This window comes from Pleurodeles waltl, chromosome 6, assembly GCF_031143425.1.
Source record: "Pleurodeles waltl isolate 20211129_DDA chromosome 6, aPleWal1.hap1.20221129, whole genome shotgun sequence".
NCBI classification, from domain to species: domain Eukaryota; kingdom Metazoa; phylum Chordata; class Amphibia; order Caudata; family Salamandridae; genus Pleurodeles; species Pleurodeles waltl.
This window is the reverse complement of record NC_090445.1, coordinates 693,701,620-694,189,206: the sequence shown is the minus strand read 5'-3', so window position 1 is coordinate 694,189,206 and position 487,587 is coordinate 693,701,620. Positions and strand designations below refer to the sequence as shown.

General features: G+C 43.9%; 2 protein-coding genes across 7 annotated transcripts; one reads left to right on the top strand and one right to left on the bottom strand.

The window, feature by feature from the left end:
* Positions 1–11,067: 11,067 nt before the first annotated feature.
* IKZF5 (IKAROS family zinc finger 5) lies at positions 11,068–66,781 on the bottom strand. 4 transcript variants are annotated; one of them, XM_069239146.1, is made up of 7 exons: positions 66,638–66,772; positions 58,032–58,134; positions 57,729–57,850; positions 49,971–50,040; positions 34,141–34,308; positions 33,195–33,377; positions 11,068–13,243 (listed from the first exon to the last, which is right to left on the bottom strand). In XM_069239146.1, the coding sequence occupies exons 5-7, from the start codon at positions 34,271–34,273 to the stop codon at positions 12,318–12,320; spliced, it is 1,242 nt and encodes a 413-aa protein (XP_069095247.1). In that variant the 5' UTR covers positions 34,274–34,308; positions 49,971–50,040; positions 57,729–57,850; positions 58,032–58,134; positions 66,638–66,772; the 3' UTR covers positions 11,068–12,317. The 4 variants fall into 4 exon arrangements, with proteins under 4 accessions (XP_069095247.1, XP_069095246.1, XP_069095248.1 ...); XM_069239145.1 differs by having other exon boundaries at positions 66,598–66,765; XM_069239147.1 differs by lacking the exon at positions 58,032–58,134 and having other exon boundaries at positions 66,638–66,781.
* Positions 66,782–67,230: 449 nt separating this feature from the next.
* On the top strand, positions 67,231–246,955 carry ACADSB (acyl-CoA dehydrogenase short/branched chain). Of its 3 annotated transcripts, none has more exons than XM_069239141.1 (11): positions 67,231–67,353; positions 94,798–94,960; positions 127,768–127,868; positions 129,194–129,400; positions 143,721–143,891; positions 191,383–191,508; positions 192,691–192,783; positions 227,546–227,635; positions 231,213–231,350; positions 237,859–237,958; positions 244,030–246,955. In XM_069239141.1, exons 1-11 carry the CDS (start codon positions 67,324–67,326, stop codon positions 244,098–244,100), a joined length of 1,290 nt encoding a protein of 429 aa, XP_069095242.1. In that variant the 5' UTR covers positions 67,231–67,323; the 3' UTR covers positions 244,101–246,955. The 3 variants fall into 3 exon arrangements, with proteins under 3 accessions (XP_069095242.1, XP_069095243.1, XP_069095244.1); XM_069239143.1 differs by having other exon boundaries at positions 67,279–67,288; XM_069239142.1 differs by lacking the exon at positions 227,546–227,635.
* Positions 246,956–487,587: the final 240,632 nt, after the last annotated feature.

The window sequence follows — 487,587 nt, the reverse complement described above, 5'->3', positions numbered from 1 at the left end:
GTGTAAGTAGAGGTATCCACAGCCCACTGCCAGGAGGTTATGGATTGGGTATCTATTCTAAGGTAAGGAATCTGCAGCTAGAAGTCTCTATCAGATGAACATGTTACTTACCTTCAGTAATGCATTATCTGGTAGAGACTATCTAGCTGCAGATTCCTTACACCTACCCATGCCTCCCCGCTCTGTCTAGTAGGGTCAGGGTTTATCCCTTTTAGGGTCCTAGTGTTGCACAGACAAACTGTTGGTTCTATCGATGACTGTGCTTCTGGCGTGGAAGTTCATGGGTGAAAGAGCTGACGTATGTGCGCAGGGGTGGTGCCTTTATAGGTGATGGTGATATCACAGATTGCTCCAACGACGCAGATACCAGGCGGATCTAAACGACGCCACCCAATGGTGCACACAGGGTACTGCTCAGCAAAAGAAATCCAGATTCCAAGCCGACACCAGGAAATTCTAAGGTAAGGAATCTGCAGCTAGATAGAGTCTCTACCAGATAATGCGTTACCGAAGGTAAGTAACTTGTCCTTGTTGTAGGGACTCTCATGCAGGATGTGCGAGGAGGTAATGTAAGGAATTATCTGCTGCTCTCCCACTAAGCAGCAACAGAGCAGGTAGAGACTCCTGGAAGCAACTTGCCCACAGTACTGCACAATGCTCTGGATCAGTGTCTCTAAGCATCTAAGCAGAAATATCACGTCCAGTATTTTTGAAATGTTAATCCCAGGGACCGAAACACTAGGCCATAACTGTGGGCCTCTTGTAATGATGGTCTATGTGCTTTAAGTCACTGATAAGGTGTTACCTACCCCAATGTAATAGTGCTCGATTTACCAACTTTGGAAAGCTGAAAGACTGATGGGCTTTCAGAGGACTACAACCCATGATCACCAGAACTGCTGGTGACAGAAAGGTTTAAAGTTATATTGAAATGTTATGTCACATTTCAGGCTGACTCAGTCCAGAACTGTCAGCCTTTCAGAGGCACAAGGTGGTGGGCAGTGATGCAAGTCTAGGCTGTGACAGCGACCCTTTTTCTGGTGGGTACTCTGTCTAATTATAGATTCCTCACCTTGAGACAACCCCCAGGTGCCAGACTGGATCCAGAGATTTTTTTTCTTCAGCAGTCCTCTTGTGTGCTGCTGGTTTGTAGCGTTGTGGGCTCCGCAACAAGTCAGGTTCATCCCACCATGGACCTCGGGGGCACAGTTTAACCACCAACTACCTCCAAACACCTATGTCAGTTTCTTTCTGATCTCTGACCACACTGTCAAATGCAGAGCCTTCAGTAATCAGATAGTGCCAGTGTGCAGCTCTTTACTTGGAATCTTTTTAACATGGAACAGAGGGGTCCATTTCACAGATTGGGGTAGAGGATGGTTTGGTGATGACTTTGGAACTAGAACAAGTATCGACCAGAAAGGGCACTACTGAAGTTAAGTAACTTGTTCTTTTCATAGATACTTTTATTTGCAGATTACCCACCTCATGAACAGATACTGAAGTAGTACCTCATCAGGTGGCGAGTCATTGGAATGACTCTGACCAGTAAATCCTGTAGGAAGGCACAGGCAAAGTGCCTCTCCCGTTGGATCTGGCTGTTGTGCTTTGTGAACTGATGGCCACATTGCAGCCCGGCAAATATCCAAGACTGGCACTCTATGTGCCACTGCAGTAGTAGCAACTTTCCGTCTGGTATAATGTACTGCTAAGCATTCCGAAGGCTCTATCTTGGCCAGTCGAAAACCGATATTAATGCAGAGGACATTCCATCTACAGTTGGTTCATTTCTGTACAGGTTTTACTTCCTTTGCTACAGAAAGCTCCCCAAAGAGCTGACCGTCCACCCGATGGTTCTTGGTATGATCAATACTTTTGTGGGGTCCAAGAAATGAAGTCTCTCTTCCTCCTTGGACAGATGAGGGGGCAAAGAAAGCTGGTAGGGTGACAGACTGTCCAGTGTGGAAAAGCATAACCACTTTTGAAAGCAATGCTGCTTTGGTCCTTAGCATTCATTTGTCCAGGAAGTAAGTAGAAAGAGAAAGCCTGAAGCTCACTCACATGACAAGCAGAAATGATTGCAATAAGGATTACTGCTTTCATTGTTAGCATCCTCAGAGGACAACCATATATTGGCTCGGACTGGGTGCACATCAGGAATGTGAAAACCAGATTGAGGTCACACTTGGGCATTGACAAAAGGTTTTAGCAGGAACATATGCTTTAGCCCTTTAAAAATGTGTTTTAAAAAAAAAATGGGTAACTCAAACATGTGTGGCCGATCAGGCAACCACAGAAAAGCAGTTAAGTCTGACAAATACCCTTTAACTGTTGCTACGCCAAGGCCTTATTGAGCTAGTGATAGACAAAAAAGTAGCACATTAGACAAATGGGCTAGTAAGAGATGGACATTCTGGAGAGAACACCATGCAACAACCTTCTCCCAGTATCACCCATGAATGGTTTAGGTGGAGGAACACAAGGCTGTCAAAAATGACACTATACTACTGCTGTCACTTAGCCTCGAAGTATGGAGGTGTAAGATGCGCAGGCCCAGGTGCAGGACCATGCCCTGCTGCTACCACAGGAAGTACTCCTGAAGGAGCACTCGGATCACAGGACAAATGCCCATGTCCAAACTTTCTGTGTACCACAGTCTCGTGGCCCAGTTTGGGGGTGGGAGGACACTAGAATGACTTGGGCCCGACCTTTCCTGAACTTCCTCAGAACTTTGGGTAGGAGGTAGCAGAAGGACAGCGTACATAAATCCTGAGCTCCAGTCTAGTCTCAGAGTGAGAATTGCCTTGGAAACTCCCACATGCAAAAGTTGGGACGCTGCATGTTCTCAGTAGCGGCTAAGAGATTGAGGCAGGGTTCTTCCCATTGCTGGAAGCTCCCCCTGTGCCACCTCTGCGTGCAGCTGTCATTTGTGATCTGCTAGACAACTCCAGCTAAGTTTGTCCACCCTGGCATTTTAAGATCATGCCAGGTGCTGTATGACTAGAAAAATGCCCTGATGATCCAGCCAGCTCCAGAGGCATACAACCTCCTGGCACAGAGTCTACTACCCAACTTTGTCCTGCTTTTTCCAGTCCACATAGAAGTGGTGTTCTCCATGAGGACCTGCACCCTTTCCCATTTAGAGACAAGAGGAAGGCCTTAATGCCTAGTGAATAGCCAGCAGCGCCAACAGGTGGATGTGGGGTGGCGGGTTGGGGTTTCCGCTGGAGACCAGAGTGCTCTGATCCCCCACCTTTCCCATATGACCTTCCCAACCCAACAGCAATGGCTCCATCAATCAGGATTTATGAAGCACAGCAAATCACCAATGAGGGTCTCAAGACTGTTAGCTTTGGCCGGAGCAGGGAGAGGGGTCTGCCGCTGACCCAACTGCAGCTCAGCTGCCACCACTGAAGATCTTTTACTGTCTCCTTTGTCACATCGAGGTATGGAAAGACTGGTATTCCCAATCGCCCAGGAAGGGTAGCAACCAACACCATCATGTTTGTGAAGCACTCAAAGGGAACTGGTAAGACCTATGGAAAGCACTGAAAACATAAGTGTTCACAGCCTACCTGAACCTGCAGGTAATCTTTTGGGGAATTTCTTCCGGCATCCCTGCTCGCTTTCATGTTCGAGGACATTGCCTGTCTCTGCACCATATGCAACGTAGGTGTGGCCAGCAGCCCTGGAGTTGGGACAGACCCCAGAAGGGGGTCAGCAGAGGCAGTCGGGGACAGATCCGCAGGATGTAACCTGACCAGAGGTCCCTTCGAATCGATGGGGCTCAAACATGCCACAGAAGGATCTTCTGGAGTACTGAAAATCCACAGCATGGCGTCTTTGAAGGTCTGGGACTGCTGCAGTGTTGTCAAAGGCCCTGGGAAATCAGTTAGGATCAGGGCTGAAGTCAGGATTGGTTCCGAAGTCAGAAACTGCTGTTTCGAAGTACCATAATGTCGGCGTGACTTCTCTGCTGAGAGTGGCGGGAAGAAGGGACCCTTGTTTGGACCTGATGACTAAGAATGGGACAACAGCCTTTCAGAGGAATGGCCTTGGGAACGAGAATGCATCTGGGTCCTCAACTTCGGCCAGGATTAGTCCTTCTACGCCTTCCACAGAAGCTCTGTGATAAAAAGTTTATCTTCAAGGTTTTAGATGGCCTTAGGATTTATCCAAGCCAAGTCGCTGCATTACTTCTGAGTTATGTGGGAGCCCACACACTACAGACATTGTGGGTGGGTGGGGCTGTCACTGACATCTGTTTGTGGCAGTCCTCACAGGGTTTCAAATCTGTACTTTTTTGGGGAGACATGGTTCTTGCACAGTGGAAAACTTCTACAAAACATTTTCTGTCAATGATAGAAGCTAGGGGACAAGTTAAGGTCAAATCGGGGGAGAACATGGCGGGGTGCGGAGTTCCCGTAGCGCGCTAGGGCGCTTCCGGTTCCTGGGGGACGCGGCAGGACGCGGCTGCCGAGCGGATTGCGGCTGTAGGCACACGGATGTGCGCGCCGCAATGTGTGGAGTCTGAGGCAGACTGGAGGGCAGCGGGGCTGTCTGGTGGCGCCGGGCCGCGCTGGAGCTGCGCCGGGCTCGGAAAGGTGTGGCGCGAATTCCCCTTCGGGGGAATAGCGGCAGCAGCAGCTGCAGCACCGGAACGGGTGGAGCAGCAGCCGAGAAGTTGCGGCAAGGAGTACAATCTAAAGAAAATTTGGAGAAGGGAGCTAGGAGAAAAACAGTGAGGCAGTGTGTGGGGGGGTGATTTCCTTTCCCCCTGCTTTTCTTAACAAGAGTGGAGGGGACTGATCAGTGGCTTCGGGACAATTTGGCTGCGAGTGTCAAGGAGAAGGGAGACAAGGGGGGGTCAGCCAAAAAAAATCCGAAATCTAAAGCTGGGGAAGGAGGAAGGATTGCGGTGAGGAAGGTGGGGGAAAGCAAGCTTAAGGGGAGAGATAAGTTAACGCCCTCCCTAAGGTCTTTTTTTAAAGTGAGACCAGAGGTAATTAAGCTAACCCCTGGGCAGGCCAGAGTGGCAATGGAGGTTACCGCCAGGCAGTCGGATAATGGTGCCAGTAAGGGCAGGGGGTGGGCGAGGCCCCCCCCGCCACTGCCAGGAGAAGAACAGACGGCCCCAGTGCAAGTTTAGATCCCAGACGCTATGCCCGCAGAGGTTCAAGTCTCTGCGACTAAGTCGGTAGCTGTGGAACCCCCTCAAACCGCTTCTGTTATCTCTCCTTCACTGAGTTCTTCGTTGGAGGCGTTAATTTTGTCTATTTCTGAGGATGTAAAAAAAGGTTTTGCGAACTCAGAGGTAAATCAAGGGGAGATAAGAGAGGTTTGGCCTAATTTAGAAAAGAAAATTGATGGCGTAATGGAAAGAACACAGGCCCTCGAAGAAGCGATTGGGCGGTATGAAGGAGGAATTGGCACAGCATAAGGGTGAGATCGATACACTGAAGGGGAGCGAACAGGCATTAAAAAACAGGGTTGAGCAGCTGGAAAATTATTCAAGAAGAAATAATTTAAAACTTTTGAAAGTTCCTGAAGGTATAGAAGGGAACGATCTTAAGGCCTTTGTAGTATCACTAATCAAGTCAGCGGTGGATCTGGAGGAGACTGAGGAGGAAATCGGGAACGAAATTCAGAGAATCCATCGAGACCCCTTTAAGCTGCGAATGAACAGCAGTAGACCTCGGAACATTTTGAAAAACTTTTTGTCATACCAGATGAAAGAAAAGATTTTATCTAGAGCATTGAAACAAAAGTCTTTAAGAGTGAATGATATTGTTTTTGAGATTAGGTCTGATCTATCCAGGGTTACTATGGATAGGCAGTGGGAACTGGGGAAACGTTTGGAGATTTTCAAATCTCTGGGGGTCTCGGCCCAGTTGAAATTTCCAGCCTTCCTCAGGGTCATGTACAATAACAAAATGTACAATATCAGAGATATAAGTGAGGCTGATGAGTTATTGGTAGTGGTAAAAAAAGGGCAGTCCACCGAATTAGGTTGCGTTTAATGTTTAATGTTTAAATTCTCCCAGGAACACGGGGCGCTCTAAAATTTGGATCATTATGGTCCTTAGTCGGGGGGTTCTCCACGGGTGGGGTAGAGGGGGAAGGGGATGGGGAGAGGGAGGTAGGTTTAGGGTTGGGTGAGGGAGAGTGGGGAAAAAAGTAAAAAGTAGTGCCTCTTTCAACCCAGTCATCTGTTACCTAAGATTGATTAATAGCTAGTAGGGAGAGAAGGCAGGGGGTGCAGAATATATCACTGCAAATCCTTTCATGGAATGTTAATGGCTTGAGGGTGCGAGGAAGAAGGGAACGAATATTAAAGTATCTGCAGGATTCTACGGCGCAAATTTTAGTTTTGCAGGAAACGCATTTAACAAAGGCGGAGTGCATTAATATAATACAAAAGCTGAGATGGGTTCAAACATTTTCATGTACAGAACACAACTATCATAATAAAGGGGTGGCAATCTTAGTTAAATATTCACAGCAGGGGGTATGGTAATTTTGGAATCTAGATCAGATATAGCAGGGCGATGGGTGATAGTCAAAATACAATTTGGGGGTCGTAATCTGGTCTTAGCAGGATACTATGGCCCCAACTGCGACGATATAGAATCTTTAAAGCATCTATTTTCCCAGCTTCTTGAATTTTCGGACCCGGTTATTTTGATGGGTGATTTCAATTTGGTGTTAGACAATGAGCTGGATAGGCATAACTGCAAATCACGAGGCACGCCTAAGTCGCAACAATATTTAAGGAGGATGATGAAGGAATTTGGCCTATGCGATATCTGAAAGCAAAGTGTGGGGAATAGCAGGGATTTATCTTTTTTTAATAAGAAATATAGACATGCCTCTCGAATAGATTATTTTTTATTAGATACACGTCTGAGAGAGGAGGTGAAGAATATAGCGTGTCTGCCCTCGCATTTATCAGATCACTCAGCGGTGGTGTTAAAAATGAGTTTTCGGCAGACAAGTTTCAGTAATCGGTGGACGATTGATCGGTCCTTGTTATTAGATCAGGAGGTGTTGTTAAAGCTGCGTAAGGAATCCGATTTTTTTTTAGTGTAAATTGGGGCTCCGCACCTTTATCAGTAGTATGGGATACGTTTAAAGCGGTTATTCGCGGGGAGATAAGGAGTAGTTCCATCCAGAAACATAAACGGCAGAGAGACGAGATTAATGCGCTAGAGCAGGAAATGCGAAAACATAAAGTCGAAATAATAGAAACAGGGGAGACCGAGGCTTTGAGGGACAGCTTGGATGGGTTGAGAAGCCAGTTGGAGAAGATACTACAGGGAAGAATTCAAAGGAAATGGGAGGCAAGCAAATTGGCTCATTTTGAATATGGGGAAAATGCGGGGAAATTGTTAGCCTGGAAAGGCAAAACAGATCGTGTCAGGAACTACATCAAGGAGGTTGAAATGGAGCATTCAGGAGAAAAAAGTACGGATGAGGCAGCAATAGAATCGCCTTTTCGAAACTTTTTTGCACAACTATATTCGGAGGGGTTTAGAGGTGGATGAAGGTATGGTAACGGATTGAATGGGGGCTGATATATCTTTAGGTTTATCGTTGCAGGAGAGGGAAGCATTGAATGCTCCAATAACGGCTGAGGAAATTAGGAGAACCTTGATTAGTAGTAAATCGGGGACGGCGCCAGGCCCGGATGGTATCCCAGTGGAAGTTTATAAGGTATTAGGGGACTCAATTATCCCAGTACTGACTGAGTTGTTTGGGGGGATTCTAGAATGTGGTAATGACATTCCTCTTTCGTGGAATGAGGCGGTGATCTCTTTAATTTTGAAACCGGATAAAAATCCAGCGAAATGTGCTTCTTACAGGCCTATATCATTGCTGAGCTAAGATTCTAGCGGATAGGCTGAGTAAGATAGCGAATAATTTAGTGCATCCGGATCAAAAAGGCTTTTCTAAAGGCAGATATCTGCATGAATTAACTTTTGAACTGATCGGGGCAATAGATATGGCTACAACGTTTGGGTCGCCATTGGCAATTATTATCTCAGATGCAATGAAGGCCTTTGACCAAGTAAATTGGAACTTTTTTAAATCGGTCTTAAGGCGGGCCAACTTAGGATCTAAGTTTTGTGGGGTTATTGACCGGATCTATACATCACCTCGTGCTAAGATTCTGGTGAATGGGAAACTTACGGACCCCATTACAATCTCAAGAGGTACTAGGCAGGGTTGCTCCCTGTCGCCTGTATTGTTTAATCTGTATATTGAGCCGTTTGCTAGAAAAATCAGACAAAATCCTCTTATCTCGCCCTTTTGCTGCAATGGCTGGGAAAATAAAATCTCTTTATATGCAGACGACTTACTGATATATACTAATAACCTGCCTTTAGCTTTTAACACAGTTAAAGATCTTGCCGAACAATTTGGAAGGATATCAGGGTATCGGATTAATGTGGGGAAAACAGAAACTATGCAGTGGAATATGGAAGTAGGGTCAATATCAAACAAGCAGGAAATACGGTATCTGGGCATTTTAGTGACCCAAAATTTGAAGGACTTAGTGGATAGGAACGCACAAAAGTTATTAGTGGAATGTAAAGCTATGCTACAAAAATGGGCATATCTCCCTTTGACGATTCTCGGGAGGATAAATTTAATTAAGATGTTTATTCTGCCCAAATGGAATTTTGTGTTTTCAGCTATACTTTTCGCAATGCATAAGGGATACCTGGATAAAATGCAGCAAGCAATAAGTAGTTTTATTTGGAATTTAAAGGGGCCGAGGATATCATGGAAAAAACTATGCAGTAGAAGGGAAAAGGGAGGGCTGGCTCTACCTGATTTGACATATTATGCGTGGGCTTTCTTGTTTAAAAACTCAAGGATGTTGTTTCTGTCCCCAGACGGTTCAGCAGTAGGCAGAATGTATAAGGCAATGGTTTTATCTGTGAAAGGGGCCTCAAAGTATTTTCTATTTAAATTCGGCGACCCTAAATTTTTCAAAAAAGTTAAACTAAAAGTACTGCAAGGAATGGTAAGGAGCTGGTATCAGCTGAGACGACGGTTGGGTGTACACTATTACAGCAATCAAGCCCCTATCTGGGATTCCCCGGGCACCCCAGAATGCTGTCAAGATATCCTAGCATTGCCACTCAAAAGGGCAGGTGTGGAAAGGTGGGGTGAGCCTGCGCGAGAGGGTATTTTACTTTTTTGGGATGATTTGGTAAGAATAACGGATGGATCACTGTCCAGGTTAAAATATCTACAGATAAGAGTGGGAAAAAGGAATTAAGGGGGGATTGGGAGTGGTAAATGCTTTGGAGGATTCTTTTTTAGATCTGGCGGACTCAGCACCTTTGAAGAGGTTGGCGGTTTGGTATTGGGAAATATTAGAAACTCTTGATGAGAATTTTGTCCTTCCAAACAAGCTATGGGGCAAGGCGATGTCAGGTGTCAAGATTGGGTCATGGTGGAAGAAGTCGTTTGTGACTCTGTATGAAGTAGTGAAGCCTGCCCCATTAAGGAAAAACCATCTTTATACTCTACACAGAGCGTATATATCCCCGGCAAAACTTGCCAAGTTTAAGAAGGGGGAGGTGATTAAATGTCCGAAATGTGGCGAGCCAGGAGCAACGGATATACATATGTTCTGGGATTGCCCCGCTATTCGGTTGTTTTGGGAGGAGGTTTTCAGGGCATTATCATCTATGCTAGGCTGGAAAATTAATGTATCACTCCCACTGATAATATTTGGGCAGCTTCAGGATGAGGGTATATGGAGCAGGGTGAATAAAGCTAATCGCACATTCTTGTTTTATGTAATTGTGTTGGGACGGAATGAAATCTGCAAAAATTGGATGAAGGAGCACCCTCCGAGCTATACAGATTGGTTTAATGCAGTTCTTTGTGCGGCGAATATGGATCTAAATGTGCAGGGCTCTAAGAGAAACGTAGAACTGTGGTCATCATTATTAGAATGGGAGGGTGTAGTTTGAATCTGTTTTCCTGTTAATATCTGCCACTTTGTGACTATGCAATGTTGGGTTGGTTGTTTTCTCGGTTTAGTCCAATGATTAGCCACCGTTTGATGCTCCTGCAGGTTTGCCTAGGCAGACCGGGAGATACAAAGGTGCATCCCTGGACTCGAGTCTCTCTTCTTGGTCAGAGGGTGAGAAGGTTACAGGAACGAAGAGGTGGCTCAGTAAGCAGGGTTGAATGAGGACAAAAAAAAAAAAAAAATGATAGAAGCTAGGAAAAGAGCTTCAGATCTGCAGTGGAAGACGCAAAAAGGAACTGAGTGATGTGTGGAGGTTATACTGAGGCCCCAACATCATTCCTGGGGTGGGACAAAGCAGAAGCAGGGCAAAATTATGCCACCTACACATGTGAGGGAATTGCTGAAGAGCAAATCTCCCGATCCAGTCTGGTGCCTGGTGTATTCACTAATGACTATTCTGTGGTTCGTTTCCAGCAGAAGTATTGAGCAGTAAGGAACAAGGAGAAATAAGACCTGGAACGAGGGGGCAGTGACAGGAATCTGCTGCAAGTTAAAGAGAGGAGCAGTGATGACAGGAGAAGACAGAGGAAGGGTGGAGTGTCTCAAGAGTGACAGGCGCGAAGGGCAGTTGTCAGTCAAAGGAGTGTGGGACAGAGACAAAAGGTGAGAAGCTGCTGCAGGAGTGCTAGACACACAGGTTTATACTTTAAATGCATACTAAAATTCTCACTATGCCAACAATTTAACAAGCGTCGATCACACCTACAACACCCACCTTGCTCACTAACGCCTCCTCCACAAAGTGTGAATACTCAAAAAGGTTTTGTCTGGCAGCTTGGGGACCTGAAATCAAGAAGACTCCTAGATGGAGATTAAGCTCCCAACAGCACTCTTTTCAGTCATTGAGGACACCCCTCCTGTTTCACTGGTGCACTCTTTAATACAATAATAAGCTGTTAAGTTACTGTCCCATGATCAGAATTCGAATGAGATGTCAGTGGGTCTGCTAATGATACTACTGCACACTGACCCCAAACCTTTGACTGTATAAACAAATTAAGAACACACATGGATCCGAACAGACATATTTCTTTTTTTAACAGATGGAGAACATAGAAGTGCAGTTTACAAGGGACGAGAAAGCAAACTATTTAAGACACACAAAAGCTACAATAATTCAAGCACTTAGGTCCAGACTCACAAACATCAGCATCAACAGTTTTACCAATTCCAGTCCAGACTGATAAAATCTAGAAGGGTCTTCCCAAGACATTCAATGAGTGGCATGATCAGTATGACTCTTTAAATATAAAAGCAATGACATCTTATTTTAACCGCTTCCTACCAAACTAATATTATTTAAGCCCTTTCTGTCAATACTTTCTTGAAGTGGGAGACACAGAACCACTTCTCACCATACTGACATATGTGAAGTTACTTGGTTGAACCACTTTTTGCCATGCTGGCTTAACAGCTTAAAGCTACAGTAACATGATGTGCCATCACTGGTTTAAGCATTTCTTGCCAGATTGACATGCAGTGGCTCATTGTATTTACTGCCTATCATAATGAAATGCAGCGACATTATTTTAACTACTTCTTGCTGCGAAGCAGTTATTGGTCTGACCATGTACTACCATGCTGACATGCAGTGACATTCGCTTAAAATGTCCTGTCTGACATGCAACTATATCATTTCCAGTCAAACTAGGTTTCAACATTATCGCTTTCTGTCAAAATTGCTACAACTTTCTTACTGACAGACTGATATGCAAGGACATTACTTTCGGCCACACTGACATTATTGATGTAAACATTTCATTCTGAAGGTCTGAGTACATGAAAAGAACAAGGAGGACAGACCATGGAATCTGGATCCTTAAAAAAACAAAAAAAAAACAACGATAAATCAGAGTAAAATCAATGTGTTATTGTAATGTTACAGCTAGATTAAAGATTAGACGTCCTTCTGTTGTAGGACAAGTACCCTGTCCTCCAACATTCTCTTTCATGAAGTAATTAATCTCTGACATGTTCGTACCGAAGGACGAGTCTGAATCATGTCATGTTACAACTCAACTCCTGATGAAAGAGCGCAGAACAAAGCTAATGGGTCAGTAACTTCCACCCAATCTTATCCTGGGAACACTTCCAGATGTCTCAAGGCACTCCCTCTTGTCTACTGGAAGAGGAAGGAGTTCAGTTGGCACCATGAAGACTTCAGGTAAAGGAAAAACTGTCCGTTAGTGCCCAGAGCATAGTGCAGACCTTTTAAAAAAACATAAAAAAGATGAATTTGCCAAAGTGCATAAAAGGCTAGAGCTCAGTGGTGGCTGTGCTGACCTCTAGCAAAATGACAGGCAAAGTCATACTTGTTTTTGCATTTGCAGCCACAAATGTTGCACTGAAAAGGGTTCTCAAAACCATGGCAACCCATGTGAATCGTATAGAGAATGTTATCTGCAAAGTACATATCACAGTGCTGGCAGTGATGCAGGAGCTGGGGGTCCTGCACCGGCAGGGTAGGGGCAGGGGTGCTAGGCTGACTGTTACTGATGCTTGGGGTGCTGGTACGGGCACTACGCTCACTGCTTGGCCCTGCCACTGGGCTATAGTTCCGTTGTGAAGGCCGGCGCTCAGGGCTGGTGGGAGATGAGCTTTGGGCCATGCTGGTGGACACTGAGGAGATGGCATTTGCTGCTGAAGGCTGCTGCAACATGAATGGCTTTTCGTCATGGCAGGACACTACATCAGGAGATGGCGGATTATGAGAGTCTGGGGGAAGACTGGCAAGTTGGCCTGCCAACGTGGACAGCTGGTTAAGGGGATTGTCTACCATGAGGTCTTGTGGGTCCCGAGGAAGTCCGCTACTCTGGCTGGATCGCTCGTAAGCATCAGTCTGTATGTTTGGGATCTCATGGCTGAAGTCATTCAGGTAGTCTGGTTTATGAACCACCATGGAAGGTGGGCTAAGGTTTATGAGAGTCCTTCTGTACCCAAGCACACTGGTCTTTTTCTGCAGCACCCCCCACATCTTCTTGTTGCTGAGGGATGATCGTGTACCCTTTATGGGCACCATCTTGTGCTTGCGCCGGCGGTGGTGTGAAAGGTTGCTGCGGTCACTGCAGCGGAAGGAACAAAGCTCGCACTTGTACGGCTTCTCTCCAGTGTGCGATCGCATGTGTGCCTCCAGGTGTCGCTCATAGGCAGAAGCGAAGGGGCAGAGGTGGCACCTGTGTGGCTTTTCACCTGTACAGAAAAGAAAATAAAGCATATCACGGAAGAGAAGTGCCCCATACACCCTGAACTTTCAATCAAAAGACAGTATAGAAAACAGCCAGTCTGGGCTAACAACGTACCCAATCAGAAGGCAATACAGGAGTAAGTCTGAGCTAACAACAAACCATAAACTTTTGATTAACAAACGTGAGAAATGTGACTATGGGGTAAACAGGCTCTAGGAGATGGAAGACAGCTGTGAACGCATTTTTGCTGTACATTCCCAGATACTTGAATAGAGAAGGAAGTAACGTGAGAGAGCTTGAACTAACTACAAGGGGTGTAAAAATGTCTCCTGCTATGGAAGGGCCACTTACTTTAAGTAAGAGAAGGACGCAATTGTTTTACATAACCCCGCCCTTGAGGATCCACCGGTACTCGTGATAACACATGCCAATCTAGATAATTTATTCACTCTGGGACTCGTTTTAGGCCGATGAATCTTTTGACCCTGATTGAAGACACCTTAAGACGAGATAACTAATCTGCATATCAGTCAATAACCTCATCAATATTCACAATAGCAAGTCAAACAAATTAATCAATAACATCAATAAAATTGAAACACACCATGACCTTTCAGTCATGAATAACCACACAGGATTTAGTAAGATGTATGATATTTATTCCCTATTGATTACACTCTACTAGCAAGTTTATTAGTCTCAAAACCAGAAAACACATCAACAATGTCATAATATGCCAACTCGAATAAGATTTCGTCAAAGCAAAAATCATAAACATCAGAACATAGCACGACGTCAACATGAGTTAAACTTAGCAGAGTTTCATTAGCGCCTTATTCAACAAAGCATAGATTCAGTAATTTGTCTATTTGCGTCCGTTTAGTGAATTCCTTAACTAACCTCGAATTAGCATTAGCATGTTGGGCTTCATGCAAAACAATTTAGCAACACAAATTTAGAAAACATCTATCTATGGTCTCCATCAAAATGTAGCAGTTGGTACCTAGAAAGGAAAGGCAAACAGACAATTACAATTTCAGCATCATATAGTTACCCTCCGTAATGAGTCAGCATACAGGGTCAGTCTTTGTCCTCAGGACAGCAGTTGATTCTCCATCAGCCAGGAAACACAACAAAGTTCAGCAAGACGTGCAATAAGGAATACCTCCCTCATAAGGAGGAAAAGTATAGAATGGGCTAGGCAAGGGTGAGGATGGTTTGAAGAATTAAACCACAAAGTCTTTAAGTCAGAGTGACAAAGTGTCTAGGCAATAGCAAAGGCACGTAATGGCTAAGGCAAAGGAATGGCATATAATGGCTCGTGGAATGGCAAGGAATGGTGAAGAATGGCTGATTTCTCCTCGGGTCATGCGGTTATATTAAAATTGTCGAACAAGTCTTTAATTTCCAATTGGTCAAGTTTTGGTGCATCATTATCTCTATCCAATAGTCCAACGGTCACCCCATTAGAGCTTTTGACAGTTCTCACGCATCTTATTGGTTCCTGGGTTTGACGCCTCCAACGGGTAGAATTTCAGGTGAGGAATAAGTGGCATTTGTTACTCAAGTCAGTAGTCCCATTGTCTTCCCTAGTCTAAATGACCTTGTACCTGTTGCGAATGACACTGTTGCGCTCCACAAGAATGTCTCCTTGAGCAGGTCGGGTTCTCATGAGAAGATTTACTATGGTTACACACATCTTCTAGCTCCTGGAAAAGTACAGCTACATGTCCTTCAGCAAGTCAGCACACTGCACGTTAGAAAACACATTTAATATGAAGCGGGACAGCTAGGCCCCGACTCATGCTAACTAAGGCCTAGTGATTAATTAGCAGAACGTTTACATATAACTCTTAATACTAATACAAAATCATACATTAGTACATTAATATTTCATTATTAGTCAATTTCATTAATCATCGAATACAACGGTGGCCACTCCCCGTGGGCACATTTCAGACACACGCGTTAACGTTTACATTTTCTATGCAATTTCACTAAGCATTATATTGCAAGCTTCTCATGTGAATTATTAGATTTTAATCACACTCCATCACTCGTATTCAAAGTTAAAGAGTAATGCCTAAAAACAATCTCTGATGTGTGATCACTTAAGTAAATACTGTCTAAGTATCAAACTGCCATGGCCATAGTGGCAAATCTACGGAGAATGGATAATGGCACCTATTTGCTAGGGGCGAGAGGGCTACTACTGTAACAGTGCAAGAGCAGAAAGCACAATTTTGTGGTATTACAGTAACATGTTCCTGGCTGGTAGTGCAACTAACGTAAACAGTAGCCCCCTGGGAACTAACATCAGCTGACTAAACTCAAGAGTACTGTTGAAGGTACTGTGCCCCTGGGATGGCGACGTACACCTGTTATAATGAAGCACGCTAGCCGGAGATGACAGTACTTATGAAGTAAAGAACCTACTGAAGAGGGCGGAGTGAGGAACAACAGGTGCCTCCTGACACAATAATCCTGTTTTCTACACCAATGATTTACAAATGTTGGAAAATAAACATATTTTAAACAATGTGTGAAGGTTGTTAACGACTCAGCGCAGTGCGACGTTCCACAAGTAGTTTTCATCTTTAAGTACTATATTTCTGGTAAACTGAAATATGTATGGATGACCTCATTAGCCTTGAAAGCTTGAAAATTTTTATAGGTGGTCACATGAAAGAGATGCAACTATACCCAATCAATCAATCAGTCGACTTGTAGAGCACAACTTGTAATTCCTGAGATTATACACATGATCGGAGGGTACAGGGGCTCAGTCGAAGAGGCAAGTTTTCAGTGTCCTTCGCACGTCCTTTAGAGTAGAGAAATGTCTGAGGTGCAAGAGAGGCCGCTCCAGGCTTTGGGTGTGATGTAAAAGAAGGAGCGCCCTCCTGTACTGTGCATCATATGTGGGGGTGTGTGAGCCAGGCGAGGAAGTCGGAGCGGAGGAGTCCGGTGGATTTGTGGAATGTCAGGCGGTGGATGATGTAGGCAGGTTCAGAGTTGTGCTGAGCCTTGAACACGTGGGTGAGGAGCTTGAAGTGGCATCTCTTCTGGACTGGGAGCCAGTGGAGTTGTTTTGAGGTGGGGTTGATGTGGGTGTGAGGAGGGTGATACAAAATGAGTCTTGCTGCAGCATTCTGGATAGTCTGTAATCTTTGAACTAGGTGGGCCTCGATTTCCACATAGAGGGCATTTTCGTAATCCAGTTGAATGGTGACGAGGGCTTGGGAGATGGTGCATCTCACTTTTTGGAGAATCCACTTGAAAATCTTATGCAACATGCGCAGGATGAACAAGCAGGAATATTACACAGCTTTAACTTGCTGTCCCGGATGATATCGAGGTCCCTGGGCTGCTCTGCTGGGGCCATGTTTCTGTGGGTCACCAGGAAGCCTACCAGCAAGAGTTGTTGCTGTCCAAGATCAAGGCTCTCGCCTAGTCTGTTTTGAACTTGAGACAGTTGTCCCTCATCCAGTTGGAGACACTGGTCTTACATTGGTGGAAGTTGGATCTAGCGGCGGTGGAGTTTCCACAGAGCGAGATGATGAGTTGTGTGTCGTCGGCTATAGAATAAAACGTGCAGTGACCAACAAAATCATCCAGATTTTTTTAATTGAAATTTTAAAGACAGATACAAAGGGAGACAAATAGGCAATGCGTCATGAAATAAGTACATCCTTAAACAGGGTTCATCTATGACAACAGATTTTGTGACCAATTGCTGTACCATGCCCAATTTCACCACCAAGAAAGGCAAAAAAAAAACACGAGGGAAAATTAGAAAGCGGTGGGGGGGTTAACCCTGAGCAGCAACCTCACAATAGTGCGCAGACGTCGTGTGCAACCTACCTTAATATGGTGCATGGGCAGCACCATCTTCGTCCCTCCCAGCCTGCACGCCCATGTATATCTCCAGGACAGACCAAATGTCCTTAGGATGTGATCTCACAGGCATCGATTCCCAGTAAGCAGTTAAATTATGTTGACAATATGCCGTATCTTTAAGCCAGGTATCCTTCTGCGGGACAGGGCGACGTCCCCAATGCATCTCCACCTCTATCTTAGCTAAGAACAGCAGGAGCGCAGTTAATTTCTGTCTCTCCAGAGGAAACTACTTAACATATCCTAGCAGTGCAACTCGGAAATACTTACTAATCGAAGGTTAGTGATTTTGTCAATAGTGTCAAAGGCCGTTTGCCAAAACCATCCCGCTCCCGGGCAGTCCTAGGCTGAGTATAAAAAAAGTCAGGGCTTGGCACTGAGCATCAAGTGAAACAAGCATCATCTAGGAGACCCATCTTGTGTAGGTATTCGAGGGTTCAATATAACGTGTAAGTATTTAAAGTGGACTAAGCACAGGTGGTAGTCGGGCGATAGCACTCACGCTTAAGCACAGCAGAAGCACCACTGCCCCTCTGACATGGGAATGTCAGGGTCGTCCGACCACAAAAAACACCCAGATTCAAGACCAATCTACAGACTCTTATTGCAGCACTGCATCCCACTGCCAAAATGTATAGAAACAAAGGTGTTCAAAATCATGCCTGCTCTCCGGGATATGCACCTGCTAATGCTGGACGCAAGGCAGACTTCATAGCTTTGGCAACAATTGAGAATGGGATCAAGTACACCCTATCTTTCAAACACAGTAGTGCACGTTTCACAGTGGAGCTAGCCAGCTTTAAGAAGCCCAAGGCACTGAGGCAATCGTTAGTGGGTTGGACTTTAAGGCCTTGAACTCCCTGCAGATTAATCTTCAAGTGTAGTAATCCTAGTAGTTCTGTCAGGGCTTAAAAACGTGTTTTTTCCACTGCTGTCTTGGTTGTGCAACACTACACATCCACACATCATTGCTTGCAGTGTGATACTAAGTGAATACTCACCTTTCTATCTATTTGTTTTGAATTTGTTTTGAATGGTTATTCCGATGGGCTTATTTAGCACTTCATACTCTTTAAAATTAAAGAAAAAGAAACACACCTACGGCTCATCTCAACTGATATCACTCCACTGATGCCCAGCAGCATGCCTGCCACCTTCGAGGTCCCAGGCCTCCCCAACACACACACACACACAGCCATGGAAACGTCTCAAAATGCCTCAGGGCATGACCATTCAGAGCCCATCTTCTTTAACCTTGATATTGTTTGTTCCTGTCCCACTTGCAGAAATTGGGGTGTTATGACACAAAAAGATATCTGAAATGATCTCCTCATAATCTGTCAACAAATGAAAAACAGGTGCATATCTTCTATTGTGCTAGCTAATAGCAATCAAAAAGAGGTTTTCAAAATACTAAATGCGCAGGAATTTGTGTGAGCACCTTCAGGTAGTAGCACCACTATCCAAATCATTTTGTAACCAACTGGCTACTTATTTTGTTGAAAGTATCAATTTGGTCTGTTCTCCCAGTCTTATGCCACACTGCCTGGAGATTCTTACACTGACACACACTCTTTCCTTGCCTTCCCTTACTCCCCTGCCAAAATGGATTGACTCTGAACTCATGGCTCTGTAAATGAAATCAGACAGAGGACTAGAACTGGATTCTTTCTGGACTCGATGAGTGATCAACAATGTAAGTCTGAGTAATTGCATGATGGCTATTTGGGGGGGGAATAGGCAGAGAAATAACTCAGACAAAACGAACGGGCTGGTTGGTAGTAGAGGTAAGTACTGCCATCTATAATTCCACTCTTCTGCCACGGAACATGGCCTTTACCCTGTTCCTTCCTTAAGCGTAGAAATTGACTGTCAGTCACAACTTTCACACAAAGTTTCTAGTGTAGTCTCCTCGTACTTTTCCGCTGATATAAATATGCCTTCATTTGCATCTTTTAAAGGTGCTGTTCTGTAATCTAGGAACCAAATGGTTATCTACATATGTATAAAAACCTCTATTGTGGCAGTTGTAACCTATTCAAAACCAAATAGCAAAACTCATTACTTTAGCTACCTGTTTCTGTAGTGTAAAACTATTGCTTAACGACCAGCAGTGGATCCCAAACCATAACAGAATTTCTTTCAAACTTTCATGTCTCGTTCACAATATAGTGACCAGTTATAAGCAAAACTAGTGGTACATTTTGCTCCTTTAGACATAACTTGTTCCAAAAATCTAAAACCACCTGCAGTGCTTTCTCCCTTCTGGCCCGCATCCTATGGAATTAATGCCCTCATTAATTACAGGTCACATACTGCAACCTGTTTTTCAAAACATATTTAAAAGCAGTCAGCAACCTTTTTGCTAATGGCTTTCACTGCTGAGTCCCTTTTGGTGCCAAGATCCAGCTGTAGCGTATTTTAGACAACTGTGTATGTGTTCATGTGAATTACACATGCTTTATGAGAAACAACCAATTCAGGCCTCGAAAAATCTACTAGCCCACTCACTATGGCGAGTCATATTTTATCAGGTCGATCTTTTTTAAGGACCTACTCGCCCCTTCTGGCGAGTTGACAAAGAACAGGGGTCTGTTCAGTCAGAGCGTGGAGGAGCAGTAAAGATGCCTTTAAATATTGTTTTTTCACATTTACTCTGTGTTCAGAGACAGAGGTCAAAAGTCAGTTTGTATTACAATTAATTTTCCTTCTCACTGCAGAGTTCCAGGATTTTCTCAGGTTTTTCCAAGCACACATTTCATTAGCTAAGTCAACTGAACAAACATTTCCAAAATATATTTCAATAGTTGTGAAAGCCCATTGTTTGTATAAAATAAAACACTGCAACCCTGGACACTTTCGGAGCGGATCATAGCAAAGCCCAAACTGTGCACTTGCCTGTTCAAGAGCCCGTGTTTTGTTTGCTGCACATGAAGGGTACAAACACTGTGCTTTTGCATTGATTCTGCCAATAACTCCCATAGTGAGCTCAGTAAAACTGTCAAAGAATTTACAGACCCTGAAGTAGCTAAACAATATTGCTCTGATCACAGAACTGTGCAAGTGACATTGTCTTTTTTTTAATCAATCCACCTTCTTCCTTTCTGATACTTGGCACAGTTCCTATTTCTGCCTTGTTCCCAGTTTCCACTAGAAACATTTACTATCTTTTGTTTCTCTTCACCCCCACCCCCCCACCCACCCACCCACTCTGGTGTCCAAATTAGCTAACACCATTTTCTCAGGTTCTCCTCTTGACCCAGGCCCTGCAACAATTATTTTTCATCCCTTTCTTAAAAAACAACAGTGACCCCTATGTTCAGAGTACATTCGGTGCTGCTTCTTTGTGACCATTCCCTGTCCAAAGTTCTGAAGCATTAGACTAACAGTCTATGGTATCACTGAACATAATAATCTTCTGAATCCATATCAATCAGGGTTTTGTCTGCTATGAGGAACTGAAACATACTTGCTAGCACTGAGAGACAAACTCAGCCTCCTACTTACTGGGGTGTTAAAGCTTCCCTGGATCTCCTTGACCTGTGTGTAGTGTTTAATGTCTATCCCTCAAATTGGTACCCCTGTGTGCCTTGTTTAAAGTCCTCTCTAGATTTGGTCCTTGCCTGGCTTAAGTTTTTTTTTTAGTATATCTATTACTGCAGGTCATATGCCTTCTTTCAAATCCAACTTCAAACGGCTCTGGAGTCCCATTACTGATCATCCCCGAGCCCCCCTCTTTTCACCATCCGCATGATCCCTTCCTGAATCTTATCAGGTCTTTTGGTTTTTGATGATGGCATATGCGGTTAGGAATCTCCAGGAGCACAACAAGCTGGCAACCAGTGGAAATGGCCTATGTCCCCAACCTCATTGTTTAATTTCTAGTAGTCCATATATGATTGGGCCAATGGGCATGATCTCCTTATGATGGTGTGTTTGGAAGAGAAATTGCAGTTGACGCATGTCATCCAACACAAAATTTCATCACCAACAGAAGTCAACCATTTGTTTTGCCCCGCTCTGACGTTACGGAAATTTGGTTGTAATCTTGCGAGATTCGTGGATTGTGCAAGACTTGCCATTCATATTTTGTGGATCTCTGCTATTTAAAGGGAATTTCCCTACTGATCACATTAGTCATTGCAGTTCAATGAAGGAGGAAGTGGTAGCAGTGGAATTTGCTGGACTTCAAAAGGAAACCTCAGGACTTTCAAGTAAGACAGGTCTATAGAGAATCTGTGTTGCCAGAATTACTAAATGGGGGAGGACAGAAAGAAAGAAAGAGAGAGCGAGGGGGAGAGAGAGAGAGAGAGAGAGAGGGCGAGAGAGAGAGCGCTAGCTAACTTTGTGTCTTCTGGGCCCATCTCGGTTTTCAGAACAGAGTGATTCCAGTAAGGGAAGCAACAAACACTGAAAGTGAGAGAGGGCGTGCGTTTGGGAACATAATTTTGTCAGGCTTTTAAAAAGGTGGTTAGGGCTGACATAAGGCCGGCTTGAGAGCATTTTAGGAAGAAATCAATTCTAGTAGTGAGAGTGGGTTCACTTTTAAAAAGTGATCAATCCAACCATTGACAGACCCTTTGTGTGAGATTACCAAGAGAAACCCTACATGTGTTTTTATAACTCTTTTTATTGAATTGCAACCAGTCTCTTACCCAGTTCCTGCCCCAAAACTCCGGGAGGTCCCTAGGCATTTTACAGCTATATAATTGTGACATATGCTTTAATATTCCCACAACTGTCACTTTGAACCTAATGGTTGAGTCTACCCTATCTGTGTGAAGCCAGTCATTTATGGGCAATAATTGGAGGCCAGAGAGTAGTATCTGATGTCTACCAAGCCCAGTCCTTCATCAAATGGAGACTGAATGCATTTGGTAAATGCTACCCTGGGTGGTTTCCCAGCCATATGTAATTGGTTACATGGGCTTGCAGTGAAATGAAGAAACTCCCCGGGAGGGTGTGTAGTAATTTTGGAGGAGATATAACCATTGGGGCAGGGCAATCATTTTGAATGTGGCTCCTTTAAAAAGAAAATCTACCAGGAACCTGTTGGGACCAGGGGTTTGGCCCCTGGGCATACCACTGATTGCACTCATTTCCTACTCTGATACTGGCTGATTAATTCCCCTCTCCATCGTCAGAGCCTGGGAAGAAGTAGCTCTTTGATGATAGGCTTATGTACCACCTGGGGCATCAGTTCCTGTATTGCACATAGTTCTATAGATTAGTCCAGAAAGGCGATCACCACACTCTGGGGGTCTGTGACTATGCCTTGCTCTCACCTGTGGATGCCCAAGACAAATTTTGGTTTGGTCTCCATGCTGGCAAGCCAATATAACAGTTTACCAGCTTTCTCCCCTACATCATTTATTCTGTATTTTGTGGCAAGTACTGCCAATTTAGCCTGTCCCCAGAGTTTAGTCATGTCTAATCTGCGGAGTGCCAGGGGACCTGGGAATTGGGATACCTCACTCTTTAACTCCTCGACTGTCCTCTCTAATGCAATAGCTTCTGCACGCTTTCCTATTTTAGATAGTGTGGTACAGGAGATAATGTCCCCTCTGATAACCATCTTAAGAGACTCCCAGAGTGGTATGAGCTAGAACTGAGCGCTCGTTAAGGTTGAGGAATTGCCTCACAGCCTCTCGAGCTGCCTCTTGAAATTTGGGCTCCCACTGGAGCCAGGCAGGCAAACTTCAGTTCACAAACAACCCCCACATATGAAATCTGACAGTCAGTTGAACTGGAGAGAGGTCAAACTTTTTGGAAGGATCCTAGGGTCCGTGACCTTCTGGAGCAAGAATATAATCTAATATAGATTGGATGCAGTTGTTATGGGAGTAATAGGTATACAGGAGTGTCTGTGGTTGCTTGAGTTGGCTAATATCACAGATGCAGACTGATTGCATGCAGGTCCTGAGGGGTGTTTTCCTAGCGCAGGAGGATGAAGTATTGGAGTCCAGTCCACTACCCACGACGGAGTTAAGGTCCCCATCTCATATCACTGTGCCAACCAGCAGTTTGTGCAAAAGCACTAATAAGTCCGGAAGTGTGTTTTTTAATCAGTGCGGGTGAGATATATATGCTAGAAATATATCATACTTTACCCTTCAGCATACCCATAATGATTTCCCGGTGGTTCAGGGGATCGTGAAAACCTCTTGTCACATCAAAAGGGAAGGTGTGGAGAAGAAGGATCGCTTGGTGGCAGGCTTTATTCTGCTACACTGCATCTGTGGTGCTTGGCGCTGCCATTCTGTGTAGAGCAGTTGGAGCAAGAGAAGCAAGGACTGTTGGTAGGCCTGTGTGATATTTTGGAGGTTGTTTTGGTCTGTGCCATGTACAGAGGCACATAAGGCTTTTTCCCTCTTCGGTACAAACAAGGATGAGATGTGTGCTAGACAGATACAATGGTGCTAGCCTACAGTTTCCCTATAGGTGTTAGCTTGTGAAATTGTGAAGAAAGCAGGTTTGTGCTGTGATAAGGGTGCTTGAGCCATTGACTGCAGCCAGCAGGCTGTCATTTAACTGCACTGCTGGAAGGTGTTAGTCCTGGTGATTTTTGGGCTATCAGCAATAAACGAGCATGCCAGTGGTATATTATGGTGCAGAGGGACTTTGAAAATAGCTCACCACCTCTGGTCCTCGGCATACCCACAGCCACAACATCAGACCTCAGACATCAGACTAAAAAGTGTATTAAATAAATAAATAGTAATAATAATAACAATAAAAAAGAACACAAAGCAGCAGGACATTTCCATCTATGCACCCAGGACCTGAAACAACATCCTTATATCCACCAGGACCACCCAAACACTTCTCCAATTTAGGATGGTCTCAAAAACTCACCTCCTTAACCCCTTTGCTGCCAGGCCTTTTCCCCTTCAGGTGCCAGGCCTTTTTTTGGCTATTTGGGGCAGGGCGCGCTTAGGCCCTCATAACTTTTTGTCCACATAAGCTACCCACACCAAATTTGCGTCCTTTTTTCCCAACATCCTAGGGATTCTAGAGGTACCCAGACTTTGTGGATTCCCCTGAAGGAGACCAAGAAATTAGCCAAAATACAGTAAGAATTTTGTGTTTTAAAAAAACAATTGGAAAAAGGGCTGCAGAAGAAGGCTTGTGTTTTTTTCCCTGAAATTGGCATCAACAAAGAGTTTGTGGTGTTAAAATCACCAGCTTCCCAGCTTTCAGGAACAGGCAGACTTGAATCAGAAAACCCAATTTTTCAACACAATTGTGGCATTTTACTGGGACATACCCCATTTTTACGATTTTTTGTGCTTTCAGCCTCCTTTCAGTCAGTGACAGAAATGGGTGTGAAACCAATGCTGGATCCCAGAAACCTAAACATTTCTGAAAAGTAGACAAACTTCTGAATTCAGCAACAGGTAATTTGTGTAGATCCTACAAGGGTTTCCTACAGAAAATAACAACTGAAATATAAAAGTATTGAAATTGAGGTGAAAAAAACAGCCATTTTTCTCTACGTTTTACTCTGTAACTTTTTCCTGCAATGTCCGATTTTTTAAAGCAATATACCGTTACGTCTGCTGGACTCTTCTGATTGCGGGGATATATAGGGCTTGTAGGTTCATCAAGAACCCTAGGTACCCAGAGCAAATAAATGAGCTGCACCTTGCAGTGGGTTTTCATTCTATACCAGGTATACAGCAATTCATTTGCTGAAATATAAAGAGTGAAAAATAGGTATCAAGAAAACCTTTGTATTTCCAAAATGGGCACATGATAAGGTGTTGACGAGCAGAGGTTATTTGCACATCTCTGAATTCTGGGGTGCCCATACTAGCATGTGAATTACAGGGCATTTCTCAAATAGACGTCTTTTTTACACACTGTCTTGTATTTGGAAGGAAAACATGTAGAGAAAGACAAGGGGCAATAACACTTGTTTTGCTATTCTATGTTCCCCAAAATGTGTGCTTTCCAGCAAAAGTGCAGGTTTGAAGGGCATTGTGGGTAAGGAAATGGTGCGGGTCCATGTGAAGCACACCACTCTGGAATCAACTAGATGTTTAGTTTTCAGATGTGTCTAGGTCTTGTGGATTTTTCTACATGGCAGCGTCCCTAAGTAAAAAACAAGTGCAGCCCTCACCATTCCAAGTGGGACGATTTTGAGAGTTACCAAGCTCTCATGGCCCAAATGTAAAACAAAAACAAAAAAAATCAAATGTCCTCTTGCTTGCCATGGGGTAAGATGTTTTAGTGTGCGGGGGAGAGCTGAATGACTGTTAGCCCCTTCAGTTAGGGTGAGGGCATAACCAGGCTCATACTGGTTGGTAGTCACCACCCCACTATTTTTTTTATTTCATGGCATCTAGTAGACTTTCTGCCCCCGGGGGTGTGGATCGGGGTAAATTCCCCTTCTGCCCACAGGTGGGCAGAACAACGTTGGCCCCATTTATTTAGGGTGGGGGTATGGCTATAACCCCACCCTCTCATTTTGAAAAATCTTCCCCGGTCTCTGGTGAGCTTTCTGCCCCCGTGGGGGCAGATGAGCCTTCCAAAAATAGACCGATCTGCCCCCGGGGGGCAGAAAGGGCCTAAAAATAATATGGCCCCCTAGGGAGCGACCCTTGCCCTTCGGCTAAGCAGCGCGATGGGAGGCGATCTGCGATCGCGTGCTGACATCATCAGATGTCACAGGTAGGGGGTATCGGGGGGGTTGGGGTGAAAGGGGAAGTGATTCCCCTTTCATCCCTGACGGGGGTGTGGGTCCCAGGGGGGGAGCGCTAGCGCTTCCCCCGTAGGCCCAGTGCAGGACAAGTTGGCCTCGTCCCAGGCACATGGGAACCGTGTGCTGGGATGAGACCACCTCGTCCAAGGCACCCGAGGGGTTAAAGAGCACATCACAATGCATTAAATGTCCATAAACCAGCTACTTCTCCAATCTATTTGCTGACTTTATGCTTATCTTTTACCCTGTACAGCACACTGCCGACTTTTTACTAGAGATAGAGAAACCATACATACACATACCAGGCTCCGTAAAATCTACTCGCTCACTCACTATGGTGAGTTATATTTGATCAGGGGCAGCTATTTATTAGGCTCTACCTTCCTGTTCTGGCGACAAAGCTTGAGCTGGCAAAGAACAGGTTTCTGTTTATTCAGTAAAGAAGCAATGAAGATGCCTTTAAATCTTGATTTTATCTGGTCACAGTTGCTGGGCGCTCAAAGACAGAGGTCTAACGTAAGCTTATGGCTTCTTACAAACTGCTGCTTATTTTATCTTGGAGACTGGGGTTTACTTTTCTTTCTCTGACAGCAAAGTTATAGGATTTTGTAAAGTGAACAATCTGAAAATCGTGTTTGGATACAGGGAGTGTGAAATGAATAACCCACAACATTTAATAGCTTGTAAATTAACTGTACAAATAATTCAAAATACATCAGCAGGGAGGAAATCACAATATTCGCAATTCTGAAGTGTGACGGAAACAAATATTTTTAGTAGGATCAAAACAAACCAGGACACTTTACTTTGTAATGGAAAATGATTTAAAAAAAACTGAAACCTGATTTCCACACATTATCAATTGTATGCTATATAAAACTGCACATCAATAGGAACGTTTGTAGCCATTTCAATGGAAGCTGCACTGTCTGTAAAGGATAATGGACTACCACATCATGCTTTACTAATCCATTCATTAAATGTTTGAGTCTTCAAACATGAATTGAGAAACATTCCTGCCCCTACCCTGATGACAATGCTATTAGTGAACTAAGAGCCACATAAGCGGTTATGTGTACACCCTGTATGTGGACTAGATTCTTATATGGAGCAAATGTTTAGACTATGAGATTTAAAAAAAACATTTTTTGCACAGCAGATCTGCTGAACTCACATATGTGTAGGTGCTCTCATATGTGATAGTGAAAATATGAAATAAAATATTTGCCTAGGATCACACATTTTGAGACCAGGTTATGGGTTACGTGCATTGTAGTCAGGTAGAGCAGATTATTCTAGTCACTAGACTTGCAGGTTTGGTAACATTTGTATTATTTTTCTAGCTTGTGTACATATTATTTATTACAAGATGTGATTTTGCAGCAAGAAAACACCTTGATGGCACATATGGAAGGCCTCTTGGTGGTTACTGACTAATCAATCTATACAGCAGTAGTGGCAAGCTTTATGCAATGAGGTAAGGTAAAAGCTAAAAGGTCCCACCTATCAGAACTCCCGCCCCTCGCTGCAAGGGAAGATGAGTCTAAGGTGGCACAAGCTACCACACTGAATGGCAAGAAAAGTGCCCAGAAGCACAACAATGCTGAAGACAGTAGAGAGCATATCGCATATGCTCATCTGGGCTTTGTTGCATCCCTAAAAAGAGATGTTACCAAATTTACCATAACACACACAGTCCTTCTTTGGGGGCAGAGAAAGTCCATGAGAACTGGAAAGACGAATCCTGTAGAGGGCTGGAGTTTGTCCATGGATATGATTTTTCTAACTCAGGGATGAGGAAGACGCATTCTTGAAGGCTGTAGAGAAGGCTTTGAAAAGGCATGCAAGTGGCTCCCAATTTTCTCTTGAGTCCTATGAGTCAGAGTTGGGGGATGACCCAACTGAGGAGGAAATGAAGGAAGAGCAGGATGGGCTTTTTAATCTAGATGATCTGTATTGTCTCAGATCAACCGAGTGGGTCCCTTCCGAGAAAGTGGCATGGTACGTTAAGCAGAGGATTAGAAAGATGATCGCTAAAATGGTGTGCAACTGATCATCCTTGTGCTTTGATGGAGGTCCAGGAGGCCAAGACTGCGAAGATGGCAACTTGGAAATTTTTCAAGGGACCCCACGAATGGCAGGGAGGTACTGGCAGCTTTTCAAGATAAGCTGCTAGACCTTGCATGCCTTTCTAATGAAGATACTAAAGATTTTGGAAGCCTTTAGTGCCCCAGTGAGGATCTGAAGGCTCCACTGGGGTGGTGTTCAGCATACCATATCTATGTGGTTCATGTGGGACCGTAAATAAGCTGATTTATTGCCAGTGGACATAGTGCCACTGAAACCGGGTTGGCTCTTTAGAGTCAATGTCCTGATTAAGGCACAGAGATTTCAATTTAAAAAGTATTTAGTCCCAACATTTTGGATAGAGGCAGACATGGTTAGGGGTGTTTATACAGCAGCTTTCACAGCCAGGGTCCTACAGATATCAGGGCTCTGAAGGGGAGGCTATGAACTGGACCAGTGAAGATTTAGAGGATAAGGAACAGCCAGGGTCACTTCCATAGAGGCCCCTTCTGGGGTACAGCAGGTGAGCCTGACACATTTTCCCCATGTAGATCTGGAGGTAGAGCAAACCAATTTCTGGTAAATGGGCATGCTCTTACAAGGCCACTAGGGTCTTGCGGATAGTCCAGGGTTTCCATCTAGAATTTCTGGCTCTCTGGTGTACAGTGGACTACAGACTGATAGCCATTCCGATACAGGAGTGGATAACAGTGGAGCAAGGGGAGATGGAGTGCAAAGACAAGGTCTGCTGCACCACTCTACGCAATACATATTCCTGAGCAATGTCTTCCTTGTTGAAAAAAGGACAAAGGGTTCATATCTGTGATAAGCTTTTACAAGATCAATATGTGATCAGTGTTTTGACACTTCAATATGATGGGCATCTATCTTCTAAGAGATGTTTTGCGATGCTGACTAGATGTTGCAACTGGGCCTGAAGAATAGGTACAGCACAGTACCGATTTTACTTCACACAGAAAAGTACCACCGTTTACCACGTGAGAACTATGTACAAATTCATGTTGCTGCTTTATTTAACATCCATACCCAATTGCTTCAGCAAATAGTTAAAGTAAGTCGCTTAAGTTTTTTATGTCAGAGGGTTCAGGCTTATAATTTATTTGCATGATATAAAGATCAAGATCTGGAGAGTTAAAGGATTAACAGAGAACAGATAACTTCTGCAGACTCTGTGTCTTCCCATCAATGACAAGACATGAGATCTGGTTATGAAGAGGACAGAGTTCCCAGGCTTTGTGGTGATGGATTTGGTGCTGGTGATCTTGAACTTACCGATCTGCAAGATAGCTGAGTTAAGAGAAGCTATGCAGTGTTGTGAAAGCAGACAGCATTTTGCTATGCCTTCTGGAAAGGGCACTGCAGCTATAAGCAGACTGAATTTAGGCCATTCTACGAGGGTCTCTGCTTTACAGTATCCTGAAGAGATGGAAGATTGTGCATTTTAAGAAAGGCCTGTATTACACAGAAAAAGTGACCTGTCACACAGGTCGCGGACAGAGCTACTCTAGTGCCTTCCCCACAATAAAATATGGAATTGGACGTCAGCAGGCAGGGCTGAGACTCTACATCAATTGTTTAAAAGGGATGGTAGGGTCGTTTGCAACAAGGTCCTTGAAATGGGACAATTCAACGTGCTCTATCCTAGGCAATGTTACTGCAATCATGGAATATCAGTGGGGATGGATGTTGATTAGCCAACTTCTACCTCTCGCTAATAGGGGGCATGCCAAAACTTCACACTGTGGAAGATTAACCAACAATATATTGATTAATAATGGGGTGAAATAAGACCATTTGTTGGGTCAAGTATTATTGTACCTATTCATTGCTGGCCTGACAGCTACTACTTCATAAATTATCCTTCCCCAAGGTTGGAAGAATGCATATGGAGAGATTGTTTCCTGATTATCTTGCAGCACTTGATGCAATGCTGGCTGCAAGGTAAGATCGATGCTTTTGCTGCATATTTTCTTGCCAATAAATAGACTTTCGGTTACCAAAACACAAACGTTTTGATGTTTGGGAAAAAGCATTGCAAAACAGGCTAGAATATCCACATTTGGAATAACCGCCAGCACAACATTATCATGAGTTCCACAATAGCAAAAAACACTTACTAAAGTAATTTACACTGAAGGGTGATGGAAGGGAAAGGTGTTAATGATATTCAAAAAAAGTATATGGAGCACTTTCAATTAATGTGTTGATTAATGCTAAAAGCATAATTACCCATTTGGCTCTCTATGTGAGTGAAAGTATAGTGTTTAACGGAATTATCAATTTATGTCTATTGGAAGGTAGAGTTATTAAATTGGCCCAAGGATGCCTAAATATTCACTGTTGCAAGCCATAAGACCCAAACGTCAGTGCTCCCGGGAACATTTGGCTATGAGACGAACTATCAATTTTCTTAGTAACATCAATGAAGAAAACTTTCTTGTGCATGCATATTCACTCTAGTTGGCTCCGAGCCACAATGCTTTACGCCGCTTGACTCGGTGAACCTATTTTCTGGTATAGGAGTTTGCAAAGAAAAGCATTGTTTTTCAACAGACAATATCTGGATTAGTAAAGAAAGAGCTATTATTTGGTTAGCTAAAGATTATTTGGGCACTAAAATGCCGCAGGACTATATATATCAGATTTCCCAGACGTTAGAATGCGCAATTAACAACTGAAATGTAGGATCAGGGTAAATGCAGTGTGGTGACTAAAGGGAATGTCATTTGTGGTAGCAAACAAAGGCGAGTGTGTACCTTCGATTAATTATGTTTTTAGTGCAGTTTATATTTTACTATTTTGTCCCCTGTTTCTCGGTGGCAGACTCTGTGGCAGTTATTTTTAACACACCACATGTTCTCCTGCTGACCATCTGCTATTTCAATGACCTGTTTTAATACCACGCCTTGGGCCTGGGAAAGATACTTTGGACAGGGCCTGTCTGCTTCGCACAAACATGTAATACAAAAGCTATGGCAAAACAAAACATTGACAAAGACAAAAGGCTGGCAGCAAACCCCAGACCAACTGACTTTGCCATTGCTTGTTTTTACAGGGGGACCAAGCTTGGCAGATCGACTCTTCAGTCTTTGTTCCACCAGTATTTCAAATTTTTAAAAAATGAAAGCCCAGGGATAGATATATACATATATATCAGCGGATCGCTGTACTGGATCAAAGGCAAGCGTGAAAAGTCCCTGCAGTTTACACCATTCCCTGCATCAATCTCTATGTTTGCATAGGTATCAGGTGCATATTATTTTGCCCCATCACTCCAAGGATGATCTTGGGGAAGAGGCTGCAGTGGGAATGCCACTGTTGATGGCACTGGAGGTGGGGGAAGCTCTGCAGGAGTAATGCACCTCACAGGGAACATTTAGCGATTAGGAACCTGAATAAGCATTCCATATCCTGTCACTGTAGGATGGTCATCAAGGAAGCAGCGAGGACCCCATGTGAATCACCCAGCTTCTGAAAGCCCAAACAATCCCAACTGGAACCCTGAAACACAAGGCTGTTCCACTGAGACATAGCAAACAACTGCGGGATTCCTAGCTGACTGAGTCCTTATCCCAGAATGTAATTTACACACACAGTTGGCTTCCTTGTGACAGGTCTGCTTACATCAAAACTGCCATCAGTATGCTAGCAGTGACAGCTGAGTGTGCTCTACTGTCATTCATATGCCTACATTAACAGTTTTGTCATCAAATTTTGTTGTTGTGTTTAGTTGGTTTCTAACTAGAAAGAATATGGTCAATCTTCACTTTGGAATTTATTTTGTACTGAAACTTATTTGGACTACAACACTCACTTTGGCATTGAAACTGTCTTGGCCCAAGACTTTTTCGGAGGTACACGCAGTCAGACACTGTTTCAGTGCACTCTGTAGCATTTTGTGGTATCCTTGAAAGTCCCCAATGCCACAAGTTTAAATGATTTTGAGGCAGATGGAAATTATTGTGGCGGATGGATTTCCAGCTAAGAAAACAATTGTGTTTTCCTGGGTTCTGTGTCTTCCATCACTAATTTTCATCACAAGTACTTTGTAATTTTTGTGGACCAATAACCTGTAAAAACGACGGACTTGACCAGCTTTCCCAACAGAACTTCACCACCACACTCAGAATCAATTGATAATCAAGACTACAGCCTCGGATCAAAATATGGCGTTCCTCTTGAAGAGCTAATGATTCTGAAAAAGTAACTCTGTCGCTAAGTAAAGAAATCCTAAGGGGGTGTTGAGTTGAACAACTCTAACAGCTTCCATTCCATGAAAATTAAGGGGGTTATTCTAACTTTGGAGGAGTGTTAATCTGTCCCAAAAGTGACGGTAAAGTGACGGATATACCACCAGCCGTATTACGAGTTCCATAGGATATAATGGACTCGTAATACGGCTGGTGGTAAATCCGTCACTTTTGGGACGGATTAACACCTCCTCCAAAGTTAGAATAACCCCCTAAAGGTGCCATAAAATCGAAGTGGCCTCACCTCAAATATTGTGCAAAAAAAAAAAAAAAGAGAGAAACCCCTCAAAACAAGGGAACAGGGTATAAGCAACAAAACAATATTAAAGATAACCCTTGCTAGATTATTTACAAAATAAATACACTCACAGTCACCACAATCAAACAAATTTTGTACCAATGGAATTTTGAAAAAAAAAAAAAACACATCGATAATGTAATTATATATTCATTAAAAAAAATCCTAAAAAAATGTCATAGTACGATCAATGTATCAAAATAATAAAGATAACATAAAAAAAAAAATATATATATATACACAGCTCAGCATTAGGAAAAGGGGGAGGATTTCTTTTTTAAAAAAAAAAACACTCCAGTTTCTTAATGAAAAGATAAACTTCTACTTAGTGTGTCATTGGATGTGGCCGAATATTTTCCGTGACATACTGAAATCGTCCATGCACTATGGGTTGTGTCTATATATTCTGGTCGATGCATTTCGGTGGTTTTAGATAATATGTACCACTTTCCTCAGGACAACTAAATTAGTTGACTCTTCCCAACCGAATAGCTCCTACTCTATATGACCACATTCTATTAATGGTTATGCTTGAAAATCATTATTCTCTTCTAGACCACAAGGCAACAAAAGAGAAATGCAGGCAGTACACAAAGAGGTACAATGAGATATTCAGGCACACAAACGTTCAGTAATACAGACAGCCTGACTGCATGCAGAACAAGCAGGTTGCACATCACGACCGCAGCAGCGCCAGGAAAGTGCGGAATAACTCTCCCACCTGTGTGGATTCGGATATGTTCGATCAGGCGGGCAGTCCCTTTGCTGGCGTAGGTGCAGTAGCGACATTTTAGTTTCCCGTCAAACGTCCTCTCGAACCCGTCCACTAACACTCCAGAGTGCTCATCGAGGGAAACTTCAACGGACGGGTGATCCAGCCCGTTGTGATCACTGTCTGTCCCAGCTGTCAGCAGAGCAACGCAACCAAGGTTAGCAACCGAGTCGGAGGACGCAGTGCACCCTAACACCACCCCACCCATTAAGAACTTAGGAACACTGGCCCAGTCAATCTTAACATAAAGGTAACACAATTGCATGATGCTGTTAATGGTAGTCAAACCTGTAAAGGTTCTAGAGGGAATCACAAAGTTCCACATTCTGTTAGGAAGCTAGGGACACTTCCCACAGTATCCCACCAAAAGAGGGGACACAACATCAGTATTATCCCTGCTAATGCAGTGATGTCTATCCCAGAGCTTGTTCCCATCACACTGCAGTACGATTCAGGGTAGGAATAGCTCTGTAAACGTTTCCTTCATAGACAAAGTAGCCAATGGTTACGCAGAGAACTCTCATAATCCCCTGCATACAGCACACTTAACTTGCTGGTAGGTTGTTGAGCAGGGGATTTTAGTTGGCTGTTGCAGGCAGTAGCAGTAGGTGATGGTTTAAAATGGAAGGAACCTGACACTCCTCGCTCTCTCATCCACCCATCACCTGCATCACAGACCAATGAACTATATTGCCAGCGTTTGTAGCCTTATTAGCAGTGTCTGCTGTAATACTGAACCTGAGTCATCCTGTGATCAGGGTCAGTGAGTTGTTAGCAGGTAGCATCCACAACCCCACTGGCTTCTATTGTGGTACTGGAACGGGTCCCCATGCATTGCCCTTATCCAATCTTGAAAAGCCAACCCCAATGTACTATATGTGTCGTCATAACACACCTCCTTGCAACGGCTCCGCCTCCTTCTCACCGCTGACTGCACCAGAGATCATGTTCACGTGGTGGGTCTGCTGTGTCAGGTATTCCTGAAAATCCTTCACAAAGTCCAGGGACTCTGGCTTCTTCTCACCCATAGTCACCTCCGGACCCAGCTGGCAACCGTTGCTGCCTGCAAAAGGAAAAAAGGTTACCAACTTGTCAATTAAATACCAAGCTCACTCCTAGTAACATCACAAGGAAGAAATGCGGTCTGCATTCCGGTTTCCCATACTGGAGGAAACCAATAAAGATCTGCCGAGGGCAGTATATAAAACAAGAAACCACATCCTGCATACTAGGGAAAAATGATTTCCAAGAACAATAAACTTTGCAGTTTGATGTTTGTTGCAGATTCATGTGCTATCCCCGCCACCTTCCAGATCTGGAATAGAACTGCCGGCATGATATATGCTGTGACCTGCAATCACTAGCAGGTCAGCCATCCACACTTTTGAGGTCGGTATATTTCACAGTACACAGAGACAGCAATAGTCTTGTGAAGTGCTATATGGACGTAGGTTGTTTTTAATAAACACAAAGCTTTTGGGCACGGACGTGGGGAGTACAAAAGCAGACTCACTACAGTGCTGACATGAACACAAGAAGCATTTGTTTCACATAGACTGGCTGGGGCACGTGAATGCACAGGTAGCAGAAAGCTGTAAAATGCAGCTTGAATCTGATGTAGATTAGTGTTTGGCATAGAGTAGCAAGTAACCAACAAATGTACGAAGTCAGGGAAAAGATGGCTCACCAGAAAAGATAACTTCATACGACTTGTCCAAATTGAGCATCGTGGAGGGCATCAAAGCAAAAACACTAGCTCGAGATGATGGCAAGTGTGAGAGGCACGCACCGCTTTACGTATCTGAGCAACTACTACTTTATTTCACATAGGAATGTTTTAGTAGCTGGACCCTGTTGTTACTTGCTTTCGGCATATGTGCTTACTGACTTTAAAATATGCTTGCCCTTTTTTACTTAGCAGAGTTTGGTGGGACAAACGTGTTTCAAATGAGCTGCCCTCCACCGCAGAGCTAAGTGTAGGAATTACTGAGGAATGGAGCTATCCAAAGTTCCCTTGCCTCCCTCCCCTCACTGCACATCGCGCCTTCTAAATAAAATATGCATATACGTATATGTCAATAGCATCACTAATGTACAGCTCAAACTATAGGGTGAAAAGACTTGCTTCTTTAATTCTTTTGTAACTCGATAACATCAAACCTTCACATATGAATGTCGCATGGCTGTGGTTCAGCCAAAATGTACTTAGCCCTACTAATTCCTCAAGGCTGAAACACTAATTGTAACATAAGTACACATACATTTACAGTGTATATTACATCAAGAAAATACCACTGTATTATAATCGTACTTCGTAGAGTACGCTGTTGGGGCATAACAAACAACACAGGAAACATAGAAAAAGGTGAAACTGAGAGGCAGTTGCTACTGGTGATCTTGTACTAAAAGAAGCTTGTGGACAATGCTATGCCAGATGTATGAAGTCTTCCTCTGGCCGCCCGCTACTCACTCATGTGGAGTGGGATTGTAAGCCTATCCTGCATAGATCTGCTGGAGTGTAGTATGTCATGTGGAGATTTGAAGTTTTGATGCAAAGTCTAGTAATGGATGTCAAACGGGCTGTTTGCATACAGCAAAACCTCCACTCCTTGTCCATTACCTGTATGTGCAATTCCTAGGTTCATTTCACTCTAGAGTTAGCAGTGGTGCTGGAGGCCTCTTTCTGAGTGGTAGTGTACAGGGTGGTCACCATCAGGGCGTCTAATGATTTGAGCGCGGTGGTCACAGAAGAGAAATCAGGTGTATTGGCCTTGAGTGGGGCCCTGAGGCAGGAATACAGGAAAACATCTAGGGCCAGATGTAGCAAGCCTTTTGCGCCTCGCAAACTGCGAAAGACGCAGTTTGCGAGGCGCAAAAGGCTTGTCGCGATGCACAACCTCAAATTGCGAGTCGGTACCGACTCGCAATTTGAGGCTGCGACTCACAAATAGGAAGGGGTGTTCCCTTCCAATTTGCGACCGCATCGCCATGCTGAGTTAGTTTGTGACCGCGAATGCGGACGCAAACCAACTCGCAGTTACCATCCACTTGAAGTGGATGGTAATACATTCGCAAAAGGGAAGGGGTCCCCATGGGACCCCTTCCCCTTTGTGAATGCCACAAAAAATATTTGTTCAGAGCAGGCAGTGGTCCTAAGGACCACTGCCTGCTCTGAAAAAACCGAAACCAAATGGTTTCGGAATTTTTCTTTTTGCAGCTCGTTTTCCTTTAAGGAAAACGGGCTGCAAAAAGAAAAAAAAAACTGCTTTATTCAAAAAGCAGTCACGGACATGGTGGTCTGCTGTCTCCAGCAGGCCACCATCCCTGTGAGTGCCTAGACTCGCTATGGGGTCGCAAACTGCAACCCACCTCATTAATATTCATGAGGTGGGTCTTTGCGACCCCATAGCGAGTCGCAGACGGTGTCTGAGACACCTTTCTGCATTACATTTTGTGAGTTGCAAATTGCGAGTCGCTAGTACTCGCAATTTGCAACTCGCAAAATGTATTCTTGCTACATCTGGCCCCTAGTGTGTGTGTTGTCCATCCCCCCGGGAAGGCAATTTGTTCACGAAACATACCGTCCTGATATAGGTCACCCCAGCTTTTTATTTTCATTCTCTTCAGTTTAGGCTGTACCATTGCATCATGTGTCAGGGGGAGGGATAGAGAGTACAGCAATGGACGTTTCTTCCCATTACAGAGAAGTTGCCAGGCTCGAACCTGCAGGAGATCGTGTCTAATTCACTTGATCCTGAGGGGCCACGCTGCCAAAGTGCCCTTGTAAGCAGAGAGGGCCAGGTATTGTCTGAGACTATAGCTGCATGAGGCATGTAAGGTGGAGAATGATACTAGTAGATTGCATATTCTGCTGGTGCATATAGATAACAGAGGTGTAAGTCTGGCGCTGTAAAACCCCATTGTATGTATGGCAGTGTTAATGTTTCCAAGGACAATCTGGACTGCCCTCCAGCCCACGCCAGCTGTATCAGTAGCAATTGCACTGTCCAAAAGAAGTCTCTCATAAGGGATTGGTAGCTTTCCAAATAAAAATAAAAACTGGGGGAGGACTACCATTTTACGAATCGGTATTCATCCTGCTTATGACAATGGAAGACGGATCCCGTGTGCTATCCTGTCCTTTGGGGCGGAGACAGCTCTGCCATAGTTCTCTCTGATCACAACGCTTGAGTCTCCGTCAATCCAGATCCCTAAAAATTTAACTGACCCTATCTTCCATATCAAAAGGAGGTCGAATGGGCCTCAAAGGCTTTCTCATAGGAAGGCACCAGATGACCCCCACAATTTCCTCGTTAAAAAATATGCTTTGCACAAGTATTTGCAGCGATACACTTTTTCAGGACAGAGAGGTCTTTTGTAGATCAGTGGTTCCCAACCTGTGGTCCGGGGACCCCTGGGGGTCCGCAAAGCCTCCTGAGGGGGTCCGTGACTGCTTAGAAAAATAAATAATATTAACAGATTAGGTCCCCAGCTTTCAGTAATGAGTCAGTGGGGAGTCCCAGGAATCCAATAATAATTCAGTGGGGGTCCCCGGGTTCCAGTATTGATAAAGTGGGGGTTCACAGATGTGAAAATGTTGGGAACCACTGGTGTAGATCGTACACTATTTGTTGTGTGGCAGTGGGAACTTTGGTGCCATATAAGCCTTCATAGTACTTGTGATAGTTGTTTAAAATGCTGTGAGCTGTGACATGCATCTCCCTTACCTTGTCAACAATATTCGGTGTGTAGTCTCCCCCCTTCCCCAGGGTTTTGGGAACAAGGTTACCAGCATCGTACCAGGCCATTCCACCTTGCCATATCTAGGGGTCGTGGCTTGCCTGGTCAGAAATTCAATTTCTTGGTCTGCATAGTCAGTATACTACACCTTTAAACTTACTTCAGCTAATGTAGGTTTGTTACGCCATTCACTTTCCAGCGTGCTGATGTCGCACGCCAGCAGTGTCAGCTGGTGGCGAATGGAATTTAGTATTCTGTGGCATTCCGAATTATGATGCCTCCTCAGTAACCACCCTGCATCCCTCCCAAACCATGCACTTGTCAAGTACTGAACAGAACCGTCATTTGAAAGTATTCCAGGATATCTCGACAGGAGAACATCTTTCAGGGTGTCTGGGAATATGTGCCTGTAGAGGGGGTGATCCTGGCATCCCGGGATGTCAAGCAGTAGCATAACTGGTGCGTGATCAGAAAGGGTTTGTGCCAGGTGATGCACCCCGGTGGTTACAAATGCTATCATAAGCAGACAAAAGCCAGAAATCCAGTCTGGGCCATATGGCATGTATTGAGGAAATAAACAGGCCTCTGCAGGTTTCCCCTTTCCCTATATCTAGTATGACAGTTATGTATTAGTGCGTGATCTTTTATAACTGATATAGGAGCTGAGGGCACACACTATAGAAATATGGTGCCCTTACCAGCCTCCCTAAATAGTATTATATTGGCCTGGTGAGTCTGACATTGTGCATATGTGGCAAAACTGTGTCCCCCATCATATCAGAACTGCCACTCCTATGGAGCGGGTAAAATATTAGGAAAAATAGAGGTGCAAAGTCCGTTTTGCCAGGAGTCGCATTTCAGACTGGGGTGTGAAATGGGTTTTTTGAAGTAGAGCCACTTCCCTTTGTGTAATGCCAAGTATTACAAGAGGGCCTGTTAAGTCCTCTGACATTGCATGTGAGGCAACGCAGTTTGATCATCAGCCTACACAAAGTGTGGAAACACGAAAGTGCACAATGATCTGCATATTCCTTTGATGGGAGCTCGTACAATAAGCTGTGACGGTACAATCATCCTTCACATTGCTCATGTTGCAGATCTATCTGGAGATACTCCACCCCCCCACCCACAATGGCGTACCCTAACTGGCCAGTGAACTACAGCCATTCCTTTTAGAAACATATCACAAAAAACAGACAAACCAAACTTTGAAGCAGGTAACTCCCAACTTTCAATAACCTGTCGTCATGTGGGGATCTCCCAAGGGAGGCAGCCGAAGGGCCTGCACAAACCTCCGAACTGGTGAAGGCAGCCAGAGGGATCAGGTTAAGTCCCAACTATGATGACATATCGGTGAATCTGTTTCAGGACAAGGGGCCATCTAGCCATTAAGTGTGTAAACTCACTGGAGTCCGAAAGCTCGGCAGTTCCTAGTGGCAAGGTCATGGTACAAGTCTTAAAGAGTTCAGCCACTGAAATCCGCAGCCATTTATGGTCATCGGATCAAAATCCTGTATCTCCCAGCATCATTTGAGGAGACTTTTCAGGTACACTGAAGCTGCCTTTGGGGGTCAGAAATACTTTTTTTTGGCATTCATGGTCAGTTCGTAAGCATGCTGGATACAGCATAGCATAGTTTAACCCTGCCTTTTGTAGCTGTCATGTAATGGGCAGGTACTTCTTTCGTGGCAAATGCACGTCAATTGTAAAGTCAGGAAAAAGGTGATACCATTTCTTTGGTAGTTAAGCTCATTTTTCTTTCTAGTAAACCTGAGATTGGAGTTGTGGTCCTTGTAATTTAGGAGCTGTATCATGATGGGGCATGGAGGGGCACCTGATGGTGGTCGTGTCTTCAAAGATCAGTGCACCTGCTCCACCACTGGCAAGGTGGAAATAATGTGAGCTCCATAGAGGGACACCAGCAGTGTTTCCACACAGAGCTCCACTATGCTAGTGTTTGTGAGCTCCAGGACCCCATAATGTGCAGGTTGTTGCTGCGTGGTCACACCTCAAGGTCTTCATTTTCAGTTTGGATCTCTGTCAGGACTTTTTCCAAATTCAAGCGTTTGGTGGAGACTTGCTTCAGCTTATCCTTTGCATCAGAAATCCACTTGTCTGTTGTGGCAATGCGGGCGGCTTGTTTATCTACTTGAGCCAACATGGAGTCACTACGTTGATTTAAGTTATCTATCGTTCCATCTATGAAAGACAGGCTTTGCTGCATGGCCTATAGAAGTGATGTTAAGTCTTTTTCATCTGGAGTCGTCTGCCTTCTTAGGGCTCGGATTTCCCCTGTGGTGCTGACATTTAGGGGTTTGGCAATCGTTTTGCCTCAAACGTGAAACAGGACTGGCTTTGATCAGGTTTGCCCATAATGCAAATGGTCACACCCTTCAGGGGGAATCAGCAAGTGGACCGATGCTCAGTGGTTATGGCACGTAGTGATTTCAGTCACCATGCATACGAGTGGGGGATAAAGGGCACTCTTGGCCTCTCTTCACAGTCTCAGGTGGTCAACAGGCCAGCTAGCGCCACCATAGTTTTGTCCCTAGTTCAGGAGCCAGGCTTTGTCAGCTACAGGTTTATAACAGTGTGTGTTGGTATCTGGCCCCCTCATAGGGTGGCTTGCAATGTTTCTCTGTTTGATGGTTCATATCTGTGAGGATACAGTCAGCGCTCCCTTCACCTGCAGCTCTGTCCTACCTTCCTCCCCTCCTCCCCCAGAAGCGGCCAGTCTCTGTGGTATAAATCAAACAACAGCGTCTGTTTTGTTAAGAGGTCCGGCTCACCAATGTTGTTGGAGATCCAGGTCTGCAGCTGCAAACAGGGCGTTACGGCTTTAATGCATCCCACAGTCGCTATCTTTTTTTGCCTTGTGAGTCTCACGCATTGCGGGCCTGGCCTGCCCAGCCGCTGCTTCTCAACTCTCTCCACCGTGCATCCCTCTCCAGAGTGTCAACCAAAATCAGTCCCTCTGGGCCAGGCAAAGCAAGTGTGTCAACGTAAGTGCCGATCAGATGGAGGGCACTCCGCCCACAGAGTCTGGTCAGGGGCCTCCAGCCTCAGGCACCCAGGCGGTTCTTCCAGCAGTTGCCTGCTTCAGGGTCTTCCAGGCCATTCAGCAGTGGGTTCTCTCAACACTGGCAGCCTGCCTCTTGCCTCGGTCCACTCAGTGTGGGTGTTGTGGGATGTGTTACAGGATTATTACCGGATATTTCATCCATGTCCGTCGGAGATGCACTAAAGTGCAGCCATCTTATAGTGGGTTCTCTAGCACCCACCTCAATAAGCCGATACTAAAAATTAACCTATTCCATGTATGGGCTACACTGCATCTTTTAATTGTTATTGAAAATAATAAACAATTGAGATATTAATAAGGCAATGACCATTCTGTGTTTCCTGGCTTTGTAAATGATATACCTTTATCTATGATGAATGTGGGAACACACGTTTGTTTCACATTGTTGGCCCATATGCCTCTCTAGCCTCAGAAGGCCTAGCTACTCATTCAACTACACTAAGGGTTGTGGCTACATTTGTGGATGCTCTTGCTTTTATTGAGGGATCTGTGGTGTATTCTGTATTTTCTTCTACACTTGGAGCTACCACTCTTCTGTTGACATAGATAAAGAAAGTTATGTTAGCTCCAAAACATTGTCAAAGGCAATAAGTGACATCATCCACGAGCGCTAATCAATGTACATACATCAGTATCTATCTGGTAGATGTAGAACAGCTGAAAGACAATGCAGCACTGTGCACTGCCTTTCAACTCAACGCCAAAAGCATAGCCAATAACTGATTGGAGAGGTAGCTAGGTCTGGAGAAGAAGTGGATTGTTACTGCGTTGTGATGTAGTGTTCTTTAAAGAGGTGTGTCTCTAGCTCTTTACTAAATTTGTTGGGTTGGGGCAGTCCTCATGGGTGAAAGACTTTTGTCCCAGATCCTGAATACAACGATGAAGAAGACCTTTTGCCTTGGTTATCAATTTTTTTAATCTTTTGGTCTCCAGTCACATGGTGTCTTGGCTGTAGGAGTGCTCTCGAGATGTGAGCTTATCAACCAGGAGTGCTAGGCTGTGATGGCTTTCTAAACTGAGAGGCTAGGTTTGAAGATGGCAATTTCTTTATGAGGACACCCCACTTTGTATGGACATCTACGGAGGCACTATTGTATGTTGCTTTACTAAGCTAAAATTTCTTCAGGTGTTGAAGGCCAATATGGCATTACTTGTTCTTCAAAGGGTGATGAAGCTCCTAGTCCTGGAGACCAGTCATTCCTGGGCCCGTCATTCCTTCATCAGTGACCTAGGCCCTCATAGTTTGGAATTATACTATCTAGCGAACCCAGTGAGGTCAGAGTTGTTTTTGCATCAAAGAGATTTTACTGCAAATACAAATGTTTTGCAGTTACTTGGCCTTTCAGCATAAACCTGCAACTATAAGAAAGTCACCATTCAATACTTTTGACCACATACAGTTCTTATGCTTTACCATTGGCAATGAAGGTAAAAGTAGTCAAGAATGTTTTGAACATTTTCAGTCAACAGAGTAGGCTGCTTTGTCAAACAAGATCTGTGTATCAAAGACATGTAACCAATTTGTGGAACTACATATGGATCCCTGAACTTAATTTACTTCACCTCCACTGAGGAAACTGGTAAAAACGTACAATTTTCACCTCTTTTTGCACTAAGAAATGTTTTCTATTGTGAACAAAGACAAAATCGTACCTTACCTGTTTAGTCTGCTAAATTTCCTCTAGTCAAGTTTATTTCCGTATGTTGCTCTCACTATGCGATTCGGAGCTTCACCAGCAGTGCATAGCACAAGCAACAGGAGGCAACTGGAGGCAAAGGCCTAATCCTACTAAAGTCTATTCATACGTCAACTTTAGAGGCTTCTTTACAATACGCAGCCAAGGATTTTTTTTTAAAACCTCTACATCAGTGCAAGTCAATGAAGCATAGACTTGTTCTGCTTTCAAATTCTCAATGCCATTCTTATTTTTTCTGTTTTCTCATAATCAGAGGACAGAACTAGCCACAGGTTTTTCTCATCCTGCTAAACTAATAATATTAACAACATAATATGCAGTTATTGCTGCTGTTTAAACCTTAACATGTCAATGAGAGGAACATTTAAGACAGTGTTTACCATTATTCTGAGAACTCCAAAAGAGATTTAAAAAAATCATTTAAACTACGACTTGTCCATGTCCCTCACAGTCTTACTTCATCATGAATTGAGCCTCTCATGTAAGTCTCTACAGGCGAGAAAATGTTAAGAGATACTCATTACTTTACCAAACATGATGGTGACTAAAAATATATATGTATATAAACCTGCCGTTAAATGAGGGAAGTTTCATTTTTTGTCTCCTACATCTGTTGGTGGCCAAGGGGTTGTTCTTCAAAACTCTGACATATTCCAGATTCAATCACAACAGGGCAAGAGTGTGCAAAGCCTGAGGCACACAAGGGTTTCAATTGAGGACCCCACCATCCAACCGGTGCATATCCACACTCCCCCGCTCATTGTGTGCGACCTACCCACTGCACACCATGGCTGGAAGAACTAAATCTGCTAAAAACCTAGACCGACTTACACAGGGACAGCCAACAAGCGACCAGCTGTTAGCACCGACTCTACAAGCACTGGAAACCACACTGCTGGCCCACTCCACCCAATTTGAAAAGTACTACAAGCAATAATGGACACTAAAACCTCTCTGGAGAACAGGATAGATTCAGTATCACGAGACCTAAACTTGCTTAGAGTGGATCATCGTAACTTGGCGGAGAGAGTGAAGTCAACGGAAGCGGAGCTAAAAGAACTGAACCCTTCGGTCTTGGCTAACCAAAAACAAATACAACGGCTGGATGCGGAGGTAAAAACACTATGGCGTCGTGCCGAAGAAGCCTAAGGCAGATCCCGGTGAAACAATATACGCTTCTTAGGATTCCCCGAAAAGCTAACAGAGCAGAATACGTAACTATTCTTGGAGCAATGGCTGATCAAGGAGGTGCTAAGTGGGACCCCGACGAAGTTCTTCTCTGTGGAAAGGGTACACAGGGTACCGGGGAGACCCCCGGCCCCAGGTCAGCCGCCCAGACCTCTGATAGCGAGATTCTTAAATTACAGGGACCGCGACTTAATTTTGCAACAATTCCGTAGTAAAGGCCCATTCCGACACGAGGACTCAGAAATCAACGCTTACCCAGACTTCACTCAGGAAGTGCAGAGACAGCGCAATTCATTTGTGAAAGTCAAACAACGACTCCGTGAGCACAATATTAAATATGCCCTGTTGGTCCCCGCAAAGCTGAGCGTAATATCAGATGAGTGCACCCATGTATTCACTTCTCCCGAGGATGCCTGGACGTGGCTGCATGCCAAAGGCTTGGCGCGACCCCAAACTGGAACAGATGATGGGGGGGAATGGCTGACCACCCCACTGCTGAAGCGTCCCAAGAAAAGAACCAAGGGTCAGCTCACCGAACAACAGGCAGCTGAGGAAAGAGCAAAAGCCTTGAAAGAAACTCCTCTGTACACGCAAAATACCTTTGAGGCCTTGCGGGAGGCCCCAGCAGACAGCCCAGACTCCGACTCGGCCAGCTCGGCCTCCACGCTCACAGAGTCACTTACGGGGCCGAAACTCACGCCTCGAACGGCGGACGAACTGTAGTTGAGGGATGCCGGACGTCTCCCCCCCCCCCGCCGAGAGGAACGACAAATCTATAAGGAGATACAGACTAATTCCACTTGTACTTGCACGCTGTGGAAGGCTGCTACGGACCATCGTGTATCTTTTGACTATTTAACTGCTTCTATTAAAAGTATTGTTTAATGTCGCTGATCGTGTGCTCGGGGTGGGGGGGAAAGCAGCCCGGGAGCGCCCAGCTGTACATGCAGTCCATGGCTGCGGAAAGATGTGTGCCCCATACGTGAGCCGCATCTGGTTGCTAACATGGCTGCCCCCCAGGTATTCACTTGGATACAAAGTTTGTTAAGTATTACTGTTGTTGGTAGTTTGATATTAGCTAATAGTTCGGGGTTGGGTGTTGGTAGCGGGTGTGCAGGGAGATCAATAGTTGAGTCGAATTCAAAAGGTCAACACAAAACACAGGGAATACTGCCAGCGCTGATACATTTGAGGACACATCTAATTGGGTCGGAGGGGACTAGCGAGGATACAATCAACAGCACGGAGTTGCGGGCGGGTGCTACACACTATGCAAAATGGCGTTAAATGCAAACCTCTCAGTGCATCAATATGATATAATCACGTGGAATGTGAGAGGCCTGGACGCTCCAAGCAAAAGAACCCAGGTATATGACCGCCTCAGACGGCAGGGCGTACACATAGCTATTTTAGAGGAGAGACACTGCCTGGAGCCAGACTTGCGGGAACTACGAGACAGACGGGGCGGGCAGGTGGTGGGCACAACCTACTCAGCATTCGCCAGGGGAGTGCTGATTTGGATAGCAAGCGGGGTTCCCTTTGTGCAAGCCTCACAGACAATAGATCAAGGGGGTAGCTACGTGGTAATAGAGGGGCACTTAGACGGGAAGCAACTGTCAATAATCGGCATCTATGCCCCCAACAGTGCGATAGTTGAATTTCTGGGCACACTCACCCCAGCATTATTAGTAAACCCCGAAGCCCCAGCTATCTGGGGTGGCGATTTCAATAGCATCCCGAATGCAGAATTAGACAGGTCAAACATTACCCCGAAAGCAACACTAAATAGAACAGCCAGAAGCCCCACGCTTGCCTGGGCGGCAGATACGAGATTATTTGACTTATGGCGCACAAAACACCCCCAGCAGAGGGAATACTCATTTTACTCAATACCCCACAAGTTATACACAAGAATTGATATAATATGGGGGGCCCGGGATATCTGCGACCTGACAAATAAGTCAGAATACCTGGTCAAAACACTATCAGATCATTCTCCACTTAGAATAACTCTGAATTGGGGCAGGAGACGCTCGCAGGTCCCTACATGGCAAATGCAGGGGGAGGCCCTCCAGGATCAGGCGTTCAATGAAGGATTAAATGTAGTAGTGAAGCAGTATTGGGAAATCAATAAGGAATCTACCAGCTCCAGAGCATTAGAATGGGAAGCACCTAAGGTCGTAGTTAGAGGGCACTGTATTTCAACCAGCTGGGGAGTTAGGCGCACGTTACATGCGGAAATAAATAAGTTAGAGAAGGAACTGGGAGAAATGGAAAAAGTGGTGGCAAACAATATGACTCCATACACAGCGCTAAAAGAGGTACGAACAAAATATAACGAAGCAGACTCTCGACTCTGGCGGCATGACCACAAATACTGTTTAATGCGCTTACACGCAGAGGGCGATAGGTCTGGCAGGCTGCTGGCGTGGCTCCTCTGCGAAAATCGGCAGCACTCCCCCATTGGGATTATAAAGGGAGAAGCAGGCAAAATATACAATACACAGGTAGAGATTAACGGGGCGTTTAGGGAATATTACACAAACCTATACACCAAACGCACAACATGCACACCTCTACAATTGGGGTCTTTCCTGGAGGGCTCCCCAATGGCGCAACTATCGCTGACAGACAGGCAGACACTGGAGGCTCCAATAACACTGGAAGAAATAGATAAAGCAGTGTTGCAGATGCCTAGGAACAAAGCTCCAGGAACAGATGGACTCCCAATAGAATACTACGCTACATACTCGACACACTTGAAGCTGTGCTTGCTGAAAGTGTTTGAGGAGGCATGGTCTAACAAAACCCTACCTCCAACACTAAGAGAGGCAATGGTGGTGGTCCTCCATAAACAAGGGCGCGACCCCGCCGACGTTAAATCCTACAGGCTATTATCCCTCCTAAACTTAGACTGCAAAATCCTAGGCAAAATCTTGGCCAACAGGCTGGCCCCCCTAATACACACTGTGATACATGAAGACCAAAATGGCTTTATCCCCAAACGTAACACCTTCTTAAATATCCGTAGGCTCCTGGGTGTTCTGGGGGACACTCCCCCGGAGGCTCATGACGAGATGGTTCTATCGCTAGATATTGAAAAGGCATTTGACACTCTGGAGTGGGACTTGCCACTATGCAAGGAATGGGAATTAGGCCTACGTATATACAATGGGTACAGACACTGTACGCCAGTCCACAAGCCAGGGTAAAAACAGGCGGGGTCATATCTGAGAGTTTCCCGATCACAAGAGGCACTAGACAGGGCTGTCCCTTGTCCCCCTTGCTGTTTGCCATAGCAATGGAGCCACTGGCTACCCGAATACATGCTATGCAGGAGAGATGGGGGGTGGTCAGGAGTGGGCTACACCACAGTATATCACTGTACGCAGATGATGCACTAGTATATGTGCGGAACGGAAGCGAGACAATACCCTCGGTAATGTCACTCCTAACCAAGTACGGGGACCTATCAGGGCTGGTGGTGAATTGGGACAAATCGTGTATATTTCCGTTAACTAGATGGTCTCCGGCAAGAAAAGAGAACGCCCCGACTGGTCGCTTGAAATGGTGTTTCGATACATTCAAATACTTAGGGGTGCATATATACCACAAAAATTAAGATCTCAGGGATGGGAACCTAGGGAGAGCACTTGCATCTATGAAGGGATCACTACGGTTCTGGACCAAACTACCATTATCACCCCTGGGCAGAGTGGCAGTGGCGAATATGTTGCTGCTGCCTAGGTTATTATATTACTTTGCGGCACTGCCACTCTGGGTCCCCAGGAGTTTCTTCAGAGATCTGAACGCAGCTTTACTGCAACTTATATGGGCCAGTGGCAGGATAAGGGTCGCACTCACCACACTACAGCGCCCGCTCGCTGCAGGAGGACTGGGGGCTCCCACCTTTGAACTTTACTATGCTGCAGCACAGCTACAGTGGATACTGAACTGGCTGCACAGGCCGGCACAGGTGGAGTCCACGTGGCTTCGGGCGCGACTAAAAGGGGCACCATTGATCACATGGTTAACGAATAAAACACCAAGGGGGGAACCGGGCAACCCGTTAATGGCAGTGGCGCACTCGTGCTGGCAAAGGTACATACAAAAGGGTCATAAAGCACTCCCATACTCGCCACTCCTTCCATTGGGACTAATCCCGGGGTGGGCTAATGCAGTGGGATCACACTCACTTAAGACTTGGTCCGAGGACGGAATAACAATGGTTGGGGACTGCTTCGAAGAAGGGAAACTGATGTCATTTGAATCCATACAGGCCCTCACGGCAGTGAACCCTGGGCACTTCCTATCCTACTACGCCATAAGTCTCCTAATCAAAAAGACGTGGGCGGCTGGAGACAGGGAACCCCAGAGCTCTCCCACACTACACCACATGCTGTAATTCAACGACCAAATAAAAATAGTGAAAAATTTGTACAAAACCCTGAATAAACCCCCTAAGCTTAATCTGGAGAGAACTAGGGACAGGTGGAATGCAGTCCTCACTGACCTGATATCGAAAACGGACTGGCCGAAAGCCCTCTATCACACTCGTGGGGTATCCAGAAACCCCAGGTTTCGCTACACGCAATTCAACTACACGCACCAAACATACCTGTCTCCAGCCAGGATTCACTGTATGTTCCCTGGTTCGACGTCTGCTTGCCCGCGGTGTGATGCCTCAGAAGCGCACTTCTACCATATGGTATGGGAGTGTGCACACATTTAGGGAATGGAGAGGAGTGGTAGAAGAAGTAGCGGAACTAACAGGTCTGACACTCGCAGTCGATCCCAAATCCTGCTTGCTAGGGCTGAGACCCAGAGAAAAGAAACATAGACATTTACACAAGTTTGTAGACCTAGCATTCGTGATGTACAAGAGGCTGATTGCGATTAACTGGAAGGCGCCCAGGGCACCAGACCTGAAAGCCTGGCACTCCCTCACACTGTGCTGGACTCGGACAGAATCTCAGGTATTGAGCAAATTAGCTCGTGTGAGACAACAACACACGGGGAAGGAAGCCTGGGAAACACTGGTAGCCCGACTAGAGGCAAAAAACGATGAGAGCCGCCTTGAACCAGACAGAGACCTAGGGCTGGCGCCGACCCGGCCAGCACTCACTCAGCAGCAGCTTACCTAAACAACACCTGCAGAACATCACGCGAATATGCTGGGAGCCCCCCCCCATTTATTAGAGGTCGGTGCCAATTTTAATCAGCACTCAAGGAGGAACACACAAACAGCACACACATAACGTATACTGTCACGCCATACTAAACAAGTAGTAATAGGCTCAGCCCCCCCTCCCTCCCAACACAACAAACAAGTGTTATCAGGCTACTCCATCAATAAGGGGCCCTGAGACGGGACCACTAGATGTCACAAGGAATGCTTTCTCAATTTCGCACGGCAGTCAAATATATATACTGTAAGTAATAACAAGACCTAAGTTATGTTATATGCAGGGTGGGGTTCTCGTTTGTTTGTAATGCATATGTGTTTTATTTTTTCTCCTTTTTCATCTCTCTCTTCTTTCTGATATTGTCGCATTCTTCTCTCTTTTGTAATTAGGCGAGTAAGCAAAGATACAACAGATTCACAAAATCCTATCAATGTAACCACATACTCATGTTGTACGGATCTGCATTAAAAATCTCAATAAAAAATATTAGAAAAAAAAAAGTGTGCAAAGCAGATGAATCTGGATAAGGTTCACAATTCAAAACTCAAAGCTACTTAGGACATCACAATCAACTACCCAATGTTCACAGGGTGCCAACATGCTCCAAGCGGATCTAGTGACTGCTTTGCTTGAGAAGATCCCTGGGCTGCCCAGTGTGCTACAGCACTGAACCACTTAATACGTGTCATTAAATGCATCAAATCATCCACATACTGCCAGTAGCACAACAATAAAAGACCCAATTAAAGGCACTAATTCTTCTTTCTCTCCTTTCCTGGAGGCAAACAACAAGCTCATTACCCAATGTACAAAGTAAGGTGGAGTTTCTTACCTCTAATTGACGTTTTCCATCATTAATGGTGAGTAGGATATTCCGGACTGTCCAGCTTCATTCTGGAACTCTTTAAAATAAATATTTTAAGGCAGAATGTTTAAAAGAACAAACAATGTCAATTTTCATATAAGATAAATCACACAAACGTGGTTTGCTCATAAAATTAGATGTTGCCCCTTAAAAGCCAGCGAAAATGAAGCACTTCAGTCACCTGCTCTGGTCGAGTCTGTCAGTTCTATATGAAGCGCACAAAAGACTAAAGCTTTTTTCGACCTTAGAGTCAAACTAGCTGGTCCCTAATAATAGGATGCCCATGACGGAGGACTGCAAATAAAGCAGCCATTCAAACCATAACCTTTCGCATCGTGGGATATTTACTGTTGAATGTCCACATACTTTAGAAGGATAAGAAGAAATAAAATAAATTGATTTAACACAACAGAATCTTTAGGGGTATCTACCCAACCAAATAATCTTTTTGGCAGCAGAATCTACTTAATAGTGTGTGGATCGATCTTGGTGTAGCAGCACAATAATCTATGGTAATGCTCCCTAGGAGAATACTACTGCTCTTTTTTCAAGTAGATGAGTCATGTCTCCCTGCATGCTGGAGATTAGCTGTTTTGCTATCCCTAGAAATTATCTACGCAACAATGCTTTGTTTTGGCATATGTTCCCAGCACGAGGAAGGGCACTGGACCTAAGGTTTTTCTAAATTTCATATCTCATATTTTACCTAAAGCATATTTTACACCTTGCTTAGCATTCAAAGCAAGCACGAACTGTTCTGCTGTGGTTGAAGGATTTGCAACAATGAGAACAGGTAAATGTATTTCCTGGTTTATGTGTTATCCAGGGATTACGTCAAGAAGGAGACAGGATGAGTACAAGGGCCAACTCGGTCCTCACAATAAACAAAATGAGGTTCATCAACTGTTGGCATATGAGATACACTAATACACCTAGTAGAAATTGGTTATCAAAAAAACGAACTCATGATTGTAATACATACACCAAGCTTAACTTAAATGAGCCAGGGGTTAGTTACAATAAGAATGTACACTGCACACATTTCCTGCTGTCTTGCCGATTGATTCCAGCCGCAGACACTATGGGCCTGATTCTAACTTTGGAGGACAGTGTTAAACCGTCCCAAAAGTGGCGGATATACCACCTACCGTATTACGAGTCCATTATATCCTATGGAACTCGTAATACGGTAGGTGGTATATCCGCCACTTTTGGGACGGTTTAACACCGTCCTCCAAAGTTAGAATCAGGCCCTATGTCTAGACTGCTGAACTATCAGTCAATAATAGGGACTTGGGGCCTCGGATCTTAATAACAAGTTTCTGCCGTCATGGACCAACCAGCATATCATTTCTGTCATACTGGATCCATTTACACTTACAAAATGCAGACATACAGTTACTTTTGCAACAGCAAGGCAGCTTTTGTTTCCAGGCCCACAGACTGAGGTGGTCATTCTGAGTTTGGCTGGCTGCGGCGGCTGCCTGCCAAACTCAACCTACCACCTGACCGCTAGTGACGCCAGGACACCATTAGCCCTATTCCAAGTTCACCGCAGGGCCGGCAGGCCCCTGGCACTCCCATTCTGCCAGCTTTTCCACAGTGGTGTAAACCGCCATGGAAAGGCTGGCAGACGGGGATTCGTAATCCCCAGGGCAGCGGTACTTGCAGCGCTGCCCTGGCAGATTACAACCGCCGGGAGCGCTAGGCTGCAGGCTGGTGGCAGCCTGGCAGTGTCAGTGGTTTGACCGCGGCAGCTCAGCCTCGGTCAGAATGGGGCAGATCGGACCACCACTACTGCGGTGGTCAGACAACCACCCAAAGTCTGGGGGTCTCAATACCGCCAGGATCAGAATGACGCCCTGAGTCTTTTAGGAGTTTAAACACTGACAATTACCATGGGTAGACTGAGCTACTTTGATTTCCTGATACATACCTACCATTACTATATAATAGTCTAAATGAACTGTACAGAACTCTGCAACACAGTATTTTATTTGGTTCACAAAGACGTTTTCATCATGCCACCGGCACTATATAAATCTATGTTTTGCTTATATCAACTGGTTTTCCTTTTGATCAGATATTTGCTATGGCTTAATTAGCGGATACAAAATAACTGTACTTTTGGGGACTTGTTTTACGACTGGGGGTAGAGCAAACAATTTTTGTACTTCGGTTCCAATTGCGACACCTTGGGACTTTACACTAGAGGGGTCAATAGACTGCACCCTATCTGACACATTATAGATTCAAAAAACAAATATGCTGCCACCACCACTTTACATGATACCCAAAGAAAGTGTTTTCTTTGAGAGCAAACTTGGTGCGCCACTCCTGACCACAGGACATGCCTAGCCCTCTGCGCACATGCTAAATTAGTGTGACATCAAGGTCAAATTAAATATCAGGATACCAGTTTTACATACATGCGGCAATCAGGGCAGGAGAACATGCCAATATACCATGCAGAGGGCATCTCTCGTTTTAAAAGGATGTCACCAAAACAAGGCGCTGCCAGTGAAGATAAATATATGTCCTTATTAAATCTACCGGTGCTAAGGATGGGGCCTACCGAAAGATAGCTTGTGATGTTTAAGGACGTGCACAATCTGCGTGATTAGCTTTTGTGCAATGAAGCAAAGTTTCAGAAAAATTACTTGAAATTATGTGGAATGCAAACCCATCATTTAACGAAATATTTTACAGTGAAATGCATTCTCACGTCAACTCTGCAAACATTTCTCACTAAAAAAAATATATCACAGAAAACACAATCAGCAAGACAACAGGCATTCACTTTCTGGCATGCGCTCCCATGAAATAATTTTGGAGCGTTCAGTGGAGTATATATGCAAAATGGCATAACTGTGGGAATTTAGATTAAATTACGTAAAATGAAATCGCACCAGCATAATTTGAATGTTGCCTGGGCTTACTGATATTTTAGATAAAAATGTGCCAATACAAAGACTATAATAAATATAGGTTTTAGCTTTGAACTCTGAAATGCCAAGGAGTTGTGCCCATATTCTGCGCTCCTCTCATGCACCCCATCCATCTTCCCCTACAGTTGAAACTTTTGGCTGATGAGGCCATTAAACCACTGAAACACAATGAGATAACACAATGCGGCCAGGATTAAACATTGGCTGTGGGGAATTTGAGTCTAAATCAGCTTGTCCCTAAAATCAACAGCTTCTATGAATCTAAGCTCTTCTAGAAATCTGCATTGCGTATCTGCTTTTGTAATTAACACTGCAAACCAAACTTTACAGGTGCACATCAGAAGACATCTGCTCCTGCATGTGAAGAATCTCCTTTATAGTGTTTGCCTTGTATACCCCATATTTTCTCTCATGTTGCTATGATCATGAGGGTATTATTTCACTTCAGGTTAAACCAAAGATCTAGATATATACCTATATGTGTCCAGATATCACTTTATGTTTCCAGTCACTGAGCTGGTTAGCTTTCCTTGCCAAAGCAGAGGTCTAACAATAGCCTAGCAGTGGACAGACTGTCCATCTGATTCTAGTATTAATTAAAAATAGACAATATAGCATTAACTCAAATGGTTCTTTCTGCAGTTTTGTATAGTCAGATTGCATGGTATCTGAAAAAACATCTGCTATGTTCCTAAAACTCTATAAGAAAATCTAACCTTGACTTATAATGTACAATTGTTGCCTCTACTTTTTCTCCTCAATGAACATCTGCTTACTTTCCATTCTCTGCATGCCTCCACCCGAGTATAGCCTAAAATAAATCACACGCATATCTACCTTAATCTCGGTTATTGTATTTCTGCAAAGTACCTATGCCTTATTTTAAAGATCACAACCTCTCCAAAATTGTAATCATAGCCCTGCAACCCTAAAATAACTAATCTCCTCTAGCCTTTCTAATAATTCCACTACATCCTATGTATTTAATCTACACAAATACATTAAGAGTTAATCAATAGAACGATTTGATTGAAAGCATAAATATAATCTAATAACCAACAAGAACTACTGTAGTAACCACTGACCTTGGGGTTCCAGAGCAGCCCAGTGTAAAGTGCTTCAGTACCTTGTCAGAGGCAGTTAGCGCTCAGTATATGCTATTACAGTACAATACAGCACATTGGAGATGTTTGGGTGAGCACAGACACAACCATTCTTGTTATAGGGCTCAACTGGACCTTTTATGGAGCTTAAGAGCCTATATTATTTTTGCTGAGGACTTACGTTTCAACATAGTATCAGGACCGTTTATTAAGAATTACTCTTTGTGCATGAAAATGGTTCTGACCATTTAATCTACCTGGGTTTATTGCTTATTGACTACCTGTTTTTGGACTTTTACTCTAAGTGAGTCTCACCGCTCTAGTCTCTCTCAAAAAAAGTCAATGAAAAAGGGCTGAAACGGCCAGGGTCTGTCTTTTAAGACGAGCCTGCTGCTGCACTGCTACGTATGAGGCTCCGAGAAGGTTACATGCAAACGTGTACACATGTTGTAGCATTTTCAAAAATATGCACATGTGTGAAAATGATTTCGTATGATCACTGTTTTTAATGATGCACTGAGTTGTAACTAATGATGTTGCACTTGAAACAAGTTACCTAGGTCGCTTAGGAGTGTGAATAATGCCATGAATAGTTATGCCACATTTTTGTGTAGAACACCCTTATTTTAAAAATGGATGCATGTTCTGGTGCTATGTTCTACTTGTTCCTGCTCATTCCCCCTCTCAATCAGTGTTCCACTGCAAACCCATCTTTCCCCTAGTTTCCGTGGAGCATCAAGTGAATGATGCCAATGTATTAGCTAAGTACAACATTGTTAGAAGACATATTGTGAATGGAGCTTCCACCATGTATGCAAAGTACCACTGTCAATCACTTCCGCTGGAAGTGTTAGCATGGATTCGCTAATTCTATGAGTTCAAGAAATGTTTCACTTGTGTCATACATCTCTGGGGAGCAGAGGGAAAATGTATCCTACCTTAAGAAATGGGTTAGTACTAACGTTTTATAATAATAATACGTAGTTGTTTTGGACTTGCAAATGCGACCCTAACCATGATCATACTATGCTGAATTTGCAGAATCTATTAATAACTTGTGTGATTTTTCTATAAAACCTCTGGATTTCTGCCTTCCGGGGGGCTTAGGGATTTTGACTTTCCATTTTTCTCTAAGACTATTATTTTTTGCCTTTAAACTTGCTAATAGGATGCTGTCAGTACTCCTTATGAGTTTGACACTTGGAATTTTTATTTAGATTCTGCCTAACTAGGCATTAATCGTTTTAGGATTTAGTATTTTCTGCAACGCTGTAATTGACCATTCATGGTTTTCATACATTTTTTTCTATACAACATTTTGACTATTCTGTATTTAAAATCACTTTCTGACCTATGTCTCCAGAGGGGTCATATTCATCATCTCAAAAGAGGCTTTTATTTAGTTCAAAGCACTCCTGGAGCCTGTACTTTTGTACATGAGATCTGGAGTGTGGGGTCCTCTGTTGTTAGTCCTAAGCCTGCAGTGGCAGTAGTGTAAAGGTAGAATTAAGACTCTGAGACACTTGGTACACAATATATTACTTTACTGACAATGTTAATTAATGACAATGCAGGGTTTTATATTACCATGGATTGTACTGAATTTTGGGCGTATCTCCATTAATTTAAATTATGGATTATTACATGTTTTTACTTTTAATAATGTGTTTGAGATCAATGTGTGAAAGTGCCTTCTTAATGATTTTTGGGAATCTCAGGCAAGATGTTTAGGGGCCCATTTTCAGAACAAATAAGCACCATGGCCGACAGCCAAATAATACCAGTAATCCAAAATACCACAGTCCCCAGGGATCCAGCAAGAAGAAAGACAAAAATTACTTTAGAGGTGGATAGGTCCTTTCTGAGTTACTCTATAATGACGTAAATGAAGTTTCTGTAAAATCAGACATATAAGAATTAGGGAGTCAATGAAGAGTTGTGAGGGGATGGGGTAATGTGAGCGTGGTGGTGTAGTCAAAAACTGAAGCACACAGTTGCATTTTGCATGATGTGAAGCCTAGAGGTAAGGTAAAGGGGAGTTCCAAGATGAATGTATTTGTGTTGTCCAGGCAGAAAAGGATGCCTCTCTGGAATGTGACAAGCAGAGGGAAGACACAATATTTTGTAAACACGCACTGTAATATAGTTAAACGGATAGATGGAGCTTTATTACTTTGGATCTGGGGGCAGAGTCAGCTCCTGAGAAAAGCAGTTTTTCGAATATGCATTACACTCCTCATTATTACAGTGTCTTGCATTCTTTAACACTAGTATACATGTTCATAACCTTGTTCTGTTTAAAAGCCAGGCTAACATAAGCCGAGACTTATCCCCTTCTCAGACCAGCTTCTGTTTGTAATGAGTGTGCCTGTCCATTTCGAGCCTAGACTAAGTACCTCTCATCTGCCGTACTGTGGTTACTTACTGCCAGGCAGCCTTGGATCTGTCAGAATCTGGTGGCACTGTTGCACATGCTTTTTTCTAAACTGGATAAAGATCACTCCAGCTGCCGCTCTACTACAAATATCAGTGCCACACACTCCCCTCCAAGAGCAACTCTGTGTGCATCTCACTCCGTAGCTCTATTCTCAGTTGACTTGTGATTGTGTGCGAATCAATGCCTAGTGTGCTCATTCAAGTATGTGTGTCCAAGCACATCTCTGCTTCAAGGATCGAAGGCGCGTGATCGGTTAAAACCTGTCAAACACTGCAATGTCTAATCTGTGACTCAACACACAGTCCAGTCTACTGACCCCTCCATGAACACCTGAATAATAGGAGCAGGTCTTATCTTTTGGGTGGTAATGGTACCAGATATTTACTAGGAGAAAATCAGAAATTACTTCAGTTACAATTTTTCCATTCCCGGTATCGTATCAATCAGATTTGGGGGGGGTTGATTAAAATTGCCTGCCCATATTAGCTTGCTACTAGTATAATTGACTACTAGTCATTATTTCAGAGAATAATGTTGTATTGTCTACATTAGGGGCATATGTGTTAATTAGACAGGTGTCACAGCCCTCAAGGAGTCAACGTATCTCGCCATTGGGTATATTATTGTCTCAAGAGGATTAAAAAGTGCCTGCTTCTATCCCTGTAATTGCTCTCTTAGCAAAATTTGAATATTGTAGCAGCAAACACATGTCCCCTCCATCTATCAGTCAATGTTTTCTCCTCAGCCATTAGTAAATGTGTTTCCTGTAACATTGCTATTTGGACTTTATATCGCTTGAGGTAGGAGTACACTGTATGCGATGTCCCTGCCATTTCAAAACACCCTCCTCCCAGTCAACAAGAATCATTAAAAGCTAAATGCTAGATGAACGCCTAAACTCGTAAGGGTTATCCATACGGTTCCCATAACAAAGCAGCAGGAATGGTCGCCATACTCAGAGAATTAGGTAAAGGAATCACTCATTAAACAGCTCACGTTTTCCTTTCAAGAAGACACTGAAATCATGCAAGGAGTGTCAATTCCTTCCTCTTGAAACCTTGCCCAAGTTATGGTTTTACTAAAATAAATAAAGAACACCCCATGACTTAATTCCTAATGTCCCATTTCATTGTTATGCTCAGGGTATACAATATGCTTGCCTTCTATCACTGAATCAAGAAAATAGCTATGCTATTATATGTGTATCCCCAGCAGAGATATCACAGGACTTACTAACCTTGCAGTGGGGATAACTGACCAGGCTGAGGCAGATCAACACAATCTCCTTCATATCCCTTGATGCCGAGAAGCCATTTGACTGGGTGCAGTGGCCACTGCATTGGTTTGGATTTTCGTTACCTGTTATCAAGCAAAGACAAACGATGTATTATGTTTCAAAGGCAATGGTAACTGTCAATGGTCACTCTTCTGCCCAATTTAATATTTCCCAGGGTTCTAAGCATGAATGCCCCATTCCCGATTCTATATTCTCCTTGCATGGGACCATTTTCTAGGGGGCTGATAAATAGATCAAATATACCTAGAATTCGGGCAGCGGTTTACTCATCATTATCATCCTCAGCTCAGCCATGCCTGTAACCGGAGCTGCTGACACCTAATCTGGCACGCTCTTGGATTCAAACCTAATAAAGATAAAACACGGATGTTAACCATAGGTCAGGCACCTCCATAAGATGGTTAGTTAGTCTCAAAGATGAAATATCAGGGGTCTAGCTTGCAACTAATCAAGACAATCGGAGACCCAGCAACTATTCTCCCATTTTGAAAGAAACAGCAGGATCTATAAGAAATAGAAACCGTCCCCTTTACCTATGAGGAACTGCTAACCTGAGATTAAAATGATTCTGTTACTCAAATTATTGTATCCAGGTCATGCATTTATCCTAAACCTTCAGAGGCCCTTTAAAAAAAAAAATATATCAAAGGCATTTATATCAGCATTCATATGGGGACATAAAAGACCTTGGTGAGCCTGGGGCCACGTTTAGGGCGACACTTGCCTGTCTGTTCAACTTCTGCGACCCTACCCTGCAAAGTACTTGCACACAAGACCCACTGATGTTTGAGGGACATTGATCACCTTCTCCACGCACAGCCGGGGCCATTCACCAGGTGATTGTGGTGTTGGAGGGCGGGGGTTGCCCCACAACTGCAGGAAGATGCCTACGTCGTGGCACAAGTGTTCAAAATGTGCCTGGCCCCTAGATATAACCGATGGATCAGTCTACTCTATTCTGACCCATGCACCAGGGTACGTTTGGGTGGGGTGGTCTCTGAGCCCTACCGGCTGTGCAGAGGAACCAGGCAGTGGTGCCCTCTCTCGCCCCTCCTTTTTGCCATTGCATTGAAGCCCTTGACAGAAAGCTGTGCAGGATGATGGGCTCATGGGGGACAATGCTGGTGGTGACCAACTATGAGATCTCCCTCTATGCTGATGATGCCCTACTATAGCTACGACAGCCGGCATAGTCAGCGCCAATTCTGTTAAATGGCATGCACAAGTCTGGTGAGCTCTCAAGACTATGTTAACCCAAACAAGTCTATGTTATTCCCACTGGGGAAACTAGTCAGGGCCCTGACTGAGACGCTTCCCAAAGTGGGATTACCCTGGGTGACAACTGATGTCCAATATTTGGGTGTCCAAGTGGCGCTCTTGGCCTCCCGACATTGGTGGGTGGTGGAGGTGCTTCATACATCAATCCAATTCTGGAAAGATCTGCATCTGTCCCTAATGGGCAGAATAGCCGTTACAAAAATTATTTTATTACTGTAATGCCTCCAGAGCACTTTGAATGCGATTTCCAGGCAATATTTTTGATAGACTGGTAGTAGTCTTAAACTGTGGGAATAAACGTGAACATGTTGGGCTCACTACAGTGAAAAGGACCTGAGGCCAGAGAGGTCTCAAGGTTCCTCATCTTGAATTATACTACACGGTGGCACAATTACAACATGCAATCACTGACTTGACCCTTGGGACAATTGGGAAAAACGGTTCCTAAGGGGCACACATGATGGATGGTCCCTACTGGGCCTCCTAATGATTGGATCGCGGGTTTCTCCCACCTTCCCCCATATTCTTCAACTGGTTGCGACACCTGAGAAGGAGTGATTCGAAGAGTAATTTCATGTGCACTATATGCCATCGACATGCCATTGAGGGTCATGCAACCCTTCCTAAAAATTGCTGAGTCCATGTCCGTGCAGAGATGTAAGAACAGTGGCTGTGGCACTATGGAAGACCTCTACCAAGGGGGACAGTGCATCACATAAGGCAACGCCACAGCTTCCTTTTTAATGAGTACAGGGCAATACCTTCAATATGTTAAAATCTTGACCACGGCACGAGGATTGTGGTTGTTCTTCCTAGACGTACTGCACCGTTCTAACACTCGGATAACACTACTAGATATGGCCTAAGGCCGCAGACTGTTTTCCCTCATCTATAGGGCGCTGCGGGACGATCTCCAGACACCAACACTTAACATAAAGACCAAGTGGGAGGAGATTCTGAGGGAACCCTTAACAGCCAGGGATTGGGTAAAGGTCTATGAGGGAGTACGGGCGGTTTGTTCCAACGCACAATTTAAGTTGCTGCAATACAATTATATACACCAGACATGTCTCACTCTAAAAATCTTACATGCTATGTGCACCACTCTATCAGACGGTTGCACACGCTGCGAGGCCCTGACAGCAGATTTTATGCACATTGTATGGGCTTGTCCGTCCCTGTCCCCTTACTGGCAGGAAATACTGCAAAACCTCAATAGGGTCTCTGGGTGGACGGTGCTACTAGAGATACAACAGGGGCTGTTGGCCCTGTTTCCCTCTCACACCACCAAAAAACTGAGCAGGAATTTTGGCCTGCTTGGCCTGGTATTGGCAAAGCAACGTATAGCAGTTAAATGGCTTAGCCCAACAACCCCCTCGTATACAGCTTGCCTTAAAGACGTTTCTAAGTGGGCGACTGCAAAAGTGCGAAAGGGGCATGACCGTAGGGATGGTAAGCTGGAAGATGACTCGAGAGCCTGGTCCGCCATGTTATCAGAGTCAAGGGACCCGCAGGGAATTGCTACCTCCATGGATGCAGTGACAAGAGGTGCCCACATACCCTCTCTTTGGTGGGGAGGAAGTGGAGAGAGCCCTGAGCTTGCGGATGGATGCACCATGGACTTATACAGGCCATTTGTTCTGAACCTAGCTTGGGCCACTTAATGGGATTCAGCACAAGAGCAGGGGGCAATGTTACAAGCTTTCCGGGTCTGGATATAGACCGTCAGCTGTTGTTTTCATTATTGTCTATCAGAAACAACTATTCTTGACTATATCCTATCACAATGTTTTTTTTAAATAGTTGAATCTGTAATGATGCTATCAATTCCATTCTGCTGAACTTCAATAAAAACCCCATTAAAACAAATCTGTACAGGTCAACACATCCTGCAAAAGCATGGCTATCAACCACTATGTAATAATCCATCAGTGCTGGATAGTCTCAAGGTACATAACCAATCTATGTGGTTACTGCAAGCTTAAAATTCTTACACAGATTATTTTTCCATGGTTTGTTAACATCAACATAAAATCGCACAGTTATGGAATCTGGCATTTTATATCAGAAATTCTTTATGTATTTACAAACTAGATAAAGTCTCAGTTCGGTCAGGACCAAGCTAGATGCAGATTCTTTTGCATAAATCTGACTTTTGCTAGTAAATCCTGCCAACACAAGCATAAGTACTTTTCATGTGTTCATTAAAGCACTGGAAGACCAGCTACCATAGTGAGCCATTACAGGGTCAAGGAGCCTAGGTAAGGCCATAACTCAAAACACGTTTAGCCACTCTCTGTCTATGGGTTTTTCAGTAACATCATTTGCCAAATTTAGTCTGCAGCACTACTGTAATCTATATGACTTGTGTATTACCCAGAAAAAGATTAGTAAATATAGGCCTGACCTACCAGCTATTTTCCACAGGTTGTGTACAGACGTTCTCAGGCTATCCTGTAATCAGATCCTATAGGGATTTAATTTTGCAAAACATTAACTGTGGTGCCCGGATATTTAGTGACCTATGATTGTGGGTTACATCTAGACTTACGTCTAAATCTACTTTTCACTGACATTCTGATTGCTCGCCTGAAGCTTGCACACTACTGGAAGGACTTAACACATCCAGGGAATAATGGCTTGGTGCAAAAAGGACCTTGATATATCCTTCTCCTTGATATATCCTAATTTGAAAAAAGGATGTCTGCAACTGAAGGAACCGAAAGATTTAGGCAAACCTGGTGATCATTCAATGCTGTTGTCCTTGTAACATGGTGGCATGAACATGTCACTATCCTTTTAACGACTCAATGAAAATTGTAACTAAAACAAATCAAATGTCAGTATAAGCTGAACTATTTATACATGTGGTCTATATTTGTATACGTACTTATTTCTACTGACCTAACAAAAAACGTTTAAAAAAGAGGCAAGGTCTCAACTGCTCACTGATACGTTTAAAAGAGGACATAACTTTGGAGTGTTGCAAGAACCCATAAACCCATACACGCCCCCACCTCCGATGTACCTAACTTCAGGGGCCTCGTGTTTTAAAAATCGGTTAGTTACAGGAGATCCTATTTGTTTTAAGATCGTCCTAGGGAATGGAGGCATCCACTAGTTCTTCCAGTGAGCAACGTCATGAACCTTTCGTTTAGATTCAGGCGCTAATACCTCCATACCAGATGGTGCTAGACACTTCTCTCTAAGGATTCTAGAATCAGCGTGAACCGTCACACGCAACTGTACACAACACATGAAGTCAAGAGCAAAAACACATATATTCCTCTGAGGGGATCTGACCATATCCAAAACCCCTCTTCAGATCTTTGACATTCGGCCACACTTGTTTTGCTGGGAGTCATTATGGGCAGTTCAGCATATATACCTTGCTACTCCTAAAACGGACTCCCTGTGATGACTTCCACGTAGGCTTCTGTCAGTTGAGCGTTCTACAAGTTTAACCTTTTGGCCCTGCTCCTTTCCTAACTGACCAATGTAACTTCCTTCCAACCTTTACTGAGGACTGAAGCAAGGCCCTGTGCATGTTAGACAGCTGGTCTGTACTGATACAGGCAGTTTATCCTTAAGTCCCCCCAGGAATTACAGGCACCCATTGGTTCTACTGCTAATATAAGAGATTAGTAGTAAATTCAAGGGTGCTACCACATAGACTTATTTAAGCTTAGACACAATAACTGATCAGAGTTCTTCTTTTGCATGCATCTTCTTCGTACTTATTATCCACATTAGTGCTCGAGTTGCAAATCAGGACATACTAAAACTGGTACTCTCCTTCCTTGCAACACATTTAGTACCTGATATTGACATCAACTGGATCACTGTCTATCCAACCACCATCAGGACACTAATCATACTACCTGGCCTTGATAAAATATTTGAGGACGAAACACTTGTAAGCTGCCTTTGGAATAAACAGATAATAATGCACATCTGCCTTTGCAATAAACAGATAATAAAACTCATGGGAAAACAGAGTATTATTGATGATATGAACATCCATATCTACTGAAACAGAGTAAATTAAGGATCACCTCGTGTACCTTGACTTTATTGCCTACTTCTTAAATACTACTCTTTAATAGTAACCGGAAAACTGGATACTCTCACCATATGTAATGCTGCCTCAACTTTTGTTTTTGGAATATCTTCTTTCTCATGCACACCCTGCTGAAACAAACCAAGTAGATGTCATTGATACCCATAAGTAGCAGGGTCTTCTTGAGTTCCAGGACCCCTATGTCTACTATATCAACTGATTGTACAAACTGTCTTCCATTATTGTGACATGCATGTATGTTTGTTAAAAGTATTCACAGCTGCTCATGGTCATGAGCCAGCATCATTCCTCAAGGATTAGTACAGTTTCTTCTGAATCTTTGAGACATGAAGAATTAAGGCAAGCAAGCCCTTGTTCTTATTAAAGCTTGTCTGTGCAGTTGTTGGCGGATTCTCCTTCTTGACATCCAAACAAATTCAAGCTCTTCGGCCTAAAGTTCAAGCCCTTATTCCACTTTGTAGATAGTTAGGAAAGAAAAAGGCAAAAAACTATTCACTTCTTTAAAATTGAACTACTCATCTTATCAGGTGGTGTGCATGCTGAGTTTTTGGCCCTTTCTGTCCTTTGCATGCTAGGCAGACAAGGTCAAAATGTTCAGATCATGTAAAGGTGGCTTATAGACCACTTGGCCTAAGCAAATTTCTCTGGTTATGAAGAAACGACCAGAACTACACAAGAATAGCTAAGTTTCAGTGAAGGATTTTACACAGGAAAGACTAGCAAATTCACTTTCCTCCAGGGATACAGAGGTGACATGTTGTGCAAAATAACGATAGATTGGGATGTGGGACCAGAGTAATTACGAGTGGCTGACATTAATTCAAGCATTCCAACCATCACTTTTTGTATACATATGCAGCAGGGAGTACAAAAGGCTCAAAAAGGTGTGTGCCTCGACTAAGGATACCAGAGGATTGTGACGTCTCATGGATGTATGAGGATCACAAAGTTACATGTGTACACTCTGTTGCCGTAGGGCAAGTTAGGGTTCAAGAGCTATGCTTAAGCTGATGGGTAGCGGGATATGTGAAGGTCACAGGACTGTGTGCTTATCCTGAGGGGTGGGATATTGTGTGGGGGCACCAAGGAGTCCCTGTAGTCTAGGCCGATGCCAGCAGCCGAACGTGCAGTTAAAAACAAGTCTTGGCATAAGCAATACGTTTCGCCTATGTGAGACCTATTCGCATTGTCAGTGTATTTTAAGATGGTACACAGCAACATGAGCTGCTGTGCAACATAGTTTAAAGTACATAAAAGCAAAGCACTCTGGCATTACCAGCATTAGCCCCGCCATTGCTTTGTTTTTATTTACTTTAAGCCATGTTATACATCAGCTTGTGCTCCTGTGCCACATGTTTAAAGGAGGGAGCCATGATAAAGCGTTCCTGGGAGCGGCAGGCATAGGGGTGGTGGGTGGACACAAGGGGGAGGGCAGGTAAAATGCAGGTTGGCAGACAGGAGGGCCAGAGGGTGCACGATGTGTGGTGTAAAGTGAGGAGGGGATAGGGTAGACGGGTAAGCAATACGACGGGTGGGGCAGGGAGGTCTGGGCACACACAGGGGTGGAAGAATAAAGTTGGGAAAAGCATAGACAGTTGGCTTTGGCGGACGGACTACAGACACATGCATTCATAGAGAGTGCATTTGTTAAAGTAAAAATAAAGTACCCTGGGGAAGAATGTGTTCATTGGAAGGACACTGGCCACTGGGAGAAGGACTTGGTCCTAGTGCGACAGCAAGGACCAAGACTCCAAGCCCAGGAGGAGGAACCTGAGGCCTAGAGAAGCGCTGATCAATCTGGAGCAAGGAAAGGAGAGCCACGTGGGAACTAGCCAATGGCGAATAAAGAGCTGCTAACCAACAAGATGCATGGAAATGAGACACAGTGGGAGCCAGCCAATAGTATGTATAGTGAAGTGGGAGCCAGCTAATGGTAAGTAATGGGCAGGCTCTCAGCCCCTCTTAAGATTTTTTTTTTTTTTTAGTACAACAGATTTCACCACAGCGCAAGCACTGTACAGTCAAAACCTAAAAAAGTGCTAGCCAATCAGCAGTCACAAGTTTCCCCTTCAAGCAGCGCAGATGACAGTGTGATCCTGATTTAACCAGAGCCTGCCAGCAATGCTAGAAAACAGTCCACAGTGCGGCACGACAGTACACAGATGCCATGCCCCGCCCCTTAATCACTGGCATGCGCCATTCTCTGCTGACAGCCTCAGGCTGCCCTGACAGTAACTTCTGGTTGACACAGGTAAGTCCAGCAGCAGAGTACTAAACTGAGTACAATTGGGGCAGTATCAGAGCGTGGGGGTGGGCAGGGCAAAAACGTGGTTAAAAAGGACAAAATAATTTTGCCTCTATTTGTGTTGGTATTTTGCCTTCAGGTGTCTACACATAAAATAAAGCACACACCTTATGCTGAAAGTAAATGGAAGTTTAAATAATCGGTGGGAAATGCTCTCTTTTATATTATGAAACCTCAATTGGTTAATGAAATCTTTCTTTAGACGTCTGCCTTTCTGATTGAAACCAAAGGCAAAAAGAACTGAATCCTGGTTGGCGAAATAGTTACTTGTCTATTTCTAGTGCTATGAGGTCCTATCCCGCTACTGAGGAAGCATTTTGACTCTGCAAATCATTAATTGTATTACACGCAGTAAAAGGTAAATGCCATTAACTGTCACACATTTAGCTGTAGAATGTCACTTCTAAGTACACTAAAACCATGGAATGTCACACATTGGCAATTTGAAAACTTGGCAGCTATGATGGAAGGATGCTGCTTATACTGAAGCACAGCGAGGTATATGTGTAAGTCACAGGAAATAGTGAACAATGACAACAGGGTGTACTTTAGAGTCAGCATGTGCTTCTACGTGCTTTAACCAAAAGTATGATTTTTTTGTGTGGCAAGGCTGAAGTATGACTGGAGAAAGGAGGTGATGGGCTTGAGGGAACGCGGTTGTGTGCTTTAGCTGAAATATACTGTTGGGGGTGTAACTGTACGTTTGTGTAACTAAAACTGGCGCAGATGTGTGAAGGTTTATACGGCTCCAGGCCAGCAAGGTATGTGATAGGAGTCAATACATTTTTGTCACTCAGAGTTGAGCTATGTGCAGTAGAGTATATGTGAATGTTCTACGGCTGTGCAGTTATAGTGACTGACAGGGCAGGGTGTGAAGCTTACATAGATGGGTGCACCGAGTATTAGTAATAGTGGCGGTTTGCAAAGTGGATAAAAGGTATTGACTATGGTTACAATGAGTGCCGTGAGGGTCACAAGATTGTTTGATCACGTCGGTTGACGAGGTGAGTGAGGGCAAAAGAGATGTTTGCACTGTTAAGATCACTGGCCAGCGAAAGTACGTGAGAGATGGGTAAGGGTGTTGGGACTGCAAAGCTGTGTTTACATGGAGAGATAATGGACTGTTTTTCAACTCATCTACTAACCTTGTGATCTCTCTCTTCCTAATCCCTCATGGCCCCTCACCTCAGTCACGTATACGGCTCCGCCCCCAAACCATTATGCACCCTCTGTTCCTCCCGGACTGGCCGCTCTCGGGGCTTCAGACTCCGGGAGCACCGGGCCCGAAGGAGGGGCAACGCGCTTGCGCCGGCCCAAAGAAACTACACTGACGCGAAGCTTAGTTCCATACTGGGCATGCGCTATTCGTTAGAACTACTACAGAGGCGAGACTAGGCTGCTGACATCCATACGTGCTTTACGAGATGTTGCCATCTTGAAGTCAGGCTTGACTTTGTGAGCGAGAGAGCCCACCTTACAAAGTAAAACATGCTTTAGTGTGTGCGTGGATTAATTATATAATTTTATTTTTTTCAATCGGTATATCTCATAGGGCTTACATAAAGAAGGTCTTTCTCATTTCTAGAGAGCCCCCTACTTCTTCCATCCTCGTTCCAATCAGTTCAGACTAGAAGCCGTCTTTTTAATATGCCTGGTGGTCCTACCCGTCTCAAAGATTCCTTCTCTTTTCATTTGGTACCGCTTCCACGCACATCGGTTTGTAGTCCGTTTTCTTTTTCCCAATGAACTCCTCCCCTGTGGTGTGTCATGTTAATGAGCAACTTATCTGAGTGGTTGTTCGTAACCATTCGCCCCCGGCTGTCAGAGCGAGGTTTGGTACGCTTGTTTCACGGGTGTCCTTAATAGAAGCTATGGCGGTACTTGTTCGTAGGGGAGCTCAGGTGAGGCGCTATAGTTTAAGTGTGCATTAACCAGCTGCTGGACCCGGCCGACGTGAGCTGTGCTCTCTGATCATTCGCAGGAACTGTTTAAGGATTTAATCTTAAATTTGCCGGATTTTAAAAGGCATATACCACCTCACGATATGTCTTTGGTAAACAATTATAACGTGTATGTCAGCGCTCTAAAACGTTTTAAGTTTTCTAAAGCGTTCTGCAGTTCAAGTTCTGGAGAAACTAAAATCCTTGTTTTTCTCGCCAGATGTTAGCATGTATTGTGTTTTAGCAAGAGATAAAGGGACCCTTTGTCTGTTGTCAGATTGCATCGTGCTTTACCACTTGACCTACTGTTTTTAGGAGAAATGTGGATCAACTCATTTATTTTAGGTCTCTCGCCCGCATACAGCTTATTGTGTATATTAGAAACACTTGGAGTGACTGGGCTTTGGGTCAGTCATTTGCGTATCATTGGTTGACTATCTTGTCAATTGTATTTGCTTGCTTCTTATTTGAAGGAATTTCTTCTTCTTGTCCTGTTTGGGTTTCCTCTGGAGCATAAATTCTTTACTTGTAAATGTTTACGACTCTTATGAGGGAATCACTTTTTAAAATGTTCTTTAAACACTCACCGGGCATGCATGTGTTTTAATTCTTCTCTCATGTGGTACTTCCCCCTCATATCTCGCCCCAATCTCTCGATGTGTCTCCTCAGACCTCCCAGCACGTCCATAAAAGCAGATGTATTTTTGCCAGGGTTTGATTAAAGAGCAGACTTTATGTTGCATTGAAGCGCAGACTTTGGCACACAAAGGCAGCATTTATAGAACTGGTGACGGAGCTGGCTGCTTCAGAGAACCAAAAAGCCAGATTATTTGTTCTAGTTCATAGTACTGTGGAAAGTAAATTAAGCTTTGGTAAGCATTTGTCTCTATATCCTCAGCCTTCCTTATTCTTTGTAAAATCTGTTTAGAGTTTTCTGCATTAAAATGATTGAAAAATTAAATCATGCCATTTTTAAAGATTTAAAATATTGACTGTTGTGTGTAGTTTCGAGACATCTTTAGGTACGTTTGCTTTTCCTCCAGTATTTAATTATTTTGTCTGAATGCTTTAGAAACTAAAATCAAATACGTTTTATTCAACAGAAGTTTTCATAAAAGCATCTGTACATAAAACAAAAGCAATACATTAACCACAAACCAAACATTAAGGAAAAAACATTAAGACTCAGGTAGAATAGGTATTGTTAGGACCAAATAAAACTGTAAGGTACAGGGTTTTTGTAGTTAAGACCTCTTCTAAAAATATTAAAAAATATATATTCTGTTCAGAATAAAAGCATACAAACAAATAGTTAAAATCACCCAACAGGTCACATACGCTATAGATAGAGAATTTACTCCTCAGTCACTAGTAACATGTATTCATTTCCTGTGTCTAAGAATGGCCCATACAAAATTAGACATGATGTTACAAATGTATATGGTTGGAAAAGACTAAGAACACATAAGCTGGTCGACATTGTATCAAGTCCATGGATCTCAATAATGGCAGCAGAAATATATTTATTGGCAAATTATACAATGAGCAAAATAGAATCGTAAGGGAAGTACTTTGCTCAGTAGTCATGTCACATGGGCATTTTTGCCGTGGGCCTCAACCAGTCATTTATGGTTCGAAAACTCACCAAGTTATGGAAAAAATCTAGCCTAAACCTGGTTAAAACAAATCTATGCTGTTCATTGCTCACCTCCTTTAAGAATAGTTGCATGCCAGGTGAGGTTACAATCAACTGGTGTTTAAGAACATTTGGCTTAAGCAGTTCAGCAGATAGTCTTAGTTCTTCTAAATGTGTCGAGCAGGGTTTTTTCTTGTGACGGCTGGTAGTGTTTCTGGCTTATAGTAGTAATCTGGGTGCCCTAGGTCACTCAAAGTTTTTTTATGTATCCCAACCATTGAACTCTTCCTACGTGAGAGGACCTAAGAAAGTCCCCTATAATCTCTTGATTCAGCTTGGTGTACTCAGAAGTCCATATCTTGTGCCATAGCAAAATCTGTTGAGTTTTAACTAGGTTTGAAATGAACGGGACCCCTAATTCCAAGTGGCATACATGGGATGGACTACTCTTTGGGAGCGAAAGAAGGTACTTCAGAAAGGCGTTTTCTGTCGGCTGCAGGGAGTCCTTGTTTGCATGCCCCCAGAGGCCTGCCCCATACATGGCTGTTGACATACATTTGGCCTTATACTCTGTTAGTATCTCCCTAGGGAGTCTCTTACCAACCTTACAAGCAAAGTTGCAACAGGCTGCAGCAGTTTTCTGGAAGTGTAGCCCTCTGGATCTAATTGCCATACGGCAAGTCCTTTTTATGTCAAACATGATCCCCAGACAGGAGAAGGATGTAACATAATCAATTTTAGTATCTTTTGTCATGAGGCAGGGGGTTTTCAGTAACACTTTTCCACACCTCATAGCAAATGTCTCGCTTTTTATTAACTAGTAGCCCCAGTTTCTCCGTATAGGACACCAAGCATGTTAGTAGCTGTTGCAGTACAAGGGTTGGTTTTCGCCATAAGAACAGCTTGATCAGCATATAAAATGGCGGGAATGGGCCAGGACCCTATTTGAGGTAGATTTTTACAATTAGCAGATAATACATTACCCAGACTATTAATGTATAAGGAAAGGGTGCCCAGGCACAACCCTGCCTTTCACCCCTCTCTACACTAAAAGGCAAGGTACATTCGCCCTTTAGTCCATATCACATCTTTTAATGAAGGTGGGTTTTGAAAATGCCACTTTTAGAAAGTGGGCATTTTCTTGATAAACATTCTGTGCCTCTGCTTGGCTGTGGAATACACGTCTGGGTCAAGATGACAGTTGGGCTGATTTTGAATTCACTGTAGACGCTCACGCAAAGGGAGCTGAGGTGTACTCTGCATATCCTGATGGGTTTTCCTGGGCTAGAGTGGTGGGAGGAGCTGACACTTGAACCTGAACAGTGCTGTGCCCGTCCTTACACAAAGCAGTCTCCAACTCCCCAGAGTGTGTCTGGGACAGGAAAGGAAAGGCAGGATCTTCTGCACTACAAAGACTTTGCTTTGAAGTTTGCCTACTTCAAAGGCAGACATGAGTATAAGTATTGGACCCAAAACCTAGACTTTCATAACACTTTTGGATCAAGAGGAGTCTCTACCAAGAAGAAGAGCTGTGAGGAGGAGTACTGCCCCTTTGCTGTGTGTGCTTTGCTCTGTTAGCTTGCAGTTGCTGCTTCTGCTTCTACTTTGGAGAGGACAAAGACTGAACTTTGCTGTGTGTCCTGCTATTGAAGTTTCTCCAAGAGCTTGGACTGAGCTTGCTTCCTGTTAAGAAGTCTCAAGGACATCAAAGACTTCACCTGCCAGCCCCATGGGTTCTCTTGCTGATGGACCCTGACTTGCCAAAAGGTGCCCACTCCAGTTCCTGGGCCCTTTGAGTGAAATCTGGCATAAAACAAGAAGAGACAGGCACATCAAATCCAGACAACTCCAGAACCGGCGCCACTGCCCGGCTCCTCGCCGCTGCCTGCACCCTAGGCCGTGGTCCCCTCCGAAGTGCGACGACCGTGAACGACAGCGCAGTCCTGATGGTGCTGCAGCACCTCTGAATTCCTACAACATCTTGAGTCCTGAGTGCTATGTCATCAACCTCTGTGACACCACACTCTGCTGCGGCGCCTGTGGCCCTGTAGTGTGACAGCGATACCACGAAGCCTACCATCACATCTTGATCCGCTGGACTCACTGGATTGTAAGGAACAGACGCCTCGCATCCCCTGTGTAGCAGCAACGAGCCTACGCCTCAACTCCTGCGCAGCAGTATGGAACCGAAGCTGCGCCGGCTCCAGTGATGCCAAACCTCCCTGACTCCTTGCCACGTCTTTAACTCTGGCTTGTTTCTAAGGTACTGTACCTGAGGTCTGTGCGACTCCATGACCGGTGCCGTACTCCGTCGTACGTGGCATCAGATTGTTGGGAACGAGACTGTCACAACACGATGATAGCACCAGTTGCAGCTATTGTGTTTCTGAGCGCTTTATTGGGATTTCATCTTTAAAAGTTCATCTCTTTGCTCGTGTATGTTGGATTTCTTTCATTTTGGTCTTGTTTTACTTCGATAAATATTGGCTACTTTTCTAAACTGGTGTGGTGTCCATTTGTAATGTTTTCACTGTGTTACTGTGTGTTAATACAAATACTTAACATATTGCCTCTGAGATAAACCTGACCGCTCATCCCAAGGTACCAAGAGGGTGTGCCGGGGTTATCTTAGGAGTGTGACTCCCTTACCCTGACTAGGTGAGGGTTCCTACTTTGACAGGGTGTAAACTGACTGTAAACTAGAGACTCCATTTCTAATAGAAGTGTTTTCAAGATGACATTCTCGTCTATTCAAATTCAGAGAAGGAACACATTGACCATGTCTAAAAGAAAATGGCTTGGCCCTTGAAAGTCAAAAATGTAAATTATTTCACAATGGAGTGGAATATTTGGGACATAGATTGTCTAGAAATTATGTGGTGTCAAAGGCTTCTCTTGTTAAAGCTATTTAGAAAGCCCCATACCCTGACATTAAGAAGCAAATTCTTTCTTTCACAGGTCTATGTGAATATTATAGTCCATTAGTTAATTACTTTGCAGAAAAAACAGAAGCTATGCAATTGTTATTGCATGGTCATGATAACTGTACAACAGAAAGCCTTTGAGCAGATTACGAGGGCCATTTTTTTGCACTAGCTATTAAAACTGTTTTTTGTTTCTTTTGTGTAAGCAAACTGTGTAATAAGTGTTGAAGCCAGTTTGTATAGTGTGGGAACTGTTCCCTGTTAGAGAGTTGGGAGACAATAGTACAATGTGGCATTTGCATCAAGAACTTTGAATGCTACAAAAAGGAGATATTCTATAATTGAGAGAAAATTATTGATGTGTATGGGCGGTGGAATATTTCTACAGCTAGGTTTGGGAAATCAGTTTCTTTTACGAACTGACCACAAACACTTTATTTGCACTTTGTCTTCTGGTTAGAGTCCGAACACTACTGCCCGAATTACAAGGTTTACATCTAAATTTCCAAATTGTTTTAATTTGAAAAAATGTGTGACTGCTGACAGTCTCTGAAGGATACCTTTATATGCATAAGCCTTCAATTTGGAAGGCTAGTGTAGACATAATAAGGGAATAGATGTGGTGGTGACATTAAGAGAAATTATTTCTACAATTTTGATGTCTGTTTCTGAAGGGACTGGAAATATGCAGAATGGAATGATCTCTTTAATGGCAAGGTTAAGGAATGGGTAGTGGAATGTTGGCCCAAGCAGAAATGTATTTCTACAGAGGCATTATTATTCTGTAATGTAGCAGATGAACTGGAAGTAGAAGGTATTTTGTTGTTTGAGGGAGGTAAGTGAGTGCATCAGTAAAGCATCATGGAAAGAGTCTAGACAGTGGCTCATGAAAGTCACCCTATCTTTCTATGGAGAGAAGACTTGGACATTTTTTGGTGTTCCGGTCTGGATAAAATAGCTGAAGATGGATGAGAGACTGGCAGGAATGTGGTAATACTGATAGGATGCTTAAAGTCAACTCTGCCTGTCACTTCAGTTTGTTGTTCCCTGGGTTCATGTATTACAATGCATTGGGCACACCTATTTTGGCTTAGCTTAGGCCTGTGGCCTGTGCCCTTTTACCTACACATGTGCTCCTATTTCATTTATTCAGTTTTATTATTTTTAGTTAACCAGCTTTCAGCAGGGATGTTTTTATTTTCTTATCCGCTTTAACTTTGTTACTCTGCAAAGGCATTGTTATTATTAGTCTGTGCATGACATTTCACCATGTGCCCCTGTCCAAGGTTGACAAGAACAGTACATTAGCTAGCGAGCAATTGTCACCACAAGACTATGTCAACAGTCCGACACTTAGGCACGTGCCCACGTCGGGCCTTTTTCACAGAACGAAAATATGTTTCTTATAAAAACACTGTATAGGACAATGGACAACAAAGTAGTAATTCCAGCCAGGATTCCGTCCACGCGGCATGCCATTTCAGAGCTAACCTCCACCCTGTCTCTACAACCGACCCAGGAGACGGTGGGCAGACTCCTACCTATCAGGTAATGGGGGTTGGACGTCCTCTGACGGACCGAGGACCGACATATTGGGGGATCACCACTAAGCTCTCGCTTAGGAGGTAGGGGTTAAGTAGACTTCATCTATGTATGTTATTCCAATATGTTGGGACTGTTTCTTCTTGCCACCATTCTAATCCTGTTATGTCTCATTGACCTAATAATTGCAGCTCATATATTTTATCGTAGATTACAGTCTTTTCAATAAATGTATTGAACACCATTGTGTATCTCCTTCCTTTGGCCTATCTGTGTGTATGGTTAACAAGAGAAAGGGGTGAGACTTGTCAACCACAACTTCCCCTGAGAAGCCACAGAGTGTCATGTTTCAGGCTGCCACAAATCACCTTTTCTTACAGGTTAGTGTGAGGTGCTGCTAGCTGTCTGAAAGGGTTGGGCCGGCAGCTGCCAAAATGGTGTGGGATTGACTCGGTCACGAATATAAACAGTGCTGCTGCTCCTAATCCAGATATAATAATGGGAATCCTACGACCGTTAACCTTGACAACCCTGGGCGAAGATTGTTTTTGATATGCAAAAAAATGTGGTTCTACAGAGTTACACCTCATAGGCTCATTTCAGTGAGTGTTCTGGCTTCTAAGAGGCATGGATCCAGTCACCAACTTGAATTTATGGCATTTCAAGAAGGAACTGGCTCTAAGAGTACAAAGGTTTGTGATCAAGATGAGATGGTTAAGAAAATTGCCTTTAGAAAGGGGTAAGGCAAATACATGATTGAAGAAAATATGATGATTCCTATTTTTAAAGAGGGTGTCTTAATAAGAATTTTAAACTCTGGAAGGGTCAACAAAGGTGATTACATTTGGTAAACTTATTAAGATTATGATTTACACTCAAACTGGGCATGTTTGGAATGTCAGACTGAATGTGAAGGGGAAGATATCTCTGGTAAAGTTCCAAGAGAGTACTATTAGTTGAGAATCTATGCCAACTGTGCCCTTATGTAAGGGGAAATGGGGTTCATAAGCTTGGATCAAATGTGTTGTGATCAAGAGGAGGGTAAGTCTGGTTCAGTTTGAACACTCATCCTTCAGACGTTGACACTATGGATAGCAAAGTTAAGTAAAATGGTGAATGAAAACTCCTTCAGTAAAACTCAGTTGGTATTAACCACTTTACCTATAACCATTTTCAAAACACCTCTATTTGTGGGTCTGGTTATTTTCTTTGTTTTCTTCTCTTTTTGTATGCATAACTTAATTGATTGTTCCTATGTAATCTATTGTCTTTGTTGCAATTATTTATTCATTCAAGAGAGGAGATATGTTGTATTGTTTCCCGTGTAGTACTTCTCTGTCTCAGCATTGTATTAAGCTGGCACAAGAATTGTTTATTAGAATTCTAATTTTGGCATTTATGCTTTGAGTTGTGCACCATGCTGCTTAAAGATAATCTTACTGTTCCACTTCTTCATTGTTTTTTAATCATCTTTGTCAAGAAATATTTCTTAATTACATTTGTGACAGTGTACATCTGCTGCCAATTAATTTTAAATGAGATGAAGTGAAGTTGTAAGAATTAACCCAATCTCTGCTTGCCCTTGCTTTTTACAAGAATCATTAGACTTCCCAGAGAAGGTGGTGATTTTTACACAACCCAGTGACCTTTGCTACCACGTGATATTTCAGCCAACTTATTGTGCATTTCTGTCTACAAGGACATATCTCAAATGATGGATAATCCAACAGCCATACATATGGTTCCAGAACTGGTACCACAGACTGTTACACCAGACGGAGCGAGGCTCTGAAGTCAAGTAACTGTCCATGAAAATTGGAGGCATATGGTATTGTTCATTTGTTTATGTGATGGTCTGTTGGATTCCAGAAGTCACCAAGGATAATGAATGGGATCACTGGTCCATGGGAGCAGCAGCCATAAGGAACAATGAAGTATAACTGTGTGAGAGTTTCAAGCCTTAGTAGTTTCATGGAATGTAGCCTATTAACTATATTATGCTCTAGTGTAATTTCTTGGGTGATATTAGAACTTTGATGACAGTTATCGACCTGCAGGTCTGTGTATCTATGAGGATGACTCCAGACACGACTGGTGGGTCATTTGGATATGGTGGCAGGTAAGTGATTCTACCTGTTATTGGAGGAGCTGGCCCTGTTATTGTCAGCCATCTGAGCCTGTCTTGAGGTCAAAAAGGTCTTGTGTGAGATACTGTTTTCCGCATTATTTATTGCTCTACCCCTACTCTTTTTGTACTATTAAATGTTTATCTTGATATGGTTATCAGTCATGGTTGCTGTAATCCAGGATTTCCTTTCTGCACCTCTTTGATGGGCCTTGTTTCACAGGGTATCTAAAACCTTTCTTAAGAATTACACTACATTTTGTTGTGTCGCTCGACATTTTTCTCGAATGAGTAAATATTTATGGTTTCATTAAACCTCTGAATGTATGAGCAAACTGGTGAAGTGATCCTACATTTTTGTGAAAATTAAATTAAAAAAAGTTGAAGGACAGCGAAAAATATTGCTAGGCGTATATGTAGATTTGCAGTCTCTTTGTTTTAGGGCAATCGCAGCAAAAGAAAAGAAGTGCCTCTCTCAGAAATCTACAGGAGACTTTAAAAAAAGAATTTTTTTTTTTTCATTTGTCGTCCTTATGGAACGTTTCACATTTTGAAATTTTGTAAGCCAATGAAATGTTTGTGGCTAAGGCAAAACCACATAATCAAAGTGATTGGTTGGGGTTACTCATCTAGTCAAGTGATGGAACCAGGATCAGAATCTTCATCTGACCAAAGTCACTTCTTCGGCAAGTGGACATTCCAAAACTTTTAAGAGTTTGGTAATTCTAGGGTGCAGCCAATTACATGCACATGCCTTTTAAGAAAGTTCTGTCATCCACTGCCTAAAAGAGCACCACTGGAACAGCTCTAATTGCTCACTTAGGTTTTTTTTTTTTTATATAACTTGGGTTTCATAGTCAAGATCATGCAGCATCTGTTTATATTTTCTTTTGACATGTAGTCTTTATCGTGAACTTGGGTTTGAAGTTGGGATAATGCTTTTTTTTGTTTTTTAGGTCTTGCCTGAAGCAGAGCAGGCACTGCATGTTGTGAAAAATATTGTTAGCTTAAAGCAGGCTTAAAGCTCACCAATTGCTTACCATTAATTGGCTTCATTATACCTCGTATTTGCTTGCTTTTTATTCATCAGCTTCCATAGGCTTTCCTTCCTCTTCCTGTGTTTGTCCCATACTTAAGGCATTGACACATTACATGTCATTCCACTGCTCTTTTTTTTGAGGTTTTACTTCTTTTTTTGTTTGGACACTCCACATGAGCAAGTTTGTGTTTCAGGTGTTTTCCAGCTGTCTCCTTCATATTCTTCCTCCCCATTACATGTTCCTTTTTCTCACCCTCCCTCAGTGTCCATCCCTGCTTCCTGCCTGCCCATCTTCCCTTGCTGTTCTTCCCTCCCTTGTCCATTTGCTTCCCCAGCTCTACCTGACAGTCAATTTGCTCAATCCAACCTTCTTCATTGTTAATATTAATTCAATATTATATATCTGATGGGAAAATCCTAAACAGGGACAATCTCTTGTGCCAGTTTAAGGCTCTGCCAGAACAGAGGCAAATTACATTAGAAAAATAGGCTTTATCACCTCTAGGACAATAACCTGCCATGGCCAGCAGGCCTGATTGATACACACAAACAATTTAGTTAATTGGGGCATCAGTATAGCAAAAAAAACTACCGTCTGACCTTTCCCAACCCCATTACTGCCACAGGAGCCACCAGTGACTGCAAAGTTTGGCTGCAAATCATCCCTCCTAGTACAATTCACTTTAGGGGCTCCACCAGTCATTCAGTAACTGCTCTGGAATAAGTGTTATCTAGAACAAAGGTAGGAAGAGATACTGTATTATGTTTGAGAGAACCAAGGCCAGGTATTGTTGCATGAAAGCCTCTCCACCCCACCCCCCTTCACCACGTTCAGTCTTCCCTCTCCAACCACACACTCTCTAGTCATAAAATCATCTCCGGAAACCATCCATTTTGGTTCATGGAATGTCAATGGGAGTCCCCTTGCAAGGGCTCTGATTGACCTTGGTTTGATCTGCTCCTCCTGTGGGCACTAGACCCAGCCACACAAGTGGTGCAGCTTTTTATCAGCAGTAACACTGGGTGGTAGGAATTTTGTGGATTCCTGTACATTCTGGAAGTTTCCGTCACAGAAATGTAAAGAATGTGTGATTTCAAGCAAAGTTTGAGGTTTGCCTAGCAATGTGGGTATGAAAATCTCATGGGATCCATGCATGGCGCATCCACTCTGGATTTACCCAATTGTTTAGTTTCCAAAAATGTACAGGTTTTCTAGATTTCATATGGTGCCAACTGAGATAGGGCCCAACATCCACAGCTACTCACTTTGCAAAAATATGGTCAGTTTTGAGTGGAAAAATGTGATGTATCCATGTTGTGCTTTGGGCCGTTTGCTGTTGCGGGCATGAGGCCTACCCACACAAATGAGGTACCGCTTTTATCAGAAGACTTAGGGGATTGTTGTATGGAAGGATGTCTGTAGCTCCTCCCAATTTCCAGAATGTTCCATCACGGAAATGTGAGGAAAATGTGCTTTTTTTTTTTTTAATCAAAGTTTGAGGTTTGCAAGAAATTCTGGATTAAAAAAAAAAAAACTTGGTGAGAGACCCTCAAGTCACCCCACATTGGTTCCCCCCAGGTGTCTAGATTTAAAAAATGTGCAAGTTTACTAGGTTTTCCTATGTGCTAGCTGAGCTAGGGCCCAAAATCCACAGTTTACTCAGTGTGCAAGACAATGGTCAGTTTTGTGTGGAAAAATGTGATGTATCCATGTTGAGTTTTGAGCCGTTTCCTGTCTCGGGCACTAGACCTACCCACACAAGTGAGGTATTGTTTTTATTGGAAGATGTGGGAGCATAGAATAGTAGAACATTTGCTATTACCAATTGGATTTCACTGCACTGTAAGCCAGTGTGTAAGAAAGAAGACATTTTGGGGAAAAAAAACAAAAACCTCTAAATCATATGCTAGTATGGGTTCCTACCTACAGATTCAGAGATGCATACATACCAATTGCTCCTAAACCCATTATCTTGTGCCCATTTTTGAAAAATATAGGTTTCCTTCATACCTTTTTTCACGCTATACATTTTGCCAAGTGAATTGGTCTAAACTCTGTACACCATGAAAAGCCATTGTACAGTTCAGCCCGTTTATTGGCTTTGGGTACCTTGGGGACTTGGAGAACCTACAAACCATATACAACCTCACAACCAGAAGGACCTAGCGGACATAATGGTATATTGCTTTTGTAAATTGGCCATTGTGACAAAAAGTTACAGATGAAAACATCACAAATGACCATTGTTTCCTATTAATTTGAAATATTTCCTTATTTCAATGGTTAAGTTATTTTAGGCAAACTTCCAGGGATCTAAGCATATGACCCCTTGCTGAATTTAGACTTTTTTGTCTACTTTTCAGAAATCTGTAGGTTTTCTGGATCTCTAATGGGTTTTACACTGGCTTCCACTACAAACTGGAAGTATGTTATATTTTGCCTATTTTCACGGTCCCCTTTAGGGGAATCCATAAACTGTGGGTATCCTCAGAATCCCCATTGTGTTGGAAAAAAGGAGGCACATTTGGCATGAATACCCTGTGTGGGGAAAAAGACATGGAGCTCTAAGTGTGAACTACCCCAAATAGCCAAAAAAGGACTTGGCACTTAAGAGGAATAGGTTCAGCAGTTAAGGGTTTAAGAGCAACCTGGCTACCACAGATTAGTGAAATGTTTCCTAGACAGTGTTGTAATGGGCTTGTCCTCATCCCTTGCCATTCTGTGGCTATGGTGCCCAGAAGAATTTTGACAGTCCGTAGATTCTCAGAAGTGCTGCTGTAACAGTTATTCCAGGGCAATGGCGCAGGTGAGGGAACCTCAATGATGTGGCTCAAGATCAATAAACGTATCTACAATTGATCATTATAGTGAATTTATTTGCTACAATTTGGCGACGAGCGCCTGCTCATCGTTTATCCAGCCACAAGTGAGCTCGAGTCCAGTGTGCCAGGAGGAATCGACTGTCAAGGGCCGGAGCCGATCGCAACAGTCAAACGCAGAGGAAAGCTTTTCGAATTTCTTTTTATCATTCAGCCTGCTAAGCGTCACTAGTAGAAACGTGCATGTAACAGATCGCCACCCGTGAAAATGTATTTTATTCTTTAAATCGCATGTGCGCCTGATACCGACATATGCTGTACTTTCTTACCTTAGTTAATTCTTGAGCTCCCACTGCAATAGGGTATTAGTATTCACCCCAGCAGATCGACGGGAGTAGACTTTACTATTCATACCCATGGAGTCCTATTATGGCTTACTGCACCCTTGCTGACGTTAAAGTATATGAGCATGCTGTGTTTCTCAGGAGCACGTTGCCGGTGCTCAAGGTACTGTTGCTTAGCAACAATAAGACACATGACATGTCAGTCAGCGGCCATTTTCCCCTGTGTGGCAGGATTTGTCTACGAATAGGGTGGCATGTGTTGAAGAGGATAACAGAACATAAGATATAGTACTTTGCATTGTAAACGAAGATGGATTAAGTGTACACAGACCTAGTGCAAAATGAACAGTGAATGGGGTGCAGATAGAATTAATTGGTGATCCTGGATCAATGTACACCATCGTACCCAGAAATTTATCCCCAAAATAAATGGCCTGGTACAAAATTACCAGGTAGTGACATACAACCTAAAGGGTACAGTGGTGAAAATATATGAATTGTGGGGTGCGTGGAGTCAAAATTTGAGTTCAAAGGAGTGAGGGGTAAGATGTATGTATCACAAAAAGGTACAGCTATTTTAGGCTGAGTTCAGCAATATGTTTTTCATGTGGTCTTAGATCCTAGGTTAAGGGAACAAGTGTTAGTAGTACAAAATGATGAAGGGTTGGAAGTCATTTTAGAGAAATTCCCCAATGTATTTAAGGAAAACATTGGTATGTTAAAGGGTTATGTACACAAGATAAAATTAAAAGAAGATGCTAAACCAGTTAAGGTTAGTGTGAGAAGAATCCCCATTGCAGTCAGAGAGGAGGTGGAGGAAATGTCAGAAGTTATGCAAAAATAGGCCATCATTGAGCCGGTGGAAGCGTCAGAATGGCTTTCTCCAGAAAGTCTCTCTCCAGTATTACAAGAAAGGGCAATGGGAAAGTAAGATTTTGTGTAGATCTTACATCTTTGAATCGTGCATTGTGATGGCTAGTTTCCCTTTACCCAATATATCAGAAATTATGCTGTTACTCAACTAAGCAGTTTTTTTCTTGACTGGATTTAAAGTTGGCATACCACCAGATAAGATGACATCCCAGATCCAAGAGATGTACAGCATTTATTACCATGGAAGGAAGCTGATAGCATTTTTAATCACACAATGACAAATTATTTTGTGATGCACTTGTTGTTCATTTCTTTCAGCATGACATTTTGATTACTGAAGCTTTAGAAGAAGACCATTATAGAACTTTAGTTAAACTGTTGAAAGTATTAAGTGTTCAAAGAAACATGTCAGTTCTTACTGAGAGATTGAATATTTGGGATGCACCAATTCAGAACATGGTATTAAACCCAGGGGAGACTTTGTAAAATTGATATGGTTAGTGTCAACTTCCAAAGGGAAAAATTAACTACGTTCATTCATGGGCCTACTAGAATACTGTGCAAAATTTGCAGATAATTTTGCTGAGAAAACCGAGACTTTAAAATAATTTTTGAGGTAAGGGAAAGAAGTTAAATGAAAGTAGAGACAGGAGGGTGCGTTTTGGAAAATTGACCTAGCAAATGCACAAATGTTTACCCTGTTTAAACTAACCTGAGAAACCGGTGGCGCTTGCTTCAAGGTGTAGGAAAGTAGCCTTTTTTTCTAGCTTGGTTACCCCCTCTTTTGGCCTGTTTGTCAGTGTATTTGACTGTCTACTGGGATTCTGCTAATCAGGACCCCAGTACTTATGCTCTCTCCCTTAAATTCTGGTTGTTGCATAATGGTAACCCAGTATTTCACCCACAATTGGCATACTGTTGCCCCCTTAGAAGTCCCTAATTTATGGTACAGGGCATTGGAGTTCCAGGGGGTCCCTATGGGCTGCAGCATATATTTTGCCACCCATAGGGAGCCCATGCAAAGGCTTCTGCATGACTGCCATTGCAGCCTGCATGAAAGGGTGCATGCACCCTTTCATTGCCATTTACACTGCACCAGGTCACTTATAAGTCAACCCTATAGCAGGCCCCCCAGCCCTGAGGGCAGAGTGCAAAGTACCTGTGTGTGAAGGCACCCCTGCACTAGCAGAGGTGCCTCCAGGACCATTTTCCCAGACTTTGTGAGTTCGTGGACGCCATTTTTACGCGCATATTGGACATAGGTGTCCAGCTACATAATGGTAACTCCAAACATAGGCATGTTTGGCATCAAACATGTAGGAATCATACCCTCATGCTTTTGCAAGCATTGGTTGTATGATCCCTTGCACTCTAGGGGCTCCTTAGAGGACCCCCAGGACTGCCATTACAGCCTTCTGAGGTTTTCCAGGCAGCCCCAGCTGCTGCCACCGCTCAGACAGGTTTCTGCCCTCCTGTTGCTCGAGCCCAGGAAGGCAGAACAAAGCATTTACTTTGGGAGATCGGTGTTACACCCTCTCCCTTTGGAAATAGGTGTTACAGGCTTGGGAGGGGTAGCTTCCCCAAGCCACTGGAAATGCTTTGAAGGGCACATTTGGTGCCCTCCTTGCATAACCCAGTCTAAACTGGTTCAGGGACCCCCAGTCCCTGCTCTGGTGCAAAACTGGTCAAAGGAAAGGGGAGTGACCACTCCTCTGTCTATCACCACCCCAGGGGAGGTGCTCAGAGCTCTTCCAGAGGGTCCCTGGGTTTTGCCATCTTGGATTCAAGGTTGGCAGGGAACTCTGGGAGCATTTGAGTGGCCAGTGCCAGCAGGTGATGTCAGAGCCCCCCCCCCCAACACACAAAAAACCCCTGATAGGTGCCTACCTGCTTAGCTGACCAATTCCCCCCCCCCCCCCCCCCCCCCCCCTTTTCAGGGCTATTTAGGGTCTCTCTTTTGGGTAGTTCTTCAGACTCTGATTGCAAGAATCCAGCAGGAATCCTCTGCATCCTCCACTTCAACTTCGCACCGAAGAAACTGCATCGGGACCTTCCATGAGCTCTGCAAACTGCAACAAAGAAGCAAGATGCTTTCTGCAACATTGTTTCTTCAGCTCCTGCCAGCAACTGCAACTGTTTCCCGATTGTGCATCCTTTGAGGACAGCCCGTATTTTGCCTGCACTAGAAGATGAAAGGAATCTCCTTTGGGGTGAAGGAGTCACTCCCCGGCTCCTCAGGCACCTACTGCGACGAGGACCGGTTGCGTGGATCCTGAATCACGGGTGGTGGATTGAAGTGGCCCTGACGGCCTACTGTCCAACTTTGGTGAAGGTAAGAACTTGCCTCCCCACACAAGACAGTATCCCCATGCATCTTGTGTTTTGCAGTTGCCAAGGCTTCTTGGCTTCCTTCCACAAAGTTTTTCATGCACCCAGCAGGTCTGGCCCCCAGCACTGTATCCTGAGATGCACATCTTGCTGAGTGGTTCTCCGGCAGCGTGGGACCCTTTATTGTAGTGCTGCGTGGGCCTCCTTTTGCACCTCCTTTGTCCCTCTGCTTGGGACTCCTGTGCATGCTGCCTGGTCTTCTGTGGGCTCTCTGAATTGCTGAGAGCCCCCTCAGACTCTCACTCCTGGGTAGAGTCCACCTCATCCTTCCTGGTCCCGGGCAGCAACATTTTCCGCTAACCGCAAGCTTTGCATGTCCAAAGGCTTGTTGGCGGACTCCAGCCACGCAAAACAGACTGCAATCTTCCATCTGCAGTGGGACATCATCCGCACCAACCTGGAACCCGAATCTGTCTTCTTGGGTGCAGTACTGACTATTCTTGCTCACCGGTGGTTCTTCTTTTGCACCTTCATCTGGGTTAACAGGAGCTCCTGTTCTCCCTGGACTCTTCAGTGCCTCTTTGACTTGGTCCCCTTCTTCCAGGGTGGGTGCTAGTACTTACCTTTGATGTTTTCTAATACTCTCTGCACCCCTCTACACCCTACACTTGCCTAGTTGGGAAACCGACATTCACATTCTACTTCCTTAGTATATGGTTGTGTTCCCCCAGGGTCTAATTATTGTGATTTTCACTAATTGCACTGTTTTCATCCCTATTTCTGCACACGAGTGTATATGATTTGTGTATTACTTCCCTCCTAAGGGAGTATAGTCTCTATGGTATTTGTGTCACCTAAATACAGTACCTTTTTATTTTTGTAACAGAGTATTTTCTTTCATGTGTATGAGTACTGTGTGACTACAGTGGTATTGCATGAACTTTGCATGTCTCCAGGATAACCCTGGGCTGTCACCTCTAGACATCCTGGCTTCTAGACACTGCCTACATTTCACTAATAAGGGATAACTGGACCTGGTATAAGGTGTAAGTACCTTAGGTAACCACTACAAACCAGGCCAGCGTCCCACACAAGGACTCTCAGCAAACGAAACTATGCTGTCATTGAAAGAGGCCTTAACAGCAACTTGGGGTGTTAGAAACTTTTGTACCTATGTATAGGGAATGCATTTTGTTTTACATACTTATAATTAGCCTTTGGTAAAGGTATTAAGACCAAGAGGGGCTGACAAAGTGTCTGTGAGGTTGGCACATTTTGCCTCTCAGTTCCAGGAGTATAGATATGAAGTTGAACACCTTGCAGGATTGAAAAATGTACAAGCGGACTGCTTCAATTGAGTGTGGAAGAGAACAAGATGGAAGATAAATAGTTTGTGTTGTAGCAACTGTGGAGTATGCATTGAATGATGAATTTAAGTCAGTGTCTTGTGAGAAATAGGAACCAGCAGTACAAAAAGATGACAATTTAAAGAGTTGGTGAGGAGCATTTGTGAGGGGTGAAAGCGAGAAGGACATTTAGGACCTTATTTAAGAAGTTATGCTAAGGTACAGGAGGAACGTAGCAGAGGAGGAACTGACAATGTGTTGTTGAAGTATGTAAGTATGTGCCCCAAGAAGGATTAAAGAAGAAGTTGATCTCAGCACAAGGGCCATTTGGGGCAATGGCTACAATGGTTACAATGAAACATAGAGTAATTTTGGTGGCCAAGAATGGATGGGCATGTGAAGTATTGGGTGGAAAGGTGTATGCTGTGTAGAGTGAGTGAGAAATGTCTGAAAATAGGAGTGGGAATGGAAGATATGGGTTAGTTGAGTGAACATGGAAGTGCATGGATGAAAGTATGTGTGGATTTTACAGGTCCCATGGAATATTAAGGGGAGTGTAATAGGTTTGGGATGGTTGTGGAACATTTTTTTTCGAGTGGGTATTGGTTGAATTCATGAGGAATATAACAAAGAAAAGTGTGATTTAGAATTTTGAAATTACTTTTTTATGAGAAAAGGGTGTCCAGGAATTCTAATAACTGATGATGGTACACAACTTACATCCACTGCCATGCAGCTGTTTATGAAGACCCATGGAATAAAACGTGCACCAGTCCACAAGGAAATGGTATGGTTGAGTGAATGAATCGTGTGATCAAAGGTACCGTACAGATGGCGATTAGTAACGGAAAGGATGCCAAGAGAGCAGTGGAGAATGTCATATGGGTGTATACTACCACAGAAAACAGTGTAACAGCGGAGAAGCTGTTTAAGAGAATGAGAGGAAGAGAAGCTAAAACAAAATTATTACCTCAGTTAATGTGGGAGAGTGGAACAGTGAACGATAAAAGTGAAGCAGTCAATAAAGGAAGGACAGAAGTAGGAGATTTTGTGAAAATTAAGTTAGGAAGAAGAGGTGATGGAGCTAGCAAGTTCTCCAACACAATAGAAGTGCGAGCAGTTTATGTATGGCATGTGGTTTTGAAGGATGGGCAAAGATGGAACAAATGAAGAGTAGCTGTGTATTGCATGAAAGTTGAGTGCAGCAGAAAGTGGAAAGATAAGAGTGAAGAGAAACTAAAGTGTAGTGGTTTTATGTAATGAATGAGAAGGGGAAGAGGAGGTGTTCTGGAAGAACGTGTAAGAGGAATGGAAGTCAGTACACAAGGAAGCAATAGTGACAAAGAGAGGATAAGTACAAGGAAGCAAGGGAGTAGACAACACCGTATGCCCACCACATTTTCTGACTATGTAATGAAATAATTTAAATGTTGCAATTTTTATGCTGGTAGATTAGTTTCATCATAAACTTTCATAAATTATTGTATATAATTCATTTAAAGTTTAATTCATATAAGGTTGTGATTAGGTTATGAAAATACTGCTATATTTAGTTTTACTTTAATTTGTAACCCATCTTTTATATGTTTCTGCCAAGAAAGGAGGTATGTTGTAATTTGTTTGTCCTCGTGCCTGGTCTTTCTTTCGCTGTGGTGCCCAGCAGAATATTGAAAATCTGTAGATTCTGAGGAGCGCTGTTATGGCAGTTATTCCAGAGTAGCGGAGCAGGCGAGGATACCTCAAGGATGTGGCTGAAGGTCAATAAAAGTATCTACAAATGATGATTGTAGTAGATTTAATTACTACAGACAACAATGAGACCTGCAACTGACGTGTTGTACTGTGCTGTGTGTCTCATGGAGCAGTGGAGGCATCCAGTCATTTACCAAAGATTCCTGAGACAAAGTTCTGCCTTTTATAATTACTGATGGACTCCTGTTCCTATAGGTCGCTCAGCTCTGGCCTTTGGCTCAAAGCATGAATAAAAATACAAACTTCCATCTCTAGTACCGTTCTGAAGTCTTCTTTATTAACAACTTCATTACCATCCCTCTGTTGTCAGCTTGCTTCCCGATGTGCATTGTCAGCTTGCTTATCTATGCTTTCCCTCCTGTCCTCCATTATCCGGTTGCTGTCCTAGCCTCTCCTGCTCACTCTCTATTATGAGCTTGCTTCATCAGCCACTGCCCTCAGTTGTCAGCCTGCTTCGTCCGCCGCTTCTGCTCACCCTTCATTGTCAGCTTCCTACCTTGTCCTCTCCCACCCACCCTCCATAGTACAGCATTGCAAAAAAAAGCATTAGCAAAGCCAGCAGCTCCCAGAGGCCAACCCTATTGGCTTTGTCAATACTTGTTAATCAGCAGTGGTGCATCCTGTGGGCAGCTGGATCATATGTGTAGTGTTCCTATCTCCTTGGTGCATTCTGTTCATATGTCTGCAGTGGACTGCTGAGTTTTGATGTGTGATGTGTGATAGGTTTGCTTTATGTAGTTTGTGGAGGCTTATTTTTAATTATCATTAATACTGACTCCCAGTCTAAATTGTATTAAATTATTTTGTTTGAATTAAAATGTTACCTTATTGTAACATGAGGCCTCCTTAAATTAAATGTTTTATTATTAAATTAATACTAACACTAATGTACCCTTTTTTGACTATTAATTAGAAAATAACCTTATTGAATCATAATGCCATCCATCATTAATTTAAAAGTAATAATTTCCTTTCAATTAGATTCTTAACGTAATCCTTAATAACATTAAATTACATTAAAATAAATATAAAACATGTTTTCCTTAGTGGTAATTTTCTATTTTAGTTAAATGTGTGCTTAATTTCATTGTATTTAATTATTACATACTAATCTTAAACCTAATTGCAAATATTGATTTATTTCAAATTGAATGTAATCTAATAAAGGAAGTCTAAAATTAACCCTTCATTTTTTTTTATTTTTTTTCTTCATTTAGGGTAATATCTGTAGTTGAACCATAAATCTAACAGCACATTTACAAATACCCTTAGTACTGAATTATCCATAACTTAAAAGTTGCTTTTCTGATGCCATGGTCGCAACCAATTCCAACATAGTAAAGGTTATGGTGAAGTAATTGCAGGGAAGTAAATGTCATGCAATGTAAATGGATCAAAGTAAATGCAGACCACCTAAAGGGTTATTGGTTAGCCATTCTTGCACCCAGCCTTCTTCACCTTTCATTCAGGTACAGGGGCCATATTCCTAAAATGAACTCTAGTCTTGCCTCAGGATGTCACAAACCATTATGTTTGATGGCATGTGTGTCTGTAGATACACATGCGCTGTATACTCCGGACATCTAGTGTTGGGTTCGGAGTGTTGCAAGTTGTTTTTCTTCAAAGAAGCATTTTCGAGTCTCGTGATGAGTAACTCCTTCTCGGTGATGGTGTGCATTGGCATTGACTCCTTTGTTAGATTGTTCTCTCTCCTCCACAGGGTTCGGTCATGTCTCTTCGCTTTGTCTTCTCCTTGCTCCGGTTTTGAAACCCTTTTTCCGTCTTTTGCTCCATCAACTGTATTTTTTTTTGTTTGCATTTTCTTACATTCTTGCACTCTTTTCACTATGTTGGTCCGAGAACCGACCGCATGCCCTCTGGGGCCTCTCGCGTGTTCGGGCCTACCTCAGCACGTGGCACCAACCACTATGCTGCACTAATGCAACAGATGTTGTTTCAATTCTGTCCTCTGTGCCGCTCAAAATTCCCACACACCGACCTACATCTGGTGTGTAACCTGTGCCTCTCCCCCCAACCATCAAGAAGCCACCTGCGATACCTGCAGATCCTTCAGAATGAAAAAGTCCCTTCAGGACTGAAGAGCTTGTCGACTAGAAATGGCCCACAACACTCCAGAAGACACTCAGGACATCCTTATGTAGGAGCACGCCTAGGAGAAGCTGGAACGGAAGGAAACCTTCTCCATCCAAGTCTCTGACGTTCAGTCAGATATCGAAAGTCATGAGGTAACATCGGCACATCACATGAGTGTTGTGGCCCTTCCTGCCCCCTCTAAGACTTCCAGAAAGCCCCTTACTGAGGTTTTTGGACCACCACTGCCACCAGTCCATCGCCGGATCCATAAAACAGACTTTGATGCTCCACCCTCTGGCAAGGCCTGAAAATTGCCAAGGCGAAGACATCATCTTTGGTATCGACCTCAACATCTCCGGTTCGTGATATTGTTGCTACTTCCATCCGACCTTCCGCACGGACCACTTCGGCACTGAGCCGAACAAGTTAAAACTCCACTTTGGCCCTGACAAAGGGACAACAACCGAAAACTGTGGTGTCGAAAACCAGGGATTCAAAGTCTTCGCAGCCAAAAGACTCCAGTCAACCTTCAGCCACATCATCTTGGTGAACCCATTTTGGAGACCATGGATGCTCGTCAGTGCCACCTCTACGTCCAGGAGGGTACAGGGAGCCTTATTGCACCCCCCTCATAACCTTTTAAGAGGAAACTATCCTTTTTCAGGAGGCTCTGGACACTTCATCACCTCCAGAATAGACCAAGGACTGAGCTACCACTACTATTCAGAAGGCTTTTCCTCTTCCTCCTCATCAAAAATCTTTTTTACCACCACCTCCTTCACCCCCCGAACCCTGCTCATTCACCTTCCTCTCCTACTGCGGGAGATTTAACACCACAGTGTTCCCCTTTCACTGGGGGAAATTTTGGTGACACATAGCAGGACCTAGATCCATGGGACACATGACCCTGATCCCATGATTTCTACAGATCCGGATTTATACCCTGCACAACCCTCACCACTAGAGGATGCCACATCGTACCTGCAGGTAATAGCTTGAGCAGCTGCATTCCACAATGTTGAGCTGCACAAGGACCCCATTGAGCAAGACTTTATTTTTGATGCCCTAACGTCCACACATAGGGACATCCGGTTCCTCCCCATGCTCCCTGGCATGCTTCGTCATGCAGACAACATTTTTAAGGAACCAGTCGAATTTAGGGTTATCACCCCTAGAGTAGACAAAAAATACAAAGCTGCTCCCTCTAATCTAATTTACATAAGATCACAGGTCCTGCCAGATTCTATTGTTACCACTACACGCAAACTGGCCAATAGTCGGGCCACAGGAGACGCTTCTCCCTCAGACAAGGAGCGCAGAAAGATTGACGCCGAAGGTAAGAGTGGTTGCGCAAGCAGCCAATCATTGGCACATAGCCATCTCACAAGCTTTACTTGCGAGGTATGATCGGGCTCACTGGAATGAGATGGAGGAGCTCCTCCAGTATCTCCCAGATGAGCACCGAAAAAGGGGACAACAGATTGTCACAGAGCGGCAGACAGTCAGTAATAATTCTATCAGAGGTGCCCTATATTCCTCTGACACAGCTGCACACGGTATCAACTTCAGCATACTAGCAAGGAGACATTCCTGGCTTCGATGCCCAGGTTTTAAACCAGATATACAACAAGCGGCACTCAATATGCCCTTTGAGGATCATCTTTTCGCCCTCCAATCACCCTTGAAGCTTAAAAAAGACACGGACACCACAAAAGCCATTGGTCCCAAAGAGGTACTTTTCGTCACCCCACATTCAGAGGTGGTTAAAAACCAACAAGTACAGAGGTCTCCACCTCTGAGGCCAGAGGGCCTTCCAGCTTATCCTCACACGGCTTCTACAGAGGAGTCTCTATGGGTAATAACACTTAAGGTAGAGGCAAGAGCGCCACCACTTGTACCTCTACATCATTATCATCTAAACAGTGTCTTCCCACCCCCCACCCACACCTGTCGGGGGTGGGGAGGGGGACTGCAAAATTTCTATACACAATGGCTCAACATCACTTCGGTTCAGTGAGTCCTTTCCATTATCCAACATGGTTACTGTCTGGAGCTCCTTACCGCTCCTCCAAACATTCTCCCGCGCTCTCACAAGATCTATCAAGAACACCTTCTCAAACAAAAGGTGCAATCCCTTCTTCTCAGAGCGGCCATCAAGCTAGTCCAGCTACTGGAACCAGGAACAGGAGTATACTCTCTATACTTCATCATTCCCAATAAAAACTGCTCTCTCTGGCCCATTTTGGACCTAAGGCCCTTAAATAACTACATGTTATCAGAACACTTTCACATGATTACTTTTCAAGATGTTATTCCTTTCTTACAAAAGGGCCACTTTATGATGGTCCTGGATCTAAAGGGCGCCTACTTCCATATCCCCATTCACCCTGCACACCGCAAATAACTCGGAGTCGTCATTGCAGGCAAGCACTACCAGTTCAAGGTTCTTCCTTTCTGAGTCACCACAGCTCCCAGCGACTTTTCAAAGTGCTTAGCAGCACATCTCAGAAGACAAAACATACACTTATTCCCCTACCTGGATGACTGCCTCATCTAAGTTAGCACATTATCACAATGCCAATGTCAAACTGAGATGACAGTGGACCTTCTGCGCAAGTATGGGTTCACACTTCACTTTCTGAAATCCCACCTTCAACCTCTTCAGATACAGCCCTGTCTAGGAGCTATTCTCTATTGAAAATTGAGGATAGCATACCCCCAAACTGGCTTGCGTGCCCAACTTTCAGTTTCTCCTCCCTCGGTTTCGAGAGAATTCATCATACACTGTCAGGATTATGATGTGCCTGGTAGTGTTGATGGCCTCTTGCATTGCCATCATTCCCCATGCCAGACTCCACATGCGTCCCCTACAGCAGTGTCTGTCTTGTCAGTGGGCTCAATCACAGAGTCACTGGGAAGATCTAGTGTTAGACCACCATACTTGCAGTTCTCTGCAGTGGTGGAACACCACCAACCTGTTGAAAGGGCAGCCTTTTCTGGACCCTGCATCACACACAGGCTGGGGTGCTCACCTTCAAGAACTAGAGTGCCAGTAGGATCCCCATCATCAATTCCTACACATCAACTTCCTCGAGCTTCAGGCAGTATTTTTAGCCCTGAAAGCATTTCTTCATCACCTTTCTCACAAAGTTGTCTTAGTCCATACAGACAACATGACAGCAGTTAACAACCTTCAGAAACAAGGGGGGACACGGTCGCTCCAAATATCATAGTTCTCTCGGACAGTATGAGAATGGGCCCTCCACCGTATCACGTAGTGGCAGAGTATCTCCCAGGAAAAGACGACTTTGCAGACCTGCTCCTCAGGATGCAGCAACAAGTCCACAAATGGAAACTCCACCCACAAGTCCTTCAAAAATACTTCAGGAATTGTGGAACACCTCAAATACATCCTTTCACCACAGCAGAAATCACAAGTTGCCAATACTTTGCCTCCAGGTACCCACATCCTCTATCTAAGTGCAATGCTCTATGGATGAGCTGGTCCGGGATATTTGCCTATGCCTTTCTGCCTCTCCCTTTCATTCCACTTCTAGTTCGACGTATCAGGCAGTTATCTCTCAACATGATCCTAGCAGCTCCCACATGGGTGCGGCAGCCCTGATTTTCCACACTACTGGACCTCTCAGAAGTCCCCACAAGAAGCTTCCCAACAGGCCGGACCTTCTCACTCAAAACGAAGGTCCGGTTGTCTAACCAAACTCTATGACTTCAGGAACCATATCGCAAGGTTGTGAGATTTGGAGTCTGGGTGTCTACCCAAACTCCAAATCTCACAACCTTGCGATATGGCTCCTGAAGTCATAGAGTTTGGTTATTTGGGTTTGCCTGCAGATTGTATGGACATTTTTAGAGAAGGTCACAAACCCACTACCAGAGCATGTTATGCTGCAAAGTAGAAACTCTTTGTTTGCTACTGTCAACCCAAACACATTAATCCCATTAAAACCACTGTCAAAGACCTTGTCTGCTATTTGCTTCATCTACAAAAAGCAAATTTAGTTTACACCTCCATTCGCTTACATCTTGCAGCTGTAGTCGCATTTTTACAAAACAGACAACATACAGCCCTGTTCAGAATTCCAGTGATCAAAACATTTATGGAAAGCCTTAAACAGGTCATTCCACCATGAGTGCCTCCTGCACCATCATGGAATATTGTCCTTTCCAGGCTCATGAGACTTCCTATTGAGCCACTTCACTCATGTCCTCTTCAGTACCTCTCATGGAAAGTTTATTTTTTAGTTGCTATCACATCTCTCAGATGTGTTGGTGAACTCCGGGCCCTATCCTTGGCAGAACCATTCTTCTAAATTCATAGGGACAAAGTGGTTTTTCACACTAATCCTAAATTCCTCCCTAAATGGTCTCTCAATTCCACATTAATCAATCCATTGAGCTACCAGTCTTCTTTCTGGAGCCTGACTCAGTCGCCGAAAGAGCCCTTCACATTTTAGACATTAAATGCGCATGAATGTTCTACTTTGATATAACTAAAGAATTCAGAAAGGCTAAACAGCTCTTTGTAGCTTTTTTACTACTTCATAAAGGCAATCCAGTATCCATCCAAACGCAGCATAACTAGGTGGATAGTAAAATGTATTCATACTTGTTATGCTAAAGCAAAAAGACAACTTCCTGTCGCTCTCAGAATACACTCTATACTATGGCTTCCCTTGAGAATATACCCATAGCTGACATTTGTAAGGCACATCCATTTATGAAACATTATTGTTTAGATGTACTTGCACACCAGAAAGCCAATGCAGTACTAAGAACACTTTCCAGTCTGCTGCAACTCCCACAGGCTACCCACCGCTTTCATGGAGGGACTACTTTGAATTCTATGCAGAGCTTATGTATCTACAGCCACATGCCATCAAATGGAAAATGTTACTTGCCAAGTAAGCATCTGTTCGTGGCATGTAGTGCTGTAGATTCACATGCACCCTCCCTCCTCTAAGGACGCCTGTGGCCTTTTCAGATACTTTATACATTTATATGTATATTTTTACCTTTGCATGGACATCTATTTTTCTGTACTTCCTCTACACTCTTTTCTCTCCCGCCTACGGGAAAACAGTCTAACAAAGGAGTTGATGCCCATGCACACTATCACTGAGAAGGAGTCACTCGATCCTGTGACTCGAAAATGCTTCTTCGAAGAAAAATAACTTGCAACCCTCCGAACCCAACACTAAATGGCAGGAGTATGCAGAGCATGTGAATCTACAGCTGTACATGTCACAAACAGATGCTTACTGGGTAAGTAACATTTTCCTTTTCTAATACTCGTGAGATAGTTTGTTCCATTGTGATTCACAGGCACCACTCCCAGAAAACCATGCTTTCTTCATGGAAAGCCATGACCTGGAAATGGTGGTGACATGACCTGTAGCAGTTTTGTCACTATTTGTGGGCTCCTGTAGTTAAAAGGGTCTGTGTAACAGGTGTCCTTTTGAATTGCCCACTGCTGATTTGTTTAGCTCCCTTGCTACATATACTATTCCTTTTCCTTGTCTTTTGCTTGTTAGCCTTTCCTTTTTTTATGGAGTTGTTGGTCGAACATGGACTCTATATATGGCTTTCATGGTTTCAAATGTCACCTCTATAATTTTGAGCTTTCATATGAACTAGTGTCTCGAGTCTTTTGCAACGCAGGATCAGGTGGACATGGTCATTGTTGCACAAGCTTCCTATCCCCCTAGTACATAGGACTAATTGGCAGTGTTTTTGTGGCACAGTAACTGATAACAGATATTTCATTATGTCATCAACTATAATGTTCCACCATTGTACACTTTTGGTTTGTCCAGATGCTCTCCTATCTCGTCTAGGGCTTAATGTGAGCACGTGGTTACAGGTGGCTGCCGCTGGCACTCGTGTTTGGGTAGCGGTGCTTAGTTTCCCTCCGCAAACTTTAATCAAATGCAAGAGAGAAAATACACACGAGGGAAAGGAGGAGGAAGAGAAAAATGAAAAACCAGTGACCACCGTTTAAAGGCGGGAGGAAAAGGAACCCGCAAGAGTGAAATAAGAGGCAGGGGGTGTTTTGTGGTGCATTTAAGAGTCATGAGGTGGAATCAAGACTACTCAGTCTTGGTATTCAGCACACTCATATTCGATAGTGCCTGGTGACAGTTTTCTGAGCACAACCTTGGGCCCTGGCACTTATTGCTCAAATTAAGCACTGGTCTCGTGTCTTTGTATCCTAGTGCTTCAATGTCTGTCTAGAGTGTAATTCTCTCCCTTGCAAAACGTGCATTTATTCACTTTTTGGTACAGTTTTTAAATCACTTATGTTTACAGCTATTTGTAGGACTATGGTCACCAGCTTCTTGTGATTTCATCAGTAAACGTGTCGTGATGTCATTCTAGTTTAGTGGCCATTTGATGTTACCTGTGACGTCCTCGGTTTTTTAAGTGTATGAAAGGCCACTTTCTCTCCCTCTCTGATTTTGATGAATTGACCGTTGTTTCAAAAGTACATGAATCCTGCTCATGCAGCATCTTATTGGGTGTTTGGAAGTCATGTTTATGGCTCCATTTTCTTCTCTGCAGACCCTGAAAAGATCTATTCCTCGCTGGGTTACCACGTCAGGAACTGTATCGAATCTCTCCAAGCGCTTCTCGTCGGGAGCTGCAGCTAAAGTCTACAAAAATGAAACTGCGTTTGCCCCACTAGAAACATTCACTGAGGAAGAAACCATGATGAGGGGCATGGGTAAGTATACAGTGCCTGACTTTTTTTTATTGACATCCAAGAGAATTTATAGTTATGAGTTAACACTTATACTATACAGAAAATAGATGAGAAAAAAGAAAACAATGAAATCATACCGTTAACAGATCAAACCTGCAAAAAACTATGTAGGGTGTTTTAATACATGGTTCTTCACAGTTTTTTTGTGTATTTGTTAAAGCAAGTCCCAGCATTTGTCCCTCTTCTATGAAGCACTCCGTGTATAAAATCAGTCTTTCCGGAGTTCATGAATAATCCTAGGCCAGGTTTGGCAAACCTGGTCCAAGTAATAGCATTCAATCAACGTATACACTAAAGATCCATCAGCCATTCTCCTAGCAATGCATTGACGTCCACTGCAATTGCTACAAAGAAAACAGCATAGGTATGCTTCTCTTCATGTCCAAGTAAGTCAAACATGCAAATACTTGCACTACGATGAATATTAATTTGGCAAACATAGCTGATAAACAAGAAAATCTATGCTCAATAGTCATGAGTGAGGAGTCAAGAGAGGGCAAGTAGATGTATGCAAATGATCTATGCCTCTTGTGCAACAGCAAGGATTTGAGTTGGTCCACTTTCTCTATAGCAATAAAGAGACGAACTCCTGCGAGTACAATATAATCTAAATACTGTGAGTTCCATTTTTTTATATATCAGCCAAATCTAGATAAGTAAATACATTATTAATACATTCTTGTGATTCAGCAGCTTCTTCATTCAAATCATGTTAGAGTACCTACCTAGATGTGTTACACAATAACCTATAGTTAGGCACTGATCCAGTGTTCCATATTGTTGGACTAGGCCCCTTCTGCAGGGTCATCCCCAAACATTTAGCCTTTTCCCTTCAGTTTTTGTTGGATTCGTTTTTTGTTGGCTTTAGGTCTTTGGGCACTTTCTGCTAGCCAGGGCTTGGGTACGTGTGCTCTCTGCTTGAACATGGTAACATTGGCTTATCCACACTTTGCATATTTAATTTACTTATAAATCCCCAGTAAAGTGCACTGCATGAATGAATGAGGGCTTCTTGTAAGGAGCACAACTACTCAACAAGAGTGTCCCGGCACTAGGTACTGAGCAGGTTAGAGAGACCAGGGCACCAAGACAGATACTCCTTATTGCTTGAGCAGGATGTTTTAACTTTTTTTTTTTTTGGTCTTCCAATGTAATGGACCTTATATGCGCGGAAAGTTGATTCCACAGCTTAGCAGCTACGACCAAAAAAGAAGAACCTCCAGGACATAGCTTTTAGAAATGTGGGACCACAATTAAACCAGTGTTGCTGGACCAAAGTTGTCTCGCCAGGTGATATTCCTTCATTGTCTCATTGAGATAGCGAGGCCCCTTGTTGTGGGAAGCTTGATGAACGATTGTCTGAGCCTTAAATGCTAAGTGGTGCCGCACTAGCAGCCAGCAAAGCTTTTCACTCTATGGAGTCCCTGCGGAGCACTGGGGAATTTTAAACAGAAGGCGAACTGCCCTGTTCTGCATTATCTGTAAACATTGGGACAGGTAATCTGGCAGACCCAAATGGAGAACGCTGGCATAGTCCAGCCAAGAGAGAATCAAAAATCTCACCAACGTCATGTGAGCATATTCTCAGCATGCAGGAAATCCCAAAAAGATTTAACTACAACAAACACCTGGACCCCGAATTAAAACTGGGTGTCTAACAACCCCTACATTTCTGGCCCACCATCGTAGGTGGGGGTGGAGGAGGAGCAGTACTGAGCCATGCTCTGAACCACCCTGGCAGGGGATCATGACCAAACAATATAACTTCAGGATTACATTGCAATTTGTTGTCCCTCCACCATACCAATACTGCCTTCACACTGCCAGCAAAATTGCCCTTGGCCTCTGAGTCCCCATCAAGCGTGAGCAGGAGTTGGGTGTCATCCCGTATGAGATGACTCCGATCTTAAAAGATTCCCCCAAATATGCCAGGTGCAACACACAGATATTAAAAAGTGTAGGACTGAAGGAAGAGCTTTGCGGCACTCCCCCCACCTCTGTAGCAGAAGGCTTCATCCAGATCACCTGTTCCTGTTGCGCCAAGAAGGAACTCCACCAGTTCAGTGCAGTGCAGACTCTCCCAAGTGCTCTAGCCTAGGCAGCAAGGTGTTACGATCGACAGTGTTGAAAGCTGCCTACAGGTCAATTAACATCATGCCACATTGAGACCCTAGTCCAAGCTAAACCTAATGGACTCAGAGACCGCTAGAAGGGCTGACTTGGTGCTGTGCGGGGCTCTAAACCCCGATTGAGAGGGGTGAAGCAGGTTGTTGTCATACAGGAAGGCGGTAACTGTTGATTAGCCAATCCTTGCAGGACCTTTGCCGCTGCTGGGAGTAAGGAGATGGGTCTAAAATCCAGGTCTGCATTGGCCTTTATGAGGAGAGGGATGACATGAGCTCGCTTCTAATCCTCCGTTAATGTCCCTGCATGAAGAAAGGTAGTAAACAGCTCATGATCGTCTGGGCCAATAATTTACACAATAGATTTCAAAATGTGGTGAAGATTCGGGTCCAAAGGAGATCCTGATTTACATCTTGAGAAGACGGAAGCCACCTCCTCAACCAAAGGAACCACAAACGTTGTAAACTCAAGAGAGCTTGGGGAACAGCTACCATAACAGATTCAGGTTTTCTGAATGAATTATTTGTCCCAGTTATGTTTGCCTGAATTTCGAGGATTTTGTAGTAAAACAAATATCACTACGGCGTGCACAAAGTGCCTTGACATGTAAAACCTCAAAGCACATGTCCTACTTTTTAAATATACTACATCTTGTCCTTGGGCTGGCCAGGGCCTACCTTAGGGGTGACATATGTATTAAAAGGAAATGTATGGGCCTGGTAAGAGGGTTAACTTGCCAGGTCGACATGGCAGTTAAAACTGCACACACAGGTTCTGCAATGGCAGGCATGAGTCATGTTTACAGGGTTACTGATTTGGGTGGCACAAACCATCCTGCAGGCTCACCAGTAGCATTTAATTTACAGGCCCTGGGTACATGTGTCTTTACACTGCCACCACCAGCCATTATGGAGGTTTTATGACCAAGAAAGTAGCTCTGCCAACTAGAAACCCACTTCCTAATGCATATCATTGTTACCATTGGATGTTTTTTGGTGCTGGACAGCCCTTGGAAGGGAGAATACGGTGTCTGACCACCTCAATCTTACTGCTGCATTGTCACATTAGCTGCAAGTATTACATCATCCCAGCTTTCTTCCATGCAGCCCGAATCACCAAATATGGAGGGACGTAGGCTATTATGCCAAAGTGGAGTATCCTCAAGGATATGAGTGATTTCAAGACACCAAGCAATTGTCTTTCCCTCTCCAGCCATAGCCCCATGTGTTAAATCTCACCTTTTGTAAGTTCATTAAATGGTACAGGAGGAAACGCATATTTGCTAAATAAAGTATAGAGTGCTGGTGATTTAACTTGTCCCCTTGAAAGCTTAAACATTTGCCTGCCCAGATGTTCCCAGTAGTATTACCTGAAATGAGGTATGACTCACCTGCCAGTTGCTGTGAGGACAGATGGGTTTGTGATAGGCTGAGATACATCTACATACATCTGAATTTGGCATTAAGAGATTGAGTGGGGAATGTGCAGCAAGATGCCATGAGAGAAACAACACTTTCTGCATCTTCAACATTTCAGTAATGTTGCTACAACCACTAATAGAGACTGCTAGAAGCAACCTTTTTTTCATTAATGTGATATATTGTATCAGGAGGAGGTTAAAAACTAGCACATACAATTTTCCTCATTTCCATAGAAATAATGACTCCTAACAATTTAGCCTCTCAGGTCTTCTAGGGTAAATTATCCCTCTGCTCGGGGGTTCCAAATATTTGAGTCTTGTCCACGTTTATGTGGTAACCTGATACAGTGCCAAACCAACATGCGTCTGAGCAAATTTGTATTAGGGGTCTGTTGCATGAAGGCCTCATCAGTGGCATAGACTTCACTGTTACTCAGCAGTTAATCAAGAATTACTGGGTGGATATTAGGATTATTAAGTAGCTTACTAAGAAATGGTTTTAAAATTAAGGTAACTAGTAGTGGCGATAGAGAGCATCTCGGGCAAATCACCCTCTGTATCCTGATACTATTAGATAAGTGCCCCATGCAACAGATCCTGATTGCTGGAATTCCTTACTATATATATATATATATATATATATATATATATATATATATATATATATATATATATATATAATTTGCACGTATCTGGCACATACCGAAGCGAGGCAGTAGTGTCTAGAAACCATACAACCCTGTCAAAAGCCTTTTCTGAGTCTGTTTGGTCTGTTATCATATAGCTTACAGAGTACCTACAGACATCCCCCATTTGTAGATTGCCAGTAAAGAAGTACATAGCGTATATGTCTTCAGAGGAATCCCATATTCGCCCAAAGTTTCCTGTAAGATAAATACATTGCTGTATTAAGAATCTTTGATGTTAGAATGAGGGCAGCAAGCTGTTCAGCTTGGTCAGAGCTTAAAGCAGGAAGTCATATGTGTTCACATACAGGATACAGTCACTTCACAAATACAGACTTTTTGGGATATAATTCTATGTAGTACTCCTTATAGAGAACTTTATTATCTCTAGGGGTACTACCACTGGTTGCACCACTGAGTTAAAAAAAAAATAAAAAAAAATACCATGCAGTACTACCTACTTTATCACTTGAACATAGAGACAATATCTGCCCAAAGGTTCTCCATGCTCACAATCCTCCAAACGTTGATAAACCACTTGGAGGAGTTATTTTGGATATAATGAGCCTCTTTAATCAGGCTTGAATTTGACATGAATGTAAGCTTCCACTCTGCCTTTCAGGATGAATTGCACATCAAACTACCATGCTCAAGCTTACACTTGGATTTTCTTTTTTTGATTTTTTTTGTTAGCAAAGTAGGCAGTAATTTGACCACGTAAATAGACTTTTATTGTGTTCCAGACTTCTTAGCTTCATAGAACATTCCTATTGTCATACTTCTATCTAGCGTAAAAGTCCATTTCATCCAATAAAATGCTATCCTGATGTATTGTATAGATGGCTTCTATCTCCTGATTTTGGTAATTTCTGATATGACTGGTGCATAGTCAAATACCAGATTTGGAAGTAGAGTGACTAAAGGTATGATGTAGAGCTTGGTGAAGATGGTACTCCATCACAAAGGTGATGGAGTACCATCTACACTAATCTCACTGTCTGCCTGCCTGATTTATCAGCTGGCAGACCAACAATATGTTGATGACAAAGCCTACTCCGACTCAGTTGCCTACATGCTGGTCCAACAGCCTGATAGCATAAGGGTCGTTAGAGTTTTTTTTTTTTCTTTTTTTGTTTGTTTTTCACCGTCGGGTTAAACCAGACTTGAGGGAGAGTTTGAAAAAAGAAAAAAAAAAAAATCCTCATACTATGGGAGAAAACTTCCATGGTGTGGGAGGGGTTATTAGTTGTATTTATTTTTCAAAAATAAACTCTCTCTTTGGGAGTTTGTTTATGAAAAACTGTGTAAATGTTTACAGCTGGCCATCCTGTTTGATGGAGCAGTCTGTCAAACTTGTGCAACATTGACAGGAACCACCATGACAGCGGTTCCTGTCCATTTTAATGGCTGTTCACAGGCATGGCGGACAACTCCAGATTTGGTGGACAGAAGTCCCTCAGGATGGCAGGGGCGATGTCCTCTGCCTTCCCAACAGAGTGTTTTCCTTCACCAAACTCCAAGTCAGCCCCTAAATCATCTAGAGTGGATGCTGGAGCAAGCAAATCATATAGTGGGAAATAATGGGCATGCTATGCAAAGTAAAACTTGAAACCTGCCTTATCCCTGTAATACCGCATCCAAGAATCCTAAGTGCTTATGTGTTAAACAACTGCATACAAGCTGACCTACATCAATTCATACGTTAACAGATTTATATGAATAGTCAAAGCAAGAATAGAAGCAAAGATAAAAGTTGCCACAATCGATAATCATTGAGGCTTCTTTGCCAAAGTCATAATTACAACTCAAAAATACTGCATGCCCATCAGTGTTGCAACTGTAGAAGTGAGTACAGTGTGAGTTGTTTCCTTCCAGGGTAGATTCAAGACCCGTAGTTACCAAACAATCATAAGAATCAGTCAGATTTAAAATGCACAAATCAAGGTAATGGTGATTACGGCAGTGGATTTAAAATTCTTTTGAGTACATGATGTTGTGAAATCCCAGTTGCTTATGCAATGGTCAGTCGTAATAAGAAAAGCATGCCTCTTTTAGGAAGGCAATATATGGCTGTGTATTACATAGCTTTTCTTTTTCACTTTGGTTTTGTTAAGCTGTTGAGCCCATTATCCTACTACATAATTATCCTCGCTCTAGCCACTCAAACCATCCTATTCCCTCTATTACCTTAAACATGTCATGGCTTCCTGCACCCCTATTTGACCGGGAATGTCCCCTTCTTGGTGAACAGTCATGTTCCCCTGCACTGTGCGCTCAACAGCGGGCATCTGGTGCCCTGGATTTGATTTTTGGCCCCAGGCTCATGCAAATTTAGTGTGAGTGGGCAAAGTTCTATGACTGTGTCCAAGGTCCTGGACCTGCCCTGTGTAGTAGAGAGGGGCACCAAAAGCAGCCTTATTTAACTGACAGAGGAACTTCGCTCCATGTCATATAGAGTAGTGTTGACACCCTACTTTGTTTTGTTAATAAGTAATTGTGACCAGACCTTTTATGTGTGTCCCTAATGTGGAGGCCTATTGACCCTCACATGTTAAAAAATCATGTGTATGCTGTTGCCCAGATCCATGCACTAACATTCCAAGTGTGTGTTATGTGTGTGTTTTTTTGTGGAGTATACAGTGTGTGTATGAGTGAGTCGAGTAATGGTGGCCTACAGATTCCATTTTGGAAGCCCATGACCTGTTCTTGTGGACAAGATTGATGTAAGATTGTTTTCCCAGCAGTGAAAGTGTATTGCTGAGATTCCTAAAGCTGGAGGAAGTAGATCTGGGCATTGAAGTGGGGAATGAGGCGAAAGGGCTTCTTTAGAAATGTGTTTAGATCTTTGTGCTGATTAGTTTTTTTGAGCACTGACATTTGGTAGATGGTGAGTGCAAAGGGCGGTAATGCAGTTTTTGTTGTTCATGGTGATGTGGGTCCTTTAGGTGAAGCCAGTCTTTTGTCTCTTTCCTAGTCATTGTCAGCTTGGCTCTTGATCTAGATGCAGAAATCTCACACCTCTTTGCACCACTATTGATTGTGGGTGCCCAAGGCTGGAGACTACCCTGTAGTGAGGTGCATTAATCTGCACAGTGGCTGTGTCTTGAAGAGTTTGGAAAACTAGTTGACAAGAGAACTAACCCAAACCGGTTCTGAAAATAAGGATTGAGAATTCACAATCCCCTCCTGCCTAACTTGTTTAAAATTATGGACCACTGACCCACTTGTTCTAAGTTCTTTTCAACCAATTAAGGGAGAGCTCTGCACACTTCTCAGAAACTGCTGTGCATCTAAAGCTGGTGTCTGCCTGGCAGTCTGCTTCCCACAGGTGAGGAGACATCACTTGGATTCTAACCTTGCTAGTAAAAGCTATATCTCTGGTTGCTGAGAAAGGGAGGCAGCCTGGCAAATCTGCATAAGTGTGACTCACCTGCAACTTGACATTCTGTGCTTTCTGAGTTCTCCAGCTGAAGGAAGACTGAGTGAAGCATAATGTGCTACATGCCCCTGCCAGTGGAATCAGACTCTAAGGCCTGCACTTTGGTGAGACTTTAAATACTGAGACTTGCTAAAGGCACTGATTGTTAAGAACTGATCTTGAGGGTAATCTGCACCTAAGTCGTGATACTGATCTGAGAGATACTCGCTACATAGAGGAATCCTATCTAGACTTTCTAAAGAGGTGACAGTTGGCAAACACTGGGAAGAGAGGTGAGGTGTCGCAGGATACAAGGCGTGGTAGTCCAGGGGCCGCTACAGAAACTGCACCTGTTTTATGTGCTGCGAAGTATTAAGTTTTCTATGAAGTATTACGTTTTAAATGTATAGATTAAAGTACTTTACTTTACTCAGATCAAAATAAAGCACTGGTTTAGACATTCTGTTATTGCCCTGTTAGGTGTTTGAGTACTGAATTTGCAACACTCCTGAGGAGCCTGGGATTTCTTGCCATTGCTAAGACAGAGTCAGGTGATGAAGGGGTTGAACTTGACCCATTTTGCAGTGCCACAGTACGATGGACACTGACATATCAGTGGAAAACATTCACCGCACACATGGCTGAAGTCCGGTAGCCCTGTTTGCTCCTTAGCCTCCGAAGGATTCTGACAACACTGCCTCCATCAGCCCACTCTCATTTGTTAAGCCTATTCTGCAAGCCATCCCCTAAGAATGCAGGCCCATCAGAAGAAATCATCCTCTTCTAAAGCTGCACAAGCTCCTGCAGCCAACAAAGCCACAAGGTGATCAGGCCTTACCCTAATCTGCACCCTGACCTTTCACGCATCCAATGTACTTGAACCATTTAGGTACTCGTAACTGCCAAACTGTATAATGACTCTAGCACATTTGAAATTAGGAACACATCAACACAGTTCAGTGTCTGTTAATAACAGTAGTGCCCAGGATATTTGTGGGGGCAAGCAGTCCAATTACACAATGCCTAGTTCAGTTTCTCCTAGTTTTCTGGTACTGCCTCCCATCTTATCAGCTGTCTTACCGCCTCTCCTTTCTACTTGCGTAACATCTCTTAAACGTCCGTTGTGGATGAGACAAAATGGGTCTTGTTTTTCAAGATAAGATTCAGTTTGACTAGTTTCTAGAGATGACTTGAGCCTCAGCTGTCTTTAGTTGTATCAATTAGCTACCACAAACACCACTTAATATATATTGTATATTTACAGAAAGTAAACAAACATGTTGTGCCAGTAGAAATTACAGTATTTTGTCTATTTCAGTGACCTATAATTTGCATTTATCAAGTGCTCACCAATATAATGTTCGGTTTAGAGTCACTTATGGTTTTCTTAGGTAGCTTGATTGAGAACTGTTTGGCTCTAATGACCTTTTGGGCGGTCTGACTGTGCAGCCTCTAACAAACAGTTCAGCAGCAAATTATCTTGGATTATTGCACTTTGCAGTGGAAATTGTTGATGGAGTGTGAGAGGCTGTCTTGGTGCAAAGTTCTGTGAACCAGGTCTCTTTGGAGGTGGTTGAGGTGTAGGTCAAAGAGAACAAAGGAATGGTCTGTCCAGGTGAGGGTGGCTTGGCTTCTCCACTGTGATATTGAAAAAGAAAGAGAGACTGGGAGATTAACTGGTCCAGTGTACATTCTCCCTATTCATAATGCATCAGTCAAAAAAGTACACTGTTCCAAAAAAGACAAGATGACACAAAGAACATAGGGTGTCTCCGGTATGTGTAAATTCAGAAGCAAGGGCCCTCATGTATCATCATTGGGCTTGCTCCACGTCAGACACTGGCCCCAACCGTTTGTCTCATTTCGTTGTCGGATATTTACCAGGCTAGGTGCGACCGTCCTATACATGAAGCCCAGTTGCTTATTTGTATAGGGAGTAGTTGAGATTTTCATGCTGTACAGTGGGACAGACATTGTCACTATGAACGCTTGGTCCATTTCCGAAGAGATGCATGTTGTATATGTCTCTTTGTCTTCAGCATTTGTCCACATTAAGAGATGTGTCAAGTGACATACCAGCCCCACAGCCTTGTGAATAGGCAGCCATAACTTAATTTTATTTATTTTGTACATAGATGTAGCCATACAAGATCCGGTCTATTTTCACCTGTGCCTCCAGCAAGCTTATTAGGGTTAGCTTCTGCAATTTGTGGGGTGGAGGAGAAGGAAGAAGTTAAACGGCCTCCTTAAATTGGCTGCTAACTTTTTACCCACTGTGGTGTTCAGTACTTTTGTTGCCATTGCAGGCATCTGCTCCTCCTCCATGTCCACCAGTTCTAGTTGAGTTTGATTCCCGGTTTTTCAACCGAAGCCCCCCATCCCTTTCATCATCCCTCTGAAGTTAAAGCTCCAGTACGAGGCAGCTTGCTTGTTTTTGGGGACTTTATGAACCCTCAGGCCCTGTATTGTTTTCTCTCTTATGATGGCGGTGTTATGAAAATGAGTTGTGCTTGTAAATTGAGCCACAATATGAGCCGACTCATCTGGAAGCCATGCAGTGGCATGAGTGCAGGTCCAGGCAGCTGTGACAGTCTGTGTGGAGGCAAATATCAGTAGGAATCCAGTAGGTTCAGGGTGAAGGATCATCTTCCAAAGGGAATGGAAGTTAGGCTTCCTGGCGAAATCCTCTCTAGGATCCCAATTAAATATCGATAAGGCGGTGATGGGCATCTACTCATGCATTGAATATGTGCTGCCTGTGAAATATCTACTGACTGTTCAAGTTTATTGACATGGGATGGGCACCGTTGTTATCTACTGTTTGTTCACGTCTCTGTATATGGGATTTCTGTCTTAATTATCCACTGCTTTTTCGAGTCTTTGTACACAGGATGGTCAGTTACAATATTTATTGGCTGACTGTTCAGCTCTCTGTCCATTGGCCCTTTCACTAAATAGCCACCAATTTGTTCATTGAACCATTACAATAGATATTTACTGATTGTTAAGTTGTCTGTCCATTGGATAATTACAGTGTGTATCTAGTAGGTGTTCAGGGTCCTGTGTGCATGTTTACTATACTTAACATCTATCAGTCTGATCCGGTCTCAGTAGACAGGACTATTTAATCACTGTTCGGTTGCTACACAAAACTGGCACATCTGCTATCCAGATTGTGCTGATTCCTGCACAGAGGGCAGATCACTTTAGTAGCCATGTATTATTTACTTCTCTGTACAATTGATTAGCACACATTGGGCCATGTGTACAAAGGTAATCGTTTGCGATTACCAAATAGCAGATTTTACGATTTACTATTTGGTAATCACCAATGTACAAATATGCCTTTGAAACATTTTGTGATTACCAGTGGTTCACAAATAGGTCTACCTTATGAATAGTAATGAGGTAGGTCGCAGTTTGAGACCTATTGGGAATTGCTAAAATCACAGGGATGGTGGCCTGCTGGGGTCAGCAGACCACCACGTCTGATTGCTTTTAAATAAAGTAATCTTTTTTTTTCTTTTTATTTTTTTATTTTTTTAATGCAGCCTGTTTTCCTTAAAGGAATTTGGCTGCATTTAGGGAATTTAAAAAAACACACAGTTTAAAGTTTTCTTTGAAGTGGACCACTGCCTGCTCATATTCACAAAGGGAAAGGGGTCTCTTGGAGACCCCCTTTCCATTTGCTAATGGCTTGCCACCAACTTGAAGTAGGTGGTAAAATGCGAATGTTTTGCAACTGCATTTCAGTCGCAAAACATTCGTACCTACCACTGCGATTCAGTATTAGGAAGGGACACCCTAAACACTCCCCTTCCTAATACCGAATTGCTAACCCAATTTGTGAGTCGGTAATAGGTTACTGAATTGCAAATAGGGCTTTGTACATTCAAAAAAGCCTTTTTGTGCTCCCAAATGGGCCGATTATGCAAATAGGCCCATTTGCAATCACAAGAACGCTTTGTACGTGTGGCCCTTAATACTCACCAGTCATTCAGGTTTCTGTATATAATAGGAATGCTTTGTATACATTGATCTTATTTTTTTCTCTCTATGATGCATGGTTGCCCCGAATATTAATGTATTATTCAAGTCACTGTCCGCTAAGTGGCCCTACCAAATACAAAGTGAAATGCAGGGCCATCACACTTAATATGAAGACTTTTCTGCATCCTTTACCCGTATTGTTTTCTGTGGCACTTGCAAGAGGTTAGCTTCTAATGATAATGATTCTCTTATCAGAATTAATCAGCAAATCTCTGAGACCGAGTACAGGCCCTCTGTTTTAGAAGGACCTGTGTAATAGTAACAGTGCTTTAAGTTCTATTCTTGTAGCAAAAGACAGCCACTGCAGACTTCTCAGGTATGGGTGCATTGTCCTTCCCTGTCACTTGATGATGGCATTGCTGCCCCACCGTGCAGCAAGACATCATTTGGAAAAAAAATTGTTAGGAGATCAGCACCAACATTCCATAGAGTGACATGTTGTTTATACCTGGATGGCTTTGAAATAAATTATAAACCAAATTCATAGTAAAAATATTGCAAAGCTTGTGCTGCGCTTTAGTTTAATTCATACACACTTGATGCAGTTTTACTAGTGACTATAAATATAGCGCACACCTGGATCCCAAACGGGTTCTATGAACTACTTGCATACTTACTGCCTGTTATGCCGCCTGCCATGTATGGCAGCAATAAAGGACCTCTACTCCTATCTGTCTTGGGCAAGTTTCTGTACTGTGCCTTAGCTATGCCTCAGGAATTTCATTTTTGTTTACACTGTTCGCCTCTAGGTGGATTGTATAGGGGTGACTCATTCATAATAGCAAAGGGGCATTGAACCTCTACTGTGAGCCACTACCTCCCAGGCTCATTTTTTTTTTTTAAACCAATATAAATACTTCCTCCGTACCTCCATTAACTTTCCTTCATTATGGTGCAGGCTACGGAACTCTCTCTCCTGGCTTTCAGTGGTTGGGTAGGATGACTAGCTGTAGCAGTTATTCTCTGAAGTGTGCATGCCAGATTGCCCAGTGTTTTTGCTGTAGCCAGCCTGGTGTGCAGTTCAGGATTCCACATTCAAGGCTACCGCTGACCTACGTGAACGGAGACCTGGCCTCATCAGTGATACATGGAGCATTGTGTTTGCATGTGCCAGCCAATCCTAGCACTGCTCTTGTGCTGTTTAGTATTAGAAGACGCATGAGAGCAGTGGTTGAAGTGCTTGTGCCGTATGTTCCCCGGATTCATTAATCTCATTTTAGCATCCAGGCAGTGAGAGGCTGGGGATGGTCTCTCTGGAGCGTGACTGCCTCTAAAGGTAAGAATTCCGAATTTCAAGTAACTTTAGTGGTATGCTGCAGAAAAAACTCATGTTGCAGAGATGCATTCTTCTTATAGGTATAGAAGTGTGTAACTTTCCTCCCCACCACTTTCAAAGTTATCAGCCTCCACTGTTTCTGTATCCTCCCTCTCTTCCGTTTTTTTTCTGGGGCCCAGAGGAGATTGATTGATTGATTTGTTATATGAAGTGTTGACATATATTCATGAAAAATACAATGGCTATCTCAAACAATCGAAAGTTAGAGTAATAAGTATATTATTTCACCCCTTAAAATGTTTGAATTCTGGCCACTACTTTAAGCATTGTGTCATTATAGCACCGTCTATGGCAGTGTTCCCCAACCCCCGGGCCGTGGACCGGTGCCGGTCCGTGGATCAATCGGCACCGGGCCGCCCCACTGTGGCGGGCGGTAAATGTTTAATAATTTTTCCGTGGCCCGCTTGTCACACAATGGGACAAGCGGGCCACGGAAAAATTATCAAACATTTACCGGTCCGCGGCGATAAAAAGGTTGGACAACACTGGTCTATGGTATGCCAGAAGGAATCATAAACTTTTTTCAGTCCAGGAAAAGTATTTCATGTTTCAGGGATTTATGTTGTGTTGCATAACCTCTACTATGGCCTCTTAGTGCTGACTGAATGCTAGTATCTTTATACCCTAAGCGCGATGGCTTTTGGGATAGTATAATGCTATTGGGTCCTACCTGTTTGCTCAGACACCAGGGCTCTTCCTCACCAATTAATGAATTTTTTTTTTAACAGAGCAGCTTCATTTTTTTCTGGATTCTGCCTTTTTCTTCAGTCCTTCGGATATCTAAGGAATACGTTTCCAGGGTATATATGTGCACACCACTAGAGCAAAGAGTATTTTTGACTTTCTGTTAGATCTGTATGGTAGTCGTCTGTTGCCTTTTCTGCAACCTGCCCACCCTATTGCACCCACCTCATTTATAAGCAGAGCAGCCTCCAGGTTTTCCTTGCCAGATCCCCAGCTGGCTCCTCCATTAAGCCAGCATTTTTGAGCAGCAATGCATTGGAAGGCCCTTTCCTATTTAGGTTTCAGTTTCCAACCCAGATATTTCCTTCCCAAGTCTGCCATCTGAGTCAGAAATGCCTGTCGTGCAGGGAATTAACTTCTTTGACATTTCCTTTTCTTTTTTCTGAAGCAAAGTGCCTCCTTTGTAAGTTTTTCCTTTAATCAGAAAAAATTCCAGAGCAGTCTGCCTGGAAATTGTTTGGCTCTGTGAAGGCAGAACCACTTTTGGTACACAAAGGCATGTCCACCAAAGCAAGTTTGAACTTTCAGTCAGCTTTGCAGGTTTCAGTAGGGCTCACAAAGACAGTGCCCCACCACTCCACAGGTCTGTCTGCTCACTTCCTAAACCATAAATTACCTCCTTTCTCTTACATTTATTCAGTTTCTTTGTACAAATGTCCCATAAATTTTGCATGTTGGGATTATTCGTATAAACTTTATTGAGCTAGTCTGTTCTTATAATCCAGTGGATGAATGGTATGTCATGGACACTGTCCCACTGCGTATGAGCAACTACACAGTCTATTTAAAAAAAAGTATTTTTATTAGAAATACAAACAAAACACGTGTGTATTGCAGTCTCAGCCATCATATTAGTCAAAATACAATTAGTCATTACCATTTCCCACCATCCTGGTCCCACAGGACCCTCCCTCAATTTCTCTCCCTTCCTGTGTCCACATCTTCTCACCATCCAATGTTTATGGTGCTCTATACTCCTCGGGTCCCTCCTCTGTTGCCAATGCACACAGCCTTCCCCTGTAGGAGTTCCACTCCCCTGCTGCCCCCCCACTACCCTGAGCCATTTTTTGGGGCAGCCCCTACCTTCATAAATCATTTTCTCTGCCAACATACACCATTCTAGGTCACGTTTCCAGTCCTCCAACTCGGGTGGGCCAGAGGCTGTCCAGGCACGTGCTATATTGCGCTTTACCACTATTAATCTCAACATCATCCATATCTGATCCATGTGTGCAAGGTCTAAGTCTTCCCATTTATTTAGAACACACCCCTTGGGTTGAGGCTCTATAGTACTTCCACAAACAACATTTAAACAGGATACTACTACGGACCAGAATCTCTGTATCATTGGACATTCACATAGCATATGATAGAATGACCCGTGTAAGCCACAGTTTCGGGGACACAAGGGTTAAGCTCCCCTGACCATTTTTTCCAGGGTAATGCAGGTGTAATAACGCCTGTGGAGTACTCTCAGATGTACTGATTGGAACCTTGCTCACGTTCCTACCTCGCTAGGGGATGCTAAGGCCTCCTGCCAATCATCTTCATCTAACTCTCGTAAATCCTGTATCCAGCGTACTCTCAGGTCTTTACATACATCTGGTAGGTTATTAATTATTTTATGATATATGAGAAACGTTGCCATTTTAGGTAGGTGTTCGGATAGTAAAATCTTCAAGTGGGGAAAACTCTGGAGGATCCTCCCCTCTGGGTAATACTTTGAGTGCATGTATGATTTGGAGGTAGTGATAAGGCTGTCTGGGCCAACTGGAGCTCCACCTGGAGGTCTGAGAAGGAAAGAATGGCTCCCCGCACCCACAGGTCCCCCACTTTTGTGAGTCCGATGAGGTCCCATTTATTAAATCCAGGCTGTGTTGCCAGCATGCCCAGTGCTGTGGTTTCCCATAAGGGGGTGCTCTGTGTGATTACATTGTTCCACCCCAACACCTTCAGTGTTTCATGCCAGAGGGTTAGGGTAAGTGCTGTCGGAACCGGGAATGTCTGCGCCCCTCGTCCACCATACAGGGCCCAGAGAACCCCTCCTGGCTGCATAGCATCTCTGTCCATTCTATAGTCTGGCTCCGATGCAGGCAGAAAGGTCCACTGAATAATAGTCGTGGGTTGGGCAGCTCGATAGTAGTTATACACATCTGGAAAGCTACGCCTCCCTCATACCAGCTTCTTGTGAGCTTGGCTACAGCTATTGTAGCCTAGCCTCCCCCCACTGCCCTTCCATCCACCAATCCTACAAGAGTGTACGTATTTCCTGGTCTATGGCTCAAAAGTACGAGGGTGGAACCGGATACGGGGTGTTGTGAAGTATATAGAGAAAAAGGGGTAGGGCCGTCATTTTGAACAAAGAGGCCCTACCCAGGACTGACCGTGGTAGGGATCTCTATCGCGCGACATCCCCCTTAAGCCATCGCAATGGGGGCTCTAAATTCTGGGCATAAAAGCTAGTGGGTGTTCCAGTTATGTAAATACCCAGATATCGAAACCCTTCCGTAATGATCTGTGTGCCGCAACCAGTCAGGAGACGTGGGGCTGGGCAATATAATATATAAATCATTTACTTGTTCAGTTAATAGTGTAACCAGCATATTGACGGAAGAGCACAAGAGTATGCATTACCCTGTCCAGGGAGGAATTCGGCTCCGAGATATAGAGCAGAACATCGTCGGCGTAGAGCAATATCCTGTTTTCCCATACCTCACCAGCAAATGGGGCGCAGTGGTAGACACAGTAAGTTTATATAATTCCATGGGTATCCCATTAGGCCCCACGGCTTTACCCGAGGCCAGGTCTCTTATTGTTTGCAATATTTCGCCCTGTGGTATTGCATGCTCTAATAGTTCCTTAACTTCATGGTTGCGAGTCGGCAGACTGATATCTGATAGTAGTTCCCAGGTGTCAACAGCGGAGGCCGATGTGGTTTTGGAGTACAGGGCAGCGTAATATTCAGCAAAAGCCTCTGCTATCAATCGCCCCTCATGCACCCCAACCCCACTATTAGTCTCTATCTTGGACACCCATCTACTGTGTCTCTTTTCTCTCCAGCCAAGCCAGCAATTTACCCTCCCCATCCACCACTCCAAATAACCTACGCTGCATAGCCACTTAGGGCCTGATTACAACTTTGGAGGGGGTGTTAATCCGTCCCAAATGTGACAGATATACCACCAGCCATATTACGAGTTCCATAGGATATAATGGACTCGTAATACGGCTGGTGGTATATCCGTCACATTTGGGACGGATTAACACCTTCCTCCAAAGTTGAAATCCGGCCCTTAGTGTGTGCGGGCCGCTTCCTTCTCTGTCTCTATATTCTTTTTGTTTTACAGCACCTGGTGTTTTCTGTCTACCTGGTCCAGTTCCCCTAGCCCTGTCTCTAATTCCTCTCTCTAGTTCCTCCGCACGCACTCTTGCATCTTTCTTATGCCCCACCATCGCTGAGACCCTTTGCCCCTTCATTACCACTTCGTAGGCCTCCCATAGTGTCTGTGAAGATTCGACGGATCCTACATTTTCCGTAAAGTAGAATTGGGCTGCCCTGATAAAATTAGTACGCCTCTGCGGTATCTTTAGATACCATGGACTAATTACAAGCCTTCGTTGTCCAGACGGGACCTGATTTCCATACAGTGCCCAGATTGGTGAGTGGTCTGATATTCCTCATGCCAAGTGCTTGATGTCTTTAATGTAACCTATCTGGTGAGGGAAGGTAAGGATGTAATCATTTCTTGAGAGGCTTCCATGGGCCCCCGAGAGAAACATGTATTTGCGCTGTTGTGGATGACCGATTCGCCACCCTTAGCTGTCATAAAGTCTGCAAGTGAGTGGTCGGATTGGGCCGCCTGCAGATGTGGCCATCTATCTTGCAGCTCGCAGTGTGTCCCATTAAAGTCCTTCTCTGTCCTCCCATAAGGAGTTCTTTGTCTGGCTATTTTAAGAGCAGGGCACTAAGTTCCGCAAATGCAGGCGTGCTGGAATGTATACTGAGATAATATTTAGCTTGTTTGCACCCCATGTCCCAGTGAGTGGTGCATATCTGCCATGTCTATCCACCCATGTGCCTTTGATCGCAAAGGGCCAGGACTTGCGCACTAAGATGCCAACGCCCTGAGAGCCTGAGGTATATTTTGCATGAGCTGCCATTTTATACCCCCACGGTCTAGAGCTCGATATGTTTTGCCGCATTGATGCGTCTCCTGTAGGAGAGCAATATCGGGGCATCATGTTTTAGATATTGCAGCACCACTCCCCTCCTTAAACTGCTCTCCTGGAATATAAATGGGCTGGGGGACAAAATAATGTCCATGACCCTAAATGTCATTGTCCCAGGTCAGAGAGACCACAAGCTATCCATGGGTGATGACAGGGCGGCGCGATCTGTAGATTAGAATGAATCTGCCAAGGCAATCTGGGTCTTGGTGGCATCCAACTACTGCTTATCATACGAGGCACTTATGCAAACAACCGACTAACGACATACCCAAAACATAACTGCCTCCTTGCATGATGGGCTCCTGTCGCCCTTAGCCCAGATGTTACATTTTACTTTTGGGGTGGCTGTCGCCTGAAAACATACATCGCCTATGCAAAGATTTGCTACATTACTATTGTTGTTGTTAGGCCCCATTGTATGGCAACACCTTCTTGCGCTGCTGTATTCCCCATCAGTGATATGGCTGAGGGCTCTAGTAATCTGGAGACTCCCCCACCCGCGCTCCCCGTCCACACAGGGAACAGTTATTCAAGGCGTCTCTAATTTGGCCATGGAGTCTGTTCAATGCCTGGCCTCTAGGAGGTATCGGAATTTCCTTCCACGTCTGGTGCATCGCTTTGGTCTTCCTGTGTACCATCCCTGGGTCCCCGCATCGTTTCTTCACCTCGCTGACTCTGCCGTCCTGTTCTCGCTCTCCTTTGTAGTTTCCCTGCCGTCCGCCAACCCTCAAGCCATGCCCACGCATCTGTTGGAGTCTCAAAGAACCATGTTTTCCCCTCTGCGACTATTCTTAGTTTGGCAGGAAAGATAATTGAATATTTAATTTCTCGTTCTTGCAGTGCCTTTTTAACCTCAAGAAAATCATGCCTCTGTCATTGTACCTTCAGTGTAAAGTCTGGGGGAAAAAGGTTATTGTTGCGTTTTCATAGAGGACGGGGGGGGGGAGGAAAGATCAAGTCTCTTTCTCGAAAATTAAAGATTCTAGCACTGATGCGGCAAGGTGGTGCTCCCAGCCGGCGTGGTCATCCAGGTACCCGGTGGGCACGCTCCATGGAGAAGAATCTGGAGAGCCCTTTAGGTTGCAGTTCCCTAAGGATGAGGTCCTCAACAAATAAATCCATTACTGGTCCCTCTGACCTCTCCATGACCCCCACTGTCTGAACGTTGTTCCTTCTGGAACTGCCTTCATAGTCCTCCAGTTTAGCCTGCAAGTTGATAGTCAGAACCTGCAGTTTAAGTTGGGTCTTATGACTGGCAGTATCTTCTCGGAGGGTAGCAGTGGAGTCCTCGACTTCCTTCACTTGCGAGGCTATAGTATGGAGGTCTGCTTGCAGGAGGCCCACCTCTGTTGTTACCGAGTCAGTTCATGATTCCAGGGAGTTACAAACTCCTTTTATGGTCTTGATCACATCATGAAGTGTGGGGGACCCTGCCTCCATCGCTACCTGGGCCAGCATCGTCATTCTCCGGTCTGAGGGCCCTTTTGTGTCTGCGAACCCTTTTGGTATGGCACATTTGTCAAGATTAGTTTGTTGTACTGCCTTTCCCCCGCACTCCCCAGTCATTGTGTCCCTGAGACCAGTGAGGCTGTGTGGCTAGACTTTTTTATCCCGGGGACAACAGGAACCTCCAGCGAGGCTGCCTTTCGGTACTTGCCGCCTGCCCAAGGGATCAAACAAGTCACTCAGCGGCCTGTCTGTTTTCCCTTCATGCAGCCCCTCACCTGTATAGGAGTTGTTGTTACGTCTTCTGGCTGTGCACATTTCATGGCCCTTGCTCCATCACTTTGTAAGTGGTGATCTGGTGGTCTTGACACTGTCGTGTGTTTTAACCTTTATTCCTTGCTATGGTTCTGACACTCTTGAGGGGTAAGAGGCCCCCTTGTCTCCTCCCACTGGGTTGTCCCTGACCAGCTCCCCTTCAGGCTATATCAGCAACCGGCGAGAACTTGGAGGCCCCAGGGATCCTCCTCTTGAGGTCCGACTCTTGACCCAGTACCTCCAGTCGCTCTCACCTCCCCCAGCCGGGTACTCTCACTTTCCTCGCGGTCCAACTCGACCGCCGATTCCTTGGACCCTCTCCCAGTGGGCTCTCCTCCAATTCCATGGTCCCCGCTGCCCCAATTTACACTCACTCGTCTGCGGGGCCGCCTGTCGTGTGGTGTATTCCTAGGTAGTGAAACCTCCTCTCTGCTTACACCATTACTGAACTATGACAGCTATCATGATGCATCACCAAACTTGGTTGTGTTCCACTAAATTCTCCCGAGATGTATAAGCCACACTCGTGAACGTGCCGTTTGATGTTCGAGCCGCAGTTTTGAGTGAAAGCTTACTTACTTACTGAAGGATTTTAACAACAGTAGAGCTACCCCTCAGGTGTTGGCCCTATTCTCCCCAACCAGACCGATCCACTGATAATATATTGAAATTATTTGGATGCTTGAGGGCAGTGCAGTCCTGGCAGTGCCAACTTTCTTAAGTGGTTGAGACATGTCTGCAGCTATACTTATCTTTTTGGACCCAAAGTGGATTTCGAAGATTAGCCTAACAGCAGCAGCAGATGCTTTCTCCACCATACTCTGCCGCCTTTGCTGCTTCAAAATCTTTGCTGCACCCTAATCCCTCATGTCATGTTCGGTTGGAGGAGACAGTTTCACTTTTTTCTAGCAAATGAGAGGCAAACACAATGGATCATTGGGTCATCCAGCTGATCTACAAGTGATGTGCCTTACACTTCCTGTTCCTCCCTCAATACTATGCCTCTTCCTCCAGGACGGGCCTTCCTGCAGTTGCCTCTATTTTGAGGGAGAGGTCCTTGCCCAGTTAACAAAGTGGCCATAGTGATGGCACCTAGGGGAGAAAAAAGCACAGGATTAAATTTCATTTAATATTTTGTCCCCAAGAAGAGCAAAGCGTTGACATGCATCTAGGATCTTCACCTTCAAAATGTTTTCATTCTATGGGGCAACTGTCCAAGTTGCTGTCCCTGAATCATGTCTTACTGGCCATTAATATGAGAGACTGGTTGGCTTCCCTGGATCTTCAGAATGTCTAGTTCTGTCTTCCAATTCATCCCTCCCTGAAGTCTGTGGTAGCTTCAGTTCGGGGTTCTGCTTTTATACTAACATGTTCTCCATGTGGGGTTCGGAGCTGCTTCCTTGTGTGTGTGTGTGTCAGGAATCCAATCATTTCCGAACTTGGACACTTGACTACTGAAAGAAAAGTCCTTGGTCCTGATCAGGACATTTTCAGTGGGTGATAACTCCCCTCCAGGGATTTTCTATCAATACCCAAAAGTCCCACCTCTCTCCTACGCAGAGGCTCGAAACAATATTCTGTATTTCCATGATACTCTGACGAAGAGCAAATTCCTTTATACAGGTTATGCTCTGTATTTATACCTGTTCCACTAGAGCTATGGCTGCCTCTGCGGCTCACTCTGTGCGTTCCTGTGGCTGACATCTGCCAGATGGCTGCATGGTCATTGTTGTATACTTTATCCAAGCACTACTGCCTCAGTTGCCGACGTGGAGTAACAGGTACTTTACCCAAGCTTTGTTGCATTGTTTACTTGGTTGACCTACTTGGAAAAAAGACAGAGGTCCTTTGGGGCTCTTTTACTCACGAAACCGTATCTCTGAGTCCAGTGGTAACCAAGATACATTAAATCAATTAAAAAATCAATCAATGATGTAAATAAGATTCATCGGTTTTCTCTAATTTTCTTTGTTGCTTGTGTATTCATTGTATTCTCATAGGTGCAAGAAAAAATGTGATAATAGTGCAGAAGACGTGTGGTGAATGCAAAATATATACAAAGTGAAAATTTAACTCATGAATTCTAGCTACATTGTTATTCTGATTGTAGCAACAAAACATGGTGTCATGCCTACAGCTAAGAAGAGTGAAATGCTGGTTACGATGAGAATATGAGTCCGATATTTCCTCTGGATACTAGGACAGTGAGTGATAGCTGGTTCCAGGCTAAATGAGGGGGCCAGAGTGTTACATATTTTAGTTTCCTTTCTAAACATTCATCAATAGTAATAAAATAAATATAGTAACTGACATTACCTCTTAACTGCTGGGCCTTTACCCCCTCCCCCCTCCCCCCAATGCTGAGCCATTTTTTGGCTATTTGGGGTAGTTTGCGCTTAGGCCTTCATAACTTTCCGTCCACATAAGCTATCCACACCAAGTTTGTGTCCTTCTTTTCCAACATCCTAGGGATTATATTGGTACCCATAGTTTGTGGGTTCCCCTGGAGGACACCAAGAAATTAGTCAAAATACTGTGAAAAATCAGTTTTTTTACCAAAAAAATAGGGAAAAAGGGGCTGCCGAAGAAGGCTTGTGGTTGTTTCCCTGAAAATGGCATCAACAAAGGGTTTGCAGTGCTAAAATCATCATCTTCTCAGCTTTCAGGAACAGGGAGACTTGAATCAGAAAACCACATTTTTCAACACAATTTTGGCATTTTACTGGGACATACCCCATTTTTACTATATTTTGTGCTTTCAGCCTCCTTCCAGTTAGTGACAGGAATGGGTGTGATCCCAGAAAGCTAAACATTTCTGAAAAGTAGACAACATTCTAAATTCAGCAAGGGGTCATTTGTGTAGATCCTACAAGGTTTTCCTCCAGAAAATAACAGCTGAAATAAAAAAAATATTGAAATTGAGCTAAAAAAAAACCAGCCATTTTTCTCCATGTTTTATTTTAACTTTTTCCTGCAATGTCAGATTTTTTTAAAGCAATATACCGTTACGTCTGCTGGACTCTTCTGGTTGCGGGGATATATAGGGCTTGTAGGTTCATCAAGATCCCTAGGTACCCATAGCCAGTAAATGAGCTGCACCTTGAATTGGTTTTCATTCTATACTGGGTATACTGCAATCCTTTACTGAAATATAAAGAGTGGAAAAATAGGTATCAAGAAAACCTTTGTATTTCCAAAATGGGCATAAGATAAGGTGTTGAGAAGCAGTGGTTATTTGCACATCTCTGAATTCCCGGGTGCCCATACTACCATGTGAATTACAGGCCATTTCTCAACTAGACGTCTTTTTTACACACTGTCTTACATTTGGATGGAAAAAATGTAGAGAAAGACAAGTCGCAATAACACTTGTTTTGCTATTCTGTGTTCCCCCAAGTCTCCCGATAAAAATGATACCTCACTTACGTGGGTAGGCCTAATGCTCGCGACAGGAAATGCAACATGAACATATCACATTTTTACATTGAAAACTGACGTGTTTTTTGCAAAGTGCCTAGCTGTAGATTGTGGCCTCTAGCTCTGCTGGCACCTATGGAAACCTACCAAACCTGCCCATTTTTTTAAAAACTAGACACCTAGGGGAATCCAAGATGGGGTGACTTGTGGGGCTCCCACCAGGTTCTGTTACCCAGAATCCTTTGCAAACATTTGGCCAAAAAACACTTTTTCCTCACATTTCAGTGACCGAAAGTTCTGGAATCTGAGAGGAGCCACAAATGTCCTTCCACCCAGCATTTCCCCAAGTCTCCCGATAAAAATGGTACCTCACTTTTGTGGGTAGGCCTAGTGCCCGCAACAGGAATAGATCACACAACGGTCAATGTTAGTCCTTACATGAGGCAACTGTTGACCCTGGGGTGATCCATTTCTGACGTAGGCACTAGGCACAGGCACTCAAGTGGGGTAGTGCTTTTATCAGGCCAGCTGAGGAATCACTGGGTGGTAGGACTTTTGTGGATCCCAGCATATTCCTGTAGTTTGTGTGACAGAAATGCGAGAAAAAATTGTTTTTATTCAACATTTCACCTTTGCAGGGTATTCTGGGTAAGGAAATTTTGGGGAATCCACACAAGTCATACCTCTGTGGACTCCCCCGGATGTCTAATTTCCAGAAATGTCTGGGTTTGGTTGGTTTCCCAATTGGCCGCCGAGCCCAGGACCCAAAACACAGGTGCCTGCCTTACAAAACCAGTTTGTTCTGTGATATATAAGTTTGATGTCTCCACAATACGATTTAGGCGGTGGAATTTGGGGCTGAACTAAATTGGGGAGCTCCCAAGAGAGCACTCTATCTCTCTCTCTGCTTGCCGCCGCATTCACCTGCTCTCTGGGTTGGGCTAGCCCACTATTGTTCGGTTGCACAGACTGTGCTTGCGAAGGGACAGCAGGACTGTCCTCATCACCTCCTTCATAATTACTGGAAGAGGAGTTATCGAATGGGACTCCTCCGACTGCAAAATCACTCCCAGAGTCTGCACCATTGTCCTATCTCTCAGTTGCTCTCTCAGTATCTGCTGTCTCAGTCTGTAATCCTGTGTCAGAGCTGTCCTCTATAACCCGAGTGAGGGCGTGAGCAGCAGTCCTCAAACGAGATGCCATCTCTGCTACTGGCTAAACTGTTGCTCTAAAACACAAGTCTACGTAGACAGTCACAAAATTGCTGGGGTGTGTGTGATACGTGCAACAGTAGAGGTCACCTTACCTTCACTTCTTCCCTCAATCAGCACGTTCTTTCAAGACACTCAAAAAACACCTTGTCACATACAAATCGTCACAGTCTTTAGCACCTCTAGCGCCCAGTCCAACAATCATTTTTGGTGCTCCCACTCCCTCCTCCTCGGATTCCCTCACTACCACCCAGCAAAAGTGCCCTTCATATCTCCATAGCCGTCCCCCGCACACACATTTCATTTGTATTATAGCACAGGTAATGGCTGACTTCACTAATGTACTCGGCTATTTACATAAAATACAGATTTGCTCTTTGCAGTAGACATATAAACCTTCTGTGCTTCTTTATGGCACCAACCCTGCCACTAGTCAAGAGTCTGATCCTTTTGTAGCAGAAACATAATCACAAGACTTACTTGGCTTTTTTATTGCTGCCTAAAACCTACAGTTGAAACGAGTCAGTCGAAATATGTGCATTGCTTTGAAGACACAAGCTGCAACTGCAAGACAACTGGTGGCAAATTGTATTTATATATATATATAATCACTTTTATATGTGGGTCTGGTTTTCCTGGGGGCCGATCGTAGCCCCCAGGGAAACCACACAGGCATTGACAAAAAATATATATATATATGTATGTATATAATTGTGTGTGTGTGTGTGTGTGTGTGTGTATATATGTATATACATACACATAGTCTCCCCTTTCAAACGAGGTCTTCCCGAACGCCGTTGTTGCGACGCCCCCAAGGTTTTTTTAACCCCCTCCCTGGTTTCGGCCACTGGTCGTGACCTGCACCAGGGAGGTAGTGTGCCCGCACTCAAGGGGTTAAATACTATTCCTTTCGATATATTTTAGAGTTACATTGAGAAACAGTAACACTGAAACATTTCCACTTTTATTACTGCAGATTTCATCTTGGTCCCGCTGCAGTGCGCATAAAATTTCTGCTGATTTCTACATTTTTCTCAGGATTTGGGCTGCCTCTCCTAAGGCTAGCCTCCTTCACTTTTGCTGTTGAATGTTTACATGTAGCTGTAACCTAATGTCCTGTAGTCTTCCAGCTTTCATTTTCTACATAAACGAATGACACCTAGAATCCTCCATTGCATAAGGGTGTCCTAGGAGAAACTGTGGCCATTATCCAGTGCTTCCTAAATGATATAGGCTTAGTAATTACATTCCAGAAAGGCCAAATTTAACACTATTTGGAATTACATCTGCCCTTCCTTAAGGATTTTCCTCAAAACACTGGCCTCTGTTTTCCGGAATCTTGTCATCCTGATAATGTTGATCTTAAGCACATGAATGTGGATACAAGGTCCTGCTTTTCCAGTTGCACTGTTGTCAAAATATCCTCTTTAACCTATCACTTCCCCACCAGTTTACAATGAATCAGTAACAGCATCTAACTAGGACTGCCCATATGTTCCATTTAAAAACATCAAAGGGTACCAAATGCACCTAATTGGGTTTTACTTTCACTAAAGCACCAGGGTCCAAACACCTCGGCTATACATGACCTCCTGTGATCACCAGCGCTAGACCCATAACGTTCAAGCCCGGTTTGCACTACAAACCTCCATCAAAAAGATCCTAAAACCATGTCAGACAAGCTTACTGGTTGCCTATCTGCCCCTTTCGATCTTACATTCTACTTATGTTTCTGTCCCTCTCTCTCTTTTTATTATGTATAGAAGGGGAAGCAGATGCTTCTCAGACCAGACTCCAGTACAATTAGTTCTTTATAAGAGTCACTCTATACTTTAAAAGGTCGGGAAGCCCCTGAAAATGTGGCTCTTTATGTAGCCTCGACCACATCTCTCTACTTGATCTGCAGTGCCAATAAGCCTCTCTGGACAAAACAAAACAACAAAGTATAACATAACTTTGCAATCAGTGAGACCTTGTAATCCCTTGTATAGATGCAGCAGCATGGATCACTTAACCATGCGAGTGTGAATGGCTCCAAAGACTGTCACCTTACAATATTTAAGTAATAATATAAATATTCGCAGTACAGAATACTGCGATCGCAGCTTGCTCCTCTACAGTAATTTCACCGAGCCTCGAAGTCCTGTGCAATGAACAGCAAAGCGTCCTAACTTCAAAGAGGTGCCTGTCTATGTTAAAGCCTTTCATGTTGTGTAGTTTCTCAAACTAGGCAAAGAAGATTCCCTTGAATTAAAGGCAGGTGCCTGCTTCTTTAGCTGCACTGGAAGGCAAAGCATGGCTCACTCCGCGCGCAGAACCGAGAGGTACCTGACCAGACATCATAATAAGGGGGAGATGTCCACGTCCGCTAATATTAGGAGCTCCGCTGTCCAGGCCCGAGAACAGAAGCCACGCGGGCACTCGAGTACACCCCCAAAGGGTTGTAGAACCAAGACGGATAAAACCCAAGCCTACCGGACTGCTCAAGGTGACAGCAGCGGCGCGAGCAGAGGACACGTCACTCCTTTGGAGGCCTCGAGCCCCGTGCTCACTGGCGGGTGGCCAGTGTCACCGATACAGAGGTGTTTGTCCCTGAGACTGCAGCTAAAGGAGGATGGATCACATTTAAAAGTTGAACTAAACGAAACAGGGTTCAGAGCGCCCGCTAATCGATGCGCTGTAATAAAACCAATAGAGCTCTCGCGAGCAATTATCCAGCTTTTGAAACGTCTCAAATGCACAGTCCAAGGAAATCAATAAGAGCTGATGGGGCCTGTGATCCACGGGTAAAAAGCGCTAAGTAGTGGAAGGTGCCGCCATATATTACAGCCAGGGAGGAGGCGGCCCTCTCCAGAAGCGCCTGACAGCTTTCTGATGGGAAAGCGAAGAGAAATCGATGACACCTCTCAAACAAGAGCTCAGAATTATTGGAGATGTGAAAGCGTAGGCCACAATTTTCTCGACAAGCTGGGAACTGCAGACGGGGAAGGTCTCCCCGTTCACCAGCTTCTGTGCACCTTTTATTGTTGAAATGCATCAGACATCTTTAACAAGCAAGCATTATGAAAGCTAATATGTTTGGAATCTGAGTGAATACTTAGAGATGGACAAAAGGCATACGAGCGCACAGACCAATACACCTAGAGACCGTCGCTTACAAAGACTGCACAAACCTACATATAGTATCCTTTGCACACATATGAACAGATGTACACGTACTCATGTACGCACCTCAGCGCACAGGTTAACTGTCGGACAGGCATCCATGCAAATAGGGGTACAGGCATCTACGTACGCACACAGAAATCAGGCACCCATGCTCCGCCGTATAAAAACACAGGTGCTCCGACCAACAGATGTACAGACCCCCCATCTTTCTCTCTTACACACTCACCTGCACACACAGCCACCCCTGTACATGAACAGTCATAAAATCATGTGATGTCAGAGGCGCAAGGCAATGCGCATCAGGGGAGCTGAGGGCAATACACAGATGACGACAGCAAAGTGTCAGGTGAGCAATGATTGATGTTCCCTGGTTGAACACTGGGTACTGTGGAGGTCATGTTGGCACTGACAGGACTGTGCGCACCAGCAGGTATCAAAGGAGTCTGCACACTGGAAGCACAGGATGGGGTGCTATACGTGGGCCCTGGAGGCAGGGCCGGATTTAGCGCTGGCGGCACCCTGTGCGACAATCTGTTTTGGCACCCCACCCCATGACCACCTCCTCGGATTCCCTCACTATCCCCACGGCAAAAGTGCCCCTCATCTCTCCATACCTCCCTCCTTCATACATGTTATTTGCTTTAAAATGCTGGTGAAGGCTGGTTTTACTAATCCACTGAGCTTGCCACATAAATTACAGATCTGTTCTTTGCAGCAGGCACATTAACCCTCTGCGCTGCTTTATGGCGAGTCAAAACTGCCACTAGACAAAACTCCATCCTCTCTCTCTAACAGGAACATTAAATACAAGAGTTACCTTGACATTTTTATTGCTTCCTGAAGACTGGAAGCACAAGGAATGCTGCAGCAGATGTTTTTAAATCCCACATTTCATGAATTATTGCTAAACACAGCGCCTCCCCCAGGTCAGTGCCCCCCCCAGGTCAGTGCCCCCCACCCCCAACTCCTCCTCCCTCAAATCCAGGTCAGCACCGCCCTAAAACCGGCCTGCATGGAGGGGCACAGCAGGGGGCACATGATGTTGTCCCGGAGGCCTTACGTTCTCCTGGTGAATAACCCATATTTGCACATGTATTATTTACTCCATTTAAAATGTAGGACAAGTTCTAGAATTAGATGAAACACAAACTGTATTAGATAAACCAGCATTTGACATAGGAGCGGTTTAGAATATTTAATTAAACTAATAAGTGCATTTTCAGCCATTCTCTCCAATGCGTTTAAGAATTTATTTTTAGAGGGACTTGAAGTCATTTGGTAGATGCCATGTTTGAATTAGTATGTGTTCCCAAACAACTGGACAGATCATATAAGGGAGTAATCAGGCTTTTTTAGGGATGGAAGGTTTTTATCATTTTAATTTGCATCACACGTTTGTTTTTGAGTTGACGTCCATACATAAATAATTTTGCAGCCAGAGCACTTTCAATTAAGAGCCATAAATACAGGGACAGATGGCATTTGCAGGTGGTGACTGTGCAGCTTGACACTGCCTTGACGAGTGAGATGGCTGTCGCACTTCATGAGCCCTTATTTATATTTCTTGGAGCGGTGCCTAGTTTTAATTTCCGGTAAGCCATTCTGAACTAGTTCTCGGCTCTAGTCATGAGACTTTTGTGTGCATGTACTGCAATAGTGAAATCAAATCTACCCTTGGGAAAACTTTGTGTCGCACGACACTAACCTCAACAAACTGTAGCAAATCACTCAACCTTCAAACATACTTTTTATCTCAACATGTATTGTCAAAACGAGACCGCAGAGGTATAAAAGTGCACAAAGCCTTAATGACGTGTTGGCAAAATGCTAAGTCAGTTCAGATATCGTTCACATATAATACAACACAAATTCAAAACGCACATGGTTTTTGAAACCTTTCAGATTGAGCATTTGTGGGATGCAGCATTTTCTGTTTTGTCCTGGAGAAGGTGGTAACACACTTTCAATTCCAACGATACGCGTCAACATACTTTGTATGCAGAATCTGCTTGACATTGTTATGTCATATATATGAGAATCCTCCGACACATCAGCAATCCTGATCAATGATTAGAGCCGATCAGCTTCAGTTTAATTAGACATATTTTGGGTGTCTTATTTCCTTCTCCCTTTTTATTTATATTTTTTATTTTTTACTCTTCCCTCTTCTTTTCACCATTTGGATTATGATTTTGCGCCGTATTGAGGGTTGTCCTACGAGATATTGCTTGAATGTTTGTAATGCAAACTATTTTTAACCCTTTTTATGTGATAAACGTCTATTGGACAATTGTTAAGACACATTAAATGTGCATGATATATGAACTGCCGTAGTGTTTGCAAACACGTAATTAAAGATTAGGGCACTTTTCTACCTCTGTGGTACTTGTTTTGACAATACAAACAGCGTTAATAAGAATGCTTGATGGTTGACTGATTTGACATGGGTTGTTGAAGTTGGTGTGGTGTAACAGGTTTCCCAAGGGGATATTTTAATGCACTGCTTAAAAGGGTGATCCGTTCCCTTGGTTTGTGGGGCCCCTCTGTCTTTTCTGTGGAAATACATTTAGTGCAGCACCAAAACTATGGTCCAGCTCCTGGACATGGCAGTCCGCTTCAGCGCCACTGCTTTGTCTTGAACACATTACAAATGTGTAGTTACGGGCAGATCAGGAAGATTCATCAGCAACATTATGCGCAGGAAAAAAAGTTATCTTCGGTATAAATATTTCTGAGGGACACCTAAACCTCCTGCAGATTCAGCTCCTTATGAGTGATCTTCTCCAACGCTGTCAGGTAGCGCCATGTGGCCCAAGCCACAAGTCTGCCTCAGGACACTGAAGTATATCAGGTGAAAACCTACACACTGGTGTCCGTTCCTAAACTTTTTCCATACCCCGTGAAGGCATGTAGATATGAAACAAGAGAGCAATGACAGTGACAAATACAGCATATAACTTGTTTGCATACATTGAGATGCTAATAGTCTGGGCACTGACACTTTGGGTGGGTGGGACTGAAATGACAGTGAGGAATCTCCAGGAGGATTATATATCCATCGAAAATATCCTCAGTAACTGTAGTTTTTCTTATGATTCCTCAATTTGTCCAAACCAATATTTCCCTAACAAGTGGGATGGAGTAGTGCTAGTCAACTAAGGACTATATATGGAACAGAGACCCCTCCTATATGCCAACCGGCGTATATTTGCTTGATAGTGGCCCCTTAGGACTATTTTCCTCTGGAATCCGTATCCGTGAGTCCAACAGTAACCAAGATAAATTGTACCAATCCAAAAATGAATTAATGATGTATACTTAATTCATCATTAGTCTCAGTATATATTTGTTGCTTGTGTATTCATTGTGTTTACATAGGTGCTAGAACAAATGTGACAATAGTGCAGTGTGTGGTGAAGGCAAAATATATAGAAAGTGACATTTACAAGACTGTACAATAACCTCACCCAGGGAATCCAAGATCCACCTACCTTGGAGACTGGAGCACCAGTGCCTGTCTGCTTGCCAAGACTAGTGTGCCCTGTGAGGAAGAGGAGAGTGTTGGAAGGAATGAGTTCCAGAGGCGACTCCTTTTGTGAGGAGACAGCTGCTGCCCTGATCAGGCCATTGGTTGTGGGCAGAACGAAGTTCACGATTCTCGTATGGCAGAAGTGAGCCGCTATCAAATGAGCGGTAAGCATAACAGCACCGATCAGGCCGGTTTCATGTGTAGTGGGGTGTGGTGACCCCATATGCCAGGAGGAGCCACCGCCGAGGACTTCAGTGTGCAGATCAGACTAGAGCCTTGTACCGTGAGGATACGGTGACCCCTTATGTCAGAAGAGGGTCACCAGGGCCAACAAGTCATCTAACCTGGTCGAAGTCGTCGGTGAGTAGAGTGAGGCCAAGAATCTCCAGTTGCTGCAGAGGTGCATCAGTGTGCGAAGACTCTACAACAGCTGAGTGCAACCCACTTGAGCTGCTTGCAGCAAACTCATGTGAATCAGCTGCTACAGCACCACAGAAATGCTACACTCATGATCTCTGGTCACTTCGATACTGCAAGGTGCAGGTAAGACCGATTTCAGCCCAGTCTGCCTTGGGGGATCTTGCTGCTAGTTAGAGCTGCAGTGTTGAAACTCTGACTTTAAAATAGTCACCGTGGACTCTTGAGACTCTGACCACTAGTGGACCTTACCCTGGTTGTTACCTATAGTGAATGGGGAAATAACACTACACCTAGAAGCAAGGAAGGAGTGGGACTAGGGAACCACCTATCAAAGCACTGGAGCCCTAACATCAGGTAAATTCTGTAGTTGTTTGTGAATTGCAGTAGAAATAAACTACTTCTCTTTTACCATAAAAGTGAGTATTTGGCTGGACAGTGATTTGTTGCTTCTGCATGCATTTTGAGTTGTGAGTCTGTGTTCACTCCCCTCTATCCACACCTCTCCTGATAAAGCCTTGAACTGCTTTGACCACACTATTCCTGAGAGTCAAGTGCTGGCGGGGTGCTTGGTCAGGTGCCCAGAATCCATATTATGTCAGACGTAAAGGCTTCAACCCCATGGTTCGGCCCACTATCCCCTTTATTCATTGCGGCCCACTAAAAGGGGTTCTGGCTCCAGTAGCCTCATGGAGGACGCTCATTCAGCATCTGAAATGTATACTGGCAGTGAGACACTCATGTAGCGACTTGTGCTGTGTCAGCTTGTGAGACTCTTACAATGTGGCTGATGAATGGTCTGAATGTGAGATGCTCTGACTGGTGCACTTCATCGACTCGAGATACTGAAGTAGTGTCTGATGAATCTCCTTCAAAATATGCCAGTGAGACACTCGCACAGTGACTTGTGAATAATCTGCTAATACAATGTTTATCAGAAGTTTGAAGAGTATACCCGTTATTTCCAGCACTGTGAGTTGGCAAAACTGCAGTATTAAGTGTTAAATAAGTGATGACGATCATTGTTCATTAGTATAATCATTTCACTCACTCATTTGTGTATGCATGTGATCCACGTGGGATGCTTACCCAGCCACTGAATCCCACCATGCAAGAGAGAATCATGGGCAGGTACTGGCAAATAACCTGCTAGGCTTTCAAGTTAAACACTCACCCAATAAATTCTCTGACTTTTTGCGTTTCACAATTTCTTTGCACTCTTAATGCTAAGTTGCCCTTTTCGCTCTCTTTCTACAGTACAAAAGTTTGCTCAAGAGCGAATTGCACCGCTTGTAGCAACAATGGACGCAAACTCAAAAATGGAGCAGTCCGTGATCCGAGAACTGTTTGAGCTGGGGGTGAGTAGAATTGGGTGGGGTGCTCTGGAATATTTCATAACCACTAGAAATACAATCAACCTCTCTGCCCAAAGGTACATCTATAGTTAAAGGTGCTTCATTGAAAAGAATGACGAAGGTAACTGTTGGGGCAATGTAGTTTGGTTAAAGAAGACTTAAACTGAATTGAGCAGAAGTAAAACGGGTCTTAGCACAGAATATGAAACCAAAATTCAGAGTCCTGACTGTAAATAAAAGCATTGGAGGCAGGTGCCAACCAGATCTAGCAGAAAACAGATTGACAACCGTTAGACAAGGCTAAAGGGCATTGTCGGGCATAAAAGCAAACACCATCTTGAGGGAGAAGAAATAAAACCTGTTGCAAACCTAAGCAGGGACTACAGTAAAACCGCTAACGGAAGGCAGAGTCAACACAACACACTTTGTAAGCCTGTCACACTGCAAGGGGCACACAGAGTACATATCCATGAACAGAAATAAAGTCCTGTAACAAGCATGCAGAAATAATGGAAACGAGAATTGTAAAGGCTCTGCCACAGTAAACAAAGTTGTGAGCTAAAGTTCATTGACAGCACTTGCACAACTAAGTTACAAAGATAACCCAGCTGTGACTAAAATCGAACAGAGCAGGTATTGCTTCCAACAATATAGAGGCTTAGAATATTTAACCTAGCTTTCTACTGGGTACATGGCTGCTTACAGCACAACAGTTGCGACTGCAGGGGCGAGAATCGTTATCAAAATACTTGGGAATAGCAAGGCTGTGAGGGATCTGGAAAATCGGTAACCAGGAAAATGCAAACTGTATGTGAAGGAGGGACTCATAAGGGTTCTGTGAGTTTGGAAGCAATAAACATTTAAAAATAGAAAATACTTAAGGAAAGGCCCGGAGCTCAAAGAAGCGTCAAATTGCTAGAGGCTGCAGTATTCACTAAAAAGGAGGGCACAGCAAGAAGGTGAAGTCCTATATTCGAAAAAAGCTCTCAGTAAAGGCTGTTATAAGCAAGCTTTTAAATAGGAGGCTTAGGAGTGCCCGACAAAACCCCTATTGCGACAGCGTGATGTCCATAGCAGCTGCCAGGAATAAGACTTTCTCTTACACCATCGATCCGAATCACTGCAGAGAACCCCAGTAGTTCCCAGGGTAGCGTTGTACATATGTTACACGTTAACCTGTAACGTATGTAAGAGTATTTCCTGAAACCCCAAGACAGTTGAGTGCCCAGAAAAGCGTAGAACACCATACAAATGCGCATCTGTTGTAGGCCACACAGTGGATCTCTACAGTGAGCATCCCTAACAACACTTCGTTGGATTTCTTTCAGTTAATGGGCATTCAGATTGATCAGGAGTTTGGGGGCACTGGAGCCTCCTTCATCTCATCTATCCTGGTGATCGAGGAGCTTGCCAAAGTGGATCCCTCAGTTTCGGTCTTCTGTGATATCCAGAACACGCTTATCAACACCTTATTTGTGAATCTTGGGACCGAGGAGCAGAAGAGCTACTACTTGCCCCGTTTGGCCAAAGAAATGGTAAGTGATGAAAGCCAGCAATGTCTGAAGTGCGCACCTGGCTCTTTGCTGCATGCTTGTTTCTCTCTGCTCCATACTGCCTTCTCTCCCCCCCATGCTTCTTGCTTCTTTTTCTGCTGCACACTTCTTACTCCTTGTGACACGTTTTGGCTCCTTTTTGTGCACATCCAACCCCCTTCTGTGCACAACTCTTTCTAAACTGAATTCTGTGGTAAAAAAAATGTCTTGCCTTCTGGTTTTTAGTATTTCAGGGTTGTCTGCAGCAGCTTTTCAAAGTAATGTGTGTGTAAACTGTTGGGTTCTATTTCTCCATTTTGATGATTTGTGGATTATTTTTATTGCTGGGGACAGTTGCTAGCTGGATTATCATGTGCTCGGTCTTGTCGACCTTGAACAGCAGTATGTGATGAAATGTCATGCACAGAATATTAAAAACAATGCTTTTGTAGAATCACAAAGTTACAGCTGATTTGAAAATTAAAAAAAACATCCAGCTGAAAGCAGGCTGACTAAAAATGAATAAAACTTAATAAATTAAATCAAAGCACTTCTGTAGGTAAAAGGGCACAGGCCTCAGGCTAAAATGTGTGCCCAAGCAGAGTGTAAAATGAACCCATGACAGGATCTTCATAAAAGATGCTCTTTATGATGGTAACCCTGGCAACCTCATTTGACCCCATCACAGACATCAGGATCTTGTTACATGACTTAAGCTGCAGCAACCTTCACACAACTGCAGAAACCCATGCATTAACAAAACCCCAGCCTGTGAAAATCGAGCTATCAGTGCCTAGAGCCAGCTGATCACCAACAGCAGATGCTGCATTAAACCTTAGGAAATGAATTCACACAGTTGCAGTGTGACTTAGTTCCCCTGAAACAACTGCACCAGCCCAAAGCTGTGTACCCTTAAGCCTGAAATGCATGTTTCCCTTGGCTCTCTTCAGGAAACTAGTAAAACCTGGTTATTTACGTCTCTCTAATCTCACCTAAACCTATCCTCCCCTCTGCTCAGCCTATCTCCCTTCCAGCGCCAGAACATCGAGTTTTGGATAGGAGTGCATTTTATAAATCTCATGCATGTATGCATTCAGCACAGAGGTGTAATCAGTATACTACAAGAATATTATTATCAGTGCTTCTAATAGGACAAGGGTGCTCATCAAGGCCATTAAGCGCTATCTAAGCCACTACAATGATTAGTGCTCAACAAGTAGCAGCGTCCTTTGGGTCAAATTTGTCAATCGGCCTACATGTTCACAGCACATCTACCCTCGATACCGGCACAATAAATCTACCATACAGTGCACCTAAAGATTTTTTCTTCTGTACCTTTTCAGCAGAAGACATATCGAGCTGACTTCAGTCCCTGAAGGCTGCATGATATGAGGATGATTATTATTTTACCACCAACTATGAAGGAAAAGCTGTGAGACAGCTACCAAATATCATTCTGCCACTTCTAGCGAACACCTTACTGGATACAGTTGAGACTGGAAAGATCGTACCTTTCCTCAAGAAGCCAAAACTGGATCGTGATGAACTTAACACTTCCAGCACATTATTCATAAAACATTTCTGGGAAAAATCATCAAAAAGAAGACAAACTAGGTTCTGTGATAACAGTGCAATGCAAGCTTGCATGACTGCCAGTCCAGCTTCTTCCGCATTACAGTTTAGCGGTAATCAAGAATAAAATGGTTACTGGCTCTTTTCAGCTCACAGACAGCAGTGATTTGTCACCCTATCGGATCTCTCTGCAGCCATTGACACTGTTGCTCATCAAGCCTAGCTTGACAACCTTAAGCTCTGAATGTATTTCAATGGCATTGTTGTTCCCTATTTTCAGTTCTGTTTGATGAATAGATTTCAGCTAGTCCTCGTTACTCTAGGGCTGAGCCTAAGCCTGTATCATGTGGTCTTCATAAGGCTCCATCCCCTTTCTGGCGATTTTCAGCTTGTATATGTAAATGGCTCTCTTGGGAGTACATGGTTGATACACTGCTCTGTTTACTGGTTTCACCTGTACACACCTTACTGAAGAAATGCTTCTCCACCAGTGAAGCCTTGATGCCAAAGGTCTTTCTCAAGCTGAACCTGACCTAGATGGAATTTGTTCCCACCACCAATACCAGCAAACAATGCCAGATCTAGGAATCTCTTGATGTAATACATCTGTGTGCCTTTGCAGCGATGCTCTTTGAAAGTTCCAAGTCCTGGCATTCTTCATTTACATCAGCCTTAGCTTTTGCACCTCACACAAGATCAGGACCACTTGTTAGCAACCGACTCCAGCAAACAGCCATCCTTAAAAGGCATCCTTGTGCTGGTTCTATCTCATCTCCATGACAGCAGTGCCCTACAAGTAGACATCAAAGAGGCCAAGCAAATGCTCCCAAACCTCATTCTTTGTGTGACACTTATTTCCCATCATAGTTTTTTTTTAAACTTGGTAGGATGACTCAAACTCTTACATAATCCAAATGCCCACCTGCATCATCTTAGACAGTTACAGTAGGTATGATCGTCAATGAGAATAAAGCTTCACATGATACACAACAGAAGCATCAACAAACTGAAATCCCGGAAGCGGAGAATAGGAAAGACCAGATGGTCAGGTCTTTTCTTGCTACACTCTTAGGAACCATTCCTGATTCACCTAAAAAAAGAGCTTAAACTATTTAGTCAATACATATTCACAGTATCAAAGTCCAGCATTACAAATTTGACTCCTCTGAAGAGCGTTCACAGTCCTTTCTTCCCATAATGTAATACCCCTTTGATGTTGACGCTACCCTCCTCTGATATCTTTTGATGCATTGTATAAGGCCCACTATTGTACAGTGCTGTGCTACCTTTTAGCTCTATGTTTGATATGCATGTCCATGTACACAGATAAATAGGTTTGGCTTTTGTATAGTGCATGCACGCGCAGACACCAAAACCCCATGCACATGAACATAAACTATCCTTACATAGACGAAGCAATACACTAAGAGACATCCAAGCACATACAACACCCATACAAACAGTCACACACAGGTCGACATGCTTACTTGCACCCAAGCAAACAAAGGCCATCTGAGAGATAGTAAGCCATGCACATAAACCAACATACGGATAGGTACCTTTGCATACAGACAAATGTACATGCTCCTACAGTCTTGCACAACATGCATACAGTGAGAAAGCACACAGGCAGGCAGGCATGCATAGAGAAAGCTATGGATTAGATATGACAGATGGGTGAGTGCTTGTCATTGTTCTGGGCATATTCATTCTTTATCTCTGAGTGATATTTGCTTCAGTAGTAGAGGAAATCTCCCTCGATGTGGAAAAATAAGTTGAGTGGACCTTTCACAAAGAAATAATTACTACTGTGTGATGGACCACTTCAGGCTCCACGCTTATTCATTCACTGCCTTCTTTGGACAACTGTAGAAAACAATACAGTGCACTCTGCATGCTCATTACATTGGCATCTCTTTGGTTTCCTACTCGTGTAGCACTGGAATTCTGAACCTGCATATTTTAAAGAAACGTTTACCACATTTAGGTTTGCCGTTTGTCCATGTGAAAGGAACAGCATGTTTTCAAAGAGCTTTCTTTTTTACTAAGGGTCTTCGCTCAGTTTGGTCAAATTGGGCAAACGCAAACTAAAGTCTCCAGAAAGTACCGCCTTGTAAAATAAACACATAGGGGGAGAAACCTGGCTTTTAGCACACGCGGAGATGTGTGAGCATTCTTATTGCACAACGGAAACTTATTAACCCTGTCAGTTTGTACTGTCTAACGAAACGTACCTTCGTAGTTTACAACGTCGACCGTTCACTTAAGATATTTTCCTTCTTTGAAGAGTGTTTTAAGTTGTTTTAAGGTACTACATACCATCTAAAATATGTACTTGTTTTGTATTCTTGTTGCTTGTGAAACTTTATTAATATCTTTCCGTTTTAACATGTCATTGGTATCTTAAAAATTGAATCCAATTTTTCTGCTTAATCACTTTGAAGGAGTTGGTTTGTTGGGCATGTGTGAAATACTGAAAGTCAGACACGTCGGCAGCAATAAATAATGTCTGCCTTTAACCCTTTCCATCTGAACAGCTGTACACCTTATTTTTATAACTGCTTTATTAACAGAATACTACACTATAAACAACTTTGTCTTGGTCAGTGTTGTTAATTATTAAAATTCTGACACCACACAGGAATTGATCTTTTCGTGTTTTTACATGAAGGCATGTTCGAGACTGCGCATTATGCTTGCATTAAACACATACAATCGAAGTGTAAAGCTATTCTGGTTTTGAGTGAGAAGGACACTGTAATACTTCAAACTATACTGCATAAGTTGTATTGATCAAAGAACTCTTATTGAAATCACCACAGTGTGTGATAATATGTAGGTGACTTAAGGATAACTTTTGTCTTTAAGTATTTAAAATTAACACACTGCATGAAGCTATTTGTTCGGGTTATGCCAATTTAATTAAGCAGTACGTGATAGTTTGTTTTCATAGCCTTCTTAATATTGCTGGTTTGCCGTTTTGTAAACACTGTAAAATACAAGTTTTTCCACTGTTCAGTTCTGGCACTACTTAGTATATAGACAACAGAAAAACAAGGCGATGTAGGCCCTGATGGGATTCGTACATGTGTGGCACACACTGATATACACAGTGATTTATTAAGTCACCCAGCTGTCTTACCAAATGAAAAGCATACTCGGTTCATCTGGCAATTGTTTGAGGGTATTCTCATTTCTAAACAAATTATATTAGCTCTATGTGCTCCGGTGCTAGTGGGCACCCAGTATAGCTTTTGGGATGACATTCCTGTTGATGAAGGAGGGGGTCCTTAATACCTTGAACGTTTCTTGACAGGTGAACTCATTTCATATTCCATTTGCAGAGGAGTATGCTCAATCCATTTCAGGAGCAGTGTAGCAACTGTATATTTCAGTAACTTTAAGGCTGAAACTCAATATCTGGTAAGTGCTGTGAGCCGAAAGCTCATTCCATAGTAGACTGGTAATTAGGTGTGTACAGTTGCTCTTAGAAGACAAAGTCCTTTGGATTAAAAAAGATTTACATGGGTTCAAAATTGCTACCTTACTTAGTCCAACTATTTTATACCAAAATTCTCATTCATCAGCTTTTATAATGCACATTCAAAGGAAACATATCTAATATTGTCCAGTTTTAGTTCCTCAAGAATACGTTATGTGCTCCAGAGAAGGAAATGCATGGGGATTGTTTCCTCTCCTATGAGAGAAGCAAGGCCAAGGATAGACTTTAGTGACTCAGTCAGCCAGGTCCCAAGCCCAAAATTTGGTTAAGATTTGCAGCTAGATAAAGAAGTAACTTCTTAAAGTAGGACTGGTTGAGTACAGAAAAAAGGGTAAAGATAGTATTTTAATCTGAAAATAATTTGCTACATAGTTGTAAGGAATCTGCTTAAGCTCTACACCTGGCTTTGGAAAAAGTGCAAAGTCGTGACAATTTATATATGAAGTGTAGTTTTTTAACTATATCACTATATTATTGATGTCCATGACAGTAGATAGGTGAATATTGTCGGAGAGCGGTTGTATTTGCGCTAATTAATTGGACCAGATTAATGAATGATTGAATTGTTCTTGGAACAGTTTCTGTTACAACATTGCACTTTGCATGGTCAACCAGGGCAAGGAAAATAAGCATCAGGTGGTATGAGATTTATAGGTCTTTTAACCAGTTGGCTAAGAATGTTAAGGAGAGAGAGATAGAGAGACCCTTCAAAGATTATATGACAAAAACGTATGATTTCTAGGTCTAAAAGTAACTGTAAGGGTCCATCTTTCTTGCTGTCTCCATAATGGTTATCCTGTTGCTGGGACTATATCCGAATGCAGAAGTTTCAGATGTTGATCCAGGCTTTGATAATTATCATTTGTATTTTTTTTACAAACAGTAGCTTGAGACATAGCTGTGCTGTTCAGACCAGAATCTTTCTGTTCTGAAGTTCTGGTGAATGTTCATGTTCAAAGATAGGCACTTACAAGTGCAGAGAAACATGTCAAATGTTTGTGACCAGCACATTCTTCATTTTCAATTTGAGTGGATTTAATTCTGTGACAAAGAGGCATTAATAAAATATTCTAGCTTTCTCTGACGGTTTTGCATTTGGCCTTATGGTAAACAAAAGCAGGAATCCTTTCCTTGTGCCATAGCAGCAAGAAAGACAATTAACAAGAATAACCTAAAATATAGAATTATTGCAAAACTCTTGATGGATGGATGGATGGACCACTGAATTGTCATTCCCTTAGGGTGCTGCTCTTTCAGTGTTAGGAGTCCCAAGGATTATGTGAACCACTGTATATGGGTAAGTGTTTGGATAGAAAAGTCCCTCGCAAGACAGTAGATGTGAACCTCTACACAGAGTGCCCCCTGCTGCAGTGGTCTGTATCGATGAATGATGACAATTGACAGCATCGTCCATTTCATCATCGCAGATGCACCCCAGCACACCACCCACCTTCGCGCAACACAGCTGGAACAAAGTCACACCATCCTAATGGAGGACCGCTATCAGCTCCACAACCCTCCACACCATAGATGACGTGACCCAGGTGACCCAGAATTTCTCAGACTGGAACGACACCACAGACAGCATCGCCCCCATCAAACCACCCAAAACCAAGAGGTCCAACAAACATGTCACCTGGTTCACCCCTGAACTCTGGACCTCAGAAGGAGAATGGAAATGAATGGAGAGACAGTGGCGCTCCAGCAGAGACCCCACAGACCACACCGCGCTAAAGTCCACCCTCAGAAAATTTCACCACTCCCTCAAACAAGCCAAAAAAGATGCTCGGCCACTTGCATCGAAACCAGAAGCAATCACTCAATGGAACTATTCAAGATCATCAGAGAATTTTCCACCCCAGCAGACGTCAGAAACACAAGCGCACCCTCCCAGCACCTCTGCAACGCCCTTCCACAACTAGATAGCATACATCTACAGCAAGTTTGACCCTCAACCAATGGAGCTCATTCCACCCTAACCCCTTCTGACATGCCACACATTCACCTCACCAACTGGACCGCCCCTCAATAACGAGAGCACCGCGACCATCATGACTTCCACACGCTCAGGCACACCCTGCACACCCAACTCACACTTTCCTGCACCGAACACACCACCACCACCACAGGCAACTTAATGAGCGCTGTGACCAGAATCGCCGAATGAAGAGCAACTGCCTGAAACTGAACACGGACAAGATGGATGTACCCCTCTTCAGAAGAAGCTCCCCCACCCCATCCCCTTTGGGGCCATTCCCGGTAGTCCCCTCTTTTGGACCTGCTTCGACCCTCACCACCCATGTCTGGAACCTGGGCATCAGCCTGGACAGCAAGTTCTCCATGAAGCACCAGGTTAATGCAGTAAACTACACAAGCTTCCACATCCTCCGAATGCTCATCAAGATCTTCAGGTGGTCCCGCCCAGCACCAAGAGAACAGAAACACTGGCCATCATCACCAGTCGACTGGACTAAGGAAATGCACTCTGTCAGAATCGCCACCCAGCTCCTAAAATGACTCTAGACCATCTAAAATGCAGCAGCCAGACTTATCCTTGATCTCCCAAGACGGACAAGCATCACCACCCCCTCCCCCCCCCACTTTAGGAGACCTCCACTGGCTACCAATCAAGAAGAGATGCCACTTCAAACTACTCACCCACGCTCACAAGGCCCTCCAACATTGGACCGGCCTACATTAACCGCCACCTGACCTTTTAAACGGCCCACCAGACAACCCTACTCAGCCCACCTCGCCCTCACACATGTCCCACGCATCCACCCAATGCGCTCTACAAATCCTGCTGATTGATTGATTGATCTTTGGTCACTAATTTTTGGCCATGGACAAACGCATATTCATTTGCCTGTCTCATTGATTGAGGTCCAGTTGGACCATGAGGGTCGCTCATCACGCTACCCTCATATAGTGGTGCAAGGCTTCCAACTTTTCCAGGAGCTGAGTAGCATGAGCACACAGGTGGTAGCATACTGCTTTTGTAGAAAGTAATCAAGTAATATGGCCAAACCATCTGACCCCTGTGATAAGAGACAGTCCATGCATGTTGAAGTGGTCGGCGCTGGCATGCACATGAGCCAGTGTATGCTGCAAACCATGGCTGTGTAAGTGCATTGCGCTTGTGTACACGTGTGCCCAGGAAGTGGTACAGTAGATAAAGGGCTACACGTGTTGACATGTAGCGGTAAGGACTCATGAGTGCTTGTGAGTGGTGCAGTGTAATGCTGGCAGAAGATGTGGAGTTAGAGGAGCTCCCTAGACAGATTTGTAGTTTGCTGCATTCCTGAAAGCTGAGTGGGACACACTGGAGGAGGAAAGAACCAGACTCCAGTACTTTTCAAAAGGGCTCTTTGTTTATGAAAGAGGTCACTGGTCGAATGGGCTTGGACACATTTGTGACATTTTAATATGCATATCACTGAGGCTGACATCCAGGTGTGATCTTTGTGTTCCTCCTAGTCCCTGTGTTTGGTGCAATCAGCTATAGAAACACTCCTGCAGAGATAGACTGCTCTCTGGAGGACAAGCAAGACAGGAGAATGGGCACTTTAAAGTGGGCACTACACAGAAAATGAACCTAAAAATTATAGACACTGTTTCTGGAAATGCACTATAAAAAGGGTATCTTGAGAAGCCCAAATTTCCAAACTGAAGCTGTACATCAATGTGGAGAAGCTCAGCATGTGCTCTTCCTGTTGTAATCAGGACTGGGGATTACGGGTCTGCCAGTCACCAGTGCTGGAAGGAGGGCATCATCTAGTAGAATCTAGAACACTTCCCTTTAGACTGCAGCACCAGCTTCTGCCTGAACCAAGACAAGAGGACCCGGTAATGAGAAGCAGATCACCCGGAGGACTGTGACAAAGGACAGTATTGGCCAGTTAGTTGTGAAGTTTATGGCAACCCATGTGAAGTAAACCAATATTGTTCTGCCACAGGTTTGAAATTGCGCAAATAGTGCCTTTCCTCTATTGTAGTTGGTGAATTCCACTGGATCATCGTTGGTCAGAGATGTGAGGAAATCAACCTAAAGGAGATATCGGCTTTATAATATTATTACAAAGGAGAGTACCCACACACTTACATTTCTTAACCAATGAATATTTGCGTTATTTAGCGGCCCATTTCTCAAGGAGAAAGACGTTGGCATACTATGTGCCTTTTTATTGATACTTATGACACTTGGTTTGTTACTGTCCAACCGAATTGAGAGAAATTGACCAGCCCAACTCTAAATCGAAGACTTCTGTTTTATTCAGGGTCCAAATAGAAATGCACGGACCATAGGACTATTCAGTAGTTAGTTCCCAAAGTATGGAGCCTGTTTCGGTACTAGATGGTACAGCAACTGACTTTAGTCTTAGTCATCGAATGATCCTGCAACACTGTCATGTTATGCCACAGTGAGCTGTTGTATTTTTATTTAATCGTTGCCTCCCAGTGTCAAACAATCTTTAGAATAAATTCCGTGGGGAACTTTCCACAACTCACCTATTAATTGTCCACTAGAGTAGGAAGTTGAATGCTGTGTTTGATGGTCTTTAAAAGTTCTCTCATGTCTTTCAGACTCCGCACTCCAACCACAACGTTTCAGTTTTTATACAAGATGGACATTCTAGACATCTCTCTCTTACATAAATGATATTCTCAAGCTTCAGGCAATTACACTTCTTGCAATCACAGCAATGTAACATCAAACATTTTGGAATATTAAATTCTCATTTCTGATTCCACTAGTAGGTATTCAAATAGACTTGAAAAAAATCAAAGCAATACTGCAGGCGATCATTTCCCAGGCAGTAAACTATGTACAAAGGTTTCACGCATTTGATTTTTTTTGTTTTTAACATGTGATCGATTTATAGAATACCTTCTAGTGTACTGATAGGTTACAAAAACAAAAAAGTAATCTCCTGAACAGGATCATGAGGCGGAGAAGGTCAGTGCTTAATTTGTGCTTGTTGTTTCCGGTTTTGAGCAACGGCACTTATTTTTGCGGGCCGGGGCTTATTCTTCTGCCTCAAACATTTGCTGCGAGCAAAAGACACATGTTTGGAAAGACGGAGAAAGGGAAAAACGAAAAAGCGTCACAAATAGAGAAAGTAGAAAGCTGCCAGAGTGAGCTGAAGAGGCGGGGAGTGGCTTTATATGGATTTAAGAGGCCCAATATGGTTTAAGGATTACGCCGCCTCAGAATTCCGTGTTCGCATATTTAAATACAGCAGCCCTGTGTTTAAAAGGAGGGTTTCGTGCACCAGCACCTTTTTTATTTACAATTTAAGCACTGGAGAAGGTGCTTGTTCATTTAATGAACTTTACTCTTCCTCTCACTTTCCTTCTCCACCTCAAAACTTCCTTTCATTGTGGAAGTGAATTCTTCAGACAGCAATGAGGAGATCCTTTTCCAGCAATCAAAAATCTGCGAGTAGACAGTGCCATTTGATTGCCTACTTATCCAGAAAGCAGTGCCTTCTAATCTACTTTCCAAAGGTGAAACAACCCAGAATTAACCCCCATTTCTGGTTCCTAAGTGGGAACGTGGATCAGGATTGGCGGAGAGCAATAGGGTTCTTCATCACTTCGCAAGAAATTGAAGTGAGCTTGGCACAGCACACATTCCACCTAGCAGCAAGACCATGAAGGCAAACAGTTACATGTTTGTAGAAGAAGTGAAATCATTATTTGCAAGGGAATGTATAGAAGAAGTACCATAGAAGAGTGTGTTTGACTCGTCATTGTCCAACCAAGGATGGCATACAAGGTCAGTATCATATCTTAGACCTTTAAAGAAATGAAAAAAACCTCTTAACTTTTTGTTACTTCATTGCAGTGAGTGATACTGCTACTAGTAGAAGATGACTTCTTAGCAAAAATAACCAGGGCACATATTTTCACACAATGCCAATGCTTTACAATACGTCATAAACAATATTAGTTCACTCTTTTGGCATTTGCAACCAGGTTGGCTCCCAAAGTGTTAACAAAATGTCAGTGGTCGCTAGTTACTGATCCCAGAAGATAAGATGTACATGTTCACCCTTCTATGTCTCTCTGGCCAGGGGGAATTATCTGCAAAATTGCAGACTACACATGGACATCTGTAGAGCTGTTACATCAAGTGCAGTTCGCAGCGCCTATAAAGAGCCATAGTTGATTGTGATTCCATGACCACCTTTGGGACTACTGTGTACACTAAGAAGGCAAGAACATTACCTGTGCTCGAGAGCAGTGTATTCTTCTTCCCAATATGCAAATGTCCGACATTCTCTGATAATGGGGGAAATGACGAGTTCTTGCATTCAGCTGGTTCTGAATTTCAAACGGCATATAGGAGCAAAACACGGAGGTTACACAGGGAGCGGTCCCACGGACTGGGGTTGACTGTAATCTAGCAGTTGTTTCTAACAAAATGAACAATGCCCTAGAACACTGAAATCAATTCAGTGTCTCATAGCGAAGGCCAGGCATTAGTCCTGATCCCCAGATTACCTTAAAAGCAGATGTATCTCTGACAGATGAAGCACATTCATGCAGAGTAAATTGACAGTGGAGGAGGAAGCTTTACAAGGTAATGAGTTGGGACAGAAGTTAGTGGGTGAGCACTAAAGTTGTTTCAGACCTTAATACAGAAGAAGGGCATTTAGGTAAAAAAAGACATAAAACCTGCAATGTTTTATATTCTGAAGGGGGGACGTTCACAACTGTTGAGGGGGGTGGCTTTTTGGATACTTAGCACTGGAGAGAGGGATTATCCCATAAAAGTCCTAAAGGTAGAGAACAACGTAGTAGTCTCTGCGAGTCATAATTTTACATACTCAGTTGAGGACGTCACTGTACAAGACTTAAGTCAGCCAGTGGAGAAACCTTTACATAGATTTATTTATTGAAAGAGAATTAAAAAGCCAAGACGGCGCTGAGAAGATACTTGGACAAGCACTATTTATAGGTTAGTATGAGAGGTGTGTGTTTTTTTTATACAATTTACACTCCACTATCTGGTGATTTGGAAGTTGAAGTGATATAGAATAATTATTTCTACTGTACCAATGTATATAAGCGCGAACGAGTTGACATTCACAGATAGTTGAGTTGCCCATGGTTTCACACTGATGACTACATTCGCTACCCAGGATACTTGCCCTGCAGGGGAACATAGTTCATGTCAGTCCAAAGTTAGTGAATTTAGTAGCCTTGATGATCCTGATTATAGTGCTTGAATACGAGTGCCCTTGAACGTAGACAGTAATTACTGCATCTGACAAATACTGATTCTCCACACATTAGAATTAATCGAAGGACGATGAATGTCGCCTATACAAGTTGAACCATGCAAGGTGGGTTGTACCCCACCTTGCATGGCCTTTTCCCCTATTATATTTTATAAGGTATGACTTTCCTGAGTTTATTACTAGAAAAATCAGAAAGAATGGTTATAATCGCACCCGGTGTTTTCCAAGTTGATAAGCATTACCTACTTGTAGTTATCCTCCCTGCTGAAGCAAGTGTTTGCACAGGGATGGCAAGTTACAGAGGCACTTCTAATCAAAGCCATATATTTTTATTACCCCAGTGTAGCAGACTGGACACATTAAGGCGGGCAAGAAGGCTTGGTACAAGACGCCACTGCTTTCTTAAATGGTAAGGGTGTGTGGTTTAAGCAATAGGAAACACGCTCCCAACTAGTGATTGTACAAAGAAATGCATTTTTTCATATCTCCTGTACTTAATGGACTTGGATCTTTCATACACATCATTTAAGGCATCCCTTAGATATGGATTTGTGTTGTATTTTAGCTACATTAAGGAGAAAAAGGGTAGCCAAAGGGAGAGGAAATGAAGCCCGCACAATGATATATAGACAACTGGGAAAGCACTTGTTCCTGTGCTTAACAGAAGAGGTGTGTTTTCAGTACTTTTCAGTACTTTTCCAAATTTGCTTTGAAGCGAAGGTCTAGTGGGAAGGAGCAGGGGGAGTGTGTTTCGATGGGTTGTAGCCTTGATTGGGAAATACAACCTTCTACCAAAATCCAAAGGATCACATCATGAGGAGAAACTGCCTATTCTGAGGAGTCAGCCTCTACTGCTTGGTCAATTGTTGTGGAGTCTGAATTTCAAAGCAAAGTCGTGTGCATAAGCGTGCATTTATTGTACGTGAAGCTGCAGTGCTTTGAACTCCACCCACTACCTAAGATGAAGCGAGTTGAGTGACCGTAATGTAGACATAGTGCCATATGAGGTGACTCACCGAAAACCCCTGTAGCTTACCCAAGCTTTTTGCAAGAGGACCCCTGAAGAAACAATTGCAATAGTCCGTCTAGAGAGGATACCTATGAAGACCATAGAGTTGCGATAAGGGACGGAGTATGGCAAAAGAATGCTGCTTTATTACGCTTTCTGTTAGTGGGATGCGTAACAGGGTATGATGTAAAGAACTCGTAGGTTCTGCAATGCATGAAAGCAAAGGGACAGAGCAAATGATCAGTTCACATTCGAAGGCGGCGGAGTCTGCATGTTGGAGCCCATTTGCATGGTCTGTATTTTAGATATTTAGAAACAGCCTGTTGCTTTGCAGCATTATTGAACATAGTTGAAGCAGATCCGAATCATACAAAAAAGTATCCATTTCAAATCTAATACTGATACGTAGCTGATTGCTATCCAGGTTTGTGGGTGTCTGGGACATGCATGTAGTAGGTGATGGAGGACACCACAATTAAACGTTTTGATAAAAACAAGTTGCACTTTTTAGGCTAACCACTAGATACCAGAACCATGTACTGTTTGGAATTTATACCTGTTCAAGCTTTAAAATCATCTGTTTGTTTGTTTTTGTGAATGAAAGTGTTTTACGTACTCTGCATCTGGATTCTGCATGCAACCATGTTGTTGCCTCTCTAATCTGTCTCCTGTGATATTCTAGTAGAAGAACTTACACTCATCCTGCCAGTACACCACAGTGTTGATCTGTGCCATCGTTGTTAGTCCATTACTAGGAACTGCATGTAGCTGTGCCAATTACATACTCTAGAGCTAATTTTGAGATACTCATTCAGCTTTGCCAGAGCACCTCCGAGCCTACTACACTGCCTGCTGAACCACTCTAGGACGTTCTTACAGCTCTGACAGAACCAGAGTCTTCCGTCTTATCAAACCGACTTCCATATTAGCTTTGCCAAGCTCTTGATCTCACGCTCCCTTTGATCACTGATTTTACTTTCTTCTTCTTGGCAGGTCGGCAGTTTTTGCCTCTCAGAGGCTGAATCTGGCAGTGACGCCTTCTCCTTGCGAACAACTGCAGAAAAGCATAAGGACTATTACATCATCAATGGCTCCAAGATGTGGATCAGCAATGCTGAACATGCTGGCGTTTTTCTGGTGATGGCAAATGCCAACCCCTCTTCGGTGAGTAATGTTATGTGTCCCTTATGGGCTTTGACTCCATGCTACGTCCTGGTTTTCATCTGCTGCAGCCCCAAACAACTTGAAGAGGATCTTTGTATTATTAGTGCACCATTGTTTTTTGCTTAAGTTTGTGATATACGAATGGAACATAAATAGATATACCCAGACATGTATAAATATTATAAGGTGTCTGTCTGTCAGTTGTGTATGTGTATCGGGATGTTGAGGTCTATCATCACATCCTGTGGAGGGCTTAGCACAGCAGCCCTAGTGGGTGGACCTATTGTGAATTCTCTAGCAGCTGTCATGAGTTGGGTGACTAGATGTTTGTGCCTTCTTGCTCACTGCTTCATGCTTAATATGTCAGGGGAAGGATCACCCCTCCATCATGCCTCAGTTTGTACAGTGTATTCTTGTGTTAAGGTGCCTTCTTGGAGATGGGTGTAGATCCTGGTTATCCTTTATTGGCAGGAGAGTAGATCCCAAGTAAAGTATCCCCTGTGATAACATATAACTTGTATTGGCTATGAATGATATGACCATACTTGAAAGCTTTTCTTAAAACCCATGCAGTTTTCTACAATCATGACTAGTCTTACAGGATCTTCAGGTTCAAAGGTGGCAGAAAGATCAAGCAATACAATATAGTAAAAATCACATTCATCAAGGGTATGGTGCACATAATCTACAACTTTAAGTTGCCATTTCTATGCTGAATCCAGACTTGAAGCCCAATTAGTAGTTGGTATATATATATCCTCCTTACTGATGACAATGATTAATTGATCATCACTAGTTTTGTACAATGTAAGGTAGTTGGTTTGCTTGTTTGAGCACTCGTTAGTTTTTTTGACTAGAGAGATGATCTGACTGGTTTTCAGCGAGCTTGGAAATATTCATTAGTTGAACGGAAGCATTAATCAAAACACCTCGGAAGTGAGTGAGTGAACAAATGAATACATTTATAAAGTTTAAATTGATGCCACAAGGGGCATTATGGCCCTGGGAAAGCCAGCTGAGGAGACCACTAGGATTATTCAGGTTGCAGGACATTCCCTAGGTGGCAAATAGTCTTAATTGTGGAGCATAAAAAGGAAATAATTCCACTGTTTTGGCACAGGCAACAGAGAATGAGCAGCTCAAATTCATGATACCTTCAAGTGATGAGGGCAGCGAAGACTACCTGTAGATGAGTGTAGAGAGCACTTAAGATCGTATGGTATGGTCCATTAGATGAGCAGAGGGGGAAGCCCAAGTGCAGATCGTACGGCCACATTCTGAATAATTTGAACACAGTAAATTGGGGAGATGCCAAGCCCAAAGCAAACAAGTTCCTATATTCAAGGACAAATAAGATTATCAATCCTGCCACATTTTCTAGATTGGCTATGTAGAAGTAGAACAAACCTGTGGATAATTCCAAGATTTTTTAAAAAAAGTAAACCAATGCCACACTACTAACCTAACCTGTAAAGGGCAGAGCAAAGTCAATGAGGAAGCTGACTTTTTTTGTTTGTTTGTAAGGCATTAACTAGACCAGGAGGGAGCTCACGCTCTGTGGGTCACTGCATACAAGACCACACAGAATGAAGGACCAAACACAAACAAGACTTCTGTCTAGTCACGGTAAAAAAATATAAAGGGACACAGTTTTGAATGCTGGGTAAAGATCAACCTCAATCTTGAGTTAGCCTAAAGTTGTCTAGTGTACCAGTAAAGATTTCTCACCTGTCGGACAGGGGCTGTTCTTTACGGCTTCTGAGGCAGTTAAGAAAACAGGCACGGTATACCCACAAGCAAAACCTATTGGTCCCTAAAGTGTGCCCCAACATTGAGAATAGAATCATTTTTGTAAGCATGTTTAATACTGACAGAAATGCTATAAAGAAAGTCATGTGCACACATTGGCATCTTGTGCAGGGTACCCTTGACTAAGGAGACCTGGTGTTTGGACAAAATATTGAATACAAAATATTGTGATACAGAAATATCGTGTCAAGGATATTTGGACTACATATATAATGAGGTAATTTAAATATATCGTTTTTAAGGTAGTATAAAATATTGATGTCAAATACTGATGTAAGAAATATCTTTGTATATATCGTTTTTCAATGTAAGATATTTTATAAGCATACATTTTTAGTTGAATGTTTGTGATTGTAATTTTTTGGTGAATTTGTTTTGTTTGTCATATTTGAATTTTTAATGTTTGTTCTTAATGCATTTTAATTCATTATTGAAAAATATTTTTAGTAGTGGGGTGTTGGGGTAATAGCTAAGGGTGGGAGATAAAAAAAATTATTTAGAAGTTTTATTTTTAAGGTAATTTTATAAATATGCACATTGTTTAATACATTTTATTTGAATAAATGTTTACGTTTTTGGGAACAAATAATTTTAATTTCTTGAAAAAAATAATTAAAAAAAGTAAACTGTAAATTGTCATTACTGTAGATAGTCTAGATAAAATGTTAATATATTAAATTCAAAACTTACAATGTAATTTAAAGAATCAAAATATATTGTTAAAAAAAAATTCAATTAATTTTTTCATGAAAAATAAATTATAGACCATTTATTTATTACATTTGGTAAAAGTTTCATTTAAGTAATTGCATTTCATTGAAAAGGTTTTGAATGCTCGATACTCATATTTATTTAATTTTATCTAGAATTTGAAAAAATATAAATATTTTAAATGAACCGTTGGGGACTTCCACCAGGATCAAATATACCGACGGGGTGGCGGTAGTAGAAGTCATGATCAGCCACGGTGGCGCTGAGTTCAGTGTCGCCGTGCTGATCACGAGTCCTCTTTCTGCCAGCCTTTACATGCCGTTGTCCCCGCCGTGGAAAGGCTGGCGGAAAGCCAGTGATGGGGCCACAGGGTGACCCCCAGCACTGCACATGCCCACGTCCTAATACGTGGTTTTCACCGACTAGCCCAGTAGAAACATTGTAATATGGCGTGGGGGGGAGGGGGCCGTTACGGCAGCAGCCTTGTCCCCTCAGCTCTTGCGGTCGGCTTATCCTGACTGCCAAAGCCATAATGAGGCCCATAGTTTGTCTTCATTTTGTTTGTAGAAAGGGCTTTCTAGCAATAAGTTATAGTGGTTTACTACCTCTGTAACAGGACGTAAGCTAGCGCTATTATTTTCTTTTTTTTTTTTAAGGCAAATTGGCTGTTGGTAGAATAATTTACACTTGGGGCCTCATTACGAGTTTGGCGGTCTGATGGTAATCCCGCCACGGTGCCAGCTGCCAAAAGACCGCCATGTTGGCGGTTATCCAACTGCCACATTATGAGGTGCAGAGCTCAGCCCGCCAAAAAACAGCCATATTTCCAAAACCACCAGGACACGGACGGATGGAAAAAAGGCGGTTTGACCACTAGAACTGCCAGCCTGACAATCCTCCCATTAGATTACGATCCACAAATGACAACAGCACTTCTTCCATGGCAGAAAACATTGGCAGTGCGAATCGTGGCAGTCTGAACTCACGTCAGTCACACTGACCACCACACCACATTGGATAGTTTGAATATCCCACACCTGACACCCCTTCACAACCCACAATCATTTGCAAACAGAACGCCACTCACAGCCACAGAGGAGGAACAACTATCACAGAATTAACGATAAAAATACTAGGCACCCATCCACATTTCACCACACATACATCCCACACCTGCACAACATAAAAACACACAATTTACAATCACACACAATACACAACAGTCACCCACTCTCATCACAGCACCTACCCCTGATCACTGTTTTTTTCTCAACCTTTCTTTAACACTACCTCACCATCTATACCATCACTACCAGGTCTCCACAAAAACACCCACGTTCCACAGATGAGGAGTTTAGGGTCATTATGGGCGGAATTGTCAGGGTAGAGCCACACCTTTTAGGAGCTCAGGTCCAGCAAACAGCAATAGCCAGGAAAATGGAGTTGTGGCAAAGAATAGTCAACAGGGTCAATTCTGTAGGTAGCTTTCCACGCACAAGGGAGGACATCAGGAAGAGGTGGAACAACCTCAAGGGAAGGCACATTCCATGGCTTCCAGGCGCCAGCTGGTGGTACTCAAAATTGGTGGTGGCCCCCCCGCATCCTCCTCCCTGTTTTCACAACCTGGGAGAAGAAGGCCTTGGGCATACTGCATCCTGAGGGCCTGACTGGAATACCTTGGTGAGTGGAGTCTGGTAAATTCCCACAACATACATGTCACCAAATTGTTTTGTCTTGCATGCTCCCTCACCAACTTTCCCTATCACAATTACCAAGCCACAGACGACCCCTCTGTGCCAAGTGCACAAATACCCCTCTCTGACATGCCACTTGTCGACTAAACTCACCCTTGGGAATGGGATGTTAGATTTTTGGGAACTGATAGAACCACAGTTCCCAGAAGGCAATATTCCACCATAAAGAAAACCAGACCAGTGCATCAAATGGGAGATGTCATGCATGTGAAAATAACAACCAATGTAACCCATCATTAATGTTCCACTGATAAACAGTTTATGGCAATGATAGCAATGCAGTGGCCCACTCCCACTACCGTTACAAGCAAAACACAGCTACAGCTGAGTGCCCAGTCAAACTACTCTTAGAAAAAGGATTCCTAAAATGGAAATGTACTCATCTGGGGGTGAAATCTAGATGCACATGCAGCACATCCAGACAGAGGTCAATGTCAATTGCCTATAGCCATGCTGTATCCCTTCTCTGACACTTTGGTGTTTTGTGTGCCATGTATCATGCCATACACTTAACTAGGCACAAAAAGGTTATAACCATGTCAATAGTCAGAAAACATAAGTGGGTATCAGCAGTCAATTATATACAAACATTGATTTACATCTTTTAGCATGATGTATGATATTGAAATATCAGTCTCATGTTATACGAAGTAAGAATTGATAGCAGGTATCATTGTCATTTCTGGGGATCATGTTAAGGCAGTGTGTGCATCTCACAGAACATCATTAATTCCAAGTCTTAAACATAGCTTGTTGGATCACTTACAGCACCTGTGTGTTCGACTTCTCCCACAGGTAACCTTGCCATTGTCACCATAGAGAGGATACCAGAGATTATAACAACCCCTGTGGATGAAGGCCCCAGTGTGGACAACACCCCTGGATGACGAAGGTGGCCCATCAGGGACACCTGGTCAAGTCAGCAAGTGTCAGCTTCACCCTGCCCACATTAATGCCTCCCAGCCCTGTTGCATATACATCACAAGTAGCCATTTGCCTCCAAACCTGTGTCCCAAGGGCTGTTTCATCCATTGCCCCCCGTACAGGTACCAGAGTCTCCTCTTGCCACCCCTGACAGTGATGGACCTGCCACCACTGGGAGTGGGCACACTGTGCCAGGGGCACAGGCACGTTGGGGGTAGGGTGCGTGGGAGGGTTGGTGTGGGCCAGAGAATGGGGGCTCAAAGGGACACTTATGACCAGGAAACCAATTCCCAAGTCTTGGGAGCCTACTAGAATTCCCAAGGTATGATGGGCCAGGTACTCACCATGATGGGGGAAATCCAAAAGCTGCAGCAGGACCACCACCAGGAAGCCATGCAGCAGTGGCAGGCACAAAATGCCATACTGGTTTCCATTGCTGGGGTACTGAGGGACATCAACACTACCCTGAGTAGGTCTGACACACAACGTCAGGCCTCTGCCAGGTGAAGGAAGGCCCTGCTAGGGGAAGGACATGCCTCAGACACCCTAGCCCCTGTAGCAGAGGAAGCCTCCTGCAAACATTGACGTCCACCCAGACATCCAGGAGGAGCAGATGCCAAGACCAAACCTACTGCCAGGAAGTGATCCTCTCCTGAGTACCTCTTGTGTGCCACAGATGCACCCTGTTGACTGTTCTTAAACCTAACTTCATTTTCCTATTGTGCAAGGACACTGAACTTGTGTCCTCAAATGGTGTAGCAGCTACCTTGATGATTTTATCCACCATGACTGAACCAATCACTGTTTAGTTTCTGTCTTTCCAGTTTCAGTTCACCCACAATGTATTGCACTCCCCAATAAATACCACTTAACACAGGTCCTGTGTAAGTGTTATGTATCACCCATGTAGAACTGAAACGTATGATAACTTTTGTACCAATGTTTCCCTCTGTATTGTACAACCTTTGTTATGGACATCACACGTGTACAGTATCACCAGGAGATCCATTACATTGGGATTGTAACATACACATAAGCTAAAACAGCTGTATTGTACATATCCACACATTTATTTTTCGATTTGCAACCAACAGATAGAGTAGTACTGCTAGTGACTTTAGAATGTCAGCTAAGGTGTCATACACTGCTATCCCACAGGATACTGTAGTTAGGAACATGGCAGTCTTTCTTCAAGCCAGGAGGCATACAGAATGGGCTCTGTATCATCCAGTGAAGCCTTATCACTCACCCATTCCTTAGCTGCGTAATAGTCATACCTCATGATCAATGTTCCCTCTAATTTTTTTCCACTGTGTGCGGCAGTGTGAGGTCTCTGAGTGCTGCAGCCAAGGATACGTGCGCCAAGAAATTGACCATTCACGCGAACGCAGCGCATAACTACCAAGATCTTTGGCATTAGCCTCTCCATACCACTCAAGCAAAAAAGGGATATTTGTATAAACATTACTCCATGCAATAGGGCATTAAGGCAGTTTAGTGACCTGGTTGCGCACCCCAAGGACATGACCTGTTAAGTGCCACCTACACCCCAGTTAGAGAAAACAGAAATCAGGAGGTTGAACCATTATGAAACTTTAATGAATACTCTGATTGCTGGAGAGGGCCCTGCACATCAAATACAGCCAGTTGTATAATAAGTTAACATTTACAATTTGATAAGCACACTGCTGATAAATGCTATGATGCCCCTGCCAAGATACAGGCTGAGAAATGTTCCTACTCCACCCACACATGGACTGTAGGAGGAGCTGCATCATGGTTTACACAAGTCAGGTGCCAACATTAGATGTGTGACATGTTTGTTTTTCTCGCCGGTCCTTGCCATTCTTCCAGTGCTGATAAACTCGGTCTAAGTCAACTTTCCCATTTGAGAGGTATGCCTTTGTCCTCATCAGCATATCTAGGTGACTCTCCACTAGTCTGTTTCTTAATTTGGACTTGATTGAGTTCATGAGGCTGAATCCTCGTTCGCAGTCTGCACTTGAAGCCTGGAAAGTTGCACAGACATCAACAAGCTGAGATACAACACTATATTGTGCAGCATTACGCAAAGTGAAATTCACCATGTCTTGGAAGGTCCTAAACAATCCGTTTTTTATATGCTCTGCCACCACATATTTATAATCTCTGTACTGCCGAACAACATCATCAGAGGTGTCACAATCACCCAGGACCAAGACCTTCTTATACTTTTCAACAAGTCTTTGTACATTCTCAGTCCCAAAATCAAACTGTGATTGTCTTGTTACTGTATGGAAATCAAAGCTTGCCCATTCCTTCAATTCATCTTCTGGGAACCTTCTTTCCATGTGCTCACAAAGAAATGTAATGAAAGATAACATTGGCTCACTATCATACTCTCGGTCCTCTCTGCACAAAGCCATCAGATCTCTTACTGTGTTGCTCCAAAAGACAGTGTCGCCCAAGTACTGTTCCTTTATTTGGGTAATTTTTGCTCTTGCGTACTGCACAGCTTCAACGGTGGTCAAAGAGCTTTTCTGAAACAACTTGCACAAAGATGCAAGTTCACCCAGAATGTCATTTAGTGCTGCAAAGGAAATGTGGAAGTTTGAGTCAGATAGTTTTTTGTAGCAATATTTAGCAATTGGGTCATTCTCCTCAACTCTTTCATGATCAAAATATTTGAGAGCAACCTTGTAATTACGCAAGAGTGCACCAACAGCGAAATGCCTTGAAAGCCACCACACCTCATTGAGTGGCCGAAAGGAGACTGCTTCACATTCAGTGACCAAAGCAATTTCATCCAGCTTGGACTTCCTTAACGGAGAGCGGGAGAACACAGTGTAGACAGTCCTCAGTAATGTTTCCATTTCCCTGATCATCGGCACTTTTTTCCAGGCATCATCAACTCCCAAATCTTCTCTGTGCGCAACACAGTGCTGCTCAACTAGATGGGGAATGGATTGTTTGAGGCGGGTAGCAACATCACTGATGCACCATCTGATGTGAACATGACCATTTTCATAAGATCCAGCTTATTGGCAGTGTAGAAGTCTTTTACAGCTATAGTGATAGCCTCCGCATTGCATGCACTCAGAGTTACAATTCCCCCAAACACTGTTTTGTGCTCTGTTGATGTTACAGATCGGAACTTGAAGTATAGGATGAGCATTTTTGTAACTGAAATATCTGTGCTCTCATCAGTTATCAATGTGTGATACCGAGCACCGCGAAGTTCTGCCATGAAGTCAGAGCGTATCACACTGTTGATGGCCTCTAAAAACTCAAAGGCATAGTTCTTGCTCCTCCAGCTGTCTGGTATCTTCACATACAATGCAACATGGTCATGGATGTCTTGAACAGATAACATTGACATGGTCATTTTGACTGCTAGCAACACATTGTCGATGAGAATCTTTATCTCCTCAGGCTGGGATCTTTGCCGTTCAACCACTTCTAGTCTGTTTGCTCTGTCACTGGCGGTTTCCGTTAGCATGGTGCACACTCCAAAACCCAGCCTGGCAGCAGCACTTTTATTTCTCAGTGTCACCAAAGCAGATTCATGAACTTTGCTACATAGATGGCGTTTCAAGTAGTCCAGCTTCCAGCCATCACTCCATTTCTTCCCAGTAGAAAAGTCCCCTGCAATCTTTGCTTCTGCACATACTTTGCAGATCAGGCCTACTTCTGGATTGTATAGAAATAGCTCTCCCAATTGTATGCGAACCTTGCTCCGGGACTTCTGTGTCTCAGTCTCCACAATTTCTTTCAGCCATTCTTCTTTGAACACAATACAGCATTTCTTCCTTTGTGGTGAAGCACTGCTCTCTGCAGAAGTCAATGCTTTGCGCTTAAAAATTTTGGTGGTAGTCAGTCTGAGCCTTCTGTGCCGCAAAACCTGCAAAAAAAGAGGGACATTATTTAAAGTGAGGAACATTACTTAAAGTTGTTTTTTATGCTATTGAATGCAGTCTTCCAGACAAAACTGAGCTATCTCTTGGAAAATGTTGCAACTAGCGATAGTAGCGACTAGCGAGTAATTACCTGGGGTTTTCTGTTTGATCTCACACCTGCTTGTATATGTAACACTGTCTAAGATCCCTGCAATAGAAGAACAAAATGGTTACAGAACATGCTTGTGTTCCAGTATTTCAGATGTACTACAAGGAAAAACGACTAAATAATTACCTGGTCTTTCTGCTTGTAGTCACGTCTGCCTTTTCCAACCAATGTTAGCACTGTCTGAGATGCCTGCAGCAAAAGAAAAGATGGTTAACAGTTGGTTACAACATGTTGTCATATTATAATGTGCCAGGTGACCCAGATGGGGTACCTACCAAATAATTACCTGGTCCTTATGCTTCTACACATGTCGGTCCATTCAAATCTATAACTTGCTCGGTCCGACAAACCTGTAATAGAAGCAAAGGTGTGGATTATGAACGTGATTTATGTAGAGACCCTTAATCCCACCTGGAACGTCTACAGAATTACCTGGTCTTCCTTGGTACTCACGCCTGCCTGTTCAAATCCAAATGTTGGCCGGCTGTAATTGGAAAGAAGATATTTAGTATAGGTTATAGGAGTTGCAAAAACGTTATGCATGACAGTTTCAGAGCAAGTGAGGAGTTACCTTGGCTTTCAGTTTAGATGAACTCTGGTTCCATATTATCATCCATTTGGAAACCTACATCACACGTTAGACATTCGATGATGCAGCCTTTACAGGCCTCAAGTTATCTGCTTGGCCACTCGCTATGACTAATCGGATTTTTAAGGGTGAGACATTTTTAGGCCTACTGGCTCGTTCTGGCAAGCTGACAAAAGAAAAGTGTTCTGTTCATTCGGACAGTGAATGAGCAATGAAGGTGCCTTTAAGTCTTGTTGTCTTGTCACGTTTGCTGTGGGTTCAACAACAGAAGTCCAGTGCCAGCTTATGTCTCCTTACAATTTGCTGCTTATTTTATCCTGAAGATTAATGGTTACTTTTATGCTCTAACTGCAAAGTTAGAGGATTTAATAAAGTGTGCTGTGGAGTTCAGTTTGCAAGGGGGCAAATTAGGCAGAGCATTACACCATAAAAAGGACTGTAAAACTATTCCTGTAGATAGCTTTTGAATGCATCAACATGTTAATACTATGTGTAAAACAGTTTTCCTGCTTTCCATTTGCTGGTTGTTTTAGGCTGTCCACTTGCAGTTTGTACCCTCCCCAAACCTTATTTGAATCAACCTTCTGAGTCCTTTCTGTAAACAGACCTGTAGATCGTGTTCTTATCGCATCACATTTGCTGTGCAATGAATGGTCTTTCAAGGATGCTTGTTTACTTCTCTCTTTGGCTTCAAAGTGAGGATTTACACTGCCAATCTTGCTAGATAGTTGCATACAAAAGGTTTTTTTAGCACAGCAACTTTTAAAATGAACCATGCAAGTATTTTACAATACTTGCATTAGGAACACAAATGTAGCACATGGTTATTTCTGAAGTGCAGTGAAAACACTTGATCAAAACAAGGCATTATACTGGGTGAGGCAGGTTACACTTCACTGTGAAGATTTAAAAAATGTGCTAATAGACTGAAAGCATGTTGACTATTGGTGCTTCACACCACTGCACTCAAGTGCACACCACTACATGCTACACCTGTGCCAATGCTCTCTTCACCACTACATCAGTCCCGGCCACACAACTCTGCACAACTCCACTACACCCCTGCACTATACACCATTCCACTGTGCTCCACTCTAATATACTGACACTGAATTCTACAACACTGCATTGTACTCCACTTAATTCAACACCATACTCTGCAATAATGCACTATGCCACTCCAATATACAACACTGCCACTCAATTCCACAATGCCAACTTTCTAGCCACGCTGAAATGCATCCATGCTAGTGCACATGGGTAAAACATTGTCAGAGCCAATCGATTGTGCATATGTACAACCTACTGGCTTTGCCAATGGGTGGTAGGCTGATGGTGTTTCACATTTCAGAGGCACATTGTGTATGGCTAAGCATTTAGTACCTTCACATCAGATGCTCCCTCAGTATTACGCAATTTATTCTTTTGTGTTCAAAGCCATAACTTAAAATTTTCCAGTTCAAAAACTGACTTTGGTCACACACCAGCCCCCTTTAAAGCAAAATAAGCTAGTCAAGGAATAAGATGACCGCATGCAACTTACAGTATTGGACACTGCTTGCTTTAACCGTGCCTACAGGGAGGCTGACTGTGCCTTGCCTTCCCAACCTGGGAAATCTGGTTGCTTACCAGTGCAGAGGGCGCAATCACTTAGGCAGTGGACTCGACATGATATGCACAGTCAGCTTTCGGATCGTGGCAATCAAAAAATGTGGTCTTAACAGCCTACATCTAATATCTCCATCATTCACTCTGGCTTTGCACCCGGTAGCAGTCACTATATAAACCCGTTTCCCGCCAGGCACATTTTTGCCAGCAAGCAAAAGGAAGGCCACATATGTCCCCATCTAGAAAGAGACAGCTGCAACTGGCATTCGAGTGCTTAACCTAAATAAACAATTTGCAATCTGATAGGTCTTCATTTGTAAGTTAGCTAATGGTGTTGTACATGCATAATTGGACTTGTCACAAATTGGTCAACTCTGCCTGTTAAGTTGGTATTTTCCCACCACATAATTCCAGGGACCCTGCATATAACTAAATCACTTACATTTGACTTCCTTAATCTGCAGGACAAATTAAAATGTCGCCATTTAGCATCCTAAATGAAGCCTACCATGTTATTTCTGAGAAAATTCCACTTTTACCACCCCACCAGTAGAGTTGCTGGCTAACAATTCCCAAAAAGACAAGCCCGCACAGAATTGAGAAATATACTAGAAAGGTCACCCCAAAGTGTTCAGTGTAATTAGGATGTTATGTTGGCCTGAATTGCATAAAGGAAAGATTAACAGATACACCCCACTCCAAGCAGGACACTTCTTATCATTTGCCATGTGACCCACTACACCACACCTGAAGCATTTTTCTGTAATTTTTGTAACTCATCCCTTGGAATGGTTTCACCCTTGTTTTCACTTATACTGTGAACGTGGTTCTCTCTCTTAATCCCTCAGCCCCTCCTCCTACCCTACGTCCTGTGATAATGTATTTTGGAAGCAGTAGGCTGGGGGAAACTGGGATAGCATGTTAGTAAATAAGAACGTTGTGTTTTCAGGAGTCTACATATGTAGGTACTTTATATTAAGATATCAATGGACTGCGTGCATAAGCATTAAGGGCCAGATGTAGCAGAGGGTTTTACCCATGATATGTCTATGGGAAAATGTGTTCGTACATATGGCCCTAAGATACATATATATATATTTTTTTTTTGTATACTTAAAAGAAGGGCATACATATATGATGCATTATTCAAATTACACAATGCAATCATGAAATTAGGTTCTTTGAACATAAGCATGCTGATGTCATTGAACGAAAAATTGATTAATGTACGGTTGGTCTGGCCATAATTAGTTAATTGGTAGCCGACAATGGTGAACACTTTGAAAACTAACAGGATCACTGTAAAAAAAAGCTGTAGTAACACAAGCTCCGTGGATCCATCACACTGAAATACCCGGTGGCGAACAGAAAGGTGCAGTCTAAGATCGTGAATACGATAATATTGACGGCGTTTTATCACAACGTTTATTTAAAATGTCGAAGCCCGCACCCATAACTGGGCGCCACTGTGTCTAGATTACTTTAACGTAAGTGCTGTGGTGCCTTGTGCTTTAAAAACATCGCACTACAAACCTTTGCTTGCTTAGTACAACTAAGACGCTCTCGATTGCATTAGTGTGGCAATGAGGTTATGCTAAGCTAACGTAGCGCTGACGTCCTCTCCCGCATATGCAGGCAGCGACGTAACATTGCATAAACGTTGCATAAACGTGCGCGCTTTAAAAAGAGGCCTGCGTGGTGAGGGAATGAAGGGTGCGCGCACCTTACGGGGAACATTGCTAGTGACATCTAACTTATGCCTGGGTACACAGAGCCCCATGTACTAAGAGACTTATAGGTAAATTAAATATGCCAATCGCGGATTAGCCAGTTCTACATCTTTTCAGGGTCAGAGGACATGGAAGACAGTGCCTTAGTGTTCAGAGTCCATACATCAGCAATACAATTTACCAAAAAGTGGATGCATCTTCCTACAAGCATTCATAAGACATTTGGTGTTGCTACTTACTTTATTTAAACTAGTGTTCCAGTTTATGCAACAACTGCCTGGTTACCATTTCTTCCGTCATAAGAATTAACTTGAATGCAAATATTGAAAAGGATGTAACTTAGTGGTTGGTTTCCTTTTACCTCTATTTAACATTGATGCTTCTGTTAATTTTAAATGGTATAAATTACTGAAGCCATTAAGTAGACCTCTTGTTAGACTGCAGATACAACACAATGTGTAGTTTATAACAGAGTCAGTGTTTCTCACGTCATTAATTTAACTTGAAATTATTAAAAACATTTTAAATGCTGATATGTGTTTTTTTGTTTAAGAGGTGTGCTGTTTGGATGATCTAGCATAGCATAAAACACAATGGTGTTAACTACCAACTATAATAATGTCCATTTGTCAAATGCATATACTAATCAATATTTTGCTGTGGATGACATTTTAGCTGGGGAGGTTCCTGTCCTAAATCCGCTTTAGACTAGCCAGGTGTACTCGCAGCGCTGCATGATGCTGAAGAGCGCGAAGGGCCCTGCAGCTCCACGCCCGTCTCCTGCACCTATCTGTCTCATTTGAAACGGACTTGCCGCAGGCTGCGTCTCTCAAACCAATGAATACCACAACCTCGCTCAGAGCTAAGGACACAGTCCTTAAAGCTATGTCACTCTCGCACACAGAAATACAGCCCCTGGGGGAAAAAACACCTTGCAGTACAACAGATTCCGGCATATCTCAAAAATCAAAGAAAATACACGTACTTGTTGAATGGAAGAAGCCAGTTGTTTCCGTCCTGCTCGCGAAGTGACCCTGTTTTCACGCTTCTTCAGTTTTTTAAACGCAGCGCCGACGTCCTCTCCCGCATATGCAGGCAACGATGTAACGTTGCATAAACGTGCGCGCTTTAAAAAGCGGCCTGCGCGGTGGGGGAATGAAGGGTGCGCGCGCGCCCGCACCTTATGGGGAACATTGCTCATGATACAGAGATCTGTACTGATGTGCCCAGTCTGGGAACCTTTCACTTACCATGGTCAGGTACCTGTAGGTTGGCCACTCACATATGTCACTACTCAGACATGCACATTGGTCTGCAAAGTAGTAACACATTGACAAATATGTGCAAAGGTAGGCCACATACAACAGAAACCATTATGATTGTAAAGGCTCCGATTCAACATTTTCACAAGTCAGACACATAGAGAAACCCACATGGCAACGTTTGACCACCTCTAGTACCAAACACGTCTCCTTGGTAGGAAAAAACACTTCCATCCCATTGTCCTGACAGTCTGGCCATAAAAGTTACACTCCACATACTCATGCTAATCATTACCTGGTTTCATCTATGTCAACTTCTCATGCCTGCCTGCAAATCCCATCTGCCTCTGACACTATCAGCTGTGACTTGGCAATGAGAAAGAGACAAAATGAAACTCAGAAAATCTGTGATTGTCAAAGATAAGGAATAGGTCACAATTGTCAACATACATAATTTCTGACCAGTAATTTTAACAAGTGTGACTTAGCTTGGGCAGTAATAATTCATGACACTGTATACCACACTGTAAAGCACACAATACTAACTAACAATTTGCATGCACATCTGATTCATTGACATTGGAGCTACCTAAGACTTCACAGATGATGCTAAATAGGAGGTGTAATGTCAGCCATTGTTTTTAGTTCCCAAAATAACATCGCACTATTGATAACACATCACATACCTTTAGTTAGTCGAAGTACTGATTGATGAGATCTGCCCTGATGTCTCCAGCTGGCTCATCCTCACTTGGCAAATTTGCATTTCCACCCACGGGTACTGCTGGCTCCCCCTCATCTGGTATGAATGGTATCTGACATCTCAGGGCAAGATTGTGGCGCATGCTGCAGGCAACAATAATTTGACATACCTTGTTAGGTGAGTAGAGGATGGCTCCTCCAGATTTGTCAAGACTGCAAAATCTAGCCTTCAGGAGCCCAAAAGTCTGCTCCTCGACACGGCTTGTCCTTCCATGTGTCTCATTGAAGCAGACTTACCCTGGCTTGGTTCAGTACCTCACTGATGTCAATAACCAAGGACAGTTTGGATAGCCAGAGTCACCTATAAAGAATAGGTATACCAACACAAACATTTATCTTGTACATGCACATTTGTGATAGCAGGGGAAAAGACTTTTCAGACACCCATGGCATATGTGACTAACCAACCAACCAGCCAGACCCTCTCTGTGTGGAGTTGTCATTAGCAGTGGGGATATTGCTGTTCCACATGATAAAGGAATCACGGACTGATCCAGGAAACTTTGCACATACTTTGGAAATGTACTGGTCTGCCAAACACACCACCTGGACATTGATGTAGTAGTAGTTTTTCCTGTTCCGATATCCCTGTACATTGGCACTGGGGGAAGCCAACACTACATGGGTGCCATCTGTGTGGAATGTGTCCCAAAGCATAATACTCTGCCTTCACACAGGCCAAAACGGAACGTTGAGGAAACGTGATGTAGCTATCCAGGTGTTTCAACAATGCAGACAGTACAGCCTTTAAAACCAGACTGAACATGGGCTAAGACATCCCTGCAGTTAGGGCCACTGTGTTTTGAAAGGACCCAGTGGCCAGGAAGTGTAGCACTGATATGACTTGAACTATGGGAGGTATGCTATTGGGATTGTGAATGGCAGGCATCAGATCTGGTTCCAACTGATCAGAGATTCATAACAGTCTGCCTATTCAGGCAATATATTTGCATTATGTATCTCCCCTCCACGCTGTGCTGGTCTACCAGTGGGCGGTACACTGGAGGTTGTCTTCCTTTCCTCATGCCAAAGAAACTATGTGGGACGAAAATAGAATGTAGTTGAATATACAATGTACACATTATGAATCTGTTCATGTACAAGTCACATCTTTATATGATGTAAGAAGTAACATAAGCCATTTGATGTGCACCATATTGCTGTGCATCCTATGGCAGTCCCCTTGATTCAGATTCACCAAACCCTCTGATGTACTTTACATGCTAATATATAGCTGTGACTGCCAGTGTTTGATACTCCTACCTGATTTACATGAGAAACATATTTGTTACACCTATACTCCATTGACATCACACATAGGATGTTGTTGAGAATAAGTTATCATTTCCATTACCCCCTACTCCACTGTTACACAGATTTTACTACACATATGCACAATGAGACTACTAAGCATGAAGGCAGCATTTAATATAATTTGCATACTATATAGATAATTGTGAATGAACCATCTTCCGTTACTGTCCCATACATGTAATTGACTCAAAATGGCAGCCGCTTGACCTACTGTACTGGATATGAGGAATTGACCTAACTCCTCCAACGGATGTGGTCATGGAGGTAGGCGGTCACAACCTTGACGCACATTGCCATTAGAACGCATTGCTGCCTTTGGCGGACCAGGGCCAATGGTGATGTCCACCGGCGGTCATGTGCGCAGCAGACGTGACTGCCATCTTCTGCAGTATCGCTCACTTGACTCCTGACACTGCTGCCATCAAGACCTCCACTACCTGAGGTGCTGTGTACTGCCTCTGGGAGCTATCATGCCATGTCCTGCAAGTGATAGAGCCCCAGCCTTCACTTCAGAAGATATGGGCAAGCTCATGGATGAGGTCCTACCCCTGTATGACAGCTATATGGTGCACCAGAAGAGTAGGCGAGTCCAATGGTATACCAGTGTGTGAAAGATGGCGTGTATGATGGTGTACATGAAATGTGAGGTAGTGAGGGATTGGGCAATCATGTCTGGGTGTATGGAAATGTGTACATGTGCATAGGAAGATATACAGCTGTGATGCATGATAGTGTGTAATCTAACTTCTTTTACACACAACATAGATTGCAGCTTGTACAACAATGGTGTGAGAAATGTTTATAGCGACATACCATGGTATGAATGATGATGTGGGTTCGTCGTGTGTCTCTAGTCAACACCAGGTACTGATAATGCATGTTGTATGGGGGACTCCACTTCACACATGTGATGGCTGCAGATGGCAAATTGTGAATGCGTTTGTTCTGAGAGGAAGGGAATGTTTGCCTACTTTCTGTGACTGAAGTGTTCTGAGCACTTGTGTTGGGATGGTGCATGTGGACATAACTTTCTCCATTTGTCTATGTCATCCATGCAGGTCAACGCCCATCAAAAGAAGGGAATCTGGCATGTCAAAGCCAAGCAAGTGCGGACCCTAGGGCTCTACGGTCGGCGGAGCACCCACTGTAGGAAGCAGTGGGAGGACCTGAGACTCTGGGCCCGGAAGACCACTGAGGCCCCGCTGGGTATGTCCTCCCAACGAGGGAGGGGTGCTAGTCAGACATTGACCCCCTCCCTAATGGCCCATATTTTGGCTGTGGCCTACCCTGAGGTGGATGGGCATTTGAGAGCAGCACAGCAGCCACAAGGGGGTAAGTACTGACTACACACGTACATCCCTCTGCCAGTTCAGTGTACTATGTGTAAGTATTTAAGCTGTGACAATGTGGTAAGTGCTAACACCAAAGAGTCCCCTTGGCACACCTAGGTGTACAGGTTATAACATTGGTATACAGGTGTGGATATTTTTATTGTGTATAGGGACCTAAAACTCACCAATGTAAACCATATTGTATTGAAGCATGTGATGATGCATATGTGACTGTGTCATATGTGTACCACTATACTACTCTATATGTAACCTGCTGACTCATCCTTGCCACCTAGTGATCCATACTCCAGATGTCCTGTTGGTAAGTTGTCCAGGTCTTTGGTCTCTGTCCAGTCCTATTCCACTAGATCTAGCTCTATGTGCAACATAGGGTCTTACAGGTGAGAAACAGGCCACTTATTCAAGAAATGTGAACTAGATGTTTAGTTCTTTGAGGGTGTGATTGCAATCTGAAAAAAGTCACATGGCATACTTGCTACACTTACTCAGAGGTGTGTGGAGGTGTCCCCATTATTAAGTGTGGACTGTACATTGGATATTGTGATGTATAATCAGGGTGGACATCCTACATGATGTAAAACATGATGGCATTTCTACATTCCTAGTGCAAGACGTACCATTGAAATGTCTGTAAAGACTATTTATATCATGAACATAGTATTGTGAAGGTAAGTGGCTAGCCTGCTATTCCCTTATCCAATGTATTGTGGGCATGCTGCATAGGGCAGGCCATCTCCTGTATGATAAAACATTTACTGTTTTTTTGCCAAAATCATGTGTACATTGGTAATTCATGTCATTTTCAGGATTTGGGATCCAAGTTTGGGATACTTACTTTAGCTCTTCTGTATCTGTTTAGAAGGATGTTTGTATGGCTAAGCTCAATTTACATTGACTTCATTGTGTTGCTGGTTTTGTTGTTGACATTCACATGTTGGTGGAATGGTATATGTTACCAGTCACTTTGCTGGACTCTAGGTGTATGTCTCACTCATGGTCGCTTAAGGATTTGTGCATGTCAGTGTAATGTTACTCCTGTCTGAAGTTCTGATAGTGATGTTTGCTTTTTGAAAATGTTGATTTAAGGTTGATAATCATCAGAATTACTAGGACTGTATGTGCCCTTGATGCACGTGGCAGGTGTCCAATGTATAGAAGGTGTTGGTATGGTCCATGGAGTTGTCTGTGGGTAATTCCTGTGTGCTGAGTAGGCCCCTATTGCTGTACAGGGCTTTGTTTACTATGTGAGAATGACTAAGCTGAGTAGGCCTACAAAGTATGTATTAACCTTTTGAAAATACTATTGCTAGGATGTGTCGTCAAAATGGTTTCGAAATCAGTTATACTCCAACTAGAGATATGTCAAATGGAGTAGATGCAAGTGTGTTTTTTCACATTGTGAATGTTAGGGACACCGTTACACGCTATGAATGTGTTTACCAAGCAACATGCTATGTTGTAATTAGAATGTGATGAGTTAACTTTCATAGGACATGACATCTGTTAATGGTCTGAGCAAGTGTCGATTTGCAGTATGCATGAATGTGATAGCAAAGTCAAGCCTGATTCCCATTAATGGATTGTTGTTTCACAGTCATGCTCTGTATTGGGACACACTTCATGTTGACAAATCTTCTTGTACAGGTATAGTATGTGTTATAGCTTTAATGATGGGATGGTGATGTAGTGGTCAGTTAGTTGGCTTATGTTGTGTGTGACATTGATCCCATATAGGGTTGTGGAAATTATGGTCTTGTGATGTGTTGGTTCAAAATGGTTCCTACCTGTTTTTTTTTTTTTTTTTCTTTTTTTTACACATAGATGTGATGTTACTGTTGTGTATGGTGTAACGTATGTGTATGTAAAGAATGTGATGACCCTATCTCTATCAGTTTCTCAGCATCAGGATCGGCAGGTGAAGGAGACTGGGCACAGGCGAGTGGTGAAGGATCTAACCATGGGGCCTGAAGTCATGATACCACCGACACCGAGGGACCCAGTGGCCCAGAGAGCAAGGGGAGTGCCACGGGGAGACGGGATCCAGTTCTTTATCTTCGGAATCCTCCTCCAGTGAACACTATCTGGCCGTGGCGGACCCATCTGGGACCACCCTAGCACTATCTAAGTCCGCCACCCCTGTACTACCACCACCCTGCCTGTAGCTCCCCACCCAGTTCGCCTTCCCTGCTTACCCAAGAGGGTGGGCATCTCCTTTGCCGCAGGCACTCCTGCCCTTGCCCATGCCCCTGTCAGCCCTGCTGCCCTCATTGAGGAGGCTGTTGACCTCCTGAGGTTGATCTGTGAGTCAGTCGACCATTGTCAATGCCATTCAAGGACTGGCAACTCCAGCCCAATAGAGTAATGCGTTCCTGGAGGGCATTCACGTTGCACTGGCTAGCTTACTGAGATCCTTTCAGGTTCTGGACTCCATGCTGATGGCAGCCAGTCACCCATTGTCTACTGCCCCTCCTCCACCTTCCTCTGACAGACCGGCATGCATCCACCTCAACATCCAAGGGTAGCTCAGACAAACATAGGCACCACAGGAATGCACACAAGCAACATACAGATGCAGACACAGCAACAGTCACAACCTGCCCAGACATGCTCACCACTCCCAGTATCACTGACACTACACCTGCAAACACCACACCAGCATTCACAGATCCAGCCACTGCACCTATTCTACCCACAGTCAGCACAATAGCAGGCCCTCATAAATCCACCCAGTCACCATCCCCACAGACACCACAACCACTGACACTCCTACATCCAGCACATCCACTATACCTGCACCACCCCATCAGTCACCTACGCACCATGGCATTCCCCAGCACCTCCACCCCACCTCAGACCCGTACACATTAACTCCCTCACCAACCCACCAGCCACAAGTACACCTCCCACAAACATGCACCCACGACACCCACACATAGACATCAGACAACCACTCCCTCACCCTCCACACCCAAATCTCCTTCTGATGAACGTCCCTGAGTCAAAAAACAGGTGTTCCTTTCACACTGCCCCCCCCCCAGGCCTGTCCCTTAAACCTCAAAGGCCTCCCATACCCCCCCTGCAATGCCCTATGCCCCTCCCCCTGCCAAGAAGTCTACCTCTCCCAAGAGACCCCAACCCTCCTCTAAGCCTGGCCCTAAACACCCCTCCCTCCCAAGCCCAATCCCAAAGGACCTCCTCCAAAGTCTAGGTCAAACCACCCCACCTCTCCACTCCCCAATAATCCCTGAGGTGCCGGCATGCCCCATTGAGGCCCCTACCTGTGGAGGTTACATGGCAGTCAGGAGTCAAGTTAGGGGCACATAGATGTGAATTGTGTGCACGTAGCACTTTTTCAAATTGGACTGGCATATGGCCTTGGACATTTCTTTCCTATTTATATTTGTTAATACATAATTGAATGAACCAGTTGTTGGTTTCGATGTTACATATTTGTCCTGCATTTCTTTTCTCAGTGCAGAGTTGTTCATGGCTGACACTGTTGGTGTGTGAGTATTTGGGTGTAAGTGATGCTTGTCCTACCTGTTTTGTCTGGGAAGCATGTGAGGTTGTGTGCAATGCTTTTGCCCCCCAGTGATGGGTGTGTTGTGTGAAGTGCATGGGTTTGTTGGGGACATATTGTTGTCATGGCATTGGTTGGCGTTTGTGTTGACCTGTGTTAGCAGCGTTGTGTGGCTTTGTGTGATTTGACTGTGTTCGTGGTTGGTGCATGGTATGTCATACGATGTGCTGGGTGTTTGCTGTGTATGTCAATTGCAGCGTTGTAGGGTTGTGTGTGTGTGTGTGTATTCCCTGTTGGTGGTATGTTGTGTTGTATGTGGGATTTGTCACTAGGTAGTGTCTATTGTGGGTGCTTGTCAATGCCTTGATTGTGTTGCGGTTGTGTTGTTGTTGACGTCTGGTGGTATTGTGTGTGATTGGGCTGGTGCTGTTTCCGGGAATTGTGCTGTGATTTTGACGTGTGTGATGGCCATGGTGTGTGTACTGTGTATGTGCGGGATATCTGTGTGAGTGCGTGTCAGTGTCAGGTTACATGCATGTGTGTCGCTCTTGGCCCCCGACGGTATGTTGTGTGAGGCTACGGACTCAGGCAACATACAACAGTTAGTTGTGTGTGTTTACGGTTGCTGTAGACGTCTTCAGCATTGATTCTGGAGTCTCGGCAAGTAGGAGCAGCGAAAAGACGTGTAGTTCTGGCTCCATGGCGGCTTCGGACAAGTATGGCTTCCTGCCTGTGAGTGTCTCCTTTTCTGCAGTTCGTTTAGGCCTGGGTTACCGTGGTGGTGCGACCGCAGCGGAAACCTTGGCAGTGTGCAACCTCGAAATCTGTCTGGTGGAAACATGGTTTCCGCTGGATTACAGCTGGCTACCGTCATCCGTGGCGCACAGACCGCTGTGGCGGTGCCAGGGGTGCTTTGGCTGTATTCTGTTCTGAGTACTGCCATGGTCTTAATTTGGGGGTCTTCTCCACCAGCCTGTGGGGGTCCTGAGACTGCCAAACTCATAATGAGGCCCTTAGTGTAGATTTTTGTAGATCTCACCATATATTCTGGTTAAAGTGGTAGTATCAGCCAGTATAGCTGTTTCTAATGTTTGAATCGTAACTTGCACAAAGTCTGTGATTATTTTTTGGGGGTAGTTATTTGTTTTTTTATAAAATGTAGGACTTCTGAATAGGCACTGCTTTGTTTATTTGGGAGCAAAGACTATACGAAAGGGATATTGGTATTCACCATGAATGGTGTATATTTAAAAGACTGGTTTGAGACACATTGGAAATGTTCTATCCATCATCCATGTTTAGCATTGGGTACGTTTCGTTAAATTGCTTGCTGGTAAAAAGATTAGGATTTCTTGTTTTGGTATTTTGAGTATCAAATAAAAGGAAGGGTTCCTCATGTTATTTGTCAAATGGTCTGGTATTTCTATATCTTGGTATCTTCTAGGAGCAGATGTTGTGTCACTGGGGACTCTTTTAGTGTGTGCGGTTAGACATTTTAAGGTAGGGATAGATGGTATTTGGCCTATAATGTGTTCAGGGACTTTGGATAGAATATCTTTAAGTATTTTGCTTGTAGGTTATCCAGAACTAGTGCTTTCCTCTCTTATACCTTGTAATACGTCTCTAACTTCAATTTCAGTTACCTTTGGAAGGTGTTTATGCTCTCTATCATTAATTACAAAAAAATTTTTTAGTAGTTGTCCTTCCATACCATGCACTAGAGTAATATTTATTACATTTCCAGTTTATTGTTTCTGTTGATGCACTTTCTTGGCTGTAGGTGTAGCCCATATGACTTAATAATTGCTTCCCTTTGTGAGTGGTTATAAATTTGGCACCTTCTGTCATTTTATCTGTAAATACACAACTATATTATAGTTTACATTTTGCATGTTAATTATTTAATAATTTATAAACGCAGTTACATTTATTTTGTTACTTGTATATTTTGTGGAGATATGTACAGTTTTGCAGCCTTCTTTTACGTTTTCTTTAGCATTGAGAAGGTGTTGATTTTCTTTTGCAAGAGAAACAAAAGAACAGTTAATGTGGTATACTCATTGCTAGTTTGTGGCTGTTTAGAGAGTTGTTTTTTTTAAGTAGCTGTTTGGATAATTTTATAATTTATTAATTTTGTAAACTTACATTTTATATGTTGTTGCTCTGTTTGGCGATTTAAAAAAAAAAAAAAAATCCTGGCACTGTTTAGACCTTGAAGATTTTGTTTCCTTTAGGTAGTCTATGATAAACGATACAGCATGTGTCACCCGCTCCACATTAAAGAAAATGTAAAAGAAATGCTGCAAAACTGTACATAATATCTCCACAATATATATAAAAAGTTAACAACTAAATAAATGTAACTGTGTTGTTAAATTATTAAATAATTAACATGCAAAACTTAAACTATAATATATTTTTGTTAATCTACTTACAGATAAAATGACCGAAGATGCCAAATTTATTTACATGTTTGTTCATATATTTAAAATTAGTAACATTTATTATTTTAGTATAATTATTACTTGGATATTTATTTGTCGATATTTATATCCCTTCTCTAGGTGTTTCTGGTTAGAACCAGGCAGAGTTTCCTTCTCTTGCAGTGTTTTTTGATTTTTGGAGTATTTATTTCCTTTAATTAGTATGCCTTTTATACTGTTTCTTTAATTCTGTGTGTGATTTTATTGGTTTAACTTGTTTATAGTTTAATTTGATTGGTTGGTTAAGTTCAGTGGTTTTAGCAGTTGATACCTGGTTTGGTGAACATTAATTTATATTTAATTGATTTAGTTTATTATTAGCTGCCTTAAATATGTATTTCTTTATTTTTTTAATTTAAAGTATGTTGATTGTGTGTTAACCGCTTGGGTGCCCTGGACGAGCTGGTCTCATCCTCAGCCACGGTTGCTGTGTGCTGAGGACGAGACTAGCTAGTCCTGCTGTGGGCTCTCGGGGGAGTGGGAGCCTGGCACCTCCTCTCCCCTGGACAGGGCTGAAAGGAGAATCGCTTCACCTTCCACCCACCCCATGACCCCCCCTGTGTGATCTGATGATGTCAGCACACGAACACACGCTGACCTCCTTAGAGGCTGCCCACTCTACGCTGGAAGCTGACCAGAGGAGAAATGCTTTAGCATTTCTCCTCCGATCACGTGGAGGGGCGAGAGAGGCATCAGAGGAAAGGAAAGGCCTTTCCTTTCCTTTGATGTCTCTCTCTGCATTTCTGCTGCCCGATCGCGATGCAATTGGGCAGCAGAAATGGCCATTAGGCACCAGGGATTCTTTTTTTTGGGGGAGGGGGAGGTTATTCATAAGGGGAGGGGCCCCTTGGGCAAGGGCCTCTCCCTGGGAGGTGGGGGAAAGCAAATTATTTTTAGGCCTTTTCTCCCCCACCCCTCCCCAACAGGGGCTGATCAGCGTTTTCTAATTAGGCCGATCTGCCCTGGGGGGGGGGGGGGGGGGGAGAGGTGCAGAAACCGCTAGAGACCAGGGATTTTTTTTTTTAGGTCACTTTCACACACTGGTTGCTCCCCTGGGGGGTGGAGGGGGTCACATTTTTTTAAGGTCATTTCTTCCCCCACCTTGGGGGCAGATCAGCCTATTGTAATTAGGCCAATCTGGCCCCATGGGGGGCAGAAACCTTTAGGCACCAGGGATTTTTTTTTGTTTGTTTTGTTTTAGATGTGGGGAGCAACCCCTTAGGCAAGGGTCGTTCCCCTGGGGGCCAAATTTATTTTAGGCCATTTCTACCCCCCTTGGGGGAGGATCGGCCTATTTCTATACTATACTGTGTATTTTATTTTTGGGGGCAGCCCCATGGGGGCACATTGCTGTTGGCCATATCTGCCCCCCCCCCCCCCCAGGGGGGCAGGTTGCCTATTTTTGGAAGGCCCAACTGCCCCCAAGGGGGGCAGAAAGCCCACCAGAGACGATCTCTTTTTAAAAATAAAAATAGGGTGGGGGTATGGCCTTACCCTCACCCCAAATAAATGGGACCAAAGTTGTTCTGCCCACTGGTGGGCAAATGAGGCAGTTATCCCCGATCCACTCCCCGGGGGCAGAAAGCCTACTAGATGCCAGGGAATAAGTAGTGAGGTGGTGGATACCAACCAGTATGGGCATGGTTATGCCCCCTCCCCAACTGAAGGGGGTAGCAGTCTTTCAACTCTCCTCTGCACACTGAAACATCTTATTCCACTACAAGCTAGAGGACATTTGATTTTTTGGGGGTTTGGTTTTACATTTGGATCATGAGAGCTTGTCTAACTCTCAAAATCGTCCCACTTGGAATGGTGAGGGCTGCACTTTTTGGTCTTTAGGACGTTGCCATGTAGAAAAATCCACAAGACCTACACACATCGGAAAATTAAGCATCTGGGTGAGTCCAGGATGGTGTGCTGCACACGCACCCTGCACCATTTTCGTAACCACAGTGCCCTGCAAACCTCCAACTTTGCTGGAAATCACACATTTGTCCCACATTTTTGTGAAGGAACGTTACAGAATCTGTAGGAATCCACAAAATTGCTACCACCCAGCATTGTCACATCTATACTGATAAAAATTCTGCCCTACTTGTCAGCCTAAAAATGTTTTTTTTCCAAACTGCCCTTTTGGACCCGCTTTGGTTCCCCCTCAATTTTGGCATGTTTTTGGCTCTTCCCTGTCACAGGCATTTGGCCCACCTACACAAGAGATATCATTTTTACCGGGAGACTGAGGGGAATGTTGGGTGGTAGGAAATTTGTCCTGGTGCGTTGATCCCACACAGAAATGTGGGGAAAAATGAGTTTTTATTTTTTTTAACCTAAATTTGAGGTTTGCTGAGGATTCTGGGTAAGAAAACACTGGGGGATCCATACAAGCACAAGCCACACCTCCTTGGACTCCCTGGGGTGACTAGTTTTCAGAAATGATTGGGTTTGGTAGGTTTCCTTATATGGCTGCTAAGCCCAGGACCAAAAACGCAGGCCCCCCTGCAAAATCAGGTAGTTTTGTATTTGATCATTTTGATGTGTCCACATAGTTTTTGAGGCATTTCCTTTCGCGAGCACTAGGCCTACCCACACAAGTGAGGTGCAATTTTTAGCAGGAGATTTGGGGGAATGCTGGGTAGAAGGAAATGTGTGGCTCCTCTTAGATTCCAAACTTTCTATCACCGAAATGTGAGGAAATTTGTTTTGTGTTGCCAAATTGTGAGGTTTGCAGAGGATTCTGGGTAACACAACCTGATGAGAGCCCCACAAGTCACCCCATCTTGAATTCCCCTAGGTGTCTAGTTTTTAAAAAATGCACAGGTTTAGCAGGTTTCTCCAGGTGCTGGCTGAGCTACAGGCCAAAATCCAAAGCTACGCACTTTGCAAAAAACACGTGAGATTTCAATGTAAAAATGTGATGGGTCCATGTTGCGTTTCCTGTCGCAGGCACTAGGCCTACCCACCGACACAAGTGAGGCAACATTTTTAGTGGGAGGCTTGGGGGGACACAGAATAGAAAAACAAGTGTTATTGTCCCTTGTCTTTCTCTACATGGTTTCCTTCCAAATGTGACAGTGTGTAAAAAAGACGTCTATTTGATAAATGCACTGTAATTCACATTGGGTACTCCGGAATTCAGAGATGTGCAAATAACCACTGCTTCTGAACACCTTATCTTGAGCCCATTTTGGCAATACAAAGGTTTCTTTGATACCTATTTTTCAGTCTTTATATTTCAACAAATGAATTGCTTTATACCCGGTATAGACTGAAAACCCATTGCAAGGTGCAGCTCATTACTGGCTCTGGGTACCTAGGGTTCTCAATAAACCTACAAGCCCTATATATCCCTTCAACCAGAAGAGCCCAGCAGACGTAACGGTGTATTGCTTTAAAAAATCTGACATCACGAGTAAAACGTGGAGAAAAATGGCTGTTTCTGATGGATACAACTACCTGTGGATTCCTCACCTAATGAATACTCCCATTGAGCCAGCATTCGACGGAAATCTTCTTCCTAGCTTCTGCACGTCGACGAGGACGTCACAATTGCCCACGTGACGGCGTCTGATGTCAATCAGGCAATAAGAGGTCCTCGCCGACGTGCCGACGTCAGTTCCATTTTTTCCATGCCATTCGAAACTGTTATCTTCGAGGGAGCTACTGTTGCTGTTCGACAGTTAGTGTGTTTTTGGTTATTTTTACTTTGAGACATTACAATGTCGCAAAGAAAGTCAGGATTCAAGCCCTGCCGAGAGTGTGGAGGCAAGATGTCGGTAACGGACCCACATTCTGACTGTTTGTGGTGTCTGAGTTCCGACCACGATGTTGGCAAGTGCGATTCTTGTCAACACATGAATCCGAAGGCCCTGAAATAACGTGAGGCCAAGCGTTTTCTTGCAAAATCAAAGAAGGAGAAAAGGCGTCACCGAAAGTCGTCGTCACCGAAGTCACATCGGCGTCATCGGGACTCCCGGCGCCGTCGAGAATCTTGGCGCCGGTCGAGCAGGGAGAGGTCTCGATCAAGGTCACCTTCGACTCGACGTCGGAAGACTTGGGAAGTTAGTCCCACTGTCTCTCCCCAGCCGACGACGCTGTTACCTTCTCCGACTTCGCCCATGTCATTGGTTTATCCTCCTTCTGTGTTCGAGGTTCCACAGCCTCAGGTGTTTTCTCCGTCTATGCAGACGTCGAGACCGGCGTCGATGTCTCCTTCGAACCAGGCACCTCAGTACCCGGCTTTCACAGCCCCTGGAGCTGATAGTACCGCATTCTTGAATGTGATGTTTTCCATCTTCCAACAGATGGCTCCAGGTGGTGGACTGGCTGGTCCTTCAGGCCCTTTGGCCTTTAACATGGGTGCTCCGGCTCCATTTCGACCGGTATCGGCTCCTGTGGCTTCGCCCCCTTCGGCTCCTGCGGCTTCGGCGTCTCAGTCAGCGACGCCAACTCGACCTCCTCCGACTCCGGAACAGTCTTCGCTTTGTCCTGCTCCATGTTCGGCGCCGAAGAAAACCATGGTGCCTTTAGACCCGGCGTCTGACGGATCCGAAGATCGGCGTCAAGCTTCGACATCTGCTGACGCCATGTCGACACCGAGGAGAGACTGCATTCGAGGAGGCTTGCTCTTCGCCTCCTTGAAGAACAGGAATACCGGAGACCAGCTTTGGAGGAAGGGGAGATTGAGGACTCTCGTGAGGGTCTCCATGGCTTGGACACTGCTAGTGGCCTGGACACATCTCCTGAATGGGACTTGTCATCACCTAGGGAGTACACAGAGGAGGCAGCCTCTTTTCATTTAGTCATTAGAAAGGCGGCTGACTTTCTGGACCTCCCTTTGCCAGTGACTGAGACCAAGCCTAATATCTTGACGGAAGTGTTGCATCCTGCCTCTACATCTGCAGAGCCACTTTTGCCTTTCAATGAGGCACTACTGGACCCCATTATGGAAGTCTGGAAGAAGCCGGTGTCTTCTTTGGCCGTGAGTAGATCTGTGGCTCAGAGGTATCGGGTGGCACCGGCTGATCCAGTCTTTCTTTCCAGGCATCCAACACCTGAAAGCCTGGTGGTTCAGGCTTCGTGCTCAGCTCGGTCTGCTCCTGGGTCCTTTCCAGCTGTGCCCTCGGATAGAGACTCTAAAAAGATGGACATGTCGTCGAAGAAGGTCTTCTCGTCATGTAGCATGGCTTTGAAGTCCACCAATGCTACATGCATCTTAGGGAGATATATTTCCGCCCCGATGGATGAGATTAAATCGACGCACACAGAGGTTCCTCAAGAATTATTGACCCTGGTCTCAGATGCTCAGGCAGCAGCAACCCAGGTTATTCAATCTGGGTTGGATACATCTGACTCGGTTGCTAGAGCAATGGGCACTGCTGTGGCTACGAGGAGGCAGGCCTGGCTTCGTAGCTCTGGTTTTTCCTCTGATGTGCAACCGACCCTCTTGGACCTTCCTTTTGAGGGTGACAAACTTTTCGGCGCCAAGGCAGATTCGGCATTAGAAAGGTTCAAGGAGAGTAGGGCCACTGCCAAGTCGTTGGGTTTGCAAGCCACTTCTTCAGCTTCGTCCATATTTTTTAGGAGGTTTTGAGGATTTGGTCGTGGTTCCTCCTCCTCCTTTCGAGGAAAATTCCAGCAACCCACCTCTGCTCTCTCCTATAGATCTTTTAGAGGGAGGGGTAGGGTCCGTACCAGGGGAGCCACTCGGCAGCACTCTGCCTCTTCCTCATCCTCTGGAGGGGTGCAGCATGGGAAGCAGCCTTAGGCTTCCGCCAATTCCTTCTCACTCCACTCCTGTAGGGGGGAGGTTACTGAATTTTCTCCACAAGTGGGAGGTCATAACATCAGACTCCTGGGTTATCGGCTTTGTGAGAAAATGCTATGCCCTACACTTTCGGGAGTTTCCGCCCACATCCCGCCCCGTCCTTCCTTTTGTTCAGAAGAACACCTCCTGTTGCTAGAACAGGAGGTTCAAGTCCTCCTTTCAAAGGGCGCAGTGGAGTTGGTTCCAGAGCAGGAAAGGGGTCAGGGTTGTTACTCAAGATACTTCCTGATTCCTAAGAAGGATGGTCGGTTGAGGCCAATCCTGGACCTGAGGATCTTGAATTGGTTTCTCAAACAGGAAAAGTTCAAGATGCTGACCCTAGCTCGGGTGCTTTTGGCGCTGAACAATGGAGATTGGATGGTGTCTGACGACTTGCAGGATGCTTACTTTCATATCCCGATACTCGCACAGGAAGTATCTCTGGTTTGTGGTGGGGTCGCTGCATCAGTTTGCGGTCCTCCCGTTTGGTCTTACTTCAGCACCTTGAGTCTTCACGAAGGTGATGTCGGTGGTTGCAGCGGAGCTCAGAAGGAAGGGGATAGCAGTATTTCCTTATCTGGACGACTGGTTGATCAAAGCTAAGTCTCCGGAGCTCGTGTTGCATCACCTTCAGTCGACTACTCAGTTGTTGTTCGACCTGGGTTTTTGGGTGAACGTGCCCAAATCTCACCTAGAGCCCTCTCAGCGCCTCCTGTTCATAGGGGCAGTACTGGATACAACATTGAATCGAGCCTTTCCTCCACTTCAGCGGATTCAGGACATTCAGGCGTTGGTTCCAATGTTTCGAAGTGGAGCGGTTATTCCGGTCCTCAGGGTCCCCTAGCCTGCCCGGCCTGTTTGCTTCTTGCATACTGTTGGTCACTCACGCTCTCTGGCACATGAGGGCTCTTCAGTGGTGCCTCCGAAAGCAGTGGTCTCAACACAAAGGAGATCTCCAAGGTTCGTGAGAATCTCAAGGATTTGAAATGGTGGATTGCGGACGGCAATCTTACCCGAGGAAGGCCGTTCTCGCAAGCTCCGCCTGTGGCCACGGTAATAACGGATGCTTCCACTCTAGGGTGGGGAGCTCATCTGGGGGACCTGGAGATCAAGGGTCTTTGGTCTCTCCAGTAGAACAGATGTTTCATATAAATCTGCTGGAGTTACGGGCTGTACGTCTGGCTCTCAAGGCCTTCCTCCCATCCCTTCACGGTCAGTCTGTTCAGGTCCTGACGGACAATACTACTGCGATGTGGTATATAAACAAACAGGGAGGAGTAGGGTCGTACCTTCTCTGCAGAGAAGCTCTTCGGCTATGGTCCTGGGCAAAGGATTATCAGATTTGCTTGGTAGCAAATCATCTGGCTGGAGTCTTGAACGTACGTGCGGACAGTCTGTCGCCATTTCTCGGCCGATCACGAGTGGCGTCTCCATCCGTATCAAGCCCGTCTAATCTTCCAGAGGTGGGGGTTTCCTCGGATAGATCTGTTTGCCACTCGGGAGAACTCGCACTGCCCGTTATTCTGCAGCCTCTAGTATCCGGGACAAGGAGCATTGGGGGACGCATTTCAGATGACCTGGTGCGACCAGTTGCTTTACGCGTTTCCCCCCATACCCTTAATTCCTCGTGTATTGAGGAAAATTCGCCAAGACCGGGCCCAAGTTATCTTAATAGCTCCGGATTGGCCGAGGAGGGTATGGTACATGGACCTTCTCCAACTCTCTCTCCGCTCCTCTCAGGGCAGACCTCCTCTTGCAGTCGCAGGGGCAGGTTTTACACCCCACCTCCAGAGCCTGCACCTTCATGCCTGGAGATTGAATGGGGCAACTTGAGTTCTTTCTCTCTCCCGCCTGATGTAGTGGATGTTATCTTAGTGGCCAGGCGACACTCCATTAAATCTATCTACGCTAATAGGTGGTCTAAATGTGTGGTTTGGTGTGGAGAGAGGCAAATTGATCCCTTACGTGCTCACTTGTCAGATATTTTATCTTTCGCATTGTCTTTGGCACAGAGGGGTTGTGCAGTGGCTACGGTTAAGGGATACTTGTCTGCCCTATCAGCCTTTCTTTGTCTTCCAGACCAGCCTTCTTTATTCAAATACCCTATAGTACTTAGATTCTTGAAAGGTCTTGTTAATAAATTCCCTCCTACTCCTTTCATTATGCCTCAGTGGGATTTAATCTTGGTTCTAACTTTTCTTATGGGGCCCCCTTTTGAGCCTATGCATTCTTGCCCCATAAGATTATTGGTCCTTAAGACGGTTTTTCTGGTTGCAATTACTTCTGCAAGGAGAGTGAGTGAGTTGCAAGCTCTAGCTGTAAAACCCCCTTATACATCTTTTTTTATAGGGATAAGGTGGTGTTGAGGACCAAGGCTGCTTTCCTACCGAAGGTTGTTTCACCCTTTCATATGGCCCAGGCGATGACTCTTTCCACGTTTTATCCTCCGCCTCATCCTTCAAAGGAAGAAGAGAGACTTCACCTCTTAGATCCAAGGAGAGCGCTAAGCTTTTATATAGATAGAACAAAGGATTTCAGGCTGGAGGATCAACTCTTCATCGGGTACGTGGGAAAGAGGAGAGGAAAGGCAGTCCACAAGAGAACACTCTCCAGGTGGGTTGTACTTTGCATTAAAATGTGTTACTCTTTAGCAAAGAAAGAACCCCCTGATGGTATAAGAGCTCATTCCACCAGAGCTAAGTCGGCCTCTTCGGCCTTGGCTAGGGGTGTTCCTTTGGTTGACATCTGCAAGGCCGCAACTTGGTCATCCCTTCACACTTTTGCAAGGCATTACTGCTTGGACTCTGAGGTCAGAAGGGATGGCCATTTTGCACGGTCAGTGCTGCAGGATTTCTTGGTTTGACCATTCAGGCACCCACCACCGAGTGCGGTACTGCTTGGGGACTCTATTCATTAGGTTAGGAATCCACAGGTAGTTGTATCCATCAGAAGAACGAGTTGCTTACCTTCGGTAACAACTTTACTGGTGGATACATTAGCTACCTGTGGATTCCTCATGGTCCCACCCGTCTCCCCGTTGCCTGTCTGGTCTAACCAAGTAGTTCTTGAGTGCGCTCCTCTTGGTTTTGAGGACTTGTACATATTCTGTATTTATGTTCATATGTATATATATAATTATTAGTATATTCATTTACTTGTTTAAAAAAAAATTTACAAAAAAAAATACGTTCTTAGAATGATGTATTTATTTGGTATTTCATTAAATATTGATATTTGTTCATTTATCTCAATGGCCTATTATTCTCAGGCACGTAAAAAATGTTGGTACTGACGTTGGCACGTCGGCGAGGACCTATAATTGCCTGAATGACGTCAGACGGCGTCGCGTGGGCAATTGTGACGTCCTCGTCGACGTGCAGAAGCTAGGAAGAAGATTTCCGTCGAATGCTGGCGCAATGGGAGTATTCACTAGGTGAGAAATCCAAAGGTAGCTAATGTATCCACCAGAAAAGTCGTTACCGAAGGTAAGTAACTCTTTCTTTTTTTCCACCTCAATTTCAGTATTTTTTTATTTCAGCTGTTATTATTTATAGGAAAACCTTGCAGGATCTACACATATGACCCCTTGCTGAATTCAGGATTTTGTCTACTTTCCAGAAATGTTTAGCTTTTCCAGGATACAGCATTGGTTTCTCACCCATTCCTGTCACGAAGTGGAAGGAGGCTAAAAGCACAAAAAATAGTACAAATGGGGTATGTCCCAGTAAAATGCTAAAATTGTGTTGAAAAATTTGGTTTTCCCATTCAAGTCTGCCTGTTCCTAAAAGCTGGGAAGATGGTTATTTTAGTACCACAAACCCTTTGTTGATGCCATTTTCAGGGAAAAAAACACGAGCCTTCTTCTGCAGTCATTTGTTCCCATTTATAAAAAGTAAAAATAAAAAAATGAAATTTCCGCTATATTTTAGCTAATTTCTTGGTCGCCTCCAGGGGAACCCACAAACTGGGTACCTCCTGAAATCCCTAGGATGTTGGGGGGGGGAAAAAAAGGACGCAAATTTGGTGTGGGTGCTTTATGTGGACAAAAAGTTATGAGGACCGCGAACTGCCCCAAATAGCCCAAAAAAAGGCCTGGCACCGGAGGGGGATAAGGCCTGGTAGCGAAGGAGTTAATGTTTATCATTAATAGTTGTTATGTTTATTTCATGTTAATAAAGTGTCATTTTTTTTGGTCTGAATATATATATTTTTGTTAATTTAATATATTTTATTTTAATTTTAGATGTTAATGATAAGTGTACGATTTATTTTAATTAACTATTTTATGGTAAAATTGGTATTTTGGTGTTTTTTATTGTTATTTATTAGTGATTTAGCCCAAATTTTGGTATACTATATTATGGGCCTTGATATTTATGACATATTCTCTGTGTATTTGGAAGTGACAATATTGGTGTTAACGATATTTGTAAAAATCGGTGTTTGATCATGATATTTTTGTTCTTATTAGTGTTTTATTTTTATTTTTTTGTTTTTAGTTAAGTGTCCTCGATTTTAAATTTATGATATTTGCATTTCTCTATTTGTGGAATCTATATTATGCCACTGATCCTAGCAACCCACAACTATGCTCTTTCAAAAGAGGTCTGCCCACCATGACCACTCTTACAATCAAATCACAGTAGCGGCTTCCACCAGCTACGTAGCACTATAGATGTGCAGCACGTAAATATTGCCTTGAAACAAAGTATTTTGAGCATAAGAAAGTTAAAGGTTAATTAGGGTACTTTACAAATTGTAATGCCAGTGGTGTAATTTATGCTACTTGTTGTTCCTCCCGCAAGATCTACATTACCTAGACAACACATAAATTAGAAGCATGAAGACTGCAACACTGCACCAGAATTAATTACGGAACAATTGGAGCCCATCTGGTCAAACATTTTGCACAGTATGGCCATACGGTGGAAGAAAGCTCGTGGCAAGTTGTGGAATCGCCAGAACTCGACTCATGGTGGGGTAACCACATCACGAAACCACTCCTAAAGGAATGCAAGTGGATTGAATGCTTGCAATCCATGAATGATGGATTAAATTTGCTCAACAAGGAGATTTACCACCTTGGTGTTTGGTTAATTCTGGCATTGTAACTATTCTTGACACTTCTTTTCTATTACCTCTTTCACTTATAGAACTGACTATGCTTCCTAACATTCCTCTTATTATCATTTTATTTATACCCATTGATGGATTATGACTGACCTTATTCACTAGTTTTTTACACTATTTACCAAAAGCTGCATCATTTTTGTTCAAGTTGCCAGCGGGATTGACATTTCTTTTTTTAGGAAGTGGTTTTGGATCAGTTATTGTCTTATTGCTCCATTATAGGGTTCTTTTGGTCATCGCTTGGCTTGGGGGGGGTGAGTGGGGGGAAGTATTTTGAGTCTAGAGGACCCCCCAAGGAGACTCTCTTTAGGCAAGTTTTTATATGTGTAGTTGCCAGTCTAGTGCTTGGCTGACTTCACTTTTGCTTAAGAGTGCACGTTTTTTATCTGGTCTCTCTCGGACTCTCAAGTTGTTGCCGTCCCGCATTGCACAAGTTGTAAAACCGACACGTGGTAAGCATACCTGACGTATATTCTTGGGGAATCCTTTATTCATGGTTTCCCATTTCTGAACGCTACTTAGTTTTTGTTATTTTTTGTGAGCCTTGGAAGGATTTTGATTGCTACATTTAAGGTATTTATCTCATGGCCATGCGATTCTCTCCTTTTGCATGTATGTAAGAGGTTTTCTCAACATGCAGAATGAAGCTGCTTACACTTTAGGCTGGGACATATGATTTTTTGGTACTTTTTTTTAATTTTTTTTATCAGGCCTCCACAGTGTTCTATTCATGGGCAACATAGAATGATTCTTAAGGCCGGCATGTTTTGCAGTTTTTTACATGGGGATACAGAGTTATGTTTGCCCAATGTTCATCTCACAGATCTGTATGACCGGGATTTTGGGGTTGTGCACCTTTATCCAATCGTGGATTGGACTGTGCTGGTTTGGGCACAGCTACCGATCTCTCTTGCATGCAAATTGTTTGACAGTACCACCACCAGTGTCCTTCACAATTACGTTGAGTATTTTGCTTGCTTTTGTCTTTTCAGTAACTGCTTTCTGTGGGGGTTCATACATTGTATTTGCCACTGCAGGACCTTAGTAACAGCCAGCTAGTTCAGGTTTCACTAGTTTAGAGTTTATTTGCCTGACTTCTGGTCCTTCATTTGTTTGAGCTTAGTTGCATTTATATATTACGTCAGGTCATGATGGCTGGTTTCTCGGATATATTTGGTTTTGCACCAGAATTCTACGGCCAGGTGAGCATCTGCTTTCTTTGGCTTACCCTTTTGCTTTGCCACATGGATTGTGGATAGACAGTTCTTACGTTTCTTGTAGATTGCTTCCTGTTGGCTCTCTCCTGAGGAAGACCCCAATCAGATCATTCAGAGGGGGTCGAAACATCACCTTCTTGGTTCCAACCATTCATTCACAGCTGCACTTATTGCAGTCTTAAACATGTACTTGTCTGGATTCAAAGGAAAATATACCCCAACGGTTTGGATTTGTGTATTTACTGTGTATGTCGCGTGTTTGTAACACATTAGTTCTCTAGTTGGCACTTGCACCACTACTAGGAGCACATTTCTGTGTTTAAACTGTCTCATGTCATGCATTTTTTTGTTTTATTAAACCATCTTTTTTTTTAAAAGTTTTGCAATATCAGCTGCAGCTGTCAAGCCTTGGTTTACAGTTGTGCAAATACAGATTCAGTGTTGCGCTATGAATGTCAGTAGCACTACACAGTACAGGAGTACGATGGCATGTTATTTCAACCTTTTGCAAACTTACTAGGAACAAAAAACGTGAACCTTTAACCTCAATCCACCTATGATAGTAAAAAAAAAAAAAAAAAGACATTATAGAGTATAGATGCCTGAACTTCTGTCTGGAGGAGGGCAAGGGAGAAAAGGGGGCAGGGGTGCTGGTGGCGTAGATGGGGTGAAGGGCTGGGGCCATCCACTCCACTCCAGTGCCAGGATCAACAGCATGCAGCCCGGTCAGATCTGTGGAACTGTGATCCCATTCTGGTTCTCCCCCTCTGTAGGGGTGTGGGGTGTTACACCTAGCCTAGGGAGGTGCTATTATCGCAAGAGATGCCAGACTGTGCTACTCGGTGCCCTCCCCGCTGTCAGGGGTCACTTGAAGAGTGGATAGAAACTTAGCCTACGCAGCCGCTATAGGTCTCTTCCTCAGACCTCTTCTCGCTGGCGCTTTCACTGTGTCATATTTTATGATTGCCTCACAACAGTGTTCTGTGCCCGGGAACATAGGGGCTTTCCAGTAGATCGCTAGCAGCAATGCCGAGTCAATGAAACAGTGTATTGCATCGCCCATCCTTTGGCTGTTTTAGAGACCCAGCAAATAGCTCCAGCCAAACATGGGTCCCATAACATGGGTTATGATTGTGCCTACTTCAGTCCAAAACGTACAAACACTTGGACAGGACCAGAACATATGTATCATGTCCACTGCAGAGGTACGACATCAGGGGCAATCACGGGATGCTGTTGAGAATATTGTTGTGTACTGTTTATCTTGTGTTTGGCTCGCGGGTTGTTGAGCCGAATGGGGGGGGGGGGCTCCTGTGTAGAATGTGGGTTGTGGAATGTGGCCTCGGGGGATGGAATGCGGGAGATGCGGCCAGATGGAGAAGGCAGTTGGAGTGGTGCCGGGGACATACTGTGGAGGTGGTTCTTTGTCCTATGGAAATAAACGTGGAGTTTAATCCTACCTTGTGCGACTTCGTATTCTTTGAATGCAACATAATATTGGCGACGAGGAGTCTTCTGTGAACCACCTCCGAACCTACGCTCAGTGAACCTCTTTGAAGCGGACGCAGCACTATTAATGGATCTCCGGTGAAGGTGAGATCAATTTCATCGTTGGAACAAGTCACAGAGAGATTTTTGGCTGACTCGCTGTTTGTGCTCTGAATTAAGTTTATACGCGCTTTAAAACTCATTTGGCATATAGCGCGTGCATCGTATTAAAGATTTGTTTATCTTCGGTCCCCGGCCGCGAGCGCTTTCTCGCTCCAGTTCATCACGCGCTCTCTCCTGTAACTGCCTGTGTGGCGCGTGTTTGTGTAACAGAGCACTCCAGCACATATAATTCAGGACGTTTCGTCATCTATTGTAAAGGGAATATATATAATTACCACAGACATCTTGGATTCTCCTCATGGATGTGTACTCGTTCATCGGTCTATTTGAAAAAAAAGGGGGAAAGGAAGGTGAACTTCCTTTAGAAAACAGACTGGTGGTTTGAACATTGCCAATGAGGAGGTTGCAACTAGTGGCTGTATGTTTTTTTTTTTTTTTTTTTTTTTTTTTTCTCTTTCTTTTTAGTCAAGTTTTGTTTTCAACAACTTTATTGCTCCCTCTCAGGCTATGTACTTGAATTTTGAACAAAATTTGTTCAGAACTACATCAGAAGTTTCTGTGAGTGTGATTGATAATTTGTCTTTAACTTGACGGTCTAATTTTATTTGATAATTATGCAATCAGTCTCTGCCCCTCCTCCATTTCTAGAAACACCTGGTGAACCACCGGTGTCTTGGTCTCAATGGTTTGATGCTTTTGAAACTTACTTAGGAGCCATTGGGGCATCACGATATCGACCTGAAAGGAAAAAGTTTTTGTTATTACATTCGCTGGGATTTGAAGGCTGAGAGACTTTGAAACACCTTCCTGAAATTGAAATGACCGATAATGAAGAATTGGATGAATATCAGGAAACAGTGAAGAAGCTGATCTTGAGGTTTGATAAACAACCTAGTCTTGTTGTTTTGCCCAACAAATTCTTCAAGAGGGTCCAGATACAAAGTGAATCGATAGATGATTTTGTTAGTGCGCTTCGTAAGTTGTGTGCACAATGTCAATTTGGTGCATTCCGTGATCAATTAGTCAGGGATCAACTCATTGGGAATTGTTATGACAGACATATTCAACAAAGACTACTTACCATGGGTGATCCTTCACTTGAGGAGGTTATTAAGCAGGCAAAAAGCATTGAATTGGCCCAAGTTTCTCTTAAAGAACTTTCGTGTCAACGCAAGGAAGATGAGAAAGTTTGTGTCAATGTTGTCTCCTCACGCAAAGAACTCAAGACCAACAATAATCAGTTTTTCAAACGCAGCAATATTTGTTTTAGATGTGGAAATGTTCCACATTTGAAAGACTCTAAGGGGTGTCCCGCTAAGAAAGTTATTTGTCACAAATGCGGCCGGACGGGCCACTTTGCTAGAGTGTGTCAGAGTGTCAAAAGTGACAAGAATGTTAAAATCAGCAGTGTCTGATATCTGTGAAGGGTCCAATCAATGTTTGGAAAATGAATTCCGTGACATGATTGTGGTTGTCACAGATGAGCAAATTTCATTGAATGATTTTGAGAAGTGTGTGGGCCCGTATGTAGATATTTGTGTGGGGGGTAAAACACTTAATTTACTTGTGGAGTCTGGGGCACGCATTACTATGATAACTTTAGACTTGTTCAAGAGAACGTGGGGTCATAGGAAATTGTTTCCACCTGACAGAGCTCCTGTTTCCTATGAAGGAAGAAGGATTGAATTGGAGGGTTTCATCGAAGATGTTTTGGAATTCAAGGGGCGCAAGATCCGTGGTAAGGTGTATGTTGCTGTCAAGGGTCTTAATATTTTAGGCTGGTTCCACCAAGGCCTATTTGGGATGGTATTGAGACCAGGTACCACTGAGCAGGTAATGGTGGTTAGAGTCTGTGGTGACATGAATTTGTCTACTCTTCATTCGATGTTCCCTAGGGTATTTGGGAAAAAATTAGGATGTATCAAAGGATTTAAGCATTCTATCAAAGTTAAAGATAATGCTATTCCGATAAAGCACAAGTTAAGAGCGATCCCATTCAGTTTGAGGGAGGACCTTAGATCAGAATTGGAAAAGTTACAATCCTCTGATGTAATTGAACCGGTTAAATCTAGTTTATGGTTGTCTCCCATTGTGGTTGCTCGCAAACGCAATGGTGAGATCCGTTTATGTATTGACTTAAGAAGTCTCAACAAAGAGATTTGGGTAGATTCTTTTCCTTTACCTAGAATTTGTGATCTACTTGAGAAGCTTAGTGGCGCAGTCTGGTTTTCAAAAATTGACTTGGCCTCAGCTTATCACCAGGTTGTCCTTGAAGAAAACTCTAGGCATTTAACAGCTTTCAACACTCCGGGTGGTACTTTCCAATTTCGTAGAATGCCCTTCGGTCTTGCTTCGGCTGCTTCAGTTTTCCAATGTATCATGTCATTTCTCCTGAAAGATGTCGAGGGGGTACTGGTTTTTCAGGATGATGTTTTGATTTTTGCCAAACAGTTTCTGGCTCACAATACTGTGCTCAAGATGGTATTACAGATTTTTGAGGAGAATGGTGTTGCTGTTAAGGAGGAGAAATGTGAATTTTGGAGAAAAGAGATTGAATTTTTGGGACATGTTGTTTCATCGGAGGGAATCAAACTGAGACCTGGGCTAGTGGATGCTTTTCGCCATTGTCTTCCCCCTAAGAATAAGGATGAATTACGCTCATTTGTAGGATTATGTGAATTTTATTCTAGGTTTATTCCAAACTATGCCTCCAAGATGAAATGTCTGTCAAATATGTTGAAGAAGAGTGTTGAATTCAAATGGGACAAGGACTGTCAGGACACGTTTGAGTTGGTAAAAACCAAAATGACTGATGCTAAAGCATTACATTCCTATGATCCTGCGTTAATTATGGTTGATGCCAGCAAATATGGTTTAGGGGCAGTTCTGGTCCAGGACACGGAACATAGTGAAGTCACCATCAGCTATGCTTCTAGAGTGTTGAGGGAGGCTGAAGTCAATTATTCGGTAATAGAAAAAGAATTGTTGGCTTGTGTCTGGGCAAGTGAGAAATTTAGGAGTTACATATGGGGCAGAAGGTTTGTCATTGTGACAGATCATAAACCTTTATTATACATTCTCGGTGGGGATAAAACCAATTACACTACCCCACGCATTGCCCATCTTACCACTAAGTTGTTGCAGTATAATATGGAGGTTACGTTTTTGCCGGGGAAGCTCAATGTGAGAGCAGATTTTCTTTCTAGATTACCTGTGGATGAGTTGGAGGGTGTTGACGCTGAGGATGATAGAGAGAATTGTTTTATTGCTTCTGTGGATCTGCCAATGTCCAGAGCCTATAACAAAAATGATTGGGAGGTAGCTTTTGCAAAAGGATCCCATTTTGAATCCGGTTAAAGAGTTTGTAGTTAATGGGTGGCCAAGTGAAAAGAATGTTCTCTTACCGTTACAACCATTTTGTAAAGTTGCTAGTGAGATCTCAATAGAAGATCAGATACTGTTGAGGGGTGAAAGGTGCATTCCCCCGCACGATTTACGTTCGGGTCTGATTAATGTAGCGCATGAAGGACATTTTGGAGCAACTATGACAAAAAGGAGGTTAAGGGAGAGTTATTGGTGGCCATCTATGGACAAAGAAGTTGATATGGTCGTCAAGGGGTGTCTTGTTTGCAATTCTGCGGAAAAGGGGTTGAAAGTATCTACTCCACCGTTGCATCCTATTGAAATTCCTGCAAGACCGTGGTCTAAGCTGGGGATTGACATGATTGGCCCATTTAATTTTCTCCCTCACAATTTACGGTATGCGTTTGTTCTTATGGATTATCACAGTAGATGGCCTGAGGTTCGCTTTTATGCAGTTCCTTCAGCGTTTAATGCTGTGAATTTTCTAAAGGAAGTCTTTTTGCGTGAGGGTTTTCCGGAAATCATTATTTCTGACAATGGTGTACAATTTGTTAATTCTGAAAATTGAGAATTTTTTTAAGCAATCTGGTATTAAGCACTTGAAAAGTTCATTATACCACCCCCAGACAAATGGTTTGGTTGAAAGGATGAACCGTGTGGTTGGTGACTGTATAAAGTGGGCTAGGCACAATAATTACGACATACTTGAAGCAGTGAGCACCATGTTGTGGGTTTATCGCTCCACACCTCATTCATTAACTAATGTGTCACCTTTTAAAGCTTTAAAAGGGCGTAAACCAACCACCGTTCTCTTCCCTTCTTGGTTGGAGAGTTCGCTGAACAGCAAAGGACTGTGTGGTAGTAAAAAGGGATTGGAGTGGGAAAAGGTGAGGTCAGGTCAAGAACGTATGAAGAGGAGATATGATTTGATCAAAGCTACTAAGTTATGCAAGGTTTTCCCTGGAGATTTGGTGCGTATTAAAAAATGTGTCTGTAAAAAAAGGTGATGACAGTTTTGGAAAGCCTGTCAGGGTAAAGAAAGTTTGTGGAAGTGCAATTATGGTTGAAGATGGTCGCTGGTGGAACCTTTCCAGAGTGGTGAAGTTATCTGATGATTCTGACTTGAGTCCTTGTAATGACATTGACAGGTGCGCGAATGGAAGTCCATTGTTACATGTTCAAAACTTACATGACTAGAATACTCAAAAGTCGGCCTTACATTATGAGGGTAATTTTCCACGCAGATCTTCCCGTGAAAATTTTTTGCCATGGAAATTAAGAGCTGATCAATAATATGTTTTTTTATTTTATTGTTAGTGTTTATTCTCCCCTGGTTTTTTATCATTTTTGTGATCGTTATTGTATGGTTTTGTTTTAAGCTAAAAAAAAAAAAAAAAAAAAGAGATGGTATGTTGTGTACTGTTTATCTTGTGTTTGGCTTGCGGGTTCTTGAGCCGAATTGGGGGGGGCTCCTGTGTAGAATGTGGGTTGTGGAATGTGGCCTCGGGGGATGGAATGCGGGAGATGCGGCCAGATGGAGAAGGCAGTTGGAGTGGTGCCGGGGACATACTGTGGAGGTGGTTCTTTGTCCTATGGAAATAAACGTGGAGTTTAATCCTACCTTGTGCGACTTCGTATTCTTTGAATACAACATAATAAATATTTTGTGCAACTTGGCTGGTGTGAGATAAGCTCGATGTAGTATGTTGAACTGAATGTTCTGGAAGTGGGCTTTAGGAGGGGCTTTTTTTGGGTATGCCAGGATTCTGTCCCATTCCTTCTGGGACCAACCACACCTTTTGTTGCATTCCCAGTGTTGTCGTAAGGATGCCAGTGGGTCTTGGTTCATATGAGAGAGGTCTTTATAAAGCCAGGATACCAAATGGCATCCATTGCATGGATGACCTGTGTCAGGGATTGTGGAGCGGGCTTGGTGTCGGTGATGCCCCACAGTGCCATTGTGAGGTGTCTAGGAATCAGGAATTGGCTTGCCGGGAGCCTTGTTTGTTCTACTAGTAGGTCTGATGGGATGAGCGCTCCATCCTAGACAAGTCACCCAAGGTGCTTACTCCTGCAGCGTCCCACATTGCCATTCCCTCCTGGCTGTTGGCCTCTCTGAAAACTTGAATAGAGGGCAGGAGGATCTCCGGTGCGAGCAGTGTTATACCAGCGATGGCACTCAATGCCACCCAACAGAGGCTGTTAGATGGCACCGGCAATGCTAAGCCAGGGAGGAGCAATTCCTGAACTAGGCTGATTGCTCTTGTCTCTGATCTCACTTCTGTCATGTTTCGCCCAGCACGGCATTGCGTGGGCCTTTGGTGCTGTGTGCCAAACAACGATGCTGAAACACTGGAGCACCGAGCCCTCCGCTCTCTGTCAGTCATTGCAATTTGGGCAGATCCACCCCTTTGGCCTTCTCTTGTTCCACACCAAGCCCCCCGGCATTGCATTCAGCACCTTAAAGGTGCGGCGGGGATACAGATTGGCAAGTTTTGGAGAGTACAACTTGACCCCGCACTGTAAGGAGTAGGGCGTACCAGAAGGCAATCTGGGGTCGCCAGGAAGAGATAGCTTTTGTGAAGTTACCATCAATTAAATCTTGGCTTATATAGTAAATATACTGCCTAAGTATTGAAAGCTGTGCAGTTCTCATCTTATCGTATGAGTACCTACCTCAATGGTATGAGGGGGACAGTCTAGGTGCAGGGGGATAAGGCAAGTCTTGGCCCAGTTCACCCCCAGGCGGCTTTGAGCTCGGCCAGCATATGGGTGATCTTGTCCACACCATCCTGAACATCCTTTATATGTATATGAGGCATACAGTGAAACCGTGTGGGTCTTGCCACAATCCTGCAAATTCTCGTCCATGCCAGACTGCTGCAGGCGCTGCACCGGGTGCTCCACTGCCAAAGCGAATAGTAAAGGAGAGAGGGGGCATCCCTTGCGTGTGCCCCTGCTAATGAGGAAGGGGTGGGAAATATTGCAGCCAAATTTCACCCTTGCTGATGGTTCCCTGTATAGCACCTTGATCAGCTGGTACACTCTATACCAGGTGCCCACTTTCTTCACAACTGCAAGCATATAGTCACAGTCCAGGGTGTTGAATGCTTTTTCCATGCTTAGGACCAGGAAGGCTGAGTATGGCCACCATGCTGGAGCCTCCTCAAACATTCTATGCAGCCGGCGAATGTTCAGGGTAGTGGACCCACCCGGTATGAATTCATTCTGGTCAGAGTGGATCAGTATTGGCAGGTGCTCCAGCACAGGCATTGCCAGTACCTTATTCCAGATTTTATAATCACTATCCATCATGCACAGAGGTCTATATGAAGAAATATCCAACAGGTCCCGTCCTGGCTTAAGGGACACCAAGAAGGCCTCCTGCATTGTTAGAGGGAATTGACCAGCAGAAAGGGCAGGCATCAGCATTCAGTTCAACCAGTTTAGGGGCTATCAGGGTGTCGAATGTTTTATAGAATTCTATAGGTAGGCCGTCTAAACCTAGAGACGTGCAGGTGGGGAAGTCCCTTATGGCACCCTTCATTTCTTTCTCCGACACCTGCCCATTTAGGGCTTCTCTTGTTCCACAGGCACTGCTGGCAAGGGGATTCTGAGGAGGTAGTCATGGGCCCTAAGCCGTTGGCAATGGGGTGTGGGGTAGAAAAGGGTCTGGTGTAGTGCTCACATAAGTGTCACTTTCTGAGTGGTAGCCACCATGCCATGGGGAACACTGACCGCAGCCATCGTCTCCCTATCTCATGCCTCCCTCAGCAACCATCCCAATAGGCACCCCAGCTTGTCCCCCTCGCTTTACATATTGGCATGGTAATCCTTGGAAGTCCAGGCATTTCAGCAATTCAATCAATTAAGCATGGCGAGTTCTTGGCTTCAGCTAATTCAACCTGGGTGTTGTTGTAACCCATAGGCTAAGGAGGCATCCACATGGGTGAGTTCCCCATTGAGCATGTCCCTTACCCCTATCAGTATATGCATGCAGTGTCTCCGGATCACAATTTTTTGTGAGTCCCACTCTGCCATATGTGTGGGGTCTGTATTGCTGTGTTCTGCTATGAAGGTAATTAGTGTGGCCCAGACCGAATCACAAAACACAGTGTCCTCCAGAGCAACGGGCTCCAAGTGCCTGGTGAGCACCAGTGGGTTGGGGGTCCCCTACCCTACTCCCAACAGTAGCAGATTATGATCAGACAGTCTTCCTCAGGTACTCTGCCTCCACCACTGTAAGATGGGTGGCAAGGTAACCGAGGAAGAGATCCAGTTGAACATGAAGATCGTGTGGTGGGTATTACAGGAGTACTTTGTGGCAGCCAGGTACAGTGCATGCCAGCTATCCACTAGAGACCAGTGTGCGAGCCATTGCGACAAGTATGACGCAGTGCGCACAGTGGGGGACCGAGGAAGAGTAGGATAAGGCAGTGCAGGGTTTATCGTGCACGATATTTAGACATTATAAATCTCATCCTTGATTTTTTTTTTTTTCTTGTATTATATTTATTGTGTTTGGATAGCCAGGATGGCACGTTGTAGCTCCTCACGGAAGCTTATAATAACTTTAAATGAATCCTCATGGAACACTGTTTTCTCATATGCATTTACTGCTCGTGTTTCTTTGAATGCAGGGTTGCTTCTTGTTGTTCCTAGTATTACAGTCCAGATACTACTGTGAAGGTGGATTTTTTTTTAGACACAGGCCCTTGTCTCAAGATAGATTGTTGTGATGCAGAAAGCAGCACAGTTCTTGATAGGCCTTCGGTGCTCTGCTGATGCAGATGAACTGGTAGAACATATAGCAAGAAATCAGCAACCATGCATTATTAATACGGCGGAGACTGAACTTGCAAAGGCTATGGGGAGGACCATGCAAAGGGCTACAGAATAAACACTCAGAGATTACTAGATTCCCAACATCTTAATGCCCGCCGCTCTCAGTGGCACAATGACTGTGTGGTCACTGAAAATATAGCAGCAGCAAAATCTGCAGCTAATGCTGAATTGGCTTAGACTGGGTACGTGAGCCTTATTAAAAGTGCCCACTTAATTACAATAGGGGCTGGTACCAGTTGATAACAACCCCTCGGAATTATGAGATAAGCTTAAGCAGCTTGGATATTTTTACTTTAACCAGAAGAATTTTGGATGCCGAAAGCAACCAAATTCAGTTGGTGAGTGGCCAATGGAAAAGTTACAAATTATTTTATTTTTATTTTTTTAAAGTAGGAGAGTTGCACCAGGACTTTAAGATTTCTACAGGTAGTTACTAATTTTGCAAATGATTCTAAGCGCTCAGTTCATTAATTCTCCATCCCAGGTGTAACAATGAGGCCCTAGAGGATGTCATGCACAAGACTTATGTACTAGCAAGCTACCAGGATAAAGAATGACCAGTTGCAAGAATGTAGTGCAAGAAGATGTTATCTTGAAGTCCATTGATTGACCAGGATCATGAGAAGATTACCACTGTCTGGTTCCTCAGACTGGCTTCTACTTGCAGCCTTAGAACGATGGGAAGATCTGCGCATCCAGATCTTAACTGTCCTTGTCTGCCAAGGATAAAGGTGACCCCTTCTGGTAGCCACGATGCCACGGACACTGTTACATCTAAGTAGATAGTGCCCTCCAGAAGGGGCCCCAAAGAGGAAAAACCCAAAGGAAAAAATCCTCTGATGATGAAGGCAGACTTCCAAGAGAGCTGCTGGGACTTGAACTGGAGGCTGAGAAATCACGACTGCTGCCAGGACACAGTTTGTGAGGAACAACAAGCTGGAACCCGAAGACACTGAAAAAAGAACTGATCACTTCCTGGAAGGAGACTCAATAGGAGCGTGGAAACCCCAGCAGGAGCGAAGAGTGTTGCAACACAGAGGAAGGCAGTCCTGCTTCTTTTATACAAAAAAAGAGGAAGTGACATGGAGGAACAAGCGAGGCTGTCATGATGGATTGGGAAATGTTGGCAAAAATGCATGGTAGAGCCTCCATGATGGATAGGGATAATAAAACCCCTTCCCAGGAAATCTGGGAAGGAGAATTACAGAAACCTGCTATATGGCCTCCAAGGAGAGGAAAGGCACAAGCCCACCCAGCGAGCCTGGCGAAGAATTTGCTTGTCAAACAACTCCTCAGACTGCAGGCAAGTATCAGAATCATTCCGATGTGTCAAGCGGGATGCAACGAGGCGGTTGGCGAGTCTCAGGATGCGCTGTAACTCGCAGCATGAAAACCACAATATTAGGTACAACTGAAGGCATTGTGCAGGTAAGAAGGTCTTGTGAATGGGAACCACTCAGAGTAGCTGCTAGCAAGAAACAGATTCTATCAGTGAGTGATTGTGTTGAATGCAACATTGACAGCCACCTAATGTGTGCTCAACACTGCTGTATTCAAACCTGGCAAAACACCTATGTGGCATGCTTATTTCTGACACTGTATTGCTAATGTTAGGTGCCAGAATCATGTGATCTAAACTCTCTTGCTGCTTCCTCCACAGGGCTACAAAGGGATCACATGCTTCATTGTCCCAAGAGACACAGAGGGCCTCTTCATCGGCAAGAAGGAGGACAAGCTTGGACTGAGGGCCTCCTCCACCTGCCCCCTGACGTTTGAAAATATGAAGGTAAGTGTCCAGTATTCTGCTGTCTGTAGAGATTACGTGAATTGAGAAGTGTTTGTTCCTAAGCAACCAGGGGCTGTAAAAGTGTAAGGAAATCCGACTGTGTACCCTCAACCTCCGACAGTCTGTTTCTGTATCCGGACATACGAGTAGTGTGCCTTTCTCTCCGCGTTCTCTCACAGTTTGAGGAAGTGAGAGATGTATGTCTCTGAGCCTCTCAAGTGGGCTTGTAACACTCTCTGCATATTAGAATGGTGTATGACCGAGCTTGTGAGGTATATAACAGTATCAAAATGTGAAAGCCACAATATCAGAAACCGAGGTTTATGTTCATAGGTCTCTGATGCCTGAAGTGGTATAAGAAAGTGTTGAGATGTATTTTTCTGAGCCGATGTTGGTCGCTAGCAGTATCTGGAATGGAATCGGAGAGTTTGTAAACCTCCAATGTTACCCTTAAGAGAGGAGGGAGTATTGATGATTCTGTGGGGTTTTAATAATATCAGGAAGTGAGAGGTGAATCATTAAAGCTTTTGTGGACCATCACTAATGATGGGGTGATACTTTTTCTGTGCCTTTTTTGATTTGTGTTTTTTTCTCATTTTTTAAAATTAAAAATTAATCTGAGGTTTGTAAGATTATTGAACCCCAGAGATACAAAGCAGAAAACTCTCCATCGATATTTTTCTTTTATATTTCCTAGAATCTGTCTCTAATACACAGATATTATGTGCGCTGAATCCCTGTTTCTTGTTCCTGCTACACAGCATGTAATTTTCTCACCCTTCATTCCCCACATTTCTCTCCATTTACTCTGTCCCAGAAAGACAAAAGTCCTAGCACCTAGACTAGCTCTCTCCCGGTCCCATCCAGCTGGGGCTGCATACCTCCTAATGTGGTCCTTAAAATCATCTCAACCACTGGGATGACTTGACTGAATGGCTTGCACAAGGGGGCATATCTAGTGACACAGTCCATACATCTCTATAAAGAGGCTGTGTGAAGTGTGTAGCTCCTTTTCCTCATACAGGATATAACAGTGTGAAGACTGAGGCTTTACAACAGTCAAATGTTTGATAATGAGATCATGCATCGTACATGAGTGACACAAACTGAATACATGCCCCCTTTGTGAGCCTGCTTTTGAAAAAAAAGTTTGCCTCCTAAATCCACTTTATTCTCTTGCAGATCCCAGAGAGCAACATCCTGGGGCAGCTGGGGCAGGGTTACAAATATGCCATTAGCATGCTCAATGAAGGACGCATTGGAATTGCTGCTCAGGTGAGTGCAGGATCCAGAGATTTCCTCAGCCCTAGGTAGGGAAAGTCAAGAAAGATCTTTTGTTCTTAAAATATGTGCGACGTGCAGGGTTTTTCCCAATGAACACAAACATATATGTGGACTGTTGTGGAATTACTTCCAAATTGTCATTACATAGGATGTTGAGAACTATCTGGAGCAGCAGGTTGAGAGCTGGGATAGTAAATGCAGGAATATGGTGTTATGTATTATTTTGTGAGCAGTGACTTTTTGCGGAGTCTTGTATCTTTACCATATAGTTAATGTCATTGAAAGGAGTTGTTTGAAAATAAATGTATAAAGTGCTTAAACACCGTGGGCCTGATTCACAAAGGTAACTTACACTTTTGAGTACGCTTTCTACTTTTCGATATTCACAAACTCCACTTTTGTAGTATTTTATACATTTGTAGTAGATCCAGCACTACACACACAACTACACATGGCAACCACTGCTACTGCAAGACCTTCCCATAGAACACAATGAAAGTAAGGACATATTGCAAAGGTTTAGGATACCACAAAAGTGCAAGTTACTACAAAAGTGCAGTATCATAATAGCACTTTGTAGGACGTTTTGTAGTACTATTCCTGCTTCCCTCCACCCTTTCAACAATGCCAATAGTCAACTAAGAGGAAGATCACTTGTTCTGGGCAAGCTTTGGATGGCCTGGCTTGCTATTATACATAAATAATAATACAGTTTATGAAATTATGAAATCAAAGATGGGAGAATGTTTGGTACAGAGCACTCCCTGAAGTCGTGTATTTTGAGCTCCTCTTACAGTGATAATGAAGAAAACAGAGAGAAAGTGAACTGCCTAGGACAACCCAATTTAGACAAGTGAGAAAGCAGGACTGACCCAAGTTTTTTGGTTTCACATTATGCAATTAAGTCACTAGATGTGCATGCTTTGCATCCCTTGCTCTCACCTTACTGTCCTTCTCGACCGCCACCCTGCTGTCATTAATGCAGTCGTTGGTCAAATCACAGACCAAAATTTTGGGCCCATGTGAAAATGTTTTTGAGTACCTCTGAGAAAATGTTTCTGAGCACCTATGACTTAAAATATTTAAAAGGTCTAGCGGACCACATCTCGGGCCCTGCTGACTTGCTGTATCCCAAGCAGCATACAGCACAGCAGTTTCCCTGCCCACAGTGGTGCAGACAGGGAAACTTTGTTTGCTGTCTTCTGATAGGAGCATTTTTAAAATTCCTGCCAAATGGGAGCAAACCTAAAGTCTGCTCTGTGTGAATGGGAACTTTAAGAAGGCTCCCACCAGCTGGGTTCACGTCTGTATTCTATTTCTCTTCCCGCACTCTTACTGGCAAGGAAACAGAGCAAGATAATGCGCCTGTCCAAAGGGAGCAGCATAAATAGCTGCTCCCTCGGGGTAGGAGCGATGCCAGCTCCAGTATCAAGCAGGCAGCCGGTTTCGGCCGCAGGGGCCGTGTGACTCCCCTGCGTCCTCCAATGTGTTTTGTAGGTGCTCCGTTGGATGTAATGTGTGAAGTCATTATAGCAGTGCATTGCAGGGGCGCAAGTTATTATTGGCTGTGACAGCTATTATTAGTGTATGTCTGTGTTTTTTTTTCTTTTTTTTGTTCAAAGCATTAATTTTGTTACTGACATATTCACCTAACTACAGCATTACTTTATGCTTTGTTTTTTTTAGTGAATTTGTATTCACCAAAAAACCAAAGGTTACATGGACATTATAGTTCAACTCAGATTTTACGCACAAAAAATCATAGAAATTCAGCAGTTCTAGTTATACTTATCGCAAGAAACTATAACTTATGCCCTAAGGTTACTATAAGTCGTGCCCCCGCCATGTACAGTTTTCTCATCAATACTCTTATTGCAAATGTTGCAGTGATATTATGAATGGTGTCATAGAAGACGTCATGACTGATGTAATATGTGGGGTAATTATCAGTGCATTGCGAGGACACAAGTTATAGTTACCTTACAGCACGAGCTATGGTTTCTTGAGATATGTATAACTAAAACTGTTGAATTTCTATGGTTTTGTGTGTGTGAAAACTGAACCTAACTATAAAGTCCCTGTAACCTTGTTTTTTTTAGTTAATTTCTAAGGTTTTGTGAGGTAAGGCAATATTTAATTACCATATGTTGATCCAACCTCTGCCCTGCAGCCACCTCCCGCATGGAGCCAACTTCACTGTGCGTCTGTGAGTGGGTGTTCGAGTGGCTGTATGGGTGTGTGGCTGGGTGTGAGTGGTTGTGTGGGTGTGTGTATATGAGTAGGTGTGTGTGTGGATCTGTGTCTGAGTGTGATAGTGGTTTTGTGGGTGTGTGACTGGGTGGGTGGGTGGGTGTTCGCATGGCTTTGTGGGTCTGTGAGTGGCTGTATAGGTGTGTGCATGGTTGTGTGGGTGTGTGAGAGGCTGTGTATACCTACGAGTGTATGGCAGAGGGGTGTATGAGTGGCTGTGTGGGTCTGAGTGGGAGTGCAAGTGGTTTTATGGGTCTGTGCGTGGCTGTCTAGGTGTGTGAATGGGTGTGCATGTTTGTGAATGGGTCTGTTAGTGGGTATATATATATATATATATATATATATATATATATATATATATATATATATTTGTATTTTTTTATTTTTTTTAGGGTCTGGATCCATCGAGGATTCACACAGGAGGCCACTGAGCACCTTGGAGGATCCGCACATCCTCGTGTGCCCCAAAAATGACGTTTTTGGGCAATTTCTTGCCCATAAAGGGGTCCCTCACCTTCATCAGTCCTAGGTGGTCAGGGTACCTCTACCCTGACCCCTTATATCACTGTTAACTTCCCCTCCTCCCACCCGTCAGGGAACGAGTCCAATACACAAAATGGCAGCCCCAACTTTCATGTCAGGTTGCGGCCAGCCGATCGCGGCATTGCTGTTGGCACGTGGCCCCACGTCTGTAGATGTACTTGAATCTTTTTTTATCTGATAACTCCAAAACTACTGAACAGATGTACACCAAATTATAAAAAGAGATCTCTCTGGACTAAGATATAGCTTTCTGGCAAAGTTTAGGCTGTAGTTGTGTCTAAAACCCCAATGGGAAATTGCATAGGGAAAATGTTTTGGGTGGGTCCCACACCAACTTTTTCTCAGCCCCCGCTTGACAAAACACCCTGAAATTTCCAGACCGCAACTGAAGTGAGTGGCAGACTAGTTTTGACAATTTGTCAAACGGTACCAAACTTATTAGCAAAACAAGAAATGCTTTTCCTATGGAAACTAGGTCATAACTATAACTACCTACTGACAACCGCTGTTAGGTAATATATATTTAGTTATTTTCAGGTAGAACTATATATGTATCCTTCTCTGTTCTTTGCCTTAAAAAAGAACCGGGACAGAAAGGCAAATGACAGTACCAAGAATTGTGGCAATGGTTGCCTCACAGGTTCTTAAAGAGACAGGCTCCTTTTTTCTGTTATACCTATGGCTAATGTAAGCCTAGCAGGCCACATTTTACCTTCATGTTATCTTTTGAAAGCATAATTTCTTCTCTCTGGAAAGCAGTTCTGTGGATATAAATTGAAGAACAGTTTGAGTATTCTTTAAAAATGATCCATTCACTAGTCTTCAGTCCCCAGATAAACGTATATAACTTCATGTACAGAAGAGCATTTTCAGATACTGTCTCCTTGGAAGTAAAACTATTAAAAAAAGGTGTTCCAAGATGCGTGTATGTAGTAAGGAACTATTGTAGCATTTGACTACCAGTGAAAATCCCACAATGCAGAAACACTGTTAATTTGTCCTTGATTTAATGAAGGTGCATGCATGTATAGATGGGAAGGGTGTTGGATGGTGCAGCCAATGTAGTGTAGGTGTTAAGAGGCGCTCCATTTGTGTTGCTGATAATGTTATACTAGTATTATTCTACGTATGTTCAGCAGTGTTTGTTTACCAAGTAAACCAATCTACAGATTTTGTGGAGAGACACATCATTGTCATCCTGTAAATAGGTATCATGTGATCTTTAAAAATTAGCCTCAGAAATGGTGCCCAGACACTTGTCAATGGTCCAGAAAGTGGCTGCTATCCACATAGCCATTACCAGCAGGAAGACAGCTCGCAAGGGTCGCAAAAACACTACTCATTATAAGCCCTGATCATTGTATCGTTGTACCAAAAGCCAGCCAAGAACTATGATGGAGGGAGGGTCCGTCGTCTTTCGCAAGTGACACTCCCAGGCATTCCTGTTTTTGTGAGACCGAGGTGACTAGCTTCAGTAGACCTGGATATATAAAAGTCTCACCCAACAGTCAAGTGGTTCACCCCAGCAGAGCCAATCTCAAGACGAGGTAGTGGCATACTCATAACTGTTCTGGTGCATCGAATTAAGGCTACATCTCCAGTGTGCAGCAACACTGAAGTGAAACATCACTGAGAAAAGGCATGCCAAGCACATAAGCAAGGAAACAATGACCATTTACTACTTATTGGCACATTGAGAAAAATGTGCGGTGCGTAACACGCTGTTGTTACATTGAACTGTTGCTGTTTTAACTAGAATTACATTGACATGATGTGCAGACTATAATGCACTGTTGTGTTGAACCGAATGATCTAGAGCTGTTTGTAACTAAGACTAAGAAACTCTGAGAACGTATACAGCTCAGCTGTAGCAAGGTGTGGTGCCAACCCCTGAATGATGGTAAGGACCAGTAACCTTACTGGCTAAGGATGTGTTGGGAGGAGGCTTAGTAGAGAATAGCAGTTGGATTCATTGTGTTAGCATAGCAATGTCGAAGTCGCAAATTAACCTGGGCACGCAATAAATGCTGAGGCTATGAGCTCTAGTCAGGAAGGTGAGCAGAATTTCCACTTTATGAAATATGATTGTATGACAGGAAGGACTGTTTTCACGAGTGAGTGTCTGTGTTTATTGCAAGGTTCACCAGTTGGCATGAGCTCATCAGCTCCAAAGGAGAAGCTGTAAAGAAAGGGGACCAATAGCAGAGCCAACATCTTTGTCACTATCCCCATCTCCCTTTAGCTTGGTTACTTCATCCAAGGTCCTGTAGAAATCAGGAATTTGGCCTGAGGTGGGGTGAACAAACACATTTGTGATGCCCCTGCTGTGGAAAACCAGGTATGACCGTTACAGGTTTTAAAGGCCACTGAAACCCTGAAGACCATGTGAAAATTAGACCACATATTAACAATTCCTATTTTGCAGTGCAACTTGATGCATTTTAAATGCAGGATATAGCTTTGCATGAATTGCATCACATTAACCATGTCTTGATATTCTTCACCTTATGAGTCTACCAATCTTTGTAACATGCCGTACATTTTAAGGTTGCTGGGTTATCTGAAGTCTTGTAATTATGAACGTGATGCGGCTGGTTTGAATATACTTCCTTATAGGCCTGCCTAGCAAGAGCCATGCTCTTTTGCGATTAAAAAACAAATGTAATATACGCAAATATTCCGCTTCAGGTAAGCCTCCTTCTGCAGCTGGTTTACTCGACTTAGGAGATTTCTGCGGCTGCCTTTCAGACATTATCAATCATATCTCCGGTCTATCAACAAGACTGTTGTACTCCCACCATCAGTCTATTGGCTGTTAAAGTGCAAGGACACCTCTAACACAATCTAGTCTGGGCCTCGAGTCACATTAGTCGCTTCAAAGCCTGTTGGGCAGGTGTCGAGGCTGAAACAGAAACAACAGGAATTAAAAAAAATATATATTAGTTTGCTTGCACTTTTGCAGGCTCTTCTCGGGTATCATCGACCAACCAAAAAATTCAGCAGCTCTGTTTGTTTTTCCAATGGTGTAATGGGCTTATTCACCCTGCTTCTCGCACATGCCAGGTCTGGAGTCTGCTGTCCTCTGTGTTAACCTTTTTCACTCACAAATCTCATGCCTTTCTCCGAGTATCTCCGACCACCCTAAAATGAATGCCAGTAACAGGTAAACTAGCATCACCAACAGACTTATGGGTACTCAGGCAGCATATGTTTATTTCTCTTGCAAACTGAAGGCCCGATTAAGAGTTTGGCAGACAGTGTACTCCATCACAAACCCAAAAAAGAACCCTGCCCATCAAACCCATGGTCCACCCACCTCATTTAGGGACCTACAACCCTTAAGTAGTCTGTCGATGGAGCTCCCTTTGGCTTCGTTGAAGGAATACTTCCTCTGATGAAGTAGGTACAGTTAGAGGAAGGACATTACAGGGTCTGCCATATTAGGGTGGAAGGTATAATGGCTTTTTTTCCAGTCACTGCCAGGAAAAACCTAGCAGTGAGGTACAGGGAAAACACAATAATGACTCAACATCCTGGGAGACCGCCTCCGGTGTATAGGGGTCATTAGCTTTTGGATTTTCAGAAACAAACTGCCACTTTGGGAGTTTGTTTCTAAAATAAATAAGTAAATAAAATGAATATTTGGTAAGCATCTGTCCAAACAGAAGGCACATGTCCCACAAACTGTTATTGCATTGAAAGGAACTCTGTGATGGAAGTTCCTTTCTTTGTACAAAGATGACCGCTAAGCTGGCAATCATCTCTAAATATGGTGGACAGATTACTGTGAGGATGGTGGAGGTAATGTCCTCTGCTATCCCAATGCTCACTACTATGTCGGTCAAACCATAAATCAGACCCAAATAGTCCACCGAAGGAAGAATAAAAGAAGCAAAAACTTGCTTTCCATTTAAAAATAAATGGTTTGGCTCCAACAAATCATCTTCTCGTTACAGCGGCTGCATTGACTGGTGTAGCCATCATGCCAAATATCAGTGCAGAACTAGTTGCAAGTACAGCAGTGCCCGCATGTCTTTTAATACTGAGTCCTGCTGTATCTTTGCAGCAGTCTGCCTGATTCTGTACTTCAGGCCCAACTCAGATAAAGAAGGTCCAAGAAGCAGAGCAGTTAGGAAATAGCACAGCAAGCAACTGAAGTGTTCTTGTCACTGTAGTTGCTAGGTATACTCTGGAAGACTTTCCACTGCTCCCTCAAGATCACCTGGCAGACCACGTGGAACAGGTGGTACCTGGGAACCCTGCCAATTCAATGAATCATGACAACTCAGCCACAGGCACAACACAGAAATGATGGTGGAGGGACCACGTTTTTGTAGTGAACGTTGAACTGTAAAGGCATATATAAAGTGGGATGGCCATACGTCAGGCTTGGATAAAGAGAACACGAGTCAAGCATGACCAGTAGAAGTGGAGGTCCATCCAGTGCATATGATTGAATGAGGCACAACTGACAGAGATTGCCGGACTCCCAGCAAGCCTGATTTGACTGAAAATGAATGAAATACGACTTCTGTAAAATTGTGACCACTGAAGCCTAGACACCGTAAGTGAAATGTTCCTTGGCGTGCCTGACCCAGAAATTAATGTGGGTAGGGATTGCATTTTGGTACTGAGCGTTTCAGAATACGTGTGGTCCGATAGGAAGTGGTATGGCCACACAGTAAGCCTGGCAAAGTGAAGGTGAATGAAGAACAACCTTTGGAAGTGGAGGTTCACCCAGTGTTCCTCATGGCTACCAGAAGTGGACAGACACGTGGCATACCCAGTGCCTAATTTGTAAATAAAAACGTGCCGGTGCCAAAAGCCCTCCTCTTAAACACATGGCTGTTGCAATTAAATGTGCTTACATGGGATATTGAGGAAGCGTAATTCTGAAGCAATCTCGGGCCTCTTCAATCCATTGAAAGCCATTCCCTGCCCCTTCAGCTCACTCTTGCAGCTTTCTCCCATTGTGATGGTTTTTCGTTTTTCTCTTCCTCCGTCTTTCCCTTGGTGTCTTTTGCTCGCAGTAAATGTTTGAGACAGAAAAATAAGTTCCGGCCCTCAAAAATAAGTGCTGGTGCTTCACACCAGGAACAACAAGCACAAATTAAACACTGGGCATACCTGATTTAATGGAGGCGAATAAAATATGGCTTCTGTAGGTTGGCATTCAGGACTCTATGGCTTCTGTCCTGTGATCATGGACATTATTTTACCACAGCCTGTGGCCATATGTAAACATCCGGTACATACTTCTGTTCAGCAGTCTGCCTTGAGGAGAAACGGTCTGGTGAGCAGGATTGGCCCCAAAGCTTTCTTTAGAACTCTTTTTATCACAACCTATGCACACCCACAGTTTACCTTTAGTGTTCAAAGGGTCAGAGCATTCCATTTTGCATTGTGCCAGTGAATGTTCTTTGCCCTTTTAGTAAGGCCACTTGGTGAACAGATGTATATCTTGGCATTTATTTGCAGCAATCAAGTGAGAATGTCATCACTTAGGTGCAGGACTAAATTGTGTGTCAACTTGAAAAGGATTGAGATCCTATTGAATAACGTTTCTTTTAAGGATATTTTGAAGCACGTTAACATTAAAATATATTTTTCAAAGTAAGTAAATGTTTTATTGTTTAGTCACTTAAAACTATACAATACCATTCACAATCTGTGACCGGTTAGTTGCTGCCAAAATGTGTTTTCCTTGTAGGCGCCTCGGCGCTGGTTATAGGAGTTGCGTGGCTCCTGCTCCCTTTGGGCGCCATCTAAGTAGAGTCAGTCCCTGTTGTTATTCGTCTTATACTTTCCTTTCTCCCAATTTGTGTTGCCATAGTTTGTGTTACCAACAATTTCACATTTTGTAGGGGAACCAGTGATCTGTGATAAGGGTTGCTGGTCCCCAGTTTGAAATCTGATTTACCCTTACCTGTTTTGTTTCATGCGCTGCATCAGCGCTTTGCTCTGGCATGCCCTCGGGCTTGTCATCCCAGAGCAGGTCTGTGCCTCTGTGCGCCTAAGGCAAGCCCCCCAGCCCGCCCCCCGGTCAGTTAAATCCCCACTCTAACGGGATATTGAGCTATACCAAGGATGAGCTGCTGGAACTCAAACCTCCATGTAAGCTCTGTATTTGCCCGAAGGGTCAGCTCATCGACTCCTGACCTCCTTTGGGCTTTTTGTGAGCTATGTAACAGAGAATTATTTTCATTGATATCCCTAAAGAAGCACCTCTAGACACGCCCGGTCGACAAGTTATAACAAATAGTCTGCCACCGACAGATCAAAAGATAAATGTATGCTAATTAATGCCAGGTCTTCGTAAAGCACCACTTTGAGTTTGCCGATTTCTTGGACACCAGCCAGACCTGGCCTTTGTAATGGAAACCTGGTCCGGCCAGGCCTCAGTTCCTGAGGTGGCAGTGGCAACCCCAGCTTGGTATGCTATTTTTAGACTAGATAGCATAAAAAAGGCAGGTGTTCAGCTGTTATTTATCGTAATTCTCTTACAGCTATGTTCACCCCTACTCTTTCCTCAGATTTTGAAGGTGTCATGTTTAACATAGAGTTAACTAAAACCCAATCGATTTATGGTCTCCTCCTGTATCATCTACCAGGGCCTAGAACATCCTTCACCCAAGCGTTAGGGCCTCTTTTAGAACCCTCTCTTATGAAGTCAGATTTGACAGTAATAGGTGATTTTAATTTTCATCAGGAGAATCACTTGAACTTGACACAGAAATTTTATTAGACATTATGTTAGGAATGGGTTTTGACCAACGTGTGGCCGGTTCCTTCCATACTGCAGGTCATATGCTAGATGGCATATTTACAAACAATCCTGCCATGTCTAATCCAGTTTTACTTCTGTGACTTGGCCAGAACATAGCGCAGTTACATGGAAAATTACACTTATGGGTAGTAACTGTCTGGGTACGTTTTTTTTAAGGAAACCAGCCTTATCAGGTGCCTGGCACTTGGTCCCCAGTCGGATCTGAAGGATATTCTTGTCATGACCCAGCGAGCTGAAACTGGTGATATTAACTTAATGTTGACCAATTACTCTTTCTGGTTAGATAATGCAGTCAATATACTGCCTCCTGACAAACTTAAGATCTCTAAGAGATGAAAACCATCAGTCCCCTTGTTCGGAAGCTCCCTTCGAGCCACCAAAGAAGTGTGCTGCAGGCAGGAACGCAAGCGGAGACCAGCCTATGATCCCTCGGGAAAAGAAAAATATACAGCTTTAATTGTGCAATATAAAAAAGATTCTGTCTGAAAAATCTGTCTATTATATTACAACAATTGAGTCGGCTCACTGCTCAAATAAAGCCCTGTTTCACACAGTGACTAAACTTTCTTTTCCAGTAGTTAGAAACTCAATTGATTTTAATTAGTCTTTTCGTGACGTATTAGCACAGAGATTTCAGAATAAAGTTAAAGCGACTTTTAGTAAATTCTCTTTGAACACAGTAAATAATTTAAGCAGTAAGGGTAGTCAATCAATCAAAAAATTTATTAAGCGCACTACTCACCCGTTGGGGTCTCAAGGTGCTAAAGGGGGCCTTGGGGGGGGGGGGGTGAGAGTTAGGGTTGCCATTTACTGCTCAAAAAGCCATGTCTTGAGGTGCTTTCTGAAAGTTAGGAGGTCCTGGGTCTTGCATAGGTTGGTGGGGAGGGAGTTCCAGGTCTTGGCGGCAAGGTGGGAGAAGGATCTGCCGCCGGAGGTGGTGTGTTGTATGCGGGGGACTGTGGCGAGGTCAGCGGAGTGGAGAAGTCGAGTAGGTGTGTTTACTCGTTCGTTAAGGTAGGCTGGTCCAGTGTCGTGGAGGGATTTGTGAGCGTGGATAAAGGCTTTGAAGATGATCCTTTTGCTGATGGGCAGCCAGTCTAGGGATCTGAGGTGAGTGGAGATGTGTTTGTGGCGGGGGAGGCTGAGGATGAGAGGTGTGGCTGCGCTCTGGATTTGCTGGAGTTTTTTTTAAGCTTAGCTGTGGTACCAGCGTAGAGGGCGTTGCCGTAGTCCAGTCTGCTGCCGATGATGGCATGGGTGACCTTTATTCTTGTTTCTAAAGGAATCCATTTGAGTCTTCCGTAGCATGCGAAGGGTGTTGAAGCAGGAGGACAATATGGTGTTGATTTGCTGGGTCATGGAGAGGGATGAGTCTAGAACGATGCCAAGATTGCGTGGGACGGTGGTGGGTTTTGGGGGTAGTCCGAGGGCGGTGGGCCACCGGGAGTCGTCCCATACTGTCTTGTTGGAAGATGATGATTTCTGTTTTGTTGGAGTTAAGTTTGAGGTGGCTTGCTGTCATCCATTTGGCGATGTCGAGGAGTCCGGCCTGCAGGTTTGTCTTGGCGGTGGAAGGGTTCCTGGTGAAGGAGATGATGAGCTGGGTGTTGTCTACGTAAGAGATGGTGGTGATTCCGTGGGGGCGGAGGATGTTGACGAGGGGGGCCATGTATATGTTGAAGAGGGTGGGGCTGAGGGAGGATCCTTGGGGGACCCCGCAGATGATCTTGGTTGCTGGAGACCGGAAGGGAGGGAGGTGAACTCTTTGGGTTTTTGCGGTGGGGAAGGAGGTGCGCCAGTCTAGGGCCTTGTGTCGGATTCCTGCGTCAAAAGGCGTGCGCGGAGGGTTTGGTGGCATACAGTGTCAAACCCTGCGGAGAGGTCCAAAAGGATGAGAGCGACGGTCTCGCCCTTGTCCACCCTGGTTCTGATGTCATATGTGCAGGCTATGAGGGCGGTTTCAGTGCTGTGGTTCTTGCGGAATCCAGACTGGGAGGCGTTGAGTGTGGTGTTTTCCTCTAGGAAGTGAGACAGTTGGGCGTTCACAAAGGGCAGTTGTCTTAGGATCAAGGAAGGAACCTCCTTCACTGAATTTGAACTACTATCCGAGGAACAATTTAAACAAGGCATCCTAAGTACTGAGTCAGGATCTCCCGTCGACCCAGGCCCCGTCCCATGATCATTCAGTTGGTGGCTAATCTAGTAGCTCCTCAGTTAACAAAGATCTTCAATGTCATGTTTCAAGAAGGCTGCTTTCCTAAGCAGTGGACATATGCGCTGTTGAAGAAACTCAATCTGAACCTGTTAGACCCAAGTGATTACCAACCAATATCTAGATTGCATTTTCCAGCCAAGCTTGTCAAAAAATTCATGAACATGCAGCTGGCTACCTTTCTGGATAATAATTTGTTGGATGATACACAGTTTGGGTTTCGCAAAGGCCATACTACAGAAACCGCATTGATAGTGGTAACTGAGGTAATTAGGACAACAGTGGATAAGGGTGGACATGCTGTCCTTATCCTTCTTGGTTTGTCTGCAGTGTTTGTCACAGTCAATCATGAACTTTCGATTGACCGGTTGGAATATTTAGGGATTGAGGGCGCTGCACTCATTACTGCGCTCATTTATTTCTGATTGCGTTCAGTCTGTTTCCTTGAATGATTTTACATCTGAACCTTTTTCATTTCCATGCAGTGTCCCTCAGGGCTCATCCTTAAGCCCAACTCTTTTCGATTTGTATGTTACATCATTGGCATCTTTAGTGAAATCTTTTGGACGGTCATTCATGTCATACACTGATGATACCCAAATTGTGGTGTCTCTTTCCAGTAGAGTCCCGGATATGAGTAACATCTTTCACAATTGTATGAGTGTGGTGAGCCAGTGGATGGAGAACAACTGTTTTAAATTAAATTATTCAAAAACAGAAGTCATCCTATTTGGCAAAACTATTTCCTTCTGGTCCCTGGCTTGGTGGCCAGATATTCGTGGTTCTCTTCCAGTACCGATTTAAAAAAAAAAAAAAAAAAAAAAAAAATGTGGGTGTCTTTATTGATGACCAACTTACCCATAGGGTCCAAAATAACAGTTATTTCTACTTCCTTTTTTACCCTGCGTGTAATTAGGAAAATCCAGCAGCTTATGGCCATTGTGTTATTCAGGGTGGATTATTGTAATGGTTTATGTTTAAACTTCCTGAAAAGCTTGTTGCACTAATTGCAGATACTGCAAAGTTCAGCAGCATGGATGCTACTAAAGGCACTCCGTTTTCATTCTGCCTCCCAGGACATTAACAGGCTTCACTGGCTGCTGGTGAGGAGGTGTATAATTTTCAAGGCCTTGTGCAGTGCATACAAAGCTTTGCATGTGTCAAGTCCAGCATACCTGAGGAAAGGTTTCAGATGGTATGTACCTAGTAGGGTGCTTCATTCAAGCTCAGCCAACAATCTGGTTGTTCCTACTCACAAGCTCTTCTCCTGGGGAGGGAGGTGCTTTGTTATCTGCACTACAAGGAACTGGAAACTACTTCAGTCAGAACCTAAATCAACATCTACTTTGCTTTCCTTTCGTAAGACTTTAAAAACTTGGCTCTTGAATCAACATTAACTTTGACCTGTTCTGTATGGCCGTAATTAGCTGCTTTCAGCTTACAGTTCTGCAGCTCTCTATTTATCTTGTCACTTAGTGCCAAGACACCCATGAATATTTCTTTGTGCTTTACACATTTTCAAATCAAATATGTACAAAGTCTTGAATAAATACAGAAATAAAAAAATAGTAATGGTGTACAGCCCTATTATAAACCCAGTCTCATAAGAAACATGAGCTCTTACAGACGTCCGTACAAATTTATGTAAGGCTCTGCTGAACCTATTATGTATAATCCCTACGAGTTACATTTACTTCAGCAGTCCAGATTTAATTATTGAAGGCATATAAATATGAAGCAGTAGTAGTAGCTTTTATTGTATAGTTACTTAAAATCATTGCATAAAAGACAATACAAATACTTTACCATAAAAATACTTCTAGGCCTATGTAATATCCTCAACCTCACTGCATTCAATTGCAAGTGTCAGTGTGAAGAGAGTGCTAAGTGTGCTAGAATCAGATGCCAGTCCTTGTTATCAATTCTAATGACATTGAACATATGAGCATTTGCTTTTTGTGTGGGGAATTGTGTAGTTAAGAAGCCTGATATGGGCTTGGGCTCCGGCGTCCATGTTTCCTGTAGGCATAGAATATCTGCATTACTTAAAATGCCCTCAATATTGGGGCTAGCAATGGGGGTGGCCAAGCCAGCAACATTCCAGCTGAGTACCCAAATCACCTTGTTGGCTTCATTTGAAGGGGGTCCTCTATTGCTAAACCTGCATTTCCCCTTTGGTGGTCAAAGCATCAGGGAGCCAATCCCAGTCCCTGCCTTCCCTCGAGTTGACATCTTTGCTTGCATCATTCACTTGAGTTCCTCCTAAGTGCCTTGTCAGGTGTATGATAATTTTCTTGTCTACTTTCGAAGGTTTAATCGTCTGGGTCCGTCACAGGGCACTGACCGATTTAATTGGGCTTGTTGGTTTAAGTTCCCTGGCCAGAACTCGAGGATAGCATTGTGTCTCTGGCTTGCTGATTTTTATACCAGAGTTTTCCAATAAGCCCTCATATTCGAGTATTCTTTCTACCGTGCCCTGGTCAACCCAAGTCGGTAATGTAGACTATCTCTGGGTGATCCATGCGTATATTTTAAAATTTTAAGTTGAAAGAACCTGTGATGAGAGATACGCTAAAGCTGGTATATGATACAACAGCCAAATATATTTGATCTATTAAGTATATCCCAAGGTCCTTGAGTTGCATATAAGGGGAAAAAAATAATTGACAGTTGTTCCTTTTAATTCCTGTGGAATTCCAGCATTTAATTTCAATGTACCACAGTGTTCCTGTACATTCTCAGAACTATATATGGCAGAGTTCTCTCTGGTGACTATGCGGGGCACTGTAGAATGGTTTCGTTCAATGCTCCATGGATACTCCTGTTCCTGCTCCATTGCTTCTGGAAATGGTCTCATTTCCTGTGTCAGTGTGTGGGCCTGATGGTCCCAGTTCCTGTGTCTTAGTGCCGGAGGGCTAGCCTCCTTACTCCCTTTGGTATCTATTCTAATTGTTTGATATTTTGTACTTTGAGACAATTCTTTGTGGTGTTGTTGCCGGGATCGCTTGTCTGGTTACCGGAGGGTATACCTCCTTGCCCCCCTTTGAGATCTTCTCTATGTGTACGATTATAAGCACCTTGTATAAGTTCTTCCTGGAATTGTTGCCTGGTATCTGGGATCGCTTGTGTAGATATATGAGGGCTTTCCTCCCGCCAGGCTTATGATTCTATTCCGATTGTTTGCCAAGTTGATCCTTGCGAGGCTTCTTCAGATTGTTTCCCGGTGCCAGGCATCATCGTAGCCTCTCTGTTAGGTTTGTTGTACAGAATTTGTTCTTCATTCTTTGAGTCTTGGATTAAACCTGCAGTGGTGCTTATCCCATCCTTCACTAAAGGCTTAATGATTCATAGGATTCTTCTTGGGGGCGTCCCATCACAGGGGAGCATCGCCACCCCCACCCATTCAACATTGTTCTATCTCCAGTGCAGGTTCTATAACACCTGACTGTGAGGATGCCTGTTTGTTTGTGATTGAGAGCTTTGTGACCCTTACATGTCCTTTGCCATTGTGGCGCTCCGTGAGGGAGCTTACCCTATCCCCTGCCGCCAAGGCTGAGCCGCTACTATCCTCATGTTTGTCTATTAGGGGGTTGTTTTTTCCTTTTCCGCTAAGGTCCTCCCAGGATCTAGAATGGAATGTGTGTTGGAGCAAGTTTCAGGAGCCAGAGTAGATGGTCGTTTCTGCTGGAAGATTGGATAGGTCTCCAGCTGAACTGGCATAACCCCCGAAGCCTGTGATGCCTTTCCTGTGCGGTTCAATCTGCTTGTTGTTTTTGCAACTTTGAGAGATTTTATCAATTTCTTCTTCTGACTTCTTGTTAGTTGCTGATTGTTCCTGGAATCAGATTTGTGCGGTCTTGGTGGTTTCCCCAGAGTCTTGCTCTTCTATACCGTTTCTGCCTACCTTGATGTCAACAGTGGTCATCTTCTTAAAGTATGTTATACTTGGTTGCATGTTTTCTGATTCCATCTCCTTGCTACCTTCCTCACCTTCTGTGAGTGCTGAGGATTCCCTTTCAAGTACCGATTCGATAGAAGCGGAGGGTTGCCTTTTGTAGGTAGGTTCAAAGGGCACCGTGGTCCACTGCTCTTCCACTGGCGACACGCTTTCCATTTTGTAGGGTTAGTCTCCAGTTTTGCAATGTTGAATGAGACTATCTAGTAGCTCTGGCATTGTGGATAGTTAGTCGTTTATTTCTTCGTTGTGGGTCCCTTTAGACATATTGTCAACCTGCCATATATTACCCAGTTTGTCTAGTTTACCACTTAATAGATTCAATTTATTGTCAACTGCAAGTACGCTTTAGGCCAGCATGTGGGTAAGTTCTAGATGGATCTCCGTCTTATGTGATTGCCAGGTAAGTGCTTTAACTGCTGCAAGAAGAGATGCATTGATCGTATTTATAATATGATCTGGTCTACCCTTGGCTCCCTTTTTGTCATTTAGCTGTTTTTCCTCCCCCATGGACACTTCTAGCCTCTCCCTCGTCTCATTGCTGCTCCCTGGTATTTCCACACTGGGTTCTTGAGAGACCCACGCATCCAGTTCTGGTGTTAAAAAGGATGTCAAGGGCCCGTCCTTTGTGCCTTGTTGGGGGGTAGAGCAGGATCGGCTGTTGCCTAGGCTTTCATGCAAATAGGTATTCTCTTTTAGTGAATCCTCCAGCTGGTGAATCTCTGCCACTATTTGCCATTTGTTGTTTTTTACAGGATCTGCCTTTTAACCAAATTATGGCAGGTCAATGCTGAGGAGGCTGTTTTAGTTTCCTTGGGTCCACAGTCATGTCCCGCTGGGCAAGCATTGGAGCTAGGTAGGCTGCCAAGATTGTTGATGAAATTGTTACTTTCTCTCCTTGTAGTATCTAATGTAGCCGACAGATCTAGCAATTCACCTATTGCTGAGGCGTCCAGGCTGGAGCTTATTGCGTCTCTAGCACATCCTGGTGGGCTATGTGGAGTATCCAGTGTTGGATTGGGAGGTCTAGTGAGAAGCACCATTCGTGTGGTTTCATTAGCCACAAGGTTGCTGGGTTCTCCTGCTCCACTCCTTGCTCTTGTAAAGTAGTTATGCATATATAATTTATTTGTGTTCAGAACCTTTTGTTTGAGTTCTGCCTTATGATCCTTCTGGACTGTGGGCGATTGGGCAACCTTAGTATGCAGGCTCTTATCTTTTCCATCTTGACAATTAATTTCTGTAATTTCTGTAGTTTTCGTAGCAATTAGTTTGACCCTCGTGGGGACTACAGCGATAGGACAGGTGGGACAGCTTCCTTCGTCCACTTTCTCCAATTCAATTTGCTCATACTAGTCCATTGTATGCCCAAGTGGGATCTGTTGTGCTATATCGGGTTGCCTTCTGGTCTTCCTACGAGCCCTGCGGGTGGTAAAGATCCTGTGTGCTGGTTTCCAGTAGCCCCCGAATATTTTGAGAGCTCTATCTCCTTTCCAGTTTTCGTGATTATTCTGCACCCTTCGTGCCTTCAGCCCCCATTTCCAACATTTCCAATTACTAAGCGAAGTTTGTGTTGACGAAGGTATAGGGGTTATTGATGGCTCTTCCAGACTTGGTTCCCGTGCGTATTTCTGTGTCTGCCCCTCTTCCAGAAGCATTATGGGCCCGCTCGATCTGCTAGGCATGCTTGTTGCGCAACTTGCTCAATGAACTTGCTCAAGTGGGTAGTATGGATTTGTAGTGTTAGCGCCCAATAGAAGATGTGAGGAGTTAGATGTAGGAGTAGATTGGATCCAATTGGTTCACTAGTGATTGGTGGCCCTTTGCCATTCGTCTCTTGCTGCTTGCCTCTTGTCACCTCACCCTCACAGTTGAGCACAATGCGCACCGCCACACCCCCAGCCATGCCCTCACCCCAGGCCTTCTGTGCTATTATTGCTTATGGTCCTATCAATTCGGACTTTGCTGCCACAGACCTCATGGCAGGGTGGGCATGAGCATGCTACTACACCCTGCAGAGTGCTTGGACAGTCTTAGTGAATTTGAATAAGCTGGATGATCCTACTCAATGCTAGTTACTGCTGGATCCTGAAGGTCCTATAGGTCGATACTAAGCTGTTGGATTGAGGCCGGGATTGAGACAGGAGCCCCTCACTTCTGGCTCCCACTGCCTCAAGAGTCTTGCGACCGCACTCCAGTGGCGAGCGGGTCTCGCCAGTTTCCTCCACAAGCCGCATCCAGACCAGGCTGGGTCGCCTCCCTGGGGGACTAGAGCTCTTCCATAGCAGCAGCCACCTACAGCTGCTGTGCTCGCACAAACTGTGGTGACCTGCTATAGTGCTGTAATGTCCAGATGTCCAGCTACATTCAATGATATTCCGCACTATAAAACTTAGAGAGCGCTCCTCTTGCCCTGTTAGATTGCCCTGTTAAGTTGCCTTTCTCAGTCCAAGTCCAGGTCTCTCAGAGCTGGCGCAGCCCCCTCCTGCCACCCGCCCTCCTCCTTTACCTCCACTCACTTCCTACACTCCCTCCCTCCCTTGCTTCATTATACTCCTCAGGAGATCGGAAAGAGGAGGGAGGGGGAGGGAGGAAAAAGAGGGAGCCGAGAATCAGGGATGGGGCTGTTGGTGCTTGCCGGTGGAGATCAGGCAGTTCAGGAGAAGTCAGGACAAGGCAGACAGGCACTTACTTGCTGCGCGTGGTGGGCTCTTGCTTGGTTCTGTGCCCTCCGGCTGGCACTTCAACATATTTCAATGTGCGTTGCGATGGCAGTAGGACAACAGTGGGTGGAGCGGGGACCCACGTCCTGTCCTCAACGCTCCTATGCCCACTCTGCGGTTTATCACTCCTTGTGACCTGCTGCCCGCGACCCGCTGGTTGCTGCTGAGCCGGGCCATGCATGCAGTGCGGGCAGGTCCGGGTCCACTCCTCATGGGTCCTGGTCGGTCCGCTCCTCGCAGCACGGCTCGGCTGCTGCCGGCGCCCCATCGAGTCCTGGTTCCGGTCCCGGGGTCAGGTTGGCTTGCCGCGTCACTCCTCTCTCTGCAGGTGTTCTGTCGACTTTCCTAGTCCGTACCGATAACCAGCAGCAATATAAAGCAGCAGCTTCTTGCCTTGTCCAAATATGTGCAGTTTTAACATTGGTAATAGCAGTTTGCCACAAACAACCTGCAGGGAACAATGTGTGATGTCTTTCTACCTATACCCCTACAGTCTGCAGCCTCTCCAGTTTGAACTCTAACCTTTCCACAGTGGTTTACCTTTGGTTGTTTTGGAATTAAAAAAAATAGTAGGTGACCTTGCTGGATAACAGGGGTACCAGATAACACTATGGTGTAATATCCTTGGCTTTCTTATATTGTTCTACAGACAGACAGTACTGTACAAATGATTACACCCTATCTTACCCCCCACTTTGTATTTAAGGGTAGCATGGCTAATGTTCCCACTACCCTGATACCTTAAAGACTCCCTATTCAAACTCTGCTACCTAAATAAATATCTTAAGACTGCCTTGTCTGCAATCAAGGAAAAGAGTTTGAGGCCAAAGTGTAATCTGAGACAGGGTTGCAAAGTAGAGTTAGGCAGAGTTCAAATGTACATTACGTCCTGACCAAAAATGAGGTTAGGGTTTTAGCAAACATCTGTGCACCATACAGGACCAATTATGCAACTTTAGCTGCTGCTGTTGTTAGTAATACTGGGGCTGAGGTACAGAAGAGTAAAGTCGCTCCAATTGCAGTTCGACCAATCCATGCCTAGGCATGTTAACTTTTGCAACAATTGCAGCTTTGTTCTTATTGTATGGTGTATAGGACAATAGAAAAAAACATATTAATCTTGAAGTTGGTGGGTTGGGCTTATCCCCCCTTTTTCTATAGATGGAACAAAGCAGATGGCCTCCCCATCAATCGCTGATTGTTAACCTACAAATTTTCCGATACAGTGGAGAAAATTAGGGGACCCGAAAGTCAGTTTTGTAAAGTACCATAAGTATAGAGTTCGGGCTCGTACTTCTCAAAAGATCACTAAAAACACACTACAAATTTCATAACGGGTATTGAAGAAGTGAAACTCTCACAAATTCTGCCAGAAGATGTGGACTCAGATCTGTATAATAGCCCTATATTAACTTTGTACACAAATAAAGGAATACCACTATTCTACCTGGGATAATTGGCCATATCAAAAGAGCAGTGACGATTCCTAAACCTCTTAGTCTTTATGCACCAAGATGTTATTTGCGTCTATCCACAGAAGATCAACTTAAGCTCTTTTTGTTTCCTAAAAATATTTTTTTTCAAGGGAGACTCCTGAGACCCTTCCTTTTATTGAGGTGGTTTAATAGCCTTTAGGTTTGGTTTGGTTTGCAACCTAAGATCCCTAGTAAACCAGCCTTCCTTCTTATTTACTATGTATTTAGTCAAGAAGAATTGACTTCACCACATTATCATTCTAACTCTTGTTGGCACGGCAATCCTATTGTGACTACTCCAGAGTGAGTCAGACTCATATTAAGCTTCAGGGTAAGACTCCATCGATTGCATAGACGTCTCCTCTGTTTCACCAAAGTGCACAAGAAGACTACTACTGTTAATACAATTCATCATTAAGGCTACATTGCCATTAAATGCAAGATATTTTGGGGAGCCATCCAAAAGCCACCTTCACAACGTTCGAAGCCCGTTAATCAGTTTTTCCAGGGGGGGCTCATGTGATTGTGTCACCATAATAACATAAATACTCATTCCCATATGGTGTATCCCCGAGGCTCCTGATTGAATGTGCAGATCCATAGAGCTCTACGTCTTTTATTCAACTAGTTCTAAAAATGCCCAAAAGACTAAAAACTGCCACCTTGAAAGTAGATCCCCAAACTCTGAAAACAGAATACTGTACTGTCCCAAAGACCAAAATAAAATGGCTCCTCTCCTTTTCGTATTGCGCAAACTGCAAGCGTGGTAGACCTCATTCCACTTAGTGCCACCAAAAAGCAAGCTCCCTATGTTTCAAGACGATACCAGACTTGATGCTGCCACTCCTCTATGGCTTTTTGCAGCAAGTTCACCACTATCATATACAACAAGCCTGTGAGTTGCTGCAACAGCATATTTTAAACAGAAGTGGATGGGATGGAGGAGTACGATGGCAGCTCATTGCTGAGTGCAGTCGGTCCCTGGGTCTGACCCCCGGAGAGCTGCAACAGAGTGTGATGGTGTTCTGACATTGTAATGCCCTCCACACCCATGCAGATATAGTGGCGCATGGAGCAGGCTTCTCACCCCTGGGGGTGGGGGGGTCCATGCTTGAACGGCACCGCAGTGGAGAGCAGGCAGATCGTTTCGCGCTGGTAAAGGCATCGTGGAGAAGCAGTGCAGGAGCTGTGGCTGGTGTTCCCACGTTTCTTGATGTTGGAGGAATGGTGCTGCTCTTGGTTGCTGAATCAGGGAGTGCTGGCTGCTTTCTGATGAGGAGTAGGATTGGGTCCCACTCCTACAAGGTATTTAGAGAGTATCGACAGAGCTCTTTCTGGTTCCATTAGATTGGTTTCATCCTCGCTACAAGACTGGTTGGTAGCTGTTTCGGTTCCTGGCTTGATTCTTTGTTATGCTGCTGCATACTTTGTTGCAAGTGATTCCCTGTTAGCAGGAGTGGACTGCTGTGAACACAGAGACCACCAGCGAAGTTTTAAACTTATTGTGGCTTAAGTTCAGACTCATTGGTTGCTCACTGGGCAGGATGCCGGATAAGAGGGTACTGAAGAGAGGGCATGGCTGGCTGTAACTGGCACTCACCCTCTAACAAAGCTTGGCAAGAAGCGGCTTCTCCTCATTATGCAGGGCAATATCACTCTCAGCAGCTGCAAGGGGTGCAGGGTGGTGGGGCAAAAGTTCTGCTCAGTCTCGAGTTGCCACTCTTCACCTATCTGATCGAGATGGGGTTGGCCCTGGTTTCTCCTACCTGAACCATGGGCCCCTTGGAATGGCAAACGATGATGATTCTCCTAATAACAGTGCTGGTATGTCCCAGTCTGTCTCTATCCGGATAGGGTAGAGGAGTGCTTCTGTGCCCACAGAGAACATTCAACTCATTCCTTGCCCTGCCCCCTCCTCCTGCTTTAGCCACTCTAAGTGGAATAACGAGCACCAGGAGTAAAGCACACTTGTCCAGCGCTCTCAAGGTAGTCTCTTATGCGCTCAGATATCTCCCCTGGTATCACCATCATGCTTCCCTCGAAATATTTGAGTAGTCTTGGAGGGTTGTCAGCTGTTCATCTGGAAGACTTTGTCACAGCATCCTTTGAGCAGGGGGTATTGGACCCCGCTCCTTCACTCGACAAGGCAGAAGAGTTGTTATGGGATCCTGGTGGGATGAAGCTAACCCCCATCAATCGCTCTCCACCTGTGTCTGTTCCCCCCTACTACCCCACCAGCCGCCAATTAGCCTAGTTCCAAGGATCAGGCTCCTGGGGATGATCCTCCTCCCTCGCCTTGACCATCATTGCCACAGGTCATTCCCATCCTGAACGCTATTTCCCATCTCCTCTTGCAACACAGGGGGGAGTTTCAGAAAGAATCTTTGCCATTGAAGTCTGCCACTTAAAGAGACCGTTCATTCTACGGAAGCTGTCTAAAAATATGGATATCATTCAATCCATTCGTGGGGCGGTGGAGACGTCCCAGATGAGCCTCTGGTGATAGAGGAAAATCGCTCTGTGATTACTCAGCATGAATCTCAGTTTTCCAGCCTCTCATCTGGGGTGGAAGATGTGGAGAACAGATCATGTAGAAATAGCCTATGTGTTCTGGGGTTCCACAGAGGAACTGATGGAGAAAATCCTAAGGAATTTGTCATCCATCTGTTCCAATAAGCCCTTCCTACATTGAATAACATGGACAAGGATTGAATCCAGAAGGCACATCACATTCCATTCAGGCATCCAAACAAGGGGGTGTCCTCTCGGTATCCCCGGCCATTCTTATCTACAACTGGAGATTTATAGAGCAGCTTCATCGAAATCACCTATTATTGCATGTGGAGTAGATATATCTATATTTTTTTTGTTCGTTCAGCTTTGTGCAATCAAAACGTTGTGAGGTGTTGGCAGCTCCAGGAGCTTATCCAGGCAATCCAGTAGCTTGGGGCAATCGTTTCTCTTATGGAACCCACAACTTTGCGGATTCGATTCAAAGGCCATACTTACTTTTTTTAGAATAGCCTAAAGGTTCAGGAGTTGCTAACTAAATGGCAGCATGGGAACTGAGCTTGAGCTGCTACATGATTCATGTTTAATTACGCTTCCATTTCTTTAGGTAGAGCAGGTCTCATCGTGGGTGGTTCTTACTACAAGAGGGTAGAGTCTCTGATACTGACTCAGGTTGGAAGGGACTCCCTCTGGAGGGCTTCGGGGGTAGGTCATGATATTTTAAAATGTGTTTCCTCTTTTTCTTCTTTGGCAGTGGATCTATCATTTTTCTGTTTTGGTCTCATTTTCTGTTGCACTTGGGGGGGCTTCAGACGATTGGTTAACCTTGGCTATCAGCTAAAACAGTTGGTGGCTCTGAGTGCTGGGGTTAATGGTCCTTTTACTAGGGCAAAGCATTGGGGGGGGGGGGGGTTACCAGATCGGGAACCTGTTGTGCGGGGATGGGGCTCGGGTTGGGTTTATGGGTTGGTATTCTGGGTTGGCTGTTTTGTTTTCAGGTTGTAGGGTTGGAAAAAGTAGAAAGTGTGATGTTGAGAAAAGTGGTTTGCTGGGGAATAATAGTAACTTTGATTTATGGAAAGTTACTCACACGACATTATGGCAGACATTTGAATATCTGAGGGGCAGCTCATGGATTTGAAATCATGGTAATAATGGCTGGTTATAGTAGGTATTGTGACCAGCAACTGCATATTTTGTCCTGAAATATTAATGGGGTCAAGTCGCCACACAAGCGCAGTATTTTTCAGGAGGAACTAAACACACTTAAATCGCAAATCATCTGCCTTCAGGAGACGCACCGCTCCCACAGAGATATTCCTTTGTTAAAGGACCTTGGCTACAGAGTGTATTGTACTTCTTGTTTTACCTCTGCTCAGATGGGTGCTGCATTATTGGCTCTGAACAGCAAATGGGGGGGGGGGGGTCCTGAGGCAAAAGGCTGACCGAGCGGCCAGTGGCTTCTGGCAACTATCCAGGAGAATAATCTGCACTTTGCTATCGGTTTTGTCTGTGGACAAAATAATGATGACCTGATGATCCTTGTTGACCGAGCTCCATCTCTGGTCGCTGCCCCTATTTGTTGTGAGGACTTTAATGTGCCACAATACCCCAAAAAAGATTCTATGTTTCAGGTCCACGGCCAGCGGTGTCCTGCTTTCTGGGGGAAGCCTCAACAACAACTCATCTCTTTGTATGCGCTTGTTGATCCTTGATGCCTTGAGCATTCCAATGAACCCGGCGTTCAGTTCTATTCTGCCCCTCATAAATCTCTTTCACGTTTAGATAGGTTTCTAGTAACCAACACACTGGTCTCATCCTCAGAGATGGTGCTGAATCCGAGTCATAGCTGACCATAATTCTGTATCTTTGTTCATTCAACCCAGTGGCTCCCTTCAGCTCTTGGGGCTCCAGGAATTGACGTTTAAGCAAAGACTGCTTTTAGAGGAGGGTTATAACTCTTACTCTTCTATGAGCTTTTATTTACATGAGTTCCTGGAGGCTGATGTCGGCTTGGCAACTCCCACTGTTATTCGGGAGGCCCTTAAGGCTTCTTGTCGGGGACAAACGTTCCAGTTTGCTGCCCGCCAAAGGAGAGAGGCAATGTTTGAGGAGACTGAGGCCTGCCGGACTCCTAGTATTCTAGAGACCAGTTTGGGACGTAGTGTAATTGGTAGGGCTGCGCCCCGAACTGATGCTTTTGTGGAACAGTTGAATGTTCTTTGGGCTTCTCTTCGGAGGTAATTTAGAGACAAGGCGGTCATAAACTCCAGGGATAGGCAAATGTCAAGAACAGTGAAGAGATGAGGAGGCTGCTCTCCTTTAGAGTGAAGTACTGTTCCAGCCTCAACACCATTAAGCAGGTCAGGACGGTGAAAAAGGAGCTAGTTGTTGATCCAGCTGCAATTAATGATGTTTTCTGGCAGTTCTATCAGGATCTGCATTTGGAGGACTGCTTTTCGTCTGCTCAAACTACCTCTCAATTTGTTGGGGGGAGGGAGGTATCTTGATCGTAAGGTTAGCCACATCCAGAGGGCTAATCTAAACGCACAGATGACTGAGATGGAGGCTGTCATTGACCTAGCCAAGGGTAAAGCTTCTGGTCCTGACCAGATTTCATTGGAGTTCTGTGTTACCTTCTTGCATATCCTGGCCCCGGTCCAGTGGAATTAGTTTAATTCTTTTGATGCGTCTGGTCAGGTTCCTAGGGTGAGAACAATATAATCATCTTCCCTTAAAAAGGGAAAGACTCTTCTCTCTGTGGTTCATATCTCTCAATTTCATTCATTAATGCCGGCTCAAAGATCTATATGCAAATTCTGGCTAATCAGTTATCAGCTGTCATCACAGGCTTGGTTAATTCTGGCCAGCATGTCTTTATTCCAGAACACAATACAACCTCACATGTCAGTATGACAATAACAACCCTTGAGTCCTCCAGCTGTGTTTCCTGGCCCCTCCTCTGGGAAGTCATGTAGACTGCCGCCGGACTCTGTTCTGGCTTTATCTCCAGAGTCTGTTGACTTTACACCAGTCTGAAGGCAAAGATTCGCTATTTGGTATCTCTTTCTGACTCCATTGTTATTTCCCGTGGCACCAGGCAGGGGTGTCCTCTTACCCCTCACCTGTTCACTTTAGACATTGAGTCTTTTATTTAATCTCTCAAATTGGCAGAGGAAATCCAGCAACATCGGTTGAGGTTCTAGCTTATGCAGACAGTGTATCAGTATTAAGTGCTTATCTAGTTAGAGCCTTAAGGGCCAATGAGAAGGTCACCCACTCATTCGGGAAAGTGTCTGGCTATAAGCTTAATTCTGATAAAACTCAGGTTTTATCTAATGTGACTTCCCTCCCCCTTTCCCCCCGTTCAGGATAAGAGATTAATACAGTCAGCTGTCTATCTGGGGATAGAGCTATCAATGCATATGGCGTTTTCTTCCTTTGACGTTTTTCAATAAGATAGTCTTCCTTGCAAAAGTTTATTTGGTGTTATATGAAGCCTTGCTGTAACATACAGTTTGTTCCACAGCCTAAGGAATATGATGGAGGTTCTCTCCAGTTCCTGCAGTTTTAATATCTCACCTCGATCTTCTCTCAACTCAGTTTGGTTTTGGGCTGGGGGAAGGGGGGGGGGGGGGGGGGTGCATGGGAGCTGGCGTGTATGTTTAGTGACTTCTTGCCTGGAGGGGACTCAATCGCTCCAGGGGTCGGTATAGTGGACACTGTACTTTAAAAGAACTCTGTGCAGGTTTTTCATCTTATTTGGGAATCTCTCAAGCAAATACTTCAAGATACTACCTTGATTAATAAATTTATATATTTAGAGTATTATCGTAAATTACACTTGTGTGTTTGAGTGCTTTCCGGAAAACGTGGAGAGGATAGGGCTCTTATTAAGGGTTAGTTGTTTGCGGAGGAAGTCTGTCTTTCTTTTGAGAACGTGCAGCATCAGTTTTACCTTCCTCATACTGGCTTTTATAGGGTTTTGCAAGTACAACATATAATTTCTAGTGTTATTAAAGAAGAGATTAGCTGCTCCAACAATCCCCTATTAGAGTTGGTGATGAAAGCTTCTGTGAAGAGAAATATTGGTTAGATCTAGAGGTTAATCTCTTTTTTCTCATGTGTTTATGCTGTTGATCATCTTTAGCAAAGGGTGCCTAAATGGAGCAAGCTCCTGAAATTTGAGGTAACGGCTGGAGACATGAGGCTTCATAACCTCCTGGCGCAGACAGTCTTGAATGAGTCATGCATTAAGCTTTGTCAAATTAAATGCATCAATGATTTATGCTAAAGTTCCTACTGCCTTTGGGTCATGAAGCTGTGAGCGAGTGATTCTGATTTCGCTGTATGCTCAAGGAGGCCTATATGGTTCATGTCTTCGCCTCTTGTCCTACCCTGCATTCATACTGGGCTGTCGTTTTTGTGAAAACCAACAGCATCTCAAATCGAACAGTAGTCTGGGGCTTGAAGTTGGTCATGCTGGGTTGTTCGTCGGTTAGCCCTCAACACCTGGCTGGCTTTGATGTGTTGGCTGTCATTATACCAATGACACTCCTGAATTCCGGCGGCAGTAGCACCAGCCTGTGGGTAACATAGTCCAGTTGTGATAATTGTCGGCCTAACCCTTTTGGCCACCTAGCAGTACCTCACCAGCACATAAAGTGGTGGTGATTTGCAGCAGCTGTGCGCTTGACATTCTGAATTCTCAGGGAAATTGTGGTGCAACAGATCTCATCCTTTTTTCTCAGTTAAATTAATCTCACACATGCAAAGACAAACAGTACTTTATTGAATCAATTGCGTTCTAGATAACATAGCATGTACTGCAATGATTAGGATGATAAAACATAGTAATAATTATGCGGTGACATAGAAAGTGAAACATAAGAAAAGTACCACCATTGTGTCAGAATGCTAGTTGTTGGAATTCCGTTCTTAGCAACTAAGGTACTATATTAGAGCACAGCAGTGTTAGCCCTAATCTGCCCTTCAGAATCCCTAGGAAGACACCATTGCTCATAAATGGATTTGGCAGTAGCGAAGAGGGCTGTTAGTCTACTGAGAGTCCTCTCTCATGTAGGCAGATAAAGACTTCAAGTCTCAGCAGACAGCTGCAGTGAAACAACAGTATGCGCTAGCAAACTTCTGGCTGGAACGCTCCCTCTAATGTAAAGGGGGCACGGAGATGTTTTATAATAAAACAGCAAATGTTCTAGAAAAACTGTCCTAGCATAAAATACGCATGTTTCCATGAAGTGGCAGAGATTGCGGTGTTCCACTTTGTGCCAGCAACATATTGGAGACGGCCTTGAGCAGAGCACAGAACAAGAATGTCAGAGTACAAGGAATGAAAATAGTTTCTGTGCTAAGAGCATACAGGATAAAGGAAAATAAAACATCACTGCAGAATAGTTCTTCTGCTCATAAAATTATAATGTATAAAATGAATTGCAACTAGGCTAAAGGGCACAAGCTGCAGGCCTATGGCTTACTAATGTGCCCATAAAGCTACTAATGTATCCTCACAACAGCTTATATTTCTTTTCAGTCTTTTTGGCCAGACTGGTGTTGGCACACTCCTTGCTCTCGATTGGGGCCCTCGATCCCTGAAACTAGTGGTGGGAATTTCTGAACATCTGTTGGGGATGAATTTGTTAGAGAATGATGCTCGAAGATGGAGGTTGAGCTGGGTTTTGGGGCTCAGTGAGGCTCTGGATTTGTGTAATGCTTGCAGGCTATTTCATGGGTATTTGACCTGGGTGTTTAACTTATTACCACAGTGCTCCCCCTCTGTGTTGAATTTGGATACTGTTTGTTTTGTTGCTCCCTGTCATATTTATTTTCACCAATAATGCTTTGTGTATACTGTATTTTGGGCAATTAACCTGCTGTGTTCCTTAGTTTGGATTTTTTCATTAATACAATTTAAAAAAAAAAACAGAAGTGAGTCGTACTTCTGGAGACTGCAACATCCTTCCAGTTTAAACTGAACCTTGGCCCAATGAGGGTTCACTTCCAGATGTATCACAGTCTATCCCTGCGGGATATTAAATTGTCAGATTTGACAGTTTTGGGAAGAAATGAAGCAGAATTGCTATTGTTTGTAAGGTTGCTTTAAGCTGAGCCATTTCTGCTACCTGACTCTGAAAGTATAATGTTCACTATAAAGTTATAGGCCATATATGTGCTCTCATGGGGCCTTATTTATCGTTATTCTGTGTGTCATACATCGTCTTTATAAGCTTTGCCTGATGTTTGAGCTATTCAGGCACTTAAACCAGTAGATGTTACACTTTTCGGTGACATTGACATTCATTTAGAAGAGTTGCAATGTTTGCAAGCCATCAATTTAATACAAAATTTAGCTTCAGTTTGTACAATTGGTGAGCCCCCTAACCCCCCCCCCCCCACACACACACACACACAAAGAAAGGCCACCTTCTTGACCTGCTGTTTTCTAACATATGTGATTAAAGTGTTAATACTCCTTTTCTGGTGATATGGTCAGACCATTTGGTAGTCCCAATACTAGTGTCATCGCATGCAGAGTCCCTCTTCTAAGATGGCAAGTATGAGCAGATGCCAGTCTATATTCGGCCTATATAGAATTTAAGCATCTTCTAACTTCTTCAAAATAGGATAGTAAAGAATCTGTGATGGAAGCAGACCAGACTTTCAGATATTGGATTGCCACTGCTCTCAACAAAAGTGTTCATGGCGAGAGCGCAAGGGCCTCGTGGCTAAGAGACTAGCCCCCCTGGTATGTCTCCCATTTACAAGATTTACAAAAGCAATGTAAATTTTTGGAACAAACCTGGAGTAAGGTCTTTGACACCTTTAGTAAAGAGGAATGTAGTAAAGTAATTAAAGCCTATGACTATGCTATCAGAAGAACACAGGCAACTTTTTTTGCTAAGATAATTGATAATGCTGCCGACTCAGTGAAAGAAGTGTTTACAAAAGTGAAATCCTTTACTGAACCACTAGCAAAGAACCCAGTAGCTGCTCTTTCAGAAGCCCGATATAATAAACTATCTACTTTCTTCTCTAGGAGAATATTAGCCATATACGTTTCCTTTCCTGTCCAAGTAAAGGATGTTCCTCTAGATTAAATGTTTAATCAGTCTAGAGTCAATGGGAAACACTCTGCTTTTTTTTTATTGATTTATGATGAGAATATGGCTGTTCTGGCTAACAAAGGTAAGCAAGGCTCCCTGTTAGATCCCGCTCCGCCTTATATTCTCAACCATGCAATAGAAATCATTCTCATGGTAGCAAAGGTAATTTTTAACCATTCCTTGTTTGGTGGAGTGGTGCATAAAACCTGGAAGCATGCAATAGTTAAACCTTTACTAAAAACAATAATGACTTTTGATCCCTTACAATTGGAAAATTATACGCCAATCTCACTCCTTTTTTTAGAGAAGTGTCTAGAGAGGCGTGTTAACTAGCAACTATCTGAATTTCTAGAGCAGAATGGTCTGCTCCATCACTCTTAGACAGGGTTCTGCCTCAGCACCAAATAGGTACTTTTGGCTCTAGGAGAAACTGCAACTTTAATTTTGTTGGCTCATTGTGCTGTCTTTGATAAGGTCTCCAGCCCAGGTCTGCTGGAGAGACTATGCAATCTGTGGGTGAGACAGCGGGCTTGGAAATGACTGGCCTATTTTCTTCAGTATCTGAGTTTTCAAGTGTGATACAAGCCTTTCTACTCATATCCCTTATCACTCGAAAGTGGAGTCACACAGGGCTATTCTTTGAGACCTACACTATTCAATGTCTGTTTGCCCTCTCACAGACATAGTTCAGTCCTTCAGGCTCTCTCTCGTGTCTTATGCTGATGACACAACTGGTCATCTCCCTAGATCCTAAACAGCATTCTAAAGCAGCACGTCTTAGGCCATGCATTTTAGCAGTGGCCAAGTGCTGACTAAAAGTTAACGTCACAAGAATGGAGGCTATGGTTGTAGAAAATAACCCAAACTACTGCATTCCTAAGTGTTGGCAAGATAGTTTCAGACCTCAGCTGCAGCCTAAAACATCAAAAATCGAAGTATATGGTTTGATAAGCTGTCTTTTGAACTCCAGATAAGGAAATTAGTGGCAGGATATTTTGGTTTCTTAAGAACAATCAGAAAGTTGGTGGGAATCTTGCCAAGTATCACCCAAAGAACCATGGTCCAGGCATTAGTAACATCTTGCCTTGGTTATGGAAATGCACTTCATCTGGGTAATCCTTGCTCAGAAGACTTCAGATTGTCCAAAATGCTTCTGCCAGTCTATTTTTGAGGCTCCAGAGACATCATTCGGTTTCAAACTCACTGGTCAAACTTCATTGGCTTCCGGTTATAAAAAAAATAAATGGTTCGATTTAAAGCACCATGTCTTGCGCATACAGCTTTTACCAACAAGGGCCTTAGATAATCTACTGCTTATTTAGGAGCGATTTCCAAATTTCGTTAAAGCAGAAGTGGGGGGTCATTCTTTTTCTCATCTAACACCTAAACTGTGTAACCTTCTTCCTCCCATGCTTTGCAAATTCTCTGAAATCCTTTTAAGAAAGCCTCTTATGACCGGGCTGTTTGAGTATGCTTGCTAAGACCTCGACTATCTGCTTTCCCTTTTAACGTTCGGAGGTCCTTATTGGGTAGATATGCGCTTTACATTTGAGGAGGGGAAATTAGAAGGAAGGAGAGGATAGGGGACTTGGCAATTGTACTACAGATGGCACCACCATAAAACCACTGCACCAGTCCACTTCCTGTGATACCTTCTCACTATGCTGCTCACCTTTCTTAGCGAAAGCAGCTGATCGAGCACTCATGTGCACTTAAAATTTGAAATATCAAATTTAGGAGCACATCGGATGTGGTGGGATCAAGCTTTTATCTCCACTAAACAAACCAATATAGGTTAGTATCACCAATAACCACAAATATATCCCTCTAGCCCACTAAACATTACCAACAAATTATTTGAAGTGATGTACAAATCTCTGAAGAGCAAGCAATACAAATCAGAAGACCCTAGTTCTATGCTTGGCCATCACTACCTCAGCATGATGTGTTCCACCAACTTCTGAGCTCCACCAAAACTGTAAAAATACTCGGCTGTGTTGAACTGTACACACAAAAAACAAGCATTTTCAACACCAGGGGTCTTACGTTTACTCGAGTTAGAGCTATTAGCATTGTAAATTCCTAACTGGACTTTTCTTGCCACTTAAATTGAAAATTTAAAGTAAAACAGTTGACATAGGCGAGCCAATTCAAAGCTCCAAGGCTGCCATGAGCATAAGCGTGAAGGAGAGACACAAAAAAAAAAAGAAGTTCCCTCTCAGTTAAACGTTCTGGTAGTCATGCAGTTATCCATGTAACAGGAGCAGTCTGCAAGGCGGTAACAAAACCACCCCAAGAAGGAACAAACGTAAAGCATTTATCAATGATAAAGGATTTTTGAAAGGCAAGTTCACAAACGAGTGAAAGTGATGGATGCTCGGTGGGCGTGGTTAAAAGCCCACAGTACTTAAAACAGGTCGAAGCGATTTCACGCTTGACCTAAAAAGGAATACCACTGCCCATTCTAAATTGGGCGGACGGTCGGGTGACGAATTTCCGATGGATGGTACTCAATCAGCCCATCAGAGGAGTATGTCAACGACACAGCCATAGTGGACTCTGTTGTTGACATACTTAATGTCTGTCTACCTCTAAATCGAGCTGATGGGCCATGAGTTTGGTGAAGAGGGTCAGCCCTTAAATTCATACTGCTAAAAATCTTTGAAGTTTCTGTATACCAAGTTAAAAGCTAAACCTGTGAATTTCATTACAATGGAATGCTTTTTTCCCTACAAATTGAAGTATGTTAAATAAGAAAAACGTAACTCATTTCAATGGTTAGAGTTTGAAAGGAGGTTTGCGCAGTGCTTAATTTGTAAATAAAAATGTGCCGGTGCTCCCTTCTCTTAAACAGGCGGCTGCTGCAATTAAATGTGAGAACACCGAATACTGAGGCAGCGTAATCCTGAAGCCATCACGGGCCTCTTCAATCCATTTAAAGCCACTCCCTGCCCCTTCTGCTCACTCTTGAAGCTTTCTACTTTCTCCCTTTGTCACGCTTTTTCCCTTCGTCCGTCCTTCCCATATGTGTCTTTTGCTCGCAGCAAATGCTTGAGGCCGAAGAATAAGCCCCGGCCCTCAAAAACAAGGGCCGGTGCTCAGCACCGGAAACAACAAGCACAAATTAAGCACTGGGTTTGCGTAATGTGTGCGCGTGCACACAGCTTTGTTTCTTTCCCCTCTCGCATTTAGAGAAAACGATCTGAACTGCAGTACTCCAGACAAGATGCAACAGCTCTTTTCTTTCAGCTTAAATTGCATCTTGACGTCTCATACTGACTCACATTGAGCTCTTCTTTAAGCAATTTATGGAAAAACTGACTTTCTGTTTAAGTAGTGTCGATGGTTATTTGCTGTGTCTCAGCTCTGTTGCAATGGGTCAATTGGAAAGAGCAACTGTAATAGGAAAGCATTTTTGAATACAAACGTGCACACGCCCTCACAAGACAGGTTTGGTGTAATTGCTAATATTGTATACTATGTAATTGTGTTGAATGTTTTTGACCACGAACATGCAGACGTCCATATAGTTTATATGTGAAAATGTATTTTATATTGAAAAGAGTATATGGCAGGTGAGAGTTAAGGTTAAGTGAGTTTGATTGGGGCGTGAGCTGCGGTCACAGAAGTACTTGTGAATTAAATGTGATTTGTGTTTATAATCTGCGGTGGAGTTTATTTACAACCTCCTTACATCCCTTTCCCATTGCACAACGATGTGTTTGTTGACATTTGTTGAATTTTACAACCTCCTTCCTTGCCCAAGGAAGGTTTATATTTTACACGTCTTCACATTTCCCGAAGGTGGGTTGGAGTATAAGTCCCCACCTTTTTTAAGGGAGGGAGGTAGTTTCAACCCTCCATGTTTGATCTTCATGAATTATGTAAAAAGGTTATCAGACCTTGTAATGAATAAACATTTTGGGAGGTTTGCCAGGTGCACATCCTGCACAGAGTTAAATTTTCCTCAAAATGTTTTTGATTTACATTCCAAAGACTGATGACTTTAAAACGAAGTGCTAAACGCAGTACATTTCATCCATTACTACACGGGAATTGTGTTTAGCTGAGGAGATGAAGTTGTCTACATACTAGAATGTGGTTATGTTAAATGAAAGGCACGAAAACCGGAATGAAGAGAACTGAGAAGATTGTTCCAAAGCTATGTTAGTTAAATTAGGCATTCCTATCTATTTGAGGTAGAACGTGGTGCTGGTTAGACGAGAAAGGGTAGGCTGTAGGTTTTGTAAATACAACTGCAGATTTGAAACAGTGTTGGTAGGTGCTAGATTCTAGGAAATTGCTGAATGTATAGTTAGACTGTGAAGGACTCTGGACGAGAACCTTTGACAGTTTGTAGCCGGAAGTGATGGTGGCGCATGATGGATTGACTGATTTGCGAGTCGAGATGAGCTCCATGTCAGATGCAGCAGTAAAATCTCGTAGAAAATCAGATTAAGGTCGACAAGGGATAGACGTGTAGTCAGTAGACTAATATGTGATGCAAGGTCTGTTGCTGATAGTAAGGAATGTGTGACAGATCTGAATGGAGAAGCAAATAAGTTGTTGATGCTGCATGTTTGGTGATTCTGTTTGGGTTTCTGGAGAGTTGAAAGAGAAACTAAACATGCTGCTTGAGCCTTAACACAGCTACTCAAATTAAGTCGTCCTCATTAAAATTATTAATGTACAAATAGTTGCTTAAATAAAACCCATCCTTTTATAGCACCAGGTTGCTGTGTTACTTTGAAATGTCACATTCAGTCTTCACGGAGTGTGGTGAATAGTCTGGTATGCCTCTCATGCTGTTTTTCCCCACATGTCCTTTACACACTTGCTTGTTTGCTGACAATGTGATAGACCCACCTTTCTGAGTGCAAAAGTAGTTTCTTCTCTTCAGATACAAAGTCCTATATGTATATATGTTCCTCAGCTTCTAAAAAAAAACCATAACTACAACAGCAAGTGTACACATATTAAAACAACCTGCCCTTCTTCCAGGGTTGGCTTGCAGTCATGATTATTAGAAGTCCATTATAGTATCCCAAGCACAACTTCTGGATATTCATTTCTATAATATGGCTTCTAGTCGGACTGTTCTTCTTTTCTCCTCTCTCTAGACAGCACAGCGTGAAAGTATTGCAACTGTATTTCTAAAGGTCTTTCACCTTTACAGATGCTGGGGTTAGCACAAGGCTGCTTTGACCAGACCATACCCTACACAAAGCAAAGAGTCCAATTCGGGAAAAAGATATTTGAGTTTCAGGTATTTATTTTCCTGACCTTTTGTTTCTTTGTTGGTAACTCTGCCAGTGTGCGAGTGTTAGTTGTTTTTGTGGGTCTTTACTCGTGGATTTGTGTGGATCCCTCTTACTTTGTGTCTGTAAATTATATTTGTGTAATTGTGTCAACTTTTAAAGTTGTTTAGGTCTCGTTACTAAATGCAAGTATTACAACTGCCTAAAGCTACTCACTCTGCTTGCCTTTTGGTAAATATTTAAGGTCAATTACAATGTTTTCTAAAGTTCTTTGGTTTGACAGCACTGTGTCCTAGATGTGCTGTCATCTCAGGAAGATGTCACAAATACTACGAGTGAGACAGCTGCAATCTGAATAATGACAAGACATGCAACATGGTTTAATATTTAACATATCGTTGATTTATATTATTATTTCTCCTGTCTGTTCTGCATAGTGACATTTCTTAACACAAAAAATACAATAATTAAATGTAAATGTTTTGTAAAATTAAATAATATGGTGTTTGAGTGCAGTTAGGAAAACTATCTCCTAATAAATAACTCTTATTACCACACACCATGCAACCCCCTGAGAAATGAAGCAAAAACTGTCACCAAAAATTGCATACTTGTGGGAACTAAAACAAAAGATATCTGTGAATGGCATCTTTGCAGCTTAATGGTATCTTTGATAATGAACTGCTATCTTTCAGGTATAAATAGAAATACAATGGAAGCCTTTATCATAATTGTACCGAGCTTGCGTACACGGCCATCCCAGTGGGTTTTTAGCACATTGTTTTTCATGCTATACCCAGGTATTGTGTTGCAGGTTATATCACAGATGACTGTAGTATCCAAAGGTTTTCGCATTATCCAGCTCTCTGACAAACCGTGGGGGGGAATGCACTGTCATGATTCACAGGGAGGTACACAAAATCACAGGTTTCTGTAGTAGGTAAGGGTTTTGTCTGGCCACCCAAACAAATCATGGGTATAGACATTTTGCACAATGATAATCCTTATTAGGCTCTAATAAGAAGGATTTTATATTGTTTTGGCAACCAGGAGCTTGTACATATGTGTATCTTTATTGAAGTATACCTCATAGCTGCCTCATGGGAAAGCTTATGCCCAACACTGGAGGTCTTGTTTCGGTGCCAATCCAAGAGTAAAGGTTATTGGCTTGATTGTTTATCAAGAAAAGTAATGATAAAGGGAGTAGGCCCGGAATATAGATTGTGAAAGTCACATGTTAAAGTCAATATGCATTTTAGGGTAGATTGTTATTACTCTATATTAAAGTCTACAGATAGGTATTTTATATCAAAGAATCTGTAGTAATGTAGGTAAAGATTTGCTGCTGATTACCCACTATGACAAACTATGGACATACAATGTTGCACGGTGAGACTCCTCATTGACTTTCTAAGCAGAGATAGTATTTTGCTTTTCCAACCGTAATGTGTATACACTTTTGTAATGTTATGACTGTCTGTGGAAAGCTTAAGCTCAATACGGTACACCTGAGCTGGTTATAGTGACACCCCAATACAAGTGCCTATAGACCGGATTGCTTCACTAGGAAATGCTTTTTCCGATGTATAGATCTGATCGGTTTGTTATGATAAGTTACAACAAAGACGGTAGGCTTGATTTATAAACTATGTAACACATATGCTAAAGTCAACAGACAGTTTTTCCACGTTGATAAAACTTGTAGACCAGTATTCTTTTGCATTAAGTTTCACAGATGATCTTTGTAGGAAAGGATTTTGGTGTTGGTCACCCCCTTTGACAAACCCTAGGTGTAAAAGATTTAGACTGTGATAATTCATGGAAGAATCTCCTCCGAAGGCCTGATAGGCCTAGCTGTCTACCAGAATCTTGTAATTAAAAAGCACACATTAAAATATACATGCTTTCTTATATATATAAAGATATGTCCATATAAATACATAGTAGACTTTTGGGTCAGCCCTCTTCTGCCAAAGATCTGTCTGACTGTGATTTACTTTGTGCTTATATACATGATGGAATTCAGAATGAGGTAATGGGCCAGTCCACTTCAGTAATTGGATCTCTTGCCCTGTGAATTACTGCATTTTCTGATCACATGTGAACATTCATCTGAAAGTGAGGGTGCTTCAATGTCAGGGCTGGTTGGTTAATCCTTTAGTTTTCAGTGTCCTCATTTTAGAGTTCCCTCTCCATTTATTCGCTCCGTTTCTTATTTTCTATTATTTCTTGAGAGGATAGTACAGCTCCCTAGGTAATGCTAACAGGGCGTTTGCTTGCTGCTCATTTCATCTGCATTGCGCTGCATTCTGCGTGGTCACTAACCCTAGATCAGAGCGAACATTATGGTATGTAGTTTCAGTGTATCACTGTTTAACCTTTCCAATGTGACCAGGATGCACGTTGGTTCTAAGCAAGGCGGCAATGCTGGAACGTTCCCATAGCAATAGCCTGTGTACAGTAACAGTGCAACATGTACACCCTCTGGTAAGTTTAGTTTTGTTATTGCTGTGTTTAGACAGCAGCATGTTTTCTTTTTGCTACTTGTATTTTCTTAATTTATCTTGCATATGGTAAATTTGTATTTCAATGTAGTGTGTCAGAGGGTGAATGCAATAATGAGTCTCTAGATGAATGACTGCATGACTGTAAAGTTGATGGACAGAGTGCATGTGTGATAACTTATTGAGTGCCTAAATCAATCAGTGATTAAAAAGGCACTTTTATTAATAAGCCAGAACTATGGTCTTAGCCAGTGCTTGTTATCCCCATAGGTGTGTGCAGCGGTGGATCTTTCGCTGTGGTGAACGAGCATCAGCCCCCTGGCCAAGAGCCAGGAGATGAAAAATAAAACGATTGCACTATTGTTTTATTTTTCATCTGCTGGCTCAGCCAGCAGTACAGGGAGAGGCGGCGTAGGGCCACAGGAGGTGGGAGGGAGGAGAGGATAGAGTGCACCTCAGTGTGCATGTGTGCTTGGTCAGCCATCTCAGGCTGGTTAAACACACATGCGCACTTAGGTTTCTCCAGCCCGGCTGTATTGAGCAGCCAGGCTAGAAAAACTGCACAGACCCCAGGGCTGTGTCTGAGTGGCAGTCACTGCGGCTCAGACCAATCCAGACGCTGCTGTCATGCTATGTTTAGCATGAAAGCAGCGCCAGGATTGCTGAGGAGCCTGTGCTGGTGTCCCAGTGAATTCTGGGACAGTCATTGGAGGGAAGATGACCGAGGCGACAGGAGACTGAGACGGCGGTAAGATAAGTTTATTTCTTTTTTTTATCTTCCCCTCTTGATCTGCTGCCCCTCCCCCTTAAGATTTGCAGCCGCCGCCACTGGGTGTGTCTGGATATGCTTGTCTAACATTTGTTTCCTTCATTTTATTTTCATTTGTATTCTTAGTTGTAACTCTGTTTAGCTTGTATATGTGTCGGTGGTTGCTTAAATATTTATATATATTTTTTGCTTTCTTTGTGGCTGGAGACTGCGGGTAATTAAACGGTATAATCACAATTTGTTTCTCAGTCTATTGCATGGTATGATGTCACAGATTGCCATAGTAATTCTTTCTTGCTTTCTCTTTGGCAGGGCATGCAGCATCAGATAGCCCATGTTGCTACACAAATAGAGGCAGCACGACTTTTGACTTACAATGCAGCGCGACTCCGGGAAGCTGGACAGCCATTCATTAAGCAGGCTTGCATAGCCAAGTATTATGCATCAGAGGTAATGACTAGAGAACATGAATTATTCTGGACAACTCCACAATTACTTTACTAACTTTAGCAGTAACGTTGGTGGTTCCATGCTTCTCATATGGACAGAAGCTGAATAACATGCTAAAAGAAATCAGTTGCCTTGTAGCAATGTCCTTCAATGAATGTTAGCTTCTCTTGAATCACATTGTTGCATAATATTTCTCCCTTGTATTGGTTGAGATTGAACTTAATTGCTGGAATATTGCTCCTGCCATCTGTCCTACGTAACTAGCTTTAATTTTTCGATCCACTCAGAATTTGTGACCGAATCTCATGACGAGCTGGCTCGGAAGTTAGGCTCGTTAATAAATGTATGGAAAAAACATCACTTCTGATGCATTTTTAGAATGCAAAGCAGTTTCACATGCAGAATTGATACTCCTTTAACAACCACTGTGAATGTAGCCAAAGGGTGGTAACAATGAATCTCCAGTTCTGAAAAGGTTGCTAAGACTCGCTTAGCCTATGTCAAGAGTTGCATAGCTCACCTGGAAGGCAGTTGCCGATCCAATGCCATTGCACTAATGCTTATCGAGGTGGTGGTAAAAACATATGTAGTATGTTGCAGCATCTCCAAATCCTGGTGGTGTTATACATTCTGAAATGTACAGCGGAGATGGTGGTTTTCCTGATAATAAAACATGATGTAAGTAGCAGTTCACATGACTAGTGATTGCTTTGTAAGAGCAACTGGTAAATCATACCAAAGGAGCAATGTGAATATAGAATACATTTACTATATCGTAGATAATTTGGAACTCAGTGCATTTAAAAACTGTTCAGTTTGGAAAATAACAGAGAAAGAAATGATCCAGTTAAGATGGAATTCTGAAACCAATTTAGACCAAACGTCTAATTGAGACCTAAGAACAACTTACCTTTATGAACAAACTATCCTTATGAAGGACTTTAAACGCCATTCAAGGATAAAGCTACAATGAAGAAATGTTTACTCAAATGTTACATGTTTGAAGAGCACACTTACTTATGCCAGATATTTTTGTGTATCTATTGCAACAGTAGGGTAGAAGAAAGGACAAAAGCCCCAAATGTAAATATACACATGGATCTGACTCTGTCTCTTAGGAGGGCGTGAACATCATTTTTCAGCCAGGCTTTACTTTTATCCAGCCTAGTCTCAATGCAGAAAGCTGCTTAAAACGTTACCTTTAACAAGCTAATTGTTTTTGAAGCTCGGAGCATCCTTTCTTTGACTTCTGGTGGACTTTCTTTCAAGCCAGAAAGACAACATAGGTAGCTATTGCCACGTGTATTGTGTCTACAGCAACATACATGACGACCCTGTTTCTGACACTCCACATTCAGTGCATCTATGCAGGAGGGAGATTGCTCACTGACATCTGATTTGATGTGCTGGTCACATGTTCATATGTCGGCAAGGGCAACTCTATCTTCCATCTTTGTGAGATTGTCAAGTGAAGTACCAATTCACTGTGCATTTAAATGGTAGATGAGCAGTAACATGCACCGTATATTAAATTTACTTAGTTGGCGATATATGTCGATGTTCTATGTGCTGAGCTGTAAGGCAGTTGTGAGTACTTCTGCTCGCCTAGCTGTCTTGTGCAGCCTGTCCTTCACATGCTGTCACCCTTATATATTATTCTGTGATGTTGCTGAGCCAGCTTCGAAGGAGGCAGAGCAGAAGAGTAGCATACTAATAATTGCTTCCTGCTGATTAAGGTGTTCTTGGCCCTATCTCTCTCTTTTTCTCAACAACCCTGCAGCAACCCTCTCTTGAATATGCTCTGACCCCACGGTTTCAATGCTTGAGAACAAATGGAGTACATCCCTTGGTGGCACACAAGAGTACCGGTGCTACCACGCAAAGTGAGGAGAAACTTTTTAAATAAGGATGTAGCATCTTAGAAGAGACTAGTCCAGCTTGGGGTCCAGGTGATTGTGAGAGAGTGCAAGGACTAAGAGTACCAGAATCAGCATGAGAGATTTATGTTTTCTCACTTCTTTTTGATTAACATGCATATTTACAGTGGCACTTTGAAAAGTGAAGTACATCATGATCAACTGATTGAAGGGTGAGTTAACAAAACATGTGCCCTTTAGTATCCCTACAATATGCATGCAGAGATCACTAGTGCAGAGCCTGTTCATGGTATACTAAAAATACCTCATTACTGCAGATTTCATTTATGTATACTACAGCTCACTAGTGCAGTACTCAATAGACACCACCTAGCTGGATCTTATTATGGAGAGCCTACACAAGTCAAGCGTTGCACGTGCTACATTCATTGCGCCAGCACTGTTTCACAGCTTCTTGAGGGCTTCAAGAGCTTATGCCTGGGAAAAAAAAAAAAAAACGGCTAGGAACCATGCACCCATATGGCAGCAAAATGTGATCCTCATTGGGGAAGAGAGAACCATTTATAAAAGTTATGGATAGTAATAGGTATTCTTAAGATAAATTACTATTATCGGAAAGAGTCATTCAAACATTTGACAAGCTGACACAAAAATCAGGACTTTCCCAATAGCAGAACTCAAGTTACGACCAACTATGAGGTGTATGTGTTGGGGCCATTTCTAGTCAAATTACGATGTTCACTTGTCTTGCATCATTTACAGATGTGGAGTGTTTTCAAGAGCTACAACTTTATTCTCAACCCAGATCTTAGGCTAGTAGTGTGGCAATAAGTGGGAATTCCATAAAAGTGAATTTTATCCCACTCTTGAGAATTTTCTCCAGCATTCAGAGTATGACTGCTTTCAAAGGAGTCGTAAACCCAGAGTAGCAGTTGTAATGTCAATGCTTTCAATCCAGATGTCATGCCTCCCCATACCAATTATTTAATCTTACCCTCATCTAATAACAGCAGAATCATCTGCTAAAATTGTGCAAACATAATTTTAATAATTTGGATTCTGTCTCTGTAAATTTGACCATGCCGAGTTATTTCTGGTCATGTTAACCTGTCATATATTAAATTATACCTAAGTATTTCAGATGAGTTTGCTTTCATTGGGAGGGTACCCCTTTCTGGAAGGCCTAGGTCTTGAACATAGCCAGCATTAATGCTTCCCATGTAGACTTAATAATCAAGTATCCAAAGAATTGTGAGAAAAGAATATTAAAACAATTATTCAAGTGGAGAGTTTAGACTTTGATAATGTCATTTAGATATCATCGGCATAAAACACAGCCATTTGTTTACCTACCAGTTTAGAGACCCCATGCTCAGCATGATACTTTGCTGACCGGAGAAGGGACAACATCTTAGTTCTGCAATGCAAGAGATACACACACATCGCATCTGTTGGCATTTGTAGCTTGAGATTAAAAAACAATTTTTAAAAAATCACTCTCTCTCAGTAACAGGACTGGTGCTCAGAGACACAAATAGTATTTCAGATCATTGGCTAATGCACATCTTCCTCTCCCACACAGCCACCAGGAGGTGGTGCCAGCAGCACTTTATAGAGTGAAGAGGGAGGATGCTGCTACGTACTATTCAGAAGTCCAGCTCCTACCTTTCACATGCACTGCTGGCTGCTGCATCACACATTAGAGGTGTGTACTGACTTTAAATCCTTCTGCTTGGTACACAGAGCTCTGCACAAATCAGGACATATGTAACGGAAAAAATCCAGATCAGCATCCCACCTGTGCCCTAACAGTTCTCCTGTCTCTAGGCTTGTGGCAGTCCCCAGCTTAACAAAACTTGAATGAGTGGGTCAGGCCATCTTTAATTGGCTTGAAGATTATGAAACACCCTACCCATCTCACTCAAGGCCACAGTAAATACAGCTTTGTTCTGGTAAAAGCTCAAAACCTGTTTCTTTCAAAAATCTTGGATTTACCTACCCAGGTCTTGCTGTTCTGCCTTTTCCTTAGCACCTGGGTGCTTTGGGGGTATTTGCTACACTTTACAAATTGGGTAACATAACATAACCTGGTTTCCAAACTATCTCTTAAACCCCAAGTCAATACTAATGACCAAACAAATCTTCCATATGATGAGATGTTTTAAAGAATTTTACCATACCTGGAGTTCTTGCAAAAAGTCCAAGCTACCGTTAAATTAGTTCTCGCCAACCTTGACTCCACCAATATTCTCTTTTTCAGAGGATCCCTATTAATACTCTGGAAACACCGGAGCACTCAAAATGTAGCTGCAAGAGAACCTATCAACAATTGACAGATTGATTTATTGAACTTTCCATCCTTCTGAAGTGGACCCACATACCACCTGTTCTGTTTTCCACACACCTGCTCAAGGGTTACCTCATCAACTGTACCTCAATGTATAAAGACGCAAACCTGCAGTTTGAGCCCCCCCCTACCTTCTCTGTTCAGACAGCCACTCTTTGGAACTGAGAGCTTTTTGGATTAATGTCTTTTGACTGCTACCTGCAATTCTAGAAAGCATTAACAAAATGGTTCTTCCTGTTGTAGTTGGACTCTCACTCCTATGCGAGGCTGCTGGTTTAGGACAGACAGCTCTTTTGTTTGTAGGTGCCTGAGCCACTCCTACAACAAGTTGCATCTGTCAGCCCAACCCTTGTGGCTCACAAGAAGTACCTCACCGAAAACCCAAACAGTAAAAGGTGATTTCTGGTAGCCTTGCGCATGGACTCTAGATAAGACCTCTCAGGGAAATTGTGGTGGAACGGCAGTTACCCTTTTCTCTAGTTAGCAACAAGTCTCAGTCACACACAGGCAATGAAAGAGATGCAGGAGAGTTTTCAATACATTTATTGAAAAGACTGCATTCTACGATAAAATGCATGAGCTGCAATGATTAGGATACTAAACAGTAAAAGAAGCAGAATTGTGAAGATGAGTTATAAATATAAAACCCCCACCATCTTACAATTAACATGAGGTGTAAAATTCCTGGCGAAGAGAACCTAATCTCTACCCTAATGAGAGCTAGGTATGATAAATGTAATCTGCCAGTACCATGTCCATGAGAAGCGTTTCCCAACCCTTGTTACCTTGGAATGAGGTCTCTAGGTCAGACTCTGTGGTGACACAAAGGCTGAATTCTGCAGCATGGTGACATGCCGTGCAGATGGTATCTGGAAGGAACTCCTCTAATTATCTTGTCCGTGTGAGATGTATTTATACGGATGATGTAGGACCCCTGAAGCAGGTATGTTCCCCAAACAACTGATAAGGAGGCAGACATGTGGTGGCAATTATGTAAACAATCCCTAACAAGTGTACATTATGTTCCTATCACATGAAAGTGAGAAAGGGACATGATGACAATACCTATGTACATCGCTGATCATGACACTGATAACGACGCCTTCTCGGAGTGGCACTGATAATGCAAATCAATACATCTTTATAACTATAAACAAAGGCAGCCATCATAAATTGAATGAAGCAGAGCAGGCTAATTAGGTTAAAAGGCAGTAGGTGACGGGGCACAGGCCTGCAAACCAAAGGCTAAGCTAAACTCCTGAGTCCCAATGAGAAATAAAATGGATTCTCCACATTCCGATCAATATAAACCCAAGATGCATATTATGAGCTATACCATCTCTCACACTCTCCACTACACTTTAGAATATGCTCTGCTATTCCTGTTGCACCTTTTCTAAAGTATCTTCTAATCTCATGCCACCTTAGTGCATTCTATATCTATTTCCTTTTCAACTGTACATTTTCAGAAGCTTGCCCAGAAAATGACAACAATTGCGCAATGCAAAGCTTGAACACAATGCAGTGAAGTAGAGTAGCCCACCTTTGCATCTGTCCCTTCTGACAGATAAAAGTGTCAGAGCACCCTCTTGTAGAAGGTAGGTGCTGTCTCTGATATATGCATACAGTAGTTGTCCGTTCTGTGATAAGTTCAGTGGGTAGGAGTCCCATCTTCAAGAGGTACAAAGGGTAGATAACTATGTAGAGTAGGTTCCTGCTTCATGACTGGAGTGTTGAGTAGAAGCTGCTGCTGCCATATGTGCATATGATAATTGCCACAGATGTGTACAGTAGCTGACCCTCTGTGATGAATGCCTGGCTTATCTGCATTATTGTAGTAGTCACTTAGGTTGAGAGCACTTCCAATAGAAGCAGACGAGTTGTTCCATCTCCTTCAGGATAGGTGCATACTCTGGATTCTTCCTTCAATAGATAACGGCTATCTCAGTGATGGATGAAAGGGAAGGTCAGCCCTCTGATCACTGCACAAGATAGGAATGTTCTCAATTACACTTCAACAGGCTACACACCCTTTCTGTGACAGTTGGGGTGAATTGCCCCTCTCTATCTCTCAGAAGGGTAGCTGTCCCTTCAGTGGTAGGTGATTTGATTAGGTCTGACATCTATGCTAAGCCAAAGGATAGCTGTTGTTTCTATAATAGACACATAGAATATATTATTCTCTTTCTCATTCGTAAGTACATGAGGGATGGGTTCCACCCTCCAGGAACTGATTAGATAGAAAATGTTTACCTGTGGTAACCACCTGTTTTGCTTTCCCAAGGTGGCATCTCTAACAGCAAGCAAATGTATTGAGTGGATGGGTGGTGTAGGCTTCACCAAGGATTATCCCATCGAGAAGTACTACAGAGACTGCAAGATTGGTAAGCAACTTCTCTTTTGCTTCTTTGTCACAGACTATCTTAACTCTTCCTCTATGGCAGTTTCCTCCCCTTTCTAGCCTCACTCTTTTTCTGTGTTGGTTTCATTATTTCTTCTATCCTTTATTTCCCATCATTGTCCTACTATCTTTAGAACCTTCTGTATTTCTAATCTTTACTTAGTCTTTATATTTTCCCCTTTGCTTTAGTACTCTTTATTCCTTTCCTCCTTTCTCCTCTTACACCCATCTTTTCACTTCCTCCTTTGTCACAATTAGCCTTCTGTACCATGCACTGTGTTCTCCGAAATGATGTTATTTGAGATGTCATAAGTGTTGTTATGAATGGTATGATTTAACATGCTATAAGTTATATATTATGCAAGGGTATAACCAGTGCTTGGAGAAAAGGTAAGTTAAGATTGTGTACGGAGGTGCGTGACTTATAGTAAAGCGGTGTGTGTAATAGAAATATTACGTTAGAAATTAAAAAGTTTATATAGATGAAGTTGAGTTTGTGAAGGAAAAAAAGTTTTCCTAACTATAAATTAATGTTAACTTTAAAAAAAAATGTTTTTTAAATGTTTAAAATCGTAGTGGTTGTGAATTGTCGTAGAGTATAGTGAAGGACAGCATTGTAGAGTGTAGCGTGGTACAATGTAGTGTAGTTCAGTGGAATACAGTGTTGTAGAGGGGTGTAGCGTACAGTGGAGATAAGTGTTATAGAAGTGTTATACAATGGAATAGCGTGTTGTATAGTGAAGGGGCGTGTTGGAGTGTTGATTGCAGTGTCTTGAGTAGTGTCAGAGTGGAATTCAGTGGAATAGTGTTGTACAATGTAGTGGCATAGATTGGAGTACAGTGTTGTAGATATTTCAGGGTAGAGTGGCGGAGAGACTTTTCCATTGTTGTGTTGTATAGTGGAGTGCAATAGGGTGGTATGTCATACAGTGGCCTGTGTACTGTCGTGCAGTGGAGAGGAGTGTCATAGAGTGGAGTGCTGTCATAGGGGAGTGTCCTATAGTGTCCTTTGGTATAGTACAGTGGTGCAGAGTGGATGAGCATTGAGTGGAGTAGAGTGTCATATAGTGGCATACAGTCTAGAGGAGTCTACTAGAGTGAAGTTGCATAGAGTACATTAGGGTGCAACGCAACAGAACAGTGTACAGTGGATTGTCGTTCCGTTGCATAGTGAGTTAGTGTTGTGCAGTGTAGTAGTCTGGAGTGAAATGGCGTAATGTAGTGTGGAGTGAAGTATAATAGAGTGGATTTGTGTATCGTAGAGCCGTGTGGAATAGAGTTGTGTGATGTAGCGTAGAGTCAATTCAAATTCGAGTAGCATTTTGTAAAGTAAAGTGAGGTGCTGTGTCCTAGACTGTTGGAAACTGTGGTGTAGAGTATTGTACAGTGAAATGTACAGGCATAGAGTGGAACACAGTAGTCTATAGTGACATACAGTGTAATAGTGTTGAGTGAAATGTATAGTAGAGTGGGGTAAAATGTTCAATAGAGTAGCGCACAGTGGATTTATGTATCAGAATGGAGTGGCATATTCTATAGTAGAATGGCATGTCGTAGAGAAACTGGTGGAGTGGTATAGAGTGGAGTGAGTTTGAGTACATTTAGCTGTGGTGCTGCAGGCGCAAAAAAAAGCATTTAAAAAAACAAACAAAAAATTACCACAAAATTGCGTTGTCGCAAACTCATGGGAAACATTTAAAAAAAAAAAAAGCAGGCTCCTGTGCTTGTTTTTTAATAATCCCATGGGTGGGTCAGGTGCCAGGGGCATTGTTGTTTTTAAATACAGGGGGGGGGGGCCTCCTGACCCTCCGCTGCAGCCCCAGGGCCACCATCTCGCTAGGGCACAACAGATATATGGTGCAGCCAGTCCCTGCGGACAACCCTCAGCCTCCTGCCGTGCGCAGTGGTGGTTGGAATAATTTGTAGTAATGAAAATTACTTTACATTAGAAAAACATAGACATTCACTGAAAAAAAACAAAGGTTACAGGGACGTTATAGTTAGGAAATAGAATAAAAAAAATAAAACTAAACATTTTCTTAAAACTCCAACGGTGACAGGGACGTTATAGTTAGGCTCTCATTATAAACATACAAAACCATAGAAATTCCCGTTATAGTTAGTTATCTAAAGTAACTAACTTGTACCCTAAGGTAACTATAACTCGCGCCCTCGCCATGCACTGCTAATTACCCCAAAAATGATGACATTCATGACATCTTTGATAGCATTATTGGTAATATCAATGTAATATTTGCAGTAAAAGTTTTGCCAAAAAAAAAAAAACTGCGCATGGCGAGGGGAGCAAGTTAGTTACCTTAGGGCATGAGTTACAGTTACTTTAGATACAGGGAGTGCAGAATTATTAGGCAAGTTGTATTTTTGAGGATTAATTTTATTATTGAACAACAACCATGTTCTCAATGAACCCAAAAAACTCATTAATATCAACGCTGAATATTTTTGGAAGTAGTTTTTAGTTTGTTTTTAGTTTTAGCTATGTTAGGGGGATATCTGTGTGTGCAGGTGACTATCACTGTGCATAATTATTAGGCAACTTAACAAAAAAAAATATATACCCATTTCAATTATTTATTATTACCAGTGAAACCAATATAACATCTCAACATTCACAAATATACATTTCTGACATTCAAAAACAAAACAAAAACAAATCAGTGACCAATATAGCCACCTTTCTTTGCAAGGACACTCAAAAGCCTGCCATCCATGGATTCTGTCAGTGTTTTGATCTGTTCACCATCAACATTGCGTGCAGCAGCAACCACAGCCTCCCAGACACTGTTCAGAGAGGTGTACTGTTTTCCCTCCTTGTAAATCTCACATTTGATGATGGACCACAGGTTCTCAATGGGGTTCAGATCAGGTGAACAAGGAGGCCATGTCATTAGATTTCCTTCTTTTATACCCTTTCTTGCCAGCCACGCTGTGGAGTACTTGGACGCGTGTGATGGAGCATTGTCCTGCATGAAAATCATGTTTTTCTTGAAGGATGCAGACTTCTTCCTGTACCACTGCTTGAAGAAGGTGTCTTCCAGGAACTGGCAGTAGGACTGGGAGTTGAGCTTGACTCCATCCTCAACCTGAAAAGGCCCCACAAGCTCATCTTTGATGATACCAGCCCAAACCAGTACTCCACCTCCACCTTGCTGGCGTCTGAGTCGGACTGGAGCTCTCTGCCCTTTACCAATCCAGCCACGGGCCCATCCATCTGGCCCATCAAGACTCACTCTCATTTCATCAGTCCATAAAACCTTAGAAAAATCAGTCTTGAGATATTTCTTGGCCCAGTCTTGACGTTTCAGCTTGTGTGTCTTGTTCAGTGGTGGTCGTCTTTCAGCCTTTCTTACCTTGGCCATGTCTCTGAGTATTGCACACCTTGTGCTTTTGGGCACTCCAGTGATGTTGCAGCTCTGAAATGTGGCCAAACTGGTGGCAAGTGGCATCGTGGCAGCTGCACGCTTGACTTTTCTCAGTTCATGGGCAGTTATTTTGCGCCTTGGTTTTTCCACACGCTTCTTGCGACCCTGTTGACTATTTTGAATGAAACGCTTGATTGTTCGATGATCACGCTTCAGAAGCTTTGCAATTTTAAGAGTGCTGCATCCCTCTGCAAGATATCTCACTATTGTTGACTTTTCTGAGCCTGTCAAGTCCTTCTTTTGACCCATTTTGCCAAAGGAAAGGAAGTTGCCTAATAATTATGCACACCTGATATAGGGTGTTGATGTCATTAGACCACACCCCTTCTCATTACAGAGATGCACATCACCTAATATGCTTAATTGGTAGTAGGCTTTCGAGCCTATACAGCTTGGAGTAAGACAACATGCATAAAGAGGATGATGTGGTCAAAATACTCATTTGCCTAATAATTCTGCACTCCCTGTAGACTTACCAGACAGTCTGTCTAAATAGGTTTGTTCATTAGTTGCCTCAGACACCATGTATGTTGTCTTTGCACTGATTGGTGGAGGCAACGTAGGACTGAGCATTTTTATGCAGATATGTGAAAAACCTATTCAGCCACCTTGTTGGGCAGCAGGTGAATCATCCAGTATTAAAGATTGAAGAACGTACGAATAAGACCTATCTATATTCTCTCTTGATGGATTTGACAACATTTAGAAAGTATTTTCCCATTTATATTTTGATGTTTTGATGTATATGTCGTATCTTATGGGTTTTGACACTGTGTTACTAATGGTTGGTTGTTGGTGTTTTTTCTAGAAGTTTTTTGTTGAAAAGTGTATTTTTGCTAAAGGCAAAATTTGTTCAGGCTCCCTAGAATTACCTTCCCCACAAATGAAGATAACCTATGGCTAAGGCTTATGTGCTGTTGCAAAGAAATGCTACTTTGAAGACTTACTAAACACAGTAACCGCATTGTCTTTCCATTGTGGGAGCTAGTGATGGGATCCAAGCTATGTATATAATATCTCATTGCATAGTCCACGGATTGTTTTACCTGCATTCTGATCACGAAGTGTTCAGTGTTCTGCTATATATTAGTTTAAATGTAAGTCTGAGTTCTTCACTCAGCATTTACTAAATATTTTCTTCTTTAATTTACAAAGGGTATTTTGCTATGTGGCTTGGAACTTCCCTCCCAACTTTGGATGGTTCTTTATTTGGCTCTCTTTTGATTCAAAATTCTTTTTGTATCTCATTGAAGATTTTAGCCGCATTCTTGTTAATTCTTGCAGGGTATCCTGCCTTGTATTTGTGCTTGGATTTTCTTGTGAGGCAGGCAAGTTGAATCCAAGATAGAGTTGTACATCTTTTACATAGATCAACATCTTGATTTCCACCAGAGTTTAGTTGAGTTTGCTCCTTGGGTAGCTTTGTGGTGCAAATGTACTTTATCAGGTCAGGTGGTGAGCCTGTTTTCTGTCAGCTATGTACAGGACATTGTTCTGAATGATATAAAATGCTGCAGATGTGAGGTTGGTGACCACTTGGCATATTACTTTCATGTTACTGTATTTTGTCTATATATGGCTTGTCACATTATGGCATGCAGTAGTGGTTCTAACCTTTTGACTTCTGTGGACCCCCCACTTAACCGTTACTGGAGTCCAGGGACCCCCACTGAGTAAATACTGGAAGCCAGTGAACATTTTCGATAGCTTTTACTGCAAAATAATACTTAAAAATACCGAAACAAACATTCATCAAACACATATTTACATTATGAAATACTTTGTTTAATTCACAAACAAATAACAAATTAATCTAAATTTCAATAGGAAGGTTGGAACTTTTCTAAATTCAATTGAGGCCACTCCTTGTCCATACCATATTCTGTTTGATTCACTTGTACTGCTCCCCTGAATTAGTCTGAGGGGATACTACCTTCATTTTTAGCTTCCAGTAATCAAATGTCTTCACATTTACAGAATGCTTAAAAATGTTGTGTAATACATTTTACATCTTTATTTATATACAGTTAATTAATCTGTTATTTAATTTTCTAAGCAGTTGCGGAGCCCTGAGTAGGCTTCGCGGACCTCATCGGTCCCCAGACCACAGGTTAAGAACCACTGGCACATAGCACTATGTAAGCGTAGTCCTGCCAATGGCAGATCTCCATTTTGGGATGCATGGCTTAAAGTTTCACTGCGTTACAATCTTACAGAAGGGGTATTTGATCATATTTGGCCACGTTATGGTGACTAATTGGACAGCCTCTAAGTGAGTTGTAGGCATGGTGCATGTTCCAATGTGCAAATGTCAGGTGTTACAACTATTGGGAAGTGGTCACACTCCTGGTAGTGGCTCCTCCCTTCCACAGAGCCAGTTTTCGTGCCGCATATTAGTCAAATTTTGAAGACATAGTGCTCTGAATTGCATGTAGTGAGCTAGATGGAGAATCTCAGAACCTACATGTCTGTCGCGTTTGTCACTCCCCATTGCTTTTGATTCACACAATTAACTGTATGCAATTTATCTTTCTCCCTGCATGATACAAAATGCACTTGCTCTAAGAGTGTGATCTTCACTGTTTTCACTGTGTCTTCTGTACTTTTTTAGGTTCCATATATGAGGGAACGTCCAATATCCAGCTAAGCACAATAGCCAAGTTTATCCATGATGAGTACTGAGGAGTTTTCACAGCACAGCCGTTCCAATGAGGTGGACACTGCCTAGCGAATAGGTCACATCATCGCGGCTATGCAAGCAGTGCCTATACCACAGCAAATGAGCTGCACACAAAACAAGCTTAAAAATGAACTGATATCACAACCGGGCATTCATTCAAGGGCATGGTCTGCAAAGGGTGGCAAATAGACACTTAACTATATGGACACAACCAAAATTCAAAAAGGAACAAATACATGCACACATGGAATTAGAGTATGTTACGGTGTTGATAAAATGTCTGGGTGTAAACTTTTTTGTGTTTTATAAATCATGGCATTATTAATTGTATAGCTCTTATACATTGCACACTTGGCTCTAATGAGCCTGTATTGTAAACGTCATCTCCTAAGCTACAATCTGTTCTTTCATATGATTTATCTTATCAATGGGTGAAGCAGAGAACAAATGAGGTGTGTTGTTTGAAGAAACCAGTATCAACTTTTATGATGGATGAAGCAGAGAACAAAAGAGGTTTGTTGTTTAAAATGATCAGTAACCGCTTTTGATAAAACAACTGTTGGCGTTAATACAGTTTTGCAAGTCTGTTTGGGCTGCCTATAATTACCTTCCCCACAAATATAGATAACCCATGGTGAAGGCTTATTTGCACTTGCACTTTTTTACATTCTCTCTGGCTTTGTGTTTGATTTCCCATTACAGTTGTCTTCTGATCTCATTGAGACCCAAATCTGTCCAGAGAAAGGAAGGGTATTATGTCAATCTTATTGTGGTAACATAGAAGGAAGTGCAGTATACAGAAGTTGATTGAGAAAGACCATCCTATATTGTATTGTTCCGATTGTCAATAATGGGACTACAAGAAGACTACAGAGTTGACAAGAACAAGTATGTCATGCAACTGTGATGTGCTTCACATACTTCCAGAACATATATTTCCACAGTCACTTCACCAGAAAGCACCAGACGTTTTTATGTAATTGCTTGAGAGTGCAGCTGTCGTCACGCAATAATGTGTAACTCAATAACTTATGTCATTTTTTCCTGGCAGCAACGTTTTTAGGTTTGACTTGACAATGCATTCATAAGCTGGGCATATTGGGATTGCCAGTGCTTGTTGAGATTTGTGATGGACAGCCAAAAGTTTTCAAATCAACGTTTCTCCCATCATATTCCAGTTTGCTCCACTGGCTTTAGGGTCTACCCTTCTCTGGATGACCAGATTTTTAAAGTCAATTCATACAACAGCATTCTCAGAAACTTTCATACTACCTTCTGCTGCCTTCAGAATGTAGGTCTTTATATCATATTGAAAAAATGTACTTTTCTATTGGTGCTAAGATTACAATTCTTTGGTCTGTCCTACAAAGATGTTTACATCTTTATTGTTTGTGCATGGCTGCATGTGATAAACTTTCGGACTTTTGTTAGGACCTTAGTTCCTGGCTGATTCACTTTTAGGAGCACCCTTCAGGTAGAATATTTTCAGAATGCCCTGCGAATACAGTCAATTAGAATGGATGTGTTAAAGACCGTATAGAAACCCCTTAAAAGGTCATTTTGATGGAATTGACAGCAGTCACACACTCAAGTAATTTTCCATACCAATAGTCCATTTCGTTTCTTATGTATGTGTGCAATACCATTGTGACAGTGCATTTCTTCATGAAAGAGGGACAATGTTCCTATCCTCTCAAAAGAAGCTGAAACATTCTGGCTTTGACTTTTAGCCCAAGAGATGCATGTGCCAGATATACATGTCAGGTTTGTAGAATGTGACTACAGGATCACTAAGCAGGTGCCTATCAGAATATATGCCTTCTCAGGGGAATGTTCAGTGCATGTGGAGATTTTAAAACCTAACAACAAAATGAAAACTACTAAATGTTGAGTGTCAATTCTGAGGTTCTTCATGTTCAGCTTTCCAGGAACTGCCATACTAAGAGTCTCATCAGGAGATTTTCTCCCACTACCCCTTTTGCCCATGTCCCTGCCCGAACTACAGTGATGCAGGATGAGAATGTTCTTCATAGCCCTTTATCGGCATCACCAGTGGTGGCATCCAAGTATTTTCCCCCGTCAGAAGATCCACATTTGATGTTTCCATATAGACTAGATATCCTGCTTTGTGCAAGCAGCAGCTCATTGAATGTAACTGCTTGGTTCCTGGATACCGGTAGAAAGAACAGCTTAATAATCTTCTTGCAGCATCTATGACCACCCCAAGGAATCCAAAGAGACCTTTAATAGGAAGATCCTATTCATTTAAATAGAAAATAGTTTGCATGTACGATCTCATCCACAACCTGTGAACATGCTAGGTAGTGGAGCAACACATTCTATACTCTAGCCAAGACTGCCCTTCAGATTTCTTCTGTCCTCAGATAACCATTTTCTTCATTCCCATGAGTAATGATTGTATTAAAGGCCTTACAAAAAGTTATCCATCTACACCACAATAGCACACGTAACTGTATTGTACCGTAGTGCTATTTATATAGCGCAGACCTAGCTAAGAAGCAACATTGTGCTGTACATTATACGAGGGGTTGGAGACCATCTTGTGTGTCGTTTACAGCAAGTAGGGATTACTCAAGTACATTTCGCACATTCCATTTATTTTTTTTTGGCACAGGGAAATTGATTGATTTACCCAGAAGATGTTTATATTAACTAAATCATTTGTAACAAATTGTCGTCGATGGTCTTGCATTGCCAATAGTTCTCAGATACTGACACTACATTTAAAAAAAAAATTATTGGCATCCAATGGGATTGAAAATGTGTAAGCATGTTGACACCGACTTTATTAACATCTAAAAGATATTTGATTTGAATTAAATTGTTTCTTCCAGGGTCCAGCTCCTGCCATGGTGGCTTCTTGTTGCTGTGAAACCCTTAATCAAATACGGAAAATTTAGAATGCAGAATTAGCAAAAGAGAAATACTTTTAATGCTTTTCTGAATAGAAAGAATCATATTATCTGTCTTAATTGAGAAGTAAGTGTTTGGGTGCAAATAGCTAAAGGCTCTGAAAGGACTTTAAGAACGAGATACCTTTTCAAGTGAAGAAAGCAATATGTTGTATGGTATTTCATTAAGACAGGCATGGGAGATCTATCCAACTCGTGGATTAAAGAATGACTTTTGAAGTTATTCCTTTTTTCTTGTGCTAACCTACGGAGGTGTGTGAATATCTCAAATGTGATAACTTTAAGCAAATTCAATCAAATTGCTGCATTCTGAACTTATTGCAGTTTTGATTTGAGTAGTAGGCACTGCCAAACACACAGTATTACAGTCGCACAATTTGGAGATCACACATCGATAATATTAGAAAATGCATTTCTGTTGAGCTAAAGTGTAGGGCATGTTATATCTCTCATTCAGCCTAGAAGTGTGCGCTACAACGTGTATGAATATGAACTCCTAGAGATGTAAACTTATTTGTTTGGTCAGAGAATTGGTTCCAGCCTTAGTCCCAGACTCCTAGACCCTAATGTCTCTATCGAATGTAATCCAAGATCCATGAAGTTCAGTATTTTTGTCTTGTTAGGATTTATTTAAAAAAATAAGGGGCAAGTTGATCAAGAATGAGTATCAGCTGGATGTCAGAGCAATACATCCAAAAGACTGAATGGAATGAGTTTAGAGAGTGGGCGTACAGATAGATTAAAGAGCAGGCAACATAGAGATAACCCTTGGGGAACCCCTTGCAGATATTTTAAGGCTGGTGAGTAGAATGAGGTGGCTTGACTGACTGCATTCAGTCCTCTACAAAGGATGTAAACCACTGGAAGACTGATTCAGTAATTTTCACTTTATTCAGATGATGATAGAGATATTATGATCTACTGTATCAAATGCAGTGGATATGTCCAAAGGAATAATTTCTGCTCCATCATCCTCTTCTAGGATAATACTAAGTTCTTTGTTACGACCTATATAATATTGTCCTTTCTTTATTTTGGGGCTTTATTAGAATGGTGATAAGGATATTGGTTGCTATGGTTCTGGGGAGTTCTAAGGTGACACAGCTGAAGCTGCTGGTTGGAGACTAAAGCGTTGAACACAGAGTGTTGATTTCTTTGAGTTGACTTCCTAAACGTGCCTCTTCATTTCATTGAAGACACCACATGAATTGGCGATGAGCAGGGAAGGTAATCGGCACATAATTGAGAACCCTAGTGCCTCCACGTGTATGTCCGTGTTTGTGACTCCAATTATCAGCGTTACATAGTGACATTTGAGGTGAGCGGATATCTGCTGAAAGTATACTTTTAAAGGTGGCAAAGGATCTGGCTGAATTTGATTTGTGCATACCTCACATCCTTTTAGAAATAAAATTCCATGGACTGTATGCGAAGGTGATTTTCAAATTAAGGAATGAAGCGAATACGTGCCATTAATGTTTGATTAGAGCTTCCAACACATGCTGTATAATAATTAAGCACAGCTGGAGCGCACTTCCAACATGTGCTGTAAAACAAATTAGAACACAATTTCACTGTGTACCCAGAGAAGAATCATCAGATGGAGCACATGGTTTCAGTTAGAATTACCAGTGTGGTCGCTTGCTTCCAGTACCTTCAGACCTGCTTGGTTTTAATTATTCAGGAGTCCGTGGATATTGATGTGAGAGGAAATAATGCTCTGAGTGTACATTCTTATGAAAAGGAGTGTTCCCAAGTGGGAAAGACATTAAATATATTTTATCTACATAGCAAAGTACAAACAAACGGTGTATATATACACATGCTATGCATACCATTCTGCCATCTAGTGTTGGGCCCAGAGTGTTACAAGTTGTTTTTCTTCAAAGAAGTCTTTTTTCGAGTCACAGGATCGAGTGGCTCCTCCTCTCAGTCATAGTGCGCATGGGCATTGACTCCTTTGTTAGGTTGTTTTCCTGCAGAAGGGTGTAGGAAGGAGTGATTGAGTGAAATAATGTAAATGTACAACTAAATGTAGTAAGTAAATAAGATGTCCATGCAAATGTAAATCTATTTACATATGTACAAATAAGAACTGCAACGACTACAGGCTTCCGGGGAAGAGGGAGGGTGCATGTGCATCTGCAGCACTACATGCCACGAACAGATGCACACTGAGTAGGTGACATGTTCCGTTCGATGGGATGTGTAGCTGCAGATAAACATGCTATGCATAGTCTAAAAAGCAGTCCTCCTCCCAAAAAAGCAGTGTAGGTGTTGAAGTAGTTTGAAATAAAGTTTTAAGTACTGCTTGACCAACATTGGCCTGTTGCTTTGAAAGTACATCCACACAGTAATGCTTTGTAAATTTATGTGGAGTGGACCATGTGGCAGCCTTACATATGTCTGCCATTGGTATGTTCCTTAAAAATGCCATGGAAGCGCCTTTTTTCCTAGAGGAATGTACTTTAGGTGTTATTAAAAGTTGTCTTTTTGCTTTAATGTAACATGTTTGAATACATCTTACAATCCACCTAGCTAATCCTTGTTTAGAGATAGGATTTCCTTTATGTGGCTGTTGAAAAGCTGCAAAAAGCTGTTTAGTTTTTCTAAGCTCTTTTGTTCTATCAACACAGTACATTAGAGCTCTTTTAAGGTTAAGAGTATGAAGAGCTCTTTCAGAAGTTGAGTCTGGCTGTGGGAAGAAGACTGGCAAATCCACTGATTTGATTAATGTGAAAAGGAAAAACTACTTTTGGCAACAATTTTGGATTTGCCCTAAGTACAACTTTGTTTGTGTACTTGGTTTAAATATTGCAAACTGCAACTCTTCCTGTGTCCAAATTTACTGCAATCTGGCAGCCGAAGAATTAAATGGCAACAGTGGTATAGGCCATTTGAAAGTTATATTTTAACCATTGATGGAGTAAATGTTAATCCAACAAGAAAGAAAGCTCTACTGTAAAAATGTTTGGTAACGGAAGACCAAAGGTTTTTTGACCATCAGCTACAAATATAGCAGAGGCCTTCAATTGAATAGGATGAATTTAAAGCGAGAGTAAAAAGACTTCATCGTTTTAAAGAGGACCCTAGCATTATCATGTAAAGTCGCATGTTTTTCTCTAGAAAACAATATTCAAATGAAACTATAGACAATTATTTAGCAGAACTTCGCATTTTACCTGCTACTTGAGAATTTGTTGTTCCCCTTGATCACTACTTGAGGGATCAGTTGGTGGTATGTTTTGAAAACAAGTTTCAAGAAAGAAAATTATGTTGCAAGAATCCATCCTTAAATGAAACTATTGAAGTTACAAGAGGAATTGAGAGATCGATGGTTGCATCTTAAGATTGGGGATAGCTAAACAGCAGAGGGCATAAATGGTGTAACATTACATGGTAAATCAACTAGACTATCAATCGAAGTCCAAAACCTGACCAGAATATTTCACGTTTCTCATGAATGTGTTCTAAATGCAGATAAGAAAACCACATGGAAAATGCTACTTATTGCCCTGCGGTAGTCAAAGTGTGAAATGCAAGAAAATTGGTAGTTTTCACGTGTTTTTAAAAATACTACAAAAGTAAGTTATGTGGAAAGCCAAGAAGCCGCTGTTACAGTTAACAAAGTTAGTGAACCAGTTTATAAGTATAGGGTGGTGGTATCTGTGAGCAGAATTACGCCTGTAAAGATGGTGTTAGAAGGAGAAATTTCAACGAAAAAGGATATCTGATTTGTGAAATCTGTGTTAGAAATGTACCTTAGAAAGTCACTGTTGATTCTGGTGCCCCAATAACCATCATGTCAGACAAATTGTATGATCAGGAATGGAAACGTTTAAAATTTTGTCCACCAAACATTCGGACTGCGGCATTCAGTAGTCTGGAAATTAATATGGTGGGATATTTTTGTGAGGATATCACTTATAAAGACAGAACAATAAACACCAAGGTTTATGTCGGACAAAGAGGATATAATATCAGAGTCCAAGGGAAGTTTTGAATGGTTCTTAGACCTTGTACATCTCATCCCGTCTCACTGGTGGAAAACTGGAAGTAGAAATGACATCGGAATGAGGTCCTGGACACTTACAAAATATCTTTGAAAACAGATTTGCGATGGTGAGAAGTTTTGAATACAGGGTTATTCTGAAACCTGATGCCATTCCTGTCATACCTAAGGTTTGTAACATACCTTTGAGTATCAGAAATAAATTAAAGATACATTTAGAAGTATTGTTCAGAGAAAGGGTCATTGAACATGTTGATTCATGGCAATTGATCTCGCCAATCATAATGGCTTTAAAGAAATCTGGTGACCTCAGATTGTGTGTGGATTTCAGGTCACTGAAAAAACCTGTACAAGTAGACTACTTCCCATTGCCAGAAGTCCAAGAAATGCTTGTACGTTTGGGGGGAGGAGGGGGTGAAGTTCTTTCTAACATTAGGCCTTAGGGCTGCCTATCATTGGGTCGAGTTAAGTGAAAGCTCATATTCACTGGTGGTGTTCAACACGTCTTTTGGAGCCTTTAGTTTTTTACGCGAGCCTCTGTATTCCAGAAACTAATTTTCCAGCTATTGGGGGAGGAGAATTGTGTATTGACATACCAAGATGACATCAAGATGACATTTTGATTTTCGTCACACTCATCTGCAAAAACTCAACGAGGTTCTAAGCACTTTGGAAGATCACAGAATAACCCTGAATGAGAAATGGCAATTCATGGATTTGTTGAGGTAATTTATGGGACTCTGTGACTACTACTCTAGATTTGTCGAAAATTTTGCTCTGCAAACGGAACCGTTGAGAAAGTTGTTGACGAGTGGTGTGAAGTATGTTTGGGAGCAGGAACAAAGCAGTACTTTTGCTCAAATCCTTTATTAATAACCCTGCTTTACAACCATTTTGTGATGAAGTTCCTTCCTTTGTCACTGTAAATGCAAGTGATTTGGGAATTGGGGCAGTTTTGAGCCAGTTGGTGGATGGAAAAGAATGTACGGTGGGGTTTGCTTCGAGAAAACTGACCATGGCTGAAAAGAATTATAGCACCATTGAGAAAGAAGCGTTGGTAGGTGTTTGGGGAGTGCATCGTTTTGTGACTTACATATCAGGTTGAGAATTCAGTTTGTTTACAGATCACAAGCCTTTGGTTCATCTCTTTAATGACAAAGGACTTGGAAATACGAGTCCAAGATTGGTCTGTTTACTGCCAAAGATTTTCGACTTTAATGTCAAAGACAAACATATTGCAGTTGGGAAGATTTTCAGGGCCAACTTTCTGTTCAGGTGCCCGACAAGACAATTCTATAAATGAATTGACACCAGAATGGGTCATGGAGGGAACCAGAAGGGAAGGCAACTAACTTATATTGAGCTTGTCAAAGGTAGGGTTGAGAAGACTCAGAAGAAGAGCAGACAGAGGTATGATGAATTGAATAAGGTAAAAAGTGTTAATTTTTTTGTGGATGAGCAGGTCAGAATCAGGAGGCATCGAGGTGTCAAGTCTCTATCCAAGTTTACTCTAAGACTAAGGTGATTCAGGTGTCCAAAGACTCTGTACAAGTGGAAAATGGGAAGTGGTAGAGCAAAAAGAGTGTGGCTAAAGTACAGAGAGAAAATGAGAAGTGCCCGGAAATTCAAAAACTTCTCCTATAATGCTGCTTGAGGATTGTAAATCTGCAGAAGCAAAATAGATCCCTGGCCGGTGAGAGGGTGGGCTTCACCCAGCGACAGGGGACGCACACAGACCCAGAGTACTCAAGAGGCGAGCCCTCCTCAGCCTGACCTGCAGCAAGACAAGGATGCAAGGACATGAGGAGACGCGGTGCTGCCGAGTGGACCGGGCCCGTTCATCTCCGCCAGCCGCCCCATGTGCCCCCCTCGACTCGTCTGCTTCTATCCATCAGAGCCACCACCCCTGGGGATCTGGGGGGGGGGGGGGGCAGAGGGCAGAGGTGGCCTGGGATCAGCCTGGTCCGCGGTCTACAGCCAGCGAATGGTATGGAAGGAGAGCTGTGCCGATAATGTGCTTGGAGACACACGCTTGCAGGTTTGGTGGGCCCAGACTGCTGTAGGAGGCTGCCTTCAAGGAGTTTACAAGATAAATATGAGCGTGATAGCTGTAGGCAGCTATTGCTAAGTGTGTGCAGCAGCTTCCCGTGGAAGCGGTCTAGCTAGGGTCGTACGCGGCTTATGGGTGGCTAGAGTAACCCGCTCGTAAACTTTAATTTCTCCCCCTCCTGCTTGACTGAAAACCTGATAGAGAATTTGATAGTACTAATTCTGAATGCAACGTATGTACAGCACAAAGGCGAGCACAGGGTAGGTCAGCAGAGAGCATGGCAGTAGGGGGACAACACCGACTACGCAGTATATTCTCACCTCATCATTCTCCTGCCCATATAAAAGTAAAAAAGGAAACCGCGATAAAAAGCAGGTCTGTCACCACTGACTTGCGCCTAGCATTGAGAGTTTGCCTTGACATTTGTCTGGACTTCGAACCAGTTTTGGCACAAGCCCGGAACCACTGGGGGGCACTCCAACCCATTGAGCACTCAACCGAGGGGAGAAGAAGAAGAAGAAAGACAAGGAGAATGAGATCAGGGAAATTAAGAGGCAATGACTCTCACCCAAACAGGTGAAAAAGGAAAAGAGACCCGGCCCGACGACTTGACCACAAAAAAGGGCAAATAGTCCACGCAATACTTTGAGCGCAACTGATATAACCAGTAGGAGTCAAGCAGTGCAAAAAAACAGCTGGGAAATGGCGCATGTTAAAGAGATGAGTCACACGGTATCTGTCAACATCCAGGAGTGGGAGGGTGAGGTGGCAAAATGCTCATCTCAATCTGATTACCACAAAATAACTGATTATTTTATGGCTGTGAGTAACAATGGATCTAAGAGGGGCACTCTGGGTTCCAATTGACAGACCCCCAAGGGTGGTCTTCCATCTCAGGTCTCTAAATCTAAAAAGCCCAGAGAGGTGTTTGACTTTGAGGGAGTACCGTTATTATCACCCCAATCCCTCTATCACTGACAATCGTGATTGTGAAAAAACACCTACATAAGGGGGGGGGACCAATGGGTGCCGCCCTGCGGATGCCTTCACTGCAATAACAAAAAGTGGAGTGAGGGGGGGTCATCCCCCTCACTAGGAACCTGCAAAACCCACAGGCCAGCAGAGATCATGAAAATAAATTGTTTACACCAGTATACTCCAAAAACTATGCCCAAGATGGCTAACTCGACCAACATATCCAGCTCATCCAGTCTTGGCTCAGAGATGGTCTCAATAGTGGAAACCATGGTACTAGAGGGATTAGAGGAAGAGCCAGATCCCAGAAAGACCCATTCAAAATCACCCAGCCCAAAGTTCCACTTCTTTCTGGTATATAGATTAGAAAGCTTGGAGCCGGATCCATCAGAGATCAGATCTCCCGAATCAAGCAGGAGGTCGGTGGCAGAGCGTGCATCACAGTCAGGGAGATATAACATGGATGCAGCGCAGAAGTCCAAAGGGGTCCCTCTAGGGACAATTCACAGATAATGGCAGTGAGTTGCGCGACCGGCGTGAATTAAATGTGGGCTGCCATTTTGAACTCAATGCAGGCAACAATAATGGTGCTCCAGTTTCATTCCAATAAAATGGATATCCAGGTAGACCTGCTAAATACTCTGGCGGTATTTGTCTCTGGGACAGACGTCAAGCTAGAAGAACTAAATGTCCTGATAACAAGAGCCCAAACCAAACAGCTCAATGACTTCACTTTTTGTGCATGTAAAGTGGTAGTGGACAGGCTGTCCCGACTGCCGATAACCTTGGAAGGAATACTAAAAGAGGTCTGCTCTTCCCAGATTAAGGAGCAGTCACATGTTAAATCATTATCCAATATGCTGACATCTGCCCCCAATGTAGAGAGCAGCAAGGACAAGCAGCACAGTCCGCACACACCTCAACCCGATCGATCCATGGTGCCCCCCGAAAGAATAGTCCTGGCAGAAAACCGCTCCTGCCTCCATATGGTTAAAGCTGACATGGAAGCTCCAGAGGACCTGCTTTACCTGTGGGAGGAAATAAACACTGGAAGTACTGGAAAGCTTTCGCCATTGACAAAAGAGAGAGAAAACGTGCAAGAAAGGGGAGGAAGGCCGCCGGGCCCTACTACATAAATACTATAAAGGCCACAGTACAGAATCCAGAAGGATTAAGTAAGGAAGATAAATTCACCAGTCCAGAAGAATCAAGTAAGGAAGACAAACTCACAAGGGAATGGCAGAAACTAGACAGCACCCCACCCACTTCGATCTGATTGCAGCTGCAAAGCATGCTCCCGAGATGGAAGGCGCAGCTACGGGGCTTTGACTCCAATAAATTACAGACTACCCTTCATAGCAAAAGGTCCGGTGGACTAAAGTGATATTTCCACCAGTGACCAGTTAGTCCACCAATCTGAAGCCATGTAAAGTCCTCGAGAAGAGAGACCCCGGCCATGCAGCAGCCAAAATGGCTAAGTTGTCAAAATTCACAGGACACACAGGAACAAGTCCCTCCATTGCTTTGGATTCTGAAATTTACTTTGAGAATTCCATCAGAGGTGCTAAATCGGTCCAATATCCTAAAACGCATAAAAGCACTCCCGGAGCTCAAGCACGTCTCGACAGACGATATTGCTGCCATAAAATTCATACAAGCAAGAGGGAGCCAGCACACTGACCCTACATTGGTCATCTTCCAAGCCCCTGGCCTACCAAAGCAAATCCTTGAAAGGAGGGACCAACTGAGGGCCTTGAAGTGACTACATATTAAGGTGACAGATATCCAAACCCGCTATTGGAGGACTATCAGCCCAATAAAGACACTGGACCATGGTCAGTCCTGCGAGGGGCAAGTGGAATATCCAATTCTAAAGAAATTATTGAGGGTAAAACTAGGGAAAGGCCTGCAGCCCAGTCGCCCCTAAGAGTCGAAATATGGAAAGAGGAGGGGCGAACAAAGATACTAACAAGTCGTGACTCACCGACTGGATGGAGCTGGCTTCCCTTGGCACTAACCGTAGGAAGGGTCCGCAAAAGCTGAATAACACCTAATCAGTTAACATCATCAAGTGGCATACTGAACAACAGTTCATGGAATATAGGTGGTCTGCAGGCAAAATTGGAAGATCCAGCAGTAACACAATTCTTAGGCTCCCACCACATTGTAATGATACAGAAATCCTGGGCGCAGGTGTCTGTCTCTCTTATTGGATACAAAGAATACATAAAACTGGCAGAGAAAACTAGTAGATTTGGAAGGGCAAAGGGGGGCCTAGTGACATATATCAGTACTAATCTCTTGGCGAAACATCAGAACCCATTAAGGAGGACTTACCATTTTTGTTGGTGCGATTAGGTGAATGGGGGAAAAACACTCGGGAACCATTGATATTGATCAATACATACATTAATCCAAAAAAGAAAACGGCTGAAGCTAAAAATCTGTTAAAACAACTACTTTATACAAAAAGCACAACATATCCAGCACACTTGTTAATCTCTGGTGATTTCAACCTCAATTTCTTTCACAACCCAAATGAAGAACATATTCAAATAGTAGCAGCGGTGCCAAGTCAAATCATTCCATCGAAATAAAGAAGGATAATATTGGATAGAAATAAATATGTGCAAAACCGCAGGCCTCTTCCCTTTAAATGGACGGATTCTGGTCAACATCCTCCCTGCATGGACAAGATCCTCTGGAAAGATTGTATCATACCTAGATTACACGCTGGTTAATTCCTCACTGTATAACCGGGTGAGTAATTTTAGAATCTTGGTGCAGGCGGAAAGTGACCATAACCCGCAGATAATTCAGATACGGTCTACAGTGTGTAAGCCGGAGAAAGTGGAATGCCTTAAGGGGGAAGGCTTCACCAAGGACCTCACAAGCCAGTGCCCCACGGGAAAAACAAGAAAGGTAGTCAAACTGGGGCATTGTAAGGACGTACATTTGCCACGTGCAATCTGTATAAAGAAAGCAGCTGTATGTAAACTGCTAAGGCAACTGCGAAAAGACCCTGAGAATGGAGCAGTACTTAGCACTCTCCAGGAGCAAAGGAAACTCCTAAAAAAGGAAAAATGGACTTTTAAAAACTGCCAGCAGGAAATGCTATGGGCCAAACTACACTATGCAGCAGGATTATCAGACTCAAAACGCTCCTGGACATGCAGACATGCCTTAATTGAAGCGCTTGATCCCACAAATGAAATATTGAATATCAGGCTGGTTCAATTTCTGGAAATTTTTACTTCATTAACTATACCCTCCAAAACCTATGGACGGTGTAGGGAATATGTTTCGGCATAATTTTAATCACGTTTTACATGCCCATAGATGGCTCCAGGGGTGGTTTGTGGGCTTGAATCACGTAATTGTTTGCTTAGCCGTGATTTTAACCATGTCCTACATTTGTAGATAGTCATATGAGGGGTTATGCGTTTATGGTACTGATTAGGTTCCTATGTCATTTAAATATGATTTAATCATGCTTTACATTCACAAATAGTCATATGAGGGGTTAATGCGTCCATTGCACAGATTATGTTTCTATGTCATTTAACCATGATTTTAACAATGTTTTACTTTTGTAACTAGTCATAAGGGGGGGTATATGCGTCTTTTGTACAGATTATGTTCTCATGTAATTTAAGGTACCAATGTCCTGGCCCATTCAAAGGAGGTGGAATGCTTTATGGTTTTTATTAACTAATAAACTAATGACTACTACAATAGTGGGAGGGGGTGGATTGCCGGGATAGAATTTAGAAAGTGACATGCATCAGAAATGTCTGGTGCATGTGGATGCTGGAGGTGAGTGGAGTGAGAGACTAGGGGTAGTTGGTTGATAATAGATCCAATACCAGTGTGGGTGAAGGAGAAGGAGAAGGAGTAGATGGTTTACAGATGGAGTATGATGAAGATTCTGTGATAAGTATGCAACTGAATGTTGAGGAAGAAACTAAAAGAAGTAGTAAAAGGGTAGGATTACCCAAATATTTGGGCGACTATGTCCTTTCTTGATTTTTTTATGTGTGCAGGTTGTGTTTTGGTGTTGGTAAGATTTTGTGTTGCCAGTGTTTGTGCGTTATTGTTGATTGAGGTTTTGTGATGTCTGTTGTTGTAAGCAGAGGGATGTGCTATGATCTATAGGTAGAGTGAAAAACATTGTCGGTGGAAGTGCCATCACATCCACAAGGGCCTGGATGACTGTTAAACACAGTTGCATATACAACCCACAATAAGTAGTGGACCATTTAAAATCTAAAATAAGTCCGTAAAATACGGTGATGAGCATTTAAAACTATACCAAGATATGATTGCATACAAAAATGTGTATGTATGATAACATGGGCCCTGATTAAAGATTTAGTGAGCTGCTACGCTTACCTTAAAGAATGCCTCGATCTCAAAAGGTTTGTGTAAACCCACAGCAAATTGGCCTTCACACACTCTTCCAGATTGCCAAACAGCTCTCTCCTCCCTAATTTTGAAAAACAGATGCTGACATACATTAATCAGGGTATAGAGAACCACCTGTCCATGGAAACTGGCCCATATTGATACTTTTTAAGTGCCGCATATGTGTCAGTTTTTGACGCAAAAGCAGAGCAAACTTGCAAAATACAATTGTGTTTTGTATGTTTGCGCTGTTTTAGCGTAAAAAAGCTGCACAAATGCGCCACTAAAAAAGTATAAATATGGGCCTCAGTATTTCAGTATTGGTTGGTCTTGTCCAAAATATAAGCCCACCTGATCAAGGAACGTAAACCAATATTATCCAGATATTGAAGACCCAGTTCTTGGTGGACTATGCAAGAGGGTACTGTTTGTGGAATATCCAACCATCTTCTACAAAATGTATCGACAATTGGCTGATGTGAAACAGTTCCCAAGTAGCCATGTATGGAGGCCTCCATACATGGCTACTTGAAACACATTCAACCTGATGTAATTTAAATAGTGCCCCCAGGGGTTCTTGCCCAGTTTAGTGGCAAAGCCAATTACCCTTGTTAAGATGATTTTCTTATTCATCAAGAGGGTTGACCATGTTCAGGCACAATCGAACATTATCCCTAAATAAGGGAAGGGGGAAACCTTGTCTAACACATGACTATTTGCTAGAAACGGCCTGGTTCTTGTGGACTTTTAACTCATTGTCATCAGGCTAGGTCTCAGTCTTCCATGAAAGCAATAAATGAATCCAGTAACCGCTGGAACCCCAGCACGGTTCTTGATAGCAGTAGTGCGTTGTCTGCATACAGTAAGATAGGTATGGAGTGTGTCCCCACCTGTGGAAAATCTGCATTGGTCAAAAATTGAACTTTTCAGCTTATTAATATATAGTGTGAAGAGGAAGAGGGCAAGAATACATCCACAATACACTCCCCTCTTAACTTAAACTGTTTTGGAACAGGAGCTGTCACTATTAACATGAACCATGGGTTACATATTAGAATGCCAGTCTCTCATAGAGGCCACTATGACCCAGTCCACCACCATGGATAGCAGGATCGTCCAAAGCTTGACCTGATTACCTATCCAATGCGCACAAAAGATCCATGAATGCTAAAAGGAGTGAACATACCCTAACAAGCACATATTTACTCACAATCATTAGCAGATTCAGACACTGATCACTAGTACTAACACCCAGTCTAAATCCAGAGTGCAGATCGGAGAGCATGCCACTCTCCTCTGCCCAGATAAGGAGTTTATTAAGAATCACCGGTCCTCACTACCTTGACAACTTCATCTATTAAAGAAATAGGATGGCAGCAATGGGAAGCAGCCTTCTCTCCCTTTTTAAAAATGGAAATGATCACTGAGGACGACCACGATTTTCATATACCATGAGCTACTGCTGCATTGATGCTATTTGCTAAGGGGGAGGTCCATAAGTCTGGGTCACTAACAGATAGATCTGTTGGGATTCCATCCAGGCCCGGAGCCTTGTTACGAGAAGGCCTCAGAATAGCATTCTTAACCTCCTCCTGACTAACAGACAATGCAGACACCCCAATTGTAATAGAAGCCTCATCAAAAAAGGCCTTACTCCCCATATTTTATATCTTTCAAAGTGATGTATCCATAAGTCAGCGGAAATATGGGAGACAACTGAATCCTTATCTGAGCTATTAAAGAATTCATAATTAACTGCTTCCCAAAACTTGGTGCTGTTCTTAACTGTGGAGGCTAAAACACTAGCTCCTGCCATGCCTCATCCCTAATCACTTTTTTCCTCCTAGAGAGCTGTGCTTTATAGTCCCTTCTAAGTTTTGCAATCAAATTTGTATCTGTTGAGCTTCTCTCTAGGCCGTTGCAAAGAGTTCTATGCACCCTTGAGCAACCTTGATCAAACCTCCTACAACCAGTATGAGTACCAGCTCGGATAGGGAGGGAGTGCATGGAGTGAACCACCTTCACAATCTTTTAATGTGATGTAAGAATTGGGGCCTCTAATTGGCAGTGGTTTGCACCCTGTCCAAGTAGGGTCTCTCACTCTAGTCATAGTAAGGAAGTCACAAGCTAAGATGACCCTTGCTCACCCCCTTTGTAGCTCAAGCAGTCAGGCTTATGTCAGAGGCAATGTATAAAGTATTTGTACACACTCACCCACAGCAACACAATGAAAACACCACAAAAGTACTCCACACCAGTTTAGAAAAATAGCCAATATTTATTGAAGTAAAACAAGACCCAAACGACAAAAATGCAACATATACAAGTAAAGATTAAATCTTAGTAAAGCGGTTAGAAACACAGTAGCTCCAACTAGGGCTATCATGGTGTTTTGAAGAAGTAATTCCCAACAGTCTGACACCACTTGCGAGGGAGTGCGGGCCTGTCAGTGAGTCGCACAGACTCCAGGTACAGTACCTTTGAAAACAATGAGGAAACAAAGACGTTGCACGGAGTCGGTGAGGTGTCGCTTGAGCCGGTGCAGCGTCTGCGCCTTACTGCTACAAGGAAGGTGAGGTGTCAGTTTCTTAGCGCTACGCAGGGGAGGTGAGGCGTTGGTTCCTTATGGTTGCAGGCGAGGTGATTCTGCATCTGTGGTGAGGCATTGATGGGTTCCTTATGAGAAGGCGGGGTCAATGAATCCAGGAGGTCAGGACGTGAGGCGTTGACTTTGCGGTGTTGTGGTCACACCACAGGGCCACAGGTGCTGTGGCAGAGTCAAAGCCGGGTGCCATGGACTCACACTGTGGCGGGACTTCGGAGGCGCTGCAGTAGTATTGGGCCTGTGACGTTGGTCGTTGCACTCAGCAGGTACCATGGCTCCGGTGCACTAGAACGACCCCCTTCAGGTTGCCCAGGCACTGGATTTGGCACCACTTGGCAAGTCAGGACTCTCAGCAAGAGAGCCCAAGTGCTGGTAGATGAAGACTTTGACCTGAGACTTCTTAACAGGAGGCAAGCTCAGTCCAAACCCTTAGAGAACCTTTGGAAACAGGAGTTAGAAATCAAAGTCCAGTCCTTTCACTCCCAGGACAGAAGCAGCAAGCAGCAGCCAGCACAGCAAAACGACAGGCAGAGTGGCAGTCCCTCCTACAGCATCCCACTCTTCTTCTTGGCAGAATGTCCTCAGTCCAGAAGGATTGTACTCTGTGGTGTCAGAGGTCCAGTACTACTTATACCCATTCCTGTCTTTGAAATATGCAAACTTCAAAGAGAAGTCTTTGTAGTGCACAAGACCCTGCCTTTCCCTGCCCTGGCCCCAGCCACTCTAGGGGGTTGGTGACTGCTTTGTGTGAGGACAGGCACAGCCCTATTCAGGTGTAAATGTCAGCTCCTCCCCCACTCCAGCTCAGAAAGGCCAATCAGGAAATGCAGGGCGAACCTCAGCTCCCTTTGTGCGTCTAGAATGAATTCACAGACAAGCAGAGACAAAGAATGGTTATGCAAGAAAATGCCCACTTTCTAAAAGTGGCATTTTCAAACTTGCAATTAAAAAATAATCTCACCAAAAGTTGTATTTTTAAATTGTGAGTTCAGAGACCCCAAACTCGAGATCTCCATTTGCTCCCAATGGGACATTACGCTTAAAAGACATTTCAAGGCAATTCCTATGTTACCCTATGAGAGAGATAGTTGAATTTAGCAGTATTTCACTATCAGGACACCAGCACATGTCCTACCTTTTAAATACATTGCACCCTGCCCATAGGGCTGCCTTAGAGGTGACTTATCAGGGCTTGAAAAATCCACTTGACCACTCGCATTGGCGAATCTTGTTTGATCAGGTCGAGCTATTTTTAATACTTACTCTCCCTTCTTGGGAGTTGACACTGAACAGGTGTTCCGTTCAGTTGACAAGTGGAGGGGCAATAAAAGATGTCTTTAAATCTTGTTCTTATGTCACATTTGCTCTGTGTTCACAGACGGAGGTCTAAGTCCGTTTTTTTACAATAAATTTTCCTGTTGATTGCAGAGTTCCAGGACTTTGTATTAGGAACTGTGTGACCTGAAGGATATAGGGTGTCAGGTTTTTCCTAACACACAACATTTAAATGACTAAGTCAACTCTGCAAACATTTAAAAATATATTTCAGTAGTTGTGAAAGACCTTTTTGATATTTTTGTGTGATGAAAAAATATTTCAATAGGATGAAAACAAATCAGAATACTTTACCTGTTGATGTGCAAAGGATATGTTTTCTGAAACCCAATTTATCAGTAAAGCTGCACGTTAGTGGATAGTTTTTTGGACATTTCTTGGAAAGTTACTGTGTATGGATGAAACTATGTTACCATATCATGGTTTAGTAATTTATTTATAAAAAATGAGTGTTTAAACAAACCGAGAAAAACTCCTGCCCTGTTGGCAATGTTTTTAATAAACTAAAAGAAGTCCTAGGTTATGTGGGCTAGATTCTTGTGATGCATGCAGCAAACTTTAGTCTACTTACACAAACAAAAGAGGTTTTTTTGTACTGCAGAAAAGCTGAGCTCACGTGCTTGAAGGTGCAATCATATGTGAGAATTAAGAAAAAGTCGACTGTAAACTATTTACCTAGGATCACACAATTTGAGACCCATTTACGGGTGAAGTACATTACAGTAGGTCGAGTATATTATCTAAGTTACTCAGCCTGCAGGTCTAGTAAAATTTGTATGTTTTTTTTTGTATTTAGCCCTGCTTATATGTAGTAAAAGGGAAGGTTTGGGCCTGGCAAGTGGGGGCAATTGCCAGGTCGAAATTGCAGTTTAAAACTGCCCACACACTGCAGTGGCAGGTCTGAGAAATGTTTACAGGGCTACTTATGTGGGTGGCACAATTAGTGCTGCAGGCCCACTAGTAGCATTTGATTTACAGGCCCTGGGCACACATGGTGCACTATACTAGCGGCAAAGTAGTAAATCAGATATGCCAACCATGGATAAGCCAATCACCAATACAATTTGGACAGGGAGCACTTGCACCTTAGCACTGGTAAGCAGTGGTAAAATGCCCAGAGTCCTAAAGCCAGCAAAAATTAAATGCAGCAAAAAACACGATTTTCATCATAGGTCAAAAAGGCAAAGTTCTAATTCTGAAGCCCAGGTCTCTCCCAGTTGATGAAGAAATACCCGTTGGATTACTTTTTACCATTTTAATCTTCCCCCTTGGTCAGTAGATGTTATACCTGGGTCATTGTTCTTGCAAGCAGACCTTCTGGGGGAAAGACACCACATCTCTTCAGAGAAATGGGGTTATGATAGAAGAAACCCATGGTGTGCGCCTTAATATTATCTATATAATTAATCTAATTAACTGAAACCAGGATAAAATCCACCACCGTCGAATAGCACCGACCTGTAAAAGTTGAAGTGGTGGTGGAATCTTGACCATTGTGATTCCCTAAAAAGTTCTTTTTTTTTTTTTTTTTTAAACACCCCACTCCAGAGCGCTCACAATTAAGCATGTTATGCTGTGCAAGCAAAGGCTGAAAGTCAGCAAGGTTACAATACACCTGACAGATGAATGTTGAAATCACCCAACATTATTGTCCAAAACTGCGATAAGCCCTTCAGTCTTTGGTTCCCCACAAAAGTGTATAAAGCTTCCAGGTGCTCTGAATCAGATCCAAAAATAGCATTATGAAGGTTAACCACTAACAGTTCCCGCTTATCTGTATAAACAGCCTGCAGGTTGAGAGTACCAGTTTGAATGAGACTGGATGTGCAGGTTAGGGTAGGGGTTATTATTAAAAATCCAGACACCTTTAGGTCTCCCCAAAGGGGAGGGAGTCACAGGTACGATAAAGGTTTCAAAACTATCCAGAGCAAAATAACTGCTGGTATCTCAATTTTTCCTGGAGGGCAATTATTTCATTTTTAGAAATAAAGCTTAGCCATTCAGGTACTCATTTTTATTACCTTAAACCTGCAATGTTCCAGGTTAGGAAGCTCAAAATGGAATTAAGTGAACCAGAAACAACATCAAATTAGTTACGTACAGCTACCATGTTTGAAGGAGGATATGAGGCCCTCATTCTCTAGTTACTCTACCTCCTTGAGAGTGCTCATAGGCTCAAAACTATTTGAGGACTGGATGTTGCAAATGGCCGAGTCAGTCACTGGCCTTCCATATGAAATAGGGGTGGCAACTGGGATTTCCCATGGTGGGGAATGACACATGGCATACATACAAGACAGGTAAAAGAACCCTTAAGTTAAAAACTTAATATATAAGGCCCTATCATGTAACCCAGGAGTGTCACACAAAATGTATGCAGCAATTCTTGCCTGGTTAAAGTTGGCCAGCACACTTTACCCTTCCCATTGCTTATGTGTACAGTCAGTCCACTGAATTCTTGCCATTATGATTGATTGACTAACATAAGCACCTACCTTCAGATGACTATTAAGCCTATGAACAATTTTGTTATTTAATTGTAGGTAGCTTTCCGCTACTCCTGCTTGCAGGCATGAACATTAACCAATATGATGACAAAAGAGGTGGCAATTAAAACCCTTGCTGCACGTCAAGCCCACCATATCTACCTGCATCACAATTTACACAACACTGGGGATGGGATTTAGTAGCGGATCACAGACAGGAGCTATACCTAAAAGTGGTGAGATAGGCGTGTACTCATGGGTCAAAGAAACTCTAGGGGTTTAGGGTTGAGTGGGGGCTACAACCAAAAGGCTTTTGCAAGCAACCCCATTTGACCCAGCTACCTTATTTGTTTTTGCCTGTGTTAACAGGGATGTTTGGCGAATGATTAATAGATGCATCTCTAGGAACTGAAACAATGTTAATGCAAAGTTCTTCCAAGTTTGATAGCCCTTACAGCAGGTGACCGAAAATTCTTAATAGCTATTTGATTTGAAACCCCTTGACAGACATGCCAACTTGAGATGAGAACTGGCTGTGTGAGGAGGCTGCCTGGCTTTGGAGGGGGTGGGGCTTTATGCCGAGAACTTCCAAAGGGGGTCTTCTGCCCCATCCCCTGCCCCCTTCGACCTCCTTCTTTCACCACTAAAAACGTGAACACATATTTCTTGAGGCTGCTGGTGATGTCCTGGGGTAATTTCACACACCCCAAATGGACATTGCCTGCTCGCAGCCTCAAAAGACGAGCTGGAAATCCACTTTCTGCAGTAACTTGTAACTTGCATTTCTTGCCACCGTGTGATTTTTGGCTTCTCACAGGGAGAGACCGTGTGAAGGCAGCCAAAACCATGTGACACACGGTGGCACGTGTCAGTTGGCAGACCTGCCTTGCTGAGTAGGTAACAATATTGAACCAACAGGCAGAAGACTTGCATTTCCCCATCTTGTGAGCACTTGATCAATCATCACGGAAAAGGTCCTTGGCAGATGAAAGGGGTGAGGTGGCCCAGACTGGCCTCATTAGGGTGCAGACAGGCCCACTCTTAGCCCAGTCTTCACCCAGGCATGTCTGACATAGATATGTGCATCAAGGTATACTTCCCAGAGGTCCTGTGGGAGCTCCTGGGTGGCTTTTTGAGAGTGTGCCATGTCACCTCCTATGCTCAGGTGTGATCTGGGCATTGAAGTCTTCTTTGCCCCACACACAGACAGAAAACCGCATCAATCAACTTTATTTCCTCCACGGAAACTTGTGTTTTGGGGTTTATGCATGTATGTATGTATATGGTATTTTTAGAACAAAAACTTAGTGAAAAGGCAGTGGAGCCATGAACACTCAGAGGCCAGCTTAAATTCAGTGATTCATAGGAGAGAAAGCTTGGTTGTGACTAGTTAATGCAAGGTGATGTAGTGTTCTTTAAAGAAGTGAGCCTTCAACTCTTTACTAAATTGGAGCAATTTTGGGAATATCCTGATGGATAATCTGCAGTGATGTAAAGATTATAAGGTCTGATTCCATTTTGAGTAGACCCTGACACCATCTTGGGTAACAGGAACCCCCATATTTCCAATTTTATGTAGAATCATTGTGATGTCTGCCACTGTTACAGATGTTGTCTGACCTTATCTTTCAAAGAACCGTGAAAGTGATAGATCAAATTTTATTAATACATTTGTGGCATAGAAGTTAGCTTATGGCGACTTACAAACCTTCTTTTGAAAGTCTAACAGGGAAATAAACATGAAAATGTAAAATATGCACTTTTAAATTATGGTGGACAATGTGGCTGCCATTCGTATTTGGTGGACAATATGGCTGCCATTCGTATTTTTACATCAAGTTTGACATGAAAGATATTTTGTATTTGAGTGAATTACTGACGTTAGATAATGCAAAAATAATTTTACTAGATGAATATTAAACGTGAAGTATTAAGTGAATATGAATTAATTGTACTTATATTGAATTAAATGAAGTTTATTAACGTCAGTTACATGTGTGCAGAAAAATAAATACATGTTTAAATTGTGCTCTTATAATTTTGTAAATGTTTTCAATAAAATGATTTGCTTTGCATATATGATTTAATTGCAAAGTGCGCAATAGGATTGATATGTATTAATTGTATTAATTTGCATTTAGGTTTTCATAGCTTGACTAGGCCTGAGAGTTTTATTTTTGCAGCAGTTTAGGATAATTACTTGCTTCTTCTGTTTCCTCTCACTTGAATTATTTCCCTAAGTCGCTGATGTGATGTTGAATGTCCTATTGTAGTGAGGGCGAAGAACATGTTTGAGTCTTAACTATGTAACAATATTTGTTCTAACTGTTAAATAAGACAGAAAACTAATCATTTCCGTGTGAGAAATGCTTATCTTATTTTGTGTGCCTTGAGAAAGAATTATGAAGTAACAAACAATTAGAAAATTTAATATTTTGTTGGAACTATATAAAATCATTGACATGACAACACACTTTTGCTGAGAAAAGCTGGAATAGTTGCAAACTTGATGGTGCAATTTACAACCATTGGACAAGGAATCTCTTGCATAAGATGAGCCTACCTGAAGGACCAATCAAGAGGATCATATATATTTCTAATTAGTGAAAGACTTTAAGACTTTGAAACTTTGAGTTAGTCCATCTAAAACCCTGAGAGAGCTAGCCTGTCCAAAACTCTGCCTCAGTCCATTTACTCCTGCTTTGAGTCTGCTGCTGTCACCTCTTGTCTTCTCCAAGTCTTTTGAAGAGCTGCCTCATAGTCCTAATTACCCCATTTGTTTATACTGTTCAGTACTAATATGCCCAACAATTTTGAACTGCTGACTTGCCCTATGTGCAGCCCGTGTTCTGCACTGTCCTGATGGTGCTGTTGTCGCAAGAAGGTAAACGCTCGCCTTATGAATTATCCTGTCTGCTGTCCCATGAGGAGAGGTATAACTACATATGGTTTCTTGTTTTCTTTTCAGCTTAGATACTTACACCAGCACATTTTTATAGTGAGTTGCCCGAGTTAGATGATTTTTCCAAAATATTTGTCTTCTGTTTGCCCGCATGTGCTAGCCCATTCCCACACATGCAAGTCCCAATTCTTGTTAGAGATAAGGATGGCCTAGCTCTACAATTGACTTCTAAAACTGTAGTTTGATGATTTACTGATGTCACCATCATCTGCTTTGAAATCTGAAATTAATGTGCATATTGTGGTTTTGCTGATCTATCATTCTGTTAGAGTGTTTAACAGTATTGATGTTTAGTAGGCTAAATCTCGTTAGAGGTTTTGGTCAGCCAATGGTTTTCGTATATGTTTATAACTTAGTTTTGTGCAGCATATACGTGTCATTGATTTTAGGATTGTAATAAAGCTTTAAAACTTGATTCAGTTTGGAGTTAGTTTGATTTGGTGTTAAAACATACATAATGTCTAGAATTATGTGGTTTTATGCCATTGATTTGTCATTAAATTAATCTAACTACTACACTCTTTGCAAGTCCAAAGATCTAGTCGATCTCCAGTGGTGGGAATATTGATGGTGTCTCATCAGCGCACTTGTGGTTTCTGAACTAGAGGCTGTAAGAAGACCTCTGCGAGCACACCAGCAAAAGCATCAAGTATTTAGCCAATGACATACAGCACCTAATGCGACATCAGTCTGGGACAGTTGTCTTCTCATCACCTTGTCATGGTGAAATAAGAACATATACATAATTATAGCCAACATAGTGTAATCTGAATTGATGTCCTTTCACCCTATATGTTCATAAGGAAACCTCTGGGAAGTACACCTTGATGCACATGTCTATGTCATACGTATCTAAACTTATGCCAGAAATTCCCTCATCTGATAAGATTTAGTATATAAAGGCTGCCACGTGACATCTTCTCAGAAGAGGGTTCTCACTCAGGTTACCATGCGAGATTCTGCCACAGACTGTCTCACCTACCGCCAGTGCATTTTGAAGATGCTGCATCTTACTGTAGCTGATAAAGTGGAGTCTCGAATCAATGCTGCTACTGCAAAATGTGTTTGCCTTTCACTAGGAACGCTGCCTTCACACCTCTGTGGATAATGACAGCTGTCAACAAGCTGCGCGACGTGTTGCTTCTCCCTAAGAAACTCTAGACTGCAAGCTATTCGACTTGTCATGCTCTCCTAGTGTGGGGTATAGAAGTAGGTTTTAGGTGGTCTAGGTTTTAAATTATATTTTAAATCATGTTAGAAGCATTTGTTTTTTATTGTGCTGTTTGCAACACGCCTTGCTGTTTTTATGACATCTCGTGCAGTTATTTTTAATGTGCTGAGAAACAGGTTCACCCTGGTGTAACCAATTTTTTAGTTAAGTGTCTTTTCTTAGTACATTGTGTGTGTGTGATATTATGAATACTGAAATAGGTTTGTTCTCCTTACCGAGACCCAGAAACCTAAAAGCAATAACTCTACTTCCAAGAATGTATTGGGTATGGTTCTGCGGGGTTACCATAACCTACTTATTCAGCATTGGTGCATTGAACCAAGTTCACCTGTGTCACCTGTGGATGGTAAAGCAAACCTTGTAGACTATGCAAAATTTGCAGCTTATGCAACAGCAGTCTGATGGTGCCCTGGCTGCTGGTGTGTAAAGGACCATAAAACATGGTGGTCTTGTCTGCAAAATGAGAGGGGTGCTTGTTGTGATGGCTTTGTAAATGATGCAGCTGGTTTAGGAGTTAGTATGGCCTGGCAGGTGGAGCCAACGGAGTTCCATCAATATGGCTGTGATTTGATCATAATTCTTCAGGCCCTGGATGAGACCTGCTGTTGCCCTTAACCGGTGTCAGTGTGAATTCTGGTAGGAAGTAGGGAATCTGGATTACCACCTTCCAGATTTAAGAGTATGTGGCTTGAACAACAGTTCTGAAAAACACTTTGACTTTTGTTAGAAGAGAGAGCTAATACCAAGCCATCTTTATATTTTAGCAGTGTGTTCCTTGAAGGTAAAGTTGGTGTGCTGAGTGAATCCAAGCGACTAGGCATTCGGTGAAAGTTGCTGCTGGACGCCACCTAGGTTCATGTTGTTGAGCCAGGTTTATATTGTATCATGCATGTTCTTAGCAAATAACAGGAATTCTGACTTGGTAGGGTTGGGCTTTACTGAGGCACTGGACATCCAGGTCTGGATGATGTGAAGGCAGTGTATGAGGCATTGGCTGTCTGAAGCTGTGGAGACTTTCAGGAAGAGTTGTGTATCAACGGCACATTGATGAATCTTGATGCTGTTATCTGCAAGTAGAGTGCCAAGATCTCCATGTAGAGGTTGAAGAAGACGGGAGATAGTATGGAACTTGGGGGGAGGGTGGAAGTGCCACATGTGGTAGGGATCTTTTGTGATCTGGAGGTACCCATGTGAACAAACTGGTGTAAACTGGAAAAGTAGGAAGAGTCCCAGTCAAAGACTTCGAAGGTGAATCCTATTCAAGAGTTTAAGGTGTGTATATGAGTGAGATGGTTGAGTATGTTGAAAGCAACTGAGCAGTCCAGCAATAGCAGGCGGTAGGTGTCATCTTTATCTGTGGTCAAGAGCTGCAGCGTGATCTGAAGTGAGACTGGTAGTCATGGAGGAGATAGTTAGCATTGATGTGATCATGGAGATGAACATAGACTGCTTTTTCAATGATGTTACTGATGAATGGTAGGCTGGCAGTTGGTGAGGTCATCAGGGTCTAGTGCAGATTACTTTAGGAGTGATAGAATGACTAGCCTGTCTCCTGTTTTTCCGTCCATCACTCTTCTTCAGGAACGTAGAAGACCTATGCTTCATGGGCCACAGGCCAGTGTAATCACTTCCTGGGTGGTACAATCAGTGGTAGCATTTGCAGTATTTCCCCTTTTCCCTGCGTAAGTGACTGAAATTCCTATGTGGGTTCCTAGCACAGTCCTCTGTCTATGGCGGTACTGGAACAAGAGATGTGAACATGGTGCCTACTCCTTTGTGTACTTCCTTGACTGTTGATCAGTGCAGTGCTCTGTGCTGTTTTTCGTTTTACTAAGACATTTTAAAACAAAGTGCCTCGGAGAATAGTGGCCTTTGGGGTCCCAGGACCTGGATTCCACAGCTGGCACGCCGCTATCATGTTCAGCAGCTCTGGATGCAGAGGTGGCCTTGCAGCTGTCAATCACTGGAGGACCTCACCAAAGATTCTTCACCACTTAGTCGAAGTCGCCTTCAGGATGCAGGATCTCAGCAGTGGGGTTCATTGCCGACGTCAGTCACTATTGCTGGGAGTTGCTCTGGAGTTGGTGACGGGTTGGTTACTGGGCTGGTGACCAACAAGCCTTTGCAGTGGCAAAAGTAATCCACGGGTACTTCGTTAGCTGAAGGTCGACAGGAGTGATGTAGCAGCTCAAAACTTGGTATGAGCCTCACTACAACTCCTGGGGTGCAAGTCATTGGTTTTCTTTGGGCTCATTTAAGAGGGTCCCGATGGGTTGCAATTCTTGCGACACAGCACAGCGATTCTTCTGCAGGCTGCAGGTGACTGGTTCTACCAGTCAGGGGAGTCTGTTTCATTTTCTGGCATCCACTGGAGTCCCTCTTGCTGGGGGGCAATGATCTTTTACCACAGGCACAAGTCGAACACACAGTTCCAGTTTATGGTCTCCTGAGGGCACTTAAGTGTCCTCTCTTTGAGCTGCGGCGGAGCTCAAAGTTCTGTTATCTATGAAGGTGTCTTCTCTGTGCCTCTTCTTGAATTCAAAGTCAGAAATGAGGTTCTGGTGCCAGGGGAGCCCCTTAAATCCTAGTGCATTAAGGGGCGTTAAGAGAGTGGAGGACAGTAGCCCGCCCTTAAGGTGATGACTTCCTGTACAAGTTTGTCATCTTTCTACCCAAAATCCTCTAATTCCAATGTTTGCCAACATGGCAGAACCTTTCTTTGGCTGTACAGACCTCCTAGCCCACCCTCAAGGCGTGGCTTGCCTTTTGGAGGTGTACACCTCCTGAATAACTAATTTTCCCGCCGGTATACCTGGACAGGTGGGAAGGGCTTTGTCCTCAAGTGGGGGACAAGAAATTACATATCAAGGGCGGTGTAATCCTTTGAGGCTCACCACCTTGATTACAGTAAGCATTAGCCATGCTGGAAGGGCGAGGTGTGACTTCCTTCCTGCCAAAGTCCTTTGTCTCCATCCTGGGTGAAGTGTCAGCACAACCAGCCAGTGGGCAGAATCTTGTCTTGGCGGAAGATGGCTCGGGAGCAAGCCAAGGCAAGAGAAAGCTGTCAACTTGGTGGGCATCCTTTAAGGACGCCACCAGGGTACATGCTAGCTAATCCCGGGCATGAGAATTATGCTCAGGGATAAAAGGCACAGTGTTTGACACCAAAAACGGAGGTATTTGGTCGGGCCATCATGGAGCTGGACATCTGGGGTTTGCCCGGGTGCCAGCTGCCGGTCACTTCGGGTAGCATTCTGTTTAAAACGCTATCACAGGGTCATATATGCATGAGCATATGTGTCCTCACTCGTAATACATTGCACCCTGCCTCCTGGGCTATAGGAAGCGTGCCTTAGGAGTGACTGACCTGTACTATGGGCAGTGAAGGGACTCTGCCTGAACTTGGTGTGGGCAGAGTCAAACTCGGGCAGACAAGCTGCTCGTGCGTGGCTGACATTGCAGCTCTGCAGGCTTTGCTTTTTACTAGGGCCAAGTGGGGTGGCACAATCAGTGCTGCAGCCCTGGGGACCCATTTACTGTCCCTTCCCTGGGTACCACTGGTACCATTTACTAGGGCCTTAAAGGGGTGGTAAAGTCCTTGTCAATTGCGTTTAAAAACTCAGTACAATTTAAATGAAAGGGCACTGGCGCTGAGGTCTGATTTGCAGGCTACAGTGCACTTTCAGATCAAAAACGACAGAATCAAGCAGCAACAAGTAGGAGGTAACCATCCAAAAAAAAAAAGGGACTTTATAACATAACTCCTCCCCAACGCTCCACCCCAATCCCAGAGGAAAGACGATGATGAACTAACCTCCCTTCTGGTAGTCCTCATCTTCTAAGTAGAAGAACCTGGAAATGCCATCTGCATTGGCATGGTCAGTCCCTGGTCTGTGTTCCATTACAAAGTCCATCTCCTGTAGGGAAATGGACCACCTCAATAATTTGGGGTTCTCTCCTCTCATCTGCATCAACCATCTGAGAGGCCTTTGGTCAGTTTGAACTTTGAAGTGAGTCCCAAACAGGTAGGGTCTCATGTTCTTCAGGGACCAAATGACAGCAAACGTTCCCCTCTCAGCAGCACTCCAACGCTGTTCTCTGGAGAGAAGTTGCCTGCTAATTAAAGCTACTGGTTGATCCTGACCCTCATCGTTGGGCAGGTGCTGAGCACATGGCTACTTTCAAAGTGTCAAAGGCATTTTGTCAAGCTGTGGTCCAAATGACCATCTGTGGCCGTTTCTTTGAGGTTAACTCAGTGAGAGCAGCCACAACGGTACCATACCCTTTTACAAACCTACTGTAGTACCCTGTCAGGACAAGAAGTATCCTAACTTGAGTTTGTGTCTTGGGAGGCTCCCAATCCAGAATGGTCTGGATTTTGGGTTGGAGAGGTCTAACTTGGCCTCCACCAACGAAGTGGCACAAGTAGACTACAGTACTCTGCCCTGTCTGGTACTCAGTGACAGCTCCTTCGCTATGCACTGTGTACTCCCCTCACTACACATGTATGTTTGGCCGGCCATCTCAGGCTGGCCAAACACACATGCACAGTGCGCTCTCTCCAGCCCAGCACAGTGTTGCTGGGCTGGAAAGAGAATGCACAGGCTCCCAGTCTGCCTTGGAGCACCCTAGCTGGGCGCTCCCAGCCAACCCCAAAGCTGCTTTGAGCAGCGTCAGGATTTGGCCACAAGACAGGCTCAGAGCCTGTGCCAGCCTACCCTGGTGCGGAGACAACGGAGAATAGGCAGCGAGTTTAAAAAATAAAATAAAAATGTTTTTGTTGTTAATGTTTTCCCCCCTTCCCCTGCGCTGCCTCACTCCCTGTAACCCCCACGAGCTGCGACTGCTGGCACTTACTGGCCTTGATAGTGAGGCATGCCTGTTACATGGCCTGCAAAACCTCTCTCAGGTGGACCAGGTGAACCTCCCATGTGGAGCTAAAGACAGCCATATTATCTAGATATGCTGCACTAACGTCTTCCAAACCTGACAGAACTGTCTTCACCAACCTTTGGAAAGTGGCAGGTGCATTCTTTAATCCAAAGGGCATCACCTTAAACTGAAAGTGGCTTTCTTGGGAGGAGAATGCAGATCTCTCCTTGCCCCCCTGGGTCAGACCAATCTACAGTACTCTGATGTCAAATCGAAGGTACTGAGAAACTTGGCTGACCTGAGCTTATCAATAAGCTCCTCTGCTCGTTTTATGGGGTGTGCATCTGTTCTTAGTGACTGCATTCAACCCTCTGTAATACATAAAACGTCTCATCTCAACTTTACCATCTTTTCAGCAAGGTTTAAGGACCAGTACCACTGGGCTAGCCCAGGGACTATCAGAGAGTTCAATCATCCCTAGCTCTAGCATCTTCTTGACTTCAGTCTTGATGCATTCCTTGACTTGAGCAGACAGTCTCTGGAGTTTATTCTTGATAGGGAGGCTGTCACCAGTGTCCACATCATGGGTACACCAAGTTGTCTGACCAAGGGTCAGAGAAAAGAGCTCCGCAAACCGACTGAGAACCTGTCTGCAGTCCGCTTGCTGCTGTGCAGTGAGTGTTTCAGAAGGTTCAACAACCTCCATTGTACCATCCTTGGGATTGGCTGACAAGGAGATCAGGGAGAGGTTTACTGTATTTCTCTAGACCTCCATCTGTGACCATCAGCATGATCATGTCAGCCCTGTCTTCATGTGGCGTTAGGCGATTTACATGAGTCACCATAGGAGGATTCCTGGGGGTACCAGGGTAAATCAAGTTGGTGACTTCCCCTTTCCTTTCCACAATGGGGTAGGGCCCAATCCACTTGTCCTGGGGGGACCCTGGGAGCCACAGGCTCCAACACCCACACCAACTGACCAGGGTAATACACAACCAAGGCTGCCTTTAGGTCATATTGGTGCTTGACAAGTTCCTGACTGGCCTGCATATTCTTTTTTGCTTTCTTCATGTACTCAGCCCTGCATGAGTGAAGCCCAAACACATAGTCCACTATGTCCTGTTTGGGTTGTGTGAGAGGCTTCTCGCATCCTTCCTTCACTAGACTAAGAGGACCCATTACAGGGTGTCCAAACAGAAGTTTAAACGGGCTGCGTCCAATCAATCAATCATTTGTAAAGCGCGCTACTCACCCCCTAGGGTCTCAGGGCACTGAGAGGAGGAGGATGGGGGAGGGATAAGTGCTTCTGCTCGAACAGCCAAGTCTTGAGGCGTTTCCTGAAGGTCAGCAGGTCCTGAGTCTGTTGTAGGTGGATGGGGAGGGAGTTCCGGATCTTGGCGCTGAGGTAGGAGAAAGATCTGCTGCCGGCTGTAGTTTGGTGGATGCGAGGGATGGTGGCAAGAGTAAGGTTGGCGGAGCGGAGTTGTCGGTTGGGAGTGTGGAAGGTGAGTCGCTTGTTGAAGTACGCAGGTCCAGTTTTGTGGATTGCTTTGTGAACGAGGATGAGGAGTTTAAAGGTGATCTTCTTGTTGAAGGGGAGCCAGTGTAGGTCTCTCAGGTGGGCTGAGATGTGGTTGCGGCGTGGGATGTCAAGGATGAGGCGTACAGAGGCGTTCTGTATATGCTGCAGTTTTTTCTGGAGGTTGGTCGCGGTTCTCGCGCTGCCGTAGTCCAGTCTACTGCTGACGAGGGCGTGTGTGATCATCGCCCTTGTTTCGGTGGGGATCCATCTGAAGATCTTCCGGCGCATGCGTAGGGTGTTAAAGCAGAAGGATTAGACAGCGTTGACTTGCTGGGTCACGGTGAGCGCTGAGTCTAGGATGAAACCTAAGTTGCGTGCATGGTTGGTGGGTGCTGGTGCGGTTCCAAGGGCGGCTGGCCACCAGGAGTTGTCCCATGTGGAGCAATTGGAGCCAAGGATGAGGATCTCCGTCTTGTCTGAGTTCTGTTTTAGGCGGCTCCTCTCCATCCAGTTGGCAATGGCATTTATTCCGTCGTGGAGGTTGGTTTTGGTGGTGGTGGGGTCCTTGGTGAGTGAGAGGATCAGTTGGGTGTCGTCGGTGTAGGAGATGATGTTGAGGTTATGGCATTGGACGATGTTGGCGAGCAGGGCCATGTAGATGTTAAAAAGGGTTGGGCTGAGCGAGGATCCTTGGGGAATGCCGCTGATGGTCTTGGTTACTTCAGAGAGGAAGGGAGGGAGGCGGACTCTCTGGGTTCAGAGAGTAAGGATGTGATCCAGTCCAGGGCTTTGTGGCGGATTCCTGCATCGTGGAGGCGTGTACGGAGAGTGTGGTGACAGGCGGTGTCGAAGGCGGCCGAGAGGTCCCGGAGGATGAGGGCTGTAGTTTCGCCTTTGTCAAGCATGGTCTTGATGTCGTTGGTTGTGACGATGGGGGCGGTCTTGGTGCTATGGTTCTTCCGGAATCCGGATTGAGAGGAGTCCAGTGTAGTGTCTTCCAGGAAGCGAGTCATTTGGCTGTTGACGATCTTCGCCGGGAAGGGGAGGAGGGAGATGGGTTGGTAGTTCTTGAGATCTTCGGGGTCTGCTTTGGGTTTCCTTAGCAGGGTGTTGACTTCGGCGTGCTTCCCACTCTCCGGGAAGGTGGCGGTCTCAAAGGAGCTGATGATGGTCATACGGAGTTGGGGGGCGATGTTGGGGCTTGCTTTGTTAAATACGTGGTGGGGGCAGGGTCGCAGGGTGATCCGGGGTGGATGGTGTTCATGGTTTTGATGGTGTCCTCGTCGTTGATGTGGGTCCAGGAGAGCAGGAGGTTGGAGTGGCTGGGTGCGTTGGCGTTTGTGGTGGCTGTGGTTGTCGTGGGGGCTGAGGTGTTGAAGCTGTTGTGGATGTCGTGATCTAGCGGTGGAAGAAGGTGGAGAGGGAGTCGCAGAGGTCTTGCAAGGGAGGCGTGAGTCGATGTAGCAGGACCTGGGTTGGCGAGTTCCTTGACGATGCTGAAGAGCTCTTTGCTGTTGTGTGCATTGTTGTTGATGCGATCCTTGTAGAAGGCTCTCTTAGTGGTCCGGATTAGTTGGTGGTGCTTGCGTATGGCTGTCTTGAGGGCGGTGTGGTTGCTCTCTCTGTGTTCGTGGCACCACTTCTTCTCGATTCTTCGTCACTCCCGCTTGGAGGCCTGAAGGTTGTCAGGGAACCAAATGGTGGCCTTGGTGCTGTTGGAGGGTTTCCTGATTGGGGTGAAGATGTTGGCACAGTCGTCGATCCATTGTCTGAGGATGAGGGCGGCTGTGTTGGGGTCGGTGGTGATGGGTGGCGGGGCACAGGCAAGGGTGGAGATCAGCTGGTCTTCAGTGATCTTGTCCCGGCTACGTCAGGGAATCTGTTGTGGGTCGTGGTGTGTGGCGGGTTTCTGGAAGGTGAAGTGGATGCAGCGGTGGTCGGTCCAATGGAGTTCGGTGGTATGGCTGAAGGTGACGTGGCTGCTGGCGGTGAAGACGGGGTCGAGCGTGTGTCTGGCAGAGTGGGTGGGTGTTGTGACAAGTTGTTTGAGACCGAGGTTGGCGATCAGGGCAGTGGTGCTGCTGTTGTTGGCGTTCTCAAGGTGATAATTCAGGTTGCCGAGGAGGATGTAGCCAGTAGAGGCAAGGGCGTGGGTGCTGATTAAGTCGGCGATGGAGTCACTGAACTGTGGCCAGATGGCCTGTAGACAAGGGTTCCTCTGAGGGTGGTGATGGCGTTGATGTAAATCTGGAAATGTAAGTGTTCGGCAACGTCGAGGGCTTCATCATTGTTGGTCGAGATTCTGATGGTGTTCTTGTGGACAATAATGATCCCTCCTCCCGGTCTGTTGGAGCGGTTTCTGCAGGTGATCTTATAGCCTTCAGGGATGGCTATGGCGATGTCGGGTTCCGAGGAGGGGTTCGTCCCATTCTGAGGAACCTCCCTATATGCAAACAGGTGGCATGGCAGTAGGACATCGTATCTCAGTTTGTCTTGGAGTCCCATAATCCTGCCCTTAATGGTCTTGTTGTATCTCTCCACCAAGTCATTAGTCTGGGGGTGATATGTGGTGGTGAACATGGAAGTTGCACCACGTTTATCCCATATAGCCTTTAGGCATGCAGTCATGAAATCTGGTCCTCTATCAGAGACCACTTCCTCAGGAAACCCCACTCTGGTAAAGATACCAGGGAGGGCTGCTGCTACTTCCAGAGCAGTTGCAGTCCTAAGAGGGATTGCCTCTGGGTGTCTAGTAGCATTGTCCACTACTACTAGGATAAATCTGTTCCTAGATGCAGTAGGTAGGTCAAGGGGACCAACCATGTCAATCCTTACCCTCTCATATGGAATCCCAACCACAAGTAGTAAAATTAAGGGAGCCTTCAGTTTTATACCTGTATTGCCACTGGCCTTACTAGTGAGACAGGAGCAACAAAACTCTCTGACCTTCGGGGACTAATAGAAATGGTCCACCAACTGCTCCCGCACTTTTGACTGGCCAAGATGCCCAGCAAGGGGGGGGTGCCATGTGCTAAAGTTAATATGAACTCCCTATATACCTGGGGGAACACTACTCTCCAGGCTGCCCCTGGTTTGGGATCCCTGGCCTAAGTATACAGTAAGCCATCCTCCCAATAAACCCTATGAGTGCCACTGACATCTCCCCCTTCTTGTCTGGCAACTTGCTACCTAAGGCTTTTAAGAGTTGGGCATCTTTTCTCTTGGCAAAGCTCCTCTCTTGAGGATCACCCTGCACTAAAAAGCTCTGCCAGGTCATGCGAGGTCTCTTTAGTTGCAGTTCTCTCTGCAGGCATCAGGGCCTCACCCTGGGATGAGTTCTCCCCCTCACCCTGTTTCGACATAGAAGCTGGGTCAGCAGTATTCTTTCCCTTTCTCTTGCTCTTAAAGTGCTTGGCCATAGTTTCAGGCTCCAGCTCTTTACCCTGTCATACAGCCTGTGAACTTAGTGTCACACTCACCCACTCGAGGAGACCCAGCATCTCTGCATGAGCCATTGTTTCTACTTCTGCCCATGCAGACGTCTTCAGATTGTTGCCTAACAGACACTCTACTGGTATGGCAGGATTCACAATCGCCTTCTTTGGGCCAGTAACTCCTCCCCACTCTACTTTCACCAAAGCCATTGGATGAAGCTTGGTCTCATTGTCAGCAATGGTAATCAGGTGACGGCAGGAGGTATCATATGATCTGGGGAAAACAGTTTAGCTATTACAATGGTGACACTGGCACGTGTATCCCTAAGAGCCTCTACCTCAGTCTCATTGTTTCTTGGCCTTTGTCTATACTTTTCCAGGCTTGGATGTAAGACTGCCAAGGGTTCAATGTCCACCCCTCACAGGGAAACCAATGTAGCCTCAGTGTGACCTCTGGCCTCTCCAGAGTATACTTCTACTCCCATCCCAATACTAACAGCACCCTTGGATTGTCCCTCTATGTGGTTTTGTTGAAGCAAACTGCATCACCTCTCTTGTGGCCTACCTGATTACAGTCAAAGCACGTCCCAGCCTTTCAAGAGTCTCAGGGTCCACCCTCCTTAGAGTTCTTTTGGGGGCCTGGAGAGGACTCTTTCTTTTTACCAGTGTCAGTGCTACCCCCCATTCCCTGTTGGGAAGTCTGAGAACCCTTCTTGGAGTCACCTCCACTAAGGGCCTTGTTCTGGTTAACCGTGGACCTGACCCACTTATCAGGTATTTTCTTCGACTCTGGGAGAAGACAACTCCGAATCTACTAGATGCTGTTGCAGTTTCTCTGTATAGCAATTGGTCAATATGTGCTCTATCATCACAAGGTTATACAGCCCTTCATAGGTATACACTTTATTGCCTTTTATCCAGCCTTCTAATGCCTTGACTGAGGAATCAACAAAGTCTACCCAAGTTTAGTATTGACCTTTACTGGTATCCCTAAACTTGATTCTATACTCCTCTGTGGTGAGCCAAACTTTTCTATGAGGGTCTCTTTCATGTGGGTGTAGCCACTTCCCCAGGAACAGTCAGAAGTCTATCTCTGCCCTTAGCTGGGAATAACTCCCAAAGTAGAAAGCCCTAGTACTGACATCCTAACTTCCTCATTCTGCAGCACCTCTCAAAGGCTGCAAACCATTTATTAATGCCATCTCTTGCATTGTACATGAGGACGATCCCTTGCTATCCTTGGGAACTAGTCCTAGGCTAACCCCTTTTTCTTCCAGGTCTGGTCTCCTCTCTTAAAGTTCAAGCCTCCTCTCCTCCAGGGAGAGCTGCTGAAGCCTGTTCCCAACAGTCCTACCCATTCTACCATTGTGGGAAGGGGGTGTTAGTAGAGTGACTCCTATCACTACCCACTGGTGAAGGGGGTCTGGTAAATGGTAATTAATACTTCCCCTTCACTTTCTGGGGCCAGGGCTTCATTTTCCACATCTACATGTTCTCCTTCTAAAGAGGAAACCTCTTTCCTATGATTATTTTCCTCAAAGGAGTTGAGGGCTTCTACAAGGTCCTCTCTATTAGCAGTAGTTCTAAAGCTAATGCCTCTAATCTTGCCAAGGCCCTAAGATCTCTGATCTTGAGGATGGAAAGAACAGGCCGATCAAGGTTCAGGATATTCTCCATTGTGCACTGTTTATCTGTGAAGTTAGGTCTTTAAAAAAACTTTTTAAAAATACATTCACCTAACTACCTAGATACTTTTAGAACTTTTTGTAATCTGCTGGGAGGGGGTGTAACACAGGGCTCAAGCAATTCAAATTACCCTGAATTTAAAAAACAAAAACAAATCTAAAAAATGCTTTTTGGGTCAAAGGACAATTGAGGATTTCTTGTGTATCCAAAAATATACTTATGTTAAAGTGGTGAAGTAAAACACAAGTTCAAGATAACACCACTGCCACCAATGCAGCAAGGTGGCAGTATTATGTGGTATGACTGAGGTGGTCTTACCATGTAATTCTAACATATTACCCAGAAGTGGACCACGGATTCACACCAGTAAACCTTATTTCAGTCCTGGTAGAGTGGTAAAGAGGAGTCAGGCTACTTAGAGGAACATTTGTAAAGCATTTCACAACACCAACATGGATGATAAGTAATGTACACGAGGTGAAAGAAATCCAACACAAATTTAGAATAATATAATGGATTTGTATCTTTAGACAGCAAAATGAACTTTGTATCTCACATACAAGCGGAGTTGTGGATTTTTAAAGCGTTTAAAAATAGATGCACTTTTAGTTGTCAAACGAATACTATTGAAGGGAATGGGGGAAAGAATAGTGTGCAGTCGGTCACTTGTGGGGTGAGTTCTGTGGTCTGAGGGGACCCTAGACCTTGTTGACAGTACCTTTTAACCTTGCCCAGGGAGTCCGGGTGCAGAGGTACAATTGCTGTTCTTAAAAAAAGACCAAGAACTGCCAGTGATGTCAATCAAAGATGCAGCACTCTGCTAAACCACACTTGGAAATGGATTTACTCTTTACCCTTGAAGATTAGAGGCCTTTGGAGTTCAAGGACCTGGATTCCACAGCTGGCGCTCTGCTACCTCATCCAGCAGCTCTGGGTGCACAGATGGCCTTGCAGCTGTCAATCACAGGAGGGTTGCTCCAAAGATGCTTTGCCACTTAGTCAAAGTTGCCTTCTTCAGGATGCAGGATCTCAGCAGTGGGGTCATTGCCAATGTCAGTCACTATTGCTGGGAGTTGCTCTGGAGTTGGTGACATCCTGGTTGGTTACTGGACTGCTGACCAACAAGCCTTGGTAGTGGCAAAATTAATCTATGGGTACTTTGTTGGCTGAAAGTCGCTCGCAGTCATGAGTGGCTCAAAACTTGATGCGAGCCTCACTACAACTCCTGGGTTGCAGGTCACTGATTGTCTTTGGGCTCACTCAAGAGGGACCCGATGGGTTTGCTTCTTGTGTCACAACACGACGATTTTTCTACAGATTGCAGGTTCCACCAGTCAGAGGAGTCTGTGGCAGTTTCTGGTATCCACTTGAATCCCTCTTGCTGGGGCAACAAGCTTTTGCCTCGGGCACACGTCGAAGACACAGTTCCTGTATATAGTCTCTTCAGAGCATTTAAGTGTCCTCTCTTTGCACTGAGACATAGTCCAAAGTCATGTTTGCACAATCATAAACCTGTGATAAGCAATTGCTTTTGTCTTGCTTTGAAAATAACACATCAGGACGTAGCCAAAAAGGTGTCATTACAAAACAAGTCAGTTCCCTGCCATCTGAGTACATTCTTATCAGCCTATGTCCTCGGTGGGAAAAAACACAAAAAATAAAAACATGTGCACATTGTACAATTTGGAAAACTACTTGTAGCTTTTAACGTAGCAGGGTCTAATGCTAAGATAAAGTCAATAGGCAAAATGAAGCTGGTGGTCACTAATGTGACACTGCAGTGCTAGGCTAAGTGCAACGTGGAGTCAGTGGTCAAAACTCACATATCATTACACCCCTGCATCTCCACATGGTGGAACTTGAGGGTCAGTTGCTGGATAATTAGTACAATCCTGACCCAGTCCTTCCACATTTAGTCCCAGCCTTATAATGATCCAAAAATTGTGAAAGAACTGTTTCTTGTTGTAGACAGGCCAGACAGAGATAGGTAAGCAGGCACCTATACTTCTCTCATGAGTAAGATCTTCATCATCAAGGCATCAACACAAGTGCAGATTCCTTTAATACTAAGCTGAACCTCCATTGCAACTAGTTTTCCTTCAGGGTTAGCAGAGGACCTGGTTCACTATGGGTTGCTGATGTTGGACAGTACAGATGTTTGAATTACACAAGTACAATCCTATGTGCCCACAAAGACCACGGTAACCACATCTAAGTGAAACTAGTGCTGTGGGATTCACTTTGACACTACTTCCTGTGTAAATCTGAGGTATGTAACTTACTCATATTTGTAATATATTATTATCCCACACGTCATATAATATTTCTACATGAATAAGTACATAACCTTTCCTCTTTGTTTTCAGAAATCCTTGATTTTTTTTTTAGGAACAAAGTGCATTAATTATACACGTATCAATATAGAGAATATGATGCAGTGTTCAAATACTGGGCATACATACACATGAAATAAAATTAACCCACCAAACCTCCTACCTTATGTACTTGTTCACACTGCCTGCTGTCATTTAAGAAGACAAATCTGATAGAAGGACGTTAGAAGACATTCCTCCTTCATGGTGTTTGACCTCAAATTATGTGATGCAATAGCTGTGTTTCTATGCTGAGTGTGCACCTTTTTCAACATCTTACTCAATGTGCTTAGTATGGAAACACTCATGCAATGCATGCTGAAATTATTTTTTCATTCACAGGGTTTATGCCCATTTTTCAAAGTTGTCTTCGTTCTTAAGTTCATAGTAATTGCATCTGCACATTAACATCATATTAGGCCAAAGTAGCTAGGTTTTGTAAAAATATTGATTTGTGAATAATTGAGTCAAAGCAAACTGTAAGCACAACAAGGGGTAACAAAAGGGCTAAAATCACTTGCCTACTTCTTTTAGGGACAGATTCACAAAGCTATTCCCCCTTGTAAGTTTAGTTTTCAACTGACAAAAGTTACTTTTATAATACTAAAAAGAATAACCTATATATATGAAAATTGTGTGAGTAAATCTACTTTTATTTTCTGGGAGTGAACATTCAGTGGTGTCGGGAATGTCCTCAAAGTGTGTGCACACACACAAATGTAGGTATTTGCAGGTATTACAAACCCTTTCACACCACCTGCCATCACTGAAATGTTAAGGGGATGGTTGCTATATATATATATATATATATATATATATATATATATATATATATAAGTAATCACTGATTCTCTCCTCTATTTGGGTTGAAAGATCCTGATTGCGACCTTTCACAAGTGCTCCGGTGCTCACACTTAGGGTGGTTCAGTAGTCAGATGACCAATGTCCTGATGAGACCCGATTAATGACCCTGAATCAAAACGTCAAAACCTCCCTTGGTTGCATCATGACTGAGCTCTAAAAGAACTATTGTAGACACCGACATAGTAGCTGATTTACTCTCATTTGTTTGTCAAACTTGGGATCTGTACAGTGTTCTTTTGTTTTAAGTGTATCTATGTTCAGAGCACGGTGTCTCTGCTTTATTTTAATACACTGTATATAATGAATGCACCTTGTCCCTAAAACGTAAATCAAGGATTTCTGAAAACGAAGAGGAACGTTTGTGTACTTATTCATGTATGAATTATATAAGGCATGTGTGGCTTCATAATATATTACGAATATATTTGTTGCATACCTCAGAATTACACAGGAGGTAGTATTAGAAGTGAGTCCTGCAGGACTATTGATTCACTTAGAGTTGGACAGATCAGCAGCCTTTCTTAATGCTATTCTAGTGACCTTCCCTGCGATCATTAATATCCTGCAGATGTTCAGTCATCCTGATGGCGTCACCCGTAATTCACTAGGTGTGGTGGTCAGACCTGCTCCATTTATGTCAGACGCCTTCTACTATTCCCCTCCTCTGACTACGGAATCTCCACAGTGTGTGAATGACAGAATGTAGTCATAGGATATTTGCTTTTATGGTGACTCCATTACTTATACTTCAGGGCCTCTTCCTCATTATCAACACACTCTCGTCAATTCACCAGCCATTACCTAAAAAACAGAGACGTTGTCTAATTTTCCAAGAACGGGACTGACCAGTGTGCATACGTGTGCTGGGGAAGGTGCATGTGATGTATCGATCGATAGCTGTAGCGCAGAAAGAGCAACTGTTTAGCAATTCCTGATAAGTCCTTTAGGTGGCAGAGAATACCCACAGATTGATAATGTGAAAGCGCCTAGGACAAAGTTCACTAACTCGTATGAATATTTCTGATTTTCAGGAATTCACCACAAGTTTTCAAGTGTATTTCTGAAATCAGTTTGTGAACTCCAGTTTTGCGTGATCAAAAGCGATTTACCCCTTCCCTTGACTTGTGAAATGCTGCCCTTTTTAATGGTGGGAAGGAGTCTGGAAACGTTTGTAAATATCCACAAACAAGTACGTTTGTAGGTTTGCACAAGCCTTGAGGACATTCCCCCCCCACCCTTGAATGTTAAGTCCCTGCCATAAGATTAGGTTTATTCATAAAATAATCTTCATGCAAGTTCATCTTTTTACTAGTATGAAAGCACATTTTGTCAATTGTTCGCATGTGAAAGCTAACCGTATAGGTGAAAATATCTTTGTGAATCTGTCCCTAAAAGTAGCATGCAAGTGATTTTTAATGCAAGTGAATTCATCCCTCTTGTTAATCTTTATTGTTCTTACACTTTGCTTTTTACTTGATGTTTTGACTACTGTTTGTTTTCGACATATCATTTACAACTCAGTCTTTTTACAGTACCTAGGTATTTTTCCCTAATATGCTTTTAATGCGCACTTGCAATTACTATGAATTTAAGCAGAAGAAACACTTTGAAACGCCACAATGGACACAATTTCTTTGCTTTTGCATTGAGCGTGCGGTCCTGAGCACTCTGAGTACAGTTGTTGGAGAGGGCTCACTCCCACCCTAGAAACGCTACTACTGCGTGAAGGCATTCAGGTCAAACAAGGCGAAGGGGGAGGGTCTTCTAACTACCTTCAAGCACAAATTAAATTTTTGGATGACGCGATTCGCTTTTTGACCTGATATTACCCTGCTAGGTGCTTTGTTGCTTCTCCCCTGGGCATGAAGTTTCAACAGAAGACAGTTTTACTCTTGAAAGACTACCAAGGTAATATTTCATTGGGAACTCTCAGGGTCCTATTTAACTGGTCTTTAACGAGGCCCAGCAGTCCACTGGAACCTAATCATGTATTTGGAATGTTTAAAATAGCTAATTACGCCACAAGGACCATTCATTGAACAACATTAGGTATCTGTAAATCAAATGTACCAATTACAGAATTATAGCACATAAAAATATGCAAGCATACAACACATATTAAATCATATAGCATAAACAAATATCACAGAGACTCCACAACCAATTCAGAGCAGCATGCAAAACCCTGAGGATAAAAGCATACCTCAACAACTAGAAACTACCTTATTTTCCCAAAAAGGTTGTAGTAAAAACACTCTTTCAACTTTGATCAAATCCTACTAAAGGTGGGGTACTCCTTGTGTAGCCCTTGGGCTGCTTGCATCCCGGCCCACATTTTAATGTGACTCTCTGGCAGGGGAGGCTCCTCCGCAATGGTGAAGGAGTGTCACCCCACAGGCTATGAGCCAGCAGCTGAAAAATAAAACGATATCTGATTATCTGATTTCAGCAGCTGGCTGAGCCACCATGTGCAGGGAGGTGCGGGGCTGGGCCATGGGAGGGGGGAGGAGGAGGAGTGGGTGAGTCCACTTAAGTGCACGTGTCAGTTTGGCAGGCCGTTTTAGGCCGGCCACATTGACATGTGCACTTAAGTTTCTCCAACCCTAGGTTTCTCCAACTGTGTTGCACAGCCAGGTTGGAGAAACAGCACAGACTCCAGTGCACTATCTGAGCAGCAGACCAAACCTGGGACTGTTCTCATGCTAGGTATAGTTTATTTTATTTTTTATTTTATTGTGTTCCCCTCCCCCCTGTCCCTCTCCCCCTCCCCACCACCCCTCCCCTGAGATTTGTGGCGGCCAACACTGCTCTCTGGCAGACAGTAGCACTGGGACACTGGGAACAGGTCAGAGCATTTATTTACGTGCTAAGTGTGATAAAGGCACAAATGCATAGAAGGTGTTCTGCTCTGTGCCTCTTTAGGAACGCTTTTGAGTTTAAAGATGTTAATATCATAATTAGCAACACCTAAAGGGCAAGGGGCCTGGACAAGCAGGGGAGCAACCCAAACCCAGTAGGTGCTGCCATTGAACTTCAACCTTGGGGAAAGTGAGTTAATGGCACTCTGGATCTGTGGCAAATAAGGGAAATATTTTACATGGCTAAAAGATGTGTTTAGGTTTGTGATTTTTTAATCAGCTTTGTAGTATAAAGTATAAACAGGGTTTTAGACTTGGGGCCCAATTTAAAATGGCCTGTTGTGTAGGAACACCAGTCATGAGTTTACCAGCTGAAAAATATGGCTGGTTAAATTGTAGATGTTAGGCTGTGAGCAACACCCTACCACTGCCCCCAGCTAATACCACATCCACTCCTAGGGCACAAAGGTGCATGGTACGCTTAACCTCTGCAAAGGCAGAGCCTCCCATGCCCACTGTCACCCTCCTTCTCACATCTAGCCCTCGCACCCATTTCCCATCTGCTCTGACCAGGTGTTAAGAGGAAATGGTAGTCCGCATGGTACAGAGAATACCGTACGGGATTATACCTGGAATAAATACACTTCCACATAATGATTCCTCTTTCTCTGTGAATTAACATGTAGTTACTGGACTTAGGGGAGTGGATACTGGACAAAAATGTAATTTCGAGCTCCATGGTATCCCTACCCCTAAATCAAGATGGCTTATATTAGGGGCCTAAATTATTGTTTCCTTTTTGATTGACAGTGGCCGTCCACCTGATTCTTTGGGCCAATCCTTTGGGCCAAGATGATAGGATAAACGGTGTGGCTCCTGGATGGACTGAATTTGGTTAAGCTAAGTTTTGGATACGCCTATGTAGATAATGTGCTAGTAGTCTAATAAGGAACTGATCCAGTAGCAGCTCTCCAGCTGCCTAAAGAAAGGTAAGCAAAAATATGCTTCAGCAATTTCAGATGAAAAAAACATGCAGAAACCACTGCAGAATCTCAACAGTTGTGGAGGAGTTCCACGTCAATCATGAGGTCCATGTTTTGGCTATCAAAGGGGTTTAGGCAAGAGCTGAAGGTGTAATTTCAGAGACTGGAGAAGCTGCCGACCATAAGGATCTTGCTTTTATTGAGTTAGGTTTGAGCCAATGGTGACTCATTCAGTTCAGCATATCTGAGAGGCAAAGGATGTAATTAGCGACAGAAAGATCAGTGATTCCGAAAAGGATTTCAGTGTCATTTGCATATGAGGAAAACAGTAGACCAAAGGAATGAAAATTGATCAACTAGTAAACAAAGCCAAAGGTTGAAGAGAGGGGCTCAGAAGATCTTTGTGGAATACCATAGAAAAGTTTAAAAGAAGCAGAAGAGTAGGGGCTCAAGTTGACACATTGAGAGCAATCTGACATGTAAGAATAGAACCAAGAGAGAACAGTGCCAGCATTGCCAGCATTGCTGACCATGGAAAGGAGCACACCCAATATTAAATACTATAGAGAAGTTGAGTAAATCCAGACGATGACACTGCCGACATCAGAGGTGAACTGAAAATCTTTGAGCAGAGCAGTCATGGCCAGTACTGTATTCCTGGGTGAATGGAAGCCGTTTTGAACATTGTCCAAAGCATAGTTGGGTTCCAGTAAGGAACAGAGATGTTTAGCAACACGATATTTTGGGGTTTTAGTGGCCCTTTTAATGTATTGCCTTTGAACTAGCTCCCATTAGACATGATACTACTATCAAATGGTATTTATGTATAGTTCACCAGACAGGTGCTCGTCTGCTTTTGGAAGCCATAAAAGGCATGAGTGGGTTGTGGGGTATGGATCCCTGCATACACCTTTTGATTGATCTTCTATTTCTTTTCTTGCTCATGAGGTGTATTTGAAAAGAAGTAGCCAGTATCCCTGCATTTAAAAAGCTGCATGGCTGCTGCTCATGTTATCAGCTTCTATACTAGCCGCCCATTGTACATCATTTAACTCATTTGACTACATTTCTTTCCTGTACATCTTGCCATATGGATCAGAGATTTTTCTCTAAACAAACCCATTTTTGTGTACGTGAACATAGCACCCACCTTGTTGCACCTCTGGCGTTGTTGGTGCAATGTAATCCCTCTACCCCCACACTCTCAAACTGGCGTACCTGCAACACACACCGTCCAGGTAGACTCCTACCTCCTTCACCTGTCCTCCTCTAGCCCTAAAGAGTGTTTGACCTAGCTGCTACAGTCAGCATGAGATATGTACAAAACGCATAACAGAAACTATGAAACTTTACAGAGGACCTGCAGAATAAATTAGAACCATAAATAATTATAATTATAAATTGTGCACCTACCTCTCACACATCCTCCTTTATCACACTGTTAGGTATTGAACTTCAAAACCAGATAAGAGCACCTCTCCAGCCCCTCATACACAACTTCAAAAGACTTCCCACATACCATACTGTTACATACAGTGCACTTTGGTGGCCCTCAGTGGGCTTAAGAAACCCTACATAGATGCTCCAGTACACTAAACACATGCTGGGTGCCTATCTCAATAATATATTTTTTATTATTTATGTCTTTGGTGCCCATTTTCTGTATTGAGCCCAATCAAAGTTCACATATAGTGGCAGGAAAGGGAAAAAAGGCATATGAAGGACAAGATCAAAGACAATTTAGTGAAGTAGGAATATTACGAATAGGGTGCAGGACAACTTGAGCGGACTGTCGACGCCGTCTCTCCCTTGACAAAAAATGTATCGTAAGTTGTTCCCTAATCCTGTTTTCTTATTTTACACTTACTACCACCATTTAGTTTGATTATAAGTACTTCCTGTCTTTGCAAAAAACAGGAGCGCACTTTTTTAACATGTAGAGGCATGATTTTAATCTACGTCTTTCTGGTCTGCAATTTGCATCTTATACACTACACAACAGTTGGAAGTGATTCTGATAACAAAGTTCGTGGACAGCTCTCGTTTTGCCTGGTACCTTGTTAAGCTTTTATTACAGCATTCACTGCCAGCAATGTGGTAAAGCCAGGATTAGATGTCAAGTCTACTAGTGCCATTGCTAAAACCTTTCTACTGGGTTTTTGTGTCTGCCCACCTTAGTGAATTGCTCACCATGTTTGAGACCTGCCAAACTATTTTTCTAGTACTTAGTACCTTAACTGGGTCTTTTTCTAACCACTCCCAATTTTTTGCAGATAAATTCAGATACTATTTCCTTCCAAGTCAATAAGTTACTCCTATTGTGCACTGACTCATCAAAGATGGTGATAACAAGTACTGAAAGCTTACTCCAGTGGGGACTAGATGGATAGCAATTACATTATAGCATAACACAATAATTACACGAGTAAATTGAATGTCTATTTCCCTTAGGGAGACTAAGCACCTAATGTAGAGGTGACAGTACAGAATAAAACCCCTAAAATAACTCTGTGACTCACAACCTACACTATATATATGTTTCATCCTCACCCCATTGCAGGTATACGTTTTGGCCTTTGGTTGAATGGTTGTAGCTACCCATCTACCAGAGAAAAGAATGAAAAGCCACTGAATCACAAAGCCAGGGGTTGCTAGTAGGACAGCGACAGACTGATTTTTGAATCTTAGATGGCTTTTCTTTAGGGGTTTCTCAATGCACCATAGGTTTGCTGCCTGTAAATTGTCTAAGATCTCTAGGAACTCTAAAATGCCTGGCAAGAGGATTTATTAGTCACCAGTGGTGTTTAGGTCACAGCTGTCTGGTTTGCTAAAGACATCTTGGAGGCTTTGAGAAAGTTTACCTAGGAATACATTCCGCTTGTTGAATAACATTGGCTTTGTAGTTTGGAACTCACACTTTCTGGCTTTGCATTTGCTGGCTTTATTTGCTTTAGACTGTCCAGGTTTATTTCGTCCCTACCATTGCCAAAACTGTGTTTTCTATATTCTTCCGCAATCTTGCTTTCTGTTAACAGGTCTTTAAATCTTGTTCTTATCTTGTCACATTTGCTGTGCCCTCAAAGACTGAGTTCAAATGTCAGGCGCTGTCTTCCAAGGGTGCTATTTTCTTTTCTTTCTCAGACTTCAAAGTGAGAGGATTTATGTGACAATCTTGCTGAATACTGGAGATAGAAAGTTTTTTCGTAGCACACAACAATGTTTAAATGAACTGTGTAAGTATTTCAGAATATGTCAGAATTGTAAACACACAAATGAAGCACACGATTTGATATTTATGAAGTGTGTTGGAAACAAATACTTTAATATTATCAAAACGAATAGGTGATGCAACGTTCACACATTTTCACTTGTACACAGTATAGTTTTATTAGTAAAATTATGTCTGTGCAAACATAATAGTCATTTCAATTGAAAATGTGTTGTCTGTATTGGCAGTGAGCTACCATACCATGCATACTCTGCTCTACACCACTCCACTCTACTCTGCACCACTCCACTTTATACCGCTCCACGCAACTCCACGCTACGCCACTTCACGCTAAGCCTCTCTACTCTATGCTGTACCACTCCACTTTACACCACATCCCTCTTCACCACTGAACTCTATACCACTCCAGTCTAGGCCATATCAATCTACTCTGCACAACTCCACTCCATGCCTCTGTTCTCTTTGCCACTGTGCAACACTGCACTCTGCACTACTGCACTCTATGCCAATACACTCTGCACCAATGCACTTTTATAACACTCAACTCTATGCCCTTGCACTCTACATCAGTTCACTGTATGCCCCTTTAATCTACTCTGCACCACTGCACTCTACACCACTTTACTCTAGGCCATTACACTCAAAGCCACTTTATATAACTGCACCCCACCCTGCAGCACTCCACTCTACTCCACTTCACTCTGCTATGAAACAATCTACTCTACACCCCTACACTCTACCCCACTCAACTCCACTTTGTGCCACTCCACGCCACTGCACTCTACGCCAGTGCACTCCACACAACTGCACTCTGTCACTGCACACTACTCTGCACAACTGTACTCTATGTCACTGCTGTCTATGCCACTCTACTCCACTGCATTCTGACACTCTACCGTTGCACTCTTGGCCACTGAACTCTACACCACTCTTCTCTGCATTACTCCATTCTAAGCTACTCCACTCTATGCCACTGCACACTACTGTGCACCACTCTAAACTATGCCACTACATTCTGCGATGCTGCATTGTATGCCACTGAATTCAATGCCACTGCACTGAATGCCATTGCACTCTACGCCACTATACTCTGCAACACTCTACACCAATGCACACCAGTCCAGCCTATGCCACTCCACTGCATGCCACTCTATGCGATTCCACGCGATACCGCTCCAATAAACAACAATCTCTGCCACTCCACTCTACAACACTCTGCTCTTCGCCATTCTACTCTTCAACACTCCACGCAACTCTCCTCTACGCCACTATCTTTTAGCCATGCTGAACAGCAACCACTCTGATGTACAACATGGCTAAAACACATTGGCAAAGCCAATAGCTCTTGCATAGGTGGGACCTATTGGTTTTGCCAATGCTTCTTACACTATCTTCTTACTTCAAGTAGCTATTCTAACACTTCAGTGGCTAGTATCTACTTCAGAAAGTGTTTCATAGATGAACAGTTCAGAACAGCACAAAATGCCCTCTAACAATCCATGATTTAATTAAATTAAGGCAACTTGTCGAACAGCTTAATGACACAGCAATCAAACTTGAATTACAACGTTAGGAAAATTATTCACTCTCGCTGGCATGCACTATATACAAATGTTGGGGACTCCATGTAGGCAAAACTCCTGTTTGCGTTCCATCGAAATGAGAACCTGAATGATAAATTAGTCCAACCAGTAGCGTTCAGGATCAGACAACTGGTACAGCGATCGATATATGGAGATGTTCTGATGACGGGAAACCATTGATGCTGCACATTACATGACTGTGAACCAGCTATGACAACTACCTGGAATGTAGGAAATATACAAACAAACTCCAAGATATAACAAACTGTAGGGCTACTATTGTGGTGTACTTGGTTTTAGGTCAGTGCCAGCTGAGCTATGTGGAAAGAACTGGAAAAGGTTGATGTTAGCGTTTTGGTGAACACGAATCAGCGGTTCAAACCAAAAAGATACACGATCCAAAGGTACAGCACCGTATTGAGACAAATCATACGGAAGCACAGTTGAAATTGAAGATCTACCCCGAGAAGTAGGATAGTACACAAAATGGAAAACAAGAAAAATCTAATTACTTTATATTAAGGACCAACAAACGCAGCCTCAATGATAAACTAGCTAGGAAAGTAGAAGACACTGGTAAATATGTTCTGCATAGACTGCGACTATCCCTAGTTATCAGCCTCTTATAAACAGCTCTGCTGAGATAGGAGCTTGTGTGTCATTTAATGTATTGGGACCTCTTCGCTTTTCAATTGAGATGATGGAATATTAATCACTAGATGGCTGTCTGTAGTGATGCACCTACAAGAATGTAGCTTGCCATTGATTACCTGTATATCTCATGCGTATGTACTATTGTAATAATTTCTAAGTGTCAGCCACCTATAGAGATATTTGCACTAACACTAGCCAGCACGTCACTTAAAATGAGAAAAGCATCCTCACGGTTCGAATTTCAACTGTGCCGTGTATGGTCACTTTAGGGTGGCTGCTGCAATACAAGTTATATTGTGTGTTACCATAAAAAATGAAGGCCACAATACCACCTGAGCATCGCAATGTGGACAGCTGAAATAGAGACTCCCAGCTTTATTGGAGGCTTGATGTTCTCAATTAAAATATATATTAAAGCAAATCTGTGATCGGGATCATGATCTATCAAAATACCCCCTAATAAAATGTCAAAAAGGTGGTGAAGATTTAAATATTGTGAAACAGAAGACTGTTCAGTATGACTGCTGTTTTGGAAGGTAAATTAATACTGTTTAGTGTGAGGTACCATAGACACCGGGATCAGGCACCATCGAGTTGAATTGTCAATGAGTTAGCAGGTATTGAAGAAGAAGTAGGAAATGCTAGCATTTCCTGTCCAGTGCCAACCTCTAACGGAAGGCACTGGTGGCTATACAGGTGATCAAACTACTGCTGGAGAATGGGTGGTGTGACTGTTACAGAGCAAACATTATTAATAAAAATGAGTCACTAAAACATTATGGGGGTCATTCTAACTTTGGCGGGCGGCGGAGGCCGCCCGCCAAAGTAACCCCGTCGAAAGACCGCACCGCGGTCAAAAGACCGCGGGGGTCATTTCGACTTTCCCGCTGGGCCGGCGGGCGACCGCCAAAAGGGCACCCACCGGCCCAGCAGGAAAGACCCTGCAACAATGAAGCCGGCTCCGAATGGAGCCGGCGGAGTTGCAGGGGTGCGACAGGTGCAGTAGCACCCGTCGCGATTTTCACTGTCTGCAAAGCAGACAGTGAAAATCTTAATGGGGCCCTGTTAGGGGGCCCACGACACCCGTTCCCGCCATCCTGGTTCTGGCGGTGTAAACTGCCAGAAACAGGCTGGCGGGAAGGGGGTCGGAATCCCCGCCATGGAGGATTCTCCGGGTCAGGGGAAATCCGGTGGGAAACCGCCGGATCCCCTTTTCTGACCGCGGCTTTACCGCTGCGGTCCGAATGGCCCTGGAAGCACCGCCAGCCTGTTGGCGGTGCTTCCGTTGCCCTCCACCCTGGCGGTCATAGACCGCCAGGGTTGGAATGAGGGCCTATGTGTAATAACGTGTATTTAAAAAGGCTAAACTGAAAATGTGTTAGAAAAATAAATCTGCAGCTTTAAAAGTGATTGACATATGGTGTCCACCACCTATGTGAAACAAATGCTAATGAAAATATATTTTGATTAATCATAATTATGTGTACTGACAAATATGAATTAATTAACGTATTACAAAATTAATGGTTTGAAATTATTGTTAAAATAGTTTTATTTCTTCATATATTTGCATTCATGAAAAGGACTACGTTTTAGTATTTTTTCCAGAAGTACGATGTTTAAATGATGCTGATTTCACTGAAAAGCTTTACAAATATTGTTTTATGACATCCTGTGTGACTTGCACAGTGGAAACGGTGGAAATTTCTGTCCTGTTCTTGCTGCTAGTACTGTACTTCCTTGACAACTTTTAATAATGAGCTTTAGTTTTTTAGAGCAACGTTAGCTAAACGTCGTGTTCTGCTGCAGTCTTTAAAAATTTAAATATTACATGGAAACTGCCATCTGGAGAGGCGCGTAAGAAGAACGAAGAAGGATACAACTGAAGCCCAGAGGAAATGTTATTGGCTGAGCTCCAACCCACCTGACAGTCTTGTCCAATAGAAGCTTAGCTAGTAACTTTTGGGACTTTAATATAGCAATGTTTTAGGTGATTTAAGTCAGTTTCTATTTAGCTTTCTGTGCAGTCAGATGCTGTTCAGTTCTTGTCTAGCCACGTATGATTTTAACAGGTCAGTTACATTAGGGCCAACATTACTGAACTGTTTTCCCTTTCCATGGTCTAGATGTTGACTAATGAAGACCTGATGTTCCAGTGCTCCGCTAACAAAGATTCTGCTGGCTGCTGTCTCATTTAGGAGAGGTAGAGCCAATGTGCATTTTGCTTTTCTTTGCAGGTTTTCCTTTTTTAGAAAATCCAACCACTCATTTTTGGTTAGCACCATAGTGAGATGTTTTCAAAATTATTTTTTTGTCTTATTTGTATTTTAGCATGAAGCCCACACATGCTTTTCAAATTAGAGTAATACTTAGGGATGCCTGACCTAATATTTGGTTTTGAATGTATAATGATTGTGATTAATTCAACTGCACAAACTAAATGTATGTTGTTTCTATTATTCACTTAATGTTGTTGTTATTCTGTATTGCTCTTGTGGAGTGTTTAATGGTAAGTGCATTGGCAAGCTTGAGATTCTTTAGATGTTATGGACAACATATGTTAGTTCTGTATATTTATCATTTGGTTTTGTGTATCATCTATGTAACTTTAGCATTGTTAATGTGAGGGCAATAAATGTTTAAACTTACTGGTGTGGTGATTCATGGCCACATAGGTCATGGTGTGTATAAATTACTGACTCCTCATTGTATATTTTGATTACTTGACGCTATATTTAATGGCTATTGGTTCTCATTGTTCGGCGGGATGATTTATTATCCTGTCTGAGTCAAAAGATTTGAGTCGACCTCTGTGGGTAGTAGATGTCTTTAACCTATTATGTGTCACCTTAGCCTTACATAGGAGGTCACATATCCACAGATTTTGGCAGCAAAGGAGGATGGTTTTGTCTCAATAGGAGGGAATCATCCAATGGTTTCGTCTCAACAGGAGAGGATCATCTGGGAGTTGAGAGTTTCGGTTTTAAATTCTAAATTTTGGAAATTTGGTTTTTACCAATGCTTGTTTAGTTGAGGTTTGGTAAGTTCTCAGTGTTCCTGGTGCTTTTTGAGTTCTGAACAGGGTTTGTTCTTGCAATGCTTTGGCAAATTGCAGGTGAATTGTGATGTATGGGAGAAATAGGGAGTTTGCATGCTCCAACGCAGTTGAATAGGGAGTTTGCTTACTCCAAAAGGTGAGTGTAGGGAAGTCGTCGTACTTCGAATGAGTATGGCGCTTTGTGCTAAACAATTGCCCACATGGATGTTGATGTACGGACCCTGCGTGGTCTAAGACTCCGGAGAATTGTACAAGTGTATGGGACACTTGTTTATTGTTGGTTACTTGTCTGCAGTTAGTATAGTTGTATTCCTAGAGAGTGTGTTAAAGGAGCGTTAGTTTGACAGATACTTGGGCCCATCTTTATACTTTTTTAGCTCCGCATTTGTGTAATTTTTGGACGTAAAACTGGCGCAAACTTACAAAATACAGATGTATTTTGTAAGTTTCTGCCGATATTGCGTCAAAAACCGGTGCAAATGTGGCACAAAAAAAGTATAAATATGGGCCTTGGTGATTACTGAGTGCACAAGGAGGATCTGGTATTAGTCATGGGTGGAATTTGCAGGTTGAATTTTAGGTGCACATGAGAGAAAGCTAAAGCCGAATGAGTAGCTGTTAGAGCGAAAAGCCGCAGTCCAAATTTCCTTAAAGCTTCCAAAGTGATTGAGCCCTACCTGTAGTAAGCAGATAAGTTAGTTTGTTGATTTGTTTTTTTGCATTTAGTTTTCTGTGTGAATTGGGTTTGAAGGTCGAGTCATAAGGCTTTGTCAGCCACTGTGTGAGGGAGTGTGATGTCACTGGGTCCACGCTGGGATTGGTCAGATGGTGTAAAGCAGCCACAAACAGATTCGTGGAGAACCATGAACAGCTATTGGTCGAGAGTAGCAAGCGAGAAAGACTTTGGGATTGAAATACTTCCTGTTTTGAATTTTATTCATAGTTTTAAGTCTAGTTAAAGGTCAAAGCATTAAAAAGTGCGATAAGAGGAGATTCTTTTATTCCAGTCACAATAGGAGAAATTGCCCTGCCAGAAGGTACACCTGCATACATAGTAATTGAAGAGAAAGGTCCCTCAGCATGTATTTGCTTAAAACAATAGTGTAAAGTAACGGAAAAGGAAGGGAGCGTAGCATTTCCTGGTCATGGAAGTTTTAATATGAGAATGTTAGAAAATTTAAGAAGAGTATTTCACAAATCAAAGCCCCCTCTGAGACTAGCACAATTTGAAGCTTTAGCTATTTGGGTGTTAGTAGCCAGACAACAAGAGAAATTAAAATTTGAGAGACAAATGAGAAAAGTTGAGAAAGCTTTTCTAGAAGCAAGATGGGATGATGAGCAGATACTTTGGAGAACAGAAACCTTAAAGGGTCTTACAAGAGAAAGAGGACAGTGTTAGACCAAAGACAAAGAATAAGAATAAGGATCCTGAAGAAACAGAGCCGAAGTCAGATGAAGCTAAGAAACCACTGACTTCTGATAGTGACTCAGATGATGATGAATTTATAACACAATTGTTGAGAAATCGTTCTCCATATGCATCACAAGAGGCAAGTTCAGGTACTAGTATTAGTCCAAGTGCACCTCCAGTTGTGGTAACACAAAGCCAAGTACAGGTTGCCACTAATGTCCCTGCTATTATGACAACTCAGACTCCTGTGATTCAAACTGTAACTCAGCCTGTAGTTTATTCTACAATTCCTATTGTGAGTTCCGCTTCAAATATTATAGTACCAGTGGCATCATAGATTATTCAGAAATCAATAATGGCCCAGGAGGAGTGAGCACCAAATTCAGTGACTCCTGTGCAAGTTATTAGTCAAGCCCATACAATGTCAAGGTATACTCAGTAAAGCAAACGAGTTCCTCAATACTTACAGGTAAGAGTTCTGGAGTAATTTACTTGAGAAATCAGAATGCTCCATCAAGTCCCGAAGCATTAACAGTTCCTGTCACTATTGGTCCAGTTGTTTCAATGTATGCTCAGCGAAATAATGAGAGCAATGTGCAGAATCTTTTTAATACAAATGCAGAAATGGGGAAACAATACTATTTCCGCAGGACTTATTTCTCCAATTAATCAGACTTTTGACAAAACAGGTCCGATTATAGACTTAACTTATTCCAGGATTTCACAAAATTTGGAAACATCAAATTTAAACCCAAATTTAATTATGATGACACCAGAGAGAGTAATGGCTCTGCATGTATTACTCCACAATGTGTACCCAATGTGAATGATAATGTTTCTTTACAAGGTTTGACAGTTCAACAGTTGACAGAATGGTTGGAAAAAGTGAGTGGAGCATCAGCAATGAAAACAGTTGCTGAAGGGGAAAGAACACTGAACCTAGCAAGATTAAAATGAGAATTAAATGAAAGGATTGAGGGAACACCTTAATTATCTAGAATTGAATCATATAATGTAAGATGTCACAAACAGAGCAGGATTGGCATATCTGAAATTATCAGAACTTGCAGAACAAATATGAAGTAGATATTGAGAAATCTAAACTATTGAAAAAAACTTACATATTACAATTTGATTCAAAAGACATTGAGAACATGAAAATTCACATTAGAGAATGTATTCAACGTATTCAACCATGGGGGCATTAGATAAACTGGAATACAGATGGATAAAGAAAAGGGATCAGAAGAAAAGAGAGTCTGTGAATTCTAACTCTTTTTTTTTAAAACTTTTTTTTTAAAAATATATTTTATTGGTTTTGTATTTCAGATACACATTACAAGCTGTTCAATTATCATCCAGAGGATTCCATGTATCTGCTTAAAAGAAAACATGTGACAACCCCAAACCACACACACCAAACACGTCTCGGATCACTGTTTAACCTTCAGTATCATTACTTGCTGCATTTAGCTGACAACTTTAGCGTGTGCTAAGTAGCTAATGGGGGGGTCGCGCTTGCAGCTAGTGTGGGCCTTTTGTTGCTGGAGCCGTATCACTTGACACCCGGTGGTGGCTCGGAGTGGGTCCTACCTCTGCTAATAATAACGGAGATTGGGTGTCAGACCAGTATGTTGTAGTTATTCTCGTGCCGGTGAACTAGTGGGCTGTTAGCGTGTTAGGGGAAGAGTATGCAAGTCATTTCGGCTTTTGTGTGCCGCGTGTGGATTGTGCTTTTGTGGAAGGTGCATAGGAGAATATGTGCTGCTTGTTCAATCTTTGCATTCCCGGCTCATGGAGGTTTATCATCATTTTTGGCCTCGAGTTTAGTTACTAGTGTATCCCCAGCAGCACACCCTGTGTGCTGTTGTCCCTCTCGCGCCATCTTCTTCAATACCTGGTGTTCCGTGCGGGCCCAGCGTAATGTTAGGGTGCTCCAAGATTTCCGATCGGGCGCTATGGGCGCCTTCCAATGCATAGCTATTAATCTTTTGTACATTAAGCAGGCTAGGTCTACAAATTTGTGCAGGTGTCTTTGTTTTTTAGATCTTGTTCTGAGCCACAGTAGGCAGGATTTGGGTTCTGCTGTCAGTGCAAACCCTGTTAGTTCGGAGATCTCCTGGACCACCTCCATCCATGCTTTTTGTATGTTAGGGCACTCCCAGACCATGTGATAGAAGTGTGCTAGCGGCGCTTTACATCTAGGGCATGTCGGATCAGAATCCGGGAACATACGCTTTATCCTGGCAGGGGACAAATATGTTTGGTGTGTGTAGTTGAACTGGGTGTATCTAAATCTGGGGTTCCTTGACACTCCACGGGCGTGGTGCAAGGCGTTCGGCCACTCGGCCTGTGTGATGGGGCCAGGGAGGACGGAGTTCCATCTCTCCCTGGCTTTCTCCACGTGCGGTTCGGGGGGTTTATTGAGGATTTTGTATAGGCTAGATATTACTTTTATTTGGGCGTCATATTGTAGAATATGGTGGATTACAGGAGAGGGTTCTGGTTCTATGATACCCTCCCCCCATGTTTTTTTAATTGCGTGGCATATGGCATGATACGTCAGGAATTGGCCAGTATTTATCTCGGTGAGTGCCTGTAAGGCCTCGAACGACATGAGCCTGCCGTCTTCAAAGCAGTCGCCCACTGTTTGCACCCCCGCCTCTGTCCACACTGCTGTTACTTGCGTGCTCGCCCCGGTCCACTCCGGGAGGTGATCCAATGGAATACATGGGGAGTAGGGGAGCCTGAAACCCCGGTTCTGCACATATTTAACCCAACAGGCGTGCGCAACTGCCAGCAGTGGGTTAGCGGTGTTTGCCTTGGAGTGTTTGGACGTCAGCCGTTGTAACAGGGGGGTTCCTTTTAACCAAGTCCTCAACCACGCGGCTTCCGCCAGCACCGGTCTGTGGATCCAATTCTTAACCCACTGTAGCTGTGCGGCTGCGTAATAGCGTTCAAAGTTGGGGGCCCCTAGACCCCCCACGTCTACCGCCCGCTGCAGCGTGGTCAGAGCCACCCGGGCTCTGCCCCCGCCCAGATAAGTTGCAGCAGGGCTGTATTTAAATTGCCGAAGAAACTTTTGGGGATAATGATCGGTAGTGCCGCGAAGTAGTATAATAGTCTGGGCAGAATCAGCATGTTCGCGATCGCCACCTTCCCTGGTGGAGAGAGCGGTAGCTTATTCCAAAACTGCAGCAAGCCTTTTATAGCGGCCAGAACCCTGCCCAGGTTCCCGTCTCTGAGATCCTCTGTGTTATGGTATATATTTATCCCGAGGTATTTAAACGTTGCAAAGCACCATTTCAGGTGCCCCAGCAAAGGGGCCTCTTGTCTTTCGGGCGGCCACTTTATAAGCGGGAACGCACATGACTTTTCCCAGTTCACCACCAGGCCCGACAGGGCTCCGAACTCAGCGAGTAGTGATATTACTGAGGGGACAGCCTCGTGCCCTTTCCGAATATATATTAATGCATCATCTGCGTAGAGCGAGATTGTGTGGTGAGCCCCACCTCTGACTATTCCCGAGCTGTGTGCCATGGAGCGTACTCTTGCCGCTAGTGGTTCCATTGCTATTGCAAACAACAGCGGGGATAATGGGCAGCCCTGTCTCGTGCCCCTAGTGATCGAAAAACTGTCGGCGATCACCCCGCCCGTCTTCACCCTGGCTTGTGGACCAGAGTACAGTGTCCGAACCCACCGTATGTAGTTGGGGCCTATTCCCATGCGGCTCGTTGTGGACAGCAGAAAGTCCCACTCGAGCGTATCGAACGCCTTTTCAATATCCAGTGAGAGCACCATTTCTTCGTATGCTTCTGGGGGGGTGTCTCCCATTATGCACAATAATCTACGGATATTTAAGAAGGTGTTGTGCCTTGGTATAAAGCCATTTTGATCGTCATGTATTATGGTGTGCATGATAAGGGCTAGTCTATTTGCCAAAATTTTGCCTAGTATTTTGCAGTCTAAGTTTAGGAGCGATAGTGGTCTGTAGGATTTGACATCTGTGGGGTCGCGACCTTGTTTGGGGAGCACCACTATCAATGCTTCTCTCTGTGATGAGGGTAGGTGTTCCTTAGCCCACGCTTCTTCGAACACCTTCAGCAGGTGGGGTTTTAGGCAGGATGAGTAGGTAGTGTAGTATTCCAATGGGAGGCCATCTGCACCAGGCGCTTTATTCCTGGGCATCTGCGCTGGGGCTATTTCTATTTCTCCCATTGTTAGGGGGGCTTCTATCGTTTCCCTGTCAGTTTGTGTAAGCTGTAGTAGGAAAGATCCCACGAGAAAGGACTCGAGTTGTGTGGAGGTGCACGAGGTGCGTTTGGTATATAACTGTGAGTAGTATTCTCTGAACTTTCCGTTAATCTCAGCTTGTGTGGTGGCCATGCCGTGTGTCGGTTCGAATGGCCCCGATTGGGGGCTGCTGTCTATCCTCACGTAGTAACCATGCCAGCATTCTGCTTGATCTGTCCCCTTCTGTTTGTAGACGCATTAGGTGATAGTTATAATTGTGGCAGCGGAGTTTGTTGTCAGCCTCGTTGTATTTTGTGCGCCTTTCTTTTAGGACTGTGTGGCGAATTTCTCCTCGCGCTACTGCTATCTCTGCCGCTCTAAGCTCCTTTTCTAGTTTGCCAATTTCCATCTGTAGTGTGCATCTTACTCCCCACGTGGATGATATGCATAATCTGCGGACCACTACCTTGTGTGCATCCCACTCTATAGCTCGTGTTGTTGCGGTCATGGCATTTGCCTCCCAATACTGGCTTAATGTGGATTTCAGCGTTTCAGAGAATGCTTGATCTTGTAGGGCTTCTACTTGCAAACGCCAAGTGGGAATCACCTGCCGCGTCCTGCCCCAGTTCAGTGTTACTCTCAGTGGTGCTTGATCTGACAGTGTCTTTGCTAAGTATTCTGACTCACCGAGCAATGTTCCTATATCCTGGGTGCCCCATATTATGTCTATTCTAGTGTGGGTTTTGTGTGGGGCGGAGTAGAATGAGTCTTCCCTCTGTTGCGGATGGCCCAAGCGCCATAGGTCATGTAGTCTCATAGCGCCTGCCCATTCCTGCAGTGGGCCTGGGGATTTCCTATTTACCATCGAGCTCACTTGGGCGTGGGATCTATCTAGTTCTGCATTTGGAGTGCTGTTGAAGTCCCCTCCCCAGAGGGCCAGAGCCATTGGGTTTGTCAACAGTGTCGGTGTGAGAGAGCCCAGGAATCCTGCAATCCCGGTGTTTGGAGCGTATACTCCCACTACTGCCAGCTGTCTGCCATCCAGTCGGCCTTCCACTACCACGTATCTCCCTCCTTGGTCTATCTTGTGAGCCGATAACATGTATGGGACCCTGGGTGCGATCCAGATCAGCACCCCCTTTGCAAAAGCCGAGTATGTAGTGCCTATGAGCTGACCTTCCCATCTCGCGCGTAGCTCCTGCAGGTCCGCCTCTAGTATGTGCGTTTCTTGCAGGATGGCAATGTGTACTCCTATTCGCCTAAGGCATGCGTATACCCTGGACCGTTTACTCGACGTTCCCAGTCCCCTCACATTCCATGTTACCATGACAAACTGGTTTATATTATTTCTCCTGTGTGGCGCCATTAGAGTGTCTGGGATAACCCACTGTGCTTGGGACCCGGTCCCTGAGCTTGGCCCTTTTGATAATTGCCCCTTTAGCATAGCTATTTGTTAAAGGGGGCATATGCAGCAGTTTCCTCTGTGTTTTAAGTGAATCTGGCGTGTGTACATATACTAAACTACTAACCCCAACCACCCCAACTGGATCCCCGACCGTTCTAACAACTTGTGCGCAACTACTAAACCTATAAGTGTGTGATAAAACCTGTATCCGATTGGATTAACGTGGTGGAGTATTCATATCTACCAGATGTGGCTCTTTTGCGGGGCTCACATCTTTCCGCAGACTAAGGCCCTCATTCCGAGCCTGGCGGGCGGTGGAGGCCGCCCGCCAGGCTTCCCCCCTCCGAAATACCGCTCCGCGGTCGTAAGACCGCGGAGGGTATTCCGAGTTTTCCCCTGGGCTGGCGGGCGGTCTTCACAAGACCGCCCGCCAGCCCAGGGGAAAACTCCCTTCTCACGATGACGCCGGCTCGTAATAGAGCCGGCGGAGTGGGAAGGTGCGACGGGTGCAGTTGCATCCGTCGCGTATTTCAGTGTCTGCTTTGCAGACACTGAAATACTTTTAGGGGCCCTCTTACGGGGGCCCCTGCCGTGCCCATGCCTATGGCATGGGCACGGCAGGGGCCCCCAGGGGCTCCGCGACTCCCCCTCCCGCCATCCGGTTCCCGGCGGGAGAACCGCCAGGAACTGGATGGCGGGAGGGGGAGTCGGAATCCCCATGCCGGCGCAGCATGCTGCGCCGGCTTGGAGGATTCCTTTGGGGCAGCGGGAAACCGGCGGGAGACCGCCGATTTCCCTTCTCTGACCGCGGCTGAGCCGCCGCGGTCAGAATGCCCCGCGGGGCACCGCCGGCCTGTCGGCGGTGCCACCGCGTCCCACGGCCCTGGCGGACTTGTTCCGCCAGGGTCGTAATGACCCCCTAAGTCTGCTAGTATCGTTGGGCGCCCCCCGGTCTTATGTGCGCTCCGTGTTCCGCCCTATCCCCTCCCCCAACACCCCCCAGGCCGCCCCTCCCCAGTAAGTTATACATTTAAACCAAAGTTACTCATTGCTGGTTGCGTCTTCGCCTCGGCACCCGCCGTCGCCCTGGGGTCCCTATTGGCTCCATAGAGCTGCCAATGTTGGTGCCGCCGGTCCATAGGAGCAGTTAAGTTTGATTAAAGTTCGTCCGCAGATCTGGGGGTAATCCTCGGGCCACCCAGCTCGCCTGTTATTGTGGATACGGAGCTTGCTGCGTCCGAGTCCGTGCCCGTCTCAGGGGGCTTCCTGGCCGATGCGAAGCTGCTCTGCATGAGCAGGGGAGTCTCTTTCAGTATTCTTGCTCTTTATTCTGCTACTTGTTGGTCATTGGGTTGACCCCTGGTGCGCCTCCTGGTCCGTTTTCTTTAGGCAGATGTTTGTCATTCCTCGTCTCCCTCCAAGTCTTCCCTTGGTCGGGCAAGGCCCTTGGCGTGCAGCCAGGTCCAAGCGTCTTCAGGGGTGGTGAATATGTGGGTGCGGTCCTCTGAAACCACCCTTAATTTCGCAGGGAATAACAAGGCGTACTTTATGTTGTGTTCACGCAGGCGCAGTTTAATTTTTGCATAGGAGTTCCGTTGGTTCTGTACCTCCTGTGTAAAATCTGGGTAGGCATTGATGGTCGAGTCCTCGTACTTATATGGGCCTTTGTGGCGGAACTGTTGTAATATTGCGTCTCGATCCCTGTAGTTGAGGGATCTGGCGATCAGAGGTCTAGGTGATTGGCCTGGGGCCAGGGGCCTGCCCGGTACTCTGTACGCCCGTTCAACAGAGAAGAACTTGGATGGGGCTCTGTTCAACACCTCTTTAATGAGCCATTGTTCCAGAGAGATTTCCGCGTCTGGTTGCCGCATAGTTTCCGGAAACCCTAGGAAGCGTACATTATTGTGACGCGCCCTGCTCTCCGACTCTTCAGATCTCCTCCAGAGCACTTTCAACTCTGCGTCTATGCGCTGGATCTGTTTTCGATTATCTTGGGCCATGGGGGTTAGTTCGGATAGCCCTTCTTCGGTCGTTTTCACTCTTTCCGCTAGGCGGCAGTGGTCCATTCGTAAGAGGTTCAAGTCTTGTGAGACTGCGTCTATTCTATTTTCCAATGAATACTTAGTGTCCATTATCGCCTGTAGCACTTTCTCGAACTGTGCTGAGTGCGACATGAGGGTGTTCTCCAAGGATTGTAGGGACAGGTTTGTCTGCTGGTTATTGGGTGTTGTCCCAATAGTGTTGCGGTCCAGGTTCTTGGATGATTTGGCCCTGCCAGCCATTATGACTAATTAGGAATTACCTTGTAGGATGTGATTGCGCGCGGCTTAGCGCAGATTACACGGGGGATCGACCTCTTGATTACTGTTCTCCGAGTGCCAGGCCCTTTTCTGCTCCAGTTATGACGTTAGTTAGTGGAGCCCAGGCGGGACTTATTCTTAGCTTTTGAGTGCCCAGCACGTGTGTCCATGTGCTTGCGGTATGGCGTGGGGGGCAAGAGTGCGCCCACCGTCCGTGGCGCCGGGCCCCCGCAGAGTAGGGCGTTGCACCCTCCATGAAGGTGAGTCAGCTGCGTGTTGAGTAAGGATTCAAATTCCCACAAAAGCAGCGGTAACACCAGACAGCGGCGGCGCCCCCTATGGGGGGGCACGGCGACAACGGGGAGCGCGCAGCCGGACGAATCACCGGTGGGGAGCGAATGTTTTTGGCCACTGGGTGGGTTCCAAGGTCCCTCTTGTAATTACCGGCAGCAATCCGAGGAAGCAAGATTCACATTTAATAGGGGTTATGCCGTAGGGGCCCGGGCAAGTGTCCTCCGCCCCCAATGAGGGCGCTCCTCCAGAGCAGAACGGTTCTGCGGGGCAGGAATAGTTGTGTCAGGTGGAACCCCTCCCAAAGTCAGGCGGCCTTCAATGCCATTTTGGAGCCCAACATCAGCAGGAGAAAAAGCTAGGAGAGGGGGGGAGTTAATGGTGGCTCCCCCCACCTGGGCCGCGTCTCCCCCAGCAGCTTTCCCCCTCACCTCGGCGTCCTGCGGTGACCGCAGCTGTCCCTTTCTCGGGCCCCTCTCGGGCCAGGGTCCGCGACGCGGGCCGCCCGCCCTCTGGCGATATTGCCTGCCTGAGGGGGTGGGTCCTCTCTCCCCGCACTCGATGGGGAGCGATTCAGGCTCCTTAGGCCCCGTCCGGTCCCAAGGCTTCACTGCTAGCAATCGCCCCTTCTGCCTCAGGGGCGCGGAGCGCAGATCCTAGGTCCCGGTGCCCGCCCGGCGGGCCCCGATCGGCGAGTGAGGGCGGAGGCCCACGCCCCCAGCCCCCGGCGCACACGGGCATCCAACAAAGAGGGCCGAGACCAGATGGGTTCGGGCGCCGCTGAGACGCGGCGCGCCCGAGTCAGCTGCCGCGGCTCCTTCTTCCAGCCGCTCCGGCCAGGCCAGGGCCCGCAACCCCGCAGCACCCGAGCCCACGATGAGACTCCGGCACCGCTGCCCCAGTCCAGCCAGACCGAAGCCCCCGCAGGACGCTACAGTGCTCCCCGGGCGGTACGCCCCTCATGGTCCAAGTGTGGGGTTCCGGAGGGCGCCCTGAAGGATATTTTCCGGCGGGCCCTGGACGGAGCGCTCGTTCAGGCGTCCATTCCGGCCGCCATTTTGGCTCCTCCCCCCTGTGAATTCTAACTCTACTAACACTCAGCAGACTGATAGTCAAGTAAAGACATTATCAATGAGAGAAATTCCTAGAGGGAATTTGTAGGAAAGTACCATCTTGCCTGGCATGTTACCCCCATATTTCACTGTATATATGTTGTTTTAGTGTATGTGTCACTGGGACCCTGCCAACCAGGGCCCCAGTGCTCATAAGTGTGCCCTGTATGTGTTCCCTGTGTGATGACTAACTGTCTCACTGAGGCTCTGCTAACCAGAACCTCAGTGGTTATGCTCTCTCTGCTTTCTAAATTGTCACTAACAGGCTAGTGACCAATTTCACCAATTCACATTGGCATACTGGAACACCCTTATAATTCCCTAGTATATGGTACTGAGGTACTCAGGGTATTGGGGTTCCAGGAGATCCCTATGGGCTGCAGCATTTCTTTTGCCACCCATAGGGAGCTCTGACAATTCTTACACAGGCCTGCCACTGCAGCCTGAGTGAAATAACGTGGACGTTATTTCACAGCCATTTACCACTGCACTTAAGTAACTTATAAGTCACCTATATGTCTAACCTTTACCTGGTAAAGGTTGGGTGCTAAGTTACTTAGTGTGTGGGCACCCTGGCACTAGCCAAGGTGCCCCCACATCGTTCAGGGCAAATTCCCCGGACTTTGTGAGTGCGGAGACACCATTACACGCGTGCACTGTACATAGGTCACTACCTATGTACAGCATCACAATGGTAACTCCGAACATGGCCATGTAACATGTCTAAGATCATGGAATTGTCACCCCAATGCCATCCTGGCATTGGGGGGACAATTCCATGATCCCCTGGGTCTCTAGCACAGACCCGGGTACTGCCAAACTACCTTTCCCGGGGTTTCACTGCAGCTGCTGCTGCTGCCAACCCCTCAGACAGGTTTCTGCCCTCCTGGGGTCTAGCCAGGCTTGGCCCAGGAAGGCAGAACAAAGGACTTCCTCAGAGAGAGGGTGTTACACCCTCTCCCTTTGGAAAAAGGTGTCAGGGCTGGGGAGGAGTAGCCTCCCCCAGACTCTGGAAATGCTTTGATGGGCACAGATGGTGCCCATCTCTGCATAAGCCAGTCTACACCGGTTCAGGGATCCTCCAGCCCTACTCTGGCGCGAAACTGGACAAAGGAAAGGGGAGTGACCACTCCCCTGATCTGCACCTCCCAGGGGAGGTGCCCAGAGCTCCTCCAGTATGCTCCAGACCTCTGCCATCTTGGAAACAGAGGTGCTGCTGGCACACTGGACTTCTCTGAGTGGCCAGTGCCAGCAGGTGACATCAGAGACTCCTCCTGATAGGCTCTTACCTGTGTTGCTAGCCTATCCTCCTTCCTAGGTAGACAAACCTCCTTTTCTGGCTATTTAGGGTCTCTGCTTTGGGGAATTCTTTAGATAACGAATGCAAGAGCTCATCAGAGTTCCTCTGCATCTCTCTCTTCACCTTCTGCCAAAGGATCGACCGCTGACTGCTCAGGACGCCTGCAAAACCGCAACAAAGTAGCAAAGACGACTACTGCAACCTTGTATCGCTGATCCTGCCGCCTTCTCGACTGTTTTCCTGGTGGTGCATGCTGTGGGGGTAGTCTGCGTCCTCTCTGCACTAGGAGCTCTGAAGAAATCTCCCGTGGGACGACGGAATACTCCCCCTGCAACCGCAGGCAACAAAAGACTGCATCACCGGTCCTCTGGGTCCCATCTCAGCACGATGAGCGTGGTCCCTGGAACTCAGCAACTCTGTCCAAGTGACTCCCACAGTCCAGTGACTCTTCAGTCCAAGTTTGGTGGAGGTAAGTCCTTGCCTCCCCACGCTAGACTGCATTGCTGGGTACCACGTGATTTGCAGCTGCTGCAGCTCCTGTGCACTCTTCCAGGATTTCCTTTGTGCACAGCCAAGCCTGGGTCCCCGACACTCTAACCTGCAGTGCACAACCCCCTGAGTTGTCCTCCGGCGTCGTGGGATCTCCTTTTGTGACTTCAGGTGAGCTCCGGTTCACTCCTCTTCGTTGTGCCTGTTCCGGCACTTCTGCGGGTGCTGCCTGCTTCTGTGAGGGCTCCCTGTCTTGCTGGGCACCCCCTCTGTCTCCTCACGCAAGTGGCAACATCCTGGTCCCTCCTGGGCCACAGCAGCATCCAAAAACCCTAACCGTGACCCTTGCAGCTAGCAAGGCTTGTTTGCGGTCTTTCTGCGTGGGAACACCTCTGCAAGCTTCTTCACGATGTGGGATGTCTATCCTGCAAAGGGGAAGTTTCTAGCCCTCTTCGTTCTTGCAGAATCCACAGCTTCTACCATCCGGTGACAGCTTCTTTGCACCCTTAGCTGGCATTTCCTGGGCATCTGCCCAATCTCGACTTTGTCGCGACTCTTGGACTTGGTCCTCTTGTTCCACAGGTACTCTCGTCCGGAAATCCACTTTGGTTACATTGCTGGTGTTGGTCCCTCTACAAGCTCACATAGGTTTGGGGTCCATACGTTATTCGCATTCCACTTTTGGAGTATATGGTTTGTGTTGCCCCTATACCTATGTGCTCCTATTGCAATACATTGTAATATTACACTGCTTGCATTACTTCCTTTTGCTATTACTGCATAATTTTGGTATTGTGTACATATATCTTGTGTATATTTGGCATCCTCTTACTGAGGGTACTCACTGAGATACTTTTGGCATATTGTCATAAAAATAAAGTACCTTTATGTTTAGTATATCTGTGTATTGTGTTTTCTTATGATATTGTGCATATGACACCAGTGGTATAGTAGGAACTTTGCATGTCTCCTAGTTCAGCCTAAGCTGCTCTGTTATAGCTACCTTCTATCAGCCTAAGCTGCTAGAAACACCTCTTCTACACTAATAAGGGATAACTGGACCTGGTACAGAGTGTAAGTACCTCTTGGTACCCACTACAAGCCAGGCCAGCCTCCTACAGAATTATGTTCATGTTCCTCAGAACAGAAGTAATATTTTGTTATTCACAAGAGATCACCCAAGATTGAGAGAGAAACCAGTAGAATAGTATTGGCAAACAGATATGTTTGTAAAACTTGCAAAATGCCTGTGAGAGTATTTAAATACTCTGCTAGAAATAGTGGTACCAGCTGATTTGTGGGTTGAATGCAAAAGAAGCATTGACTGGCCAACAAGTAAGCCTCCACAGGATTCAGTTACAGGTGTATCATCTTCTGAAGTAATGAAAAGCTGTTACAAAGTGATTGAATTTTTGAAAATTAGAATTTTCCCTAAAGATTTTGATTGGCAGAGAATTGATAGGATAGCACAGGGAGCAAAGGTGTCAATACATGCATATTATGAAAGGTTGTTGCAGGCATTTAAACATTGACAATTGAACCCACAGATATGATTAATTTCGTGTTCAGGTTTGTTGAAGGTTTGAGACCTGAAGTTGGCTTAAGAGCCATTTGATTTGCTGGCAAGCAAAACCAGTCGATGAAGTATTACAGTTGGCTAAATATTACAGTGACAAAATTGAAATGAAGCAGAAGAGGTTGAAAGAAAAAGCAATAGTGATGCAGAATAAAGCATCACAATCAGGGATGCAGTGAATTTTTCCACAGCAACAGCACAATAAGGGATGCAGTGAATTTTTCCACAGCAACAGGGAAGTATGCAAGTAATTCAGAATCAGACAGGCAAGAGGTAGAGGACATGGTGGTGGTGGAAACGGAAATGGAAACTATGTTGATGTTGATTTGAACACTTATGTTAATTCAGGTGATATGCAAACAATGAAGAAGATGCTACCTTGTCATGCTGCGAGAGTTTTGGACACTGGAAGGGGGAGTGTCCTATGATGGTGCAGGAAGGTTTAGTGCAGGTGAATTAACATAATCTTTTTCCAAATTTGAGAGGACTGAGAAATCGGAATCCTAATTTAAACATCCAGAATATGAATAATCAAATGCAGATTCTGCAACAAATGCAAATTCCCAAACAGCAAATACAGTTGCAAATGCAAATTATGCCACAAATGCAGGAAATGCAAATACCTCAAGCTCCACTGGCACAGCAACAGGTACTAGTTCCTCAGCGGAACATGGGTCAAAACAATGGGTCAAAGATTAAGTCAAAACAATGAAACAGAATGTGTGTTAGCAGCTTCATTAGAGGTGGATCAGAGTGGTCCTTATTTAAGTGGAACAGTCATGGGTCATGAATTCTCATTTTTGGTTGACACAGGACTATATGCTCTACTGTTAGAACTGCAGAAGTTCCTAATGTGTCAGTTTCTGGGGAAACTCTACAGGTTGTAGGAGTAGCGAATCAACACCTGACAAATCCAATTACTTAACAGATTCCTGTTAAAATTGGTACTTTTGAAGGCATGCACAGATTCCTAGTGTGTGATTAAGGTCCGGTATGTCTGCTGGGAAGAGATTTGTTGTGCAAATCAAGATGTTTGATTACTTGTACAAACAATGGAATTGCCATTCAAACAAATAGTGACTATTAGAAATCATCCATACCAATTAACCAAAATGAAGTAAATGAAGAATTCCCACTGATTACTCTTTCCCCTGCATTTACAGTACAGGACCTGCCAATTAATCTGCAAGATACAGTTATTTTGAAAATTTGAGATTTTTCTTGGAAAGATATTGGTCTAATTAAATTAGTTGATGCAGTTAAAGTCACAGTAAAACCTAATGCAGTTTTCAGGAAAACCCCTCTGTATCTGATGCCTCCAGATGTAATTGAAGGAGTTACTTCTGTAATTGCAGATTTTTTCAAGCAAGGAGATTTGAAAGAAGTGCTGAGCAGCCCATGTCATTCACCTTTTATGGTTTTGTGAAAAACAAGTGGGACATTTTTGCATTGTTCAGGATTTGAGAAAGATTAATGAAATTGTGGTCAAATGTTGTCCAGTGGTACCCAATCCTGCAGTACTTTTGTTTCAAATCCCATGTAATGCAAAGTGGTTCACAGTAGTGGACTTGTCACAAGCATTTTTCTCTGTGCCTCTACAAAAGGATAGCCAGTTTATTTTCTGTTTTAAAATTCGCAATTGTGTGTATTCCTGGTGTAGGATCCCATAAGGCTTTTTACCATCCCCATCAATATTTAATCAAGTGTTGAAAAAGAATATATAATCATTGGCAATGCCTTTCCAATCAACATTAGTTCAGTACATTGATGACCTACTAGTTGCTCCAAGAACACGAGAAATATGCAGGCAGGATACTATTGCTTTGTTGAATTATCTGGGTGAGAATGGACATAAAGGGCCTGATTACAACTTTGGAGGAGGTGTTAATCCGTCCCAAAAGTGACGGTAAAGTGACGGATATACCACCAGCCGTATTACGAGTCCATTATATCCTATGGAACTCGGAATACGGCTGGTGGTATATCCGTCTCATTTGGGACGGATTAACACCTCCTCCAAAGTTGTAATCAGGCCCAAAGTGTCCCCAGCAAAATTACAGTATTGTCAAAAAGAGGGAAAGTACTTGGGACATCAAATATAAAAAGGAGCAAGGAAGGTGTCCATAGAAAGGGTTACAGCTATTTTGCAAATGAATCCTCCGTTTACTAAAAGAGATGTCAGGATGTTTTTGAGAATAGTGAGTTACTGTCAGAGACTGACCCACAAAGACATCACTGACCCAGTCCCATTTAAAGAAGCTTGTATAAAAGATTTTATTGAGTTGAGAGAGAGTCTGTGCAGAGCACCAGCTCTGGGAATGCCTCATTACACTAAACCATATTCATTGTTTTGTCATGAACGTGATTGCTGTGCCCTTTCTGTCCTGACACAGGTACACGGTGGCGTAAATCGTCCTGTAGCATATTTTTCAGCTTCATTGGATCTGGTTGCTGCTGCTTTACCAGGCTGCCTTAAGCAGGTAGCAGCAGTTGTAGTCAGCCTTACTCAAAATGATGGCATTGTGATGGGACATCTTTTAACTGTACCGGTCCCTCACTCAGTCGAGGTATTGCTTACAAGGACCAAGCCTCAATATTTAACAAATGCTCGGTTAACACGCTATGATTTGCTGATTTTGAAGTCTCCAAATGTTACCCTCAAATGATGTTGGGTACTTAATCCTGCTACTTTGCTACCCATAGACACTGTGAATTAGAAAATGAAAATGTAAATGAAGTGGAACAGGAATGTCTGTATGTTACTTAACTGTGCACCAAACCTAGACCTGATATTCAGGATACTCCGTTGGAGAAAAATGTTCAAATAATTTTTGTTGATGGTTCCTGTTTAAGAGACAGTGAGGGATCATTGAGATATGGTTATGTTGTGTGCACAGTTACTGGTGTACTAGAAGCTTCATGGCTTCAAGAAGTATTTTCTGCCCAAGTGGCTGAGTTGGTGGCTCGTACTAGAGCATGCTGTATTTCTGCACAGCTTAAAACTACGATTGTTAAAGCCAGCCAGCATGGATTTGGTGCTGTGCACAACTTTGGGCAGTTGTGGTCCCAGCGAGGTTTCATGACCTTTTCTGGCTCACCGATGGAAATGGGGACAGAATTCATGATTTGCTAAAAGCTTTACAATTGCCTGAGAAAATATGGTGTAGTGAAATGTAATGCTCACCAGAAATGAAATGATTTCATCTCCATGAGAAACACCTATGCAGATCAGATCGCTAGATTTTGTGCACTTAGCTGTGCCTCTGTCAATGAAGAATGAAAATATGTAAATGTAACAAATACTGATAAGACAAGTTAAAGTTTTCTGTTGACAATAATTGACACTGGGGAAGAAATTAAAAGATTTCAAGATGAGGTTCTGAAGATTAAAAGAAAAGCTGGATAAACCTATGTTGCATTCAAAGAGAAATTTATGAAATTTGGGTTTCAAATGAAGGGCAAGTGGTTTTGCCAAACTGTCTACTGATTCAAATGGCTAGATACTATCATGGTCAAACTCACATTGGCAGAGATGCAATGATTTAAACATTTAAGCAATCCTGGGTCACTCCAAAGATTAGACGAGTTGTAGAAGAAATTTGCAACAGATGCTTTGCATGTCAGCAAATGAACATGGGAAAAAGAACTATCGTCAATTTGAGTCACATTGGAAGAGCAGGTGGTCCATTTAACAGAATACAGATGGATTTCATTGAGATGCTTATGTGTAGTGGTTTGAGATACATGTTGGTGATTGTCTGTATATTTAGTCACTGGATTGAAGCCTTCCCTACATGTAGAAATGATAGCCGCACAGTAGAAAAGCTGTTACTTAGGGAGTTGATCCCCAGATTTGGTTGTCCAGCCTCTCTTTTCAAACAGAGGAAGTCACTTCAGTAACAAGGTGATTAAATTACTATGTTCAGCCTTAAACATTAAGCAGAAGCTGCATTGTAGCTACCGACCTGAAGCTTCTGGATTAGTAGAACAAATGAATGGCACTCTGAAAACTCGACTAGCAAAAATGTCTGCCTCTACTAGTCTAAAATGGCCTAATGCTTTATCCTTGGTTCTAATGAGCATGCAAAAAATACACCTCACAGAAAGACCTGTCTCTCCCCACACAAAATCTTGATGGGCAGAGCAATGAGACTGCCAGCTGTTCCTGCAAATTCACTTGTAAACATAACTGAGTACTTGGTGCTGGATTACTGCAAAGGTATAGTTGATGTGGTTCACTCTTTTTCTCACCACGTGGAAGCTACAGCCATGCCACCATCCCAAGACCAATGTTAGTCTTCAGGCTGGTGGCTGGGTGGTGACCAAGAAGCATGTGCGGAAGACTTGCTTGAAACCCAGGTGGAAAGGGCAATACCAGATTATTCTGGTGACGACGACTGCTTTGAAGTGTGCTGGAATTCCATACTAGATCCATGCTAGCCACACTCTTAAAGTGCCATATCCCTTGGATGATGAAAATTCAGCATTGTTGAGAGCACCAGGAGAAGGGATACAGTTTCAAGAAGAGCAACTAGCAAAGCCAAAGCAAAAGACTGAAAAAGCAAAGACAGTGCAAACTGGTGAAGATCCAGGTACTCCACTGAGAGATGAAATAGAGGACTATCCTGATAATCCTCTATCAGCAGACTCAGAAGTGGATGTAGCAGGAGGGTCAAGTCTGAGCCTAAAGACTCTCTCAGAAGCAGATGATTGGCAAAACCAGTTAAAACAAATCACGTTGTATATGTGTTGATAAAGTTGCTGCTGATTGTAAGTAGGAGTGTTTCTGATAAAGCTGAAACTAATTATACACCTCCTCCAGAGACTACCACACTTTCTAAATTAGAGAAGTATAATAGAGATGAGAAATACCTGCACTTAGACAGTTCACAAGGAGATCTTTCTTCTCATGTTTTCTATCGCTTGTTGCATGAATATGTTGAGGCAATGGACGTGAGAGAATGCTATGTATGTACGCAAATTCCTTCATCAGTGCAAGAAGGAATTACATATCATAATTTACCACTAACATATGGGATTAATTGTAATCTTCTATTAACAAGGCTTTATAATCAAGAATAAACACAATATTTTAAATCAAATTTCAATTTGGTCTTTTCTTTTGTTCCAATTAACCAACACTTGAGTAGTATTGCTAAAGCTAGAAACATAGACATTGCAAGAGGTTTAGTTTAGCCTACACTAACATTTGCCACTGCCTATGCTCATCACAATAACTTAACATTTACACTTTAATCAGTTGAGAAAACCTTCCTGGATCAAACTGATGATAGAAGAAAGGCAATGAAGGAGAAAATAGAGAAAGATTTAGTGAAACGCACTTTTAGGAATGACCATGCATATAGTGTACCTAACACACAAGGGAAGCTTGTTTTAGACTACCAACATGTAGGAAAGCTTTGTATATACAGGCCACAATCCAGAACTGATGCTAAGTTTGTGGGAACGAGTAAATGCAGACAAGTATTTCCATTCAAAAATACATGGGACTTTATGCTGAATGGACAAGATCCTACGATTCCTGTGGTTTATTACGTCTGAATGCTCCATAGCATAGTTCTGTGGAGGAATACCCCTTACATCCCAGAGGAGGGGGAGCCTGCAGTGCTACCAGGTGAGAATCCTGAAGTGCCAAATTAAAATAGTTTTATTTCTTCATGTATTTGCATTAATGAAACGGCTTACGTTTTAGTATTTTTTTCCAGAAGCTCGATGATTAAATGATGCTGATTTCACTGAAATGCTTTGCAAATATTGTTTTATTAGACATCCTGTGTGACTTGCACAGTGAACATTTCTGTCCTGTTCTTGCTGCTCCTACTGTACTTCTTTGAGATAAATGTTGCAACTTTTAATAATGAGCTTTAGTTTTTTAAAGCAACGTTAGCTAAATGTCGTGTTCTGCTGCTGTCTATAAAAAAGTGTAATTATTACACAGATACTGCCATCGGGAGAGGAGCGTAAGAAGGATGCAGAAAGATACAACTGAAGCCTAGATGAAATGTTATTGGCTGCGCTAACCCATCTCATAGTCGTGTCCAATAAAAGCTTAGCTAGTAACTTTTGCAACTTTAATAGAGCAACGTTTTAGGTGATGTAAGTCAGTTTCTGTTTAGCGTTCTGTGCAGTCAGATGCTGTCCAGCTCTTGTCTAGCCACTTATGATTTTAACAGTTTAGTTACATTAGGCCCAACATTACTGAACAGTTTTCCCTTTCCATGTTCCTGATGTTGACTAATGAAGACCTGATGTTCCAGTGCTCCGCTGATGAAGATTCTGGTGGCCGCTATCTCATTTAGGAGAGGTATGACCAATGTGCATTTTGCTTTTCTTTGCAGGTTTTCCTCCTTTAGAAAATTCAACTGCTTGTTTTTGGTTGGCGTCATAGTTAGACGTTTTTCCAATAAATTTTCGTCTTATTTTTATTTTTGCATGAAGCCCACACATGCTTTTCAAATTACAGTCATATTTAAGGATGCCTGACCTACTATTTGATTTTGAATGTATATTAATTGATTGTAATAAATTCAGCTGCACAAACTAGATAGTATATTGTTTCTATTATTCACTTAATGTTGTTGTTATTCTGTATTGTTGTTTTGAAGTGTTTAATTGTAAATGCATTGGCAAGATTGAGATTCTTTAGACATTTTGGATAATCTGTGTTATTTCTGTATTTTTATTATTTGGTTTTACGTATCATCTATGTGAATTTAGCATTTTAATTTGAAGGCAATAAATGTTTAAACTTAACTAAATTGGTGTGGTGATTCATGGCCACATAGGATATGGCGTATATAAATTACTGATTGCTCATTCTATATTTTGATTACTTGATGATATATTTTATGGCTGTTGGTTCCCATTGTTCAGTTGGATGCTTTATTACTCCTGTCTGAGTCAAAAGATGTGAATTGACCTCTGAGGATAGTAGATGTCTCTACCCTTTTACGTTTCACCTTAGCTTCTTATAGGAGGTCACACGCCCACATGACCAAAAGAGCAGAAATAATTATCCTAATCCCTTAATGAGGGAGCGTAGCTTGTCACTTGGAAGGGGGTTAGTAGTATTTAAAGGGTAATACGAAGGCCCACCATAGGAGAAAATCTTTATGGAAGAGGGTGGTGTATCTACATATATGACAAGGGACCTGTACTTAATATCTGAGAAGTCGTAAAATGTAACAAAAGTGATAAGTGAATTTAATGGAGGTTAACGAAATGGACCATTCTGTTTTTTTTATCTCATACGCTTGTACCTCAGTCATCATCTTCAAACTAAAGACCTTGCAGTTCAATTAAACTGGAAATTCATTTTGGGAGCCTTTTAGGAGCATCTTTGCGATTTCTGAACATATATAGGGGGGTCATTCTGACCCCGGCCGGCGGCGGTAGCCGCCGGCCTGGCTGGGACCGCCAGAAGACCGTCCTGCGGTCAAAAGACCGCGGCGGTCATTCTGGGTTTCCCACTGGGCTGGCGGGCGACCGCCAAAAGGCCGCCCGCCAGCCCAGTGGGAAACACCCTTCCACGAGGAAGCCGGCTCCGAATGGAGCCGGCGGAGTGGAAGGTGTGCGACGGGTGCAGTAGCACCCGTCGCGAATTTCAGTGTCTGCTAAGCAGACACTGAAATTCAAAGTGGGGCCCTCTTATGGGGGCCCCTGCAGTGCCCATGCCATTGGCATGGGCACTGCAGGGGCCCCCAGGGGCCCCACGACACCCCTCACCGCCATCCTGTTCCTGGCGGTCCAAACCGCCAGGAACAGGATGGCGGTGAGGGGGTCGGAATCCCCCATGCTGCGCCGCCATGGGGGATTCCTCAGGGCAGCGGAAAACCGGCAGGACACCGCCGGTTTTCTGGTTCTGACCGCGGCCATACCGCCGCGGTCAGAATGCCCTCAGGAGCACTGCCAGCCTGTTGGCGGTGCTCCCGCCGACCCCGGCCCCGGCGGTCAAGGACCGCCGGGATCGGAATGACCCCCATAGTGGGATTTGCAAATAAGAATTCATTTGGAAGTACAGACAGTGAAAACAAGTCTCAAAGGTGTAGGAAAATATATGAATGGATACTCATTGTTTTTTCATTCTAATCAACCAGCAAAAACGGTTCTTAGTCTGTTCTCTGTTCATGATAGGTGCTCTTAATCAGTATAGGGGATACACTCTACTAGGAAAAATGTCAAAACCAACTTGTATATGATGCCTATTTTTTTGTAGGTATTTAGAACGCCTGTTCTGGAAATAAGCAATCTTAATAACTATGGATTTAGTGTTTATGTGGGTGAATGGGTTAGGAATCTTAGGCCCATATTTATACTTTTTTAGCGCCGCATTTGTGTCATTTTTTGATGCAAAAGCGACGCAAACCTACAAAATATAATTGCTCTTCTTTTGCATCAATAAATGGCGCAAATGCAGCGCTAAAAAAGTATAAATATGGGCCTTAGTTTCTTCTTTAATTTTTTTTTTATCTTCACTGCAAATAGAGACACACCGATTCTTGATGGCCACATGTTATAGGACCCGAAGACTCCAATCCTGACCACACCCCTTCAAACTCAAACGAGTCAGTGACAAGTCACCACTCTCGTTTTGAGGTAAATGGGTCATGTTTATTACTGTACACACAAAAAATTACATGAATTCGTGAGAATCATGTATTGCCGGTGAAAATATACACCAAACCACAGCAAGCATTGATAACTACAACACAAAATTCAAGAATATAAAACTGGTAAGAGAATGATTACATAAAAATCTGTATGGTGAGCATGTAATTATTTACAATGGGGCACCATTGACAACACTCCAACACTAAGGTCTAGGCAACCCTTTGTCCTAGAAAGACCACACAGGTGAAACCATCTGTATTACTGAGGGGCAGTCCCTGCTCACTGTGCCCTCATCTGCATCCATGGTCCTGCCCCTGCAGCACCAGGTTGTCTCAGGAGTTACAGAAAGTGTGAGCAGGAGCTAGAGCCCCCTGCCCTACACTGATGAAATGTGAGCCTACACCCCAAACTGGTGTGAACATCAAGATTGCTGTCCTCACCCTCAGTGCTGCTCCACAAAGTATGAAATGGAGGGCCCCTCACTGTTGAGAAGCAATTTTGGGGGTAACTTTTCTGCCATGAGGGTGAACAGGGCAACCAGGTCTTTCACCCTCCCCACCACAAAACAGGGATTGAGTAAGCGTTCATAAGTTGTCAATAATTAGGTCAGTGTGTGCATCAGAAGCTACTCCTGATCAACTTGTAGGGAATGTTCCATTAGCGCCCTGGACCCATGGAGTTAAACTGTCTGACAGACATGTTAAAGACCCTGGAATTAATGTCCCTGCCCCATTTGCGACACAGTATAGTATGAGACCGAGCAATGACAAATTTCAGGAAGGCCCTACCTAGCCAGCCTGCTCCTCCAAAATGGCTTCCCTTAATGTCTTACATTCCAATTTTACCAAGTCATTACCACCTCTGTGCACAATGACAAGGTCATTGTCAACCTCTTGTCTACTTTACCAACTGGTGAAACTGTAAAATCCCGAGACCCCAACTCCGCACCACCTGAAGAAGACGTTCTTCAGTGCTCCTGACTTTGGCTTACGATACTGTTGCAACCGGTAGGCTGCCCGCTGCTTGGAGTAGCTGATGACCCACGCCACCTCATAAGGCAATCTACTAGGAAAAAAAGCAGAGGGACAACATGAAGAAATGAAGATATAACACATTTCTAACAGAATAAAAGACATCTCCTTCAGCAACTTTAGACATATATACCACTTGAAATAAGGCACCTGCCTATCCACCTGCCATCATGATGTGAAAGGTCTGCCTCAGACACAAAAGTCAAAGTTCCTATCCTGAAGGATTGGGAAGAGTAACCCATAGGATCTACCCAATGATCCTGAAGGCGGTGTGTAAAACTGCAGAAAATTGGTAGCACAAAAGGCAGTTCACATTCAAATGAGCATCGCCAAAGTACTGTGAGCTGAACAGAGGTGTATGCCCTCATGCGAGCAACCCGGCAGATCGCAGAACCATGGGCTACTCTGAGCCCATGAATGGAGGTTCTCCCTCAATTCTGGGTCAATCTTGGATCTCCTAAGCTTAAGAGCAAGTTTCTCCATCGCACTCAATGTGAGTATCGGTTCACTGCAAGCCTCCTGAGTAATCAGATCGAGGGGACGGGATAAATTTGGCACCATAGAAGGCAACTGTGAACGCAGCTGAAAACAATGCTGTCTCGTACAGAGAGCTGTAGACCCTATAATGATCCACTCCTGCCACTGTTAGGGCCTCTGTGAAAAAAGAGGTGGCTAGGGCCAGCCTGGCCTAAATATGGAGCCTGGAAATTACAATGGCGGGAGCAGAAATGATGCACAGATCACGCAAGTCACTTCCTGTTCCCATTGCCGATCATGTGACTTGCAGGACGGTTACAGGAAATCCTCACATGACTCAGAAGGAATCCTGTCTCCACCCCCACTCATGATCATAGTCACATGTGCAGGAGGGGGCATGGTCCTAGGGGGCCCAGGTCATAATGCCACACCGCCTTGAGGTGTGGTACTCTGTTAATTTGCACGGCACTTGGCATGTCGATTTTTGGTATAGACTGATTTCCAGCCTGGGTGTAGACCTATATAATATGATTTATAATGCAGGATTTATGGTCTATGGCAAAGATAAAATATTGGTTTTACTGTGATCCAGATAAAGGCAGTTGTGAACCCCACTGTATGTAAAGTATTCACATTGGAATAGTAGCCACTGTTTGTATTTTAGCCTCACTGGATATAGACTAACAGTGTCAAAAGAGTTAAAACAATAAGGTGTACACTGTGTTTTGGAGATTATTGATATTGTCAGGTACCTATTCTTTTTATCTAGTGTGATAAGTGAGTATGAGTGTGTGAATGAGAGGAGTTTGGGTTCAGGAGCCAGTATGTAAAATGAATTTTGCAAATGATTTTTGGTAGGAATGAAATAACTATTAATCATACAATGTAATATAGTTGACATGAGTTAGGCTATGGATATGTGAAGAATAATACATATTTCCAAAGAAATTATGATTAATAGTGATGTCACAGATCATGTGACGTGCTATGATTGAAGCAATAAAGGCTGAAAAGGAGTAATTTGTTTCTGTCATCCCTGCTATGTGACACTGTTGAAGGACCCTACCCCAGACGTGGATCCATAGTTATGCCATGCCTCTCGCTATATGCTTGGGGTTTATATATATTATATCACCACGCCTCTCCCACTACCCTAACAGTATGGAGCTGTCTCTCCTTCTGCCAGCAGATAATCCCCTTCATCTTTATTTTAGGAAATAGGATGTATCCATGCCCACATGCCACAGTGTAGCACTTCATGTTTATCATATGAATGGAACCCATCAACTGATGAGATGTATATGCAGCACTTCATCTTCCCATTAGCTCCAATATGTTTGCATATGTCTCATTCCTCTTCTCTATCATCATTTCTAACACAGAAGCCCTTAGGGGCATATTTATACTCTGTTTGCGCCGGAATTGCGTCGTTTTTTTTACGCAAATCTGACGCAAAGCTAACTCCATATTTATACTTTGGCGTTAGACCCGTCTAGCGCCAAAGATCTTGGAGTTAGCGTCATTTTTTAGCGTGGACACCTACCTTGCGTTAATGATATGCAAGGTAGGCGTTCCCGTCTAAAAAATGACTCCAAGGCATGTGCGCCTTATTTAAACTCCCGTGCAAAAATGGCGCACGGGAGTGGGCGGGTCAAAAAAAATGACGTCCAGCCGCTTTTGCGTCATTTTTTAGCGCCTGGTCAGGGCACCTGTGGGCTCGGAAGGAGCCCAGAAGTGCCCTCCCATGCCCCCAAGGACACCCCCTGCCCACCCCAGGAGGACACCCAAGGATGGAGGGACCCATCCCAGGGAACTTAAGGTAAATTCAGGTAAGTAATTTTTTTTTAAAAAAATTGTGGCATAGGGGGGCCTGATTTGTGCCCCCCTACATGCCACTATGCCCAATGACCATGCCCAGGGGACATAAGTCCCCTGGGCATGGCCATTGGGCAAGGGGGCATGACTCCTGTCTGTGCTAAGACAGGAGTCATTTCAATGGGGGTTGGGAGTCAAAACAAAATGGCGCAAATCGGGTTGAGGCCAATATTTTGCCTCAGCCCTGACTTGCCCCATTTTTTGACGCCCAAGCTCCATTTTCCCCTACGCCGGCGCTGCCTGGTGTGGGTCATTTTTTTTTTACGCACACCAGTCAGCTGCGCCGGCTAACGTCATTCCATAAATAAGGCGCCCGCATGGCGCTTTGGAATGGCGTTAGCCGGCGTTAACTTTTTTGACGCACAACTGCGTTGGCGCAGTTGTGCGTCAAAAAGTATAAATATGGCCCTTAGTCCTTAGTGCCTTCAGTCCTAGGCACACCTACAATTATTTTTCTCCATCTGGTGCCAGTTGGATAGATAACTGATGTAGAATATGTGCATCTTTTTCTTGGACCTCCTACCTGTGTTTCCGCTCAAACCAAAGCATCTTGTGGGTTCCATGTCCTCCTCGATGAACATGAGCATACAGTGGTAGATTTTCCAAGTAGTTTCCACTTAATGGTGTTAAATTTTCTCTTTCTGCACTTGCTGTGTACAGTCCAGATGTAGGGATTCCAAGGCATCTTTAAACTCTGCAGTATCTTTTTGTTGAGTGTCTTGTGAAATAGCACTGTTATTTTTCAGTGCAGAAGAAAGTTGACACTTCCCTGCATTGTATTTTCACCATTGCTCTTGTTACCACAATCATGCCCCCTTTAATTGTCTAAGTATAAATGTCTGCTTGTGCACACCAGTTCTTTTGAGATCCATTCATGGGACATTTCTTATCATGGAGTGTAGCATTTTTAAGCATGGCCCACTAAATGCTCAGTGTGCCTTCACACAGTGAAGACGGGTCCTTCCCAGCAGTTCTGACACTTTATCTTAATTCCACCCACCATGTTCTTTAAAACAGGCCCTCTTCTCCATGCCTCAGTGACTCCTGCCAACAAATGTTTATGTGTGCATTACAGTAGATTGAACCTGATTTATCTGTCTCAATGTTCCCCTCCAGCAAGTCCTTATTATCTCCCATTACTCCGAAAACAACTGATAGTACTGCTCCATTTCTCTACATTTTGCTCTATTTGGGTTCTCATTATAAGCCAATTTGACCTATATTTATTTACTGCTGTGGTGTACTTTTTACTTTGGGGCACTAGTTTGTTAGGCTTATCCTTGACCATTTCAGTGAGGGCCTGTAGGAAAGTACCATCTTGCCTGGCATGTTACCCCCATTTTTCACTGTATATATGTTGTTTTAGTTGTATGTGTCACTGGGACCCCGGTAACCCAGGGCCCCAGTGCTCATAAGTGTGCCTGAATGTGTTACCTGTGTAGTGACTAACTGTCTCACTGAGGCTCTGCTAATCAGAACCTCAGTGCTTATGCTCTCTCATTTCTTTCCAAATTGCCACTAACAGGCTAGTGACCATTTTTACCAATTTACATTGGCTTACTGGAACACCCTTATAATTCCTAGTATATGGTGCTGAGGTACCCAGGGTATTGGGGTTCCAGGAGATCCCTATGGGCTGCAGCATTTCTTTTGCCACCCATAGGGAGCTCTGACAATTCTTACACAGGCCTGCCACTGCAGCCTGAGTGAAATAACGTCCACGTTATTTCACAGCCATTTTACACTGCACTTAAGTAACTTATAAGTCACCTATATGTCTAACCTTTACCTGGTAAAGGTTAGGTGCAAAGTTACTTAGTGTGAGGGCACCCTGGCACTAGCCAAGGTGCCCCCACATTGTTCAGAGCCAAATCACTGAACTTTGTGAGTGCGGGGACACCATTACACGCGTGCACTACATATAGGTCACTACCTATATGTAGCTTCACAATGGTAACTCCGAATATGGCCATGTAACATGTCTATGATCATTGAATTGCCCCCTCTATGCCATCCTGGCATAGTTGGCACAATCCCATGATCCCAGTGGTCTGTAGCACAGACCCTGGTACTGCCAAACTGCCCTTCCTGGGGTTTCACTGCAGCTGCTGCTGCTGCCAACCCCTCAGACAGGCATCGGCCCTCCTGGGGTCCAGCCAGGCCTGGCCCAGGATGGCAGAACAAAGAACTTCCTCTGAGAGAGGGTGTGACACCCTCTCCCTTTGGAAAATGGTGTGAAGGCAGGGGAGGAGTAGCCTCCCCCAGCCTCTGGAAATGCTTTCTTGGGCACAGATGTGCCCAATTCTGCATAAGCCAGTCTACACCGGTTCAGGGACCCCTTAGCCCCTGCTCTGGCGCGAAACTGGACAAAGGAAAGGGGAGTGACCACTCCCCTGACCTGCACCTCCCCTGGGAGGTGTCCAGAGCTCCTCCAGTGTGCTCCAGACCTCTGCCATCTTGGAAACAGAGGTGCTGCTGGCACACTGGACTGCTCTGAGTGGCCAGTGCCACCAGGTGACGTCAGAGACTCCTTGTGATAGGCTCCTTCAGGTGTTGCTAGCCTATCCTCTCTCCTAAGTAGCCAAACCCTCTTTTCTGGCTATTTAGGGTATCTGTCTCTGGGGAAACTTTAGATAACGAATGCAAGAGCTCAGCCGAGTTCCTCTGCATCTCTCTCTTCACCTTCTGATAAGGAATCGACTGCTGACCGCGCTGGAAGCCTGCAAACCTGCAAACCTGCAACAAAGTAGCTAAGACGACTACTGCAACTCTGTAACGCTGATCCTGCCGCCTTCTCGACTGTTTTCCTGTCTGTGCATGCTGTGGGGGTAGTCTGCCTCCTCTCTGCACCAGAAGCTCCGAAGAAATCTCCTGTGGGTCGACGGAATCGTCCCCCTGCAACCGCAGGCACCAAAAAGCTGCATTACCGGTCCCTTGGGTCTCCTCTCAGCACGACGAGCGAGGTCCCTCGAATCCAGCAACTCTGTCCAAGTGACCCCCACAGTCCAGTGACTCTTCAGTCCAAGTTTGGTAGAGGTAAGTCCTTGCCTCACCTCGCTGGGCTGCATTGCTGGGAACCGCGACTTTTGCAGCTACTCCGGCCCCTGTGCACTTTCGGCGGAAATCCTTTGTGCACAGCCAAGCCTGGGTCCACAGCACTCTAACCTGCATTGCACGACTTTCTAAGTTGGTCTCCGGCGACGTGGGACTCCTTTGTGCGACTTCGGGTGAGCACCGTTTCACGCATCCTCATAGTGCCTGTTTCTGGCACTTCTCTGGGTGCTACCTGCTGCTGAGAGGGCTCCTTGTCTTGCTCGACGTCCCCTCTCTCTCCTGGTTCAATTTGCGACCTCCTGGTCCCTCCAGGGCCACAGCAGCATCCAAAAACGCTAACCGCACGATTTGCAGCTAGCAAGGCTTGTTGGCGTTCTTTCGGCGGGAAAACACTTCTGCACGACTCTCCACGGCGAGAGGGATCCGTCCACCAAAAGGGAAGTCTCTAGACCTTTTCGTTCCTGCAGAAACCACAGCTTCTTCTGTCCAGTAGAAGCTTCTTTGCACCCGCAGCTGGCATTTCCTGGGCATTTGCCCATCTCCGACTTGCTTGTGACTTTTGGACTTGGTCCCCTTGTTCCACAGGTACCCTAGATTGGAAATCCACAGTTGTTGCATTGTTGGTTTGTGTCTTTCCTGCATTATTCCTCTAACACGACTTCTTTGTCCTTAGGGGAACTTTAGTGCACTTTGCACTCACTTTTCAGGATCTTGGGGAGGGTTATTTTTCTAACTCTCACTATTTTCTAATAGTCCCAGCGACCCTCTACAAGGTCACATAGGTTTGGGGTCCATTCGTGGTTCGCATTCCACTTTTGGAGTATATGGTTTGTGTTGCCCCTATCCCTATGTTCCCCCATTGCATCCTATTGTAACTATACATTGTTTGCACTGTTTTCTAAGACTATACTGCATATTTTTGCTATTGTGTATATATATCTTGTGTATATTTCCTATCCTCTCACTGAGGGTACACTCTAAGATACTTTGGCATATTGTCATAAAAATAAAGTACCTTTATTTTTAGTATAACTGTGTATTGTGTTTTCTTATGATATTGTGCATATGACACTAGGTGGTACTGTAGTAGCTTCACACGTCTCCTAGTTCAGCCTAAGCTGCTCTGCTAAGCTACCATTATCTATCAGCCTAAGCTGCTAGACACCCTATACACTAATAAGGGATAACTGGGCCTGGTGCAAGGTGCAAGTACCCCTTGGTACTCACTACAAGCCAGTCCAGCCTCCTACAGGGCCTTACTGGTCTCTTGGTTTCTGTGTATAGCTGAATTGTGTGACTATCAACTCCCACTCAAAAGAAGTAGTTGGCTCCTCCTTCAAGCTTACAAGGACCTTCCATTCTCAGATATGGCTCACACCGATAGATGGTGTTTACATCTCACTGGTACAAGCGCATTCTTCAATATGGAACACACATGCTATAGCCTGAAAGATGTTGAGTTATTTTACTCTCAAATATGCTGTTGCACAGCCATCATGGGCCCATTCAGTTATTTTTATTGACCAGCAGTAATCAATAACAAAAGCTTTTCCCTCACAGAAAATAAAAACAGGTGGTCTACCTCTGCAGATTGGTACAGTAAGCACTCTTTATTTTCAAAAGTGAACAAGGCTTTAGCCCTTGTAATAACTTCTTCAAAGGGACAATGGGTGATTGTTGTGGAACCCAGAACCCACCCATCAACACCACCAACAGTGATGCATCTGCCTGCAACTTCAGGCAATGGGTCGACACGTGTACCAATACTCTCGCCCCAATCAAGAATCCCTCCAACAGACCCACCGACAGAAAGGCCTTCTGGTTTACCGCTGACCTCCACAAATCTAAGCAAACCTGCCGAAGACTCAAAAGAAAGTGACGCCAAGATCAGACTCTGGACAACTACACAGCATTCAGAAATGCACTCCGCAGACACCAGCAACTTATCGGAGCCGCCAAGAGAACCACCTTCAAAGACCGGATCAACAACAACGCACACAGCCAAAAGGAGCTCTTCAACGTTATGAAGGAACTCTCCAACCCCAGCTCCAATGCCAACGACATCCTGCCAACCCAAGACCTCTGCGACTCCCTAGCCTCCTACTTCCACCGAAAGATTGAAGACATCCACAACAGCTTCAGCACCCAGACACCCCCGGTAACCACCAACACCACCGATTCACCTCTGACCAACCTCCTGCTCTCCTGGACCCCCGTCAATGACAAACACACCATTGAAATCATGAACACCATCCACTCCAGCTCTCCATCTGACCCCTGTCCTCACCACATCCTCAACAAAGCAAGCTCCGTTATCGCACCCCAACTACGGTAGATCATCAACAGCTCTTTCAAGTCCGCCACCTTCCCAGAGATCAACGCCCTCCTCAAAAAACCTAAGGCGGACTTAAAGGACCTCAAGAACTTCCGGCCTATCTCCCTGCTCCCCTTCCCGGCAAAAGTCATCAAGAAGGCTGTCAACAGACAACTAACCCGCTTCCTCAAGGTGAACTGTACCCAGGACCCTTCCCAATCCGGATTCCGCAGCAATCACAGTACCGAAACCGCCCTCATCGCCGCCACTGACAACATCAGAACCATACTGGACAATAGCAAAACTGCGGCCCTCATCCTCCTGGACCTCTCGACCGCATTCGTCACCGTATGCCACCATACCCTACGCTCATGCCTCAGCAATGCAGGAATCCACAACAGAGCTCTGGACTGGGTCACCTCCTTTCTCACCGGCAGAACCCAGAGATCGCGCCTCACCCATTATGCTCGGAGGCCACCAAAATCATCTGCGCCATACCCTAGGCTTCGTCCCTCAGCCTGACCCTCTTCAACGTCTACATGGCCACGCTATCTAACATCACCCGATCCCACAACGTCAACGTCATCTCATACACTGACGACACCCAGCTGATCCTCTCCCTCACCAAGGAGTCCGCCAAGACCAAGCTCCAGGAAGGAATGAAGTCCATCGCCGAATGGATGAAGAGCAGCTGCCTCAAACTCAATTCCGACAAGACGGAAGTCCTCATCTACGGCCCCACTCCCTCCGTATGGGATGACTCCTGGTGGCCTGCCACTCTCGGAGCCGCTCCGACTCCCACCGACCACGCACGCAACCTAGGATTCATCTTGGACTCCTCATTATGCATGACCCAGAAAGTCAACACCATCTGCTCCTCCTGCTTCAACACCCTCCGCACGCTCCGAAAGATCTACAAATGGATACCCACCGAAACCAGAAGAACAGTCACCCAAGCCCTCGTAAGCAGCAAACTGGACTACCGCAATGCCCTCTAGGCAGGAACCACGGCCAAACACCAGAAGAGGCTGCAATGCATCCAGATGCCTCCGCACACCTCATCCTAGTCAACCCCCTGCCACTGCCACATCACAGACCACCTGAGAAACCTGCACTGGCTCCCAGTCAACAATCACCTTCAAACTCCTCACCCACGCTCACAAAGCACTGCACAACACTGGACCAGAATACCTCAACAGACGGCTCTCTTTCTACACCACGACCTGGAATCTCTGCTCTGCCAAACTTGCCCTCGCACCTGTCCCATGCGTCCGCAGAACTACAGCCGGTGTAAGATCATTCTCGCACCTCACCGCCAAAACGTGGAACACTCTTCTCACCCACCTGCGCAGACCAAACACCTCCTTACCTTCAGGAAACTTCTCAAAACCTGGCTGTTCGAGCAGTAGCACCTCTCCCCCTTCTCCCCCCCCCCCACCTCCTCAGCACCTTGAGACCCTCACTGGTGAGTAGTGCGCTTGGGCAGATGTGGCCCCCTGCCAGTTTCCTTCTTTGATGTCAGGAGAAGCACAGCATCAGTCTTTCAAGCCCTTGTGGGATTGTAGGACATCACTGTGATACTTGATCTTTATCAGTCTTAGTTCAGCTCACATGGGAATAATGTGATGGGGTTATGCTTTGAGATAAGCCAGGTTTTGATGCTCTTAATAGAAGACAACAGGTTTCTCAGGCCTTCAAATGCCCTTAGGTAGGGATTTCGAGAGAGGTGAAGTCTTCCTGGAAACATTATTCTGTCTCTAATTCTTGTTCTGCACAATCTGTGACTATTGAATATTGACCAGAGTGAACCCCTTCTGCATGCTTTCATCACTAGGCTGGATCGTTATCTGCCAAAAACACTGTGCTGTATGAACTACCTGTCCTAGTTTTCAAAACTATGATTGAACTGTTCCCACTACTAACCAGCCAAAATTGGAAGGTACTTACTGTCCACTCCCCTATAATCTTCTCTCTAGTCACACTTTGACTTACCTGCCCAACCTCAGAGTTCTGGTCCTGAGCTTGATTGGATCTCAACACTGGAACTTACTGTCCACTCACTTGTACTCCATCTTCTTTCTCTACACTTTTAAGTCTGCTCTAAAAAATACCTTCTCAAACAAGAAGAAAAGATTTGCTCATTTTTCATCACAATCTTTTTTCATGAATGAATGAGAACATTTGTAGAGTGCTCAGCTGCCCAAAGGGCATCCACAGCAATCTAGCATAGAGAAACTGTTAGAAATTGAGTTTTTGGTTGAGGGGGGATGAGCAACAATCACATCCTAGTCAGGACAAATCACACAAATTATCTAAGGTAACTTGTGCTTAACCCTCTTACAGCTTGCCCCTAAATCAGTCAGACATGACTTAGAGGAAATGTATAAAGTATTTATGCAGCACAGTAATAAAGTGAAAACTCAAGAAAAATCCCACAGCAATTTAGAAAAATAGAATATTGAATACATTATTTGACACCAAATCAACAAAAATCCAATCAGTAGAACTGGAGTTTTCAATTTTTAAAGTTTTTTAGTAAAACCTAGCATCTAAAAGATCAAAGCACCAACTGCGGACATCTAGTTACGCAAGACCAGGGCAAAGTCGAAAGTTATACAGTTAAAGGATACAAGAGGTGGATTGGTTCAGCCTCTGCTTACCTTCAGACTTCAAGGACTTTTTAACAAAAAATATCTGAGAAGATAAAGTTCTGCGGGACAAGACAGTTGGCTATGTCTGAGGAGGAGGCACTGTCGTAAGAGAGCAGCTGAACGAAGTTGCAGTGAAGATTTGTACGTTCAGACTTAGTTTCTTTTTTGGAAGTCACAAATCTCCATTGGGATGAAGCTGCAGGTTGTAGCCTACGAGTGGTCCACAAGGCCAGATACTACTTTTGCGAGCCGCTACTGAATAAGATTTGCTGCTGCAGAGTAGAACATAACAGGAGCAACTGCAAAGTCAAGCTGACCGGTGATGCACCTTCGGTGGATCAGCTAGGAGGTAGGACCCGGTCTCCTTTATGTCCTCTGGGCACATTTTGGCAGAAAATATTTTGGGATTTAGGCCATTTGGGCACCTTTAGCACTACCTTCAAGGGCCCAGAACTCGGCGGGCACTACTTGGAGGGCAGGAATCACCTCAGACAGGGTCCCGGTGCAGGATTTAAGTTGTGTGAATTTTTTGTGTCCCTGTAGCTCAGGACTGGAGGCCAGCCAACTAGCCCTTGGAGTCACTCTGGTAGTCCTGGGTTGATGAAACAAGGCAGTCCTCCAGCAGCAGGGCAGGCTTCTGAGGGTTCAAGGCAGGCTTCCCGCAACAGGGTAGTCCTCTGAAATGTAGGGCAAACCTCCTGAGTATCCTCCGAAGATAGAGGAGCGACCTGAAGAGTAGGATTCAAGGTCCTATTTTTTTTTTTACCTGGTGGAAGAACCATCTGGAGTTTTTCCTCCACAGAGGGTTTTGGAATTTCCTCCCTCCCTACCCTGGTCGCAGTATATCTGAGGTGACATACGGCTAGTGTGAAGTCCTTTGTGCGGAGGCAGCCCCTTTGAAATGCAAGTGGGGCTATGGTCAGTTCCGCCCCTTCCATCCTGGCCCATCCTGCCAACACTTAGTGACCTTTTGTGTCACTGTCTGGGAGGAATACACAAAGGCCAAATGCCATGCTAATCACATTCATGTGATTCAAATCACAGGCTGCAAGCACCAAATGGTTAGGACAAGAAAATACCAACTATCTAAAAGAGGCATTTTCAGAATTGTGTCTTGAAATCCGACTTTGCCATTAAATAGGATTTAAAATTATAATTCTTTAGACAACAAACATGAAATTTCTACCTGTTCACAAACAAAGGTTATCACCTATTGAATGTAATAAGGTAGCCCGGTTTTATGCTATGGAAGAGGTTGGCCCCACACCTCTCCCATAGCTCCTAAAATGAATTTAGTAGCTTTTCACAACCAGGACATTCAAAACATAAAAGTACAAGTCCAACTTTTTAAATACAGCAATGCACCCTGACCTATAGGATGTTTAGGGCCTACCTTAGGGGTGACTTATATTTATTAAAGAGTGTGTTATAGGTCTGGAAAAGGGTTTATTTTGCCAGGTAACATGGGCAGTTATAAACTGCATACAGGCTGCAATGGCAAGCCTGAGATGGGTTTTAAAAGGCTTCTTAAGAGGGTGTCACAATGAGTGCTGTAGGCCCACTAGTCATATTTAATTTACAGGCCCTGGGTACCTGTTTGTACCACTTTATCAGGGACTTATAAGTAAATTAAATGTTTGAATCAAGTATAGGTCAATTTTACCATTTTTTACGGAGTTTTAGAACTTTGGCACTGGTTAGCAGTGGTACAGTGCACATGAGCCCTAAAGCTAACAAAAACTAATTTCTGTCAACAGAAGGGGAGTTGGCATAACGTTTGAGAAAAGACGATCCTGAGGATGACAGGTCTAACACAGACCCATTGCAGAAGTTAGTTGACCTAGAAAAGCCAAGTATTTATCTAAGATTTAAAACTCTGTTCTGATACACAGGTCCAAATGGCTGATGGAACTTATTCCACCACTTAGGAGCTGAGGCAGAGAAAGAGCCGTCACTGGGTCAAGCACATCACACTCTGGGCACTTGTAATAGAAGCTGGCTATAGTATCTAGGAGATTTAGTAGGCTGATAGGAAGTAATCCTTTCCCTTAAATATTTTGGGCCTCTCTTGTGCAATGCCCTAAAAGTCATCAGCAGGCATTTGAAGATGATGTATTTACATACTGACAACCAATGAAGGGCCTTTTGATATATCGTAACCGATTCCTATCTTGAAAGGTTCAGCAGGAGTCTAGCTATAACATTCTTTACACCTTGAAGGCATTAAATCAGGTATCCTGGTATGCCCAAGTATAATATGTTGGCATAATCAAGGCAGGAAACAGACAACGTACGAATAATTACCTCGCAGGTCTTTTGGTGTTTTCCAGCACAATTTTGAAGATCTTCTTTAAACTTTTCAGCAGCAAGAAACAGGATCCTGCTACTGCTTTTACTTGTGGCCCGCGAGAAAGAACTTTGTTCAATTTGATGCCACATTTTTTCTCTACGTCCACTGGAGCGGGCGCAGTTCAGAGCTCTGAAGGCTGCCAGATGCTGGAGCAGATAGAAGGGGAGGTTTTAAAAACAATTGTTCTGTTTTATCTGAATTAGGTTTCAAACAGTTACTTTTCATACAGCCAACAACCTGGATTTAAGAGAATCTAAATGCCTCCGGTGGCTCATATTTTACATCCTTAAAGGAGAACATGAGCTGGATGTCCTCTGTGTAAGATATCAACTTCATCCTGCTTCCTCGAGCAATATCCCCATGAGTGCTGTGTGTACATGTACATTTTATAAGATATATCATAATTGCAATGTATGCAATGTCTTAGATTGTCCCTAACTTACCAGCACCATCAAAACTATCCAGTTTGTGTTGCCAAAATGCTATAGTTTCTGTTCTAACAATATATAAATAACACCTCTTTATAAAAAGGCTAGCATTACACAAAAGCTACGGTAGTGGTGTCACATTGCCTTCAGGTGATACCTGGTACAAGATGAACTGCAGCAACTTGGAAGTACTGGGAGCAATTGACTATGTAAGATACTATCTACGAGACAAGTCCAAATGTTCAGAAGTTCCTGCAGATTTTAACAATGCTCCTCTGGTCTTTGAAGGGCACAATGGGATTTACCTGAGGTCTTTGAATTGAAAGATGCAACATTTAGTAACAGCCTTCATTTTTTACATGAAGAATGGTTTTCATCAATTATAACCTCTAGGTTTCTAACAGTGACTACATGTTCACTCCCTGTTTAAACAGAGTGATGGCAGTGGTTAAAGCAACTTATTAGGAACATTTATGAAAGGTATTCAGCACTACTAAGTGAAAGTTAACGACAATGATGGTAAGATCTGCATTTTGGAGATATTTTTTGCAAGAATTGAGATTTGTTTTGTTTCCTGAAATGGACAGAAACAGTTACAGCAAAATAAGTTCTGTATACTTTCCGGCCTATCTCTGACCTACAACACCCACTACACTGATAAGATGTTCTGGAAATAGGGCTGTGGCGAAGTAGGGGTTAAAGAAATAAAGAGAAAGGGTGAGAACAACATCCAGCACAGGAGGTAAACTCCAGAACCTTTAATAAAGGACATATATGTATTTTGGCCAAGAGCAGTAGGAACTGTGTACACCAGTAGCAGAAGCTCACAGGGAAACCACTCACCACCGCTAGGCCCAGGGGCTGCTGACCTTTAAAGATAGATGGCTCCAACCAAGGATAATTCCAGAGAGGAATCTCCAGGCAATCACTTGAATAAAACAGGAGGCTACAGGAAAAGAGGACAATTCAAACATGGAACAAAATTGGAAGGGATTGCACAAGACACAATACTTGTGAAGCAGAGGGAAAGCTGGGAGTGAACTCTATAAGTAGTGGGCAACAGCCACTAGAGGAAACATAATGACAGCCTATTTCATGGCTACCATCTTACTTTAGAATCTTGTCCATACACTTCAAGCTAATATTGTTATGAGGCCACAATCTTCTATTGTACCCAATGCAAAAACCCTTGGACTGTTGCTTATGCCCCTCTCCATCTCTAAATGCCACCCATGACCTGGCCACCACAGCTTCCAGTCTACTGGTGCCTGACCGTGACATATGCGTACACCACAACCACTGTACTGCACATATGCTCTGTGATCCATAATTGAAACACCCTTCATCTACTAGGCTATCTCAACTTAGCACATGGAAGAACTACACAGTATCTAAACAACACGTCCAATCTTGGCATTAAAACCATGCCTAAGATTAAGTGCTGGCTCACAACCGAACTGAGCTAGAAAGATCATTGCACCATAGAATTCCTAAATGAAAATGTATTTGTCGCACCACACCAAAACTTAAGCATTTAAGCATCACACTTGCTGTTTTAGGGACTTCCCCATTGACATATTCCTAACCAACAGAAAACATATACACGCTCCTGGGTTTCATCAACACCATCATTAAGGCTAAGCTCAACATTAACCAGCTTCTGAAATGTCACACCGGGAAAGCCAACGCTCTAGACCCCATGATGTGCTCAAGAGCACTCTGAAAATAAAGGCACCATCAGCAGAATAGAAATGAGGTCAGCTACGTTCTTGTGACAACGTGACTGACCTGAAAAACCTGTGAACAAAACTTATCTCAAATGTAAAACCCATCTAGTAAGCAATCACTATCGTATAAGATGCCTCCTGTGTCAGAGGAGTCAAACGCGTTGAAATACTGTGTCAGTCACTTCGAACAGTCATCCATACAGCAGCCGTAGGATAAGTGCAATGTCAGTATTAAATTCCCCCATAGAAATGATCAGCAGGATCATATCGCACATTCATTACTCTGTAGAGTCAATCACCTGCCTCTTTTCCCCCGGGCAAAGATCTCCGGTGAACAACCTTCAAAAACCTCTCAAATTCTGTTCTCATAAGTATCTTCTCAGATGGCAAATCCATCCAGCATGGCAGTCTCCAACCATCCATCCTAAAATTCAACATCAAAAAGTACTTGCACCGCTCCTCAGAATAAACAAGGCCTCACTCAATAAAGGAATCATCCCTAAACACAGGTCAAATGCTCCCACTGTGGATAACTATCTACCCTTGATCTGACAACCTACCCAAATATCAACCCACCAGCCATTTGCAGATATTAGAAAAATTATAGAAAACAAAGGACCCACCCAGCTACAAGAATACATGGGTTCCTGCCACCTCTGAGATGACTACCAATCAGACTTCAGACATCCCTATAGCACAGAGACCAGCTCCATCCGTGATGTAGACAATTACCTCATATTTAGAGGTGAAAGTTATTCTGCCTCTTCCTTCTTCCTGATCTGTCAGTGGCCTACAGCACTGTTGACTACCAAGCCCTCATCAGCATCCTCTCGACATATATAGGACTCAACAAAACAATACTAACACAGGCAACCCAAATCAAGATTAATATGCTGCATGAAAAACTACAGAACAACACCATCCTGTAAAAGGCAAATATTCTTAGAGAAGTAAACTAAGTAGAACATGAGATGTAAATAGGATCTTTGTAGTGTGCTAAGTGTATGGCTGGGTATGCCCAAGGCCTTTGGCAAGTCTAGCTTCACAGAAGAGCTGCTGCCAGACCTTATGCGATCAACCGAGATTTAAGAAGCATTTCTGTGAGGGGCTTTGGCTCCACTCAAATGTTGAGTGCCTAAAGTACAGAATTTGTGTGCTTCTGCTGGAAAAGTGTTGTTGTTGCACTTTTTTGCATTGTGGGAAAATGTATGCTCAACACAGTAGAACTGAACTGGTTGTGGTGAACAAACCACAGATCAAAGCTAAAAGCCTAATCTGTTTATTATGAAAAGTTATGCCAAAAGCAGTGGACCTGATTATTCATTGAGAAAAGCATATGTTAAAGCCAATAGGCCTTCAAGGGTAGTGTGCCATTATAGCGTGTTAAAGGGTGTGGACAGGTGTTTGTTTACAGGAAATCTCACAGATTAACTTAATAAGCAAGGATTTTGTCGTTGAGAAACATTTGGGCATAAAAGAATTACACTTGGAGAATCCTTGTTATGTTGTTTCAAGATTTTCTTTAATTTTGTACTTATTTGTAATTTTATGACTGCAAATCGATAGTTGTTTGTGGGAAGGCTTATGCAGAAACAGCAGTAGTGATAGGGTGGCAAGCTTATGTTAAAGGCTACAGGCCTGAAGCATTTTATCATGAAAAATTACAGCAAATGCAGTAAACCAGAAGTATTTTTTGTGTAAACCATTTGTTAAAGCAAGTAGACCTTTACAGGTGGATGTTTATAACACCGTGTTAAAGCCTTAAAAAGTTATTGTGATACAGGGATTCTCACAGATTACTGCAGTGGGCATGCCATTAGGTTTCTCCCTTTGACAAGCCGCACAAGTAGAATAGCACTTTCATAAACATTGTTAACAGCTATAGGACTGGTTGACTATTGTCTGCCAATTACAATGTTGGGTTTATTATAATTTTCTGACAGTATGCTTAAGGCTTGCACTGTGAAAAATTATACAGAATTGAGGAGGCCTGAGTTGATTATGGTGACAGGTCAATGATAAAGGCAATTCGCTTGATGTATTCATTGCGAAAAGTTAAGACAGATGCTGTAAGCCTGAGCTGTTTGTTGTGAAACATTACGACAAAAGGAGTAGGTCTAATATTGTGAAATAGAAATTATAAAGCCAACAGGACTTGATGGGTGGATTATTGTTACACTGTGTTAAATACTGTAGACAAACATTTAATTACATGGGTTATCATAGGGGGCAAGAGATCTGGTGTTGATAGCATCTCTGACAAAAACCTAGAGCCAGGTGATTTGCATTGTGAGAATCCTTGTAAGCCCTCTCGGGAAAGTGTGTATATTGTTTGCCAACTCCACTTATTTTTATATATTTCAAACGTTATGACTGCACACTTGTGGGTTATTTAGTAACAAAGCTTATTCTCAATACAGTAGGCATGAATTGGTTATGACGATGAGCCAATGATAAAGGGCATTTGGTTTAAATCGTTCATTAGGAAATGTTATGTAAGATGCCATAGGCCCCATCTGCTCATTTTGAAAAATTAAAACAAAGACAGTAGGTCGGACTCATTTATTGTGAAAATCAAATGTTTCAGCCAATGTGCCTTTAAGGGTGGATTAATGGTACACTGTAATAATGCTTGTAGTTAGTAATTTTGCTATGTGGAATCTCACAGATAACTGCTGTAAGTAATGATTTTGGTGTTGGTTAGTGCCTGTAACAATTTTGGGGCATATAGCATTTACACTTGGACAATGCTTGCAGTTCCCATCTTAGAAGGGCCTGACAGGTATAGGTATACATAGAAGGTCATTGGCTCAGCCCTTGTTAGTCTGTTCGAATTTCATTCACATTCTGCTTCTTCCCTATCCTTTATTTTTTCATTTGTAAGTGTTCTTTCATTTCTTTCCTTAGTCTCCTTTTTAGAAGCATCTTGCAGCACACCAGACAGTCCTACTGTGCTTTTTGATTAATTTCTTATGCAGTTTGCTGCATCATGTGTAGCCCCAATTTCTAAAGTGCATGGACATCTTGGAATGGTATTCTATACAGTGTATCATTGTTTTACTATGCTTAGATGGCCACCGGGGATAGTACAACAGTGATTCACTCTGCACTGTGGCATTTGAAGAGGGACACACATTGTGATGTTTAGTGGGCAGCCTTCATGGATGGGGTTTGTGCATAGTGTATCATTGTTACATAAGTACTATCATCAGCACTATGTAAACTGTACAATCCTACCTGTTTAGGTTCTATCTTAATGTGTAAATGCTTTCCTAGTTCTTTGTCTGCCTTCCATTTTCATCCTCTCCTTTTCTCTCTTCCTTCACTGTTTTCGTTTGTCTTTTCTGGTACCGAAAACCACCTAGCTCCTCCTTCTCATTTCATTTATCTCATTCTTATCTTCTGTTATTTTCATGTACCTGCATATAACCTACTCTTACTCATTATTGACCTGTGAACTACCCTCTCATTTCTGTTGGCTCTTTTTACTCTTCCCCCAACTCTTCTACACGTTTATGAAACCTCTTTCTCTATCTTGCCCATACCTCTCTACCTTCCCCCATACAAAATATATCTCGTGTGCTTATTCACCCCTTTAATCATTCCCTGCTTCACCTCCCATATCTGCCTCTCTTTTTTATCAGATTTTTAATAAGTAACCTTGTACGTGTATCCTCCCTGGCAACTTGTTTATTGTATTATTCTTTATGTTTCTCCACTTTCACTATAAGGATGTTTCCTTTCTCTAATGCTGTTTTCCATGTAACTTGCTTGATTGAGTTGCGCTCTATAAAATTGTGCTATGCAAAAATGTCAAAAATATGAATATGTTCTTTTTTTCCACTACACGATGGTCAACATGGTGCTTCTAAATGTGGCATTTATGTTGGAACTTTAATACATTGGTATAGCCTATGTAAATACCATTTTAATACAGAAGTCTGCTGCTATTTGTAATTTTATTTCTGATTTATAAGCATATGCCTGCCAAGATTAGGCAGAAGTATGTTTTCGTTGTTCTACTAAACCTTTAATTGATCTTCCTAAATGGAAGATACATGTAAGGCCTATAAGCTTCTGTGTGTATTTTTTGTGGGTAAGTGGCAGAATGCAAGAATGAGTTACTATGTAAATGAATGGATGTACGAGTACATGGATGAGTGATCTACTGGTTGTAAATTGATGTATTGGTTGGCTAAACTCTTTAGTGACCGAAGAGGCACTCAGCTATAACCCTGATTTATTGGAATTGCCAATGCTTGCTTTTATAGGTGCGCATGCACTGTCGCTGGCAAGATCTTTTGTTAATACAAAAAAAAAAAAAAAGAGCTTAGAGCTTGCCCATTACTTTCTATTCGTTGGCTTTATCGTCACACTAATTTATTTTCTTTTGTTTAGTCGGTGGCAGATGGTTTCATTTCAACTCGCCAGCTCACTGTTGAAGAAACTTGCTGCAAACATAACCTAATTAAAAGCCTCTGCCTTCTGCAAAATAACCACTTGGTGGTACTGTCCTACCAGTATTTAATTTTCTTGGTTGTCCCTCGATGAAACATTGAATCATATCAGTCAGAAGGCTAATAATAACGTGTCCAAAGAAACCCAATTTTCCGTAACCAGGAGACTTTAGTTTCATCTCTGTTTTATCCCCACGCCGACTGTACTCTTAGCCTGGTGGAAAACTCTTTTTTTTTTTTAAATGGCAAGTCCTTTCTTATAGTTACACACAGAAAACATGAAAAATTCGGTGCATATAAATTGAGGCAGTCACTTTACATGAATGTTAGAGTCTTTGATCTTTATTCCATGCGCAGCAGTTACATCGGTGCTAATGTTCGTGGGCACAGCGGCACACGCCCTGGTATTCAGTTTTCGATGTGGAGCAGTTTCCTCTTTTATTAGGGACCAAAGGTGTAGGGTGGGCCGGAGGAGGGCTGCACACTACTTTCACACAATAGCTACGAATGCATAGAAGGTGCATAGAAGTTCTAGTGCGGTAAAGTATTGAAAGTATTGCATACCTGTTGCCACTTGACCTCATTCCTATTTAAGCCACATCATCAACCAACAACAGAGACTACTTTCATTATTTTAGTTTATTATGTATGCTGCCTACTTTTCAGACAATGGTGGCAACTCTCTTGAAATTATTTTTTTCAACAACATGTACTGGTCCAACCAAACATGTCACAGTTGTCCCACCTACAGGCTTATTTTACTTATACCTGGTTTACCTGAAGCACCTCGGAAAGAATGGGTAGATGCTTTTTAAAATATTAGCTTCTGGGAGAGAATGTCTGTCCGATGATAGAAAGCAAGCAACTTTATTTATTACAGTGCATAGGTAAAGAGGGTTTGAGAGTTTACAGAACTCTCCCACCAATAACTACCGTGGAAGCAGGTGATAATACTAGATTATATGGACAAACTTGCAAACAATTGGAATTGAATTTTTGAAATAGAACTAACATCATTTTGAAAACATAATTTTTTTTCAAGAATTTGGCCTAATAATGAAACTATAGATCATTTTGGAACTAGTCTTACATAACGTTAGTAAATTGTGCATTTACTCTAAACCACAATGAGACCATAAGAGATCACTTGATGATCCATGCATTTGACAAAACCAAGCTTGGTGACCCAGATTGGAGCCTGTTCATTGACCAGTTCGATATATGCTTGCTACAAGAAACTTGGGGGCATATTTATACTCTGTTTGCACCGAATGTGCGTCAAACTTTTTGACGCACATTCAGCGCAAACCGTGCACCATATTTATACTATGACGCCCGACCCTGCGGGCATCAAAATTCCTCAGTGTGCATCATTTTTTGGATGCGGGAAACCGCCTTGCGTTAATGACATGCAAGTAGGCGTTCCCGCACAAAAAATGACTTTAAGGCCTGTGCACCTTATTTATACTCCAGCGTCATTTTGACGTACAGGAGGGGGCGGTCCTTAAAAAACAGCGCACAGTCTGATGTGCGCAGTTTTTTAACGCCTGGGTCAGGGCAGGCGTTAAGGGACCTGTGGGCTCACTTCCATGGTCTCTGACCATGAAAGCAGTCCAGAGGTGTCCTTCCCTGCCCCCAGGGACACCCCCTGCCACCCAAAACCACACCTATAGGACACCCATGGATGGGGGGGACCCATCCCAGGTACGTACAGGTAAGTTGAGGTAAGTATTATTTTTTTACTTTTTTAAAGTGGCATGGGGGGCCTAACTTGGGCCCCCCAACATGCCACTGTGCCCAATGGCCATGCCCAGGAGACAGAAGTCCCCTGGGCATGGCCATTGGGCAAGGGGGCATGACTCCTGTCTTTACTAAGACAGGAGTCATTTCAATGGGGGTTGTGCGTAAAAAAATGGCGCAAGTCCGGTTTGAGCCATGATTTTTGTCTCAAACCTGACTTGCACCATTTTTTGATGCACAACCCCCATTTTCCCCTACGCCGGCGCTGCCTAGTTTGAGTCATTTTTTTTTTACTCTGACCAGCCTGGAGCACCGGCTAACGTCAATCCTTAATCCTTAATCCTTAAATAAGGCGCCCGCATGGCGCGTAGGAATGGCGTTAGCCGGCGGTAAATATTTTGGTCCCTAGAACTTGTTTTTAGGGCAGGCTTTGTTCCAGCTAGCTACAGTGGGAAAGAGCGCTCCTCTTGAGGCCTTTTACTTTGGGTGCGCACATCGCTTAGTGTTAAATTGTACCCTCTTGATGTTGCTTTCCCCGACATCTAAGGAAAAACTATCATAGGAACGGACAATCGCACACTTTACCTTTATAACATGAATAATCATGGGTTGAGAGGGGGAACTGAATCAGCTACATTGAAAGCTTTCATGGCCCACAGGGAGGGTTTTGATACACGACACCCTTCTTGTTGCAGGCGACTTCAATACCACCTTTGAGCAACTTGACGACATAGGTCATTCACTTACCAGTGCTGAGGATGAGGAGTGGGGGGTCTCCTCACTGGATATTGAACCTATTAAGTGGTGGACTGAGGTAGCTTACCAACTCCTTTCGTTCACAGTTCTGCTCAGGCTAAGGACGTGTAATGGTCACACAATATCGGCCCTTCAAGCATCTCCTACTTTTAATCGTCTAGGGCAAGCTAGTAGGATTGACTATGTATTAGTTGCTATCCCGTTGTGGCGATTTGTAGTCAACATGAGGGTTGTCTCTAGAAATTATAGTGATCACAATGTGATGCACTGCATGCTGTCCAACCTCTTTAACCATCTGAAGGGTGTCCCCCTCTCGCTCTCCAATGGACTGTACCAATAATAATAGGCGTAGACTCAAATGGCCCAAGATCGAAATAGATTCAGAGCATAGGGCCATTATGGACAAAGCCCTTATGGATATGCTAGGAGACTTAGACACACTACGGTCCCAGCCGGATAGAAGCTCTGTGATCCTATCTATTCATGTGAACCTCTACAATATCATTGACCAATGTTTCTGGGGGAAGCGACATAGGGGACTAAGGCCACTTAAAACTGGTAGTTCATGGTACAATAAGAGTTGCAGGCAGGCCAAAAATGCAATGCACAATGCTATTGAAAGTGGCAATATTAATCAGGTTAAAGAGGAAAATGTATAAGCGGGTCCAGGTAACACCGTGAAGGAACTGGGAAACCCAAATCTAGGATGATCTATTTGCTGCAGCCAAGACTAGAGATGTCAAGAGGTTTTGGAGGATTATAGCCAATGGAGGAGAGAGTCGGAAGTCTCATCTAGTAAGTACCATCAATGTAGATACTTTGAGCACTTTTTGAACCTACATGTTTCCCTGCCAGAATGCTTGGAGGTGCCAAGCATCTCATCTTTTACTGAAGGCAGCGATTCTCTTTCTCCCTTATCATTTGATTTACAAAAACTAAGGAAGTAATTAGCAGTATTGCCGTCGCCAAAGCTGCTGGACCCAGCGGGATCCCCGGGGATTTCTTTTACACTGACCTTGAAAAGTGGGCCACCTATATTTATATATATATATATATATATATATATACATAGTGTGAACTCAATGAACGCTTTCATGGCAAATGGAGCATATTGCAATGTTATCCTCCTGCTTGCTAATCATAAAAAAGTGCCAAACTGGGGAGGAGAACTTTCAAAGTGTGCCAGTGCCTCAAAAGCAACTGGAGGTAGGCATGTGTGTCGTCAATTGCCTCTATGCAGTGCATTATTCTACTGAGGTATGGTTGGATGCAAGTCCGAGCAGCATCCCTCGGAGCAGCGTTAATAGGAGGGTTAAAGTTGGCCTCCTTTGGGCCAGCTTCCATGACAATGACTGGCTCATCATCCTCTTCATCCCCTTCTATAATTCTAAGGGTTTCAGGAACTTTCCATTTTGCCTTGCCTCTCCTGGTGTGTCTCAGACTCTGCCACGGTCCAATCCATGTCCATATCATCAGAAGGGGTGCTTGGAGAAGATGGTGGAGTACTATTCCTTTTTCTTGCTGGAGATCTGGAAGCCAATGATTCTAAAAGAGGAGGTTCTTGTTCAGCAGGAAGCTCAGCGAGCGTCCTACTCTGCTCTTACTTCAGGAAGATCTACTATTTCTTTCTCACTTTCATGCAACAATTGGGTACTACTTTACGAAAGAGACAACTCCAATTCAATGTCACTGCTCGACGGCATCAACATGATTGCAGTGGCTGCCTCGCTGACAGACATGGGCTTGGGTTTAGGTTGGGGTGGTGCCATTGTTATGGGAGTGCTGCATCCAGCTTGCTCTCCGGAGACCGGTGTGACCGGCCCAACTTTCCAGAAAAAGGTTGTGGTCGCCATACCAGTGGTGGAAAGCTGCTTCTTCTCACTGGCCACTTTCTTTGAAGCACTTTGCTTTGGGGCCATCTTGAAGCTATCAGTTGGCAGTGACACTGAGCTTCACAAGAGGAAGAGATTGGAGGAATCACCTTGCGTGTTGTGTGGTCAAGTCACTTTGTACAGGCTTTCTGTCTGGCACTACTGTGGGTGATGTCTCTTCTTTTGCACCAAAAAGCAAACAAGAAAGAAAAACATTTAGTGAAACATGGCATTGTTGCAGTTTGAATTATTACAGACAAAGACAATATAATTTAGTATGGTTGACAACTTAAGTTATTATTCTAAATAATTAACAGCAATCGTGTATCCATTCCAAAGTCAATCCATACCACCATAACATAAAATGTAATTTCCAATCGGGATAACAATATACAGATGTAACTCTTTGCTTTATGTGCTTCAATTCTAAGGGATTTGCGTGTGGCAGTGAGGGAGATGCATGGGAAAATTGAGTAATCCTTAAAAATGAAGGCTGCTGAGTGCCTATGGCAGACAGTGTCCACGGGAAAATTGAATAGTATTTACAAAATTAATGCTGTTTTGCGGCTGTGCACCTATGGCAGGCAGCAAAAAAAAACACATAAAAAAAACATTAAAAAAATTATAAATAAATGTATACATTTATTTAAAAAAAAAAATAAATAAATAATTGCTGGTGTACTACATGACTATCAGAAACCCATGTGAGGCAGGGAGGTGCAGGTGAAAAATGCAACAAAATGCATATAATATAAAACACTGCTCATCATAATATACATAGAGTACAATGACCCTCAAGCATATTATTAAACTGACATCTGTGAAAAGTAAAAAAAAAAAATGAACAAAAATGATAAAGCCATAGGCCTCTCCTATAAATCTCCCTAGAAAATGGCTTTGAAAACTGGAATTAAGGGTGGCTGCACAAAATGGCCGCCAGCCACGGGGTCCACCACCAACAACAGCAAGCAAGGGGGCATGGAGAACAGAGAACACAAGCAAGCATATGGCAAAAGCACACTTAGGGGGTTATTCTAACTTTGGAGGAGTGTTAATCCGTCCCAAAAGTGACGGTAAAGTGACGGATATACCACCAGCCCTATTACGAGTTCCATAGGATATAATGGACTCGTAATACGGCTGGTGGTAAATCCGTCACTTTTCCGTCACTTTTGGGACGGATTAACACCTCCTCCAAAGTTAGAATAACCCCCTTATTGTCTGTACAAAATGGCTGCCAGCCACATGTTAAAACCAACAACAGCAAGCAATGAGGCATGGCCACAACAAAGAACACATGCAGGGCTATGGCAAAAGTACACAGGCTGGCTACAGAAAATGGCCACCAGTCAGATGGTCAACAAACATCAGCACACAAGGAGGCATGGAGAACAAAGAAGACATGCAGGTCCTTGGCAAAAATACACTGGCTGGATACACAAAATAGCCACTAGCTACATGGTCAACAAACAAGCAAGGAGGCATGGAAAACAAAGAACACATTCAAGCCTATGGACACTGATTACACAAAATGGCCCCTGGCCACATGGCATGGTGCACAAAGACAAATGGTGGCCTATGGCAACCACACTCACACACATACTGGCCAGACAAATGAGGCATTGTAATACTGAATTAAACACTACCATTGATTCAGCAAATACCAAAAACGAAAATTAACTGAGCTACAAAACATTTACAAAGCACATCCTTTGAAGGCTGCAAATATTACCCCACTGAAATACTTTTTTACAGGAAAAAAGTGAAATACAAAAAATAACCCATAATTTTGATTTAATCCAGTGCTATTTCTGCCCTAAATTATGTTTTAATTAAAACAACATATACCACAGGAACACTTATTTCATGCATTGATGACTAGTACTGAGCCTATTAGCTGGATGGCCCATTGGCAGACTAAGCCACATAGTAAAACAAATGAATATTGCAAATGTAACAAACGTGGAGTAAATGTACTGAGCTGTGCAACATATTTCCCTTACAAAAGATGAAAACTTAAATGTAAAAAATTAGGCCCCCTACTGAAACTCCAGGCCACCCACCACAATCACTGAATTGAATAAAAGTACAAAGAAATACTGGTGCATACCCTCGATCAAATAAATAACACCCTTATATAATAGTATTTTAACTTACTTGTGATATCACAAAAGCAAAGTCCTTAAATACAATTGTATATATGCAGAAGACAAAGAGAGTGTTCCTTCCAACTCGAACTACAAGTGAAACGTGACCAGGAGATGGGAGGAGCCTGCTGGACAGGAACAGGAAGTTGGAGTCTCTGGACCACCTCCTTCCTGTGGAAAAAAAAGTAACATAAAAAAGGCTTCTCATGCTGAAAAACAACTTGGAATAAAACAGCCACTTGAAAATGTCTTTTTGAGTAGACTTGGCTCCTTCCCGAGTAGAGAATATGCTTGAGGCGCAGCTGCTCGCACTTGCCAGCGTCACAAAAAAGGTGCCGGAAGGCATTGTCGCACCCAAAGTGGTGCTAGCAGCCGCAATATCTTACACACGCTCGCAAGCAGTCGAAAAGTATTGATTAGTTTAGTTTAGTTTCGAGGATTTGTAGAGCACATGGCTACCCGAAGGCCTCCCAGCAATGAGGAAGATCACTAGGTAAGAGGAACAGACCTAAACAGGGAACAATACAGTTTTAAAGTTCTTATGAAAAGAAGATTCTGACATGTCATGACGAAGTTCCAAGGGGAGGGAGTTCTGGATCTTAGCTGCTCTACAGGTGAAGGATCTACCCCCATCTAACTTTCTTAACACGAAAGGAGTTAACTAAAAAAGCTGAAGAAGATCTGAGTATTCTCCGGGGGGTATAGGGAGTGATCATTTGTCTGAGGGAGACTGGAACCTTGTTTCGAAAGGCTCGGTGAATAAAACACATAGCTTTAAAAATAATGTGTTGTTCAATTGGAAGCCAATGGAGGGAAGCCAAGGCTGGAGTGGCAGATGAATGTCTGGTGTGTCTGTTAGTAGGCAAGCAGCAGCGTTCTGCACCGTCTGAAGTCTCTTTAGAACATGCGAAAGAGAGCTCAGGAGCAGTACGTTCCCATAATCGAGACATGAAAGTATCAGAGCCTGAGTAAGAAGTCTTTTGGCTGAAAATGGAAGTAATTTAAAGATTTTCCTAAGGGTTCCTAGAAAACCGAAACAGGTAGCTGCCAGTTTCTTAGAATGGCATTCTATTGTAGGGTGCGGGTCTAGCCAAAATCCCAAGCTTTTTATGGAATCTTTAGGTGGCGGTAGAGCCTTAGGATCTGCTAAGGATAGGGACTTAAATAAGGAAGGATTCCTGACGATCATAACTTTTTTTTTCCCATCGTTGAGCTTAAGCTTGCTCTCTATCATCCATCTGGCGATATCTGAGAGACAGGAAGATAAGGTAGCCTGTTCTTGGGTATTCTTAGCAGAGAAGGAGTAAACCAACTGAGCATCATCTGCATAAGATACTAGAGATAGTCCATGTGGTGCTCACCAAAAGAAAAATAATCCCACCACACGCTAGATGTTGGAATTTAGCAGGAACTCAGCGTTACACGCATAGCGAGGAATTCCCTAATTCCGCCAACTCTGCGAGTGGAGTGAATTTTTCCACCCAGCCCTAGTTATGAAAGATGTAATGTCCAGGAGTTGGCACCCAGAGAAATCACTTCCCAGTGCATGTCAATCGTTTTGGAATGTCTCTAATGAGTTGTGGTGGATGATGGTCTTCTCTTAAGGTGAGCAAAATTGGTGCCTCTATTTGGGTTGCTCTTCAACTCCATAAGGAGAGCTCATGAGGGGTTTCTAGGAGCCTCCTTCACCAAATGATGATTGAGATAAACTATGGTGGCCTTCAATGGGCAAGAAAGTTGATTGTTTTGTAAGAGAATGTATTCATTCTGCTAGTTCGAATAAAAGGCTACCTCTATTGAGTATACAAGCAAAAGCAAATGAGCTACAAAAAATGTTCACTTTTAACCAACATGGGAAAAAACGATTAAACTGTAACAAAATTTAAAGACAAAAAATATTTATTACAAATGTATGTCAAACAAAAGCACATCTCAATATGCAAATATACAATTATATAAATGTAAAGCTGGGAAAACAAAAAATATTATTATACATATTTACACCTATATACAGATAAATAGACAAAGATGAACTGACACATCAGACAAGACAATAGAACTAATCCAACCATAACAAAACATAAACATATACCACCATATACAAAACAACTTTTTTTATGTAATAGAATACAAACAGGAAATATGCACTTCCTTTCTCTGGAAATGAAATGATATTCACATAAGTATCATATTATTATTCAATTCCTGATTGTGTCTCCATCTTGCTTGGAAAAAGAAAAAACATTGTATCTCGACTTCATTAATTCAAAGTTCATATAAACAACAAGCAGTAGTAGGAACAGAGCCTACGCGCGTTTCGGCGGTAACCACCAAATAAAAAAAAACACCTTCTTCAGGACCATTCCTTTCCCATCATTACTGCATAATATCGCAGATTAAGTGGGTTCTCTTCTTTCCCATTACCATAAAACCGGATAGACAAAAAATAGAACACAATACATTTTGATCCAAATTATTGAGATTCAACTAACCAACAGTGATTGTTAACAACAGAATAACCAACCAATAAATGAATATCGTGAAAACACGAAATACCAAATACCAAAACCAGAAAGGATACAAAAAGATATAAAAAATAATCTAATAAAGATTAAAAAGTGAAGAAATCTCCCATAGAAATGAAATATGCAAGAAATTCCACACAACACCGTCTCCCTTGTGTATAGAATCACCAATAACCACATTCTTAGATTACTAAATAAATAGATAAAAATTAAATAAATACCCGGCGATGTTGTTGCAGAGTTTCCTCGATTATAATACAAACAGGGTTCAGTTTTGTAATTCCTACTTCCATTCGCAAGTGAAACCTTGTAAAGACACATAGGCGGTCATTCTGACCCTGGCGGTCAAAGACCGCCAGGGCGGAGGACCGCGGGAGCACCGCCGACAGGCCGGCGGTGCTCCAATGGGGATTCCGACCGCTGCGGTAAAGCCGCGGTCGGACCGGCAACACTGGTGGGCTCCCGCCAGTGTACCGCCGCCCCATTGAATCCTCCAAGGCGGCGCAGCTTGCTGCGCCGCCGAGGGGATTCCGACCCCCCCTACCGCCATCCAGATCCCGGCGGTCCGACCGCCGGGATCCGGATGGCGGTAGGGGGGGTCGCGGGGCCCCTGGGGGCCCCTGCAGTGCCCATGCCACTGGCATGGGCATTGCAGGGGCCCCCGTAAGAGGGCCCCTAAATGTATTTCACTGTCTGCTGCGCAGACAGTGAAATACGCGACGGGTGCAACTGCACCCGTCGCACAGCTTCCACTCCGCCGGCTCGATTCCGAGCCGGCTTCATCGTGGAAGCCTCTTTCCCGCTGGGCTGGCGGGCGGCCTGAAGGCGACCGCCCGCCAGCCCAGCGGGAAAGTCAGAATTACCGCCGCGGTCTTTCGACCGCGGAACGGTAACCTGACGGCGGGACTTTGGCGGGCGGCCTCCGCCGCCCGCCAAGGTCAGAATGAGGGCCATAGCCATATCAACAAAATTACCTCACTTGGTTTACCAAAAACCCACTAATTCACTACAGAGGGTGAAAGACCTCAAGTCTCAACCACAAGACCAAGAGCAGATTCCTCGACCTACCCGAATGGTCGTTTAGGGTAGGAAACTTCTCTGGGGGTTCATCAAAATGATCCACACACCTCCTCTAGCTGCATTAAGCAAAAAAGACACAAAGTAGAGAACTTTGTCAACCATAGCTAATCCCTCCTAATCTTTAACGATGTAGTCTATCTTTCCACGTTTACTTCAATAAAAAAATCCGCTCACCCAGAATCCAACCATAACAGAACCTCGTGTTCTCACTATTGGTATAAGATGCTTCGCATATATAGCGATCTAAATCACTCTACAGATTTTTACAGAAGACTAAAAAGATAGCGCTACACCTATATACGGGCTAGTATTCATATTAGAAAACATACCTGAACTCTCGCTACTTCTTATAAACGGTGCTGATCTCTAGCGTCCGAAGAACATATTGTCCGATAGTGCTGACTCCATTATAAAGTCAGGCACCCAAAACCCTGTTCTCACTGCAAAAAAACGTGAGACTCCTCGCATGAGTGTTAGATTGCCGATTCACACAGAAAACAGTGTTGGCCATCTTGTAATGGCTTTGTGTACACATATCACTAGGTTCTGATAGTACCAGAGCAGGAATGCACTCCAATACGTACACCAGTAGCCCCAATACTAATGATTCATTTATACGGTGGTGGAATTCCTCTGGGACATCAACACAAAAATTATACGTCTTTGGGTACAGATATCCCTTAGTTCTCATAGTACCAGAGCAAGGATGCACTCCAAATACGTACACCAATAGCACCAATACTAATGATTCATTTTTATAGTAATGGACTTCCTCGGGGACATCAAAACAAAACTAATATGAAAATGAATAAAATAAAAAAATAAAAAATAGACAATAAAAAATAAAAAATAAATAATAAATAAAAACTCTTTGACTCACAGGTCACATACTTACCTCGCATTGATAACCATTGGGCCACCACCACTTCTATTCGGTCTACTCACTTACAATTTGAAAATTACCACACGAACTATCAGATATATTATAGTTGCCATTGAGAATCAATCAGCTCTTCAAAAACCAGAGGGGAGAACTTGAAAATAGTACAGAACACTATTGATCATAGACAGAATGATCCTATTCTCACAGAACTAGTGGAAAACTTTTTAGATCAAAAAGAATACTAACTACCTAAAGAGATTCAGACTAAAGCATTTTCCCAAGGCATACATTCATTAAGCCCATTACCATGTGTATCCAAGATAAAAATCCAAAAAACCTCCCGCTTTTTTCTAATGTTCTCCCTTTCTTTCCCTGGTATGTCCTTAATTTTTTCCAGAATCGTCCAAGACAATTCATCAAGACAGTGTTTTTCCTTCAACCAGTGTTGTACCAAGGGAGCTCCCTCCCTTTTGTTGCGGATATTGGATAGATGTTCCGAAATTCTAACTCTCATTTCACGTCCAGTCTCTCCCACATACCCAGCCGGGCAGGGACAGGTAATTAAATAAATACAATTTGATGTTTTACAATTAGTCATATCATTCAACTTATACTTCCTTTGGTTCCACACTAGTAGGTCACCCACCACAGCTCTAGGACATGCTTTACAAGTTCCACACTTGTGGTTTCCCCTAACCGGAGCTAGTCCAGTTATGGACTTTTGACTGAATTCACTGTCTCTCGGTAAGGCTGCCTTAACCAATTTATTGCGGATGTTCTGGTTTTTCTTAAATGCCAAAATAGGTCTATCTAGAGGAGTTATAGTTTGATCACTATTCAGGATTTGCCAATTACTGTTGATAATTTTCCTGATTCTGTCATTCATGTTGGAATGTTGAATAACACAAGCAAGTTGTGCTTTCACTTCCTTTGTACGTTGTTGAAACATACTCTCTCTATTGAAATATTTTGCACGTTTATATGATTCCCTGATCAATCTCTTGGGATAACCCCTCAGCAACAATTTTTTCTGGAGAACATCCGCATATGTTGTATTCGCTAAGTTCTGTACAATTTCTGCGGATCCGGAGAAATTGACTGAACGGAACACCCTGTTTCTGGCATCTTGGATGATAACTATCAAAATGTAGAATGGTGTTCTTTGCTGTAGATCTGGTGTATAATGAAACTTCTAGGTGAGAGTTATGTTTTTTTATCCAAATATCAAGGAACTCAATTTGATCCTTACTTTGTGAATGGAAAATTTAAGATTAGAATCACATAGATTAATCCATTCACACAATTCATTCAGTTGTTCTTCATATCCTGACCAGATGAAGAACACATCGTCTATATATCTAGACCATAATCTGATATTCCCATAGAAAGGGGCCATTTCATTATAAATGTAGGTCTGTTCAAATAGGCCTACATAGATATTCGCAACACTCGGCGCACATGCTGCCCCCATACTTACTCCCTTCTTCTGCTGGTACACTTTCCCATCAAATTAAAAAAAGTTCCCTTCCAGAACGAGCTTTAAACAGTCAAGAACAAAGAGCAGATGATCAGTCATCCCCTCCTTAAGAAATAGTTGACGCACTGCCTGCAAAGCTTCATATTGAGGGATATTCGTATACAGGGCCTCAATGTCCATAGTCACCAAGAATTCCAAATCTGGATTAAAAATGACCCCTTCCAATTTTGAGATATTATGGCCCGTATCTTTAATATATGCAGGGAGTTGTACCACTCTTGCTTTCAAAAAATTTTCCATAAATTTGGACAGTGGTTCAGTGATGGACCCTACAGTGGAAACTATAGGCCGAAAAGGAGGGTCTATCTCATTCTTATGTATTTTTGGTAGACCATACAGAATGGGAACTCTGGTGGTTGTGGGATTTAAAAATGCATATTCCTTGTCGCAAATCAGTCCTTCATTGTATGCTTTTAGACTCACTTCATGAATTACCTTTTTTAGCTCACTTTGCCAACTGTTGTTGACTTTGCTATAGTGTTCTGATACTCCTAGCATAAGAATAACCTTCTGCTTATATTGATCTATTTCAAGCAACACAATCCCTCCCCCTTTATCACAAGGTTTGATAACAATGTTCTTATTTTGCTGTAGTTTCAACAAAGCTTGTTGTTCATTTTTCGTAAGGTTCGGGTTAGGCTTTGGAGTAAATTTACACAGTTTTTTGACTTTCTCAAGAACCAAAGTCTCAAATATTCTTATTTCAGACCCCACCATGTCAAGACTGGGAGTAAAAGTGGAAATGGGTTTCAACCCAGACAGATTATTCTCTGCGATATTACTCCTATTCTCAAAAAATCTCCTGAGTCTAATCCGTCTATAGAAGGCATGCAAATCAGTAAAGAGTCCAAAATAATTAATAGAAACACTGGGGACAAAGGATAAACCTTTTTTCAAAATTGTTTCGGTATCTGTATCCAATTGAAAAGATGTAAGATTGAATACTGGTATGGGATCTAGTCCCTCCCGTATTGTTGTCTCCTCGTCTGTAAGAAATGTGTGGGGTCAACCTCTATTGAGTGACCATCTAGAGCTTGGGGAAAAGTAGGTATGGACCTGGTGGATCCTTTCAATGGGTTACTAATTCAATTTTGTTTTGCATAAGTGGTAATGCATTTGTATTGCAAATGTCCAGAAGTAAAGTTTGTAGCAGGACCTAATGCCAAAACAGTAATTGAGTTCCTTAAAGAAATGTTCTTTCATGAAGGATACCTCCAATATCTTATTTCAGATTACTGGGTTCAATTTGTCAATGAGGAGGTGGAAAGGTTACTGAAATCTGGTGATGTTAAACAATTAAAAGCATCCCTATGCCATCCCCAAAGTATATGGTCAAGTGGAGCACATGAACCGGGTGTTAGTGAATTGTATTCAGTGGGCCATCACCAACAAATGTGTGGTGATCAATGCGGTACAGTCTATGTTGGTTTTACTGGACCGGTCCACAATCTTCTACCCAAATTTCTCTATTTTAACTGTTGAGGAGTAGGAAACCTGCCACCAAGGTATGCTGCAGATGGATGAGTAGGTGATTGAAGTTTGTTGTGGAGTTGAAAGAATGTGATGTAAGAGTAAAGATTAATGTGGCTGAAGCTAAAAAGAAACAGAAAAAGGATTTTGACAATAGAAATTATTTGAGCGATGTGAAGTTTTGCATCAGTGACAGGGTGTGCATTAAGAAACGTGGATATGTGAAGAATGGTGTTGAGAAATTCATTGGACCGTTTGTTGTGGACAAAGTGTATCTTAATGCAGTTAGAGTCAATGGGGCCAATTGGTGGAATGAGATGAGAGTGGTCAAGTCCAGATGTGGTTTCATTTTGGACAGTTTGGAGGTGTCTGGTGACCATGATACAGTGAAAATTAGGGGGTTGGAAGCAGTGGTGGTGTGTGCAAACCAAGGGGTCCAGAGAACACAATTCCTGAGTATCGCAGGCGCAGTTGAGTTAGACGTGTTCCTTATAGATTGAGAATTAGCCTGGTGTTTGTGATCAGTTTATTTATTTTGATGCAAATTCTGTTAGAAGTGTTTCAACTTGCATATTTTGTATGTGATGGTGATATAGTCTTTAGTTTAGTCATTTGTATATTTTGGTTTGGGTTTGTAGTAGGTATTTATTTTTTGTTATTTTAAGGTTTAATTGTAGGATTTTTGTTCCATGGTGACCAGTAAATGTAGTCTTTATGGCACATACTAGGCTCTGCAACAGTGTGAGGTCATGCATTAAGGATCTTTATATGTAAGACTTAGAACACTCGCCGAGTATTCTAAGACAGTTGGAGGAACAGCTGTTGATGGCTGCACGTCATTGCTTGTGTGGCAGCTCTGTGGCAATAAAAGAATGTGAAACTAACTTCATCGGTGTCACTTGTTCTTCAAAGGTGAAGGAATCATCACAGACAGGCTCCTAACGAAAGCCAGTTAAGCAGGACAACTATCTGCAATTGATGTGGTTTTACTTGTGGCAACAGATGCTTTATTGAATACAGTTCTTGAAATGTGTCTTATGAAAAATTGACTCAACAAAGAATCATTGTAAACAATGAGGAAGCCACTTGGTGATTTCCAAATTGCTCACAAAATGGTTTTTATCACTATTCTGGTATTTTAAATGTTGCCTAAACATCCCAGAAAGCCGTAAGAGCTGCTTCCATTTTGGGGTTATTATGCAAATGATGGGAGCAATTGAGAACAAGATGACTTGTTTGGCAAAACAAAACATTCTGCCAAAGAAACCAATTATCAAATCACCTTGTAGCTGTTTAAGAGCATAAGAAAGAAAACACTGAATATAAATGCATGCCATTGTAAAGGCAACATGTTCAATAGATGGTTAGAGAGAAGGGACGGGGACAAAAGTGGCGACAGGGTGGTCCTGGAGGGAGGGTGTTCTTGGAGGTAGAAGAGTGGTAAGAAGCCAAGGGAGAGTTTGCTCCACCTGGTAAATTCCTCATGTTTAAATTGTGGCCAGATAGGCCACAGGGAGTGTGATTAACTAAACCTAATGAAGGTTCACATGATCACCCAGAACATTCTGATTTCCCTCATCACTAGACCTACATATCCAGCATGTCATGGCGGCCCTATTGGAGATGACTGCTCTATACATGCTCTTCTTATTCCCTTAGATGACAAAGGGAACATTAACATTAACAGAAAGCCCACCTCATGTCTGATTGATGCTGGTGCTTGTCTGTTGGCTATCAAAAAACACTCGATTTCCTATTCTTCTCCTCTTGGGGAAACAATTCATATGGCTGGCATTTCTAACTTGTGCACCTCACTAAGTTACTGCTCCTGTATCTATTTCCTTATGTCTCATTACTGACAAACATGCCCTTCTTTTAGTACCACCTCTCCAACAAACTTACTGAGGAGGGACGTTTTCTGTAAATTAAAATGGACTGTGTTTTGTGGGGAATGGCATCTATTTGAATGTACCTAATAAAAATCAAAATGCTGTCATGGCCGAACTGTATAGAAATGATTCCTCAGAAAACCATTATGCTGTGAATGCCCAACCCCAAATTATGAGCCTGAGTTAGATCCTGGCACAGGGAATAATCTGTCAGAAACGTGATGGATATCCTGACCGCTGTTTACGATCCCCATAGTGTATAATGGGATCGTAATACAGTGTACGAGATATCCATCATGTTTGTGACAAAGCAATCCCCTCCGCCAGGATCTAAATCAGGCCCCATGTCTGATATAATGGACCAAGTCCCTTTCTTGTTGTGGTAACAACATGAAAGTGATGTAGGTTATGATGTAACTGCTGATCCAGTTAAGACTCGGTTGAATCCAATGAAAAAGCTTCCTGGTATAGCTCAATCCCATTACGTTCCGAGGCACAAGGAGAATTCCACCTGGTCATCAGTGCTCTGATAATGCATAAGGTTGTTGTACATTTTATTTGCATCTGTAACACTTTGTTTGCCTACAAAGAAGCTTAGTAAGGATACCTAATGATCTGTATAAGTCCCGAAAGCCATTAATGGTGTCGCCACATCTTTCTGTTATGCTGAAACAGGCTACGATTCTAAAATTGATACTTCCAAATGTAATATGGTTTACTACTGTCAATTTATGTTCTGTCTTTTTCTCTATTCCTGTACACCCCAACAGCGAGTTTCTTTTCACCTTCACATTTTCCAAGGCCCAACTAACATGGCAAAGGTTGCCAAAGGGGTAAATAGAGTCACCTTCTATCTTTTCACAAGCACGTAGGTAAGATTTGGACTTTCTGAACTGTCTGGGAGAGTTTACTTTGGTTCAGTAAGATGATAATCTGTTGTTTGCTTCTGACTCATAGAAGCAACACAGAGTTGATTCACTGAACTGGGTACGTGAAGTGATAATATTTCCAAAGGCAAGTTGTAGTTCTGTTTCCTGGGTTCAATATTTTAGGTACAGTATCTCAGATTCAGAATGACACTTATCTGCCATTCACATACATGACTGTACGCTGACCTGACCTGTCACCATCTTTCAAGTACACACTCTTTGAGGGCAGCTAGATACTGCAAGCACTGGATTTTGGGATAAGCTAGTGTAAGAAATTGTGTTATTTATTGAAGGTGTACCACCCACTTCAAATTATAATCACAACCCTTGCAGGGGTGGATCACAAAATCACTAAATAAACCTGTACTTAACACTCTGACAGCTTGGCACAAAGCAATAAGGCTTAACTTAGAGGCATTGTGTAAAGTATTTATGCAGTACTAAAAACTGTAAAAAAGTTGAAAGGTAAAATAATAAAAATTACTAAACTAAATAGAAAACCAGAGTGTGATTCAATAAAGAAAATGACACTAAAATAAAAATCCAATAAGAGAAACTAGAGTGAAGAATTTTAAAGGTTTATTTTGCCAGGTAGGAATGGCAGCTTTAAACAGTACTACAAGCTGCAATAGCAGGCCCCAGGCATGTTTTTCAGTAATACTTTAAAGGGTGGCACAATTAATTCTGCGGACCACTTGTAGCATTTAACTTACAGGTCCTAGGTACATATAGTAACAAATACTAAGGATTTATAAGTAAATTGATAGTTCCGATTAGGTGTATGCCAATTTCACCATGTTTATATGGAGAGCACAAGCACTTTACCACTGGTTAGCAGGTTTAAAGTGAACAGGGTTTTAAGACAAACATAAACAAGATTATCAAAAAAAAGGTGAAAATATATGGTGACCCTGTAAATAGGGCAAAGTTCACACAGCTTGTATTCTCGAACCAATGGAATGTTTTATCGAATAACTCAATTGAATAACTCACACCTTGAGCTCTGGCCAGGTCAAAGGGTGCTGAACAACTTTTGTATCTTTGAAACCTGTTCTGTCTTCTGTATCCACTCTGGGCTTACTTGGTTGTGCCATACCCTTTAAGCTGTACGTCCATTATGCTGATTTTGCTCTGGGAGTGCTGGAGCAAGATCATGGTGATCCAAAGTGGCTACCTGTTTACATCTAAACCTAGCCAAAATGTTTCACGGTGCTGCTTATGTTAGTTGAAATGGAATGATACATGCTGCTAGCACTCATTGGTTTGCATCTCACTTTTCCTCCATTGCTCAGCACTGCTGCCACAAGTATGCTACATGTGAAGCCTACAGTGTTGGTAAAGATGTGAGAACTGTCCCAGCACCCCATCCTCCTTAATGGGTCCATATGTTCACCTACTAATTGGTTTTATCCAGTTGCTCTGTGCTACTCTTGTGTATTTGCTAGTATACGTATGTATGTTCTCCTTGTGGATTTAAGCTCATCCTCGTACTTAAACTGATGCATTTACTACAGCTAAGTATTTTCTCTGGAACTCTGGCATCCCACTTTGGATTGGGAATGGCAAATGTACTCACTTTGTGTCTACTATGCATAGCCCTAGGGATTAGACAACACTTCCATTGTGCCTGAACCCCTGGGAAAAGTCAAGAGGTGCAATAGGACCCTTAAAAACAAGGTGTCGAAGACATGCAGAGAAGCTGGTCTCAAGCAGCACTCTGGTCACTTTGATCCAACCCTAGTCAATAGATTTTAGTGGACAGGCTCATGAATCTTCCTACTAGCTCTTCCTACTAGCTTTTCAGTGTCTCCAGCTTTACCTGATTTGCACTTGAACAGTAATGTGTCTTTAGAATAATAAAGAACAACCGATTTGGTATCACAAGAGGTTCTATCATCCAGTTCAAGCTGCACTGCCCACTAGTCTCATCAACTCCTCTCAAAGGCAAACCTGTATCATACTATAATCTGTTCATAGCAACACCACTATGAAGTGTGGGGATTGCCTGGCTTGGTTCACGCATCACACTAAAAATGGTTTGCAGAACTAAGAGCTACGCCAGACCTGCAAACCGAATCACTGCTGCCAAACCACAGACCTCATCTGCATGCAGCCTCTCCTGATAGCCTTTGGGTATGCTAGTGGGAAGCCTCCCCGTTACCAAATCTTTGCTGTTTGCAGCAAACCTCTTTAGCTGGCTGTACTGGGAGGGGGCTGGAAGAAATCAGCCACACTAAGCCTACTGCCCAGCTTCGAAGTAAATGATCAATCTATAAAGATAACACTTTCCTGCAAGTCTTGGAGCAGTACAACCTGAATCTGAACTTTTCTCCATACTGACTGTGCGCCCATTGACTCAGGTTGAGGCATGCCCATGATCCTAATTCCTGTTAATGGGAAGGGGCAATGTGATTATCTACATGTGCATGGGTATTTCATCTCACAATGTGAGAACACCATTCCCTGTCTTCTTCTTGCAAATCAGGCAATGACTAGCTAATTAATTCTGCCCTCTGCTACTCATTTAGCCCCTGCTTCCCAAAGACTAGTTTGTGAAGTTGTAAGTAGCAGAATTGTCCTGTGGGACAGTAAGTGCAATGTGTTCATCCCTAAGCACACTGTAGCAATTCCGTTCCCCATCTTTTCTCAATCTGAACTCCCACGAACCATCTACCTTTCCAAAGTACTGCTCACCCCTGGTGGAACTGCTGATCAGGCTGCAACATTCTACTTATGGGGAGATTGTGTCTATGTGAGGTTCCACAGCAACTGATCTGAAACTTCTTACCCAGCCTATGTAGTGACCCATCAAATATGTTTCTATGTGCCAACCCACTTTGTTCAATAGACAACCAAGACACATTTCAAAGACTGCCCGATTCTTTGCTACCTTAATCCAAAATTATGTAACGGGACTGTCAATCTATGAGTTATGTCAAATACCCAAAGTATTGCCACAGGTTGCAAACTCAACTGTCACAGCTGTAGAGCAGATGGCCACTCATATTAGTGGCTCTAAGTGCTGTTATTTTGCAAAATTGCTTAATTTCGCCCTGGCTGCCAACTGACGAGCCGTTGCCACTGCCTATTCTGAATGCTGCATCCTCATTCAGAACAGTTCTGTTGATATACACTAACAGGTAGCTAAAAATTATCAATAGCATGAGACACCTACATACAATTGATGATGAAATGTGTTTTTGAATGGAGAAACCTTTGGTCAAGGTAAAAAAAACATTTTTGGAGGATGGAGAACAAAGATACTTGAAGTTGACGTGATCATTTTTATTGCTCTTTTACTGAATTCATAATTGCCAGATACTTAACTTCAAATCACACCTGAGGAGGTACTTCCCCATCGTACCAGTTGACTACCCCGTATGATGATGATGTTTTTGATTAATGGAAATTTGACAATGGTGCATTAGAACATGGTGAAAATTATATGGAATATGAAATGAATAGATTAAGAAATATTGAAGTGTGTTAAAGTTGGGCAAATAAAATAGCACAACCGATAGAGATTGTGAAAACACAAAAACTTGCTTTTACTTGCATTAGTGCAACTAAAACATGCGTCAGCCATGTTTCTTGGTCAGGCTAACATTGCCCACAAGAATTATCAGTCTCTTATGTGGGGCCGCCTATACATCTTGGCTTTCAAGAAATGAAAAACCAAGAAGAATTTGCTCATTCAAAACTGTTCATATTTTGGCTATTATTTGAAAGCCATTCTCTCTCGGTGCCACGGCCTCAGGCAAGGCACTTGTTAGTGCTTACTGTAAGAAAAGGACTTTGTTTACTACTCAAAACTTGTGTACTTTGTGGTTTACAAATGCATCTTGCCTTCTGTCTAAAAGCTTGATCCACTAACAGCTGCTATTATATTTTCCTTTTTGTCAATAGACCCTCTCAGACCATGATCGGTGTGTGGGCATAATTTGATAGACACCTGGTGAAAACTGGCCAAGTACCCTGTTTGCAAATGAAAATGGTACAAGGACCGCTGCCATCTGTCCAAGGTCACCTTCATCCTCCAAAAAGGTTTACCGAAAAGGGCCTGCAACAGCAAAAAAATGGTAAGTCCAAAAAAAGGCCCAGCATAGCTGACAACTAGCCAGACAGACTGTTTGCCACAGTCAACAGCATGCTTGGGCCTTTTCATTATGGTTCAGCCAGTTGCTGAACCATAATGTATGCCATGTCGTTAAAGGAACACCGAAATTCCTCTAAACGGTAAAGTTGATGGGAAATTAAGTTTGAAGGTTGTTAATAATAGTTGCAGCACAAATTGTAAAAAGAGCACAAAATCATGAATTAAGATATGGCCTTCATCTAATTTTCCACCCCTCTTGTACTAACGAAACTAACATCCACAACTACCATTCACTCTAAACTTCAACCAAACCTGACTAAAATCCAAAAGCAGCCCTAGCAAATATGTCCCACACTGCGGGAGTATGTAACTAGAATGGGCCATGGGGTGGTGGGCCTGGTAGGGTCACTGTTTTATTTCAAATGTTTATGGCAAACACTTGGGTGACATGTTTAGGCAGCATGGTTTGTACACTAAGTGTGGCATACTCCAGCAATAAAAATAGGATCAATCATAGCAGCTTTCTAAAGCCAGACCTACTTGCTTTCCCAATACTCTGTTAATTCCAACAACTAGGACCTGGATTACAAAAAGGTTTTTTTGTCACCTCTACATGTGCACATCAGAAATAAGTCATATGTTGCACAAACAGAATTTGCTCATGCGCAAAATGCAGTAGAGATGCATGCATTGTCCACAACACCTGCAACTACTCAGAGCTAAATAAAGTTTGCTAGGGCAGGCTTGGAGGTGTAATAGGCACATACTCCCCGTATCACCATCATTTACAAATGTTTGAACTGAGATATGTGTCTGTCATATATCTTATTTCCATATGACCGCCCTATTTGGTGTAGGGGTATGCAAAGGCATGCACCCTGCTGACAAGGGACTGAAAAAAGTACTGCCAGCATTGCAGGCCCCATTTTTTACACTGTTCATGAAAAGTGTAAAAGGAAATTATTAGACCTGTGAGCGTTAGGGTGGCCTTCCCCCAAACCTTTGGCCTCTCCTCCTTCATTTTGCTGGACCTATTTTTTTGTTGGCCTTATGACTTTGAGTACTTTACCACTGCTAACCAGTGCATGCGCTCACTGCCTAAAACTTGGAAATATTGGCTTATCCCCCCCAAGTGGCATATTTAATTTGCTTATAAATCCTTAGTAAAGTACACTACATGTGCCCAGGGCCTGCAAATTAAATGTTACTTGTGAACTTGTAGCACCAATTGTGCTACCCGCTTAAGTAGCCCTTTAAGCATGTCTCAGGCCTTCCATTGCAGAGCCTGTGTGAAATGTATTCAAAGAGTAGGACATTATTTTTTTTAGTTTTACATGTCCAGGTAGTGAGAAACTCTTAAATTCTCTTTTCACTACTGTAAGGTCTACCTCTCCAATTGGACAGCAGTGGAATTGCCGTATTACATATTTTAAGTGTAGCTTCCAAATGGGAAGCGATGTTTGGTGTCCCTGAATCACAATTTAAACTCCTAACTTTTGGTGAAGTCAGATTTTAAATTGCAATTCTGAAAAGGCCATGTATAGAAAGTTGCCATTTTTTTGCCTTAGCCAATTGGCGCTTGCAGCCTGTCTCTGGTCACATGACTGGGTGTAGTTGGCAGTTGGGCTTTATGTATTCCTCCTCGACCGCCACACACACTGGGAGCTTAGGTGTGACTAAGCGGGTCATCCTGGGCAGGATGGGAGGGAGGAGATGGACACAGCCTCATTTACACCTGAATAGGCTGTGGTTTGTTTGACAGAGCCACACTTGCCACTACCATGCATGCCTTGACAATGCAGACATTACAAAGCACACTTTTTTCTTTTCAATTTGTCCTAAAATATCTCAATCTAAGTATGTCATTCATCAAAGCCTAAAAAACATTTCCTCTCTCTCTCAATTCTTCTCTGTCAATCTCTTTTGCTAAATCACTCTGTCTCTCTCAATCATGGCGCAGGGTTGGTGTAATTAAAAGGGGATGGCCACAGGTCAGACTCTGCAGCCATCCCCCGCTGAGCACAGCCAAAGGCCGTGCTTTGCATGGGGTTGGGTGAATATAGGGAATTGGGTGCAGGGTGCAGCCAAGCCCTGCCACACATGACCGAAGGCCATGTGCGGCGGTTGTTTAATTAACGTCAAATAATTAAAATTACTTTACGTTAAAAAACCATAGAAATTCACTGAAAAAAACAAAGGTTACAGGGACCTTATAGTTAGGAAAAATAATTGTAAAAAACATAGGAATTCACTTTTATTGTAAGGTTCTTGATTTACTTGCACAAAAAAATAGAAATTATTTCAAGTAACGATAACTCACGCTGTAGGAACCTGGCCCCTTGTTTGCAGTACCCCCTTACACTTTTTGCCTGATATTGATGCTAACTTGCATGAGTGTGTGCTGGGGCCATGCTAACCAGGCCCCAGCACCAGTGTTCTTTCCCTAAACTGTACTATTGTTTCCACAATTGGCACACCCCTGGCACACAGCTAAGACCCTTGTAAAAGATACAAGTGGTACCAAGGGCTCTGGGACCAGGGAGGGTCCCTAAGGGCGGCAGCATGTATTGTGCCACTCTAAGTGACCCCTCATCAAGCACATTCACACTGCCACTGTAGATTGTGTGTGCTGGTGGGGAGAAAAAGTTAAAGTCGACATGGCACCCCTTCAAGGGTGCCATGCACACAAACCAGTGCCTGTGGCATAGGTAAGTCACCCCTTTAGCAGGCCTTACAGCCCTAAGGCAGGGTACACTATACCACAGATGAGGGAATAGCTGCATGAGCAATATGCCCTTACAGTGTCTAAGTCCATTCTTAGACATTATAAGCACAGTGTGGCCATATTAAGTACATGGGCTAGGAGTTTGTCATTATGAACTCCACAGCTCTATGATGGCTTCACTGAAGGCTGGGAAGTTTGTTATCAAACTTCTCAGCAGAATGAACCCACACTGATGCCAGTGTTGGATTTATTGTACAATGCACCCAGAGGGCATCTTAGAGATGCCCACTGTATTTTACCCAACCCTCTAGTGCAGGACTGACCAGTCCGTTCCAGCCTGCCACTAACAGACAAGTTTCTGACCTCATGGGGTGAGAACCTTTGTGCTCTCTGAGGCCAGAAACAAAGCTTGCCCTGTTTGGAGGTGCTTTACACCTTCCCCCCTGTAGTAACCGTAACACTTGGGGGTGAGCTTTTAAAGGCTCTGGTCTCCTGTCACAGTGCCCCAGGGCACTTCAGCTAGTGGAGATGCCCACCCCCGGACCAAGCTCCTCTTCTGGCAGCAAGTCCAGTGGTAAAATTAGGAAAAACAAGGAGGAGTGACCACTTCAGCTGGGACCAGCCCTAAGGTGTCCAGAGCTGAAGTGACGCCCTCCTTGCACAAGCCTCCATCTTGCTTTGGAGGATTGGGGCCAGTATGGTTAGGAGTGTGCCCCCGCCCCAAAGGGAGTGGGCACTAGAAGAGGGGAAGCTACCCTCAGGGACAGTATCCATTGGCTACTGCCCTCTGACCCCTGTAACACTCCTAAATCTAGTATTTAGGGGCTCCCCTGAACCTTACTCACCAGATTCTGGGTGACTTCAAGAAGAAGAAGAAAGAAGAAGTACTGCTAAGCCAACCCCAGTAGAGAAGACTCCAGACGAAAACTGACTTGGCTCCAGCCCTACTGGCCTGCTTGCAGCTTCAAAGACTACTGCTCCAAAACGTCAACGCATCCTGCAGGACCAGCAACAACTACAAACCCCTAGAGGACTGCCTGCCCAGCAGCAGACCAAGAACTCCCAAGGACAGCAGCCCTGTCCAGAAGAAATCTCCAAAAGTACTCCAGAATGGCCCTGGATCTGCAAGCCCTGCACACTCTGCACCCAACACCCATGACCTGAGTCTAGGTGGCCTCAGAAGGCCTCCGGGCAGTTCTGACCTCAAGTCTGGTCTCATTTGACCTCTCCTGGCCCACACAACGATATCTACAGCCTGAATTCGGAGGACCCCCCTGACCGCAACCAGATCCAACTAGGATTCCCGTCACCCAAGGAGACCCCTGCACCTGAGTCCCCCTGGCCTTGGGGAATCCAACCGATGGTCCCACAACGTCCAGCGGTCGCCTCTTCTGCATGTCTAGCCTTTGGTTTCCCAAAACCGGCCCCCTGGATCCAGCTTGCAGCATCTTTTGTGACCCCCAGGTCCCCCCATAGAAAAGCACTGGGCACACAGCTCTGTATTTGCACCCTACACCCGGCAACCCCTGTGCCGTTGAGGGTGTATGTTTGGTGTGAGCATGTGGCCCTCCCTAAACTCCTAGGCATGTGTCCTGGAACCACGGGTACTTACTTGCAATCTGCTTTCTACCAAGCACCCCCAGTCGTCATAGCATTCAACTGTAAACCCAGCGCCAACTTTGACCTCTGCACCTCTCCGGCCCTGTGTTGCTGGTGGTGCACTTTTGGGGTCAGCGTAAACTTTGACCTGTGGACATCCTAACTCCCAAAGACTGTAATTGTATGCCATATACTTACATGTCATCTGTGCTAATTCTTTTCTCCCCAGGACTCTATTGACTCCTATGAAAAATTGCACTGTGTCAACTTTTGAAATAGAAAAGTGGTACTTACTTGTATACTGCAAAAAACAAACAAAGTACATTTGATACATATGCTTGGTACCTATTGACAACTGCACTTACCAGCAACAAAGTTCTTCTGGTTCTAGTAATAAAGTAACAACATTTATTTTTGCTATATAAAAACAATTGGCCTGGAGTTAGCTATTGAGTGTGTGCCTCGTTTCTTGGCTGTGTGTGTGTACAACAAATGCTTTGCACTACCCTCTGATGAGCCTAACTGCTCAACCACACTACCACAAAAGAGAGCATTAGTATTATCTACTCTGGCCTCTGTTAAGCCTCTGGAGAACCCCTGGACTCGGTGCACACTATACCTCATTTTGGTATAGTATGTACAGAGCCTGCTTCCGACATTGGTGGATCAGTGCTGGGGCCTACGACTTTGCATTTGCTGGACTACTCAGCCATTATCTGATCACACGACTAAGTTCCCAAACTTCCTTTAGATTCAATTGTTTTTTTAATTGACAATTTTTCTAAATTTTTAAAAGTCCTGTTAGGTTCTTGGTTAAGTCCCCTTTAGCATTTCTTTTTCAGATGTAAAAGTTGCCATAGTTAGCGGTAAGTAGCTAGAAGTAATTTTTAGTTCCTAAAAGTAATCCTCAACTTTAGTAATAAAATGAGCAGCTCAGTGGACATGGTGGTGGAACTCAACCTCACCCCTTACCTCCATCTTAGGATGAGAAAGCTAGAAAATCTATACACCCTCAGAAAAATCAAAACTGGTTGCAACCCTATCAAGATTCAGAAGAATTTTAGAGTCAGGAGGATGAACTCACCCTCCTAACCTAACTAGGGAGGACAGGGTCCAAATTTCCCTGACTCCAAGGACATTAGTCAGAGGATTCGGGTCTCCCACAGGGAAGTCCTATTCCTCTGGGAACATTGAGGGCAGCTTCAATGAAGAGGAACTCCTTTTAGCAAGGATGGCCAGGAGATTAGCTTTGGAGGGATAGCTCTTGGCTATAGAATGGGAGAGATCAGAAATGGGACTAGCACCCATTAATGGTGACAGCGACTTAGTAACTAGGGACAGAGAGCACTCTGACACTCCTCAAGTCCCAAAGGAATTGTCCCCAAGTAGGTGGAAGCTGATGACATCACCGAGTGGCTCACAGCCTTCGAAAGGGCTTGTGGAACCAGAAGATTGAAAAAGTCTCACTGTGGAGCTCTCCTTTGGAAACTGTTCACTGGTAAGCATAGGGATAGGCTCCTCACACTCACTGGTGCAGATGCTGAATCCTATGACCACATGAAGGCTACCCTGATTGAGGGCTTTGGATTCACCACTAAGGAGTATAGAATTAGGTTCAGGGGGCTCACAAAACCTTGAGCCAGTCCTGGGTTGGTTTTGTAGACTACTGAAAACACTAGATGGTTGGATAACTGGCAGTGGAGTGCATGACTATGATGGGCTTTATAATTTGTTTATGAAATAACTTATTTTAAGTAACTGCTTCAATGACAAGTTGCATCAATATCTGGTAGACCTAGGTTCAATTTCTCCCTAAGAATTGGGAAAGAAGGCAGATCATTGGGTCAAGATTAGGGTGACCAAGACTTCCACCTGGGGTGACCAAAAGAAAGGGGTTACAAAACCTCCCCAGGAGAAAGTTGGTGACACTCCAAGAAAGAAAGAAAAAGAATCCTCTGTAGGCCCCCAAAAACCAGTCCAGGTGGGTGGGCCCTGAGACACCGTACAAAACAAAAGTGGGAACCAGGGTAAAAACTGGGATGCCACTAAAGCATGGTGCCACAACTGTAGACAGACAGGGCACTGCTCCAAGGACACCTCTTGTCCCAAAAGCAAACCCCCAGGGGTAACCCGTGTGAGCCATTGGCGATGACTCCTCAGATGAGGAGGTCCTCATAGCATTTAACTGGAAAGTGGACCCCACAGGTGTGTTGGAGATCCCAGAGGGGAGTAGACACTTCCACCACCTACTGGTGAATAGAATCCCAGCCACTGCCCTGAGATATACCTGTACCAGTCACACAATTGTGCATGAAAGGCTGGGTGCTCCAGTGCAGACTGGGAGCCTGGGCTTGCTCTCTCCAACCCGGTAACACAGTGCCTGGTTGGAGAGAGCCCTTATGCAGAGGTGTGTCTGGCTGGCTTGAGACAGACAGCCAAACATACATGCGCACTGAGGGGAGTGATCTGTGCACTCCACTCACTGCTAATCACCCCCATGGCCCCACCCATTTAAAAATAAAACGATAATAAACATCTTTTATTATCGTTTTATTTTTAAAGGTTTGCAGCTCCTGCTGGCGGGGGGCCAACGCTCCTCCGCCATGGCGGAGGAGCCTCCCTTGTTTAGATATATAAAGTACACTTACCAGCAAAATACCTACATTTTTATTGTATAGGCATATTCATGGTAAAAATGTGCCTGGTAAAGATGCATACGCTGTAATGGATGCGTGGTTCTGGCTGCGTTGTAAATGCTGTTTCCCTAGGCTGTGTCCGGTCCACACAAAAAGGGCTTATCGACCCTGTATTGTCACTCCAGTCAGCTTGGAGCCAGGGAGAGGAAGAAGGGGATTTATTACACTAGAACCTTCTCCAACCTTCCAGACCCAGGGGACCAAAGTATAAATACTGGACCTCAAACAACACCATTTCACTACACTTATGGACCTGTGGATACTTTGCCAGAAAGAAAGATTGCTGTGATGCTAAAAAGGACTGTCACTCTGCTGGACTGCTACTATGAAGGAGCTACTGCCTTGCTGTGATGACCTACTGCTCTCTTACCCGGGAAGAAGAACTGGACCTGCACCTCCAGATTGCATCCAGGCCTCCAGAGTGACTCAAAGGGCTCGTCTGCTGGCCTCCTAGTCTGAGCCTCAGGTACATAACGGGCTCCCCACAGCTCCTGGACTCGTCTTCAATAGGTTTCTGACCCTCAGGATGCGCCCCTCAGGTCCTGGGCCCTTGGTTTGGCTTTAGAGCTCTTTAATTCAAGCTTTTGTGTTCTTCGTGACTGCGAACCGGCCTGTTTGCACCGGAACCTCGTTGCTTACACGGAGAATCAACGCAAGCTGGTGCAAGTTCATCTTTTGGCACAGCAAGCATCATCTGCCGGCGTGGATCGCCACTGTGAAGCTCCAGCACCGCGGTGAGGTGCACACAGCTTTTGGAGCACTATTGGGAGCATCCTGTTGAGGTAGAGCAGTGGCTCCCAACCTGTGGTCTGGGGACCCCTGGGGGTCCGCGAAGCCTCTTCAGGGGGTCCGCGACTGCTTAGAAAATTAAATAATATTAATAGATTAGGTCCCCAGCTTTCAGTAATGACTTAGTGGGGGGGTCCCCAGATTCCAAAAATGATCCAGTGGGTGTCCCCGAGTTCCAGTAATGCTAAAATGGGGGTCCACAGAAGTGAAAAGGTTGGGAACCACTAAGGTAAAGAGTGGAGTGCCCAATGCCTGTGGTATACCTCACCAGCTCCTGTTGAAGGTGGCTCGAAGCACCCTTTGATTCATATACTGTCCTAGTGACAAGCAAGGGTACAATTAGAATGTAATTGATCAATGAAGGCAGGAACTCACAATGGAACACGAAGACCCTGCATACCAGGCCTGTTGGACTCTCAAATTAGGGCATTTTGTTGGAAACAGAAAATAAGACATGAAATATCAGATGTGAGTTGCTTTTTTTGTCGTAGGGGAACTCCACTACGGTAGCCAAATGCTGAATTAGGAGGTGTTAATTACCAACCCTACCCTATGGTGCTTACTTGACCGAACTTGAGTGGATAGAAGGCTAAACAGCCAGTAGCAGGCTCCGAACCTGTGACCAACAGGTTGCACAAATATTAAAGACCTCTAACAAAAAAAATTAGCTGATATAAAACTGTACTTAGACGTTAACCAAATCACTACCCCTGTGGTCTCTTTAAATGTTTTGTAAATTGGCCAATATCCCGCAAAGCTGACAAGCATAAAGGCACAGCAAGACCCTCAAAACACCCACATAACGCCTCGCACACCCTTGCTGTTCTGTATATGAGCAGGATCTTTAGGAGGGTGGTGGAGGGCTGCCAGCAGGCTCCTCAGATGGGCGGCTTATGGATAGTCTTCCGCTTTCCACTTTAAAACCTCTGACCTAAATGTACACCTGTTCTTTAAAAACCATTTACTATCCCATTTAGCTTCCATTATGCTTTAAAGAGGTAATTAAGGCTGCAGCTCGGCTTGGTGACTCCCGGGCAGAGGCTTGATTTCACTTTGATTGGGAGAACACAAAGCGATTAATATCCGTGCGAAAAGAACAAGCCTGGGAGGGAGGGAGCGCAAGGAGGGGCGAGGGTTTTAGAATAGAAACCCTCCAGTACCCCCTCGCAGGCTCCGAGCGGCACCCCTCCCCGGTGATGAGGAGGGGGTGACACCCTGGGGTGCCCACTCCTATTCATCGCTGAAGGTTAAGGAGGGCTTTATTTCTCAGCCATTCTCCTCCGTCGCTCGAAGCGGAGAGCTCGGGCCTACGGCACGCGGCGACAAGGGAGCCCGCCATTCATCGCCCCTCCATCCCCTCACCGCCTGGCCTAATCAATGTAATTGCTACCTTTGATGAAAATACTATTATCCCTGGCGCGCATTACACGGGGAAACAGTTTTTCTTGAGGCTGCGGCGGAGGCCTCTAATTACGTGTGCAGCGAGGGACCGGTGAACAAAGGAGCCCCGCTGCCTACAAATACCAGGGGTCAGGGAGCAAGGCGGGCCCGCCTCATATGACACCCCCGCCCCCGTGCCACAATGCCCTCCCTCGCGCAGCCTCCTTAGTTCGTTGCCTGAAAGAAAACCCAGCCGAGTTGCCCATCTAGGAGTTGCTTGATGCCTGACTTGAAGCGTGGCTGCTAGATTAGGCCTGACGTGTAATCTTGGGATCATAACTGTGCCTCGCTGCTTGAGCTGTAAATTATGTTTTGGTTTATTGAGCTTTGAGTTGTCAAAGAGGGGTTACATTATTATATGTATAGATTGACTAGCGAAGCTACGATTAGCTCGGTGCCCCTCATACCTGCAGCCATTAAAACGTCCTTAGTGCCTTATGTCAGCTAGCTGGCAGTAACCATTTTGGAGTCAGAATCAAGGGTCTTTTTAAGTTGAGAATAGTTTGGAGAAGTACTGACCTATCTGCCTGCTGACAAAATGTCCGCACCTCACCTGAGAGCCTTGCCTAAGTGCTGGCTTGTTATAAGATGACCCTCAACCTAAGCCTCGATGCAATAATGAGAACCTGCATCTTGAAATCAGAGAAAAGATCAATACTTTGATGGTTTATCCTGGGGAGAACTAGGTGCATGCAAAATTAATCACGCCTGGTTGGCTGCTGGTGTTTTGATTACAAAAAGAGCACGGGGTTCATGAGTGAGACTCACAGCTGACACCTCCAGAATTGTAAAGTGGACAGATCTGCCTGGAGAATGAAATGTCACTGGGGACTTAGCCAAAAAGAGAACCCACGTGTTGCTGCTCAGTTCAAATCAGAGGTTTTTCACCTGCCCTGAAAATAGTCGAGATGAGCAAGCCAACAAATTAAAAGGATGAACCAACTCAGAGCTGAGCCAAATGTCTGGCTTGGCTCTTTGAGACATTGCACCAGCCAAACCCTGAAAATGTTTGCTGTATAAATAATTCAACAAGCATCACATAAAATAAGATGAAGTCAAATCACAATTCAAAAAAGTGTATTTCTTTCACATGTGGAATCTTTAACATTAACATGCCACATTTTAGCACTGCACTGAGAAGTACGTATTTAAAGTGATACCTTTTGTAAGTGAACTTAGAACCATTCTGAGCCCTGCTCCCACCCTGGTGACAGTGCCATTAGTGAGCTATCAGTCAAGACTGTTGTCATGTAAACCCTGTTTCTTGTAGACAGAGCAACATCATAGTCTATCAGAGCGGTCCTTATCATTTGACTTCTGAGGAGCCTCACTGAATTATTACTGGAGTCCGGGGACCTCCACTGAACCATTATTGGAAACCGGGAACCCCCGCCCTCAACAATTTATATGATTTGAACCTCAAATCAATACACAAAAACAGGTATACAACATACAAATACTCAAATATTGAGGTGTTTTGTTTAATTCACAATCAATTACAGAAAATGTTTTCACATTTTCAGTTTTGTGTCTCTATTTGTATATACTTCACTAATTTTAATGTATTATTTTTAAGAATATTCAATTTTGTAAAACAGTCGTGGACCCCAAAAGTGGATAAGGAAGAATGGCCTATTAAATCAAACACAATATGTTTTTGTACAGCTGGTATTCTGAACTCATGCATTTGAAAGGGCTTTCATTTGCATTAGTGAAAGAAAAGCAGGATCAGTAAAAAAAATATTTGCCTAACATGGACAGAGCGCCACTCCAATCGTGGTGGCGCGGTGTTTAGGATCTGGGGTCACCGTGGTCCGGGCCTTGGCATCATTCTGGTGTCGCACTGGCCAGATTTCCTTTTGCCCCCTCGCCTCACGAGGCGATGGGGCGGAAGGAAATTGGAAGTTGCGCTGGGAGCGCATCACTTCCGCCCGCTGCCGCCATGACAGCATGTGGTATTTTGGTACCACTTCCCCTGGCCTCTCCATTTTGTGCAGAACTCACAGTGATAGCAGATGGACCATTCAGTGTCTCCAATTGGATTCATCCTGCAGCAGCGACGTGAACATCCGCCCTGCATGGCGTGACTCCCGCAGCTGGATTGTGAGTGCCCGTGTCACCTTTGCTTTGCTCTTTGTCACAGATTGCGGGCCCTCACCTACACCGCCACTGTTTGTTGGGTACTTGTGTCACCCTACTTGCCCGCCATGCTGCAGGGGGAAGCCTCATACCTTTTCTAATCCCTACGCACCTCTGCTTGATTTTGTTTAAGGGCCATAAAACCTTTCCCAGCTGCCACACCTGTGAGATAATTAGCCAGTCCCTTGAGCTCGACTCTGGGGTAAATTTAATCGCACTATTGAGAAGAATCTTCCTGCTACCCATCTGTGTGGTAAATAGCTGGGTTGCTCCCTGATAAATACCTTAGTTTCTGAGCCCGAAGTGGGTTTAAAAACAAAAGACTTCCTCCTTTAACAATTACCCCTCTGTTAAGTTAACTAACATCCCTGCTCTTGTTGACCCTGCCTCGCCTTCCTGGCCTTGCTGTGGCTGTCCAGGGCTTGCTGCTCAGCGAGTGTATTGATGAGGGGTTCCAGTCGGGGGCCAGGAACGTGAACCAGGTGATTTTGTGGTAAGTGTGGGGATTGGGAATTGATTGTTTTCACTACCTGCTTATATTTGGCCTTGCTTTTACTTGGGGTGCTCCTTATTTGTTGCTACTCTTTCAGGGGTTCTATGTGTTTTGGGGCATAGTTACTGCTGTTCATTAGGTCTATTCTGCGTCATGGGGGAGGTTGAGTAGGCAAGAGGAAAGGCGAGTACCTGAAATGACTCAGCTGTTGAAACTGGTTTTGGCTAAGCTAGGGGATGAGGGGGGCTCTGAAACCTCAGGGTCTGAGTCGGAGAAGGAGGGTGCCAGGGCGATAGGTGTTTGCCCTAGGTGGTCCCCGTTCAGCCTTCCCACCAATCATGCTCAGGGTAAAGAAGCAGTCCTGTGCCCATCCTGTTGCTGAGGTGGTTGAATCAGTACTGGCGTCGCCACCAGTAAAGCTTGAAGCTCCTTCTCCTGTCGCGCCTCACACAATGCCCCTAATGCTTGCCCCTGATGCTCCTTCCCTCACTAGCCTTACAGCACTGCAACATGTGGGGGGAGATGGGGTAGGCGGTCAGGGAGGCCATGTGATGCAGCCCAGTTCTAGAGCCCCCCTGGGTGATCAATTGCATCACGATTTGCAATGGCCATCTGTGGCAGACCCTCAGGAGGCCTGCACCATCGTGGTGAACATCAGGTAGGTGCTTATCGCCTTGTCCTCAGTACCAGCAGGGGTTAACACTGGTCAACCACAGGGCAACTCATTACCTTCCACAGTGGCTCTTCCCTCACAGGTCACACCGACACCTCCCATAGTCCTGATGGCCACTAAGCAACTGCTGACTTTCCCCCAGGGGCAGCCGACTGACTCAGTTGACGCCACGGCTCAGGCTCTGCTTTCAGTGGCCACCTGCTGTCCAAGATGACCTCGTCTGCAGTTCTCTCAGTCCCAACCATGTGCCACTTACCACTCCCTGGGCGTCTACCAATGACATGCTGAATGCCGTTGCTGACCTTAAAAGACAGGTGGAGGCCATCAGTTTAATGTGCATTGGTGGGACTTTAGTTGTCTGCAACAAAGGCCTAGGCAGCACACTGCCTCCTGGGGAAAAGAAGCCTCATAAGGCCAATTCTAAGACTGATGACCAGAGCATGGAAAAACTTGGGCCTTGATTTATACTGTTTATGCGTCACAGTAGCTTCATTTTTTACGCAAAAGCGGCGCAAACGTACAAAATACAATTACAATTGTATATTTGATTTTGTAAGTTTGCACCACTTTTGCATAAAAAAATGACACTAATGCAGCGCAAAAAAAAGTATAAATCAGGGCCTTGGTTCTGTTTCTGGTTCAGTTTGCAAGGGTCAGGATACATTATTATCTCATCCACAAAAGTTGGCTTTGCATGTATGTACCTACGGATGTTACATTACGTTACGTTACACAATTTATAGAGCGCATGGCTACCCTGAAAGAAAAGATTAGGAATGGGCAATTTGTGGATATATTTTCATTGATCAGGGCCAAGAGATGGGAATGTGAACCAAAAGATAAGGAGGGTAAGGACACATCAGCAAAGGACAAGAAACCCAAGGATGAAGAAAACATACCCAATTGTTTTTTTGGGTTTAATGTGTACATGTCTGTGATGTTGGAGAAGATGCCCGAGTTAGCAATCTCCATGATATTTTATTCTAATAAGATATTAAAAGCACATCACGTTTATGGGGGTACCGCCTGGTTGGATTATGACTGGGATTTCAGGTGGGCAAAGGTAGAAGATTCTGATACAGGCTTGGATCAGACTGAGGTTAATGTGTGGCTGGAGAATGTTAATAAAAAGACCCTTTGAAGCAGCCTTTTCACCAGCAACACACAGAATACAGGAAGGGTTCTTGTTGGGCCTTTATTAGGAAGGTGTGCACGCATCGAGCAGGGTCCTACAAATATAAGCACATCTGCTCCTTTTGTGGCCACCCGTCTCAACCTGAGTTTAAATGCAACAAAAAGTCCAAGGAGAAAGAAAAAGGAGTTAAGCCTTCCAACTAACCACAATTTTACCACCCTAGTTCAAATTACTAAATTAATCTCTTGGTTGCACTCAGACCCCAGTAAAGACACAGCAAAGTTGCTGTGTCTAGGTTTCTCCTCTGGTTTCAGGATTCCTGCCCTTGGAGTGGGCCAAGTCCCCCACTATAGCAATTTGTTGTTGGCCTGCATGTATTAGGAGGTGGTTTCCAGGAAGTTTGAGAAGGAGAGGTCTTTGGGTACGGTAGCTGGCCCCTTCTTTGCCCCACCCCTGAAGAACTTTGTATGTTCCCCTTTGGGGGTAGTTCCCAAAAAAGAACCTGGGCAATTTAGGCCGATCCATAATCTTTCACCTGCCAGGGGTTCCTCTGTGAATGAGGCGATCAACCCTGAGCAACACTCTGTGCGGTATGCATCTGTAGACCAGGCGCTAACGTAGCTACGTCAACTGGGGCAGGGGGTCCTTTTAGCAAAGACTGACATAGAATCTGCCATTCAAATACTGCCAGTGCTCCCTGAGAATTACCACCTTTTGGGTTTCCAATTTCCGTGCTCCTATTATTACAAGAAATGCATGCCGATGGGGTGTAGTGTCTCCTGTACTTAGTTTGAGCAGTTTAGCTCCCTGTTGTAATGGATATCCACTGCACGCATAGGCTGTAAGGAGGTGATTCACTACCCTCAATGATTTTTTGGTCTTGGGCCCCCCGGATCCAGGGGTGTATTTGTGGGTGTTAACCGCTTTGACTTCCCTGTTTGAGGACTTGGGGGTTCCCATAGCCCCAGAGAAGACTGTGTGGGCCCTTTGACTTGCCTTACATTCCTTGGCATTAAAATTGATACAGTTGCTGGTGAGTGACGCCTCCCATTTGATAAGGTGCTGGCTTTCAGTCAGACGATTGGCACAGTGTTCACACAAAAAAGTCACTTTGCATCAGCTCGAGGTTCTTATGGGTCAGCTGGACATTGCCCTCAGGATTATCCCCATGGCTCACCCCTTTTCTCAGTCCATCGCAAGGGCAATGGCAGGCCTTAAGGAAAAACATCACCTATTTGGCTGTCTTGGGAGGCTAAATAGGATTTGAAGATTTGGTTTACCTTTTAACAGCAATTTAATGGTGCTGTTTTATGGCCTTCCTGTCCGGTTGCTAGTTGTGCTATGGGTCTTTTCACTGATGCAGCAGGCAGTGCACGGTTTGGAGTTATAATGGGCCCTAAATGGTGTAGGGGTGCTGGCAGGGGCTTGGCATGATAATGGCATCATGAAGAATATTGCTTTCTTGGAGCTGTTCCCCATTGTGGTGGAGGTAACTGTATGGGCAGAGTTTCTTAGGGATAGCAGTGTTATTTTTTCAGCCAGACAACATGGCGGTTGTGGAAGCCATCAACAGACAAGGGGCTTTGTGTAAGGTTGTTTTGAGACTGCTAAAATATTTGGTTCTGTTGTGTTTAAAATTGAACATTCTTTTTCGAGCTAAACATGTTCCTGGTGTTCATAATAACTCTGCTGATGCCTTATCTTGCTCCATGAGGCAGGAGTTTCTTGAATACCATCTGTGGGCAGCAGAGCAGATGACAGATTTCCCATCATATCTGTGGAGGATTGGAGTCCCACCCTACCGAATTCAGTGGTGGCATCACTGCCAAAGTGCACGTAGGTGGCTTATGAAAAGTCATTTGCACAGCATAGAACTTTTCTGCACACATGCAGGGTTTCAGACACTCTCGGCGGATGCCATTTGCTTTGTTTTGGGTAACCTTAGAGAGCTGGGTAAACCGGTATTGAGTGCACCGGCACATCTCACTGCCATTCAATTTTTTCGCTCAGTTGCAGGGTGCAGAATACAGAATTAATTCCTTCATTTTCAAGAGAGTAGTAGGTGGCTGGGCAAGACTTGAGGGTAGCGAGAAAGATAGCAGTCACCCCCTCACCCCGCATATTCTGGGTCTCCTGTCTAGTTTGCAAACGGTTTGCACTTTCTCATATGAGTCCAATCTATTTGCAGTGGCATTTACTGTGGCTTTTTACGGCACCTTTTGAGTGAGAGAGTTAGTGGAGTCTGCCAAAACTGATTTTGCGGGGGGCTTTCAGTGGGGAGATGTTCGGTTAGGTGTGGACTGGCTAATGATTTGGTTAAGAAAGTCCAAAACCCACAGTGAGAGGAAAGGAACAGTAATCACACTCATAGGGGATCCCGGTCCAGCTCTATGTCCCGTTGTCCGCCTGGGGTCTTACTTAGTGTTTCGGCTGGACACAGGATTACCTGCCTTGTTCCTCCATTCGAATGGAGACTGTTTATCACGTTATCAGTTCACAGCAGTCTTGACCGGTGCTCTTCAGGCTGCTGGGGTCGACCCAGCTGGTTACTTCTTACACTCCTTTAGAATAGGGGCAGCCACGGTGGCTGCGGGTGTGGACATGTCATCTCAGGTGGTGCAAAAAATAGGCAGGTGGTCATCAAAGTCCTACAAACGCTACATTTGCCCTTCCTTGCAATGACTGTGCAATTTTACTTTGTGATTGTGTACTCACGCTTGTCTCTTTCTGTTTTAGTAGAATGCCACCATGTGGGTTCTTGCTCACTCCTTTGTCTGGAACAGCTCCACAAGCCCAAGCCAGTGCCTCTGTGTGATGTGTCCTTAGGGGTGTGGGATTGGGAGCCCCCACATCGCAGTTACAGTAGCTGATCAAGGTAGCAAGAGGTTGTGAGGGAGTCCAGTTCTCAGACCTCATTGTTGTCCAACTTGGGGGTAACGACCTGGTAAGGCTGGGGTGTAAGGCCCTCAAGGAGGCGAGCTTGATGGAGTTTGTTCAATGGGCCAAATATTTCCCGGAGGCAGCTATCGCGTGGTCCCACAAGAAGCCACGCTGCAACTGGGGCAAAGACACTAGGTCTCAGACAATCAATGTATCTGTGTGACGATTGAACTCTGAGCTGGCTAGGCTTTGTCCTAGCCCTGGGCACCTCTGGAATATTCCACACAAACTGTTAAAGGGTGAGGGCATGTTTCATAAGGACGACGTTTACTTATCTGATACCGGTACAGATCTTTTCATTGCGGATATTTGGTCTTTTGCACAGAGTCTCTTCAGGGGTGGGGTCGGAGAAGGACCCCTTGATCTTGGTCTCCCTTGTGGCGGGATCTCAAATCCTAAATTCACCCCTAAGCAGCAGAGGGGCCCCTCGAAGCAGGGTACCCTGGACAACACCAAGGGTAGGGTCCAGCAGTCCTGAACCAACCAGTAGATGTATACATCAGCTAGGGGACTCGAGTGCCAAAATAACTGGGGTGGGCACAGGTCTCCAGCTCCTGGACACCTCATTGCAGCCCCTCTGGCAGCCTGGTGTTTGGGGAGCAGAGCCCCTGGCATGAGAACAAGGGACAGTGAGGTGGGGACCACACCCATGGACACAGGTGGTGTGGTTTCACTTGTGTGGTCCAATGGCATTTAGGAATGCAGGAGGTTCCTGGTGCTGTGCGTGGTATCAAGCCATATAGTGCTCTGTCTGATTTATTTACCTGTCTGATTTACTTACGTTATTTATACTATTCCACTAAGGTTGTCTTAATAATAGATCTCTTGCCCATGACAATGTTTTATCTCACTTGTTTACTCTTGTGACAGCATTTAGAGCGCTTTTCTTATTTTGTAATAAACTGTTCCACTCAAAATCAGTGTCCAGTACGTTTGTCGGTTTCTCGTTTTGGTTGTGCTGAGGCTGGGACCAAATTGGGGGTATCCAGGTCCTATTGGATAAATGGGGAAGCCGTGATTGTTTTCCATACACCCCAAACATCACTGAGGTGAACTGAGGTGCCTCTCCTTGGTTTGTTAGTTGTCACCAATTTGTAATAGTTCAACCCTTCCTATCTTGTCACAATTGGTATATTTTTACATTACAGTGATGATGATTAATCAGTCAATCCGTAGGTTTTGTAAAACGTGACTTGTCAACCTGGGGGATTTCCAGGTGCTGGTGAGATCTGCGAGACTCGGTCAGAAGGTGATGGCAGTCAAAGAGCCATGTCTTGAGCTGCTTCCTGAAGTCCTTCAGAGATGGGGAGGTGAGAAGGTGGATTGGGAGGTCATTCCAGGTGAGGTGGTGGCGAGGTGGGAGAATGAGCACCCTCCACAGTGGTCACAACAGATGTGGGGGACCTGGGCCAGTGTGAGAGTGGATGAGAGGAGCTCTCTGGTTGGTTGGCGGAATGTCAGGCGGTTGTTTATGGATGCGGGTCCGGATTTGTGGAGGGCTTTGTAGGTATGCGTGAGGAGCTTGAAGAGGCATCTTTCCTGGACAGGGCGCCACTGGAGGGCCCTGAGGTGAGGGCTGATGGTGGTTCTTCTGGGGAGGACATGGATGAGTCTTGCAGCTGAGTTCTGTATGGTCTGGAGGCAGTTCAGTAGCTGTTTGGTGGTTCCGGTGTAGGGTGCGTTGACGTAGTCGAGTTGGCTGGACATGAGGGCCTGGGTGACTGTCTTCCTGGTTGAGATGGGGATCCATCGGAATATCTTGCGGAGCATGCAGAGGGTGTGGAAGAAGGCAGAGATGGCATTGATCTGTTGCTTCATGGTAAGTTGGGTGTCCTGGATGATTCCGAGGTTGCGTGCGTGGTCAGTGGGGGTGTGTGAGGGGCCGAGTGCGGAGGGCCATCAAGTGGCATTCCAGGGGGAGGGCTTGTTCCCAAAGATGAGGGCCTCTGCTTCGTCTGTTTGAGTTTAATGCAGTTGGTCTTCATCCAGGTGGCCATGTCGGTCATGGTGTTTTGGAAGTTGACTCTTGTGGTGACGGCATCACCTGTGAGGGAAAGGATGAGCTGGGTGTTGTCGACATAGAAGGCGATGTTGAGTCTGGGGGTGCGAGCAATGTCTGCTAGTAGTGTCATGTAGGTGTTGAAGAGGGTAGGGCTAAAGAAGGAGCTCTCGGGGATGCCACAGATGATGTCTTTGGGTGTATAGGCAAGGGGTGGTAGGTGAATTCTCTGTGTTCGACCGGAGAGGAAGGAGAAGATCCAGTTGAGTGCGTTGCTTCAGATGCCAATGTGGTGGAGTCTGGTAATGAGAGTGTGGTGGGAGACGTTGTCAAAGGCTGCTGATAAGTCAAAGAGGACTGCAATTCCACCTAGGTCGAGGAGGAGTCTGATGTTGTTCGTTGCTGCGATCAGGGTGATCTTGGTGCTTTGATTTGTCCGGAAACCAGACTGGGATGGATTGAGCATGTTGTTTTCTTTAAGGTAGTCCCATAAGGCTGTGGTTGATCGCTTTTTCCAAGACTTTGGTGGGGGGCGGTAGTTTTTGAGTTTGTTGGGGTTGGCTGAGGGCTTCTTCAGGAGGGGCTTGACTTTGGCATGCTTCCAAGCATCGGGGACAGTGGTTGTGGTGATGGAGGTGTTGAGGATTTCTGCGAGGGAGCATCTGATTACTTCTCTTCCTAGGTTGTAAATGTGGTGTGGGCTAGGGTCCGTGGAGGATCCAGAGTGGATGGAGTTCAAGATGGAGATGGTGTCTTTATAGAGAGCCGCTTCCAGTGATCCGGTGGAGGTGGGAGTTGTTGGTTTGGGTGCAGAGGTGGTTGAGATCGGTGAGTTGGGGGTCGAAGTTGCTGTAGATGTCAGAGATCTTGTGGCAAAAGTAGTCTGCTAGAGTGTTGCAGAGGGCAGGAGAATTCTCGGATGATGCTGAAAGGTTCCTTGGTGTGGTTGGCACTTCCCTCGATGCAGGAGGTGAGGGCTTCTTTCTTGATCTCCCTGAGACGATGGTGGTAGCTGTTGAGGGCGAATCTGAAGGAGTCAAGGTTGGCGGGGTCTTGTGGGAGTACCAGTGTCTCTCGAGTTTCTTGCAGTGGCATTTGAGGGTCAGTAGCTCTTGGGTGAACCATCTTGCCTGCTTGGTGGGTCTCCTGCTGGTGGTGTTCTTCAGGGGGGTGATGGTGTCAGCGGGTGAGGAGATCCAGTTGGAGATGTTTTGGGTACCAAGTTCGAGGATGTCTGAGGGGAGGGGGCTTGCTTCTTTGAGGGTGACAATCCAGAGAGGTTCTGTGACTTTGCCCCTGTTTATGGTGAGGGTGGGAGGGGGGTCTCGCCTGGGCTTCTAGTTGGCAGTCAGTGATGAAGTGGACGATGCAGTGGTCTGTCCAGGCCATCTTGGTGGTGTGGGAGAAATTGACTCTGTCATTGATGGAGAAGATGGAATCCAGTGTGTGACCTGTGCTGTACGTGAGGGTGGTGACCAGTTGTGAGAGGTCGATGATGCTGATGTTTTCAAGAAGCGCTGTGGAGTTGCCATCATTAGGGTGTTCTAGGTGAAAGTTCAGGTCTCCCAGGAAGATGCAGTGGTTAGAGTCGATTGCCAGGGGGGCGATGAAGTCCGGTATGGAGTTGCAGAAGCTGTGGCAGGGTCCTGGGGGTCTGTAGGTGGGGGATTCCCTAATGGTGGTTTTGGCATCAGGTTTGGTCTGGAAGTTGAGGGGTTCCATGATCGGTGTTGTGTCGTCATCCAAGGCAGTGCAGTTGAGGGAGTCCTTGTGGATGATGGTGATACAGCCGCTGTGTCTGTTGGGGCGTTTGTGGTGGATCATCTTGTATCCTGGGGGGTGTCATAGTGGTGATGTCAGGTGCTGAGGCAGGAGGGAGCCAGGATTCAGTGATGAACATTATGTCAGAGGCGAGGATAGTTATGGTGTCCCAGACTTCCATGGCGTGCCTGCAGAGGGATCGGACATGAAGTAGCACACAGTGGAGCTGTGGTCTCTGGCCGGGTGTCTGCTGGGTGGTGCTTTTGGGGGTTCTCATGTCAAAGGACAAATGGCAATGGTGGCAGGTGAAGGATCCTTCTGTGGAACATGGAGCCGCGGCGCAGCAGTTGGTGTCTAGGGTCTTGGGTTTGAGGTTTCGGATCTCATCGGAAGAGTACCAGTGGTGGGCTGTAGATCCAGGGGTCCTGGCACTGGGCACAGTCCAGTCACAGATGGACCCAGACAGGCTTGCCTTTAGTGCAGCGACCGCCATTAAGTAAGTCCTGGGTTGGGCGGGGCGCGAGGAGGGCAGGGAGCAAGGAGTGGGAAACGAAGCGGGAACAATAGCTATGAGGTGAGGTGGGTCTGATGCGGATGATAAGGAGTAACCAGACAAGGCCAGGTGCACAGGCAGGAGCAGCAGCCAAGGCCTGGAACACAGCATGCTGGCAGGCCAGGCACGCAGCAACAGGGCAGAGAAGCCCAAGGAATGCTCAGATCTTACTCTTCTCTAAACTCAACACTCGCCTAGATCTTGGGCTCACAGTTCTCTAAAGTAAAGCGGGATGAGTTAGCAGGTGCTCCTATGAGCAACGGTTTATCACCTGCACAAATGCATTTTTTGACAGACTTCATATTTCCACAGAAGTCGAAGTGACTTTGACTGCCTTTACTGTGCACATGCCTATTCAGAGCAGCTGACATATACATATACCTTCGCAAATCGAGCAACTACCAAAGACATAGTAAAGCCAACACCTGCCAACACACACAAAATCCCCTCTGTTTTTGGGGAGTGGTTGTTTAAACAGGACACTGTGAAATGTAATCGCCATCCAGGCACGTGGCCAGCACTGCCTCCTCCCTTATGAGAGTTATGTTATCATTGCCATAGATGGATCATCACTGTTTCGCTGTGTGGATCCTGGAAAGACTGATCATCCATGCAGTGACAGAGATGAAAGGGATGGAAGAGTACTCCTTAGCCACACATTTATTGTCCATTACAACTAATAAGTGAACATAGATGACATACAAAGGGCATCTTCAAGCAAATAAAAGCAGTAGTTTCCATTCACTTTTTGGTTTGAGCCCTGATGATGTAGATGTACTGAGTGTACCTCAGATATGTCAGCCATAATCACACTATTTCATTCAACAGAATATTGTTCATAACAGTACATGAAAGATGTCTCTTCCCATACAGTGGAAGTTTGGTCTTTGTAATAACACATGGTTGTGGTGCCCCAGCTTATACCCCTTGGGTTCTCTGGCACTCTGTTCTCCTTGGAAGCACGTTGCAGTGGTGCCAGACATCATGCCCCACCCTGCTGTCTGGCATGGTGTCTTTCTAAGTAGCATGTGGCATTTGTCTTACCACTTGATATTACTGTTACCAGAATCCCTGTTCTGCATGCTTGGTATTCCGATTGGCAGCACATTACAGATGTACAAGATATCCCTTCCTGTTCCCTGGCACTCTAGTTCAGCATGAGCTGATAGCTCAGATGGTTATTTGTTGATTATACAAACATCTGCTGTGGGTTGATGTACCTAGTGTGGAAGAGTAGAAGCCTGATTTTGAAACGCTCGGAGAGTTTATGATAATGTGTTAATTTAGGTTCAATGCAGACACGAATAAAGTCATACATTTAAGGTACACTAAACTTAAAGACCAGGACAATGTGCAAGGTGGGGTCTTAAAGTTTACTGAGGATGAAATGGGTGTCAGAGTGCTATGGTATCAAAATATGGCAGTCAGAATATGCTCTATCATAAATATTGTGTCATAAATATTGTTTGCAAAATATCACTGTGTTGAAGTTAATAATAGAAAAACACGAAATGGGACAAAAATATTTTTGTAAACAAAATTTAGGGCACAAAAGTTTTATCAGACAACATTTATGTAGATGATATTCTGACATACAAACCATGGGGGGTCATTCCTACATTGGCTGGCGGCGGGCGCCGCCCGCCAAGCGGGAACCGCTCCGCGGTCAAAAGACCGCGGAGGCCATTCAGACTTTCCCGCTGGGCCGGCGGGCGCCCGCCAAGGGAGCACCCGCCGGCCCAGCGGGAAAGGCCCTGCAACATTGAAGCCGGCTCCGAATGGAGCAGGCGGTGTTGCAGGGGTGCGGCGGGTGCAGTTGCACCCGTCGCGATTTTCACTGTCTGCTATGCAGACAGTGAAAATCATGCTGGGGCCCTTTTAGGGGGCCCCTGCACTGCCCATGCCAGTGGCATGGGCAGTGCAGGGGCCCCCAGGGGCCCCACGACACCCGTTCCCGCCATCCTGTTTCTGGCGGTGAAAACCGCCAGAAACAGGCTGGCGGGAAGGGGGTCGGAATCCCCATGGCGGATTCTCCCAGCCGGGGGTAATCCGGCGGGAAACCGCCGGACCCGGCTGGGCGACCGCGGCCGGAATGCCAGATGAAGCACCGCCAGCCGGTGCTTCCGGCGACCTCCACCTCCACCCTGGCAGTCATAGACCGCCAGGGTTGGAATGAGGGCCCATATGCCTACTATAATGGGCTACCTTAAATTAGGTAAATGTTTGCAGTGGTTTTAACTCACATAATTCTGTGTAGCGTAAACACACGGAATTACCTCAAAATTGTACAGAATTACAGGAGAAGAGAAATTCTGCATTTAGCATTATTTCTTTAGCACAAAAATGCCCCTCACATCCAAAATGGTGCTAAATGCAAAGGAATATGAACAGCAACACAAGCAGCTACTTGCACTCACTAAGGCCCATATTTATATTTTTTTTGTGCCGCATTTGTGTCATTTTTTTTACACAAAAGTGGCGCAAAGTTACACAATATAATTGTATTTTGTAAGTTTGCGCCGCTTTTGCGTCAAAAAATGTGCCAACTGCTGCGCAAAAAGAGTATAAATATGGGCCTAAATGTTACTTGGGGTAGTATGTTCCCCCAACTTACTGCTGGCATTTAGCGCTAGTTTCATAGAGCAGAATGCACCCTCGCATCCAAAATGGACACGAGGATGCATTGTGCTCTAAAAAATAGCGCTAAATGTAACAAACCATAATCAGCAGCGTGAGCAATGGCTCGCACTTGCTAAATGTGCTCTTGTGTTGGGATTGTTCCTCCCCCCCCAACACTCTTAATTATGCGAGCGGGCGTAACTGAGTTTTTATTGGTATTTCAGTATCAAATAAACATGCAAAATTATCAAAATGACTCTGATTACCCTAGCGTAATTAAAATGTCTCCCCCGCCTACTAATATTATCACAGTTCTGTGGAAAGTGGAATGTGCCCATTGCAGATGCCGCCTCTGGAAGCTGACCTCGAGTGGAGTCAGATCTTGAGCACTGTGCCCAGTTCCGGATGATGTCTGTGCAGGAGGCTAAACAGCTGTTTGATACGGTCTGAAGGTAGGGGATGTAAACTGCGAATACTTTCAACCTCAAGAGCAAAGAACAAGGGATGAATGATATGCTAGAAACAGTCACCTTCTAATAAACAATAGGCCACATTATTTGAAAAAGTAGTCCTGGAACTAGAGGGCATGATACAAGATGTCAATGAGGAGAGAGCTCAGGACTAACATTAGAAATTATTTTTTATCAAGAAGAATGTGATAGCATGGAACAAACTTCAGGGCAGGTTGAGTGCACAAAACAGCGAATGAACTAAAAAAATACTTTGAACAGATACATGTGAACAATAGAATGGCTTTAATCAGAATTTAGATAGAGATCATGTAAGGGGCTTTGTGTTAAAAGCAGAATGAGAACTGCCAGCCCGCAGGGGCCTCACAGTCTTTATGTGCCACCAGATAGTCTTGTTCGATGGTGTTACCATGCTGGCAATAATAAAATCCCGTTATTCTCTGGCCAGAGCATAAGACGTCGAGGGACTAGCCCGGGTATAACGGGCAGCTCCCCCATTCCTGGCCCTTTGACTGTGTCACTGGGCAGGCTCTGTTTTCTGGCCTTAAATCCCTTTGTGGAAAGAAGACTTATGGGTCAGTTTAGCCGTATTTTCAGTGGAAGTGGCAGCTGCTGGCCATTAGAGCAGTATTTATTTGATTCCTGAAGAGCACCAAAAGCTAGGGCCACAAATAAAAATGATGGAGCGGTGCTGGCTGACTGGACGGCTGGCGCTAAACTGGGAATGAAGTGTCCACTCTTGAATTAGTGTGTCCGAATGCTATTTGTACAGTGTGCAAAGTGGGGTATTTCTCGCGGCTTGTCACTGTGAGCTGCAGCTCATTGCCGTGAATGATGGCGGCGAGGCGGCGCGACGCACCGGGAACTACTTCACTCCTGACGGTGGCGCGGCCAATGTATTAATCTGTGCCCGTGTGGATAATTCAGGAAAGCCCTGGCTCTGACACGTCCGAGTGCATCCCTGTTGTATACATTTTCTCGTTTAGAACCACGTGGACTGGGAACGAAAAGATGCGTGTCTTCATGTGGTGAATTCATGGACATCAATTCACCAGAATGCCAGGGGCAGTGGACGTGACATCACACGTCCTTTGACCTCCTCATTCACACATACACACGTATTAACACATACACATAAATTCCCACTTACATACACTCTCACATAAACCCACTCTCACCGGCAAGCACGCACACAATATACATTTTTTTTTTTTTTACTTACTCTATTTTTATTTCATTAATAGTGAATAATATGTAATCAGTCACTGTAAGTGTAATAAAAAAATTGGAAAAAAAACAAATTGAGAGGAGCCTTAACTGACTTTCGAGCTGCCACAGTGATCCGGGCACTGAATTTGCCACCTCTGAGTCCAAGGGTCGCCGAGGTAGTGCGAAATAGTAGCAAAGGGCAAGCCATGGGTCGCAGATGCGAGCCCTGGCGGCCCCTAAACGATATCCATGGGTGAATTTAACAAGAACCTTTAATATGAAGGTAAGCAGATGGCCCTCCCCCCACCGCGTCTACTCACAAAGGGCTTCAAACTCCCTACGCACCACCAAGATGGGTGGGTGGGACAGCAGAAGCACGTACCATGGTTTTGCATTACATACATTGACCCAATTACATAAAGCAACACTTTCCTGAGTGCCTTACTTATTGGCCTTATTATACCTCCACAGCCTTCAAAAGGGCTTTAGGTGAGATGAAAAAAGTGTGTGTGTGTGGTGTCTCTAAAAGGGGCGTGGCCTATCTAGTCATAGGCGTGGCTTAAAAACGTAAAGTATATTTCCTGGATCCCCATAGAGCGGCACACAAGCTTTTGATTCCTCTGATTTTAAGACCGACATACACCAAATACGAAACTGGGCTGTTGGCTGTGTCTGTGTACGCTCTGCTGAGAGGCCAAGGATTGGATGGTCATGTATTTTGAACACTATTTTTGACCCACGAACAGACGCTGCAAGAAACTTGTACTGCTTTGAGCCTAAATATCACAGCTCTTTGACGTGGCTGTTATAAACACCTGGCGGCATCTCAGCTGAAAGTATGCACCAGTGGCGTAACATTAGTCCCCGCAGTCTCCATGGTGCTGAGAGGGCCGAGCTCCAGATGGGCCTCTCTGGACAGTACGCTGTGCACAGTGGGTGGGCCACTGGCCTGAGAGCTCCAGACTGGGTCGGTGGGGGGCGGGGGGCTGAATATATTTTGCATGGGGGCGGCCCTCACATTTCGTTACATCAATGGTATTCACTATACAAGGGTAATATGCTGAACGAAAAAAATGCAAGAGCACAACCTTCTGTGAATAGCCAACACTGCAATGGAGTACAAGACTCAGTAAAACATGTAATATATACGGAAACTAAATCACTGATACGAATTACCTGAACATGTTAATTGTTCAGAAATCAGCAGTGTTTTCCCAGTCAAGTTAAGGGTACGGATATAGGGCCCGATACTAAAAGACTACCGGGTCTTACACCCAGAGGGGACCGGCCTACTTAAAGTCCTTCTGGATCTTGTGTTCCACAGATAGAGCCCCCCAACCCCGACCGAGTGCACTGACTTAATCTCGGGGTTCCACACATGTTGCTACAAGGACAAAAACCCCGTTGCTATATCGTTCCGCTGAGTGGGAACAGAGCCTAGAGCTCTGGCAAACTGGGATAGGGTGCCCACTCCAGTCACATCATTGAGCCTCTTGATAAGTTGCTTCCAGCTGCGTTGAACCTGCCGGAATGGGGCTTTCTGCCGAAGTAAACCACAGGAAAGAACTTCAAAGCGGAGTATGGGCCCTGTTAGGTCTTCTAGGATAGGAGATACAGGTAAACGCCGATACTAGGGCAGGCAAACATGGACTTGGGGACAGGGAGACATTACCACAAACAGTGGGTAGGGTAAACATGGGCACGGAGTCAAGCACAGATGAATACTGGGACAGGGGCATAAAAATATGCAGGGCACAAGTCGGTGGTGGACACGGGTAGAGAGTCCCTCCCAACTATTTTTAGGAAGGGGCCTCCGTTTCCCTCAGTCTGAGGCCCCAGCACTACAGCTGCTTGCTTTTGCAAACACTGGCCTCAAAATGTTTGCAAACCTCTATTCCACTGGCAGCACTCCCTTTATTTGTGACAGTGGCCCAGGAGAGGTTATTTTTTAATCTTTTATCTGAGGAACAGAGAACTTGACAATGCCATACCTTCTATTGCTTAAAGCACTGCAATTAAAGCACTTTTTAGGGTCGACGCGAGCGCTCTGGCCTGTTTTAATCTCGCTGTGGGCTTTTAACCACGCTCAAAGTTACGCCCATCACTTTCATTTGTTCGTGGGCTTGCCTTTTAAAATTCGCTTGATTTTATTTGTAAAAGGCATGCTTTTTCCGGTGTTTAGCCCTCCTCAAGTGCACCGAACAACTACTGAAAACATACGAGGCTCCTTGTTTTCCACATGGTTTCTGGACCTCTGCACCTTGCATGAGTACCAGTTTATTTCTATTGCATCTGAAAGCTGCTTGGCGAATTCAAGGATTGACACAGAGCGATCGCACTCGTTTTTTTATTTTTGCAAATTTCCCCTGTACCCCCTGCCGCTGTACTTTTGCATTGCCACACATCATCTAGTTTTCTGATACTCTGTAAATGTTTCCTCTTTGTGCTACTGAAATGCGTGCCTCGCTTGAGATTAAAAACCCCTTCACTATGTGTATACAGAGTAGCAATGCAAGTGAGCGCACCTGGTGCCCTGATATTACACCGACTATGGTTAAAGCCACTCCCACCAGGGAGGGGTACTACACTGTTAAGTATGGTGCATTCCACCAGCACTGAGAGAGGCTCACGCGTTGACCCGGACAGCTGTGGTTGCACTTCCTGTTTTATACCAGGCGTGAGGAAATGGTGCCTAACCTATACCTTCTGCTAACCAGAAGGCTTTATTTATTCCATGTTTACATTCGCTCCTTTCAGAGATTGCTAACTTCATACGTGGGGTAACGGGCTACCTAGCGGCACATTTACGATAAAGCGCAGAATACCTTGATTAACTAACACTCTAATAGTGTCAGGAAAGGTGAGTCCACTATCCTCACTGAGCAGAGCTGGTTCTTTTCTTCACAGTCTAAGCAACAAGCCAATACAGCTGAGTATTCAAAAGAGAGCCTGAATGCCTGAAATGGCAAGGTCCAGGCGATGGACTACAGGATCCACGTGTAAAGCTTTGTGTGGTGGGCCTGAAGCCCCTGACGGGAGGCTGATTAGAACTGCAGGGGTAGATGCTTCTCACGCCTCCTTGGGGTAAGTCCACCATGTACGTGGCTGTAGTAACTCAACAGTCAGGACAGCAGGATATATACATAAAATGGTGAGTTCAGCCTCACAGAGGGAAAGGTTGGCGTGAGGAGTGACAAAGCATTTTAGTACTGTAATGTTGTGATGGGCAATTATCACTAAACGGAACTGGCGGAAAATGCACATAGGTAGAATAAGCCTTTGCACAAAGGGAGGACAAATAGATAACCATTTAATAGCTGTTTTGGACAAACGTGAAACCAGGAAACGTACAGAAGGCACGAGTCTCCCTCTCAAATCATGTGATCTTAGGCAAGTATATTGTTTCACCTGATCATTTTTAGCGCATAAAAGCACTTTGAGGTATGTGCGTTTGGAATGTCATTAGTACAAAAACGAATTATTTACTTTCAGGATTATATGACAACTGCTAGTTGACTGATGGTTCAGGTTTAAACTACCACTTAAATTTGGACTTTCCAGTGTAGTACAGTTATATTAAGAAACGTGTTAATGGCAAAGCTTCTACCTGCTTTATAAATAAATAAATATATAAAGTAGATATGCGCATTTGAATTTTTATGTGACTTTATCGGAATTTACATGATGATTGTTACTAACAATATAGCACCTCTCAAAACGTAGTCAGCATGTCGCAAACCAAGCTCAAAGTCACCCGCTAAGTTTTAATGAGCTACTGCACAGCTCAGAGAGCGTGCTTAGAATTAGGCGTATCCCTGTCTCTAGGTGCAAGACCCCCTCTTACGGTGCACTTTGAATCGGCTCGCTTATGTCATCTGTCTTACTTTTCATTTTCTATTTATGTGGCAAGAAAAGTCCAGTTAGGATTTTGCTACGCTAACAGCTCTAACTCGAGTAAATTCAAGACCCATTGCATTGCAAATGCTTGTTTGCTTTGGTCTGGATAAGGAGCACCAGCATGAAAAAAACACCACGTTTTTTTACTCACTCAAAGCAGTTTAGAAATATAGGGGCATATTTATGAGCCTCTTGCACGATTGTTGTGTCACTTTGTGTGACGCAACAGCGTTGCAAGCCTTTAAAATCATATCTGTGAGGCCACGCAGAGCCACTTTGCTTGGCTTTGAATGGCCTCAGAGATATGGAGTAAGGCAAGGCAGCACAAATCGATGTGCTGCCTTACTCTGCACAAGGGAGGTGTTCACATGGGCATTGCGGTGGGTGTTCCGATACAGCACCCATGGATTTTGATGCATCCCCAAATTTACAAGACCTTTTAAACCTAGGGATGTGCCAAAACCTTACGCCTCACCAGGGGAGGCACAACAAGGAGAAATATCTTTATTTCTCCTCATTTGGTCCTCTGTCTATGTATGCTGCACCTTTCAGCACACATAGAAAGAGGAAAAATCCTCCCAGGATTGATTTTGTGCGGGATAGTGCACCTTCCTGCACAAAACAATCCTGCCCACAACGCAGACATCCATGCACAATGGTTCAAGGGTGCCTACCTTGGCGCTCGGCTGCCAAAAAAGCACCAGAGCAGTGGGAAACGACAGGCATGAACCGTATGCTATAGATACGGTACATTGCTGCCCTTTCCTTTTGACGCAGGGCAGAGCAGCAAGGTGACTTTCTGCTCTGCCCTGCACCAAAAGCCCCTAAATATGGGCCGTAATTTCCAAGTTCCCCTTTCTGCTTACAAATATTGTCACTTCCATCCATTTCCAAGCTTAGTTACAAATTGATATGTAGAAAAATACATGTGATGTATAAAAAGTAAAACCAAAATCATTCTTTTCACATTATTTTGTGATTATGTGCATTTGTGTTTTTTGTAAAATAGGTCTTTGATCATTTCAGTAAAATGTATTATAAGGGCAGAATATCTCTTTTAGTGTTGTCAGTACATGTGACACAATCGTGATTTGCATGTAATAATTAGTACCCCTACTATTTTCCTTACAGCTTGTGTCCTGAGAATCTGTAAGCATGGACCACAGGACAGAGAGAAGTGGAAGCCAGAACAAGAATACACAGACATAAGGTTACAGAGCTGACCTGGCATTTCAGGCTGGATTTTTCTTATCAGAGTAGGGTCAAGGCTGATTTGCTTATGGCTGTGTCCTAACTGAGGTGGCATGGTGGGCTAAAGAATGATGTAACTGAGTGAATGCTAGCAGTTAGACAAATTGCAAGCAGTCCTCCCATCATCTTTTGTGTGCTAGATGTACTGTCCTCTGTAGCAGGGGTGTTTCCAGATGTATTTACCGCACTCTCTGTGCCACTGGAATCAAGCTACTCCTGACTGACTAGCCTCAATAAGGGGAACACCGGTCCTCGCGTGCTTATGTTCCAGTTCAGGGAGCACCTTGCCTGGCAGTTCCAGCTAGACTATAGCAGGGTCAGGGCTGATTTGCATATATCTAGGTCTAAACTGAGGTGACATGGTGGGCAAAAGAATGATGGGTTGGAATACTACCCCAAGCCATTGTCAGTGGTTAGAAAAATTGCCAGCATTCCTCCTGTCACACATTTAATTCTTATAGGAACATCAGAACAAAGACACAAACACTGACATAGAGAACATCACTCAGCAACAGCATGCTCGGTATAACCCACCCATCCGTGAATATCTATAATACAGCACTATTCCTGCCTTTTGGCTTGGAGTGCTCGATCTTTTTTTTATTCTTTCAGTTTATTTCTATAATTTTGTTAGGGGAGGATCCTTTATACCATCTTGTATTAAATGGTACTCGTAGTCCGTTGTGGTATTTTCATTACACAAGTGAGAATACAGAGAATACATATTCTGTGTACGAGAGGCTGACATTTTCTTCCCTGAGGTGTAGCAGGGTCTATCTGTTGTCTTCTACAGCATGAGTGAAGAACTTACAATGCGGCCTGGGCCCACAGGGATGGAAGAGCAGGTTCTGTCCAATATGTGTTGTTTCTTTGGGATGGCAGCAGTCTCCTATCACGGTCGAGAGGTAGAGTTAAAACACGTACAGTTAGTTGATAGCGTGACTGGCACCAAGAAGAAGTCACCCGGAGGAGCACACCCATTTAGGAGCGATGTAGGCACACAGGGCCCAGGGTCATTCCTCTATAGCCTTTTCAGGCACTGTGTGATGGGACAACATACCACTGTGAGACAAGACTGTGCTGTCTGGAACAGTGGTTGACTTCACAAGCTTCCTCTACTGCTATATTATGTATTGAACTATGGGTAGTGCGGTTATGATATTTCAATCAATCAATCAGAGAATTTATAGAGCGCACTATGTACCCGTCAGGGTTTCGAGGTGCTGGGGGGCGGGAGGGGGGAGTTTGCTAGTGTTCGAAGAGCCAAGTCTTGAGGAGTTTCCTGAAGGTGAGGAGGTCCTGGGTCTGGCGTAGAGAGGTGGGGAGCGAGTTCCAGGTCTTGGCGGCGAGGAAGGAAAAAGATCTGCCGCCAGCGGTCTTGCGCTGGATTCGGGGGACGATGGCGAGGGCGAGGTTGGCGGAGCGGAGTTGACGTGTGGGGACGTAAAAATTGAGTCTGGTGTTGAGGTAGGTGGGTCCGGTGTTGTGTAGAGCCTTGTGAGCGTGGGTGAGGAGTTTGAAGGTGATCCTTTTTTCCACGGGGAGCCAGTGGAGGTCCTTCAGGTGGGGGGAGATGTGACATCGGCGGGGTATGTCGAGGGTCAGGCGGGCAGATGCATTCTGGATGCGCTGGAGTCGTTTGATGTCTATTGTTGGGATGCCTGTGTAGAGTGCGTTGCCGTAGTCAAGTCTGCTATTGACGAGGGCTTGAGTCACCGTCTTTCTGGTTCCTGTTGGAATCCACTTGAAAATTCTGCAGAGCATTCGGAGGGTGTTGAAACAAGAAGAGGAGACGGCGTTGACCTGTTTGGACATGGTGAGAGCGGAGTCCAGGATGAAGCCGAGGTTTTTTGCGTGTTTGGCCGGGGTGGGTGGGGGTCCGAGGGTGGTGGGCCACCAAGAGTCGTTCCAGGCCGAGGGGGTGCGTCCGAGGATGAGGACTTCCGTCTTGTCGGAGTTGAGCTTCAGGCGGCTGTTGTTCATCCACTCGGCGATGGATTTTAGTCCCTTGTGGAGGTTGGTTTTGGCGGTGAGTGGGTCTTTGGTCAGGGAGAGGACAAGCTGGGTGTCGTCGGCGTAGGAGATGATGCTGAGGTGGTGTTGGCGGGCCAGTTTAGCGAGGGGGGCCATGTAGACGTTGAACAAAGAGAGAGAGAAAGTGGTGAAGAGTGAAGGTTGGTCTAATCAGAGAAGCTGCTACCAAAAAGAAGGGATTAAAACCTGTCATACAATCTGCTGAGAGGGGATCTAGATGGAGATGTGTTAGTATGAGAGTCCTCATCATCTGCCACATGGGAGGAAGGAGTGAGGGATGTAGAGCCTAATAGGGGAAGTGTTTTGGAATGAATCACTGGATCAGAGGAGTATTGGCAAAGCTGGCAGGCTATCAGATTTGATTGAACCAATGGGTGGGTGAGGACACGCTTTAACAGGAGGAAACTGGCACAGCAGGCTAGGAAACAAGACACTTGGTTATTCGATCACACCCAGAAGTCATAGGGCAATGCTGCTTGTAAGATTGCATGTGCTTAGCATTTGTCATGGAGAGGTTTAGACCATCCACTTACAGAATAATGCTTGTGTATTGCGCACATAAAGATTGTTGAAGGAGTAATGTTATGGGTCTTCTGAGAGAGTTCTGTTGCTTACATGGTAAAAGGATGGACCACCAATACCTGCACATCTCTCCGTGATGGTTTGAAGATTAGCAGTGCTGTACCATAGCGTCCATCTTGGAACGTAGGGACCAAGATACTGCTGGAGATCATAGGTTTTTATTTGTGAAACGCTTTATGGCATAAGTAAAGTGCTTTGACAAATATGGTTTGGCCACAAGGAGTCGTGCAGTGCAGTCCCTGAAGGTAGTTCCAAACAAGCAGGCTGCACTGTTCTGAATGATCTGCAGCACTACAGGCGTTAGATAAGGTACATCAGTAGCCCTAAGTGTAGTGAGTTACAGTAGTCCAGAGAAGAAGAAATAATGGTAGGATTGGCACCTGCTTGAAATTTAGTAGAAGAAGGACGATCTAATAAAGCACTTTTATGTATCAGACACCACATTGAACTAAACTGAAAAAGCAAGTTCATTATTAAAGATTATCCCAAGATTGCCGGCCAAAAAAGAAGGGAAAGTTGAATTTCCTAGACCAGGCGGCCAAAATGCATGCGTACATATCAGTACAGATGTAACAGTTTAAACTGTATTCTAGTCCTGACACTAATTTAATTGTCACAGAAAGCATGTTGTGGCCTTTTGCTATCTCGTGCATTCTCCTCACAGTCTCAATGTTCCCTGCTGCTCAGCCGGCGAGTGAGGTAATTGTATGGTTGGAATGTTGACAGTGTTTGTGCTCGGATGAGTGGACAGTTGGAGTGAGAAGGGCTGAGCAGCAGGATGCTGCTCCTGGTGTGGCTTTATCTGTAACCTACAACTAAGCCAAATAAGCCTACTTCTTTTATAACCTACAAGCATCCATCATTGATTGCAACACTGGCAATGATTTAAGAAAGAACCAGCATGTCAAAGAAAAAAGAAACTGAACCTACAGAGAAACTAAGGAGAAACTAGATTACAGAGAAAAACCAAGAGGAGAGAGATTGAAAATCTAAGAGGAAAATAGATGTTTAAATAGGAAAAGTGGACACCCTGAGCTCCACCAGTGTCTCAAACCATCTGACAGCCTTCAGACTGTGAGGATGACCTGCTCAACGTTTGCAGAACAACAGTCTGTGCAGCATTCATGGCGATGAATGAGTCAGCAGTGAGGAGCAACAGTCATTAAAGCTCTAAATACAACATTATGGCACACTGTGAGTAATACAGTGAGAATTTGTGGTTGTCATGGGGCTTATGTTAATGTAAACTTCTAGCATTCTATAGTGCAGGATTGTGAAGCCCCTGGGAAGCGCTTAAATTGCCTTTCAGTAACCGTGTGCCACAAGCACTCTGGAACTTTGGTTAAAGTTTGGTGTATGCTGCTGCTACTGGGATGCACTAAAAATGCCTGAAGTTGGCCCCCATCTCAGGTGAGATGGTGAGGGGTTGCGAGTACTTGATTAACTGTTGGGGGCACGAGCATTGCCAAGGGAGGTGTGCATTATATGAATGTACTTTTAAATAAGCGTTGGTAAGGACACGTGTGCTGGGCAAAGCGGTTAATCAGCGACAGCCATTGTAAGAAAGTGTGAATCTTACAGAGTGCAAGGCTGCTGTTACGCTGCTCCTGACACCGGGGAGTTAGAACAGTGAGAGGCTGTCGCAGAAGCTGCACGGCTAACACACATTGTTGTGAATATGGAAGAAAGCAGGCAGTACAACACAAGTTTGTGCGAAATCATGTGTACTTTCCAGGAAATACTTCTGTAATGGGACGCGCATTGGATCGCTCACCCCAACGACCTGTGGAGAAATGCAGAACTACATCTGTAGAGGATTTGCTGTCCTGAGCTGTACCAATTAAATGACGTATGAACCCTGATTAATAGAGATTCCTCCTTGAGTGGTGAGCCTTGCACAATAAAATACTGATGTTGAGTAAAGTGCAGACTATATTTGTGGAAAATACAAAAATGTTGACAAGAAGTGATCACAGCTGGTGGTAAGATTTACAAAAGTTGTCAATGTCAGGAAAGCGTTGTAATTTATGCATATGAAAAGTCTGAAATATGTCTTGATGGGACAAAAGAGCATCTGAACATATTTCAGGATCTTGGATCACCACAGGGTATTTGGAGTAGAAGGCTGTGTTGAGGATGAAGTGTTAGAGATTTGTTCGGGTGGGAGGTCGCTCACCAGAGTGGAGTACTTTGGGTGTTACAATGGGTGCTACCACAGTATATGTTTCTATGCTATGCTGTTACTGACATGTTTTAAAGTTGTTGGGTCGTGGCATGTATGTTATGCATGGGAGGTGTGCTATAATGTTTTAACATGAACTGTTGCTAACCAAACGTTTTGCATGTGTATAGTGTGCTGAAGTTTCAAAGCCATGCAGGATTTTAGGGATATATGATTTGAGGTTGGATCCTTGAGTCAAATATGCTGAGTGACATGTTAGCGTCTTTAGACTAGTGTTCTCTGTCCTGTTTATTGTGCAGAAGGAGGAGAGGATTGAGTGACAATTTAGTGTTGTGAGATTTGTTCCTTGGTCCTTATTTTGGACCAGGTTTTTGACCATCCTTTCCTAAGGAGTCTAGGATGTAAGGGAAATGTGTTAAACCCGAAGATTAGATTTACCATCCTTCGAAAGGGGTTTAGGTGGAAGGGGCAGTGGGTTTAGCCCAGTGTTTTAAGGGGTGTTCTTTTACACCCCAGTGATATACGTCAATTCTTCCTAAGGGGTTAAAGATGTGGGAGCAGTGTGTTAAGCCCAATGTTTTGGGGGTATGTCATTACACCCCAATGCAGTAGAGAGTAAATGAAACCCTAGTTATGTTTAAGTAAATGGTGATCTGTTTACGTGGTTACACCCCAATGCTGTAGAGAGTAGGTGAAACCCTGGTCCTGGCTGGGTGTAGGGTGATGGGAGTACGTGTTTACACCTCAATGTAGTAGAGGGTAGGTGAAACCCTATCTTTGTTTAAGTGAATGGTGATGGGGGTACGTGTTACACCCCAGTGCAGTAGAGGGTAGGTGAAACCCTGGCCCCGTTTGAGTGTATGATGATGGGGGTACATGGTTACACTCCAATGCAGTAGGGTGTGGAAGAAGCCCTAGACCTGTTTGAGTGTTGGATTGTGGAGGGCAACAGGCTGGTTCTGTTAGAATGTATGTGATATGGAGGGGAACAGGTAGTTAGTGTTCTCTGTTGGATGTGCAGAGAAGTTCTGGGTTATCTGTACACTTGTATTGTAAATTTGTGAAACGTATTGATTGTCTGTGTTTTTGCCATCTAACATCCCATTTGAGTATTGAAATTATGCAGAGAGTGTTTGTTAAACCTTTTCTGTTTATTTCGTTGTGGTGGTACTTATAGTTTTGTAGGACGTTTTGTGAGGGTGTTTTGCCATCTTTCGTTCTGATGAATTTTCTATAGTTTTCATAAGGAGGGAGATGTGTTGTGTCGCCTTGTTATCTTATACATTCTCCCCACAGTCTTAATGTTCCATGCTGCTTAGCCAGTGAGTGAGGTAATTGTATGGTTGTAATGTTGACAGTGTTTGTGCTCGGATGAGTGGACAGTTGGAGCGAGAAGGGCTGAGCAGCAGGCTGCTGCTCCTGGTGGGGCTTTATCTGTAACCTACAACTAAGCCAAATAAGCCTATCTCGTTTATATCCTACGAGCATTCATCATTGATTACAACAAAACTGTTTTTTTACCTTGTCGACCCACAAGCAAAGGCAAGAGAGAAGTATCTCTCAAGAAATATAATGTATTTGAATCACTGAATAGTGAATGGTGCCAACACATCTACTCATATCTATCCAATCAGTGAATGGAGAATGGTGCCAAACACATCTACCCAATCTTCAGAAAAGAAAGCAATCCACGCACTAACAGTTTAACAAATGTTTCACTCAATATCTTGAACACATCAGGTATTTTAGCATCATCCAATTCAGTATTGTCAAAATCATCTCAACAGCCATAAAAAAAGACTATCTCAGATAATCCAGACCACGGCACATGTACAACAAACAGCAAAACTCCCCAAAGATACGTATAGGTGGAGCGCTCACAAACAGGAGATAGTGTATCTCAGAAAAATGTAGGAAAGCCGGGATCATTACATGCAAGTGAGAGCGTGACAGGAAAGCATGTTAAGCCTGGAGAAAATACAGTCAATCCTGCCATAAATCAGATCAAAATTCCTAGGTCACCCATAGTTCCTTTCTCAGACCAAGATTGCCTGCCAACATTTGTGAGCAAACAGGGGAACACAACCACTCCTAGTACTCACAAATGGAATCCCATATCCATAACCCTAAAAGGTCTCAAACAAAAAATAATAGAATTAGTGGCACCAATTTAAAAGCACTCAATCTGGATGAGTCAGCATGTAAATCAATAGAACAACCGAAAGGTTACAGGCAGGAAGCAAACACAGCCTATTGAAGATGACTTAGACTCGGGTGGCCTCAGTCCTATGGGATTCAGCAAACATTTAAGATCCAGCCCTACCAACTCAACCAGCAGCATCACGGCCATTCATTCAATGCTCTCCTTCCTGTCAGAATACTCCCCCCCAGGCAGTCATGATGCTCTGAACAGAGGCAATCTGCTGAGATTGTTTAGGGAATTCCCAGAATTAAGAGTAATCAAATAATCAAATTTGCTAGCCATGGAATTTTAGGCAACAGGCAATCGTTATAATAAGTGCTCCCTCATAGTTTGTTGGTTGTAGCATGCCCTGTTCCGAAACGGGAAGGACACGATGATGAAGCATGCCACCAAGGGGTAACCCTGGTGGCTGAGTTTTTGTTTTAGGAAACTAGTCTGTTTTCCTGTTTCCCTTTCTTGGAGAATTAGTATTTGACATAGATGTGAGACAGGCTCCTGTTAGGTTATGTACGTAACTTTATGGGGGGACGAGCCTTGGCTCTTACTGTTCCTCCCACCTCCCTTTCAGAAGCATATTTCTAGACAGAGCACAGCTATGGGACATGTTTTGTATAGATACAAGAGATCCTTTTTGAGACAACACATACATTCTAGATGGCAGAAATCACAGAGCTCACCTTCTTGGAGGAGGAGGTAGCGCACAATTTAGCTTCCATGTTTATCTTTGAAAACATATGCATATATCAGAGAACCTTACGGATAATAAAGAATGGGATGAACTGAACACACTTAAAAAAAAAACAGATCAGAACCCTGATTCATGGAATCATGATGACTGAATACCTAAAGGCAAATGGAGCCCCACAGGGTCTCATTGTGTGCAATGAACCTTTTATTTTCCAAAACCACAAAACATTCAAAAAGGATAGGTCACTAATTTCCTGGCATTGCACACAGGATTGGCTAATTCTAATTATAAACACTGTTGCTAGGTTGTCAGAAGGGCTCAAAACAAATACACACAATAGTGGTTTGCTTAAAAGCATATCAGTCAACATCTAATTTTAACAAAAGACTTGAAGAACTTTAATAAGACTATGAAAGAATTTGAAATTCACCTTAAACAAACCAAATGCCACAAATTTAAGAAAGATGCAAGGAGATTCGCACATGAATAAGTCTATCTGTACATCAGGGATGATTATGTGGCATCAGGGAGAAATTCTGGTTATAACATAGACTCTGAATTATCAGACACAGGCTCGAGTGGTTCAGATAATTGTGTTGACACCAGGGACCCCCAGAGGAAGCTGTAATAATAGGAGGAACAGAAGGACAGGGTATAAACATCCCAGAGGATGGGCATATGCCCCACATATTGAGAAATGCTAATCTCAATATCAAAATAATCAAACTCACCCTTTTTTAGGAGTTGACCAGGGATGCACAAGGGGCAGAATGAAATGAAAACTACAGGTCCAGTGGGTCGACGAACAAATAAGGGCAACAACACACAGCATGTCAAAGGAGACAGTGCGGGGCCCAAGCAATCAAGCAGGGCCAAGCAGCCGACCAGTCTAGTGGTGAATCTCTGAGAGCAAAGACTTACACCAGCTGAGATGCAGGTACTGAAGAAGGGTTTAGACTTCGTACCTGCAGCCCCCTGGACAAATGTAAACTGAGCTGTGAACTAAATGAATTTGTCAGGGAATTAAACTCTGGGCCTTTTTTGTGGGACAACCAGTGAACACTGACAAGCAAAGAGATACAGGTCTGAGGAATAAATCTACATTTATACCACCCAGTACATCTATAATTGACCCGAGTACCCTCAGCATCTTCCATAATACAACTAGAGAAGAAAAAGTGGCCATCAGGGAACTCTCCAACAATTAGGACATAGTTATAAAACCTGCAGACAAAGGGGGGAGCCATAGTGGTTCAGTCCACTACAGCATACCAGAAGGAATGCCTGAGGCTCCTAGAAGATGCTTAGAATTATGAGAAACTCACAGTTTGACCCCACAGAATTCTTGAGGCCAAGATCAGCAGTGTAGTGGAACTAGCATTGGCCCTCAACTGGATATCTAAAAAAAGAGGGGAACTTTCTCATCAATAAGAACCTGAAGCACCTCTACTTCCAACAATTCATAAACACTTGGAGGCCTGTTCCTGGATAACTGTTAGAAATGGCCTTTTTTGCAGGGTTATCCCCAAACGTTTCACCTTCTTCCTCCTATTTTTTCTGATTTATTTTTGCTGGTTTATTGCCTCTGTGCAATGTACCACTGCAGATCAGTGCTAAAGTGCAAGTGATCCCTATGTAAATTGTATTGGTGATTGGTTTATCCATGATTGGCATATTTGATTTACTGGTAAGTCCCTAGTAAAGTGCACCAGGGATGACCAGGGCCTATAAATTAAATGCTACTAGTGGGCCTGCAGCTCTGATTGTGCCATCCACATGAGTAGCCCTGTGAACATGCCTCAGACCTGCCACTGCAGTGTCTGTGTGTGCAGTTTTAAACTGCCAATTCGACCTGGCAAGTGTACCCATTTGCCACGCCCAAACCTTACCTTTTACTACATGTAAGGCACCCCTAATGTAGGCACTAGGTAGACCCAAGGGCAGGGTGTAGTGAATGTTAAAGGTGGGACATGTACTGATGTGCTTTACATGTCCTAACAGTGAAATGCTGCCAAATTCGGGTTTCACTGTTGCAAGGCTTATCTCTCATGGGTTAACATGGGGGCTGCCTTTAATTATACTTAAAGTGCAGTTCCTCTTTGAAAGCAGATAGAGATGTGGAGTTTGGGGTCTCTGAATTCAATAATTAAAAATACATTCTTTGGTAACACACCGCAGCCCTGGTCTCACCAACGCCGCTGGATGCCATCACTGAGCCACTGCCTGTATCGTAACCTGTGGGCCTCTCACGTCACATCGTCCTGCTTCACACTGCAGCCCCAATGCTATCCACACCAGCGCTTCTGACTTCATCAGCCTGGAGTTCGATCTGCAACTCGTGTGACTTCAAGGGCCTGATGACCCCCATACCGACCTCCTGAACCGACATCGAACGTCGCTCTCCAGATCTCATTGAGAGGATCACGATGCCCTGCAATTCCAAAGGTACTGTTTGCGGGTCTTCCCAGCACCATAGCTGGCCTGAACTGTTGGTTTTGGTGATCATGACGCAGTGATAGCCCCAGGTGGAGCTATTGACTTCAAGGAACTGTCTTTTTAAGTAACTTTTGCAGAATTCATATATTTATTATTGTATGTTGGATTTTTATCTTGTTTGGTCTTGTTTTATATAGATAAATATTGGTTATCTTTCTAAAACTGGTGTGATGTCCTTTTGTAGTGTTTTCACTTGTGACTGTGTATTATGTGCAAATGCTTTACACATTGCATCTGAGATAATCTTGACTGCTCGTGCCAAGCTACCAAGGGGGTGAGCAGGGGTTATCTGAGCGGGTATGTCCCTTATCCTGACTAGAGTGAGGGTCCCTACTTGGACAGGGTGCAAACCGACTACCAACTAGAAACCCCTTTTTTAACAACAACCAATTGTGTGAGGTATAGAGTCCATTTTGGAAGCTTTATTCCATTTAGCTGTTGCCTTTCTGAGACCAATTGTCCAGAAAACAGACACTTATTTGAAAAACACTGAAGATGTCCTGCATCTAATCAAAGACCTTGCCTTTGACCCTGATAATAATTTCCTGATAGGACTGGACATTGAGAGTTGGTATACCAGTCTACCCATTCAGAAACTCTCAGCATAATTGGGGAAGTTTTATTTGAGGTAGATTGGGAATATCAGACACCATGCAAAGTGGTCATGGAGTGCTGCAACTGGGCTCTCACAAGTAATTTCTTTCAGTTTGAGAACACATTATACCTCCAGAAACTAGGGACCAGCATTGGCAGCACCTTTGCGCCGAATATAGCTGATCTATATTTCCATGACCAGGAAGGACATAAAATCTTGACCCCCACCAATCCCTAAGGGCATCTATAAAATTATGGAAAAGGTACATAGACAATGTTTTGGTTATCTGTGAGGGGAATGAAGTAGAGAGCACTAATTTTTATAAATGGCTTAACCGACAGTACAAATTTCTTAAATTCACGCATACAACAAGTAACAAGGAGCTGGTCTTTTTAGATCTTAACATCATAGCTGATCAAGGGGCCCCACGCCCCACAAGCATGAAAAACCTACTGTGAAGAATTGCTTGTTACTCTATGATAGCTTCCACCCATTTGGCCCATTCTTCAGACTGCGGAGGAAGTGCTTGGATATAAGGGATTACAGAGATCCACCGGGCTGGTTAGCACCCACGTCATTTGAAGGAAAACCTCCTGTTTGGCCCATTTATCAGACTGCGACGGAAGTGCTTGGCTTTAAGGGATTACAGAGAACCACCTGGCTGGTTAGCAACTAGGTTGGGAGATAGAAAATATCCCTCAAAAATGACCACCCAAGCTATCATAAGGGCTTGTAATAATAGTAGTGATGTCCTCCTTGATATACACACCCCAAGGAACAAGCGAACAGACCAATATACGTCACCAAATGTACGGTGCCTCTAACCTGGCGAGCAAGGTAATTAACAAGCATTGGTGCATTCTTAATACAGTGTCACTCAACATCCCCAAAACCCATGTTCTCACACAGAGGAGGTCAAAGCCTTAGGGACAAGCTGGTACATATACGCCTCAGGAAGAATACTGCAATGAAGGTACACAGTCCACATACTCTTCCTCCAGTAACCGGTCATTATCCATGTGAGGGTTGCAGTGTATGCCACTTGACGAAGGCAACCACAATCATAGATTTCAACAATGACACAACATGGGAACTAAGGGAGTTCGCTAACTGCAACACACAGAGTTGTGCACTTAATAACAGGCCCATGCAACCTCCATTACATAGGCATGAACACCCATAAGACAAGGACATGGATATGTGAACACCGTAGCAACTTGAGGCGGAGGAGGGCCACCACCAAAATGTCATCTAATTTCCTGAAAAAGGGGCACTGAGTACAAGAGTACAGGTGGGCCATTTTAGAACAACTGAAGGAAGAACACAACTGTAAATCAAGGTTGTTCAACAAGGAATAGCATTGGATTTACAAGTTAGAAACCAATACTAAAGGTTTAAACAATGACATTCCCTGGAGACAACTGAATTCATGTAACAATTGAGATTATTATGAACTCCACTAGGTACAATACCCTTTTGCTGAATTATAATATCCCATAAACAAAGGAACTCCAATCATATTATATTTTTATGTACCACAAATCTCACAGATAACCCTTTCAAACGAATCATAGATGAGGTCTACGGTTTTATATACATATAAAACTTACTTTCTTTTACTGTTAATATTGATCTCAGTCCATCATCAATAATTCCCCACACGCCAGAGAGTTATTGTCCTGTTTCATAATAAAATATATATATTTGTTCAATATGGGACATTTTCACTGTACATATTTAATGTTTTAGGTCTAATTATACCTCAACCCATGTCCTTAAATCGAAGCATCCTCTATAGGAAACCTGGTGGCAATTTTCATACTTCAATAGCTTTTTTTGTACAGGCTTTTGGGTAACCATCCAAACTGAGAGGGGTCCTAATAGATAATCCCTGTGTGTTCCAAAAACTAGCCGCCATCTTGTATTCACTGGGCAGTCTACTTGTTGTGCACACAAGGTAACAAGGACCCGGACGATAGACGTGCAGTTTGCTCAGTGTTTAAATACACTAGTCAGTTTTCCTTTTCCCTTTCTTGGAGAGTTAGTTTTTGACATAGATGTGAGCCAGTCTCCTGTTAGGGTGTGTATAACAGGAAATCTGCAACAGACAGAGTCATCCCTAACAACATGGCAATCAAATAAGATTGTGGACCTTATCTGTACATTTACCCCACTATTTGAAACCTAGGGAATCACTTTAAAAAGACACCAACCACCCAAGTATCCATACCCCTTGTTACAAAGAATGGGATCACCCTTGCCCCCAGCTAACAGAGAAAAAGACCTCAAATCAGTTTTGCCAGAAGCCAGAAGTTTCTGACCAGAACTGCCAGTAAAAACAACTCTATCTCCAAAGAAGGGTGCATACAAGCCCAGCATAATTCCAAGGCAGAAGTCACACAGGATTGGACCTGGATACCAAAAATCTTGGGCTCTCGCCGCTCCTGATGTCGTCATACGGGAACAAGATGATGACCTTTATAAAGACTTACCATGGCCAACAGGAACAAATGAGCAGGTTAACATTTGTTCATGGAACGTCAACAAATTTGGAGTAATGTCGCATGACAATGAGACAATATCCTTCCTTCAAAAATTTCACTTAATTCTATTACAAGAAACATGGTCCACAATACCAATACCCTTAATAGGTTTTCAGGAGTATCACATACCAGCAGAAAGGACCTCAAACTGCGGTCATCCTGGGGGGTAAAATGTCCACTTACATTTCAACAAATTATAAGTGGTCATCGGAAGGAATCGATTAAGGAGTGGATTGGATCCAAGTCATAAAACTTGAAAGTGGAACGAAACTAACAACAAGTGTCAGCCTGCTAATAATAAACATATATATTCACCCTGAAAGAGAAAAAAAGCAAGAAAGGACTGCAACACTTATGACCTTAATAAAGCTCCTGCAAAATTTGTATCAGCAAGAGCTAATCTTACTCTCTGGGGATTTTAACATCAATCTGGCTGGGAACGACTTAAAGAATGGGAACACTCAAAGGGCACCAAGCCGTCAAACTATTAAAAAAGCTGGGAGCCCAGGGGCTCACAATCCTAAATGGAAAGATGTGGAAAGATTGTCCAGCAGCAATAACTTATCTAAGTGGAAAACAGCAATCAACCATAGATTACACTTTTATGTCACTCTCCTTCTGGTGAACACCTTTAAAATCCACTCACGTCACAAAAGCCACCACTGTCCCAAGTTTTAAATATCAAGATGCAAGAAACTTGTAAAACAGCCGATCTGATCGAATGACCAGAGAGCTACAATCTAAAAAGACTACGATGGCGGGGAGATAATATTGAAATTATATCATTGATGTGATCTACGAGTATGTAAATAAACAGAGGGAAAACAAAGAGGACCAGTGCCTCTAGTCACGGTCTGCTCAACTCAAAATTTTATAAACTAACTTTCCAGCAAAACAGGCACAATACAGGAAGTTTGAGGGAACTAAGAACAAAGTGGTAAGAGGTAGCGAACCCTGGTTCAACAGGAAATTGCGCAAAAGCTAACTGAAAATAACTAGGGAGATAAGAAGGATGACAACAGAAAAAGTAACAAAATAGATACAACCTATCTGGCAGCAACACGGAAAGTATATAAAAAAGACTGCAGGTGGGCTAAAGCAGGTATATTGAGGAGTTTGGGGTAAAACGGCTTTGGTCCAGGTAACAGCCAGTAGCAGAATCTTCTGGGGAATACTTATTGAAGGGTTAGGGACGTCACCAAAACACAGGGATTGCAGAGGAGACGTGGTTAGGGTGCATGAGAGATATGTACAACTTGCCCAGCAACAGAGAGAATAGTGAAGAAAACTGACACCAACTGACTCAGGAGAGCCTAAGCTCACAAGAACCAGCAGTCATAGAGTGACTGGCAGATACAACTCAGATAGAGGGAACCATAAAAAACTGGAGCTAGAAGGAACAGCTGGACCCAATGGTCTACCTAATTCACTGCTTAAGCATCATGCGGGCTTCTGGGCAAGGTGCTTAGTACCACTCTTTAATTACATTTACTCTCGGAACAGCGTTCCAACATCCTTGAAGGGGATAATTTTACACCCAATATATAAAAACGGAAGCCACTCCTTGCCAGGCAACTACAGGCCAATAGCCTAAACAGATGTGGAAGCAAACATGTACATGTCCTGTATCCTACAAGATCTTTTAGTCTGGTCTGAGAAAAAATGCCTTATACCGAAAAATCAAACAGGTTTCAGGGCTGGGATGGGAAGAATAACCAACTTGGTATCCTTGGACTTATGGACAGAAAACACCATGAGGAAAAAAACTAGGCTATTTGCCTGTTTCATTGACTTCAAATCAGCATTTATCCGAGTGCCACATGATCGCGTGTGGAGGCAATTGGAAGCATGGGGCATACCAAGGAAAATGCTCAATGCAATAATTGTATTATATAGTGCCATGTGGACCCAGGTGAAAATTAGAGACAGCCTAGATGTCACATCAAAATGTTTTACCAGAAATGGCCTGAAACAAGGATGTGTTCTGGCCCGTGCTATTTAGTTTGTACTTAGTCAATTTGAATACCAATTTGAGAGCAGTAGATGGCCACCCTACCATCCTGGCAAATGAAAAGATAGTGTGCTTATAATATGCAGACAAAATAGTCATATTAAGTCAAACTCCAATCTGTTTGCAAAGACTGATCAATGCCCTCACAGGTTATATTGAGCAGTAAGGATCAGAGCTGAACTTTTGGAAAACAAAAGTAGTGCGGCTAGCAGATTTCAAATACAAAGCACATACGTGGTTCATTAAGTGACAGCAGGTTGAGTCTGCTCACTCATACAAATATTTGGGAGTCATCGTGGGCGACAACTGTTGTTTGACAATCAACATACTTCTCTACTTGCGAAACCATTATCTCTAATATTTGACTTCAAGCTTTTGAAAAAAACCTGTCCGGTTCATCTTAAAGTCATCTTTTAAAAGTGATGGTGGTCCACTTTCTACCTTCTTTGACATAGGGTCTGGAACTATGACGTGGCAAGGAAACCACCATTGTAAATCAGTTTCAGACAAAGGCCTATAAAGTAGTTTTTGGTCTCCCCAAAGCATCCTCCCCAGCACAGGAACATTTGGAATTTGGCCTCCAACATTAAAAATCCCATTGATTAAATTCCTTTGTGAAACTGTGTTGGCAACTTCATGCCACAGAAAGTGGAACACTGAATAGTTCATGTTGGCTTGAGATGAAAGCCCAAATGGAGAAAAACAAGCCAACTCATGGGAATCCTGCCTTGAAAAAACTCTGATAGAACTAGTGCTACAAGATGCATGGGTCAGCAAGATGGGTTGTGCAGCATTTGCCAAGAGTGGCAACCTCTCATCAAAGAAGCAATTGTTCATTTTAGATAGGAACACTGTTGAAGAGAGGTGGCATGCATGGGCTGTGCTGAACTCCTACACCAGCTTGAAACCTCAAACACATTGCTATGCACTTCCATCAAGCCACAAAACAGCAATTTATAGTTTTTTGATTTGGCTTCTTTGACTACAAGGACATTCTTCCATCTTGGAAGGGTGAGATATTGGAGCCAAATTGTCACTTATGTGGCTACAAACTTGAATCACTTTGTCATCTAATGTGCATGTGCACAAGAGGAAGCAATATTTCAAACCAATGTTTTTGGGGCTGAACATATGCACTTGTAGGGACGGTGTTATTACTTGGCTTGCCGGCTTGTCAATCCCACTGATGTGCAGAGGAGTAGAATTTGTCACAATTGTATATTACCTCCTCCAAAATGCATCCTTTGCAACACACTCTACAGGCACGTGCACAGTCAACACTAACAAAGAGGTAAGCCAAGAAACCAAGAGTTGGAAGTCATCGGCCCACAATACCTGCCAACACCTCGGGTTTTAATGTACTCAAGTAATCGTAATTGATCACCTGTACAACTGTTTTGTAATTTTGATAAATAGCCATCCCAAGTTATAAATGGTGATCTTAAGATCGTTTTTGTTTTTATTATATGCACTTTACGGAGGGTCAAAATAAGTGATTTTAAGTTTATTCACGTTTGAGCAAAGCATTTAAGGGTTGAACGCAACCCATTTTTTTGTTGCAATCATGACCTTTAATATAGTTTAATTTTCAATGAATGCACTTTATGGTGGGGAAAGAAGGTAACTTTGTATGTTATGTCTAATCTGTGCAGTTTATGGTTGGAAACAACCAAATAAAATTATATTGACAGTGGCTTGCAGGTTTGTGGTCTTATCCTAGGTCATCTGGGCATTGGCATGTCTATATCAGAGACCAGCTTCTGAATTTGGGGCCAAATGTACAAATGTTTTATGACTCGCAAATTGGATGCAAACCTATTTGCAACTCAAAAAGTAGCGTTTCTGTTTGTATGAATGCCACTCAGTAACCACAAATAGCGATGCAACAAAATTACGAGTTGATAACAAAACCGACTGGTTTTTGCAACTCACAAATAAGGAATCGGTATTTGTGACTGTCTGTTTACACATGCAATTTTACACTGATTCCAAACAGATGGTAAATGTGTACAAAGTATAAAAGGAGGCCGAGAATGCACCAAGGGTTTCCACAATGGCTGCACTTTATGTGATTGCTGTGAGGAGGTGATACCTTGCTGCCAAGCAGAGAAGGAGGAGAAAGAGACAGAAGTGGATTTTCAGAGTCAGTCTCACCATATTCCAGCAGACAGAGGGGGAAATCTATGAGAAATGCAGGCTGAGTAGCACTGTGATCCTAGATTTGATAGCTATGTTAAAGCCCCATATGGAAAACAGTACTCCGAGCAGCAACTTCATCGCCACTCATGTACAGGTGTTATGCTCACTGCACCTTCTGGCCTCAGGTAGATACCAGGGAGTGATTGCAGTTGCTGGTGGGGTGTCCCGTTGTGCACTGTCACGTTTCTTTAACCAGTTTCTAGACTCCATGCTCATCCACATGAACAATTTCATATACCTCCTCAGGAATGCAGCAGACACGCACAGCACAAAAATCAACTTTTACAGGATTTCCAAATTCCCCTATGTATTAGTGTGTGTAGATGGGATACATGTTCCTATTTGTTCTCCATCACATCTTGAATACCTATTCCAAAACAGGAAAAATACCCATTTTCTCAACATCCAGGTGGTATGTGACGACCATAATGTCATCACAGATATATTAGCCAAATAGCCAGGTGGCATCTATGACGCATACACTCCAGGCACTGTGGAGTACACCAACACCTGAAACGTGGGGAATTTGTAGATGGCTATTTACTAGGTGATGTGATGCCTTAACACAAATGCCATATATGTGTCTGTCTGACAGCAGGTACTGCCATGCCCACACTTATATTTGTTTCCCCAGTAGACCTTGGATCTTGACCCCATACCTAGCTCCCACAGGCCACAATGAGAGGTGATACAACAGTGCCCACTGCCACACTAGAGCTGTAATCGAACATAGCTATGGGATGCTCGTCAAGATTTCAGTGCCACACAAACGTGGAGGTGCACTCCAGTATGCCCCAGATGCTTCCAGTAAAAATGTGGCAACCTGTGCCATCCTACATAACATAGTGAGCAAGCTCAGGCTACACCTCAATTTGGAGGACACAGACTAGGAAGAAGATGAACCAGAAGCACCACTACTACAACCTGGGGAACGGACCACAGCAGTGGAGTGGAGATGCTGATGGGATCACATAGCAACATATTACTTTGCAAGGTAAGTTGTGGGTAACTGTGTTCACAGAAATGATGCAAGTAAACACGTTTTTTGTAACTAAAGCAACTTTTAATGTCAGCCTACTCTTTCTGCTGTATGATTCTGAACTATATGATTCCCAAGTGGTAAGTGAAATACAAAATAGTGTTGGTTACATCACCAAACAAATAATAGCCAGGTGTAACTGGCAAGCTACAGATAAGTGTGCATTACTACTTTTTGTGGCTACGTCCAACATGCCCTTTCCCTGCTTGTTCACCAACAGGGACACGGCTGCTACTGCAGTGCAAGGCCCAGGCATCTGTGTCTGATACGCTGCTCACACTTAACTTCTCCTCACCAACTGGAGGGGCATCACCTGCAATCTGTGTCATATGTAGCAGTTCAACGGCAGAAGTGATCTGTTGTAGGCCCTTGGAAACATCACAGCTGAAGTGTCCCATTTCCATCTGCAAGGTGATGGTTCTCCTGGAGGGACTGGTAGTAGAAGTGGGCAATCTACCTATGGAATGACTTAGCGGGTCCATTCTAGCTGCAGCACTGCGATCCCGATGCCTCTGGTGGGCACAGTCAACCCTCATTTGCTGGCACAATTCCTGAATGGTAGTGGTCAAGCTCACTTCATTGGTATTCATTGTTGTGAATTGTGTCCCAATGTTGTTAAAGCCAATAGACATGTTCTGCCGCATGCTCTGCATATTCCTGCTGATAATTTATAAATGTTTGCTTTGCAGCCATTGACTTTGGAGCAGGGATGCCACTAAACTAACAAACACCTGTGTGTTGCTGGCATTTTCAACAGCATCACGTTCCTCATGACACCTCCTGTGTCTTCGAACTGGAAGTCATTGGTCTTGGCTCATCGTTGACTGTGGGATTGGATTTGGTGGCAGAGGGACATCATTGTCCTCCATTGCTGCAGGCTCTGGTGTCAGTGACAGTACAGTGTAGTGGGTGATTCTGCTGCCATGTTGGCATCATCCACTCTCTCAACATTGTCATCCTCACTCTGTACCTCAGGGGATCTGTACGACAAATGCGATACATTTCTTTTCACCTTTTTGATGTCTTTCCCAATAAATGTGCATATGACTCCTAAGCTGACTTTATTGACTACATCACCCAAAATGCTCTGCGATAGTAACTCCCTTTACATTTGGGAAACAAAAGTCAGATGCATGCTGCTAGACCATTTGTATTTGGACATAGCTGTGGAGTCTGAGTTGTGACAAAAATAAATATTTTACACTTACTTTGTAAAGATCCTGGTGCAGAAATGTCAATGTTTCCAATGCCCACAACAGCCTCTGACTCCAATGTGGTCTCTAACATGGTCTCAAGTGGAGTAGGTGGTGGTACTGTTGGGGGCCCACCTCCAGTTCCCTGGGATTCTGTGAGTCACTAAGCCACCTTTCTTTTGTACGTGACCAGAGGTCATACCACCTCTTGTGAATTCCATCAATGAAGCCGTGTGTGACTCCAATGGCAATTATTTTGGCTCAGATTTCCTGCCAGATCTTCTTCTGTGACTCAGGAACTGTCATTGATGCCCTCCCAAACATGACATCATGGTTCTTACAGCACTCCTCTGTGAGAATCTCCAACTCTTCACTAAACTTCAGCTTTTGTTTTCTCCCTCCAGGCGTTTTCTCAGCAGTTTGGCTGGCCATGTCTGCTGCTTGTCCTCCTTTTGGGAAGTTTGGCCTGTGCTGTGTATGGCAACTTCACTCCTCTTCCACTCAGGCTGGCCTCCAGGCAGGTTCTATGAGACACTTCCTGGTTCAGAGGTGATCACCCATGACTAGTAAGTGTTTTTTCCTATTCTGTGGTGCTGTTCGCAATTTGTGACACGAATTGCAATTTGCAGCACCATTCACAAATTTAGATAATCGTTTTTGTGATTCCTCTAATTGCAATGCGACTTACTACCGACTCACAATTTGAGGCCTCACATCGTATGTACATGAGGATTTGTGAGTTCCTTTTTGCAGTTTGTACTGATTTGCAAATAGGAACTCACAAATGTTCCTGTTCCTTCATGTGGCCATAGGTTTTAAGAATGAGAACATTTGTCTTTTCAAGTCATTAAATGAAAATGATCAACTGGTGTTGATTATGGGAGACTGTTAAAGTGACTTTGCCAATAAGCAATATTGCACAATACTTCAGTGGAGAATACCAGCACAACACATAGCTAAAGTCCTGAAAGAATTTAAAAGAGACAGTCCTGGGCTCTGTCAGATTCCACACACGAAGGGTTAGATAGTTACAATTAAACACTTCTTTGTCATAGAGGTTAAAGCAATTATAACCCAGGGCTTTGAGTGGGCAGGTCCTGTCGGTACTCAGCACCAGCAATTCTAAAAACAAGACTCAGACGGATCCCTTACAGGCTCCCTGTTTTTGCTCTCACCCTTAGTGTGAAAAAAACTTGCTTGGAGACAGTACCACTCAGAGTATCTAGAGTCTAATATGCCTCTGAAAGTGTTTACAATTACGATTTAGACCTACTGGAATCACTGAGAACGCATTACAAGACGCGCAAAAGAGAGTTTTGCAGTTGCTAAAGTTGCCCTAAGTGGGAAGGGTATGCCCAGACGTGGGTCCCTTGCTCACTGTGCCACTGGATTCAAGCTAGCTTGGCTGATGAAGGGTGAAACCCTGAAAGCGGTCCCAGGATGCTTGTTTCCAGTCCAGGGAGGACCTGGCTTGGCAGTTTGGGCTGGACTGTTCCCATGAGGGAACAGGGTCAAGACTGATTTGCATATGGCTGGGTCCAAACTGGGGTGGCATTGTGAGCAAAAGAACGATGGATTAAACCCAGATCTGTAACTGGGGGTGAGTGTTTGCTTTGTTCAGCACTCCGTCCATCATCCTTTTGTATTGCTAAAGTTGCCCTAAGTGGGAAGGGTATGCCCAGACGTGGGTCCCTTGCTCACTGTGCCACTGGATTCAAGCTAGCTTGGCTGATGAAGGGTGAAACCCTGAAACCGATCCCAGGATGCTTGTTTCTGGTCCAGGGAGGACTTGGCTTGGCAGTTCGGGCTGGACTGTTCCCATGAGGGAACAGTGTCAAGACTGATTTGCATATGGCTGGGTCCAAACTGGGGTGGTATGGTGAGCAAAAGAACCATGGATTAAACCCAGATCTGTGACTGGGGGTGAGTGTTTGCATTGTTCAGCACTCCGTCCATCATCCTCCATCATCCTTTGTGTTGCAGCAGATGTCACAAAACCCCCTGCATCGCAACTGTAGAGCTTTAATGAAAAATCTCATCAACATGGAGACACTTTGGATTACAGTTCGTTATAACCACTTCCTCAGTCTTGCTTTTAATTGATTTGCATCTCAAATTGCTTTGTTTCTCTTTGTTTACCTTTCTTGGCGCTATGTGAACTACTGGACTCTGTTTTTCATCAATGATTTCTTAGCTCTGACTATCACGTGGCCCTCACTTCTGTTGAGGATCCCTCCCTCTACATTGTGGCCCTGGACCTCTTACGTATCCTTCCACTGCTACGTGGTTCTTATACATATCGCACACACGCACACCAGCACCCACGCCACCCTCACAAGAATTATTAAAGGCATCCCCGAGGACTTCATTTTCCCCGGCCCTGGAGATATTTCTAGTCCTCTGCTTCATGACTGCAGCAGGATTTCTCACCGTCTGCTCACAGTTGCTGGCAGACATCTTTTCTTGTTGACACTGTTCCTCTTCAACTGTTTTGCATTATTTAAGCTCCACTTTGATTTCCAAAGTAAGGGCGCCGTATGACAGCTACAGAGAACACAATTGATTTGGTTGTCTACAGACCCTTAGAGAAGACCCTGACTATCCCCCATCTCAGCGATACTCTTGAACTTATCCAGTCCTTTTCTAAGGTCTGTCGGGTGTATGTCACTCCTCATTAGAGGACACAAGGCACCATGTGGGTGGGACATTAGCCCAATAACGGGCTTCACCTTGCACAGTGACTAAAGCGATGAAAGAAAGCACTTTGCCTCTTTTCAGATACAGATTTAGCACAGACATGCCTGTGCTTATTATATTATCGCCCATTGCATCGTTTTTATGAAGCTGTCTGGCAGAATATTTGAAAGCAAAAGTGAGCTGCAATTTCAAGAGAACTCAAAGTCAATCCAAAATATTAATTGAGCTATGTGACATAAACAGGGTTAGTTTGCCATTGTTATGTGTCTGTTTACACACACACAAACACACACACACACACAGTTCTTATGTGTTTTTTTTAAATAATACTACAAATGTGTTGATCTGTGGCTACAAGAACCCATAGTGTGCGATCATAAGTTTTCTTCTAGCAGAACAAGGAAAATAGAGTATTCTCAACTGTCAGTTTTATTTATTTTTGTTGTATGAAACTGGATTAATAAATATAGTGGGCTGATAACCCACCTTCAGGAATAATCACAACCCTTGTCAGGGTGAACACTCAAAGTCTTTAAATTAACCTGAGCTCAATTCCCCCTCCCCCCGCACAAAGTCGATGTGTTTAACTTAGGACAATGTGTATTTATGAAGTACCAAAACAGTAATACAATCAGTGTCAAATTACAAAAACCGCAAACCACATTATAGAATAAATTAGAGTGAAATGTAATGAACAAAGTGATACAAAAATGACAAAAATTCAATAGAGAATCTTAAGGTATGAATTAAAAAATTTGTAAGCATAATTAGTACTAAAAAGCAGAAAGCGACAATGACAGTCAGTGGTCGTAGTAGACCGGGACCTAGGCGCAATTTGAGACTGATTGCGATGGAGTGTGTGTCAGGTACATCAAACAGGTTCATCCTGGTCAAACATTTTACCTTCTGACTAAGGGCCTGATTTAGATCTTGGTGAATTTTGTCAGGCCAATATTTTTCCATCAGTTTCTACATCCGCCTACTAGGGCGGTCCACCTGCTCTATTTTGATGATGGCAGTCTGATGAGTGAAAGTCCGTTGGAGTGCAGTTGTCTCTGTGAGAATTTTCCTCCCGCAGTTACAGCGCCATAGGCAAAAGTGGCTGTCGGAGGGAGTACAGCCAGCATTTCCACTGGGCCAATTACAATGTGCCTTCCCGCTGACATAACTGTGGTGGGTAAACCTCCATAGCTGAGTTAGCGGATTGTAAGGGATATAAGCTTGAAACTTAACCTTTTCCCTTTTTTCACTTCCTTTTCGTCATGAACCCAGTTGTCCAAGTTCTTCATTGGCTGCTGCAACTTGACCATGAAGAAAATCAACCCCATCATCGCCAGAATTGAAGCTAATTGTTTTTTTAACCTGTTGCTTTTTGAATTGTTTGTTTACATTAGCCTGAACTTATGAATTTTTAATTCACACTTGCAAGCACTATTTTACTAATGTGCAATTAATGTGTGTGTAACGTGGTCATTTATGAAATATAAAGAAACACACCTCTATAATTTAATTTAATTTACAAATTTGGTGGAAGCTGCATTCATCATAATGGATACCTACACAAAAAGTGACATTAATCCCAAATTTAAAATGTGTCCATACATGTGTGTTTAATCAATTTGCATAAACTATCAAATCATACATATGCATTACACATTTTTGGAATAATATAAATGTAATGAAATGTAGAAATTCCGCTAGACAAGGCAAAAAGTTAGTCTACAACAAATAAGAAATCATTGTTAGTTTAAAACTTAAACCATCTTATAAATGTATTAATGTCAAATTTCCCCTCGTCGATTGTGTTTTCTGTATATTATTAAATTGTAATTTACTCTAAAAAATGTAAATCTGTAATGCATATGTTTATTTTAGTCACTTACCAATTTAAAATAAACACACCTGTAATAACACTTAAAAATATAAAAATGTTTAATATAAATAAAAATATAAAACTGGTGTGTGTCAATTATCATGATGAATGCTTGCACCAAAATGTCTATGTCCATTACACATTTTTTGCAACACAAAAGGATGATGGCTGGAGTGCTGAAACTTTTCAAACACTCACCCCAGTCACAGATCTGGGTTTAATCCATTGTTCTTTTGCTCAGCATGCCACCCCAGTTTGGACCCAGCCAAATGGCAGTTCAGATTGGACTGTTCCCATGGAGAACAGGGTCAAGACAGATTTGCATATTTAGGCTCACAGCTGCCCATCAAGTTGTGGATAGGCCAATGCAAGTATGCGGGCCATTACGGGTGGTCAATGGTGCAGCGTACACTTCCCATGTTGGGAGGACTGGCTGAGCTGGACTTCAGCTGACTTTTTGGACCAGCATCGTAGGTCTTCCTATCTTTTGGGGTAAGGGATGCTGCACCACTTGTAGACTCTAAGGGTCTGCACTTTCTTCGCAATGGCCTTCCAGATGTTTTTTTTCTAATGGGCATTGACTTGTATGGATACGAAAGACAAATAAAACAATTGTGAGGTTTTCATTGTTTGTACTGATGTAATACAATTTTGAGAAATTCATCACCAGCATTTCTAAAACATTAGAACAACATATATTTGTGTTGTTGTTGTCTTACATGAAACTAAACATTTGTAGTGACCTGTAGAGTATCCTTTATCCCTTTTCATGCCCTTATTTTACTAACCCAGGCCACTTACATCATCTAGGCCAGGGGTTTGCAACATTTTCTAGTGAGACCAACTTCTGATCAGTGAAAATCATTGTGAGCTACTGAAGGCTAAACAATTTGTGCATTGTTACCAGACACCTCCATGCCCAGCTTTATTGGCTTAAAGCCTAATGTTCATAGAGACAGATACTATGGTTTGAACCATATACTGTAACTAAGGGCGCTATGAAAGGGCTGCCATGTGTGTCAGTGAAAGCTCGTTTTTTGATGAAGTATAATCATGTGTGTGTAGGAATGAAATATATTTGTATGGGTGACCGAGAGCCTGTGTCGTATGTACTCGCAGCAAAGGACATACCTTTCGCCATATGTGACACTGTTACATATATAACACAAACATACTCTCATTTTTTAAATGTGATATATTTAAAATGCATAAAAACATTTTGCAGGCAAGTTCATAATATGAATAATTTTTTCTGCACTTTAAATTTCTCTCATTTGGAAAAATGGCTCAATTTTTCACTCATACTTATAGCACATTGTCTGCTGGCCAATGGGAGTAAGGGGCCTGCTGTTTGTACATGCAACACTTTGAAATGGAATAAAACTGAACTGAAAAGTTAACCTAACCATCAAGGTAAGTTCTCATTTAAATTTTCTGACATTCAAAAGCATTCTGAAACACAATGTTGTTCATAACTCCAATATTGAGTTAACAAGGACTTTTATTTAAGAGCTAAATACCTCAGGGCTTCAGTTGTTCACCTCTGTGACCCAGACCCAGCCTGGGTTATAAATCTGACTGAGCACTGCTCCTTATCAGGCCCTGCTATGGGCCGCCTGATGATAATAAGGTAAAAATGAACACAGCCTTCCCTGAACTTGAAAAGGAATATTTGACCTTGTGCTTATTTAAAAATGAACTCAAGGCTGTGAGGTACACTTAAGGTGTGTGGGAGCTATTGGTAGCTCTGAACTGACTGGTTGGAGGCACCTGACCTAGGCTGAATGATTGTAGGATAATATATAAAGCAAAAAACATTTATATTCAGTATGTCACAAATATACACATATGTTAATTTGTATTGCAAATATAATATATTTTTTAAATGAACATGATGTTCAGTTTCTAGATTTCACATGAATGTATTATATATACATAAATATATATATATATATATATATATATATATATATATATATATATATATATATGTATGGTAATACACACCACACATATTCATATTTTGGTATTGTCTAATTACAAAAAAGACCTGATACTTCACTTCAATTACTACACTTTACTCAGGAACTAAAAGGGACATTCTAGCCTGTGTTTGTATAAAAAAACAAGTTAGTTACAACTGCAATTTCTTTTTAAACATGTACCCGTTCCTCTGGTGAGCCATACAGCTGCCTGTACAGAGACAGGACCTCCATAGCCAGCAACTCCAGCTTCTCGGGCGAGAAGTTAGGGGCTTTTTAACCTTCTTTTCCTGGCATCTTGGCTCCCAGAATTTGGAAACAGCAGCAAAAGTTGAGGAGAAGTTGTTGGCTGCAGTTTTAGGAGGCAAGTGAGTTTTTATTTTCAAAACACTGCATATATCTACATGATTTGTGCGGTTGCCAACAAAGATGGACACATCCATTGACTTTCGTACATTTCTGCCACACATATTAGCCTATGGCTGTGTCCATCGTGGAGTTTTACACCCATTACCTGGTCAGCCTCCACTGACTGCTGTCTAATTGCAAATATCCTGATGGCAAGGTCAGGCTCCTGCCATTTTAGATTGCGCAATAGTGTATTTGTCAATGTTATGTGCGTCACCACCCCTCAAAACGGTGGCTAGTTTGCTCACAGATACAAAATGCTAATGTTACTAATTTAAAAAAAATAAAAAACAGTATTAAGTAGTGCGGTGCTGTGGTTAAATGCATCAGCTGCTCAGTTTTGTTTCTATTTCCTTTGACGGAATTTTTGAGAAAAATTATTTTAAAAAAGTATAAGATTTTGTAGAAATAACTTCATGGAACACAGCAATTAAAGTTGGCTGTGACATTCCACCTGATACTGCCACAGAGTACTGGAATGATCCAGCTGATGACATGTCAATAATAATTTTCCTGTTGAATCTGATTTTTTAGATTATATCCCATTCTTCCACGGTATCAAGGTCTGGAAGTGTAATGTTTTTTGGAAACTATCACAAACAATTCTTTATTGCATTTTATAAAAATATTAGTTTTAGATTTGTTGTGTTTGTTTTTTTTGTCATTTTTAAAAGTGCGAGAAACATTGCCTACATGGAATCCTTTTTTCAATAATAATTATTTTAATTATTTATATTTTAAAATGTATGTTGGGAGGTAAAATATAAACAAATTGTTAAAAGAAATACAACACCGGTCTTTGACTTTCTTACTTTAGAATTTATTCCAAATAAACTGAAACACAATGAAACCAAAAAACTCAATTAAAAAAATTAAAGAGTCAACCATGGTGAATGAAACTATTACTTCTAGAACCAAAATCGTTAGAAATCCAAGGCACAAAATACAACTGGCATCAAAAAGGTAAATGTGTCCAGAATATAGCCCACAGTGAATGGTATACACACACTGGAGGTAATTAGGTTATGTGTCTCTTGCTGGTGGTGGTCTTGCCATCCTCTCCCAGTGGTCTGGATGAAAGTCTCCTTCTGAGAGTAGCTGGTGGGTTCCCAGTTGCAGGGACTGAGGTGGGTGGAAGTGTTTCATCATGTGGCAGGGCCTTCCTTTCTGTGGCTGAGGCAGATATAGTCAACCCAAATGTTGCTGGACCACAGAAAAGGGAAGATATTGCTGGAAAAAAACCTGCACATATGGGGGACAATATCATACATCACCCAAGTTAGGGAGCTCAAATTTGGGTTTAGAGCCTGCATCTCTACATTGTGCTCCTCTGCAACTGTTTCATGTCCCAGACATTCTGTGTAAGGACCTGGACTATCATTTCTTGGTACTGATATAGGGATCCCAATACTTGATCAATGGTGGCCTGGTTGACAGTAAACCCAGTGGCCACACTTTTCGGTCCCACAGATTCCCTCCCATGAAGCCAAACCCCACTACCCTGTGCCCTTGACCCAGTGTGCTCCATCCCAGTAGGACCTGGCTGAAATGGAGGTGGTGATGTTGGCTCAACAGCAGCCTGGACTGCGGGACATAGGAAGTGGAGGTATCCGTAGGCGAGGTGTGGTAACAGCTGGGCAGGGAGGTGTATATGTGGGCCGAGTGAGACTCACTGGAGCTGCCTGCCAGGAAGACCAGATGGACCAGGCAGCTCCTCATCACCCAAACTTGCAGGAGTGGAGTCCTCACTGAAGGCTGCTTCCTGGTCTGGAGTGGAGGTATCCTTGGTGGCAGATGATTGTCCACATGCTCTGAATATTGGACCTAATGTGCATTACAAAATAAACACATAAACCAAGTCTGGATTACACATCAAATGAGTTTGAAGCTAAACATGAAGCAACCTAAAAGGAAAACAACAATTAATAGAATGATTAGACATTTCAGTGTTTTATCATAAATTACACAAACAGTTTAAATTACACACATGGAAACTTCAAAAAAAGCAGGCGAGTCTGGATTATATCAATCAATCAATCATTGGATTTATAAAGCGCACTACATACCTGTGAGGGTTTCAAGGCGCTGGGGGGGGGGAGCTGGTGTTACTGGTCAAAGAGCCAGGTCTTGAGGAGACTTCTGAAGGTGAGTAGGTCTTGAGTCTGTCGCAGGTTGGTGGGGAGGGTGTTCCAGGTTTTGACGGCGAGGTATGAGAAGGATCTGCCGCAAGAGGTCTTTCTTCGGATGCGGGGGACGACAGCGAGGGCGAGGTTAGTGGAGTGGAGCTGACGGGTGGTGGTGTAGAAGCTGAGTCTGTTGTTTGGGTAGGCTGGCCCGGTGTCATGGAGTGCTTTGTGAGCGTGGGTAAGAAGCTTGAAAGTGATCCTTTTGTCCACGGGGAGCCAGTGAAGGTTTCTCAGGTGGTGGGAGATGTGGCCGTGGCGGGGTACATTGAGGATCAGCCGGGCGGAGGCGTTTTGGATGCGTTGGAGGCATAGTAGGGCTTTTGCTGGGATGCCTGTGTAGAGTGCGTTGCTGTAGTCCAGCCTGCTGCTGACGAGGGCCTGTGTCACTGTTCTTCTTGTTTCTGTCGGGATCCACTTGTAGATTCTGCGGAGCATGCGGAGTGTGTTGTAGCAGGAGGAGGAAACTGCGTTGACCTGTTTAGATAAGGTGAGGGAGGAGTCGAGGATGAAGCCCAGGTTGCGAGCGTGGTCAGATGGTGTCGGCGGGGTTCCTAGTGTGGTGGGCCACCAGGAGTCGTCCCAGGCGGAGGGGGTGGGTCTGAGGATGAGGACCTCCGTCTTGTCCAAGTTCAGTTTCAGACGGCTGTTTCTCATCCATTCGGCGATGGATTTCATTCCCTCATGGAAGTTGGTTTTGGTGGTGTGCGGGTCTTTGGTGAGTGAGAGGATGAGCTGGGTGTCATCGGCATAGGTGAGAATGTTGAGGTTGTGTTGTCGGGCCACTTGTGCGAGGGGGGCCATGTAGATGTTGAACAGCGTCGGGCTGAGGGATGAGCCTTGGGGGACGCCGCAGATGATGTTGGTGGCTTCGGAGCGGAAGTTGGGGAGGCGGACTCTGGGTTCTGCCGGAGAGGAATGAGACGATCCAGTCGATGCCTTTTCCTTGAATTCCAGTTTCGTGGAGGCGTGATTTCAGGGTGCGGTGGCAGACTGTGTCGAAGGCGGCAGATAGGTCCAGGAGGATGAGGGCTGATGTTTCGCCATTGTCCATTTGGCGTCCGATGTCGTCTGTGGCAGCGAGAAGGGCGGTTTCGGTGCTGTGGTTTCATCTGAAGCTGGACTGGGAGGGGTCTAGGATGCCGTTGTCTTCGAGGTGGCTGGTTAGTTGTGTGTTGACGATTTTTTCAATCACCTTTGCTGGGAAAGGGAGCAGGGAGATGGGTCGTAAGTTCTTGAGGTCGTTGGGGTCTGCTTTGGGCTTCTTGAGGAGGGCACAGATTTCGGCGTGTTTCAATTTTTCAGGGAATGTCGCTGTTTCGAAGGAGATGTTGATGACCTTCCGTAGTTGGGGGACGATGGTGGAGTCGGCTTTGTTGTATACGTGGTGGGGGCAGGGGTCTGACGGAGATCCTGAGTAGATGGAGTTCATGATCTTGCGTGTCTCTGTGTTGTTCACGTTGGTCCAGGAGGTCAGGTGGTTTGCACAGGTGGAGTGTTCGGGGGTTGGGTCTGGCATGGGAGTGGCGTCAAAACTGTCGTGGATGTCAGTGATCTTCCGGTGGAAGAAGGTGGACAGTGCATTGCAGAGTTCTTGGGATGGAGGGATGTCGTTGATGTTGGTGCTGGGGTTGGAGAGTTCTTTCACGATGCTGAAGAGCTCTTTGCTGTCGTGTGCGTTGTTGTCCAGGCGGTCTTTGAAGTGGGATCGTTTGGCTTGTCTGATGAGTTGGTGGTGCTTGCGGGTGGCGTCCTAGTGGGCTGTGAGGCTGTCAGGTGTGCGTTTGAGGAGCCATTCCTTTATTAGCTTCCGACAGTCGCGTTTGGAATTTAGGAGCTCGTCGGTGAACCAGGTGGCTTTTCTTCTGGCTTGGTTGTTGGTGGGTGTTTTGAGTGGTGCGAGGGTGTTGGCGCAGTTGTTGATCCACAGGGTGAGGTTGTTGGTGGTGGTGTCTGGGTCGATGGAGTCGGGGGGTGGGTTCTGGACGAGGGCGTTGGTAAGCTGGTCTTCCGTAACTTTGCTCCAGCATCGGCGGGGTGGTTGTTGGGTGTGATGGTGCTCGGTATGTTTCTTCTAGGTGCAGTGGATGCAGTGGTGGTCGGTCCAGTGGAGTACGGTGGTATGGTTGAAGGTGACGTGGGCACTTGAGGAGAAGATGGGATCAAGCATCTGGCCGGCGATGTGGGTTGGTGTGTTGACGAGTTGTCTGAGGCCATGTTTGGTGAGGTTGTCGATCAGAGTAGTGGAGTTGGTGTCGTTGTTGTTCTCCAGGTGGAAATTTAGGTCCCCGAGGAGGATGTAATCCATTGAGGTGAGTGCGTGGGTGCTGGTGAGGTCGGCGAGGGATTCGCTGAATGGTGCTCGTGGTCCGGGGGTCTGTAGATGAGCGTTCCTCTGAGAGTGGTGTTGGGGTCGGTGTGGATGCAGAAGTGTAGGTGTTCGGCGGTCTTGAGGGAGTCGTCAGTGTGGGTGTCGATCTTGAGGGAGGATTTGTGGGCGATGGCTATGCCTCCTCCAATTCCGTTGTTGCGGTTCCTACGGATGATTTTGTAGCCGTCTGGGATGGCTATTGCGATGTCGGGCGCTGAGGAGTCGTTCCACCAGGTTTCGGTCAGGAAGGCTATGTCTGGGGCAGTGGAGTCGAGCAGGTCCCAGAGCTCGATGGCATGCTTGCGTGCGGAGCGAGTGTTGAGGAGTATGCAGTGGAGGTGGTTAGTTTCGGTCTTTGTTGGTTTCGTTTTTCTGTCGCAGGTGAATCTGCAGGTGCGGCATGCGAAGGGTCCGTGGGTGTTCCTTGGTGAGGACTGGGAGCATGCTGTGATGCGGCCGGGATAGAGGGCGTTGAGTTGGTCGGCCGTGTAGCGGCGTCTGGAGGTGCAGGGGTCTCGCGGACCAGGGGGCGTGGCGCTGGGCGTGGTCCAGGTGTGGACGGGCACAGATGGGCTTGCTTTTGGCGCGGCCGCGGCTGCCATAAGAGGAGGGGAGGGTGGGAGTGGCAGCTGGGAGGTGGGAGGGCTTGTCCTATGAGAGGGCTGGGGGGTGGGGTTGCAGGGGACGCAGCGGTGGGAAAATGGAAAGGAGCGTTGAGAGAAGAAGGTGGGAGGCAGGAGGGGCCGCAGGGGACGCAGCGGTGGGAAAATGGAAAGAAGCAGTGAGAGAAGGAGGTGGGAGGGGCCGCAGGGGACCAGCGGCGGGGAAAAAAGCAAAAGAGGGAACGAGAAGGAGGTGGCGCGGAAGGCGGTGCGGGAAGCGACCTACCTGCAAGCAGGGTCAAAGGTTGCTCCCTGCTAGCGGGCTGCGGCTGCCATAAGAGGAGGGGAGGGTGGGAGTGGCAGCTGGGAGGCGGGAGGGCTTGTCCTATGAGAGGGCTGGGGGGTGGGGCCGCAGGGGACGCAGCGGCAGGCAAATGGAAAGGAGCGGTGAGAGAAGGAGGTGGGAGGTGGGAGGCGGGAGGGGCCGCAGGATACGCAGCAGTGGGAAAATGGAAAGGAGCGATGAGAGAAGGTGGTGGGAGGCGGGAGTGGCCGCAGGGGACGCACAGGCAGGGAAAAAAGCAAAAGAGGGAACGAGAAGGAGGTGGCATGGAAGGCGGAGCAAGGGGCGACTTACCTGCAAGCAGGGTCAAAGGTTATACATCAAATGAGCTTGAAGCTAAACATGAAGCAACCTAAAAGGAAAATGATAATTAACAGAATGATTAGACATTTCAGTGTTTTATCATAAATTTCACAAACAGTTTAAATTACACACATGGAAACTTCAAAAAAGCAGGTAAAGAGATATCCTGAAAATAAATATTTTATGTAGAAAGCGTACATAAAATATAAATTGTATACGTTTGCTTTCTGTACCCTAGCAAAAAGATTAAAAGGCCAATCGTATAAACCATTACTGTCTGTAATGTCGGCCAAATTCCTTCCAGCCAATACATATGGAAGCGCAGCTCTACACGGGAAAGACGCCCTGCTACTGGACCAGCAACAAATAAAAACCTATAAGCAAGTCTTTAATCTTCCTCGCTCCGCCTCCCCCGCACAGGTCAGGTTAGAATTTGGCCTAATACAACAACAGTTGGGCAGGAAAGCGCACACAATAAAGACCTGGTACAAAATAAGTAAAAACACAACCAGCCCTCTAGTCGTGGCTTTATGGAATTCAGTGAGTAGCAATCCAAAATCAGCATACAATAGGTATCTGCATAACTCCCTGCAAGAGACACAAACAACGTACCTATGGGACTCCAACATCTCATATCCACTATTGGGTCGAGCGCTAAAAAAGGAAATAGGATTGCAGTCCTTTTTAGATGATAAATCCAAGTATGCACAACGCTCACACGCCTGGCTTCTCATGCACACTTATACTATCTTGGCGCCATCACAATATCTGATCTCAACCTTCGCACTACATATCAAGCATCGTTTGCTGGCTCTTTGTTTAGGAACTCTACCATCTAGAGCAGACCAACCGTCGTGGAAGAACGGAGGAGAATCTTCCTGTAGGTTATGTAAAGGCCCCAAGGAAGACATGGTCCACTTGATTTGTATTTGCCCGGCCTTAAAAGAAGCACGTCGACAACTGTTAAAACCAGTTTTTGAGAGGAATGGGACTCGTTCTTGTCGGCCAGCAGTGATGTCAATGTTTGGCCCTCATGATCCGCAGTCAATCTATAGATTTATCAAATTTTTGACCGTCCACACCACTAACGTAAATCTGCTATCAAGGACACACCTTTAATTGACAAGATCAAATCATTTTAGCTTTTCTTTTATCTCAAGTTGTATAAATATGATTATAAATATGTGTTTGAAAGGATTTTATAGAATTTTTATATATAGTATACAATGAGCTGATTGTTAAGGTTTTTATTAACTAAACAATAAAGATTACTACTACTACACTTATACCAAACATTCATTCCTACACAATAGAGGGGAGAAATTAGAAATAAACCATTCCAAGGCCTAGCAGGCTAAACTTCAGACTATTAATTAACTTAAAAGGATTAATAACATTAGCCATCATATAAACACTGCAGATTACATTTATGATAAATACAACTTATAGTCAACATACAACATAATGTATATGAAAATCCTTAAGCCAATATACTTTGATTTGTGAAACCAATTACATTAATTCAATGAAATACCAAGAAAGTGACAACATACAGAATGAAATAAACTAAATACATAGCATAAAAATGAGATTGTGAAATATGTAACACTTTAACATATGTGCATATATGAAAGAAAAGAGAGAATGACCAACATCATATTACAATGTTATTTCCCAGGTACAAAAACAAAGAATCATGGTAGTTGGGGTCATTTCAATTATACTTTAACAACACTTGGAAAATTGTAAGTTGAACATACCTAGTAAAATATATACAGTGAAGATGAACAGACATTTACAAAATAAAAACATATGTAAAGTATGTTATTGGGTCAAATAAATACTTAAAAGCACCAGAACTTCACATGAAATTAAAGGGAGTTTGAAACCTGTTGTCGTACCTACAACAAAATAAATTCAAATAAACAAAACAAATACTGCAAATAATCCACGAATAAAAGCATACATGTTGACAACACTTATTGGCCAGTAGTAAAATGAGAGATACTATCATAATTCTACTATTGTGGTGATAAAAATAAATTTGATAATTTCACATTTGGGTTTGAATGTTTTACAAAGGAGCAAAACGCATTAACAACAGCTAATTCAAAACCAAAAATTTATTTTATGTTTAGTGAGACATTCAAAGGTATAACTTACCAGCCTCCACTCCACCATGGACTCCTTTCAAGCCTTCAGCATGTAGGACCCGCAAGACCTTCTCCTCCAAAGGAAAAGGTTGCAAAAGGGGGGGCTGGGAGAACCACCGCCGGTCCTCTGGGCCTCCAGGTGACACTTGGAGGCAAGTGAACTAACTTTCCCCCACAGGTCATCCTATTTTCCTTCTTTCTGCACAGGTTGTTTGCTACAACAATCACTCTGTCAACTATTCTGGCCCACATTTGCCTTTTCTGAACTATGGTTGCATTTTGTTGTATATGGACTCCAAAAAACTGTGCCTCTACTCTAAAGATTTCATCCACCATGATTGACAATTCTTCCTCTGTAATACTGGGATTTCTCCTCCCTACCATTATCAAAAAACCTACTGAAATAAAAACGTTTACCCACAAGAAAAAGAAAATACAGGAGAAAAAGGGGCATGATATAAAAAAAGCCTGACTCCTATGACAACATTTCTGCTTCACAATGTTGTGCTGCAGTGTAATGGCAAAGGATCATGGTCTGTAATATAGGGTGATTTATAATGTGGTATGCAGGTGAAAACAGTTAGCCAACACACATCAGGTATGTGTGGCAAGCATCCATCCACAAGCCACAGATATTGTATAATGTTAAATGCGTCCTGCAACGGATTCCCACGACAGTAACTAGTAGCTACAGCACAACCTGCACGACCGTGAAATCTAAAAATGCTTGGAGCAAACCCACCACTCTGACGGGGACGGAGTAATGTTAGCTGGCGTAGGAGTCCGCCACGTTGTCAGCAGTGTGCTGCTTATGTGCCGGAAGACACTCTGTCCGCGAGAACGGAGATTCAGCCACCATACATCTGAATAGGGCGGGTAAGAATCCATCAGCTTGACCGAGTACTTGTAAACTCCACCCTTAGTCTTTTAAGTCCCAACCCACCATAGGACCTAAAGCACCTCAGGACCCCAGGGGAGGCACCTAGAGACTCATGTGGTGCAAAGCAAAGGCCAGCAGCAGGATGCATTCCAGGTGCAGTTGCCCTGATCAGCCAGGTACTTTCAGGAGAAGACATTTTGCAGCTTTTGTTTTCCTGTAGCCACACAGGAGGTCAGCCAACTGAACTTTGGAGTCCACATTTTTGCCCAGAATGGAAAAGAGAGCAGGGAATCCTCTTAGCTCACATACAGCATGCCCAGTTCTCTTCTAATCTTCTAGAGGTCCAGAAAATGTTCTGAAGTGGGTGCCTGGAGAAGTCACATTTATGACTTCCAGACAGTGGATCCACAAGAATTGTATTGCCATCCTGTTCTGTCCCTTTCAAGTGTGCCCCAGTGTTATGCATAAATGCAACAGACCTGTGAATCAGGATTTGACACTGTTGAGTCAAATTCGATGCCCACAGCTACCCTCTACCTTGCATATTCTGTGGAGTTTAGAGAGTCATCTCTGCCCGTTCAGGTCAACTTATTGTTTGCTCCTGGGAGGCATTAACCCCTTTTTCACACCTATTCAAGGCTTATCGGTGGCTTGGGGAAACTGTAGAACCAATATAATTTTGCCCCCAGAAATCTTTAGGCAGGGAAAAAATAAGAGGCATATTTTAGGAGCCCCTAGCGCCTCCTTGTGCCACATTAAAGTCATTTTCTTTACACTAATGTGGCCCAACGTGGCCAAAAACGCTGCACTAGATTTACAAAGTGGCGCAATGCATGCATTGCATCACTTTGTAACCCCTTGCTCCAACTTTTTCATGCGCCAGGCATAATGTATGCAGAGGGGCCGAAAAAATGGCACAAAGTGATTTAAGAGAATTCTTTGAGTCAATTTTATCGACATTTTTAATGCATACTCAGAGCAGGCATTAAAATGAGGCACCCATTGTTTTCAGTGGGCCTCCTAGGTGCTTTGCAGGATTAGCGTCAACATTTTCATGCTAATCCTGCAAAGCACTAAACTAGCATCAAAAAGTTTGACACTAGTTCCCTAACTACCACCAGGGTGCATCATATGTTAAATATGGGGCACATATTTTGTTTTTAGAGGGGTGCTAAGGGGTGCAAGAAAAGTGGCGCTGCACTAGTTGCAGAGCCACTTTCCTTAAATCTGCCCCTAACTGTCTAAAAGTTGTTTATTTCTTAATAGTTATTAACAATTTAACTTAACAATTAAATTAGATTTTAATAACTATTAAAAATAGTTGTTTAGTTTTATTTTTCTAGCAAGTTCTATTTCTGAGAAACAACATGATTTTAATAATCTTCACTCTGGTTTTCGACATAGTTTTTTGGGCCTTGTCAATGTAGAGGCATGGTTTTAATATTTTTCTGTGTGCCCCACATAATTACTTTGCACCTTATCTGGCGGGCAACAAGGCTTATATAAGGGTAACTTATTAATATTTAGGAGGAGGGTTTGCTCTTGTCAAAAATGACCTTTTTGATAGGTTGAGCTGCAGGTTTAAAACTGCAACATTAAAGCTACAAAGATTGGCCAAAAGCCATGTTTTTCATTTTCACTCATGATATGCGACACAGCTTGACAGACATGGATTCTGGTGTCCTTGTGGGATATGATTTACCCTTTACACTCAGACCTTGATGTTTATCCATGAAGCTTACTAATATAGGGAGAGTGTGACTGCAACAGTTTGAGGATCAAGAGAAAAAGAGCTTCTCTATCATCATTTGTGGCACACACACGGAATCATATTTCAGCCCTGAAGAAGTTCAGTATATGAGCAAAACACATTGGCTGTGGTTTTTCTAAATAGAGAAGAGTTTTTACATAAAGTGGTCATCTCCGGACTTGGCATTATTGAGTGCACCTTTCCATTCTAACTCTATAAGCATTTCTGCCCTGCAGCAGCACCGCACAACGGCTGGTGTTGTGAAGCGTGTGCACCAGCGTTTTCATTATGGCACTCTAGAAAAGGTGCAATTTGCTTTTCTACCTTTGGCTCGTGGTTTGCAAAATGTCTGCACTACCACTTGTACCATATACTAGGGACTTACAGATTAGTTAAATATACCAATATGGGAATAGGAATATGCCAATTCAGCCATTTTGAAAGGGCTCTTTACTCCTGGTTAGCAGGGGTAAAGTGCCCAGAGTTGTGAAGCCAGCAAAAATGTAGGGTCCAGCAAAAGGCAAAAAATTTGAGGTGATCTTGCAGAAAATGCAGATTTCTGACAGGCACTATACATAAAAAGTTAATTAAACTTTTATTTGAAACTGCAGATTCCCAGGTTATGTTTGGCATCAAAGTGTTGAAAAGCACAAAAATAATTAATCAAATATTACCAGCAATATTAAAGATTTAGAGGCAGTGATGACAAACATTGGCTTTCTTAGCATCTGAAAGATTACTCATATCAGTGAAAATGAGAAGCTTCTCTAAGTATAGCACAATGAAGTTTGTGAGAATTGGTAATATAGTCTGCACATGCTATTGTGGGCCACTATACAATCAAAACACCGAAGTTCCCTTTCAACAGTTGGCCTACAGTTACAACCTACTTCAAAAGTACTTTTCTAAATACCTATGTGTATAGGATTACCTGAGAAAAATATTGTAAGTGAAATAATTCTTTTTCTAGCACCCTGGGTAACATCATCAAAAAGAAAGTGGGAAACCGGCTATATCAGCAAATAAAGACCAGCTTCTCCTTCCAGGCCATCAGTCAGATCTCACACTACAGTTCAGCACAGATACATCTGTCATCCAGTGGCAAACACCTCCCTAATCACAGGAAGTGACCATACCTGTCCCCTTGTCCTCAGTGTTCTCTACGCAGCCTGTGATACAGTCGACACAGAGACCTTGCTCAATACTCTGACATCAGGCATAATGTATGCAAGGGGGGCAAAGAAATGGCTCAAAGAAATCTAACAAATTTGTTTGCTCCATTTTTGTGGCATTTTTTAACACCTGCACAGAGCACGCATTAAAAGGAGACACACTATTATTTATAATGGGCTCAATGTGCTTTGCAGGATTTGCGTCAATCATTTTGACGCTAGTTCCCTAACTACCGCCATGATACACTGTATCTTTAATACGGTGAACACATGGGGCATTAGGGGGGCACTAAGGGGCACAAGAAAAGTGGTGCTGCATTGGATGCAGCGCCGCTTTTCTTAAATCTGCTCCTAAAGGTGTTGTACCACTTGTTGAGCAATATAGCAAATTTCTCTGCACACTGGGCAATGTATGCTGTGCAGCGTGTCTGCCCGACACACACTGGGGCATTCAAAACCTGACCGACATGTGGCATGCCTATGTGTCAGGGTGGAGTGCTACATACTGGATAAATTGATTGTAGCAGGAAAGTGGGGCAGGGAGGCTGACGTATTGAATGTTTCATCTAACATCTGTCACTGGGAGAAAATAGGTTAGGGTTTGGGTTTGGTGAGGACATTTTCCAGAGGCCAAAAAACTGTGGTGGACTTTATTTAAATCTGTCTTGATCTTGGTGTTGTTAGGTAACTGCAGGAATAAAGAGGTATTAACTTTAGTAATTTTATTCACTGGCCCGAATTGGCTAAGAGATAACCACAAAGAGCACTCAGATGTTTGAAGAAATGGCTAAGTCCTAAAATTCATTAAGGGTTTATAGATTCTGAGGTGGAAATAGTGGAGGACAATACTTAGGGCATCTACAAAGCCATGATCCAGGACGACAGAATAGATAGACAAGGACAACCTTTCTTAGCTATTTTAGCCTACCATGACCTATGGACTGTAAACCTTTTTTAAGAGGCCAGTTCGCCTTACGTTCATTTTGAATGGCTATCCAAGTATTACTGATTACTTTATTGCCAAAGTGTAATACTTTCTTTGCGCTACTGATATAGAAATAGTCACTGGGGTAGAAGGTTATTACCAAACCTTGCTTTAGACAGTTTCTTGTAGTTTTAATCATCACATGCACCAACAAGAAGATATGTTGACTACACAGGAAAGCCAAAGGTGCAAGATAATTTTAGGAGTCTGAAAAGGGTCAGTATTCGATGTATTGATGCCAACCTTAAGCGATAGTCAAAGAAGCCTAAGAGGAGATAGTTTCATGTCTTTTTATCACTTTGACTGTTGACACTTTGTAAACCTTGTCTAACATAGTAATTTCAGTGTTCACTGTCCCTAAGAAAGCCTCGGAAGTATTGTGGCTCAGGAGTGTTTTTTTCATACTCTTCTTGGAGGCTAAGGATGCTCTCTTTAATGCCTTAAAACTGACTATCGTGTCAATCAGACTCCTGTAGAGAAGTGCCACACGTAAGGGGATATAACCACGCCAAGGAAAATACATTAAAAAGGGAGTTTTTTTTAAAGTCCTAGAAAAGGCTGCAAATGGGAAGGACTCCTTATAATTTTTAAAATTGGTGACAATGGGAGGGTGTTAAAAGTATGCCAGTTATGATGAAAGAAAATTATTCCCAATCTTTCTATTTTCTAGGACACAGTTGACCACATACCACTGATGGTATGGAAAATCTGCCTGGCATATATGGAACTACTCTGCTATGGATCAATCATTCTTCACCATCTGCAGACGGAAACTCAGGATAGGGTCAGTTCAGTCATCCACATACCCAGTGCCTAGCGCTGTGCTCATAGGATCACCCCTCTCCTGTTCACTTTCTAATGTCTGTGTACGCTCTTAGATACGGCTTCTTGTGGAGTACCTCTGAACTTCCAAATTAGGCGGACCACACACAAATCCACAACTGAGCGGACAAAAGATAAGAACGTCCATTCAGTGTAAAGTTATGCGTGAGCCTTCATCTGAACTCTGTTGAGAATGGGGGTACAATTAAAGAATATCAGACACCATCATCACCCTGTATGAATGGACTGATAGCTTAACTGTGGGAGGCCTACATTTTGTCTCAATATTAACACTCAAGTAACCAAATGGTGATGCATAGCACTAAAACTATCTAAATCGATAAAGAGCACAGCAATGGAAATAGTGGACAGAGAGAGGGCAGATCTAGTGGATTCAGACATTTAAAAAAATAGGGGTTATTACTGAGGGTTGTAGAGGCCCCTGCACGACATTACACAGAGGCTCACTGTGCCAGCAGGCTTTTATATTAGTAAATCAACACAACACTTTGTACTCACTATATTTCATGCAAGCAGATGCAGACAACCTTAGTAAATAACCCACCTAGGGTTTTTTAAGTACTACTAAAAAACTGTTCTTCGATCTCAATATGGTGTCCAATTTGGGGTACTCTCAAGTCCTTTATCTGCTCAAATATCTTGTTATCATCCACTGCAGGCATTATGCTTTTAGTCCATAGGGTCCTCTCAGAGACTGATTTCTCAATTCTAAGAAATTAAATTAACCAATACAGGAGTCGATTGATCAACAACGTTGTTATTTAGTAGGATGCTTCTTTTAACCGGTCTGACAGAAAGTGAGACTGGCTCACCGGGGAGGAGAAGTGTGGCTCAATGGTTAGAGCGGCAGACCCTGAAGCAGAGATCTGGCTCAAGACCAGGGTTCAAGTCCCGCTTCGGCAGGTCTTGGGCTCAATTCCCCTTGACCAGATAATTCTCGCCTCGGTGCCTAATCTAATTCATGGGTCCCACTCTGCAACTCTGGGCAATAGCTTGCTTAATCTCCACAATGGCCCCAACAGCGCTTGGATGCCTGACTTCACCCTGGGGGTGCTCAGGAGTGGGAACCTCACAGGGAAAAGCCAGGAGGGGTTCCATAGTGATATGAGTACAGCGCCTTGAGACCCTAACGGGTGAGTAGTGCGCTATACAAGTGCTAATTTACATTTACATTTTTACACCTTGAGGCGTTGAGGGTGATTACAAACCTGTTATTAGTAGAAGGGGTCTAGATTCTCATTTCACATTAGTGGGTGGAGAGGGAGGGCTGATAAATTTAGACTTATCTTGCTGTTGCTGCATTTTCGTGAAGGTCGCCCACTCCTAAGAATAGTTTAAGGAGACGTGATTGTTACCAACTTTTCATTTGTTGATTAGACCACAAAAAGGTTGATCATGTAGTAATAGCTCCGGCAATTTCGCTCTGCTATTAGGCTAAATATTTCCTTCTGCAGTTCCCCAGGAGCCTTCAGATATTTGTCTGTATGTTGGGGTTGACCAGCCTGGAGCACTTTGATAGACTCCCCCAGGTACTCTTAGGTAGGCGTCTACATGCAAGAAGTGGAGTTGGGTATCACCAACCGAAAGGGTTCTATGGAGGATGTGCAGTGGGATCTCTGGGAGGTCTCCAAAGGACTAGGCTCAATCAAAGATTTAAGGGTTTATTCAACGCAGACACCCACCTTCTCAAGAATCTCCTTTCCTCCGCCCTCCTCTTTGCTTATCTACCCATTCATGCATCCTTTGCATGATATTCTCGAATATATCAGCAAGGTATGGGTGCGTCCTCTGTTTCTCTTTCTTTCATTTTCTTCACTGGTTCACACTTCGCCTTCTTCTTTATACCCCTTGCCCTCATATTTATTCTTTTTCAGGACCCTGTCTCAGTTTTAGACTCGGGGACCTAGTTGGCCCACAAGAGGTTGCTTTCTGTTTTTATACGTGATGTCTTCTTAGATTCAGTTGCTTCTCGTGCTATTGTGGGGTCGAGAACTTGACTGCTAATTTTGTCAGTTGATTGAAGAAGTTGCATGGGAGCATCTCACTGAGTTTGTTTTGAAAATAGCTTGGTTTTTAACTACACAAGGGGTAAAGCTGTAAGCGGAGTCGAGAGGACTGTGCTTTCTTGAGCTTCATTTCACTCGCATTTATATTAACTATAGGAGTGGCTATTTATTGTGTTTGCACTTCGGCTGTCCAGTTAGATGGAGATTTATGTTCATTTTGAAAATCATAAAATGTTGTTTTGTAATATTGTAGCCTTATGTTGGTTGAGTGTTTGGCTAGGTAGTTGTAGTGATGTATTCCTGTCTCCTTCACAAATAATAATAGTAATAAAATGCACGACACAAGTGAAAGCCTTATATATAAAAAATTACTAGTAAAATGGCCACATTAGTGATTTTTTTAATGATTTTTTTTAATACGAATATACAGAGACCATGTTTATTTCACCATATGCTTTCTTTTTCTTATTTGCTGCAAACGTTTGGCAATAAAATAACTTGAAAAAAAGAAATTAGGCTTTGCACGAACTTGCCAGGACCAGGAATATTTGTTTTGTCCGTGCTTGTTATGCTGTACAATGGCTTCTGTCCACTTATTCTAGATTTGCATGTTGATTTGCATGACTTGTGCATGTCCTGTCATCTTTGTTAAGAATTAAAATGGTGTTGCCTGGTGATGATTCTTGTGCGGTTGATTTGCACTTCCTGTCTGGCACTGATCTTTTTGAAGTTGAACTGTACTCGTAGGACAGGCACTGAAGGTTATGAGATGGCTTTTAGCTCTTGACTGTTGTTGGTTTCAGCAAATGGTTGGTTGTCTACTGTTTTGCAGCGAATTTGCAATCTCAGGGATGGTGTTTGCCTTTATTTGGTTGATTGCCATGCTTTGCAAATGCCATTTTCTTTGTGAGGCAGAACTGTACAGTCTGGACTGGATGGTGTAAAGAATTGTCAAATTTTGGACAGTTGACGACAGGCACTTGCCCACTCTTGCTCAGCAGCATGGGTTTTGTTCCATTTGGTGTTGATGAGTGCACTCTGGACTGTACTCATGCTTCTGTAGTAGATTTTCATACTATTTACCTTGGATGCTTCTTGTGTGGTGGGTTTGCAAGCTCTGAGCTAACACTGATCTTGTGTGGTTTTAAAAGAAAACAGACTTGTGGCATAGTGCATAGAAGTCTAATAAATGTTAAGTGCAAAATTAGCTATCAAGCATCAAAAAATCAAAGACGAACGCAACATTTCAAATCAGTGGATCAGAGCCTTACCTCCTGCACAGCTGTAGAGTACAATTCTAAAATCTATACATTTTGGTGCTTCATTTAGACACTGTTTTTCAATACAAATGAATGAAATGCATGAACACATGATGACTAGAAACTACAGATAGGCACTAATGAGCTGACGCCAGGCTCTGCTCATGGGGAGAATGCAAGTAGTCCACAATGCAAGTTTCTCGAATAAAAAACTGACCATTAATTTCTGCAGTTCTCACTTCATTGTGCCAACTTCAGAACAAAGCTATGCTTACTAGGATGGTTGAGTTATAATGTGCAGTGTACAATACAGGATAACGAAACGGCAGTGCATTTAAAATATAAATGAATATGTAATCATGTTAAGGTTTTAGTGGCCTTTAAGCAGGTATATAGTTTAATTACAATTGTTAATACAAATAGTGTGATGTAAACTCTATGGTCTCAATGGTATATTTGTATGCTGTGGGATGCACTTGATTCTTGTGTGGTGGGTTTGTATGATGTCAACTAAGGAATGTTGTATTCTAGTATCTTTGTGGTTGTTAGAAATGGGGTCTCTGGTTGGCAGTCAGTTTACACTCTGTCCAAGCAGAGACCCTCACTCTAGTCAGGGCAATGGAGATACACACTTAAGATAACCCCTGCTCACACCCTTGGTAACTTGGCACAAGCAGTCAGGCTTATCTCAAAGGCAATGTGTAAAGTATTTGTACCAAAACACACAGTAATACAGTGAAAACACTACAAAATAGACAACACCCCAGTTTAGACAAATAGCCAATATTTATCTAAATCAAACAAGACCAAAATGACAAGAATCAAAGAATACACAAGTAAAGTAATTAATTTTTAAAATCTTACTCCATAGAAAACAATGGAAATGTGATTGTAATACAAAGTACCTGGTTTGTGTAAAACATGAAGCTGCACGGGCGAGCGTGCACCAGAAAAGTCAGCGATGTGTCGATTCCTTACTCACAATAGAGGCCATGAGTAATTTCTTATGCAGTCAGGTAGACGATGCGTCATTTTTCTCTCCTGCAAGAGAGCGATGTATTGATTTCCAGATGGGCACTTCAAGTCCGGGCAGGTTCACAGTGATTTTGACGCCGAGCAACGAAGCGTGCAAAATCTGGCCGCACGGTGATAAGGACCCGTGCTGCGTGGGGTTTGAGTCAATTTTAACAGAAAGCGGGTGTTGTGTCGTTTCTCCAGTCGTGATGCAGGCGATACATTGGTTTCCCAGCCGCGATGCAGGTCGTGCGTCCAAATATTCCCCGCACACCTCCTGTGAGTGTATTTATACCTTAGTTCCATCAGCTTCACCTTTCAAGGGCACAGGGACTGGATAGGGCACCACTTGGCAGAGTAGGAGTCTCAACAGAGAGTCCAGGTGCTGGCAGAGGAAGTCTTTCATGACCTTGAGACTTCAAAACAGGAGGCAAGCTCAGTCCAAGCCCTTGGTGACACTTCACAAGCAGGAATATACCACAAAGTCCAGTCTTTGTCCTCTTTCAGGCAGAAGCAGCAACTGAGGGCCAATCCAGCAAAGCACAGTTACAGGGGCAGTACGCCTCCTTCAGCTCTTCTGCTTAGCAGGGGTTTGTCTTGGTTCCAGAAGTAATCTAAAAATCTGGGGGTTTGGGTCCACTACTTATACCCCTTTCTGCCTTTGAAGTTTGCAAACTTAAAAGGAAAGTCTCTGTTGTTGACAAGATCCTGCCTTGCCCAGGCCTGGCTCCAGACTCACACCAGGGGGTTGGAGACTGCATTGTGTGAGGACAGGCATCGCCCTTTCTGATGTAGGTGACCACTCCTCCCTCTACTCTAGCTCACATGGCCCATCAGGATATGCAGGCTACTCCCCAGCTCCCTTTGTGTCACTGTCTAGTGGAGATTCACAAACAGCCCAAATGTCAGTCTGACCCAGACAGGGAATACACAAGCAGGCAGAGTCACAGAATGGTTTAAGTAAGATAATGCCCACTTTCTAAAAGTGGCATTTCCAAACTGACAATCTAAAAACCAACTTTAGCAAAAGTTGTATTTTTAAATTTTGAGTTCAGAGACCCCAAACTCTGGATCCCCATGTGTCCCAAACAGAAACCACACTTAAAAGGTACTTAAAGGCAGTTCCCACGTTAACCTATGAGAGAGATAGGCCTTGCAATAGTGAAAACGAATTTGGCAGTATTTCACTGTTAGGACATGTAAAAACATACCAGTACATGACCTACCTTTAGCATACACTGTACCCTCACCTTGGGGCTACCTAGGGCCTACCTTAGGGGTGCCTTACATGTATAAAAAGGTAATGTTTGGACCTGACAAGTGGGTATACTTGCCAGGTCGAATTGTCAGTTGAAACCCTGCACACACAGACACTGCAGTGACAGGTCTGAGCCATGTTTACAGGGCTAATCATGTGGGTGGCACAGTCAGTGCTGCAGGCCCACTGATGGCATTTGATTTACAGGCCCTGGGCATCTCTAGTGCACTTTACTATGGACATACTAGTAAATCAAATATGCCAAGCATGGAAAAGCCAATTACACATACAATTTACACAGGAAGCACTGGTCAGCAATGGCAAAGTGCCCAGAGTACTAAAACCAGCCAAAACAAAGTCCAGCACACAGTCAAAACATAGGAATCAGAGGCAAAAAAGAAAGGGGAGAATATGCCAAGGATGCAGGTCTAACAGTGGTGTATTTGTACACTCTGCCTTTGAACATTCTGGGGTGCACAGGTTATGTATGTTGAATTTTCCCACTGATGGTTGACATTGTTTTTTGTGTGCTACACATACAAGTTCCCATATACTGGGGGTTTTGGTGTGTTTGCCTGTATGCTTTTTTTTTTTGCTGAGTTCTTGCCAGACTTTTCATGGGTTATTTACATATTCTGTTCTTGAGCTAGCGCTTTTGTTATCCGCTTGAGTGTTTTGAGTTGGAGTTGGTGTGATAGATTATCATGGTGTTACTACCATAGTCCTTTCATGGCAGTTGTGCTTGTGCTGTGCCAATGATTGATTGATTGATTGATTGTACTTGTACTGACCTGAATTTAGATATTTTGCATGCTGTGGCAATTCCTATTCCTGGCCCGATATATAAACATGTCACAAGCTGATGCTGGTAGCTGTGTAGTGATGCTGCATACACTGAACAAATGGTAGATATGCATGCTCGGGGTTTCCACCTGTATTAATGTAATGAATTTGCATTCTGTGGTTGATAATGGGTTTACATGATGTTGGCTGGTGCCTCTCCCTGTGTGGTTTATAAGCATATTGCGGACGTCTCTTGATCTTGTCTGGTGGACTGCCTTCTGTGAAGTGACCTGGTCCTGGGTGTGGTTGATTTTTGTGTTGGTGCTTGCACTAGAGAGGTGGACGTACATGCTCCGAGTTGACCATGGTACTGGTGTGGTAAATGTGTATGCATAGTGGTGGTGCTAGTAATTATGCTGTGGCTTTGCATGATCTAAGGAGATGCAGGTTCATGTGCATTGAATATACCCACTAACTGGTAATGATGTTCTTTCTGTGGTGAATTGAATTCAGGTGGATGCTCTTGTGTAGTGACTTTGTAACTTTGGGCCAGTTCTGGTCAATGTGTTTGAGTTAAAACTTGTAGTCTAATTCTGGTCCATGTGTGGTTAAAGTACATTTTCCTTTGCTTTGGATCTAATGTGATGGATTAGCATGCTCTGTGATAACTCTGCCCCATGTGAGACAGATTTGCTTATTCTCGTCTGCTGCTGATCCATTTGTGCATTGTGAGGGTCATTGAGCCAATGTGTGGTAGATTTTCCTGCTTCTAGCTTGTGGTGCATCGTGTGTGGTGGGTGGACGTGCATGCTTTTGGCTGTCACTGGTCTTTATAGGGTGGATTTACATGGTTTTTCATGACACGTCCTTCAGTGGTTGATGTGCAAGCTCCTTATGTTGTGGCATTGAATGCTTCGAAATTGGTGCTTGTATTGTTGTAAATGTGCTTACTCTTATCTGTTGCTGCCCCTTGTGAAGTGCAATGGAACATCTAGGCAAAAGCTGGTCCTCGTATATCTGTGACATGGTTTGATGTTATGGTCTGGTGCTGTCCTGTGTGAATTAGAAATTCATCCTCCAGCCCAGGAAAGATTATTTTGTGATGAAGTTGCATGCTCAGATCTTGTGCTGGCCCTGCTATGGTAGGTTTGTATCATTTGAGTCTGTGTAGGTCCTGGTATAGTGAATTCACACATTGTGAGCCAGCACTGATCCTTGTGTAGTGGATTTGGAAAGTCTGTGTGACCACTCATCTAGGAGTGGTGGGTGTACTTAGGGAGGGCTGCAACTGACAGTGGTGGTAGATGTACATGCTCTCATGTACACTGATTGGTACCTGTGAGGTGTATTTCATTCCCTGTGCTGGTGCGTTTTTTTCATGATGGCTTTACATTATCTGTGCCGTTGGTGTTCCTTCTGTAGTGCATTGCCATAGTCTTTGCTGATACAGATATTTTGGGAATAGCTGCTCATTGTTTGGGCAGGTGCGAGTCCTTTGGATGGATCTGCATGATCATGCCTGATATTGCCAAATATAGGCTAGATTTCCATGCTCTTTTTTTGTGCTAACTTGTGTAGTGAATTATCCTGCATTTGTGGTGGTCTTTAAGGTTGGTTAGCATGCTACTGTCTGGTGATGGTGTTTGAGTGGTAGATGAGCATTCGTGTGTGAGTGCACCTTTTGTGGTGGATATGCTTGCTTTGACCTTGATGAGGAATTTTTGATCATTGTGTCATGGATTTGCACACTGTTGGCTGCCACTGATTTTAGTGTGGTATATTTTAATATCTTGCAATGGCTGATCCTTATTGTCCTATTACTAAATTGGCCATTGCCTACATATGCAGGCATAGTCCTGATGCGTTGTGACTGATCATAATTTCCTGTAGTTGATCCATGTACAGCTAAATTTCACACTCCAGGGTTTTGCAACAGGGTGTGTGCAGTGAATCTGATCAGCTGAAAATGAGCTGCTCTTCATGTTTTAGGTACTAGCCTGGCACAGCTTCTTGTTACCTATGGTTAGAAATTATGCAATTCTGCGGCAGCAGTTTTTTTGCATGATTATGGATTTGCGACATTTGCCATAATAATCCATCAACTGCTGCATAATCTGCAAAAAAAACAGTTTTAACTCAAACATATAAAAAGTTACTAAAATGGTGGTGACGTGTGTTGCGGCACAGTGGAAGGCTTTATGCAACGGTTGACTGGTCATCCTTCAGTTGTTCATCGACACCTCTGGGTGTTCAACTGGTACTAATGAGGTGAAACTTTTGGCGATAGTGTTAAATTGTAAAAGATAATGACAAAATTCTGAACTAATGCAATCACAAAATATGCTGTAGAAGGTGGCTTAATTTGCCTTTTCTTGCAGCATAATTTAGTCAACCAGGATGCAGAATTTGGTTTTTCCATGCCACATGGTTCCAGTGGCCCAGCCTATGGTTCGGCTTATAATTGTATTTTAGGTTTTGGGTCTCTACTTATCCTTGTGGCTCAGGTTCCTGGCCTGCCCTGCTCCTTATTGTCCAAACGCAGGGCTGTCACTGGTGCTTCCTTGTTCTTTAAGCTCTGGGACTGTGAGGTGATGCGTGTAGTTCGGGCTCAGATCCAGTCGGTGTTTCTCCTTGTGATGCAGACAGTGAGACTCTAGGCCGCGGTTTATACCCGTAGCTCTGGTCGGGGCTAGCACTGAGCCAAAGTGCGTAGCTTGGTCGGTAAGACTGAAGAGGTGTGGGAGGAGATGCAGATTTCCCAACAATCATGCTGGCCTACAATGTCAAAACACATTATGTCACAAGGGGGGCGTATGCGAGGCACTAATGGGGCAGTGGAAAGAGAGAAGAATGTGGATTTGCAGTGTACTAAGAGAAGAAAACACAATATTTTGTAAAATAACCAACATTTTTAAAGACTGTCCAAGCAGAGAGGGGGTGTGTGCGTTTTCGTTTGTGTTTATGTAAAGATTTCTTGTGAAATCCGACAGACGCCTCATCATACCCGACTGAAAGCATCATTACCCAACTATTTTCAGAAAATACATTTATTAGAGGGGTGTAACACCCCAAGTATCCTCCCTCCCCCCCAAAAAAAAAACACCGATGCCCCGCCCATGGGTGAACCTTGTCATCGGTGTTCTGACCTGGCGCTTGTAAAGCAGTCTCTGGTCTCCGCTTCGTGTTTCTTGCGCCAGTCTCATCCTACCGTGCCTTGTTCCGGGCGCTGGGCCTGCGCTGCTCCCCGTGGCAGAGGCACTGGGGTGATGAGTTGGTCTTCCAACTCCAACCTCACAACTTGCGCCGGTCTTTAGTGTGCTGGTATTTACTGCAGTTGTCACTGGTACTCATAGAAGCCTTATTGATGGCCGTGTGCTTCACTGGGGCCCGAGCGGTAAGGCTTTCAATTTCGCTGCAGATGACTGGGCCGGAGAGAGGATCGATGGGTCAGAGGTCATTGCTCCACCTTCTCCGTCCGTCCATCATTCACAAGAAACGAGGCCTTTGGGATCCCAGATTAGACTCATTTCATGCACTGGAGCCCGCTCCCTGCTTGACCCTCAAGCCCACAGGGGAGCTTAACTAGCCAAAGACAGCAAGGAAGGACACCCCGACTCGCACACGACACTGTGAAGCAACCCCAAACAGCACTCAGCACGGAGTAGCAGCCCGACCCACAAACAGCAGTGAGGAACATCCCGACAGTGCTGAGAAGCAGCTCAGACAGACAGTGCACCAGGGGCATCCTTACTCAGAAACAGAACCAAAGAACACCAGATCAGAGAACACCCGAGGACAGCCTGATATTATAGAGTCCCGAAGGGCTACACAGCAATAACCAGGGCTACTGGAAACATGTGGCAGGGGAGGTCCAAATTATGCAGCAGGTTTGAGTAAATTGTGCAGCAAGAAACGGCAAGTTATGTGGCTTAATGTTGTACATTTTGTGATAGTATTAGTTATTTTGTCATTCTTACATTTGTTAACAATGTCTGGTCATTGGTTGTTCCTCATTAGTACCAGTTTAACACCCAAATAGAGCAATAATCCACAGAAAAGAGACCACTCACCCTTTGCAATGTGCTTCCACTGTGCGGCAACAAGTGTTACTTCATTTTTAGTAACTTCTGATCTATTTGAGCTAGAAACACAAATCATTTTGCTACAATCTGAAGATTATGCAGCAGATGATGTGACAAAGGCAGAAAATCTGTCATTATGCGCTGCAACTACACTTTTACATAATTCTAGTGGCCCTAGCAATAATGTAAACTCAAACTATACACAGTCCAGAAGAGCAGCACCCAGACACATACACTCCACAAGGGGGCACCCTTGTATATACACAGCATGAAAGATCAACTCAACTCAAACAGCACTGATAAACAGCCACGCCCATGGACAGCAAAGAAGAGCCCGACGATCCATACACAGCACTAAGGACCACTCGAGCAACATAGCACTGAATTGTCCTCATCCGTGAATAGCACTGTGAAACACTGCAATCAAACCGATCCACGCTGTTGGAAGCACCTGCCCTGGACACAACACTATGACCATGCTAGCCCTTAGGCAGCAGTAAAGAGCATTTAGCCTTTACACAGTGTTGCACTGCACCTGACCAGTATACAGCAATGAAGCAAATCCTGGCTGAAAATAAAACACTAAATATGCCATTCTACAGTAATTGTATTTGCGGTTGTACAGCACTTAATATACCTTGGAAAATGACAGAGGATGAATAGCATGTCTACTGTGTGTCAGTGCTTGGTTGGAAGGCTGTTGTATTTGCAGTGTGGTTTATGTGGGAAATGTTTTTGTGTTGTTCGTTCGTGGGCATACAGATCAGCTTATTAAGTCTTGTGTCGTAGTGAATAGTGTCTGTCTGGCGGAAAAGAGTAAAAGAGCAAAACAATCAGCTAGTAATTTTTTGTGTGCTTGTTGAACCATCAACCCTTAGATGGAGCCCTTATGCGTAGTTTGTGGACTCTGTTGGGGAAAAGGAGGGTAGAGATTCCTGGGGTGGTCTGCATTACAGGCCACCCCTGCAGCAAGCCATTGTGCTACTGGAATACAAAGAGCATACAGTGTTCAGTTTTACAGTGTGAGGGCTGATTAGGACCTGAAGGGATGGACTATAGTTAATCCGAGATGCTAACCAGTTATGTTGATAGGTATAATTGTCATTGTTTTTCAGCACCAATGTGAACGCTGAATTTTTACTAATAAATATTCATGTATTCTGAATGTTGAATTTGCATAGAAAATGAATTAATATAGAAAACAACACACAACTTGAAAGTGGCTGTCAGGAATCACGAAGTGTCCTTATTAATTTCTAATTAATGTGAAAAGATGAACTCATGTTTAGGTTAATGTAGTCGTATGTTATATTAATGATTATGTATTATGTATTTGCTTTATTAATTGTAGGCCTTAAGTTAGCGAGGTCTTTGGCCTAGTTGCACAGCCTCATGTTAAGTTGCACTGTTTAAATCATTCACATAAAATGGCTGTTAAGAGAAATTAACACTTGTATTGTTCCACTGCGTTGACCAAACACTAGTAAATGTTTTCTTTCTCATGAGAACTGCTTGCTAGAAAATGCTGTATTAGCTTCCAATACATTGTAGAGTTTAGTGTGTGTGAAAGCAATGTTCCCAGGAGCTAACAATGGATGCACTGACTGAAGGACAGAGAGATACAAAATTGTTACCTGACGAGTCCGACAATTGGAAGAGGACCCCATCATCGACAAGTGAAAGACAGTTTAGTTATATTTTAGATTTGGAGTTCTACTTTCAGTGGACTAAATGTAAACATATGATTCTTTGACCAATAGCATTGTGGGAAGAGTTTTGGAGGATTTTAACTTAGCCTGACCGCACCCAGGCAAGACACGCTTTTCTGTTTTCCTTTTCCACCGATGAGGTGTACTCAGTTTGATTTCCTTTACTGAGAGAATTCTACCTTTAACTTTATTGCGTAGACTTTATGCTGAATGCTGATCCTTAGACTATGCATTAAAAATGGTTTGGATAACTTAGAGTCCCCTGTTCTGAACCATTTCCTTTCATGGTCCGATGCTGATGCTGACCGAACAGATGTCCAGTTGACGAAGACAGTTGCAGTTTGCTGATCCATACTGAGGAGAGGTACTAACCAAATGTTATTATTTGATGTAATTTTGATAGAACCATAGCTATATGTTTTCCACATTTGTGTTGACTAAATTGTTTTGCATGAAGCCCAAACATGATATTCTAATCAGAAGGTTAGTTAGGAGACCTAAAGAAATGTTTGCTAATTATTAACAACAGTTGATGTCGTATCTTTTGCTGAATCTAAATGTATGCTATTTCAATTGCGCAGTAATTCTTGCTATTGAGTTGTACTGTAAATCCTAGAATGCATAACCATCCATGCTTTGATGAAATTGAGATTCTTTAGGAGATTTAGGCAACCAGTGTTGTTTCTGTATGTGTATCGCTTGGTATTGAGACTAAGTTATGTGATATTAGCATTGTTATTATAGGGAAATAAACAATATAACTTTTACAAAAAGGTATGGTTATTCATGGCCAAAGGGGTCATGGTGCATGGGAATTACTGACTCCCAAGATTATTGGTTCTATTGATTGATATTGTTACTGATTGGTGTTGAAACTGAGTCTTATCGTGGGATTTACTCTAAGCGAAGTCAAAAGGTCCATCGAACCTCTAACGCGTCCCCTTATGAATAAAAATGAAGAACCAAAGTAAGGTCAGACGCGCTCACAGCAGTCATATTCATAGGTGGCAGATCTCTTTGTGCACCTGAAGCATGACCTCTTAGTATTGTGTGGATTCTTTTAGAGGGCTGATGGTTGTCTGAAATTATAGGGATGTCCTGTGGCGTTGCTGATTACAGGTTGCCCTGGTATTATTGTTTTTGCAGGTACAATCTGGCATAATGATTTCTGTGGATCCAATCTGGGTTAAGAAATATATTTCAGTTTGATTTGGTTATTACAATCACCCAGAGAAATGTACACTTTGTCCAAAGCCTGCACTGATTACAATTGGACCCAGTGAGGCAATATTTTGGTAGTTTCTGTGTCTCATCTTGAAACTGATACATTCTTGTATGATCTGTCTTGGAGCACTCTTGAGCAGAGTATCTTGTTTTGACTCCCAAGTTGCCCAGTTTTGCATAGCTAATACACTACGTTGGTTCTATATCCTTATTATGGCAAAAGATGGTTCTTTACTTTCTTTCTGATTATCAGATTGCATATTTTGTATCTTAATTGGTAAGAAGTTCCAGAGATGTGTTGCCTGCCCTGAGGATGCTGTTCCTCCAATGGTCAATCACACATAACATCAGGCATGCGTAAAATAACACACACTATCAGATACCTCTAACACCCAGGCACATTCTCAAGGCTCCTGTCTTAACTGTCTGAGTCACAGGCAGCCCAATGCTTATTACTAGAAACACAGGCAGGCTTCCATGGACCCACCAATCATCAGACATGAACACCTGTCATCAGACACCCGGGCATGCAATCTAACGTGCTATTCTTGAAACAGAGGGCAAATACTGTATTTTTAACACTATAAATTTCCATAATTCACGAAGAAGGCTGTATAAGATGGTTAACATGCTATCTTTCCCTAATAACCCAGTTAATGTGGACTGCTCTCAGTCCTTCTGCAACAATTTGGCAGTTTTTTATAAACCAAGATTAGTGATGTTTATTCTGAATTTGTTGATAGCAATACCTAACACCTTTCAGATCTTGGTGACAATAAAAGAGTCTCATATAATGGTACCTGTTGTAATGAAGACAACACACGACGTAGGAGACTTTAGCAAAAATGATTTGTGCTTCTAGTACAAATGGAACAAAAGTTACTAAAAGCAACACTTGTTGCCGCACAGTGGAAGGCATTATCAACTGTGGGAATATACCATAAGGAACTACAGGAAGGGGGGATGTATAAAGATAAGGGGCCATATGTACAAAAGCTTTTTCCCATAGACACAGAATGGGTAAAATCCTTTGGTACATCTGGCCCAAGATTTTGCTATTTAGAAAATTATAAGGGGAATAGCAGCAGACAGTATTATATCCCTGGTAGATGATGACGAGGCAGTGGCACTCATTATGTTAGATTTGTCTCCAGCCTGTGACAGTGTCTCACCCTCACTTCTGGTATCCTGCTTTTCACATTTAGGACTCAGAGGTAAGGCACTTAGCCTACTTGGTTGCTTTCTATCTGAAAGAGCCCAATTAGTAATGTGTGGACAGGTCTTTTGTAAACCTTTTTCTCTGCCCTGTGTTGCTCCTCCATGGTCGTCCTTAAACCTACATTGTTCAACCTATTCGTCATTCTTATTGCTGGATTGCTTCAGTCCTTTGGTCTCCATGTGCTGTCCTATGCATTAAACACACAAATTATTGTAACCGTTACAGGTGTCGTTCATTTAGTGGACCTTAATTTCAAAAACTGTATGCAAGAAATCTGTTGCAGGATGAAAAACCCCTGCCTTAAAATAAATGCTGACAAGATGGAGATTCTTGTTTTCAGCGGTCAGCACTTCATCTCAACTACTAACTGGTGGCCTGAGGTTTTTAGCTCACCTCCAACACCAGTGAGGTCAGCAGAAAATCTTGGGGTAATCTTCGCTAACAATCTTTCTTTTGATGCACAATTTAGATGCACTGTTTCTGCTTGTTTCACTATAATTCGATCCCTAAAGAAAATCTTTCTATACATTACTCTTGTCTCACGCAAAGAGGTAGTACTTGCTCTGGTTTCTCTGTACTTGCTCTGAGTACAGTAACTCACTGTAGGAAGGTGCCCTTTTTGGCATAGTTACTCCACCCCCCACCCCACACCTTTTTGCCTGATATTGATGCTGACTTGATTGACAGTGTGCTGGGATCCTGCTAACCAGGCCCCAGCACCAGTGTTGTTTCCCAAAATGTGTACCATTACTTCCACAACTGGCACACCACTGGTACAGAGTTAAGTCCCTTGTAAAAGGTACCCATGGTACCCAGGGCTCTATGGCCAGGGAAGGTCCCAAAGGGCTGTAGAATGTATTATGCCACCCTGGTGGACCACTCACCAAGCCCATGCATACCGCCATTGCAGCTTGTGTGTGATGGTGCAGAGAAAAATACAAAGTTGACATGGCACTCCTCTCAGGATGCCATGCCCACAAATCACTGCCTGTGGGATAGGTAAGTCACCCATCTAGCAGGTCTTAATGCCCTAATGCAGGGGGCACTATACCATAGGTGAGGGCATACTTGCTTGAGCAATATGCCCCTACAGTGTCCAAGGCAATTCTTAGACATTGTAAGTGCAGTGTGGCCATACTGAGTATATGGGCTGGGAGTTTGCCATTACGATCTCCACAGCTCCCTAATGGCTTCACTGAAGTCTCAGAAGTTTGGTAAAAAAACTTCCCAGCACAATAAACCCACATTGATGCCAGTGTTGGATTTATTGAAAAATGCACCCAGAGGGCATCTTAGACATGCCCCTTGTATTTTAGCCAAACTTCTAGTGCAGGACTGACTGGTCAGTGCCAGCCTGCCACTTACAGATGGGTTTCTGACCACATGGGGTGAAAGCCTTTGTGCTCTCTGTGGCCAGAAACAAAGCCTGCACTGGTTGGAGGTGCTTCACACCTCGCCACTGCAGGAACAGTGACACCTGGCAGTGAACCTCACAGGCTCAGGCCTCTTGTTACAGTGCCCCAAAGGGAGTGGACACCGGAAGGGTGTAGTCACCCTCAGGGACAGTAGCCATCGACCCTTGTAACACGCCTAAATCCAGGCTATAAGGGCTCTCCTGAACGTAGCTCATCAGATTCCTGGTGACCTCAAGAAGACGACAAGAAGAAAGAAGAAAGACTGCTAAGCCGACCGCCAGCAGAGAAGACCGAAGACACCAACTGACTTGGCCCCAGCCCTACAGGGTTGTCTCCAGCTTCTGAAGCCCAGCTACAAGAAGGTGACGTATCCTGCAGGACCAGTGACCTCTTAAAAGCCTCAAGAGGACAGCCTGCACCCCAGAGGACCAAAACTCCAGTGGACAGCCGCCCTGTCCAAGAAGAAACACCAACAAAAGACTCCAGAACTGTCCTTAATCTGCAAGTCCTGCCCATTCTGCACCCAATGCCCACAGCCCGTCTCCAGGTGGCCCAACAGGCTAGAGCTGGTCCCCAGGTGATTCTGACCTAGTGTCCACCTTGGGTTGACCCCTCCTATCCAACTCGACGACTCCTGCAGCCTGAATCCGGAGGACCCCTTGGACTGTGAAAGAACCGGACGAAGAGCCCCGATTCCAAAAGATACCCATGCACCTGCAGCGCCCTGGTCTTAGGTAATCCTTTGGTGCAACAACGTCCAGCAGGCAGCACTCCTCCTTGTTCAGCCTCTGGATTCCCGGAACTGACCCCCTGGACTTCACCTGCAGCATCTTTGTGACCCCCTGAAACTTCCTATTGGCAAGCATTGGGAGCCTGATGCTGTGTTTGCACCCGGCCACCCCTGCGCCACTGAGGGTGTGTGTTTGGTGCTGACCTGTGGCCCCCTGGTGCTCCTCTAAATCCCCCAGGTCTGCCCTCCGATGACGCCGGTACTTACCTGCAAGCTGACCTGATTCTGAGTGCCCCCAGTCTCCATAGGAACCCCATGTTAAATTGGCATCAACTTTGACCTCTGCACCCGGCTGGCCCCATGTTTCTGGTGGTAGGTGTTTGGGGTTAACTTGAACCCTAACCTATGGACATCCTAATCCCCGTACACTGGAACTGTAAGTCTTATACTTGCGTGAAACTGTGCTAACTTTTCTTCCCCCCAAAACTGTCTTTGAAAATTGCAGTGTCAACTTTTGAAACAGATTATTGCTATTTATTCAAAAAACGTATAAATTCCCAATTTGAAACAAAGTGATATTGATACATATATTGGATACTTACTTGCAAATGTACTTTCCTGCAAACTGAATCTTGTGGTTCTGGAAATAAATATATTTTTGCTATATAAAAGCAATTGGCCTGGAGTTAGTCATTGAGTGTGTGCTTCCTTAATTGTCTGTTTGTGTGTGTACAACAAATGCTTTACAATTCCCTCTGATAAGCCTAACTGCTCGACTACACTAAAACAAAAGAGAGCTTTAATATTGTCTACTTTAGCCTCTGTTCAGCCTCTGGGGAACCCCTGGACTCTGTGCACAATATATCTCATTTTGATACGGTATATACAGAACCAGCTTCCTACATTGGTGGATTGCAGTGTGGTCTAAGACTTTGCATTTGCTGGACTTCTCAGTTAATATCTGATCACACGACTAACTTCCAAAATTATCTTTAGTAATTGATCTTTGAATTTGGCAAATGTTTCTAAAATGTTTTAAGTCCTGCTAGGGCCTTGGTAAAGTCCCCTTTGTCATTTCTTTTTAAATGTAAAAGTTATTAGAAGTTAATAAGCTACACACATTGCAGAATGTAGCTGCAAATATCAGATGTTTTCTCAGGAGCTTAACAAATTGTACTGGCTTATGGTAAAGAAAAGAATTGCATTCACTGTCTATTGTTGGCACACTAAGAGTTACACAATCTTGCCTCTAAATTTTTTAGAGCTATGTTCAAATGGTATATCTCGAGAAGGGAGCTGTGCTCGGCTGTGAGCAACTCAGTGGTTTTGACCAGAATTTGGCAAACCACATGGGGAGGCAGATCCTTCCCTTATGCCACAGCGAAAATCTGGAGCACTCTACCTCCTCACATTACTATAATAGACAATCATTTGCTGTTCAGGAGAAGCCTTAAAAACATGGCTCTTTACTGTCTTGTAATGCTCCGCATATGTGGGTTTCCTGTTCTACCTTCCTGGTTAGGTTTTGAGTACTTAGCTCCTTCACGGTTATTTGTATTTGTGCACCATTAAAATGATATTTGTTCATTCATTCTGACTGCCAGGCACTTTGTCTGATACCAAAGCATGCTATCAAGTACTAAAGGACTTTATTCAACATCTGCACATGACCAGACATCCCTGCAAACCATCTGGTACCCTCACACATCAGGCACCATAGAAGCAATTAGACCCAAATTTCGGGGGGGGGTTTAACAGGTCAGCCAATGAAGGCATGGCTAATACTAAAAGAAATAGGGTGGAGCGATCATTAGAGCCAGTACAAGAAAATAGTGTGATAAACTGTGCATTTTAAACATTGATCAAATCCTATACAATTACAACAAGCATGTTTCAGTGCACTTAACAATGATTATAATCTACTGGTTTAAAAAGGGGAATTAGTGATTTAACAGCTAAGAAGCACCTCCTCAGATTTCAATACAAAACACTTTGGAACCTATTTTCGCAAAGTTTTTTCAAGAGAAGGGTCCCTTTTTTCTAATTCTCTAAAAGTCCCTTCTGTGAAATGACAATGAGCTTACACAATATTATTAACCCCATCTTCAGAAAGCTGCTACTGTCTGACTGTTTCCTGAAAAGATGTTTTCAGTCTGCTCATGGAGACATTGCAACATAAGCTTTTTTGAGACCACAAACATCTGCAGGTGTCAAAATATTGATCCTAGTGGGATAACACACCTGACTTTGGGATATGTGACTGGCAAGTCTTAAGTTTGATTCCTAAGGCATCTTCCTCCCCTCCTCAGATTGAATAACTGAGCGCCAATCAGTTGGCAATTTGACCACTTGTTAATAGGAAACTGTGTTATTCAAAAACAAAATAAAATCATTGTTTATAGAAACCAACACTACCAGTTCTCACATGGGATGACAGCGCTATGTCCATGCAGGAAGCCACCAACCCTAAAGAACTGGCAAAAAAGTTAGTTGCCTTGAAATAACTTTGCAGAAAATGGTCTTCTAGTATGCAAAGACTATAAGTATTCCGTAAAACTTCAGAACTCTTAGAATATGTGGCCTATAGGCAATGTTCTGCAAACAAACAGTAGCTCTTAATAGCATATGTGATAATAACAACCATGTTTTCAGTTCTGATCTGAAGCCTCCAGCAAAAATTGTTGAAATCTTCTAAAAAGCAAATATTGTTTATTATATCCACAATATGCATCATGAAATGTAACATTTGTTATAAAATTCTCCAAGCTTCCTTTGAGAAGAATGGCCATAGTCTCTGTAATGGTCATTCCTGAAGGTCTAAACTAATTACAGAAATGACCTGGCCTCAGGAGAGAAAGGGACAGCCTTGAATGTGGCCCAATACATACACCAGACAGACAACATGGTTTTCAGTTTGCCATTTTAACCCTGAAACAAGTAGCGAACAAAGTAGTGTTTGTACAATACTTTTGCATTGGAACCTCTTAGACACGATATCAGGATTATGCTGCTTTTGAAGACATACCCAGGCTACGATTGACACCAGAATAAGGTTTTAAAGCATGGGTGTTTAGTTGTAATGCATCTGTATGGGTACCATTCTGGTGAAAAACACACATGCCACACATTAAAGCACATTCTTCATCTATCTTACAATGCACTTTGAGAATCTGATCACAGAAGTGTTTGCTTAGGGCATCAGAATATGCCTCTAGTTAGACACAAATTATATGTTCAGGCTTAACATATTTGAGATGTCTCTCAGTCTACCCACAGGTCAGGCACAACACACCTTTGCTAAGCCTCATGTGACAATGATCCATTACCAAAGTACAAGAGCCACAACCTAACATTTCTGCCCAATTTTTTATAAAGTTGCCATGGCTTGTGTGTTTAGGGCATCAGGGCACCCATTAAATGTATTGAATACCTAAATATGCAAGGCATGAGCTGAGTTATTACTTATAAAGTGCAACAAACACTCTAATGCATCTGGGCATTGAACTGACTAACACCAGAAAAGATATAAAGATAATCAAGAGAACAGATTACATTCAACATATATGAAGCAACTAAACAGAAGCACACCTCCCCCCACCCCCAATGAGCCTTTCTAAATCAGGGAACTGATAGTAGAAGGGAACAGCCTCAATGAAGAGATTGTTTGGACTTTTACACAAACACATATGCATCATGGGGACTGCATAATAGGCTCTGTGTGCAAATCAGAGTGCCTTAAAATGAATCATATGTGCCTGTATAGATATCATCATGATAGAACCACAAAGATAGGTTTGGAGATTAAGGCCATTATCTTACGTTCTGTAGTATATGGACTGTAATTGATATGGACTGTAATTGTTGCACATGGTAATTACCATTAACCTAGTGTGCGATATTTAATGGATAACACAATTAACTTCTAAGTTCCCCACCTATGAAGCCTTACAAGTGAAATCTGTTTACCCCACTGATTTCTACAGGTTTTGCATTTACATCTTAGCATTTTATCCTGATATATGTCCTCAGCCTTTGCTGGGGAAATCTGTCAGGAGAAAATTGCAGAATGTGGTAACCGATGCACGACTCAGAGTTCCAACCTTTGCGCAAACATTCATCTGTGCGAGATCAGAATTTAAAACATAACCTTGAATCAGGTTAAATGTAAAATGAATATGTTTATGATTGGCAGGGATAGGTTATGTCAATAGTAATTTACAAAGCTTTGTATTGCCATTTTTAAGGCTTTGCAATGCTGTATGATTAGAGTATGTGGTATTGTATTGTACTTGTATTTGTACAGCATTTCATACTCTAACAAAGTGCCAAAGCACATTTGAAAAAGGGTAGCATGCCACACTGTGGCATGCCAAAGATATTTGTTTGTCGTATGGCCTATGATGGGAGATTTGTGATGTTATGTGTCAGGACCAGAGTTATGCTCTAAACATGTTTTGTTTTATGACTGTGTGAATTTGAAGAGAAAATGAGTGAGAAATAGGTGGCAGCAATTTCACCTGCTGGATTTTACCAGATAGTAAAATCGGATTTGTTGTTCCCTCAGCCAGTAAATCTGAAAGCAGGACTACTGCACTGCCTATAATTGTGCTGTATGGAATTCCACATGGGGATTCTTCTCCATATGGTTCTCAATTGAAGCCCATGGGCACTTTGCAAGTCGGCTTATTTGGCAGAGAGACAGTAGAACCATGGGGAGTGAGAAGAAATGAAATAAAGCCTCTTCTACCTGTAAATGGCTTTTCAATCAGTTCAGTGGTTGAAGTGGGTGAGATCAATTAGGAACAGCATTCCTAGTCGTTTTTTAATTTTAAAAATAGCAGTTCACATACTTAAAAAAGACACCATTCCAGATGGGTAATGCTGACCTGAAGGTGCCTCTAGCTGAAAAGGAAGGGAGGTGGTCTCCTGCTCTGAAAAGCTAAACTAGAGGCAGATAGCAAAAGAAGAAGCAATGTTTACATACAATGGGTTAATAGGCAAATCTAAAGGCTAATTGGGAGCCAGTATGCAGCTTTAAAGTCAATCGAGGCTTTATGGTGACATATGATTATTCTTTTTGAGAAGTAATTTAAGGGTGTTATCAGCCTCGTTCTGGAGTGCGCCCTTCGAAACAAAACTCATTTAAAAGATTTTTAATGCATTTGTTTTATTTTAAACTCTAAGGACTAAATTTACTAAGATTTGGCGCAATGCAGCAAGACTTCTCAGGCACAATTGTGGCTACCAAGCGCCAACACAAGCACCCTTGCACCAGGTTGCAAGGGTGCCTGCATTACAGGCAAAATTGTTTTTGTGAAGAAAGGAAGACCTTCCTGCACAAACACAATGCTCTGAGGCTTTTTCCTCTTACTACCTGTGCTGCAAAATGCAGCATATCTAGAAAGAGGAAAAAAACAAAGGAGAAATAAACATATTTCTCCTTTTTATGCCTCCCCCTACTAATATTAGTAAATCTGGGAATGCACCACATGAATGTGTGGATGTATGGGAACACCCGCGCTCCACCCATGTAACACCTTCTTTACACAGAGTAATGCAAGGCAGTGACTTGCACTTCTGTGCTTTACTCTGAATTTCCTAAGTCACCAGAGCCACATAAGGTGGCTCTGCCTGACTTAGTGAATCTCACAGAAGCCCTTGATTTTCCTTTCACCGCTTTGTGTGATGTAATGGCAATGCAAGAGCTTTGTAAATCTGGGCCCAGGTGCCTGATGTACCAAATATAACTGGCTGCAAATTGTACACTACATTTTGAGAACGGAAAATAATTTTGCAAGCTGACCAGTGTACTAATAGGTCTTTTTACAAAATTACAAATCGTAGTGGATCACAATATTGCCTACTTCATCAATATTCTTGAGGTATAGCACAAATTGCAGAGGCTCCCCCAACTTGGGCTTATGGCTCGAAACTAGGGTCTGAAACGGGATCACAGTGCAATTCACCGTGGCCTTTTGGGGATGGCTGTAGCAGTACTGGTTGGCCAGGGCGCGGCAACCGGAAGCACTAAGGTGCTTCTGTGGTCATTCCTAGCAATGCGGTTGCCCTAGCCCCTTGAAAGTTGCCGTGAGGGTGCGAGTAGGTCTCTTTCCCTCTCGCTGCCTCAGATGACGCACCAACGCCCACTGAGTCCTCCTTGCTACTCCTCCCACCACTTTCAGCAACAACATGCTCCCCTGCCACAACTCTGCAGCCACAGCCCTCCTCGCAGCAGAGGTTTTCAGGGAGCTGCATGGGTTAGAAAGCTTGATTTCCCTGCCGACCCTCCCCAGAGCAAAAGGCACTCTGTGGAGGATGCAGGTGTATAACAGGAGGAGCAGGTGTAAGGTTATACACTTTTCTTTGTGGGATTCAACTGGGATTTATCTGGAATCATGGCAATAGCTAGTGTTATGTCTAATACCCCTCTGTTCTTGCAGGCCTTATTAGTATGTCATAGTTATGTTGGTTGGCGGGTGAGGTCATGATTGGTTTGGACATTTCAGGTCCAGGTAAGGCATCCTTTTATACTTTTGTAAAAGCGGCGTCACTGGACCTTCTAAGAGGTGATCGCAGTAAGTTGAAAGGAGGTTGCAATGGCAGGGCGTTGGGGGCAGTCACTGACACGCAGTCCTTACCTGGCAACCACCCACATGGCACAGTTGGTGCAAGCTAGCACAGGCCCTTGGGGGGAGGAAGATGGTATGAGAGGTCATTGGGGGGGTTCCTCCCATAAGGAGGAACCCATCCATGCCCTTTTATTGACAAGGGTTTTTTAAGAGGAAGGGTCCCACATCCAGTCATGATCTCACTCGTAAAGGTTCTTTTTTTGATGGATGCACAGGAGCAATCTTAGTTATGGTTAGGTAACTCCCATGTACTAGCATCTTTGTTAAGGCTAGGACTCAATTCTGTAAACAAAATGTAAAAAATTGTGGGTTACTGTGCCTAAAAGTGATGAAATTCTGTTTTCATATATATGTGTAAATAAATATGGCCTGGGGTCTTACAACCTCTAACCCAAAGAACTAGGTGTGGACCCTTATCAGTGAAATGGGTTAGTTGGGACAGTGAGGTTTTTGGGGGATAGGGTGTGGGGGAGGTTCCTAGGGGACATCGGTGACTACCTGTCTATATTGCAACTCACTATGATTGGAGGCTATCACAGGGATGGATGGTGGCCTGCTGTGTTCAGCAGATCACCCTGTCTGTGCTCACATTTAAATAAACTGTTTAGGTCGAGCGCGCAAGCGCTTTGAACTGTTGTAATCTATCTGTGGGTTTTTAACCACACCCACCGCACACCCAGCACTTTCACTCATTACTGGGCTTGCCTTTCAAAAATCCTATGTTATCATTGGTAAATGCTTTATGTTTGTCCCTCGCTGGGGCGATTTTGTTACCACCTTGGACACCGTCCCTGTTACATGGATACATGCAAGTTTACCCATACGTTTGACTGCAAGCCGACTTATTTTTTCTTTTGTGTCTATCCTTTGCGCTCATGCTCATGGTGGCCATTGCACTTTGAATCAGCTCGCTAATGTCAACTGTTCTACTTTTCATTTTCAATTTTCGTGGCAAGAAAAGTCCTGTTAGGTATTTACAATGCCAAAAGCTCTAACTCGAGCAAATGTGAGACCCATTGCATATGCTTGTTTTTATTTGCAGCGTGTTTTTCTTAGAGGACACATAAGCTGATGAAATTGTGCCTGTGCTGGAAGCTGCAGCAGCCCGGTCTAGGACATATGATGGATGATGCAGCAGCTGAGAGGGACTAAAGGAACTTTAAGCCTAATGGGCATTGCTTACTCATATCAGTGCCCTGCATAACCAGTTTCTGGACAAATACACAGCGTGATTTTAATCTGAATTTGGGGACAACTTTGAACGACCCTTAAATAGCACTACATAACACTAAAACACCACATGACATGGCAGTTCGGGAAAGGTTACACACACACTGACACACCCAGACAAAAATACTACACACATCACCAAGGTGCTCTCTAACTCATGCCCAGCACTGAAGATTACCTGAGTTCATCCAAGGAACCAAGGGGCATACTTACAAGCCCCAATGCCCCACTGGTGCACCAGTTTATTTTAAGCTCCGGCAGCACAGAGTGCAGACCTTACCTGGCTTGTTATGGCCTTGTAGATATCTGAGTAAGGATTGGCAGCACAAGTCATTTGCGTTGCCTTACTCTGTGTCTAGGTGGCATTCCATAGGCATTGCAGGGGGGGTTTTCCCATGCAACACTCATGGGTTTTGATGCATTCCCATATTTACAAAGACGTGAGTCAAAACTGTATGCCTCCCTAGGATAGGTGTAACGAGGAGAAATATTTTCATTTCTCCTCGTTTTTTCCTCTTTCCACGTGTGCTGCATTTTGCAGCACACATAGAAACAGGAAAACGCCTCCATGGATTGTTTTTCTGCAGGAAGGTGTTCCTTCCTGCACAAAAACAATCCTGCATGCAGCACAAGCACCCTTGCTGATGGGGCAGAAATGTATGGTATTTCGTAAATATGGTGCGTTTCTGCCCTCTCCCTGTGCCACAGGGCAGCGCAGCAAGTTCACTTCTGCGCTGCGCCACTATTTTTGTAAATATGCCCCCAGGTGTAGTGTCTGAATGAGAGAAATCCTTGGGTTTTTGTAATAGAATTTGCTTTAGTTGGGGTGGGCACTGGTCCTGTGAGCAGCTGTGCACTGACTGCAGTTGTTGTTGTTTGGCACCAGTAACTTATACGCATGTTACTCAGAACCTGTATGCCTCATGGTGCGCCACCAAGAACCATCCGGCCCGTACACAGTGCTGAGGAACTCTCAGAACCATATATAGCACCAAAAAGCACACCGGGGATTTGGCAGGCATATGCAATGCAATGAATTTTGGCCACAGCACTGGCTCGCTGCTGCTCCAGGTGCTGCACGAGCCCAGTGTACTGCTGTTCGCGTCAAGAAGTGCTCGGTGACACCAGGCTCAGTTACAAAAGTTTACAACATTTGGCCACATTTGACTAAATAAACTAACACCTTTTTTGTGCCTGCTGGATAAAAACGCTCAACACCACAGTCACTCGAAATTTGTCTTTACCTTTCAAAAATTGAAGCACTGCAATAATTGAAGAAATAATTATTGATCGCAGTATGAATAAATGAAATACACATTTAAAAACATTCCAACAACGCATGCAAAAATGTTTTTTTTAGCGTGCTGAAGACGGCAGGCGACGGCAGGCGGGGCCCACTGGCACTCCTTTTTGGGGATCGAATTTATTTCAGCCCTTTCTGATCCAGAACAATGATGAAGCCAGTATGGCATGGGCCCGAGTGGAAGGAAACGGGCCCCATGGCTGCTGTCTGAATTGTAAAATACAGCAAAAAATCAGGATTCTGTGGGGCCTGCAGGCTTCTGCGCCCCGCTGTCATCGCATCTGCTGCTTCCAAGGAAGCTACACCCCAGTGCTTATTTTGTAAATAAAAAGGTGCAGGTGCTCAAAGCCCTCCTCTTAAACACGCGGCTGCTGCAGTTAAATGTTCGAGCACAAAATACTGAGGCAGCGTAATCCTGAAGCCATGTCGGGCCTCTTCAATGCATTTATAGCTACTCCCCACCCCTTCAGCTCACTCTCCCAGCTTTCTGCTTTCTCCCTTTGTGACGCTTTTTTGTTTTTCCCTTCCTCCGTCTATCTCATATGTGTCTTTTGGTCTCATCAAATGTTTGAGGCAAAAGAATAAGCCCCGGCCCTAAAAAAATATGTGCAGGTGCTCAGCACCAGAAACATCAAGCACAAATTAAGCACTGCTACACCCGTAATTCCTTTCGAAATTCAGCGCTGGTATGCGCACTTGTCGCTGAGCGTTGTTCTACCCTGCTTGCAGCTCTGTGGACAGCCTACCTCCACCTTAGGTGGAGTTAGAAGTCCGGTGGTTATGTTACTTCACTATACTGCTGACCTCGGAATACTCATAGGGCCACAGCCCTTCCGGACCACTGGGTGGGAGGTCTTTTGGATGCACACCCAAAATTTACACACTTTCGAAATTGTTTTCCGGGGACTTCAGAAACTCTTTCAAGCTGTATGAATTACCAATGGGCGTTGAGCGCACTGCACTGCTCTGTACACCCAGTGCAACCTACTAACGTCTGCACTGTGCTGACTCATGCTGCAACTACAAAATGGGCCCACAAACAGTGAGTAAACCGGCACTCATTTTTGGGGACCGGCACTTATTTTTCTGCATCAGATATTTTACTGAAACGTAAGAGAGGGAAAAATACATTGATTGAAAAGACGGAGGACGAGAAGGACGGAAAACCCGTTATAAAGGGAGAAAGGAATCTGCAAGAGTAAAATAACCCGGCAGAGGGTGGATTAAAGAGGCATGATATGGATTTAAGAGAATCAGCCTTGGGTGCGCCAATGTTTAATTGCGCTGGCCTTCTGAGATGAGTTTTGGGCCCCAGAACTCCTTCTTTTGGAAAAGCGCCCCCCCCCAACATGGGGGGAGCGCGGCCCCTTAGGGGTCGGGGACGCCGGGGGCCTGGCCCTCGCACTAGTTGGGCGCAGGCTGACCTGCGGCTTCCGCTTGCACGCCTCGCGAGGCGTGCGAGCGGAAGTAATGCGGCACTCAGGATGTTGTTGGTCGGCAGCAGTGCCGGACCAGTTTGGGTCGCCGCGAGCCAGTGGGGGGGCATAAAAGCACTCCCCCAGAAGGCTCGGCCTTCTTCTTCCTGGCGCGGCAGCCCTAACGGACGGGCCTGTTGTTGAAACCCACCCACCTTTCCTTATTATTAGGCAGGAGGAAGAGAGAATAAAGTAACCGGAAGCAACAGAGGGGACCCCAAGAGTGGGGCCCTGGTATAACAACAGTGATAGGATCCTGAAGTCCTGGACCAACCTGCGGATGGACACACCTGATGGGGGGTAGGGAGACTAGATCACTGGGGTGGTCACGGGGCTCATGCCCTGGGCCACCCCGGTACACCCCTTGGCTGATTGGTGTTTGGAGAGGGGGCGGAACCCTGAGCATGGGGGCAAGGAACAGAGGAAGCAGGGGTACCGCCCCCCCTAGGGATACAGGTGAAGACTAGTCCCTGTGTGGTCCAAAGGAGGTTCAGGACAGGAAGGGATCCTGTCAAAATAATTTATGGTTACAAATGAAAAAGTATCTTCTATAACAGTATATATTAAATTTGCAGTGAAATGTTTTTTATTAGAGTAATGTGCATATGATGACTTGCATAAATTGTTTCTATGATTTTTAATGAAAGTATATATAAAAATAAATACTTCTTCCATCAAACTAAATTGTCTTGTCGGTTGGTGTATGACCGGTGTTGGGGGTAAGAGCCCACTGGCGGCTTCCGAGTACTGTTCAAATTAAGCACTGACGAAAACATCCCATCAGACCACAGGCCACACATAGCTAAATATCTAGCCCACCACACTTGTGAAATGGGCCTGTCTGACTACCGCATTGCCTGAGAGGCCATTCTGACTCTGCTGTTCAGCTGCAAGCAGCAAGGGTGGAGCTGTGTTCTTTCCACTTCAGGGGGTATATCAGGAACCTAGAGATAGCACCAAAGGAGAGCCCCCTAGTGATTCCGTGAGTCCTCCTCCATAGGGGTATCTTTCACAATGCTCAGGCAGCATGATGGAACTAAACTCAGATACAGACAAAAAAGATATACTCGGCTGCCCGGAAGGAGGGTAAAAACACTTAAACCCCATGCATATTCAGGCAGCACACGCCTGCTGAGCGATCACCTCGGCGAAGGACACATTATGGATCAGAAAAGAGACGGGTTAATGATTGCAGAAGGCAGTGAGCTGCTCCCGCCTCGGTGGATTAACGCGGCGTGATAAATAGCCGTGGCACGTCCGAGTCACTGTGGGACCTGCCCCGGCTCAGCGCTGCACCCTTCAGAGCGGTGGACACCACAGCAGCTGACGCACATTTCAGACCCCGCCTCTCTCACGTACAACCCAACCACAAGATGTTGTCAAGTCGCAAAATAATAAAGCATTTGATTGCCAGATAATTCAGATCCACGCATCGCTCCTTCTGGTTCTCACAGCCTATTCGGCTTATGCTTCGGTGACGTCGACGATTTGCAAACCCCTCTCGGGTCAGGCTGTATCACACACAAAGCTGTGTCTAAGTATCGCAAATAGGAAATATTCTCATTTACAGAGACCGCAGCACCGACATAATACCTGCTATCGGTACCTAATGCAGGGGTTTTCATTTTATTGACACTGAAAGGGGGAAGGACCGAGATCGAAGCCTGTCAGACGGGGACCCTATAACATTGTCCTCGGCGACCATCTCCCTCTGCTTACATTACCGTGTGATCCCTGGCTGCTGGTAATCCCTGCCATTTTAGCGCTCTAGTATGGATGTACCCCAGGGGTGTGACCAATCACCCCCACTACACTCCAATAACCCACTCTGTGATGGAGTATGTCTCCTTCTACAGAGGAATGACGGAGGAACGGCGGGGCAGATTTATCAACACGTCGTGCAGGTGCAAAGTGGTTACCTTCAGGGCAAACCTTTTGTATTGCTGGAAAGTATTATTAAAAGTAATCAAATATTGCTTTGTGCTGCTTTGCATTACTTTTCAGTAAGGGGGAGACCCACGGGCGGTACATGGCCTTTCCACGCTATCATCCTTGGTTTTTGATGCATAGCCCTGGCTATTAAAAATGGTAGACAGTGCTTTGTGCCAACAAATAATGCCTTCTGGAGGCAGCTACCAACAAAGAGAAATGTTTTTATTTCTACTAACCTTACATATGTGCTGCATTGTACAGCCCACATTCAAAGTGTGAAAAGTTTAAAAGTTTGTCTAAGCATAGTATTTTTTACTGGAAGGAACATATGGTAAACATCATGTACACACCTTTTCACTTGGTGTAAAAGAGTGTGGGTGGTGCTGACAGACTGAAAGAGTGCAAGCACTTGGGAAAGAGCCGCGCCGCCATATCTCAGTAGATACGGCGTTGCCTTGCTCTCTCCGCCTCAACAAAGCAACTTTGGGTGCTGCGTTTCTCTATAAATTAGTAAACCTCTCCCTGAGAGTGGCCTGTTGTTGCCGGCTGTGTGGAGTAAGATTCTGTTCTGCTTTTAATAGCAGAATCAATAGTTCAGGACCTTCTTCTTCTATCAGTTTCCAGGGGAGTCCACAAATACTCCCACCCATGTAGTTTCATTGAAGGAAGCCTTCAAAACGCGCCCAGCTGCAAGCACCTATGGCAGCCAGCGCAGCATGCTGAGAGCAGAGCAATCCACTAATGCCCACAGAATGTCAGACACCTCCAGGGCAGGAAAGGGCCTGCAAAGATGCAGCCAGAATTGAATATTTAAATAATGCATTAGATGTGTTTGAGGCCCGGCTGCTGGCCAACTACCACATAGAGATGGGCGAGCCAACAAGTTAACAGGGAACCTAGTCAAGGGTCAGGCCTGTCTGTAAGAGTCTGCGCATAAGCCTAGTCTGGAAAAATATTTGGCATGTAAATCATGCAACAAACGTGAAAATAGTATGTAGTGCCTTCAAAGTGTAAAAAAAAGTGTATTAATTTAACTCGGGACTTCACCTTAGTACATCAGATAATATCACTGCATTCAGAGGAATTTATTAACATGGATAGTTATTAAACATGAACTTAGAAATGTTCTTGCGCACCCCGGCCTGACAACAATGTCATTAGCGAACTAACAGGCACATTAATTTACATTTATGCTCTAAACGTGACCTAGCTCCTTAATAAAGGCGGGCCAACATTATATTTTATTAAATCAAACACAAGAGGTTTTTGTACAATGCACATCTAGAACTCATGTATTTATAGGTGTTCTAATTTATGATAATGAAGTAAAAAGAGGCTCGTTAAAATAAAATATTTGCCAGGGATCACACAGTTTGCTAAGGTAGGCAGCTAGAATTTATCACAGGATTTCTTGTACCACATTCTCATTCTACAGTTCAGCCAATATATGGGTATAGTTTTCTGACTCTCATTTGACCTCAAAGTTTAATGCCTTTTGTGCAATTCTTGGTGCATCAGGTCAGAGTTCAATGGCAGAAAGAAGCCAAATGCAAGCTCGGCACATTTTGGGTTCGAAGGTCCTAGAAGCCCTCTAGCCGAGTTAGAGCCTGGCATCTGGCTCATGACTGGCTTAAGCCTTCAGTGGCTTGCCCACCTCTACCTCCATATGTTGGATATTTAAGTGCCCACTTCAGTGCCACAAAGTACACAGATGTGCTGCAGAGCCATTATCAGAGGGCAGCGCTGTAACCAAGAAAGGTATTACTGATGCATTCAGGATTGACTTGGTCCAGGTTTTGGTTTTATTACTCATAAACTTTTGGCAATGCCTACCTTTGACACCAGATAATACTGATGATTGGCCTTGGAAATATCTGATATTTTACCTTGAGGAACATAGTTTGCTATCTGTTCTTTTGTCCAGAGGAAGACCCGTTCTAGTTTGTCTTGTGGGTCAAAACATTGACAGCTTTAGCTTTGCTCGGTAACATATGAACTTTAGAGAGCATGCCTCGGAAATGTTAGAATGTCAGGTTGCAAATGAGCTGCCAATGTGACCCGTGTATATATCTCTATCTGTGCATCCATCACTTTTTCACTGTTCACTTGCACCACGCCTTCACTTAGAACTCCTATTGCTAAACTCATTTGTTGTCTTGTTAAAAATGGTCTTGTCCATAATACATATCTTTTCAAAATACTATATGCTGTCTATTTATTGTAATGAAGGGTATTTATCACAATGTTTAGGGCTCCCCAAACAATCAGTATACTTTAATGAATTTGAAAGAGCATATTTTATTTTTATGTTGGATATTTAAGAAGGAGCCTCATTTTCAGTGCTAAGAAATACATTAAAGAACATCAGACTGGAATTGTTGTGCTTTTTGCAATAGAGCTGAATGCTGTTCCCTAAAGGCTGGGACCAAGCCTGAATCTCTCACTACTGCAGTCTGCCAGTCTGATGTCTAGAGTTCTTAGAAGAGGCCTCCTTCAAACAGCTAAAGGTCACAAGATTAGGTATTTCAGAGCAACTTTGAAACCCCCCTGACACCCTTCACAAACCCACAACAACAACTACTCTCCATCTGGACATGTATCAGTAGAACCTCTGTCCCTTACAAACTTTAGCTGTTGTGACGGAACACTATCAGGAGCCATATTTTAGGTCCCCCTGACTCTGATGTGCTGTGCAGAAGTGCAGCTGTCCTACTGTGAGCCACTCTGTACTGAGTGCATGATTTTCGTATTTGAGGTTCCCCTGTTGGACACTGTGTTCATACAGATTCGTTGTTTGGAGCTGGAGCCAGTTCACACACCCTTTGTGGCTAGCACCAAAAGTCCCATGGTATTGATTCCTGAGGTCACAGGAGTCTCTAACAGGCAGAAAGTGAGGCCCGCCTGCAATTCATCCTTGTTGAATCTTTCAACAACTAGTACTTCCAAGTTTAAAGCTGTTTACATTTGTAGGTCTCCTGACTCAATTGGTTGCCTAAACTGGGCTCCCAGTTGCACAGGTGAACTGACGTATGTATACCATAATACCTGGATTCTGTGGTATTAATCCAGGTATCCTATGCAAAGTCCCTGACAGCAACATAAAGATACTAGAAGCCCCTGGTACCCCACGGAAATCGTAAATATTGTTAAGATGTCAATTAGAAACTGGGTAACTGAACTCTGATTTACTTTGATTTAGTTTGATTTAAATGTTGGCATATTTCTTAAAATAGCCAGATAAGGGGTTAAGGCAGAGAGCTAGGACAACAGGATGAACTTTCCTTTCAGAGAGATTATTGTAAACCAATCTTTGTTTCATCCACATTTAATATATAGAACACATAAGTATGGGTCATACTAATATCCTAATTTATAGGATTTCAATATAACAAACAGGAATATTAAAAAAGAATAAGGCTAAAAAGGTAACATGTCCTCATTTGCTACCCACCGTGCAAACAGAATTCCTATGTATTCCACCTGGGAAGTTCTGTCGGACTACTGGTCTGAGATTTTTAAAGTGCCTGATCTAATGCTGAGAATAGATCTTCATTCTAAGATGATATGTTTTGAACAGCTATTTTTTGGTCCCAGTCCTGAGGATCGAAGAAAGATTAGCCGGTGATGCTTTAGTGATAGCTTAAATTATCATTGGCAGGAATCTAATGAAGCATTGTCAGTCTAGGTATGGGAGAAAAAATTCTGATGCAGACTTATTCGACCTACAAATTTCAGCACTTTATGGAGGACCAATAGGTTGCGATAAATATGGGTGTAATTTAGAGAGTACTGAAGCAACCAATGGATGCAGTGGCCATTATAAAGGCATTTATAGAATTATCCAGCTTTGACAAAAGAATGTGTTTGTTAGATATTTAATTTAAAAGCGTATTGACAAATCCACTGACATGTTAAAGATTTGCTTCCTATAAAAATGTATTCTCTTTTAGCTTTTTATTGCATTAATTACTTTTTGCTTGGATTTTGATGCACTTCGTAACCTTAAGGTCAGACCGCGCTCTCCCTATTAATGTCATCAAGGTGCTAAGAGGTATATAGAACAACTTCCACTGCTTCTGGCACTTGAGTGAATCAGATGTATGATGTGGTGGTGCAGGTGCCTAGAAGAATAAGATTATCCAGATAGTTCTCAGCCAAAGCCAAGTGGACATCAAAATCAGCTCGAGCAAAAAAATTCAAACAAGCCGTACATTGCAGGAGGCTGGGGCTAGTAAGGAATCGTGGGGGCTCATTTGGGTCATGAGCGCCCATTCTGCTCCGAGAGCAGCTCCCTACCCTGGAGCCCCTTGGGAACATGTCAGAGTTGTCAGTCCAGCTCGGTGCCCGCAGATGGAAAGAAGTCCTGATGATTGTGTCGCTCTCAGAGTGATTGAGACTGTCTGCAAGAGTCACAGGCTTCCAGGCGCACTTCCTACTATTCGTTATCAAGTCCAGGTAGGCTGGAAATGTATACAAACACCTACTAATATGAGTTTCTTACTTTCCAGCCTCTGTGTTTGTAAACTGGGTTCCCTGGCTGCACGGGTAAGTGCGGCTCCCCATCTGGAGCGGGTAGAATCTATTTACCTGCATTTCAGAGTGCTCTTCTGCCTCGAGGCGCTATCTCAGAAAGACCGAAGTCATGTACAGCTATTGGCCCAGTGCCCATAAGGAGTCAGAGCACCAGGGGAGTCGGAGCCCGCAGCATATCTCAGCCTGGCCTGCTTTATGGTCAAATTATTGGGAAATAAGAGGCGCTGTTTAATGTCTTAAAGCGCTGCAGGAAGTGCGAGGTAAGTGAGCGTGAGACACTAATCCAGCGATGAATAGGCGAGTTCAGAGCCGATAAACTGCGCAAAAGCGAAAAATAAAATACAGCCCTACTGCAGAAGAAAAAAAGAGCATTTCTATAAATCATGAAAATGTGAGGAGGCGAACAAGCCCTCCGAGGGGCCGGGCAGCATTTTAAACAAGGTAATATGAGCAATGCAATTCAGCTGTCAGACCGGATTATAACTCTTGTCATAAATTACAGCTGTGCTTAGCAGGCTTGTTGAGGTTTTATTTCCCCCTCCAAATGGTCAAATTTACAAGTGATTTACTGAAACTGTTTAAAGCGGTGGACAAAATAGGAGGGAAGTGTACAGCGAGGCCTGTGTGCGGCCGAACTGTGTGTGTGGCAGGGGCTTCACGGAGGTTGTCAGTGAAAGAATGACAGACCGCCTCGAGGCGTTTCGTGGCTCGATGCCGTGGCTCCACAGAGAACGTGGAAAGGGCGCGCTTAGGTGTTGTCAGTACGGAAGGTCATAGTAAGGGCGGCATACGTTCGGTGCCCATGGGCTACGTATTGTAAAGGCGGCACAGACTCCTTTTGTGCATCAATATGTATGGTGCACTCTCTTTTGAGAACTTGGTTGGATGAACGCAAGCAGTGCCACCATTTAGTAATGTATTTTGGGCCTCTCTCGTGGGTACATTTGAGGGGTAGGCAGATTCCCTTGAAGGACACTCAGTGTCGAGTTACAAAAAAGGTAGTAAATCTGCATCTATAAAAGGAATCCTACCTACGGATGGAGATTTACTACCTCTTGGAACTGACACACATTACCAGCAGGATGCCTGGAAAGCCTGAGCCAGGAGTAGATTCAAGGGGTATGAATGGACGTGTCAGGTGTCATACTGTCCAGGCTCTTTCTCTCCTGCATGGAAATGTATGTAGCGTTCAGCTCACAGAGGAAATGGAGGCCGCTGTGCAAATGCATTTTTTTTCTCTGCGGGTAAACAATTTGCCGTCTGGAGAACACTCGAAACCTACACCACTACCAAATCTCAGGGGGAATCCGTTCCCGTCCCCTACCTTGTGGGGAAGGACCAGATTCCATTTTGGGGAATGCACACAAAAGTAAAAGTGTGTGAACATTCCTAAATGTACACTACACTAATCGTGCCTTGTTATTTCTACGCTCCGCCATGTCTGTAGTAATTACTACTGTAGATTTTGACACACTCGTGGCAGAGAAATCCACAGTAGTAAGATCATTTACACCTGCCAGAAATTCTTTTTATGGCTTCCTGGGAGGTGAAAATCCAGATATTTTTGGTCAAAATTGTACATTTACATCTGAAAGTTTGTTGGATATGGACCCGCAAACTTTATTGAGGAGCCACTGGAGTAATTTAGGGCCTGATTTAGATCTCGGTGGAAGGGTTACTCCATCACAAACGTGACGGGTATCACATCTGACGTATTACGATCTTCATAGGATATAATGGGATCGTAATACGGCGGACAGGATATCCGTCATGTTTGTGACAGAGTATTCCCCTCCGCCAAGAACTAAGGCACTTAGGGGGTCATTCTGACCCCGGCGGTCTAAGACCGCCGGGGCCAGGGTCGGCGGAAGCACCGCCGACAGGCCGGCGGTGCCCCGCAGGGCATTCTGACCGCGGCGCTTCGGCCGCGGTCAGAAGAGGCAAACCGGCGGTCTCCCGCCGGTTTACCGCTGCCCTTTGAATCAAGCTGCGCCGCCATGGGGGATTCTGACACCCCCTACCGCCATCCTGTTCCTGGCGGTTCGCCCGCCAGGAACAGGATGGCGGTAGGGGGTGCCGCGGGGCCCCTGGGGGCCCCTGCCGTGCCCATGCCAATGGCATGGGCACGGCAGGGGCCCCCGTAAGAGGGCCCCGCAAAGTATTTCAGTGTCTGCTAAGCAGACACTGAAATACGCGATGGGTGCAAACTGCACCCGTGGCACCCCTGCAACTCCGCCGGCTCAATTCTGAGCCGGCGTCCTCGTTGCAGGGGCATTTCCTCTGGGCCGGCGGGCGCTCTTTTGGAGAGCGCCCGCCGGCCCAGAGGAAATGTCTAAATGGCCGCCGCGGTCTTTTGACCGCGGTGCGGTCATTCAGCGGCGGTAGCTTGGCGGGCGGCTCCCGCCGCCCGCCAACATTAGAATCAGGCCCTTAGTGTCAGGAAACATTGATGTAACTCATAATGATGTCGTGCCCTGCAAACTTTGGTGAGGGAATCCCAAAATTTAACTTGGGCTGGCTACCTATAAATATGTTTATGTCAATAGTACTTTGCCCATTGATAGGCACCGTATCCTCTTTTCTGCACCTTTGTTGTACCTACCTGAGACACCCTAATTAAATCACCAAGAAATCCATGTTCTCCCTTGATCCTTCTCCCCAATTTTCCCCACTTGAGAGCACTAGCTTCCGAGTTTACTCTTGTTTGTGGCCCCCAGCTTATTTTTATGTGGAAACTTAGGTATTAGCATCTGAATACAAAAACGTGTATCCACATGAAAAAAGACCACATCCTAACAGCATCACTGGGAAAGCCTGCTCATTCCAAGAGCATCGAGCATCTCCTAAGTAAGTAAGGCAGGCAACAAAGTTTGGGGGAAGACCACCCAAAGGCTGTCAGGCCTAACAGTGTATATTATAGACCATCCTCTTTGGGAGCAAGAAGCCATCTTGACACTCATGCATGGCGGGACTCACCAATTGCAGACTAGAGGTGAGCTGGCTCAGGTTCTTTGTTCATCGAGGGAAGCATTCCACTGTCTGGCCCCTGAAGTGAGCCACACCGCAGTAGCTTAAAGTGAAAGTGAGGGGAGGGTTATCTCCTGTTGAAATCAAAAGGCCACAACGCCCCTTTCTGCTTCCCCCCTCCCTGTTAGTGCTACTGCAGAGAGGTTTGTGTAGTAGTTAAAGAGAATGTTTCTGCCTCGTTTGCCTTTCAGCTCCCGGTCGGTCCTCCTAAGACCAGGACTGTGGCTGCTCAACACAGTGTGAAACTCTCCAACACCCATAAAATGACACAGCACCCAAAAAAAACAAGCATGGTAAAGCCAAAAGATCTCACATTTTCTAGCTATAGGATTTGGAAATGTTTTTAGTCATGTTGCATAGCAGCGTGGCGGCTATGCAGCATGGCTGTAAATTTAAAAAAAGCACTATGACTCAGCCAGATTAAGATTGCTGGTAGGCAGTGCAACATGAGAGTGTGGGTGCCTCCTACCCTGCCCTCCTACCAGCAATACAAAAACACTATGATGTGGCACAGCACTGCCCGTGTCATCATAGTGCTATTTTTATGGTGGTCGGGGCAATGTGAATCGGCGGGGACAAGGCAACATAGACAGCAGGATTTGTTGCCTTGCCCCATCTGTCCGTGTTGCGCCCACCACCATAAAAAGAGTACTGGTTGGAGCACGTACTTTTTTTAAACATTCAGTCATGATGCGCAGCAGTTTCCGTGCTGTGAAACATGGCTAAAAACGTTGACAAAGCAATACATCTTGCAAAGGTGAGACTTGTTGGCTTTGCCAGTGCTTGTTTTCTGTTTTTTTCCCTGCATTTCACGGCCTGTCACTGCTGAATGCCCGCCACTGACTCTTGCGCATGACACGATCATGACATGGCATCTTATCACATCTTCCAGCACATGCATGTAAAGACCGCCTGGGAAAGTGTGGCAAATTTTTGTGGCATACATACAGGAAATGTCTCAAAGTTCTTCCAGATCGAGAACGAACGTTCTAAGGCTTCCGTACTCAAAAAAGCAGCATACAAAACACAACAAAGAGCACCACGCCTGTCTGTCTTCAGACTTGCGGTGTAGTTTAAATGTTACTTAGTACAGGGGATTAGCTCACTTGGATGCCTATATAGCAGAGGCACAACAGAGATCTCAAGCTGCATCGTGCTAGTGTTTTTCTGCACTTTGTATTCTGGTGCAAGATTTGGCTTTCATCAATATAAATCGAACAAGCAACAGAGTTGGAGGGGATGGGAGGAATAAAAACAAGCAATAGAATAGGAGGAATTAAAAATAAAGTACCTCAATCCGAGTCTGACCAGCAGAAGGGCACCAATAAAGAAATCAATCAGTACTTGCTTCATGCTCCATGGAAGAGAGAAGCACACGAAGACAAAGTGAAACTGGACGCAATGACTAATGAGAAGCAACGAAATTAGAGTGATGATGAAGCCAACCAATGGTAAGTAATGGGCAGACTTTAAACCTCATTTAGTTTTTTTTTTTATTACACTACGAAAGATCGTCATACAAAAAAGCCTCTGGAATTCACAATGAACCAAGGATAAATACTACGCAGAAACCCCAGGTCAAGATTTCTCATTAATCAGTGTCTAGGCAGCAAAAATCGATGTACTGTAGAAGACTTCTAAATAAATTCTAAGTTCCTGGGATGTGGTTCTAAACAGCCAGCTCCCCTGCTACCTTAAGTCAGTTCTCAAGAAAGAAGCACACCCTTGCTTTTGTACAAAAGAAGCGCTGTAGGTTCCTCTACAGAAGTAAGATGCCTGGAGGAGATCACAGCTCAGTTGCCTAAAGAGGAGATGACCCGAGGAGAACCACATCTTTTAACATTGGTAACATCAATATGCAGAACTTAAGTTAGACGTAGCTACTACATGCACTTGTTGGATCCGTCTTCCCCCTCAGACTTCTGTGCTGAGCCCAAGTTGCCTCCACTAAACCTCAAGGAAGACTTTGCTTCACTGTCCTGGCCTTGAAACCATTGGTGGTGTGGCTGCATTTGGAAGCTGGAAATAGATCCTTTTAAACCGCTGAAAGATCCATGCTCTGGTTGCCACTCCTAAAGTCTCAGCTCGTTGTTGCTACTTGCCTGCTTCCTGTAGATGAGAGCACACCTCAAGCTGAAGAGCATTCATCCATTTGCAGTGGCTGCTAGATACACATCATAACATTGGTTGACATTCTTCTTGCCTACCGCTATTTTTCTGTGTAGTATCCAGCTGTAGATCAGATCAAACATTGGCTGGATGTTGATTATTTAAGTGTTATTTAATTTGTACGGAGTTCTAAGCACCTATTACACACCAACTTTTTGTGTAAGTCTTGGAACACTTTGGCTCTCTACCTTGAGCGTAATGTGCTAAAGTGGGTACTTGGTGCTCTGTTTTGGACCCAGGTTATCAGAGGATAGAGGCCATAATTAGCATCATTAGAGCATAGTGGATCCTGATTGCCATCTGATCCCCAGAGCCAGTTGCCACAACTCATAATCCGGGAAAGGAAAATATTACCTACAATGGTTAACCCCCTTTGAAATTCACAAATGTTTTCTTCACTTCATCTCTTTCTTCACCCCATTGTCATTTTATGATACTGTATTAGGATCAACATATAATTAAGTAGGACTTCTCTATTGTGTTCTACAAAAGGCCTAAACTCCCTGGTGTACCATGTCTCTACAATTATTAAATCATTTTCACCACAGTGTCTAGGGATCATCCATAATGCCAGCTAAGAGAGAAACAAAGTGTAAAATATAACAAGACGTGTGAAAGTCGACAGAAAAGTTTGACACATCCAGGCAGCCTATTTAACTGGTGGTAAAAAAAGAACATTTCGGATGGGTTTCTTCATAGAAGTATGCCATACTGCCCTGTAGAGTGTGCTTGTCCAGTGCAATTGCTAGGAGGGACTGTATGTGTAAGAACATGTGCTTGTTCGTATGCTTCCCCAGATTTTTCACTCTTATGCATTTTGCTTTTTGGGATTTAAGACTTTTGAGCAGAGAGAGGCTGCTATCCAACCTTTTACTGAATGCGCTCCATACCTAAAACATGGCTCCAGTCCAGATTGGTAAATTCTAACTGGCATCATGTTCTTTCATGAAAGTCCTTGGTATATGTGCGGCAGCATTGCAAACATGGCTCAGCAGCCAAATATCTACTGCTGGACGCGCTGTAGTCTGACACACCCACAGATGGGGTTACCGACATGACAAATAGGCTGCAAAAATCCATGTACCACTGTGCCCAAAACACCAGTGTTAAATTAATTACAAACCAATCATTTTTGACATTTTTAGGCATCACCCTGTCACTAAATATGTCACTTGAAGTGTGGTTCAAGCCTACAAGGCCCAGTTCTATAATAATCACGTTTACTACATCAAAGTTATTGTATTGTATTGTAATAGTATTTATATAGCGCTTACTACCCCTGACGAGTCATCAAAGCGTTTTTTGGCGAGTAGCACGCTACTCCGGAACCCAAAAGGAATTAGTGGTGGATTAGTATAGGGAAATATGAGTACAGTTTTAGCATTATTATAAGTTAATTTGAGCCGCGGATATGTGAGTTTGTTAGTTAGACTGACTGGAGTAATGGAGCGGAGGAGAAGGGAAGAATCCAGAAGTGTTAGTTGGGAGTTTATGGTAATAGGATTTAGGCTTGGGATGAGTAAAGGGGGGATGGAGGAGGGAAGAGTCTGTGGAAACGGTTAGGGAGATCATAGTAGCAGGGTGAGATAAATGAGGGAGAATATAGTAGGGTTGTTTGGGAGAACAAGGTAGTAAAGTGAGGTTTGGGTGAGTTAGATGTGGAAGGGGAGGGAAGAGCTTAGGCAGAGTTATTTAGGAGATTAAAGCAGTAGAATGGATTTGGGATGAGTCAGAGTGGGAATGGTGGATAGAGTGATACAGACATGACGTGGTGATGGGTAGATAAGTGTGATATAAGATGAGAGCTAGGATTAATTTGTATCTAGTATAACAACTTATCTAGGAGTTATGCAATGACCTATGAACATGTTAAGCATAGAATAACATACACACGCACATATATATATATATACACACATACATACACACATGAATACACACACATATGCACACATATATGTACATATATATACATATTTAAAACCATGAGTAAATATACATTAGTTAAACAGGTTTAAGGAGTGTGTGTGTAGTTTATTGTGTGACATAGTAGCGATACATATTTTCTAAAGAGCTATATATAACTAGAATATACACATAATCAGAAATAAATATTTATCAACATCGGCATATGCAGTCCTTAGCTGTTTGAATATAGTGGTTATGAAGGAAAGAGCCAACTCTTGAGTAGTTTTCGGAAGACAGGATAGTTATCTGTGGCTCGTATGCTAACTTCAATGGTAAAAGAGGCCCCAAAAAGCTGTTAATAGATAGGCATGTGGTAGTTTTACACCAGAAAGGCCTAGGTCAGTATTTAACAAGCCATATTGTGTAGTTAGGGTTAAGTATCTCCTAAACTCCATTACTGTGACATTTTATTGATTAGTAAAAATTGAATTCTTTGACAAAGTGATTACACATCAGAAGGATTTTTTAAATGTTGCCATAAAAAAGAGTAATAAAACAGTTTGTGTATGTATTAGCACTTATATATCCGTTTAAAGCACTGGGTTACAGTAACGTTTAGAGCCCTAAAAAGAGGCATAAGCTGAACTCCCTGCACAATTTGTGCTCTGACAAGTGGGTCTGTCAATGAATCTTTTAATTCCTTGGGAAATGCTGTCTGCGGGCCATTCAGAAAACAAGGAGGCTTACTACAGGATTTGACACTCACCCCCAAACCTGTGTTAAACAAACACTTGTGAGAGGAAGGGAGGAAAATTTGACAGCTCAGCCACACTGAGACATGTGCCACACAAACAAATGGGAAGAAACACTCCAGGCAATTTCTTTGAAGACAAGAACCACGTATACAACATGGCATCTTTCTCTGATTAGGGAGAGCCATGGGGTGAAAAACAGGGTGCAGGTGTTTCTCTTGGACCAGAGAGATAGGGGACATGGGGCTGTGCTTAGGGAGCCCATGGAGGCAGAAATGCAAATACATGTTAGCTGCTATTTTAGGAAAAATACAGCACACAAAGACCTTTAACCAGAACCTGAGTGAAGCACTATAGCACTCTGATGGATTTTTTGAAGATTTTTATCAGAAAACAAATCGTACTGATTATATATTATGGGTTTGGGACTTTAATATTACTGTATACCACTATATTGACAGTTGTGTGTGTGGTTGTACAAATTCCAACAATAATAATGTCACTAATTTTAAGCATACTGTAGGAAGTTGGCTCTGTATGTACTATTTCAAAGTAAGAAATAGCATGCACAGAGTCCAAGGGTTCCCCTTAGAGGTAAGATAGTGGCAAAAAGAGATAATTCTAATGCTCTATTTTGTGGTAGTGTGGTTGAGCAGTAGGCTTATCAGAGGGTAGTGTTAAGCATTTGTTGTACACACACAGGCAATAAATGAGGAACACACACTCAAAGACAATTCCAGGCCAATAGGTTTTTATATAGAAAAATATATTTTCTTAGTTTATTTTAAGAACCACAGGTTCAAGATTTACAAACAATACTTTAAATGAAAGGTATTTCACCTAGGAACTTTAGGAACTTTGAATTAGCAAAATAGCATATACAGTTTTCACACAAATGGCAATAAGCTATTTTAAAACTGGACACACTGCAATTTTCAACAGTTCCTGGGGGAGGTAAGTGTTTGTTAGTTTTGCAGGTAAGTAAACCACCTACAAGGTTCAAAGTTGGGTCCAAGGTAGCCCACCGTTGGGGGTTCAGAGCAACCCCAAAGTTACCACACCAGCAGCTCAGGGCCGATCAGGTGCAGAGGTCAAAGTGGTGCCCAAAACGCATAGGCTTCAATGGAGAAGGGGGTGCCCCGGTTCCAGTCTGCCAGCAGGTAAGTACCCGCGTCTTCGGAGGGCAGACCAGGGGGGGTTTTGTAGGGCACCGGGGGTGGGACACAAGTCAGCACAAAAAGTACACCCTCAGCGGCACTGGGGCGGCCGGGTGCAGTGTGCAAACAGGCGTCAGGTTTGCAATGTAGTTCAATAAGAGACCCAGGGGTCTCTTCAGCGATGCAGACTGGCAAGGGGGGGGGGGCTCCTCGGGGTAGCCACCACCTGGGCAAAGGAGAGGGCCACCTGGGGTTCGCTCCTGCACTGGAGGTCGGATCCTTCTGTTCCTGGGGGCTGCGGGTGCATTGTCCTTACCAGGCGTCGGGTTCTTAGAAGCAGGCAGTCGCAGTCAGGGGGAGCCTCTGGATTCCCTCTGCAGGCGTCACTGTGGGGGCTCAGAGGGGTCAACTCTGGCTACTCACAGGCTCGCAGTCGCTTGGGAGTCCTCCCTGTAGTGTTGGTGCTCCACAAGTCGAGCCAGGGGCGTTGGGTGCAGAGTGCAAAGTTTCACGCTTCCGGCGGGAAACGTGTGTTCTTTCAAAGTTGCCTCTTTGTTGCAAAGATGTTTCTTCTTTGGAGCAGAGGCGCTGTACTCGGGAGTTCTTGGTCCTTTTAGATGCAGGGTAGTACTCTGAGGCTTCAGAGGTCGCTGGACCCTGTGGAACGCGTCGCTGTAGCAGTTCTTTAGAAGTGGGGAGACAGGCCGGTAGAGCTGGGGCCAAAGCAGTTGGTGTCTCCGTCTTCTCTGCAGGTTTTTCAGCTCAGCAGTCCTTCTTCGTCTTAGGTTGCAGGAATCTAGTTACCTAGGTTCTGGGGAGCCCCTAAATACTGAATTTAGGGGTGTGTTTAGGTCCGGGAGGCAGTAGCCAACGGCTACTGTCCCTGAGGGTGGCTATACCCTCGTTGTGCCTCCTCCCTGAGGGGAGGGAGGCACATCACTATTCCTATTGGGGGAATCCTCCAAAATCAAGATGGAGGATTTCTAAAGGCAGGGGTCACCTCAGCTCTGGACACCTTAGGGGCTGTCCTGACTGGTGGGTGACTCCTCCTTGTTTTTCTCATTATCTCTCCTGGACTTGCCGCCAAAAGTGGGGGCTGTGTCCAGGGGGCGGGCATCTCCACTAGCTGGAGTGCCCTGGGGCATTGTAACACAAAGGCTGAGCCTTTGAGGCTCACTGCTAGGTGTTACAGTTCCTGCAGGGGGGAGGTGTGAAGCACCTCCACCCAGAGCAGGCTTTGTTTCTGTCCTCAGAGAGCACAAAGGCTCTCACCACATGGGGTCAGAAACTCGTCTCTCAGCAGCAGGCTGGCACAGACCAGTCAGTCCTGCACTGAACAAATGGGCAAAATACAGGGGGCATCTCTAAGATGCCCTCCGTGTGCATTTTTTTATAAATCCAACACTGGCATCAGTGTGGGTTTATTATTCTGAGAAGTTTGATACCAAACTTCCCAGTATTCAGTGTAGCCATTATGGAGCTGTGGAGTTCGTTTTTGACAAACTCCCAGACCATATACTTAATATGGCCACACTGTACTTACAATGTCTAAGAATGGACTTAGACACTGTAGGGGCATATTGCTCATGCAGCTATGCCCTCACCTGTGGTATAGTGCACCCTGCCTCAGGGCTGTAAGGCCTGCTAGAGGGGTGACTTACCTATGCCACAGGCAGTATTTTGTGTGCATGGCAACCTGAGGGGGATGCCATGTCGACTTTGCCTTTTTCTCCCCACCAACACACACAATCTGCAATGGCAGTGTGCATGTGTTAGGTGAGGGGTCCCTTAGGGTGGCACAACATATGCTGCAGCCCTTTGGGACCTTCCCTGGTCACAGGGCCCTGAGTACCACTGGTACCTTTTACAAGGGACTTATCTGTGTGCCAGGGTACATTTTAGGTGAAAGAACACTGGTGCTGGGGCCTGGTTAGCAGGGTCCCAGCACACTTCTCAGTCAAGTCAGCATCAGTATCAGGCAAAAAGTGGGGGGTAACTGCAACAGGGAGCCATTTCCTTACACATACTGTCTGCAGTGAGACTCTAAACACTCTTATTTTGAAGTATAATCTATTTTTTGCTAGTGACAGGCTTTGTGGGGAAAATGCATGTTTTCCGACATTGTTTGGCAACCACTCAGGGAGCACTGTTGATTACACTGTGATCTCGGCTGAGCTTTCTCCCCTACTTTCAGATTTTCAAGTGGTTGTAAATGCATAAGCGATCATAATCCTCTTAGCATTTCGCTGAATTCTTACACCTTACCAAAGGGTGCAAAAATAAGGAAGGGATAGTTTCTTCCAAGAGCAAAGGATTAGGGATTAAATAAAATATAATTGATCCTATCGCTTTTAATTGCGATATCGTGATTGAGAATATGGCTTCTATCCTAACCTGTCTGTCTGAGGAGATTGGACCTGATACCATACAATTTGAGTTTAAGAACATTTGTAGGTCTATGTGGGACAATTTGACCTCCGCAAAACCTCCCAGAGAGTCCTCTCCCCACCAGTGGTTTAATGCAGCCTACTCAACTGCTGATAAACAGTTGTTGAAGACTCTTAAATCTCATCCACGCTCAAGGCAAGAGGTCAAGGATGCAAGAAGACTATATTAATCCACCATACAGGGGAGGAAAAGTGAAATAAGAAATAAAGCAAGGGAAGACCTTATAGTGGCAGGGAGGACGAGGGATAATACAAAGTTTTGGGAAGTAATACATCAGCCTTTCTTCACAGACCTAGATGCCCCACAAGTTGAATCCCTAATTACAGTCAATTCCTAGGTATGTCATTTTTTATTTTTTTCAATCTGAATATAATCTTACTATCTTTAGGAATGAGCCACAATTTGATTCCCAAAACCTACAAAGTCTCCTGATTCTGATTGGCATCCAAGAAGTGATTTCAACAATTGCTAAATGCATCATTGGGAAGGCACCTGGCCCTGATGGCATCCCAGTGGATATTTTTAAATCAAACACCAATCTGTGGAATCGCTTGTTAACAAATGTTTTTCGATCAGCTGTGTCAGGCACTATTCCAGATTCCTGGAGGACAGCTATAGCTGTCCCTATTTTTAAAAAGGGAGGTAGTTCCCTCTCATCCTGCTACAGGCCAATTTCATTATAGGACTCCAATGTTAGGATCTTGGGACATGTAATATTGTCCTGTTTGGAGAGCGGGGCTGACAAAAATAATTTCTTAGCAGAAGTTCAATATGGGTTTAAATCAGACCTCAGCACTGTTGACCATTTACTTAATTGCAGGGAAATATGTTAGGGCCAAAGAGGGATCTTTACATATTGTCCTTCACTGACTTATCAAACATGTTCGATTTAGTGAACTGCTTGAAGTTACGGGACCTTATGGGAAAAATAATGTATTTTTCTTTATGAGGCATTTACATCAGGACCTAAAGGTAAAGGTCTATTATGGTCCTTTTGGGGAATGCCCCCCCTATATTATCTCCTCTTGGGCATTAAACAATATTTTGGCTTCTTTCCTATCCCTACTTTATATATAAGGGATTAATAAACATCTAGTGGATAAAGGGAAAGAGATGCCACATATGGGAACAAAATCAATACCTATGTTTTTTACCTGCACAGCAAATGGTCTACAGGTCCTATTAGATGAATTTTGTACTTATATGGATGAGTTGGACTTGCAGGTAAACCATTCAAAATCTTATATTATGACCTGTGGCCACTGAAGCATGAAGCCAAGCTTTTTGTGATAGGGAACACACCAAGTAAAGATTAAGGGCCTGATTAAGATTTTAGCGGACTGGTTACTCTGTCACAACAGTGACCGATATCCCATCTGCTGAAATATGAATCCCAATATTTCCTATGCGATTTATATTTCGGTGGATGGGATATCCGTCACCATTGTGACAGAGTAACCCATCCACCGAAATATAAATCAGGCCCTGAATCTTTTAATTATTTGTGAATTCTTTTTAGTTCATATTTTAGCTAGACTCAGTTATTAACTTTAAGATACCATTGTTTTAATGGGATAATTGAGGCTATTTTTAGATTTGCACACAGACTAATGCATAAACTGATAAAGGAGATGTTGAGCCTATATAAAAGTAAATGTATCTCAGCACGAGTATATGGTGCAGCGCTATGGAGATATTGTAATGTGGGGATCCTCCAGGGTGTGGAAAACTATTTCACTCGTAGATTACTGTCAGTTGCTGGTGGTACTGCTACCTTTATATGCCACGAGGAGCTAGGGATCCCATACCTGGAGGATCAAATTGGACTCTCTCCCTTATTACGCTGGATCAAGAGCTGGAGATTGCCACAGGTGGGCCTTGTTAGAACTTGTATTTGTGACTGTCTGCCTCTTAATAGGGTAGACAAGATTCTCTGGCTTTCCAATCTGAGGAAACATTTTCAGGCTTTAAGTTTCTCAGATTTATACAGGAACCCACCTTAAACCACACTTACACACAAAGAAGTAGTTAAACAGTGGTAGCTAGATTACTGTATGAATATGCGCCTGGAGAGAGCTCAGTATAAGGAGTCAATTGTAAGTTACTCATCAGTATCAATAACTAGGAGTTTGGAACCCTATTTAGATTCGGATTGTGAATCCTACCCACTGTATTTATCTCACTCTCTTTAGATTAGGAATGTTGCACTTCAACTTGGCTTTTCTCCTGCAAGGTCCTCGGCAATGTGATCTATCTTCCTGTTGTTGTGATGATGTTTCTAAGCAAAGCACAGGTCACTTTACCTTGTTTTGCACTTTGTACTCAGCCCTTCTTTTAGACCTGGCATCCTTGGTGTGGTTTCCCCTAACTTGTTGCCTTTTGACTTCCTGTTTTCTGACTTCATTTTTGCTGGCTTTAAGATTCTGTGCACTTTACCACTGCTGACCAGTGTTAAAGTGCAGGAGCTCTGTAGTCTAAACATGGTGTTTTGGCTTATCCACAATTGACATATTTAATTTAGTTGTAAGTTCCCAGTAAAGTGCACTATATGTGCCCAGGGCCTATAAAATAAATGCTACTAGTGAGCCTGCAGCACTGATTGTGCCACCCACTGCAGTACCCCTTCAAACATGTCTCAGGACTGCCACTGCAGAGCCTTTGGGTGCAGTTTTAAACTACCATTTTGACCTGGCAATCACACCTTCCTTTTTATTACATATGACACCCCTAAGGTAGGTCCTAGTTAACCCCAACGGCAGGGTGCAGTGTATTTAAATGGTTGGACATGGACTTTTAAGTTTAACAAGTCCTGGTAGTGACAAACTGCTAAATTCAGAGACTTTGTGCACTTCAAAAGCCTCTCTTTGGAGTCTCCCCCACTTCAAAGGCTCAAATGTGCATAAGTACTGGACCTCAAACTCCAGAACTTCGCTGGAAACAAGAACATTCTGCCTGGAAGATGACTGCTGTGCTGCAGGAGGAAGTGCGATTTCTCTAACTGCTCTGCTGTGTTGGCCTGGTGCCTGCTGATTGCTCTATTGTTGGAGGGGCTGCCACTTTGCCACCTGCATTTCTGTGTTGGCCTGCTGCTTCTTGTCTGGGAGTGAGAAGGACTGGACCTGTTCTCTACATCCTTGAACCCAAGCTTCTCCAAGGGAATGCTGACTTGCCTCCTGTTCTCATGCAGTCTCAGGCATATCAAAGACTGCCTTCAACTCTCCTGGCACTGCTGGACTCTGCCATCTGTGAGTCCTACCCTTGCCTAAGGTGCTCCCTCCAGTCCTGGGTCTCACAAGTGGGTTTTGCAGTGAATTTCTGCTAAAACTGATGCATTGACACCACTGCTCCTGTCGGAACCGATGCATCACTCTTTGATGCTGAAGCAGAGGCTGTTCTATGATAGCGCATTCACAGCCTGCAGGGCCCGACGACGACACATTGCATTCAACTCAATGGAGCCTAACAATGATGCAATGCCCTGACTTCGTGGAAAATATTGACGCATCGTCTTCGCGGTTGCTCCTCCACGTCAATGCTTGCTCCAGCCAAAGTACTGTTGCAGCGTACCCTGTGTGGGTTCGGAAGCCTGACTATCCTCCATCGCGATCGGCCTGAACTTTGAATTTGCACCGGATCCTGTGACCTCAAGTAACCTTTTAATCGCCAGTGAAATTCATAGGTCGACTTCTACATATTGGATTTTGGTCGCTTTGGTCTTGTTTTACTAAGATAAATATTTTCTATTTTTCTAAACTGGTGTGCAGTCTTTTTGTGGTGTCTTACTCTGTGCTACTGTAATTAAGTGTTGCACAAATACTTTACACATTGCTTCCTAAGTTGAGTCTGACTGCTTGGTGCCAAGTTACCAGAGGGTGAGCACAGGTTAATTTAGGGTGTGTATCTGACTTACCATGGCTAGGATTGTGGTCCCTACTTGGATAGGGTGCATACCTCTGCCAACTACAGACCCAATTTCTAACACCCCTGGACTTTCCTCCTTGTCCCTATTTTACGTAATACAAACTTGAAACAGCATACGGAGAGGCTTGTGTATTTGCAACGTCTGGGCTCAATAGAGACTTGTTATGCAATTTAAAATTTTATAAGAAGGAGTTTTATTTTTAGAAAACACTACAAATGTTTATGTCCATGATGTTGGCATGCTTTGAGTATTGATTAGAAAGGCTGTCTCTTGATCTGTTGATATTCTATATATGATATCTTTTTTCTATGTTTTGTATATTTATGCTTTACTTTTAGGGCTTTGGCTGAATAAAGAATACATTGATTGATTGAATACTGGGCAGATAAGAAGAGGCTACCTGCTAATGGCAGAATCCTATGAACTAAAAAAACTGAGGAATGAATCCTGCTTTCTTTTGAACCCCAAGTTCAGAACTCTGTCCTCAGGCTCATTGGAGCTGACCTGTTACCCAGAGGAAAAAGAGGATTTGGGACTGAACCAAGAGAGTGACTGCTATCCCCTAACTTTTACCAAGGTTAAAAAACAAAGAAGAGGATCCTTAGAAGAGTTTGCTGTGCTGCCTTGGAGAAATCCAGCTAGCCCAGTCGACACTTGACGTCTGGTCTTGTTCTTAAAGAGAGAATCCGGTCTCACTCTGAACTCTGTGGCGGGTACTCAAGATCAGTTTATGATTGTTTGGAAACCATTGGAACATTTAGGAAGAACATTTCTTTCAGCTTTTGGTGAAGTTGGATCCTAGATGTTTTTGGATTTTTTGAGGACGGGAACAAAGCGGCAAGAGTAGTCAAAAGAGATGCAGTCATTGTCACAGTTCCTGACTCGAAATTTAGAGGGCAAAGTTTTAGGCTACAGAGGAACTTCAAAAAGAAGGTATCCAACATTATGCAGTCATGGGTGCAGAATCCAGTCTCACTTGGTGAAGGATTTTGGGTCCTAAAAAAAATTCCTGCTGTGAAAGAAAGTTTATTGGCTTGGATGAATCTTTAGGCTTTACCTGACCATTATTCCATCGTTATTGGCCTAAAAGCTGCCTGTGTCCTGGAATTACCATGCATGCACAAAAGGATCGCATCAACCTTTAGATCCCCTTAACCAATGTTTATCATTTTGATGTTGTAATCATTAAATGTTCCCATGTTGTATTTTTTTACTACATTTGTGTGCAACTTTTGCCTGATTTATTTCACAATTTTAAAGTTTTTCTGGGCGCACATTTTCTGTAAAGGAAGCCGGATACTCCTACCAAGTCACCAAGGATAAACCTCACAGAAACCTGCCTTTACTTAAAAGTGCTATATTGTTTAACTATGTGGGAGCTCATTCACAGCTCACATCAGGATTGAGATGTCTACCTCCCCTTATTATTAATTCACTTTCCCACAGTATGAATGCCATGTTGGCTTTTGCAGTGCACGGGTCTCATCGTGCAGAAGCGGCAAGAAGGGAGAGTGACCAACTACACCATATAATGCTTATGCCATATACACTGCTTCCAGTTCAGGTTAGTGCTGTAGAATTACCCCCACATACATACTTATGTACGTAGTGCAGTCTGTGCAATGGCTTTGGGTGCATCAATACAGATACATCTCCCCATTTTATGCAACGATCGGGGCACTTGTAATAAGAAGTGCCACGTGCATTGATGACGAGGAATGTCACATTCACTGTGCAGCTCCTTCGAAATGGTGCTGAAGGTGTCAGGAGACGGATGCACTACCCTGTGGATTAGTCCTGCTGAATGTACACTCTCCACACATCGCCCCGGCGAAATGCTAATGATGTGATCCCAGTTTAGCGCCTTTTGTATTGATAATAAGGGACATTAGTGTTGCTAGATGTTACACTCTCCATCCATTGCCCGGGCAATGTGCAAATGATGCCACACCTGTGCAGCGTCATGTGCGTCGTTGATGAGGTATGTGGCGTCTTTCCGTGCAGCGTGACATGCGTTGATGCACGTGAGTTGATGATGAGTAATGTCACACCGTCTGTGCAACCTCGCGTGCGCTGGTGCTGTCACACCTTCAGTGCAGCGTCACGTGCGCTAGTGATGTCACACCTTGGGCCCAGTGATAAGGAATATCAATAGCAGGTCTTTTAACCGATAATGAAGGACTCCACATTGCCCACGAAGCGCAAGTGGATTATTAAAGGGTAATAATATGCTCGCCGTGCAGCTCACAGACCGTGGGCAAGCGATGCCAGACCCGCGCAGCACCCCGTGCACGGACACCGATGGCATCTGGCCGGGTTCTCAGGGGTCGCTGCCCCTTAAGCCCTCCCGTCCCCATATGAGGGGTGCCAAGACCATCAATCTCATAAATTGGAAAGCCATTACTCGGCTGCTTTATGCGTCCCAGGCTGTTAACTGCCCGCTGATGGATGGGCCTGGCCCGGGATATGCTGATCTGATTCGGGCACTGCCGGGCCATAAATAACCCCCGGACCCCGCCGGGCCCCTCCTGCAGGCCCCGCAGCCCCCGCTTTATGGACCCATTTACCCCGCGAGCTCCCAGCAATCCCAGCCTCCAAAAAATCGAAGCGTAATCAAGGTGCGCGCGCGAGAATTTATGGTGATAATTTCCCCCAAGTAATCTGCTGCATTCCGCGCCCGCTGCCCAGCCATAGATCATCATCTCGGAGGCAAAATGAATAGCAGTTTAAAATTTATCGGCCTTTGATTCTCAATTATACGTGTTTATGACTTCATCTGTCTTCGGTGGCTTCAACCTTTTCCATTATGGTGGAATATTATTTGTACGGGAGCTATTAAATTCACAATGCAGCCCTAATGCCGGTGCCGCGACGGCAGAGGAGCCTCTCGGAGAGGTGGCTTTCAGAAGGCGAAGCTGTTATGACACCAGAAATTGCCTTATTGATGGTCTGCCCTCTCCCCTGCACACGGTACAATTTGTAACCCGGCCCATATCTATATCTCAGACTGACACCCTCGGCAGAGCCCCCTGGCCCCTCCACACCAGATTACACTTTGTAATGACAGCGAAAAGGCGGCCAGAGCTTTATTACACGGGCAGCCGTGGCCCCCTCTGCCGGGCGCCAGCTCTGTCCAAGCACCGGGGAATGGGTGGAGGCCAGGGCGGAGAGGGAATAGGTTAAGGGAGGTGGCAGGCCAACGTAGAGGGGCAGAACGGGAGGGCGGAGCGAGGAGGAGGTAGGGCAGAAACATTGCCACAAAGAGCTTGCACTACGACTGGTGATTAAAGGGACATGGGTTGCACGCCTAAGAAAATGGAATGTTGCATTAACACTTCATGCCCTTTCGCCTCATAAATCTTAGTCCATGAAGAGATTCCACCTCCTCAAAACAGGAGCCCTCTTCAAAGTAACTTGTTTTTTCAAAAATTGATTGCATTTGATCCTTGCCTGTTACCCTGGCTAAGCCCCTGTCTGGGGCATAACGAGCTATGCTGGCCCACGGCACTTCCTTCTTTGTCTGTGGCACATCTCCCTGAGTGCTTGACTTGATGCAGTCGCGCATCCAGAAATGATTCTTAACGAGGGCACACATAGGACTAAACTAGAACAGGTGAAGGCACTGTCAGGACAGTTATGTACCCATGGGTGGTGATCCCCTTGGACCTTTGCCTAAAGTGCTCACCTGCCTGTGAAACTGGTATAATGACGTTTATTTTGGCCCCAACATCACAGTAATATAAAGTATGTGCACAGGCCTAGGCCTCTCCCTGTTAGTGCGAGTTCCACGGCCTGTCTTGTGAACTGGAGGCACGTTCTAAGTGTGCCATCGTAGTGGGCATTGGACAACTGTCCATGCTTTGGGTGCAATACATAAAGAGGCAGTGGCATCACACCATGTTTTTTGAATCTGTAGTGTGACCAGACTTTTCTTTCTGTGTTAAGGAGAGGTGAGCCTACCAGCCCTTTTGTGTAAAGTATCACTGTTATGTGAAACCCAGATTGTTGGGACGGTAAGTCTTCTGCATGTCTGGAGAGCATACTTCCCCTGCCATATGGGAATTTACATGAAAGTTATTTAAAAATTACTGTATGGTTTCTGACTCCCTACCTCAGTGAACATGACAAACAAAGTATTTCCACTGAGGATCTCCCTGTTTACATGGAGTGAGACCCTAGAGCCTAGCTCTGAGGTCAAGGTAGACATGCATAGTGCACCCGTATTTCACAGAGAGTGGCTACTCCCCTCTCACAGTGGTGGCAGTAATAAATCTATAGGCAGGGATACCATTATCCTTGTACGCTTGGTGGGGGGCTGTGGCTACTAACCACCCTCTTGTTCAAGTCTATTCAGTCTTCTTTGCCTGTGGTCCTGTTGCCTTTGTCTACCTGGGATGTGTGTTTGAGAGCCAGTTGGTCCCTAGGGGAGATTGGGGAGGTGAGCCAGTGTCTTTAATGTGAGCTGAGCTGTTCTGCTTGGCATTCCAGCTTCCCGTGCCCCTCCTTATTCCTTGGAGAAGCCTGGTGAGCTAGGGGTAGACCTTGCTCTTATCTGTGTTTAGCTGCTGTAACTGCTAGGAGGGACCCCCCTTTTCTTTTTGGTGAGGGTCAGTGCCTCCTGGTCTGGAGTTAATTAAAATTCCTCTCTGGGGAATAGCCTGGGCTGATACAAGGCGCCTGTCCTCAAGAATAGTAACTCATCATATACACGTCTTATACATGCAGTGAGCATGACACAGATAGGGCTCATTATTGGAGGAGGACCCAGGTTTCAAAAGTAGCAGACACTCTGATTGGATCAGCCCATCAATCAGAGGTGATAAAAGTCTGGCCTGAGCGGTCAGTGGTTGTTCAAAACTGGTCTTCGGTTCTAACACGCATCTACAGAAGCCAGCTGTGGGCTCACGATGTAAAGGCAAGGAAGCTTTCTCACTGCGTCTGAACTTGAAATTTTGTCTGTGATGGATGGATTCTTCTGTGAAGGAATTTGCCAGCTGTGAAAGAGCAAAATGATCAATCAACACCCTGAATACAGAACCACAGGACCAGCTGTTTGTGAGGCTTGTCGAGCAGAGCAGCATCGGCTTGGAAGACAAGAAAATTGTAAACAGCTGCTCAAGATAAGGAAGCTTGCAGACCATCAACAGAGACATAGGGAAATGGGGAAGCTTGATTCCACCAATCCTTTGAAGGTGAGATAACTTTGTCCAGGCTCCTCCCCTGTGCTGTTGGAGCCTTTGATACTTACAATTACAACCTGCAGCTGAGGCAGAGTGTCCTGTGGTTCAGGCCTCCTACATTTCTCTTTGTGATACATGAGGGTACCAGGGTGTACTGGCACTCTAGCCAGCTTATACTTTCCTATAGCTAGCCAGCGGCTACTGGTCTAGTGGGACTCCAGTAAACTGTGCCAAGATATCAGGCACCTGCGGTCAGATCCCTGATGCCAAAAGAGCGGTGTCCTTGCTAAGGATGGGAGGGCACTTCTGTTCTTTGGGTGGTGGGTTCTGGGGCTGATCAGGAACATTTGACTGCACATCATATGCTGAAACTACACCATTGCCATACAAGGATTGGTATCATGACTCTAGTGAATGAGAGCTACACTGAGCAAGATGGTGGGTAATGTGCAATGCTAATTCCGTGTCTACATGCTAACTGTGTTTGTATGGTGCTTCGCATCTAGGCGGTATAATACTGTTTGGGGTCAGAACTCTGGCCCAGAAGATTGTAGAGATGTCTGGTTTTCACTGTTTATCCTAGTTTTATCTGTAGTATATTTCTCTTATGTGTATTAAAGTACTTTTCTTTTTAAAAAGTAAAGCACTGACTGGACATTGATCTTATTAGCTGGTAGTACACTGTACCCTGTATTCTGAATGTCTAAACCCACTTCACCTTCTTGAGTAAGCCTTGGACTGCTTTGTCTTGCTACCCTGAGAAGAGTCAAGTGCTGGAGAGGAATACTTGGTTATCCAGTTTTGGGTTCACTAGTACTGAAGCCCCAGGGCACCAGTGGGAAACACTCCAGTTTATGCGATTGGAGCGGGGTATCCCCTGAGTACCCTAGTGCCAAGGAAACCGGGTCTAACACAGATCTTTAAGATGGCATCATGTGCCCATGTCGAGTACATGTATATGCAGTGAGTATGTAGCACACGTATGGTAGTAGGACCGTGGAATTCATGTTGTATAACCCCATTGCTCTGTGCTGTGAGAACCATAAGAGCTGCATCTGGAGAGCAGCCGGTGAGTGACATTTGAAATAGAGCCAAAAGACACAGTCCTCTTTCTCTTGTTGGAAAATGTGTATAAAAGAGGGATCCAAACCATTCCCCTTTGTTTCAGTCCCAAGTTCTTCTTGAGCAAGGAAGGGAGTGCTCTGCTGAGTAATTGATGAGCTGATGTGCCACCACAGTTAGTGTCTGTCTGGAAGCCAATCTCTCAGAATTAAGGGTACATCCCCTGAAGTCAGCACTTTCTGCTATAACAGCTGAGGGGCTGCTTAATGTGCCTAGAACCCTGCCTGCCTGCTACCTGCCTGCTATCATATCTGCAGCTACATCTCGTTTTTTGCTACTCCTACTTCTGCCTCCTCCTCTTGGCTTAGCTAAGTAGCTTGAGTCTAGCTTTTTTTCTTTTTAGAAGTTCTTTGCTTTGGATAATAGATGTGGTGATGGGACACAAGGCATGACCAGTAGGAATGCAGCTGGACCATCCTTTTCAGATTAGTTCTTTTAGTTTGAATGCCATAGGACATTAATGGCTGTTGGTTGGCCAATGGATCCTCTTTGCAATTGCCCAAGTAAGCATTTTCCATGGGCTGAGAGCTCACCCAGGGGCAACAGGGGATGTCCTCTTGTACTGATTTGGATTTGCTGGTTGACAGACGTTGCACACACCGTTGGGCCTCTTTGTTCACATGTTTATATCTGTCATGAGTTATTACAAGCACTAGCACCAAAACATAACACAAGGCCCTTTGGGTGCCTCTCTCGTTTTTGTCAGATGCTGTGAACACCTGTTTCTAATTATTAATAATGTACTTCAGGCAAAGAGAAAATATGGCATCTGGTGCTATCCGATGGTCTTGCCACATAATATCCCTGTAAGAAATTGGGTTATTAGTTGAGGGGAGTGACTATTCACCTCCAGAAACAACCACAAACCCTGTCAGGTTGACCCCTCAAAGTCATTAAATTAAGTCAACACTCTGGTAGTTATAGCACAGAGCAGACAGGTATAACTTAAGGCAAAATGTAAAGTATTTATGCAGTACTAAAACAGTAATTAAATGGAAATGCAAAAAATACAAATTCAAAAACAAAGTCACTGCAACAACATTTTAATTCTAAATTTTCATCTGTACTACTTTTAAATACCATTCCCCCTCCCTACTTAGGGGTAGTTTATTATTTATTTAAACAAGGAGATTTGTTTATCTGTCAAAAGGGTTTATTTTGC

Coding starts and splice junctions, on each gene's coding strand:
- IKZF5 (XM_069239147.1), bottom strand. CDS start 34,273: ATGGGTGAGAAGAAGCCAGAGTCCCTGGACTTTGTGAAGGATTTTCAG. Junction 33,378..34,140: donor GGCGGAGCCGTTGCAAGGAG/GTGTGTTATGAC, acceptor CTCTGCTGACAG/CTGGGACAGACAGTGATCAC. Junction 13,244..33,194: donor ACATATCCGAATCCACACAG/GTGGGAGAGTTA, acceptor TTTTCTGTACAG/GTGAAAAGCCACACAGGTGC.
- ACADSB (XM_069239141.1), top strand. CDS start 67,324: ATGGCGGTACTTGTTCGTAGGGGAGCTCAG. Junction 192,784..227,545: donor GCATTGGAATTGCTGCTCAG/GTGAGTGCAGGA, acceptor TCACCTTTACAG/ATGCTGGGGTTAGCACAAGG. Junction 231,351..237,858: donor CCAAGTATTATGCATCAGAG/GTAATGACTAGA, acceptor TGCTTTCCCAAG/GTGGCATCTCTAACAGCAAG.